The sequence below is a fragment of the Vidua macroura genome, chromosome 1 (genome assembly GCF_024509145.1).
Source record: "Vidua macroura isolate BioBank_ID:100142 chromosome 1, ASM2450914v1, whole genome shotgun sequence".
Taxonomy (NCBI): Eukaryota; Metazoa; Chordata; class Aves; order Passeriformes; family Viduidae; genus Vidua; species Vidua macroura.
The window spans coordinates 51304791-51804691 of NC_071571.1; the positions used below are offsets into that span (position 1 = coordinate 51304791).

A 499901-nucleotide genomic window follows, 5' to 3' on the forward strand; every position below is an offset into this window, starting at 1 on the left:
GATGCTGTGCCTGATGTACCGCAGGACATGGTTGACCCTCCTGGATGCCAGAGCACGGCTGACTCACATTCAACTTGCCCCCAGGTACCTTGCTGTGGTGCTGCTCTTCAGCGTCTCATTTCCCAGTCTGTCCATACATCCAGAGCTGCCCCGTCCCAGATGCAGAATCTGGCACTTGACCTTGTGTGACTTTCATATGGCTGGTGCTTGCCCAGTCCTCTGATTTTTACAGGTCTCTCTTCAGGGCCTGTCTGCCTTCAAGGGAGTCAACAGCTTCTCCCAGTGTTGTATCATCTGCGAACTTAGCATACTTTGGAGACCCAAATCATTTATTAAGATGCTGAAGAGCAGAGGGCTGAGGATGGAGCCCTGCAGGACCCCACTAGTGACAGGTCACCAGTCTGATGTGACCCCATTGACTGTAACTCTTTGTGCCCAACCTGTGAACCAGTTACTCACCCACTGCATGATGTGTTTATCCAGCTGGACATTTTTGTCTAGAAGGATCCTGTGAGAGACAATATCAAAAGCTTTACTGAGATCCATAAAGATTACATCAACTGGCTTTGGTTGATCAGCTAGGTGGGTTACATTTTCACAAAAGAAAATTTAACAAGCAGGACTTTCCTCTCATGAAGCCATGCTGGGTGTGACTAATGACTGCATTGTTCTTCAGGTGTTTTTCAATACTTTCCAGAATAATCTTCTCCATAATTTTACCATGAGACTAACAGGCCCACATTTCCAAGTTCATCCTTTTTACCCCCCATGAAAACTGGGGCAACATTAACCAGCTTCCAGCCAACTGGGACCTCTCCAGATTCCCAAAACTATTCCAAAATCATTGAGGGAGGCCTTGCAATGCCATCAGACAGCTCTTTGAGTATCCTTGAATGTAACCCATCAGGTCTGACAGGCTTGTAGGGATTCAACAGGAGCAGCAGATCTTGCACAAGTTCAGGGTCATCTGGGGGTTGATCATTCTCATAGGCAAGCTCAGGGCACTGGGACCTCCTTAGCCCATCATTGGTATTGAAAGCAGAGGCAAAGAAGCCATTAAACATCTCTGCCTGGTCTATGTCCCTTTTTTGAGGTGACCATCTCATTCCTGTATGACACTGATGACAATTGATTCTTTACTGGACTTTTTAAAGTCCTGGCTAAAACATACCAAAGAAGTGTCACTAATTACACCCAACAAAGACTGTAATTGGATTTTTGGACTTTAAACAATAGTATTGGATATCTGACTTAACTACAGGTCATCAAATTTTCCTTGTGCTAAAATAGGTGGAATATTGGAGGCTTAGCCTTAAGGTATTGTATTTGCTGTTAAAGCTAAATTTATCATCCCAACAGCTTTTCTTAATTAGGAAACCTAAAGGATTTGTACCTTCTAGGAAGAAAAGAATACTACAATAATTCCTCTCACTGCATTTAAAATTCAAACTTCAAAAAATATGAAATGGTGGAAAAATTAGATTAGTAGTAAAAGGCATAAACTTCTACAATTAGAATTAGTCTAGAATCAGTCTTATTTCTGGATAATCAGAGAGAAGCATAACAACATATCAAAATGTACATCAACTCTGTAGAAACAGCAAACTGAATTATGAGGAATAAAATGAAATGTTTTTATGTTTCCAATTGAAAGAGGAACTAAGTGCAACAGAAGCTATCAGCACATGCAATTCTATAAGTTGAATTCATCAATCTTGATATGAACTGAACAAATGTTTTGAAAATATTTCATTATTTTGGTCAAGATTGAGATTGTCACAACTACCACAGCTTTAGCATGGAATTTTTCCATTTGTGTAAAAATACTTAGTTTTCTATTATTGAGGTAAAGGAGAGGTAAACTCCCTCAAAAGCAGTTTCTTTGTAAAAGGTAAAAATGAGAACTCTTGCTTCTCTCCCATTTTCCTTCACTGGGAAAAATAGTGAGGAAAAGAGAAGAATCTCAGAAGAATCTCACCTGTTTCAAAAAAAGATTTTTCCTTGGAAATGTTAAGTAAAACAATAAATATTTTGTTTCATCTTACATTTTTAATAGAAAACATACTCTTTCTTTTCTTTTCCATTTTGTTTTGTTTGTTTGTTATTTTTTTGTTTTTTGGATTTTTTTTGCTTGCAATGATAGATTCTACCCTATGGGGTAAAGGCTGTAGTTCACAAATCAGGAGCCAGAGGAGGTGCAATAACAAGCTGTCATGAAATGGAAATGGTCTTGAGCAGATCATTGCTGTTCCCTGAAAACATAGAATTACTGGTAGTTCAAATTATTGGAACAAATATTCATATAAGAAATATTATGTTCTTTCCAGGAACCTATATTTAGAATGGAGAATGCTGAAATGTCAGATGCAAAACCTATTAAGAGCCAAACAGCTTCTTAAAATATTTTTAAATTTTTTTTCTAATACAAATCTGCAGTATTTTAAGGATCAACTTTCTTTTGTAAAAGGTCAGACTCCTGAGATACACCTTTTCAACTGATATAAACAGATTTCATTCCACCAGCATCACTGAATTGAATCAACTGACATTTGACTTTTTCTTAACCCCATAAAGAAAAGCTTGCACAGGAGGAGATCAGGATGACTGGTTCTGTTTGAGGGAACCAAAGCCCTCAAAATTCATGTTGAGTGGGATGTCTTTCTTAGGGCTGGATTTGATCAATAATAAGTGCCCACTTTGTAGTCTATGGCAAGAAATGAAGGAGACTTGGGGATTTATCTTTTCCTAAAAGACATTAAAGAACTTTTAAAACTGGAAATGTCCTTACAGTGGAGGGTAGATGATTCTAAAGATGAGCAGACTGCAAATTACATTTCCCATAAAGCCATGGAGACAAAATGTTATACTTATTAAATAAATACGTAGTTTACTAAATAGTTTTAGTAGGGGTTTATATCTGGTTCTCAGGTGTCTGAAATATTTTTTTTAGGATTACTACATTGTTGGTAGGGTACTTTCTATCTTTGAAAGTTACTTTACACAGTGTCTAAATGGCTGAAATAACATGTTGGCTGTGTAAATAAATATGATAATAAAAACATGTTATTACATATATTAGAGTTAAATGCACACAAAAAAGTTTTCTTACATTTACAGATGTAGGCACACAGTTTGTGGTAATTGGGAGTGGGGCTGTGGCCAAGCCTCATCCCTAATGGGTTACAGCAGTGCAGGACAGGTGAGCAGTATTGAAGGCAATGAGACAGGGAGTGCCGAGGTGTGCTGACGAATCACAAAAGGGAACAGAGGGCACACAGCTGTAAGGCGTGTAAAATGAAGGCTATAAAAAGTTGGACTGGAGAACAATAAAGGGTAAATACTTCAAGCCTTCTGAAGTGGTATGGTTTTGTTCTGCCTGGGCTGATGCTCTCTGATATTGGATGGTAATGCTCTGTGTTGTGGCTGTTTCAACTGTGATATGTGCTATGACGTATGCTGTGACACAGATGTAAGATTTGTCATTCAGGGTTTAAGCCCAAGTCTTGACTGTGCCGTTATTTTAACAGAAAAAAATACCTTGAGACCCATAGCCAGGTTAAATCTAAAAGTATTGTGGTGGTGTAGAGGAGTAGCCTATGCTTTTTGTAGCAGATGAAATCTTAGAGCTTGGTAAGGAGTTTGGAAGAATTTCATGTTACATAGGTGCTTCTAATTTTTTATGTACTTTATTTTCCTGAATAATATGTTCTCAAGCCCCAGAGTTTCTATAACCTTTTGAACTACAGTTTATTTTTTATGCCAGATGGCTGGATGAGCATCAGTGTTTTTATTTTTATTCCATTAAAAAAAGAAAAAAAAAAAAAACCTAAGTGCAAGTAGTAAGAACTTAATAGCAGAAGGAAGAAACAGATTTGCTTATTTTTAATACAGCATTTGTGGTATTTCTTGAAATTGTTTCTGCTGATGCAGATTTACAGAAAGAAATCAAGATGGTGCTAATACTACATCAAAAAGTATTCCTGGCCTGCAAGCACTTTGGTCTTCAGAATTACATGCTTCTTACTGAGATGACCATGCCTGTGCACTCTAGTTGTATAGAAAGCCCTTATAACACCACATAAACTATACTAATGTATGTTGAGTTTTTGAAACTGCATAATAATTTAGTGGCTCAGTAGTTTTGATTGCTTTTGTTGCACCCTCATATTCCTTCCAAGGATCAGCCACCTGGGGCAATGACCTATTATTTTTATGGCACAGTTGATCCATTTTCAGTTCTGTGCACACTTCTGGAGCCCTACTCATTAATAGGCTGTATATAAAGACTAAATACAAACAGTGTTTGCAAAGTACCCTCTCATTTACAGCTGCTTCTGTAAATTATTTCTATTTATGTTAATTGCTGCATATTTAAATTTGGAGAAACAGTCAATATAAAAAGCACTGGCATTTTCCATTTTAGGTTAAAACTATGGAGGCTTATTTGGATGCAGGATTTCTGATCAAGCTAAGATGAAAAATAAGCTGCATAACCCAGCAAAATTAGGTTCATTGAGAAAAATATGTGCAATTCTTTAATCTAGAATGGGAGAGACAATTAATTAATTCAGGGCTGTTTCAGGTACTGTGAAGAGACAAGGCCACTGCATTGGAATTTGACAAAACTATGAGTAGTGTGTTAACAGTCAAAGCCAGATTCTGCTAAATACAGATTTTTGTGGGTTTTTTTCTCTTTTTTCACACTTTTGCTCCTCATTTCCAGGTCATTATATTTCTGCAATAGCTTATCAGACAGGAGAGACAGAGGTAATGACAGTCCCTAAGTAGAACTAGTTGGAGGAAGAGCTGCAATTGCTTTTGGGTTGCTGATTACTGGAGGAGTTTTCCCTTTGCCTTCTATTCTTAAGTCTTCCTTATATGAATGTAGCAAATAAAGGTGAGAAGCAGAAGTACAAATACCACCTTTTGAAGAATACAGCAGAACATACAGAGGGCAAACCAGCTCTGACTATTAAGTGGAGTCCCAAGCCAGTCATCCTTGAATTATACTATTTGCTATAGAGAAACCTAAGCTAAGTCTGCCAGATGGATTTTAATAAAAACAGCCAAATGAGAATTATTTGGGTCTGTTCATACCTGTGTAATATTACCTCACTGTGGTTGTGTACTCTATGGCTGAGGATGAGCCTAGAGTTTGTCTTTTAGTAGCACTGTTCTTTTATACTGTGGTCCCATTGAGAGGATATAGCCATCTGATCTGACTGAGCTGGAGTTCCCTTTCCCCACAGCAACCCTCACAGAGCTGTGCTTTGCACCAGTAGCTGGAAAGCTGATAGCTCCCCAGTGTTTTGGCTGCTGCTGAGCAGTGTGCACACAACATCAGCATTGCCTCTCCAATGATCTGTCTCCCACACCACTCAGCCAGAGATGGATAAAATCTTGGGAGGGGACATAGGCAGGAGAGCTGACCAAAACTAACCAAAGGGATATTTCATATTTTATTGTTCAGCAATAAAATCTAAGAGAATGAGGAGGGGCCATTTTTACTACGTTTGTCTCATAGAGCAACCACTAAGTGTACTGAAGCCCTACTTCTCAGGAAGTAGCTGGGTATCCCTACTGATGGGAAATAGAGAATATTTTTTTTTCCTTCTGTAGATGACCTTTACTTTTGCTTTATAAAACTGTCTTTATCCTTACCAACAAGGGTTTTGGCTTTTGGTTTTGTTTTGGCTTTTTTTTTATTTTCTGTTGCCCCTGTCCTACTGAAGAGAGGTGTGATATAGGGGCTTGGTGGGCACCTGTCATCCAACCAAGGTCAACCCACAACAGAGGATGTTAATAAGGCAGCTAGAGTTTGATACCATTCAGCAGGAAATTCTTGTAGCTCTGCAGACTTTCTCTCATTAATATTTCTCCAAGCCCTTCAATCTGAAGGGCAGGTTGTGAACCTGCATCATTTCTTAAGAAAAGTCTTACCTGGTCCCAAGATTGGCACCAAAAAGGTGGTATATGTTTCACTGATAGTCCATTGACCTTTTCCCAGCCTCCCTCCATTTATTCCTATTAAAAAATAGGTCCCTCTTTTTCTCCTTTGCAGGAATACACCATGTGGAGAAGTGGATATTAAGCTTTTGTAGGTAAAATACTAGAAGTAGGTATACTTAATATAAAATGCTTGTTCCTTTTCATAAGAAATACCTCGCAATGTTACATTTTAGATGTGTAGCTCATTGAAACAATTCTAGTTCACTCTGTCTCAGCCTCTAATTTTTGCTTTTTTTTTTTTTTCTGTAGATACATTAATAAAAACAGGTCCATTCAGGTACCATAGGTTTTAAATGTAACCCTCTATAATCTACCCCTAGATATATTTTGTAGAAAATTGCTTTTGAGCTTAGCCCATCTTAACAGTGTGCGTGGGAGAGAGCAATGATCTGAATGCTTTAAAAAAAGTTCACACCTCCACTCCTAATACTTAGCCTTTATATGACATGTTTCTCCTGAAATGTTCTCTGAAAGGTGCTGTACTATAATTAACTCTTTAGTCTAATAATTAGTTATTTTAGGGTTAAAAACCCAGTGGTACATTTTTAAAAAGCAAGCAAGCTGTTTAGAAACTCAGAATATTCTCCCCTTCTTTCCTCTGCCTCAAAGGGTCTCTATGGCCAAATTTTCACACATATTTAGGCCTTTTATAAGACCAGCCTAGAGAAATTTCAAAAGCCAACTTAGGTGTCCCACATATGGTTGAAAATTAAGCTGGTTCCCTGAGGCTATTTTGTGTATGCTTGAACAGCTTTGAAAATTCAGAGACAAGGCATTTAGTAGTTCAGTTTTCATCGACTTGCAATAAAACCTAAGCTGTTAAGAGCTAGAGATTTATTTTCTAACATTCTTCATTTTGGAAAACAATCAAATGGGTACTTCTTGAAGTTGTATATTATGCATAAAGTGCTACAATGGATGGCAGGGTAGGGATCCTGCCATGGACTGAAATAGCAGTGGCCAGGGGCTAAGAAGGCAGTGGTACCAGGCTGTGATGACCTCTGGCAGTGAGGGAGGGGGATGGTGACACAGCTGTGAGTGACCAGGTTGTGGTCTGGCAGGAATTTTCCTTTGGAGATATGAAATAAGGGTAATGGTGGGGAACAGGGTAGCAGTGGTGGTGAGGAGGAAGGAGGTGCAGGAGGTGGTGAGTATCTTGAGGAGGGACTAGCAAGTGGGGTGAGAAGGAGTCTGAAGTGCCAGAAACCATGGAAGCAAGGCTAATGAGCTGAATAACCTTGTAACAGGCCAAGTTTATGAGCAGGTGAAGCCAGATGACAAATAGATCAATATCAAGAAGAAGAGGGAAAGGGAAAAGGGAGTGATGGAGATACACGCAGCCTATTGTCAAAAAGGAAAGCAGAGAGAAAAGGTGGGAAACAAGGTGGTGACAGATAGAGTGAAGGAAGAATCAAAGCCAGGAAGTTAATATGTACATAAAAAATTCTTCCCCCTTAGTGCAAAGATGAGAGAAGCACTGGTGGTTAAAAGGACAGCAGTGGAGCCTGCAGTTGAGGAGGGGGTGGTAAAGGGCAGGTTACTGTGTGGAAAGGGCTGGCATTGGGTAAGGGAGCTGGTGGTGGCAAGGAGGACAGTGAGGAAAGGACAGGGGCAGGATGCAAGGGGAGGAAAGAGTAACAACAGTAGTACAAAAATCAGTAATATAAAATCACAGATTAAGGTTAGCTGTTTTGAAAGGAAATTGTACTGGGTCTGGATGGGATGGTGTTCATTTCTCCATGTTTCTTAGCCCATGTAGTACTATGTTTTGGATTTGTGACTAAACCAGTGTTGGTAACACATTTTTTTTTTTTTTTTGTCCTGAGCAATGTTTGCTCAGGTTTTATCTACTTCCCACCTAGCCTTCCTCCATTCCTCACTCTCCAACAGGGTGGGAAAGAGATTGGAAGGAGACACAGTCAAGAGGCATCAGTCAGCATGGGGGAGGTGGCAAGTGATTGTTTTTGCATTGGTTTTTCCCCCCCTGCTTCTTTCCCTTGCTTATAAAACTGTCTTTGCTTATTAACTTTATTTGTTAACTGCATTAAACTGTCCTTATCTTGAGTTTTCTAGCTTTCGTTCTTCTTGTACTCTCCTCTACCCCACCGGGACAGGAATAAACAAGAAGCTGTGTGGGAGTTTTGCTGCTGGCTGGGGTCAACCCACCATGGAGTTGAATACTGCTGCCTGGAAAGGCACCGAAGACAGGCAGCTAAGAGTCGGGAGCAGAAACAGCTATGGGAGGTGGTAAAAGGCCAGCTGCATTACAGCTGCAAGCTTGTAGGCAAAGGAAATTTTGAGAGCAGTCAATAAGGAGGATGAGGAGGCTTGCAAGGAAATGAAGTATCAATCATAGGCAGAAAGTGCTGGTGACATGACAAGAGCAAAACTGCAGGCTGTGCAGCAATGGGAAAGGCACATGTCTGACAAGCTGGTAAGAAGAGGGAGACAAGCAGGATAGCAAGTGAGAAAGAACAAGGAAGAAGAGTAAATGGACAGCAGATACAGCTTCTGGACGATAAGGAGAAAGCAGGCAGCATTTGGGGCAAAAAGCTGAGGAGGAATGTATGCAGCAGATCCAGGCTTGAGAGGATACACTGAGCACAGGGTGTGAACAAGGGGCAAAGCAGAGGCAGGGGCCTGGCAACAGCAGGAGGCAGCAAACATGCTCCTGAACAGAGATGGCAAACATGGTCCAACATGAAAACTGACCACAGTCAGCAGGTCAGGTATTGAAATGATGTGATGAAGCCAGGAAGAACCAGAGTAGGGAAATCTGTGATACACAGAAAGAAAAGGTTTAGAGTTCAATCCAGAAATGTCACTTTCAAAAGCTGTAGGAAGGATGTTTACAAGCACAGGAATCAAGCAGTGACAAGAACAAGCTGGCAGGACAGGCAGTAGAAGCCTGTCGCTAAGGAAAACTGTGAAGGCAAGCAAGAAAAGAAGGGGCTTGTTCTGTGTAAGGTTGGCCATGGGCAGCAATACATGTTAGTGGCATGGAAACGAGACAGTGAAGAGAGGTGGGATATGCAGGGGACACAGAGTGGCAAGAGGAAGTGATGCCTTAAATTTTTGCTTTTGTCTTTTTCAGATTATAGCACTGCTTTAGTGTATAACTCTAAAACTCCTGTCAGCTACTGTTCTCCCATTTTATTCAGACAAAGCAATTTCTCTCTAGGCCTGAAACTCAATGATACCTCACTGTCTCAGGCCCCAAAAAATGTAAACAACATGGAATGGCGGGGGGAGGCAAACTTGGAGTAAGTGACTTTGTTACCTGAAGCTGTAATTCAACAATTAACCTCTGATATGCAAATAGAACAAACTTCTGTCTGTCTGAAAAACTCATGATTGTCATCCACTGGCCAAGGTGTACCCTTTGAAGGCCTTTCCATAAATACCTGCCTTTATCCTTTAACTCTGTCTAGCCTCTGTTCTAAGTAGCCTTTCCAGGATCAGAAGTAAATGGAGGGGGAGTTTGGTGATGAAGGTGAGTGGTGACAGGCAGTGACTGAACAAGCATGGTCAGGAGATGGGAAATGGAGAAGTTTGGAGTGCTGTCTGCAAACAAGGCAGCTCCAGACAGGTGGAGACAAAATGAAGCAGCAAGAACAGGCAGGATGGCAAATGGCAGTAAATAGTAACTTGGCAAGGTGATCTAAGAAAGGTCCTGGTCATTTGGAGAGAAAGAGCAAGCAGTAAGTGGAACAGTAAACAGAAATAGTGTGTGTAGAGAGCAAAAAGGCGTGCTGGGAGAAGAAGAAGAGGAGGAGGAAAGGAAACAGTAGCAAATGTGGCCGGCCAGAACAAGCAGTGAGTTACAGTAGCAAGGTATGGTAGAAAACAAAGCACTTAGGAGAAGGGAAAGCAGAGGCAAGCAGAGAGGTGTTGAAGGTGAGTGACAAAGAGCAGGACAAAGCTCTGGGACCATAGGGGAAGGTGACAATGGGACAGGAAAACAGCACATGAAGCAGTAAAATGAGATGGTGCGGTGTTGAGGGGAGAGGCACTGAAGGGAATTAGGTAAGGGCACACTAGGAGAAATAGGGCAAGGCAGAGACTGATGGGACAGTAGGGTAAGCAGCAAGTGAGGTGATGAGACTGCAAGAGACAAAGAGGAAATGATGAACAGGAATAGAAGACAGAAAGAGAGAAGGAAGCGGTGGAGGTGTGGGGGTAAGCCCACCAAGGGTAGGCAGAATTGAAACAGGAGATATAGTAAGAGATGGCAGAAAATGAGATGGAAGACAATGCCAGAGGCTGTGAATGGGATGGGGTGCCACAGGTAGTGACTGGCACAGCCAGATGGAGGAAAGGGAAGTGCAAGTGGCCAGCCAGTGTATGCCAGTGGTGCATGTGGGAGGAGATAAGCAGGTAGGCTGAAGTAACAGGCAGGAGAACAAGTGAAACAATGAAGGTGATGAGCAAAATACAAGCCTGAGCCTTGCTGGCTGGAATTTATTGCACCTTGAAAATAATTGTATAGTATTGCACCTTGTATCTTTTCTGGACTTGCTTTCCCCCACCTGACTCTCTCCTGAAGGGGGTAGGACTGGACTCTTCCCTCTCTCTCCTCTCTGTGGTTTTAAATGGAAGAGGCGTTTTTTTTGTAATCATTGTCTGCAAAAAAACATAGTATTCTAAACCTACTGACAGCAATTCTTAGTACTGCCGAGTAACTCTGGGATGGTTATTAATAGAACTAAATCCTTGAATCTAAAGTCAGCATTTCTCCTTGTTCTGTGTTAATGACCTGAGGTGCTGACCTTTCAGCTGTTGTCTCTGCCTTTTTGTTAAAGGGATTTGTTTCAGGCATCTGCATGTTACAGCCCAAAAAAAACCTGTGCCAGCTTTCTGGATTGAAAAAAGGTATAATCTACTAAGCAGGGCTCTAGCAGGCTGACTGGAAGTGGACATTGTCTAAATCTGACTACTATGGTGTGAAAATAGTTAAAAACTGGCTGTGACTAAAGAAGTAGTTGGATCCATTTTTTTATTGGCCTAGTTGGTTTCTTAATAGGGGATTAGGAATAATTTATTGCTTAAGCCAGTGCTGTGTTTACTCACACATCAAGTAGGTAGTAAAAAGGATAGATGAAGCATTAGCAAAGGCCATGTCAAGGATTTACAAATAAGAAAAAAATGAGGAAAAAATCATTATGCACTACTTATGTTTGCACCTGAAGTGACTCTGAAATTTTCAAATTGTTCTCATAGATAAGTTACGTTCAATGGCAGATGTATATATTTTATTGCAAGAGGGAGTTTCAGGATTTGTTTAAAGCCAAATCACAGGAAGCAAATATCAGCTTATCACACAATATCCTAAGGAGGAGCAGTGAGGGAGCAATCCAGTGGAGTCGACTCAGCCCTTTGTCCTTCTAAAGCAGATGAATTGCATACTGTTTGCTGTGCAGCATGTTTCAAATTAAACGTAGAGGAAAGCAGCCTTACTGACTTTGCCTCGAATCTGTGGTCCATCTAAGGAACCCAGATGAAGTTTTATATTAGTGATTTAAAATGTTGGCCAAGTTCTTTTCTCTGCTCAGTGAGAAAGTGCCGCAGAGTCTATCTACACTGAGTACAGAAACTGCCTCTAGTGACCACATTCTTAACTTTGCTCCTTCTATAAATTTTGGGGGATAATCAGTGCCTAAACATCATTAAAAATGGAATATGGACCCAAGAGTTCTTCATCAGCAGTTCCCTTTTGGTCTCACTTCGGTGCCAGGCCTGCTTACTACTGCTCAGCTATGGAAGAACTGATGGATTCTGGTCATGCCATGCATATGGTGTGTATAATTAAGCAGGGGGCTGCCTGTAGGGTGAGTGATTATAACATATTTATTTCCTGCGTCAAAGAGAACTCACATTTAATTAGTTTTTCCCAAGTGAAACTGATACCATGAGGGACTGTCAGGGAACTAATTTCAGATTGTGTACCATTGCAAGTCAGGTTTCTTTGAAATATTTAAGAAAAAAGTTTATCAAATAAAATGCCAGGTTATGGCTGGGTTTATGTCACTCTCTGCATAAAAGTAGAAATTAGAAATTAGCTCATTTTCTTTATAATTTGCAAGCTTTACTGTTGATGCACCTCAGTTTTTAAAACCCTAAAAAGATTAAGGCAACTTTGCCCATGGAAATGTAAGGTAAAAGCATTTTGGGGAAGACATCAACACTAATGAAGTCTGGTCTCCTCTGGATTGGCAACCTCCATTGGTATACCTTCCCCACAATAATAATAATGTTAGATTTTCATTAAATTTCCTTAATAATCAGTCTCCTCTGCTAGCCGATATGAAATATCATCAGCATTCTCAACTACTGCTGAGTGTTGACGTCATAGGACAACTCAGGTTTTAAGGGATCGCAGCAGGTCTCTAGTCCAAATTCCTACTCAAACCGAGTTAACTGTGCCATCAGACCAGCTCATTCAGAGCTTCTTCCTGCTGACAGTTGCAGCATCATGCTTGTGATGCAATCTGCTCATCAGTGGAGCTCTAATCTGTGTCTGTCTCCTCCACCCAGCCTTTGATTTTTCCCAAGGCTGGTGAGGATGCGATACAGGGGGCTGGAGGATATGCTTTGCTGTCAGATAATCTAGAAACTCACCAATGGCAGAAGTTCTTCATAGGATGAGGGAGAAAAGATGAACAGATAGGCAAGTCCACACAAGTCACATGCATAAAAGCATCCTATTTCCCAAGTGTCCTATTTCCCAGGCATCCTATTTCCCAGGCTAAAATTACATCTTGCAAGCACTGAACCTCTCCACAGAAACTCAGATAGAACCATAAAATTAATATATTGACAGTTTCTACATTCTGAAGAAGCATGTAGTTCCTAGTTCCTATTTTAAGAGCAATGTTAAAATAAAGTGATGCTCTTCTGCCTTACAGAAACTGCAGCTGGACAGAATGAGCTAAAAGTGTTTTAACATAAAACGCAAAGGAACAGTGTCAGTCACCTCAATGATCTTTATTACTTCTGAAACAGCATTATTAGGATTAGTATCTCTCATTACTATGTTTCCATCTGGTACCTCAAAAAGGTTGCTTGAAATAAATGAAATTGCATCGCTCTGGGTCTTGTACTACTGAGAAAAAAATATCATGTCAGGTCCATATATGCTAGTTTTGCTTGGGTGGAGTTTATTTTCTTCACAGTGGCAGATATGGGGCTGTGTTTCTGATTTGTGCTGAACACAGGGTTGATAATATAGAGATCTTCTTATTATTGCTGAGCAGGGCTTACACAGAGCCAAGGCCTTTTCTGCTTTTTGTACAGCCACACTGGCCAGGAAGCTCAAGGTGCATGGGAGACTGGGAGGAGACACAGCCAGGACAGGTGACCCAAACTGACCACACTGATATGACATCATGATCAGTAAATAAAGTAGGGGGAAGAAGGAGGAAGGGGTAATGTTTGGACTGACAATGTTTGTCTTTCCAAGTAACCATTATGTGTGATGGGACCTTGCTCTCTTGGAGATGGCTGAACACCTGCTGTGGATGGGAAGCATTGAATTAATTCCTTGTTTTGCTCTGCTTCTGTACTTTCTCTTTTGCTATTAAATTGTCTTTATTGCAATCCACAAGCTTTCTGCCTTTTACCCTTCTAATTCTTTTCCCAATCCCACTGGTAGGGGAGTGAGCAAGCAGATGTGAGACTTGGCTGAATGCTGAATTAAACCATAACACCGTGTCAAGTCATTGTTCAATCTGCTTATTGCAAGGTCTCTGCTGCTACTTCACCAATCCTGCTTGTGGTAAATCTTAGATACAGTTCATCTGCCAGACCATGATTTCAGGTATGATCCCAGCCAGGGTAAAAGTGCTCTAGATATTAGCAAACAAACCCTGAGTCTCTAAGGAAAGAGCAGCAGTGTGCAAGTAAATATGAGCAAGATCAGTTAGAGCTTTTTTACAATTGGCTGAAATTGCAGAGCGTTCAAATAAACACAAAAATAAACAAAATGCAGCATAATGAAAAATGCATATGAGGGCATTGTGCTTGCACCAGGCTGTATGTGTGAAGAGGTTGTCATGCAATAACAAATGAAGTTGTAATGACAATTAGGAATGGAATAGCAAGTTCTCAGATGCATCTAACCTAGCTATTTAGATGATAAGCCATATAAATCCTTGTGTCATCTAACCCTCCACTGTGCAACTACTATGATCAGGACAATGTTAAATGTCCAGGAATTTTTTCATTTATTACATGATAGGATGACAGCTTACTTGAAAGGCTTCCAGATAAAAGGGACAGAAGATATGTTTCTTGATTCATGCTCAAATAATTTATTCAGCCCAGATGCATTGCTCAACTTACAGAACTACAGTGAATTAACTATGTGATACAAAACAAAGCACATGTGTGCATTTTCTTGAAACCAGAAAAATAATGAAGCTGGTATAAAAAGCAACTCAAATCCAGAATATTTAGCTTTTCGAACCAGTTTTAGATCTATACAAGTTTTAAAAACACCTACACAACAGAATGCCTGGGGAGAGATTTGAGTAACTTTTGGTAATGTCTAATTTTCCTAAATACTGTGGCTATAAATCTCTGAAAGCCATTTATTGGCAAAGACTTTTGTTCAGAGACTTTTATATGAATGATGAATATATTGAATTAAACCAGCTAGAAGATTTTAGGACAAATTCAAATTAGCTCCATTAGTCTCTAAAGTGATTAAATTGAAAGAACTTTCTTATAAACCTGGAGTAATAAAAGCTTTTTAACAAATCCAGAAGCTATTATCTCTTAGAAATATATGACTTAAATGTTTTGTAATGAATCTGTGAAAAATCTGAGTTCACAGCAGAATACACAGTTTCTATTTTACTCCTGTCTTTTTCTACTGTTTTTTCTCTTTTTAGAATATGTAAAATTATTTAATTTATAAATTAAAGCCTTTTTTTCTGAATGTGGCATCACCTTGTTTTTCCTGATAAAATGGGCTACTGCCTGGTTCCCTTGAGGGCTGGATATGCTTGTGTGTTGTGTGTCTTGTCTTGCCAGCAAATGATGTGGCTCTATTGCAGCTCTGATGTGATATAATTAAAAATATTGCCTTCAGTGAATTACATGGGTTTTTCATTAGGAAGTCTTCTGAACTCCTAAGTGATTTTGCAACTGGTCTCTGGTGCAAGAAACCATTTTTATGTATTCACCAGCCTTTGAGCGTGCAGAAATGTGGCAGGAACATATGTTACACTGAAGTCTCCAGGACTCCTAGTGTCTCCAAGTAAATGTTGCAAGGACATGATGAAGATGTTTTGCCCCACAACAACACATTATTATAACCGTTATTAACCTTTCTATGGCTGTTATTATTTAGAGGATATTGAGGTTAGTGCTTGATCCCTAGTGATAATTAGTTGTACCCCAGCCAATTGGTTTCAGACTGTAGATGAGAAATAATAAATGCAGAGGCAAGACTATGACATGAGCAAGCTGAGCAGAGAATGGAGGTGGCAATAATTCCTGCACACATCTATATGTAAAACCCAATTTCACTGAAAGGTGACAGTGTCCCTCACAGAATCCTTCTGGACAAGCTGTCCACCTGAGATGAGTAGGTGCAAAGGGTGAAGAACTGGCTGAAGGGCAGAGCTCAAAGGGTTGCGGTGCATGGGGCTACATCTGCCTGGTGAGCGGTGACCACAGTGCTCCTCAGAGCCAGTTCTGTTCAATATTTATATTGATGACCTGGATGCAGGAGCTGAAGTCACAGTTAGTAAGTCTGCAGAGGAAACCAAACTGGGAAGTGCTGTTGGCTGTCTCAGGGGACAAAAGGACTTGCAGGGGTATCTGGATTGATTGGAGCATTGGGCAATCACCAGTGGCATGAAATGCCAGATTCTGCACCTGGGATGGAGTGAAACCAGACATGAGACCAAACTGGGAGAGGAGTGGCAGGAGAACAGCCCTGAAGAAAGGGATCCGGGGGTGCTGGCAGCACCACTAGTAGGTGCAAGGAGGGCAAAACCCATCCTGGAGTGCATCCAACACAGCATCACCAGCTGGTCAAGAGAGGCACTTATCCTGCTGTATTTAGCATAGGTGAAGCCTTTGAGTACTGTGTGCAGCTCAATTTAAGAAAGATGTGAAGGTGCTTGAATGCATCCAGAAAAGGCACCAAATCTGGGGCTTTGGGGCTGGCAGGAATGTTCTCTGAGGAGTGGCTAAGGGCACTGAGCTTGTCTAGTTTGGAGAGGAGGAAGTTGAGGGGTGACCTCACTGCTCCCTAGAGCTTCCTGTAGTGGTGGTCTCCAAAGTGTCCAACCACCAATTTCTGAAGAAGAGCACAGGAACACTGAAGTTTAGTCCTGACAGGGTCCTGGTGGTGCTTACAGGCCTCTTTGGCTGGGACTGGCCTCCCCTGGGCCCCCCAGCCCCACCACCTCCTGCCAAGGGCCCAGGGGATGTGTCCCACCTCTCCCTGGGACCTCTGTCCCTGCCTGAGCCCTGTTGTGGGTGTGCCCATCACTGCCCCTGTCTCCTGGGTGGGTCTGGGACCTGCACTGGGAACTGCTGTCTGGGGTGGAGCCCTCAGACCTGGGTCAAAACTTGTCATGCAGAATGCTCAATTTAACATGGCATAACTCTCCTTTTCCTCTTCCTCCTCTTTGTTCTTCTTCTCTCTGTCCCTCTTTTCTCCTCTCCTTTCTTCTCTATCTTATCAAGTAAGTAAGGTAATACCAGGTCATGAGAGTGGACTTGGAAGTTGATCAACAGTGACATCTGATTTCCATGTTTTCTAATTAACGTCAGGATAGCTTAAGTTCGGCAGGTTGTATGCGTTTTGGGGTGGAGTTGTTTGCTTTTGGGTGGTTGCATTGGTGGGGAATTTGCTGTTGGATGTTCTGTTGGTGTAGTGACTGGGGATTTGATCTAGCAGCTCACAATTCCATTTACACCTGTGAATAAAGAAAGAACATTCTCCATACCAAAGGCTTTATTTTCAATATAAATGAAACATTACAGGCAAGTAATTTCATATCTAGCCAGGAGGTCTTTTTTTTTTTTCCTCTTCTGAAGCTGGAATTTCATTTAATAATAAGGGCTGTTACCTTTTTATCTGAAGTACTATACATTTTAAATATTAATTCATGCAGTTTTACTTTTAGCTTAAAATCAATCTTTGCTTTATGTTGTTGGGTATTTTTTTATATATGTGAATCAGGTCTTAATATTCACACTAGGTTTTCTCAGTTGCTTGCATGATATTAAGTGTTGTCCTTTACATTCTGTTAGTCACCCTTGGCTGCTTAGTCTTCACTAGGCACAGACCAAGAACTCTTTTGCACCAGAGGTCTCTCTCTGAGGGAGGGTCCAGGTTCTGCTAGACACTAATTGTTATTCTTCACTGCTTTCTAAATATGAATTGGGGGAGGCAGGGAGGGAAAAGCTAAATGAGACAACCAGTGGCCTGTGCAAAGCTGAGAGACATGAGAGTCAGGATACAGGTATGCTACAGAATTCCTTCACGAGCTTTTTAAACCAGCTTTAGCTACGCTTACCAGATAATTTGTAATACTGTGGAAATGTTCCCAAGCTAGTTAGGTGCCATGAAGAGGGCTGCTATTCACACAGCACTCCATTTAAGCTACTTAACCCCTTAACTGACAAGCTGAGTATCTTCCAGGCTTGAGTATCCTCAGAGCTGCACTGTGTTTGTAAATATACCTACTCCATGCTTCAGCCTTTTTCTATGAAATCCTCCTTTCCTGATAACATTTTTTTGATGAACTGCAAGGAGAGGTGCTATTTCTCATGCTATGTTTGGATGGCACCTAACAATGGATGTCATAATCTGTACCCAACAGTGTGATACAAATAAACAGAAGGAGAGACCTGCTATTATTTGCTTGTACTGCTCTATCAAACAGAGATAGCAAGTCAATTTTACACCCTTCAGAGTGAAAACATACATGAGCCTGTGGATAGAATGATAAGATTGTAGATTGGATTAATCTTTCAAGAAGGATAGCAGAACCTGTATCACCTATCAGACATCTCAAGTGGTCTGGATGAACTGTTTTGTTCCACTAGTGAGACAAATTAAAGGAGAAAAAAAAGAAGGAAAACCAGACAGAGTATCACTTAGCGAAACAGTGACCACCAAGAAACAAGCCACTGGCCATAGTTCTCTTTCCCCAGAGCACCTGGCTGGCCTGTAAACCTTCCCATTAGCTGTCACAAGGTGGTGCAGGGGCCAGTGTCCCCATGTGCCCAAGGAACCTCTGCAGGTTGGCATTTCATAATAATGGAAGAAGACAGTCTGTGCTGCCTTTATAGTGATTTCTGCCTCCAGCTTGCTAATGAGTGCTTTCCCTACTCCAAAAGCTACCTGGCTCCATCTGCCTCTTTTTAGCAGTCTGCAGTTACTCTCATTTTCTTCCAAAGGATGCACTTGTGGCGAGACAGTCTGATGCTGGTTCAGAAATTTGCATGGCAGCCCACCCTGGCTGTCCTGCACCTTGTCCTTCCCCTCTGTACTTGTGGTACTGCCTACCAAGTGTTTCACCACTACTGAATCACAAACACAATGGTAAATAAAACAGAAAGGGAAGAGATAAAGCACTTGCCTTCTCTGTGTTGAACCATACAGCCTAACAGCTGGTATAGCATATTCCCAGAAGCCAGCTACCCTCCCAGCCATGGGAGGGTATGGCACTCTACACCTAGTATTCAGAGTCATGCTGGGGGTTTATTTACAGGATTTTGATCTTATTTTTGGCTCTTCTGAATCATAACCTGAATGCTGCTGTTATACTATGGATCCAAGGGTCACAAGGGCATGATACAGTTATGAAAGATTAATGAGATACTTCATTAACCTTTGCACTTTTGGCTGCTCAGAAATATCTCATCTGTGTTATTTTAAAGAAGAAGAAGGGGGGAAAAAAAGTCTTAGTAAAAGGAAGCAAAATACTTTGGTGTTATTAGAACACTTTTGTACCAGAATTTAGCAGTGGGTTTTGTTTGTTTGTTTTGGTTGTTTGTTTGTTTGTTTTTTTACTTCTCTCTCTGCTCATATCTTCCACTGCTTTCTTTCCCCTGCTTTCTCCTTTCTCTCCAGGCCTGCTCTCATATCACCCTGAAGAAAGCAGTGATCCTCTCAGTGGTAGAGGAATATCTCACCAACAAACCACCCAAAATTCAGGGAAGTTTGTACTCTCATGACTGTGGTGTTAATCTTTCATTTTGTGACAGTTTTCCAAAACCTTCCATGATTCAATGGTGATTTTAGAGGTAAGTTTATTGTACATAAAAGGAGAAAGGTAATTTCCTATTCATGTAGCTGCTTTATGACTACTCTAAAGAAGCATGAAAACAACTCTAAAACACATATCTAAGAAAGGAAAGGTTTTCTTTCTGAGACTAAGTATTCAGGACAGTTTTAAACTATGTTAGAAATTTGCTTCTGTGCTGTAATGAAGAAAATGAGTAAATGAGAAAAATCACAATAATTATAACTTTGGTCAAGCCCCATTTTAATGTGTTCATGTTTGCATTAGATAACTCATTACCTAGGTCTTGATTTGCTATTTTTTTTTTGTCATACTGTACTTTGAATTTTTATAGGAATTAGAATTCACTGAATTAAGCACCATACACATTTTCCCACAGTGCTAAATTGCTTTTTGAGTCTCTTAAATCTCATTCAAGTCCAGTAAGCCTGAGATTCCTGAATCATTTAGGTGTTCTTAAAGCTCTCCTTTAGTTTATTCTCTTTAGGGGTTACACCCTTAACTCCAAAAGCTAATAGTTTAATATCAGACAAGATAGTGAAATAATTGATGTGAGCTTGATTTGATGGAGAGGAAAAGTCAAAGTCATATTAGAGGAGAAAGTTTCACACATCTATCTGTATCATGTAAAGCTAAAATATGTATTTTCCTGTCCTTCTTTCTTTGTTAATTTTAAGTTCTAGTGGTTTGTCCATGTCCATGCTTGAATTGGACAATAAGCACCAGTCTGAGCTCTTGCTACCACAGTCCCTGCTGATGAAATTTCAAGCTGGTCCACCTCATCTCCATAGTCACTTTACTGTCTGTGTTACGGAAGCATCAAACATCGTGTCCAAAGCAAGCTCTTTTACCTCTGTGAAACTGTGAACTTTGCCTTTTTTATTTGTCTGTGTGATCCCCCTACCCTCACTGGCAATGTGTCAGTAACACATTGCACTTTTATGAGAATTTCTCTTTTTCCTCCTATGAAAAGAAAATGAAGGAGGAAACACTGGTGACCTGTGACTCCAGAATATGCTCAGTAATGAACCTGCTTCTTGATGGATAGAGGTGGGATTTAGAAAATGCTGAGGAACCACTCCCAGAAGAACATGATTTGCCACTGGATAGGCATTGGGTGTAAATCACTGTCCTTAAATCTCACACCTGTAACAATCTCCTAGCTCATCCACTCTAGTTCACCTGATGTTGAATTGTCACTTTCTAGATGTTTTCTTTGAAATTTTTAGTATGCTTTTGGGCATAGAGGCTCTTCACTACAAAACAGCTCTTAACACTGAAGTACCAGTTGGTGATACCCAGTTAAGCTTGCGTTACTTTTACCAAAGACTGGGTGAAATTCTGGCCTCACAGAAATTACTGCATAAAACTCCCATAAGGGAGGCTAAGATCTTGTCCTATAAGAACAGATAAAGATCAAGAGCCCTTAGCAGCGTTTTCATTTGCCAAAAGAAGGCCTAAATCTTTAATTCCATTCAAATTTTGCACCTATAGATAGATTAGTAATCTAGCTAGTACCTAAAACATGCAACATTTTTTCTCCAGAATCCTGGGCTCTGGAGAAAGGCTAATGCAGTCGAACAGTAACAAATTATTTATAAATGAGCATCACGCCTTGTGTTGCCTTGCCAAGGACTGCTTGGAAATGCCCATCAATCACTTTTAACTGGTGTGCCTAATCTCCCGCTTCAATTTTAAAGCCTTTTTTCATCCTTTTTTTCCCCATAAATATACCTTTTTTTTTTTTCTCCTCATGGAGGAACTGGTGAAGGTCAAACATCAGTCCCTCTTTTTATACTGGACAATTTAAAGTCTACAGCAATGAACTCTATATTGAACGCTTGTCTTAGTTCAAGATGTTTCTAACTTGGACTTTTCACAAACTGTTATTGATCTCCGCCTCCAAACCAGTAAATCCTTTCATGTAGTAGTTCCATAAATACAGCAGAGTTGGGAAGGCTTTGAATCTTCATTTGATCAAAAAGTTCCAAATCTCTCAGATAAATCTATAGCTCTCAGTGACAACTTTCAAGATCTTCAATCATCTTTCCTTGGACACTAAATGAAATGCCTTGAGTTTATGTTTAATCTTTTGCTATGCTTCCATGATATCTGTCTTAAGTACATTGTCCTCAGGTGACTGTCAATTAAATATAGTTTACATTTATCATTATATGAAAGGGGTTATCCATTTAATAAATTTAACTAACTCTTTTCCTCTTTTTTAATTTATGGCCACAGACAGATATTCCAGGAGGATGGAGCAGGTAAAATAATTACCTGACTCTGCTTAATGTTTTCCTGTAAAATTCTTTAAAAACTGGTTTAGTAAAATCTAATCTCTATTTTTTTGGACTATTTATAATAAAGCCCATTAGAATCTCCCCTGAAAATATTTGGATTGCATGAAATTAACTTCTTATGGGCACAAAAAGAGCCTACTTAGCCAGCTACTAATTTAGATAGGGTCTGAAACTGAGTGCCAAATGTTCTTCCTCACTCCTTGTTCTTTAGCTGCTTGGCAATGTGGGAAAGGTAGCTGCCTCAACAACTATAGCTGGAGTTACTTCTTAAATTTGGTAATACATGTCTGTATTCTGTCTGTAATCTGCATAATCTGGTAAGACAAATGTTATGCTACTTGGAGTATGTCCTTTCTTTGCTATATAAGGGGTAGAAGCAATATTACAGAGATGAAGATAAGGGAGTTTTTTCCTGCTGAAACGAACTGTCATCATTTTCAGAATATATCTCTTTTATTGCACATCTTTTATCATTTGCTAAAATAAATATTCAAAAACACACCATGTAAAATATCTCCCAATGACACACACAGATCAAAATCTCCTTACTCTATTAAGCTTTAAAAACATCTGTTCATTAGTAATACTAGTTTTATGGCATTTTATAACTTTCCCTATTTCTGAGGCCTCGCCTGTGTTCAACAATAACTATCTTCCTGTTTCTGTCCTGCAGAGACAATTTTATGCCTGTCTCTCTCTGCTCTATAGGCAGTGTCCTAACATGAAAGATATAATCTGAGTAAAATTCAGAGGAGCTGTTTTTTAGTTTGAGTTTGACTTTGTAGTTTGCTGCTTCTGTTTCAGACTCAGAGAAAGAATATTTGTGTTTGAAAGTTTATCTTCCTATTATTTGTTAACCTTTTCCTTCCAGCCTTGACTTCATTATACATTAGCATATCACAGCTATGGCAATACTACTACTGTCAAAAGAAGACAATAACTGAAGACTGATTTGAAAAAATAAAGGTGCCCTTGCAGGGCCCTAGATTTGAATTGTTTATCATTCCTTTGGATAAAACCATTGGGTTTTTGATTTTATCTAATTCACTTCTGGCCGTATGTTTTTTCTTCTGATATTCCTGTAGTCTCCCAAGACTTTCTCTGATTTTGAGAAAGCAGTTTGTTGGCCATATAAAACAAGGTCACCACTACATTTAGCTAAATCAAGGCCTCTTTATGATTTTGCAATTTCTTTCCCAGGGGCTTTCACTTTTAAATTCCTCTCAGTTTATCAAACAATCCCTAATTGCTCTTTAGCATCCAGTTAAGTTTAATGCTTTGTATATTTTGTATTCAAACAAGAAAGTTTTGTTGATCATTTATGCTACTTATGAAGCTCTGCTTTTCCCCTTCCTCCTTATTCCCAAATGTGAGGTGAATACAACCAAGTGAAATTCTTTTATCAGAAGCAATAAAGCCAGTGGTTATTAAATAGTAGTCTATAATTTGCATTGGCTTTGTTGCACTTCTAATGAAAAGCATGATAAAAGAAGTGCAGAGGAGCCCACAATAAATGTTTTAGGGTAGTAATTCTGCCTTGAAAAGTTTGCAAATCCCTGAGCTTGATCAGAGAGAAACTACAGCATTTTTGTTATGGTGCCATGTTGGGTCTGGCAAATGTTCACAATGTTTGAAAACAGTTATAAGTTACTAAAATTTCTTTCAGGATATGTTTGTGGTTAATAAAAAAAAAAAAAAAAAAATCCATCATCTTTGTCCAGTAACTGTACTTCCTCCCAAAATAAAAAGTGTATTGCTATATTTTTCCTGTAATCTAAAGTAATATATACAGACACATACAATGGATATTATCTTAGGTTGCAAGATGCGGTTGGGGATGTGTATTCTATTGCCATCTGTTAGAGGTGGGGCAGTTATCTTCTGATAATTGGGCAGTTTTCTTTATCTCTTTCACAAACCAATCCTCCCTCCAGGGAGATGTCTGCTGTTTCCAGGGAGATGTCTGCTCTTAATGGTCTATTGAATGTCACTGCATGACTGATAAAAATTACAGCATCCCATTGTGAGATGCTCCACCCAAGGGGAGGAGCCAAGCATTCCTACCTGGATATAATCTGAGAATTGGAACACCACAGTCAGTCTTTTCCCACTAGATTCCCAGAGGAGCAGCTGTCTTCTCCACTGGATTCCCAGAGGAAGACCAGGTCCATCTACACCATCACTAGTCCTTTGGAAGAAAGCTGCAGCCTTCTACAGGATCGCTGTTTCATCGGAACCACACCTGTCACTGCAGGAGGACTGCAGCCACCATCTAACTGGACTGCTACCAACACCCTGATCCACATATTCTGACTCTGTCAGTGGTTTGGGGTTTTTTTTGTACTATTGCATTTGTATTTTTAATTTTCCTAATAAAGAACTGTTATTCCTAGTCCCATGTCTTTGCCTGAGAGCCCCTTAATTTCAAAACTCTAATAATTTGGAGGGAGGGGGTTTACATTTTCCATTTCAAGGGAGGCTTCTGCCTTCCTTAGCAGACACCTGTCTTTTCAAACCAAGACAGATTTATATAACAGGTACTTAAAATATCAGGTTTAAGTCCTTTGAGCCTGCAAAATCTAGGCAGGGAAGGAGCCAGACTGTGCTTCCAAAATTTTTAAATATGTCATCACATTTGTGGAGGACTGGTTTTGCACCAGGGAGACTAGCAGTAGAATTTAAAAGACTCAATCCAGGAAGCATAACAAAGGATGATTTGAAGGACTGCATTTACAGTGCTGTTAAATCAATATGTGCCAATGAACAGTGTGTGACGACCAGCTCTCTAACATTTTGCTCAGATTCAGCACCCCCACCATGTTAATCTGATGGAACACATGTTCTTAAAACCAGACAATGTGCCAGAAACTTACCAAAACCAAAATAAAACAAAAAAAAAATTGGATAAAGTGGGTCAAATTTGACATTCATTTGGCAGATAAAAACACCTGATGTTCATCTGTCTGCATTCCATGAGCTGGCCATCTTGCAGTTCATCAGCATTGCTTTTGTTCAGAGTCTGCCTTATGAATGACTGCCTGTGAAGTTCCAGGTGAGTGCCTTCTTCTATTTCTTCTTACAAGGGAAAGGAGATACTCAAAATAGACTCACAAGAGATGAAAAGTAATTGGAAAATAGCACCCCTCCTGAAACACTCCTACAGCTGTTTTAACCCATAGTACATTGGGACAGTGCTCTACACCACATTCGGCTTACTTTATGTGACTTGACTTCTTTTTTATTCTCTGCTTATACATGGATCCTGGCACAAAGTGGAAACCCATTAACTCTTCTACACTAAAGAAACATACACAGATCACAAAGAACAGGAAAATGAGAAGATTCCTCTGACTGCCTTGCAGTCTGGCTAACATGGACTGAGACAGGGATAACAACCTGGGAAACTGATATGAGCCATAACTCATCAGAGAATATATAGAAGAGAAACATAGAATAATTAAGATTGCAAAAGACTTTCAAGATCACTGAATCCAATCTTTGACCAAATACCACTATGCCCACTAAGCTGTATCACCAAGTGTCACATCTATTAGTTTTTGAACACTTCCAGACATGGTAACTCCACCACTTCTGAGACTTAACTCCTCTTTCACTGAAGAAATTTTTCAAAATATCCAACCTGAACCTTTCTTGGTGCAATTTAAGGACATTTTCCCTTGTCCTGTCACTGGTTGCCTGTGAGAAGAGACCAAGCTCCAGCTTCCTACAACCTCCTTTCAGGCAGTTGTAAAGAGCAATAAGATGTCCCCTGAGCCTCCTTCTGTCTAGGCTAAACATCCCCAGCTCCTTCAGCCCCTTGTCTGAGGACTTATGTTCCAGACTCTTCAGCAGCTCTGTTGCCCTTCTCTGGATGCACTCCAGCACCTTAATGTCTTTCCTGTAGTGAGAGGCCCAGAACCTGAGATACTCAAGGTATGGCCTTACCAGTGCCAAGTACAGGGGAATGATCACTTCCCTGGTCCTGCAGGCCACACTATTGCTGATAGAGGCAGGAAGCCATTGGCCTTCTTGGCCAGCTGGCACACTGCTGGCTCATGTTGAGTCCCTGTCAACCAGCAGTCCCAGGTCCCTTCCCGCTGGGCAGCTTTCCCAACAACCACTCTTCCCCCAGCTTGTCATGCTGCCTGGGGGTGTTGTGATCCAAGTGCAGGACCTGGCAATTCACCTTATTGAACCTCATCCTATTGGCTTCAGCTCATTGATCCAGCCTGTCCAGATCCTTCTGTAGAGCCTTCCTGCCCTCCAGCAAATCAACTTGGTGTCGTCTGTATGTATGACCAAGCAATAAATATACAGATATTGGGAATAACTTCCTGAATGCAATGGTTTATCTACATGGAGACCAGTATGCATTTCAGTTTTGTTATAAAGCCACTGAATTTAAAGTTATTGCTTAAACTACAGCATTGATAACTTCCTTGATTTTGAAAATGGGTGGACCTGTTATTCTGGACCTCATCTAATAATGTTAAACTGTGCCAAAAAAGGGCTTCCTTATTGAAGTTGAAGCTAGCTATTTATTACTATTTCCCATGGAAAACGTCACTGACAACAAAGGTATTCCTTCAATGTACTTCTATGAAGTGGCTAGTGTTACAAAAGTGTTTTGTCAAAGAGAAAAAGATATGTTGTCCTTTGACTTTCTTAAGTCTTGCTTGGTGGCTTTTGATACATGGTCCCATTAAGGTCCCGTGCTTTGTGCTAGCAATATATTTTCAAAATTCAGTCAGTATGTCTTTATGTTTTGCACTTTCCTTTCAAAATTAGATGCTGTGAACAGCTCAGGTCTTGCAATTTCAAGTTTGCTGCCCTTAAAATTTACCCTCCTCAAAAGGTGTCTTGCCAAGTGTCAGAGATCTAGAGTTAGAAGTAAATAGAGTTGACAGGACCATTTAACTTCTATACTTAGGTATTCTTCCTGTAATAATACAAGGATGACATAAAGAGATGTCAGAATCCATTATCCATTTACTCCCCTGACATAATTTAGCTAGTTAATAGAGGACTAGTTTATCGCTGAAATAAATCTGCTATTTATTCATATACTGTTATTGTTAATCTTGTATTGAGTAAGCTGGTTCTCTGTCATTTTCCACTTTACTCCTAGTGTTTTTTAAATATTTGCTAATTTCAGATGCACTTTTTTTGATGGGTAGACCCCGTATAAATATGAAGTCCCTTCAAACTTTGTGGTAAGAGGAGACTGAGGAGGAGAAATGAGGTAATTGTGTGATTTTGTACTAACAGTGAGTCCACATAAACAGTTATCCATGAATCCATAGAAAACAGGGATTTACTGTCTCTGATATTGAGAAACTAGTTAAAGTTTTTTTCTTTTCTCATGTCCATGTTCATGACTGAGAATAAACTGATTCCACAATTAATCTTTTCCAGGTACATGCACGCTATCAAGTTGTTATCTCTACACAAGGCACACTTGGTTCTCCTAGCAGTCTGCACTGAACATATTTCTTCAGTCTTTTATTGCTTTACTTGCCCTCATTGGTTTCTTTCTGATTTATTTCATATTTTGGGTCAAACCCAGTGCTTTTCCACTAGCATCAACTTGACTTACAAAATAAATCTTGGCATAACAGAAACAAAGGTAATGGCAGCACCAGAGTGGTGTGTACAAATGCAGACCTGGCCTCGCAGAGTTGATGTAAAATAGTGCTTCTATTGCTCCTTGGATTCCTCACTGGGTAATGCTACTGTTTATGCATTTCAAAACAATAATCATCACTTTTTGCAGCAGTAGCTGCACACTTCATGTTTGTCTGGAGTTAGTGGGCTCAGACTATACTGGGATCTCTTGATTAAGCTTTGGTATGGTGAAACACTTCAGGTGTACTATGTTTGATCACAGCCCCAGCCTGCACAACAGAGCCTCTATCTTTCCTCAGCAAAGCACCCTGAGCATATGGTTCAGGGTTTTTTCCTAGTGTTTGCTGCGGTTTAGCTGCCTCCATGGCAGTTTAACTGCTCATCTTAGCGTGTCTTAGGCCAAACAGCTTAATCTGGTGGTCCGCAGTTACATATTTAAAGCATTAACCAAGCACTAAACAAGTAGACTGACTTTTATTTGATTTTTTTCCCCCTCAGTTTGTTTAAAATCAGTAGGATTCCTGAGTGCTTGAGAAGTTGGAACATCACATCACTCTTGGGTCACATAAACTTAAGACTGAAGTGTTGATATTGTCACAAAGTGGGATTTAGGAAAAGTAAGCTCCTCAGCTGCATGTCCCTGCAGGGGCAATGAGAAAAGAGAACCTGAATGAAGCTAAAAACAGGGTAAATCCATTCCTGTTTGTTTACCGTATGTTACACCACACTCAGTCAAGGTAGATGGAGAAAGGGCTACCACAGCTCAGGTGTGAAGAACACTAAGTAGAACTTGATTTCAGCAAAATTTCAGTTATTACTGTGTTCCTGGTGTACCAGAGGGAAAAAGGGTGTTAATTGCTTCCCCAGTTGGACTGATTAGACGTCTCTTATGTAACTGATAAAGTAATCTCTTACTTCCAAGATAAGGACTCTGTCTCTAGAAGGGTGACTCCTGCTGTAGCTTGCAGAGGTAGCTAATTCAAAGATACCACTCTAATGTACAAGGCTGCCAGTCTGAAGTTCAGCAGCAGAAATATGCTGACACAGTTATTCCTTACATGATGTATTAATCATTGCTACATTTAATGTAATTTAATGTCTGAATTCTTTGTGTTTTTTCATCACAATTGCCCATATATATATATATACCATATATGCTGTATATATATATATATATATTTATTTATTTGACATGTAGCAAACTGATTTGTTTATATCTGTGGTATGTGCGTAAAATCTTGCTTTTTTTTTTTTTTTTTTTATTTTGAAGGAATATAAACAAGGTTCCACCACCCCAAACATTTTTTTCTGGAAATTTAGGTGGATGCTCCCCAAGGTCTGCCTTTCCTTTGAAACAAATTTCCAGTCCAAACTGGATCCCCTGTGAGGTGTCACTTCTTGGTGATTCAATGCAATTCCTCATGCATGGAATATTCCTGGTAAGCTACAACTCCCATGTAGCTCAGCAGAGCAGAAATCTTCATTTTCTTGAAACCCTCAAATGTTTCCATCTTACAGGTACTGCTCATAAAAATATAGCTTTTTGTAAATGAAATGCAAGTCCTGGATAGAAGATAACTCAGGAGAGCCATAGACTAAGTTTTCAGTTACAGTATGTGCTTTTCTAGCACAATGTACCTTACAATCCGTGGTCACTTTTTAAGCAAGTAATTAAACATTACTGTGAAGTATGTAAGAAAAATTATACCCATTTAACAGATGTTTGAATGGAAAAAAAAACAAAGCAGTAGCTGGAAGTCCCCAGGAGAGCCAGAATATTGCATTCATTTCCAACTCCTGTATCTTAGCATCACATATTCTCTTCCAACTGCAATTTTCACAATTATTTCTCAGTAGATCAACTTTCTTTGAGCTACAGCACTTGAGAAGATGTTTTAATTCATCCTCATCACCTCAACAAGCAAATGAGCATTGTCCTTGGAGACTGTTTCTCTGAAATTGCTGGTTTTGCCTTGGACAGTGACTTCAGGAACATGCTGGTGGCCCTGTAAAAGAGCCTGAAGCATTCAGTGTTGCTGCATTGATAAAACAAGTTGGCTACTCAGGACGTGAAAAAGAAACCTTTGCAAAATAGTTCCTGGTGGTAAATAACTGTTCTAATATGCAAAATGCCTTGTCACAAAACATTTGTTTTGTCTTATTTTGGTCATGGCTCAGATATTTTATAATGCAGTAGGCTGCCTTTCATGAAGAATCAACCTGGATTTTTTTTTCTTTCATATTTATTTACACTGTGCTTTATAATACAATTCTACTATAGGCATCTGAAAATGTCTTCTGCTGATAATTTTTTTTTAAATTTTGTGGGACAGCTATTTTAATACAATATCTACTATTAGAGGCTTGGTTACCAAAAAATCCTCATGAATGGTTAGAGCCTTGAACTAGAAGCTGTTCTTGTTTGCATTACTGTAACACCCTCAGGTCTCTTAAGAGATCTTGCATTTGCCTTTGTATTACACTAAGATATTATAGACAAACAGTAAGATGCCATTTACCATTCCTATCCCTGAAGAGCCCTCAACCTTCTTGTTAGTTGCCTGACTTGTATGCTCATTACTTTTTCTTCTTTCCCTCTCATCCATACGCAGTTTATTCTTATTTCTATTTCGCTATTTTTACTCACAGGATTCATCCCTACCACGGAAGTGTTTGAAAACAGCAGTTATGTTATTCTGGCACTGTACAAATACCACAGTGCCAACCTGAAATACTTACTGTTTAAGATATAGGCTTGCTTCTGGGGTGGGTTTATTTAAAGAGGGAATTGTGCCTGAATATGAATATGAATGGAGCTAGGCTAGTTTTATAATAGTTGCACTGTGAAAACAAACTGTCTTACTCAATCCTACATCTCTATTTACTTTCTCTTTATAGACATGTAATTCCACACACTTTGACAAAATGAATTATGTCTCATGCTAGCATTAACAGTAAGAGGAATAAATGCAAACAACACATTATACAGGTAAACACTACAGGACATGGCCATTAGAGGATATACTGGAATGCAAATTGTATGCTTCAGATGCTGAAAAAGATTGTAATGTGCTTGTATTTGCTTATTTTTATTCCCCTCGATTTAGCCCAAAGTACCCAAGATGCTTGGTGGGTCTGTTACTCTGAGATAGATTACGTGATGCAATTACTTCAGTAGAAGGAAGCACTTGCCTCAAACTGTACGGAAGTCAATTTTATGCAGTTCAATTTGGATTACAAAACAGTCTCCTACATGCAGAACATAAACACTCTCCTTGTCTAGGTGGAGGCAGTAAAATGAGGCTCCTAATTCACACTGGGTGGTAGGAGGCGTGCTGGAACAGGGACCCACTGCTACAGTCTGTTCAAGAAAAGGGAGTCCCAGGAACCTGGGAAAATAGTGCAAAGCTGTTACAGTTAGTACTGTGAGTTTTGCAATAGCTACACTGATAATCGTAACATTGACCAATAAAAGCTAGCTTTGGTTTTGTCTCCTTATTTCCAGATTTTGCCTTTATTTTGCTTCTTCTTTTAGTATTCTTCCCCCTACTCCAGGTTGGGTTTTTTCTGGTTGTTTTTTTTTGTTTGTTTGGTTTGTTTTTTTTTTTTTGTTTTGTTTTGTTTTTTGTTTTGTTTTTTTAATATTTCGGTTTGTTTTGGTTTTTTTTTTGCTTGTTTTTTTTTTTTTTTTTTTTTTTTTAATGGTCCTCATCAAGCAGCTGTTCCTAGTGTGGGTGCCTGATCACTGCTGCTTTTCATTTTCCATAGTCCCTCCAGGACTCTCATGTCATCAACACCTGTTTCTTATTCTTTTGGGTGGTTGCTAAAAGGCACATTAACGAGATCCTTTGATGTCATCCACAGAAATTACCTGTTTCTAAGGTAAACAAAGACTAAGACTTCACCTCTACTATCTTCCTTTTTGCCTTTCTTTCTTAGTTTTTTTGGGCTTGTTTTTTTTCCCCCCAGCCTCTTCCATCATAGGAGGGCAAAATACCTGGTCCTTTTCTTTTCAATCACCTGTCAATTCTTACTAATAATGTCCTCCCTTGCCAACCCACTAGCCACTCACCCACCAGCAAGTCAACAACATTCTTAGTACCTGCTTTTATAGCGAGTACTTGCAAAAAATTCTGCTCATAAAACAACTGTAAGTTTAACTTTTTGGCCTCTAATTTTTTTTTTAATTCTTTGCTGAAATGAAGAGAAATGGACCCTTCCTCTGATTTTGCCAGTAGTTACAGCCTGCAGTTTTTACCTCTGTAAAATTTCATTCTAGTTGGTGAGCTGGATTTAAGTCTTATGGTTCACGCTACATTGGTCAGTGCTCTAGTCCTCCTCTGAAGTGTCATTTTAGTACATGTACGAAAGTCATAGCTAATGCTATTGTTTTAACTGTAATTGTTGGAATGTTTATTATTTGACATAGAAAATATACTCATTAGACGGGATTCATTCTCCAATAAGTTTGTTTTGCCAGAGCTTTTCTTGTTGGGCGGTAAGGAGGACTGAGTTATTTATTTTTTTGGAATGCTTTGATAAAATGTTTAAAAAACCTTATGGAAAACAATACTAAATCTAAATCCCTGTATTTTTAATAGGCAGAAAATGCAATTAACCATCTTTCCCTAGAGTTGCAATTATAGCAGGCTCCAGCAGGTGTGTTACTATTGCAATATCAAAATAAAAAGTCTAGTCAGCCTTTCACTATAAAAATAAGTGAAATGCAAAGCAGATGTTGTAATAACCATTAATTTACATTCACCAACTATATTTGTTGTAAAAGTAGATGAGGACACTGGAAAAACAAGTTATTTTTGGCTCTTCCCTGCAATATCACAAGAAAACTACTGTAATGTGTTTAGCAGAGCAATGAATACATATTGGCCAAATTTATCTCTGCTATAACCCTGCAGAAATATAGAATGAATTTAGTTCTAAATTTTACTTTGTGGAAGGAAGGATAAAATTAAAGGAGTTTATTGAACATCACCAGAAATTTTCCAGATCTGGTACTGAACAACTTTGAAAAACTTCACAAGGAAACTAGAATGATATGCAGATTTTACCTAAATTTTACTGTTCCGAATTAACACTTGTAACTTTCTATTAGAAACATATTGTAATGAGCTGTGTAATAACCTGTTTCCAGAGGAACTCAAAAAGAAGGTAGCATTTCTTGGATACTGATGTCTGTAAGACTTCTGTGCTTAGCATTGGGGTCTTTGCACTGATTTTACCATGCAGTTTGTCCCTGCAGAACCACAAGCAGATGTGGGCACATCTTTCACTGGGTGAAAGGGTCAATAGAATCTTAAGTTCTACGGTAGGTTTCATGTGGGGATGCTCAAATGCTGTATATACAATTAAATGAACTTTGTCATAGGTCAGTCTATGCTATTTATTTATTTTTAAAGATGAAAACAAAAAGCTGAACCAGCCTTGCCAGTTTACTGGAGGGGCAGAAAGTCCTCACTACAAACCACCCTGTTAAAATACTGAAATAATTTGCCCTTAAACTCACAGGATTTATGTCACTTCTGGCTGTTGTGTAATATTTGACACCTCTTTCTACTAATGGCAAAGGATAAGAAGCAGTGAAATAATTTCAGAATTATTCTTGACTTCATTTTTTATGAGATGCTGTTATTGAACCTGAGTTTTGACTTCTCTGCAAAGTTGTCTTTTTGTATTGAGACTACAATCTAAGAGATTGTGGTTCTAACACATCAAGACATAAGCCTTTTTCTCTCTGATTGTTGTTCATGCAAGTAGGTGCTTATGATATTTTGTCTATATTTTACTGTTTTACAAATCGGATTTTTTTTTAAGCCCTATTATATATCTGCCTCAGTTTTGAATGGAAAATAGATTAATGTCTTTTACTGGTGACTTGCTAGACCTGTGAACCACATCAGTGTGAATTGTTTCAGGCTGGTTATGAAGCTAAACTTTCAGGCTTTCCAGTGAAGCAAAAAAAGCCACACATTACATAAATAATCAGAGGTTCATTTTAGTAGAAAAATTTGTAGAGGCTGTTGTTTTCTCTCTGATTTTTCAATGAAAATAACTGAGAAAATTCACTACAGATTTGCTGGTAAATTTAGTTCAAGGTGAGCAATTTTCAGAGAGTAAAAAACACGCTTGAAGTCTTTTTTCCAGATGGAAGTGTAATGATTGTGCTGCATCCTTATTTTTAGTGAAAGAGCTAGTGCTTGAGAGTTTCATGCTGAGCAAATTTGAACAAGGTGCGATAAGTGGTCAGACAGTGACTTGCAGTGAATCCTCCCCATCAAACAAAGGATGAGGGGGGGGAGGAGAGAAAAAGAGGGGGATTCTCAAATTAAATGAAGAGAGGTATAATGGTTTGAGATGCTTTGGGAAAGAAAGACACCTTATGATAGAGACAGGGCAATAAAGGGAGAGGATGGCATCTATGCATGTGTCACTTTTCACTGGTCCTGTGTATGGTTCTGGCTTTAACCCTGACACAGAGGAACATTCACACATGACTGTGCTGATTTTACATTGCCAGCTGCTTTCCCTGTACTCTCTCAGTTGTCAGTGGAAAGCAAGTATTTCTCTGGAGGGTAATTCAGAAAAAGAGCCTAATTTAGTTGAGCAAAATTGGTCTTTATAGAATATCTACTTTTCTCCATTGTCTATGCAGGGCACCTAAATCTGGATTTAAAGATAAATGGTGTGATTACTTTCTCTTTTCCTCAGCAGTTCTGCTCTGACTTTAAAGGTCCCGAGTAACTGGGATGTGATGTTCCTTCTGGAGATCTGTCAGTGCTCAGATACACACAAGGAAATGCATTTCAGATGCCAGACTTGAAGGGCCTCAATTCTTAGACCAAATGCATTTAAAAGACATGGAATCCAAAAGTTGAATCTCTATTAACCAACCGGTAATGGACTTAAAAAGAGGATTTGGTTACAGAGTCTATAACCAGAGTACAGGATTGATCTTGACCAGCTATACAGGGTAGAAAAAACATGTATCACATTCTGGACAAGTATTTTATATCCAAATTGCTATCTAGAAAGGAAACTCTTCACCTTATTTGCATTGAGAACACCAACACAGAACAGTGCTTTCAAGAAAATGTCAGTTCAACAAAAGTTAAGTCTACTTCAACAGGTAATGCACTGTAAAGCAAGTAGATGTGTGGGATAGAAGAGTTAATGCTGAGCATCTTGAACCCATTGTGCTTGGTTCACAGTGTGAATTTGTGGGGGGCAAAGGGGGTTGTTCTTTGGACTAGCTTTAGTTCATCAGTTACCTTGAATGTGTGATGCACACACACACAAGTTACACACACAGCGGTAAAGAATGCATTTTCTATTTTTGTCATTATTATTTTATAGTACATTTTCATCCATTTTGCCTTTAATTTTGTTTTGCACATCTCCTTTAGTCTTCCTCACTTTCAGTTATTTTTATCATTCTTCTGAGGTTAGTAGGACTTCAGAGGAAAACTCATGTAGCCACACGGACTCCACTAGTGTCATAGGTTGATAAAGAAGTGAGTTTTCTTGGGAAGTTATAGTCAAACCATGGGTGCACTGGCATTGCAGCATGACAGCTATCCACTGGCCAACTGAATAATTGCATCTTGACATGTCCAGTGTCTCCAGGCAGCATGAAATGTGAAAGAAACACTGTGAAGCTAAAATGTTTGCAGTATGCACTCCCTCTGATCCTGTACATACAGCATGAGCATCTCATGGCACATATGTGCTTTAAACTTCCAATTAATTTTGGGCATAGTAAAAAATAAATTATTTTATGGTCCTGACAGCATAACATAAAAGCTGCAAACTCCGCAAGAACTTGGCCGGGTTTTCAAGCATGGGTAATTAAGGACCTGCCAACCTTATCTGTGGCACAACTCCAATGTTACTGTTCTCCTGCTGGCCTACTATCCTCAGGAGATACAGCCCTGGAGGAATAATCATCAGCAAATTCCATTCAGGCATTTACCTGTCTCCCTAGATTTTCCAAAGGGTGGTGAAGTTCATATCTGTGTTTTTTTTAATGTGAAGAGCAGGCAGGGACTGGTGAACATCAAGAATATTTGAATGACAACGGAGCACAATCTGGGTAGCACTTCAAGCAGGAGTGACCTGAAGTGGGTATTTCCAAACCATGCATTATACTTTAGAGCTGTTCTGTTCAGGTATGATGTGTTTTAATTAGAATTTGGAAAGAGTACCAACAAAAATGCAGATAGGAAAGGGAAGAACAGTTTACTGGCCTTGCTTCAGCAGAGAACTTGCTGGAGAAATGCACATTCTCATTGCATTTGTTATACCATTTATTAATATTGCAGCACAGGATGGTACAACTGTAATCATTTGTGATTTCAATAATTTATATCAATACACAATTCATGAACTCTGTGCACATTGTAGCTGAGAATGCTACAGCTGAAGAGGATCTACTGAAAATTAAGAGATTAGTATTTCTAATCATATCTATGTTCTTTTCAGTTCCCTGGAAGAACAAGACAGCTACAAAATGCAAAGATCCAGGTAATTACTGGTATTAAAACTGCTGTAAAATACATGAATGAATGCAGGTAATAAAAAACCAAAAAATTACCCATGAACCTGAGTGTTGAAAACAGTGTGTAAACATTGTATTCTTAGCTCTTGAGTCATCTCTGTTCAAACAAAATCAGCAGCCCACCTTTCTTTTTTTTGCATCGTGGTACATAAGTATGTGCATTTATATATTTGTGTTGTGTATAAAATACTCAATTATCTCTCTCTCTCTCTCTCTGTCTTTAATCGACTCAGTTTCCAAAGCACAATATATCAAAATGCCAATGCAAAATTTCCTAAGAACTTACAGCAGTTTTTGGGCAGTAGAGTTCTCCACTGGATGTAAATGAGGCAATCTTATGTGATGAACAGTAAGTGTCACTTACCACTTTGTAAATCTGAGTCTGAGGTCTATAGTGGCTTTTAATATCTTTTGGGGATAATAATGTGGCTTACAAGAGATTTTTTTCTCCTGGGTTTTTTTTTTTTTTTTTTTTTAGTTTCAAAAATTTGGGATGCTGGGGTGTTTTCTGATAAAAGCCCAGTTGTGTAGGCATTTAGAGGTAGAACAAAGCTGCTGTAAATGATGAGAAAAACACACAAAATAAAAGAATTAACTCTGCTGCTAAACTGTCAGTTCATGGAGCCAATTATGCCTAGTAAGCACATAGCTATATAGGAAAGCAGGGCAGATTCTCCTCTGCTGGCAGACCAGTTATATTTGAAAAGACAATGTGTCATCTGTCATGCTCAATGGTGTGAGAGCTTTCTTTTCTGGACATAAAATGTAATCATTGCCAGAGACTGGAGCTTGGGTTTGACTCTTAAATTTATTTATTTATGTTATTTGTCATGAAAAAAAATGACAAATCAAGGCAAACATCTTCAAAAGAAAATTGATGACCAGATCAGAAACAATAGTTGAAACAAGATGAGGAGATTAGAGTGGTTTAGATTTCTTTTGACGAAAGATCAGCTCACACTTTTCTAGCTGTCAAAATTATTGATAGTTTAATTTGTAAGTCTTTTTGTGCCAACCTAATTTTCACTGATGACATAAAGACTTTATGACTCAAAAATTAGATTTCATTTTTATAGGTGATTTCAAAGAGAATTTTAAAATAAAACTTCAAAGCTTCTGTTCAACTGAATAATTCTTGCCTCAACTTTACTGTTTATAGTCATATGTTTACATAGACATTGCAACCAGTTTTAATAAAATCAGATAATTTGGGCTGCTGTCATTTGAAATAGCCTATTGCCACAATTACTCTTAAGAGTTGTGAAAGTGATAGTAGAAGGTGAAGGTGATAAAAACCCACCACCATTCTTATTTGCAGTCACCATAAATGGTAGTGCAACAGCAGACCAGAAATTTTCAGAAAGTTTTCATACCGGTGTAGACTGAACATGTGATGCTTCATGAGAAACGGAAATATCCTGCTGAATGTGCTTTCAGTTTTCCTTTAAATAGAGGGAAAAAAAAAGCCCCAGGAATTATTTATTGTTTGGGTATGAAAAATGTCATTCAAAAACATGGCAACAATGAGAAATTCTAACTTTACATACATGTTTTTCATCTAAAAAGCTAAACTTTTCAACTCAGTCATCAAGGAAAAAGAATCTGAATAACTAAAGGATCATTTTCTTGTAGAGACAAAAAGATGACAGTTGCAATTTTTTTTTAATATAGCTCTGCCAAAAAAAAAAGGAAGCAAAAAAATCCTGGTGTATGTGTTGTTGAGAATCCTGTTTTATAATGCAGACACTATAAATTACAAAGACAAACAGATTCTAGCAATGTCCTTATCCAGATGAGCTGTGCTCTCATGATTAATCATGTCACCAGAAACTTGTGTAATCTGTAGCTGCCTGTCTTATTTATTTGTCTATTGGGCCATCAAATGTTTCCATTTCATTAAGTGCTTGCTCTCTACTGAGATGATACTTAATATTTTGAATCACTGTGGGCTTTTTTTAGGGCTCCATGCTCCAAAGCCTAGTAGGCTCCATTTAGTTTCTGCTATTTTCCAGGCAATGCTCTCAGTCAGAAGCTCTCAAGTTCCCACATTAGGGCATTTTCACCTGTGAGGACAAATTTCTGATTAGAAGGCCTTCATTAGGGGGCTATACTCTTTTCAGTATATATATTATTTGTAGGAGCTCTGTAAATAAGGCCAGATGTTTTCTGGAAATCTAGATGTCCCCTTTCTCCCTGTTGCACCTAGCATGCGCCAACTAGCTGGCATCATGAGGGCGTCCCTGCCTCAGGGGAAATCTTTCTGTCTTGAAAGAAAGAAGGTTTCTAAGGGCAATTCAGTGTATTTTTCTTCAGGGTATGGTACTTCCCGGAGGCAAGTTCACAATTCAAGCCCTCTGTAGTCACAGGAGAGAGGTATTACCAGAGGGCAGATCTGAGCCACAGCTAGGCTCACTTGTCCTCTGGAAATGCCTCTATGTTTCTTCTGACTGTAGTAGGAGCCTAAGATGATCAAAGCTACAGCAGAGCGCAGAGAAGCGGAGCAACCAAAAGGGTTTTGTTTGGCAGGAGAGCTGCCAGGTGGGGGTGCAGCAGTCTCTGATCAGACTTGTCATGAAGTGATGGGCAGTGAAGTTGCTCTGACTTAAAGAAGAGGAAAGGAGAGGAATACACAGTTGGAAATTACTTTTAGAAACATTACTGAACACTAAACAATGTGACTTGAAGGATAGAACAAATTGGACAAATGAATCCTATGTTTCTACTCTTCATTCTTCCAGGTCAAAAATTATCAGTCTCTAATTTTTTTGCAATTTCCTGGTAGCTGACATTTTCAGAGGAGAAAAATGACAGCTTTTAAGGAAGGAGAAGGGGAGTTAAAAACATGACAGGTTCCAAGAGATATGGAAAGTGAGCAGCAGTACAGGATGATTTGAAAGAGCAGAGGAGAATTGTGATCAAATTAGTTTGATCAAATTTGATGAAGTTAATTAGTTTTTCAAACATGAATATGCATAGGATGCATGGTATGTGTGTGCACATAAGAAAGACAGAATCAAGGAAAATAAAAACTGTCACCTCCCAAGGCTGTATTAGCTGTACATAAACCATTCTCAGTGAGATAACCTGTTCTTAAAAACTCCCACTGAAAAACTCCCAGTCTTGCCTGGAAGTGTATTATGCTGTTTAACCATCACTATTTGTTCTCCTAACAGCTACTATAAATCTTACTTGCTGTAGTTTAACTTCATTCATGTCCTATTCATTGTAGAGAAGGAGAAACAGGACATGCTTCTCCTCTATTCTACAGCCTGCTACGTATTAGAACAGTTATGCTCTTCGCCCTATGGTGTTAAGTCTTTTGTCTTTACAACCCTCTCTTGTCCAGATGTATTTCCTAGGCTTCTGTAATGCCCAGCTGTTCTCCATCCTTATTAACAAACATGCTCAAAACTGCCCAAAAACCTCCACTCAAGAGCATCTATCTCAGTTTCTGAGTAATCTGAAAATATGTCCCTACGCTGACAGGCAGCACTTTCATTTCCATGTCTTCTTATTTGTAATAGGAGACCACTATTGATTCACATCTTTAAAATCTACTTTAATATCCAATTTTTCCCCATGATTAATCACATAAGGTGCTGTCTTATGGATGAAATTTGACTGTTCCTGGAAAACTGTATCATCTATTTCTTACCATGTTTTTTTGTAATTCTGGTCCCAATCTCTTAGTGTGTTGCAGTTACATGCACCTTGAGCTCATCAGACAATGTAACAAACTTATTTGCCATTTCACCATTCTTGGTACTTGGGCAAACACTGAAAGGGCCCAGGAAAAAACCCTGTTACACCCCTTGGTATATCCACATCAACCGCTAGCCACTGAAACAGCCATTTTCTCTCTGACTCTCCTTTTCCAAATACTCTTGTGACCACCTTTGAGTACTTTCATCAGGAAGCAATGATGCATTTAGACATCTTTTTCCAGGATGCCCAGTTCATCCTCAGCTCTCATTTTTGGCTGCACTTCATAATGAGCATTGATGTTTGTACAGCTGCCTTCTGTCTTCCTGGCTGGCAAATAAGGGCCTGATTATTTTCCAACAACTTTTGTAATTACCCTTGAAGAAGTAAATTGCTGTCTATTATGTACAGTCCGTCTGTCATTATGATAACTGTTCCTCTCTTCATAATATTTCCACACTGGCTTTAACTGGCAAGCTTTTGTAGACTGGCAAAAATTTCATGAACTCTACTGTCTATGCTATGAGGAATAAAGAAAAAATATCAAAGGTAGGAAGAGAACACTAATGAGTATAGCTACTACTCACTCGCTATAAAGGTATCTCTCACAATATCTCTGGGTCGATGGTTTGTTTGGTTTCTAAAAATCTCTTTACTGATGCATGACATGAAGGAAAACTAGCTTTTCTAGCATGTTTTCTATATAGCCACTTTTATTTTTATGAAAAAGTAGTAAAGAGCTCTCATAAGGCAACTTCATACTCTTTCCTGTGCAAACCCTCTGTACCTTTAGAGTGCCTCATTTCAGATTGCTGGCTGGAGCAAAATTTTCTGCTTGTGATGTTAGCTGGCATATTGTGTTTGCTCCCACCTTAGAATAAAATAAATTCTCTCAGGAAATATACTGCAAAAATGTCATTGAGGACAGTTTAGAAGAAAAATGCCTGGAAGTGTATTAAAGCATAAATCTTCTGATAGCACCTTATAACAAAGATCTGTTATTCAAGTTGCACAGATTTAAAATCTCAAGTAGGTTTAAAGCGTAGAGTTTGAGGAAATTATGTTCCCATATATACAGCATGGAACGTCGTCACTTACATAATTAGAAGCCTTATTTCTCCATAGACTAGTCAGAACATAACAAATCCTTACAGAATATAACACCTTCAAATTTGTTTCTGCAAAGTGTTAATTAAGCTTTCTTAAATTCTTGGGACATCCTTTGGTTTGGTTTTGGTTGGGGTTTTGCCTTTCTTGTGCTTGGTGTGTTTTTTGGGTGGGAGGGGGAGGTCTGTTGTTTTGTTGTTGCTGATCTTAATTTTTTGCAGTTTGGTCTTAATTGTTTGCAAACAGGGTAGGAAACTTTGCCCAGAATTGTTATGTGGCTTTAGGTGAGAAATAAGGCTTTAAGTGAGATATATGAATAGAAGAGCTCTGGTATTGCAATTGTTAATTTCCAGCTAAATCCATCAGAGCGTTTCCATCTTCTGAAGTGGTAGCATTGTATTACTTTGCTTTTCAGTTTGCTGTAGCAATAGAAGTGATTAAAGTAGATTATTTTTTTTAAGTATGGGAAGGTCTTAATTTTAGAGAACATTTAGGCATTGCTTATTTAGTAGATCATAATTTGCCATTTGCACCTATCTCCATTTACACTCTGCAACGGAATTGACACTCTGCCTTGATGCTTACTTGAGATTGAGGTGCTGACAGCGTTACAGGACAACAAGGGAACTCCTCATTCTAAATCAGGGATGAGAACTACATAAAATCATAGTGAAAATACATGTTGAAGAACCAGATCTTTGACAACATACACATGAGGAACTCTGACTGCTCTTAGGCAGTTCTACTGTCCCTTTTGTAAAATGCAAAATTACTATTCCTCATAAACAGGGAATTTCAGATCTAAAAACTCTATCCTGTGCGCATTTATACTAATTTTTACCTAATTTAGATTTAATTTGTTGATTTAATACTTTGATTTTTTTTCATTTTTTAAACTAATACCAAATAGCAAAGTAACTCCCAGTATGTTGTTCCAGATGCATCTTTCTTTTAGTGTATAGGTTTATAGGTGAATAATGTATAGGTGATTTATTGTTTTTTAGAAGGTATTGGAATCTTTTGCATCTAGAGCATTCACTAGTTTGAAAGATCATTATTTGTTCAAGATGAGTTGAACGAATGTAAATGTTTAGCACAAGTTTGTGTTCACTGTTTAGACAAGGAAGATGCATTTCAAAGAGAGGTAGTTGACTGGGGACTTGGTGGAACTTTTTAGATTGATTTGGGTGAGGAGATTTGACAGTTTTAAACAAATACTAAATTGCCTTATATTTTCTCGCTACCACTATTCTCATGGTAATCAAGAACTCTGACTCATAATGGTGCTCTGAGTGCCTTCCAGTTATTTTAAATCTACTCTTTCTAGTACTACTTTCTGACTTTTCTCCTTTTCCTGTGAATGTTGCAGATTTACATGGCACTTTCTTGACTTCCTTGCCCTTCAAGCACTTGTCTGAATTTCTCTCAAAAGGATTCAATTTCCCAGACATGCCAGTTGCCCCACCTTTTATTGCATCAGAATTTCCCTAGGTTTTTAAAACACTGGAGAAGTAAGTTCTAACTTTTAAAGTGAGGAAAAAAAGGAATTGGCTCACAGAAATACATATAGAAAGTTCTTTTTGAAACTGGTTATTTGATTGTCCTCCTCCTTGGTGAGCAGAAGGGAGCTTTGGTGGTTGCAGAAAGAGGTGGTGATATAATATTAAGCATGAAGACCAGACACAAAAGATTAACAGAGACAAAGCAAAGAACTGACAAGTTCTTTACTTATATTATATAGATTGTTATGCCAAAAGTAATTCTATGTAGAAACTTTAACAGATGTTTCCTTCTTTTTTCTTTTTTTTTCCTAAGCAATGAGAATCTTGTCTAAATCACTTAACAACTGATCAATTCGTTGGAGTACAGACAAGAAGTTGAGTCTCCAGCTGAGTACCCTTGTAGACAGCTTCCGTGTTATTGCATTACTCAGATCCTCTTCTGAATCAAACTTTGACTGCAGGCTTAATTAAGGGGTTAAATTCTAATTTGTTGCTGCTGGAAATTAAGGGTTGACTAAATTGAGCTTGTTTTAAATAGTCACTGAGGTTAGATTACAGTTTACGATCTGCTTACTATAGAAACAGGTTTTAAAAGATATTGGGAGGAGAATTAATTCCTTTCCAATAGTCTTTGGAAGTGGTATTAGCACTTTTAAGTAAATACTAATAAAATTCCAAATTTAAACCCACTTTTCATAACCATGTGGATACAACATTCTGATGAGAAGTTGCTGTGGAAATGAATCATAAGTAGGAACTGGCAAAATTTTTCTTCATTTGAAAGGTGCAATGGTTCAATTTACACAGCTTCAATAGCAGGAGACAAATGAACAGTGATTATAATTTATTCTCTCAGGAGCAATGGTAGTATGAAGGGCTTTGTCCAAAATAATCAGTGTTGGCTATAAGCCAAGAAAAGGGAAAGAGCAACACATGGTGATTTGCAGATTTAGATAGTAGTATAGCTTCGGACTCTGAAAATATCTGAATTGAATGGATGGGATGGAGAGTGGAGGGGGAAAAGATGTTCTAATACAGTCATTTCAGAAGACAAATAGCCAGGAGATCAGACTTCCTGGTATATGCATCTTTAAAACACAAACAACAGTCTTCTGTCTCTTGTTTTTTTTTGTGTTTTTTTTTTGTGCTCAGGAGGATTAAGCAGTACTTTCTAGCCTTTTCTCCTTATGATTTAAACATCTCTGTTCCTAGACTATGTCAGAGATCTGTCCACTGATCATGTCCTGGTGACCTCACTTCAAAGGTAGTTTTTAAAGCATAAAAGATTGAGTAAAGATATGAACTGTTTCAATCAATTTCATTTTGTTTAGTGGTTAGTTGCCTCTTTCTCACCTGCCCATTCACTTTATCTGAAGGGATTAATACTTGGAAGTGGTCTTGAAACTCCCTCTAGGTAGGCAAAGAAATGTTTCATGATCCTGCAGCACTGGTAGAGTTCCTGCTAGATGGTACTGTTAGTGACACTGCTCTACATACACCCTGAATTTTCTTCTCAATCAGGCATCCAAAAGGAAAAGTAATAATGTGCTGTCAGCTGGAAGGTAGGAAATGAGCACAATGAAATTTGAGCTCTTTGTGAAGGCCTGCAGTTCCTTTGGATTGGCAGCTATTGTATACATTTTTGTTGGCTGAGGTGGACTAATTTGGAGGTTTGATTTCTTTTTAACTACCAAAAGAGTTTAGTGAAACAAGCATCACATTTCTTGTACAGCAATTCAGTACAAGAGTTATGGATGCCCTATTATGACAGAGTTCTTTACTTACTGGATTTTACACACTGCAGCCCTCTAAGATCCATCATCAGAGGAAGGGGATCTTAATTTTTGTAACCATTCAAGGAAAGGCTCTGGGCAACTTTTATCCAGCCTGAGGTGCTATACATTAAACAGTCTTGTGAACCCTGCAACTAATGAAGCCAGATTTCCTACTTCATTAAACTTACACTTTACTTCTCATTACTATTGTTCATTTTTCAAGTTAGCTCATTGTAATTATTATGTCCATCCCTCTACAGGAGTCACAGATGAAGTTACTGAAGAGGAGCTGTGTTTGCAACAGAAGAGGGAAAAAAAAGCATATTATGAGCTACTTTCTTTCTTTTTAAAATCAAATTCAGTTATAGACAAACAAGAGACAGACTTCCTGAGCATCCCACCTGCTGCAATGCAGAGATAATGTGAATGACAGCCATTGTGATATCACCTTAGGGAACAGTTCCAAACAGCCAGTCTTTAACGGCTGTCTTATCTTCATACTGCCTGATTTATACATTAATCAATTATATATGGCATAAATTGTAGCCCAGTAAGAATTATTTGGGCTCTTTTAGGATAGGGAATATGACTTTTTGCAATCACTAGTAAAAGGCTACAGATTTATGTCAACCTGACAGCACAGGGTCTCAGGAATTAACTGGGTTTACATTGGTCTAGGCTTTTTGTAGCTGGCTTAATGCTTGCCAGCAGCTACCTATGTTGATGGGCATCAGAGCCTCATGGACAGCGAAGGACTGACAGACCTCATTGTCCCTGGTGTACACAACAGCAGTCCTTAAGTGAGCCTATTGTGCAACTTCCAAACCTTGGTTAGGAGCTGATGAAGAATAAGACTGGGAGGAGAAAATGAACAAAATTAGTCCCAAGAAGACCCGAGGCTGAACAGGAACAAAATTCCACTATTAAGGTCTTCCCAGCAAGGACTTCAGAATACTACTGATGTGGACTCCCCACCATCACTGTGAGATGAGGGACATAGAAACAGTCAAGCTTAGGACTCAGAGGTATACCTAAAGAGTAAACAGGATTGGTATTAGTCCATTTTGTACAAAATCAATTCAGTTTTTCTGTATTAGTTGTGTCCACATCATTGTGGACTATTGGACTCCTAAAACAGTAACTCGAGTAAAAAATATTTCTTGGCTCAATCGACAACATCTAAACTTCTGCTAATAAGATTTTGATACTAAAAAAATAACCCAAGAAAAGTAAATTTGATGCACAATATTTTGCCGAACTAACATACTTGGACTTGCCTTTTGTTCTGATTCTAACAAGCTGAAGCAAAACAAAGCTTAGTGCCTCACCCTCTGATTAGCAGATGCGGGACATTACCTGTGTCATTACTCAAGGATAAATTGATCTTTCCTTTCTTCAACATTCCTTGTCAAAGCTTTCATTTACTAGGTCTCTGCCCTTCAACCCCAAACTCCATTCTCTTTTAATTGGCTGAAATGCTAAAATAGTCATTGTAATAATTATAAATACTTAATAAATCTTTTCTTCCATACTGCAAAGCTCAGAAAATGAGTAGGTCCAGGAGGATTCTCTGGTGTCTTTAACATGTGAGTCTTGATTTTCTTTTCTTCATCATGTTTTTTTATTATGAAACTGGAAGAAATCTGTTTCACTCTCAACATTAACAAAAACTCAGCTGTAAATTCAGAAATTCCTATGTTTAACCAAATGCTCTTTTTCTTAACTTTCCCCAAAACTTCATGTATACAGAACCCTTTTATTTACTTTCTGAAATTCTGAAAAGCATCTTTTCCTTTGAAAAACAGACTAAAACATAATTTAAACCTTAAAAAATAGCACTGAGGTTGTTTCTTCATCTTTTATTATATGACTAGAGTTTCTGAATAACAGAGACTTTTTAAAATGTTTCCACATCATTCCCGTAATTTGATTTGCTATTGAGGCAACACATTATGCTCTGATGGCAAGATTGTATTCTATTATAGAGGATGCTTTTAAATTCCCATAGGCACTGCAGAAAGTATGACTGTCCTTTCCTCCCCTCAAGTATAAAGAACCATTTGAAAACAAAAGGTAAGAAACTTGCCCCTCTCCTCTCCTTGAGTACAAAGAGCCATTGGAAATGGAAAGTAAAACACTTGCCTGCATCACATCCCCATCTCCCTCAAATGGCTCTTCATACTCGAGAAGGGCAATGTTCTTACCTTCTATTTCCAAACAGCACATTGTACTCGAGGGGAGGAGGGAAGAGGGGCAAGGTTCTTACCTTCCATTTCCAAATGGCTCCTTGTACTTGAGGATGGGAAAGGAGAAGGGCAAGGTTCTTGCCTTCCATTTCTAAATGGATTTTCATACTCGAGGAGAGACTAGAAGATGCTCCCCTATTTCCTCAAAGTCCTTTTTCTCCATATTTTCCCACCCCTTTTTTCATACTTTTCTTTATTACTTGCAGCTGTAACCCATTAAGGGCAAGGCTGTTACTCTACTTTGGTAATTAGTACACCTGTACTAATCAAGGGCCAGGTCACCTGTTAAGGCAATTAGAGTTCATCCAGTATTTTCTGGGTTTCTTCTTTTAAACAGATTCCTAGCCAGTTTCCATCAGTAAGAGGTAACTCTGTGGAAAAGTATTTGGGGTTTTTTGTTTGTTTATTATCAGGCAAAGGTACACATCACATTTTCACAAGGAGTGCTTTGGATGTGATACATTTTAGTTTACAAATGAGCATCTACTAACATCAACTTACACGTAAGTTCACTAAAATTACATTATCCTTAGGTACTTAGGCAGTTGCAAGCTGCCAAAGCTTGCTGTTAGGTTTGGTCTTCCCATTTGACTTCTACTTTATAGAGGGAGAGAATACTCTTGTGCTCTGTGCTAGTAACTTTACCCATATTTTCCTTTTCCCAGCTGTGCTGTCAACCTTCTGCCTGTCCTTTATTGTTCAGAGGCAGAGCCTTGGTATGTGAATAATAACGTTGCTTTAGTGACTCTACTGATTGTATCCCCATGACTGGGCTGATACATACTGAATCTCAGTTTGAAACATCTTCCTCATTGATATTTGGATTTCATGGTGAGAAACCTCTTAAGCAAGGACCCTGATAAGACTCAGAATATTCCTGCAGTAGAAGCCAGAACATGGCTTAGAACTGTTGGGGTAGGAGCTACTTCAGTAACAGACACTGGAATTAAAGCATCTGAAATGGCAGGGAGCTTGGTACTAGATGATTTTTTGAGTCCTGACACAAACCATTCTATGATTCTATGAAATGGTGTCAAGCAAATGTGATTGATGTTGTGGCATGCTGAGCACAATTTCTTAAAGGGGAGGCTAGGAAAAGCAGGGGTTGGACAAGAGTAAAAATGTGCTGCATGTTTCATCAAATGCATGAGCAGCCCAGCTGCAAGTGGTAGTTTTTTCTTACAAGGTCTTAAAATACTTGGATGAATTTTCTAAGGTGACAAAGTGCCCATGAGAAGAATGCAATCAAGTACAGCAAAATCTCATAGGGTTCTAATTTGTATTAGGGGCTTGGAAAATCTGAGCTTAAGCTTCAAGTAAATGGCTATCATGGAGTGGTATAAAACTCCCAAACAACTGACTTGGTAAATCTATTCTACTTTAAACACATTTTCTTGGAATTACTTTTTATGTTTGTAAGACTGCACTGTTTTTATGCAAGGAGTAGCTTAACAGAAATATCTTTTTTTTTTTTTTTAATTTTAAGCATTTTTCAGTAAGCATTGTATGCATAATGCTTTTGCACTTTAGACTCTATATATTCTTTATTAACATATTTAAGATCGATCCAGGATCACAGATAACAAAACTGACATAAGATATTTTACATTTGATGTGCATACCACTTTAAAATTAAGCTTATTAAAGATAATAGCATGATCCATCGGCAGGCCTTCAGCTGCAGACTAAGAGGTGACAGGCTATTTGGTGAACAATTTACTGTGTCTCACTTCCCCCTCCTTCTTAACCATGGGCATTGTAAGTTCATTCTATTAGCCTTAATAGGTTTGCTTTCAAAGTGTTTTACTTGGAAGATTTAAACCTGAACTCTATCATATGTCAGCCTACAGCTAACTTAAGCAACAAAGCTAAAAGAAGATGCACCATATTTTTATCTCTGTGCATACTTGTATGCATGTCCACAAGTAGCAGCATCTTAAACCATGTGAATAAATTACATACCGTGTCTTGTGTAATGCTCTTTTGCTATGGGTCTTTCATTGTTCCATAGAGTGTCTCAGGACTTTTTTTTTCCTCTCAATTAAAGAACACTTAATAATAGACATCTCCAGCTAGACTAGTTGAGAAAGGTTGTACAAATGAGAGAAGAGCTTGTTTCTCTCACATAAGAACTCCAGTAGGTATATCTGAGGGCTGCCCTCTGTCCCAGCAGGATGTCCTTTTCTCTCCACTTGGGACCCAATGACAGAAGTAGCAAGCAAGCTGTAACAGATTTAGCCTTTGAGGAAAGGGCAGGCTCAGGCAGCTTTGTTCAGACTAGTGGGACAGAATTGCAGCCATTATCTTTTCTCTATTGCTGCCTTTTAAATAGCTGGTCAGACACTACTGCCACTTTCACGGAACCTAACAAAGACACTGAAGCAGCTAGGTGCCTCCCATCATTTCCATGCCAGGGATCCTTCTAAGTGGCTCCCCCTCACAATAACACTAGCCCTGACAGATTTAGGTCCTTTCAGGACTCAACATTTCTTCCCTTGCTTTGATGACTTAGAACAGTAACTTGGAGAGGTCACTACAGTAAATGTATGCCAGTAAATGTAAATGCCATTTATCAATGGCCACACTTTCCATCACCCTGGCAAGTCACCACCATGGAGAATCCCATACAATACTTGGCCAAAATCAGCCCAGCCACGGCAGAACAACAATGATTAGTGAGCAGGGCCTTGCCCTGTTCTTATCCTGAGCCACTATTCACCTTCTGATCTCTACAGCCTTAAGTTCACCTTGACTTTGCTGCATGCCCACATGACTAATGGTAAATGTTGCCCTTTGCAGTTTTACAAGACTGCTTCACTCCCATGGAACAGGGATGAGAACCTGATACACCACTGTGTGGAGCTACTGCAACTTGCTTTCTATCACTCTTAATGCAGTGGACATGGCCAGTGACCCAGGACAGTATTCATCACACCTCACACCCAGTCCAAACACACAATACTCATTGCCCAAATGCTGCTTCCTTAGGTCACCTACTAAGAGAGCTGCTTGTAGAAGAGTTAACAAAACTCAGGGTAAAGACTGTGAGAAGAACTAAAAACACAGCCTTTTTTTGGTGCTGTGGAATGCACCTACAAGAGAAATTAGGCTGTGCTGGAGACAAGATCCTAAGAGGAATCTGTGGAGTGGTTCTCCACATTGGTTGTCGCACAATGATAAGACAATGAAAGTTCTGGTAAGACAATGAAGGTTCCTGTACATGTCAGTCAAAACAGGACAATTCTTCCAGGCGGAATAGAGTGCAGCAAATAATTGGATTGTTTCTCCTTAACTCCTCTTGCGCTACCAGGTCACCACAGCCAAGGCCTCCCAGGAATTCCTTGCCAGGTTAGTCAAACAGCTTGTCTATCATCTCAAGAATCCACAGTCTCCTGACCTCATGAAATCAAGAATATAATCATAAGTATTAGCCTGCACAATCTCTGCTTACTGCTGTCCATAGTGTCTTGATAGCAGCTGATTTGATGCAAATGTTATTTCTAAAAGTTATCACTTCAAGACACAATCCTCTTTCCAAAGTTTATCTTTCATCCATCTTCATGATAGAATATTGTTGATTATCATAATAAATATTCTTCTCAATCTGCATAGAATTGATTCTTAAACAAATGCCATCTGTCTATTCATTAGTAATATAAAATCATTTGTATTTGGCTGTTGATCTTAGGTTGATTTAAAAGTACGTGTATACCTTATTGATGCATTCTACACAAAGGCATAGAATGCTATGAGCTAGATTTCTTCGAAGCTAAGTTAATTCCTAAGCCATTATATACACTAGAGGCTATGGATCCATGGGGTTTGGTTCTGTCTACACATGCCAGTAGTAGAGAGAGGATTAAAACCCAAGTCTTCTGAATGCATTGTCTTGCCTGGTGAGCCACAGGATTATTTCACTATTTTCTTCTGCTTTATTCTGCGGCCTAAAATAATTAATATATTTTATCTCCAGCCTGCTCTATACCATTTCAGAAACAGATTGCACTTACATTATATTTTTTTACAGTTTCATAACCTCTTCGAGACTTGAAACAAATGTGAAGTTGACTCCATTAATTGTTACAGGACATGGACTTAATGTGAATATGTGTTAGATTCTGTCTGCCTGTGTTTGTAGGCTTCTTTTTTTCCCCTCAATGACTGTACCTTTCAAATTGGTGTTTGAGTTTTGAGAAGGTTGTGAGGACTTGAATTGCTGGCATAGGAGAACTGCAAGGATATAATGTCTATAATAAAGCATCCCATTTATCTACTTATGCCTGCATTTTTTGAATTATCAAGCACTTAGGGATGTACAGACAATCAGACAGCTGAGTTAGCTAAACATTCTCAACCTTATTATTCTGCATAAATGCTGGAATAGGTTCCGGAATGAACAATCCCAGCTTGCTAGTTTTAAATCTGAATTCCCTTTAGTATAAAGCTAAGCTGTGGGGAGAAGGAGAAAGTATTCTTAATATTTACATGTTCCAGGAATCCTGATTGCCAGCCTTGTACAGGCTGTCCTGTTTTAGCAATAAAATTAGAGTAGCTGGAGGAACAAATGCCCCCTGCTTTACAAGCAGCTTGTTTCAGACATCACCAAGAGGGAACTCTGGAGGTACCTGGGTAGTTTTGATTCTACATAATTTCCAATCAAAAGGCTTCAGAATGCCAATTAGTGAAATCTGCCATAGCCCTTGAACAGAACCTAAAGTATTTTCAGTCAAGCACAGAGATATGATTCTCATTTTGGTGAGAAATGTAAGAAGGGAGGGGGCAAAAAATAAAGCATTAAATGATCATGTCTGGCATTACCAGGCCTATTTGACTTTCATCTTGGAGAGAGGCATTATGCTGTGAATTCTAGAGACGTGGCATATCATTTTGCTGGACAAAATCCCCAGATACCTCTAAATCTTTCAGTCTCAATTAGATTAGTCTATCTAAAAGAAGGAAAAGAAATTCTAAGAGCAACTAATGCTACAAGTTAGCCTCACCAGTGTATCTGTACTGGGATACACAGAGATTGATCCTCCTAAGGAAGAACAGCAAACACTGCAGGCTTTAGTCCCGTTGTGTGAATCCCCTAGCAATTCAACTTCCCTTTTCTTTCCTTACTAAGTCCCAGGAGATGTTATGAGTAAAAAAAAGCTGCTGCCCTCTTAATCATCCTTCAACCCTTCCCACCTGATCAGTTTTATTGGTGCTGAAAAGCAGTGCCAATAACGTCATAACTGGGTTCCACAGAAGCTGCCCGACTGACTGCTTCTCAGCACAGTTTTCCAAAAGAAGAGGAAGCTATCTGGAGTCTGCTAGGAATAAGCTTATATATATATATATATATAAATGTATATAGTAATACATATAAATTGCATTTTCTCTCTGTGCAGTCCAGTCATCAAGCCTGTACAAACTCAATGGATAATATCTCAGGTGAGAGGCATGACTGGCTGCTTAGTTACCAGAAGAAGTTTAAAAGGCGTGAACATTCCCTCCACCTTTACTGCCTGTCATTCTGAAACTTTCTCGGTCAGACAGCCCCATCTGTCACTCAGGAACTACATCTGCTTGCCTGTTTACTTTCTCACTTGGGGTTGAGGTCACTTGCCCTCCTTTTAGTTAATCAGAGAAGACAGTTGTAATCAAAGCACAATATCCATGCTCCGGGGATGTATTTTTTGAATAGTCTCTCTGCACGCTGCTCTGCAAATCTTGCAAAGTAATGTAGACATGTACAACCAGAGGAAAAGAACAGGGGAAAAGGTTTAGTTTGAGATCCAGCTAGAGGAAAAAAGTATTGCTCAATCTATATGCTACCTGGAAAAACAGGTGTAATATTTACAATATTCACTGAAGAATTTCTCATGTGTGACAAGAAAAATATCACTAAGTTTATTAAATTGGTAGCCTTTCACAGGATAATTTAATGGATATCCTAGCACAGATGTAAAGTGCAAAAAGGAGTTGAAAGTGTTTATTTTTCAGAACAGCACATAAGTCTTCTGACTGCTCAGTGTTCTTAAGGGACTATCCATAAGACAATGTGCCAGTCTGCACGGAGTTATTAATTTTACTCTCTACATTTCCTCTACTAGACACCTTTGTTAGGCTCTCATAAACAGCATTAAATAGCTGTCAGGTCCTGCCTTCAAAGTCAGTGCATTATAGTATCTACTAAAGCTATTACTGTGGAGCTGATTCTGAAAAAGAGCTTTATACTCTGGATGAGAGATTTGTATCTGAAAGAAGGAGCAGTGAAAGAACGACTGAGTTCAGGGAGAGAAGGAATGTCTTCCTTGTTTGCCCTTTGCCTAATTGTGTTGTGGGCTGGTAGTTTGCCTTACTTTGCGGACCTTTGCTCATCTTGAAAAGATTTAAAGCATACTAGTACCAGCCTGGTCTCTCAAGACTGATTTCTCTTTGCAATGCTATTGTGATGACTCATGCATTACTACAATTAGCAGAGAGAGGTACAACTACTTTTTTTTCAGCCGTGGCTGGTAAAGGATTGCCTGGAAGCCCAGATGTGACAGAGGTGGAAAAAGCATCTTCTGGGACATGAAGGGAATGGAGAGATGGAAACTGTTGCATTTACAGTAAAAAAAAAAGAAAAAAGAAAAAAATTTGAAGAGGGGAATAGAAGGAGAAAAACTTGTAAATTAACATTACCAGGAACAGGGCCCTGACTGAATTGGACCTTCCCTCCAAGCAAGTATGAGTCTTCTCATGCATAAGAACCTGCTTATCAGCAACTTTTTGTAGCAGATGGTACCCCCTCAAGAGTGATTAAAAAAAAAAAAAAAATTACAGAGACACTGAAAGATACTGAAGAAGAAAAACAAGTTATCCTGGAGAAGGTTTAATAGTATTACCAAGCAATTGGAAAGTGCCTGTCAAAATTGAAAGGAAGCAGGGTGGGGAGACAGAGTGGAAGAGAATATAATTAAGAGGAGGAGAGCACTGGCCAACTGCGTGGTAGTCCCCACATGGTCTCCATTCTTGGAAAAGACAGCAAGCTGCTTCTTCCCAATGCTGGCTGTTTTTACCCTGCTTGAAGAAGGACACTGAAATGATACCAATGTCCTAAGAGCCTTTGAAATTCAAGTTCTCATTGCAGAGGAAATAAAATTTTAAATGGCACAGAAGTGTAACAAACTATTTTCTATTTCTATAGTGTAAACAACAGTAAACTTTTGATGCCCCTAATATCTTTTCCTTGTTTCTCAATAATCTCTCATTTCTCTCATTGCCAAGGCATGAATGCTTCCAATACTTCTAAATTTCTATCAGTCTTTGTGGACCAGAATTGCTTATACAACGTAGTCTTTCATAGGTGGCAGGGCAGCTTATCTGAAAGGTCTAAGCTAAGGTTTGGTGCTTGCACTATTAGAACCAAAGGTGCACCTCCAGTCAATGTGGTAACGGTTGTTGTTGAGTCAGGGATGGACGAAAAGACTCTAAGGTGTTTAGAAGGTTTAAAGAACATTTATCAAGAAGTAGTGAGTGTTTTTATAGTCTGACTCGCTAAGGTGAAATATGATTTGTCTCAAAGTAAAAACTTTTCACTTTATTGGTGAACTATGAATAGCACATTCTCTAAGAACATAATTATAAACAACATGAACAGAAAGAGAGATAATAATAGTTTGAATTCTTTCTCCTAACTTTCCCAGGCCGAAGCCTGAGAGAATTCTCTCTGTTCTCTCTTCGACTGAACTGAGAGCCTCCACAGGTAACCACAGAATCCTGGAACAGTATGGGTTGAAAGGGACCTTCAAGCTTATCTGGATCATTTCAATGCACCTTTCGTGGGCAGGGCCACCTACTAGACCAGGTTGCTCAGAGCCCCATCCAGCCTGGCCTTGAGCACTCCTGGGGCTGGGGCATCTACAACTCCTCTGGGCAACCTGTTCCAGTGCCTCACCACACTGTAAATCCGTAAAGGGTTTCTTCCTAATAGCCAATCTAAACCCGCCCTCTTTCAGTTTGGAGCCACTCCCCCTTGTCCTAAAAATGTGGCCCAGACTAGCCCACCACTGAGGACACTTAAATTATGTTGATCTGAGTGAGAATCTCTGACTAACAGGACGGACCGAGGAGTGGGCTGACATGTTGGTCCCATTTCCCTTCCATTTGACTGGAAACCTTCACTGACAGGCAATCAATCATTAGGTTGGAAAATACCCTGTGAGCATCTAGCCCGTGGACCTCGCTCAAGCTTTCTCCAAACGCCTCTAGAAGAAGACCTTGTCCTTCCGTCTCGTCCCACCCCGGGGTGCAGGGCACGCCCGAACAGCGGCGCAGCGGCTCCGAGCGGGGCTCTGCGGGCTCTCCCGGCCGCTCCCAGCCGCGCTGCCGGGGCGGCGGACGGACGGACGGGATGGAGGGAAGAACGGGAGAAGGAAGACATGGAGGGAGGGACCGGCGCTCCTCTGCTGCCCTCTGCTGCGGGGCCCCGCGCCGCTGCGCTCCGTCCGAGCCCCCGGGAGAGCCGCCGTGCCAGCACAGTTCCACGCAGCCGGAAGACGGGAACGACGCTGGGTGCGAGGCGATGCCGCCCAGTCCTTGATGGAGCGGCTGAAGAGGGGTACCTCCAGGGACAAAGGCCAGCCCAGGAAGTGGAAACACATCATTGACACATTTGAGGGGTCAAAACTTGCCCCCAGAGCAACTTAAATTTAGCAGTGTTGTCCATTTTATGCCTGAAGATGATTTATACCCCAATTAAGAGTTCTGAGCGAGGAGAAACTACGAATTTAACAAGTTTTGTGATATTATTGAAATTAATTGAAACTCAAGCGGCACCTAGGAATGCCGCATCATTCTGGGCGAGCCGGAAGGGCAAAGGCGGCACCGGCGGGGACAGCTGAGCCGGGATGCTGCCAGAACGGCTTTCCCTGCATCCCCAGGGCGCCGGCACACAGGCGACATGCGAGGCCATGAGCACTCGTGGCACAGTTTTTACTTCTCTCCAGTTTCCACGGGCTGAAAGCCATTTGAGGACTTTCACTGCGAGCCAAGCGCTCGGTACAGCGCCGCAGGTGCTCGCAGCCCTTCCCGGCCTCCCATGTGCCCAGGAGGCCGGGTACTCCTTCGCTGGCTCCCTGTCCCCTCCCTGGCGCTCCCGCCCACGTCCTTGTCCCTTTCCTCTCCCGTCTCGGGCGCGTACCGGCGCTGCCGTGGGCGGGGCCCTCCCTTAGCCCCGCCCCCTCAACGCAGGACCATAGGCCTCCGCCGCTGCCAATCAACGCGGCCCGCCTTTCCCCCCGCTGCTGAATCAACCGCCGAACAACGGATTGCAGCGGCCATCGATTCCCTCGGCTTGCCCTACCGTCCCGGTCCCGAGCACATCCCGGTGCCGGTGCCGCTTCCCTGGTCCTGGCCGGGGGATGTAGGAGGACGCGCGGCCGAAGGTACCCGGGCAGCGGCGCCGCTTGTCGCCTGCAAGGGCGGGCGCAGCCGCCGCCGCGGCCGTGTGGCTACAGGCGTCCCTCGGGGAGACCGGGAAGGGGCACGGCTCCCCGCCCGCCCCCCCGTCGCCGGTCCCGCCCGGCTCTCCGTGCCTTTGGCGTGTGCCTGCCCGTCCCGCGGGGCCATGGAGCGCGCGTTCACGCCGCTGGAATGCCTCCTGCCCGCCGGTACGGTACCTCCCGCCCCAGCCGCGCCGGCCCCGCCGCGCCGGGCAGTGGAAGGAAGGGAAGGGAAGGGAGCGGGGCGGCCGCGCCTCCCGCCCCGACCCTGCCTCCCTCAGCCCCGCCGAGCCCCGCTGCGGAAACGCCGCGGTGTGTCTGCCCCGCCGTGTGTCTGCCCCGCTTAGGCTCAGTTTTGGGCTCAGTACATTGGTTTGGTACCGTGTTAAGCCCCTCTGGAGTTCAACGTTGTCATTTAAACGCCGAGCTCTTCGGGTTCAATCGCTGCTTTCCGTTTGCTGCCACCGTTTTCTCGGCTTGGCCGGGCAGAGCGCTCCGGTGACACCTGTCTGTCCCGTATCTCCTGGCTGCCCCCTGGGGCAAGGGATCCCCGGGCTTGGCATCCATCCCCCGTGTGCCTTTGGCTCCCCGCTTCCTGCCCGTGTGCTTTGCCTTAGAGCCACCCTTGTACCCTGCCTTGCCCTTGAGTTCTGCACAGCAAAGCTTTGAGGTTTGTATTCAGGGTTTTCTTTGGTTTTCCCAAGCTATCCAACAGTATTGTGGTTTTGATATTATTTTTTGACATCTGAGAGGTGAGCTTTATTAATATACATCATTATGTGTCTAAAGGATGGAGCACCTGTAATAAGCACAGACTTATCCAAGTGGCTTGTACACGGTTTGGAACAGGCACCTCTTCTTCACTCTGTGTTTGCACAGAGTCTAATTCAGTAGGGTCCAATTTGTTGTTCAGTGATACAATTATAAACAGTAAATATTTTTATCTTTCTATGACATGATTTAAAGCTGCATAAAAATAATTTTGGCATAGCAGCTGAATTCTAACTGATGCTGCTCTTTTCTACTCTGTTCTGGCACAGACACCAGCTGCTGCACTGAGGTAACTGTTGTTATTTATTTACTAGTAAGACCTGTAGGAAGGACAGAGTTCAACAGAATGCACACCTTGAACAATTCAGTACATTTCTACAGCTATCAGTTTAAGAGCGTGTTTAAATTCATTCCACTATGATACATTTTTTAAGTCATTCTTCGCTATGGTTCTTAAAAACTTCTTCAAGATATGGTCAAAACTGCTAACTGGTAAAGCTGCACTCAAAGAATTCTTGCCAGAAATGTGTGTTTGACAGTGTGTGGATGTGGACTTTGAGGCACACTGTTGCTTTGGTGGGAAAGAGAGAATGAGCATGTAGGCAAGATTTTAATGGGTGAACTTTGATTCATTGTGACATGATGTCCTCTTGTATACAATAAGTGATTACTAAGTATGTAATAAGGCCAAACAAAAAGCTACCTTTTGTTGATAAGAGGACTGGAGTGCTTGCCCTATGAGAACAGGCTGAGAAAATTGGGCTGTTCAGGCTGGAGAAGAGGTTGCTGTGAGGTTGTGGGGAGACCTCATAGCAAGTGCCCAGTATATGAAGGGGGCTACGGGGAAGCCAGAGAGGCACTCTCCACCCAGAACTGTAGTGATAGGACAAGGAGTAATGGGCTCAAATTCAAAGAGGGGAAATTTAGGTTATAGATATTAGGAAGAAATTCTTTACTGTGAGAGTGGTGAGACACTGGAACAGATTGCCCAGAGAGGCTGTGGATGGACCAACCCTGACATTGTTCAAGACCAGGTTGGATAAGGCCTTGAGCAACCTGCTTTGGTGAGTGGTGTCCCTATCCACAGCAGGGAGGATTGGAACTAGGTAATCTATAAGGTCCATTCCCACCCCTTAACATTTTATGATTCTATAAATTTATCCCTGTGGAAGTACCAGCATTGCTGTTTGTATTATAAGATAGTTGCCTTTGATAGACATTGTACAATTCTAGGGCTACCATATGTCCTCAGTTTCCATGAGTTGCCTGTCTTTTTCTTTGGTTATGTCTGGTTGGATTTGAAGATTGGAGATATTTGTTCAGTTTTATTGTGACCCATAGCCTTCTCATACCAGAGGCTCCAGCTGGATGTAAAGAAGCCTGCTTCTCTGAAATAGAAGTCTGCTACTTGCCTACAGATCAATTGGTTATACAGGCTGTGCCTGTAAAATGCACAGCGGTACTTCATCAGGATCCTTGTCATCATTACAGACATTCATTACCAGCATTACCAACTGAATTAGCCTGCTCAAAGTATTCAATGCTGAGCAAATTTATTTGGCAATTCCACCATTTAAACTCTGGTATCCTGCTTGGGGAACTCAGAAATAAGGTTTTCAAAATTGGATAGCTAAAATGAGCCTCCCGATTTCTTCTGGAGAAAGTAGCTACAGGTAGTTCCTCCATCTGTTTGCTTCATTGGGATAGGTATTTAAGTGTCCAAATAGTATAAAGCTAATCAATGAAGAACATGGCACTTCCTGGAAGCTAAACATGAGCTTACAAAATAAACCCTTTTGAGGCCATTGAAGCACTATGGACCTTGCCCCTTTCCTTCAATACTAGAAATAATATTATGTACAGCAGTGTGTGACTGTTTATAGTGGGGACGCTGTGAAAGATTAGTCAGCTATGATTGAAAATTATTAATTACCTTGTTTCTCTTTTTGAGTTGTCAAAAATTATTCTTTTGTTGATACAGGATAGAGTGAAACACTCCCAGGTTTTAGAACATTATAATATTAGATACCTGAATTGGAATTTCAGGGCCATGTATGCCTTGGTAATTTTAGTCAGTGTAGGTAGAGTGCATTCTTAGATTGTACATCTCTCTCTATCTCACCTGATTGATACTAAAGTAGTAGATATTTGAGAACTGCTGTGCTAACTAGTATGCTCAGGGACTTTGAACATTATTCAGTCAAACAGCTGGAGCACAGTTGAAAATCACCATACTACAGTCAGAACACCATGCTGTGGACTTTAGAACTATGTTGATTTGCTTAATGTAGTTCAGAATGGGTAACAAGATAGAATTTAAAGTGGGATTGAGTCTAAATTTATGTCTTGCACACTGAAGCAAATATATTTTCATGTTCTTATGGAATGAACCTTTAAAAAGTCTCACAGAAGGCTCTGCCACAGAGACCTGTACACTGTATGAAAGTGTCAGGCAGAAGCTCCACAGGCAAGGCTCTTGTAGAAGGCTCATAATGATGTCACACTACAGCCTGTGCGTTCATGACAAGAGTAGCTTTGTTTATCTGGAGCATCCTTTGATAGACTCGACATTTCCGTCCTGCTGTTTATACCCTTTTCTTGCACTGTCATTGCCTCCTGCTGCTTGTCCCAGACTGTGCTGCAGGTGCTTCTGCAGAGAGACAAGTGTTTCTAATTTATTATTTTAATTCCATGAACTTTGGGAGCTGAGTGTGCTGTGCTTGTGACTGCTTAACAGTGGAAGTACAGTAGCATCCTCTAATAACGTTGCCCCTGAATACCTCTTGAGATTTTGAGAAGGGCAGAGTGCCAGTTTGCTAGGCTGTGTTTTCTCACAGGGAACGTTTTACATTGCTTGCCGTAGCATGGCCTGGATTCTTGCTCATCTCCAGATGTGATTAATGATTCCTTGCCTTGCACAGTCCTTGAAGTGTGGCTCAGTATTGGTTTTATCAAGTGGAGTGATGCAGAAAGAGGATCTCTTCCTCAGTTTATAATCCAAGAGCTCCCAATGTGAGCATCTTGCCTTGTAAAGGTGGAGGGGCTGCAAAGAAGTGTCAAATCTTATTTATCCTTCTGCTCTCTTCTGTGCCTTGCTGAGTGTGTGTTGGAGCTGAGTTTGCTCTGAGTGACAGGGAGCCTGTGCTACCAGTGAAAGTTGGTTTCCCTATCCCCCCTTGTCCATGCCTTGAGTCAAATGCACTCCTATACTGCACTGTGTTCAGAACTGGTGGTTAAGACATGGTTTCCTCAGAAGTGGGTGTGCTGTCTTTATTTCACTGAAGCAAAGTCATCTATATGCCATGAGAGACAGATCCACAACAAACAGGACAAAGACTGCTTCAGAATTATGGAGAAAATATATAGTCATCTCTTTGTACGAAGGGACTATAAAATTCTGCACTGAATTTTAAGCAAAGAGAACAAGAGGAAGTAACAATATGCTCTGAATGCTCTTCCATCATTCTGCAAGCTTGATTGTCTCTTGCTTTATTCTATGTCTTCTGGAAATGTTACTGGCTGTAAACGAGTTACCTCTGAAAGGATTGTATCACCATATTCCTTTTAAATGCCTGGAGCTTGAACTTCTTCCTTAATGTTCCCTTTTATCTGACACTAAGGGTTTGAAGTTATTTTGCGAGACAGTGACGTTTGCCATTCAGTGAATGGCCTCTGGCCTGGTACACGTGCCAATGACTGTTTAAATGTCCCTTTACTAGAACTCTGCATGGTATCTATGATGCATTATCTTGCCATCTAATTCACAAAACTGTGGTGGAAATCAAGACAGTTGTGGGTCTAGAAAATCAACCTGATGGTCTCTGTTAGTTCCTGAATATTAAAGGTGTATGGAAAAGGTGTGGAGTCCCAAACTATTGGATTGCTCTGCAATTTTGTGGGATTTGTGCCACAGCTATTGGGTCAGGCTAGTGAAGTTTACAGGTGAATCAGGTCATTCAAAAGCTGTTACTGAATTCACTTAAACTGAAAAGTGTTAACAGGGGTGTCACTTTTAAGATTGCTACTAGCATTCCTTAATAAAATTAGGAAGGACTTCCATATGGCTGTTACATTGCTCTGTCTTTTTAACTTAAATAGTTTCAAAATGCTTTTTCATTTTTCTGTGAATGTTGCTGACCTGCTCTTGTTCTTCATTTCATTTAAGTAGCAGCACCATTAATCTAGTCTAGTTACCTGAAACTCATTAGTTTGTTTCTGAAGTAGCTGTTAATATTCACCTGCTCAGACCCTGCTGCTTGCTGATCTGCTGTGCTGGGTCAGCATTTGTTTTGTAAGTATTATTGTATAGATTACTTACAGGTGCACTTATGAGTGCAGTATTACAGGTAGAATGTAATTTAAAAGACACATTCATTGTTAACCTCACCACTTTCTTTTAAATCTTTGCTTTCACTCATGGAAAGCTTTTGGAGTTCTTTATATATTTTTTTTAATATATAAAGCTTTCTGTATAGATGTGTTATTTGAAATGGGGTAACAAGGCATCTTTAACCATTTTAACAAAGCACATTTAACCACTTGAGCTAATAGGAAAATGGACATTTACTTATTTTACTTGCTTTTTTACACACACACGGCCACCTTTTGAAAAGTGTTGACTTCAGTTGCTGTTTATGTGGATGTTGGATTCTCATGTTTTGCAGTGTCTGCACTGATAGTTCCATATCTTGCAGTCACAAATAGGGCATAGCTCTATTTTGAGTGGGAATATGATGGTGTAGGGGTCTGAGGTCATCTTAAAAAACACAAAAGCCAAAAGAAAGAAAAGAACAAACTAAAAACTAAGACAAAATTCACCTCCAAAAGCACCTAACAGAAAGAACCCCAAACTAACAAAAAATCTTCAAGACTCCATTGAGTATAAGAGCAATAATGTTGTTACTGGAATTTCTGAGACAAAAACATTCATTACAGCTTGCCCAGATAGTAAAGCACCTGGATAAATTAAATTCCTTTTGGAAGGTCTTGTTATTTTAAATCAGCTGAGGCTTAAAGCTAGGAGATCACACTAGCTGATCTCCTGTAGTCTTTTTTTTCTTCTTCTTCTTTTTTCTCATCTCTTTTTTTTTTCCTCCTGTGATTTAAGGAGATAAGGAGATGGAAAATACGCTTGTTCTAGTCATCAAACGTTCATGTTTCTTGTATCCAATTACATGTGTGCAGGATTACTGAAAACCATTTAAACTTGCTAGTGTTACAAGAGCAAAATATTAATCTTAAGACTGTATAGGTAGTCAAAGAGAATAGTGGACTTTCAGCTTTTGTTTTTCCTCTGTTGTATTCACTTGCATGTGTCTCATCAGCCTTAAAATACTGCAGCAGTTTCACTGCACCTTTGGCATTATGCTGTATCTGAAATCTGTGTGTATACATATATATAAAAGCTAGTTTTACTTTTGGAAGTGGAAAACAGAAGAGGCTTTGTTTGTTTTTTATCCTGTTTACAAAGCTTATTTAAGTTTGATTTATGGAGAAATTGAATATGAAGCATAGAAATGAAGCACTTTATTTACTCAGGACAAAACAACACTGGTAGATTTCAGATTTTTCAAGATCCAAAATAACAAATCCCAGGCATCCTTGTGCATTTGCTTTAGGTTTGGACATCCTGAGATATTAATCAAAGCTTAATCTTTGTACAAAATAGCAGCATCAAGAGTGAAACTTAAAATCAATTTGCTTTAAAAAAAGCAAACTAAAAAAAAAAAAAAAAAAAAGTAAAGAAGCCACCTGAAAGCAAGTCAAGTTAAGGGATCAGAAGCTTCTTTTCATTAGTCAATTCTCATCAGCTTTCACTTCTGATGAGTTTTAGGTTTGGTAGGACCTTTAAGAACAAGGCTGTTAACTTTGTCCAGGGAAATTACTAGTTACAAATGTAACAATTCTTTTTTTCTTTGTGACATAAAAATAACCATGCCAGTCTCAAAGTACCATTGTTGAAAAATGTGGATAAAAGGAGGGGGGACACTTCTCTCCCTCTGCCCTCTAACCAAACAAAAACCCCAGATTAGCAAATAAACCGACAAACGGCAGAACCAACCCACAAACAAATAAAATCCCTACAACCCAGTAGTAGCTCTTATCCAGTACAAAATGTAGTAAATCAACAGGAGAGAACTCAGATGCATACAACCGCTTTTTGGTACAGCACAGAACATTTCCTATCTCTGATTTCTACACAGAGGGGAATTTGCAGTGTGTCCAGCAAGGTTAATTAATCTGATCTATAGCCAAATAATTTCAAGATGGAAAAGAACTGAATATCAATTGTCCCTTCTACAAGAGTATAGCTGAAATAGAACCAGTTCTTCACATTTTTGCCTTACATTTTTCTTTAAAATATAGCTGTGGTGAATTAGATATGAATTTATGGAAACAGGTTCTCCATTCCATTCAGGTCTGACCTTAAACATGAGGAATATGATTAACAGTGTTTGTGTAGTACTGCCTTTGCAAAATTAAAAAGAAAATTGAGAATTTAAAGTTTTACAGGAATGTTCTGTTAGTTAAATTCTACATAGAGAGCACATTTAGTAGCTTTTGGATTACTTTAAATTAAATCTGTTGCTGTATATCCAATAGCAGTTGAAGCTGCTGGAAAGCTTTTCCTGTAATTTCTTAGCTTTGAAATGTTATTTTGAATGGCAGTGGAATTTTCACAGTTCTAGTGCTGATTCTTTGTAGCTTATGTTGATGGATTGTCTGCCAGGCTTCCTCTCTGGCAGGACAGAAGCTGGAGGGATGCATGTGTTTATCAGGCCAGTTGAAATAAATAGGAGGCCAGCCAGTGAATTCAGTAGGAGCAGAACCTCTGGGTTCTGTTTGGTTTTATTGCTTGTTTTCTTTACTGTAGCTCTTTTTTTCTGGTCTGTCCTTTACCCCAAATTATCTGGTCAACACTGATACTGGGCAACTTAGCAATAAGTAGTTAAGAAGTATTTATATGTACAGTTTTTGACCAGATTGTTCAGTGACTTTGGTGGTAAAAAATGTCTGTATGTCTGACAGAAATAAGTTGGCTTTACTGCAGAAGGAAAATATGTTGATGTTGCAAAACACTGGGGACCCAACTAGAAAAGCTTTGACTTCCATGACAGTGTCAGTAAGGGTGAATGTGGACTTGCTTGGTGCAGACACAGCAAAGTGTGTCAGGAAAGGCGTTCTTTCTTCTATTTCTTGTTTCTCTTTTTTCCCCACAGATGCAATTCACACTTATGCATTCTGTATAAGCATACATGAAAGAAGAGAACTCAAGCACCAGTACGGGCTGGGGGCTGACCTACTAGAGAGCAGCTCTGCTGAGAAGGACCTAGGAGTCTTGGTGGATGACAGGTTGATTATGAGCCCTTGTGGCTAGGTGAGCCAATGGTATTGTAGGGCGCATCAGGAAGAATGTGCCCAGCAGGTCAAGGGAGCTGATCCTGCCCCTCTATTCAACCCCAGTGACACAGATTCTGGAGTGCTGTGTCCAGTTCTGGGATCCACAGTACAAAAAAAAGATGGAACTACTTGTCCAGTGAAAGATGGTTAGGGGTCTGAGATGTCTCTTAGGAGGAGAGACTGTGAGAGCTGGGCCTGTTTCATATGAAGAAGAAACTAAGAGGGGATCTTTTTAATGCATATAAACGTCTCAAAGGCAGGTGGCAAGAGAATGATGCCGGACTCTTTTCAGTGGCCCTCAGCAGCAGAACAAAGAGCAATGGCCATAAACTAAAACACAAGTAGTACCAGTTCAACATAAGAAAAAACTTCTTTATATTGAGGGTGGCAGAAAACTGGAACAGGCGTCTCAGAGAGGTTGTGGAGTCTCCCCTCTGGAGACATTCAAAATGCACCTGGATGAGTTCCTGTTTAACCTGCTCTAGGTGACCCTTCCTTGGCAGGAGGGTTGGCCTAAATGATCTCCAGAGGTCTATTCCAACCTTAACGATTCTGTGATTCAGCTTTCGTAGAAGAAGACTGCTGGTATGTCAATGAAATCTGTGTGTGAGATTTATTTACTTTTACAATTATAGCTAATTTAAAAGTGGCAAGCAAAGCACTGACTAGTGGACCAGAGCTAAGGCTAAAGATCTAGTTTTTCAGAATGACTTAAAAGGCTGTTGGTTTGAAACTGTGCCTGGGCAGTTGTTCAGCAGGTGATGTGACTTAAATCACTCAAAACATTCCTGGGGTTGCCATGTGTGACAGAGAAGCTGTGGAAATAGCATTGATCTCCAGGTGCTCCATTTTGAAACTTTGTACTCTTGATGAGAGTTAAGTATGGGGAAATCCTGGAGGCTGAAGTGAGGTTTATAGCAGGGAGTTTAACCTGTGTATCAGCAATGCTTACAAGGCATCAAGATCTCTGTGTGCTTTTAATGTAACTGACAGCCACTAATGCAGATTCTTTGAGTCAGGCAACACTTTCATTTCAGGAAATTAGTGTTCTACAAGCTGTAGAGGGTAAAGCACAGCCTTGTGAGTATAGTCTGTGTCCTCATATAGCGTTGTTTCCCTGTTCAGTTTACAGATATGTTTAATAAGCATCTAAGCAGTGTTTTGCCATACTGTAAATCCAAAAGAGAAAACATGTTAGAGGGCAACTTGAGAGTCAAGCAGCTAAAGATCCCCTGCTTGGACACTTTGAGTGCCAGAAGAAGTAGTGCAGTCTCTTAGCTGCTGCGGATGCAACAAAAATAGCTCTTGGGCAATGTGTGATCACCTAATTTCATAATGAGTCAGCCTGGGCACAGTGGAGGTGATTAAGCTCTGATATGAAAGTGTTTGTCTCCCTCCATATTGCCATTTCCTGCTACAAATGGAAAATTTGCCTTTCATGTTTCTTAAAGAAGAGCTTTATTTATTCTTAAAAAAACACAGAAAGAAAGAAGGAAAGGTGACAATACTGAGGAAACTTTTGTTAAGGGCAAGTTAATGTTTGGCTTTCTGGACTCCGCACAGCAGTGTTCTTGAAATGTACAGCCACAAGACTTTGCCTCAAACTGATCTAATGTCTCTACTGTCATGAGACCCCCTCTGGAGTTCTATGTCCAGCTCTGGTGACTCCAGAATGAGGGCATGGATCTGCTGGAGGGCCACAAAGATGATCAAGGGGTTGGAACACATCCCCTATGAAAACAGGCTGAGAGACCTGTGAAAACAGACTGAGGTTGTACAGCCTGGAGCAGAGAAGGCTCTGGGCAGACCTTAGAGCAACCTCTAAGCTTTCCAGTACTTCAAGGGGCCCTACAAGAGAGCTGGTGAGGGACTTTTGCCAAGGACATATAATAGGACAAGCGGAAATGGGTTTAAAGTGAAAGAGGGTAAATTTAGATTACATTTGAGGAGGAAACTCTTGACTGTGACAGTGGCAAAGCACTGGAATAAGATGCCCAGAAAAGTTGTGGGTGCCCCATCCCTGGAAGTGTTCAAGGCTAGGTTGGATGAGGCTCTGAGTAACCTGGTCTAGTGGAATGTGTCCCTTCCCATTTCAGGGTGGTTTGAACTAGGTGATCTTTAAGGTCCTTCCAACCTCAACCCTTCTATGATTCTATGATATAACTTTCACTGTAGATTGGTGTTATCGTCAATTCTGTCTTCTTGAGATGCTGGTGTCTTCCTGTTGTTATCAAGAGTGCTTTCGTATTAGCTCTGCTTTCTTTGCACATAATCCACTGTGGGAGTGACATTTAGTACTGTATGCATGGGCTTTGAGCCTTTCTAATGACTTTGGTAACTATCAACAGAGGATTTAAATAGTCATTTTGTAGCTGTGGGAAATAAAATCACTGATACCAGATGTTCTTCCTTGAACTGACTTGTTGGCAGGGTTTTTGCTTGGAAACTAAATCTCTTAGTTCCCTGTGCCTCTGTTTGCATTACTGTTCTAATGTACTGGTGAGTAGTAATGCTGCTGCTATATTTACCTGATTAATAGTAACAGGTTTTGTCACTTGACCTTGTGGAAGAATTTCTTATTTTCTCTTAGTCTGCTATCCTGTCATAAGATCATAAGTTAAATTTTTGTGCCAGCAAAGCTCTTTAAGTCAATAGGAAGTTTGATCTGCTGTGTAATGTTTTTGCTGTGTTTCTGTGACCATGTTTGTCTTTTATTTGTTTCTCCCCGCACCCACAGTTGCCATAGTTGTGTTGACAAAGCCCCAAGTGTACGCCCAGTTACACAGAAAGCACTTGGAAGGAGCAATAGCAGTGCCAGACAAAAAAAAAAAAAAATCCCTTCTTTTAGCATATACAACACGTACTCCATGAGAGCAGGGTTTTCTGACAGCAACATGGACAGAGTGTGTTGTAATATGAACATGCTTGGCATGTCTCCTTCCACTGCAGCAGGCTATCTTCCCTACTGGTGAAGTGTGAAGTGTGTGTGAAATTATCCATCAGTGTCTGGTGTCCCCAGAGAGGACAGGGAGTGATGAGAGCTGGGTTGTGGCCTTGGGTACCACTTGGTGGTGATGGCCATATGGTGTGGGGGAGGGGGCGCTTCCAAGGGGGTCACAACAGATGTTTTGATAGCATACTTGTTGCCAAAAGTTTTGTGTCAGCCAGCTCCAGTAAGGGGGTGTTAGAGCTGTCCCAGGGGTGCACTTAAGGAGGATTGCTCTTTAGGTAACACACAGTGTAATCTGTTATTTGCATTGGATTTAGCTGTATTTTGTCAGGCAGACAAAGGTACTTACGAGATGCAGAGGTTGGACATAGGAGCCAAACAAATTCATACCTGAATCAGGTACTGATCTTTAACATGGGAAAGAATAACTAACCATTTGAATACTGTACCTAGAGGTGCACTGATGTAGAATCTGCCTAAGTCATTTGCAACTCAGCTTGAAACCAGAATGAATTTCAGGCTGTCCTTTATACAAAAGGCTAAACTAGATTGTCACAGTGATCCTTTCTGGCCTCTTAGTCTATAAATTTGAAGCACTTGGCCTGCCAAAGGAGAGACTTATTTTCCTTTCTCTTTAAGTAGAATGGACAAACTTGTGAAGAGAGGAATGGGTATATCTGATGATGCGTATATGCTGCAGTATGGAGTGGCTAGTCATGTGAAACAAAGGAGGTGTTAGAGAATTAGGAACAGGTTTCAGAGCTCGTGCAATGCAATTCAGAAATTTAGAGGGTGGTACTTCTTCCTTATGTCTTGAGTAAATTGTATTTTTAAAATGGAAAAAAAAATGAAACACCCAAAACCCCTGTAATATTTTGTTGTTGTTCCTAGGTAGCAAGTAGAAGTTACTGCAGTAAAATTTTACTACACACTGTGCTGAATTTACTGTTGGTTACCGTGAGCTATCAAAAGCTTTGAAATTATTTCCATAGAATCTATTCTTATTTATCTATAAATATTATAATTGTGAATCCCACAAGGAGTAAAAAAAAAAAAAAAAATTGGATTTAGACAGTGAAATGAATAGCTATGCTAAACTTATATAACATTATGCACAACTATTCTGTTTCTTCCTGGATTTACATTTCTTGAATACATTTGCTGAAATAAATAGCCAGTTTCCTTTGAGAGTAGAGTTGGAACTGAATAAATGTAAGCCCTCAGAGTATTAACAAAGGGGCTGAACTCTAGACCAGTGTAGTTATACAGCCCATATAATGTAAGTTAGAACAATAGACAGGAAATCTAAAGTTAATACATAGGAATAGATAGTAATATTTTGTGAGAGTTTATAAACTTCTAATTTTGTAATCTTGTCCTTTGCTGTTTAGTCTTTGCTTTTCTTCTTTTTCTTCTTTTCTCCAAGCAGCAAATACATATAGAAAATGCACATTTTATGATACAAGTACTAGGTAAAAGGAATTTTGTTACTTTTCTTGAGAGAAGGAGCCATGAAAAGAGGAGAATTTAGGAAGGAGATCCTGCTGTTCTATTCAGTGGAAGAACCTTTGCAGGTCACAGTGTATCTGTACAGAATTGTCCTATTCATAGTTTCCCCAAGAGCATACATAACAGACCTTGGAAATATGCACCTATTGCAGTTGGGTAAGAAATGAATTTCAGCTGTAGCAAAGATGGCTTGAGATAGATATTTGGGGAAAAACATGTAGTGTAGCAGGGGGAAGCACTGGAATACATTATTTGAGAAGATGGAGTCCCTGTTGCTAAGAGCCTTTCCTTTTTCAAGGGTGCGTGAAGAAGAATGAAGTAGAATCAGATCAGAGACATGATTCTACTTAGTGGCAGAATAATAGACCAAATGTACAAAACATCAATGTACAAAACTGTAAAAGACTGAGATGGGAATTTAAGCATCATATCTGTAGAGTCAGAGGCAGTTGCCTGTGTGCATATTGGTCTCAGAAGGGAGGACAGGCCATTTCTGCACACATTGTCACTCAGGTAATCAGACTGGCTTCACCTGGGCTACTCAGACCAGTAGGATTTATTCTTGTGGTCTATAGTTTTCATACTGCAAATTAGTGATGCTTTCTTCTACAGTACAGTAATAATATTTATTTTTAGCTAAATCACAGATGATGTCAAAAGTTCACAAATATGTGAAAAGGGGTATGAGGAGTGAAGTTCCATAAGTTCTGAAATAGCTTTCTACTATGGGAAGAAATTGCTATGAGTTTTCCAGATGGTGAAATCTGCCTCTGTAATTTCATTTGATCTGTTTCCATACTGCTGATAATTGGCACTTGAATTTGTAGAGGCTTCAGAGGGATTACCTTGAAAAAAACCCTGAACATTTACAAATTCTTGTATTCTATTAGTTTTTACAGATGATCTTTCATATTGGTGAGAAAGACAAGTGTGTTCTATAGACTGTGATGAATTTTCTAGGAATATGCTTTCTCTTGATCTCCAAAGGGACTATAAATTTTCAAAAAGAAAGCTTCTTTCAGATAATAGTGCCTATTTTTTTTCAAAAACACAAATTATGCATTTCTGAGGGTAAAAAAAACAGCAAGAGAATGCATCTGCAAAGAGGTTTTCTGTAGTTTAATCTACTTTATAGTGAGAGTTAATATGCATATCACTCTTGAGAAAAATTCTGCTGTCACTGTAATTTCTATAGTCATTATCTCCGCTGAGAAAGTGTGTCTCAAGTCACAGGATTTCTGTTGAGTTGAGGTACATCAGTTTTGGAATGTCTGCATCATGTTCATCTGCTGCATTGGCAGATGGCTGAGGTGAACATCTACGCTCTTCAACTTTAAAAATCAGAATTGGTGGCAGTGTTGTCAAAATATGTCAGTGTTTGAGGGGTGGTGTGCAACAAACCACTGGCTCCACAACACATTCTTGGCACACAAACTGGGGTTTTCAAACAAGCTATATTCTTACTATACAACTGGGGGTTTTGGTTGGTTTTTTTTTGGTTCTTTTTTGGGGTTTTTTTTGCATTATTTTAGTTGCTATATACATAAAGTTTGAGCTACTAGCCTGCAGCAGCTAGGGGAAGGGTATGACACTGAAATGTTTCCATTGATACCTCACATCAAGAGATGTGTGCTTTATTTATGTTGTGATTTATGTTTAACCCTTTAAATTGTTTTGGTAGCCTTGGATAGGTTTGTGAAATTATAGTAACTCATAACAACTGCTTCATAGAAATTAAATGCTTAGTGATTGCAAGGGGAGAGCAGGAGGCTGGGGAAGACTATTTCCTGGACTGTTATATCCTAAGTTCCTGAATAGTCTGGAGTAGCAGAAGCTATAGTTGACTTCCCTAGGGAAGGAAAGAGGGGTAGTAGTAGTACTGGCTTTTCTGCGACTTTCTCACAGTAGGCTGTGATCGTAGATGGCATAGAAGATAATGACATAAAACTGAGGGAAGAAATGAAGCAAGATGCAGGAATAAATATGAGTAATCTCTAATGATATGATGATTTGGACTTACTTGGTAGATGCCAAAAGCCATTTTTTTTATTAAGAAAAGACAGCACCCTGCCTGGGAGGATGAAGATGACATTTGCTCTTTAGGGGCATAAAACTAGTTTTCCTGATTATTCCTGACATCTTGTCATTCATGCTATGGGCTTCCTTAGAGGTTAGAAGCAAATAGCCAATCTCTTGTGAGAGTGAAACACGAATGGAATATGTTTAAGGATTGAAATGTGCATGCATTAGCACCAAACCCTAAAATGATGATGTTGGAATTATAGAATAAGATGATGGGGAACAGTACAAGATACCCAGAGTATGTTACAGAGGCAGACACAGTAAGCTTCTCTGAATGTAATACAGAAAAGTCTCTATTAAGAAGGCATTTATATGCACCTAATACTTCTGAAGTTTAGCTTTAACTAGAAGGGTGAACTTTAAATGTATTATTGCTCTAGTTTTTCACACCCTCACAGTCCTCACAGGACATCTGTGGTAGAGGAGGTAGATGATAAAACGATATTCCTGTCTTGAACGCTTTAAAGTCTCATCTTGCAGAGAGCAACCTTCCGTCTGAGCGTGACACTTAATGGAGTCTACTCAACATGGAGGTGCCCAGAGCCTGTGCAGAGGCACACCTTACACAGCATTGACAGCCAAAAAAAAAGAGCAGCTAAAATAGCATAGGTACAAAAGAGGTATTTTGCAGATCATTACACGTATATAGAAATTCAAAAGATAGCTGAAACAATATCTGTTGTTCTACAAACCTGGTAATTTATTTTAGTTTCTGACATCCTAGTGCTTTTTAACATTTTGTATGTATTAGGAAGAGTTTGTTCTGACTCTACAGATGTTCATTCAAGTTACTGTTTCTCATATATTAAGTACAAAGTTGTCATTTTTTTCTTCATAACCATGAAATTTATTTTTTGCCTTAAACATTAATATTGCTGGTTATTCCACTTTTATGCAATTGTCTCTGGAAAAGGCTTTTGTGTGCTGCACAAACAGTTGCATTTTGTCAGTTTTTTCATTTTCAATTATCATGAATCTGAAGGTACATAGGTTTCTTTCCCAAGTCCTGTGCTGCATAATATTGGGTAAGCTTTTAACCTTGTTTTACCTTAGTTCCTCATCAACAAATTGGAGACAATTATACTTTCTGAAATACTATGCTGAAAAGTTCAGAAGTTTAGCCAATAGTAAGGGCACTTTATTCCCTTTCTTTTAATATTCATGTCAATTGTGGGTTTAAACATAACACTGTTTGCTTAGAACCTAAAGAACGTTCCTTAAATCCTTGCAGAAAGGATGCATTGCTATTTCTTAGATTAAAGCCTCTGCTTCTGACAGTTTGAATACCAAAGCAAGTTGAACAGATGTGGTATAAAAAAATATACAGGTCCTACCAAAAGGTTTTTTTTGCTTATTTTTCTGAGATAATGTGTTATGTTATGACATTGTTGATTTGGCTCCTGTTTTCAGTTCATGATACAGCGCATTGCAAAATCTGTGACAAAATCATGGGAAAAAGTATATTTTAGGAAAGATCATTCAGAATATTATGGTATTTAGGAACTAAATTAAGAATTCGGTCTTTTCAGAGGTAATCTGGCCATTGTGGAAATCCGGCTGACTGCTGATGGGCCTCTGGCATTTCATGACAATATTTATATAAACCTAGAGCAAGCTCTGCTTTTTTAAGCAAAACAAAGAGAAGAAATTCATTTGGTTTGGGAATTCTACCACCAGCCCATGACACAGTGCTAAATGTGATGTGTCTTTTCAAGTGACCTTTATCTTAACTTTAATATTCCATAAGGTCTTTGGGGAAGCTGTTTTTTATCTGATTCTTTCATGTGTGAAAATTTACTTTACCCTCCTTTAGCACCTTTTATGCTGTTTAAATGGATATTTATGTTACTACATTAATAATAGTGTTATGAACAGACCTGACTTTTTTGGCATTTAAAATGCTTTTACAATATTAAAACAGTACTTATACCATTTGTGTGATGAAAAATTCTGTCAATCACAAGTAAAAATGAGATCAAAAATGCTGAGATTAGAAATCCTTTTTTGAAAGTCATGAGTTTTAAATAATAAGCACTTTTCTTATTAAGCATTCAGTTGCTGAGGGAGAATGCAGGAACAGCACCTGTAGCCTCTTTTGAAGGTTCAGATTCCCAGTCCTTTTAGAATGAGGCACTGTAGGTGGAAATAATTGGAAAATAACCTTGAAGGTTTCTGTGCCTATTTGAGTGTGAATGGATGTATGTCAGACCTAATTAGGCCTACTGAGAAAAACATAAATGTCAATCGTTCTTTACCAAATGCATCCAGCTTCTTTTGAGATTGTGAATGGGGTCCAGTGAGCATACAGCCTGCTTAATGTCACCTTTCTGTTGTAGGTCTTTAATTCTGTCCCCTGTGATAGATGGCATTTGATTTTTCTTGAAAACAAAGTTAAAGAACTTGAAAGTAGACATTGCAACTCCAGTGCTTGCTTAGCTGATATGTCCACATAAAACTTAACTAATGCAGACCATTCAATGAAAATGGTCATTATTTTACCTCCCAGTGGTCCATAGGATTTAACTAAATCACAAAGCTCTGTTTCTTTTGTTGGAAACTTGATAATCTCTCCAGTGCCTTGTTTAACCTATTTTTTATTATCTAGCTATGATTTTATCAAATCCTTTTAGAAGTATGAAATGCATGTCTGTTTTCAGCCATGATTGTATGTAAAAGGATCTTTTCTGCTTAGTTACCTTAGAGTGCACCTCTTGTGCACACTTGTATTAATCTTCTTGGTAAGTGAGTTACTGTGGCGTTGTCAGGTCATCATGAAATATGTACTGTCTTTCAAATCTTTTCTCTCTGAGTGGGTTCTTAAGACATATTTCTAAAATTCCAACTGTGTGCTCCTGTCATTTGTTAGAAATAAGTAAGTTTCCCTGGGGAATCCCTTAAGAGCGTACTAGGAATAAAAATGATATTGTCTAGAAGTGGTATCACTCAGTCTGTAAAGTCTCTGATTGTGCTGGCAAGGAAAGAATACACCTTGCTTTTAAATTTGTTTGGGGAATTTGGAGAGAAATGGCAGTTTGATATTGTCCACCTGAGAAAGTTTTATTAAAAGACATGAGCCCCACTGAGTAAGTAAACTTTTACAAATTCCTTTATGGACTCTGTTTTATAATGTGAAAGCAGCTTCCTCCATTCACCTTGATTGTGTCCCTAAGCAAAAGAACTAAAAAAAAAACCAAAAAACAACCCAACTAAAGTAAAACTATTGGGAGCTGAAGAAAGAGTATCTATGCAGCTTTTTATACAAATATAATTAAGTTGGTTGAAAATCATACCTTCCAGCTATCTTTCAGCATTTTCTTGGAGACAGTCCCTTACTGGGACTGGACAGGTGAGGGGCAAGTGCTTAATTTTCCAATGCTAGCCTTCATATAATCAAAATCAGAAGTAAAATCATAAAAGGTCTCATTTTGTCCCTGATTTGAATAATAGACTGAAATTTTGGTAACTGTTCACATACGTGGCTTGTTGCTAGAAAACTTAATATTTGAGCAACTGACTCCCTGCTTTCAGTGTCTCCCTTTCTGGAGATCAAGAGGTCCATGGAACTAAGTTCTGTGTCTTGCAGTTCTCAGGGAAGTGCATGTGATTCAACAAACATGTGGTCAGTGCTTGTAGCACCAGATGGTCTGGAGATTCCCCTGTACATTGTGCTTCTGCCACTAGAGTTTGGTAGTGATTTGTATGTGATTATCTGTGATTCAGATTAGCAAAGTATCTGTCACATTTCTGAGGGTTGAGACTTTACTCTTTGCAGACCTGGTCATTGTAACATACAGAGTAAGTGTATAGGCTGGCTAATTGGAATTAAAAACCTAATTACTGGGAAAATGCTTATTCCTTTTCTCTTGAGAACACATTGTTCAACAAGTCATTATTAAGCAGTTATATTTTATACAAAGTTACAGGTTTACTTGATGTTATGTAGACAATGCCCCAAGTTTTTCAAAGGCTAAATTAGCAAGGGATGTTTCTGGATAACAGTATTGTTATCTTCCTGCATTTCTTGCATGTTCTGCAGTTAGGGAACATTGCTTTTAGGATGCTCTGTTACTACTTTTCTTGTTGTTGCTTTCCTTATTTCTGGAAATTTTCCAAAGACATTCCATCTTATCTTGTTATATTTTTCTGAGCATGAGGGATGCATTATTAAGACAGACTAGCAAGTACTATGTAAAAAGGAACTAAAACCTGTATTTCCATTGAAATACATCCTGAAAGATGAGGCCTCTAGGATAGGGGAAATTAATATGTAGACTAGTTCTTATTAAAAAGAATTCACATACTAGTTCCAAGACAACAGCTAGGATATTTTTAGTACAAACTATGAAAAAAGAGCAAAAGGAAGCACCAAGAGAAGGTGAGATGTCTGTGGCTAGCACCATGCTTAGTAAATATGGCATGCAAACCTTTAAGTGCCAGTCCATGCCTGTGGAATTGTGGCACCTGGTAAATCTGAGATATTTTTAAGGATAATATATAGTGAACTTCTCACAAAAGTGGGATGGTTTAGCTAAAAGCATTGAAAAATCATATGTTGCTCATAGGTGTTTTAGACTGAAATCATTGCTGGACATCCATGAACAAGACATTAACAAGATGTCAGTACTGTCAGAGAGGAGCCAGCAGCAGAGGGTAAGGACAGTATCATCATTTGATAATGATGCTAGTAGTGGGATTTTTCAAAACAGTGGGAGGAGATGGGTAATCAGAGGGCCTTCAGAGTTTTGAAAGTGAATAAGCAGTAGAGAAATAACAAGGAAATACTTGGAAAGCAAAATAAAAAATGGAGACAGACACATGAAAGATGGTGAGTGACTGCCATAAGGAACATGTTGGCATTGTTAACCAGAGTCTTGAAACCATTCAATTCTATGCTTCAAAAGCCCTTCTGAAGTAAAAGTAGTGTGAAGTGTTTGTATGCAGTCCCACCTGGTGATGGCAGAGTAAGAAAGACTGCTTATTGCATACAATGTCTTTAAGTCTAAATCTCCTGTTGTTTTATCAGGTTATGCGAATTAAACAGAAATGTGTAAGCAGAATTGGACTTGACGTCTGTCATGCTTCTGTAGTGTCAGAGAAGTATTTTGTGAAACAATACAAGCTAATAGCTATAGATTTCTCTTGCTCCATTGTTGCATCTGCAACATTCCTTGGAGAAGAATCTTCCCTTTAAGCATTACAGATTCTTCAGAATGATTACTTGCATAGCACAGCTTACTGCTTTTTTCAGTACTCACTCTGTTTGCAATTACATCCATGCCTTTTATTTTTGTTTCCCCAAAAATCTCTTTCCAGTCTTAAAAAATAGCAGACTAATCCATGCCTCAAAGGAGGATGAATCTTTCAGATTTTTAGCATGTGCAAAAATGATAAACTGACTGTTCATGTTCTTTATAGGTGCTGTGGTTTTAGACAGATTGTTTGGATTTTGAGCCTATGAACTCTTTAGGCCTTTTAATTTGTTCAGTTTTATTTTCATATTCATATCTAAATTTTCATTTCACTTTTAATTAGTTTCATTATATTTGATGGCAAAATGTTGCTTTATCTTCACTGTTAATAGTCTAATTGTTTCTCTTGCCTTAAGTAATATCTCGTTAACTTTATAACCCATCTTTTACACATCATCTACAGAATTAATTTCCCATGCATGTATTGTCTGCAGCATCTTTCCAAAAACTTTCTCAATTAGCATTTTTATTGTTGTATTGGTTTCTTGTCTGTAAGAATTAAGCTGAGAAGCCCGTTGATAAAATTTAATATCACTAGTTCATGGTCTTTCCAGACCTTTTTATTAAAAAAATCTAGGTAATTCCCTGTTGGTGAAAGAGCTTAGCAGTTATATAGGTCTTTAAAAAAAACCCAAACAACCGAACAAAAAGCCAAAAAACTCCAACTGCCATGCAATAACTGAGTGCTGTTTTCTAAATTGAAATTAGAATTGTCAATAAACTTTTGATGTGTGCAAACAACAGATGTGATTGGTATTTTTACAGAAGAACTGGTGAGTGTAGTGATTGTTTCCCTTAAGTGAGTATTTTATTGCCCTTCTCTGTCGGCTACATTAATTAGAAAGAATTAGTCTGTGTAGACTGGAAACAGGTGCTGCAAGCACATATCATGTACCTTTTAAAATACTCTTTAATATTTCCTTCCTTTCATTGAAAGTATATAGCAGAAATATAATGAAGTTATGATAGACTGCCTCATCAGCTTTGGCCATCTTCCTTTAACATCTTTAGTGGGAATATTACTTTTTTCTGTGTGTGTGTATGTGCAAAACACATTGTAGATTGTGACATGCTCCTTGGTTTTCATATTCCAGTTGTTTTATGCCACCAAGGTCACCTGTGGATATGGGAAAACTAGAGGCTCTTGTTGGTAGGTGCAGTGCTTCTGCATGGGATCTAGTTCCGCCAGGAAAATTATGTTGTTGAGACATTTATTCGCTACACTTCAGGCTCTTTGTTGCAAGTTATTTTGGGAGGGATGAAGCGCTGAAAAGTCAAGTTATTAGTGCAGTGCTTATATTATATATGTGTCACAGATGTGGGCGAAGTAAAAACAAAAAAATTCCATTGAATATGGTGCTTAGTGCAAATCTGTGGCTAAAAATACAACACAGAGTTTTTTTAGAGGAAAAAACCAGACAAACCCCCAAAAACCAGTGGTTCCCTGTCACCCAGTAGATCTAAAGGAGCAGATTGCCTGCTCCTGTGGCGTTCTAGAAGATCAGCTCTGCCCCACACCTAAAAGAAAGCTGCTGTACTCACTATGTGTCATTTTCAGGAGAGTATGGTTAGATAAGCACCTGTGTTCACAGATAATTTGTGCCTTTACTGTACATCTGGAGTTGAGAGAAGATGAATTTGTCCTGGAAAAATAGTCAAATCTTTAAAAGATATCTTTGTCCTAAATTGGAACAAGAAGTTGAATTCTCAGAGACATTCCTAAATTATAGTTAACATCAACCATAGCATTTTCATTTAAATTATATATTTTTTAAATTTTTTTTTTGATTTCAAATGTGACTGTTCAAGTTCATGATTTAAGTGAACTTTCTTGTTCAGTGAAATATCTCACTTGGAGAATTATGAGTTAGGATATTTGAACAGCTTCAGACATTTTGTAAGCAAATATGTTTATCAACCCTTATCTTTCCTGTGAACAGTTTACTAATGACTATTCTGAGAAAAAAAGATGAAGATGTTTTCTCAAAAATTGTCCCAGTTTGCTCTATCCTGCTGCATGTTTTTTCTTCTATAAACTCAGATTTTATCATTCCACATGATGAAATAAATGTGCTTCTTACAGAAATATTTTCATTCTAATGTTCTTTAAATTTAATGTCTACTTGTATTTCTTTGTAAGACAACAAAATCATGACTGCCAAGGAAGGACTACTTTGATAAATAATACAACTCTTACATAAAATCTAAGCAGTACTTTATACCTACACTTCAAAAAGGAAGGCAGAACAATGTAAGGTAATTTAGACAGGCATACTTTTTATATTAATTTTCATATGTTTGCTGAACAATCCTGGCATATAGAAGATTATTGTGCAGTGTAAAAACATTATGGGGAATCATAAGATGGAAGTAATTATTTCAAGCTATGTATAATTAAGCTATTTTTTACTAATTAAGATGTACCTAGTGACAGATTCTCACCTGATATGTCTTATTTTCTTGTTCATTTCGCTATTGTTGTGCCCACTCATGCTAACACCAGTTCTGTATTTCCTACCTTTCTTTTAACATGTGTAATCAGTTGTTAAAGTACTTCAAGTACAGGTATTGCAGCATAAATATAGTTAGGAGTTTGACTTTATATCATTGAACTTGATGAATGTTTTGTTTGCCAGAGGGTTAGATGAAAGCTGAATTGGATCAGACCAAATTGTCTGTATAGGGCAAACAGATGCAATTTTGTACAGCTAGATTTTAAAAAAGTATAGGAAGAGGTAATGATGGCTACCAGTGGTGTGGAGTGTTTCTGTGCAAAGAGACTAAATGGATTAGGACTTCAGCTTGGAGAAGAGAAGACAGAGAAAATACTGTAGAAGCCTATAAAATTATAATTAAAACCAGGAAAAATTATTTTCTGTTTGTGGGGTTTTTGTTATTGCGTTGGTTGTTTGATTTTGATTTTTTTTTTTTAATGCCAAAGCTCATGTTCCATGTTTGTAGCAAAATAACTTTTGTGCAGATTGCAATTAAATTGTACAAGCTCACAGGCACAATGGAAACAATTTATAAAAGTATTAAGATTTTCAGAGAGATTAGAGAAATTTATGGAGAAATAAATAGCAATCGCTGTTAAAAGCCTGGATGCAGCCTTTAGTTCAGTTCATTAAGTACTGGATGCTGAATAACAATAAATGTTGTTTCATGCTTATCCAATTTCTGTGTACTTCCCAAGTATTTTTTTTTCAATACCTAGTAGTTAATTTCTAATGAACTAAAGGTATCGGCTTAACTGGAGGAATAACAGTCTACAATTTCCTCATGAAGGGAAGAGGAGGGGCAGAGACTGATCTCTTCTCTCTGGTGACCAGTGACAGGACCTGAGGGAAGGGCCTGGAGTTGTGGCAGGGGAGGTTTAGGTTGGATGTTAGAAAAACGTTTACTTCCCCCAGAGGATGACCGGGCACTGGAATGGTCTCCTCAGGGAAGAGGTCATAGCACCAAGCCTGACAGAATTTCATTTGGAAAATGCCCTCAGGCACATGGTGTGACTATTGGGGCTGTCCTGTGCAGGGCTGAGTTGCACTGTCCTTGTCATGTTCCTTCCAACTCCAGATATTCCATTATTTTATTATATTAATGAAAACCTATCAGAATAATTTTCAATGCAACAAAATGCACTATTTTTCTCTGTTACTAGAACTGTATCACTGCTACTTTTTTTTTTTTTTTTTTTTTTTTTTTTTTTTTTTTTTTTTGTCGTCTGTAAATACACAGTATTTGAGATCTTAAAGGTCTTTTAACTAGTACAGTGTTTCATATTGACCTCATTTCAGATGTTAAGTATCCCTTGTGGAACTAAAGCACATCTCATAGCAAGCTAAAGGACAGAAGACATTTTTCTCTTTGATGCTTTGAAAAGTGCTTGAGCTCCTTGCATGGAAATGCAATATAATTTTATTCATGGTGATTATGGCAAAGTGCTGAGGAAAATGATACAGGAAAGTGATTAGAGTCTTCTCTGCCTTACAAAAAAAAAACCCCAAGAAACCCCAAACCAACCAAAACTCAATGACTGAATAGTTCTGGGTATTTTTTATCACTTGAGAGGCGAAAGCTGTGCAGAAACAAAGCAAATCTGCCTTGTAGTGTGTAGTGTAGAAATTTAACTTTCAAGAGTTCTGTATATTGCAGAGTGCCTACTTAATTACCTCAACTCAGAAAAAAATAAATCAAATAAACTAGCTGCAACACAGAGAATTCTACTTATATTAAAGAAATCAGCTGTAATTATAGACATGTTAAAAAATTACAAGCTTATTTTGAGCCATGGAGCATTACAGTTTGTAATACAAATTTCCCAGCAGAGTGGAGTGATAAAAACTTGTTTGATAACCAATCTTACAGTAAAAACTGAGTAAATATACTCATAACTATGTGTCAACACTGTGCATTAACTATGGAAAAAGCTGTATTGAGTGCAGATCTCGAGAGAGTTCATGACAGAACATCATGTCCTCTTTGGTTTAATTATTGTTCAGAACTCCCAGAAATGACAGCTCCTGAAGTGTTCATCTGAACCATGGAATGCAATATTGGGCCTTAAGAAAGAAACAAAACCGACTTTTGGTTTGTGTCTCTGTAGAGGGACTGACACTATGTATCCCTGATAAATGGTTGTTCTTTTGCTCTCAATTTTGGAAAGTCTCTTGACCTTGTGTCAAAAAGCAGATGCATTATTGAAGTCCAGCACCTCACAAAGCCCAGTTTGCCAAGCTGGAACACGGGACATTTTCCAGAGTGACTGTTTGGTTTGAATTCAGATTCCCCCGATAGTTCTCACCATAGTACATATATTCTCAAGTGGGAGAAAAAATAATTACATTGTATTTTTTTCCAATATTAGATTATATAATGTTATACTAGATGTGGATCAGGCAGTTTTGTGCTTTGCAAATGCCATCTGTTGTGGAAACAAAAACACTTACTAATGAAGGTTTTAAATAATGTATTTCTCTGGATATGTGGTGAGTGCAACTTTTACAATGACTTGATAAACTAGAAAGTAGAGGTAAGAGGAATGAAAAAGGTTGGCTGGGTCATCTAATGGCTGACAAATTTCATCCCACGCAATGTAATCCTTTTCTCGCCTTCAACTAGCTCTTCATTTTTATGTAATAGCAGGTGGATTTTGTCCTTTACTCTCCCCTATTTGGCTGATCCTACAACAGGCCATTGTTCTAATAACAAGGAACTGTCTTCTAATTTCCCTTTTTATGGGCAACGTATACCAGTTCATTCATGTGCAAATATTTTTCTTCATTGAATCTTCCATAGGAGGTTTTCTGTTTTCGACACAAAATTTTTGCTGTTCTCTGTGTGCTGAATGCAACATTGGGTTGGGTATTTATCATTTATACAATCTGGTTGTCTTTGTGTGACTTGGAGTGGTCTTGTGACCAGTTGGCATACTTGCATACTTCTTGTTCTTTGGCAGTTCATCCGCTCCCAGGGATGTTTTTTATTACACCCCAGAAATGCATTTCTTGTGCTTTTGGTGCTATTAAGTTTCATCCTATTTTTATTTCGTGCCACAAGGCCATGCATTAAATTCCATAAGGTGTCGATCTCTTTCTTTGTGTTGATGATGCCTTCTGACTTAATCATTAGTAAACTTTTTCTTATGCCGCAGTTATTAAAATATTAAGATTAGTGCTAGCACTCATCCTTGCAGATCTATCCTACTAACCTTGTCTTCAATTTTGTACATTTCCTTTAGGAAAAAAACAGTATCATTTGCTTATTAGCTATCTTCTTGTCCCATTTAGCCACCTTCTTTTTTCTGTAGTTAGTGTTAAAACCCTGCGCAGCTTTATGATGGTTCCAGATTTTGTGGCATATTCCTTCTCCTGAAAACTAGTAAAGAAAAAAATTAAAACACCCCTCAAAACATTTGTTCTGATGTGATTTTCTTCAGTAAATTCATATTCATCAAAAATATGCTTGAGTTCTTCACTTGATAATGCTATATTTCAAAAAATAACTGCAGACATCATTGGTAGATGCTTTTAAGTCTCCTTTATGATAATGCAGTATTAGCTGTGCAACTGAAGAAGTTCTCATAAGGTGATTTTCAGTCAGACAATTGCAAATTCTTTCTAACTACGTAAATCAGGACTGACTCAATAGAAATCTGTGAACTTACCTTGTTGTAAATTGTATGAAACCAAGAAGAGATTTTTAAATACAGTATTACCATGCTCAAGAAAAATTCCATATTTCAAATTCATATTTCAGAATTGCTTTAGAAGGCAATTAAAACTAATAATTGCACAACAATAACAACACATTGTATTTTGCCAGAGTTCTTCCTACTGGGTTACTGAAATTTTTACTAACAAAAATGTTGTGTATTTCATTATACCGAATAAAGTAGGTATTAGCTAGAGATAGTGGGGAATTTTTAGGTGAAAATGGAGTGCAATAATATAGAATATTTTTGAAGGGAGAGTAGTCTGAGGTGGAAGGTCAAAACTCCTGCCAGAACAAGAGAAGTGAGACTTGAATAATACGAAGATGAGTAATCCAGTCATTACTTGACAAGGGGGGTTTATTTATTTATGCCCTACGACGAGCTCTGAGAGACCCACACGGAAGATTGCACGGTACTCACTGACACATGTCTTAACCTTTGCCTTAGCCAGGAGCCTCACAGGGGCCTTCCTGTTGCCTGGGAGGCAGCTAAGCACATATGAAGCTTTAAACATACCTCTGGTTTAGCTCTACCTAGCCTGGGTACTGATAAGGTGACAGACATTGTCCTGTTTTTCTGAGTTGTGGTTCCTGAGCCTTTGTTTTGTATCTGCGCATTTTGATCTAAAGTAGTTTGCAAATGAGTATCTGCTGTGTGTCTCTGAGTGATGTAAACCCCGTAGATTTGTACTAGTTTTCTTTTGGTTTTGACTTTTATCGAAATATTCCTTTCCAAAACACTTCAGTCTTGGTCACAGCAATATAAGAAAGATATTAAACTATTAGAGAGTGTCCAAAGGAGAACATCAAAGATGGTGATGGGCCTTGAAGGGAAGCCAGATGACAAAGGACTGAGGCACTTGGTCTGTTCAGCCTGGAGGAGACTGAGGGGAGACCTCATTGCAGCTAAAACTTCCTTGTGAGAGGAAGAGGAGGGACAGGCACTGATTTCTTCTCTCTAGTGATCAGTGACAGGCCCCTAGGCAATAACCTGAAATTGTGTAAAGATAGGTGTAGGTTGGATGTTAGAGAAAGGTTCATCCCCCAGAGGGTGGTTGGGCACTGGAACAGGCTCTCCAAGGAAGTGGTCATGGCACCAAGACTGACACAGTTCAAGAAGTCTTCTGACAATATTCTTGGGCACATTGTGTGGCTCTTAGGGATGGTCCTGTGCCAGGCCAGGAGTTGGACTCAATGATCCCTGTGGGTCGTTTCCAATTTGCCATATTCTGTGGATCTCCGATTCTTTTCTACTTACTTTTCTACTTTTCAGTCTTTCTGGTTTCATATTCTTTTCCATGTAATTGCATATACATTAAAGTCTCCTTCCTCATCCCAGTGTAGACAGTAAGATCTTGTCCTTCATGTGAATTCTAAATGTTGCTTTTGTTTCAGTCAGTTTACTATTTGTGTGCTATCTACCCTCTTCACGTTAGGTGTATTTGTGTCTGGCTTTGATTAAGCAGACTTCTTGAATAATTTCTTAAGATTCCTTCTGCCTTATTTCTCTGGTTTTGGAGATTTTTTTCTTCATGCTTGAGCTTTTAGATTAAGAAATTTGTTTCTGGGATTATATTTTTGACTTTAATATTTTATGTCAATTGCTATATAAATAAAAATGAAATTGAAAGAGAAAAATGTGAAGATATATATAAATATGTTTAAAGTAAAATTTCAAGAAAAAATCGAGGAGGAAGAGGATGCTTAGGAAAAGTTCATTAAGAAAGTCATAGATCCCAACATGTTATGGCTGTTTCAAGAAGAATGAGAAATTATAAAACTAAATTCTTTCTGTGTTGGTTCAGTTATGACAAAATGGAATTTAATCAGAAAAGACATTTTCAGCTCATTCCCTGAAACTAAGGAGGTCACATCAGTGTTATATTTAACTCACTAAGCTGAGCCTTCTCTAACAGAAGGACTCTGCAGTGCCAAGGAATCACCTTGAAGTAAGACACAATGTTCACTGTCATCTGTTTCTATTACACTTTCCCCTGCTACAGTTACGGAAACAGATTCACTTAAACAAGATTCAATTCTTTGTCATTAGAGTGAATAAAACAAAGGGACATGCCAGAGCAATTTAAAATCCAGTAAAATTTTCTGAAAGATGTAAGAATAGCAGCTTTGCTAAGTTTGCAAGAGGAAGAAGGATTCTTCAGTGCTAGTTTTGTCAGCTGTTTCCTACTGAGAACTGGAAATTGTTGCCTACTGAGAACCTTATCTTCAATAGTATCTTACCTCAATGCAACTAATCTCATTAGGAACACACCTTTTCTTTCTAAGCATACTGACTCGGCTTTGCTGTGACTCTTCAAATCACTCTCTGAAGCAAGATTTTCGTGACAGGCTTGTGAAGGATTTGCATTTAATCACTTCTTTTAATTAAAAGTTTCTCATCCTCCATCAGATTCTGTGAGGTATCAATAAATCACAGATATGTGATATTAAAAGTGGTGTCTTTTGCCATATTTGTTGCATGACTACCTCATGGTGATTTCATCTGGAATATTATTCACTGCTTTGGATTAAAATAAATAAATTGAAATAAATACATAAAAGGCTTAAGATGAGTAATTTTGTCTTATAATGAGTCAAGATTATTCACACAATCACTTCAACAGAGTAGATGTGAAATCTGGTGCTTTTTTTTTTTTTAATTAACACTTTAGAAATCCACTCTACCTGGGTTTTTTGCCAAAGCTTGTAGATGGCTTTATCAAAAATACTTGTACATCAATGGTGTTTGGTTTGAGAACTGTCATATGAAACTAGATAACTCTGGGAAGATACCAAAACAAACTGTGAAACTCCTCCTACCATAAAACTAAGTTGCTAAGTACTTTCACTGGGAGAAAATGCTTATTCTTAAGGTCAAAATTTAGTCTCACTTAAGGGAGCACAACTCCTAATAACTTTATCTGGATACTTTCTTTGGGGCTAATTTTTTTCCCAAACTTACTAAATAAATTATCCTTGGTTGAAATGTGCGGATGTGGTGAATGAATTGGTGTAAGTGCTCCTAACTCAATATTATACTTCTTAATAACCTTGTAGAAAATAAAATGTTCTTTTTCTTCATCCTTGTTTTTATTTTTTTAGTATCAAAAATTTATTGAAGCAAATAAAAAAAAAAAAAGACAATCTTAAATGGATCAGTAAGGACAGAAGGAAAAAGAGCAATTTGCATTTGTAATAGGATTATCTGTTTGATCCTTCAGAATCTAGTCTGTTTGAAACTGATTTAACATTTTCCTACACCTTCCTTTGCTAAGAGGAATGTCAAAATGAAATTTAAATTGCAAGGTAATGCATTATTTTAGCTTCATATTAACTTCAAGAATAAGAGAAATTCCTATTTTTTATTTATTATGAGAATTTTATTGCCAACTTATCACCCAAAATCATACATATTTTTGTCATAATTGAAAAATACCACCATAAGAGAATTAACAACTTCACAGAATATGTTAAATAAGCTTACTGTTAGTGTTGGTTTACACTCCTGTAGGTGAGTAGTATGTGTAAGTGTAAGGCTTTATATTCAGTGAATGTATTTACAATTTGAATAAATTTTAAAAATTTATTTTAAAAAAGTTTTTTTTAAATACCCAACTATTAAACAAAGTCTGTTGAAATAGTTGAAAGGATTACAGCTGATGTCTATGAATTAGGCATAAATCTCCTGGCAGTGTCTTTCAAAAGAAGCAAATTCTTTTCGGCATAGATGTGCAGTTCATGCACGTGTCCCACTCTGGCTTGGGCAAGGAGGCAGAACGTAAGCCTGTGTTTAAAATTAAGGGTGTGCCTTAACTGTTTTTCCTTGCAAAATCTGTTTTTCCTTTTCCAGAACCTGGACATTAAAGCATTCAGTAGAGTATTTATAGGTACTATAGATTCTCTGCTACGTATTATTCTTACCATGTCAAAGAGATACTTCTTCCTGAAAGCATGTTTTATTTGTATCTTTTTATAAAACTTGTTTTGTGGAACCTTCTTTTTTATAAATGTTTTTTATCACAATACTTTTTCCCATTTTTTTCAGTAAAAAAACTGTGCTTCATTCTGGATCCACTCATATTGCAATTTGCATAATTGAAAGTAGGTTGATGACAAAGTGTGAATTGTATTCATAAAACAAAAAAGTTAGCTTTTTGTACTATTTCCAAATATGGGGAAAAATACTTTGAGTTGTTAAAAATATATTGAAAACAGAAAAAAAGCTCCAGTTTGTTGGAGCTTGCAGTTACACGAATATTGTGTAATAAAAGAATATGCACTCTTTTACAATTAATTGATCATACATCATATTCATTTTCATTGCATTATGCTGCTAATGCATTTCTTCTATTATAAATGTGTATTATTTTTTATGATATTATAGGAGGAAGGAAAATATGTAGAGAACTGTAAGCAAACAAAATTTATGCTTTTTGAAGGATAAAGGAAAGGTGGTGCAGTTAATTGTGTACAGTTCCAAGTAGCTTTAGAACTAGCAGGAGGAAATTAGATGTTGTGTGAAAACAGCATGAAATGTAATTCAGAGCAGCTGTCTAATTTATCAGCAAGAACAAAGTGCTCATGTTCTTAAACTACTCAATTACTCCATTCAACCTTCTTTGACCTGTTCAGCCTGGTAGTGTTTGCTTAAAACTAAAAACTAAAGAAATTTCCCAACCTTTTAAAATAGACTAAAAGAATCCCCATGAGCTTCCTTTACAATATTCTTGTATTAACTTTTGGATTTATGTAACTCTGGACTCATCGCCTCTTTAGAAGAGATGTATGACATTCTCTGCTTAACAATGCAGAGTCAATAAACTTAAATTCTTTTGAGACTGATTTCAAAATATTGCCAAACTGATGGCATATAACACAAAGCTAAGGGATTCTTTGCTATGGGACATAACTGTGAAATCCTGAGATTCAAATTATACTTTCCTGGTAGCCCATGGGATTGCTGTTATTCTGTGATTGTAATATTTCCTCATGCACTGACCATGGCTATGTTCATACTGTTCTTCAGCACAATCTTTTAAACTCTGTTCATTCTACATTCTGTTTGGAAATCAAACAAAATACACAAACCAACTACAGAACAGATGTTCAACCAGAATAAAGCAGTGTAACAACACCAGTTTTTAATCGTATACTCCAATTTCCACTGTCAGTCTCTTATAATACTCCATCAGCTGTTGTTGCAAATACAACAACATTTCTATCTAGAAGAGAAATTACTCTTTACATTTTAAGTTTTGATAGTGTATTCTTTTTCAGTGTAGCTAAGACATTTAAATCACAGAAGAGTTTAACCTAAAAAGGATCACTGGATGTCCTAGCCCTGCTGTGGTGTAGCCCTGCTGTTCAAGCTTGGCGACCTGCAGCCAGTGGCCCAGGACTATCTCCAGACATCTTTAGAGTATCTCCAAGGAGGGCTACTCTGCCACCTCCCTGGGCCACCTGTGTGAGTGCTCAGTCCCCTCACAGTGAAAAAGTATTTCCTGATATTCAGAGGTAATGTCCTGTGTTTCAACTGGGTGCCAATTGCCTTTGGTCCTGCACTGGGCACCCAAAAGAGTCTGTATATAGTTCTGGCACATATTGTTTACAGACGGAATTTGAAAATAGCAAACCTGGGTTATTATTCCTCCGATGAAAAGGACAATTGCTTCTATAGAAAACTTGTGGATCCTTGGTAATGCTGATCACAGTAAAGCTTTTTGTTGTTAAACCTAAAAAACCTCTTTCAGATGAAAAAATTTTGCAACCAAAATGTAAAAGGAGCCTCCACGTCCTTTTTGTAATTCCCTGCTTTCAACCTTTTTCCTCTGTGAACTAAAGATCTATTTTGCAGTAGAGAAAGCAGATAAGAATTCTGTTGAACTATCTATTTCAGATATATTATTGGTATTACTAGTCCAACTTATACATCTTTGGACATACTTTTGGGGCATTTTTACAGTCTTTGTAAAATTAACTTGCTTCTGAAAGTAAATAAATATATTTGCCTTTCTAAGGCAAATAGAAACAGTTTAAGGTTGTATATAGATAAAAAAACTCCATACCTTGGAAATCGGTATAGGCTTAAATATACAATTAAACCAAATGCTTTTGAGAAAATTCACTAGGGGTTCTGGACAAAGGTACTGTCAAATGAACTAGAGCTTGGATAGAACATTTACAGAAGCCATGTAATGTTTGTAGGGTTTTGTAAGACAAGTATCAAGGCACTTTTGATTTAGAAACTGGTATGGCACAAAACAAGCATGATGTATCTGTGTAGGTTAAAGAGTGACTGTGTGACAGATCTCAAAATATACCGATATATGAGAGCACCCTGAGAAATCTAGCATAGGTTTTATGTCTAGCAGGGTTTTATGTCTCATCATATTTTGTCTGCAATGAAAGAAAATGCAAAATCATCATTAGGAATGATTGTGGACACAAAGATTGATGGAGTGGGAAATAGCAATGAAGAGTATGGAGTACAATGGCATCTGGATCTCTGGGTGAACTGCACATACACAGATAAGGTTGAGTGATTTAAAATACAATCCAGTGTAAATGTTATAAACAAAATTAATTCAGAGAGGGAAGACTTTGCAGTGGGAAACAATGGTTCTAGTGAATATGAATTCACAAATTTCTGTGGCAGAGTCTATTTCTCTGCAAAGGAATCTTCTGCTACCTCTGATTTTGCCTTCCAGTACTAAATACCATGTCCAGTTCTGGTGTACACCAATTGTCAAGAGCAGTGAGAAATGAGGCATCCTCCAAGAAGTAGGAAGACTCAGAGCTATATTGGTTTATCTTTGTGAGAGAATTTTGCAGGAGAAGTTTGCTCATAGAGAGCGTTTGCAGTCTAACAAAAGCATACCAAGATAGAGTGTCTGTGTGAAGGACAGTGTGTGGGTGTTAAACGAGTTCCCTCCCTCCCAGCTAGTGCCATATTCGATCCTGAAACTTCAAGTGCCTTCACCTTGCATCAAACTCAACTTTCTTGTCAGTGTCTTTGTGACCTTTTCTGATTCAGCTCATGTTCCATTGGTTTCCTAGGGACTCACCCACATCACTGAACGTTTTTACATCTGTCTAATCCTTTTTCATGCTTGGAGCGTCCTTCCTTGCCTAGTCTACCTCTCTGTCTCTGTTTTCTCCTTTCAAGTACAGGTTGTTGCATGGGGACACACCACATTATCAAGTGTAAAATAATGTGGAATAAAGTAATTAAACTTTTTTAGGGGAGAACACCAATCTGTGCACTTGAGCTTACTTTACTGTGATTACACTGGTTTAGATGCATTTGTTGCTTCTGGTTAATGTTGCACTAAATATTGATTTTTTGGTTCACTCTGTATCCTATTGCATTGTTATATTTTCCAAGATACATGTTGTGCACAGCTTTTAGTTTAGCCAAAGGTGGTCCTTGTGTACCCTGCTGGAGGTGCTGGGGCTTAATGCAGGTAGTGGCATTAACCAAAGTTTATGCTTACTTGTTGCCCACATTTGTGCATAATGTGAGAATTATGAAAGCACTTCAGTATCTTGGCTGGCCTAGGCTTGCTAGAAATCTATAAGGATTATGTTTTATAGGATAAAAAAGACAAACACCAGATTTCAAACATCCTAGAGTTCCTTAAGGCTGCTGCTTGAGTTGACCAAATCTCGCAAATGAGCCTCAGCAGTTTGGGTCCAAACATTTCTTCCTTACTTGTGATTTTTTTTTCTTTTTTAAATTTTGGTGGTTGTTGTTGTTTTAGGGGGAGCCTGGGGGTTTTGTTTTAATTTGTTTGTGGTTTGTTTTTTTTTTTTTCTGCAAAAGCAATAGTCATTTTCTCTTGCTTTTTTTGCAAAACCTTCCTGCGTCATGTGTTCCAGTAGGGTTATATGACACAGTTTTGGGGACACAAATTATTTCTTTGCCCAATTCTACTTTGCTATAGAAAAAAACTTGTGCAAAGTGCAGAATCTGAGGAAGGGGAACATAATCAATGGAAACACAATCCATGGAAACACAGGAGAAACCTTTCTCTTGAAAATAGGCAAACAAGTCTCTATTTAGTCATCAGTTAATAATGCATGAGTTCTAATTTTAAATAAAAACACATGGAAAATAGTAGTAAAAAAAGGTTTACATAATATTTTAATGATGAGTTCTGAGTAGCTTTAAGTAAGAAAATACTTTTTTTTTGCAAATTATTCATCGGTGCAGAATTTGAGACAAATGTTGATTGCAAGCCTTACTTCAATACATCTCACTTGACCAGAGGTTTTATGTAAGTGAAAATGACTGAGAAAGGTTTTAAGTTACCCTTGATTCTCAAAAGAGCCTGTTGCTGAAGAGAGACCAAGTTGATGCCAGATGTGTAATACTTCCCAGGATTAATAGAAGAGAGGTGCTTGAGGACTGTGGGGAATGAGAAGGACCACGGTGGACTGGGAATTGTTGATAACAGAATTGGCTGTCTGCAGTGAGGTGTGAGATTGAATTATTGTTGTCATAGCAGTTCTGTTTATAAGATACGTGTGATGAGGAAGGGTTAATGGATTCAACCTTTGCTTATAAATACAGGTGGTTCATGAGTAAGTAAGGAATGGACTGAAAGCAAAATAAAGTCAGTGTTTTGTTTTGAAGATCAGGATTGAAAGTCTTGCATTGGTTGGGGATGTAGTACACAAGTGTACAGTACATGTAAAAGTAAATCAATTTGTTACCAGGAGTTCAGGTGCCAGTTCAGGAAATTGATGATGTGCCTAAATCTGCATGTTTATGTAGCTGCATTGACCTGTGTTGTGAGAAAAATGTGGTTCTTGCTGCAGTCAGCTTATAATCCTGAATGGAAATGGAAGTGATCCCAGGGATAACTAGATCACAAATGTTTTTTCTTTGATTCTGGTTGTTATGCAACTGGTTTGAGATTATTTCTGCACAGCTTGGTTAGCAGTAGATTGGACTTCCCCACCTGATTTTCCCTCAGAAAGACTTGGGAGGTGCAGTGTAAACCTTCTGCCAGTATTTGTGAGTTGGCCATAGGAGCAGATCAGGCAGATAAGGTGAGTAATGTTTCTTAGAAGCTCTTTGCAGAGCAACTTTGTGGTCTGTGCCTTTGTCATTGACATGTTACACATTTGCCAAGTTTCTGAAATAACTGAAATGGCAAATAATTGTAGGCTCTGATATAGACTAGAGCTGACTATCTAAGGTTCATCAGGTGCAACTGGCATGCCTACATCAAGCCAGGATAGTTGTGACCTTTAATACATCTTAAAACAGTAAGAAAAATTGTGAAAGCTGATTGGTTTTAATTAGAACTCTCAGTGGAGAATCAATTGGCAGGAAAAATTTCCTTTTGATAAAGTTATATTGAATAGATCTGTCATCATCATGTAATTTTAAGAAATGGTTTCTTCTGGAAAATGGAATCTTGTTTCCCTCAACAAGCTTACTATTCCCTTGCTGAGATAAGGAAAGCAAAAAAAAAAGGTTCTGTGTCCAAAAGGGTCCAGCCTGAGAATGGTGACCATTGACAGTAGTTATGGATATAGCTGAGTCACGATGTTTAGATGTTAGAGGCATTTGGTTAGAAACAGTGGGATTAACATGCACTGTTCAAATTATTGCTATGGCTTTTTTCTTGTTTTTTCTTTTCTATGTGCCTGACCAGCTGCTTGAGAAGTATAACGAGAGTTTGTCTTGATAAGGTCTCTCAGAGTGTTTTTTTAATGATCAGGTAATTACTTTTTGTTTCATGCCTGTGTGTGTTGCTAGCATGATTCAAAGTATGCAATTGGCACTTTGTTTCAGTGGCTTGATCGGCCCTTCTCCTCTCTCCTTTTGGCACTTGGATCTAATTAGTGATTAGCTCTTCAAATCCAGAGCACCTATTCTTATGTTCTTGGGCAGTACCATTACAGTGAAACTCTGATCTTCACTGGAGCTTACAGCTGTTACTTTAAAACCAGTAATAATACAAAATGAACGTGCTGTTTATTTTTTTTCCAAAAGTCCGTCCTTTCTTATAATCTCGGAATGCTTTTATTTTTTATATCTAAGTACTTTACTGTACAATTGCCATTCCTGTTTGCAAGTGTGTGACTTGTTAATGACTCCTCTGTCACTTAAGGACAGGGATAACAAGGTCACTGGAGAGAATAAAAATTAGAATAGAAAGTGTTCCTTGTGGGTGTTGTTTTGCTCACTGAAGTATCTCTCCTTTCTAATCTTTATTCTCCATAAATTGTAAATAACAGGATTTGACAGAAATATAGATTGCCTTACTACACAGTAATGAATGCTTTAAGAGTCATGATCATTTGGAAAACTATGCCAAGAAGCAGAGAATTTTGTCTTCAGTCATCCAAAAATGTGCATTACAGAGCTCATCTTCATCTTTGGCATCTATCAAGCAGCTTGCTGGAAGCAGTGGAGCTAGCAAACAAAGCACATTGCACTAAAATAGTCCCCCATGGGGAATAACTTAAAGTCATACTGAAGTATTGTTTTCAAAAGACATCAAATCAAATTTCCACTGGAATATCAGACATGTTAAACGTGTGTGTGATGGAGAGTTCAGGTTAAAAATGAATGCTGCAAAGCTCAACAACTCACAATTATCTCTCTCTGTCATATCTGGCTCTGTATAAGCCCACAGTAATTCTGCCAGTTTGTAAGAACATTATTTAAGATGTGTCAATATCTTTATTTATCTTATTTTTATCCACATGCTTTATGCATGCAGAACCAGAGGCTAGTAAGTATGTGCTGGTTTATTGTTATTCTGTCTGGGCTGGCTTTATGTATACAGTATGTCCATAATATTTTGATAGACAGGATACAAAAGCCTCTAATAAAAACCCAGGGAATTGCAACTAAGGTTGAGGGTGGTGGTGGTGGGGTGGGTGGGAAGCTGTTGTTAATTTTGTTGATTTGACAGCTGTCTCCTGTTTCTGTGCATACCTGGAGATTGCATTTGGCCCAGACAGTGAGTTGGGTTACCCAAAAACCAAATTTCTGCCCAGAACCCCCACCAAGAGTTGCTGCATTCTCTAAACAAAACTCCACAAAGATATGGAGGTGTACATACTTGGAAGGTGGCTTAGTTCTCGAGAAGGATGGGAGGTGGGTTGTGGTGTAGGTTTTGAACTTCTTCTCTCAAACAAAGATATTATTGTATTTTCTCTTCTTGACATCTGCTTAGCAGAAGGAAAACTTCGGTATGGTGAGTGCAGTAACTATTGTAAGCTTGACAGAAATATGAACAGGTCTTTGAATAGGGAACTTTGGAAAATAAGGTTTAAGAAAATGTTTTGTGGATTCAACAGTCTTTCAGGACTGCAACTTGCCAAATCCATCCCCTGCTAGCCACAGTTCTAAAGAATCTTACTGTTGGTAAGCTCTAATTAGCAGAATTTCCTGTTACTGCCTCGTAGACTCTTCCAATGTGGAGAGACCTGGAGGAAGTACTGCATAATGGGTAGGCCTAGATGTGGAAGTGAAGGCTGTGGCATTTGGAAGGAGAGAGCATGAACCTTGTAAAATAAATGCTGCTGAAGTGCCATTTTCAGGTGTTAAGAGGAGATGTTGGCTGAGAGGCAGTTTTACATCTGTCCCTGTCCCTGGTTACCATGGTTGGTGGGGCTGGAGAGCAGAATGCACGTCTGAGTGTAATTGTGTAGCAGCTGGGTCTGAGCTGGCACCGTGGGAATGCTGCTGTGCACCCAAAATGTCAATTTATGCAGCTTGACTCTCAATTGTGGGAATCTTTAAAATCAGAGGGTTTTGGGAACGCTGTAAAAGGCAGGCGTCAGAGACAGCAGAACTGCGATTAGAGTTAAGCAGTAGCCATAAGATTTGCCAGTAGAAAAGTTATAAAAGAAGTAGAAAAGTAAGGACAAATAGAACAATGGTCTATGTATTAAAACTTGCTTAGAATAACTCTCTAAGTTACAGAAAAGTATATCTAGCGAGATATTAGGAAGTTCTTAGCTTAATAATGGAGCTCTGTGTATTGTGTTTTAAGGCTTACAAGCAGGTATTGTATTTGAAATACAAGTAAGCATTATTTTAACAAAAGGTAGGTGTGCTTAAAGTGGTTGGATAGAACTACTGTCAATATGCTTTTGCTCTGTGTGATTGGTTAAAAAACTTTTAAAGTAAGTTGTAACATTAAGTTCTTTGTCTGCTGCGGGGGATGTGAGCTGCTGGCATCTTCCCATTGTCGTAAACATGTAATGAGAGTGATGCTGGAAAATAAACAGCTCGAGATGCGTTCCCCAGCAGTCCCATCCCGTTCGTGATTTGTACGTAGATTTCATTCACCTGGGACTTGGAAAAGGTACCTGAAAGCCAGGTGCAGGTATCCAACTCAGGTAAAAACTGTTACTGGTGTGGAAACAGCCATCTCAGCCAGGTGGTATCAGTGCCATTGTGCATTTAGTTAATTTAGTGTGTGACTTTGGTTTTGTTTGGTAGGGTTTGATTTGAAGATGCAGAGCAGATGAAGTAATACACTGCCATACCCAAGAAATACCCTAACCCTACTCATCTGGAAAATCAGCACTTTTTATCTTGTATTTACTTAACTGATCCAGCCTAATTCATTGTGCAAGCACTGCAGCAGGCTGTCTGCTTTGCTCACTGGTGACCTTGTAAACACTCCCTCTTCTAGGTAGTTGCCTAGCATCAAGTTTCCACTCGAGTGCTAGTGTTTTTCAATTTTTGGAGGTCAAAACACGTTATAAGCAATTTTTGTGTTGTCACTTAAGAATGTTTGCATGGTTACTCAGTTCAGATCCAAATTATTTTGAAATTCATGACTTTTAGATTTGAACTGGATATTCAAAAAGTGGAAACACATTTCAGGTTCCCTCATTTCTTTTATGATGATAGCATTTGGTGCCAAATGAGGCGTTTTAATCCCTTATTTTAATGCTGAAGTTATGTGATTTTTTTTCACATTCCACATCGGAGAAATAAAGTAATTAGAAGAAAATATTCATTTGTGTGTCTATAGAGGTATACTTAGCAGTCCGTTGAATCATCATTTGAATTTCAAAATGCTTTGAGAAGTACAGGTTTACATTTATTAAAAAAAACCCCACAAACTCAAAACAAACCAAAACCAAAAAGCCTCAGCAAGATTTTTGCAGGGCAAGCAGCATATGTAGTTTTATTGTGTTGTATATGGTGGTGATTTTAGCTTTCTAAGGAATTGAGAGTTAGAAGTAAACCTTCATCTGCACTCTGCCGTTTTGTTTTTTCACCATTGAAACTTCATTGATTTTAAAACTACAGGTGTGAAACTTTCCTCATTAAATTGCATACTGCAGTTGATAGGGCACATCCATCTAAACTATTATCTTCTCTCTGGAAAATGAAAAAAAAAAAGTAGTGTTGCTCACCAGTTTTATTTGATCATCGTTATAGCAAAAAAGGAAGTAAGGGAAGGCATTATCTTAGAATATATAAGACATAAGAATTTAATACATTTTTTAAAACAGTAATATTAAGGGAGACTGAAACTGGCTTTCAGTGGTTCTTAAGCCCTTCAAATGCAGCTATTGAAGGTAAGTGTAGTGTGTGAATGGTCTTGTTGGTACTGATTTTTTCAATAACGTTAAGGTAATAAGACTGCATGCAGGAGGGAATCTTGGGATAAGATAAAACTAAAAGTAGCATACCAGGGATGAAAAAAGCTGGAAGAGGGACTGCAACATAACAGCTGCTTTGCTGAAGCTTTTACTTGGTTTTGCCTCTTTGAAAGTGAAACACTTGTGGGCACACTTCATATCTAGAATTTCTTTCACTAGTTTTTCTCCTAATAGTCAAAACATCCTTTTCTTTTACTGTGGTTCAGGAAAATGGCACGAAGATGAAGTAAAGTTAGCAGCACAGACTTTCTTACTTGGCACATGGGGTGAAATTGTATCCCTTTAGAAAATCAACAGAGAACTTCCAGCTGTGGGTTTAGGAGCTCCCCAAAGGACTCGAACTTAACAAGTCATTTGAACAGTGTGGCAGTCCGTGGGATGGGTATTGCATCCATTAAATTCAGGTTTAACAGTACCTGATTGTGCCAGTGAAGTACTTATCTGTTATGAGACTCTTTCACAAGTCATGACTGCCAGCTTGGCTATGTCTCAGTGCTTCCTAAGTCACCACAAATCACACTGGTGGTGCCCCAGACAGCAGTGTTAGTATCAGTACTAGCAAATGCCATGTGCCAGCTCAGTGTGTGCTTAATCTTGGAAAGTTGCCCTAAATTTTGTAACCCCTTTTCTTTAGTTAGGGGTCCCTGAAGATCTGTTTGATTTGACTTGTCATCACTAGAGTTAAGAGTGTTTATACTTGCTATTATTTTTTAAAAGTGTTGTTAAAAGAAAAAGTTAATGGCCTCTCATCTGATTTTAACCATTTTTCATCTTGCATCTAGGCATTTTTTTCTTCCATTAGTATCCTATACTTTGCCATAGCCAGACCACCATAAGTAGGACTCACTGCATTGCGAGTGGTGCCTTTTGTGCATTGCAGTACCTGTGATTATTAAAGAAAGTTTATTTTCTTTAAATAAAGGCTTTGACTTTTTTTATCAGACCTAAAGGCTATTAAATTTTAAATGCCATTTGTTTTTCATTAAAAAGGCTTTTCTATTTTAAATCCTTGACTCATTTTTATTGGAAAAGTAATATTAATATCTTTTTTTAAAATTATTGGTGCTTAATCCATTAGCTAAATACAGAGCAATAATCCCATATGGCAAAGTAGGCCTTGCTGGATGTGTGGGAGTGTGCACATGTGTACGTGCATGAATATTTTTACACTTTCAGCCTTCTTTATTTTCCTCCTTTAAGTTTTGCTTCCTCTAACTTTGTCCTGGTGCAGAAATTACGAATGCTCATTAAAGATTTATTTATATTCACACGCAAAACTGGAAAATCAACCCAGTCCTGATGGGGCCAGTGCTCATGCTTCTTTTCTTTCATTCTACCCATATTTAGAGGTACTCTTTGAATATGCTTTCTAAAATAAAAATTTTCATTTGATATGTGTTCCTCAGCATCTGCATTTAGTTGTAATGCTACCTCCTCTTTCAAAATCAGACAGATGAATCATCTGCTGGAGGCATATGACCATTGTAGACAGGATCAAACTTACAGTTTATCAGCTGTACCCTTGTTAGGTGTTGTCATATTGATTGATAGCAATCTTTGTTGTGGCTTTAGGGAGGCAGTGGGAGGTGGCATAAGAAGCCGAGAGCTGTTAAGCAGGAAGCAATGTGTGTTCCCAGTATGTCGTGCTGACAGCAAACCTTGATTTGGTTGTCGTACAGTTATAGTGGAGTTAAAGCAAAAGTTAACTCATAAGTACACTAAAATAGCAGATCACAATTTCTGCTACTTCTCTTCTCTGGTGATTTTTTTCTGCAGAGTGCAAGGCTCCCCTGTACCATCTTCCCTGACATAATGAGTCCTGTGTATGGAAGACACTCCCACGTGGGGTGCCCTGTAATGTCCTGGCTGGGGAGGGAAAAGGGCTTTCATTGAGATTGCCTCCTTTGAAGAGTCACTCACTGTGCTGTGTTGCAGAATTGATCAAGAGATCTTGATACTTCTGGTCAAACTGCACGTCTTTGGATTTCTGAATATCACCCAAAGGTTCTGCTCTGCCTGTCACCATCGATGCACATTCAGGTGTTATAGTTTGATCAACTGTAGTTGTTGTCAAAGCGTGTTAGAGGGGTAAATGTGTAAACAAATGCTGCTAAAGTCTCCAAAACCATAGCATACCAGGTATTGCCCTGGGAATAAAGTAACATGAATCCATCATGGATTTATGCCTTTACACAAAACTGAAACAGAAGAGAGAACTGATGCAACTGGGTTTTTTCTGACTAATTTGAACAGGCTTTTCTGTGATTAGAAGTGTAGAAGAATGGAAAAAAAGTTATTCTGTTATTAAATTTAAATTATTTAATAGTTGTTTCGACCACTTGTTTAATGAATTGCAAAATTTTGCAGGGGTGTCAACATCTGTGGCAAAATCATGATTTACGATTACCCCAGTTTGGCATCTCCTGTTTTTTGTCCAACATATTATGCTTGGAGAAGTAATTTAACCTATCTATATTACACTTGTACTCTGTATAAAAGTTCATAAACTATTATTGCATTTAAAACATTAGGATTTTTATTTTTGTTTTGACAGCTCACTTTTATGTTTTTTTTCTGTGTGTCCAAAATTGATTGTCCTTGCAAGTTTCAGGTGTACAAGCTATTGCAGACTGATTTCAGTGGCACCTCTTGTTATTTTTCTTTTAAATACCAGTTTTGCAAATATTAAGGCCTCTGTTTATTTAAATTTAAAAGCTTGCAGACATATTTTTAGCTTAACCTCCTAACCATGTTGGTATCCTTTCTTGGCCAACTGATATTTGGGGAAAAAAACTGGAGTAGTTTTGAAGCTGATGAGAGATTCTTTTGGCTTTACTGGCCTGGCTCTAAAATTAAGCAACTTTTTGAAGAATAGATAATAGTTTTAAGCTCGCAACCTTGAAAATATTTCTTTCTGATTTTTATCATTCCCATAATTCTAAAAAGAAAAAATATAATATTTCTTCCTCATTTTTAGCCTTTAGTCTAGTGTGAAATTGGAAATATTGGTTAAAGTTTAACCTAAGTGACCAACTGGTATTTGAGAATGAAATATACTAAAATTATTTCCGTTAACAGAGAAGATGTAGTCAATATTTTCCTGAATCTTTACCACAGAGAAGTGCTTTTCTTGACAAAATATAAAATCCATTGGTAAGGTTGTTGCCATGTGCAGGAGCTGTTGTCCAGAGGAATAATACTGAGTAAGAGAAACATTATTAAAGGAAATCGGCATTAGGTATCTTTTGTCAACAAGAGAGGAGAAGATTTTGATGCTAGTGGTTAAGGAGTTCTCCTGAATAAACTCCAGGCTGTCCACTGCTATGTATCTTATTATTTTCTTTTTTCTTCTGGAAAGATGTAATTTCTTTTTTTTTTTTTTTTTTCTTTGTGTTTGAACACTCTGATGGCATCTGTGATGACCATCTCCCCATGGTTGCAGAAGGTTAATTTGAAGTGACTAGATCAGTGAAAGGCAGAAATTCTTTTTATCTGTGTTATGTATTTCTGGCTTGTGTGCCTATTCCCATGCAGAAACACTCCAATTTCAGATAGACTGTGTCTGGTTTTGCCACAGTGGATATTGGTGTAGTCTGAAGTTCACAATTTAGCTGGGAAGAAAACCCTGGGGACATAATTTCAGAGTCTTAACTTATTCACTAGAGGATGCTGCTTCTTATAGAAATTTCTACAAATCTCTGTACTTAGTGAGGCCAACGGTGAAATGAGAATAATAATGCTTATGCACCTTTATAAAGTGATTTTAAATCTACAAATGGAAATTTAAGTTCAAAGCATTATTATTATTAACCACATTTTCCAGATAGGGTAATGAAGAAGAGAAGTGTAGCTCCTTTTCTAGTATCTTCTTCCCAAATGCACTAATATGCTGACCAGGGTGTATTTTCTTTTCCTCTCTGGATCTGATAAACAGCTGATAAAAGTCTTTTACAGCTGATAAGAGTTATATTTAGTCTGCAAAAATTATGCTTTTAGATATTCAGCCATTATTTCCTCTAGATCTTGACCCAAATGTTTTTCAACACATAAAAAAGTGCTTGTCGGGATAGAAATAATTTGTTTCCTTAAAGCTTTTATTTTAAAGAGGTGCCTCTAGACTGACTATTATATGATCATAAGTTCTATAAATAGAATTAATCTGTTAGTCCATGAAACAGGTGGAGAAAGCCAAAGATTTCCTCATGCAATCTCATATTACATAAGTCATTAGATTAAGAAATAGTAATAAACATGGTATTGTTTCAATCGCCCTTAAAGGTTTAAGCCTTTAGGATTTGTGTTTTTAAGGGCAACTCCTTTGCTGAAAAGTCCAGAAAATCACATTAAATATGTGAAAGCTAATGGTAAGACTGTATGTGGGACTTTTTTTCACATGGAAAATGGCAGCATTCGATTGATTTTAAAATCTGTCCAGTACTGTGAGGCTCGAGCCTTTGAAGCACAGTAATAAGTTGTCTGTTGAATTTTAATTTCTGGCTGGAAGTACCAAAAATACTAGGTTTTCTGACTGTATTGGGTGCTCCCTAGAGCACTGATTTTGCAGAGCTTATGGTAGAAGACCATAACCACTGTTAAAATGGAAATAAATGTGTGGTTCTTCTGGAATGGATAATGTGGCTTTGAGATTTACATCTAAGCCTGCTGTACAGTGCTGTTTTGGTGGATTTTTTGGACTGTGTCACTGGTGTCTCAGGCTGGGTGTGCTGGATGTTAAGTCTGCTGGATCAGTCCATGTCTCTTAAGGGCAGTGCTTAATTGTGAGCTCTTGATACCTCTTTCTCTGTATCTTTCTGCCTGAAGCTGTGAGGATGTGTGAAAGGCTGACAAGTGCACATTCAAAAGTCAAAGAGAATAGGAAAAAAGATATTAAAAGAAGCTGGAGAGAAAGGCAGTTCTCTGCAAACATGTTGGAGGATCACAAAGAGCTCTGGTGGATTTGGATGGAGTAGCAGTGCAAGCACTGGAATATACTTTGCGGTCCACTTTAAATAGTCAAATAAACCAAAAGACATCAGGAAGAATTTACTTTATGGTAGTCTTTATATTCACTTCAGGAGAAGTAATAAAGTTATTCACAATACAACATTGTGTAAAAGGAACTTAAATTGGGTCTTGGTAAGAGATACTGCTTATTTAAAAAGAGATATTCACTAAGGCAGTCGTTATACTTTTCTACTGTATAGATCTATGGTTTTGAAATGGTTATGCCCCAAACTCTTAATTAAGCTTGTCAGTTTTAGCATTGAAATTGAAGTAGTTGGTTGGAAAGACAGTCTGCAAACAAGAGCCTCTCTTAATGGTCCCAGAGCTTGTGTTTGTTTACAGGCCTTACCATGTTGTGAGAAAAGGAAGAAAGTAACAGTTCTCTTTAATTATCTATCATGTGCAGCATGTCAAAACAAGGGACTATAAACTAGTGCAAGTGACTTACAATAAAAGTGGTTATCATAGACTTTGTGTAGTGACTAAACCTACCAAACTTTATTAGTGTGACAGGTATCTTATGGGAACAGTTTGTCATAATTGGAGGGTCTGCTTGAGTGAGTAGTCTACTTACAGGCATGACCTACATTTTTGTGAGCTGATCTTTGCTGGATATGGTGTCCTGTTCTGCCAGACTACAGTGATCCCAGTAATGCTATCACACCATTTACTTGCAAACAGATTTTTCAATCTTGTTTAAAAGTTATCTGAATGATAAACAGCTCTCATTACAAAATATTCAACGTTAGGTAATTATTTTATACCTGTGGAAGAAACATCAATTTCTGATAGTGTTGTGTATTTGTTTCTTTATCACCCCCTAGTTTTATTCCAAGATACAGGTGTTGGTCAGTTCCTGACTTAAGTAAGCTTATTGTTGTTATTCAGTCCACAGAACTTTGATCTTAGGTCTTATTTTTCTGCCAGATGCAGCACAGTGACATATTACAGAATAAAATGTGAAGAGGAACTTCATCCAGGTTACATAAAATTCCTTACCTGGCTGATAATGTAATGCAGTTTTCATCACCTTTGTGATTTTTGTCTTTCTTTTTGTTTATTTTACCTTGTTTTCTCCAAGAGTAGATTTATCTATTTATAAAATATATACAGATAGGTCTTAAAAATGTTTTGTTAAAAAAAGAAGCCAGTGGTGGATGTAAAGTTATAGAATGTCCTAAAACTGGCAGCAAAACTGAGCTGCCTTCATCAGGTAAAAAAACATTAAATCTAGAAATAGTAAAATGAAGCTCATGAAATCAGAAGACGTAATTTTAGGAGTGGAATGTTTGTGAAGGTTGGGAAATTAAAGTCATTGTCTTTCTTTCCTATATCTGTTAAAAACTATTTTTGTAATATAAGAAAACATTCCCCTTCTCATCATTCTTTGCCAGTAACTTACTCCAGAGGACCAAACACCCTCCCACTACCACCACTGCTTGTGGTGTAGGCTGTTTTTATGACCACCTAGAAATCCTCCTTTGCCTTTCTGAACCTTCTGGATGGCACTCTGGACCTTGTATCAGATCCACTCCCTTCAAAGCACAGAATAATCTGCTTTGGGAAAACAGCAAGACTGAAAAGGTAGTATGGGTACAAATGTTCTCTCTGGCATGCACCCCAAAGAGGTTTGAGGTGTTGCAGAAGCAGCTGTCTCAGCATGGATTTTCATTAAGGCATATGAGGTAAAATCCTGGGAGTCAATGGGAGTTAACTCATCAGTCTCATCCATTATATCTGAGGAGTAAATAATTAATGTTACAGGGGTCACTATTTGCTCAACTTTTTTAAACTCAGTGAACTTACTAAATACGAAATCCAGCCATTTCCAAAGTACATTGTAGCCTGGTTGAATGCTTTGTGCTTTTAAATAAGTGCTTAATTAGTACACAGGAGTTCAGGACAGTGAAAGAGAGTGTATTTCATTTGGATGGCTGAACAGAAGTAGGGAAAGAGAAGCCTGTAATTATCTACACTGGAGTTTGGCCAGAAGCCATCTGTGATTTGTAATGTGTTTTATAAGATAAAGCTGAGAAGCAGAAAGGAACTTTTGTTTTCTCGTATTGACTCATTTGCTGCATAAGAGTGTGATCTTCCTACAGTCACATGATGCCTGTTTTCCTCTTTCTGAAGATGGGATGTTACTGTGTGCCTGCACAACTTTATACTGGACTTTAGCCCCATGGCTATTCAGTGGATGCACACTGGACTTCTAATGATGGTGTACTTGTCCTCAGCATAGTAGTGGGACTGTATATACAGGGAAGAAGGAGAAATTGTATACAAAGAGTACAATCCATCAGTGTAAATGTACTCAGGAGGAATCAAGCTGGGTTTGGCAGTGGGAATACCATGAGAAGTGGGAAGACTGAAGCATCTAAAATCCTGCTTTGTTGGATTTGGACATTTTATGCTGTGTTGCAGAAAGTCATTCCCTCCTTTTATGATTGCTAGTGCCAAGTCTTCTGAAGATAGTTAGAAAACCACTCTTCTTGCCTGAAAATTATTCTGCAAAACCAGAGGTTACACTGTTCTCCGAAAGCATGTCACACAGTAGGAAGAAGGCAGTGTAATATCCTGTAATACTGTGGTGAAGTAATTGGAGGATGTATTCAAAGTGGAAAAGAGAGGTGTGAATAAGTTGGAGCATAAACTTTGTTTAGGTCACTGGACTGCAGAATCAGACTTCCACAGGCTGCTCATGTTGAACTGTTTTCAAAAATAGTCCCATCAATATATTTAATTTTGTTGCAGGGAGGGAATAATCTTCTTCCCCAAGAATAACGCCATGTCTGAGGAGGAGAGCACTGTCTTGACTGAATTTGGATGTGAATTCCCTCTTTGTAGAGAGGGAACCTGAATGTGGGTCATCAGTCTCCTGAAGTTAGATGCACTAACTTTATCCATGCTGATAAAAGATATAGCCCCTTCCCAGTTTTTAAAAATGAGATAGCTGACATTATGAAGCAGGATCTAATAGGTATGCTCCAAAACAGCTACTTGAAACGTGCTTCAAATGAGATAGTAGAGAAATGTCTCGTTGGTGAATAGGGGTGGTGTTTTTACATCAAAAGAGGCATCAGGTTCTGTCAGCCTCTTGAAGTGCATCTTGGTCCAAATGGAATTCAGACTTTTATGTGCATAGGAGATGTTAGTGCCAGGAACGGAAGGCTTAGTGGGGTGCTTGGTGGTAACAAGGAGGGGTTCTAAATTCTGTGCAGTCAGACACATTTGTGTTCCCATGGTTCTTACTCTTTGGTCAGTACTCCAATATGTGAATCATTAAATGCATATTACATTTTGTTAATCCTGTAGAAAATATCCAAAGATATCTATTGACCATAGAAATGGCACTGTACTGTTTGCTAAGCTGAATGTTTGCTGAAGGGGCTGTGCTTCATACCTATTTTCCCAGAGAGACTACTGACATCTGCCTGCTCTGCCTTGTGATTCCTTGAAGTCACCTTGCCCTTGCTGTGTGCAGATTGAGCTGACAATATCGACTGCCAGGGGAGCTTATATTCCTGGTTGTCTCCTTGAAAATAGAGACATCCCAGATAACAAGTATTGTTAGTGTGATGTATTCAGATGGTGTTGATGCTGTGTTTTTAAAATGCATGGAGAGCATTATATTAGACCTGGCTATTACAGAGTGAGAAAGTGAGCACCTATCTTTGGTTTTCTTTTAAGGCTGGGACTTCCTGGAATAGTAATAGTTGTTTAGATTTTCTCAAGATTTGCTTTCATTTTCACTTTGATGCAGATTTAAGCTCCAAATCTCATGGTCTATGCCTAGAAGTTTTAAATACTAAAGTCAATTTTACCATAAGACTATCAATATTTTTATAGCAAGACTATTTGTCTAATTCTTGTCTCTTCCAACTGGTATTGAACTTAAAAGGTGTCAGATTATTACTGTTTCAGATGATGATTTGCCTGTGAATAACAAAGCAAATAATTTAGTATTTTTAATAATGTAATTGCAGTGAAATTAATGCATTTTAAAAGTTTACCTTAAGTGTGAAAGTTGTGTCCGATTCTGCAACCTTGGTGACTAGTCTTCCCATTCTGCACAAAATTGTCTCTCCTTCTGCTATTTCACTTTCTATTCATCACTTCAATATATTCAGATATGTTTTACCCTGTGGCTATTTTTTCCATGCCCCAGGGTAAAACATATCTGAATAATATTGTAGACCTCTACTTGTCTGTACCTATATCAGAAATGTCTTTTTTTTAGATTGTTGGATAAGTTGAGTCCAGTCTTGAAAACTGGAAAAGTGTAAGTGAACCAGTAATAATATCTCAGCTAAATCAGCCACTGCTGCTTCCAGTTAATTCTGACCTTTGCTGTGCTTGGCTGGAAATGAAAGTCCAATTTGCACAAAGTGCAGAATGATGGGTATGGTCTGGCCACATCCCTTGAGACAAGCCACACGGGTGTGAGGTAAATCAAACCAAAGGCCTTGCAGTGGCAAATGGTGTCAGTGTGTTTCTTAAAAAGCCTGTTTTATGGTTTGTGTGCATTACTGCCCCCCCCAAAGTGACTGGTTACTCCACTGTGTTTATTTTCAAATGAGAGTTGGTAATGGGACACAAGCATCATTTCCATGTACATAATAGTAAGTGTGGTTATGATTTCTATTTAGTCAGTTCTCATGATTCAGTTGAGTTCTGTGTTGCCCTAGAGAGTTGAATCCTGCCGTGAAGTTTCTTTGTGATGCTGGACAAGTTATCTAAAGCTGAAGATTCACTCCTGGGAATTGTGTGACCTTATTCTGCTTGACCAGACTGAGATGTTTGACACATAAAGAGCAGAAGTCACAAGTTCTCAGAAATGCAGCTATAGACTATAGGACTTAGGATGAAAAGAAGCATCCCATCACACACTGAAATCAGAAATGCAGCTCTCACATTCTCCAGAGAAGCATCAGCATTAATTGACAAATTTCATTGCAAGACATGGCACCCTTCTAGGCACAGTGGTTGATGATGTGGGTAGATTATCCCATGTGTATGGCCATGTTTGTAACTTATTGTGAGAAATTAGTTGGTTTGTATTCATCCACATAAATTTTTGTAGAGGGCTCTCCAGAGGGTAACACATTGCAGCTTTTCAATAAGACTGTTTGCACAAATCCCCTTTTCTTCCTACTCTTCTTGCCTGGAGAATTAAGAGCTGCAAAACATTTAAAAATCAGTAGAATTTACATGAAAAAGTGAACACTAAAATGCATTGACAGGGATAACAGTGCCTTTGCACAAAAATCAGTTGGGTATGCATATTTGATTTATTCATTCAAGAAGTTTGAGAACATGTTTGTAAGATCTGTGATCCTTTTGTATAATTTGTGCAGGTTTATTATTGGAGTTGTCATTATTATGAGAAAAATTAAATGGCTTGTTTGGAGGCTTGGGATTCAGTGTGGAAAAAAAGCAGATACACAATGTTTTATAAGCAGTGGCTATAATTAATACAATAGTCTAAGCTTAACTGTTTCTCTGAATTAAAGTGGACAACTACCTTTTCAGCAAGAGCACAGATGGAGGAAGTAGATTGTACTGACTTGAAGTTTTTCCATTTTCAGAGTAGTAGTTCTGCAGCAGTTGTGAAACTTAAAATGTAAAATGTTTATACTTTAGAGTGTTGATTTGGTCTGCATAATGATCCTAGGAAATTATCCTTTTTTATATTCCTTGGTATCACAGCAGACCACTGGGTTTCCCAGTGAAAGGAAGCACTGTTGGGGGAAATCTTGGTTCAAGAAAGAGAACAGCAGAATGAGGAGTGTTTTTGTATAAGGTGCACTATTTGTTCTGTTCAAAGTGAGGATTTAGCCTAAAAGATAACCTTAAAAAGTAGCATCTTAGGATTTGATGTTAAGTGCTTTTCCAGGAATTTATAATGCTATATTTATACATTTTGAGTTGAGTCTCCTTCACACTTTCCATACATGATAGACGAAAGTGTCAGATTGGCTCTTAAAGATAAAAATCTTAAGTTTAGAGCCAATTTTTGATGAGTATAAAATTACAAAAGCGTCATTTAAGTTAAACTGATCTTGTGGCATAAAATATAAATAAAAATTCAGAAGTCAAAAGCCATGTGGCTATTGGCATATTTACATTAGTATTTTAATGTGGATCAAGAATGTAATTTTGAAGCACGTCTCATGATCCTTCCTGTTTGCTGTGGTTTGCTTTACATTGCAGGGTGGTTTTGGAATATGTAAACTGATTTCCTTTTGGATAAAAATGTGCTGCAGGAGTGCACATAATGCTCTCCTACTGCTAATGGGTCTACAAAACCAGACTAAACTTAACCTGAAGTAGCCTCCCTCTCTCCCTTTCTCTCAAAACATGTGTAATGTGATTATCAAACCTTCAGCACCAACAATTTTGCTTTACAGACTGATTTTATTCTGCAATGCTACTTGCTAAGGTAAATCTACATACTACTCATAGTGAACTACTAAAAGATTCTGATAAAATCAGAATCTTGACTTGTGAATCAGTAGCCAACTGTCAAGAAGTGCTGTATCAGCAAGTAAATTAGGAATTGTATGTGTGTAGCAGGTAGGAAACTACAGGTGGGTTTTTCAGTTAAAAAAAAAAAGAAAAAGCAAACAACCATGATGAAGAAAGCCTTTCAGGAAATGGGGAATGCTCTTAGTCTGACAGACCCATTCCCCCTTAGTTTCTAATCAATAATTTACTTCATTCCTGGTGGTGAGATTGTTCCATTTGAGTGTTCTGGGAAAGTGGATAGTAGCTCTTCAAAAATCCCTGCATGAAATGGTCCATTTCAATAAGAAGAGTATCAGTTTTGACTTGACACTTGGAGAAAAGTGCTTACTTGGCAGAAAAATGGTGTAGATTTGGTGCTGATCCCCCGAACTCCTTTGTTTTAGTTGAAAACCCCAAGTTGTCACAGTAATCTTGCTCTGGTGATCTGTAGCAATAGCCGGATCGATTGTTACTGTCATTTTGTTTGCTGATTTCATGAACTGTTTTGGTGTTAATTCTTGTGCAGCTGAAGGAACATCAACTGCCCAAAGAGCTGCCTCAGCCTGTTTCTCTCCTCTCTTATCTGTCAGCTTTGGAACTGTGAAAAACAGCCTTGTCCCTTCCTACATACTCTGACAGTTAAGTGGGAAGTGAGTGTTCATTTAAAATTAATCTGAGGGGTAGGAATTTTCTGACTAAGTTATGGTGTTTGGTTTTTTGGTGGGTTTTTTTGTTTGTTTGGCTATTTTTTGAGGTTTTTTTTGTTTGTTTTGGTGTGTTTTTTTGTTTGTTTTTGCTCTCATGGTATATTTATACATATCATGGTGTATCTGTAGACTGATGTGAGAGCAGAAACATGAGCAGGAATAAATTTTCAGTAAGATCATTCAGAGCTTTTTTTCTCAGAAGCTGTTGTATATTTGGACTTCTGCCTATATGATGAGGAATGTGTATAACTGCAGTGTCTTTTCAATGGATCTTAGTATCTTCAGTATTTAGATATATTTCTATCAATACACAAATTTTCTGGAAACTTATAACCATCTTCCAACTTTCAGCTCTGCCCCTATACTACCTGTCTCTTTCCTACTTATTCCTCTGCACTGAACCTGCTTCATTGTTGATGTTTGCTAGATCACTAGAAAGGAAAGGAATGGCTCCTCTTCAGGCAAACAGTAAACTGCAAATACCAAAGAAACAAACCCAAAACATTGTTTAGTGGAAGCCACTTTCTGTGGCTGAAACTCTGAATTTGAAGTCTTACTTCGTCAGCACCTTGAGGCATCCCAGTATCTTAGCCCAGCATGTCCCCCCATTGTGTATTACCGCTTGCATCACGTCAGAAAGTCTGAGAATAGCAGTGATCTTTCCCAAAGGCCCTCTTGTTTGAAGCATTGAAAGTTTTTTCCCCACTTCAGAAAATTCAATACCAATATCCTCACAGTATGCAGGAAAACTTCTAGTGATTTGATTCTAACATTGAAACTGAAAGGATGCAAAGTGGCATATATTTTTATATTGGCTACCAGAGAAAGGGTTGTCTTTAAAAATCTATGTGCCTTTTACCTATGCTTTGTGATAGGCATACAGCCTGAAGACTAGCATATGGCAAAGGGAAATCAATTAAAAATGCATCATTATATTATAAATATTTGTAAAATAGCTAGATAAATATAATATGACAGAGAGAAGTCAAGAAGGCTTTTAGAATAGCAAATCTGTGTTCTAAAATATATTGGAATTGTTCAGAGAGAGTTACAATGTGGTAAAAACTCATTGCATAGGCAGCGCACAGGCTATCAGGGATGTTCACAACATTTTGATAAAAGTCCTTTTCAAAGCAAGCATGAGAAGTTTCATCAAAGAAGTTCAGCTAAATAATTTTGGAAAGAAGAAAAGGAAAACATTTTTCAGGAAGGATCAGGTGATGATGCCCGTGTAGAAACTTATAGCCATTATTTATTGATTGATGGACTGATTTGTAACTTAGGAAAGGTTTCCAACAGGAATAAAAGTGATCCAGCTTTATTCAAAGATTAGGAATTTTCCAAGTCTGCTAGAAGATTTTTAAACTATATTTTCTCATGTAACTGCCCGTTCACATAGTTGTGCACATGTTCATTCTTACTCTGTAATTTATGCCTGTAGGAGTACAAGGTTTATAAGCATCAAATAGAAAACAAGAGGGGGAAGAATTTGGTTCCTTAAATGCAAGTAAAAATTTCCTATAGTAATCCTCCTTTTCTGTAGACCTGTACATCACAGGCCTCACTGTGTGGCTAATTCTTCTACAGGAGGACTTTGACTGTGGGGCTTGACTCCATTTGTTCTCTGTGTTGATGTAAATATCAAGAATAAGCTGGAGGTTTTGTAGGGAGCAATTTATTCTTTTCTGCTTTTGCTGCAGATGGTAGAATTTGCTCATGCTGCAAGAGTGCAAAAGTACATATTGAAATAGAAAATTATACTAAAAATGGAAGAAACTATGCAAGAGAGAAACTTGTTCTGCCTTTAGCAAAAGGCTCACTAAAGTTTCTTCAGCGGAGATATCCATATCTGGGGATATTGCTGGTGATTTCTTGCTTACAGAAACCTCTTTCCCATTAGTCCAAACAGAGCACAATATCAGTAATAGTTGGGTCAGGGTGCTAATTATCTTTGTGAAAAATAGATAGGCAGACACTCGAGGAGATAGATGCGTCCTAATTTGTTGAGAGCTTTTAAAGATAAATGGCCTTGAAGTAAATTTGTTTTCAAATGAATAGCCAGTAGAGTGTTCGGAGCAGCGGTACAGTGAGCTCTCATCAGTTTTTCTCAGAGTGATGAATGTTGCATGTTCTGTCTGTTGACGTGGTCTTTGCCATCAGATGTCCCAATTTATTAATGGTTTTTAGGGCAATGGCTGTAAATTATTGCAGCCCAATTTTATTACTGTTTTACATCTACCAAGGACTGAGCCTTGTGTGCAGTTTTATATTAACTCAGTAGGCACCATTAAAATATTGACATTTAGGCTCATTTTAGCAGCATTAATCATAGCATTAATCATAGCATTTTATCATGCCTTAATTGTATGAAATGACTGGTTTGAAATGACTGGAGTGTTCACTTCTCTAAAAGCAGGTGAAACAATAATTTCCATTTCTCTACTTTTTCAATCTGTAACTGTACTTTAAAAAACCCAAAGAACAAACAACCCTAAAGACATAACCCTACCATCTCCTAACAGTGTGTGCTGTGGGCATCTACTTCTTGACTTCTTTGCAACAACTGAATGTCTAAGACCCAGCAGCTACTACGGGCCTCACTGGAAGCTCTTGGAAGTGTCATTTCTAAAAATCAGCCTCTGAAATCTCAGTGTAGACACCTACAGCCAGACCTTGGCTTCAAAAATGTACCCTAATATATATAACAAGAGTACTTCTGATGTGCAAAAAAAAGCTGCAATCTATGGTTGTTTTCATGTGCTGAAATGGCTTAAGGGTTTAAAACAGGCACAGAAATGCCTTTTGTGATTCTCCAGCAAGAATAGGCTTACAGCAGCCATGTCTGCTTTATCTTACTATACCAGTAACAGAAGCTGTGATATTTGCTGGCTCTTTTCAATGGAGAGCATCACTAGATGATTATGTTTAATACAAGGAGTTGGCAGCCTTTCTCACTTAACAATCATTAGGAGATCTGCTGCTGAGGTCCCATTTTGTGAGGCAGCTGGAAATTGGCACTTAGTTTGAACGTATTGTTTTCTACCTTTCTCTTAAAGTTCAAGGACAAGGCAAAATTGTTCAGACTACACAGAGAAAAGACTTTTTCTCACTTTCTTTTTTTAACTTGGTCTTTCCACCTCTCCATTTATTCCCTGTGAAAATTTATTCCCCTATATATACATGAATTAAATGGAAGTGAGGACAATGTCAGCAAAGATGGAAGCAGAAGGCTTGAAGCAAGGTATTTGAAAGCACCAGGCAGAAGATAGCTGTGATAATCATGTAGACTTTTCACTGGAGTAAAAAATCATCTAGGTCTTCATTTCTATTTCTCTTGATACTTATGAAGGGGGACAATGCTGTTGCTTCTGTTTTAGGAAACTGAGGCCTCAAATGGGTCAGTGGGGAGGGAAACCCTAAATCACTCAAAGGGAAAGGTGCATAACATGCAGAATAGTGGTATCCCAGTCTGCTAATCTTCACTTTGTTCTCCTAATCACTCATTCAATTAATTATTTTAAAGACTGCTCCTTCCAACTCCCATCCCTAGATGTTCTTTCAACTTCAGCAGTTTGACCAGCTGTATTTTCCTTGATAACATGATATGGCTAAGGCCACAGGCTTCTACTGTAGCCTTCTGCCTCCTGCTATGTTGGATCTTCTCAAAAGATTTTCTAGTGATAGAGGTTTTCTTTTTTCAATTACAATGGCTTCACATGACCAAATATTATTCATTAACTTGATTGCCTAAGGATATCAAGCTCCAGGGGAAACTTGTATTCCTATATGATTGGCAAGATAATTGGAAGTGAAATAATGCAAGTCCCACTGCAGGCAGCCATCAAAGATTTACGTATTTACTCTTGGAATTCAAAGTGTGTCATATCATACATCTTTTTTTTCTTTTAAGGCTTTTCTAACTGTAGGTTTATTATCGACCTTCAGCATGCACGTTTTGCAGGGGCAGGAGGCTTTGTGAGCTCAATCAAGTTGGTCTGGTAAACATACTGAAATTTTTAGTCTGCAGTATCACCTAGATAACACATGTTAAAGTACACTTTTGCTTTTGCTAGCTTTTGATTTTAAGCTCCTAGGTCATGGCCTTTAATTCTTTATTTGTAGAGTATCTACCACAATTAGAGCTTCTACATGACATGAAAACACAGGCACAGAAGCCACTGATGGCAGCAAGAGTTCTGCATCCTCCAGGAGGGTGGAATATTTGGTGTAGGTTAGAGACATCTTTATATGGAGCCTCCTCCAGTCTTCCCCATTAACAGAGACCAGGGTAAGCTCATGTCAGTAATTGTTGCATCCAGGCAGCAGTAGCAGGTGGGAGATTAAATGAGAGAGCTGTATAGATGTGGGGTCCTGTTGAGGATGGCCTTCAGTAAGTAAAAGTCACTTATAAATTAAACATGTGGCTAAGCCCTACCAAGTAAAAGGTATCTTATGAAGTCTTGACAGTTTCTCAATCTGACAGTGGTAAAACCTGAGAAGCAAGGATATTAGTGGAGTTACTCTGATGTGGTTGGACTAAAATTCATCTGGCAAAAATATATTTTTTTAAAAAAAGGACAAAAAAAAATCAATATTCTTGCTAATGAGTACCAACATTTATCTTACAGGGAACCTGAAGTTTTGCCTTCTGATTCTGAACCAGCCTTTCAACAAAGGTCATTTCCATTGTCTGTGGAGCAGAGGTAATAATAACTTACATGCATCTTCATTTGTGTATTTTCTTAGATGTTACCCAGCTAATGTACTTCATGTCTGTTGAATTGCAGTGTGGCAATTTCCTCTTTACTAGAGCAACCTTCTGGTGAGGGTGTGAACTGGCAGAGTATGTCCCTTGTTGCTGAATGCAGCAAATGAGCTGATTATGCAAATTCTGCATCCCTGCATTGCATACGTCAGAGGGAACTTTGTGCACTGATATGTGTAAGACTGTAGCTTTTCAGAGGCTTCTTAGGAACAATCATTGTTTTGCTGACAAAGTGTAGCAGATGAATGGTGCATTTAAGAGTCTGGAAGTGAGCATTTCTTTAAAGGTCATTAATGAAAAGTATTAAATTTAATCAAAATAAAATGAACCGTGTAGATACTAAGTTGTGAAAGCAGTGAGGAATTTGCGTGCTTGTCAGAAATATACAAATCAGATTTCACTACCCCTTTGTTAAATATGCACAGTGCTAATCATCATATCTGGTATGATAGATTCAGATTTGCTGACATTTTGTGGAGATATGTAAATCTTTACAAACTTGGAGCTATTAATTCCTCCATGCAAGAACGTAGTTCTTCAAAAGCTTTCTGAAAAGCCACAGGAACTGTCTCTAACTTAGTCCCGGGATGGGAACCTTGCAGAGAGATTCCTCTTAACTGACTGGAGCAGATAGAGCTATTTGGTTGCACCATAGGCATAAGGACTGGCAGGGGGTAGCTGTACAGTTAAAAGGAATTGAAATAAGGGATGAAGTGAGCAGGATATATTCATAGCACTTAATTCCAGTAAACCCAAATTAGGTACCCATATAGCCAAAAGAGTGATAAGAAAGGAAGATAATTGTACAATATTATTCAAAGCATCTGAACAAGTGCTGTACCCCAAACAAACACACTTTCATTTGCATAATCAGCAAGAAAATAACAAGCCCTCAGTGAAAGGGCTGTCCAGTTATTTTATAGATGTGATTCTACATATTTTTTCATTTAAAAAGATACACTGAAACACCTGGTTTGTATTAAATAGAGAAGGAAACAAGGTGCAGCATTTGATCTTATTTCTTTGTCCCACCTTTCCTGTTTTTATGATTAAGAGACAGTTAAAAAAAGAGACAGTAAACCAGACATGCATGGTTTCTGAATGGCGGTATTTAGTGTCTTGTAGTACCTTGCATGTGTTGCTGTAGTGCTGTATTTTGTTGATCAGACTTTTTTTTTGTCTGTCCTTTGGAATTTTAAATCTTCCTCATTTGATGAAACCTTGGGGCATAGAGTGCTTCTTACTGTAACAGTAATGAGCCTTTAAACTGCAGTGCTTCTGTGAAGGGTTGAAATAAGAAGCTGAATAAAATCAAGTAGGCCAAAGACTGTCTAATTCGGGGCTACCTCAGTGGGTTCCTGTTCTCTGAGCATAACTGTGTTGAAAGTGATTATTGGTGCTGTAAACAGTTTTCCAAAGAGTTTGTGGGAGGAGCAGAAGTCCTAATTAAGCTATTAAGAGTATTGCTGGTAGATTACTTTAAGAAATAGGTGGATATTTTCTGTCTAAGTAAAATGACATGGTTACATGGTAAACATGAAATGTTTTTTCTTCAAAGCATCTCAGCTGCAGCAAACCTTAGTGAATCCAGGACAAGATTTTGATAATGCCCGGCTTACAGTGCTACTGTAAGGTGGACTACTTTAGGTGTCAGCAGTTTTCTGAATCCTGCTTCTGGAGGAGCATTAGCACAGCAACTGTTACAGGACTAGGAGAACCTGGGGGGCTTGGTATGTGAACTGAAAGAAGTTCTGAAGGAATCATCCTTAGGAACAATGCTTGATGACCGGCTGTATATGCTTGAGATATCATAAAGGAAAGATGAGAAGGAAATAATGGGGCTGTTAAACCACAGAATATTGCCAGCTACACAAACTCGGGGAGAAAGGGAGAGAAAAATGCAAAGGAAAAATAAGATAAAATATTGTCCCACTTCTCTGCGTTACAGGAGTCTTGGGTTGTTATACTCAGCACAGAATACTTAGATGTGTTATTTGCAAGTAGTTTGTGTCCTGTTGTCCTGGTTTAGGGCAAATTTGGGAGGAAAGCAAATGATACAAACATCATGAAGTTACCCTATGACATCTATCAAAATAACTTCTTTCATTAGCCCTGTCACTTTAGTGTCAAGTAAAAAGTGGTGTGATGTGAGATTTCCGAAGTTAAAAAAAAAAAAAAATCACATCAATAAGTGGCTATTCTAGGCTAAAATCATCCCAGGTGTAACTCCTGTTGACCTTGAGAAAAAGTGGTTGCAGCTAATTAACCTTTGTCTCATAACACACATTTAAGAAATCTATTTTTACTGACATACTTTAGAAAGAACTATTTCAGTCAGTACAAGTTTGCATGAGCTTCCTTCCTTGTGCTTTGTGAAGGACACTGAAATCATATTTCATCACTTCCAAGAGACATCTTTTACCATTCTTGCCATACAAGCTGGATAAGTGACTATAATGAAGCAGTACAAGCTAAGGATTATATGATTTTAGTCTATTATATATCATTACTGTAATGAATCAGTCTAGAATACGTTCATTTGTTTGGTGCTTGGTACAGTCATGCGGTATTAGTACTGTCCTAAAAGCAGGATGGATGAAATGCTGGAGAAGGAACAGTTTACAAAAGCAGGATGAAGACTAATATGGCAGATGACACTGGTTGTTCCCTGAAGGATTTATCGAGCTGCATATAGTGAGAAGGGGAAAAGCCAAATGGCAAGAGAAATTAAAGAGAATAGGTCAGTAAAGGGGAATAGGAGGTACTGTGGAAAATATGTCAAAGAGTCAGCACCCTGCTTTTCTCAGAGCTGCACATTTTTCTGTCTGTGAGTTTTCTATAAGGACGACTGGATCAAGTAGGTCTTACCTTAACACTGTCATGCATCCTAAATTCCTGCTTATGCAAACTTTCTAGCTCCTGGTTTGAATCCTGTTTAATAAAAGAAAATATGGTTGTGAAAAAAATCCAGTTTGAATTAGTCTCTGGGGCTACTTCTCAAGTAATTTCAAATGTAAATATATCTTTGACAGAATTGACTGTGAGTTGAAAGTCTGAAGCTGTCTTTATGTTAAGTTTGAGAAGTACAGAAGCCCAGGTTTTAGTGGCTGAAAACGGAATGGGCTTTCTGGGGAATAAATGAAAGTTCCTGAGACTTTGATTCTGCTTTTTAAAATCTCTTTAATCAGAAATGCAATGACTTATGCCAAGAATTACAGCTATGCCTAGTGATTTCAAGTGCTCTGATTTTTTGATGTCTCCCTAGGGAAGAGGCAGAATTATTGTAGTGCTGAGAAATCACCTCAGTGAAAATTGTCTTAAGTTCAGGATCTTAAAACTGTTTCTTTTTTCTGAAAACATTACCCCTACAAGCTACTCAAATGATCCAGAATTTTCTTATGTTCTCTGCCTTATGATAGGATGTTAAATGGCTGTACATTGCAGAGTAGTTTCCACTCTTAAATGTTCAGTGACAACTGTAAAGAACAAGAAGTTATGCTCTGGAAAATAAGATTATTATTTAAAAAGTCGGAGTGAAATTACAATTCTATAGCAACCTGGTGAAGTTGAGCTTTGTAGTAGGAAGATGTATCCATATGTATTTTTTAGTTCTCACAATGGTGATACATTGGCCACTGTGCCTTCCTCAAAAGCATTGTGATTTCTTTCCACAAATAAACACTTTCCATGAAAGCTTTTAATCAAACAAAATAGGTTGAACAACTTCAAATATTAGCCATTCATACTACCAAATGTCCTTGGCTAATGTATTAGAATAAGCTACCAACATCCCTTTGGAACAGGCTGACTGAATCCTGACTTGTGGGAGGTGTGTTTAATGTTGGACAAGTCGATAGAAAGGAGACATCTGTGAAACCAGGCTGCTAAAATGTCCTTCAGGTGTGCATCCCTAAACAGTCTCTTCCATAGACAATTCTTTCCAGTGAAGAAACTTGGGGTCTAGCTGTATCTTCTTATGCTGCTCTACAGACAACATGACCAGCCACATCATATGCATAATATATGGGCATTTTATGACACCTTGTAGATCATGAAAATGGAGGAACTCCAGAAAGAGGAATGTTGCTCACCCTGGAGACTTCAGCTCTGTATTGTGTGTGGGGTCTATAGGTCTATATACTGAGATAACAGAAAGCATTCTTCTATGGCAACAGTGTAGTAAGTCAAATCCAAACTCTGTTAAATTGTCTTCAAATGGTATTTTCTTAGAGTATTTATATTGTGATGACTTATCCATAAACTGAGTTTTCTCTATCAATATCCATATTGCAACTGCTCCATCAAAGTAGCTGTTGCATTCTAAATCTTCTCTTGAATGCCAGACAACTTTCCTGTCAAGGCCAGCCTATTCTTTGGTGAAAATGCTGATAATGCATGGTTGATTAGCACCTAGAGATGACTGTACATTACAAAATATTTCTTCTTACTAAATAATCAAATCAGAAAAGGTGCTGATTTGTATGACTGATTTCCAAGTCATCTATCTTTGAATGCCACATGCTCCCATGCATTTTATGTTCCATATGCTTTTGTCTGCTATGTAATGGGTGATTGATATTTTGAATGTCTTCAGTTGAGGTCCAAGAGCTATGTATAGAGGGAAATAAGATACAAGTGGCAATACAAAGTTCAGGTGTAAGTTCAGATGTACAGAGGGGAAGGTAACAGATCAGTTGGAACAGTTTTAATGTCTCAGAGCAGAAGAAAAGATATTGTAGTTTAATAAGAGGAGGGGAAATAACCTGACTTTACCTGGTGCTGGTTTTTTCTTCTCTATGATTGATACTTTTTCCTTTAATCTTTAGGGGTTGAACTCACCTACACTTCCAGAATTATTAGTGTGTGCAGCCACTCACTTGCCCTTTTATCTGTCTTCAATGAGCTTGCCTTGTTGGCATATGGTGAGCTTTTTTCTCACCTTTTATTTTCATTTCTAGCTGAACTTACTTGTAATATATCTCAAATTTGTACTGGACCCAGAATTGGCAGTTGGCATAAAACTTGGGGGAATTCAGAGCAGCTACTATTAATAAATAGGAAAATGTTCATAAAAAAGGTGATTGGGATGTCGCATGGACTTGTGTGCTTTATTGCACTTTCTAGCAGGCATCCAGACTAGCAGTAACTCTTACTGCTGGCCTCAGCTAAACTACTCTGTTCTCCACTGAGAACAGAGGGATTTTGTTCTATTAGATTTCTAAAACATCAATATGAAGTTCAATTTTCCACATTTGAATCAAAACAGGAATATAATTTCTTGTTTGTGCTTAGTATCTTAAATTTGATGTTCTGTGACACTTAAATTTAGATTTAAACAACATTTTGTTGTGGTGATGTGCAAGTTGTTGAATTGCATGCGAGTTAGGTCCTTCAACTACAGGAGTCTGAGAGAAGTTATTTCAAGTGTTCTTAAGGGTAGGGAATCTATGATGTACTTTAGGAACAAGAAAATCTGCCCCTCTCTAGGGCTGGTTAGCACCATGCTGTAAGCTTGGAAATGAGCCACAGAATCATTTGGAAAAGACTTCCAAGATCATCGAGTCCAACCTTTGATTGATCACCACCAGGCACATGGCACTACATGACACATCCAGTTGTTTCTTGAACATCTCCAGGGACTGTGACCTTACCACTTCCCTGGGCAGCCCATTGCAGTATTTAACAACCCTTTCTGGGAAGAAATTCCTTCTGATGTCCAGCCTGAACCTTCCCTGGAGCTGTTTGAGGTTGCATCCTCTTATCTTGTGACTTGTTACCTGGGAGAAGAGGCTGACCTCCACCTGGCTGCAAACTCCTTTCAGGCAGTTGTAGAGAGTCATGAGGTCTCCCCTGAGCCTCCTTTTCTCCAGGTTAAACAACCTCAGCTCCCTCAACTGCTCCTCACAGGACTTTTGTTCCAGACCCTTCACCAGCCTTGTAGCCCTTCTCTGGACATGCTTCAGTACCTCAGTGTCTTTTTTGAAATGAGAAAAGACAAAACTGAACACAGGACTCAAAATGCAAAGTAGGATCTGGATCTTAGGACATGCAGTAGTTTGCACTAGAAGGGATTTTGGGAAGAGAGCTTTTGTAGACTTATGCTTTGCCTATGACTCTGTATAAGTTTCATATCAACCAATTTTTCAGTGGTGAACTGGAAGCTTAAATTTATCTTTAGAAAACCAAGTTTAAAACTCCAGAGATATGATAAAATTATTCTATTTGTGACATATATATTGTTAGTGCCTTTCTGGTTCAGAATTTGGGCTCTAGAGAGACATAGCCTAGGTATGTGGACAATTTAAAAGGTAGGTTTCGGTGGTTTTTGAGAATTTTTAGGTAGTTATTGGCAAAGCTGAGGACAGAGCTGTTCTTCTAGACCTTTTGCATGGTTCAAGTTCCCTCACTGTAGAAGATGCTGTGACAGAATGAGGTGTCTAGTTAAATTTTGAGACACAGTAGGCTGAATATGCTTTGTTGTTGATTTTAGCTCTTTGCAAATCCAGCAGCAGGAACTTCTGAGATCTAAATTAATTTTTTGTTTGTTTTATGGATTTGAGATTTTGTTGGAAAAAATTAAAAAAAAATAGAGTAATTAAGATTCCCCTCTGTGATGCTTTGAAAAACTAAACCCTGCTGAGCTGAAGTTCAGAGTTACAGAACAATAGAGAATTACTTTGAAGTACTAGTGAGAAGCATAACAGATGATTACAACACAAGGAAAAAATGGGAGGTTATTACAGTGCTTTTTCTAGGAAGCCAGGATGCAAATCCCATTAGGGGAGTTCTATTGTTACAAGATTTGCTGTATAGAAGCCTTTGATAGCATCGTGCTATATATCTGGTTACCATGATGTTTCCCAGAGGACTGCTGAAAGAAGGAGCTTTGGAAAATACTGTCAGGAGAGTGCTTTGGAACACCCCAAGCAGAAAGAGAAACATAAGACAATAGGCAAAAAGGATTATTCATGGCTCATTTTGTTAGTGATTCAAGAAGAGCGATGGTCCTGGGAATGGACTCAAGGAGCAGAGGTGAATGCGTGAGGTTAACATAAGTAAGACCTGTGTCAGAAAAGAGCAGGTTTTTCATCTCATGAAAGGAGCTCTTGGATTTTCACTCCCTCAAGCTACCCAGTGAAAAGTATATAAAAACATTGTTTCTCTGGGAGTTACTACAGGGCAAAAGTATTATTTTCACAGCTAGAGCTTAGCATGAATCAATTACTAGGGTGAAATGTTAAGGTCTTGTAAAATATGGATGTTATCTTGGGTTGCCAGTGTCAGGGTCTTCTCACTGGCTCTGATGGCCTTTGGATCAAACCATTGTGTTATAGTCTTCCTTTTTCTCTTATTCCAGGGTTGCCTTAGGGCAGACAAACCTTTTTTTAATAATAAGGAAATTTAAAAAAAAAAAGGAAAATAAAAGAAAAAAGTCTCAAGAAGCCCACAGTGGTAGAAGTGGATCACCTTGATCCAGTGGTGATTTCAGCTGGTGATTCCTTTTTAAAAGTGGATTTTGTTTTTTTAATTTGCCTGAGTCTTGTTTATTTCCAGATTTTGAATTTAAAAGTTTTTATTACTTTATGACTGTGATTGCAATTATGTCTAACTCAGCCAGTGAACAGTTTAACTCTTCACTGTTATGTTGAGACTATGCTAGTATTTATTAGCTACTTGACTGATGGAGTGTGCATCCTTCACTGTGTTCAGTGCCTGAAGAGACAGCAGTAGTTTGAAAATATGGATGTTGGATTGCTGGTTTTCTCATCTGAATGGTATACATGCTGTCTTGCTCACCCATATTATCAAGTATTAAAATTGAACTGTAAATTCATATAAGTCAGAAAATAGCTATCTTTTCTGCTCTACTCATTGTCTCTTCTCTTTTATAAAGTAGGCTATTTTGTTAAATTTCAGCATTGTATAAATGTGTTACTAAAATAGTCTGTGCATTTGCATTTAGAAAACAGGATAGTAGGTTTATTTTTTTAATGTTTAATTGGTTAGATGTTAGCCAAAAATGTAGCACATAGAAGTGGAACAAGTATTGTGGCTATTAATATCATTCATTCTTTCAAGTTAACAATTCTTCATCTAATACTCTGAAAAGACAATGGTGATATATATCAACCTGTCTTTGGTTTCATCAACAGTGAATCACATTGGAACAGAAACAAAACATTGTCATAGGTTTATTACTGGGGAAAATTCCACTGACCTCAGAAATAATGGGGACAAACTATGATTTTTAGGGATGTTTTATTATCATCTTCCATTGTTGGAAGCTTTATGACTAGCACAGTCTTATGTAGAAGCCATTGATATCAATATTCCCTCAGTTACTTTGAATTAATTTGGTTCACACCTCCATAAAATTCTTTCTTTAAAAGGGCCTTCCTCTATTTTCACTGAAATAAAGCTTAATGTTAACTTGGATGTCCTGGATAAGATGTAACCACAAGAATGAATGTTGATTCAATGTCAGCTGCATTAGCACTGAAATAATTTGGTACTTTAGAGTATGAGTATCATTCTGTTGGATTTTCTTTTGAGAAACCCCAGCTCCTTCAAACCCTTGATGCTTATGTTCAGAGCCCAAGGTCTGGCTCATTGGGAGTTCTGTTTCTGACAGTCTAAGTCATTAAGCAAGTAACTAAGTTTTTCCTTCTCTCAACATGCACTTGTCTTTCAAGCTTCTTGATGTTACCTACAACAAACCCTTAGCTTTAGGCCCTAGCTTCCAGTAGGCCACAGTTGTCCATAGTATTAGCTTGGTGTTTGTGAGGTGTAATAAGCTATGACTAATTGATTGTCAGGTTAAACTGGATAGTAAGAGAACAGCACACTTGAAATGTGTTTCTTTTGAGGGGGAAAAGAGAAAGAGGGGCTAATTTAACACTGCAGGTCTTCAAAGAGGCCCCAAACATTTTGAAATGCAAGAATTGGAAAGGCTCAGAATGCATTTAAAATTACCTACTTGACAACATAAGTGTCCTAAGAAAGAACACAAATTCATAACATACTGTCACAATGACTTAAAATTAACTTGGGGATATGCTAATTCTGTACATTACTAATAAACTTCAGATTTTTACAAAGAATTCTGAGGAAGTTATTTAGCTTGTGAAAATACATGCTTCAACAAAACAACAAGCTCATGTTTTAATATAGGATTAAGGTGGGTCCATTGGATTTTGAAGTCGTTTGAGGTACAAGGCAAAAGTGGTGTAAATGAAGTGTCTGGCCCAAATCATACCAGAAGTAAAATACTTTGATTATCTCTTGGTTTTGGATGCCTAAATTGCCATCTTAAATGGACTCTGGTTTCCTAACCTTCCCTTTTACACATCCAGGACTGGGAGGGAAGCTGAGCACTGAGCAGCTGAGACATGCAGTCATGTGGCACATCTTAATGGCTTGGCCTATGTTTCGTCTTGATTTAAAATCACTGAAAACACTGAATGTTTGAACAGCCCACTTAGTGTCTTGACAGCTAATCCAAGATGAAGAGAATGAGAATTATACTTTCTATTCCTAGGAGAATAAATATTAAGTCCCTTATTCCTTGCACAGGGCATGACTATGAATAAACCAGCAGTGCAGTATAGTTTCTTATTCTCTAAAAACTTCCAAACTTAAAGAATTTTATCAGTCAGAAGAATTTTCAAGGTAAACCTGTATCACAAAAGTAGTGTAGAAATTATTTCTCTCTAATTTTTACAGCTATTTTCTTCCTATCCCAGTTTTAAGTAAATTTGAAAAATTGTGTTCTCTGTGGTGGATGCTGCATTTGAAGGAGCCTCTGTGGTCATTCAGACTTAAATCTTTTCATTGCTAAAAAGATGTGCAGTAATTACAGATCTGGAACATGATTGCTGATAAGGTTTCTAGAGAAAGTGATTAATATCAGGAAAATGTGCTCAAGAAGTCACAACATTTGGTCATTGTCAAATGAATTGCCCTTAGCATGACATAGATCCTGTGTCAACTCTGTTTAACTGAGCTATGTAATCATTTTGACAAATATATGCAAGGCTGTCTTAAGGTATCAAAAGGTGTCTTTACATTGCAGGAAAGGCTTTAGACCATCAGAAGAAGCTTCTGTTGGCAGTAATAGTCTTACAAAGAACTTTGAGCAGGTTGAACCCTCTGAATATCTCATAGAACTGGCTGTTTTGGTTCACTTCCTTGCTTATTCAGAGATTCAGAGACGGTGCTTTTTTATTTGTTTTCTGAAGTTGAATAACTGTCTTAGAAGTTAAGGTGGGAACAGAAGGGGACAGAGAGAGAAGGGTGAGCAATATGTCAAAGTACATAGAGAATTACTGTATAATCCGTCATTTTTAGGGGGAAAAAAGGTCAGAACAAGTGGTATTGTAGCCAATTTTAATTTCTGAGATTATTAACATATTAAGGAAGTAGACTGATTCTTCAAATTTGTCTATACATTGTCCTTGGTGGTATTATATTAATAACTGTGATCTTATCAACTGTTTGGCAAAAGTCACAGTTTCCCATTTTTTTTTAATTTATTTTTGTGAATCTGTCTTTCCCTGTGCTTCCTGAAAGAGATGACAAAGCATAAGAGGGTGCATGAGGCATAGTAAATGTCCAGTAAATCTCACACTGACAAGGTTTAAGGTTGCTTAAGTAGTAGTGCACTGGGTCCTGCAGTTACATCTCTCTTAACTTGGGATATTTAGCTGAAGTTTATTAGTTTCCTATGTTGATGCCAGTATTTTCCTCAGTCAATGGACAGAGATCTGAGTTGTCATCTGGATCGCTGTAGAAATTTAGATATATCTGTAACCTATAATTGAGGAGGTGTGGAGGCCTGAATTGGGGCCCAGGTGTCAGGTTATTTTCTCTTCTCTTTCCTTGGCCAGTGTAGTGCAAAAAAAAAGAGGCAAGTAAATTCTGTGGGAATCTATAGTTAGTCTGCTCTATTTAATCTCAGTGTTATCTTCTACTCTCAAGTCTTTCCCATTAGCCATGTCAAACTTTCTTTCTCTATTTAGCAGCAGGAGAGAGACAATAAGGGTAAGGCCCTGGAGACTGCAAAGCTATCATCTAATTCTGAACATGCTGCGGTTGTCATTTTCCTTGACCACCTCTTTTTCTGTAGGCCTATACACCTTTGTCAGAGAGCAACATTCTCATTAGGACTTTGTAAAACCCAGATACATATTAACAAGACATCCAGAGCTGACCTTTTGTCTGGGAGGGAGATTGCTAATGCTCTTAGCAGTGATTTGTGAAGTCCGCTTTCTTTGGTGAATTTAGGATCTGTTTAGTGTTTAAGATTACTTCTAAATCATGCATTTAATTTTATTGCTTTTTCTTTAGATCCATAGATTTGAGTGAGCGTTAATGCATGACTCATATTTCATTAGTGATTGTAGTGCTTCACATCCTTTATATTCACCTTCTAGAAATGCTTTGGCAGCAGAACTGACTATGCCAAAATGCATAAGAAATGGTGGAAATAATAAATGCACTATCAATTTGCCTGACACAGTTCAACATTTTAAGTTTTGTTTGTGACCCACTGTTCATCTCTGGCGATTTGAATATACATATGCAGTGTCCTTTTTAAAAATGTGTGGGACAATAGGGAGGCTCTAGTGTTATTAGCATAAGAAATCTTTACTAAAACAGTTTTCTTTTGTATTGCAAGGGCATGCTACTGCTGTTTGCATTTAGATATTAAATTTAGAGGTGTGAAAAATTTGTTGAAATCTGCTGCAAGTCTTAGCAGGGTTGTAGGGGGGGGAATTTTTTTGTGGGGGCTTTGAGGTTTTTAGTTTGGCCTTTTTTTGTGTGTGTGTGGCCTTTTTCCTTTTGTGAGTGCTATCTTATCCCACTGGGACTGCTTATAATAGCATGAATAACTGCACACTGAACCTTTGTCCTTGCTGGCGCAGTAGCATCAAACTGTCTAGGCCACTCCTTTATGAAGGTAGTGCAGGATTCTGAAGCTGATAATCCATATTACTAGCCATAAAAGGTTTGGAAAAAGGATCTAAGAGACACTTCAGGGCAAAAAATTTACATTTTATATGTTGTGTTTACAGTAAAGAAGTATCCAGCTCCTTCCCAGGTCCAGAAGAATGGCACAATCATTGCCTACAAACTGAATAAAAAGGATTTTTACTGATAAAAAGAAACTATAAAAGATTTTGTTTGGAATGGTTTAGGGGTGTTTAAAGCCTATTAATCTTCTTACTTCTAGTTTGTTTGTAATACTTTTCCTAGCATTGTATTATAAAAGAAGAATATCACTGTTTCCCATGAATTAGTATAGTCCTCTGAAGAGGGCCTAATGATGTGTTTTCCTTCATTCATAGACACAGTTGTTGAACCTGGAAAAGAGGAACTTGTGTCAGTGTTGTTTTTTTTCTTATTGAGAGGGCAAAGCCACTGTAGACATTCAGATGGGAGGTAAAAGTCATTTTTAGACCCTAGTAGATACTGGATATCAGTGGATTTGATAATTTCATGCTGAAGTCTTTAGGATCAGAGAATGGTAAGAAATAATGCTCTCATTAGAGTCAAAACCACTCTGACAGAGACTGAAGAATTTTGAGCTTTGCTTTAGGAAACCCCTCCATACGAAGAGGTCAAAAGTCATTTGAGTCTGCTCCTTTGGGAGTTCAGTGATTTATTTTTCTACAGTCAGTTAGGAGTTGTTGGTCTTGCCTCAGGGAATCTGTAAAAAGTAGGATGTGGAACTGGGACATAGATTTGCATGAGGGCACTGAGTCCTGACTTCTCTGTGGAAGAACTCCTCTCTCTGAACATGGAGTAGTGATTGTTTAGCCACATATTTATTTAGGTCAGAGATTCAGAGATTTTTCTAAGTTTAGAGGTGTTTCTGGTTCTCATGTGATACCTCATTTTCTGTCTGGGATTCATCACCAGAATCAGAATTGTGTTTCAAATCATACTGCAAGTACATACCCTGCCTGTAATGTGTCAAATGTTTCCAGATACTGACAGTAGCAGTGGAAAGGAGCATCTGCCACCACATTCAAGTTTGAAACATACATGTTCTGAGCAACCAATACTGTGATTATGTGTTTCTGTTCACTCAACGTTTGAAATATAGTGCCAAAATAAGCAAATTGTCAGTGTCCACTAGGGACTGAAAATCAACCATTCATTTACTTGTATTAAAGCAATGTTTGTTCAGGATGTTGTTTCCATCTATTGGTAGTGCTGTAGCACAGGCTTATTTTGTTTAGAAAAGGCATTCTGAATCCATGCTAGAAGCAGCTGAGGGAGATGCTGAATGTGAAGTTTGGCACACTGTATTTTCACGGAGACTATACAACATTTGGGCATTCCAAGAGAAATGCTGAAGTTGTAATATACCCAAGCATAAGTAAGCATAAGGATACGTTTTCAAAGTAACCTGGAGAAGTTATGCCATTTAAAATTGGCAAGTTCCATCACCTTCAATTCTTTGGAAAATCCTACTCAAATCATGTAAAAAATACATGTTTATCTAATTGAAGTCCCCAGACTTTCTTTTCCTGATTTACAAATGAAAGTTGGGAAAGTTGGGAAAAAGTTGCTAAGACATGAGTATCCATGTATCGTGAGTCATCTTTTTGTGCATAGTGGTTGTTGAGATCTGTTCAAGTAGTGATGATTATCAAAGTTTATGGTTTCAAGACTGACGCAGAGTGTTTGAGTATGATAAGAAAAGAGGCCAAAAGCCTTCATCAGTTAGGAAGTTTGTGTATAGCTATGTGGTGGTCTTTTTTTGTATGAGTTATTTGTGTTTAGAAGATAGAGGTGGATAAATCTTCTTTGAGCCTTTGTTGGCAAAAGACTGCAAGTCTTGTAACCATTGGTTAGCTTTTCTATGACTTCATTAAATCTTGGCTTATCTCCTTAAAGTGTGGTGGGCTGTGGATGATGAGCTGGCGTACCATTCTGGATGTCAGCTTGTGTAGGAGCATAAATCACTAATTTGTGTGATGGTAGAATCTCAGGTTTCCACAAAAACATTCATCCAGACAAACCCCAAACAGCAACACCTCCTCAAGTAACACTTCCCTTGGATAAGAATTCTTTGGAGGAATGAAGTAAAATGAATCCTGAATGTTAGGAGCCATTTTTCAATCTCAGCTTTTTCTATCTGCCAACTTTCTGTTGGAGTTTAATCTATTAAAGTTCCAAATGAGTGTGAATTCCAGTTCATTGCCCACTGATATTATTTAGACTGTAAGACTTGTGAAATGGATTTTATTGACATGTTTGAAAGTTAACCCTCCCCTATGCTCCTGTGCTGTGGATAGCCTCTGAATGTACAGGCTGCAACCTTATCAAAATCTCTAATGTAAAAACTTTGGAAATGTAAACAAATACTGATGGCTTAAGCTGAAAATAAATTACATTTGTGTCACTCAGAATTTTAATTCTTTTCAGTAGATTCCTGAGGAAGTAATTAATCGACTAATGTTTGATACCAAGGTATTTATTCAGATATTTTACAGCATTCATTTTTATTTGCAGCCATAGGCACTTGAGACAGAAGTCCTATACCCACTCATGTCAAAGGTAGTTGTTTCCCTGACTTCAGTCACAGTTTCAGAAAGAAGTGAATATCTCGGCTGTCTTCACTGCCCTTGCTAATAGACCTCATCATTCTCCAGTGCAGTAAAGTCTTTGTGTGAGTTATCCTTTCTTAGGAGAAGGGAGAAGTTTCCAATAGGATAAGCTGTCTATACAGCATTAATAAGACACTTTATTTCTTCCCTCCCTCACCCTTCAAAGATGCTATAATGGAAAACAGATATGGTCAACTGCTTCAGCTGTTTCCCATTCTTTATCTGAAAGTTACATTTTTATAAGTAGCTCATAAAAGAGTAATAAATTCTGATTTGCTAAAAGCCATCTGGTTAATGGATTGCTTCAGAACTATTTATAATAGGATCTATGTAATTAACAATTAAAGGCATAAGCAGTTTGTTTTATAAGATGCGTATTGCCACTGTTTATTAATCCTTTGCAAGCAATGTGTGGCTGCATTCTAAATTCCAGGACAGATTTTGTTTAAAACAAGTGTAATATTGAGTTTGTAATTTTAAATACCATTTATAGCTGTATCATCTCTCCAGAAATTGTTTCCCTTCACCAGTGTGTGCTGTTCTGGAATGCTTACACCTTGGATTTAAATCTAGTGGTTGAAAACAGCAGAACTTGATGAAGGCAGATGCAGTGATAGGGCCTGGATTTGGTCAGCCAGAGCAATGGCTTGTAGAATGCATGGGTGTAAACCTCATCTTCCATTCGGTTGGAAGGACAGACAAAATACAAGAGCTCAAGACAGAGATACAAAATGCAGTGGTTGTTCTGATGTCTCTATTGATGTGCAGGGCTGAGTTTCGGGTAGAGTTTGTCAGCCTTTAACCAAGTCCAGCCTCACGTCTCCTGCTTGTTTTGGCATACTGTTGCAGCTCCTTAGGGACTCACGTGGCACAGCCAGCCACATATGTCAAAAACTCTCAGGAACTACCACAGAGTTGCGGCTGACTGATAGGTTGTGTGTGAGGAAGTGTCACTGTCATGATTCAACCACTTTCACACCTTTAGAAATAAAATGAGAAGGACCTAAAGGTATCAAGTGTTTTTTATGTCCTTCTTGGTGATATTCAAACCTTTATTTGAGAGGTGGAATACCACACACTACTTCCTTGGGCTGTGCATCCTCTTTGTGGTGCTCAAAAGTCTCCTTCAACTTAAAATTATTTTCCTAAGTGTTTCTTTAAAAGTTCTCCAAAGATCCAGCAAAATAAAAATACTTAGCTGAACTTGTGAGAAAAGAAAAAGACTGCAAATATACAGCAATTTCAGAGAAGCTGGCAGGAATTTTTAATGTGACTGAAAGTGTCTGAGTGACAAATTAGTAATAAAAATGTCACTAATTAGACCATAGTAAAATCTTGATAATCAAAACTACTTGGGTAAGACTAAATATATTCAGATGATGGGTAGGCCAGATAATGGGAATCAGCTGAACAGAGAGACAAGCTGGCAGCTTGTTACAAAGGGAGGCTTAGAGAGATGGTGGGTGTTTTGAATAAACAAGCACCTAACGTAATTACAGAGCATAGTCCAAAAGTAATAATGAAAGCATAGCTAGATGAAGAATTTTAAATAGTAGGGAAACATCATGTCCCTTGAATAAAGGAGGACAGAGGCAGTGCTAGAACTTTGTGGTTTTATTGAGACAAGTAAGCCTGGGAAGTATGGCTTAAACTAGACTGAAATCTGCTCTGTTCCATCAAAATGGGTCCTGTGTGCTCAAAGGGCCTTTTGGGTCTCTATTCTGCTACCAGCACAAGTTCATGACATGGGATATCAATAGGATTTGGGTCTGCAACATTATAAATTACCTCTTTAAGAGGGTTTGAGTTAGCTGGTTTCCTCAGGTAACGGGAGTTCTGCAGTAGGAGCTGGTGACATACTTCTGGGGAAGGGGAGGGGACACAAGGAGGTGTACTTTATCCTTGAGCAGCTGGGTTAAGATATGCAGTTTAGTAGAAAATATACATGTCCAAAGAATAAAGGAAGAATCTAATGTCAGTATCAGCTACTGTGTGAGAAAGAAAAACCTCCAGTCTTAGGGGAATGTCTTTTAAGCAGGAGCTTTTTGATTCATTGGTTGGTAAGTTGAACTGACTTACAGGGATGCCGTGATCCTTAAACTCATTTCTTCTGCTGGTTCTAATGCTGCATTTTTGTCATTCTTACCATCTCTTCTCAGGTGAGACTGTGGGAGAAGTAGTACATTAAGTACCTAGTTTAGTGTTTTCATGTGAAGCAAATTTATGGTGCAGGGTGAAAGGGCCTTTGGTATGGAAAAGAAAACAACCTTGGGAAACAGTGCTATAGAACATACAGGATAAAATGGCTCTGCTATGAATGTCAGTTTTTTAACTGAAGCTAGTAGCTTCTCAATCCTGATGTCATTGTGAAGGGTATATATTAAAATGGGTGTGAGTTTTAGTTTCAGCTTCAAGGTAATGCTTACACCCTCCAGAAAATAAATTGGGTGAAAACAACCTTATTCTGTTTTTTGGATTTTTTTTTTCTTTCATAGCTAATCCAGCTTTGCCGCATCATAGCAAGACTAAACACAAGTGTGATTCCTTTTGTCTTTTCCAATTTGCTGTTGTAATCACGGTGATCCTGTACTGGTATTACTGAACTATCCCTTCTATGTTGCAGTAGGTTCATTTGTGATGATGGCAATCACAAGGATATTACTGCTACAGAAGCACTGATCTATTCTTGAAAATACCACTTTTTAACACCATTTGATTTGAAGCATCTGCATTATCTGTCCAGGGGTCTTTTGTGGTAGGAAAGGAAGGAGGATGCAGAGACATCTCCAGAAAGGTGACTCAGAGTGCTGACACTGACATACTGAGCCAATTCACCCTCTTGGGTAGTCTCCTGCCTTGTCCTTCTGATTGCTGTGCAGAGATTTTTACGAATCAGTTAGGCAGGATGAATCAGGGTCAGCATGTGTATTTGAACCTTTATTCCCCTTGATACTTGTAAGACCAGGGGTTTTTTTTCTGCTAGTCTTCCATCTGACACATAGAGGCTTGCTAAGAGCATCCATTTTTACATCCCCTTCATGCCCTCAGCCTGGCTTCTGACTATGCGTCTCTTCCTCACACAGGGCCACCCTTTCATTCACATTATGCTTCATAAATAGTTAATACCTGGATGTTTCGAGCTTCTCCCTGGAGAACCTTGCATTCACTCACCAAGAATTTACTCACAAATTGGTATCATGCTTGAGTAGTCAGTGGATGCTTACACCAGATGTGGCTGTGACTTCTGCTTAAGGTCAGATCCTTGCATCTTAATTGATAAGAAGAAGAAGATGGGATGGAGAAGATGGGATTCATATTTAAATGGACTTCTTAGGAATGTAGTCAGCTTTTCAACTAGCTATTAGCTTCTCAGTCACTATGTCACTGTAAAGGGTATTTATTACAATGAGTGTGAGCTTTAATGCCTGCTTTAAAATAATGCTTACACCCTCTATAAAGAAGCACAGTATTGCTTCCAAAAATGAACAGATTTCCCACAGGGAAATTATGAGTGAACTAATTGGACTTCTATGGTTATCTTGTTGCATTGCAGTATATGCAACCATAATTTATGCAACCATAATTATTCAGAAATTTGCGTCTGCCTTTCCTCCATGATGAAGGAAGTGTGCGTAGATTATTTATGCACCTGGATTAACTCCAGGTAAAATATTAAATGAGCTTGTCTGATGCCAATAGATGATGGTTATTTTACACAAGAACACGGTGCTGGTGATTATGAAACACGACCTTGTTGGAGTAAAGGCTGATCATACACAGAGAGTGCTGTGAGTGTTGTGATCAAATTTACACTTCAGTTCCCTCTTGCATCAGTCTTGCAATTTTGGCAGGTGCTTGGATGATTTCAGCAGCTTGTGAGTTGGAACACTGACAAGTCAGAACCTGTGCAAGTATTTAATGTAGCACATCATATTCCTGCATTTGTAAAAAAATATTTCAGTAAAGGATATACACTGGATAGTGCAAACTCTTTTCCATGAATACACATATAATAAGGACTACAGTAATCATCTAGAAAATTTCTAACTTAAAATAATTTATCTGCTTACTAAGTCAGTGGTGCTTGAGATACCCAGTATTAAAAAAAAATATGTATTTCAATGGATAGAAATGTACAGTTTTTATTTAGGTCCATATTGTGGCAGGGTAGCATAAGGTTTTCCATACACTAGCAATTCTTATATCCACTTGTGGAATATTCTTTTGTTAAGAAGCTTTCTAAAGTGCTTCCTTCCTTCTTAGTCATTTCCATTACTAAGCAACTTATAGCCATGGAAAATGTCTATATATATATATATTTAAATCATCAACAAAAAATAGGGAAAAATACACACTTAAGATTAGAATCACAAGATACTTCCTTTTAATGATGTTAAGTTTCTCTGACCTGGAAATGCTAATAATTTAGATACTTGTATTTTGGCTAGCGGTTGCTTAATGCCAGAAATAAATTCAAGTTGTGAAAAGCCACTAGGCAATATATTAAAAGGTTCTTAATAACATCAAATAAAAGTTGCAATCTGGGACAGGCTAATGATAATTGAAATCAAGCAAATGAGCAGGTTGTTAAGGAACCTAGCTGGTTTATTTACAGATCCAGGACTTTTTCCTTAATTGATCATTGTTAGTGAATCCTGGTGCAAAATGAGAAGGAAGTCTGGCAACATGGATATTTTTTGAGTAGTGGATAACACTGTCCACTGTCTGAAAGTTGGCTACCCAGAAACATTGCAATTAAAGTAAAGCATTGGATTGATCTGGCCATAGCTCAGTGGAAAACATTAAATACAACCTACCCTTGACCACACCACAGTTCATCCTTTCATGTAAACAATGCTGTTGCTCCACAAGACTAGTTGAGGTGTACAAGCCAAGGTGCACTGTGCCTGTGTGTGGGGATGACACTGCAGTTCTTTGTGCCAGTTGTTGTTAACTGCTGAGAATTAATAGAATAGCCTGTTCCTTTAAAGTTACATCACATAAGAGATATGTGATTATGCTGTTTTTCTTTCAAAATAAGTTTTGAATTGATTGATCAATTTATATTCATGTTGAGAGAGGGATAGAAGTATCAAAATAATAAGGTGCACTAGGCTTTGTGCATATAGGTAGCTAGTTGAAAGAGAGAAGGTGCTGTTACCACTAGTTTCTCACCTAGTGTCTTACTGATATTATAGCATAAGCTTCCAACTGGACATCAGAAAACCTATCTTGTACAAAACACATTGTCAGCTACATAAAAGAGATTTTGGAAGTTTTATTCCTTAAGAGAGCTACCAGCATTGCATAATTGCCCATTTTCCTTCCTCACTCTCTTCTGTAACAGTTGACAACCAGCCCATCTTTTTTGTTGTTTTTCTTGAATGTGATACATGCTCACACCAATATTGATGAAAATAAATAAAACAGAGCGATGGCTGCGATGGCTGACAGTCCTTTAAAAAGATGGGATGAAAATCAATGTGTGCTAAGTGCAAGTGGATAGGGAGAGTTAAGTATTGTAATGAAGTTTTGTGTAACCTGACCAATGGCAACAAAAACCCATAACAACTATGTGCATGTTCTCTTTAGAAGAAAAAGAAAGAAGAGGTCTCTGTTCCTGGAATGAAGTGCAAAGCTCCCTTTTAAAACCTTTCTAATCTAAAAGAAGACTGATCTATCTTTTAGGTTTTATTGTGGTCTCTGATCTCATTAATTGTAGCTGGAAATAATTAAAACCCATAGCAGAAGATCATAATGGAAGTTAGGACATTATAATATAATTGAGTACAATAATGTAGGCTTTTAGATATTGTTGCATATTATTGTACATTATCTGATTGATTCTTCTCCATTCTACAAAAGGCTTCCTTAGCAAAACTAAAACTTGTAGTGGGAAAAAAAAAAAACAACAACCCCACAACAAGAAAACAAAAAACAAACCAAACCAAAAAAACTCTGATTACTTACTCCTTTTCTTTCTAATTCTGTGACAAAAAGTGAAAATTAAAGTTAGGGCACAGAGCGTGGTGGGCTGGTGCCAATCCTAGCTGGGGAAATACCCTGATATGGTGTGCAGTGTTGTGCTTCTGTAGTTTAACTAAAACTGAGTATGCCCTTCATAGGAGGGAGTTGGCTTTTTCTTTTTTTGTTTTTTAATGAAAGTATTTTCATTAATGTGAAATCTGGAAGTGCTTTGTTTTAATTTCTACTACTACTGAGCTACTAGCATAGTAGAAGATATGGGATGTGGTTGGTCTCTGTTTCAGTCTTTTGTGTTAGTATTTATTCCGTGGGTTAAATTTTTTGGGGGGAATGCAAGCGAGATTCCACAGTTCATTAGGAGTTTGAATGTGCAAGAGAAGAATGCTTGTGTGCTACCCCCTCTTGGCTCGCTTTCACTGTACTTTATTATTTTAAATGTGTTCTAGCACTTTCATTCAGTGGCTGAATTTGGCAGAAGCTGTATCAGTGTGCCATCAGACAATATGCTACACGCACGAAAGCAACTGGTTGTGCTCACTTGGACCCCTCAGAGCTATGGAGCAAGAGGGAATGGTACTCAGCCTGGATTTCCTGATGATGTCGCTTTGACTGAAAAAGGCTTTGTGTTTTCCTGTATATAAAACCACACGTAACAAAACCAAGAAGTAGCAGAAAATCTCTCTTTTTTATACTCTGCTTCTAAAATGCCATCCTTTCAAGCTGTAAGTCTCAAGCAAGGCAGTGAATGAGTAGATATCACCTGAGATGATTTTTGAAGACTCAAGTGCAGATCAGTGAGGGAAGTGATTTCTGGAGTTGAGTGTTTTGCATTGCTAATGTTTTGTACCTCTCTTTGCTCTGACCTTACTGGCAGCCAAATCCAGAAGGAGCTCTTATCTTTCTTTCTCCTCCTTCAGTCTCCATTGTGAGTCTTCTCCACTTAAAATTATAACAGATTTTATTCCCCTGTTGAGAATCTGTTGAAAGTAGCTACAGCTGGAAATTTAACCTCTGAAGGATTTTTGTTCTCATGGGCTGGCAAAGCTGTGTTTCACTAAAAGGTATCATGCACCTGTATGTGTGCAGCAATAAGGCTGTCACTCCTAGGGGAATTTTTCTTCTTTAAGGCTCAGAAGAGAATAATCCCTTTAGTATGTCCACCTTTTCCTGACAGAGTGGTGTAAGCCGAGCAGCAGTGAAGTTGGACTTAAACATTGAGCAGCTAATATCACTACTGAAAGAGCATCATCTTGGCCTACTGGTTCTTAAAAAGGTGCCATGTCCCACTGGGTACTAGAAATGTTACTGAACCATTGGAGGAAAACATCTGCTTATAGTGACTGTATATATGGTGTTAAGAAATAAACATGTTAGTAGATGTAGGAGTTGTGGAAGGTTTATTTCAGACTCACTGAATAACATCTGCAAAATTGCAACTTTGCAGTATAGTAATTAATTTTTTCAAATGTATGGAGATAACTATCACAGCTTCCAGACTCAAAACCATAGGAGAACTTCCAGTCAAGATTTTTTTTTTCTTGCACTAAGACTCATTTACAGCATTTTGCTTGTTGAGAAGAGGTTTTGAAAGTGGGGTATAAATCAATCAAATGCCCCTCCTCTCTGACAATGTAGGAGATGTTAGAGCAGTGAGTAGGGTGTTTGTGAAAATGCAACTGCTGTTCAAATATCTTGGTTTAGCTTATGTGCATTTTATATATGTAAATGTATACTGAATGTATGTTATCAGTGTTATCACTGAATAGACTGAGACTCACAAGAATGACAAAACCTAATCTTCAATGAATAAACTCTTTTGAAATAAATATAGGGGTTGAAGGAGATAAATGGGAGGGAAAGGAAATTGTTGTATATCTACTAAACATGCCAAGGTGCATTACTGCAAGAATGACTCAAGCTGGTTCTTCCTGCTTATTCTAGTAAGTGAAGCAGCTAGCAGAGCATCATCTTCAGGTTTTTGACGCTAATTAATTTGATTTCTTGGTGGCAGTGCAAAACATCTTAATAGTTCTTCACTAACGTTATTGAGTATTGGGGGCTCTTAGTGAGTGATCTGAAAAAAATAAGACAACCTGGACCTCAGAAATGAATGCTTAATATGCACATTATCAAAATGTGCATTCATATATAAATTAATCACGTTTTTTGCCAAAAGTGGGACTACAGTCAGTCTACTGACCATGCATGAAGCTCACCACTTCTAGGTGGTTTTATCTACCATAACTTTTGTGGGCCATCAACATCAAATTGAGTAGGAAATACAGATTCCACTTATTTCAGTAATACTGAGTTCTCTGGGTTTTCTGTGGCTGAAGCAGGTTATTTATGCCTTTGCAATTTAAGGAGGCTAAATATCTTGTCAGGACAGTGGATGTTTATGTACATAGTACAAATTAAAGTTCATGGGAGTTTCCAAATTCATATTCAGCACATAAATTGATGGAGTAAGTTGTAGAGTATGCTAATACCTTATTGCTTCCACTTATGCTGTAATCTTCATGGGAACATCTTAATGGCTGTACAAAGGGACTAAATTCCAGTTAGCTATATAAAAATCCAATGCTGAATAAGTGAGTATGAGATTTAATAGAAATGTAATGAGTGACTCAGTCAGTCTGATTTGTGTAGGAAGCAAGTTTAATGGAACTTGGATAAAAAAAAAATTCTGGCTCCCATATGTGGCATTAATTCAAACAGTCAATTCTGCAGGGAATGCAACATAGAAGAGAAGGAGTGAGAATACTGTAAATGTTTCTCATGTTGCAGAAGACAACTGTGCAGGTTCTCATTGTAATAGAAGCAGAAGGTTAGAGACATCTTCATCCCACTCTCAACTTATATGGCTGGACTGAGCTGGTTACCTGATTCTTTACTGGTGGCATCCACATGATCTCAGTTTATGAACGGCATAAAAATAGTAACATCAGGAAATATGAGCACCCATAGGAATACTATGTAGTATAGCTGATAGCAGCAAACAAAAATTATAGCTTTTTTCTTCTAGAGGGAGTGCCCAGGTTTTCAGCTAGACACTACATAAGTAAGTAAACCTTAGCCAATTATGTAATAAAATATGTGCAGTGATATAAGGAATAATCAAATCAGTTCAAACCTCCTAGTTTGTGCCAAGCACTAAATTTTATTTATAACATATAAATATTAATAGTATAAATAGCATGACACAATTAAAGCAAACATTTATATTGAGACTAAGACAGTGTATTTTTGTTAATGTTTATTTCAAGTATTAGATCTAGATTCTGTAATTCTGATTGCTTGAATGCTTTAATTGTAAACTGTCTTACATTTGCTTATATTTTCCATAATTCTCTAAGAATTTTCATAATTATTTCTCATAATTCCTCTCAGAAGCATTTCAAAGGTCTTTTGTGGTTGCATGATAATGTTAAACACAAGCTGGTCATAAGCATTCAGTGGTATCAGAAATCCATGCAGAGTAAGCGCCAAAAAGGCATATTCCTCCTTGTCTCCAACTGGCAGTATTCTAGGAATTCCTGATGTGAGAACAGTTCAGATTTGGCAGTGCTGAGAAGACATTTCAGAACATACAAAGAACAAAGTGTTTGGCTTTGGTGGGGGGCATTGTGCTTTAGCTGAGCTGTATTTCAGAGAAGTTTTATGTTTTTTACATGCACAGTAACCAATCTATCACGTGCTTTCAATGAAGAATGGGTTCCAATAGAACCTACAGTTCTATAAGAGCAAAGATGACTGGCAATTTCTTACTTGAAACTGTACATAGGTTTGAAATGTGGAAGCATATTGGAATAATTGCCCTTTGGCCTAATGCCAGCGATACACAAGGACATACTCGGTTTTTGGAGTTGACTTTGCCATTTATCTTTTGGGTATAAGTGTTGCCAGCATGTGAAGACTGGATTACAAGAAGCAGGACTCTGTGGTTATAGATGCTGGCATTGGATGTGTAACATGGTGAAAATCTCTGATTATTTCTTAGATCAAACCAGGTGTATGATACTGAGGGAACCTAAAACTTGGTTTCTTCTTTAATATCTTTTGAGGGACTATCAAAATGGGTGTATAAAATTATCAGAGAAAAAGAGATTGCGTAAAGGGTAGAAAATATAAGCAGTGAAGTCAGGAAAGTTATGAAAACTGTCTCTAAGGTATCTCCAATGCACAAAAATGCCTGTCTTTGAGGATTTGGGTGTTTTTTTGCAGTACTCAGGGCAAAAGCAGAACTTGCGTGTTGCTAGTACACAGCGCACCTCACACTCTTATAATCAACACTTTCTGTCCTTGAGGACAAAACTGGGACAAACATAGAGGAAACACTCATCTAGAAAAACTTGTATCTTAGAGGCTCTCTGTCCTTAGATGCAGAGAAACATGCTAATGATAGGAGCAGATGGCTGTCTGCAGGAAAAAAAAAATGGGTCTGAGATTAAAATGGGGACCTGGGGAAATTGACTGTGTGTGTAGAGCAGCCGGAGCAAACAGGCTGCATTTGTCTTGTTAAGCATCCGCGGACCTTCCACCACAAGGTGCCTTGAGATCTTGAAATGCTGTAGTGTTAGTATGAGCTTGAATATAGATGTAATTAGCATTTGTAGATCTCAGTAGTTAAGTGTAACAGCTGAATCTCTAGTTTGGGATCTTGTCTTGTTTTATCCAGTTCACAAATATGTTTTTCCTAAGTTATCAGCTTGTGCATTAGTTGCCTTACTGGTTGTCATGTGGTCCTATTGAAGAGACAAATATATTTGGAAAGCAGACATGCTCACTTGTCATGGTGGGTTAGGACATGCTTCAAGCATGACCACTGCCACTAGATGTAAAATCATATATAACCCGTTGGCAGCTTTTTATTCAATTGATTTATTTTCTTTCCCCACTACTGAGAATCTTTGAATGACGTTACCTGCTATGAAGGTTTGAGTGCTAGCTCTTTTTCACAGCTACTCCCCTGTCTATTTGTCCCTGAATTTCTGCAGCTGAAAGAGCTAAAGACAGTAAAGCATATGCCAAAGGTGCAAGTCCCATGAAGAATATTTTCTTCATGCTTTTATATATGTCTGTTACCATGTAACGCCATTTTTCTGTCTGGACATGGTATAAAAACTGATAGTGCAGTATCTTGTTCTTCAGTTTTGAGCAGTAAGAAGAATGACTACCCTGTTTCTCTGCAAGAGCTTTTTCAGCTCTGGGTGCCAGCTCTGTCCTCCTCCTCTTCTCCATTCCCCTGGCACAAAATTCATGTCATTCAACATGGAGAAGGGAAGGCTTCAGGGAGACCTCGTTGCAGCCTTCCAGTGCATTACCGGGGCATATAAAAAGGAGAGGAGAGGGACTTTTTGTAAGGGCAGATAGTGACTGGACTAGGGACAAAGGTTTTAAATGAAAGAGGGCAGGTTTAGATTAGATGTCAGGAAGAAACATTTTACTTGGAGGGTGGTGTAGCACTGGAACAGTTTGTCCAGAGAAGTTGTGGGTTCCTCACCACTGAATCACAGAATCACTAGGTTGGAAGAGACCTTCAAGATCATAAAGTCCAACCCATGCCTAAAGATCATAAAGTCCAACTACCTCAACTAAACCATTGCACCAAGTGCCACATCCAATCTTCTTTTAAACATGTCCAGGGATGGTGACCACCACCTCTCCAGGCAGGCCATTCCAGTACTTTATCATCTTTCCATAAAAAACTTTTTCCTAATATCCAACCTATATTTCCCTTGGCACAGCTTAAGACTGTGTCCTCTCGTTCTGTCAGCTGCTGCCTGGAGAAAGAGACCAACCCCCACCTGTCTACAACCACCTTTCAGGCATCTGTAGAGAGTGATAAGGCCACCTCTGAGTCTCCTTTTCTCCAGGCTAAACAACCCCAGCTCCCTCAGTTGTTCCTCACAGGGTTTGTGTTCCAAGCCCCTCACCAACCTTGTTGCCCTCCTCTGGACACGCTCAAGCATCTCAACATCCTTCCTAAACTGAGGGACCCAGAACTGGACACAGCACTCAAGATGCGGCTTCACCAGTGCCAAGTACAGGGGAACAATCTGGTTCTGGCCCTGCTCCTGCTGGCCACACCATTCCTGACACAGGCCAGGATGCCGTTGGCCTTCTTGGCCACCAGGGCACATTGCTGGCTCATGTTCAGCTGGCTGTTAACCAGTACCCCCAGGTCCCTTTCTGCCTGGGCACTGTCCAGCCACATAACGCAGCACGGGGTTATTGTGGCCAAAATGCAGGACTTGGTACTTGGACTTATTAAACTTCATCTTATTGGACTCTGCACATCCATCCAACCATTCCAGGTTTCTCTGCAGAGCCATCCTGTCGTCCAACAGACTGACACACGCTCCCAGCTTAGTGTTGTCTGCAAATTTACTAATGTAGGACTCAATATCCTCATCCATGTCGTCAATAAAAATATTGAACAGAACTGGCCCCAGCACAGAGCCCTGAGGGGCACCACTGGTGACTGGCTGCCAGCTGGATGCAGCACCGTTCACCACCACTCTCTGGGCCCGGCCATCCAGCCAGTTCCTAACCCAGAAAAGAGTGCTCCTGTCCAAGCCGTGGGCTGCCAGCTTTTCCAGGAATATGCTGTGGGAGACAGTGTCAAAGGCCTTGCTGAAGTTCAAACAGACAACATCCACAGCCTTTCCTGTATCCACCAGGGAGGTCACCTGGTCATAAAAGGAGACCAGGTTGGTCAGACATGACCTACCCTTCCTAAACCCATGCTGGCTGGGTCTGGTACCCTGGCCATCCTGTAAGTACTGCTTGGTGACACTCAAAATAAACTGCTCTGTTACCTTACCTGGTACTGAGGTCAGGTTAACTGGCCTATAATTACTAGGATCCCCCTTCCCACCTTTTTTGGGAATGGGCATCATATTGGCAGCTTCCAATCATCTGGAACCTCACCAGTGAGCCAGGACTGTTGGTAAATGATGGAGAGTGGCTTCGCAAGCTCATCTGCCAGCTCCTTCATCACCCTGGGATGGATCCCAGAGATTTATGAAAATAAACTGGAACATAACTGGGAGTGCTCAAGGCCAGGTTGGATAGGACTTTGAACAACCTGATCTAGTGAAAGGTGTACCTACCCATGCCATGGAAGTTGGAACTAGAAGATCTTTAAGGTCCCTCTCAACCCCAACCATTCTATGATTTATTCAGCAACTTAGGTTAATACCTCTTGCCAAAAAAAGCTACCCCATATTTCATAAAAAGGAAGAAAATAAAATCTGCAACATACCATTAGGCTGCCTTCACTCGATATATGAAGAGTAGGAGAAGGAAAAAAGTGCTACTGTTTCGATCAATAATTTAGGTAGATGATATCTTCAAGAGGATCAGAGGATACTAAGTGCTCTGACAATTGAGACAGAAAAGCCCCAGATTTAACCTCCAAGTATGTGCTTTCACTTAGGAAACTGGAGGTGATTGCTAGTGTTGATTAGGGAAGATTAGTACCTAGCCAGAAATTGTTAATAGGAAACTTTTGGTTGAGTGTCATTTTAAAAAATTAATATAGGGGCAAGGGGAGGTTTCATTAGCAATAAGAGGTTATTATAAGCAGCCAGTTTTGAGAAGAAGAACTTAATTGAAGAGCAGAGTCTCAGCCTCTTCTATAATAAGGCTGTTTGTTTTCTAGTTCCATACTTCTGCTCCTTTACCAATCTAAGCCCCCCTGAAACTTTCTCTGCATGCTCTTTTTGCTATTATTATGTATAAGAAAAGGGATACATGCTTTTAAAATGTTCTCTGCTTTTTCAAGCTAGTTCTCAAGAACCCACAGAAATCCAATAAATCCTAATCAATAGCAATTGCTAATAAATCAGAAGGTAGTTGTGGTGACTATCTGTATGCTAATACTGTTTTTAAAATAAACTGGCAGAGCCGACTGCTGCTTGATCAAACCTTTTGGTGTGCTGGGAAGACTGTAGTTGTGTGTGATGCTCTCTTGCAGAGCCAGCATAGCTATACAATTAATAAACTTCTTGAGCTGTAGTTTCACACATCTCTTTGGAGGCTCCTCCTTTTCCTTCATGTCCATTCTGCAAGACTGACAGGAGTCTGATGAGTCCTGGTTCCTGCTCTCCATTTCCGTTGCGGATCTGTTGAAGGTACTGGGATCAGAAGTCCAGAGGGCACAGTAACACAGAAGTATTATATGACTAATTTGTAGCAAGTGGTAGTATATGTCAGTTATATGCTGTCAAAGGATATACCTTGGGCATGATGTGTTTTCAGTCTCATTGCTGTGTGATGTAAAGATACTAATTGCTGAGGCAGTTTCAAGTATCTGATTTCCTCCCTCCAGGAGAGCTTCAGCTGCTGTGGAGCTGGCTGGCTAGCCATGTCTGAAGTTTCACTTTCAATTACAGCTAAGGATAAATTTGCTGGGCTTTTTTTTTTTTTTTTTTTTTTTTTTTTTTTTTTTTTTTTTTTTTTTTTCCTTAAACATTTGAGATATAAGTTTTTAAGGTGAAAATAAATATGCATGGTGGCTAGGTGAGTGCAATGACAAAAGCCATATCACCTACTTCTGCAGCTTGGCTACCAGCTTTTCCTCAGCTGACTAAACTTCAAAAGCAGGTTGCATATTTCTGCCACAGCCTTCTTCATGCACTTTTCATCATTTTGCTGGGAAGTAGTTTTACTAGTAGTCAAAGCAGTGTGCACTGGAGTGAGGGAGATAAATCAAACTGCTTGTAATTTATCTCCCCAAGATTTGTGAGTTTTGCTTTGGAGTATTTTTGGGGAGTTTTTGTTCATTTGTCTTTAAAGGGAAGATAGAAATCAACTTGACTATTACTGTAGGTGTGAGGAGAAAGAAGCACCACCTTTACTCATTTGAGAATGGTGGATCTGGAATGCTATTGCTGTGCAGTGATCAAAAGGAGAAGAGAGGCAGGAGCAGCAAATGAAAAATGGCGCTTGGTTTTCAAAATAAGCTTGTAGCAAATAGGAGGTTGGAGTCCTGAACTGAAGGATTTTCAAAATGGCAAAATTATCTTAAAGCTTCTATATTTTCTATTTCTTTGGTGTTGGCCTCGAGTAGTTGCTTCTGTCTGATAGCAGCTCAGAACTCTGCATGGCTGGATGAATAAAACATATCCAATAATGCCTGAAACCTGTAAACAAAGCACTTTCACCTTTTCTATACCGTGGTTTCTTTTCAGACATGTTATTGTCCACTACTACAGCATGTCATGAAACTTAGGAGCACCCAGGGATGTATTGAGAGGATAAGTTAGACCATGTCAAAACAACATGTAAAAGCCTGGTGTGAAGACCTCGGGGATTTCTCTTAGGGAGAGAATTCACCAGAGACAGCTGGAAGAAGAGGGGATAGGAATCATAAAAGCAACCTTTTATCTTTTTTCTTTGTCTTTTCTTCCGCATTCCTTCATTTCCAGAAGGAAACAAGACAGTAGTTGCTGTTCTCTGGGTTTGTAACTGTTTCACTCACATCTGTGTCCTGTATTAGATGTGAAGAAAAGTGTCACAGAACAGCCAGAAGTTGGTTTTGTTTGGGTAGCTATGGGCACAGGGACACTGAGGAGGATGAGAAGTAAAGTTTTACAGCCCATGTCATTCAAGTGATGTGGGAATGGTAATAAAGTGACATCTGTTCCTGATTGTCTCAGACAAAATCCTGCATTCACTTGGCAAGCAAACCCACAAATTGTCTATGCAGAGCACCACAAGATGCATCATCCTTCTGTATGTGAGGGAGTTAAGGCATGATGAAACTGAATATTGCAGTGATCCCTCAGTGACTCTGCCTCTCACAATGAAGACAGGAGTAAGCAGGTGTGCAGCTTATTTTCAGGATGACCTAACACTTTGGTTGAAGCAGCTATCACTGCTTACTTAGCAGCTGGGAGAATGTGTGACTGTGGCAGCACAGTCCCTTTTAAGTGTAGCGTTGTATCACTCTACCACAGGAGCAACATTGAAGCTGTGGTGGCCGACTGGTAGAAACCTCAAGTGTGGAAGAAGCATCTGAATCTCTTCCTGACAGTTGCCTTGGGATACCACAGAATGAAATGAGAACTGGAATCTGTTCAGCCCCTGTGCTGCATTTGATGCAGTGCTAATCCTTCACAAGTTTCCAGCCAATAAAAACTTGTTTATGGCATGGTATATATTAAGGTTTTTTGCGTAGGTGTCATTTCAGGGATAATTATTGCTACATAACAGCGCATATTAAATAACAATAATTTGTTATTACTGCTTAGGATAACCGCTTAAGTACTCTGAATTGGAAGGACAATAAAAGGTCAAGGTGTGAAATTACTTCCCTGGAGTCACACGCAATACAGCTGTAGAAGAGTAGCAGACTGTAGCTCAGTATCTCAGTTTCATCCTCATGCTGCAAAAGCAAGCTTGTTATTCTTTGTGTGATATTTTTTTAAACAGGTATGGTCTGTCTAGTGGGGCTTTGATGGAAATATGTATATTCCTGCTATCCATGTGTTAATCGCATGACCAGTGTTCCAAGCTCATATGCACCGATTCTCCCACTGTCACTCTGCTTATTTTTTGGTTTCCTGCAGGGGTTCTTAGCCTAGCTACAAACTTAATTGTTTTCCACAATTCAAAACTCCTTTTCTCTGAGGTCTTCCTCCTAATAACAACAAATTTTATTAATCATATATTTATTGTACCCTTTGATTCAAGGTATTTGATAAGCAACCACACTTCTTTGAATATGTTCTGTACCAATAGGGCTATTTTTGAAGTACTTTACTGAATGATTTCCTATCATCATCTTCCATTTACCTTTGTTTTGGTTGTGGCCTGTTAGTGACAAACAGATTGTGTGAAAGTTCACTACTAACTTAATTATCTTTTATTCAGTCCACTGGATTACTGCAATAAATGCTGATTGCTATATCAGTCTCTTTCTTACACTTTCTGCATTTGCACTGCAGATTGTCTGATAAAATGTGCCAAAGTTTTTTTGTTTGCTTGGTTTTTTTTTTGTTTTGGTTTTTTTTTTTTTTTTGTTTTTGTGGTTTTTTTTTTTTGTTTTTTTTTTTTTTTTTTGTTTTTTTTTTAGTTTGCTCTGAATATCTTGACTACAATATTCATGATTGAGTCAATCCTTTAGAATTTACAATGTGGAGTTGCAATATTGGCCTTAGAGTGAGAAAAGGGCTGCAGTCAGACAAGTTTTTCTACCTGAGGCTGGATATCTCCTGTACTCCTTCTGCATGACCCTTATTACAGGAAATGTCCACATGTGCCTTCCAGCATTTTAAGCTGCAATCTCAAAAGGCTCTTGTTTAGAAGCTTGATTAAGATTTTGGTGCATAAATGAATGGCAGTGTGATTCCTTCTCCCCATGTTGTGTTGAGTACCAGCGTGTTACCTGTTTATCTCAGCTTTGACATCTGTAGATAGAAGGTGAAGGTATTAAGTCTAAAACTGGTAAGAAGGTACCTGTATTCCTTTGTGGAGTAAACTTAGTTTTACTTAGTTTTGAATCTTAATTTTGCTCTTTTTTTAAATCCTACATGCGGCACAAAGCAAACTTTCAGGTTTTTGTCCAAGTCATGCTGTTTTCCCTTCTCAGCAACAAGAAGTGCTTTCCTTGACACATGCTGTGATCTGTACTTGAGCTTCTGAGAAGCCTGATCTGACTGTGCTGGAGTACTTCAGACTAAAAGATTGACCCATGACTGAAAGTGGTTGAGAATCATGTATTTATTTATCCTCTCACGCCATTGTCACAGTTGGCTTAATTTCTTACAGGAAAGTTACCTTGAAGTAAATTTTCTGGGCTGTACTGTCTGTGCCATAGCTTATGTTGTACTCATAGAAAGAGCAGTTTTCATTCTGATCTATTGATTTTGCATGTCCCTGATTTTCAGTGCTACCAGCAGCTATGAAAAAGCAGTGCATCAGAGTATGCCATGAAATGACCTCCAAGAGGGCTTAGCTGTATTTAGGAACTTAACAACTTACACTCTGCTAGCAGAGAAGAATGCTCTGTGGCTGTGTTAGGCTTAGCTGGTTCTCAGAGCAAGTCTCCTCTGATATGTTGTTTCAGGTGTGAAATTCAATGTTTTTAATCTGAGAGTGTTCCTTTAAAATAGTTTTTATTACATCTGTACATCTGTACATTTTTTTAGTGTGCAGCCCTGAATGTTGCATGATCAACCTTTTTGTGTTTCAGGTGTCTTTTATAAATCATGGCACATTGATATACTGTCACATCAATAAATTAAGTTTAGGGACTAACCTAAATAAATGCCAAAATCATTAGCAGTTAATTAACCTTCTGTATTTCTCTCCAAATTGACTTTGGTTTAATTGACGACGTGGGTTCAGTTCACTTGCTCTGTGCTCATACAAACAAACAAAATGTTCATGACACAGAACTAAATGATGTGGTGGGGGAAGTGGGAAAGTAAGGAAAAAAATGGAAAATATGCATGACCACATCTCCATCAGAGAGTACCAGTAGCCAAATACTAACTATGTGGTTGGGGCAGCAGAGCTGCCAAGGAGTGGATGATGTTTGGGACTTAACTGTGCTTCTCTTGCCCCTGGCACCCAGTAAGAATATCCTGTTGGGCTGAGTGGAAGAAGTTTCAGCTTACTAGGGTTTGAGTTGTAGTTATATATATTTATTTTTTCTATAACAACAACAATAAACTCTGAGTTTCCTAAATAGGCATGATAGCTCATAAAAAATATTTGCTTTTAAGTCAGCAAGGGGTTCTTGAAGCTATGTTCATTCATGTGTTTTTATTGAACTTAATAATAGATGATCTTTTTTTTGTTCTTGTCCCTTGCTTCCAAATCACAGATGGAGAGCATAGTTCATCTAAGCTTGCTAGAGAGCATGAAAATGACTTGGTGTTGCTTCTCCGGCATGACCTTAATTAAAGATGGCATTTGTTTGATATGTATGGTGAAGTGTGAAATGACTGTGGTTGCTTAGGTACTGGAGTGTTTTGTGCCCTCATCCAGGAACCTGTGTTGGGTACTCAGCCTCTGTGCTACTGTGCTGTGAGCTATGTTTTAGTTGCAAACCACAGCAGAGGTCTCCACCTACATTGTCCCAAGGAGGATTCCGTGAGGCTCTACACATGTGCAAGTGGTACCGATGTGAGTGATTTTCGAGATCTGACCTGAATTTGACTTCATGGTGGTGGCAGTTTGTTAATGCTTTAATGCAAAATGAACCCATTGGAGCTGTGCACCTTTAAGCCAGTTCTGCTCCTTCACATCATGGGGAAATGTCTGTTGTTGGGTAACCACAACTCCCTGATTGTGACTGCTCTGTGTGGGATGCTCTTTGTACTGATGGCTTAAAGTATTTTTTAATAACTTTTAACTAACAGAATCACAGACTCCTTTAAGTTGGAAAAGATCTCTAAGATCATTGAGTCCAACCTTCTACCAATCCTCACTTCGTCAATTACACCATGGCAGGAAGTGCTACTTCCAGTCATTTCTTGAATAGCTCCAGGTGTTGACCTCACCACCTTCCATTCCAATGTTTAACAGTTCTTTCCATGAAGAAGTTGTTCCTGATGTCCAGCCTGAACCTTCTTTGGCACAATTTGAGAGTTATGTCCTCTCATCCTGTCCCTGCTTTCAGGCAGCTGTAGAGAGTGATGAGGTCTCCCGTGAGCCTTCTCTTCTCCAGGCTAAACCACCTCAGCTCCCTCAACTGCTCCTAATAAGACTTATCCCCCAGGCCCTTCACCAGCTTTGTTGCCTTTCTCTGGACATCCTACAGCTCCTCAATATCTTTCTTGTAGTGAGGGACCCAGAACTGGACACAGCACTCAAGGTGCGGCCTCACCAGTGCCAAGTACAGGGGAACAATCTGGTTCTGGCCCTGGTCCTGTTGGCCACACTATTGCTGATACAGGCCAGGATGCCATTGGCCTGCTCGGCCACCTGGGCACACTGCTGGCACATGTTCAGCTGCTGTTGACCAACACCCCCCAGTCCTTCCCTGACAGGCAGCTTTCCAGCTACTGTGTGCAGTAGACTTTTAGCACTGCCTGGGGTTGTTGTGGCCAAAATGTAGGCCCTGGCACTTGGCTGTGTTGAACCTCATTGTTGCTTCTTTTCTCTCCGACTTCCTTGTTTTCTCCCGGCTCCTTTTTCCCAGGGCGCTGGCCAGGCGCTTCTGGGAGCAGCCGGAGAGAAGCAACAAACACCTTTGTGGGTTTGTTTGATACAGAGTTATTTAGAGAGCGCAATCAAGACCGGGATAAAGAGATTCAAGAGATTGGACACTTGTTGTGCAGTCCAAAGTAGGTTGTATTTGCTTGAATGCCACATGTACAAGTGACCATGGTCTGGGGTCAAGTCACAGGTTTTATAGGGGAAAATAAGAGATAAGGTGAAACCAATAGAACAATGCCCAGTATGAATACATTATAGGTAAAATCCAATGGGAATAGCTTCAGGGGGAAGGATGAATACACGTAAAAATACAGAATAGAAACTCCAGCTTTAGGTTTAGGAAACAGAAACTCCCATTTCAAATTCACAAAGCCTTTTTGCTCCGTTTGCGTAGCTGTACACTTCATACTGTTGGTCTTGGCCCCTCAATCCAGCCTGTCCAAATCCATCTGCAGATACCCTCCAGCAGATCGACTTGCTGTCATCCATGAATTTATACTCAACCGCCTCATCCAGATCATTGGTAAAGGCATTAAACAGAGCTAGGCCCAACACAGATCCCTGGGGGACACCAGTGGTGACTGGCCACCCACTGGATGCAGCACCATTTGCCATGACTCTCTGGGCTGAGCCATCCAGACGGCTCTTAATCCAGCAAAGAGTGCACCCATCCAAGCATGGTGTGCCAGCTTCCCCAGGAGAATGTCATGGGAAACAGTATCAAAAGTTTCCTGATATCTAGTTAGACAACATCCACAGCCTTCCCCTCATCCACCCTGCAGGTCACCTGGTCATAGGAGGAGATCAAGCTGCTCAGGCAAGACTTTCCCAAACCTCTGCTCGATGGGTCTGATCGCCTGTTTGACCTGTAAGTACCATGTGCTCGCAGTCAGGATAATCTGTTCCTTAACCTTCCCTGGCACCAAGGTTGGGCTGACAGGATGGTCGTTTCCTGGATCCTTCTTCCACTGGTGTCACACTGGGGAGTTTAACCACCCTACTGAATATGTATGATTCAAAATACACTTGAAAAAACAGATCTTTCACTTGAGAGTTTTGTATTCCTTGTTTTGCTGCCTCATAAATAAATATTGCTATACTAATATTCTTCAAATAGTTTAGCATAATCAATTACCTTGAATTTTACCACATTTAATATAAAGATCCATATGCCTAAAAGATTAATCAAAATATTTCTGAAAGAACATTTGCTATTGAAAATGTTACTGTATTGACAATAAATATCTATCTCTGCTTCCACAAGAAGCTTACATAAATATTATTTTGTTAGAAAGAATGCTAAAAATATTTTAACTTAGTGTGTATGTATATACAATGTTAATATGCATAGAATTAATTTGTATGTACATGTATAACTAAAAAATGCAGAACTTGGCTTGGTGTATTTTTTGTTTGTTTTTGTTGGTTTATTTAGCATACTCCCTAAAGATTCTAGTTGAGTCAAAAGACTTGCCCTCCCAAAGAAGGGGATATCAGAATTATAGTAGAAGGTTCCAGGAGAGAGGACAGTAAAGCATGCTGCTAGATCTACATGAGCTATGAAAGAATAATTTCCTTTTTTTTCACTTGGAAATTAATTTTGACTGCTAAACTTGTCTGGATTATTCTGTTTCTTTTGGAATGGGTCTTTAGTAAAGTTTTCATTGATCTAGTTCTTAATATATGTATTTTTTATTTTCTTCCTTGAGATACTTATATTAATGACTTGGAAGCTGTGGTGGAAATTCTGCATTTAAAACTCACAAGAAGTAACATGTTAAAGCTGCATATTTAAATCCATAGGAATTTGCTTGCTCAGTGACTATGCTAATAATAAATTATGTACATAAATGTACACTTGTACACATACCTTACTTATTTCTCCTCACTTTTTCCCTTATCCCATTTTCTAAGTTGAACAGTCTCTGAGGGAATTGGCTTTAAGTGTACTGCAGGACTGCTGGGAAGTGGATTTGTGTGTTAATTTTAGATGGGTTTAAGTTTGCTGTTAACTTTCCCTTCTGTGATGAGATTTCCTTTTATTAGTTAATGCTGACTTTGCTGCATTTGGGCTGCATTCTCGGTCACTCTTTATGAGTAGCAAAGTTACAAACACCATAAAAACAAAGAGCATGGAGGAAGAAGAGGTGGAATAAAAAATTTATTTTCATGTATTTGGGATCACCCCATAACTCTCAAATGGTAGATGAAAGTGGGTTTTAATGGTCCCCCTTAAGTTGGGGGTAGGTAAAAAAATCCCAAACAAAAATAAAATTATTTACTTAGACTTCCTCTGTGTCTGTATTACTGTCTTATTGTTTCAGGCTAATGATTAAATTGTGCCTTTTTATTTATTCAGATCTGATTAGCAGGAGTGAGATTTAAATATTTATTTTCCTTCTGTGTTAATAGTACTTTGACAAGCTCTCTTGTCTTCAAGGTGAGCTGAATATTATAGAGTAGAAAGGGAGATTCAGGGGCATCCCTGTGAAAACTAGGAGTACTATAGGGTTCACACATGGATAATTTGAGGCTTACAATATATTTGTGTTGAATGGGGAGTAGGTGGAATTGGATTAATTCTTTTCCTCCTTTACCCAGTCATATCCCACCACTTGATCTAAATAACAAATTCCATAGCTTAGTTTATCAGAAGAAATTGAGAATTTTGCTTAAAGTTTGATTCTGGCTGTTTCCCAAGTATTACTGTTTAGTTTTGCATGCAAAAGATATGGAGTGTATCTTTCAGTCTGTTTTTCATTGCTCAGTTTTAAGTTGAAAAGCAAAGGAGAGTTTCTGTATGAAAATTTGTAGCACATTCAATTTTATTTCCCAATCACTTTCACTTTTGTAATAATTTGCTTGTTTTTAAAGTATTTTACTTACCCAACTCTCCTGAACCTGAGGTGCAGTATCATTATAATGCACTTTAAATACTGAAAAGAAATTGCTCAGCCTGTAATAACTCAAATATAACAAGAAAAATGCTTGTTCTAAAGCAGTGATTTCTGGTGCTTCTTGACTTCTGGCATTTACGTAGCCAAGTTAAGACACCAAATTTAACACTTACATGAGAAAAGCATTTGATTTATGTTAATATTGAGTAAAAGGAGTATATGCTTGCTAGAAGACTAGTGAATGTGTGCAGAAAGCACAGCTGAAGTAACTGACCTCAACTGAATGTAAATAACATAAAAACCTCACTAAAGAAAGATACCAGGGATGATACTAAAGGCCACACATGCTCAGATGTTTGTACCATGAAGGGCATATCACCTTTTTGATACAGATGATGTATACCCATATATAGAGTTGAGATGAACAATGTTTTTAATGGATTTTTAAAGATGATTTTGGGGGGGGGGGGAATTATGTTTCTGTAGCCTCTTGTACCTTACTTGTCCTTCTGAATTTTATTAACATGTCTTTTCAGGCTAAGCAGATATCCTGGAGATACATATTTATGGACTTTTTAACTGTCTTTTCACTGTTGGTTTGAACATTCTGTCTTTGTTAAAAATCATTTGGACTTTGGTGCAATAACAGATGGCTTAAAAATGAGAGCGGAAGACGTGCAGTATGAGCAAACAGTGCACATGTGCCTCTCGGCAGTGGGATTTTAAATAGCTGTATGGATTCACATGAGCAGAAGCTGAAACTTCTCTGTTCTAGCAGAGCCTTGGAAACTTCACACAACAAACTTGCACAAGAATTACATTTAGCACAGCACTGCTCACTTTATTATGGAGCTCCGGTCAGGTCAGGACATGGGCCAAGCTATGGACCATGTCACAAGAACATTAAAGGTCCCTTGGCCACCCACAAGGCACATTTCTGATATTATGGCAATTACAAAGTCTAGTTTCACTTTTAGGTATGCTTTGCTCTTTGATCACGTAAAACTAACTGTTTCTAAAACAGTCCATGCTACTAGACCAAAGGTGAGAAGAAAAATATTTTTAAATGACAAAACTACTGAAAAGACTGGTTTAATATTGCCATGGAATAGTAAATAAAAACCCAAGTGGAAATTTAATATTTTTTAATATCTCAAGCAGCAGTGTACTGAGCACATGGAACATTTTGAGTGAAACCTTTCTTTCTCATTGCACACATTCCTTTTTGCACAGTCCCCTTTTTTTTCTTACATTGTGACTACATTCCCATACATTACCACAAACACTTCTCTAAGAGTCATGGCTTTTAAAACAGAAGCATTCAGTTTGAAAATGTTTTTTGATTCTATTATTAAATATGTTTTTGAAACAGATTTCCCTGAAAGTTGTCTGTCAGAGGCATATTGCTATCAATATTTGCATGTTATGTATACAGATGACCATTTCTTAAGCCCAAGAAAAATCAAATTTTAACAGGCCATGTAATTCTTTCATCATTAAAAAAAAAAAACAAAAAAAAAAAAACAAAAAAAAAAAACAAAAAAAAAAAAACAAAAACAAACAAAAAAAAAAAAAAAAGACAGTAAAAATTCAATTTTTAAATAAAATTAGTGCCAGTTTGGACTGTAATCACTAACTTGATGTTATGCTTTATGGGAAGCAAAACCTTTTACAACCTTATTCTTCCCTGACTGCAGTCTACAGGGTTTTCTTTCCCCTTCTAAAGCTGCTTCACAGTGCAGGTTTATATAAGCTGCTGTTGTGTCTCCCCTGGTTTGGGTTGTATTTTCAGAGTTTGGGCTTGACTTCTGCCTCCTAAGATGGATATAGCAGTCAAGTGTCCCATTCCCCATGCCTGAGCACTGCCTGCAGGGCTCTGCAGTGCTGGCTTTGCCTGTACCCACCCCTGCTGTAGCTGCACACCTGTCTTGGGTTACAGACCAAGTACTGCTGGTGAAAACGATTGCAGGAGTAGAACAATGAGCCCATCACCCCCTGCCTCACTGGTCACAGTCTGGGTACAGTCCACAGCACAGTAAATAATTTTGGCACCTGTTTTTTTCTGGTCACAGCTGAGGATCTTTGCTGAACTGGTAAACAAGAGGTCTTGCTTGCACAGAGGAGCAGAAGGAGATGATGAGTTTCTTTCCCAGAGGTTGTGTTTTATTAGATATTGTACAGACATAAGAGAGTACTGCTGCATTAGGGATTGGCATTAGCAACCTACAGGTTGCTTCCAGTGGGTATTGTGTGTTTTACAGATATTATGTTATCCATTTTCTCTCTGCTTTGTCTGTCTCATTTTTATTAAGGTAGTGCCTGGAGAGGGTTGATGTGCCAGTTACTGTAAGCACAAAAAGGCTTAGGCCAAGCTCCTGTTCATATTAAATTGGTGGGATGGGGGTGGAAGAGAGGCAAGAGAGGAGTAAAAGATGTAGTAAAGTACTTTGCTTGCCTTGTGCTCTGCAGTCTGGTTTGTCTTAGTGTCACTAACTACTACCACAGCGTGGTGGTATCAGCTCTGGTGGCAGTGTGAAATAAGTACCTCAGTGCCTCATTGGAGGTGGAGTAACTCGTGTTTTCATACTCCAGGTTCTTGTACTTCTCCCTGCAGGAAAACTTTGAGTGTGCTTCAGAGAGGGCAGCATAAAACCTTTGCTGTAGAAGTGGTTTCTGTTTGTTAAGGAAACAAAACAAAAAAATCCCCAAGTATGCTTTACATGCATCTTTAAGGACATTCCTTGATAAAAAGCTATTTTACTGGCTTCTTCCAGGCAATGGCTGGAAACCTCTCCTTGCTCAGTTTGCTCAGCAGTTCTGCTGATCTGCACCTTCTGCCAGGCTGACAGTGCAGGTACTCAGCAAATTCACAATTTGCCCCAGTGCCCGTTTCAGGTCTCTGCACAACTTTTGCTTACTATAGTGTATATCTGCTTTCTAAGTGTTCTTTTAAAACTAAGTTAGCACCTTTAGTAGTAGATACTGGTAGTGATGATAAGAGCACTTACTTTTATATCTTTGGCTTGAAGCCATTTGGGGAAGTCAAGACCTTGTAAGATCTGTTCTTAGCAGCAACAGCCCTCTTTTCAAAATAAATCATGGCACTGTAGTTAGTTCTAGGAATCTCTGGACTATGAGTTAGTATTTTTCTTGCCTTGCCATTATTTAAATACTTCTCTTGCCTTGTTAGACTTATAGTAAAAGACTAGCTCTTAATTTAGCTGGCAGTTTCTTTGTAAAATGGCTCAATGCTGTAGCAGAAAATGGCTTTTTTTGTGTCAGTGGCAACTGAAGGCTAGCTAGTATTTCAGGCATGAAAGAGTAGAAGGGAGAGACTACTTGACAGCAGGCTGAAAACCCTTCTGGAAAAACCTTCTCCTCTCACAAAGACACCAGCCTCTGCAATTCCTCTGCAGTGTGAAGAGAAACACATTACAAAATCCTAAAGGACTTGAAGAGGGTCAAAAATGGTGATCCCTGATATCAGCCAGTGTCTGGAATGACACACAAGAGCTGAGCAGTGGTGTCTACCTCTTGTTTTGTGCCGGATGTAACCCAGTTGACACTGCTCCCTAGAAGATGAAATATCCATAACCTGGGATGGCTGGACACTAGAGTGACAGGAATTTATGCATGAATTCATTTTTAGAAGGCCCACTGCAGGAACTTAAAGGCACAGTTTAGGTAGTTTACATGTCGTCTTGGAGGATTAAATGACTAGGTGCTGCATAGAGTTCTCTTTGTACTGAATAGCAGTAAACTCTTTAATGTGTCGAGAGGACTGAGCACTCAGTTAAGTGGAAAACTAAACATAAAGAATGCTGCTATGCAAGCTGTTACCTTAATAGTAAGACTTTCCATGCTTTTTTTCAGGCAGGTGTATACTAGCATTCTGCTGTTTGATCATGTTTGCAGCCAAAACACTTAACAGAAGAGGAATGCACAGCTACCAGCTGTCAGGAATGTGCATGTTATTCCAGCGTACCACGAAGCATCTTTGCCTGCTTCTGTTCTTGTCTGTGTCCCAATAATTTACTAATTGCTGTACCTTTGCCTTGCAGCGACACCTACTGCCAAGGGCAGGCTTCACAGAAAGCTGCTTCGTGGCTCAAAGGTGTCATTTGCTGCTATCATTGCCAAAAAAAAAAAAAAAAAAAAAAAAAAAAAAAAAAAAAAAAAGCCCCTGAGTACACCAATTTAAACCCACATAGTGTGCATGTACCACCAGTCCCAAACTTAATGCTCATGGCTGCTTTTTGCATCATTTGAGAATTTAATCTCTTTTTATGGAATCTCCCCTACTGTGCAGGTGTGATGGGATGTGTCACTTCAGCATGTGGAAGTGTGTTGGTGGGCTTCAGAACCAGTACAGAATGCACTGTAAATTATACATCATTCTGCAACAGCAAATTAGGGGGTGTGTTTGGAAATGTACCCTCTGGAGTGAATTGAAGCAATTATGTGGCTAAAAACTGAATTTTGCTGAAGTACCAGTATTTGCTAACCACAGTCTTGATCCATTAGTAGGGGGATTGATCCATTAGTGAGGAGTATGATTTCCTGGTCTGTGTTTGATAACCTCCCTAATTTATATCTGGAACTTTTTGCAGCTCATAGCAGAAGGCAGATTTTATCAGATGAGTCCTCTCTATTCCCCTTTTAAATCCCTGTTAGAGCATATTTCTTCCATACCCTGACAAGAAATTGGAGGATTAGGGCCAGCTGGAGGATGTTCAAGGTGATTCATCGGTGTGAAAGGTGAATAGAAACCAGTGACCCTACTTCTTAAACTGAGAAACAAATATAAGGATGGGATTGAGTGATTTGCAAAATCATGGCAGTAAAATATAGATATGTTTGAATATAAATAAAACTCTAATTCCCCACTTCTTTCTCCCTCCAAGCTGCCATGGGACTCACTCTCTCAGGGTGCTGGTAGCTAAATGGAAAGACTGAATGGAGAGTAATCCTGGAAGGAGGCCGCTTGAGTTCTGTTCAGAAAGACATAGCTCTGTTAGCTGCAGTCTTTTGTTCTTCCCACAGGCAGATTTCCCAATGGTTTGGTCAAAGATTGAGCAAGAATAATTGGACTGGACATGCTAACTCTAGTATATGGGCTCACAGGTATGCTGCAAATCAAATGAATTTGTGAAAAAAAAAAAAAAAAAAAAAAATTAACAGAATTTCTGCTGGCTAGGAATTGAAAATATACTAGGAGGGAAACTTTAGTGATATCCTCTTAGATGAGAGATTTTGTTAGTTTATACTTTAGTGAAATATATTTTCCAGTGTCAAAATAGATAACTTATATCAGTAATAGAAAAAAACCATTTTTTTTCAGCATGATTGTAATCCCAGCAGAGATACACATGCTGTACCATGCTAATAATACAATTCTACTTTAATACAAAGTAGAAATTTAATATCATTCCTGAGATGTTACTATTGCATTATCAAAAATGAATTTCAGCAAGAGCAAAATGACTGATGTTCCAAACAATATTATTAAAATTTGCAGCATGCCTCTTATAAATTGCAATAGTAATTTAAAGGTTGCCTTTAATTATTTGTTGTGGGGTTTTTTAATTTATTTTTCTGTGTGGTTACTTTTAAATATTTCTTATATAAGCATTTCTTTCTTAGTATTCTTATGTTTTAACAGACCAGTGGTTTGTTGGTTCTCTTATTTAGGTTTGGTTTTGGGCTTTTTTTCCCAAATGCATATTGCATCATTTTATTGTTGAATGGGTGGTCATGCCTCTTTAGAAGAGGAGAGATTGGGAATGCCCTGGTGAATTCAGCTGTGTTAGGGAGTAAATGTTTCTTTAAACATTGCTTGTTGTTTTTACTCTGTGTGAGGAAATGCACCCCTCATGCCTGGGAGGAAAAGAGATATAATTTGATTTCCTACCTGTCCCATTCTTTACTCTCAAACCAGATGATTGCCTCCCTGGAGGCCAGTGGTTGTCTCCTCTCCGTGCAAAATCTTTCCCATCGGTTTGTGGTGTCTGGGAGAGCAGCATCAATGGTGGCTCGGTGTGACCCTTGTCTGCTGCTGGCAGGAGGCAGCATCTTTTCACCAGGCATAGTGTAGTGTGCAATTTCCTTCTCTCCAGTGCCATGGGAGCCATTCAGATGGAGAGAGTGATAGCAGTGCTGTGTCTGCAGCTCCCTGGGCACACACACTCCCTCCAAGGCCTGTTTGCCTCCACTCTGAACCCGCCCAGGGTATGATATGGTCTTTGACAAACTACAGGCATGGGAACAGCTTGGCTTGGAGCCCTCATCCTTGGTAGTGTGATAGGACAGTGCACGAGGTTATTGCATGTAGAGACAAATAGCATGACCCTTACCCCTTTTATTCCTGCTTATGGTATAAGAACCTGTCTTCTTTGCTTGTGTTTTCAGAATTTTTTTCTACAGAACCCCAGGAGGTCCATGCACTTCTACTTACACTGTTTACTTTTCTCTCACAATTGCTAAATTTTAAGTAAAATAGACTAACTATGTGGTTCATGAAGCAGATCCTGGCATAGAAGGCAGTGGGAATGAGGAGCAGCAGTGGGGGCAGAACAGAGAGGGATGAGGAGCAGTTGCAAGCAGGAACCTCTCAAATTATGGTTTAAAGCAAATACTATTTATGCCCTTCTAGGTAAGCCGTTTGAGAAGTTAGGTGTTGGGTTGACTACAGGAGGAATTAATCACATAAACGAAACCTTCTTCAGTTAGTCACAGCTATTGATTATGGTTTGCGAAAAGAGCATCAAATGTTTCTGAGACTGGGAAGCCAGCTGTAAAATCAAATTTCTAAGACTTCTTTTCTCTGCCACGGGACTATTGATAGGCTGTGACTTGATAGTACTCAGTATTACCTGTGAACAAGATAAATGAAAGAACCAGAATCTCTAGTTCTCCTTTTTAAACATTATTTTAGTTTATAAAGGTGGCAGTTTGTTCACCTTTTAATCTTTCAGAGAAATCATTGCATCTTTAAGCAAAAACCCCCTTCAAATTGCAAAATCCATTAGAAACTCTGGTGACTGCACCAAGCAGGCGGTGCGGCATTATGCAAATCTTTTTCTACATTGGCAAAACTGTGCTTGATGCCTTTATGGTACCTGTGTAGCATCTTGTGAACCAAAGATTCAGAGGCGTCTTTCCAGGTCTGTGTGAGAGTGAGTGTCATGTGTGAAATCAGGGCATTACTGTTCCTGTTCCTTACTGAGAACAGTCCCCCAGTGCTGGATGTTGAACTCTGCACACAGACGGCTCTCTGCCACAGGGGCTTAGTCATGTATTGTCACATGAGTTAGAGCAATTCTTTCGTCAAACCTCTTATGAGAAGGGATCCTGCCTTAAGCACACTGTGCTGAAGTGGACTGGCTGAACTTGACCTTGAGTGTCTTAGCTAATGCATGACCATCAGAGACGTTTGGAAGTTAACTAGTAAAAAGCAGGGAGAAAATAAATATTCTACATGAAAGTCCTTTCTTACACATACTAATATGTATGTATGTGTTTGTTATAGAGTTGGATTTGGTTTGGAGTTTAGTTTTTTTTTTGATGAAGAGTGGTTAGATGTTTGTTTATTTGTTTGTTTTTAACTCTCTAATAGTTAATATTTAAGCCTCAGGCCTGGGAATCCTCCTATATAGGGATGCTATCAGAGCCTCAGTCAAGAATGGATGAGCACAGAGAAAGAAAACTGGGTATCTGGAGAAGACAGGAGTTCTCTTCTTTTAAAACAAGAACATAAGTGCCCAGTGAAAAGACTGACTTCTGTATAATTCTTGTGCTTCAAAGCCCAGTAGGTAATGATACTGTAGGGTCATGAAAGATGAATCCAGATGAAGCAAGTAAAAATAAAATTTTATTAATCATTTTACCAGCTCTTCACTAGCAATACCTATTTAAACAAGGCTGAGTGCAGGAACATTAGTACACAAATGTTGTGTACTAATCTGGAATCTCCAACACATCTGGCAGATAAGGTAGCATGAGATTGGTACAGTAATTCAAATCACATTTGAACATCTTGTCTTCTAATATTTTCTCTTCCTGATAATGAAGTGTTTAGTATGGACAGAGCTTGTAAATTAAATAGAGTATTGATATTCTTTTTGGACAACACTTGGCTGATTTAAATAAGGATATATTAGATATAGTTAGGACATTTTTATAAGCTATATTTCTTGGGAATATTTAACAGGGGGATAATTTGCAATTAAGTAGCAACATTGAAATGGAACACTTTTTATAGTAGTGCTCACAGCTGCTATATAGTTCTTGGGGTTCTTTTTCACTGCACCATTTAGAGAACAAAGAGCATTAGGTACAACATGTAATGTATTACCATTTGAACAAGGCTGTGTCCTGGGGTTTTGCTTGTTTGTTTCACAGGGAACCTGTTCCAAAAGCAGACTTTGAGAATAAGCTCAGCTTCGCTGAATCTAAGGTTTTGTTTATTGAATGCACAGGTTTCAACTACAAGGGGGAAATGGTCCCAAAGAAGAGGCCAATATTTCTGGTCAATAAGGATTAAGTGGTTTGGCTTATCCTCAGGGGATGGATACTTCCATATTAGCATTCATTTAAAAGGGGTTATAATACAGTTAGATAGGAGGTAATTTAAACAAAACAAAGAGTTCATACCTGGTTTGTGTGAATTCACTTCTGAGCTGCAGACTTTAATACATGCTAAAGTCCAGTCTCTCTTCTTCAAAAGGAAAAATATCGACCAAAATGAGAGGGAAAAGTTCTTTGATTTTGCACTTTTAGGCCTGTTTGTAACGCATTGAAATGGAAGGCCTGGAGCAGTAACTGCATCATTTTGATAAAAGTCTTGTGCAATGTACTGATTATCTTTGTAACTGGAAACTAGACATGGACAAATCTGCTACTAAAATCAGGTTTTGAATAGTTTAGAACACTGAACAGTCCCAAATTCGGGGTCTGGAATACCCTCTAAGCCTCTACTTTTCCATTCACTCTAGGCCCTTTTCCCTTTTTGAAGCCTTAGGGAACTGCCAGAGGACAAGAGCTGTTTCTACTTCATGCAGAGATCTGCAAATTAATTACCTGTTTGCAGCCTTGCTATGAGGAGAGTTGTCGCACAGAAGTTTACTCCCCTTGAGAATATGCACTCAGTTTTGTACAGTAAGCTCTAGATTACCTCCTACAAATATTTTTACTTGGAAATCTCATGTTAAAAGTTTTCTTATAGCCTTAATAAAGAAAGGTTTTGAAATCAACGCACTTGTTTCTTCATCTCTTTTATGAGCTGGGACATTACTGCTATGCCGTCTTCATTCATAACCAGACTTTCCGTATAGATGTTGATTATTTTCTTTCAAGGATGACAGCATTGATTTTGCATTTGTGTTATGTAAGAGAATTCAGATGTGAAATCCCATTTAGCATTCAGAAATTCAGCTTCTAGTCTGGTTTGAAGCTGATTCTGATGGTCCAAATGAGCTTTCTTTGTGTCTTGTGATGATTTAACATATTATTTCTTCAAGATAGCTAAAAATTTCCAAAAATTATTGTTGGTGCTGATTATTTCTTTTGAAAATTCTAATTCAGACCTTCTATATTATTTTAAGAATGAAAATATCCTATTTTTTGCACCCTTTGGGGGTTTTCAACTATTTTATTAAATAACAAATAATGAAAGAAATGTGTTTAAGAAAATGATATCATAGATCTGATCTTTTATATCAGTATGTTAGCTGACCTACTTTCATGACTATTGGAAAACTTAGCTAAAAGGAAGAGCCTAACAATAATAATATTTTAATTTTAGATCTAGTTTGTGTGGGAAGCTGTTGAAGATCAGGATTAGTTTTGATGCAAGTAGCTAAAACTCCTCTTTTCTTAAGAGAAGCAATACATTGTAATATCTATGTTCATTTTCATCCTTTGAACTGGCAGTACTAGAGTAAAAGCAATGCAAATCCACTGCTTCCATGAAACCCTCTGGTGTAGATTAGTGCAAATGCCAGTGCATATGTACTTGTAGTTATTCCAAATATGAAATAAAGTAGGTAAGAGCAGGTTTTCTTGTAATTTTGCATTTCTAGTTTCTTCAGAGAAACTTCTACTGCAGCTTACCACTGTCCAAATCTGGGAGTTAAGACAACAGAAAAGATGTGGGAGTCAGAAACAAGACTGAAACTGTCAGAAGTTAAATAATAACAGTTTGTGGGAGAGGGGAAGGCTTTGGCCATTTCTTTGGATGGTGTTACAGTTGTTTGCTTGAAAATCTATTGAACAGTTACCTGTTAAAAGTAGGGAGAATTACTAATACACAAGAGTATGTAGCATGAACATAGGTTATGTTACCAAGACATTAGAAAATAAAGTATAAAGATCAGTTCCACTTGCATTAAGAAAATATATCTACCATCCTTGTCTGGTTTCTTGTTTGTCCCTCTTTTAGATGTTTCCAAACAACTTTTTGACCAAGATTATTCTCTTGAATATTTTAAATAAATTTTCAAGTAGATGTCAAAGCATGCTTGATTCATTGAGGAATTTATGCATTGTAATAGTCTAGTTGTCTTTTAACAAAATTGGAGTTTCTGACTTTTATGAGTCCTGAAATTTCCTTGGCACACAAAAGTTTTTGTTAGACTATGATATAAAGTGGTTGCGTGGAAATCTGTTCTGCACTCTAAGGAAAGATGTGTGTTTTAGTAGCATGAGAATTAATATATTTTGTGCAATTTAAATAAGTGTGTGATTAATTTTTTTATGAGTTGCCGGCTACTGCAAATCCAATTTAGGCAAACAAAATTTGAAATATAAATGCATTAGCTGAAAATATTTAATCATAGACATGAATACGAACTTATCATGCTCATTGCTTTACACTTGCAGGTTGGCTTGAATTATTAACGCATTTAGTTGAGGGGAAGCAGAATAGACAGCAGCACTGATCTGGTTGTGATGAGGAGCATAGAGTTGCTGGTTGCCAGCATCAGTAGGAAACTATTTCTTCTTCTTTGCTGTTTTAACACAACTCACCACCCTTTTCCAAATATTTCCTCCCTGCCTGCCCCATATCCTTCTCATTCTGGGGTAGAGAGCAGCGATTTCCTGAAGTCTGTTATTGCTGATGCAATGTCAGATTAAAAAAAAAAAGCTTCTTTCTTTTTTATCTTTGCAGCAAATGTAGATGTATAATGCTAATAAAGGTGATTATTTTTTTAGTCAGTTTTTTTCCCATATAGGAATAGAGTCAGCTTATTACTAAAGTTTGTCTGATGACACTGCTGACTGGCAGTTAAAATTGCAAGCAGTTGGGGTATTCCATCATGTTTGTAGCAGTTTGTTTTCCTTCTGTCAGAAATCAATGCTGCAGCAATGGAAAATAGGAAATGAAGAAATAAAAAGTTGCATTCAAAGTTTGAGGTCAATGGCAGTTGCAACAAATTATTAAACAATATGATTTTAAAACTTCAGAAATAAAATCAATGTTGAAGCCTCTCCATTTCACTTGATAACCAGGTAATGGAGACAGAAAAAGCTAGCTGCACACTCTTGCAATTACTTCACCTTCAGTTATATGTCAATATAGGTGTGTGCTGTAGGTATAGGACCCTGGTAGACAGGCTATAGTAAAGTTTTGTGTGTGAGGTGCATTACACTTGCAAAGCAATGAAAGCAGGTGTTGTTTGAAAGGCTGCCTGATGGGATGCATTGTGTCTGCAGCATTGTGTCTGTAGGGGTTTGATGTTTGAGACTCTGTTGATCCTTCATCAGCAGTCAGGGGTTACAGAGGCAAGGTCTGCAAACCAGGATGCAACCCAACCCTGGGGCCAACGTGTGGCACTACAGGAAGGGCTTGTGAATCTCTGGGGAATTCCTGGTACCAGACCAGACTTAAATAAAATGCAAGTATATGGCTGTAGAGAGCTTGTATTCCTTCTCATTCTGGAAAATACAGATTTAAGGTCCAGGTACGACTTCCTGCTTTTGTCTCAGCAGCTCGTTTGATTTGTGAGGATCTTACATTTGACAAGTTATTCTTTAAATACATTCAAAACAAGTAGTGTATCAGGAAAAAAAAAAGTCAGGATTAATATTATGCACTTCAGTGCATTTTCCCTTATTTTTTGTGTGTGCCCTAATCAGTGTTTTCTTACCTAGTAATAATCAATGTGTGCTCAGGACAAAAAGAAAAGTTGATTGAATGTTATATTATAGCTTTAGCTGTCATTTTTCAAACAGAGAAAAAAAAAAGAAAATAAAAAGAATAAACTTCTTCCCGATTCTTCCCCCAGTGACATCAAGACACATGGCCTTGTCATGAAAAGGTCACTTAGATTTTAATGAAAATGATGGCAGCAAGTACTTTATGTTTGAGCTCTCTCCTCCTGGTTTTCTCTGTGAGACAGCATTGGGCTGCTTTGCTTGTGGAGCCTGTTACAGTGGTGAGTGTAAAGCAGCTCAGCAAGTACCAAAACTCTTGGGTTTGACAAAATGAGAGAATGACAGAAAAAAAAAGACAAAATCATATCTTAAGTAAGGCTTGTATGAATATTAAATCTAACTCCTGACAAGAGATTACTCCAAACCCAGCAGCCTTGAATATGAATCATCATAATGAGCTCTGCATCAAAGTGCTCCTGAAGACAGTCCAGAAGCTCACTTTTAGTAAAATTGCAGTTGCTCCCTTGCCTCTGTCTCTGACAGCACATTACTGCTACTGTGTTTACTGGTACTCAAGGTTTTTTGCTTGAATTTGTGGGTTTTGTTACTTAGGAATTTATTTTTTAAAGGGTTGCTCTGTGGTTTTTGGTTTTTTTTTCACCCCAAAGCAAGTGTTAAGATATAAGTTTTCCTAGAATTTTCTTTTAAAATAAGATGTGTTTTTGGTGACTATAACATTTTTGGCTAAAATTCAGTGGTGTTTTTTTGTCTGTGGGAAAAATGGTTTCCTTTTCCATGTGTTTAATTTCTGTGTGAACTTATTAAAGAGAAGTGTTATCTGTGTGGCTTTAGCTCAATATTGAATCAATGCACTGGAAAAAGAATAGTGTTCCTAATTCATTCTCATATTGGTTTCTTCCTTGTCTTCTCATATTTGATTGTTTAATGAATCTTACCTCTGCTTGGCTGAGATCTCTATGATGTTTACAGCTCAAAGCAGACTAATTAAAGAAACACAGCAGCTTTATAGGAAACATATAAACCTTACCAAAAGTACAGTAATTTTACATATTGAGATCCAGTGTGGTCCAGGGAACAGACTGCTAGCTCCAGTGTTGGTGATCCATTTGCCTCAGGACTAATGGGTACCTATGTTCTTTGATATGGATAGTTTAGAAGTCATGGTTTAGGTATGAGACATTTGTAGCTGGTGGATCTTTCTTGGATACACAAACAATTTTAGAATAGCAACCCTCTGAGTGTGACACCTCAGAGCTCGCACACCCTCAAGTCTGTGATACTCGAAGAGCTGTCGCTAGCAATGAGGCCTGGGCTGATACCCCCACCCCATCTCCACACTTCTTGAGGTGCAGCCCTTGCCTGCTGGCAAACACAAATGGATTTGATGACAGCATTCCACTGAACTCAAGGGGAATTTATGATCGGTACCTTTGCACAAATAGAAAAGGGTGTACACATCATTTTATCTGTGTGCATATTAATTGATTATAGTATAAATGTTACCATCTCAAATCTATAGTTAATCATTGTTATAATTGTAGGAAACACTATCAAATTGTAAATATTAATTACTCAATGACTAAGTGCTGCTAAGCCCTTTTGCACCCTTGTTTTTGCATCCAGATCCTTTGCACCCTTACCCCCTCTAGTATTCCCAGCTTCCACGTAAATAATTTCAAATTGCTTCTAATTTGATCTTTTGTATGCTTTCATCTTTGTAGTAAGTAGTAGAGTGAACCTTGTCATCAAACTATATAAAGTTGTATTTTTACAAATTCATGTTAAACCCTGCTTTCACCAATGTTTTTGATGGTGTTTCTTTAAGTAGCCAAACCACTCCTTTGCAACATAAGGATAGACCTATTTTAAGTAGTTAAAAAGCCTCATAGCAAGACCAGTGTCTAACCACAAAGCAGAAAACTATTATGGGCTGGTAGTTGATTTGCTAAACAGAGCTGCAGCTGACAGAAGAGGGATGTCTGCAGTGCCCTGTAATTGAAATGGCATAGCAGTTGCAAACAGTCCTGATAACACAGGTGGAAACACATGGGTGGGAGGCAATAGTTTGAAATGCAGTTTGATACCCTTTCTAGCAATCTGCAGCTGTACAAAGCCATGGGTTTGTTAAATTTATTTTTGCAGGTTCTGCAGGATAAAGGAGAAAATGAGACAGCACATAAATACAGATTATGCATTTTGTTGTTGGTAACTGCTATTTTTTAGTGGGACAAAAATGTGTTGGCCCTATGTATCAAGCCAACCAAGCAATTCTCTGTGTATCTACCATTTATTTCACATATGTATTACTGCCAGCACTCCAAGTCATTAATTAAGCAGAGTTCTCTTATGCACAGATTTTGCTGGCAGGTTAATTATAGTTACCAGGCTATTGAATCAATAAAGGAATGAGAGAAAGAGATTGCATACCTAGAAGAAGTTGTGTGAAATTAGAAAAGGAACACAGGGGCTATACTAAAGTAGTTTAAGGACAGTTGTCACAAATTTGAATTTAAGCAAAAGAAAAAAAAGATTTATTTCAAGATCTGTTCAGAAAAGAATATCTTTTAAATGCTAATTGGAAGGAATAATAGAATAGGAATAATAAGGTTATGCTTTTCTTTCCCAGGTATTGGTAATATTTATAAATGTATTCCCTTTCTATGCACTCATCTTAGTCTGCAAGAGTTGCATCTCTTCTGTGGAGTCTTTTGCCCCACCTGAATTTGCAGGGCTATTGAATACGATCATATACTTGCTCCTTTTTTGCAAAAAGCATCAGAACTAGTTAGCTCATAGCTAAGACCTCCCTTTTTTGTGTTTCATATGCTGCCCATATCCTGTCTTACAGGGACAGGAAGTTTTTTATATTTGCCAAAGGGGTAAACTGTTTCCAGTGTTTTGTTGTGTTAGAGTAATTTTTGTAAAAACTAATAATTAGCCCTAAAATGATTCCTCAAATTCAGTCACTAAAGGGAAATACTTCACTGGTTACTAGCAGAAGATGCACCATTTAAAAGGAAGAGCGTTGTTCAGAAATGCTTCTGTTTCTTCATTCATGCTGCCTGTGAGAAACTCTTAGATAGGATGGCTTGATAATATGCTCTTTATGTAACTCTTCCTTGGCATAGGTGGAGCTGAGGGGTATTAACTCTTGCCATAATTTCAGACACTGCTGGACTGAACACATGCTGCTCCCAATAGCTTGGGAAGTCGTTATTGACAGTGGCATTGAGTTCCCCCTCCTGCACAATAAAACAGTTGATTTTTTGATTATGTCTCCATGCCCTAGTTCACTGACTGATACTGGAGTTATATGAGAAAGGAATCCAACAGATAGGAAAGGCAGTAATTTGGCAGATGGAGCTATTTCTGAGGAGTAGAGCATATCACAGAATATTCAGATTGGAAAGGTGGTCATTTGTCGTAATGCCAAGGAGTGCAGATTCGCATGCTAAGCTGGGGCTGCAGTGCACTTGTGTTCTTGTCCTCTTACCATCATCTCTTCTAATAACAGAAGCATGAAACGGTACCATGGGGCTCTGGAGCTGAGCTGTGTAGCCAAAATCACAGGCCTCCTCTGCTTCCAGTTGTGCTTGTTGAAAAAGCTATAGCTACTAATTGCATATCCCAACGTTTTTTCTGGAGGTGTTGGACCTCCTGACCCACCAGAGCTCAATGAGCTACTTGGACAACCATTCCTTAGTATGTCTCACTTCACAGAGGCAGGGTTAACTGCTTCTAGCCCTTAGATAATGTCTTTGGTGACTTAGATTTTTCTGACATTCATAAGCAAGAGCATACTTCCATGTGCAGCCCACCTAGCAAATTTGAGGGGTCTGCCATAATGTGATGGTACCCTTTGGGGCAGAAGAGGTGGTAAGAGCAAGACATTTGGTGTTCTGACAGGCCATTTAAGTTATTCTTCACTTTATAAGCCTCACCATCCACTTTGGTTGCCCTGGAAGATAATTTGCTTTTGACCCATTTGTGGCCCTTAGCACTTCATCCATCTGTGTCACTTTCCACTTTTTAATTTTTTTTTCATCTGTTTAAATTGAAAACATCTCAGAAGAAGGTGTTTCTGTTTTCAGGATGCCAAGCTAAGCAAAATAAAGCCCAAATCTTGTTCAGGTCCTTCCGTCTGCTGAAATAATTAATGAGGTTTCATGTGAGCTGTTGCAAAGTGCTTATAGATTCTTAGATTTGCCTATGCGGTTGCCATCGTGCACCTTGGCCAAATAGTTGTTTGTAAAGCAATTTTATCGCTAATATAAAAGCCACTGTTAAAAATCAGTTCCTGTTATTTTTCACAGAGAACTTTCCATCCAAACTGTAAGCTTAGAATTGCTGACCATCTCCTTAAACATTTCCAGATAATAAAGATACATATTCTTCCAGGTAACATATATCATTACTTTTGTCAAGCAAAGCTTAGTTCATAACTGTAGAAATATTATGCTTTACTGGCCTCCAGCCAATCTGTTATTACCTGCTAGTTCCTTAACGCAACTGAGGCTTTGTTTGATTTCAGTGTAAGTTATTAACTTGCTGGTAAAGGATCAGTACCTCATAAATTGTTTCTCTAAATAACTTTAGAATGCTACAGAAGTTTATTTTTTCTTCTAATAAATAAGAATAAATATGTGGCGGACAGCTTTAAATTGCAGTTATATAAGGTAACTCTTTTGATCTGAGATATCAAATAGTAGCACCATATCCATGTGAAGAATATCCAAGCGTCATAGATCTGTTACTCAAGCACCTTCCTTTCTTTGGGAGAATGTCAGTACTTTTACATGTACCACTGATTGAAGACTGATTTGTTTTTGTCCTGGGTTGGCTGTATGATGTTTGTATCCCCAATTGTCTGTTCTGTTTATGCTGGATAATAAGTTTTGCACCTTTAAGACTTGTTCCGAGAGCAAAGGGGGGAAGAGAAGAAGCACAGAGTTTGTTATCAGAAGCTGCACTTGCTCCCCTGCATCCTGCTCCTGGACTGTGTTATCTGCGGACAATGGCGGGAGAGCTCTCCTTTGCTTTTTAGTTAGTTTTAGCTAGCGGAGGCAGAAAAGTTCCCTGGACTGTGGTTTTTCTTTTTATTTGGACCTGCTTACACCTGCTCTGAAAAAAAACTCAGAAAAGTAGCTGTGGCCCACCGGGCTGGGCCTGGGCCGCAGTATTTCCAGTGAGGGAGGGACTGATAAGAGACTGAGTGAGCGGAGCTACAGCCCATGAAGGGGACTTTCTGAGTTTGTTTTTTTTTGGAGCAGCAAGAAGTTTTGTTAATTTTTTTTTTTCTAATTTTTTTTTTTTTTCTGGTGAATGCTTTGCCTGTTATATAAACTGGTTTTTTCCACTTTTCTCCAAGGAAATGTTTTCCTGAACCAGTTAGGGGAGGGGCCGCTTGAATCTGCCTTCTAGAGGAACCCTTTTAGAGATTTTTCTCCCACATTCACCCTAAACCAGGACAGTTTTGTACTGCTTAGTTTGGCTTGGCTTTTTTGGTCATGTTGTTTTAAAATTGTAAGATCAGATGAAGAGATCTTGGGCAAGGCTTCACTTGTGGTAAGTCCATTGAGAGAATATATAATAGTTAAGGCTCTGGCTGTGTTAAAATATTTGAGACCAATAATAGATTCTAATCTCTTTTAATGTAGCTCATCCCATTCTTTTTTTTTTTTTTTTTTTCCCAGAAGTTATAAGCTACATTTTTTTTTTTTTTTAATGTAGGAGAGTAGATGGAAAACTCACCATTTTCAGAAGGAAAAAGCTGTGACTGTCTGGAAATGTCTGGGAAACATCCTTTAAGCAGGTCATGTACCTTAGTTCCAAGCCTTGATTAGATGCCTTCTATCTGCTAAATAAGCCAGTGAACAGGATAGCTGACTTAAGGACAGGTATTACACACTCTTCTTGCAATGGGCCATTACTATGTTCTGTGTGAGCTGAACTCCCTGAGAGAACAGGTATGTCCCAATGAAAGGAAGTATATCAATCCATTTTCAGCTGTAACCTCAAGTGAAAGGAGTAGTTAAAATCTTCTAGTCAAACACAGCAGGCAAAAAGTAGTGTTCTGGTCTTGTGATTTTGTATTCATCAGACTGGATGAGGCACTTGCCTGAAGCAGAGAATCACCATAGTAAGTGGCTGGCAAGCTTCTAGAATAATCTAGAAATTTCTTCACCTAATAAGATTTCTCAGGATCAAATCTGCTTGACCTTGGCTTGTTAAAAAGGGTTTGGGTGGAGGCTGTAAGAGTGGGTGAAGTGGTGTAAGGGGACAGAGAAGAGCATGGTCTGTACAAGAAGGCTGAGGGCCGTAGTGCTTGCCATAGTGAGTACTGGAGAGAGCAGAAGCAGTAGTTGTGCTAGAAACAATACAAAGAAGTACAGTGCTTGTTCTCCTGCGCTGCTCATGGCTTCAGCCTGAAAGAAAAAAAAAAAACTGAGCTACCCAAAGTCACCTGTGATGAACTGGTAGCTTTTGTGTTGTCCTACTTCCTTCTTTCTTCCCCCGCTCCCCCAAAAAAATCCTCAGCCAAGGTCACATGGTACTGCACAGTAGATATTAATTTACAAGCACTCCCTGTGGGAATTCAGCACCCTCATAGGAAAGAATGATTTAAAGATGAGAGCAGCTATAGAGGTGAACTCTGTTGTCCCTATTTGTATAGGCTGGCTAAGTAGGGGGGGAGGTGGATTACCCATCTAATGTACACCAAAAGGGAAGATACAGGTTTGTATCTTTGCTGACATGTGGTTCTGACTGAAAAATAAACACCAAAGGAAAGCAGCTCTAGCTGAAAATTGGATTCTTAGCGGCAAGAAGTGCCCGATCTGATTGCACCTTTTTTTACTTGTCTCTCCTCTTTATCCCTGCTGGCCCTGTGACTTTCAGCCTTTTCAGGATTACCAGTCAGTCTCTCTGTGCCTGGAAGGAACACTCTGCCCTAGTGTGGAAGCAACAGCTTCTTTTATCTTGTGCGCTATAGTTACCTAACTTGTGGATCTTGGAACAAAACTGATAAAGACTGCTAAGACAAGATGGTCATTTTCAATCTTTAATAGCTTATCAGGTTTTTAAAACCTCATGAAAGAGCTGTGTGTTAGTTAAATGATGATTAATAGGGAAGCTTATGAAAAAAAGATACCAATTTATGTTTGATTTTGTAATAGTGTTAGACTTGTCTCTATTCTCTGACTTAAGTCTGTATAAACAAAAGGATCACAAGAGAACACCATGTCTCTGCTTGTTTAAATCAACTGGAATTAGGGCACATGCCCTTTGTGGTCCCCAAGTTAGGTGGAAGTGCTGGAAATTATTGTGGTTTTTTATCAGGATGGTCCAAGATTTAAAGCTAAGATGTAAACCACCTACTTTATATCTGAAGAGTCAAACAGTCTGTGGGACAATATAGGAACTGTAATAAAGTTACCATTTTTGTGTCATAGGAGGGGAAAAAAGGAGAAAAAGGGTATTGTCGTTATTAACTCTTGGTTGCTTTTCTTTCCCAAATGTTATGCAGGTTCCTGTAGAACCACCATAGGGAACTTTCTGCCTGGGGGAGAAGATAGTTGTGTTTAAAGTGCAAGTTCCCACTTGTGACAAGGTGGAGGATCCATCCATAGATGGAGGGTGGGCCTTTTCAGGTTTTTAGTACTTGCCTGTCTTGTAGTTTAAGCTGGCTTGGGTGGCAGGTTCAGATAGATAGAAATAAGCTATTTGCAAGTATGGTGGCAGAATCAGATGAAGATTGGCACTAGTCTGATAAAAACAGTTCAAATTTCTATTTAGAGAAACAGGGAAAGCAGTCAAGTACTGGAAGCTAAAAGCCATACAAGATCTCAAGCTTATTCCCCATGCCACTATGAACAATTAATTTACACAGCACTGTCAACTAGTTGTGGGTTTTTATTTATAATGCAAATGCACTGATATTCTCTTTCTTCACTTGCAGCTGCCCTGAGAGCTTGTGCTGATGGAGGTGCCAATCATCTCTACCACATCACAGAAGGAAGCCAGGAAAGGTATGTCAGCAATACATTTGAAGTCATTGAAGTCATCTTTTCTCAATGAAAGTAAAATGTGGAGGAGCAGGATCTGTTCAGTTACTTAAGTAGCTGCTTGCTCTGTGCATGGTACTTTAATGAACTGTGGCAGGTAGTATAATATTTTCTCCCCATTATCCTAAATTTTTATTCCCAGCTACAATTTATAAAAACACAGGTAGCCTGAAACACCATTTTCCCTGAAACTCACTGGTCTTTTTTCCTCTTGAGAGCTCTGCTCTCAGTCTGTCTTATTTTGTGCATCCATCAGAGTTAGGCCTCTGAAAAAAATTTGCTGTGCCCCTAGCAAGGGTTGCCTAGAGGAACATCTGATGCTTGTCACCATGAGCTGAAACAAAGTGTGTCCTCTTCATTTTTCATGTGAGGCCTTAGAGGACATCTACTTACTTAGTGAAGTGTGATGGGTAATAAAATAGGAAGTCTTCTTTTTGAGTTAGTTTTTAATTAGCATCAGGGCATTATAAATGATTAAAGGCAAGTACAGACACTATCTATGAATATGTACACTAGATGAGGAAATATGACTGAAAAAATGTTTTTGTTTTCTGTGATGGCATTTAAAATTGTAAAATATTCCATGTTTCTGCAGCAGAGGCATTGAGCTGGGGCTGTGATGCAAAATACTTCATTCAAGTGATTTCTTATCATTGTAGTGGAACCATGAAATATTTTGCAATCTTAGCTTACTAAAGATTCTTTTTGCTTGTCTTTAGGATTTTCACGTATTTTGAGCAAGAATTAATAAATAAGTAGTTTCATAAAAGTGAATTGATACACTGACTCTTGGAGCAAAGGAATGAGAAGGGCATCTGGTAGAAGTTACAAGTTTATGAACAGTTTTATTTATACAGCAAAATCTGACACATAGTTTGCTTTTCATCTCATGAAAAGTGTATGATGGGGACAAGAGGAAGCTCAGTTTCCTCCTCTCCTTCAGAAAAAAAGATAAGAGTTAGAGAGGAGGGCTGTAGTCCAGAAGTAAAAATTAAAGTAAAAATTTCTTCCTTTGTCACCTGTGGGAAGTTTATCTAAAGTCCTACAACTGCTGAAACCAAGACTGGAGTCTGGCACTACTGTTGTAGACTATGTTTTTTAACATTTGATTTGTCCTTTTCTAGTAGTTGCTCACAGAGCCATGGAAAACTTAAGCAGGTGTCTGAATTCAAGACTGACTTGCAGCAAACAGTTCTCTTTGATAATGGTGATGCTCTCCAAAGAAAAACATTTGAGAGCTTTTGCTTTACTTTATCTGGTAACCCATTCATCTGTTCTGCACATATTTATGTTTGTATTAAATAAATATAATTCAGGGGAAAATGAATGATTATTCTTTGACTTAATAGTTCTTTCAGTCTTACATTACTCTTGGCCCTTGGAGTATTCTTTTCCTCTATCTTTCTTCTTCTCATCTTAATTGCTTTGGTTGGATATATTTTACTTTCAAAGTAGTTATTTTGAAACAAAAAAAAGAAGTGCATAATTTGGATTTTTCTCTTTAAAGAAATTATTCTGCTGGAAAGAATATCCATTTACTTCTCTGAAGTATTTTTTTCTTTAAATTCCCTGTCCATTGTTATTAAAGACCTGTCTGCTCAGACTCTGCTGACATACTAATCATTTTTAATGCTGTCTTAATATTTTAAAACTATACTTTATTCAAAGCCCTGATATCTAATTGTAATGTATCAAAACCTAAAAAACAATAGTCCTTTAATTTTAGGGATATTATAATATACAGAAGATATAAATAAAGAATTTGATTGATATTTTGGGCTTGATTCTCAGTGACACTAAATTTTATGAAGAATCCTTTAGAATGGGAGTTAGTGATAATACTTTTGGAAAAGAATAGCTTGCACTATGGTGCTCTTGTACTGGTATCTTCCTTTGGACTTAAGTTCATATTACAGAATCACAGAATGGGTAAACTGGAAGGGACCCCAGTGGATTGAGGAAGCCCTTCTTGTCTTTGACAGCCTTGGCCAGCTTTAATTCCAGATGGGTCTTGACCATCTTCATCTCATTTATACTTACTGTGACAACCTCTCTGTATTTGTTCCAAGTGTCCTGACACTGATTCCATTTCCTGTGTATTTCCTGCCTACACTCAAGTAATGACAGGAATTCCTTGATCATCCACAGGCCTTTTTCCCCTTGGCCTGATTTCTTTCTCACTGGGGTGCAAAATTCTTGGGACTGGAGGAAGCGATCCTTAAATATCAACCAGCTCTCTTGGACCTCTATTTCCTGCAGGTCTCATTCTCATGGGATTCTTCCAAGAAGATCCCTGAAGAGGCTAAAGTTAGCTCTTCTGAAGTTCATGGTTACAATCTCACTGCCCTGCTTCCTTCTTCCCCATACTGAACTCCACAGCATCATGGTCATTACAGCCAAAGCTGTGCCCATCATTCACATCTCCAACAAGATCTTTTCTGTTTATTAGTATGAGATCAAGCACACCATTCCTTATGGGATCATCCACTTCTTGTGTCAGGAAGTAGTCATCAAGGCTTTCCAGGAACCTCCTGGATGGTTTGTGTTTCACTGTGTTGTTTCTTCCATAGATGCCAGGATAGTCAAAATCCCCCACAAGAGCCAGCACCTGTGACTTTGAGGCTGCTTCAAGCTGCCTGTAGAAGGCCTCATCCAACCTCCTCCTCCTGCCCAGGCAACCTGTAGCAAACACTCACAACAGCATCACCCTTACCAGTCTGTCATTTTATCCAAACTCATAAGCCCTCAACTCACTCATCATCCTCACCAACAAAGAGCTCAATACATTCCAAGTGTTACCTCATTCATAGAGGGAAACTCCACTACCAGTCTGTCTCTCCTAAATAGTGTATTCAGGACAACATTCCAGCCATGGGAATTATCCCCCTATATCTTCATAATCACAGTGAGATCTGTGCACACAGATCTCTACTTCCTCTTTTTTGTTTCCCATACTGTGTGTGTTGGCATACAGGCACTTTATAGAGGTATTTCATTGTGTCAATATCCCAGAAGGGGTGCAGTGGGATGATGCATAGTCTTTCTACTGGTTGTGTCTTTGGATGCTTGTGTTTAATTGAGGTATTCCCTCTTAAGCCTCCTTTTGCTGCTCTCATGGTTGCTGTAGCTCTTCCTCAGTGCTGTACAATTCTTTAACTTGCTTTTCATTATGTTGGCCTATGCTGGTGGATGAAAAGCAGCAAAGGGTGATTCAAGAGCCTCCCACTCCATCTGTTTACTATTTTCTCCACTTGACTTGCTTTTGTGCTAGACCCATCAAGCAAACGAAGTTCACACCTTCCTTTCTATAGCCCTGCACAGGCTGACATGTAATGAGACTTTATGTTATGAGTAGGATGTTTTCTGTCTTCCTCTGTGTTTATGGTGTCATTTTTATGATATTTGGTTGGTTTTCCCCTTTTCTCAAAAAATCTGAGTTGCAATTATTTTTGTTTAAAAACAAACCAGTCCAAGAAAACCTTCATTTCTGTAAGTGCTAACAAGGAGAAACCATGCCAGTTTTTTTCAATGATATGTTAAAACAAATTGCCTTCTGGAGCATGAGGGCTAAGAAGTGTAACCAAAAGGGTAAGATAACTTTCCCTCAAAGAGGCTGGTCCTTGGGAGCTGTCAGTGCTGGGGACATGGGAAAGGCAGGAGTGAAAAAAGACTGAATGCTGGTGCTTTTTTCTTTCTGACTCTACAGTCCAGAAAGGTTATTTTCCTTAGACTGTTAACACCAGTTCCTACTTAGAAACAAGGATTACTGCTAAACCATTCTTGATTTGCTACTAATCAGACTTAAAGGTGAGTCACTGATCTTTATGGGTTCTTTGTTCTGCCTCATTCTGTCGGCCTTGCCTATCCAGTTTTGAATTTTCTTGAATCATTATGAAGCACTGCTGTCCACTTCAGCATTAGGCAGTATCTGTATCACACTGCAGAACTTGTTTCTCAACACCTTGTGATTACATCTCAAGACATTGATTAACCTGAGTGTCACTGGCTTTCGGGTATACAAAGGTGAAAATGCATTGAAAACTATCATCACATTGGAACCTTTAAAACCAGTCATTAGTACTTGTGTCTTGGATGCTGTTTTCCAGAGAGATGTCAAATCCAGTGTGTACTCAAGTTTTGCAGTGTTAAGAGCATCAGGTTAAAGAAAGGAGCGGTGACCTCTACAATATGAAGGATAAGCCAATCATTAAAAATACTGTGTTTCTGGAGTTCTGGTTAGTGTTTCAGACTGACTGTGTGACACTAGTTGGCTTGCCTACAGTCACAGATAACATCTCTTTCACTACCCTTTCAATTTCTCCCTGCGAACTGTATAAAATACAAGAGTAGCAGTAAAACTGGAAAATGGTAGCATTTTCTACATATTAAACATAAATGGGGTGAACTCAGGTAATGCATGAAAATGCAGCTGCTACTATACAGTTCTTTTCTGAACAGGCCATAAATGCAGGCAGCTTCAAGAAGCTCTACGGGAGTTTTTAAAAATTAGGAACAAATTTTATAGACATTTCCAGTGCTAAATTTCAAATACAGACCTCAAAAATATCTTTTTTTACAATCAACTTATATCTTTAAAATCCTTGTCATAATGCAATTCCACTTCAGCTTTAGCTTGCCTAACTTCATCCATCCCCAGGCAGAGCTCTGTGCACTCTAGCTTCTCAAAGAAAGCACAACTCTTCTTTCCCCACCTTCCTATCCTGTTCTTCCTAAAAAGCCTACATCCCCTCATTGCAACACCCAGTCATGTTTCTGTGATCCCAACAAGACTGTAGCTCTGAAACTGCACACAGATCTCTTTGTTTTTCTCCCAGGCAGCACACATTTTCCAGGAGTTTATTTTGCATCAAAGCTTGAAAGCTAAACAAAAGTTTAACTTTTGAATAGGAAAAGTAAGCTAATATAACTTCCATGAGGAAAAATTGTCATCATCATATATTTGCCTGGATGAAAAGTGGAAATATGAATAGTAGTGTCTGTATCTTTTGACAGTTTCATGTGTGCATTTTAGCAATTAATGAGGGTTAGTAGTGCCTTGGCTACTTTAATTGGCTATTTATAGCTTACACTGAATTTGACTAATCTAAGAACTAGTGCCTCCATTGACAAGACAACCAAAAGAGAAACGTCTGGACAACAGCTACCAAAACCCATCTATAAAATAAGATCTATTTTTCCTGAATAACCTTCTACTCATGGAAAAGTGGGTCCCTAATAAGATTATTAGACTGAGAAATTCATACATACTTTGCTGTGTTCCGTATTGGATTAGAAATAGAGTACTTATGAAGGTAATTAGCCATTGACATAACTTAATATAGAGTTGAGAGGAATTCTTGGCTTGAACTCTTTAGATTAAACTGAGTATTGTTTTTAGGACATCTTATATTCAGGCAAAATTTAGGGCACTGATGCAGAAAACACTGAATGAGATTATCTGAGTATGGAGTTCTACATGAAGAGTACAATGATCATTTCTTGTCTTTAAAATCTACTCATTGTATGATTTGGGGAGGATGTGAGACTGTTATACTCATGAAGTTTTTGCTTTATTCATGGTGTTATGAGAATATGTTTTAGTACTGTTTAAAAAATATATAACCTGTAAAACTGTGAGGTCAAAGCCAGCACCTTTGCTGCTAGTGGTGAAGAGTTCTTTGGTTTGAGGGATTACAATCCAAAAGCCAAGAAAGTTGAAAGCTCAGGTGTGGCAGCAGCTCTCTGGCCATAGAGAGAAACAGGCATCATCCTGAGAAAGGCTATGAGAAGATCAGAGAAAAGAATGAGAAACAATTTCTATTTTAACTTGCTGCACCTGTTGTTGTGAACATGTGGAATGTGTTATGGAGATTTGTTTACCAAAGGGTGGTTTCTTAATTAGCCAATGGTGATGGCGTTTGGACTGGAGGACCAATCAAGTCCACCTGTATTGTAACTGTCTGTAAAAGAGCAATGGGTTTCTTAATAAAGATTATTGATCAGCCTTCTGTGAATCATGGAGACTATGCCAATTATTTCCTGGCTGGGAGCCCGTTGCAGTGACACTCAGGCAGTGATTTATTTGTCAAATAGCTTAAAGGAGATCTTTTACATCAGACATTTTTGCCTGACATAAAAACTATAGCAGTGTTTAAAGATCAAAATTAGAATCTTGTGTTTATCCTAATAAATTCTGCAGGAGTATTCAGAAAAAGAACCTCCCAATCTACAGTTTCCTCCTTTAGGAAATACCTGACTCAGGGTCCATTTTTAAATTTTTAGAAAACAGCTAGGCACCAGCAAATTTAAAGAAACTGAAGAAATCTGTCTCTTAGTGTTTGGAAGGATTAATCCATTTGAAGTTACATAATGTGTTTGCTTCAGGTAGTGCAGATGAGAAATTCTCAACGTACCTCAGGATCATGTAATTTTTTGTTTTTTTTCATTTATATCTTCAATTTAATTACTTTCACTCGATTGCATTTTCAAATACATTTATATTCCAGTAGCAGTACACTGTTAAGTCAAGGTTTGTTTCAGAAATAGTGAAGAGTTGAGGTAGCAAGGCATGAATATCATGAAATATGCATTGTTTCAGTCCTCAATTTACACCAAAATTAGCTTCTTGTATTGGAAGGGGTTTCCTGAAAGTATTAGGGCAGTAATATAACTAGGCATATCAGACTTAATTTGGTCTCTGAATCAAATGCTTACAGAAATTATGAGAGTTGGAAATCATTAGTCTATTTTTTTTTTTTTTACTGCTAGGTTCATCTTCATATTAAACAGCTGTATAAGCCAGACCCGGGAGTATGTATTCTTCTGGAGTAAAGGAGTTATTTCTATTCACTTAGTCATCTTATGCTATAAAGGAAAAATCTGAGCATTACATAACAATTAGTTCAGATTCACATGAGAATTTTAGGAGGGGCAGAAGTACTCTTTTGCATATCACAAGAAGTGTAGATATATTTTGAGAGAGACACCAGCAACTGGGTTTACTTGGCAGTGCTTTTAAGTGAACTTACTACATAAACCATAATAGAAACTGGGCAATTTTTTTTTTTTTTTATAATTCCCTCAAACTGAAAATCAAATGGCAGATAATAATAAAACATATGGTCTTAAAAATATTAGAAGTATCTACATGAGATTAAATTACTCTTCATGTTGAATTTCTATTGCTTTTGCTAGTCAAGATGGTAATTTTAGAATCATAGTAATATTTATTACTAAAAATGATGGGAGGTGACAGTGCTGCCTGCTGTTCTGACCCATGAAATTTAGATTTCTAATAGAAAGGAGGCTTGGTCACATCATGTCCTTACAGAAGCTGTGAAATGGCTGGCTTTTCATCCCCGAGGTACATGTGTATACGTGGATGTATGAATGCCTTGTTTCTTTTATGTCAGGAGACAGTGGAAGCAAGTTAGTACCTTACTACAGGACCATGCAGTCTTTACAGGAAAAGAGTAGAAAAGAAAAAGCAGTCCTCAGTAGAACATCTGGATATGATTCACAAGAGGCAGATGTAAATGGATCAGGTTTTGTGTAGAGCAGGAGTGAGAGTATTGTCTACAGGTTAAAATGGAGAACTGGGAACCAAGATTTTTATTTTGTTCCTTTATTAATTTGCTCAAAGTCATGCATTGAGTTACAAAATCATCTCACATTCTGAGTTAATCACCTTTAAAATGCAGAAAAATAGTTCTTAAGAATAAATAAAATACTCTCCTCATTCACATGATCTCATCAGAGTTTCTGATATTTCCTTGTTAAAAGATAAGTCTGTCAAAGGGCCAGGTATCATTCCTGATGACATCAGTATTTAATAATGAATAGTAAGTCCTAGGTGGAAGCAGACTTGATCTCCATGAATGCTCCAGGGATCTTCATGCTTTGGCATAAGTCCACTGATTTTCTTTCTTTTTTTTCATACCTCAAGATATTCAAAGGTGGCATTAGGACCCCGTTTCAGTCACATCAATAAACATTAAGCATGAATCTCTGCTTTTTTGGAATTATTCTAATCTTGCTTAGGAGTAGATAAGAAGGACCAAGACAAAAGTCTGGGGAGATGGAGTGATGAGCAAATACAAAACAGGTAAACAGTTCAACTTTAGAAACAAGGTCTCCTGGCTGCAAGTAAAGTGTTTTGCCCATAAGACTACTCTGTCCCAGTAAGATCACCATAAACCAAGTTTAAATTTCCAACCAGGAAATCAAAGGGTCATTGATCTGTCCAGAACAGTAGTTCTAGGGAAAAAAAAAAATAAAAAACAGGGAAAAGAAGGGGCTAAGAAAAGGAGAATAAAGGGACACTTTCAATTAATCCCAGGTCTTTCAATCAGAGGGTCTGTACTGCTTCACCGTAATCTTCAAATAGCTGTATCTCTGCCCCTAGTGTACTGTAAGCGGAGGAATGTCATTGCCATCTGGGTGATTTCTGGCTTTATGACATGGTAAAAATCATTTATTGCCACCCAATGCTAGAGGTTAGGACTTTGTAGTGATAAAATATCTCTGCATTGAGTCACATCTGGAACAAGCAGCTTTGAAAAGACTTCTGAGCTGGCTAAAGAGTACTCAGCACTTTATAGTGATTTGGTCTGTTGTGCCTAAAGAGTAATTTTCAGGATTCAGGAGAAGCTGGCTTTGTGTGTAATATTAGGGTGAAATGTATGCCTTTGTTTCCTTTGTATCTCTCACTATCAACAGAAATCAAGGATTATGCCAGCAATGCTTGTTTTTATGGAGCAATGGTTTCTACAGATGTTTGGGACAGGCTGGGGACTGGGCGGTTGCCTGTTCTTTAAACAAAGCAAAACTAGAAAGTTCTTACAAGCCTCAAGCCAAGCTGGGTCTTTGCTGCAATGTCATTTAAAGTACAGATTTTATATTGAACATGTCAAGAATGATCTTAGATTTGAAAAAAGCTCTGTTCAGACCTGAGAAGAATGCCAAGAGCAGTATTCAATTAGGGAGCACAGAAATCCATGTGCTATCAATGCCTTAAAATGAATGCATGTTAACAAATGACCTTGAAGTTGACTAATCTGCTCTGTTGCACTTCAGACATTTAGGGAGGAATTACTAGTGCTATAACACCCATTCTCTTTTTTGTTTTTTGGTTTTCTTTTTTTTTCATAGCCTGGAAAATGTTGGGGAAGAGCAGGTATAGTTCCTTGCAGCTGACTTCAAATTATGGTATATTACCTAATGGGACTGAACACAAAAAATACGCATAGATAAATTATTCAGATTAGTTTTTGCTGTCTCTAAAATGTTCTTTTAGTAAACGTATTAGTGATTGTTGGAGCATAAACATATTCTGGGTGTTTATTGCTTGGTTTTCTTTCATATTCTCTTTCTTCAGTAGACTCTGCTCTCTTTCTATAAATATGTGAATGCCAGAAGCTCTGACTTTTAACAATCTGCATTCAAATGGACATTTTTATTTTCAGAACAGATGATTCTATTCTTCAAATCTGTTTAAATTTAGTGTTAGTGAAGCCAGAAGCTTGCGAATGGGGGGACTTTATGTATCATAGAATATGATGAGAAGTAAAACTTGAGAATATAAATCCATCCATCTTTATTTTTCCTAGTTGTTCTGGTAAGATTTGTTTTTAAATCTAATTGCATTCCAAGAGTGGTTTCATTTTATAAATGGACTCTTTTCATCTTTTCATTTAAAAATGTTTTGTGCCACAGTTGTTTTCACAGAAAATGCTGTCAAAAACAAGGAACTGTGCTCTAAAACTATGATCAAGGCTGCTTATTACAGTTGATAACTGACAATATTTAATAAATTTACTTTTTAGGGTCAAGAGATGAATACCCTGTGCATCTTCTGACAAGGATAAACTATAGAGCAAAAACTGGCCATTCTCATGAAGGGTTGAGCATCAATTAATTGCTGGTTAGTTGAAAATTGGACTAGATAAGGTTGCCAGTCAGCCCAGCAAATTCCATCATTTAAGACGAGAGTTAATCCTTATTAAAAAATCGGAGCTCTGAGCTGTCAAAGAATCAGTTTTGTTCTGCTGCCAGAAATAACTTGCTCAAGTATGTGGATAATGTGTACAGTGGTACCTCCAAAGCTGCTCTTGGATACACTTATATTCAGAGAAACTAAAATCTTCAACTAATAGTTAATACAAAAATCACACTCTTGGGTGTGCACATTCCTCTCTAACCACCATACTACTGGCCTTATTTAGGTAACAGCCTGGGCTCCATTCTTGCAAAATGGTGGAGGAAAAAATCTTGTAATGCTTTGAGTCAGTTATGCTAAATAAAAAAGGAGATAAATTGATGTCTCTTGCATACAGACTTAAAAAAAAAAAGTTTTAGTTGGTATACGTGAAAAAGTAGTGAATGTCAATTATAGAGAAATGTAGAGAATTCTGATTTTTGAGCAAGGGAAGAAAGATCTGTTTTTGATAACAGATAAAATGAAAATACATCAGGAATTAATGCTAAAAGATAGTCAAAAGCCTGTTGGAAATTGTATAAGCTGTACAGAAATATCTTGCATACTGATCCCAAATAAATGATCAGAATATTGTCTGTAGGTAGATTAGATCCAAGGTTACAGTGTCTTAAAATTAATGGAAATGAATCAAGGTCCACTGGGGTTGTGTTTTGATGCTTTTCTACCTGTGTGGGACATTCCACATGAGCAAGTCTAGAGGGTATTTGCAAACGGGTTTTGGTGTCTCTGCAGAACCCTGGACCAGTATCAACACATCCTTCAGCTCTGACTCATTAGCTCAGCTATGAAATAGGGAGTGTTTCAACTGAAATATGCACTAAGGCACTAAGATGGTTTCTGATACTAGTGTGAGCATCATCTGTGTGCTGGGGGCATTGCCTTTACTTGCAAATATTTTCCATTTTTCTTATCTTTTGTAAGCACTTGTGTACATATCAGCACCTCAGGAAAGATTAGCATTGCAAGGGTATGACTACAAGAGTGAACTTGAGAGAGATGAGATCAGTAGATAAAGGGCTGGATGACAACTCTAGCATACCACCAAAATACCTGTATGTTGCAATACAGTCTGAACATGGAAACATTCAGAATAAAAATGCATCTGTCCTGAACCAGTTCTTTTTGGCTCAAACAGAAAAGAACTGTGTATGTACTGTACAAAGAAATTATGGAAGTGGGCTAAGGAAGAGACGCACTCAACTTCTGTTAGCTTTGGAGCGATGTCCTTGTTTGTTCCTCTGAGTACCAAGGAATATTAAACTGACTACAAAATAAAAAGGGTCATACAAATAATACTTGAGAAAGAATACAGCTGAACGTGGTTGAAAGTTATGTTTCATTCTAGAGAGAGAAGAAACAAACCAAGACTGACCAGTGACTATCTCTGTGGGCACACAGCATGAAGATCCTGTAGAAATTATGTTGTGACTTTTTTCAGGATTTTGAAACTAACCTGGTGAATGAGAGGAGCTGCAATTCCATGCAAGCTTGTCAGTTTTGTTATCCTTTTACTGTTACTTAGGTATTTTTCTTTATTGTCACAACACAGAAATAGATGGGACCTGTGCTTGTTGAATAGGGACCCAAATCGCCTTTAGTACAAATTCAGGATGTTCTATTGACTTAATTGGTACAAAATTAAGCACTAGATGCCTAGGCAATTATACCCTTTCCATGTATTGCCCTGAATTCTTGCATTATAACTAATGTTTTACATAATGAATCACTTCTCCATGGTGATTGCAAACAGGGAAATCACCACAGCTGGATCTAATGTTTTCAGCAACCTGGTATTGTTCCAACAGCCTGTGAAATGGATGGAACAACAGCGAGACTCCTACTGTTGCTTTGTCAGTAAACACATCTTCCAGAGACTGGGATATAATTAATTTTTATTCCTTCTGCTTAAACAAAAAAAAAAAAATCCTAAACCAAACAAAAAAACTTTTTACTGTGTAAATATTGTTTGAGCATCTATTACTCTGATTCCAACATTGGCAATAGTTGGAAATTTTTACTGCTTACTGTATGTGTAGCAACTTTGAGGTGCCCACACAGTGATCAAAATATTTAGATTATTTTAAATATTAGCAGTAAGATTAAGAATGAAATTAATCCTGTAGCAATAAATTATTCTTGGTCTAAGAATAATTCTTGGTTTATACTTGGTCTAAGTCTTGAGGGATATCCCACCTACACAGAGTGCTTAACTCTTAAACTGCCTGGTGGTTAAGAAACTTCATCTGGAATAAGTTTCTTTCTTTTGAAGAAAAGCTGAATGGGGAGTTGAAGGTACTCACATAATGTGACTAACAGGGATGTGTAGAGAAAATGTTTTGTATCACAGAGTACACATGTATGTGCAGTTTGGTCTTCATTTTCTCTAGTGTTTTGATGTCTGTGTAAAGGGTATCTGGCAAATTTAAAAAAAATAATAGAATCAATAAAAAAACATATAGCTCTTCCCCTTCATTTATTCATTGTAAGTGTTTTGCAGAAATTAGAGTGATTGTCTAAGTGAAAAGAAATGTAGGGGTTTGCAACTTGAGACTGGATTAACCCATTTGTGTGGAGAGACCTAATAGGATGCCAGTGAAGAAGATTGATAAGGATCAGCAGGTTAGCAAAGGTATATTTTTATAGTGCTTGATATATGAAGCAATGACGGAGGGAGGAGCAATGGCAGCAGATAAAAGGCTGTGCCTTTGGGCTTCCCCTTTCTCTTCAGCATAAAAAAGAGACTGGTGTGTGGGTGTAACTCAAAATATTTTGTATGAGACCAGTAGGATTTTTAGGTCAGCTTTTGTTCTTTTGTTGTTTTTTTTTTTTTTTTAAGCTTTTGAGTGGGTAGTAGAATGATTGATTGATTGATTGTTTCTGCAATTAGTGTGTGTTAAAAGTCCAATGATATTCATTGTTCAGTGGTGGGCATCCAGCTGTGGGCCAGAGCAGTGCCTGTGGTTGTCATTCCCTCTGCACAGAAGTGAAGCCACTCTACAAAGGCTTGGAATCATAGACTCTTTATGCACCAATGTAACAGAACTTTGAATATCTCTGTTTCTTTGTCAGCAGGGTTTTTGCCTTGGTGTTAGGAGGATCTAAACAGATTAGAGATAGATATAATCAAAAAAAGGCAAAAATTGGAAGAGAGGGAGAAAAACAGGCACAAGGAAAAAGATGGAAAAGGAATGAAAATGTTTTTGAGACTAAAGCTGAGAAGGAGAAAAGTCTGGAATAAACCTAGCTAATGACTCCAGTGGAGCAACTGTTGTTCTGTAAGAGAGAAAGAAAGAAAGGCTTTGCTATTTTCCTCTGCAAGTTCCAGCAGTATCCGTGGGAGGATTGATGTTTTCTAATTTTGTAAGCTGCAGCAGTGGTGTTAAATATTGGTGACAGATCAGATTGGAATCGTGCACCTAAAGGTATCTTGAGTAGTGACAGAAAGGCTGTCCCAAAAAGATACCTGAAAAGAGTCAGTAAAGAGTCCAGTGCCTTTTTCTTTCTTTTATGTTAAAACATCATCTGTGAGGTTTGACAACAAATGGTTGTAATTAATGAAGTGACAGATGTGGATGTCAATATCTCTTCTTTCTGATGCATTCAATTGTAGGAAAAAAAGAAAACTTTGCATAAGGTGATTTTGGGGTGGTTTTGTACAGGGGGGAATTGTATGAGGAGCATGCATGGATTGATGTGATTTTTAGCTCTCAGAAAGAATTCTCAGGATGGTGAAGAATCCATTTTGAGTTAACATTCCTAGCAAGTGAGTTACTGGACCGGCACCCACTCTGCAAGCACCAGTCTGCTCTGATTGGCACCAAGGGGCCAACATTAATCCATTGTTTGAAGCTTTACAGCAAAGCAGTGAAAGCAGTTGTACAAGCTGTGGTTCTGCTTCTCATCTTGTGAAGGGGTTACTGCTCTCCGATTTCCATTCAGAGTCACAGTGTTTCAGCTTGAACAGCACTTTCTGACAAAGACAGGAGCTGGAACTGTACTACACTGTCATTTGGCTTAGTGGGATACTTAAGCTTCTGCTGGCTTAAACAGATAGGAATTAAATGGACAAATCCCTCCTCATTTCATTACTCCCTCTTCTCTGCCCTACAGTGAAAGTAATCGGGAAGAGCGTTCATGATCATGTTTACTGTAATGACCCTCTCCTTTGGGGATACTCTTGTGGCATCTTTTAATGGTAATTTAGTATTGATTTATGATTCTAATTGATATGCTGTGGCTCTTGTTCATTAAGTGACCACATGCAGGGTTCTCGTATTTTGTGTGTTCCCTGTAAAAACCTGTGCACTTCATTAAATCTCTACATTAAAGAAAGTATTTCCAGGCAGAGCAATATTCCAACAGCACACAGCAAATGTGCAGGAGGGTCCCAAGGTCACAAACTCCTTTCAGAGGTTAATTAAGTCTGAAAGAAAGATATTCTGTTGTAATTAAATAGTAATGAATGAGAGGCCAGGAATATTTGGTGCATAATGCTGTACCATGAGGCAAAGCCAAAATCACCAGAAAATTTATTGTTTTATTTCATATTCTATTATAAAATACCCTTGGGTGTCAGTGTAATTTTTATTCTCCAACTTGCCTATGACAGAATGGGGATTAAGTGGTCAGCACTGTCATGCATATATGTGATCATAATACACCTCAGTAGGGGTTTCAAGAACTCTAATAGCATTCCCAGTATGCTGAAGAGGGCTTTCATCAGGAGTGTGATGCCTTCCCCATTCTGCAGAATCACATTTTCAGTCAGAGGGGAAAGTACTTCCTTTGCCACGTTCACATTGGAAAAGCCATGGCAAGTTTTGCCTTCTTTTAGTAGTGCCAGCAGAAATACAGTCATGTTCATGACCCTGTTTAAGAGCTCATCAGAATTTTCCTTTTAGTTCTTGTGCTTCTGGGATTTAATATTTCAGCCTGTTCAAGTGCATTAGGCTGGATCATGGCACAGGACCATACACAAGCTTTCAATCCAAGCTACAAGTGTAGCTTTTTCTTTATTGTTTTCCCCAGCCTTTTTTGAAAATTAGCCAGTTCCAACATTCACACACTGACTTGGAAACACTCTGTTATCTCTGAAGAGTTAATTATTTTAATCTCTAAACATATTATAGGAATCTAGAGACCAAAAGCATGAGTTACCAGTAGGTTGTAGCCTTAATTCCTTACTTCTCTGTTTAAAAAGTAATTTTAATTATTTTATTTTCTCATCTGAAAGCTGCATTTGCAAACTCTTTTTCCCACATTGTAAAAGAAAGAAATGGAAAAAACTGCTCCTACATACTCCTCCTTGGAGCTCTTCTATGCACCAACATCAGCCAGAAGCACAACTGAAAAGAAGTGGCCCTTTTATTCCACAGCTTGACCTCTGGAAAAGCTGCATTGGCTTGTGAGTGCTGCAGCCTGCCCTTCTTGGGCCTTGGACCTGGCTGTGACCCCATGGTTTGGAGCAAAGATATTCTCCACCTCCCTCTCTGTCATGGATGTACCTATCTAGGTAAGGGAGGTAGTGTTTCTTAGAATTAGGGAGCCACATAGCCTGAAACACTTCAGACAGGATCCCCAAAAACTGCTGCTGTGTGAAGTGCACCTCAGGTTCATTGCTACCTAGAGAGAGTGGGTGTGCTGCACTTCCTAGAGTACATGGACCTAGATTTGAAGATGAGAATGGTCCAAAATCTTGGTGCCTTTTTATCAGCATGTAATCCAAATTCCAATTTATTACCAGCTGGTTGGCTGGTGCAGGCTTGTTTTGCTTTGGAACTTAACAGGTATTTAACAGGATTTAGGCAATGGCTTTGCTTATAATGAAGTAGGGTTTTCTGTTAATCTTCAGGAGGACTTTCCATTTCTCTCCAAGAACAATTATAAAAGTAATCTCAGTGACAGTTTTTCTGCCAGTAAAATATGTATCTCTTACCTCATTATCAGGCAGATAGGTCTAATCCTCCTAACTTTACACATTTATCAAAAACTTATCAACCTGAGAATTAATGTCCTGTTGGCATTAAAATGTGTGGAAAGAATTATCTAGCAGTGAATTTTAGACTGAAGGAATGGTCCACACTGTCATTCAGATGAGTGACATCTTCTGTTGAATGACATCTCTAATAATGGTTACACTCCATGTCACCTGTGGTAGTCTTCAGACTATTTCCAGAACATCTCAATATACACTAATTCAAAGTGTCTGATTCACAGCTCATCTGTGTCCAGTCTTTTCCAAAACATTTCCAATGCTGCATCCATTCAGGGTTCTCCTCTCCCTTCTTGTAGTGCACATGGTGCAGATGGCAGCAGGGATATTAGACCTCTGAATGTCTTCCCTAAGGAAAAATTACTGTAACTGTATGTAAGGGGAATAGCTTTTAATAAGTGCTCATCATTGCACTTGTATTATTTATAGGCAGATCTGTGTCCTCAAGATCTAGTTCTCATCATATAAGAAAAGTTAATTAATGTGTTGAAATCTAATAAAAGATTAAGTCAAAGTGATTATGACAATAATAGAACTTCGTAGAATAGCAGTTAAGGGTTATATAATTTTTTTAATCACAGTAAATTGTGAAGTTCATATGGGGGTATTATTACATTTTTTTTTTTATAATAAGCAGGGCACCAAGAGCATCATAGTTAACATAAAATTATTTTCAGCTACTCTGCTTGATAGAAAACTTGTGCAGAGGCAAATACAGGGATTTTTCTGGAATATGTATTACTTATCCAGAATGAGGTATTTTCTGTCTGAGAGTGCTTTTAGCCCACATAGACAAATAGAGGGAAAGGAGGGAAAGGAGGAGGATTGAGGAGGTACATGTATGTTTATAATGTTTCTAATGCCTCAATCCAGTGCACAGGCTTTTTTTTTTCTGTGATTGCCTCTAAAAAATAAGCACAAATCTATACATTGACCTGCCTGCATCTCATATCTGTCAGGTAGGTAGTTATCTCAATGCTTTCATTTGTGCTCTGAAGTGGCAATAAACTAAATGCTGCAGACACAAACAGGAAGACTGGCTCAGGTTCTCTTCAAACTTTCCCTCCGCAGCACAATTTCCTTGCTTTAGATGCAACATTAATAAGGACAGCCAGCTTAAGTAACAGGCAGTAGGAGCTTGGTAGGTAGATCCTAGCCACAGCCTGTGTATTAAAAGCTTAATAGCAGTAGTAGCACAAACCTACTTGCTCTGCTGAAAATTTGCTGTAGCACCCTAGTCTGACTGGTGGGTGGGGGGAGATGGACAGGCACACACATTTGTTTCTTGAACACAGTTAAGACTCTTGTATGTGAAGCTGGCAGTGTTCTGGAAACAAGCACAGCAAATACTGCCATTATAACTACTACCAGTCTCTGAGCTGTTTTAAAGTAGCTCAGATTTATATACACTTCAGTCAACCAAGTTCTCAATGTAGCCTTGGAGACCCTTCAGAGTGCCCTTTAGATTTCTCTTGGTCATGCTTGCAGATTTTTGGTTGGTTGGTTTTTTGTTTTATTTTGGTTTGTTTTTGTTTTTGTTTTTGTTTTTTTTTTTCCTTTTTTTTGTGTGTGTGGTTTGTGTTTAGTTGGTGGTGGTTGGTTTTTTCCCTTAGCAAGGATTATGTCGAAAATTGCTCTGTTTTGAATGTATTAAAATATAACAAAATAATTTTACATCCTCTTCTGCTCTACCAATTCTGAATGCAATGGTGAATTTGCTTCTGAGCTTGAGTTTTACATTGGATTCCTTGTGTGCTCTGACTCACCAGCTGCGTTGTGCGTAGCTGTGCTGGTTTCAGATGGAGCTGATACAGAGCTTCCCTCTCCCTGGAGAGGAAAGATCCTGGCTATATATACAGCCAGGCAGGGCTATACGTGTAAAGGTTTGAAGGACTGGGACCTAAGCGAGGATTTTAGCACATGTATGCAAATTTCTGGTGCTTGTCAGTGACGGCTATAGTTAAGGCCTCACAGTGGTAGAACTATAATGTGATCTGAAGGAAGGATTACTTGCAGACCTTGACCTCTTGCAGAATTTTGCTGCCTTGATATATTTATCATCCCTGGAATTGTTCAAGACCAGTCTAGGTGGGACTTTGAGCAACCTGATGTCATAGAAGGTGTCCCTTCCCATGGCAGTGGGGTTGGAACTAGATGATCATTAAGGTAAATCGTTCCATGATTCTGTGAATTGCTGTTAGCTTTTTCTCCTGAGTTAGGACTGCCAAATTTGTACCAAGCATAAAAACCAGCACAGACTCCTGTGATTATTTATGCTGAACTGAGGATCAGTATTTCCTTGGTAAAATTAGTTTAATAAGCAGAAGGCGACATTTTAGTAGGTCAAATGAGAGTACCATGTGTCCACAGTAGCCACCTCCCAGGTATGAGAGGTCTGAAAGGATATGGCTTGGTTCATCCTTTTGGTATTTATCATCTGTGGGCTAAAATGTGAAATAATTAATAAAAACCAGATCCTCAGCTTTTATAAGTTACCTTGGCTTGATTAGCTGCTGATCATTTATTCCAGCTGAAGATGGGAAAATATTTTATCTTCTGAATATCTCTGTGGCAGCTGGTGAAGGAAGCTCTGAGAAGCAAGAAGGACTTCAGGTTTTGACATGGTACTTTGGCCAGTTCAAAATTTAGGGGTATTTCCCTTAAGGAGTATTTCCCACCCTTACACTGGATACCATGGCTGTGTAATTACACTGTCTTCTTTTCAGATTAGCCATCCAGGGAGCTGCAGGGAGCTTCCCTGTGGTTTTGGGGATGGTAATGCCTAACTTCTAAAACAGGCTTTTTTTTTAGGAGGCATTGGAAGCTGTGCTGACTGCCAGGAGGAAGAACCTGACTGCAGCTAAGCTATTGGAGAAATTTAACAGCTAGAATAGCATTTCCTTGTACTTGGGAGTCTTTGGGAAAGAAGACAGTCCGTATAGTAGTCAGGGTGACACTGCAGCAGGTTTCCTTACATTACTGTATTTCATTGCAAGTTCACTAATGAGCAGTTAAAAGAAATAAAAATGTAGGTCTGTCAACCAAGTCACAGTCAACCAGACATTCTTTTGCATCTATTAAGGTGCAGAGCACAGGTATGAACTTCCCTGTTTGGTATAGCAGTTTAAATGTTTTACAGAAGAAAACATCAAGAGAGCTGATTTTTCCCTAGATGAATACATTTTGTCAGTCCCTCATTCTTTATCCCTTATAAAAAGCTTAACAAATAAAACCCTGGTAGAAAAACTATTTCAATTGAGTACATCAGGCTGTGATCAGAAGGCAGATTTACTGATACATGAGTAGCAGCTTTATTTTGTTTCTTAATTTCATCCATATGTCAAGTAACTATAAAAGGTGGTTTTATTCTTTAATTAGAGCTTCATCAGAGGCATTTTAATTGCAGCTGTGTCATGAAAACAGTCATTTGAAACACTTTTAATCTCGTGAAAGAGAGAACTGCTTGTGTGCATTCATAACTGTAAACCTGCTAACTTTGGTAGCTAAAATATAGCGCTGGTACCTTGCAGTGGCGCCGCACTCTAGAGGCAGTGACAGAGCCAGAAGAGCAAAACAAGGATTAAAGTGAGAACGATCTCTGCCAGTTGCAGGAGCTTTACAGAGCTGTGATGCTCCAGCCCACTGAAGGCAGAAACCCTGGTATACTAAACAGTTTCCCACCAATTCCTTCAGAGCTCTAAACCTACCTTTCATCTTTTCAATTAGTACAAACCTTAAAATAATTTCTATTAAACTTTGCAATACGTTGTTGTCTAAATCACAGGTTCCAGAAAATGAAATACAGTCATCCGTTGTACAGCTAAATTGTGGAGAAATGGGAGAATTCTCCCTTGAGTTTATCTGATGAAAGGAAGGGTGCTTTTTGGTAGAGATTACTCAGTATCAGAGCCCAACTCTCATTTTGTATGTGCATTTATCTTCTGCAGTCTCTCTAATTAATGCTGCAGTGCTGTGCTAGGCAAGAGGTGCAGGTACCTTTTGAAATGCTAATGTTCTGCTGGAATATCCTGGTTGTCTGTCAGCTCTGGAGAAGTTGCAGCAGAGGTCAGCAGCAAAAGGTTTAATAAAACTTCTGTCTCCCAGTGACTTACCTAGTTTCAGCCATACAGAGACAACAGACTTCAAACAGCTGTCTGCTGCTCAGTGTCTTTTCTCCATTCCTTGCCACATGGGCTCACACCCCCTAAAAACATTAAGTGATATGTTTTGTTCCTCTCTGTAGTCCGAGTGTTTTCAGGATCCTTAATGCATTGTTTCTCTGCAAAATATTATAAACCTTATCAGTGTAAGGGCTTGAAACTTGAAGGAATTATGTTAATATATGTTACGGTGTGAACAACCTCCTTTCGCTGGTGGCTGATCTTAGGGAGATTAAGATTAAGGAGTATCAGGAATAGTGAAAGGGAAATAGACTGGTGTTCAGCCCTCACATCTTTAAGGGAGGCCCACCAAGAATCAGAGAACTCATATGCCTCTCACTCTCAGGCAATAGAGGGGCACCTGGTAGATGAAGGGGAGTGGAAATGCGTCCCTTCTCAGGGAGGTAGTAACAAAAATTCCTCCTGCCCCCCATCCCCTAGCCAGGTGCCACTTCAGAATAGGTATGAGGCCCTGGACCTAGAGAGCCAGCTGGATGGTTTTGAAGAAAATAATCTGCCCAGTGAGCCTCCCAATTATGACTCGTCTAAAAAATGGATTACCACCTCTAACATCAAGAAGAAAAGAAGGGTAATCGTAGTGGGTGATTCCCATCTAAAGGGGATGGAGGGCCCCGTATATAGACCAGACCCATCCCACAGGGAAGTCTGCTGCCTCCCTGTGGCCCAGGTACGAAATATCACTGAGAGACTTCCTAGGCTGATTCAGTCCTCTGATTATTACCCACTGCTGATACTCCAGGCTGGCAGTGATGAGATTGAAAAGAGGAGTGTCAAGGCATTTAAAAGGGAGTTCAGGGCACTGGGTCAAGTGGTTGATAGGTCAGGTGCACATGTAGTGTTCTGCTCAGTCCCTTTGGTGGCAGAGAAAAATGATGAAAGAAATAGGAGAACTCACATCACTAACAACTGGCTCAAAAGTTGGTGTAATCAGCAAAATTTCAGATTCTTTGATCATGGGGCAACCTTTACAGCACCTGCTCTACTGGAATCAGATGGGATACATCTCTCTGTTAAGGGCAGGAGGTTTTTAGCTCATGAACTGGCAGACCTTGTTGAGAGGGCTTTAAACTAGGTCTGAAGGGGGAAGGGGATACATCTGGGCTGTCTGGAAGCAGACCCAAGGATGGCAAGACTGTGTTAGGGGAGAAATCAATGGCCCAGCTGAGGTGCATGTACACCAATGCACACAGCATGGGCAACAAATGCGGAGAGCTGGAGGCCATGGTGCAACAACAGAACTATGATGTAGTCGCCATCACAGAAACATGGTGGGATGACTCACATAGTTGGAGCACGGCATTGGATGGCTACAAGCTCTTCAGAAGAGACAGAAAAGGGAGAAGAGGTGGAGGGGGGGCCCTTTATATTAGGGAAGTTTTGGATGTCATAGGTATTGAAACTAATGACGACAAAGTTGAGTCCCAATGGGTAAGAATTAAGGAGAAGGCCAACAAGGCTGACATCCTACTGTGAGTCTGCTATTGTCCACCCAACCAGGATGAAGAAGTGGACAGCTTATTCTATAAGCAACTGAACAATGTTTCAGGATCATCAGCCCTTGTTCTTGTAGGCGACTTCAACCTACCAGACATCTCCTGGGAACTTAATACAGCAGAAAAACAGCAGTCTAGAAAGTTTTTAGAGTGTGTGGAGGATAACTTTTTGTCACAACTGGTGGGCCAGCCCACCAGGGGAGAGACTATATTGGACCTGTTGTTCACAAATAGAGATGGACTGGTGGGTGATGCGGAGGTTGGAGGCTGCTTGGGGCACAGTGATCATGAAATTATAGAATTCTCAATTATTGGTGAAATAAAGAGGAATATAAATAAGATCTCTACATTGGACTTCTGGAGGGCAGACTTTGGCCTATTTAAGAGACTTATTCAGAGAGTTCCTTGGGAAACAGCCCTTGAAAACAAAGGAGTCCAGGAGAGATGGGCGTGCTTCAAAGCAGAAATCTTGAGGGCACAAGAACAGACAGTCCCTGTGTGCCAAAAGATGAGTCGATGAGGCAAACAGCCAGTCTGGATGAGCAATGAGGTTTTGAAGTAACTTAGAAATAAAAAAAAAGGATGTATCATCTTTTTAAGGAGGGACTGATTTCTCAGGAAGTATTTAAGGGAGCTGCCAGAGCATGTAGAAAAAAAATTAGGGAGGCCAAAGCTCAGTTTGAACTTAACTTGGCAACTTCTGTTAAAAATAATAATAAAAAAAGTTTTTACAAATATATTAATAGTAAAAGGAAGGATATAACCGACCTCTGTTCCTTATTGGATGAGGCAGGCAACCTAGTAACTAAAGATGAGGAAAGGCGGAAATGCTTAATGCCTTCTTCGCCTCAGTCTTTAGTGGTAAGACAGCTTGTCCTCAAGACAACTGTCCTCAGGGGTTGGTAGGTGATGCCAGGGGGCAGAATGGTCCCTCCTGTTATCCAGGAGGAGGCAGTCAGAGAACTGCTGGGACACTTGGATATTTATAAATCAATGGGACCAGATGGGATCCACCCTAGGGTGATGAGGAAGCTGGCAGACAAGCTTGCAAAGCTGCTCTCCCTTATTTATCAAGAGTTATGGCTCACTGGTGAAGTCCCAGATGACTGGAAGCTGGCCAGTGTGACACCCGTTTACAAAAAAGGTAGGAAGGAGGATCCTGGTAATTACAGGCCTGTCAGCCTGACCTCAGTACCAGGTAAGAAAATGGAACAGTTCATACTGAGTGCTATCACACAACACTTACAGGATGGCCAGGGTATCAGACCCAGTCAGCATGGGTTTACAAAGGGTAGGTCATGTCTGACCAACCTGGTGTCCTTCTATGACCAGTGACCCATCTGGTGGATACAGGAAAGGCTGTGATGTTGGCTATTTGGACTTCAGCAAGGCCTTTGACACTGTCTCCCACAGTATACTCCTGTAGAAGCTGGCAGCCCATGGCTTGGACAGGAGCACTCTTCGCTGGGTTAGGAACTGGCTGGATGGCTGGGCCCAGAGAGTGGTGGTGAACAGTGCTGCATCCAGCTGGCGGCCAGTCACCAGTGGTGTCCCTCAGGGGTCTGTGCTGGGACCAGTTCTATTTAATATTTTTATAGACAACATGGATGAGGGCATCGAGTCCTTCATTAGTAAATTTGCAGACAACACTAAGCTGGGAGCTTGTGTTGATCTATTGGAAGGAAGGAGGGCTCTGCAGAGAGACTTAGATTGGTTGGATGGATGGGCAGAGTCCAACAGCATGAAGTTTAATAAGTCTAAGTGCTAAGTTCTACATTTTGGCCACAAAAATCCCCTACAACATTACAAGCTGGGGACAGTGTGGCTGGACAGTGTTCAGGCAGAAAGGGACCTGGGGGTGCTGGTCAACAGCCCATTGAATATGAGCCAGCAGTGTGCCCTGGTGGTCAAGAAGGCCAATGGCATCCTGGCCTGCATTAGGAATTGTGTGACCAGCAGGAGTAGGGAGGTCATTCTTCCCCTTTACTCGGCGCTAGTAAGACCGCATCTTGAGTACCGTGTCCAATTCTGGGCCCCTCAGTTTAAGAAGGACGTTGAGATGCTTGAGCACATCCAGAGGAGGGCAACAAGGCTGGTGAGGGGCTTGGAACACAAGCCCTATGAGGAACATTTGAAGGAGCTGGGGTTGTTTAGCCTGGAGAAGAGACTTAGAGGTGACCTTATTGCTCATTACAACTTCCGTAAGGGAGGTTGTAGACAGGTGGAGGTCAGTCTCTTTCACCAGGCAGTAACTGACAGAGAGTGTCAGAACAAGAGGACACAGTCTCAAGTTACATCAAGGAAGGTACAGGTTGGATATTAGGAAGAAATTTTTCACCGAAAGAATAATAAAGTACTGGAAATTGTCTTCCCAGGGAGGTGGTAGAATCACCATCTCTGGATGTGTTTAAAAAAAGACTGGACATGGCACTTGGTGCTATAGTCTAGTTGAGGTGTTAGGGCATAGGTTGGACTTGATGATCTTAGAGGTTTCTTCCAACCTCATTATTCTGTAATTCTGTGATTCTGTAATATGTTTAAGGTACTTAAGCACATCTTCACCAAAAATAAAAATGGTTTGGTCAGTGGCTGCTTTACAGGCCATCAGAGCCTAGGATAAGAAGCATGTTCAATAACTGTACAGAATCAACTTTGCCTTTCAATAATTGTGTTGTAATCAGATGTTCTGGTTTTCTCCTGAAGATTTTTCTTATGAGCAGGTGTTCTTTAAACGAATTTTTATATGACAATTCATTTTTCATGGCTGATCATCCTACTTATAGCTAAGTGTAGAGGTGTCTCTTTTGTGGCCACAAAACAGAATATCCATCTATAAAATGATGTGTGTGTGAAAATCAGAAAAGAAAATGCAGGCCCAAAGAGGAGAAGCATAATATAGACTTTTGAAAACCTGCAGATTTCCTCTTGTTTGCTTGAAACAAGTTGCTCAGTAAGGGGATAAATCTCTTCTCATTGTACTCATGACTCATTGTGTAGAAAGTGCTCTAGAGGATTTCTGCTGCAAGCTACTTCCTTCAGTTTCTAGCCCTGAAGAAGCAAAGGGCTTCTTCAAGCTCAACCTCCCCTGCAAGATGTTCTTCCCTGGTTTTGGAAGTACGTAAACAGATGCTAAACTCGGACCAGGTATTTACTTTACTTACTCTCACTGGAGTACCTTAATGGAAGCAAGGAAATCCCAGTGAACATCTTTCACATGTAACTTCTTACATGTTTGATTGTACTTGACTTTTAAGTGTTAGTGGTGTGAAAGTTCACAGAAAGGACACCTAGAGTTTAAATACTAGTCATTCAAACTGACTTTTGAAACTGTATAGTTCAGATTTCAAGCCATACTGTAGACATTGTTAGTAACTGTCTGATTAGGTGGAAAATTATAATATGCATGTTTCTAGCATTTCTGGGAAAGAAGAGGAATTGTTTATCTTGTCTTGGAAAAGTCTGTTGCCTTTTAGCAGCAACATCTAACTTGGGTGGCACTCCATGAGGCCCTGAGCCTGCTATGGCTTCTAGTGCCATCTTTTTTAGACTAGTTTCTAAATCTTTTGTGTAGTTTGTGACTGCTCTAAGTTTACCACATTTTAGGTCACATCCTTTTGATTCTTCACACACAGTATAAAATGTTAATAAATAATATACATTTCTTTAATGTAATGGCTGATTTTTCTCAATTTTTGAGCAAATTCTGCCATCTGTTGCTTTGACACGAAGAGGGAAAACTGTTTTAAGGGTCTTGTCAGCCTCTGTCTTTTCAGTGAGTCAGATACCCTCACCTGTCAGAGGCTGCAGTGCTTATCTTCTCCCCTCCTTTCCTCTGGCTTTGAGTCGTAGAAAACTGGAGTCTGGCACTTCCAGACAAGTATTTATGCTTTGCTAGCATTCAAAATCATGTGCTTATGGGTGACTCATGCTGAGGCACTGGAGCGTTTTTTGCCCCTGTGTTAACATGCATCCCTGAGCCATGCTGCCCTATGCAAGGATGAAAACTCATGGCTCAGGTCCCTTTTTTTAAATTCCTTTTGCCAAGGATCCAACAGCAAGGCTTGAGCCTGTGCAATGCTGAGTTGTGCTGAATAGCTTCAGCTTTAATTTGCTGTAAGATCATACATTGCCATCAGCTATCCTTTATTTTAAGAAATACTTCAGTCTGTGAGTAATATAAACATACCCACAGGTACTTAGCAGCATTCCCTGGGAGTTGCTTGTTCTGAGCCTACTGAATTTTTCATTAAGTACATGTACATACCTGAACACAGGAAGATGTTCAGCACCATGCCAAACAAGTGAGTAGTTCTTAAATCTCATAGCATGACTTATTTTCATACTATATCAATTGCAACTGAAGAAAAGCTTCAAATAGTGACTATTAAAAAGAAAAATACAACAGTTGTATCTATCATTAACTCTTATCTTTGTCACTGAGGGACAAGGTTTTGAGGCAGGGTGTAAGCTTCTTTGGATATGTAATGATAATGGGAGAAAGTTGGCTCTCCCCTGTGGAAGATGTCCCCCTGATGTGTACTTTACATAGCAGTTTGAGCTGAGGGTAATATGTTCTTCAATTTATTTTAGATACTTTATTATTTGCAAGGTGACACTGCATACCAGACAAGCATAAATGAATGCATTGTTGCCTTCATATCTTCACACATTTTCATCTTTTTCTTTAAATCATAGGATTTGCAAATGAAATAATACTTATATGCTCTTTAAGCTCTTTAAAAAGTAAGGAAAAAAGAGTTTGTTTTTCAAGGTTGCCTAATATTCAAGTACTTTTAACCACATAACTATCTGACTGTAATATGCAGATATGCTAACAGTCTGTGCAAAGAGTTTAGGTTATCTGTGTATAGCTTGATACATGCATATACTTGCTTTCTTTGTTAAATTGGTGTTTACAGTGCTGGTGTTGTACCTCTTCCCTTTTTTTTTTTTTTTTTTTTTCCTTAAATTTTATTAAATCACATCTGAAATTATTGTAGTGTGCTGTTTGGGAATTGTTTTGTGTAAGCAATTGCATAATGAACATTAGGGTTTATTAAGGCCTTTGAAGAAGGCATGGGAAACAGTTGGGTTTTTTTTTTTTGTTGATGTTGTTTTTTCTCTCCAAATTCATACAGAACTAGCACTCACTGTCAGTGCCATCCTACTACAAACATTGTATAGTGATAAGGGAGGTTTTGGGGATCGAAACAGCAGTGATGGGACCCATGGAGTCAGAAAAAGTAAGCTTACTGTCTTCAAGATATTCTTGTTTGGGAAATAGAGGGTAGACAAGCTAAGGACTGGGGTTTAGCTGTTTTTTAAAGCCTCATGATAATAATAAGTTATGGAATCATTTGTGACATCTCTTCAAGATTGATCAAACCAAAATTCTTTTGTATGGTCAGTTTGAATTCATTAATTGTGTTGGTATTTTAGTGTTGGGCTTCTGAGCTGCAGGTGTGACCCTTTCTTGTTGTAACCTTGTAGGTAATGCATGAAGGTATTTATAGGTTGAATAGACATTAAATCTGAATATATCTCTCTATCTGACATTTCTCCTTTACCCAGGAACTCACCTCTGTGCAGCTACTTGGAGCATCCAAATATGCTGCTCTGAGACAATATATAAAAGGCACCTGCTTGTGCTGTACATGTCTCTGAGAGTTAAAAAGGCACTTTGATCTTCACAGCAGATAACAGTATACTTTTGACAGATTAAAACAGATTTAAGACCTTTCGGATGAGAACAGCCCTCACTTACTCTTCCTGTCAAGACATCAGGAAGGCAAGCAGAAAGTGCACCTTAACAGTTAGCAAATACAGAGTTGAGAGCATTACCTTTTGTTTGTTGGGTTTTTTTTTTTTTGTTAAACTGTGATTGTAATACTTATCCTGAAGTAGTGCTAGAGAGTTTTATCTTCTATGTTCCCAACTACTAGATGCTTACAAAAGTCACAGCTGACTTTGCTTCATGTTCAGTCTGCAGCATTTTATCCTCACCAATTTTTATTCCACAGGGATGTAGCTTGTGTGTGCCTATTAGTCCAGGGTAAAAGGCACCCATTTTCAAATTTATTTCTAGTAGTGAAGAAAACACATAAGGAACCCCCTCTGTGCCCTCAGATGATACAGCTGGGGAACACACAGTTTGTCTGCATAGGATTATTTTCTGTGCTGTAGCTGAAGGAATTAAAGGGTGTACAGATACTGCCTTTAAATGCTCATGTCTCTGATGTTAACATTTGTTTAAAAAAGGTTAATTGCATGTAATTATGTGCTAAAGAAGCTGCATCACAAGAAAAGTCAATAGTACTAGGAAACTGTAACTTTGAATTAATGATAGAGCTGAGCAGTTATGCCCAAGCATTTTATTTAAGAAGGCAGCATGGGTTTTTAGTATAAACTGCTACAATGTGATGGTTTTGTCTGGGTTTTTGTGTTGGTTTTTTTTTTTTCTTTTTCATAACTGTGTGAAAATGCATATTTAACACTTCACACTGAATTCTTAAAGTGAGTGAATAAAGAAGCAAATATTCTGATGTTTTAAATTTAACATTAATGTTAAATGTGTTAAATGTTAGTGTTCATTAGTGCTGAATATTTAAAAACAATGTTGCTATGTCTATTAGATGTATTACTTGAAGGTAAAAGGCACGGTTGTGCTTGTTTAGCCTCAGAGCCTCAGAGTATAATAGCTTCTATTTATTTTGTAATCTGTCTATGATAAGAATCAATTGCTGCTCTATGGTACTGGTGACTAAAAATTTATTGGGGTAAATGGAAACTATGTCAAACTTGCTGGAATCTCTTTTTTTCCCCCCTCCTTTCCAGCTCAGGGTCCTGGGAGTTCAGTCAACATTCAGCCTTTATCCAATTTGTATAAATCATCTAGCTGATATCCATCTCCAAACTGCTGATAAATAGCAATTTTTCTTTCCTAAGCTAGCTAAACTTTTAAAGGTTTCATATGGAAAACCTTTTTATGTAAAAAAAAAAAAAAATCGATAAAAGATAAGCAGTATGGTATGGAAGTGTCTTTGAATCCTTATCTAAAAGTAATCCTGGCCCTTGTGACTCAATACTCATTTTAGATGGATACAGTATGATTCTAAAATACCCCGATGAGGAAAAAAAAGGCCAGTCCAAACAACGACAGAAAGCACACACCTAAATCCAAACAAAATAAACCCCTCAACACCCAGAAAAACCAAAAGATTGAAAAGAGTAAGAAAAACTCCAGTGGGCCCAAACCTCTGAAGATTTTTCGTTGCCTAGTGCCTGGTGTTTTGCTTCTTGACAACTCTAGAAAAGACTTGGTAGATTAGGCTGATCTCACATGAATTTTATACTTTCAGTCCCATTAGATTAAGGATTTGGCTCACTCCTGATAAATGTCAATATAAAGCAGCAGAAAATCAAGCCAGCTGAGCTGGTCATGACCTTATATGCATAATGATAATTAATAGCTAATGAGACTGATAAAATATGGTTCTGAAATGCAGTAGACTGCATCATCAGGACTGTTTAGAAATTAAAATTTTAAATTGCACTAGGAATTAAAGACATATTTTGCCATCATGGGCAAAAAGTTAAACTTCTTCACTAAAGGATGTGTGTCAGGTATGTCACTGAAATATGTCATCTTCAATACAGTTATGCATCAGAATAAGAACTATTCATTAATTTAGTTCAGAGGGCAGGAAAACATGGGTTAGACTAATAAAATATCTGGTTTTAATCTGTACTTTAAATAAGGGCAGCTGTTTTAACTTTTATGGAGAGGCTTTTCTTGTTACTTTTCTCCTGACATAATATCTTCCACTGAAATAGAAGTAAGCTTGATGTGTGATTCTCCCAAGCCTGTTCTCCTGCACCAGAGTCTTTACTCCAAAGTAAATACAAAACTATATGAAAGTAAACAAGTGAAACCCAATTATTACAAAATATTCTTCAGTTATTTTAGTATGATTTCTTTTTTCCATATATCTCTCAACTATTTCCCCTATTTCTATATTAGTGCTAATCTCTGAGGTTAGTCAGTGAAGAATTCTTCACACAATGAACTTTGTTCACTTTTGTTAGTTGGAAAGAGCCTTGACTCAAATCTGCTCACCTGGATCAAGCAATTTGTTTCACAGAATTCAAAGAGGACTGTGTCAAATGCAGCCTTTGACTCTATACTGAATATTGCCTTACTTTTGTGTTGTAGTTGAGACAGAGACAAAAAAAAGCAACACGCTCCATTTTCAGAAGGTTTCAAACCTGTTTTTATTATAGCATGTATGCTTTTTATACATTCTTACAAAACTCGTAAGTTTGCACTTTACTCATTCGTCACAAGAAACAAACTGCTTATTGGAATAGGTAGTTGCAGGTTTCTCTTATTTATCCTTCTTTCTTTCTTGGTTTCTATGTCAACGACCTTGGTAGAGAATTCTTTCAAACTCCTCTTATCAAACTTCTCTCTGGCTCACAAAAGTTGCTGTAAAACCTCTTCCACACTTTTGCTGGTTTGCATAGTCAATGAGCTACAAAGAGCAGCCATCCTCCCTCTGAAGATAAAGCAGACTTATTTTTTCATGTCTGTGAGGCAGACAGTGGAGTTGAAATTTACTAATTTTTTTTTTAATTCATCAGGCATGACTTTCTGAACTTTCCTTGTTTCTGGTGTTTCTAAAAGGGAGGAAGAAAAGAAGGAATTCTTCTCTTCATGATCATTAATGGGAGGCTTAGACATCTTGAAATTTTGAAGTCCCCAGCCACAATTCCTTATTCCCTTTAGTCACTTCTGGTTTTGTGGTTGCTCCAAGTGAGTGATTTAGAGAGGATATGTTGAAAATGGACATAGAGCTTCCTGGCAGAGGAGATGTGTTCAGGAAGCACAGCCAGGAGCCCCAGCAGACCCCATGGAGGGTGCATCTGAAATGCCTGTTCCTTCTGCTTGGAAAAAATCAAACTAGCTTTTGATTGGAAATTGTTTTTCTTTGGATGAGAACAAAAGCTGTGAATAAGCACTTGATTCTTAGAAGACTTTTTTTTTTTTTTTTTTTTTTTTTTGGTTAATTCTTCTCCCACTTACATCTCTTGAAGCATTCAGGAGAAAGAGTTGATTATTTAAAAGCACTGCGATTTGTAGCTGCTGTAGAGAGAAAAAAAAAAAAAAAAGAAAAGAAAGACACTTTTGGATTTATATATGGCTTTTCAGTAAGATAAACAGATTTTTGATCACAGTGGATGTCTATGTCATACCAAGCTGGCATTCCATGACAAGTGGCTGCTGTTCTTCCTGCCCAACCTGCTGGAACACCTCCAGGGTTTCTATTCAGGGCCATCACTGAAATGCATAGAGTGAGTTTACTTTTAATGGCTCTGTTTTAACCAGGAGGAAATAATTATAAAATAACAAATTGAAAGAGAATACCTACAGGTTTTTAGGCTTGTTGTATTCAGTAAATATTTCATTAGAGAACTCATGGAAAGGTAAAAAAACAACTATTTAAATTTTAACTTTTGAAAATGTAGTAATTTTTGTACATTGGAAAGGTCAGTCTTTACAATGAAGGAGCAAACCTAATTTTCTGTTTAGTTTTGAACCATACTGATGGAAGCATATGAAACAGAGCACTGAAGCATTTGGATTTCTCCTACTTGATTGCTGTATCCTCAGTCAAACCCAGTGCAGCAGGGACTGCCCTTCTCACTGAAATGAGTGTTGGACAATCACTTCTGGAGGGATTCTTTTTAGAACATATCCTTTTATAACAACCTTAGTAATGGTGGAGAGCAGGGAATTTGAAATGCCATAGTTGCACATGACCTAACTCACAGCACTTGCATGTACCAGCTTCCACTGGAGCAGCTTTCAGTTTTCAAATAAAATGGCCACCAGTGACCATGTGTCTCTTTTGAAATCTTTGCATGGACACAGAACATGAGATTTTTATAAGTGTCATTGATATGAGGAGACCCTGCAGCATTCTTCTGAAATCATGTGGCAGAAAAAATATGTCCCAATATACTCTGCTCAATTCCTTGTAACACAGTTTAAGCTGGAAACTAATTTGCTGATGAACTGTCATCCTCCTTGTAAAGTATGGTAGCTGTGGAGTTAACTAAAATCACAGATTTACTTTCAAAACTCAGTGCAGTCTTGTCTGTTGAAACAGTGGAAACACCCTCTCGCCTGTCAGCTGCTTCTTAAATCTCAAGAAATTGTGCAAGGTGGAAAGCTGTGTTGTATGTTTTGGGGGGCATTGTGGACTTTTTCAAAATATTTTCTTTCTATAGCAAAGGGCAAGATTCATTAGGAATTTGATATGAATTTATGCAATAAATATTTTTAAGCATTCTGCAATTAAAAAGCTACATGTGGCAAGGAAAGATAAATATCACAAAATTATTTCCATGTGCTTTGCAGCAATACTACTGTACAAATGATGGTTAGGAGTTGAAATTAAGTTCATGTGAGAAAAATCACTGAGCATTTGGCTTCCATATTTTGGAAGTATTTTTAATAACTGAGAAGAGTAGGAATGAGATGACATCACTAACAATTAAAATACAAATCCTTGAAACATTTATGGCATACCAGCTGTCCAAGAAGCATCATCATCTTCTGACAAATGATATCCTCTGAGGCTTGATGTACAGCACTCAGATATGCTATTTCGAACACTTTGCTGACTGAATGATACATTTGAAAGATATTTGAAAGTTGTCTTTCTAGGACCAGGCAAATACAAGTCTTACTGACCCGGAGAGATATATAAGCATCTAAGCAATGTGCAGCTCCCTCGGCAAAGGGACAATAGATTTACCAGATTTACATTTTGTTTGTTACCTTTTTTTGTATCACATCAACTTGTTTAAACATGCCTTTAAGGAACTCATATTCCTTTAAGAAGATTAATGCTTGTAGCCCATAGTATTCTTGAGAAAATAAATATTAAATATAGTAAGATGGATTAATTTTTCATTTCACTGCTCATTGCTTTTCTTTCAGCTTCTTACCTGATTACATCAGTGGTGATTTTGATTCCATTCAGCCTGAAGTCAAAGAGTACTACAAGGTCAAGGTAAATTAAATCCCTTTAAGTTTTTCTGTGATAGATCATTGCAAGATCCAAGCCATTAGTGCTCCAGTTGGTCATGAAGTGATTTTGGCTTCATTGCTTCCTTTGAGGCTTCAGTTGTAAACACCTGAGAAACTCAGAAGTTGTGTTTTGTGGTACTGTACTAAAATAAACACAGGAGGTGCAGTACTGCCCAAATCCTGGGTGAGTTTTCATAGTATCAGGTGATTAAATTGATCATATGGTGGTAGAGATTACAGCATCTAGAAACTAGGATAAAACTTCCTGAAAAATCTGTGGCTTCTTTTGCATGGTGAGATACCTAGAAATAAAGATTAATTTGCCATGATTTCCACCTGATGGGTATTCACATACTTTCTAGAGAAAGTTTCTCAGTGTGCTATTTGTAGGATATGACTTTACCTTTTTAGAGGAAAGTTGCAGATGGAGAAATCTGTTTCTTTCCTCACCCACTGAAGCATTGAATTACAGTCAACTACTTCTGCTACACTGGTGGAGTGCCCTCCCTAATGAGTTATTGGATAAATTCCTACCTGTGTTAATTTATTTCCAGTGAGTAGCATAAAGGTAAATTCACTTTTCTCAGGTCTTAGGGCTCAAAGTTCTGCCTTTATCTGACTCTTTGGTATTTAACACTTCACCTGCCTACTTATTTAGGCTTTTGTGATGAGCACAGTTCCTCACCCTTGCATCTTGGACACAGGCTTCTGCAAATTCAGAGTTTGCCTTGACAGGCCAGCTAAACTTTGGAGCAGGCTGTACTTGCAAGAGGAATGTTTGATCCTTCGGAAGTAGTTGATTTAGTCTGCTGATTCATGTGTAAGAATGAAATTTGCCTAAAATCTTCCCTGATGGTTTTGGAATCAAATTGTTAGAACAAAAGGTTTCAAACTGTGAGGGGAGGGCTGAAGGAGTGTGTAGAGCAGGGTTATAGTCTCTCTCTGGGCACTGTGGGGTTTTATTTCCATATTCTACCTCATTTTTTAGGATGGAGAAATGTGTGATGGCTGTTCACCTCTAGGAGAATCACTCAAGAAAAATGCTCAGGAATCTAAATTACAGCTTGGGAAGTGAAAATAAGATAAAAAGCTTTGGGTTAATACTATTCACTACAGACTGAAAATTAATGATCTGTGAATAAATTGATTCAAGAAGTATTTGGACAACTCACTTGGGCACATGGTGTGACTCTTCGGCATGATGCTGTGCAGGGCTGGGAGTTGGACTCACTGATCCTTGTGGATCCCTTCCAGCTCAGCTGCTTCTGTGAGTCTGTAAAAGGGGAAACTACAAAATGCACTACTCTGTTTGGCATGGACATGGGCAAACCCCAGTATCAGCACAGGCTGGGGGATGAACAGATTGAGAGCAGCCCTGCCGAGAAGGACCTGGGGGTGCTGCTGGACATGACCCAGCCGTGTGCACTCAAAGCCCAGAGAGACAAACATGTCCTAGGCTGCCTCCAAAGCAGTGTGGCCAGAAAGGCAAGGGAAGGGATTCTGTCCCTCTGCTCTGCTCTGGTGAGACCCCACCTGCAGTGCTGCATCCAGCTCTGGGGTCCGCAGCACAGGAGGGACATGGACCTGTTGGAGTGAGTCCAGAGAAGGACACCAAGATGATTAGTGGGGTGAATGGATCAGGAGATGAGGAAAGGCTGAGAGAATTGGGATGGTTGAGCCTGGAAAATAGAAGGCTTCAGAATGACCTAATTACAACCTTTCAGTACCTGAAGGGAGCATAAAAGAAAGATGGAGACTTTTTACAAGAGTATATAGTGACGGGACTAGTGGGAATGGCTTCAAATTGATAGTAGGTTTAGATTAGATATTAGGAAGAGTTTCTTCATTGTGAGGGTGGTGAGACACTGGAAGAGGCTGCCCAGAGAAGCTGTGGTTGCCCCACCCTTGGCAGTGTTCAAGACCAGGTTGGATGGGACTCTGAGCAAGCTGGTCTAGTGGAAGGTATCCCTGCCCATGGAGGGGGGGTGGAACTTGATATTCTTTAGTATTTCTTCCAACCTGAACCATTCTATGTTTCTGCAATTAATGCTTATATGGAACAGCATGCTGGTAGGTAGGTAAGTCCTACCAAAGAATACAAGTTAAGGATAATTCAACAGAGAGGGGAGATGGAAGAATCCAGTAGGTATTACCCTTTTTCAGAGGGATTACTTTTCTGGCCATAGCATCCTTTTTGAAAGCTTAGTTGCATCTTACTTGTAATGCGCAGTTTACATCTTCTCTATGAACACATAGTGAATCAATCTGCTTCATGCAGAGTTCATCCATCTGTGCAAGGGCTAAACTGATAAGCTGTAAAGGAATCAGTAATTAATCAGGATTTTAAAGGTGCAATGAACAGCATAATCTAGCCTACAGAATCCTTGACTGGGCTCTTCGTACAAGACTGAGGAAAATGCAGATAGACTTTAGAATTTTAAGTTTGGGTGTACATGGTAGGAAAAATAATTTTTTGCATTTTTAAATTAACTTCCTATAGTCATAAAACTAGAATGGTAAGTATGGGTGAGTCTCTAAGGAGATCTTGAGCAAAAAACGTAATTAAACACAGAAACTGGAGAGAGCTGTATATTTCTTCTTTTTTAAAGCATCTCATTCATTAAAGCACCCTCTGTAGTGCAGACAGTTTCCAAAGTCGCTGTCTTTTGGAAGTGCTATATGTGTTCATTACCCAAAAGATATTAGGACTGCTTAAAAGAGGCTGTGGGAGAACTTCAGGTGAGTAGATCAGTGTAGCACCATTGACTTTAGGGATGCATCACGTTGTCAATTAGGGTTGCTTCCCATACCATCCTTCATACCTATGTGCAGATTACACCAAGACAAGGTAAGCCTCTATCATTAGATAATATTTCTGTGTTGTTTAAAGTATTCTCTTTTATCAGTTGTTTTTTATCATTTCATAAAAGCTATCTATATTGGCAGAAATTAATGCATTGTGACGTTTTCTACCTATCTGAAGATATTGTGCCGCTGCTTAAGAAGAGTTACTTTTTCATAGTAAAGCTTATGGATGTTAATCACTGAGCTATAAAACATAATCGTATGCAATTGTTTGTGTCAAAGGCAGCGCAGTGTAGTGCTGGGTAAGTAGTGGGGTGTATTAAACTCAGTGCATGAAAGTAATGGTTATGGGAAGCATTGTCTATAGCAATTGTATCATGATCACAGCCTAGCAACAGCCTGACTCTTCATTACACCAGCTTCATGCCAGGACATTGATCCTGGATTCAGAAGGTTTTCTACCTCATTTCAAGTGATGAAAGCAAGGAGATTTTTGTCACTACAGGAAGACATGACATACAGATTTCCAAAGCCAAGGGGTTTTACTGAATGGGCTATATTTAAGACAGTTGCTCTGGTGTTTTTATTTGAGCAGGGATTACAAGACAAATGTTTCCATTTTCCCTTTAGGAGGGCAATCACTATTGTATTGGGGAACCTTATTTAAATAAAGTTCATAAGCATGAAGCAAATCAATCCATTTTATCTGTTAGGTGTAGTATGCCATAGTGAAGAGATCTAAAGGCAAAAGTTCTGGTTTGGAAAGTAACTGTGTAACAGACTTCTGAGTGGGATGTATCAGTCAGGAGTTAGGCATTTATTTTGGGAGAGAATAAGTAAGCATGTGTCAGAGGTTATTCAGCTTTACTTTTTATTTTCTGTGGTCAGGGTTTTGCCTCAGTGGCTTGTCAAGGGTGTACTTGTAGTCTTCTATTAAAATTTATTAAAATATTAGATATTATTTCCCCCATTTCTTAGAGTTAAATAATGTTTAAACTGGATAAAACTGCACCACAACTCAAAACGAAATGTCATATTTAAATTTTCTTTTTAAAATCATATTGCACTATAAATGAAGGATAAAGAATAGCAATTTAGTATTCTATATTCTGTGTGTTTTCTGTCATTGTTAAAATAGAAATTGAGAAGAGATTTTGTGCCTTCATGATAAATATACATGTTCATGTGATCCTGTAATAGATGCACTGGCATTCTTTCTCTGTACAGTATGAAGTGTATTGGAAATGACACTGCACAAAGCAGGGAGGATTTGTAGTGATATTTCTGTCACTGGAGTTTCATCCTTTTCTTGCTTTAGCTGAGTATTTCTATTATTGAAACCTTTTAAACACTGCTTTGAATTAAAGCAGCCATTTGTACTGTTACGCCTCAAACAAGGTTCTGTTTCTGAAGTCTTAAGACCAAAGACATTATCTAAAATTACACCAAATCTGTACTTATGCCTAGAAACAGAAGGTTGAATCCAGTGTTCTTTGAAATCCATTCTGTGCTATTTATTAAAAATCTGGTTTGGCTTTCCCACCAAGTAAACTTCATGCGCCTTGAAAGACTGCGGCAGACTTAGTAGGCTCTACTTCAGATCTCTAATTAAATGCTGTGAACTTATTTACAAATCCACTTATTTTCCTATTCTTTTTTGGTTTTGAGTCCTGTAGAGCTGCTTATTTTTGCAGGCAGTTCTGCAGCTGTAGCACTTTCTTTCCTATTTTCATTTCCAGGGCTAATGGTTATCAGAGCTTTGAAAAGGTTTAATAGGTAGGGTGTGAGTATTGTATTTTTGTTCTGTGATGATGCACCTATAATTAGACTTACAAAATGTATTGGTAACACTGATGCAGTGCTTTTATGTCTCTCCAACTTCTACACTTTCTGAATAAACTGCATGTTTTAGGCCATGTTCCCTGCTTGCTTTCCAAGGCCAAACATTTTAATAATTTTATGAAATCACAGTGTTAATTGATTTGCCTGAGTTATATTACTATAATTTAAAACAAAGAAAATGATTAAGTTTTTATGTGCCTATTTTAATCTATCTTTTATCCCTGAATGTTGCATTTTTTTCCTAGTACTAATTTTTAATACAGGATGAGACTTCAGATATTAAAATGCTTGACTCATTTACAGCATTCTTGTTAGACTGAACAGTTATCTAAGAAAAACATGGTTTATTTTAGGGCCTGGCTCCTTTATGAAATGTTTTGAGGTTTCAGAAGGAACTCTAAAATTTGTGCAAGTGGATCTGAAACAATTCACTCTTGCTGTTGGACTGGCTACTTGACATGCTTGACATTCACCACTTAAGCTTCCAAGCAATCCCTTGGTTAATATGTTCTGCTGACGACAACTTTGACAAGTATAAAAAATGCTATGACTACCTCAGCTCTGCTTCTGATATGTTGAGGGTGCCTGGTGCCACCTGGGCTTAGATCCAAGTTGTAGTTTTTTTCTACTGATGTACATTTATTGAAAGACCCTCAGTGTCTTAATATTGATAGATGTTCATAAAATCAAAACTATTTATAAATCTGGTATGGCCCTGCTATTAATTGTTCAAACTGTGTATTACTGTACATTCAATTTAGGATTTTAGACTGGAAGCTTTCTGGATGCCTTAGTCATGTAATTATTCAACAGGAGCTTTCACAAATGGTTCCATTCTTGAATAGTATGTCAGAGGTCTTGTCAAGACTGTGTTTTCAAGTGACTTGTCTAGGTGAATCTGGTTATGTGGATTTCTTATTCATGCTAAATGAAAGTAACAATATCTCAATGTTCCAGATATGTCATATATTTGTAAGAGATTCTGTGCTTGGTGGCACTTTTGTAAAGGTGAACATGACAGACAGTCACATGGTCAGATCAAAGGTTCATTCACCTGGGCCAGAACAGAATACTGTTGAAAGCAAAAGTATGCACAGTGGGGCTTCTTTAATACAGTTTTTCATCACACTCTAATGGATTGCTTAAAGATTTCCTATGTCTTTGTGTTTAATAGCTTCACAGATTGATTTAATTTTCCCCAAAAATAATCTACTCCCTTTTCTTCATACTACATTGATGAGAATGCAAATATCCACCAAAAAAAAAAAAACAAAAAAACAAAAAAAAACCCAAAAAAAAAAAAAAAAACCGAAAAAAAAAAAAAAAAAACCAAAAAAAAAACCAAAAACACCAAAACAAATAAACAAAAAAATCCCCTTTGGCAATGTGTTCCCTAGTTTGTTTGCAGTAAAGAAAAATCTGTATTTTGGGTGTTTTTTTGGCTTTGAGCTTTACTTTTTGATAGTTATATTTGAGTGTCCTGATTTCTTGTATTATGATAAAGAGTGGATAAATATACATCAACCACCTTTTCAGTGCAGTTCTGCTTGTATTGAATGATTGTGCCTAGTGACTATCATTCCCATAGGTATGCAGGGGTGTGTGCACAACTAAGCCAGTGAAATATGGCATATGCCATCAAATTTACAGCCTAAAATTAAGTACAGCCTGTACAGATGTTTTATGTCCTGCTGAGTTTATATATGTAAAGTCTGGAAAGTCTGATTGAAAAGAATTTTTCTTAAAGCAAAGGATTTCAGGGCTCTGAGCTTGCACTGTTCTGTTCTTTATGCGCCTTTAAAAAGCAATCTCAAAAAAAGTCTGTCCAGTTCTAGATCACTCTTTATGCTTTCACTAAGGTAGCAACTTACAAAAAAAGTATCAGTTTAAGAGATTTGGGAGGAGGGGGTGGGGAAGTCAAAACAAATTCAGTTATGCAGGCCTGCATCTTTCTAAATAATGTGTGTTCTTTCTATCTGAGGTTCACATCACTCCTTTTGAACCTGAAGAAACCGCTAAGTCCTACTTCTGTTGTAAGGTCAATGTAATATCAGTGAGATTCTCAGAATTTTGAGGTCATTGAGACCTACTATATATGTTTATTAGAGCCTGAGTCAGTCTCTAATTTACCCAGGAGATTTGAGAATTTAATTTTGCCAAGTTCTCGTTCCTTAAAAAAAAATATTACTCTATTTTCCTTTGCAGTATTTTAAAGCTTGTAATTTAGCTTTTGGAGACAGTATATAGAAATTAAGAGATCAAACTTTTATTAGAGATGGTTTGTCTTTCTTTTGCTTAGGTTTGACATGACAATTTCCACATTACATGTTGCTTGCTTTCTTCTTGCAAGCACTTTAGCTGAAGCTCAACTACTTGACAGTAGAATATGGAAGAAAACAGGGCACCATATAACAAAAATGATGGTGGTGGTATTTTAGTCTTGCATCCAATTTCAGTTTAATATTATGTTGCAGTATAAGATTTATTTCTCCCTTCCATTGGTTATGGCCCGAGGAAGGGAAAGAGTAGAATCTATATTGCATTAGACATTTGAGTTACTTTCAAGAGTTTTAAAAAATTTAATCTGGTGTTAATCTCTGAAAGAAGTCATTACTCTGATCTGTCAGCCCATGATGGAGAAAATAACAGAAAAGTTTAAAAAATAGAAATGCATTGAATTAACTTCATTTCCAGTGCAAGGAATAAAAAAGGTATTTTAAACAATGACAGCTTAATCTGGAGAAGGAAATTGAACAGTTATTTTGTGATTAAGCCTCTTCACACAAGAGACAACTTTGATATGGTACTAGAGGCTGAAGACTCAGATTATAGGTCATTTTAGATGTAAATGGGATTTATACATCCATCTTTTTTTTTTTTTTTTTAGAGAATTTAAGAGCAAATTGTTCCCAGAGCACAGGGCTCAGTGCTCTTGCCTCTGGACTCCTAATTAGAACAGACTCCAGCAAAGCTGCAGAACCCACAACCCCATGGCTCATCAAATGTTGCTGCAAACTCAAGTTCAGCCCAAATGTCCTCTAGGATTTATAAGCTTGATTTTGTTGTGTGGCAGCTCACGAGCCAGCCAAAGCACAAGTCTGGCCAGAAACAGGTACTCAAACATGATCATTAACCAAGAAAAGTGATGCCTAAAATCCTGACGTTACCATTTTGAAGTGTTTTTAGAAGCAGCTTGTCGGCCTGTGCAAATTATTCTGTTGTGCATCTTGTCAAAGAGCGGTCAGCTCTCATTTCCGAAGCAGAGTGAAAAGATGCAATCTGTTGCTCATTTTGAAGTAGGAAGGTTTGTGGGTGGGCTGGAGGAGGAGGAGGAGGAAGAGGAGGAAGAATAGAATGCTTCTGACGTGCTTTGAGGGACCTGTAGTGAGTGTGGAGAGTGAGTTCCCTTGCTTTAAAAGGAGTGTGTGGGATACTCAGGATCATTCTCCCTCACCTCCACACTACAGAGGCAGATTCACCAAGGCCACCATAGCCTTTACTTCTTCATCTTTGACACAACTATGAACTTAAAAAGGCACAATAAATTGGGATGGCATGTCCCAGGGATGGCATGTCTTAACTTTCCATAAAGTTGCCCACATGGTGCTTATACTTCATGTACAGAAATACAGTTACAAAACCTCAAGGATGACAGTCCAGATGGAATAAGCTTGGATTTGTTCTGTTTGTTTTCACACAGAAGATGAGTGCTCTACCAGCCACCAAATGGAAAAGAAAGAAAATTATGTGTATTGTCGAAGTAGAGAAGTTAAATGCTTTGTAACTTTACAGTGGGACAAAGAATGAGCTAAAGCTGCCAAATTTGCATTTGCCTGTGTTAGTTCACCAAGCCATGGAAGTTTAAGGTTATTTATAAACCAAGACAGAGGTAGAGTCCAACAGGAAAATTCGAGTGCAGCTTCTGGAACACAGATAGTTATTTTTACTAATTTAATTTTGAGTTGGTCAAAAACATGCAAAATACAAGGTCTGTTTTTATAGCTGCATTCAGTGCAAGATAGTAAAAGTTACATTCAGGTATACCAGGAAGAAACTTAATTAAGATGTAATTTTTGAAAGAAGATATTAGTGGCAGAGAAATACCATTATAGGGCATGGAGGGGAGTGAAAGAACTCCAGTTCTGGCAGCTTTAATAACAGCTGGGCAGGGAAATTTCTGCAAATTGAAGTATTTCTCATTCTTACCTTTCTTGGTACTTTTTCCTTTTATTTTTCTGACTGTAATATACTTTTGGACCCTTGCTGTTTTCCCTGTCATCAACAGGCTCATTTGAAGCTGTTTTTGTGTTTCAATTCTGCTGTTTTCCTTGAGTGCTCAGCAGAATCCAGTACACAGGTCTTGGATGAATTTTGATAAGCTGATGTACAAGAAAATCAGCTGAAATCTGGCCAGTCTTAAGACTGAGTTAATTTGCATTCTGGTGTGCTGTTGGATTCCCTTCAGCTGAAGAAGCAATGATGGTCTTTGATAAAAAGTTCTTTAAGTGAAATAGATTTGGAGTTATAATTAGAAATGGAAACAGTCCTCTATGTGATCACATGACTTAAGAGAGAAAAATTAAATGTTGGGGAGAGGAAAATGAGGAACAAAAACTGAGGAAAAAAACAGAGACTTTAAAATTTAGGAAAAGGTAAGCATTTTAAGAGAGGAAAAATAAAGGTAGGAGCAGAGAGCAGGAAAGAGAACTGGATAGAAATAGAAAAAATTCCCAGACACATCAGCAAATTAAATCTGCTGTCACTTTTTTGCAGTTGTGAAGAAGTGACTGGGATAAAATAAGCACACACATATGGATACCATATTTTTTAAATCTAAAAGTAAGATTTTCAGGTTATTAGGAAGGAATGCAGAGAGGTTGGTTTTGGTGGTTTTCTTTGGTTTTGTTTGTTTGGTTGGTTGGTTTTGGGGTTTTTTTGAAATCTTTTTGTTTGAAGTTAAAATAGGACTTCAAATAAGTTTATTCCATCCTTGACTAGGCTTTGATGGGACAGTCATCTGTGAAGAATAAAAAATCCTACAAGGAGCTAAAAATGTAACAAGCTACAATGAAAGTTTGAATGTATTTACAGTAAATTTACAGGTGTTTAAACTATTTTGTCCAAATTCTGCAGCAGGTCCTGTTGTAATGTATAATTTGTCCAAACAATTGATAACCCAATTGAAACAACTAATTCAGTAATCATTTACTTTGCAGTTAATTGATAATAACCCTTCAAGTAAGGAATTGTCAACTCAGCAGAAGTTGCTGGTTAACATTACCAGAACTCAGTTTACCAGTTAACGGTCTTTGGGACTTTAGGATACCTTTCCAAATGGAAATATTAACAGTTACAGTAATGGAGCACACTCAAGCCTCAGAGCACATTCCATATCCTGTATTTTTTGCAGGTTCTTTGAAGCAAATAAATGTACTCATGAATACCTAACATACTTGCAGAAGTGCATTTCTTATCTGGCACCAACAGCTTTCACAGCTGAATGTGGGGAAGGTCTCTAAAATGATTCAACAAAATCTTTTCCTCAATAAGGTTATATTCTTGGTATCTTGAGCTCATCCCAGACTAGAAGTGGGCCATATGGGAGGAGGAAACTGTGAGTATCACAGGTCAACTTCTGCTATATTCGCCCACTAATAAGATAAAACAAGAGAGAAGGTTGAGGAGGTCTGACACTCCTTTAGGTGTTTTTCCTTCTTGAGAGCTCCACTGAGATTCCAAAAGAGCTCTGGTCCCACCTGACTTTGAGCAAGTGTGGTGTGGTGTGAGGGGCAGGGTGTTGCAGGGGACATTTTTCTCAACAACAGTGGAATCAATTCACATATATTCTAGCTTAAAAATATGTTTAGTCTGATCTTGGACAGGAGTGGGGAGAAGTTTTCAAATACTTTTTGTAATTTGTTGTGTTTGGACAAGCCAACTCCTTCTCTCCTCAGGCAGTTACAGATTCAAGCACATGCTTTTCCTTTACTTACTGAGTTTCTATATGCTTCAGTCCTTGTGCCACCCTCTTTGAACTGCCTTGGCTGTGGTTTGTAGCCCTGGGCTGCACTCAGTGACTGCCAAAGAGCCATTCCCACAATCCAGGAACAGTTAGAACCAGTCCAGCCAAAAGAGACAACCTTCCCCTCTAGTTTTACCATTTCTATGGATTTTCACATACCCTGAAATGCAAATAGCTCATTGTGGCCAGACTCAGTTTCTTTCTGCTTTGCTCCCCTTCTGTAGAAGGGCACCATTCTGCCAGAATTCAGAATTTCAGTGCTTTAAATGCAAAACAACCTTCTTGCTTCATTGGACAGTCTTTCTGAACTTTCATCAAAAATAATTGTTTTCTTCGAACTGCCTGCAGTTTGTGATGAAGTGTTGATTGTAATCCTTAGCATCAGGCTTCCAGATAAAGTGTAATGCCATGCAGCAGTGTCCTGGTGTGAAGTGCTATTCCCATCCAAGTCAATGCCAGTTCTCTGATTATGGCAGGATTTTCAGGATAGATCCTCCCCAAACCAGCCATATACAGAGAAAAGGCCAAAAGCCATGGTACGATCTCAGTTCATCTTTTAGAGTTAATAAAAGGAGGTAATTGATAAATTTTCAGCTGATTTAGGAGAAATTATTTAAGACACATTTATAAAAAATGGTGAGGCTTTCAGGATTTTGTACAGGGAAACAGGTTACATGGTGCTAAGAGTGAAAGTCAGTGATTCTCCAGTGGTTATGTCCTCCTGTACAGAATACAGGACAGCCCCGTGTACTGTTTTGATGTGTCAGTGCTATGTCTGAATGCCTTTGGAGATCTGAAGTTTGAGCAGATTCCTAGGGTGAGAATGAAAGTGATATGAGAAAGAGAGAATAATTGCATTTGACATTTTTTGACAAGTTCTTCTTGAATTGGTTCTATATAGTGTGAAAAATGGAAGTGTGGGTTGACAGCTTATAGATGCTTTGGGATAACTCAGAACTCCCTGTGGCAGGAGGAAAGTGTGGTGGACTGGTTAGATTTGGGAATGAAATAGCATGAAAAGTTTAAGGTCCCTTAGGGAGCACTGTTTATTACTTATGTGATGTACTTTTAGTGGCAAACTCAAGATGTTTTGAAGGGTTAGGGTAAATCTGATATGGTTTGATAAATTCTGGGAACATTTGTAAAGATGAGCTGTCCCCACATCATATAACTGGTGTTTACACTGCCTCTCTTTTAGTAAATTCACTTTTAAAGAAGTTGCACAAAAAATACTGTAAGGTCCAATGCCCTCCAGTCCTGTTATCTATTAATAGATCGACTATTTCTTTCCATTACAGGCCATCCCACTCCTATCTTTTTTTTTTCCTTGCTATTTCCAGTGATTCACTAGATTAAAATAATGGCTCCTGAGGTATGAATAATGTAAGAGCATTATAGTTGGACAAAAAATCTGAATTAAAACATGACAGGAGAGCCAGACTTTGAAATTGCACCCTCAAAATGCATTCATTAAATGTATTTATATAATAAGGAGTAGAGCAGTACACAGACATGCTTTCTAAATGTCTCCCATCCTTGAAAATTATATTGATGAGGCTATGAAATCCCAGACATTTCAACTCCAAATTGTGTGCCTGACTGTAGGGAGCCCAGCTCTGGTCTTTGATGATTCAGTGGAAGGGTGTTTAGGATGCAGTTAACTAGGACTGCAGGCAGCAAGTGTGATGAGACAGAAGGTCTCTTCCAGTTGCTATGTTGGCAGATAAGACAGTTGTTGAAGTCTGCTTGTCAGACACTTCTGTGAGTATCTGATTTAGAAACACATGGTGCTATCTACCTACTTTTCAGTGGTTAATAAATATGTAGCAACTACCTTTTGTATTACTGTCACAAATTTAAAACAACAAACCTGATTTGAAAGATAAAAACCACAGGTTTTATGTTTCACTGAATTCATACATTTCTCTTGAAAAGTAGACCTAATTGAAATTAATAATATGGCGCTTTCTTGATAAATTTGTCAGTTTGGTTTAAAATCATACAAAGTAAATAAAAAAGCTTTTTAAAATATGAACTGCTGAAAGTTAAGGGGAACAGACTGAACTGGCCACCTTACTAGCTCAGCATTTGAATCTAGAGTAAGCTAAAGAAGCTTTTGATAGGGGATTACTGTAGAGTCAAAGATTTTTTTAGTATTATTATTATTTTATTGTAGTCATTTAACTTCAGTTCCATGCTTAGATTTGAAAAAAGTAAAATTTTCTCTTTCAGTGTATGAATAAAAATGAGATGATGATAAAGTACAGAAGGGCTGGTGACCAACATTATCTCTAGCTCCTGAGTTCAACCAGTAAATCAGTTAATTTTTAAATGCAGAATGTGGTTAGATAAGCATATTTCTGTCTCTGTAGCGTATTTATGTCTCTGTAGGATATAAGATTGCTTTTTTTAATAAAGAGTAAAGACCCAAACTGGGAGCCAGAGCATGTAACAGAGGGAAGTACAATAATAGGTGGATTGGAGAGGTAGTTGGTCAATATATGTAACCCAGCTAGAAAATTGGATGAAGTCAGCAAGGACTAACTGCAATGCTTTGTTGACTATTGTACAAGAAACTTGGCAGGAAAATAGAAGTACTAAGCCAATTATTATTGCTATGCAGATAGATTTTTACATCTTTACTGGAAATACGGTGAAGTGGCAGGCAAGGATTAAATAGAGATATTGCGTTATTAAAAAGAAAAGAAGGTTAATGTGAAATTACTTCGTATGTTTATGATGGACTGAAAATCAAGTCAGCTGGTTTGTACTCATGTTTATGGGCATGAGGTAAAAAAATTCAATTTAAATTGTAAAACCCAGGTATACCTGATTGGTGGGTAGCACATAATATTTCACCATGCAGTCTCTGAAGAAATGAGATTATGTGGTATTTTCAGTATTGTTCTGGTAGACAGTAAAACATTTCTGGTACATTTAGGGACTAAAGTCATTTCTGGACAGAATATTAAGAAGTTGGTTTGTGAACTGTGAAGATCAACAGTAAGTCTGTGAGATCTGTACTGTACTTCAGTTTTGGGGGTTTATTTATAAATCTTATGTAACTGTATTTCAAAAGGAAAATGCCTTGAGAAATTGAAAACAGAAGGCCATCTGTAGAGAAGCTTTTGCACTAAAGAAAGAGAAGGCAAATTTTCATCTCTTTTGTCTTAACAACTTCTACCTGGAACTGGTTTGTAAGGAAAAGGTAAAAGACAAGGAAGACTTCCAATATAACCATGTGAACTCTGAAAGGAAACTTAAGTGTGAAGCACAGAAGAGGAGGAGGGATGATGAGCAAAAACACAGGTGAATTAGAGCTCTCTTCTGTCAGCTCCACATGTAGCAATGGGTACTTTAGTTACCTAGAAAATGCAGAAAAGTGAAGTCAAACTGAGTCATGAGGGAAGCATGATTATCGAATATAACACTCCATGGCAAAACAAAACCTTCCTAAAGCTTTGGGAAAGAGGACAAGAGGGGAAGTTGGGGAAAACTAAAATCTAACTAACTAAATTTTTTAACTGCTTTTAAAAATAGGAAGTGGTGGTTGTGGCATTTTATTTTGATTCCAATTTCCATCTGAAAGAAGCTTGATTAAAAAACAAAACAAAACAAAACCCTCCAGAAACTGAGAAGCATTATTCACCATTTTCTAAAAGAATAAAAATATGCATAAAATTAATAAACTGAGTAGAAGCATATTTAGACGGAGTTTTCTGGGAAGGTAAATGTGTTACTTAAGAATAATAACAAAATTGTTTTCCGGGTGGGGCTCATGCTGAATACCTACTGAGAAAAAGATTTTCTTTTAGAAGATAATTTTTTGTTTTCCTTTTTGGATGATCAGTTTAGACACTCTGTAAACTTGATGAAACCAGCTTGACTCTGAAGAAAGAATCCAGGCATATGGTTCTCAAGTTGTAACTCTAATCATTAGACATAAAGAGCACTGGTGATTGTTTTGTTTGCTTCCTTTTTAAACCTGTTTAATCTGCAATAATAAATAGTCAGGAAGCAAAACTGGATTTTACAATCATTGGGTTCTTTTTCTTCTGCATATTTTTAATAGCCAGTTTAATGTGACCTGATGTGATTTGCATCTGTTGTGGAAAGAGCTTGTATTTCATTTTAATGACTTCATTGGTAAATTTGACAATTGATATACTAAATCTTGTTTAAAAATATGGTATAAGAATGGGCCTAAATTGAATCTTGATACCAACGTTTCTTCTTCAGTATTGGCATATTGAATTGACTGCTGCCACTAATACTGTTCCAGGATTTTTTCCCCCAAATCAGATAGGCCTCTTGAGAGTTCCGAATGAAAAGTTCCTCTCCAGAGAAAGAGTTTCACAAGGGCATGTATTGATAGGACAAGAGAAATGGCTTTAAAGAGGGCAGGTTTAGATGAGATATTGGAAAGAATTCTTTTCTGTGAAGGTGGTGAAGCACTGGAATATGTTGTCCAAAGTTGTGGAGGCCCCATCCCTGAAAGTGTTAAAGGTCAAGTTAGATGAGAGTTTGAGCAACCTGCTGTAATGGAAGGTATCCCTGCCTGTGGCAGTGGGGTTGGAATTTGATGATCACTAAGGTCCTTTCCAACCCAAACCATATTATGATTGTCTTGGTGATTTCTAAGGAATAGAGCAAAAGCTAAAAATAATAGGAAAAAAGCAATATGTCCTAATTTTTTACAACAACATACATCTGATTCATAGATTCAGATCCTAGGCATTGTTTTCTGTATATTCAATAAACTGACAATTTTAAATTGTACACTATTTTTTCTTTTTAATTTTTTGTCCTGTATTTTTCTAACTGCTGATATGTGCATTGCAAGACATAACATTGTAATTTTCAAGAAAAAGAAGAATTTTCAGGCTTACAGAGCTGAAGCTTGCTTTTCACTTAGCTATATGCACCAATCCAGGTGAGCAATTACTACAGTGAATGTGTTCTTTTTAAAGGAACTTCAAACAGTTGCGCCTTTGAACTACAAAAAGTACAAACAAAATTTCAGATCAAATCTCCTGTTTGACCTCCAGACAAACCAGCCACTAAATTTCATGCAAATGTTAGCTAAGAAATTCAGACAATCCATCATACAGCACAGTACACAGATACGTTAATCTGATTAATCTAGATAAGTATCCTGAGCGGACTGCACTCAAAATTAAGTGGAGATGCATCTTTAGTGTAAACAGATGCAGATTTTTATCTGCTCTCATGTGTCCTTCTATATCAAGCAGCTTCCACATCAAATGTCCAGTTTGTGGTTATGGAGTGGGTTGCAAGCCTGTAGTTGTGACTGATATTTTAATGCTGTTTATAATTGATGTTAACTTTTCTCCACTGTAAAAACACAGTGCAAAAAGAGGGAATTGGTTTTCCTTAATTAAGATAGGACTTGCTTAAAGAGTCATAAGGAGGATAAGAAAGACGACAACGGAAATATTGATTTTTACCTTTTGTTTCTTTTTATTTCTACCTAATCAAATATAAAGTTTCCTTGCCATGCTGGTTCCAGAACCAAGTCTGTCTGATGTTTCTGGTTTCTGGTTGAATTGCAGGTTGCAGTGCTTCTGGCTAAATTCCCTCAAAGACACTACAATGTTTTGTCTTTCCTCCTGACTCCTCTTCTGCTGCCAGCACAGCCTTCTTTTCCAACTTCGAGGCCACCCTGATGAGGTGTCTCGTGGGATGTCTTTATCCTGATTAACCCGAATGCCTCTGCAGCATGACCTGGGGTGCTCCCGACCCTGAGAATGGCGCAAAGTTCTCTGGAACAATTCTCCACAGAGCTGTCATGGAGGGATCACTGCTTGTGCACTTGAGTTTCACTTGTCATATGCTGATAACTCATAGGCTTGGAATTGCCAATAAAGGAATACCCTTAACAGCTGCCTGAGAAATACACAAAGTACTTCTAGAGCATTGCCATGCCCTTGACAATTGGTTACTTTATGTAATTATAGCATAATGTAATTATTCCAATAGTCATTTTTATCACACGATATTATGGAAAGTAATAAAATTTGCTGTGTCTAATTTTTTCATCAGGAAAAGCCATCTCTGTAGGTGAACCACTGAGAAGAAAAGCTACTGTTGTACTACAATCAGACAGTGTTTATGCTCCCTGCCCTCTGCCTCCCTTGAGTGTTACTAATAGCTTACTTAAAAGCAGGTGCTTGATTTACTCCTGTCAGTGCTATTTTGCATCTCTTTACAGAAGAAGGATGGCCCAAGAAACATCAGTAACAGAGGAAGGGATGGTGTTTAGGGATTAGGCACAGTTAAAGGAAATGGGATAATGCAGATTCTCACTGGCATTTCAGTTTATCAGAGATGCCTTGCAAAAAACCTTTGCCCAACATTCCAAGGCCAATTTATTAACTCATTGATCCATGTCCATGTGTTTCTGAATACTTTGTTTCCCTCATCCCTTTTGCTTTATTGATTTCACTGTGCATCCTGCACTTTAGGAGTCAAATATATGATGGTTTTGTAATCATTTGTGGTGTCACAGTACCTGTAAGCCCCATATGTTTAGGTTTTATTCCCTGCCTCTCCCCTCTTCCTCACTCATACAGGTGAAGGCTCTGGCTTCCACCACAAGATGGCTCCTTAAGAGGTTTACAAAGACTGGTCAAGCACTCTGCCTTCCCTGTATTGTTACCATTTGTTTGCTTCACTGAGTGCTTCTTAAGATTCAATTCACACATTGATGTTCTTTCACAGTCACTGGACAAACTGAGTAAAGGACATCCTAAGGACTTATGTGGAGTGTGTCTGTCTATATGTGTTCGTCCCTTCCCCCCTCCTTGCACTGGGATGTACAGGTTCAGTACTGGACTAATCATCATCTGGCTCAGTCTACTCCATCCAGTTCTTTTCTTAAGCCAAGCCAGAGGCTGGAGTCATCTTCCAAGTGTTAAAAAGCATGGTCTTGTTTCAGAGCTGATTGTGAGGATGGGTGACTCTCCTGCTGTCAGGGGCAGAGCAACCTGGGAAACCAAGTTATCCCAGTTGCTTGTCAGGCCAAGAGGCGCCAACATGGAAAATTCAGAAAGGTGTCTGGAAGGACACCTCTCAGCTGGAAACCTGGGCAGAGGATGGATGTCATTGCATTGATGTTTTGTTTTGCTTTGGAGTGCAGTTGTTGACAAAGGGGCTGGCCTTTTCCACAGCCTGGCTCAAGGGCTGAGGTATTGCCATTGGATCCTGTCTGCAGCAGCCCATGACCAAAAGGTTTAGGCAGAGAAACTAAATTATGAAGAGCAGAAGTGAGCTGCTAGTGAATAGGGAAAGGCCATCATTGGGAAGAATTGCATGGGTTGCTACTTTCCTAACAATTTGTGGTTTATACTGTCTTTTATTCCTTTTCTGAGATATAAATCTGGGAAAGTGCTTAGTGAGTTAAAATGAGGGTAATCAAATAACTGAATATTTGGAACAGAAGAGGAAAAAGCAAGACCTGCATGGTATGCCAGGAATATGCACTCAGATTGTTTACTTCTGTCTTAGTCACTGGAGGTTTCCAGGGCAATAAGGGGTTCAGTATTAAATAGCTATTAGGTTTGTGGCTTTTAAAGAAAAGGAATTTGTGTAAGAGAAGCAGACAGTATATCAGCCTTCTCAGAGATGGTCGGTACAGTGATTGGGAGCACTTGCAGGACTCGTATTGAGATATATGATATGTAAAAATAATTATCTGAGGTAATAATTCATTATTTATTCAAAGCAGGTGAGATACATGAAAAATGAAGTGGAAGATGGATGTGGAATGATGCAAATCTTGGTAGCAAATACAGCTGTAGTGTTCAGAACTCATACTGCCTTTGGACTTTCCTAGTTATGTCCCCTGCTTTGCCAGCCCTAGGAAAGTCTGCACAGCAATGCTTTCCAGTGCATGTAGCTATTGTATGCTTATTGACTCCCAAATTCTTTATTTATATATACTATTTCTAATCTTCCATGTCTTCTGAAGAAGCAGCTAAATGCCTTGAAATACAGCTCTTTGGCTCTCAAGTCTAAGCAGGTCTTTCAAAGAACATGGATGCCTCACGTCTCCCAGACAAGAACCTGCTTCTTACATCAGTGTTGGCCAGTAACAGAATGGGACCAGAATTACTGTGCTCTCCTTGCAATGATCTGTACATAAAGAAACTCTGCTTTGTTAGCTAAGAAACTTGGAGAAAATGGAATATATTCCTGAAGCAAAATGAGATCTTGCTCTTAGTTATTCCAGCTCAGCAGGAGAAGGGCTCAGTTCAATGTTGCATCATGCAGAGCATAGATGTTTGCTGAGTTCTGATTGCAGACTCTGGCAGGCACTCAGAGTACGGCACAAGAATTTGATTTTCAAAATGAGTTACAAAAGATGTGGCTTGAAGCTGAACTTTACAGTATGCAAGTGAATAAAATCCTCATTTCCATTTCTTATTTAAATTTAATTTGTTGCAGAGATGCTTTTCTGAGACTACAAAACAAGAATTTTGGGGGCTGAGAGCCCGATGCAACTACATCCTAATGTTGACTAATAACAGCAATCTGTTATACAAACATATCAAATTTGGCTGTGCTTCATTGGTAATGTTAATCAGATTGCATGGCAGTACCTTCTGTCACCAAAATTATTTACATTTGGTGTGCAGATATTTACAGTGACCTACTATTTCTTCTTGAATGAGGAATTCTATTTATTCTCACACATGATAATCTTGGCTCCTTTAGAAATGAGCTCTGTTCACTCTTAGACAAATTATTAGGAACAAATAAGTCATTAATTAAAATGTCTGGAACTATAACACTGCCTGATGTTTAATATTAGCTAAATTTTGGCTGAGCTTGCTGAGAGTAAAAGAAAATTCTGTACTGTCAGAAGAGTTGTGTTATGGTCTTTTGCAAAACATACTGAACACAAAGTTTTTTCTTAATGCTATATTCTTACCTAAATCTGTGATTGTTCTCTTCTACTTCCATTGTAACAATCTAGGCAGATCTTTACTTGCTTAATCATAATTTGAATGAAGTAATCACAGTGGTTTTAGGTTTTTTTCCAATGAAAAAAACTGGATTTTTCCAATCCATTAAAAACAATGTATTTTATGTTCTGCTAGACTGAATTCAGATACCAATTTAAGTGTTAGACTGCCACATTCAAAAAAAATCTGATTGAAAGCTGCTGCTTTCAAGTTAATTTGTATTGCATGTACAAGAATTAAAAAGAGTTAAAGTATCCTGGGAATAGAAATACTGACCACATACAATGTCTGGAAATATAACAGTAGTTTGTGAAGTTTACATCAAGAAGGTATTAAGAAACTGTCTTCTTTTACTTAGTAATAATGTATTTTAATTAAAAAACTCAGCTTTTGCTTTAAATCTGCTGCAAAATAATTTCCACTGTGTATCTCCAATGTGATTCATTCAAATGAAGAAATAAGTGTGTTGCATACTTCCTCTGTTGTGATATTTTTATTTTTACTTGATGCAGCATGTAATTCTAGAATGCTTAGTTTTTGAATTTCCAAAGGAAGGAAAAACTTCTATGGTAGCTAAAATGGGGAGGCAGGACAGATGATGATTGCTACCTTTTTAGGCTAAATTCTGTTTGTAAAAGTCAAGATAAAGAAACTAAATATTTAAAGAATTTTAGTATAGAGAAAGCACAGATGTATATGCATTAGTTATGTCTTCAAAAATTGTGGAGAAGAGGTCCATGTTTGCCTTAAGTAATTTATCCAGTTAGGAAATGGCCACTTTACGTGTATGTGCCATAGGTCACCTCTTGAGTGCTTGTTCACTTATTTTCACAGTGCATGCCAAAAATATTAATTTATTGTGCACTTGCAGGACTGAGATAGACCAAAACCTGCAAGACTGAGATGGAGAGAGACCAGACCTTGCAGAACTGAGGTGAAGAGAGGCCAAAATCTTAAGGCCTAAGACCCACAGAAGCTAGGAGCCATTTAGTGCCTAAATGTCACTGACTACTTGCTCAGGTCACACCAGATTCTCATGGCAGCATAAGTGGTTGATCCCTTACTTGATGAATGTTTTGTCGGTGCCTTGATCTCAAGACAGTTTCCTTGTGAACATTTTGGATGTGGATTATAAAGCTGCAGGCTGCAATGTGTGGTGAAAGTAGGGCATTGTCTACATAAGCTGTGTCTGGATGTCTACTAATTAGCTATAGAATGAAATGTATTGGGTGAGTTTTTGCATGTATAAGGTAAAACTATTAAGTGTCTGAATGTGCTGTAATCTGTTGGCATTTTAAAACATAATCTGCAGCTTGAAAAGCAAAGCCTCTTAAAAAAAAAAAAATTTGTGGTACAATTCAGGCACAGGATTGCCATTCCAATATGCAAGGAAAAACACAATGAATTCCTGCAAAAAGGAAAGCAGCTCTAATGCCTTTTGTCCGTAGAGAAAGGCTGCTTTCTATATAGCAGGTATTGCTTGTGTATTTGCTCTACCTTTATATTTTGTGTGGATGCTAGGGATTTTAAAGCATGAATTTGAAGGAAGGTTAGGAAAGAGATAGAGTGTAACTGGGCATCACATGGGGACTGGGGATATACACTTATGTAATGCCTGTGTGCAAAGAGGGATATGGCTGAATAAAAGACTTTTTAATAAATATCAGGAAAAATACCTAGAGAGATCAGTTGTGGTGTGGTAGTTTTGGGTTTTTTCCTGTAAAGTAGAGCTTCTGAGACTTTGAAAAATCTTTTAATTAAACTGAACACAACACTTGAGAAAGAACAGAGACAAACTTTCTCTTTAGAGGTATGGACAGGATAACTTGAAGGTTAGTTTAATCTCCATAGTTTATCATCTGATTAGTGTATATATATTGGCTTCTCATAGCAAATCCAACCCTGGAGAATGTTAGAAAGAGTTTTCCTTGCAACTGTCCTCATACCTTCAGAAATGTCTGACAAATCTTTAGCAGAATGGGTTAAAGGGCAGTCATTTATATTCATCTTTGTGTAAAACTGCTGTGCATGGAGAGCTTTTTGAGTGGTAGAATAAGGTGTGGCATTGATGTGCTCATAGGCCTGTTCTGTGCCTGCTCAGTGCAGACATAACCTGCCTTGCAGTGAGCTAGATCAACCTTCCTAGCTCTGAACAAGCTAATTGGCCTCCCAGGAGCAGTGGCAGTATTTAGACCTGTTTAGATTGCGAGACCCACCAGAGAAAACAAGAGGCTTTCAGGTACAGCCTAGACTGAGCTCTGTTGCCCACTAAAACTTGGTTAGGTCCTCTACAGTTTCCAGTCCCGGCGCTAGCTGTGGCAGAGACATAACCATTGTCTACAATCCTCAGTTAGTAAAGTGCTAAATACTCTGAAAACTTCAGAATCTGGGGGACTGTGTATCTTCATATCATGTTATCTCCATGTGGATCTGCTTCAAATTTACCATCCAGGCAAAATTTAGTGAGAATAATTTGTTTGGAAGACGATTGAGCTAAAACAAAAATTTAAAATTGCCCCTTCAAAATGTGCACATATAGCCTTGCTGAGCTTCTGATGCATCTTCTCACAGCTTTTTGAAGCTGTAAGGTTTTTTTAGATCTCTTCAAAATGCACAAGAATGTCTTGATATTTTTTTCTTTTCTTTCTAACAGCAGTAGTTTAAAATAGAGTATGAGTAGAATGAAGGAAAGCAAAATAGGAGAAGCTCCCAGATCCCTAGAGATATGATTATGTGTTAGAGTAATGTGTTATGGAAATTTCATATTTATTTTTAATAAAAAAGACTTACTGTCTTGAGTACTGGTATCAGTGAGTGTTAGGTCAGGTTCACTCAGCAATCATGTTAGCCTGGGTAGCTGATGAGAAAGTCACAGCACAGCTGGATGCTCTGGAGCCTTATGCTTTGTCTAGGCAGTAGTCAGGGAAATGTCTTGCATCCTTGCATCTTCCAGGTAGTCTGTTAGACCAGTCTGCCCCTGTGTGTGCACCCAGCTCCTTTTGACACTTGCACTTCTGTTTTAGCACAATATGACACTCAGCTTTTTTGCTGCATTCGATTCCTGCAAACCCATTCCAGCTCTTTGCACAAACAGCAGTGCCTTGCATTTTGTATTATGAATATGCCTGATGGTTCCATTGCCTTTTGTCAACAGAAAATGCAGGACGCCAAATCCTCTTGTCAGTCATGTAGGGGAAGATCATGGGATCTGATTTTTCATATAGATTTCAGTTCATTGTAATTAGCTTTGGGCATATCTTACAGCATTAATAAACATGAGTGTGGGACCCCTGCTTTCTGGAAGTGAACATTCTGTTGTTCTGTGGTTTATCCCTTTAATATATAGGCTATCCAGGGGACTGTGATCAGTGCTCACAGAATAGTTAGTGGAGTGGGTTCTGAACAGAACCTGTTAGAACAAGAAATTGACCATATAGTGCCTTTGTAATGCTTGTACCCATTATGTTTTGCTAGCTTGCTTTTGCCAGGGATCATAGCTATCTGTAAGAAGAGACAGAAGTGACACCTCATGAATCACTGTTGCTACACAGAGCAAAGGAATATCCCACTAGGAGAGATCTAGGGTATGCCAATGCAAAATCTTGTGTTGCAAAGCTCTGTATTACTTGCAGAGTAATTGCAGTTAGTTGGATAAATGTTATTTTTTTTTTATTTGATGTCATATTTGTCTCCTGTTCAAAGCTTAAAGCATGTCACAAATAATGGAAGTATTTTCAGTACAAGCTTGTATATTCTTATTTCTAATTGAACAGGCCCCTGAGTAGTCGTTTATATTTCATGTGGAAGAGAGAGACGGGGAGAAGGATATACAGCCCCATTTCAATGTTTTCTCTGTTTTTAAAGCCACAACCTCTGCTTATCAAAAAACAGGCCTCGAAGATAAAACTGGTGAACAACTTAGCAAGTAATCAAGTGCTCTCAGATCTAAGGACTGAACGTTTGTTCAGCAATTTCACTTGAGATTTGAAATCCTCCACAAATAGAAATGCAGCAACTGTGTGAATATGATGTGTGACCTATAATTATTCAAGAATCAACCTCAGTTCTGTGGAAATACAACAAATAGCCTGCATTTCACTTGGAAATGTGTTTATATTCAGTGGAACTCTTGCTAGTGATGAAGTCAGAACTGCTCTGCTGGGCTGTGCTTTTATTTCCCAAGCTTTTCCTTATGTCTGTCAAAATGTCAGCATGTCAATTATTTCTGTTCATTGCTCCTAGATAATTTGGTGATCTTTGATAGAAAATTATTGTAAAGCTGAGTGGTGGTTGTTGCTGCTGCTGTTGTTATTATAATTATTATTGTTATGTATTTTTATTGCTGTTAGCTTTGCAGTATCAGTTGTTAAAATACTGAATAATTTAATTTGAGTTTGTGAAATCTGTTTTCACTGGTCTACATTAAGATTGGGCATTTGCAAAATCTATGCAGCCTTTCTCATTCTTGGAGCCACAAAATTTTTTTCAGTACAGAAGATATAGCTAAATTAATAATTCAAATGTGCCTTTGAGTTTGGCATTCTTTACAACATTGCTATTTCTGACATGAAGCTGTTGAGGTATGGCTAGGAACTTTCCTCCAATAAGTTCCCAAAAGCAGTATCTCTTTTGTGTATTAATTTTCTACCTGTAGTTAACATGGAGTATGTATGGATTACAAGTATTTGCTTCATTCTGCCTTACTGTTTCTGGTATCCTATAAATATGCAAGTAGGATGTAGACCTGGTGTGGCAGTGTGGGGAGATACCCAGTTTTCAGCAATGTAAAGCTCCTGCCTCTCTCAGGCACCAGCTAATATTGGAAATGTTATATAATCTGCCTGTCATAGACAATCTACCTAGAGAAAGCAAGAGAGATTTCCATAAGTTTAAATTAGCCATTCCCTTCATTGAAAAGGAGAAATATAACTGGAAAGAAAAACTGGAGGAAGAGAGGACAGGAATATCATTTAAAATTTGGAACACAGCACCTGCATTGTGCTGATGATTTGTATAGTTTGACATTCTCCTTTTGATCTATATTAAATGATCCTGAAACGATGGGGTATTATAGACAATGAATAAACTCTTCCCACAGAAAGTTTCTTCTATTCCTTGTGATACACAACTCTTACACTGAGGCTGAGAGGTTTTAGAAACTGTTAGACAGAACAATAAGAAGGAAAGAAAAGAGTATTATCTAGTCACATATCTAGCCAAGTTAGAGCTTAAGACACAAATTAAAGGCAGGCAGTGATTCATAAGAAAACTAACAAGCAGTGGGAAGTAATTAGTTTCTTTCCTGAAGGATCAGTCTTGAGACTAATTTTGCTGTTTTTATTAATATCCCAATATCAAAAAGAGAAGAGGAGCTACTGGATTGTCTTGATAACACAATTTTTGGAGTTTTATCCATGATAGGAGGATATTTCTCCTTTAAAATTGCTGTCTTCAGGTAATCAAAATCTTCAAATACCTTTGTACTCATCTTGTACTCATAGACAGAGTTGTGTAAGAATACCCTTTTTTTTTTTTTTTTTTTTTTTTTTCTCCTTAGCACACATTTGGAGCCTGGTCTCAAGAAAATCTGTACAGTAATCAACATTTAAAATGCAGCTCTACTTTCACAATCCAAATTCTTTTCAGAGCAATTATATACCTCTGAAAGTAAGGACATAGTGGGAAATACGAGCTAAGGAACAAAAATTCTGTCGCATAAAATCTGTCCAAATGCAAGAGAGAGGGACTAGGTGTACTAATCATGTATATTTAAATAAGATTAATTACTAGAAATGCCTTGCAGGGGATTTATCCCATCCAAGTTAACATCTCTTTGGCTCTTTTCTATGCATTTTTCACAGTCACGGCACTCTTGGGTTTCTTGGCTGCTGGCAAAGGAACATGTTAAGATAGTGTTTAGGATGTCTAAAATTTGTCAGCCCAGATCTTTGAAAACACCTCAGTACAAATCTTGCTGTTTTCTCCTTGTTTTTCTTACCTTGAGATGTTCTTGAGAATTGGCAATTAGTCTGGAAACTGAGGTTGATTCAAATACAGTGTCTACTTGTTAACTTTATTTCTATAGAGTGTCTGTCATCCTATCTGATAAAAAGTAAGAGTTGTTAACCTGAAGCCCTTTTAATTAAAAACAAACAAACAAACAAACAAAAAAAAAAAAAAACCCACCACAACAACAACAACAAAACCACAAAAGCCAAAACAAAAACCTGTTTGGTTACTGCAATTAAATTGGTGTGGGATATTTGAAATGTAGATGGCCTCTCTCACTCCCTCCCAGCTCAAATGGTTGAATTGCAAGGAATACTGCATGCCCTATTCCTTCAGCTTTGTGGGCAACAGATAGGATTTGTGGTTAAGGCAGCTTTTCTCTTTCTTGCTTTATTTCAGAAGAGAGGTTGACTCTTATTTGCATTGGTGTGAGTGCCAAAGATAGTATGTGTTTAAGTGTAGTTGCCTTTTTTTTAAAAATGGCACAGTTCTTTGTCTTGGTTCAAAGTGCATACAAGTCAACAAGACTGTCATCAACACAACTGAGTAGTGGCTCTTGCTGTCTACAATCAGTGGCACAAGCTTCCCTTTTGTCAGGCTCGTGTAATTCCAGCACTCTGATTTCCCTTCCAAGAGCTACCTCATATCTTAGTATGTAAATGCACACAGAGGGGCAATTACTGTTTTCAAGCTATTTTCCAAGAAAAGCAGGGTACTGTAATCAGACCCATCACTAGGTTAGGATCCAAAGGGCCTAACCATCTTGGTAGACAAAAGCTTTTCACAGATTACAGAGAGAGACTGACCATCAATTAAAATTCCTCTCTCTGAACCTTTGTTTTTCAAAAAAAGGGCACATAAGGGAAATTTCAAAGATCCAAAAATAGCAGGTGGCTGTCACTGCTGTACTGTGCTCAGTTTTAATAATCAGATTGAAAAAATTACATGTTTGGGTTGCACAGGGATGTACAAAAGTAGGTCTACTGTTTAAATGCAATAAATGGGTATGGAGAGATATGGGTTTAATATGAGACTGCAACTCCTCACAGACCTTTCTCACGCAACACTCTTACTTCTCTGCTCAGTTATTTAAAAGTTTTAAAATATGTTAGTGGCCTTCTGATAAAGGTGTTGCAATGATGTGTATATTGCTGCACTTTCTGACCTGTGAGAATTTGTTTGCTTTAATTCACCAAACTGAATAAATCAGAAGAATTTGCTCCAGTACCAATAAATACTGGGAATTTTTCCAGCAAATGGAACATTAACTGTGCTCAGGAGTTTTTTTGTCTGCTTGTGGGGTTTGTTGGTTTACTTTGTTTTTTGTTGTTTTTTTTTTTTTTTTTCATTTGGGGAGCAGGGGGGCAGATTGCTTCCATTTGTTTTTTTAGATTTAGAAACATTTGGGTTTCTGATTTTTGGTATCTAATAGGTAGCAAGGAAAGTGTGGTGGCTTTCTTTGGTATCGGTCAGATACCAACTGAACAGACTCTTATTTTGTTCACTTTAAGTAATTGCTATTTCATGAACAATAGACTTTTCTTTTGAAAGGGCGCGATCTAATTAATGCAGATGAACTCTTTCATTGCTATTATCTCAATATAAAACGGATGGTGTCAAAAAAAAATCCTCCACCAGAAGCCACATGCTGCCTTGTTAAAAAGAAAAACAGGAAACATTTTATTTACTATGGACAAGATCACATCAAAATAGAAAGAGGGAAAGGGAGGAGAGGTTGCAGCTGTTGCAGTCAATTTCAACTACAGAGTGCTTTTTTTGTTGTTGTTGTTTTAAATGCTTGTCAAATTTGACAAGTTCATGTAGCTTCTGGGTTGTGGAACTGTGCATATGTTTACATATATTTACTGATTTTGTTTCTGCCACCAGATAGTAGTTGTTTAATAAATCAAGTGAGGTTATATAAGGTTAGAAGTGATAGTCAAACCTGAACATTCTTGGTTTGCTTTTCAGTAATGGGGCTTTCACCTGAGTGTAAATGTCAGTTATTTTGCTTTCAGAGCATAGGCTTCAACATGATTAATAAATTATTTTAGTCAATCTGAATGGCAGCGGCCCTTAATGTGCAATTGGATGAGTGAAAACAACATGAACCATAGGACTGGGGGTGAAGCAATCCATACAGTATTAGGTTTGTACTGATGCCAGGAAGTCAGCCAAATTTGAGTCCAAAAACCAGAAGAAAATTAATTTCACCTAATTAAGTATTTTGGCTATTTCAATATCAAAAATAATTTTCACCAATTGCACATACTTGGTTTGTTATCCATTTAAAAAATGAAAAGACAATTCATACAATTAAACTGAGTTAAAGAGAAGCTGTTCAACACTTTTGTTCAACAGTATTTGATATTCCCAAAAGAAGCCAGTGAGCTTAACTGCTTTGCCTTCCTTACTTGCATCCTACTCCCCAAATGCAAAAGGCTTCAATTCACTAATTTCCTGCTGGTTGTAATTCATAGAGATAAACCAGCCATGTTAGTTTGGTCATCATGCTGACTCAGTCTTACCACCTATAGGAAATCTATGCAAATTTTATGGCTAGAAGTAGCTCAAATTAGAGGTTCTTGTTCTGCCTGTCTCTCTACAATCCTGTATCTTTAAACAAACATTTTCAGAATGTTTAAAGTGGCATTCTAGCCTGCCTCATCTTCATCCCATGCTAGACTTGGTTTCGATTTTGGTAGAGGTATTTTGGATCAGCTGTGGAATACTGAGCCAACAACCACTGTCTGGGTTTCAGCCATCTCTGCAAACAAATTTTCACCAACTATTTTTTTTTTGTTTGTTTTTGATATGGATTGAATGCTCTGGCCTCAAAAACCACCTTCCTATTACAGACGAGGTGGTAGAACATAATGTCTGTCATCTGTTGAACTTGTAGGGTTATGCATCCACATGTTTTATCTTCTTTGCTAGGCCTGGTCCAAGACCCGCAGTCAGATCCTGCAGTCCATTTCTGTTCCTCTTCCTGTACATAGAGCAGTACTTTGCTTCAATCCATGTATGCTTTTTCCTAGAGTTGTTGAGTCCAATTCAGCATGTAAATTCTTTTCTGCTTCACAATTGTGTATAAAAATGATGGGGAGGCAAAAACTTTAAGGTGTCTGCAGTTAGTGTATGAGGAATGTGAAGGTTGGAGTTATTCTCTGAGTTGGCTAAAGAGGAAGAGGATACCAGAGGGGCAAAATGAAATTCCCTGTGGCAAGAAATTTACTTTAAAAGGAAGAGAGATCTGGGAACCCTCTGCCTCCTTGCTTTTAAATGACCCCTTCAGGCTCTCCAAGGTAGAAATACTGCATGCCAATACAGTACAAGTGAGGGAAATAAATTTTAGGGAAGTCTAGAACATATGATGTGAGAAAAGGCTGATGTGAACTGTCTTTTTTAAACCTCCAGAATAAAAGGTGAGCAGCAGATCATATTGCTGTCTTAAACCTCCTAATGGAAGGGCAGAGAGAAAACAGAAAGAGATTCTTCCATAAGTTGAGATAGGAGAAGAAGCAACAACCACAGTTTGCAATACAAGAGATCCCTGTTTGACACTGGGAGAGAAAACTTCACAAGAGTGGTCAAGCACAGGAAGAGGTTGCCCAGGGAAGTGGCATCTCCATCCTAGTAGATGTGACTCCTTTTCCAACTAAATCTGGACTGGAAAGGGCCTTGAGAAACCTAAGCAAAGCTAATGTACTCTTAGAAAGAGATTGGACCAGATGATGTTGAAAAGTCCCTTTCAAATGAAATCTGACAATCTATAGCTCTTACTCAGTTGGTCAGTGAAATATTAGGATAAAGTGGGTACATTACTGTTTGTGCAGGTGAAGTCTAGGGGAAGGAGAATGTTTGGAGATAACATTTAATTTATATAGGTTTCTTAACATTTATTTGTCAGTGCTGTGATTTTGAGAGAATCTACAGGCTGTCTCCTTTCTCCTCTTTTTGCTTGAGGATGTGTGGCATTAACACTATGCATAAGCACATCTGTTTGAGATTGATAGCTCAAAGTTGAGCCTCTGTGCTCAGGTATTGTTAAAAGACTGAACTGAATGTCACTGGTGCACCCACTGAGCACAGCCAGATACAAGCTTCAAAAGATAGTCTTGTATGGTTTGCCATAGGAAGACCTGGGAGATAGAGTACACATTAGGATATTTTATATATTCTGTTCTAATTATGTTCTCATACTCAGAAAGGTTACAGAAAGAAAAAAAACCTTACATTCTCTTAATAAAAGATTAAGAAGAACATGGGAGAATGGGGAACTACACACTGCTTTCTACAAACACACAATGTCCTGTGATGTGCAACATTTCTAAAAATGGAAAAATGCCAAGATGTTCAGATTGACATTTCAGTGCCCGTCTGAATTCAGTGTCTGTCTGAAATATAGAGTTCAACAATCCTATTAAGTGTGTCTGACACACTCTTCCTTCTTTACCAAAGTGCCTTCCATAGTTGCTATAATAAGACAGAACAGCAAAAGCCTCATACTCTGTGCCTCATCCCATCATTCACCAAAGCTGTATCGTCATCAGATGAAATCTATTGTTTTCTTTCCTGCTGTGTGCTATTGATTTTTCTAACCTTTCCTAATGTTAAATTTGTTTGGCTTTTAAACTTTCTTACCAAAGGTTAATGTTATTAAGTTGAGCAGGTATCTATAAAACTACATGTGTTATTGCCTATCTTGCATTGTTATACTGTCCTTTCATTAAACTCTGACTGCATTGGATAGCTCTGTCTTGAAGATTTTTGTCATTCCAGAATAATGCAGTGAAGGTTCAGAAGAACTGCATTACAATTGTCATCCAATTCTGTGGCATAAAGTATTGGACTTGATATGTCAGGAGCAACAGATTTATCTGAGGCTGTTATACCATCAGCGAACATGAACTGCACAGACATTAATTTCAGCCAGACCGTAAAGAGGATGCAGTATCCAGTTCTGCTGCTTGTCCCCTCCCCCTGTTCGATCTGACCATGCCAGTCTCTTTGACATTGTGGCTGAAGGAGCAGTACTAAAATCTCTGTTTGATTTTAGTGGTTATCTGTTTGATGTGAAAAGAGAATGAGAAATCACAGTTTAATTTGAAGAAAGTGGTGTCTTTAATGGTAGCACTCTATCAACACTTTTTGATATGATGATCTACAATAGTACTTGTGCAAAGCATTAAAAGTACAGACAGTGAGTAAACAGCTCCAGGCACTTATAAGCCCCAGCACCCTCTTACTGTACTCAGGTACAGTAAGGTAGGTACAGTAATCTGCCTTTAATGAACAGTGTATTTGATATCCCATTCACGTATTTACTCTGCATTCCAGTGATATGTGTTTGATGCCTTTTATTGTGAATATGCACACAAGACAGTAGCAGGGCTGAACATACGTTATCTACGCATGGTGCATCACAGCTTTCTCCCAGAGCTGAATGACCTTCAGTGCCCTCCAATCACTATGCTAATATTATCTTGCCTTGGAAGTACCTTGCAGTTCCTCTAGAATAATTTTTTTGTCAAAGAACATCCTGAGGAAAAAAAAAAAAAAAAAAAAAAAAAAAACACCAAAAAACAGACACCCTGATATTCCCTGTGTGGAAAGTAGAATTGCAGCCTACCTTCTGCTGACAAACCTGCTTGTTCAAGATCAGGCTTATTAATGAATGCAGGAAGTAGTATTTTGCAGAGGCAGAGTGGGGATTAAGTTTTTCATTCATAAATTGGTATTTATAAACCGCTTACTTCTGCCAATACTGTGAAGCCAGGGAATGGCCCTGGCAAAAGATAAAAGGCTTGACTTCTCTACTGCTAATTTAAGAGCTGGCAACTGAGGTTGTGTCTTCTCCCATACTCAGCAGTAGCTGTCCCTGCCACTGATTTAGTCGTCATTTGTCATGTTCTCAAGCTGCTCAGAGGCTGTCTGAGAAATACTGAAACATGAAATACTCATGGTTTCTCACAGCTTGGTGTCTCTTCCCACAATCAGTGCTGATATCAAGACTGTCTGAGAGCACCCATCCATAGTGAATGAGACACCTTTTCATTTAGAGTGGCTTTGATAAATAAGTTCCTTTCAGGAGTTTTCAGACCTGACTGAGCTTTTCTGAGTGGGACTGAACCACTCTATACCTCTCCTGGGCTCCCTGGCTGGTGTTGCCAAACTCACATGTTCATTACAGGTTCGAGATGGCCTGGGTCATGTCTCCTTCTGCCAATTTTATGTTTTTGGTCTTTTATAGAGAAGAGTGGAGATATGGGAGCTCTTCAAAGAGTTTTGTGCTTAGCACTGAGTGCAGAATCCAGCTACCTTTTCCCTCACCACTTTGCAGGGTGGAGGTGGAGGTCTCTTCAGTGGAGGTCTCTGATTACATGTGCTGTTGCAGCTACATGATGCTTCATCTTGGCAAGCCTATTATTACTGCTTGAAAAAATATTTACAGCAATATCAGGTCTCAGAAAGGGTGCTACTTTTGACCAGTTTTCTTTCAGAAGTTTTTAAGGAGAGAAGTGTAATAGAAAACCTGTTATTATCTTCTCGCTTTTCTCTTCTACTTTAACCAAATCCCCCACTGCCTGATGACTTTATTTGGTTTTATATGCATTCTGGCTGTGTGGGAAAGCATTTTAGTGGTAGTGTATGTCTTCCTATTGGAGGTTTGTTACTTTGTTGCATGCAATTTACTAAACTCCATGCCTTCACTAATCTTGGAAATTTTGTCTTCTCTACCTTTATTTTTATCACCAAGGTAAAGGCAACTTTAAAATTTTTATGTTGGCTTTGTTATTTGGGTTTTTTTTCTGATGTAACAGAATAATGTACTTTATATACAGAGGCACACATACAAAGATTCTGTATTCTGAATGCTTTTCTCTTATCAGTTGTTATTGTGTATAGCAGAAACATAAAATCTGTCAAGTAAGACAAAGCTAGGAGGCTTTTAAGGGGACCTTGAAGTGGTAGGAGAGGGAAATTCTAAATCCAATGTGTATGATTCTTATTTTAATTCACAATGCTGTATTGGGTATATTTTATTCTCTAAACCTCTTTGAATAGTGACTTTATGTGGTAGATATACTTCACTTTTCCTTACTCAGCTTTTTATCAGAGTTTTAGAAATCGCTTTACCTCTCAGTTAAGAAATCTGATCTCTTGCTCTTCTCTAACATGTTCTCAGCCATAATACCCCAGTGCAAGAAAATTATTGTTGAACAACTGCAAATTGACTGCAGTACAAGTGCAGTGTTTCTGGGGTGCTTGAACACTGTTGTGTGCTCACATTTATACAGGTTTGAATGTATGTAGCAGAGACACAATAAGTGCAGCACCAGAGAGGACAGTCATTTTCCTGAAAATTACCAATCACCCAGGGCTCACTACACCAGAATTTGTCCATCCAGCAGACCACTGTAAAACATGCTTATCCAAACTCACAGATGTACTCAAATGGCTTTGAGTGTATAGTCCTGGACCTGGTTCAGACTGCTGGTTCATAGTAACTAGTTCAACTGGGACCTACAGTTATTGGGCTCTGTAAGGGTCTTTTACTTAATCCTGCATCTCCATGCAGAGACTTTGAGTGGTTGTCTGCAGTTAATTTCACCAAAGAGATCATTAGTTCTCAAAACTGAAAAACTACTGACTTTTTTTTTTTCTCTCTCTCTCTCTCTCTCTGTTTTGTTGCTTCTTCACTAGGGCTGTGAGTTAATTGAGACCATGGACCAGGATCTCACAGATTTCACCAAGTGCCTTCAAATACTCCAGAAAAAAATAGAGAAGAAGGGCCTTCAGGTAAAGACAACACATCTTTTTTTCTGTGTTTCTTAGTAATTACTCTTTTTCTCATTGTATTTAGGTTAATCTTTCAAGTTTGCACTGAAAGGAAACTATTTTCAGTAGCCTTGACATTCTGCAGTTTTGCCATAATTTACTGCACATTTGTAAGCATTGATGCTTCTGCTAAAAGGAATTACAAAGTGTGTCGATGAACAAGTGTTAGCTTTCTTAAAAGGCAGCTTGTATTGATTTCTGTTAATGAACTACCCAAAGTGCAGAAGGCTGTTGTGGCTGATATTCAAAGCAAGAGTTCCACTTTGGCATGTAAATATATTTTCAGGTCTTGGCACACTAAGATTTGATGTTCATCCCCTTTCTCTCCCCTTTCAAAGGTGAAATGGAGGGGGGAAATCTTATCCTACCAATATTACAAATGGTAAGCAATACCTCCTTCTGCAAAATGTTCCCTTGGAATCAAAGGCAGACTTTGCAGAGCAATCAGTGCACTAAACTTAAAAGAAGACATATGGAGTTGTCCATCTCTTTTCATGGGAAAGGCAAGGGAAGCAACATTCCCTCTTCCCTTCTACTGTTTAATTTCAGAGGCCCCCTTGTTTTGTCTCTGAGACGCACAGGTAAAATTCCTTGGGAATTTCAAATGTGATGTGTCGGCGGCAGATGAGCTCTTGGGATTGCTGCCCTTTCCTCCCCATGGAGCAGTCATTCATAAGAGCTGACCTCTCTCTTCTGCTCTTCATGTATGAGTGAAGAGAGGGAGCAGCTGCTGCATCCTTCACCCACAGTGACAAGAAGAGGCATGTAAGAAAATTAAAACAATAGCACAACATGGAAAGAGATGTGTAAACCTCTTTTCCCATTTTCATTGTAGCAGGATAAGAAAGTTGCCTGATTTCCTGAGATCACCATACTCCCAACAAAGCAGCAAGGGATTGAAATGCCAATACCCTTCTCTCCTTCTTTCCTCCTCACTCCAGGCTGATAAAAAGTTCACCAGTTTTTGCTTAAGCTGCTTTAAAATTTCTTGTTCTTCTAAAGACTATAAATGTCCATGGGATACTTTGGAATGCTGTCACACAATGCCCATCTGCAATTGCATCTCAATACAATGCTGTTGTTCATCAGGGTTTTTTTTCCCCATCGGTATAGACAGAGATGGGATGGTTTCACCATACACTTACTGCCAGGAAACTCTTTAAAAAACAGTTTATTTTCTTTCCCCCTGTAATTTATCGTCACAAGAGTTCAGAGGCATATCTTTGCATCTAGGACAGAAATGGTAATGAGTGCCATTGGAACAGATGAGCCACCTATGCCTAGGATTTGTTTTGAATTTGGCAAGTAAGGTGCTTTCCTTTTACTAAAAATGCCCTTTCAATGAAGAAGAACTTAAACACTTCTTGGATTCAGTTCATTATCCAATCCCAGCTATTATTAGAGAGCAAATTTTTTTAAGCTATTACAAGAGGTTTTATGATGAATAATCAGTGTGTGGTTAAAATAAGAGCAATGGGAATATGACAGCTACAGCAAGTGTGTTAAAACAATAAATAGTCTATTTATAAAAGTTTGAGATCTGTGATCACTCTCACAGTAAAGCTGTGTTTAGCTGACTAAAGCATACCACATTGTGATCTTTGAGGATATTTTGTAAAGAGCAAGCCTGAGTGTAATTGCAGTAATTGTGCAGTGTTCATGCCAATGCACCCAACCTAAGATTTCAGTTCAGTTATAATTGTATGCTGTTACATGTAAGAGATGTGCTTTAAATGCAATTTGAGTTTTTCAGAGGTGAAAGAACTAACACAGATAAATTTTCTAAAACTAAGCACCATGTTCATTAAAAGCTAGCTACTTCTTGTTTGCTGTGCCTGTTCCATAAAACATAATAAGATACTGTCTTATTCATGCACTCTAGATAAAGCATAATACATTTCTACTTCTGGTCTTCTGCATTCTCTGACTAAGGAATTTGAAGAAGTCATTGATTCCACTTAGGGAGATAAAATGTGAAACTTAAGCAAATGTAAGACTAAACTGTATCACAGCTCTATAAATTATTAGATCAGCTTCTGATTTGCCCTTTGTTCAGAAGCATTGGATATAATTCTTGAGTAGGAGGTTTGGTGGTTCTTCAGAATGTCCTGATAATGCAGACTTGATGTCTGGTCCCCAGATGACACAGAGATTCTGAGCACTTAAAAAATACACTGGCCTCAGTTTATGCATGCAACCTCTTGGCTCTTCTGAAAATCTAGCCTCTTTAAATACCTATACCTAAATTTGCACTTAATTTAGGTTTCTTTATGGGTAATATTCTGCCATAAAAAATGTCAAGTGACTCTTCCAGCCATAGACCTAAAATCTTTGAGGAGAATACAAATTTTTTCAGCGAAGAAAGCTGCCATTGAATTCTGTGGTGACCTGAGAAGTACACACAGCTGAGAAGAAAAGGAAGTCCAAGGTCTGAAAATTAGAAGTGAATAAAGAAGGGGTTCTTCATCTCCATTGGTGTTTTTTTTACATCAAGGACAAACTTACATGTCACAAAGTGGAGTTATTTTCCTTCTGTAAAATGTCATAAAAGTTTTCCTTTTAGCAGAGAGTATTAACTAGGTGGAATATGTCTTCCTGGTGCCATAAAAAATGTTTGTCTCCAGTTTTGATTTTTTCACCACTCTATCTAAAGCACTTGTCAAAGAGGAATAAGACAAAGAGACACTACAAATTTGTTTTCCAAATTTGATTTATAGTTGAAGTTACAAAACAAGGAAAGTATCTCTTTAGTATGTTTAAAATGATGCCACAGTCATGCTGTGTTTGCTGCTGTTTCTGGGTAGCAATATGTTAAGCTGGGAAGTTAATTGCATTCAGTGTATACCATGGATTCACAATCCTGCAAGGTAGTTTGTCTGGATAAAATTCAAGTATGAGCAGCTGAGGTATTTAAAACAGGCATCCCTCCATTGGTCAGAGAATAAGTTAGCATTTACCTGCTATACTGAATGGATTAAAATTTCTGCTCCGATTTATCAGTCACCTCTATGGAAGTTCTATGTCATGGAGGTTTTTGAGCTCACTTGAGCATATGCAGGTGATATTTTGTTCCAAACGGATTAGGTTTTTGTAACTTGCTTTCCATGTCTCTGTGCCTTTATCCTCCTCCTTTTCTTTCTTCCTGTTCATCCAAATAGCTTTTGAAGGAATAACTTTTGAATAGAGAAATAGCATATTGAAAGACAACCGTGTTAAAAAGCTTTCTCGGAGGTCAGCTGAGTGAGAATGCAGCTGAGGTAGACACTCAGTGCCCTCTGCTTGTAAAAAAGGAATCAAAAAAAAGTTAGCTCAAATTTTTACTGGTAGTTTGATAAGAACCTTAGAAATTTCTTTACCACAAGGAAATCTGCAGCTAGAGCTGATGGTCAGCTGAGATACAGATCTGGGAGAAAAAACACTTTGTTAGTTTTTGAACTCCTTGTTCAATATAAAGAGCAGTAATTCTGCTGGAATAATGAGCCAAATTCACTCTTAGAATAATTTCTGAATCCTCAGGGTAATTAATTTCTGATTTACATTGCATATTTTGGTTGCATAGCCAAGTCATGCAGAAAGCAGCATTGCAGTCATTTTGTGAGATCTAAGTCACCTAATTATATGTATTTATAATTACATACTGCAGTGAATTTTAGAAAAAGCAGTACCCTTTATATGTGCAAGCTAGAATCAGTCTTAATCTTCCCTTTCCACAGCCCAAATTAATTTGTGAATTGCATTCTATTGGATGGGTGAAGCAATGATGTACACCAAGAGCATCTGACTCCTGAAGCTTCTTTCCAACCTAAAGGCTGTTAGATATTTTTCTTTCTCTTTCTGCATGACTGTGAGTATGCATGCACATACATACACGTGCGAGTATGTGTGCAAATGCACACTTTTTCTGGCAGTGTTCCTTCCTGGCCTTAATTGGTGCTTTTTAAATGTCTTAATAACTCTGTCTTTATTGCTGCTGTGTGTGTCTTTCACATTGTTTATGGTCTATTAGGTGTGCACACTTTGCTTTACTGCTTTAATCACTATTTTATTCATTCTGTAGTTATGTGAGTACTTTCTTCATTACAAGACCTTCAAATAAACTTATTTCTGTCTGGTACTACTTTCTGTTCTTAATTTTCTCTCATCTTAACATAAGCTATTTCAAGAAACAAACTGAACAGGCAAAATGATAGGCAAGCTTACAATATCTCTTATTTAGGGATCAGATCTTGCATTAGAAGTGTATGCTATTATCTTTGATTTGCAGATTGGAAAGCAGAAGTACAAAAGCAATTTGTCCACAGCCTACCAGCATGCTAGTGGTATAGCTGGGAAAGATCCTCCAGTTCCCAATATTCATTGAATGCTCTTTCAATAACAGCATCTCTTGTCTCAGCTTTGTAGCAGCTCATGCCAGTGAGAACTGAAAGTGTGTTTATCAATTTTGTAGCTCCAAGAAGAATACTCATAATATAAAGATAGATTTAAGCCATTATCTTTATCTCAGAATTACAAACTGTACTTTCCTTAACTGTTTCATCTAAAATACCATTTAGTCTTAAAACTAAGCTCTGGGACTTTTCATTCAGCTTTATTATCTTTTCTGCTTAAAAAAAGTTAAAGCAGCTCATTTGGTTATATGGGCTGAAGATATAAAAAATGAGTTTTATTGAAACCTACATGCCTTTTAGTAGTTTAATGTTAGTGTGTTTAAATTGATAAAAGCACCAGTGTCAGTATGAAAAAGGGAAAATATCCAAACCACCTCTTCCTAAAAACCCTTGGCAATAAAGGGATACTCTACTAACATTTCCATTTTAAAATTACACTTCAGAGGTTCAATCAGTCAGCAGTCTAGGGTATTAATTCTTATAAGTGAATGCAAGCCTTCTTCCCTTTCTACTTTTAAAAAAGTATCAAAGCAGTCCATTTTCTTTTATGTTGAGCAACGCTAAACTAGTTAGTGAAGTCCTGTGTTTATAAAGTGCCAAAGAGAAGACAGTGATGTTCATATATCACCTTCAGCTGTGCAGTATTCAAACAGCTTACTTAGCCCTCTCTGGTTTGTTTTTATATGAGAAAAAAAGACCCTGAAGGAAAACCCAAATAAACCCTAAAATAAAAATCAGAAGATACTTTAAAAGAGAGTAATTTTTTACATAAAGTCCCACACAGAAAGGGTATAATTATTGCAAATACTGGGCTCTATTTGGTTTAGTTTTGGTTTGGCTATCAGTTGAGGTTATTCCTGATGATGTGGCTTTTTTTAGCAGCAAATAGATCAGTTTTCATTTCCTGACTAAATTATAATTTTGCTGCTCATGTTGGTAGTTGGTAATTTCAAGGTGGAACACTACTTGTTTTCATTTCTGAAGACGTTTGGGTACCCAGAATAGTAGTGGGAATGGCTCTTAAAGCAAAGTCTAGGAATGAGGATAGGCTGTTACCAGGATTTGAGAACAGGGAAGTTACAAAAATACCAAAACTGGGGGAAGAGGCAGACTGGAAAATCCCAAAGCTGACATGGAGCTGAAATGTGAAGCATTTATAAGAATCACAGAATGGTTTCGGTTAGAAGGAACCTTAAGGATCATTTAGTTCCAACCCACAGCCACAGGCAGGGACACCTTCAGCTAAACCAGACTGCTCAGGACACCATCCAGCCTGGCCTTGAACACTTCCAAGGATGGGGCATCCATAACTTCTTCCTTAGAACCAGTTCCAGTGCCTCACCACTGGACCTGAAGGACCATAAGAACCATAAGGACACTGAAGCTTTTGGATTTATTGCCAAATCCTATATAGAAGGAAGGTCTGAGAATAAACATGTTCTGTTTTGGTGGCACTACTGAGTTTTTTTCTTAATGCTCCACAGGAGAATAAAAATGCAAATGAGATATATTTTAGGGGAAGTTAAATATGTGTAATGAAAAGGTTTTTATTCTGTCAAGTGCTGCATCAAAAGATTTTTCATGAGTTATTAATAGTAATCTTCTTCATAAACCTTTCCTGTCCAAAAGAAACAAATGAATCTGAAGTGTTTCCTGTTAATTCCACTTCTAAAATGTAGAATTTCATAATACTTTTCAACAGGAGTAAATCCCTCCTGTAGGGTGTCAGACATATCCTTGAAGACTATTTTAACTCTTAAGGTCTGAGTCTACCTTCAAGGAATGCAGTATCTAATCCATCTTCCCACTGCTGAATTATTTCAATGCTTCCCATTGTAAATGTATGGCAAAATGCATTTCTTATAATACAGGATATCAGAACTTGCCAGTTCCCAAAGAGAAACCCTAATATCATGTGAGGTGTCTTCCTGTTCCACTATAGCTGTGAGCATCAAGACACACTGAGTATCTTTGCCTTTAAATAACTTTATGCAGTATGTGTGTCTGCAAGTGCAGACACAGTGCATCACATACCAAGAAATTTGCTTTACATATCCTTGTATGCTCTACTGGGGCTTGTATTGGATCTATGATGATAATTTTTTTAAGACACAAACAGGGCAGGGTTTCTGGAGAACACATTGATTTCAGTTTGTTTGTTTAAAAAAGTTAAATCCCATATCAAGGTTTGGGGAGAGGAAGAACAAGGAGAAAAATACTGTTTATTTAGGCAGTTCAAGGGATTCAAGAGATCAAGGATGTGCTCATTAACCAGACTGCAGAAGCTAATGAGGAAGCCAGCAATTGTTCTCTCAACTTAGTTAAAGGCTAAATGTATTTGAAATACAAAGCGTGTGGTTCCCTTTGCAACCACCAATTTTGCTCTGTTTGTAACTTTCTCATAAGAGATGTGATTCTCCTCCCCCTTTCAGCCCCTTCTGCTTTACAGGAGCACAGCTTCCCTGAGAGCAGCTATTGCTGATGTAACTGCCCCCATGCTGGGAAAGTAGTTGAGCTACAAGGACATATCATTATCCTCAAAAGACTGTCATACTTGCATTGGCACAGTCTTGGACATGGATATTGTAGTGGGAGATCTTGAACAGCCATATCTTTTGATCTTTTGACATGAGGAATTTTTTGCAATTCAAAGACTGAAACCTCAGTTTGTTGCCTGAGATTTTCATAAATAACTTGGGTTTGTTTTGTTTTTTTTTTGCTTGACACATGAATATTGTGGTGTTTTGAAATCTCCCATGAGTTACAACTGTTTTTATTAGATTTTGTTTAGTTAATAGAATGTAAGTTTATTGTTAAGCATATCAAGAAATTTGAGCTAGTATGATAAATTTCAACTGTAGATTATAATACAGTATTTTTACAACTCAAATTGGTTTCTTCTTACTAAATTGAGATGCCTGTCAAGAATGACAGCTGTTTTGGCTGTTGTAGAGATAGTTTCATAAAAACTCCTAGCAGTTTTCTACATTCCTGTGTGTAAGAAACAATGGCTTTAGAGGGCACACTTTGATAACTTCATGAGCTGCAATGATCTGGTCCTTTAAACAGAGTGTGAATCAGTCAACAGATTAACTTCTCCTGTGGCTTCTTTTATTATTCTATTCAAATAAATTTATTTAAACTAAGTAATAGGTTTTGGATTATTTAAGGTTTTTTGCCATGACATATTCTATCTTTTTGTAATATTGTATGGCCTTTGAATAGCCAGGAGAAGTTAATCTCTTCCTTTCCTCATCTAGAAAGAAGTATTGGAGCAGAGGGGAGAGGAAGGTATTAAGACCATAGGAAAGCAAAAGTGTGTGGCTGATGCTACACAGAAATGTCTTAGCCTATAGTCCTGAGGACTCATTGTTTTCTGCAATCTTTTGGCTTTTCCTGACATTTAACTCCACACCTCTTTGCTGATGCCAATGCTGATACCAATGCTGTTCAAGAAGGGGCAGAGGGGTGTAAAGTAATTTAACTCTTAACAAATACTGAGAAAATGAGGCAGCATGGTAACTTATGAAAGGCCCCTACAGTATTCCCAGAGTAAAAAAAGGCAGTAGCATAAGCTCAACAAAAGTAGGGACTGAAGGGTCTTCATAGCAGAACTGCCCTGGCAGCAAATCAGGCTTTGCTAGTTCTGGTGCTTGTGCTATTCCGTATTAAATCACCTGCCTTTTACTGTGCCACTGACAGGGGATGGTCTCTTCAACTTGACTAAAGAACCCATTGAGTTTCCTTTTTAAACAACTGAACAACTAAGTACTGAACAATTAAAGCTCAATATTTTCTGCAAATTAAATATGAACATAAAATGTTTACAGCTTCACATGTGCTTCCAGTTTAAGAAATCATGCTTCATTTCTTTTTAAGTGTGTGGCTAAATTTATACGGTCTACAGGACAGTGTAGAAAAATAAAATACATTCTGTAATTACTCAGGCTATGTTTAACTTACCTGCTATAAATACTGAAACTACACTGAGGAGGAAAATTGACATCCAGATCATAATGTACTTCCTTCAGTATAAAAATATGTCCAGCTTCTTTGAAACAAATGTATAAATTCTTCTGCACGTCTGCACTCCCTTAGGAAAAAAGAAAAAGGCATTGTGTACTGCCCAGGTATTCAGTGAAATCACTCAAAAGAGGAACCATTCACAGAATGGGGCCTGAGAGACACAGGAAAAATTTTCCATCTTTAGTTTCAGGTTTTCTATTTGTCTCTAGAGTATAATAGGACAGGTTATTATCCCCTTGTTCATCACGAAGATTAATGTTCAGACCAGCTGAAAATGTTACTGTTCTGTTGGGACCTATTGGGAGATCTTCAGACCTGTGTGAACCTGAGTTTAAACATTTTAAATAGCAGAGCTAATACTTTCCCTAGCTGGAGACAAGTGCCTCAGGCTGTTATGTCCTCTGTGATGCTGCTGCAGGAGAGTGAAGGTCCTTCAAAGCTCTGCCTTACTTGGGATGTCTTTTTTACAGACTTCACTGCTAAATGTTACAATGGGAAAGTGCCTGAGTTGTTACTCTTAACTCAGATGGAAAAAAAAAAAAAATAAAGTGTGTGTGTGTATATATACACACATATATATATTGGAAATTGAGATTCTTTAAGTTTCTCTATTTTGTATGGAAGGTTTCCCCTTAAAAATCTATGATTCTTTCCTTAAAATTTGACATCTGAAATTATTATGACAAAATTGAAAACAAAACCAGGCAGAAAGCTAGTTTTAAAGAAAAGACACACCTGGTCTAGAAAGTCACAGGAAAAGGTCTCAACTCTCAAAAGTGTTGAAGTTGGTGTTCCCTGTTCATGGGGATGTGTCTGTGGGCAGATGGCAGAGTTTCATATGGACACCCCTAACTACAGAAATTCTACCCCATTGCCTCACAGTATCAGGGTTTGTTTAGCTTCCTTTGTGGGCTTTCCAAGGGTCCTGGACCAGCATCTGAACAGGAGCTGAAACAGAACCACATGAAGTTGTGACGGGTAAGGAAATACAGATTTTCTCTTCATCTCAAGCTTCTAGAGAAACATGCATAGTCAGGTTTGTGTGCCCAGGTGCTGGTGGAGTGCACGGTGTCCATGAGGAGAGGAACAGCTGAGCCCCTCAGCCCAGGCAAGGAGGGGTGAGGGGAAAAGGGACAAAACAGCCGTGTCAGCACCAAGGGGAGAGCAGAAGGAGGGGCTCCAGCCTCCTAAATCCCCTGGAGAACCCTGGGCAGAGCAGGTGGATCTCTTCCGAGGCAGCCGCAGCCTGTGCAGAGGAGCCCGTGCTGGAGCAGGTGTGCACCCATGGGACACCATGGTGGAGCAAATATCCGTGCTGCAGGCAGCAGAGGGCCCTGTGCCAGAGCAGGCAGATATGCCCTGAAGGAAGCTGCAGGCTGTGAAGACCTCGCAGGAGCAGGCTCCTGGCAGGAGCCACAGGATGTGGAGGAGTTTGTTCCTGAAGGGCTGAATTCTGTGGAGAGAACCCCAAACTGTAGCAGAATATGATAAGGAAGGAGCATCAGAGAGGAGCTGGTATGAACTGACTATTCATACCTGTTTCCCTGTGCCACTCAGGGGAATGGTGAGATAGAGGAGTGAGGAATGAAGGAGTGAAATTGGGCCTGTAAAATAGATGGGTGATGGAAAGGTGGGTTTAGTTCTGTATTTTTTTCCTCTCTAACTTGATTTTTAATTGGAAATAAATTAAATTAATTTTCCCCAAGTCAAGTCTGCTCTGCCTGTGATGGTAATTGATAATTAACAATTTCCCTGTCCTTGTCGTGACCCATGAGCTTTCTTGTCTCATTTTCTCCCCCTGTCCTGTTGAGGAGAGGGAGTGAGAGAGGCTGAGTGACTGCCTGGCAGCCAGCCATGATTAACCCACCACAGAACTGTAGGGGAAATCAAAGGGAAGTTGTCAGGGCTCATAGAAATGTGCAAAGATGCACACGCTCTCACTTATATGGGATATAGATCATGGTTGTGGGCCAGCAGGCAGAACTTCCAGTGCCTGATTCATCAGGTCCTGAGTAGCCAGGGACCTTCCTGTACAAGACTGTGCCAAGCAGGCTGCAGCAGGAGCCACAGTCCAGGGCAAGGCTCCCTGGTTTGGATCATGATCTGTATCCACTAGGGGAAGAATAGAGGCTTTGAAGAGAGACTCTTTGCAACAAAAAGCCTCTTCCCTGTGCAGTGTCCTTCCCACCTGCTGACCCTGCAGGACTGAGTTAACCTGCAGCACAGGCTGTAGGCTGGCTCTTGTTGAGGGGTGGGGGATCCACACAGGATAAGGCATCAGCACAGGGTTTGGGGGCCCTGGTGGCTGAGAAGCAGTGGGTTGTGCTTGTGTTGCCCTGCTGATCTTGTGACAACATGGAAATGTATTGGAGGGACAGGGAGGAAAGCTTCTAAGGGAAAGACTGACAGCCAGAATTAAGAGAAATGTGGGATACAAAGCTCACAATTAACAGATTCTCTTGAAGATTTTTTTCCTTCTTTGAATTGTTCATTGATGAGAGTTTGTAGTTATTTTCTTATTTTAACTCCTGGAGGCAGGATTCAGAATGATTAAAACCACAGCATGTGCCAAACACAGCTTTTGGCACTGGAATCAAGTGGCTATTAGATCACTGAAGATATTTGCTAGACCATTTTAGTATAATCTTCTAAAGGCCTTTTGCATTGCTCCTAATACAAATCCAGGACTTCCTTTCTTAGGAATATCACAGTTTAGTTATTGATTTCACACTTCCATGGTGGTGATACCACAGTGCACATTGTGGATTACAGTAGTTCAGTTACAGGAAGAGAACGGTTAGCTTATGAATGTTTTTTCATACTGTTTTAAAAGATGAGAAGACTTTATGATTTTACAGAAGACAAGTGATTGATAGTCCTTGGAATCCTTGTTCATTCACAAAATAAATGTGTCTGGATCAAAACTAGCACACGTTTTACTCCAAAGCATCAGTAAACAGATTGCTTGAAGAGTTCTAGTGCTTTTACCTACTCAGAACAGCATGGTAACAATCAGGAGTACAGACAAACCCTTCACCCAGAAAATCTTAGGCAATAAAGAATTCCAGTGACCCTGATCTCACACAAAGAAAGAATTGTAGAGCTTTGCTCCAGTAATAGCAGAGCAGGAGTTATTGGTGTCCCCTCTCTACCACAGGCACAGTGAGCATTGTTTGACCAAGGTCATACACAAATATTCAGCACAAAAGCAGAAGTCAAATTCAGATTGCTTGGGATCCAGCAGTTCACAAGGATTTTGTCAACTCAGTTTCTTTAAGTAATAAAGTCAATGGTCATGAAGTTCATGTTCTACAAAACTAATGCTAGTTTTTGTTGTATACACTCTCAGATATTCCATTTACCCGCAAAAGAGGGCAAAGCCAAAGCTTTATTTTTTTGAAATGAAATAGTTATTCAACCAGAGATGTAAACACAAATCAATAATAAAACCAAGTTTAAAATGTTTCCAGCGACTCAAGTTGGTTGAACAAGTATGTTGCTGTATTTAGAGATTATCTTTCTCATTTCCATCTTACCATCATACATGTTTCTTGCTTTAAACAGGCAAATGCAATCTCTTTGCATACTTATTGTCATTAACAGAGAGAATTAACCTCTTATTTGAAATAAAAAGCATTTCCAATAGAGAAAGCACTTGGGTAAAACTGTAAGAAAATGCAGATAAAAAGCAAGAACTGGAACAATATAATATATAGATTAGTGGAGTCAGTGAGGTGAGGATGAAGCTGATTGAAGGTTATCATCTCAGATACACAGACAGGATGTCAGCCTTTGACTGAGAGCTCTTATTCCTCAAAGAGTCACATGGCTGAAGCAACAAGAAAATTCTGGCTAAAATAAAGAGGATTCTACCTGAAAAAAGTTCAAATGCTACTGTGTGGTTCAACATCTCATTTCTACAGAAATGAATGTCATACCTTTTATGTAAAACACTGAGCTAGGGAGCCAGTATAATCAACTCAGCTGGACAATATCTTGCTACATATTTAACATTGGATTGTGGGATTTTAGTAGTCCATTAAATTTACATTGAAATTTTGAGGATGATATGAAAAATTAATTATCTGGCCTGCACTAGAGCTCTGGCACAGCTATGGGCAAATGCGTTAAAATCTACTCTGGCCCATTTGTTATCAAGGGAAGTGCTTGGTGTGTTTTGTGATGCTTGGTGCATCAGCTGCAGCTGATGCAAAGACCAGAAAATAATTTAAACCACATCCTGTACTGACAAATTGCCTTATAAAGCAAAAAATGCTTTTCTTGTAAACTGCCCAAAATTGATGAAGTGACAAACCAATAAAGCAATAATAAATGTACCATTCACATAACTACTTAATTGTTTGCTTTTCAACATGAGATATTTATATATATGTATATATTTCAGCATATAATAAACTTCCAACATGCTATGCATATTAGTACAATAATTTTGTTGTCTGTCATATTCCTTTAAAAATTAAATTAAAGGAGTAATCTTATAAATTCTAGAAAATGAAAAAAAGGCTGTGGAGATGAAACGATTTCAGTGAAGTGAGAAGGTGCTAAAAACTCACTATGTTTCAGTCAGATATCTAACCTGTAATTGGCATACTAATATCTTGGATATTAGCAATGGATGGTCTCCATGATCTCAGAGGAGGGGGAGGTTTAGTCATGACTCCAGAACTTTTACACAGTCTTGATTACTCTTGCCTTCCTTTTTTCCTTTAGGGGAGATCTTCTTTGCAGTTCCTTCAGTGCTGCTAGTTGTTGTTAGTAAATTTGTTTCCTTTCATCTACCTACCTCCCTGAGACTTAGGCATGTTGTCTGGCTAAAAGTGAACTCATGGGGAAGAAAGTCCTTTGAGTTGTCTGGCCTCTCCCTGGGGAGAGGATTTCTTATCAGAGATAATGAGCATGGTTTTGAAAAGAGTGCATCATTTGCTGTCAGTTTGAGCGTTGGACTTCACTTTATATGTCATGGTGATGCTGACATTGCAAAGCTAGGTATTGCTCTCTTTTCACGCACTCCAGACGGTTCCCAGCTTCCTGTGTCCTTAAATCATGTTCCTCGGTCATAAAGTGAAAATCTTCTTTGTATTTAAGCCATTTATACTAGAAAGAGGAATGTCAGCTGGGCCAGCTTTCACAATGTTTAATTTAGCAAGACTGCAAAGAGTTTACAGCAGGTTGTCCATTTCAGTAGTCTCTGTGAGAGTGGAAGCAGGAACCTGAGCAACTTCATTCTGGTGTGGTGAGAGCCTCAGCTCCACTTGGTTACTGCACCCTCTAAATTACAGTTTGCGGGAGAACAAACAAATAACGTCCCTGAATTGCCAGCACAAAGTCTTACTCTGTGCTTTCCTTCTCCTTTTAACTACCCTGCTCTTTGATACTGACTTCTAAAACTTTCTCAAGACATACTAACATATGGGTGTATCTTTTAAAGATGACTGGATCCTACCCTTAGATCTTAAACTATTTCTAAGTTAAAGCTTGATAGCCTTTACAGATACTGTGTATTTAATTCAGGTTATAGATAGCCCAAGAGAATGTGCCTGCAATTATATAAGCTGTTTTCTATAGTTATTTATGATTTTATGTCCTTTTTTTCAGGAAATGAATGACACACTGTGAAAACAAATGGTGTAAGGGGACTGGTGATGGGACATTTAAGTGAAGCATGGACATTTCAATTGAAGTACAGTGTGTTAGTCAAATGTTGCCTGCTGGGTTCATTAGCAGTAACTGGATTAATTCTGTGGCCTGTAGTATGCAGGAAATCACAGTGCAAAAACGAATGGCCTTTCTTCTCTGCAGTGTGGGAATATCTAAGTGTAGCAGTCCTTGGGTATTCACTTTGTTCTGTGTCATTCTAGGTTCTAAAATGACACAGAGTTGTGTACATGCTTTCATGGCATATCCATTTTCTTAAGTTCTTGGCAGAGTGACAGGAGCAGTGATTGCAGGGAAGGAACTGATTGTTTTGTTAGTTTGTGATTTTTGTGTTGTGTTTTTTTAGATTATTTTTCTTTTTTTAACAGAGGTGATAGCTTTAGGATGAAAAGGGTGTTGAGGTTTTGGTTGCACCTAGCCTTTTTAGGATTTTTTTAATAAACAAAGTGTGAATGCCTAGACCTTCAAATAAAGGCTCTAAAAGTCCTACAATGTCTGGATGCCTGTCACTTCTGCCAAGATTATCCAGTGAAAGGTGGTACTGTAAACTGTCATAGAAGTGCAGAATTTTAACTTTTCTCTCTGTCTGTTCCTCTCATACTCCAGCTGGGTTTGTTTGCATACCTGCCACATGCTTGTGTTTTTCATTTTCACAATCCATGCAAACCCTAAATAATAGATACATTCCCTTTTCAGATATCTTTATTATCCTTCTCCCAGCACAACTCAACCCCATACCTCTGGCTTATGAATGCCTTTTCAACATACCTACTCTGTGCTATATTGGTTTTATTTTCTTCCTTTTTCATAACCAATCCACAAGACTGCACTGTTCCAACTGAATAGGGAGTATTCTGTAATTCTGTATTACTTGAAAATATAAGAAGTGGGTTTTTTGCTGCATTTTTCTTCAACTCTGCGGTTCTGTGCACTTCATACTTTGAGCTGGGTACTGTACTTCATGGGAAGCACATGTGTGAGAGTAACACGAAGGGTTTACAAAGGAAAGAAGACATTTAGAATGTTATCGCATCATTTCAATTCCAAGTCAAAGGAATTCTGTATTTCCTTCATTCTTACCTATTATTTTGGTACCAATCATCAAAGCCAAAACAAACAGGTTCATGTATGGTGAGACATATATACACCAAGAAACTATACAGTAGTTGCTTGGTTTCTTGAAGGTTAATCTAGGCTAATATTTGAGCTTCAGTCTCATTGCTTAGAAGAAAAACAACATATATGTGGATGCTGATCCTTTGTCAAGCGACATTAAATTCATTGTGGTTCCAGGTAAGTCTGATTTTCTCCGTGGCCTCTCTTGGGGAAGGAGAGGAGCATTTTAGTGCTGGCTGTCTGGTAGGGAACTGATGGGTGTTGGTGGGTCTTAGTAGTAGTATAATTTTCAGAGAATCAATCCACCCTTTTAACTCACAGTCATCATCAGTCAAACAAAAGCAGTTTGTTTCTAAAGTGGAATCAATAAAAGGGAAAATACATTATGGTATTATGGCTTAGCTGGGAACACATGCTTTTTACCTTTTGCTATTTTGTCTTCTGTTTAAGGATAGGTTTTCTTACTATTCGTATTCTCTTGGTTGTACATTTGGTCTGTGTGATCTGTAATCTGCATAGAAAATACATGCTGTCAGCAATACAAGGATAGGTTTTTTTGTTTCAGGGTTTGCTGCTATTGTAATGTGTAATGTGTTATATTGATCCACTCTGGCCTCTGAAGAATTTTCCAGGTGGTGATGAGAAAGATGATATATCTCTTCAAGACCTTAATTTTCATGGAAAACAATATTCAACAGAATCATAAAGCCCTAGACCTGGTAATAAAAATAGAAGCTGATACTATTAATACATCATTCCAGATACACAGAGCACCATTATGTGGCTCGTGGGTTGAGTAAAATTTCATGTAATCACAGAAACCATAGATTTAAGATCTGTAAAGTTGGAAGCTTAACCAGATGGCCATTGTCAAAGCAGCTTCTAAAGAATTCAGAGCTGCAATATCTTAGGGCCCTAGATATGACATAGTATTAGCTTTTTAAAATACAATTACTGAACATAACTGATTCACATTATGGAAGTTATAATAGTAATACTTTGCACTCAGTGACTTTTCATTTAAGGACCCAAAAGCTCTTAACCAAGACTTTTGAATATTCCTTTTCTGCTTATAGGAAATAAAGTGTTCAGAGTCTGGAACACCTGTGTGAGAGAATTGAGCCAGAGCAGTCCAACTCCATGGCATATTGCAAGCAGTCAGTGTTTTCTGTGTGACTGGGACTGGAGAGTTCCTGTGGCTGTCTGTCCCTGACAGCTGGGAGGTGATACCCTAGTCACTTGGGGCAGAACTTTCTATATGATAGTACTTTTATACTTGAGCAGGGCCAGCCTTTGAGTGGTATTGCTTGTACATTGAAATGCTGTGGCAGGAATGAGAATGAGATATAAAGGCCTAACCTGGTATTTCCTTCATTTGCTCTGTGAACTGTGAGTATAATCATGAAATGTTGCAAAGAACTGGGGATTCTGTGGCTCAGATATACCACACTTACCCAAGGAGCTTTTGTGTGGAGTTATATATCCTAGACTATGTATTTGGAACAGACAGGTTAGTAACTTCAAAGACTGGCCTTATAGGAAATAGGTATTATAAGTAATAGGTATGTTAGGGAGAATGGTTATGTCCTTTTAAAAAGTTCCACATGTTGGCCATGGATTTATGGTGCTTTAATACTCAGCTTAAAAATCACATGATGATATTTATCTGTAATGGGAGTAAATAACTGTATTTGACAATTGTTTTTGTATAGTCAGTAGGGTTTTTTCCTATTTTTTTTTCCTCAAACTGATTTTATTGTGGATTTTAAGGTCCAAAGATCATTCCTGAGAGTTTTCTTGGTGGGTCTTTTTGTTCTGTCTTTTAGGTTGATGTGATTGTGGCTTTGGGTGGACTTGGAGGACGCTTTGACCAAACAATGGCATCGGTGGAAACACTTTTTCATGCAACAAATATCACTCCTTCTCCAGTGATAGTTATCCAGGAGTGCTCACTCATTTACCTGCTTCAACCTGTAAGTGTTGTGTAAAGTTACTTTGTAATAAAACTGACCTTCCACCCACCCTGACACCATAGGTCTTATACTGTTAAATGCTCACTTTATCAGTTGTGTTCTGTAGGGTCAGAGTTGAAGTATAAAATACATTGCAGACAAGTGGACAGCAAATGATGGACTCTGAATTCCTCCTTTGGAAAAGATTACATTTAATTTGTTCACGATACATTTATTTAAAAGGGGAGAAACAAGAAAACCAGAAAGTATGAAAACTGAATTGGGTAAATATAGAATATTGATTATAAATTGGAAAAAAATAAAATTAACCTTTTAAATTAGAGTCCAGTAAGTCTAAATTTAACATACACCCCTTTTGCATGTTAAGTAGCAATACAGATGTCTTCCATAAGAGGAACAAACAAAAGATGTGAGAGGATGTTGTGAGGGGAGTACCTGACATACGCATCAGGCAGAGCTCCTATGCGGTCCAAATGATGCAGTTCATTATGATAGGAATCCATCCAGCATCAATGAGGGAATTTATTTAAGATGTGTTATTTCTGTGGTTTTTCAGATGTGTTGTTGCATTTATTGATTCACAAAACAACACACACAAAATATCTTGCTGATCTTCTGCTTCTGAGATTTAAATTAAAGGCAAATCTAAACATCAAACACTGTCCTATAACATGGATTCATTTATTATTTTTGAAAATGTGTTTTCCCCTTGGCAAGGTTTCTAAAAGCTTACCTAACTTTCCCAGTTTCTCTTGAAAAGCTTATTCTATTAAAATAAATAACATTCACACGTAAATTTGACACAGCCTTGCACCAGATGGGCTTCAGTGTAATTTGAGAAAAGCATTAATGAAGTTCTATGAGATTATAGATTTAAAGCCACAGGGGCAGGTGCTCTATTAACAATTTGAAGCACTGTGTCTGCAAGAAAGGTAGTAGGCACTGGAGCTCTTTTGCCAGTATGATGAGGAATTACCGTGATCGTTAGTTGCACAGCTAAATAGATGGAGGCAGAACAGAGCAAGGGGGAAAGAGAAATAAAGGAGGACTGTGGTTAAAATCTAAAAGTCAGGAGTAACTTGCTTGTAATTGATCTGTGAGTGCAGTACTTCACTGACAACTGTAAATTTCCTTTAGGGTATTTTTAAGAACATGTTGAAGAGCTGAAATAAAGTGGACAATTTCCAGTTTAACTTACAAAACTCTTGCTAAGACTGGAAAGATTTATAATTATTTTCATTCATCTTCTCCATAAGAAGCTTTAAAATGCAATGCCTAAGGTTGCTTTCATGAGTTTTCCATGAATAATTAAAGCCTTTACAACTTGAAAAAAAACCAACATGATCTGTGCATTTAAAATAGAAATGGGAGGTTGCTAATTGTTTTGTTTTCTGGAAACTTCTTTGTTCTATTTATCATAATGCCATACAAAAAGCTTTTAATATTTTCTTTGTAGATGAGCAAAGTTCCACAGGAAACTTCAGGTTATTTCTAGCATACAGAAATAAGGGACAGATATAGGGGCAGGCCATTTAAACAATCTTAGTGCTAACTTTGACACAAAATTGCTTTTCATCGTTGGTTTAAACTTGTCACTGTTGGCATCTTCAGTCAACTGTTGTGGATAATAACAGATAATAGCATTAATCCTGTATAGTTGTTTTTCTTTTAAAAAGTGAGTAGTTTATAAACTGAGAGAAACAAGGATCCTAGGCTTGGAAATACTTTCTCTCATTTTTGGGTTTTTTTTTGGGGGGGGTTTGGTTTGGGGGGGGGGGTTGGGGTTTTTTCTGTTTGATTGGTTTTTGGTTTTTTGGGGTTTTTTTTAATGGAGTTCAGCTTGATATTTTTCTCTTCCAAACAGCCACAATCATGACATTCCCTCTTTTCCCTCTCTTCCCTTTGTAATTTAAAATCAAGGTAGGAGGGAATTTAACACAGTGGGAGACCTACTGATTGTTCGAAATGCAAGTCTGGAAACTGTGCAGTAAATGAAGCAAGGTTTGAGATTCAAATGCTGATGCAAATGACAAAGTTGAGAGCATGTTGTTTTTTCTATAAATGTAGAACAGAAACATTTCTATAAATGTAGAAGAGAAACTTTCTCTCTTGGGAAGAAGAATCTGATCTTTATTGGATTCTTTGGATAAAATATATGAGCAAAACATAATTATGATTTTGTTTCCAAATAATGTTAGCCTTTGATTCATTGTAGCAGGAGAGTGGTTCTCTCTCTGGGAGAGTGGGACTCCTAGTCAGAGTCTAAAGTATTTAGATACAGCACACAGACTGGTAATTCCTTAGGAATCCTAGGAAGGATAGCAAGGGGCATAACAAGTCAAGCTGCTGAATTTATAGTTAGCAGTACAGAAACTAAGAGGAGGATGGTGTGAGTAAATATCTAAGGCCACCAAAAATCTATTAATTGTTTGAAAGAGAGAGATTTCACATTGTTACAATGTTGGTGTAGGAGGTTACGGTAGAAGAAATACATCAATATTTAACACACTTATAAAGGATCCACGGTGTTACAGGAAACATTATGGACTTGCTAAAAGTCTTCAGGGTTGGAAGGGGAAGACAGCAAGGACAATGCCTGATTTGGGATCCAGTGCAGACTACCAGGCAAGGTGGACCAGGTAAACAAAGCCTTTTTTCATCAGCCAATAACGTTATCCAAGTCCTGAATATAAGAGTAATTAGAGCTTTTTGTATTGAGGCATTTCTTGGGAAATAGATAGACAGGCAGTGCAAGTTTTTGAAATATATAGATAAAAATGTTTTGGCATGGAAAGCGAAGAAAACTACAAGGAAATAAACTCTCTTGTGTTCATTTCTGACCTCTAAGGATGAGCTCCTGTAAGGAAATGAGAAAAAATATGGGAATAATTACATCCTATATATACCTGTCTCCATGATCTCTATGGAGAAACTGGGTGGGAGGTTGAAATATAGACTGTAAGTATATAAATTTAGATAAATTAATTCCAATATATGTCAAACCACTAAAAAAAAATTGAAGAAAAGAAAGCAGGCATGAAATGAAATTGCACCTGTGGAAGGGCCCACACAATGAGAACATAGTTTGTAGGTACAGAATTTATAAGTCGACAGTAAAAGATTTTCTTTTGTCTGAATGGGAAAGGAAAACTTATGACGAGCAGCCTGTATGAGCACATTTGCTCAGTCTTCACTAAAGCAAAATATTCCTTTGAGTAGATAACCAATACAGTTAAAATCTGTGCCAAAGTCAGAGGAATTTAAATTGCTTCAGAGAAAAAGCAAATAAAAGATTGAGCCGCCTTTGATTCTGCCAACTCCAAGGGCTGTTACTTTTTGTGTGCCATGCAACACTAATTAGGATAGGAGTCAGAAATAGGGAAACTTTGTAAGAATTCTAGGATGTGATGCTTGTTATGAAGCATTTTCTTATCTGATGATTGGAGTTTAAAAAAAAAGAAAAAAAGAAAAAAATGTACCTGTGTACTGATTAGATGTCATATTTCATTCTGTAGTGGGGGAGGGAGGAAAGCTTGAATTTTTAATAAGGAATAATCAGTCATTATAAGCATGATATTTTATGCAAGAGTTCATACATTTTATGTTAGAAATTTGGTAATATCAATTACCATTAGACTATACCCTGGCTGAAGAGCATAATTCCCTTAGAGTCATGTTTATCACGCTAGCCATGCTCAGTATGAATGGCTTAAGGTTTCACATACATACTTTCTCATTTTCTGGTTGTGTGCTTCTCAGGAGTACAGAAACATTAGCTTCTGTACACTGAGCATAAATTATCTTTTATCTGTGAGTTTTATGGCAGTTTGTAATACAAGGTAATAGGATTTGTGACCAAGAAATGAGAAGATGTCCAAGAGTTAATGAGGCCTGCCTTTTACATATACTGAGCAGTTCAGTTTTCCCCACACAGGATTCCAGCCCTAGGATGTAGAGGAGAATTGCTGCCTACACATGAAAATGCATTACAGCAGCATATTTTTGTCAGTTAACTAACTCTTTTGAAAGAGTGTGTGAATACTTTGATAACCCTTTTTCTTGCACCCAGCTTCTCTTGTGAGTGCATGCCTACCTTCCCTGTGAGAAATTATTAATAATTTAACATCATAGGTAGTGGCCCAGCAGCTAAATGTGAGCAATAAGAATCAGGAATTCAATCCCTTTTTCTTGGCTCTTTGCCATCATTTCCTTGAAGAGAAGTATATCGGGTAGTCTTTTGATCCCACAGTCTCCTAGATTGTAAATTTGATAAAAACCATGTCCTTCTCTGAATGGGTGCTCGTTTGGTGAGCTCGTGAGGTTCATTTGGTTATTTACAAAATGCCATTACATCCTCTGCTCTGCACTGGGGTGGAACATAGTATCACAGTAATAATAACAACAGTATTAGCAAGGCCCTTAATTAACATAAATATTGCCATACAGGAAGCTGTGCAGATAATTAGTTAGCATGGTCCTGAGCACAGTTTCAGAGGGAGCCAGCCATCCTTCTCGCAGATGGCATCTGGGCACGCTCCAGGTTTAGCACAGGCCAGGAGCTGCTTCCCAAACGTTTGGAAGGGACCATCTTGTCATGCGGCCAAGGGGGAACAGCCACATGCACGTGAGCACTGCTGTGCTGTCTGGCTTGAGTTCCAGAGCTGTTACCTGAACCGATTTACAGATGCAGACAGAGTGACTTGGCATGAAGATGTGCTCCTAGATGGAGACGCTGCAGCAGATGTGAGAGAATGTACAAAGACCAGAAACTGCTGGGCTTTGTTGCTGCAGTTCTCTGTGCCAATGTTATTTGATTTGTTTGTGTCCATGCTTGTAAATTTAATGGGAAGTTTAGGGTATGTACCTTCAGCTTGCGAGTTTTCTCTGGCAGCCAGTTCTTGAAATTTGCAGGAACATCAAAAATGAGTTACCTATCAGTTCTGTACCTCCTCATGCGTGTAAGAAGCAGATCTGCCTTGTGCTCAGTGGAGAAAATCCTTAATGAATGTGCCTCTTATGGGGGATAATTTGGGGATCTCGACATTTAATGTCTCCTTTTCCTAGATATGTATTTTTGATGGGTAAATTCAGTTTCAAAAAGATTGCAGTTTTAAAGGAAGGCATTTAAACATGTATCTAATATTTAAACATGCATTTATTGTCCTGAAAGGCTCTCTCTCCTGTTTGATAGCTTCTCTCAAAGTGCACTATTGGAACTCGAACTCAATCTACTGGACAAAGCAGTCAGTCTCCATGCCTCAAGCTCCTTGTGGAATTCACAAATATACAACTTCTTGTTCTCTGATAAACACCTCTTCTTGTGACTTTTTCAATGAGAAAGCCAGCCATTCAGCTGGACAGAGATATTGTGATGTAAAAAATGTTAGCTGAGGAAAAGTCTTAATCCAACTTTTCTCTGGGACCCTGAGTCCTTCATGGAAATCCTTGCAGAAATGGGTCTTGTGCTTCCAGAGGTTTAGTGTTACACTGAAGTGGTTTCTCAGGAAAAAAAAAAAAAAAAAAAGTTGCTCTGTTGGTAGTTTAGCTGCCTTAGTCTCCTTCTTTGGTAAGAAACTTTGAGGATTTGGTTACAGCTCAACTTCTGTTCTTAAAATAACACTTAAACTAATCTTGTTTTTTATTTTTTCCTGGGAAAATCCAGCTGGACCAATTAATTCTTGTCCTGTGGTAATGTAGTGGTCCTGTGTAAATGTGACCTACAAAAGGCTACAGGTCTAAAGGACTTAGGTTTATTTCATCATAATTCATGGCTATGAAGTGGTCTTGCTTCATGGTGTTGCTTCATGGTTTTGCACAGGATTTCTTTTCTTTACTGAATATCAGTGATCCAAAATTAATTCATATTTGTCAATAAAATTCTGACCTTGAAAAGATCTACTTGCTATCTTGCTCCTCACTGTTGCACAAGGAAACTTTTGGGTGGATTTTCTCTTAACAGCTACATTCTTTGTAAATTTGTTCTATTCCAACATCAGCAGATGTGTAGTATGAAATATACAAAGATTATATAGAACCTTAGAAATAATAATTAGCTTTTGAAATAGTCAAATCGTTTTAAACCGTTTATTTAGCATCAGTTGAAAGTGCAACCTGCATCAACTTTATGGATGACATCTAATAATTATGGATTTCTTCTTTATAAGGAAGACAAACTGACAACAAAAAATTCATAAATCAGTTTGCAGGTAACCAGTTTAATAAAATACCTAAATTTAAGAGAGGTAAGTACCAAAGCATCATTACCAAGTGGAAAAGAATAGTCTTTATTAAATGAAATTTTCATCTGTTCATAATTGTTAAGAAAGAAGTCATACTCTGTAGCAGGATATGATAATCACACAGCTGTTTTTAAATTCACATCTTAATGGTGTCTGCAAGAGAAGATGATGTAAGGAGTCTAATTGGATTACTTAGGTATTTCTAAATTCTGAAGTCATCCAGTGTGATTCTCAATCAATAGTTTGCACTTAGTGAGTGTCAACAGTTCTTTTTGCAATTTTTTTCAATATTTGTCCAGATTTTTAATTAGTTACTGCAACTGCTGATGAATGATCATCAAGGAGAACCTTGGCCCTAAATAAAACTCTTCCAATGAGATTCCTGCTCTCTGTTGTTGCCCCTAGCTGCTGTGATATGATCTTGTCAATATGATAATATCTATTTTGTTGCTTTAAGGAAACCACAAGAAGTTTTTTGCTACAAAGCTGATTATCTTAGAGCTGGTTTGTTAGAGTTTTTTTTTTTTCCCAAACTTGTTAATTACTTTTCTTTCCTTCAAAATCTTAATCCATCTTTTCATCTCCTCCCTTAACAACTTATTTTTGCAGGTGGCCTGATCCTTTGGGCTTTTGTGTTCAATGTAATATTAATAATTTTGTGTACTATAAAACAAATCTTCTGCTTTCCATTAAATGGTCAGCAGCAAAATACTAAGTATTTGTCTTTGACATTTGCTTATTGGTAGGAGCTGATATATAAGCTGGGATCAATAGGAAGCTGGTAAAACTTTTATCCTGTTTTGACAATATTGGTAAGCTGAGGAAGACCACAGCAGGATTTTCACTTATCTTTATTCTGTAACTGAATGGAACAAAGCTGGAGAATGTGTGTGTGTATTCTTTCCAGTTTGACTTAAGGTTTTTCCCAGGGAGGACTTTACTCCTATATTGGGAGTTTTTAGCAAGCTAAAGAATTTCTAAACTTTTTGTTAATAGATTTTTGGCCAAAAAGGGAAAAAAAAAAAAAAAAGGCAAAAGCACTTTAAATACTCTTAATATGGATTCCAAATTTTACCAAAAGATTTAAATATTTTTTACATAGTTCAATAAGCTTTCTATTTTTAAAAGGTTCTGTATTTTTATACTTTAAAAAGGAACATTATGCAAATGCTTGTCTGAAGGTGTCATAGACTGGTACTTTGCAGATTGATTTTGTAGTATTTTTATGATTATGATTTAAATAATTTTTCTATCATCTAACCCCTGGGAAGAGTAATGCAATATTTTGAATTTCAAGGTCAACCATTAGACATGAAGAAGTAAGAGGACTCAGAAGAATAATTATTAACACTTTCTGTGCCTTGCCTTATCAGATGCCATCCTCCTTACTAAGTAATCATCATATTGCAAGATCTTACTTTCTTTATCTAATCTTGTTTCTTCCACTTTCCCTTTCTTTTCCCTCTGGATTTTCCTTGAACCCTATCAACTGTCTTTTCTCAGAACATCATCTTATCTTAATTTTTTAGTCTTTTTGTCTAAACTGTTCTATCTTTAATTTAAGCAGCCACTGCTACCCTGAAGATTTTTCCCAGGATTTGTCTCCTGCCAGCAGTCACAATTTTGTGCTATGAAGCATTAATTCATCAATGCCCAGTCATTCTGGCTTCATCTATTCATAGAATCATAGAATCATATTCCTCTTGGGTCTCACAATGTTTCATCTTTATTTCATTGTACCAATGACCAAAGCAGCCCCATATTTAGTACTGGAATCTGCTGGGGTGATACCTGCTGCAGTGTGCCTTTGTATAACCCTGAAATCATTGCTGTGCTGTAATTCTTTGTTCAGCTTTATTGTGCTAGCCCAGGTTTCTCAAATACTGCGATTCTGTTCTATCCACTAAGTGACACTGTCTTTCTAAAGGCATCTTACTGCCTTGCTTGAGGTGGACTTCACCAGAGTTTTGCAGTAGCAACTTTCCTCTGAGTATTAAGTGGATTTCAATTATAGCTTAGGGGCATGCAATTTTTTCACTCCCTGACTGAGTTACAGAAAGTTCTGTAGGGAAACAAACAAGTATCAGAAGTCTGTAATCTGTGTCAGAACCTTATCTGGAAAGAAAATTAATGGAAAAATATTTTATTTCATCCAATCAAAAATATAGCAGGGAAAATCAATATTATTGTTCCTATCCTGAATGCAAATAACAGTCAAAATTGAAGTGATAGTAGATGATAGTAGGTGATACTACAAAATCAAAAAAAAAAAAAAATGCTGAACACTTAATTGTTGACCTGAAGGGTTTATAGAATCCTTTAGAGGTAAATTCAATAATGGTCTTTTCTGTTCACATCTGAGTACTGGTAATAGTTAAAGTTGTCAAAGGTGAGCATCTGTATTCTGGCCTCAGTTATATTTGAAAATGTGTTATCTCTTCAATTCAATCCCTTTGTGAAATGGCTTAGGCGTATGCAATCCCTCACAGTATCACTGTTAATTCTGCATCTGCCAGGGAAGTGGTGTCAACTGTATGGATTTTCAACATTTACTCTTAATATTAAAAAAGGGTCAGGGCAGAACAATGATAACATTTGGTAATATCAGAGGTTCTAGGGAAAATGCTGTACTACACTGATAAACAAGATTTAGGTAGAATTACTCAGCTTTGCCATGGGAAGTGATTGACTTGGCAATCTGAATTTTCTTCGTGTTGATAACAACTGATTACATTACTTCAGGACTCTCTCTGCACTAACAGAACTTCCCAAGAGCAGACGAGGATCGGGGATTGAATTCTTCATTGTCTTTTAAGGCTGTAATGTGTCTGTCACTCTCATGACAACTCCAGTCAAAAATACTTGCCAGCACTTCAGTTGGGCCAATGACCTTCAGGGCAGTACACAGGCTTCCTACTCTTAATCCTAAAATCAATGGATTTGGAGTGAATATGTTTCTGTTAAAAGGAAGAAAAGGAGTCTGGAAAGAATCTTCCAGGATCTGTGAAGGGGGTTTCAGAAGATGAATGAAGCTAGGCTTATTCATGAGATGCACAGCAGAGGAATGACAGACAGTGGCCTTAAACTGAGATGGAAGATTCAGGATGACTATAAGGAAAAGTTTCTACTCTGAAGAGAATTACAAATTACACAGAGGAAATAGGTTGCCCAGAGAATCTCTATCCCTGACAGTGTTCAAAACCTGATGGGAAGGCTGCACTTCCGAGACTCCCTCCCACCTAAGTGATTCTGGGACACTTGCAGAGACACGGGTAGGATGACTAGGTGTGTTAGAACCATTGTACAAGTATCTGTTGAGAAGAATTGGGAAACTCCTGATACAGAAGACTGTGGCCACATCAAGAAATAGTGGTTCTATGCACTCCAATCTCTTTTTTATGTTTTTGTTACCTTACAAAGGGAAGTGATGTAGTCTCTCATGTAACCTCACAGAAGAAAATGCTGAAAGGAGAAATGACTGCTGTTTCTGAATGCACTGAGTAAATGCCAGGGAGGTAAACCAGGACTGGTTAAGCTCAAGCCCAATGTTAGAACAAGAGTAAATTCCTTTAAACCAGTGATGGATAAATTTCCATCAGATATTATGCCAATCAGAGGGAGCTGGACACACTTGAGAAGTGGGCCCACGGTCTTCCTCATGATATTTAACAAGTCCAAGTGTACCTGTACCAGCTGGAAGTAGAGACTGGAAGAAGAAATTATTGAGAGCAGTTCTGCTAAGAAGGACCTGGGGGTGCTGCTGATGAGAGGCTGGACATGACCCAGCCGTGTGCACTCACAGCCCAGAGAGACAAGCGTGTCCTGGGCTGCCTCCAAAGCAGCATGGCCAGAAGGGTGAGGGAGAGGATTCTGCCCCTCTAGTCTGCTCTGGTGAGACCCCACCTGCAGTGCTGCATCCAGCTCTGGGGTCCCCAACATGGACCTGCTGGAGGGAGTCCAGAGGAGGCCACAAAACTGCTCAGAGGGCTGGAGCACTTCTTCTGTGAAGACAGGCTGAGAAAGTGCAGTCATTCAGCCTGGAGAGCAGAAGGTTTCAGGAAAACCTTGGAGCACCCTTCCAAATATTTTACTGGGGCTTATAAAAAGGAGGGAGAGGGACTTTCTACATGGGTAGATAATGAAAGGACAAGATGCAGTGGTTTTAAACTGAGAGAAAAGGAAATTTGTCTCTTTCCTATTAGAAGGAAATTCTTTGTTGCAAGGGTGGTGAGATACTGGAACAGGTTGCCCAGAGAAGTTGTGGATGCCCCATGCCTGGAAGTGTTCCAGGCCAAGTTGGACAGGGCCCTGAGAAACTTGGTGAAGTGAATGGCATCCTGCCCATGGGATTCTATGACTCTGTGAAATTAGAAGGAAAAGTCCCTAATCATTCTTCTGGTGAGATTCCACAACAGGTTTACAAAAGTAAAAACTGTGGAAGAGGGGGGCAGAATCAGAGCTCACTATATTGATTTTAAATCCTCAACTCTATTCCCACCAAAAGCAAACACAGAACTTTCAGAAGTTGTTAATATGTAGGCATTGTGTTTCCAATTGTCCTTAATTTGTTGCTTTTTAAACATGAAGCCTGAAAGTGACATTAATCCATTTCAACCTTGAGTCATATGAGCCATACTGGTCTGTGATCAGCTTTTCAGCAGTGCTGGTTTGCAAACAGTGAGCATGAGTTCCAGCCTCAGCCACAGAGTCTTTTTTACAGATGTAGCTTCCTTTTGCCTCTTATTTACTATGGCTGGAAATACACTGTCTCCCCTACCATCATCACAGGTAATTGTAGGAAGTGTGGGTATAGGTGGATGGACAGTGGGGTGGACCAAGAACTGGCTGAGTGTCAGAGCTCAGAGGGTTGTGGTCAGCTGGAGGCCTGTAGTCAGGAATCTGCTGAGTCCAGTCTTATTGAACTTGTTTATCAGTGGCCTGGATGAAGGGATAAAATGAATGTACCCTCAGCAAGTTTGCTGATGGTGTGAAACTGGGGGACAGAGACTGATACACCTTTAGTCTGGGCTGCCACTCACTGGGATCCTGATAGGCTGAAGCATTGAGTGAACAGAAATCTAATGAGGTTCAACAAGGGCAAGTGTAGGATCATGAACCTGGGGAGGAATAATCCCAAGTATGAGCACAGGTTGGAGGCTGACCTAGAGAGCAGCTCTGCAGAGAAGGGCCTGGGAGTCTTGGTGGGTAACAAACTGTGCATGGGCCAGCAGTGCCCTTGTGGCCAGGAGGGGCAGTGGTATCCTGGAGTGCATTGGGAAGAGTGTGGCCAGCGGGTCAAGGAAGGTCATCCTGCCCTTTTATTCAGCCCTGGTGTGGCTACATCTGGAGTGCTCTATCTGGACAAGTTGTTACTGAGTGTCCAGTGGAGGCCACAAAGATGATCTGGGGTCTGGAGCATCTGTCTTATGCTGTGGGAGCTAGGCTTGTTTAGAGGAAAGAGTGAGAGATGATCTTGTTAGTGCCTATAAATATCTCAAAGGCAGATGCCAATAGGATGGTGCCAGACTCTTTTCAGTGGTGCCCAGTGACAGGATGAGGAGCAATGGCCATAAACTAAAACACAAGAAATTTCACCTCAACATGAGGAAGAACTTCTTTACATTGAGGGTGGCAGAGCACTGGACAGGCTGCTCAGGGAAGTCGTAGAATCTCCTTCTGTGAAGGCATTTAAAACCCTTCCAGTGTTACCTGCTCCAGGTGATTCAGCTTTTGCAGGGGCATTGGACTAGATGATCCCCAGAGGTCCCTTTCAACCGTAAAAATTCTGAGATTTTGAAATTCTGAAATCTAGGCATTGCTTTCATATATGCCATAAGAAATTAGATATCTAAAGGTAGTTTAGGGAGAATGCGCTACTGTGAAATCGTATACCTTTTGGCTTGTGATGTTACCCATACAGAATAAATGTAAGCATATGGCAAAGCAGATTAATATCATCTAATCTGTGCTTAAGCACTTCTTTGAACAGTGGTTTGCAGATGTAAGTATAGTTATCTCATCTGGTATGTCATTCCAAGTTCAGATGTCTCTGCATTTTCCCATCCACGTGACAGCCAGTGGTGCTTCATGGGGAGTATCATTTCTGTGTCATCAACATCTGTTTCTGAGTGGTTAATTTTCATTAAGAGTTCCCATCCTTTGTTAATTGAATTATGGCCTTCAATTTCAGCAATGTCAGGTACCTGAGGGAAAAGAAGGACCTGCACCCAGAGGCGAATCCTTTTATTCTGGTGAAAGAACAAATTATCAGATCGAAGAATAATTATCTTGCAGAATTCTCTTCTACAAACCACAATGTTGGCAATGAAATGTACCTTTGTGTTATGAGTCTGAGGTCTTTCTACCTCATACCTTAAAGGTTTTTAGATGCAAGCATTTAAAAGCTGCATTGCAGTATGTATATGTCTCTCAATAATGGGGGCACATTGTTCAGTTCTTTCTCAGATATCGCTTTTATTTTAAGGCAGGGAAAAGAGGAAGAGTCTCTGGTAAAAAAAAGAAAAGGAAAAAAAAAGGTATATTTTTCTTCCATTGTTAACCACCAGCAGTTTTTCCTCAACTGGAGGACACACTTCAGAGTGAAGCAAGAGCAGCTGAAGATCTGGAATTAGTCTTCTGTGGCAATGATGCCACAGGCAGACAGTCTCATTAGCTGCAAGCTGAGTGATTTTTTTTGAGAAAGAGCTGCCTGTCTCTTTTATGTTAGAGGAACCTGGGAACTGAGAATAAAGCTGGTAAGATATTAACTCTATCCCGGGTATTGACTGAAGCTTTAAAGCAATTAGAAGAGCACCAAGAGAGGACTCAGTAGGCCTCTGAGGGGCCAGTACATCTGTGCATAAAGTCCTAGACCCTCCTGTCCATTCAGGATTTTGTGGGAGTTATTTCCACATGTTGTAGGTGTATAAGCTACCACATGCAGCCTTAACCCACCCATGCTTAATGGTTCTTGAAATCCTTGAGGAATGTGGAGAGTCTGGTGTATTCCTGTTGAGTGAGATGGATGGCCAGAGGCAGAACTACTCTTGAGCAGTGGCCTGAGTTATCATAAACAAATCCAGCCATTCTGGTATGCTAGATGGCGTATGCCACAAAAGAGATGCACTTCAGAACCTGTGCAGATAAAGGGAGTAGCTTATCATCCCTATTACACATATTTTATCAATTTTCTGTAAGCCTAATGATATAACTGAATTAGTAATGCCTGTGTCATTCCTTGGTCTTTCATCTGTCTGACTTCTGGATCTCCTTTCCTGTTCACTAGCGCACAGTAAAATTGCAGAAATATCAGGGCAACATCTAATTTCCAGTTTATCAATAGTAATGCCCTTTATGAACATCTCTCTTGTTTTTAAATTCTCTTTTGTACTTAAACCTGGTTTCAGATTATTGTGCTAAATGTATTATGTGTCTCCTTAGGGGAGAGGTATTATGAAGCTATTGTTTTAGAAAAAAAGTTTTCTAGCAGTACTGTAGGAATTTTTAAGTATTTCTAGTATTGAAGCCCACTGAACTGTCAAACATAGTCCTCAAAAACTCTTAAGGAGATAAAATACTAAACCTTCTTTTTTATTCCAAATCATCTGAGAAAGTGAAGCAGTTTTAATTTTTTACTGCATTCTGTTAAAAGACAGAGAAGCTGTGGTACCCCATCCCTGGAAGTGTTCAAGGCCAGGCTGGATGGGGCTTTGAGCAGCCTGGTCTAGTGAAAGGTGTCCCTGCTCATGGCATAGCCTTCAGATAATGAAGTGAATGCAGTCACTCTTTTCTGTAGCCCTTGGAAACCCATGCATGATGATGTTCAAATCTCTCGTCTTGAAAGACAGTAGGAGCTCATGTTTCTGAAACAGCCTGAGTCAACCCCTGCAGTTCAGTGGAGCTGACACTCTGCTGGTGTCTCCTCCTGGAAGGCCATGCCTGCCAAATGCCAGCATCTGGTTACTCCCATGCAAATTTATAATGTTTTATAATTGGACTTTTTTTTTTCCCCATCTGAGGGATAAAAATCCAATGTTGAGTCAGCGAGAACTTACCTGAAGCTGATTGTTTTGATAACTCCTCCTTTGTAGTCATCTTGGAGAGGGGGAAAGTGAACTAAATCTAAATATCAGCTTAGTATTTATATGTGCTTGATAGTGGCCTCTACAGTGTTACACTGTACTGAACTGTCATACCATGAACCTTTCCTTCAGCCTGTACACCTAAAATCGGGTTCCTGTGGCTGTGTATTCGCAACATTTTTTATTGTGGAGGGTAACCAATGTACAAAGTCCTTGGTGGAAATAGTTATTTTTAGAAGAATCTTTAAGATGACAAATAATAACTTGCCTAGCTTTTCATACAGGCTTTGGTCTTCCGTTGGTGAATCTTGGACTACATGTCATGTCACACTCTTGAGCTGGATCTCAGGGTATATTCTATATTACAGAGGGGGAGAGAGAGAGACAAAGGCATGAAGAAGTGAAATTCTTTGCTCAGGCACTCAGGGAGTCAATACCATACTGAAAATTGAATCTAGTTTTCCACATTTCTATTTCCAGTGACCTGTCAACTGGGACCTATTTCCTCTTGGTCCTTGTGACTTTATTAAGAATGACCTTTAGAGATGATGGAGATTTTTACTGAAAGTGTTTAATCCTTTCAGAAAAATCAGAGAAACTCACTTTTCTATAGTAAAACTCATCCTAAATTTCCTTAAGAGAAATTGTGAAGAGATGGATTTGCATAAATAATCTCATTTCTTAAGAAGCCTGAGAAAAAAAAATCTAATGCTTGAATCTGAAAATGCCATGGCTTAGAATGGCCAAAAATATATATGCCAATTATAACAGCTCTTTATTTCTAATGAACAATTTATCCAGGAAAATAAGAAACAAAGAGATAGTCAAAGTGTGGCAAACAATTATTAGAAATAATAATTTCTACATTTTAACATCTTTCAGCTTTCTGCCCCTGTGCATGACTGCTATGCTATCCAACAAAACATTTCTCATCTCATCAGAATTCTACAAGTTATTTCAATTGTCATAAGAAAAAGCAATTCACAGGAGACATCAGAGGATGGAGATTTGTTCCCCCCTGCCTTTTTTAATGTGTTAGAGATGTGTAGGTTGGAGATGCAGAAGGGAAAATGACTATAGCTATCACAGTCTTTCATAGGCGAGTGAGCGAAAGAAAATCCTGGGGTATCACATAATAGAGCTTACAGCAAGATTTGTTCTCATTCTCTGAGGTGTCTACAAAATACATATATCATGTCCCAGTACAATGAGCTGTCATGAGCACAGTTTACTCAAGCATAGCAGGAAGTTGTAGCTCTGTTAGTATGTAGCCAGACAAATTTTAGTGGTTGGATGGAAAGGCACATTTCCCCCCTCTCTTATCCAAACTAATCTCTATTGTAGATTTATAAATCCCTAAGCAAGTAGCTGATTCTTTCATTTCTTGGAAGAGCTCTGGCCTATATTTTTAGGGAGGCCACGTTTCTTGAAATTAGTTTAAAAATAAATGGTTGAATGCTTACTCACCACAGTTGTGTAGAACTAGCATCCATTTCTTTCTCTTTCTTTTTCCTGAAATTAAGACACTTCAAAAATTATGTGTCAAATAAAGTATTTGAAGTGTAGCGTTCAGCACAGGGAAGCGAGGGAATACACTATGAGAAAATCAGAATCATGCCTGTCCTTCTATAGGGAGAAGGTAGAGGAGGTTTTTAAGTGTTTGTTTAGGTAATCTAGGCCAAGTTAGGCAATAATTTTGCAAATGGAGCAAAACCATTTGTACTTAACGTGCTGCAGGAGTGGAATTGGTGAAAAGATGCAAAGAGAAGAGAGGCAATGCAGATCTTGCAAATTATATATGGACTGGAGAGTGCTATGGACTTTAGACAGGCTATAAAAGGAGAGCATGAAATTAATTACTTGAAGAACTAACAGAGCAAGGATATGATGATTATTTACTGGGATAAAAATGTGAAGCATTTGTTTTCCTATTGTATAATTTAGGAAAAAATTCAAGAGATGCTCATAAGCATTATCTGGATCCATGGTAGATTGAAAAGGAGATTGAAATGATCTCTAAGTTCATAGAAGAGTATCTGTTGCAAGTCTACACACACGCGCACTCACTCACTCCGCTTGTTGGGTTGACTGCTCCCCCAGGCAGAAATATTCATGTCAAGAATAAAATTCTCCTCTGTTTGATTTATTTGAGACAAAGGGAATGATTCTTTAAGATTCATTGCTTTGTGTTTTGGTTGTGATTTTATGTTTAACCAGTGCAAATATTCACAAGTACACTTATAGTACACTACTCTGGAGCCCAGGCAGTGTGACAAGTACAGGGTGTGTGGCAGGTGGAGACACAGCCAGCTAGGAGACAGCCACAAAAAGATTGGAAAGGAGTTGGAAAGCAGAGGGAGATACACTGGAAGGATGAGCATTTTTCTTACCTAAGTTCTGTTTCTGAATCACAAAGCAATGAGTTTCCCCCATCAGCCATAAACAAACTCTTCCATTTCCAAGGACAGAGAAGGTCATGCAAAGCATGCCAATCTTTTCAAAATGGGCTATAATTGGCACTAGCTAGAGCCTTAATATTCATTACCTGTAACTGAGGGGCAAATAAAAAGTGTGATTTCTTTTCTTCCTAAGAAATATTTATCTATAATAACAATATTTATATAATATAAAAAGAAATTTCTTTTCTTCCTTTCTTTTCTATCCTAAGAAATATTCCAAGCAAATAAACAGAATTGCTTCCAGTCTGCTCCTTGCAATTGAATGGCCCTAGTCATACGTGAGGGTTAAACAAATGCAGAGTAAAAGGTAGATCTTCTCAGAAGTAATTTTGTATCTGAGTAACTGATGTGATTTCTGTGACTAATCATCACATAAACATGGTATATCATGTAAGACATAATGAGGAGCGTTTGGTTTAAAGATCATACGTCTGTGTGTGTTTGACTATAAATATATCACAATTACACATGTATTTTCCTCTTCCAAAACTCCTGACATTTTTCTTCTGCTGTGTGGGTGGGCTCTTACATACCTGGAGAAAATTACATAGCTCTAAAAATTGAAAGGTATCTAATAAAGAACATTTAGCCTAGTTTCATTATAGACCCATAATATGTTGCCAAAAATGGAACATGATTTTTGAAGGGAGTATTATTTTAATCATAGTGTTATAACTGTTATGCTCCCAGGATGGATGAGTGGATGGATGGTTGGATGAATGGATGGATGGATGGATAGTATATTATTATAAGTCATTTGGGGATGGTGTGTCCAAGCGTGCCAATTTTTTATTGTTATGGGAGAGAAAAAGCAGTATATTGATATTTATTGTAAATTATTTGAAAGCTACTCTGAATTGATTGATGTTTTTGCTGGTTAAAAAGGGTATTTCCATTTTATGATATTAAGACAGATTAGGTAAAAACTGAGTAAATGTTTTAAAATCCAGCTTTCATCTTGATGGAAGTACAAAGATGCATCTGTTCTTGTAATCTGTAAAGTAACAGAACTAAAACACTGTCAGTCTTCTCCAAATATCTGTCTGGTTTTTTTAAGAGAAAAAATAAATATAATATTGTCTTTAGAACAGAATATCCAAAGGACATATATGCTAAAAATATATGTGCAACTTCAGAATCGTGTACTCTGCCTGTTACTTCATTAGAATGTTTAGAAGACTTAGTTTTTCCATGTTTGACACTCTTTGGATCTAAGGCATTGCTCAGACTAACAGATATGTTTTATGCATCAGCAGGAAAATGCATGTGTTTATGAGAAAGCTAATTGGAAAGTGGAAGGAGAGTATTTAGCACTATCTGAACTTTGGTGCCCACGGGAATGAGAAATCTTACACTTCTCTAAGAGTCTTGTGTAATTGTACTGCCCAGAAGAATGAAGCTCTTTGCAGGAGGACAGGACCTCATTTGCAGAAGTTAATTTTTCAAAAGGCTATCTGAATCCTTTATCAAACATTGCATTACCAAACATTGTTCCTGACCTCTCTTTAACTTACTATCTTAGCAATACTAGAAATAAGCACCTGCATTTCTCTATGTTTGAGCACTGAATGGTGAAAATGAGATAACTGCAGTTGCTGAGAATGACTGAGGAGGAATTTTGATTTCTTATTTCTCTCTTGATTTATATTTATGGTGGATGGGAAATGTGGGTGTGTTTGTGTACACAAGTAATAAAACCATACAGACTTTTATAATAAAACATTGAGTTTAAGAGCATTTGTGAGTTCATCAGCAGATAACCGTCCATATTTTGAGAGGGTACAGGCAGAACACATTCTGGTAGAAAAACATTCTCTTAGGCAGCAAACACACACTGTATATGTCATGCATTTATATTATTGCTTCCATATACATTAAAGTTTAAGGTCTTAAATGACTTGTCAAAATGTTATGTGCCAAGCTGAAAAACATTGCCTTGATGTGCTGTAGCACAGCAAGTCTTATTGGCACTTCTAGCACTCTCAGTAGACAAGAAGAATCCCTACATTTCTAAAACCACTTATATGTTTGTCTCCAATGTCCTTCATTCTTGATATGTTTTTCTGAATTTTATACTTTTTGTATGTAACTCTCATCTAAAATGTGATGGGGTTTGCTTGCACATGTATATATATGGTCTTGGTTAGGGAAGGTCAAGTTAGATCTGAGCTTTCTCCAAGTTCTAGGGAGGTCAGATTAGAGGCTTAGTCCAAGGCCATCCCTACTGTTTCTTTTATTTATGAATAAGAGGGATTTGTGTAGGCTTGATTCTTAGCGTGGTTTGACTCATGTGTTTGACTCTACGGACAAATAGAAAAATATGCTAAGAATAAAGACAGTAAAAAAAAAAGAAAAGTGGGGAGTAAGCATACTGGAAAAACAAAGAAAGAAGAAATTAAGGGAAAAAAGAGAGGATAAAGGTGTAGGAACAGTATTCCCTGTGTGCTTGTGCATAGACTATATGCCCTGTAGGATTTGCTAGCAGTGCATAGGGATGTTTTATAAATGTGCTACATTCTAAGCACTTGCTTCTAGCAAATCAACTTTGATTGTGGCAGTTTCTTAGTTTTTAAAGAATATAAAGAAGCTCTTAAAGGAATTTTGATAGGCTTGAGTCTGGGATAGAAATGGATGGGGAAAATGTTTTGCAGGCAGCCTAGTGTATCATACCTTTATGTAAATGCCCTGTATGTATAACATTACAATACAGAAATTATGTTTGATTCTAAAGATTGCTGTTATAGCTGTCTACAGATAATTGTATTGGACAAAATAGGAAACCAGTGTTTTAGACAGTTGGTCAATACATCTGAAATAAGAAAGAAAAATACATGGAGGACAGACAGTGATATGGCATTAGAAAGATGAACACTCCTATTTTTAAACAGTAGTCTAAATTCATTATTAACACGTTTTCAGAAAATGTTCAGTGTGACTCAGTGTCACCTGAGCTCCCACTGGACCCCAGGGAACGTTAGTGATGGTGTTATTGATGCCTTGTGAAGGCTGACCTAGAACAGAGACTAGACAGAGCTAAAGAATAGAGTAGATATTTATTAAGAGGCCTCAATAGATCCACCTTGGGCTGCACAACCCAAAATAGCCACAAAAATGGATGACAAGTCACAGAGTCTCACACTCTCATAAGCTTTGTTCCATTAGCATATAGGAGTAAATTGTCCGTCTACAGCTTTAGCCCATGAAGTCCCATCCTTCTTGTTTTCTCTCTTCAGTCCACATTATTTATGCTCTTGGGCCTGAGATGTGGGTCAGTTGTCCTTGCCAGCTAGAGAAGGAATTGGTTTTTCTACCTACTCTGTGAAGCCTAGACTTACACACTAAAGCAGAATAGAATCTGAAAACTATAAAAGCTAAAAAACAAGGCATCAATATTAGTGAGAGGAGAAGTAGGTGAGCACTCAGTGCACTTGAAAACACTATTCTGACTTTTCATTGATGTGCAAGAAAAACATTGTGATAGCATGACCTACAGCAGACTTTCTTACCAGTGACAGCTCTGCTCTGCGAGATCTGTAAAAAGGAACCTTCTGTAATAACATCCCCTCCCTTCTCAAAAAAAGCCTTTTCTGCCAGAATTTGCCATTCTCTGAGGTATCTTAGACTTCAAATAAATATCAGAATAGTTAGGCATCTTTACACTCTGGTTAGCAAAACTTGGTTTAAAAGTAAAAGCAATTTTTATTGGATCCACTGATATGACTTAGGAGTGCTCAAATGAGTTTTTATTATTCTGGAAACAAACTAAAAGCATTAACTTCTGTTTTGTGCTTGTCTCTGCCTAAAGCAAATTTTTATGGTCTAGTTAGGTTGCCTTGAAAACAGGCTTTTATAAGTAAATACTCATGGATGATTAACCATCCTAAAATAAAACTGTTGTCAGATGTTTCAAATGTGTGGTGCATGAGAGAGAAAGTATGTACATGGTGACCTGAAAGCTAATTTCTGCATTTCAGTGCATCTGCACTGATTAGTAAAACTCAGGCACCTGCAGATATAGTTCCAAGGACTTGAGTTTGAGGGAAGCATGTCTTTTTAATTTAGTTGATTCTGGGGTTTGGGAGAAAAAAAAAAAAGGTTGTGGCATGGTGAAGTGGTTTCCTAACTTTTGCAGAGTAAAAGTAAGGATGTCTTAATCAAGGCAGACCTTTCAAGCAAAGAGTATTTTTAGAAAGCATAAGTGGAACTCAGATCAACTGAAGAAATAGCACATGAAAAAACATGGATGAAAAACCTGTAAATGAGTCTACAGAAAACATTTTTATATGCTCTTTTGCTGTACCCATCAATAAAATACAAATGTACTGGTTACTTTTCACTATAGGAAGAAACAATTGCATTTTGTAAATTGATTTTCTTAGAGTGGCATCTTAAGGCATTTCTCTTAGTTTCAAGAGAAATCTAAGTTTCAGATAAGCATTTTGCACCTTAATTTGGCTTTCCTGTTTCATTCTTATTTCAAGCAGTATACAATCTGTAATTAATGCAATGGACTTGGTTGAATAACTTTGTAACTGACAAGAGACGGTCCTTTTTGACCTTCATTTTAATATTGAAAAATTAGGAAAAATGAAACAACTACTGCCATAGAATGAATAAAAGATGATTTGGGAGGTGTCCTTTTTCAATAAAATAGCAATATTCTATTAGGTGATCCATTAGTCACTGATAACTGGTCTAGTAGAGAAAGCAAATAATTTTTTGTGACCTTTATTTCTGTTCAATTTATAAGAGAATCTCAGTTTTTAAATTATTTTTATCTTCTGATTTAGAAATACTAGATTTCACTCAGGATGATGTAAAAGTTTGAATTGCAATTTTTCCCCCTTGTATGTCCCAGTTTCATGAGCCTTTTTCACTTAGGAGTAAGATGAAAGCAGACATCCAAGGTGCAGTGGCTCAGGCACCCTGGACACCAGGAGGTGACTGGGGCACCTAGCAGCCCAAGCTCTTCCACAACCCCAGCCATGTGGCAACCCAGCCATGGGCACTGGGCGCCTCCATGGGGATAGGGACGGGACAGGACAGGGTGTGAGCCCAGGAGGGCAGGGTCATGGGGACCTGGGGACACTGGGTCAGGTGCTGATGGCCCTAGGTTGTGGGCAACAAGCAGAGTGGAGGAGCCCCAAGGGGCTGGGCAGGCACAGTCAGAGCTGGCACTGCCTTAAGAACCCCAAGAGCTTGATGTGAGGGGGGTTTCGTGTTTAAAATTAGTGATGTGGCTGACAGTGAGTTCACCTGAGAGGGAGTTCCAGGTGCTTTTACTTCCTGTGTGAATCAGGCCCTCCCCTCTGCATATACAGCTTTTCCATAAAGGGTCTGCTTGTGACTGCTGTTAGCTGATAAAATGAAGGTTTTTCCTTTACTCAGTCTTTCTGGGCGCTGTAGCACAGACAAAATGTTGTGGAAGGTGGATGGAATGTGCAAAAGCCGTGTGGCTGCTGGTGAGAGATGTTGCATTGCCTTGACAGCAAGTACATTTTCAGGCTGCTGATTGACATTTTGCTTGCTTCTTTTGCTTATAGTTTCATGAAACCTGCTATTTTTCAGACAATGGAAAAAGATTTTGTCAGGGTTGTGAGCCCTGGGTCAAAAGAGTTATTTACACAAGGGATTAAAACTGAGCAGGCCTATGCTCTGCATGGAAGTCGAAGGTGCAGCAGCAGTAGTGTGTTTCATGGCATGCAGAGGCAATTTCCAATAATCTTATTTGCATATGAAAATGAATAGTCATTCATGTTTCTCAGAGTAGGTTTGGGGTTTTACAGTACTCATTTTCCAGTGACTAGGGGAGCTCTCCCCATCAGGCAGGCATTGTGGAGCTGATCTTTAGGCAGCTGCAGAAAAAGCCTCTGGAGTGCCTGTTTTCAGCCTCTCATTAATAACAGCTAATCTGAAACTGGGAAGGGATTGAATGCTTTTCCACATATCAGCTGACTTTCTTGTTTATGCAGGGATCCCTGTGAGACTTTTCTGAGGTGGGGAGATTTTGGTTTTAAACTAAAAACAATGAGCAACTCTTCCTTGGGCTAGGCAGGGGCTGCCAAAAGTAGAAATGTAAGTGACCTGTAAGGGTCTAGGATGCATTGATTTCCTCATTCTCCTCATGTTAGCTGAAGCTTCTGCAGCATATTTCAGTAGTGATTCAAATCCATGATTGTTGGATAAGTCTGTGGAAGTAACAAAAGAAACTCCCTATCTTTCAGCCATCTAAATTTATAGTGAAATGTTGCCTTGCAATGAAATGAAGATTTGGCCTGTAATCTGCTGGGTGTTGTGCTACATAACTACATGCAATACTAGTCACATAAACTGAGACCAACTGTATGTCAATAATTTGCAGAAGTCATTAATGAGTTTTTGCAGAAATGGTGAAAATTAAACATAATCAGATGGATGGTTAGTGGGCATTTACTGCATAGTCTAGTCACTGAAATATAGAATGTTTCATTCACAAAGTCAGAACATATTTGTTCATTTCATTCTGGCTCTGCAGATGGCAGTGTTAAGAGATTATGCATTTTTGGAAATGTCTTGAAATATTTTTGCATGATGATATGACAGCAGCAAAGAAGAAGAAATTCTTAAAGTACAATAGCAATGTTCTGTTTACTTTTGAAGCAGAAAGTACTTTAAAATTCTGGGCAAGCTTATCTTAATAAATCCCTATGGTGAACTCTATCTGTGGCTGCTCTCCAGCCTCTCAGTCTCAGTCACCCAATATTTTTAACCAAAGTCAGAAGTCTTTATTATGGAAACAAAAGAAATTACCCTTATTTCTCCCTTGCCAAATAAATAGGTGCCTACAGCAAATAGTTATTCATCTCCCAGCTCTGTTGATGTGATCAGCTGGTGGTCTGATTATCCTCCTATGCTTCACATTACACATCCCCAGTATATTACCTGTGTTTATTGTTCAGCCCACATCTGTGTTCAGATTAAGCTTCAGTGTACAGTGAACCAGTTCAGGATGTAACCAGAATTTCCTCTCTTTATACAGCATAGCAGCTTATCTTTAACTTAGAAAAGATTAGAATTTATCTTTCTGAGCAAGGTGTTTTTTTCTTTTCATCATGGGAGTTGTATTTAAAAATGTGTGCAATGTGAATGGGATTATAGATATATATCTGTGGCATAAGAGAGATGCTTAAGGATTTTGGACTTCATAAGAATTTCAAATGATATTCCAAATATCTTTAAATATTTAAAATTGCGGATTAACTGTATTTGCAATTTTTAAAAGCATATTTTGGTACTGTACCATTTATCACATGTCCTTTTTAGGATATAGACTAAAATTCAGCATCTGACTTCATGGTGCAGAAAAGCTGTAGTACAAATATTGACCTTTGGTTTTAGAGAGATTGACCTTCCCAGATTTAATTACTCAATTTATAGAATAGGCTGTTGAATGTTCAGAGCTGGACAATCCATTAAAAAAAAAAAAAAAACAAACAAACAAAAAAAAAAACTTATTCAATGGATTGTAGAGATTTATGGTAGTAAACATCACATGTGACCACAGTTCCGTCTGTCATACCTGCATACACTGTGGAGAGATAAGTGATTCAGAAAATATGCAGTATAATTTCAGGTAATACATTCCACTAGATTAATTTTCCTCTGATCTTGGAATGTAGGGAAAGAGGGCAATTATTCATAAAACCTGTCTGCTTTTGGAAAGTTTCAAATGAGAAGTTGCTTATCTACACAAACTTTCAGTAGAAAACACTGTAGTAGTTGTCCAGAGGTTTAGTATATAAACTTGTAGGTTGACGCTGTTGAGCAGGACGAGAACAGAGAACTCCAGATCAGAAGGCTAAGAAAATGAACTCTCCCTTTATTTCAAATGTACCACTCTATATATAGAGAACATCGAGAAGACTAATTTCATTGGTCTTAGAGTAAAAACGTCACACCATTGGTGTGCAGTGAATGACACACATATCTATAAACAATGTGAATAACAAGATAGATTAGAGAATTATTTACATTCTTTCCCAACTGTTTCCCAGGCTCTTGCCTGGTTAGAAAACCTTTCTCTTTCTCTCTGACTGAGCTGAGAATACTCACAGTAGGTGACATTACCTTCAGTGATAGCTGGCACAGTTCAAAGGAATGTGTGATAGGCAAAGGTTTACTTGCAGCTCTTTCTGATTCTTCTGATTCTAAAAACAACCATAAATTTTGGCTACACAGACATTTCATTGAACATGCAAATGAGATATATGGAGCTTGAAAATATTGAAATCTTATCTATACATATATCTTACATATATTGACACAAAGTACACAAGCACAAAAAAGAAAAAGATTAGGCATCAAAGTTGTGCTCCAAGCACTTGGTATTTAAAACAAACTCTCCAAACTTAGAGTGGATTTAAGGCTAGCTCAGCTGCAGACATCAGGAAACACAGTGGCATTTTTAACTTCACCCATTAGAAGTATAAGATGCAATATCCTGAAAGCAGACTTGCTGCTTTGAGCATGAAACTTTAACTACTCCCACATTTCTTCTGGATATATCTGCAGTAGCTCTAGGTTAGAGGTAATAACTCAGATTTATGTTTTTGTTAGATCTTGCTCTTTCTTTGTTTTCCAGGATTAAAATTTAAAAAAAAAAGGTGAAAAAAATCTCTGGATTTTTTTTCAAATTCATTGCAGAAATAGTAGCTGGTCTCATGAAAACTGTCTACCACTTATGTATTGTGGAGAAAAAGTTAATGATTACATGGTTTGTAACTGCAAAGATTGCAGGTGGAAAAGAGAATAAGCAATAAAGAAGCTAGTAATTCTGATGTATGTAAAGTTAACCCCTTTTCAAAACAGAATCACCACTAGGTTTATAGCTGGAATTCCCAGATGCAGATGGGCCCTCAGAATCAGAACTGTCTCTTTTGAGTGATGTCTAAACTTAGGGCAGTCCATCATTTCAGGAAATTGCAAGGCAGTCTCTAATACAGGTGTTGTTTCAGTTTCAGCAGCTGTTTAAAGAAATGAAAGGACTACTCATACACGCAGCAGATAAGCAAAGAGGCTTTATGGAAGCAGTAAGACAGAAATGTGCTTTTTATTTTTGTGCATGGAAATCTGGAGCATTGATATTTTCCCCAGCTTTTTTCTGTTTCATTAATTTACTCTAGAACTAAAATAGATGTAAATGTATTCTAGATATTTCTCCTGTGGTGGTCTGAGAGCAGGTTTCTGTCATGAGTCACGTTTTGGAGTAATAGAAAACCAAAATTGTATTTTAGGATTGAAAGTTTGGGGAAAGCCTGGATTTAAGTTTGGATTTGAACTTTTGATTGTACTGTATTTGCCTTTGTCTTTGCCTGCACATAGGTATAACCATTTCCTAAGAGAAGAATGTGTTTGTTTCTAGAACAAGTCAGTACTATGTATGCTATGTTTGAAATTAAGAAACTTGAAACTTGTATAGTCATAATTCAGGAGAAAAGGAGATGGTAGAAGTCTAGTAAACAAGAAGCTCTTTATTTATTCTTTAATATGATTATTTATTGGTTCTTTAGTTAAACTTGGAATGTAGAATAATGGTAATTGTATTATTTAAATCTATATAGACACCTGTAAATAGGACTACAGTGGTTACTTTTTGCGACATTTCTTAGCAGGCATGCACAGCTTTAGTAATAAATTTGAAAGGAACCACCTTATGCAACAGAGAGATTGCCGATCTAATGATGTATTACTGGAGGTTTTTCTGTGTGTCAGTATATTTTTTAATTTCACTTTGTTTTTTGGGAAGAAAGTTGTTTATATGGAGAGGGTGACAGCAGATCAAATAAAGCAGAAATACAATGTGTGAATTGGATTTATTAACTTGTAAGCTAGTCATGAAATGGTGCATTTTTTTTAATTTTGTGTTGAGACAGTTAAATTTCAGTTTGGAGCTGGGGGGAGGATGGATTGTTTGCTGTTTCTAATTCTGTCAAACAGTTAGCCTAAATCTTCTCTGGTGGTGACAGACCTATATTTGGAAATACCCAAAAGTGCCCCTCTTCCTTGGCAGAGAGTGACAGGTCTTTCCACACAGCCAGAACCAAAATGTTTGGATCCAGAATTTTATCTCGCGTCCGCTAAACCAATAGTTTTTGTCTAGAGTTAAAAAGTAAAACCTTTGCAGTTGTTCATCTCTCCATTGTATTATAATAAATATAATAAATAAATATCTTGTACTCAAGAAGAATTTATCCTGAGGTTGAGTTTTGTTGCATGGCTGTTTTCTGTAACAAATACTAAGATAAAACAACAGTATTCATAGAATGTATCATGTGACTGTACAGCCTTTAAAAAATGTTGCCAAGGACAGCAAGTGGTTTCAAGAATTTGCTTTCCAAAATCTTGCTGAATGTAATAGTTTGCTACTTTCTATGGAGACATATTGTGTTAGCCTCTATTATCACTCTTGTTTTAGACCTTTCCAGACCCTGTGCTTCTGATAAAAAGCAGTGCAGACCAGTAGAAGGAGGCTTAGTACTGAAACACTTTGTGGTGTCTGATGTCCACATTGCACACTTTTCAGGGTTTTGTTTCAGACTCGTCCTAGTCTGGGTCTGTGATTCTGTGAATGCCCATTAGTGGGTAGAGTGCTTTACATGCTCTTCTGAAGAGATCTTCCAGTTTGATTTGGTCCAGAAGGAATTTTCTGTGTGTGGTCAAGTCACTGTGGATCCCAGTGTGGAGACAATCCACAGTATTAAAAAAAAAATTTAAAAAATATTGTAAACATACAGTGAATTGTCAATAGTAAAACCCTACTAGTATGTATGTTTTTATTTTATAGCTTTTTCTGTTTTACAGCTTTAACCCCTTTAAGTTTTCTCTTATTTTATACATGCCAAAATGACATCACATGTAGGTGGACTTTTATTTAAATTCATTATAATGCTAATGGATTTTTTATAATCCTGATGGATGCTTTTTCTCTATGGAAATTACTTCTATGATTTCAGCTTGCACCTCCTTCGTTTCAACTCTGATTTTTTGTCTTGTCCTCCACTACTGGATTGAAAGTTACTTTTAACTTGTTGAAGTCTCTGGCAGATGTCTATGTCTGACCTGAGTGCTCCTTAGCACCTGTCAACCTTCTTTCTCACTCTTGTTTAAATTCTCAAAAGCTTTATTATTTTTGTTTGCCAGTAGTTTCACTGCAGTTGGATAAAAGTTCTGATGCCCCAAAACTTCTGATGCCCCAATAAACTCTGCTTTAAATCCTCTAGTCTTACTTAATACAGCCAAGTCTGAAATTTGTGTTGTGTTTGTATTTGCAATGGGAAGCATTTCAGATGTCTGAATTCTTCATTGTTTTCCTTTTTTTCCTACATGAAATCTAAGTGCAATCTTCCAGTTAGACTGGCGTAAAGTAGATGGGGGACAACTGCATCTCCAGTTTCACTACCAAAAGGTAACTTAGCTAAAATTAAAGATTTGTTGATTTTGGATAAAATTTAATATGGCACTCAAGGACCAGATATAAAAACAGGACTGATGCAGTTAAACAGATATGTGTATTCATGGGCTTTTACAGTGTCTTTACCAACAGACAAGGGAAGTATTTGAATGAAGAAAATGAAAATTCACTGGGTTTTGATGCCCTCTTGGCATTTTCAGGACTTCTGGGGAGTCACAGGTTGGTGACTGAGAGCAAACAGGAAAAATGGTTTCTCACCCACCACTACTGAGAAGACAGCAATGACTCGCCTTCATCAAAAATAATGTTTTCTTGAAGTTTAACAGAAAACACTAATATTAAAATGGAATGTATTAGTCCTTAAGGCTGATAAGTTGCTATCCTGAAACTATCCTAAGAAAGCAAAAGGAGGGAAGGAGAAATGGAGAAAAACAGGCTGCATGAATTTAGAAGACAGACCTGTTGTTTTTTGGTTTTCTTTTTCTTCCTTGTATCCCAAAAAGTCAAATTACAGTTTTTTGGTGTAAAGTGGAGATGAGAGCCAAGAATATTTGTTATGTTATGTACAAGTTGTTCACATTTGAACATAGTCATAAATAGTTCTTTTCCAAAACTCTTTGTATCTGCAAGCTAAGACAAGAACAGAAAAAATTATTGTCCAGACACTAACATTTCCTGTTATATGTCATCTCAGATTTGACTTCTGATGAACTTCATTAAAAAAAAAGAGAAATAAATATCCATTAATGTTTCATATTAATTAATTGAAATGACACAGTTTTGGGGACTTAACAAGATCTATTTTCTAAATTAAGCTCAAATTTCAAAAGTAATTTAGATTAGTAACATATTGTAGAATATACAGAAGCGTGCAGCCCCGAGTGAATGAAAGAACATATTAGCTAACTATTTTGGCATTAACCATGCTAAAGCAAAGCCAAATGAACTACCTTATTTATTAATATTATTTATATTTAAATATTCTTTCATAGCATGTCTATATAAAACTACCTTGTGTATTTCATTTACTCTAGATATTCAGTAATTGTCTAAGCAAGTGGTCCTCAAGTGCCTAACTAAGGGTATTGTTACTACTTAAAATGATTACATTGATTCAATGTATAGGTTTCATGTTGTTGGATGAGTATTTTGTTAGAGTAATACCAGCTTAGAGAGGGGTTGTCTTCCATTCACTTCCAAAAGAAATCTGGAGTGCCTGTTTTATAGTCTGTCAACAAAAGCACACAATTTTCCCCACCAGTCAAGGTGAATTACACTTTAAAATGTCTTATGTTTGTTTCTTTGTCTTGAGGGCATTTTAAAAATCTGATGTGCTTAATATTTCTTGGCCATATTGACTAACCAGTATAGTCTTCAACAGAAAAGTCTGAAACTCTGCATTCGGCTCCATTTGGTTTCTTGCTAATAAAGTCCAAAACACCCCAGAAGTGGATGATTTCTCTGGAGATTATTTCTCTCTGTTTTCATCCTGCCACTATGCTTGGCCCTGTAGCCAGAGCGTGTGGCTAATTACCTGTGGCTAATTATCTATGTTCAACCCTCCTGAAGTGCCATCCAGGGATTGTTAGCTATTAACTTTTTGGAGAGACATCCATTGAAAGGTTTTGTAGTGCTGTGATGATTGACAGCTGCCTGCTTCGTGTCAGTTCTGTCTTGTATCTCTACTGTAGGGCTTTAATTTCTGTTTTAAATGGGAAAGTATCATGTTGCTTTGTGTTTGTGCAGAGTCTGGCCTGCGGCAGGAGCTGCTGGTGCTCATCTTGGTCACCTTAAGGCTTTGCTGAGTAGGAAGAGCAGCTGGGGATCAGGGAGGGACTAAGACATCATAAAAATCTTTCAGAAGAGCTTCATGTCCTGAGCTTCTCATTTGTAAGAAACAGTAATCTCTGCTTACCCTGATTTTGGAAAGGGTCCCTTTGCAAATCCTGAATGTGAACATGAGTGTCTGCACAAGTCCTGCTTATTTTGAGCCAGGATATTTATTTCTGCCTGTTTCAAAATCAAAGATAACACAATTAAAATATTTAGGATTTTTTTTTGAGATGCTTTTACTGAAATCCAATTGATCAAGTCAAGGTTGCATTATACGTCAGATAGTTTTCAACCTGATCTTCTGAAATGAGAAGTTGGGAAAAACTTGGGAGTAATGAAATCTTTTTTGCTTTCTCATTGCTGTGATTTTACAGAGTCCTCACAAAATCAGTTGTGATTTAGTTTTCTATTAATTAAAAAAAGTAGGGTTCAAGTGGTTTGGAGAGAAAAGTACTAGTTCAAAACTTTCTTCCTCATTACACATTTTCAGATCATATTGAGCTAAATGGCTTTCTGCATATATCTTCTATGAAAATGCCTGGAGTTGGGGTTGTTCAGCTCTCCCTGGAGAAGGCTCTGGGGAGACTTCTTTGTTGTGTTTTCCATTTATAAGGGGTCTTACAAGACAGACAGAGAGAGAAGTTTTACCAAAGATTTTTGTGACAGGACAAGGGATGACAGTCTAAACAGGAAGAAGGTAGGTTTAGATTTTTTCCATAAATTAGATGGAGACATGAACAAATGGATAGGTACATTGACAGGTGCCTAAGCTTAGTTGGTTTTATATAATGAAGATGTCATAATATAATGAAGGTATCATATATAGTTCTCAATGCATGAAATTTGGCTGAAATGTTCATAAGCATACACAAAAAAGAGGAAATTAATATACCTGTATGTATTGCATTTCATTCATCATAATGTGCAATTTAAATTGAGGAGTTACGTGTATAATATTTGAGCATCCAAAATCAACACTAGGAAATAGACATCTATTTTTAAGAGGATACTAAGTCTCTACTACTGAAGATTTGACAGCCACCTTTTCCCCTTCCTGTTCCCAAGAATTAGCTAGTTCTTTTAAAACCAGACAAAAATGCACCTTTAAATTCCTTTTTGTACCATGTGTAGTCCTCAGAGATTTGTTATAGACAACGTATTTTTTTATTAGCAGAAAATTTCCCTTAGTCAAGGAGGATTGTATTAAAGAATACCTAGGCCAGCTTGACATCCACAAGTTAATGGAACCTGACAGGATGCATCTATGAGTGCTGAGAGAGCTGGCAGACACCATAACAATGATCTTTGAAAGACTCTGGAGTTCAGAAGGGATGCCTGAGACCTGGAAGTAAGAACAAGTCACCCTGGTCTTCAAAAAAGTGCAAGAACAAGGACCCAGAGAACAACTGACCAGTCAGTGATGGAGCACCTCATTTTGGAAACCGTTTCTATCCACATGGATGCAAAAAAGTGCTTAGAGTAGTCAGCATGGATTCACTATAGGGAAATTCTGCTTGAGCAACCTGATGGCATTCTATGATGATTCAAGTAGCTGGATGGATGAGGGGAGAGCAGTGAATATTGTCTACCTTGATTGCAGCAAGGCTTTTGACTCTGTCTCTCACAGCATCCTCATAGACAAACTCAGGAAGTGTGGATGAGTGGACAGTGCGCTCAATTGGGAACTGACCAGCAGATTCCAGAGAGTTGTAATCAGTGGCACAGGGTCTGTTTACAGGTCTGTCACTAGTGTTGTCTCCAAGGTTCAATACTAGCACAGAACTGTTTAACTTATCCATCAATTACTGTAATAGCATGAGGAGGCAGATGCCTCCTCGGCAAGTTCAGTGGTGTCCCAAAGCTGGGAGAAGTGGTCAGTACCCCAGAGGACTGTGCAGCCCTTCCAAAGGATCTTAACAGGCTGGAGAGATGGGCAGAGAAGAACTGTCTGAAATTCAACAAAGGCAATTGCAGAGTCCTGCAGCTGGGGAAGAATAACCCCCTGCACCAGTGCAGGCTGGGGCCCAAACTGCTGGCAAGCAGCTCTGTGGAGAAGGACTTGTGGGTCCTGGTGGACAACAAGCTGTCCATGAGCCTGCAGTGCTCTGTCAATGTCTGTAAGTATCTGAAGGGAGTATGTGAAGAGGATGGAGCCAGGCGCTTCTTGGTGGTGCCAAGCACTACGACAAGAGGCAACAGTGTCACCAGAAACCAGGAAAGAAATTCTCCAACTGATTTACTAGGTTGGAAAGACAACATTACTGTTAGTAGTGCTGGATGCATGGGGAATTCTCCTCAAAACGTGCATGCCTAGTAACTCAACAGACCACGTTATATTCCTGAAACTAACACATATTCATTACATTTCCCCAACCATGCATATATGCTAATTATTTCCATGGACTTATTTGAATTTGGTTCTGGATCTTCTGATGCATCTTTCTCTTTGAGACTACTTCAAATACATTACAGGTTATAATGTATTTCCTTTATCATTCTTTGTAGTGACACACAATCCTTTTTCTAAAAACTAAGATGTCTGCTAGTACATATTGATCACTAATATAAGTAAATAAGGAAGCATTGGCTGGCACAAGACTTACTAGTCACAGATGTAGAGAGTTAGCATAAAACCACATTAATCTCTGGTATTTGTACTAAGCACTGTATGGTACAAAACTAATCATTAATGATGAATATAGGGATTATACACTGTTGTGCTAAAGTTAAGAGAATTTTCCAACATTTTCCCCCGCTGCTGCCTAGATTTCTTAGCGAAATAGAACTCGTTAGGTAACAACTGGCAGAAACTGATGCACAGAAAGTTCCACTAGAATACAGGGACTAACTTCTTTACTGTGTGGGTGATCAAATACTGGAACAGATTTCCCAGAGAGCTTGTGGAGTCTCTGTCACTGGAGGTATTTAAGAACTGTCTGGATGCAATCCTCTGCCATGTGCTCTAGGATGACCCTGCTTGAGTAGGGAGGTTGGACCAGATGACCCACTGTGCTCCTTTTTAACCTGCCCCATTCTGTGAGAAGTTCTCCTGGTCTGCAAAACTCCACCTTTGTGGCTGGTAATGGTTTGAGCTTCCCCCCTGCCAAAACCAGGCTGTGCTAAACCAATACAGGCAAGCAGTAGGGTTTTTATTCTGAAATCTTTGATGTCTTTCTCTCCTATTACTAACCCAATTCTCTCCTAGTACTAACCCAACAGCATCTCATTTCATGGAGCAGGAGTAGCCATGAAATCACATGCTTTCCAAAAGGGAAATATAGCTAGAGAAGTTTAGGAAGGCAAGAAATCCAGTATGCAAGAGTAATGCACCTAATTCCTTAACCAATTCCTTATGCATTAAGTTTATTGCTACTTTAAATAGCTTGAAATTGATGGTTTAGCTTCTAGGTTTTTCAAGTATTTGGCTATATGTTTTCTTTCTTAGTTGTTTTTGTTTCTTTTTGATACTTCTGTGAGATATTTTATTTTTCTATCTCATTAATAAAACAGTTTTGACCTAGCAAGTTTCTGTTTTATGGAAGGGTTCAGTTCCTTTTTCAGAAGATGCATCCTGACTTTCTATTGTGTGAAAGAGACTGAAAATGTTTATATACAGAAAATGCAAAAATATGCGTGAGTCAAAGGGTCTAAATAGGCAGTATTACTTGTTCCAGCCTTTCTGCTTTTGTGAGAGTAAGCCATGAGTTTTAGCACCAACCTGTTATTCTGTTGACCCTCATTTTATGTTTTTTTATGTCAGTGTTTTTCATCTTGCATTATACTACTCTGTATTTGGTATAGACTTGTTCTGCTGTGGTCCCCTGTTTCATGGGTTCCCTGGAAGGGACCACAACAAGCACCTAGTCCAACTACCTGACTACTTTCAGGACTGACCAAAAGTTAAAGCATGGCTTTAAGGGCATTGTCCAAATGCCTCTTCCACACTGACAGGCACAGGGCACTGACCACTTCTCAAGGACGTCTGGGCCAGGGTTTCACCACCCTTTGGGTAAGGAAAATATTTGCTTATGTCAAATCTGAATCTTCCCTGATGGATGGAGCTTTTAACTGTTCCCACATGTCCTAGCACTGGGTGCCAGGGAGAAGAGCTCAGCACCTCCCTCTCAACTGCCCCTTTTCAGGAAGCTGTGGGGAGCAGTGAGGTCACCCCTTGGCCTTCTTCTCTCCAAACCAGACAAGCACAAAATCCTCAAGGACATGTCTGCAGTGCCCTTTGCCATCTTGGTGCCCTCCTTGGGACACATTCAAGTATTTTCACATCCTTCTTAAATTGAACTGCACATACTACTCAAGATGGGGGTGCATCAGCGCTAAATACAGAGGTGATGATTCAATCACCTCTTTTGACCAGCTGGTGATGCTGTGTTTGATGCATTCCAGGACGGGGTTTGCCCTCCTTGCTGCCAGGGCACACACTGCTGACTCCTGTCAAGCCTCCTGTCAACCGGCACCCCCAGATCCCTTTCTGCAGGGCTGCTCTCCAGCCACTCCTCTCCCAGTTTAATGTCTGGTGTTACTCCATCCCAGGTGCAGAATCCAGCTTTTGGACTTGCTCAGTTTCATGCCATTGATGATTGCCCAATGCTCCAATCTATCCAGATACCCCTGCAAAGCCTCTTGTCCCCTGAGACAGCCAACAGCACTTCCCAGTTTCATCTGCAAATTTACTAACTGCGCATTCAGCTCCTGTATCCAAGTCATTGATACAAATATTGACCAGAACTGGCCCTACAATTAAGCTCTGAAGAACACCACTGGTCACCAGTCACAAGCCAGAAGTTCTGAGCAGTACAATATTCCATTCCCCCACCATATCCTTCAACAAAATAATAGATTTTTGTGAGAACAGTAATCTCCAACTGACTACTGAGCTTTACAAGAGAAAAGAAAAAATGCGGGGGGAAAAAAAGAAGTGAAAAAAAAATATATATATTTGAATGACCAGCTTGCATTTTCCTTAATTATATTTGTTTGTCTTGACCTGAGCAACATGTCTTTGAATTTCACAGGTGTAGAAAGAAGTCAGTCAATCAATCATTGTAGAAAGGAGCAGTCAGTCACTGCTAGCACCAGATCTGGGGCATAACATGTCTTCAAAGCCTGCTGTTACAAAGCAGAAGCCATTTTCCCATCTACTGAAAGTAGAAATGGTTTCATACCCTAGGTCAATGAATATCTTTATAACAATAGCAAATTATTTCTTCTGTAGCAGAGATCAATAAGGAATGCAAAATTGTCTCCTAATTTCATTCTTTCCTACTTCCAGCCTCTATTCTTCCTGCCTAGAATTATATTAAAGTTATGGTCAGAAACAAAAGGGAGAAAAGAGCATTTGTGAGATTCCCCGACTCCATGAAAGGAATTCTGTTCATCAGTTTTTTCGCTCTGTAGAAATTAGGGAGGCCAGGCTTTTATGAAGCCCTAATCCTAACATGAAACCTCCAAATATGAAGCCAGTTCTACTAAAAGGATGATGGTATATGAGAGGATTTATGGGCTCATGATTTGCTGCCATTGTATAAAACATTTTTTTAAAAAGGCATCATAGGGATTAAGAAGTACAAGAAACTAAAAGAAGGTGTTGACCACCTTCTTTTTTGTTGGCCTGTTGATCATTCTTCTTATTTATGCAATATAGAAGATTTCCAAGTGGGAGTTTGGAGTAGGAGAGCTACAGAGATTTGCCAGTTCGCCTGGGAAGACTCCTGGAAACAAATAAACAGATCTGAATTTTGTGTATTCTTACATAGCATAAAGGTGCCTTCCTATAACAGTCAGTGATTCAGTGCTAAGAAGAAGGAATTGTTTCCTGCCACAAGTTAGGTGAACATTACCCTGTCTTTTAAATTAATTCACACACTTCTCTAATACCCAGAAAAAAAAGATAATATGGTCTAGATAGAAGGGATCCTACAGACTCTTCCCCTGTAGAAACACACACACACACACACACACACACACACAAAAAAAAAAAAAAAAAAAAAAAAAAAAAGGGCAGTGACACTAAATTTATTATGAACTGATTCATAATGAAAAAGATTATGCTGCATTTTTATCACTTAAGAATTGCAGAGTATTAGTGCCCTTTGTAAAGGCCCCTGTAGGCTGACAATTTAACTGCAACACTGCATAATAATTATACAGGCAATATGAAATCTTCAGCAGCTTGTCTACTTTTCACTCTTATCTGCAATCTATAATGCTCTGTAGTCTAATAAATGGATATTAAAAAATGGTTCTGATTTTTTTAAGGCATCACTAAAAATGCTAATTAAACCTATAATGATGAGCCTGCTGAGGATAGGGCACCAAATGCACAAGCTCAAGGATAAAATGTCACACTGGGCCAGACTAAGGCTTGCTTGAATTTAGAAAAGGACCAGGGACTTCTTGATTATTGTAGCTTCACTCTGTATTTGTGGTGTGTTTTGCACTGATTTGTGGAAAACTGGAAAAAAATTTGTGGAATCTCATTTGCAAGTGGGAAGTTTAAGCAGAATGAGTTTCTCTTTTTGGTGGTGTTCAGAGTAGAACAAGAATTAGTATTTTTGGCATTTGTCAATCTTTAAGATATGCCTGTGAAAAGGAATTAAACTAATGAAACTCCCTTTTAAAGTATCTTTTGTATTTCCAGATATTTTTTTAGGCTGAAAAAATGTTTTCAGCCCTTTATTAGTGTGCACGTTAGCACACATGCTGCTGTCACTTTTAACTGCTTGCAGTATTCTGAGGGAAGTATGATTTCACATTTTTTGTATCTGTGATTGCTGGGGTTTTGCCACCCATCTAGACTGGACTGGAGAAGATAGAGGGTTGTTTCACAGGCTCATGCTGCTACAAGTGATGGGCAAACAAGGGATTTGCTCCCTGTGCTCAGAGACATGAGAAATGTTCTCTCAGGCTGGTTTTTTGCTAGGACTGTAGATGTTCATGTGTGAATGTGTGGAATTCTGGAATCATGTGCTCTCTGTGGGTAATTTGTATGTTACATATACAGTAGCAACAATTTAAATGTATAACCTTACATAATGTATATGTAAGGATATAGCAACTCTTCTAGTTATAGTAACTCTATAGTAACTCTACTGGCACTCACCTCCATGGGGATTTCCTTCTGTACCCTTATCATAAATTGGTTTGAAACAGCTATGTTCATTAATTGGGTCTAATACTGATTATAATATATTCTGCCTTTCCTACCTGGGATTTTATTCACTGTAAAGTCATTTTTTTAATTAAGTGTTCCTCTTGAAGGGTAGCCTTGGTAGGGCTCTGTCTTGCAAATAACTGATACACTGAAGTCTATCCATTTCAGCACAGGAACAATCTAAGCTTTGATAGTAGGGATTGGCAGGATTGGGTCCAACAGTTTTCAATATTATTTTGAAGTATAATAAATTTGCTGTTTTTTCTCTAGATGTTTAAGCAGTCATTGATATGACATATGAGAGCTTTTAGACATACGAGTTTTTGCTGGAACTGTGGATACTTTCATTTTCAACAGCAACCAAAAGCCTGGTTTCCTCAGGAAATGTTCTCTGAATAGCGTTCACATAATAGCTACTTGGCACTGTGTGTATTTGTGTGAAAAAACAATTGATGATATTTTAGGGTTATAACAAAACGGCTCTTCTTAAGAACATCCTTTTAGAAAAATTGGCTGTATTTGTCTTGCTCAAAATCTCAGCCTAAAAGCTTATTATTGTTAAGTCAAGCTCTTACACAACAAATTATTAGTAGAAATATTTCTGGAATTTTGTTTTTATTTTATTGCCAGTCATATCTGATTTTAAACGTAAATGTTTTCAGCCTTGTTTCATCCTTGTTCCTATTCTCTTTCTCCCCTCTGCTGCTGCCTTTGGTGCTTGTGTTGATTTCCACCCATTCCCTAAGTCTTTTTTCTATATACCATTTTCTGCACCCAGGTGTTTATGTACTAAAACAGATTGTGGTTTTTGCCTTTTCCCTGGGTAACACTATGACATCTGAATTTAGTTTTTTACTGCTGTTGTTGCTTTCAAGCGTGTGCTGCCATCTATGGAGTAATCATAGAAATAAAGCTGGTATAAAAAAAAGATGTTTTATCAGAAGATCATGGAAAACAAGATCTAGATAGTGGAGGAGGTATCATAGAGCAGTTGGCCAGATCTCAAGAAATCTTGTTTCTCTGTCCCAGATCTCACAGCAAGCATGGGTGAAACTACACCTTTTAGAAAATCAGTGATTTCTAGTAATGAAATTATTCAGTTGATTCCTTTGAATCAGACTAAATTTGCTCTGTCCTTCAATCTGGTAACTTGTTCTTTTTTCTTTTCCTTTCCCATTGCTTTCATATGTCCTAGTTATTTAGCAGTTTCTAAGATCTGTTTACTATATCTTTCCTTATTTGTTTTTCAAAGCTTAATTTTAATTCCTTATCCTTCCCTAGCATCTTGTTAACTGACTTTATGCCTCTCCTCGGTGTTTAGCTTCAGCCTGACAAGTTCCAGATTTCCCTCCTTCAGACCCCTTCAGAATGCATTACTGAAGATTAGTCCCCATTCTGTCTCTCTTTTATAACATTTTGCTCCTTGATATCTATTTTAGAGTGTACATTTATTGCAACACATCTATTCAAGATGTGAAAAGCACTTGGAGAAGTAATTTTCTCTGTACTTGGGTATCCATGCACGTAGGGAAGCTACCACTTTTGTCTTTATGCTGTTCATGTGCATTCAGCTTGCAGATTTTTGACTAAGGATTTTAGCATCTCACAACCTTGAATGGGGTTAGGTGGATGAATTCCTGGCAATTAGATTTCTATTCATTTGAGCTAGATGTGGCAAATAACAACTATGTCTTTAGGTCTTTCCTCAGCAAAAAAGAGTGTTGGAGTGGGTGTATATTTAACCACTACTTCTTAAATGCTTTCTTATAACACAAGGCATTAAATCAAAAGGAAAAGTTTCACCTATGTAGATAAAGCATTCTTAAAAATATCTTCTGACATTTTCTTCTTATTGCTGAACTCAAAAAATTGATCTTATTTTCCAGCATCAAAACAAAATGAAGGAAAAAAAAATCGATGCTGAAGATTGATCAATGTTTTTCAAAACTGACTTAATAAGATAAAAATCAATGTGGCTGTATTATTTGTCATTCTTTCATCACCAGGAACATTCAAACATGGTAATATTTGATTCTTAAGTTAAATGTGAACATATTTCAGTTGCCTCCTACAGGGGCAAAAAAAATATAAGGAGGAATTTATTTAGTCAAAGTTCAGTTTTCTTTTTAAACCTAGTTTTGGAAATTTGAGTTCTGTAGAAACTGGAAACAGTTTGATATTTTAAGTGACAGTATATCATTATTCCTTTAATCACACAGACTTAAATAGAACAAATTATTACTTGTATTTGCAAATTACAAGCTCTGATCCTCCCTTCCTCCTGCAAATATCAGTTCCATCTTGCTTGGTTGAGAGATCTGTACTTAAAAAATTGTCGATAAGCTTCAGAACTGAATTTCCCTCATGGCAGGTTCACAGTGCTTTGAATTTAGAGCTTTACTGTACAAATGCACTGGCTGATTAATGTTTTTTTTGGCAAAAATGAGTGGGTTATTTGTAATTTGTTTGTTTGGTTTTTTTCCCAACATTCATTTCCCTTTTCTGCTCCCACTATCCCCAGTAATATTAAGATCCCTTATTGATTTATTTAAAGAAAAGCCTTAGAAACTGACTTCTGTTGAACCAATCCATAAACATAAGTTTGGCCTGACAGTTGAGAGGGTTTTTTTAAAAAAAAATTTCCCATTTACCTACCTGCTGACTTGAGTTTAGCCATTTGGGCTCCCTATCTTAACAACTGAGTGATAGAAAATGTCCTTTTAGGGAAGAAAATCATTGTGCTCACATAATCACTGGAAGGTGTCAACTGGGATTTTTGTGAAGTACCAGACATTGAAAGACTCCTGATAAAATCCTAGATATTGGTGAGCTTCTGGTGTTGGCATCTTTTGTTTTAAAGATTTATTTCATGAGCACAGAAATACATTTTCTGCATAAATTTCTACTGAATTGATTCCCTATCTGCAAGCTGGGCCAGAAAGTCATAAAACAGAAATGCAAACCTGGTAGTAGTCAGACACAGACTTTGAGAATATGGAACTTAATCAGATTCTCTATGGGGCCAACTACTTTCTCATCTGCTTTTCATATTCCTTTGCTGATTGATTAATATGGTGAGTTTGCTCCTCTCATCCAGTAGCTCTGAGTAGCAATATGTATGCTCATTGGGCTCAGACAGTCCCACCCCTTCATCTCTCACTCATCATCAGCTTCATTATCGACAATATCTGTAATCGCACAATGAGAGAGCTTGTACTTGTAGCTCTCCTCTTCCTTTCCTCCTCCCTCCATGCTGTGAGAGAGAGGTGGCATGGCATATTGCATAGCTAAAAGCTTATCAAGCCTGAATTTGTTACACCTCTGCATCTGGCAGGCAAGCATTCACAACCACTACACATATACATGGCTCATCACCATGTGAAGCTGGACACCCTGAGAAGACAGATAATATTGGACTGGTTTTCTTGTTGCTCTGCAAACAATCAAATAGACTTAAGCTATGCAATCTGATATTCCCTAATTGACAGCTTTTTCAAGGTTCATTTGTTAACTGAGAGCATGACATGTATTGAAGTTGTTTCTTCATAATGCATTTGGCATTAGCAGAAGCTGTTGAATGCCTCAGACATCAATGTCTCAGCAATAAGATATTTCGCCTACAGTTTTGACTTTCTAACTAATGACTTTGTATTTGCAAAAGCATGTGAAATGAGCATAGGACAGGACAGGGCAGGAGAAAAAAGCTTAAATGCATTCTCCTAAAAAAATTTGTGAGACTATTTTTGCTTCTTGGGACATTTAGTTGACTTTTATGGTTCAACTGTTCTTCATTTCTTTTGGTATGAAACCTTGGTTTCTTACTTAACAAAGTGTTCACTGAATAGTCATAGGGTCTCAGAGTCTGTATATTTATAAATAGGCATATTTGATTTTATTTATAGTGATGAAAAATTTGTGTGTAAAAGACATGCTCAAGAGTTTTGCTTGCCTGCATCCACAAAAGAATAAATAAAATGAAAAAAATCCTCTATTTCAAAGAAGCTTGTCCTACATGAAGCCCAGTCTTATTTGAAGGAATAAATTATCTGTGTAGAAGAGACCAGAGAATTATTTCTCCACTGATCTTGTCACTACTTTTCATTTGCTGCTTTCTTGTAGCTAGTTTCCATAAACACTTTCTCTAGTTTCTTAGAATACAGATTGTGCTAGAACTGTAACACTTATCACTTTTCATTCTATTAAAGATTTCCACTATCTACTCTTCCTTGTAACTGTTCGTGGGATGTTCACACAGGAGCTGTAAGTGCTAATTAAGAGATTTATCACAAATACATCATCATTAATAGCTGTTGCTTTTCCTGCATCCCATGAATGTTTTAGTTACTAGATAAATTTATCTTGGATGTAAAAAAATGTTTTCATTTTGTTTTTTTTTTCATTATTTAGTGTAAGCAGGTTACTCTAAATTTTTAGGTTAATTTCTCTAGCATCTAGTTAAATTTCTGCATGTATTCCTCCTTCTGGGTAGAGCACATGCCTGGAGAAGTACATGAAATTTTACAGATGTTGTCAAAATAATTGAAGCACTTCAGTGGTGCTTTGAGTAGCACTGTTTAAGAAGTGAAAAACAGCTGTTTAGATGAGGAAAAAATGAGTGAATGGATCAGGATGCCATCATTTTACAGGAATAAAGAGCCTAGGTTTGACAGAAGGGACTATTCAAATAATGCCAGGGAGGAATGAGCAAAGCTACATTCTGCTTAGAAAAGCCCAGAAACAAACGTGAAAACCCTAAGGTCTGGAACCTAAGCACACATCTCTCCTCCTTCTGTAAACATCAGTGGCCTAATGTCCTGCTGCAACCAAATATTCCTGAGCTCTTGGGGGACATTCTGGACTTGTCTCCAAGTACCTCCTCTTCTGTTTGCAAAGTCTGTGATCAAATGCCATTTGGGCAAGCACTGACTGCAGAAACACTTCTGTCTTGCAGGGCAAGCACAAACTGTGTGTGGACACAGGACTGGAGGGCTCCTGGTGTGGCCTCATCCCCATCGGGAACCCCTGCGAGAGTGTGACCACGACAGGCCTTAAGTGGAACCTCAGTAAGTGAGATGCCTCTGGGACAGTGGATTTGGTGTGGTCCTGACCCTACATTTAGAGCAGCTTCAGCAGTGATGAAGGGTCTTACAATTTTGAAGGTGAAGCATGGCATTGAATCCCTGCCGGGCCATTTTTTTTTTCCTAGAAATGAAGGGGTTTTTACAAAAGAAGCAAGAGAAATATGTTTAAACCTGAGATCTCAGAGGCAGAAACACATTTTCCATTTGGGAGTCATTGTGCTCTTCAAACAGAACATTTGTTGAGTTCATGATACATTACCATCTTGATACATTGCCCTCCAGGGAGAAGAAGCCACGAGTGTCTAAACTCCTGCTTATAAGCCATAAAGTTGCAACAGACAAATACTACCGGGATACAGATTATCAAAGCTACCTCATGTCTCCTGAACCGCTTTATGTATATTGCCTCTTTCTCAACCCTGAATGAATAGATCCTTTTTCTTACTTTAAAGTGGAAAATAGTCCATTTGATCTAGAACCAGGGGCATTTATCTGTAACTAAAGGAGGTTTTGTGACCCAAAAAATTTGAAAGCACTTTCATCCTCCTGCCTCTTCCTCCCACACTGAGTCATTTGGGATGTATTTACATAGGAAAGTAATGGATATTTTCAATGAACATTCATTAAAACCTAAGTGGGAGCAAAGCAGTAATTGAGAGGCTCTAGTCTCAGTCTGATTGACATGTCCAGGCTTTAAAGCCATTCCATGCAGAAAGGGCATTCTGTTCTCACAGTTTGCAGTGCAGTGCCTTCACTGCCTAATAATTAATGTGTGCCAGCCAGCTGAACACTGTGCCAGCCAGCAGAACATCTGCTGGTTCCACTGAGATCTTGACCATGTGCAATTAAGGTGGCGGTAGGCATTGGTAGCTCATTAATGATAAAATATATAAATATGTCATTAGTTTTGGATTGTGGGAGAATTGCCAGATGAAGACCTGTCTGGCTAGCAATATTTCTGTCCTTTTAAACTGGATTTGAAGAGCTGAATATATTGTGTAAGAGATATTCCCTTAATGTGAAAGAGTCAGATGTTTTCATTTGTATGTTTAAAAACAGTTGACATATACGATACTGAATTTTCATCTGCTCATCTCCTGTTGTCCAACAACTTCTGTGACCCATTGCACTGAGGTACTAATTTCTCAGAAAATGCTCTATCCTTCAGAATGAGGTACAAGGAGCTCAAACCAGCCTCATGTTAATGAAGTCTGAATTCTCTGTTGTATTGCAAAATGCTTCTGTGTGCATCAAAATGTGGTAGATGCAATGAAGTTGCAGCTCTTTCTTCTGATTTTTATTAGTTGAAAAAGCCATTTTCCAGACATAACATAATTTTTTCAGTTTAATTCCATACATTTCATCAGATTTACAAGGTGCTCATTAGAAAGTTGGTAATTTTAAAGAGGGTCTGTCTGGTCTGTTCCTTTGTTACTACTGAATTATGATTGCCTGAACTGTTAAAGCTAAAGAGAAAGGGATTGCAAGTCAGCTGTGCCAACTGGAGGAGGATGCAGGGGGGAGATAAAATGGCAGCAATTATTTTTTATCTCTAGGATTGGGTTAAAATATCAGTTTCTTAAATGTTGGTCATAACTAGATACAGACCTACAGGGATTTTTAATACACTTAATACACATCTTTCTCTTTTTAATACACATCTTTCTCTTTTTTTTTCTTTCTCTGGGAGACAAAAAAGTATTTATGTGACTGTGTCCTGCTTGTTTCATCTTAACATGACACCATCATCTCTGCTTCTCCCTGCCCTTGTTGCTGTTATTTTCCAGGAGGAAAGAGAGCAGACCTTTACATTGTTTTCTGTAGTGACATATATATTGCATCCCATTACAGGCTGTTTTCAGTTTCAATACTCATGTTTCTCCCAGGTTGTAGTTCTTTCATTTATTTCTCCATATTTATCACAGATATATATATGTAAAACAAAAAAATGATCTGGTCTTCCTTGAAGAGGCTCAATCTATCTCAGACATCAAGGTCATTACAACCTGAAACTGTTCTCTTGCCCAACTGACTAGAGCTAACCTTTTCACTGATCCAAATGCACAATAACCATTGAATTAGGTTATTGTCCAGACATTGATTAAAAAATTAAAATGGAGTTACATTTCCCAAAAGGGAAACCAATATCTCCAATTCAGCATGTGGTTAGTTGCGACTTGGCTGGATTTTTTTCCCTAATAAATAGGATCTACATTCTGATAGTTAAAGTTTGATACTAACTTCCATTGTGTTACTGGACTTTTATGCTGCTTGTAGTTTTGCATTTACTTCACAAAATATTAATCCTCCTGTAAATTGGGATGGAGAAGCAAAAGATCAACTGGGAGGAAATAGAATAATAAGAAAGGAAACTGAAGTGTGATATGGATGTCAGCCTTGCTGCTAATGGCTGGCAATGGCAGAGCTTTACCTGTTCATTCATTAACAGCAATCTGAGCACACACCTTTGTAAACCTCAGTGTAAATATATTGTAAACCTCAGTGAATAATTTTTGTGGTTATAAATTCATTTTCATGTGTAAATCATAAAAGGAATGGAATTTTTAAGCCGAACATGACATGAAAGGCCTATTCCTCTAGTTTGTTACGGAATTAATTGGATGTGACCTAACAAGCTGGGTTTTAAAAAGTAATTTTTGAGCTCCCAGTATATTTAGGTATCTGGGCAGTAAACTAATTTCAGAATTTTAGTTCCAACAGTGATGCATTAGGTGGTAGGGAGCCCTCATTTTTGCAAACAGTAATTTCCAGCAAATCAAAATACAAATAACACTGCATTACAAGAAAGAGCTGGCTTTGCATCAAAGTTTTTGATGTTTAACACCAGTTTCTGCCTGAGCATATCTAGGTTACTCTGCCAATTAAAATTTGTAAAACCTTTAAGAGGTAGTCAAATGTTATCTGTGTCTGGTGTACAGGTGCTGTCATGATGCTTCATAGGTTCTGAATAGAAAAAGACAAGGATAAATACCTAGGACAAAAGCTGTATTGAGGTTAAGAATAAGCTACCAAAGGTCTCATTTCAATAGCTGAATTAGATAAACCCAAAATACGTAAGTTATTCTGCTAGCAGAGAAACAATAATGTTTTTTAATATTACAGAATTCAGTATTTTTTATATGTCTGTTTGAGAATGCAGCATCTATGCGTGCTTTTACGCATGCTTATCTTTGTTACTTGCTAGAACTTGTCACAAACGGAATTTTCATTTATCTTAGTTCTCATCTTATGGGTGAAAGAACTTGGAGAAGAAAGTGGAAAATTGATTAGATAAAATATTTTTATTCATACTTGCTTTTGTGTAGCACATATTCAGAGCATATTATAAACATATTCTTTCCATTCCCAAAGGGATACAGATCTTTTCTCTATTAAAATCTGATTTACAGCACAAGAATCAGATAGTGCTTTGTCTGATTTGATGCACCTGACTGCTTGCTGATAACAGCTCTCATGTCTAATAAATAAATAACAAAAAATCCAATAATGCCAGAACTACCCAGCCTTCTTCATTAGGTCCTCAGTGATGCTTTCATGGAAGGTAAATAAGAATGAAGGTAGAAATCAGCTGCAGTGCTCATCAAAGAACATGTTGGAGGGTAATGGTGGGCTTTTTTAGGAAATGGTTCCTTTTCTGTGAAATTACTTTAGAAAATAATCTTGGCAAGTAATTTATTCTTCATCCCTATGGCCTTTGATGTCCTGTATGTCATGCCTGTACTGAAAATGCCAGCATATATGTGTGTGTATGTATATATGGGGGTGTATATATATCTATATTGATCTATCTATCTATCTATCTATCTATCTATCTATCTGTATATAAATTCTGTGTATATGTGATTGTGCTTTCCAGATAGTTTTCATGCCAATTTGCCTTCTTTAGGCAGGAAGTTAAATTGCTGTAAAATGCTGTCATTCGAAAGAGTGCCACTGTCATTTCACTTCAAAAGGCAATAGCAGTAATAATGGAACAAGACCTTTCTCTAACTGTAGCAACAGAGCATCCACTGACTACTAATGTCACAGGTAGATTAACAGGATCCCAAATCTTTTTGATGCTGTTTACATTGTTAGTAAAATTGAAATGTTTGCACTGTTTTACTTCACTGGGGTTTTATTGATGTTGCATTGTGAATTGAGCAAAAAGTTTACAAAAGCAGTTGTGGTTTGTGTTTTAGGAGAATTCATAGTCTAAAAGATGAAAGAAAATCAGTAACTTCTTTTAAAAAAGAAAAGAAAGAGGGTCAGGGTCTGTTCTGGGAAAGATTGTAAATTAAAATGGACAGGTATCTGTGCTAATGAGACTGTTTGTATAAGCACTCTCTAACCTGTTTCATAACTGAAATAGTTTATATCACACATTTTGCTACCCAAGTTCTAACTGAGGCAAAATAAGTGGTGCTTCTGGGAATAGCTTTGTTTTCAGTGGCAGAGTAAATAGTTTCACAGCTGGATTCCCATTCTCCTCTGCTTTCCTCTCTTTCCCTCCCTTCTCTTGTTCTTTACTGGCAGAAGATATATTTTCAGTGATGTATTTTTTCACTTACCATTGCAGCTCTAAGACTCTGGGTAGGGGTGGAATGGACAGAAATTATGTTGCTGGTCCCAAAGCATTGGATGGCTTCAACCTTTGGCAAGCTGTTTGCCCACAGGAGTGCTGCTGTCAGCCTTGCGGGGTCATATCATTTATTACAAGGCATGGCCTGCTGAAATACTTTTCCAGTGAAGCAGATGTTCTGATGGTGGCAGCCTGGCATCCCACTGGCTTACTGCAAGTCAGCAAAAACAACAAGGGCCTTGCTTAGCATTGCATAAAATTATCTTGAACCACAAAGATCGTTTGGTGTACATTAAATGACTGATGGGCACAGAGCTCAGATGTGCTGGGCCTCTAAACCTGTATTTGCATTTTTTTGCTGAACAGCAGCTTGAAAACTCAGTCAGACTTTGTAAAAAGGCTTGAAATGAGGATTTGAGGTCACACATTCAGTTAATTTCCACATAGTTCAATAAATTTTTGGAATTCGTGGGAGAGAGATTCAGATCCAGCTCCTCTTTAGTGAAGTAGCAGGGTCCCTGGCATTCAGTTTGGAGAGGCTCCTTTAAGGTGATTAAACAGATATGATTTTCTAGATCACACTGTTGGGGCAACATTACTGCTGTGGGACTCCATTTACAGAAGGACTCCTGTGAGTACCTTACTTCTGAACTAGCTCAAACCACTTCCAGTGGTAAGTTTAGCTCAGCTGGAAAGCCATCTTTAATGGGATATAGAGAATCCCATCCCATATTTTCCTTCGATGCAGCAGTAATAAGCAATAATTGCCAGGAAGGAGTAGAATAAAAAAATCTCAGAGAGACTTCCAGCACAGCTGTATGCAGAGTAGATGACTCTCCAAAACCTGAGTAATACCATCTTGAAGTAAACTGAAGACATTTAGAATCATAATAGAATGTCCTGAGTTGGAATGGACCAATCATTATCATCAAATCCAACTTGTAGCCATGCACAGGACAACTTGAAGAATCACACCATGCCTGAGAGTCATGTCCAAGTAATTTTTGAACTGCATGACCCTGGAAAAAGTCTCTCTTCATCTTTCTATAATTAGGTCCCTCTGGATGGCATCTCATTATTCAGCTGTGTCAACTGCACCACTCAGTTTGGTGTCATCTGTAAATTTGCTGAGGATGCACTTAGTCCCTTCATCTACATCATTAATGAAGACATTAAATAGCAAAGGTTGCAATAGGGATCCCTGAGTGACCCCTCTTGTCACTGATGTCCATTAAGTTGTTGACCACCACCCTCTGAATGTGACCATACAACCAATTGCTTATCCACCTAACAGTCTACCAGTCAAATCCATTCCTCTCCAGTTTGGAGAGAAGGATGTTGTGGTGTTGTAGATGTTGGAATGTGCTTGCCACATAGTGGGGAACTATGTCCAAGACTTTTTACAGAAGCTCAGATAAATGACCTCTGTAGCCTTGACCGCTTCTCTGAGGGGGTCTTTTCCACTTATGTTGTCACCCCATCATAGAAGGCCACTGGGTTGTTCAGGCAGGACTTGCCCTTGGAGGAGCTGTGCTGGCTGTATCAAATTACCTCCCTGTCCTCCATGTGCCTTAGCATGGCTTCTAGGAGGATTTGTTCCATGATCTTCCCAGGTACAGAGGTGAGACTGACAGGTCAGTAGTTCCTAGGGTCTTACTCTCTACATTTTTGAAGAGCGGTACGATGTTTCCCTTTTTTCAGTCACCTGGGACTTCACCTGACTGCCAGGACTTTTCAAATATCATGGAGAGTGGCTTGGCAACTACATCAGCCAATTCCCTCAGGACTCTTGGATGTATCTCTTCAGATCCTGTAGAGTCATGTACATTCAGGTTCCTTAGATAGTCATGAATCTGGTTTTTACCTACAGTGGGAAGTACTTTGTCCCCCGGTCCTCATCCTGCTGTCCATCCACTCAAGAGGAGTGGGAAGAGAAGTTGACACAAAGACTGAGGCAAAAGAGGTGTTGAGTACCTCAGCCTTATCCTCATCCATTGTTACAAGTGTTCCACCACTGTTTATCGGGGTGGATGCACCTTCTTTGACCTTCCTTTTCTGGTTAACAGAGCTGTGGAAGCCCTTCCTGTTATTCCATGCATCCCTTACCAGGTTCAGCTTCACCTTGGCCTTCCTCAGCTGTATTTCATCTCTGTACTCCTCCCAGGTTTCCTGTCCTTGTTTCCATTGCCTGTGCATTTGATTCTTTCCCTTTAATTTAACCAGCACATCCTACTCAGCCATGCCCATCTCTCATTTTCCCTGCCTGATTTCTTGCTCCTGGGGATTGCCAGCTCTTGTGCTCTGTGGAAGACTTCCTTAAAGATCTGCCAGCTCTGCTCTCCTCACCTGTCTGTGAGGGCAGTTTCACAAGGGATCCCACTGACTATCTCTCTGAAGAGCTGGAATTTTGCCTTCCTAAAGTTCAGAGCTTAACTTTACTCCTTGCCTGACCTAGTACATCTCAGGACTGCAAACTCCACCTGTGCATGGTCACTGCAGCCCAGGCTGTCCCCAGTTAACTCACTTTGCCTCCCCTGACCAGAACACTTGTGTATGTGCAGCTACATTTTTGTGGCACATTGCAGCTATGGAAATTAATTTCATTATTAATGTAGAGGGGAGAAGGTTATCAAGAGAGCAAAATACTGTTCTTTCCCTTGCATCCCCTATGTTACTTCAGTCCCTGCTTCTGCTAATGGAAATCTAACCCAGAAGTATGAAGAGATAGGTGCTCTGCTTCAGCTCAGCATTGGTGCAGATAATCCTCATCACTCTGGTGGCTGTAGATTGGTGAGAGTACAAAAAGTCACATGAAAATCAAAAGCAACCTGCTGCTACTGAAGGATGTCTGTTGTAAAATCAAAACACTTTTCTGAGCAAGAGGGAGATCTGCGGAGAGCCAGAAAGCTGCCTTTTAGATTGGTGGGGGTCCAAATTATCTCTGTAGATATTAGCACTGACTCTGAATTGTCATCAGCGAGTGTGGTGACTGAATTTGTCCAAGAAAGAGACCTCATAGTTTCTACTGATGACATTTAACCCTAAAGGCATTCTCATCAGTCAACCTACCCACATGGATACTGGGAAATCATCTCTTTTAGACAACAGCAGATTCAAAGCTGGAACATAATGGTGTACATCAATGAAAGTCAGTGAAAAATTGGCCAGAGTACAAATGCCCATTTGTCACATCCCTTGCAAATATACTTTAATTTTTATCCTTAAATGCCCAGAACCAGCCAAAATAAATGTAAATGTCACATTGCCTGGAGATTACCAAAACCAAAAAAGCTCTCTGAGGCATGTGGTGAGTTATTGCCAGTTCCCAATGTCTGCAGAACCACAAAAGGGCAAGGACCAGTAGGAGGACAAATCAATCACAGCTGGCTAGAGTATTCTGGAATTAAAAAATTAAATGTGTTTATCTGTGATGACTCAGTTAATGAATGTGTGCTACTTAGATTTTTTGGGGGGTTGTTCAAGTAGGTAAGTGTTGCCACTAAGCATTGACTCCTCCTTTGAAATTTGTTTGTAGACCTTTTAGTTCTGTTTATGTTTTTAGTACATACTAGTGTATGCGATTGATCTCTTCTTCCCAAAAATATGACACTGAATGAAATTATTTTCTCTGCAGTGATCTATTCCTGTACCCTAATGGCAAAGAGTCCTGGCTATCTCTTCTACAGTGTCTCAATTCTTCATTCACTGTTCCCTTATATGTTCAAATACAACATATTGCATGTTGTATCTGAGGGACCACTGCTTTTTCCCAGTTTTTGGCTCTAAATGTTTATGGAAAAGGTGTTTCTTTCCTGATGTTATAGCAAGTTCCATAGAAGATGAAAGCCTGGTGGATGTCATCACTGACTTTTGTTGTGTGTTGTAAAAACTTATGTTTTGCCTGTAAGTTGTTTATGGCATCCTGAAGTGTAATTAATAAGCCATTAACAACTGACTGTAGTGAGTGTGCTCTGTAACTATTTATTTTAGACATGCATACCAATTACACATCACTAAACAAAGCTGTAGTTTTCAGGTGAGTTGGGAAATACAAAGTTTTGATAGATGATTTTATGTCTTGCCACAGAAGCAGCTGTGACTTCTTTGGGGCAGTAAATTCATATGGCAGGGGGGAGTCAAGCCAAGTCAAGGGGAAGAAAAAAGAGAAAGTAGCAGAATAGCAATGTGATATTGCATTCAGGATTAGAAACATGTTTTGGAGAAAAGGCAGATAACATCAAAATAGGCAAAGACATGAATACAGAGATTGAGAAAATGAGAATGGGAGTGTTTTAAGTAGACTGTTGACATCTTCCTTTTTGAAGTACTGAATTGAGACCAAAATTTCTGTGTTTTTATTTCTCTGCTATTTGTGATCTCTCTCATTTTCCACTGCTTCCAGGCATTATAACCTACTTCTACTGTCAGTAAACTGGTAAGCTCAAGTGATGCATCCAAGTGTCCCTAGGATCTGCCTAAATATTGATTCAACAGCAAAAGATGGCATTAGATATTTGATTTGAAAACAACTTGCACTCCTATGGATATAAATTCAAGACTGAATCTAAGGAAAAACCAGAAACAGAGAAATAAAATTAATTAGTGTTTGGATGTCATGGTACTTACAGATTTGATATACCAGCATCAGTCAGTGTCCGAGGTATATTCTCTAGGAATGAATCTGCAGTCACAGTAGACAGATATGTCTACTGAGGCTGTGCAGATATGTACAGCCTCAGCCTTTCCCACTGCAGGAACACAGACACCTGGGAGGAATAAGGTGAAGAACTGCTGATTTTCTTGTGGTTCAGGCAGTTGATTGTCTGGAGTGTTTACTCTATGCAGGTACTTTATCTACTTGCAAGTCAGCTATTCATTTCTCTTAGCACTCAAGCTGCATTTTCAGCACCCTAACATTCCTGAGAGCTCTGCCTTGGTTCTGTAAAGCACAGGATACTCCAAAATGAAAGCTGTAGTATCATCTTTAAGATACCACATAAGATGTTAATATGTCTGTGTCATTGCTCTTGAACAGTTTCATATGTGCCGGTGGTATTATCAATTCTATCATAATGAGCAACACAAACCCTTGAGGAATTCAGAATGCATGCATTCAATGCAGTTTATACACTAAATAAGGCATAAGACCACAATGATTAATTAGGACTCAGAGGGTGTCAGTTAAGAGAATACTATTTGCCAAAATGAATCTGGCCTGCTTGGTTAATGGGATTGTGTAATTAAAGGATGAAGGCTAAAGAACCTGTGTTAAAATTGCACAGGCAAACATTAATTCTGGCATCCCCTTGCTCTCAAGTCCATGAGTTTGCAGCCTTAGCTGCAACTCTTAGGACAACTAGACTAGACAACTCTCAAGAGTTGTCTTCCATGTCTATTATTTCCAGGTGAATGTGGGTTCATATATAATTGACAGGTAAAGCATATGTAGCATGTCTCATTGTATCTATAGAAGTTTACATCAGCATGTGGCAGCAGAGTTTCCTGTTACTTACATTTTGAAGCTTTTCTTTGTATTTAATATTAAGAAAAAATTAAATCTTTCAAAAATTCCAAGTATCTTTAGTATATTTTAAGTGGTAATACATGTCATAAACCAAACAGTAAATACAAATAAATGGAGGTGGAATGAATGTCAAGAGATCCTACAATCTGTATAGCTTTCCTATGGCATCGCTCCTGAAAAACGGCTCCCCTTTATGAGCTTTCATTTCAACTTTGGGGATTCCTTTATAACAGCATCTTAAGAAACTCTGCTCCAATTAATTTTTTTTTCTTTCTGTAATCTGCTGATATGGTATGTGATAAATATATTCTTAAGCTGTTAAGCATTATAACACAGCATTTATAATCTAATTGCCAATAAGAAATCTCAGAATTGTACATTTAAGTTTCCCAAGCGTAGGGCATAGCGGTAATTTACCGAGGCACCAGCAATACCACTGTATCACTGCTGATTGACAGGTTACTTAATGATGCTGTTTATAAGGCAATTTTCTAATCAGCTCCGTGAACACTCATCAGGAGCTTGCTTCTTGATTTAAAGCAGAATCGGAGAGATAACGTTTGTTTTGCTTATAAAAACAAACTGGGAAAAATAGCAAATTACAAAGAGAAATAACACAAATATAGAAAGCTTTGATTTCATGAATCTGGATTATGCTTTCAAAAGTTCAATATAGAATTAAAAGCTGTGGCATGAATGAATCAGCATTCATCAGGCTATTTCTTTTGTGCATTTTGAAACTGGATGATGATAGCTTAAATATTAACATTCTTGTTTTTAACAGGTGTTACATCTCCAATCATTGTTTAATAATAATTATGTGATATAGTAGATATTCTGTTGGGTCTAGTCAATTGAAACTGAGGCACAGTTACTTTTCCATTTATTTAACATTTCTTTTCCACTTGAAGAATAATTAGTTATTCTATGTTTTCTTCTTATCTACTTAATTCTTTTGTTCCATAATAGAATAGCTTTGATATTAAAAATGTGATCTAAATCACATCTGAGCTGGGTCAAGTGTGTCTGTTGTGGAAGCAATTCATTATATGATTTAAGAGGTTTTAACAAGATGAGCTTCATTTGACCTGACAAATTTATGAATAGTTTTGACCAGCACAAATAAAGTATGTTTTCCAAATTTATCCCCAAGTAATCATTGTAAAACCATTGTAAACCCACCTTGTAAACACAGTTGTGTAGGCTGTATATCCAGTATATGTTGAAGAATTCATGCTTTATGAAAATATTAGAGCTTAATACCAAGCTTGTGGAATTAATGTGAGAATTGCACACTGACTTTAATATTAATATTTTAATCTGGAGGTGCCTCTGTCCCTTCCTTACTAGAGTTACTTAAGCCTTGAATTCTTCAGAAGATTTAGGCATTCATGCATTTTTATACATGTTACTAGTTCCATTGAAAATAAAGGGATTATTCATTGGGTAGAGTTAAATATGCAGAAGTACTTACTACAAGTCAGACTCTGAAGTGGAAGTTCAATAATATCTGAAATGGCTTTTCTGTATGTAAAATAAGGTGGTACTGACTTTAATCTCAACTTCCAGAGTTAGCTGCCTGAGCTTGTACCTATTCTAATCTCTCTTCTCACTCACCAATGCTGTAAAGCTCCATTTTTTAGTTCTGCTCATTTTCTATGTATTCATGATTGACTATAGTAATTTACATGAATTCCTGATTTTACTGTTAAATGCCTGGGCAAAGTATGAAGACATGGTAAGACAAATGACTTTTAAATATTTCTCACATCTGGTTTCTTTACCTGCAATTCAGCAGTTGTGGTTTCCTACCAGTTCAGCTGTCAAGTCCATGTACCAAGTAAATTTTGCATATGAGAATTTTGGAGAAAATGTTATCTGGATACCTACCAGAATCTTTAAATAATCATAAACTTTTCATAAATAGTCAAAAACATTAGAACATGGTACATGTCTGCATAGTTGTAAGAGAATAAAAACACTTTGAATAGAGTAAATCAACCACAGAGGAGATGAGCTTTTTTTTAATTTTTTTTTATCATGATACAAGTTTGCCACACTTTTTTGTCTCTCTCTGCCATATGTGAAGCAAGATTTTCAATCCACATTAAAACCATGTATGCAGCCAATGCAGGCCCTTGCTAGGGAACAGGGAATGCTTTCCCCATCATATTATGGGCTAGAACGTGTGAAATGCTGTGACATAAATCTTTTTGTACTAGAATAATTTGGTATTGTTCCTGGTTTTTTTTATTTTTAAATATGTAGTTATGTTTACCTTTTCATGTTCCAAAAGCCAGCAAACTCTTCCTTTGGCAAGTGCAAATCAACAAATGCTGGCAACATCCTGAAAGACGGCTTTCTGTTGTGAGCTTCTGTAGAGATTTATACTGCTCATTTGTAGTGTGCAGTAGGAAGGTTAGTTGGTTATTCAGAGCTTGTGTGTGCCACTTTGTTTTTGCTGCTGCCTTTTGTTAGCCTGTGTGTTTATGTTAGCATAGTTCTGGACCATTTAAGACTTGTCTTGGATTTTTGAGAGCTCTGCTGCTGGCAATTAATTTTACATTCCAAATATCTCAAGAAAACATTGTTGTCAGTGAATTTGTAAATTAGCTTGTGTTCATTTTAATACCATAATTACTTTAGTGTCCCAGCTGACATAACCTCAAAAGAATTTTACTGACTTGAGATTCACTCTTTCTGGTTTTTGCCATTCTCTAACTTCCCAGAGTAATGATTCCCTAGATGTTTGTCAGTCTGGGTTTTGTACCCATACTTCCTGAGTTTCTCTGCCAATTTTGTGTTCTCTCTGCTCTCACACCAGTTTCAACAAATTCTTTAAAAGTTACAAATAATGAAGACACTTTCTTTAAAAACCAACAGACCCACAAACAAACAAAAAAACCAACCCAAAAACTTATATTGTTGTCATGGCACAGCACCACTTGCTGACTCAGTGGGTAGCACACCAGGCTGGGGATCCAGCAGTGTGGCTGGAGTACATCATTATCTCTCAGTATACTGCCTCACTTGTCCTACTGCTTATCTTGCTAACTCTTTGGGGCAGGGACTACACAGGGTCTCTGTCTTCCTGGTAGTCACATACTACAGGGATAAACATAATTAATTGTAAATGGGAGGTTACTTCTGGAGTTATAGTAGAAAGCTATTACCATGGAATGACTCCTGATTTAAAATAAATGTATATTCTGTGCGTGTAAGAGACTGCATCTGGATTATTATTTTCAGAAATGGTACTGTGGAAAAAGATCATTGTTTAACATACAGTGCCATCTACAGAGCAGGCTATGCAACCTGCACTTCTTACATTATATGGGGGGTTTTGTTTGGGGTTTTTTTCTTTTCTTTTTTTTGTCACAGGTCAGTTGACATTAATACTTAGAGAGTGTATGCAGAGTTTTTGTAAGATGCCGGCAGCAGTGGAGGATGAGGATGAGAGCAGTTTGTGCTCTCATCGGTTTTGGTCATAATCAGCAGTATCCATGGGCCAGACTTCAGCAACAATAGCCACTCTTAACTTTCTCTTAGAAGCCTAATTGTTGGGGGCATTTTTTGTAATTTTTAAAATGCAACTATTTCTAGAAATTCTACATCTGCAGCCAACCTTCCTGGCAATCACATGACCTACCACAGCAGTCTGACAGGCAGGCAGAGGTGGAAAAAGGGGGAAAGGGGCCAGAGAGGAAAACACCCATCGGTGATCGTGTTGTGTGAACATGAGTTATATCAAGGCACCTTGTCAACTGTCCTTTCTGATTAGAGTCAGTTGAAATGTGGGGCTCAAGGGCAGTGGGTCTTCCCATATTGTTACCTAAGCATATGCTGTGGAGAAAATTGTTAAGCAGTGGTTGTGTCTTTGCATGGTTCACTGATTAAAATGACAGTGCAAGGAGAGTTGGATTAAACCCCCGAAGTCTTCAGAGTGATCTTCAGATAAATGTTAATTTTGATGCAGAAAAGTGGATTTATTTTTAAAGACAGAAGAAGTGAAAGAACACCGAAGAATTACACCTTCCACTCTCAGGAATCCATTATTTATGTAACATAGCAATTAAGTTACTGTGATCACTCTGGAAAAAACTGTTGTCTGTCCTCTTTGGGCTCCTGAACATGGCAAGTTATCTGATCTTTAACCTGCTATTAGCTCAGGACCCACTGTTTTCCACCTTCAAATTAGTGGGTTTGAAAAACAGAAATGGGAAGGGAGGGCTGAGAATGAATTCTGACATCCAGGGCTGAGACAAAATAATTTTTGGCAGATGATCTTGCACAGGTGAAGAGGGAGAGGGGAAAAGAGAAAGATCTTTGTTTTCTTATATAGTTACATGTGAAATTCAGTGAATTTAAAGTAGCAGCAGAGATGTACTGGGAGTCTGAGTGTCTGAGACAGCTGAAGTTGCACGTTAAATAGAGTTTATGAGACTAGTCTGCCATTTGTCACCTGCACTGTCACAGTCAGCACACGTGACTGCGTAGGTGAGTGGGGGTGTATGTAAATAATAATTCCCCTTTATTTAATATACATTAAAACTGCAAAGGGATAGAAATATGAGTTAGCAGAGTGCTACAAAATGTGAAGTTAATTATGTAGTAGTTATCCTCAACATTTCCATCTTTAAAGTGGTTTTGAACTGCATAAGTGCAGCAGTTACTGCAGACTGTGATTAGATAAACAGATGCAAATAGTAATTGTAACTGATAAATGATTGATGATGGCTTTATATGTTTATCATTATATACTGTTGTAAACAATTTTTACTCAGTGAGGATAGAGTCTGGAGGAAAATTGATGATGAATGAAATGGATTCAAACTGTAGTGCTTTTAAGAGTATAGAGGGCCAATACTGTAGGGCCAATAGAGAGCTGTTACCTGAGGAACTGGTGCCCTTTGCCATTGGTATCATCAGGCTGAGCACCAAACATCTGCCATCTGACATCCAGAGCCTGGATACAAGGTTTACAGGAGAGAGCCTAAAAGTAGAGATGGGGAGGCTGAGCACTGTTGAATGATGGCTTTTGGTGTGGAAGACCCCCTGATCCACTTCTCAAAAGAAGAGGAGATGCCATTTCTCTTCATTTTTCTATTTCTTCCCATGGCTTCTGCCTTCTTTCACAACTTTTCAGTGTCCTGTCTCCTGTGGATCTATGAGACATTTGTAGTGCATTATTTGACAGCCACAGAGTGACTCTGTTACACCCACGTTGTAGGAGCCATTTGTCCAAGGGTGTTTGGATCACTGGAAGTTGATAGGTACAAGGAGACAAATATGCATGTTTCTAGAAAAACAGGGTGGGATAAGAGATTTGTGCAGTGTTAATGGTGCTATAATTCTATTTGGTTTGTCACCTGCCATTTGCTAATTATTAATCACAGTAACAATATTTGTTAGTTACATTAATTGAAAGGGAATTTTATTGCAGCAGCTTGAATTTAATATCAGTTCTTTGTGTATTGTACAATGCAAAAAGTAACCTGTAGTAATTAAATTACAGGGTAAGTCTTCATTCTACAGAAATTATTCTATTCACTGAAGAAAAAAATAAGCAGGATATTACCAAAGAAAAGGCCCAGCTCATTAGCAGCCACTATTCTCTGCTCTGTTCACGTCACTGGCAGTGCTGAAATCTGTCTATTACTTTTCCTGTGGTGTTGTAGAACTAACAATGAACTTGCCATCTTTTCTGTCATGTGCCTGCCCTTGGGCTTGTACAAAAGAAGGGAATTAGGTTGTGTTTTGTTGACCTTTTAGATGCAAGGGAAATGGTAGTCCTGTTTCCTTACACATCAAATGCTGCCAGGCTGTTGTCTGTGTTAACCTTTGTGGAGCACCCAGATGTGATCGTTACCCTAGCGCCACAACACAGATGTCAGAGAGAGCTGAAAAGGGATAAATTGGAGGTGCCATGCAAAACAGCTCAGCTAAAGACATTTTTCTCCTGCCCTGAAGAAAAGGTATTCTGTATGTGTTTAACTACTTAGCTGGTCTGCGAGTCCTGTAATTTGCTTAGCCAAACAGAACTTCAAAACAGATGGTTTCTAAATTTGGGGAAAATAACCATTACAGTATTTTTTCCCTGTGCAGTCTGCAGTTATACTTTAGTACTGAAATTATTTGAAAATTAAACAGGAAAATAAAATTTGGATCTTTACCAACTGAATACTAATTTCAGGAACATACAGTTTTTAGCATGTATTAGGTTTTCATCTGCACATTTAGCCTAGGATTTGTTTATGCTCTGATTTAGTGCCTCTTGCTGCTTACTTGCATAAACACTACCAAATCAGTCAGTTGGAGTTACCAGAGTATTTAACTCCCAGCTGCATTTGCTCATAAAAGGAGGAATGACAAGTTTCCTCCTTTGCAGAGGAGGAAGTGGAGAAACAGAAGGAAGTAACTCATCGCACTTGCATAGCACCTGCCACCAGCCATCTCTACAGGCAATTTACCAATAGTGAGTGCACTGCCTTGTGTGGAAAGCATTTCTTTGTAAGAAACAGCTCCATTCCCAATCTCTTGATTGAGGAAACTGAGGGGCAGAGCATTTTTCTTGACCAAAATTGTAAGTGAAGCTAATCAGAAGGTAGGAATGTAAGTACTCTGGGCTTTGTGATTATTTTCTTATCATGATAGAAATAAATTATGACAAAGGAATTAATTATTTCATATTTAGGTTTTTTTTAATATATTTGTAATATTATTGCACATAGTCAGTATTTTCAAAGTATATCTAAGAAAATTATATTTAGGAACTCTGCCTTTCTCTTAGAATATATGGTCAGTTGTTAGTCATTTTGTGCATGTCCATCCCTGAACATAAAGAGAATGTCTAGGTGTAAAAGTTGAGCTCAAATTGGTTTTTGAAAAACCAAGCATAGTATTTGGTCTCCACTTCAATAGTACTTTAACTGTTAGTTGTCAGGGTGAGAGTACCAGCATATTCTCAGGTAGCCTTTGGATAACTCATTACCCAAGAACAGAAATTATCTTGGGTTGGGGATTCCTAAAGGGAAATTTAGGTCCGTGACTCATTTGATTCAAGTCTTTGCTCCTTCAAGGAGGCATACTGTGAGATGCCCAGCCATACTCCGCTGCACAAGGCTCAGCTGGGCTTTGGAAAGCACTGCCACAGAATACTGTGAACCATGGCAAAAACAGCAATACAGTCTCCACTTCAAGAAATCCCTAAGCTACAGGTTTTTGAGGAAGGGTGTGCTGACAAAAATACTGCTCCATATTGCCCGGTCTTTTAAATTCTTTCCTAAATGCCTCTTATGAATCATTGCCTGAGGGTCCTGTGTCAATGTCCTAGCAAGATAAATCCTTGGGATGACAACAGTCGCTGCTTTTTTTGACCTGTAGGGTCAAAAGAGCACTCTTTTGACCTGTAGAGTCCTCCTGAGAGCACAAATATGTTTTTCCATTTGGGCTTCTCTCCAACCTGTTTTGTCCTCTACCCAGATTAGGGATTTAGCTTTTAAATTGAAATTATCCTTTTTTAGATAGAGGACTGGAATTATATGCCCTTCATCAGAGAGTATTCCCTTGTACAATGTACCACCTATGCTGTGGCAATGATATGTGTTTATCTCTGCTGAAAACATCTAGCCTGCTACATGTTTTTTACCGTCTCTAGGCTATTTCTGCTAGTGCAGCTGTAAAATACAGCCTTCGATTGCTTGCTAAATTGTCAAACTCAGTTGGCAATTGAGAGTCCGCCTCGGCATTTTAATGGGCTTTGGCTACAAAGATTTCAGAGTAGGACTCTTCTCCTTTACTTGAAAACCTGCTTTCTAGTTGGGGTTTCTAAAGGTGGTATTGTATATCTGCAGGCACCAGTGGAAGTGGGTTTATGGAAGTGTGGATTCTCAATTAGAGAACAAAATAACTTCCCTTCATAACGCTCTCCTGAATGTTCAGACTTTTTAAGAAGGGAAAGTGTTTAGGTTCCTTTGGCTGGTTGTTCTGGTTTGAAAGCAAAACCAGTGAGAGACCCCAAGTCAGAAATACAGTTTATTGGGAAAAGGGGAAAAAAGACAAAAATACATGCAATGATATAAAAGGAAGACCACTGACAAAGTCAGAATACAACCTGACACACCTTTGGCCAGCGTGCTGGTAGCAGTCCAAATTGGAGTGGCTGCAGTCCTCCTGGAGTGGCAGATGTGGTTGCTGTGTCTTCTCAGAAACCTGTGGAAAGGCTGCCTTTCTGTTTAGAAATCCCTGGATTTATCCAGGTGGGAATGCCTAGCTTCTCCCCCTGGGCGGAGCATCTCACAATGGGCTGATGTTATTCTGAGTCACGAGGTGTGTCCTTAATCACCTGTTAAACAGAACTGGCTCCTGGAGAGTGTTATCTCTGAGTCGTGTGGCAAGACATTGATGGGCCTATTAACAGGAGATAAGGAAAACTGTCCAGATGCAACTGCTACACGGATGGTAATAGGAAACATCTTGGTGCTCAGTCTTGGATACTGGTTTTGTTTGGTTGGGCTTTTTTTAAACTGGTGCAGTTGTTGCCAGAGGCTTGTAAGCCTCTTGTGTATGTGACATATGTCACAGAGTGTGAAGCTATGAGAGTGCTTCAAGTCTCAAGCTGTAAGAGTAGCAGTTTACGTAACTGAAAGCAGTTGTCGATTGCTTTTTCATTAAATGCTCTTGTTAAGCTGTGGTTGTTGACCATAAGTGCATTCATAGCATCTCACCTGACGGGTGGAAGCTCCTCACTGCTTTCCTTAAGCCCTCTTTGAGAAAGAACTAAATGACTTAGTTCTCTTCAAATTCATCTCATTTTATCTTCTCTGATTTATATAATCTCTGCTGGCTCAAAGGGAATGCTTTTGGGCAGAATATAGCCATGAATTAGGCTTTTGACTAGCCCGTATTGCTTTTAGAGTTGTGGTTTTTATGTGAATCAGTTTAAGGACTGAAACTGCAGTTTGGAAGTTCCATCAATACCTTCTTGGCATGTTGCATCACTGACTTGAAAGGTAAAACTACAGTATAATAGCCACTCGATGGTGCTTTCTAAAGACTGTAATGTCTCTTTCTTTAGCTGCAGATACAGTAGCAGCTGGCAGGAGCATAAGGTTCCAGAATTCTTATCGCTGCCATTATAACTTTGTGGCTTTTATGTTACTACATAACATTTATATACAGGGTAATGGGAAGGAAGGTGAGTGAAACATATTTGCACCTTTTACTAACAATGTCCAGTATTGACAGGTTGTATTTTATTCTGAAGGAAATGCCACTTTTTGGAGGGGTCATCTGATGTCCTAATTTGCAGCTTGATTGGTCATTGTGATTGTTAGCCTGTTGTGTTATAACCAAAATTTCAAGATCCTGTTTGTCTTGAACTTCTTTGTCATGAGTTTGCATCTAAATCTGTAAAATATTTCAACTTCAAATTTAGAAAGGTAGTTGAATTATGCTATATGAAGGAAATTGTGTAATTTTTCACACATCTTTCTAAAAAGAGCCTGGTTTTTTAGCCCCTTGTCTCCAAGGAATGTCAGGTGGATGATATCCTTCACATCGATAAATGTAGCCATCACCATGCAAAAGAGAACCTTCTCTCTTCAGTCTGATTTTTCATTCATATTCTTTGATTAAAGCATTACTGAGCTAATGTAGAAATTAATTGAAGTAATATCCAGCAAAGGGTCGTGAATTTTTCCCATATGCAGAAGAGAAGTACTATGGATATGAGTTTTGCCTTTTTTTTTTTTTTCTTTTCAGTCTGGAATGTGTTTAGTCTTTTCTCTACAAGAAAAGACACAAAGAAAAATGGAAGGAAAAGAAACCCAGATGGTCTCTTGTGGATAGAGACATATATATATATGTGTGCATATATATAATAACATGGGAGTTATGGAGTAGTAACTCAGAGTAGATTCAGATTATCAGGGTGATTTCATTATATAATAATCAGAGTAATATACTTTCAAGTAATTAATTTCTGTTTTGAAGTAGATTATACCTTTTTTTTTTTTTTTTTCTGTTTGCAACACCTAACTCTGGCAGAAAGCTTATTTGCCAAAACTAAGCCCCCAAGGGTAAATACCTCATCACAGAATCATAAAATCATCAAGGCTGGCAAGGAGGCCCAAGATCATCAAGTCCAGCCTTTGACTGGATGCCACCATGTCCATTCAACTGTGTCACAAAGGGCCACATCTGCTCATTTTTTAACACCTCCAGGGATGATGATTCTACCGCAAGTCCCAAGTGAGAAATAGAGTGGTGACTGACCTTGAACAGATCCAGTCTCTAGTCCAAAAGTGGTGCTTCTAATGTAGCTGCCTTTTTGCAGTGTTACTTCGAGTTGCATGAATAACACCATTCTCATTACATATTTGCCTGTTCTTTATGCTTCTGTAGCCTAAATTGCTCTGTCTAGCCACCATTTAGGTACAATCTTATCTTGGAAGAGAAATGGCCCATGACTTGAAAGTTACAAAACAAACATGAATGGTTCAGTCTCATGAACCCCTTGCAGAAAGTTAGGAGATCCTTTGTGGGAAATAAAGACAGTGCTCTGCTCAGCAAGATAGTGAAAAGTCTAGGGTTTCAGGAATCAAGTTGCCCCTGTTGGAAAATTGATATGTAATGAGTGGCCTGGAAAAAGTGATTTTTCCCATGTGATGAATTGAAAAGAAATTGATGGGAAGAGATAATGCAGAAGTTCCTGCCTCCTAATCAGGGGTTCAGCTAACATGCTGTACTAGCAGGAAATTTCCAAGCTGCTGATTGTATTGCTTTAGAAAACGAAAAATCATCCAATTTCTTGAAAACACAGTGTTTTGTCTTGGAAAGAAAAATGCATTAAATTATGGTACTTAGTATTTTAGACCTTCTTTCTTCTTGTATCAAGGTTCACTAGAGCTAGTAGAGGCTGATTCGAATAGACAGCTTTTGCCATAGCCTGCAGATGACACTTTAGTCTCCACTGTCACTAATCTGGCTGGGAATGACAATCACAGTGATAATTACATGGATACTCTGGAGACTCAGAGGCAAAGCAAAACAGATTCTGCTCCACAGAGAATTTGCTTCTTGAACAACCAAATGCAGAAATCAAATCCTCCTGATGCAGGTTGTCTGATACTATTGGATGACATATTGTAACAAAGTAAACTTAATTATTAGTAGAACTATATTGCCTTGTGTGTTTTAGTTTTAGAACACATACATATTTATTATTCCATCTGCTTCTGAAAGACTTAGCAATTGGTTGTTACAATTAGATAGTTACTAAATATATTCTGTCCTTGTGCAACTTAAATGGAATGCAGACTTGGGAGCCAGCAGGAGATACCCAAGAAAACTGAACTGTGCTAAATTGAAAACTGATGAGAAGGTACCACTTTCTGCAGTGCATAATTTTACTTTGGAGCACACTGGACTGAGGTGGTAACAGGTTTTGTGCAGCACTGGTTGTGTGTTCCTTCAAAGTGAGTGCCTGGGCAGCAGCAGGTAATCCTGCCTGATTGCTTTGTCTTTGGCTGCACATAACATAATGACATGCAACATACAACATCCACCACAGACACAAACCACCATGAATGCTCCTGATGTGAGAATGCTGGACGAAACAATGGATGGTTTATTTGAGTAACGGAATCGTTAAAAAAGGATAAACACAAAAACTTTTTAGAAGTTTTTGTAGTAGTTTTGATTGTAGTTAATCATTAGAGGTAGGAACAATATTTCCCTGGGGAAATACTCTAGCTATGTCAGAACTGCCTAGATTACGTGGAGGGGAGGTGTTGTTGTTACCTTTGAATTTGGTTGGGAAGTTACCAAAATTATAAACAAGGGAAAAAGAGGCTTCTGGTGAGATCAGTGTGTCTTTTCCCATAACTACTCATAGTTCTAGTTTAAGGCTTATCTCTCAAACCAATTTTATAGAATGTTCCCAGCTCTTGGTTGGCTGTGTATTTTTAAACTCTAAATGAATAAATGCATGTGCAAACATAGGTGCAGTGAAATGTTGCCTATTAAAAACTAAACTCATAAAAACCTGTCCTAAAAGTAATAGACCGTCAGCAGCTTCTTTTATAGAGGAAAATCAATTTTAAAAGAAACAACTCTGAATATAATTAAACATCATAACTCTGGTTTATATGTGCTTAATAGGTACAATAATACTTACCTACTGTATCTCACAGGAGCCTTTTGAAATTTAATTAATAACCATTTAGAAATTCTAGGATGAGAATAAACTCCAAGTACATTGTATCACTGCTGCTGTTTTAAGCAGTTTTGAGAAAAAACTAGTAATTCAGAGATCCAGAATGTATGCTAGCATTCCATTTTAATTTTATATTCACATAAGATTAGTTTCTTCTTGTTTTCGTAAGATTTTCCCCTTCCTAGAATCAACATTTAAGGTTGTTGTTAGTCTAAAACCCAAAACATGTATTTAAAACAAGTTTTAATGTTAAGCAAATACCAGGTCTTTCCTTAACCTTTTTTGTTTAACTTTCCTTCAGAAGCAGGAGGCGTAAATCAGAAATGCTTAAGAAACTTAACAGCCAACCTCAGTGACAGTATTAACATAAATTCACACTATGCAGTAGAGTGGCACTCAGGGCAGCCTAAGTAGTGGGAAGATTGTTAAAAGTCTTGTGATAGGTCTCAGTAGTTTATATTTGCTCATTACAGAACATTGTTTTTCAAGAGAAAGTATTGCAGGAAAAATAAGCAAACCATTGCACAGTCTCAGTGTTCAGCAGGAATGGAGACTGGGGAGCAAGAGAGATCCCCATAAAGGTTGGTATCACAGCTGGAGCATTAGCTGTTTTAAAGATGAACTGTTAATCAGTTCTGAAATTAGACCACATCCTCAGTTAACTGGAGAATCTAAAACCTTTATCACTGTGTGTAGGGGAGAGGGGCAGAGATGTCAGGATGGCTGAGTAGTAGACAGGTATGTTTTCATTTGTGTTGCATAGATGTTAATTTTATCTTGGGTTCACATTTGTGACAAAATGTTTTTAAACCCAGGAAATCCTTTTTAAGTTATCTAAATCTATATACTTTCTTCCTTGTTACATTAAAAAAGGCAGTATCTGGATTAGGTTGTGTTGAAGATTATTTTCTTATATATAAAATCAGCCTGACAATTTTGTTTGGTTTTAAACTGACATCTTTACTTTTTAATCTGGTTGTGTTATGATTTGCCACTGCACACAGAGTTTCATGTGCACATGTTCAAAGATATAACTTCTTTAGTTAATGATACTAACAAATAATTTGTGTCACAGGTCTACAGTCTGAGGCAGGAGGAAGGAATTATTGCCAGAATTAGCCAGCTGAAGGCTTGGGACTGCTAGGTGGTTTTGTCACCTGAGGGAAAGCTCTGATAATTATGAGTTATGGAGGATCCTTCAGTTTGAAGTAGTACTGTCTCCAGCCCCCACTTATCCCCATACATCTCACAGAGTTATGAAGTGGGGTAGACAGACTTCATTACGTACAAAGTCTTTAGCAGCATAGACAATCATAAAATTCTGCAATTTTTATGTGCTGATGTCAACATGAGTATCTGTTGTCATGAGTGTCCGCTGCCTGTATTCTGGATAGTTGTTCCAATATTCTATCTGGACTTGACCTCTTAAGAAAAAGACCTTTCTATTATACTCCAATAAAGTTTTCAATTATGTTTTAGATTAGAAACATCTTAGTCCAGCAGATGGGGAACTGAGCTGGGAATCACTAGATGGGCATTTTCTCATGTTCTGCTGGGTTACCCAGGGTAACTCCAAGCATACTTCTCTGTGCTTCATTTTCTCCAGTTCAGAAACAGGAGTGATGCCACTGACCATCCTTTAAGTGTTGTGAGATCTACTGGTAAATTTTTCTTTACAAAGCTGATGGTGCCACTGTTATTCCTGCCTGGGTCACTGGATGTGCTGTGTTAGTGTGGCAGAAGGCTGCATCTTTGTTGGTTTGTTTCTTTTCCCAACATCCTACTGTCTCTGTTCTTCACGTTAGTAGTTCTTTTTAGGACTGGGACAATCATGTAGTTTTTCTTTGCACAGTACCCAGCATAATGAAGTCTGAAGGCAATGACTGCTATTGCACTGGTAATTAAAACTGAATTTGGTAAGCTGATGAGATGGTTCGGTTAATAGCTTGTAACAGGGTGGTTATTATGTTAATAGCCTGTAAATCCCTCCTGCACAGAGCTGCACCACTCTTAACTTGTTGGACTTTTGTACTTGTGGCCTTCTGATCTTGCAGCTTTTCTTAGTATGTAGAATGGAAATTACTGATTTTTAAGCAAGTTGGAATACTTGAAGAGAAAACACAGTAGTTGTGTTTTAAGAAAAACCTAGTAACAATTTAAAAGTTTTTGAAGTATACTGACTCTGTTGGTTTCACAAAGCTAGTCTTAGGTATTTTTTCTCCATTTGTCTTGCTAAATTTACAAGCTTCTTTGCCTTTTGAAGTGAAACTCTTTAAGACCTTGTAATCAAACCACTGCTAACTTGTTTTTTATTTAAACTGCAGCATTTGCATGGGCTGTGCTTCCAATTCCAATGTATAATTTATATTCTGTTGGGGGGAAAAATTGCCGCTGAATATTTTAAGTTGTAGTTTGGGCTGCAGGCATACAGGAAAAAGTGCTTCTATTCACTGTGTTTGCACAGTATTTATATAATGACTTTAAAATGCTTCAGTTCTCATCTGATTTAAGAGCAATGTTCCTGAAAGGCTCTTGCAAACTCTAGGGATTGGGATCTTGGGTATGCATTTTTAGAAGGGAGAATGTCAAGCCCATGGGGTCTGCAGGCAGTAAAACTGGACAGACCATCAATCTCCACAGCCTAAAAACTACTCTAGCCCTCAGCCAGCACCCTGCACCTACAGGGGCTGGGCACTCCTAACCCAGCCCTGCATTTCCAGGGAGTCACAGTGCTTGGCACTGCCCCAGCCCCTTCTCTTTGGCAGCACTCAGCCCTGAGCACAGCCTACGACATTTCAAAGAGACATCCAAGCAGAGCTGCTGAATAGGTAGAAGATTTGCCTCTCCGATCTCTGCTGCTATTCCCTGAGTCTTTGAAATTCTTGAGACACATACAGGATTTTCTGAGGTGAAATGACCTATAAATATATCAGACTCTCTGAAGATATGTTGTCCTATGCCAGTCAAAAGGATAAAGACATACTATCCTTACTAAGAATAATTGAAGAAGTGCCATTGAGGAGCCAATTTAGAGAAATTATTGCAGTGAGATAGATGCCACATAATTGATATTTGGTATGGGCAGATTTATGGATGTAGCTGTTACAATACTATAAAATACTTAACTGAAGCACTTAGAGCTGTCACTTTTAATAGCGTACTTTTGCACACTCATGCTGTGGTAACTTGAGCTTTGTATTTTTTATTCTTTATGTGACTTCCTGCATTGCAGAAAGACATCTACAGAACTCCCATCATCTTCTTTTGAATTCGTGTTAGGTAGATTGCGTTGACATGGTCTTCATACAGGATCAAGCACCTTTTTCTTGTCCTGCCTTTGGCAGTACTTCCCCCCTCCATCTGGACAGATCTGCTGTTCTATTTTTTTCCTCACTTCATGCCAGAAACATACTGCATAGCTAATATATTGTGTTAAAAAAACGCATTTGCTTTTTTAATACAAACTCTTATCTCTTACCAAGAACAGATCTGCAAATACTATACTATGTCCCCTACAGCTATTCTCTGTTTAGAGATTCTTCATCATGTGTTGGACAGATGGCACAATCAGTGGGTTGTATCAGAGCATTAAAAAAAAAAAAATTCTTTCTCACTGCTTCTACCTAGACTGTTTTGAATTCAGTGAGATGCAACAGCTGTAACACAATCTTTCAATGACAACTCTGAATGTGGTGGTATACCATCCCCAATGGTGTAGTTTCATTTGAAAGTCAAAAAATATGTAGGAAAAATGTCATTTAAAAAGAAACATAAAGGGCTTTAACAGAGCAATGAAGGTTGCAGGGTTAAGAACCTGACTTGCCACAGTTGTTTACTCTCTCAGCTGTCTCAGATCACACATGGATCTCCATTTGTTGTTGCTTAAACAAATAATACAGCTCCGTTTTTTCTTCTCTTAAATACTTCTTAAGACTACTCTGTCATTTGTTATTTAATAAGGTATCTGGTACCTACAGTCTTGCCAAAGCATCAAAGATACTGTGTTCTTGGTGAGCACAACAGAAAAAGTAGCATTAATAATCAACATGTTTGCTGAGAGGACAGCCTTAAGCTCTGTACCGGGCATCTGTTGTGCCTGACCATTAGAACCTGAAATGTTTGATAACTGTTAAATTGTATTAAAAAAAAAAAAAAAGTAAAGATCTTGTATTTTAGTCGTCATCCTAAAAAGCCATAATACTCTTTCCCTTGCATGATTTGTCCCTCACATCCCTGTCATTTTTGCTCCCAGAAGAGGTGGTCCTGGTGCAGCTCCTGTCACAGATCCCAGCTTCTCTCAAAGAAGAAATGCAATCAGCAAAAGAAGCAGTGATAAGCTGCCAATATGCAGAGAGTAACAAACACAGTTTTAACACAAGGCTGGAGGAAAAATGAAGATCAGTGCAGAGATGGCAAGGGACCGTACTAGAGATAAGGATAGTTGGAGGTGGGAGGCAGGAGGTGCTGGGAAGCTCCTTTGGACTGCCAGGTGAGCAGTCCTGGAAAGGCCCCTGACTGCTGCTTTTATTCAGTTCACTCCTGGGAAGAAAACCTGACATGGCATGTTTTGAAAGAGCATCCTATTCCTTTGTGTCTCCATTTTATAGGGAGGAGATACATCTTCTCTCTTACTTTTGTCATTAACCACTTTCATAGCTTCATTGAATCATTTCGTTTGGAAAAGGCCTTTAAGATAATGGAGTCCAGCCATAACCCTCACACTGACAAGTCCACCACTAAGCCATGTCCCTAAGCACTAGATCTAAATGGCTTTTAATTCTGAATCTCAACTATTGTACTTAATCTTCTTATATAAATACCAGTCATATTTCTACCCTAAGAACTTTTTCATGGCTTCTTACTTCATATGTGTTCAGCATCTGTGTTTCCTCGTTATATCACTGCAGCCAAACTGCTCATGTAATGCTGTTTTAGGTGATTTTATTCCTTAAAACTGCAGCTTTTAAATGTAATCTTATGTCCCAGCCCAGGTAGACTTGAACTTGAGAAGGTGCTCTCAGCTAATATGGGGAATTACATAATAATTGTATTAGTTAAAATTTGTATTCTATTTAAATAATTTTAGTCATATTAGCAAGCTGGAAAAAAAAAGAATTTTTAAATTTAATCTTTTAGCGGGGGGGATGATGAGAGAACAGACTAGAAAAAGACATTCTTCCCCTGGTGTTGTTGCAATATTCAATTTTCTATCTGGCACTGTGTGGGAGGCAGTTTGGGTTGTAGGACAGACTTGATATTTCTGCAAAACAATCAGCAGCTAAATGATTGTGCTGATATTTAATTGTCACCTTTTATGTTCAATAGTTTAACAAGTCACTGTGACTGATGAGGTGTCTGTTGCACTGGGTAGCATTTACTTTGTCTCACTCTGTGCCCTTCTTCTAAGCTGTCTTCTTAACTGTGATGACTAGAGAGGGGACAAAGGAAAAGGAGAGGGTTGTGCAGCTGTGGGTGCATCCTGACAACTGCAGAAGAGCCTTCCAGAGGTTCTTGACACAGGTTTTGACAGAAGTATACATTGACCTGTGTAGTGCTGTGGTGTTCTTTGAAGGCAATGCACAGCTTAATGAGAGATGGAACTTCAAGTCACCATGAGAAACATCAGGCAGCAGTTTGACAATTCAGTGTTCATTGCACTGTCCTATTTCTACCCATACTATTATAATTTTCCCAAGTAATTATTATTGCCCTCCTGGGCAGTTGGTTAACTCTGTAAAATTCTGCTACATCAGAAGCAGGGGAACTTGCTCTTTTCCAACATGTTCAGCAATATTGACACCATTTCTTGTTGGCCTGTGCATTTTAATATCATTCTTTCCCTATGACAACATGAAGCAGTGAACAGCTGGCCAGCTGCAGAAGTGCTTGTGCAATCACAGAAGGTTAGGAAAAAGGAGGGTAAGGAGTCTGGTTTAGAATTAGCTGACAGCCTTGCTGCAGAATTATGATAAAAATGTTTTGTTGAGAGTTAAATATATGTGCACGTCAGGGTCAGCAAAACAGCTTGGGCTGCCTTCTGTTTCCTTCTCTATTTGTTTAGCATACAATTTCTCAAATGTCACATTTACTGTAATCAGTCTCCTTTCATTTGCATGATATTAATCTGACTTTTGACTCCTCCTTGCATTTCTGATGAGCTCCCAAAGTAACAGCAGAGTTTGGAGTTGATTTAGTTCTTCCTTGGCATAGCACTGATCCCACAATACTTCTTGTGGAGTTGTTCTAGATAGACAACGTAGTGAACAAGTGGAAATGACATTTCCAGTGGAGAAGCCTGTAATCCCTAGTGCAGGAGACACAAAGGGGCTCTCTGGGACCTGAGGTCACTCTTTTAATAAAAAGGTTATCAATATCCAGCACATAAACCATCAGTAGCTGTTTGGATGGATGTAAGTCAGCAGCTGTAGTTTATGTTACTCAAAATATTGCAGGCTGCTTTTAACATTATTTTAGACATTTTTATGATATATGTATAATCTGGTGGAATACTATTGCATCCTTGACTTCACAGCAAAGGACCCAGAGATCCATCTATCCATACATACATAATCCATTACAAACAATTTTGATGTAGATATTTCAGACTTGCAACAGTTATGCCATTTCTCTTGAAATACAACTGGAAAATTTGTAGGAAATATAACATTTGCATGGGGAGAAGGGACAGGGGATTAAGGGATGAATCGTCTGTACTCAGTGGTGCTGTTAGGAAAATGTAGATACCCATACTATGATTCATCATGCCAAACATTGTACTTCTGCAGCTAGCAAGTCACAGTTGCTCTTTTTTTGCTCAGAAGATGAGTGGGCAGTTTGAAAGTATCATTTATCTGATTTACTTCACAAATCTAGCTTGAGTCACACACCCTATACAGTTACAGCCTTGGGGCATTGTAGGTGTTTGCATTTACTCAGATGAATCTCACCCCCATTTCCTCTCCTGGGTGAAGTATTTTTTTCAGAAGTATTTTATGAATTGCATTCTTATTTCTTTGTATGGTCAGAGGATTTTCATTGCAGATGTTAATGTGCATGTTTGTAAGTTTGTACTTTATTTAGAGATTTTTCCAAGGTCAAACTGTGTCCTTCTCCTGTCCTCAGCAGAATTTGAAATTGGCTGCTTGGGGAATGGTTGCTAACTCACACGTCGGATGAACTCTAAAGATGACCATTACTGTGCTGAAAAACACTTTCTTAATGTTTTCTTAATGCAAATTGCTTATTTTCTAAAGTGTTTTTTTAATAATTGGTGCAACTCAAAAAACTGAAAAATGAGTGCACTTGTGGTATTTTCATGCTAGCCAAGATACAGCACTTGCTTTTCTATGTTTTTTACTCCCTGTAAATCAGATAATTTAATCAAGAGCCTTTTAAATAAATTTTAAAGATTGCTCTTGCAAAAGACAAAAAAATTTCGACAAGATAATGTGAAATTTATGCCTCTTAATTTTTAATTTTTTTTTATAGAAGAGAAGGTCAATTAATTGCTCAAGCTTAATAGCAGCCCTGCTTAGACTCCCCTCTGTTCCAAGTTCAGCGCTGTTCGTCATTTTGAATAGTTATTAAAGCTGTCAATCTTTGTAAAATCCATTTCTGAATTTGGAAGATTTTTACATTGAAATCTGGGATAAAGGTTGAAAATATAATTATATAATTTGCATGAAAAGTGTGGAGGGGGCCGACCCTTGTTTTTCCCAACTTTTTTTAAACTCCTTTTCTTCCTTACAATGAATAGTTGCTGTGTTGTAATTTTTCTTCTATTTTTGGTAGGTTCTTTTTGTTTGTTTGTTTTAATCCAGGGCATAATGAGAGTGAGCACTAGAACAGTGAACAGGGAATTAAGAATTAATTTAGCAATCTGACTGTTAGCACCTTCCTCATTTTCAGCTTTGCTGGAAAATAATGAACACTATTTGGTGCCCTGCTCCACCTCCTTAGGGAGGCGAGGAACAGTCTTCAAAGTTATTTTAAAGTAAAGAGAGTAATTTGTTCCCCTTCCCTGAAACTCAGTTTCTCTAGCAACTTTATTATTTAAAGAACAAAGGCTGTTATTAGGCATCATAGCCTGGATAATATCAAGTTTTTCTATTTCTGAACTACCCATACTACTGATAGTGTCAACTATGAAAATTTTAGGGTTAGTCATTTGCCATATAGTTTCAACTTTCTGAGGTTTCTTGGACCAAAAAGAATCCTTACTTTACTTGGGTAATATGATGATCCTGATTTCTGGTCAGGATTAGTAGATGTCATTATATTCTTCAACATGTAACTTTTTTTCTCTTTAATTACAGGATACCTTGGAAATTTCCTGTTCTTACATGCTTGTTTGGCAAATCTGTCCTTAAAACTTCAAGATTCTAGTTTTAAATTAAAATGAAATCTTGTGTCCTAAACCTGCCCTTTGACTAAATCTTTTCATTTCTTGAGCATGTCCACTTCCTTGGAGCAAGTAGAAAAAATGCACTCTGCGTGTGTGCATTTGAATAGCAGTAAATACAAAAAGAAAGCTTAATATCTGGAGGTTAATTACTGATGTTATGTGTAGCAATCATTTGAAAGACCCTAATTTGCTGAATCAGCAGGCTTTCCAAATACAACATTCTGGACAAATTTCTTGTTTTCTCTTAATGCAGAAATTTGGTCCTGATTTAGTTTAGCCTCCAGGACATCAAACTTTGGTGCTTGAAAGTTTCTATTTCTGCTACTAGTTTCATATTCCACATATTTTTATGACAGCTTGATGCCACCTCATTTGGCTGTTCAGCCCTCTTCTTTGTGCTCTTGCTTTTCTATTTCTCCAATGAGTACCAGAATACTCTAGGAAACCTTGGACAAGTAAAAGAGGCATTTTTTTTTCCTGAAGTATTACTGAACAACTTTTTCAGTAGTAATAACAATGGCCCATAGTTGAGGACACAACACATATTATCGTGGGATGTCTATGCACTCTACAAACCAGCATTCCTGCAAACTGAATGAAAACTGCTCATATGAAATATGTCTTTCTCAGTTAAAAAGCAGCTGATGTTCTACATGAGCTTCTACAGTGTCTTAAACTTCAGTCAGAGAGCACTGAGCTATAAAATAGATGCAAAGCCTAAAAGTCTTAAGGAAGCAGGCAGCTTTGCTAGCTGGAAAGTCGATGCTGGAGGTAGGAGACCTGTGGACCAAGAGTTGCTAAAGTACAGACTTCAGAATGAACATATGCTAGATGTGAAATGTGACTTTGAAACATGCAGTTCACGAAGTAAATATTTCCTCAGACAAAGAGGTTGGATAAGCTTTCAGAGTCACACATATTTACAAGGAGTACATGAGCTGTGGGCTGCAGAGGTTACTGTATTTTGCTTTGCTTTGCTTTAGCTGATATAAATCATAAATTACTCACTTCACCTCTGTAGGGTACCTTTGGGTTTATGTTGTAACCACTAGAAGCCAGGATGAGCTTGATATTCATTTTATGCACCCTTGAGGAAGAGGTAGTGTTTAAACAGCACCACCTCAAGAGCATCTGTGCTGACTGTATATCTGTGCGTGCCTGACACAGGGAGATGTGTGATGACCCTTCCCTTCTCTAGAAGGAAAGAACAACACTCTCCTGCTTATACATCACCAACACAAAGTGGAAACCAACATCTTCCTGTTTATCTCAGAGCTTGTGACACCAAATGGGTCACAAGAAAGAAGCTAGACAGTATTCCTCCCACTGTCTCTCTTTTTTCCCTGGGATATACTTCGTTATTACAGAGTACAGTTTTCTTACTCTTATCATTAGGTGTGTAATCCCTGTCAAACTCCAGGCCTACAGCAATTGTTCTTCAAATCTTTGTGTGTAAATAAGTAACAATGCTTATGAATTAGACCCTTCCTCGTGCAGTTAACTAAAAAGATAAAAAAATAACAAAAGTAAGAAACCTTTGTTTAAATGAACCAGTGTATCCAAATGCAGTGTAAAATCAAAGATGACACTAGAGTGCAATTATCCTACTTAGTGATCAGTTGCCAACAATAGTGAAAAAGACATGGGAATCTGAAGGTTTCTGTCATGAAAGAAGATTTAGGACTGACTATTCCAGGATTAATTTTAGGAATTCTATTTTTTTCCCCTAAGTATTGTTGTGAAAGAAGGATTTTTCTATTCTTTCACCTGTTTAGTGCTGTGTGAAGCTTGCTTAACTGGTATTACTGTACATGTTTTTAGCAGGAAAGAAGATGCCATGGAAAGTTTTCCTGTTTACCTTTCTGTGCTGACTTTTGGCCCTGCCATATACTTTTGACATTTCTCAGTTGCACATCATTAACAATTTATACTTCATGTCAAGATTTAGATAAGCTAATGACAAGTCAGATAATGTATGTGCTCATATGCACACACATAAAAATATCTTGGATAAAGAAGTACAGCAAACTGCAGAAAAGTTTCTGAATACTTTATGGTTACTTGTGCTTTATTGCTCAGTTGACATCTTGAGAATAAATTGTCTTATTTTGTAGTAGTAAGAAACCTTTCCATAGGCTTCTACAATGTCTTTCCTCATGGGGAAAAGCTGTGAGGTCTGTATTTGTGGAGGTTTTCTGTTTTAACATATAAAAAAAGCTTAATGCTATGTTCTAGGATCACTTACATAATATAGAAGTGGATATTTACATACGTAAAAATGCACATTCAGATCCTAACGTTTCTAGGCATAATGTGGGTATGTGTCGTGGTGACTAAGAAAGTTTAAATGTACACTTTCATCATGCCATCAGGTAGGCTTTTAATGAGAGAGGACCTGTAGAAATATAAAAAAAAAAAAAAACAAAAAAAAACCCAAAACAAAAACAAGAAAACTATTCAAATACCCATTTCCAAAGTAGTAAATTTGTATAATAAATGCAGTGATTCTTATCTCTCAACTTGAAGAGGAAAACCGAAATATCTCCCTCATCCTGGAGCAGTTCAAGTGTCTCATGTAAGAGTGTGTTCACCACCTAATTGACTGTGGTTTGTTACATGTTGTCCAAGTTTTCACACCTTTATGCACATATGCAGAAGAGACAAAAACCCTGTCCAGCTCCCCAGGCCTATTAGTGGGCAGGTGGCCTTGCCAGGCAGGAGTAGTGAGAAATAGCAGCTTTGGTAAGCCTTCACATGGTCTCAGTGTTAAAAAGCAAATTGGTGAAGTTTGACAGGTCAGTAATTCTGTCATAGCTGGCTTTACCTGAGAGAGTTTTATAGCAGAAGTGCAGTCTATATTAATAATGTCTAAAGACATAGCTGCCCTTCCGGTGTAGGCAGCATCCCAAGAAAACATTAATCACATTTTCTTGAAGGACCCAAATTGGTTTCTTGGGAGACAAATTTCTTTGTCTACTCCTCAGCCATTTCTGAGCACATCACCAGCTTATGGTGATCTGAGCAGCTAATGAGCTAATAATTACTGCCTGTTGATCATCCAGGACAAAGGCTACAAATATTGCTTTAGGTTTTAGTGTAAGTGACTTCACTTTTACCAAGGTGTAGTGACTGTTTTGTTCCCTTTTTTGTTTTGTTTTTTTTTCCCTTCTCTTTTCAATCCTTAGGTTACATGGAAAGTAATGTCATATTTACAATGCTAGGAACAGCTTACATTTATTTATTTTAGGTTTTAATATAATACCTGTTGTAGCATCCTGTGTAAGCCTTTACAAACAAAGGAAACCTGTTTAATTTTTGTTCACTTTGTTTGTATTTGTACAGTTCTCCCCAAGATGTAGCTCAGTTCTGCCTGGCAAGTGAGAAGATGGCTGAAAATGGAGTCCATTAACCTGAGCAGAGCCAAAGCTCCATGAGCTATAGATTGAGTGTAGGAGAGAAAAGAAGATGGGAAGTGTGAGAGCAACTCAGGTAGTCTGATGTGAACATTAAGAGTATTGAAAGACCTTTTGTGGCAGGAAATATGCTACTTATTTTGTCAGTGAGTTTTTTTAAAACCCTCTGTGCACGATTAGTACCCTACATACTAGGATTAGTTAAGTGGTTCACATATGCAGCTCAGTGTCTCTCTGTTGCTCACCTGTCGTAAGGATATGGAGCAGCCTGCTGATTTGAATTGGAGCCTCTTGCTTATGTACTTCTGTGTATTTTTTGGAAAAAAGAGTTTTTCACTAATGGTTGTCTGTGGGCTTTAAGCATTTACCTGGACTGTGTGCATGGAAATTCAGGTTGGTCTATTTTATCCAGGCTCCGAATGCAAACAAGGAAGGAGGAGTCTTGAGGTTGTCCCATCATGATGGATTAGCACAGCAGGCCCTTAACGTAGACCCTGGCATTTTCCTCTGAGGCTGTGGTCCCTGTGGACCTGGATGCAACCTAATGAGAGAGGTGCATCACTACTCCCTCATCCTCCTCTATGGGACTTGCTACTCTATCACTCTGCTGTAAGAGCAGGGCACCTGAACAGCTCCTGATCTGCTGCAGGCCAGGCTAGCTTTAGCAGTTTCAGTTGTCAGGCTGAGCTAACCTGATTTATTTTTGTGTCCAGAGAAGTAAGGGACAGTCAATTTAAAGGCCTGCTGTGCCAAGCAGGAGAAATGAGCATCTGATGTGGAGACAGGCCTCTACCTGAAAAGAGATGTCTGCCTGCAGTGCTTGGATCTAAATGTCAGAGTCTGCCACTACTCAAAGCCTGACCAGTGGAATTTTCATTTTGTATTGATTTTTTTTCAGGTTTTGATCAACACAAAATGTTCACATACCAGGCTGAGTTAGCTTAAGTCATTCTCTCTAAAATCATATCATTTATACCAGACTGCTTTGATTGAGCTCCTGCCTACACATAGGAGACATGCCCCAGGTGAGCTGGTTATTGCAGTCATGATTCACACCAGTCTCATTTAAACTTCACTTGTGTTTTGGCTGTCTCTTCATTTTTCTGCTCCACAGCATCTGCAGGTGAGGTAAGAACAAATATCAGCTGGTATTTCTTACCATAAGATATTTAGTGGTCTGCTTCCCCTAGAAACTTTCCCCTCTGGGTGACACCAAGCTGAATTCTCTTGAACTGAGAAATGTGAGCTGTAATAGAGAAGAAAATGTCTCCCTCTTCACTTCTGGCCTATCCTTCTTGGGAATACAGGTTTCAGATCTATTTAAAGGTTATGAAGATAATTGCTTCACTTTCAAGATGGACACTGCAATTATTTACAACTCTCTATGTCGCTCTTGTTGGGCCTTCCATTTCCATATGCTCATGATCCATGATCTTAAAGAAGGTCATGAGCAGTGAATCATCAGTGGCTTAGAAGTGTCCTCCAGAAATTTCTTTTAGGGCATCTCCACTACTTGTTTTGAATCACTTTATGCTTCCAGTTTAGGTATGATTTAGCAGCTTTTAAAGTTAGGCAACTCAGTTCCTCTGTGGTGCAAGGCAGTGCTGTGGTTATTCTGTGCAATTCTAGAATTATTCTTGTTTAGACATCAAATTAGATGTCTAAAGAAAATTTTATGAATATTTACTCTTGGGACTATTAGAGGAAGTTTAATTACTTGAATGCATTTGCATTGTGCTTGTTTGTGAGGTGCTAGAACATGATGCAAGTAATAGCTAAAACAGTATTAAAAAGTTTATAAAAGTGTTATAAAATATATACACATTTTTATCTGTAGACACCAGTTGAAGTCCTGCGGTCTTTCCTTTGCTTATCTCCAAATCTTCTTTGGGCCACATAAAAGGAAGTTGAACCATAAGTTTCATCATTTGGAAGTAAATAGCCAGTCACGACTGATGCAAACCATCTTTGAAAATAGATTGCTCTATATGCCAGTTACTGGCAAGGTTGCAACTGAGTTAATACTCAATAATACAATGTCTGTATTTATGCAGGTCTGATTCCATGTGAGAAGCCCTTTGGTCTACCATAAATAACTCTTTTGTTGTTTCTTTTCCAGTATAGCATGAGTTTTAAGGAAATCTGGTTTTGTCTTTAATACTGGAAGCATACTCAGTGAGTTATGCTCTCATAAATATGTTGCCTTAGAATATTTAAGAGGGAGAGATCTCTTTTCCTTGCATTTTTCTAGTAGTTACTAGAGGGAAATTGTTAGATTTGTTGTTGATTTTACTTTGCAGAGGTGATTTCTTTCTCTTTTTAATTAATAACATGCTCATTACATGAACATGAAAGGTGCCTTATGGATTTACAAGATAAGTAAACTTGAGGAGTGATACTGTGCAAATTTCTCTTCTTCATTTCCACCTCTCCATGTTCACATTGCATAGGATTGATTTCCAAAAAACAAGATAAATAGGGAAAGCTGACAGCTGAAAGCACCGTACACTGGGAACTTGTGTCCTGATTACACTGTGAAGAAAGTGATGTTTGCTTTATTCTGATTTATGAACAGGGCAATGACTGACCAAGTGCTGGGCTAGCATCAGCTATTTACTTTCCTACATAAAGAGTGATGAAAGGCATCAGAAAGCAGAAGGAGCAATTTTTTTTTTTTTTTAAATGCCTCGGCTAAGTGGATCACAGTGCTGCCGACAAGCAGCAATCTATCTTTGCTGTTTTGAAGAACTTGTTAACCTTTCTGGAGACCACATCTCCCTGTAGGGTTTTGGCCCAAAATTTCTCTTTCCCAATCAAAATCCTCACCAACGGTGCCTGTTCAGTCAGTGGTGAACAAAAGGCCTGAATACCACGATCAAGCAAGCTTGTGCTGTTTGTCACCAAGTGAGATTTCAAAGCAATTCAGACACCAGGGCTGAATCACCACAAGCTTCACCACAACTTGAGCTGTGTTGGACAAAACCCTCTCATGACTGCTGAAATAAACACAGTACAAAGACAGGTCCAGAACATTGCACAGGCAAAGCCACTTACAGAATCGTAATTCAAGGGTTTGAAGAAAATACCTCAGTATCAAAGAGGCAGGAAATGGGAGAAAAAATAGCTCCTGTGCAAGTGTTTAAGACCATATCTTAATGTACAAATAAAAAAGGAGGCAAATAATTCTCATCAGCATCAGTTGAATGTGACTAGATGATACTCTTAATGGTGCTTTTGGTTTATTTTGTGATATATTTTGATATCTTTTATGTGTGTATACAAAATCCATGTATGTGAGGACTGACATGGGAAAAATCACTTCAGCATTGTATTAATGAGTAACTAATCATTTCAAGCTGGTAACATCATTGTGGCATTCAAAGCATTACAAGCAATTCTTTTCCTCCACCATCTTTATTTTATAACCTAGACCAAACAACTTTGAAAACTATGAGAAGATATGTTGATATAACTCTTCATTGGCTGCCTGGTGAGTTTTCTTTGTACAGCAAAGAAAATGTAACAAAATACTAATTTCAGATTTGTCTTGTTGCTAAGCTAAAACACATTAATTACAAGCATGAGAGACTCATCACACTGGAGCTGGTAATTGCTTCTCAGTGTTTGGTGTTATTTTTCATGTGCATAAGGAAGTTGGAGTAGTTTTGGCTGAAATGGAGAATAACAGTACAGTGGTTTTAAATTGAGAAAGGTATTAGGTATTTTCCCCCTAACTATTCATTTTCCATGCCACTGTGACCAAAACATTTACAAGCCAAAATTAAGCCTTGTACTAAGTGTCCTGATTTTTCAGAAATACTTGACAAATTCCCTCTGCTAACTACCATTGTTTAACTACTATTACAGATAAAAATATCCAAAAGTCCTGGAAACATTATCCCTTAATCCATTCTTAGTTTGTTTAGGTGTAGCACAAATTACTAAAAAAATCTACTAAAGTTTTTGAAGTATTGGATTCTTCTAAAATCAAACTATCTGCTTGGATACCTATCTGTATTGCATCTCATGAATTATATTTCTGAGCTGATAAAATTTCATTTTTCAGTCATTGCTGTGACTACAAACAAGGCTTTGAAGCTTGTTTAGAAGCAATAAAAAAGGCTTAAAGAAGCATTCTAAGAACATATAGCATATGCACGATTCCTGCGTCTAATTCTCTCAGTCTTACAAAAAGAATTGGATATATTGAATGACATAGGAAAATAAAGCAAGGAGAATGAAGCAATAGAAGCAAGTGGATTTGCATTAGCCAAGGGTCACAGCTAGGGAAAACAGTTTCCTTTTAAAAATTTAAAAGGAGTATTAATTTAAACAGCATTGCTGTTTGCTCTGTCTCCTAGGTGATACCTTTCTTTGTAATGCTAATAAGACATACTGGTTTGTGAGGAAAAAGAAAAGCAAAGTATGAATCTTCTTACCTAATTGTTTTTTAAGTAGTTTGTACACCTAGGGAACATGGCACTATCACCTCATGGTGTCTTCCTGCCTTTTCTCTACTCAGGAAAGAACTTCAATCTGCGGCATATAAATATACTTTTATTTTCTAATGTTTTTGTATTATTCTAGGGCTCTAAGAATGTTTGAATAGTATTTTTCACAGTGGATGATCTCTTATGCTCTATCCATTTGGTGAATTAAACATTATGATTACTATTAAATTTCATTACAGGTTTCAATGCGCTTTAAGGTGGTGGTGCATTTTTCACCAACTTTTATAGTATTGATTACAGAAATTACAACATAAAATATTTGTTACATTTGCTTGCTGCTTTTAGGGCAGAAATTAATATTTGCTTTCTGATTCTCTTATGGGTTAACGCAGTATGGTACAAAAGTTTCATTTCAGTACAAGGAGTGAAAAAGAAAAGAAGATCTTGGCCACCTTCTCAGTTGAGGTGCATTGGATTCCCAGAGTGCACATGGGCAGGATTTGAGAGTAAATTTTGTCCAGAGTTGTGTCCTTACAAAGCACTTTTTCTTTTCAGCTGTATGTGTTCACAGATAATGGGCAACAAATGCTAGGAAATACAAATTTAGAGCTGAATATGCAGCTCTTCAGCATCAGAGCCTGATCAAACCTGATTTTTTTAGCTCAGTCATTACTACCAGCCAGAATAATCTCTCGATACTTGATGAAATTGGTTTGCATATCAGTGACTACATTAAGTACAAGACTGAAGAAGGCCAAGGTGAATCAGAACATGCAAGCTTAATTTTCCTTTGTTTCAAATGTTCCCATGAAGTGCGGAGGCAGTAAGTGATTATTTCACTGATTGTGTATTAGTATAAAGCTCACGTTACACTGGGCCCCATCCTGGTTTTGTTGTCTTTTAGAGCATTTAATATCATGCTGCTTGGAAGTCTTTCTGCAATCCACAGAACTAACAAGGCATGAGGCAGACCACTGTGGAAGACATTAGGAGTAGCAAATGATTTGGAAAGCTGAAACTCTTTCTAGAGCAGCCCTGTCTCACATGCTTTGGGCAGACTTCCTTCTCACAAACTGCAGGTGCTGAGTAGCTTGGAAAGATTCATGTTGTTATTTTGCTAAAAGACAAGCACTTCCTGGTGTGGGGAAGGGAGTGTGAGGTGGCTGAACATGGTAACTGGATGGAGCAAGAGCTTGCCAGCCCTCACAGAAGACAAGGGGAAGATCAAAGGCTGGGTGTGAGAGGGAAGAGGAATGGTGAGAGCACCTCAAGGGCACCATATTGAGGGTGGCAGGGAGCTTAGCACTGATGCAGGGAGGTGAGGGGCAAGGGCCAGGGACTGCATGCCCACAAACTGGCATGAAGTAATGCACATTTCAGCATAAATAAGATTGATATTTCTCCTTTCATGGTGTGGATTTAGAATGTCCTTCATTTTCTGCAAGTGGCATTGTAAAAATAGTGCAGAACCCAGTACCTCCCATCAGGGGTGTTGGGGTGACTGGCATGCAATGCAGAGGTCCCGTCAGCCTCAGGGATGCCACAGGGCTTGATGTCCAGCCCTGCTGCTCCTCAAAGACAGGGAAGGAATGGCATTAGTCCCCCATTGCTGCTGGGTGACTGAAGCTTTGCCACTCCTTTCTTAGCTTTGTCACCCCAAAACCAATCCACCCTCTGTTGTGTCCTCGGTGAGGCCACCCCTAAAGATGCAGCCTGAGGCACACTGTGCCGGGCTCTCTGGGAGGAAAACAGAGCAGCTCATAAAGGTAAAACATCTCCAGACGAGACCATCACTTCTGTATACATAAAAAGCATTCAAGATTTTAAAGTCATGTATCTGTGATCATCCTTGGCCCTATGTAGATGCTTTGTAAGCTTATAAATTTCTTCTCTGTACTGGTAAAATAATACATTAATACTAACTGTATACTGGACTGTATACCTGTCATGGGTCCAGACCTTACCATGACATTTTCAAGTCAAGGCACTTGTACAGAAAATCTATTTTCAGTCATTTATAAAGGCTTCTAAAATTTTATTGGTGATAGTCTTCTTCCTTCTCAAATCACTGTATGGCCTCACCAATGACAGCTGAAGTACAGACTCAGTCTTGCAAGCGATAGCTTCCATAAAATTTTGCTAAATTCCTTTTCATAAATTGGTGCTCCTGCAATGTGCAGCAAAAACTGGAGAGTATATGTATGGTAGGAAAGTTTTATTAGCCTTCTTTAGGATGATCTGCACTATGCAATTACAGCTTTCCTGTGCATAATTAATATATTCATCCCAAATTCACTGCAAAAACGCCATGGTACCTTCCATGTGTTTTGATGTACTGTGTATATTTTTGTGTGATAAATATACTTATCAGTGAGTGTAATTACAGTGAATATCTGTGAGTATATGTACACTGCTTTTCTTCATGATCATAACAGAAAAATTGAGGTAATTGATGATGATTTTTTAAAAATTTGTTATTCCAGCTTCTAATCCCGTGATCTCTTTACACAAGGACAAAGCAAGGGTGTTTTCCCTGAGCATGTATAAGAGTCATTCCCACTACCAAACTATAGTTATTTGAGCATAAAAGGAAAAGCCTTAATAACACAGTAAATTTACACCCTTATCTGTGCTTGACAAAATTCTAGCGGTAATTTGATTTGACCATATATACAATATATGTTTTTATTTAAGTAATAATGGCTGAGGGATAGAACATTTCCTGAAAATTAATAGCTGGCTGAAAAATTTTATAGCTCAGATTCAGCCAAGGGCCATTAATCCCAACTGGTCAATTCTCCATGAAATGCCTTATGTCAGGGGTCATTTGTTACATTCCCATCCCTCCCACCCACCAATAAAGAAGTAAAATTAAATGTTACTTTCCTCCTATGGCATTGCTGAGCCTTGAAGCAGCCACTGGAGGCTCCTGGTGAAAGTGTTGCGGTTGCTGCCTGGCGATGAAAGTTTCATAGTGGATGAGTGATGGAGAATGTTTCAAGTATTATTCACTGCGTATTACTTTACATTTCTAAGTGAATAAAGCTCTTCAGGTTGCTTCTTCAGCTGACAAGGGGATGAAACAACTGCTGTGCTTCCCTTGCCACTAGACAAGTTACAGCTTTAGGAAGGTGCGGGGAGTTTGCACTCCACATATATCATAAATCTGTCTCATCTATGACAGCTGCCATCCTTCTAGGATCTGTTTATTCTTCTGTATTTAGTGACCCGTGTTAAATACTTCCAACTCTAGTTTATTCTCTCTGAATACTTCACTCATTTTTGGTAAAAACTGGTGTATTTATTGGAGCTACATGATATTGTTTCAAACTGGAGGGCTGAGGTACATGTAGTGACTATGGAAGAGAATTAATGAGAAAACAGAGAAATAATTGCAAGCTTTCAAGAAAAGTATTGCTAAATATTCAGGGTAAAAAAAAAATCCTTGCATTTTTTACATTCTTCAGAACTAGATAAAAACACTGCATTTCCTTTTGCAAATCAGAATAAAAATCACATCTGTATATCATTATATGTGACAAATCTGTCACCAGGATCTGTCACCCAGGACCTTACTAGCAAACACACCTTTCCTGAGGAAATAAGCTCTAATGACAAGGAATGACAACTCAGGGGTGGAGGGAAAGATTTTTGAGGGACAGCAAAAAGCCCAGCACCTCTTGGGCTGAACTGGTGTAGCTAAACCTTCAATCATAGCTCTGGCAGCCTTTTACTGTTCTTCCCAGTATATGCTGGGGCAAATTCAGCTGCCCACTGGGAGCTTTTGTTGCTACTTTTCAGGATTAGGGAAGAAAAGGAGCCAGTCAGAGCCCATTCAGCCTGATCAACCTTTGGAGATGTACACGCTAAGTTATAATTACTTGTCTGCTTTATTGTGGGGTGGTTCCTTACATAGCTTCTAGTCTTGGAAGCTATAGATTTAATTTTCATTTCAGCCTACTGCCTCATTGGAAAGAGGGGTAAGAGAACTGAGCTTTCATTCTTCCAGTCATGAAATGGAACAACAAGCCTTTCCAGTGTTAACATTCTGACTTAAGAAAGGCATTGCAAACACAAAACTAGACTTATGTTAATATTCCATTTAAGTAGTAGAGTTCAATTGGTTGACTTGGAATGGTCAGTCAGTGTATCTGTACAGAGGGAAGATGTAAAAAGTTCAATTTCAAGTGAAACAAGATTTTCAAAATCTCTCAAACCTTATAGGTACATGAAAGAAATAGAGCATCTAGGTGTCTTGTGGCCTTCCCTGGAAGCCTGCTGTAGGGATCACAGTTTCAGAATATTGGATGGAAAGGGTACAGTGAGCTAAGGTGAGACAAAACATGTTTGACTCTGTTTCTTTAAGCAAAGGGACTTGGATAATTTGAAACTTCTTCCATATCCTGTACACAATATATTGTTCATAGTACTAATCTGAAAAGCACAACCAAGTAAAAATGGATGTAATTCCATATTGTTTTTATTAAGATGAATAATTTTTTCAAGTGTTTGAAAACTGTGACTGGAGCCTCAATCTTGCAAACAGTTTCACACAAGTGGTCCCATTGTGCAGTAGACTATTCACATGACAGTGGATGATGGCATTTGCAGGATCACAGCCATTTTTGCTAAAATTATTTTTCATCTTTGAAGCAAATCACTTCTAAAGAAATTACATAAGCTTGATAACAACACCATCACCCAGGCTGGATTTGCAATCTGGTTTTTTAATTATGGAATTTAATTATATTTCTTCTAATATTTACTATTACATTTAATTTTTTATTTTGTTTTTATCACTTCAACATCCTAAATTTCAGGGAATCACTAGAATGTGTCACATCATTATAACCTTTATTATGAATTATTCACAGTAATTACTGAGTTGATGTAAACTTCATTGTGAAATTTAAAGTGCCAGAAAATCTGGTGGTGATACTGTTTTACTCTTTGGATGTTCTTAAAATAAGTCAGAGTCAACAGATTGCAAAAATATGCAATTACAAAGTTATTAAAATGCAGATTTTTGGCAGGAAGCCACTGCAGTCTCCTGTGTTCACAACTGCCTATTTACAGCAAAATAGCCCTGAGCAGCCTGTGGTGGCTTCTTTGAGCAATTACAGCTGATGGGTCAGGGCAGTGGCCTCTCTGAGGACCAGGTTCCTTTTACCTCCTGGGTCATAAGCTTCACTTGAAATTTTTTTTTTAGGCAGGAGAGGTTGACAGTGGACCATCATCTTTTGTTCCCTGTCACACTAACAATAAGTCTGGGATGCCTCTCCTGAGACTGTGCATGTACTGTACCTACATCTACACAGATGGTTCCTCGGATTAGAGAGTAGACCATTCAGCAGCATAAATTTTGAATTACACTTTTGAGGTCAGTGAAACATGCATTTTCCCCAGTCGGAGCTGCCTTTAATCATTGCTGCCTTCACAGTTCTCTGGGAGCAGGGCATACTGGAATATTAACAAAGTGGCAGATGCTTTGCTTTAATGAAGAAATAAGCACTGTCATTTTACCTTCATCCAATCCCCCATAGTACTACTGGATGCCCCAGTGATTTTTTCTTTCTCTCTGCACAGTGACTTGGGAACAAAAATTATGACCCACTTAGTGTAAAAAAAAACTTCCAAAGTCGATGCTCAAAGGGTTGTGTGCAGACACACAACACCACTGCTGCCAGCCAAAAACTGCTTTACCTGTGGTTTAGCATCCAAGTAGGACCAATATGTACTGGCTCTTTCTCTGTGTCTATTTTTGAAAGGTGCTTACAGTATGGACTTCTATTATTTATTTGTGCAACTTCTCCCAAGAAGCAAAGTTCTTTTTCCTCCGTGAAATTATGAGACTGACACAAGCCATGAAAAGGAAGGGGGAGGTTATGCAAAATAAGACATGTAGCATCTAAACAGCAAGAAGCAGCGAGAGTGAGCAAGTCATCCTTGCTGTGAAATTGGGGTGATGTTCCCAGAGTGTGGAGAGGCAGAAGTTTCCATTGTCTGTGATAAAGTATAGTGAGAGCATCTCCCCTTCTCCCCTCTGTCTCGTGATGTTGGGGGCTTGTTGGCTGTGTGAAACAGATGCCATTAATATCAGAGGATCTGTAATAGTCTCTCACAGGACAAGTGATATTTAGGGGTTCAAGACTAAAATAGAGCAGGACTGTTAGAGAATATACTAGAAATCGTTGGTGTTATACAGTCCCATTATATATGGGCCTACCTGGTAGTGCTTTAACTTGCTCTTCATAGAAATACCTTTCTTCTGTCTCAATAAAGTCCAGTCTGCATTGTCCCAAAAAAACTCAAAATGTGTCCAACCTTTTCATAGAATTTCCTAGCTGATAATGCAGAGCCTAAAACTTTAAAGACATTAAGTCATCATTTAAAAGTTGTGTGTGTGTCCTGGGAAACATGTATGGGCAATATAAGAAAATCTTACATTGATTTCTTAGAAGGAGGAAGATGCAGGGGAAATCCTGAGCCCTTTAACCTCCACATAGCCAGTGCATTTTGTGTTACATAGGAGGAGATGTTGAGGTTACCATGAGCAGGCAGAAGTAGATCAAAAGAGCTTAATTTTGAGGCTCTCTGGAGGTGCAAACATACTGGAGGAACTGCAGAGATGCCAAGCAGTGGTGTCACTAAACCTCTGAATTGTCCTTCCCTGTGCAAGGGTTCCTGAGCCATCTCAGAAGGCAGGTTGGATGCCAGCATTCCACACTGCTTTAGTTTATGCCTTTAGCCACAGCCCCACAGGCAGTTCAGCTGAGTAGGAGTGGTGAAGCTCAATGTGCTTTTCTTCCACCCTGGTGGACCATCTCCTTGGCTGCAAAATGAAATAGTGAGAGAAGGAATCTAGCAGGGATCCTCCAAGGATACGAGATTGTACCTTCAAGGCCAAAGGCACAACACCCTTGCTCTTGGTCATTTGGTGCAAGCATGATGCAATTAATGCCAAGGTCATGGGCTCAATCCCCATATGGGCTATTCAGTTAAGAGTTGGACTTCATTGATCCATCTGGGGCCCTTCCAACTCACACTGTTCTGTGATTCTGTGATTTGCACAAAGGGCGCTCCACTGATGTCTGTTTTGTGGATGGAGAATTGTGCTTCTAAAGACAGTGGTGGGCATTTCCTATGCTGCTGGTAATCATAATTTTCACACGTGGGAAGAATACTATAAAAATCAAGACTGACAAAGGCTCTGAAGAACATGATGCCACTTCCCTTCGTAATTTACTCCCAGGCACTTTCATGTATGTTTTTCCTCATGCAGTTTTAAATGTCCTGAAACAAAAGAACATTAAATATGGGGCTCAATGTCTGGTACCATGCAGAGGACTCATCCTGAGGGATTGAGGAATGAGACAGAGAAAGTCTTTGCTATATGTTTTAACTTAGAGACTGAATCAACACAGGAGAAAAGACAGGGGATCAGAGTGCTTATCCAGAAGAGAGTAGGTTTTGATTCCCAGAGAAAATAAAAAAAAAATAACTGCAAAGCAGGTTGGATATGGGATTTCAGGAGCTCTTGGGCAGGTGAGTGATGATGCTGGAACCAGCAAAATGTGTTGTGATCAGGGAGAGAAGAGGAGCAGTGCTGGGTCTTATGGCAGAGGATGCTTGAGGAGATGGGGGGGCAGGCTGATGACACTAAACATAATGTGCTCCTTCTGCATCAGCAATGGTTGATACAGAGTAAACAGCAGCTTTGGCCATTAGATATATTTCAGGATTAGACCAAGATGGAAGGAGGCAAACTTGCTTAGTATTCAGTAGGCCCCTGTCTGGGTGCTCTTCCCCATTTTCTCTTAAAGTAATCTATTACCACATCACAAGAGAAAAATGACCCCAATCTAAAGATTAATAGAGCAGTTTCCAGTGATGTGTATGAAACTCAATTTTTTTTTTGTCGCTGTATGCACTGAGGTGTCCTTTATCAGCAAATCTCTAGATCTTAAAAAGTAGGCTGATTATTGGAGAGGGCAGCAGACAATTTAGGGCACATGGTGTTTTCTTATGACAGGAGCATTGCTGTGAAGTACAGTAATTTATGTTGATAAATTGCAGCCATCAGAATGTCTTAAACACTTCACAGGATGAATTTCTAAGTATACGTCTCTCATTTTAGCAGTGGATGGATAGAAAAGGGGTATTTGAGAAATTGGGGAAAAGATAACTCTTGCTTGTACTATTTTGAAAAGTAGCAAGGGACTTTCATGTGTTCCTAGAATCAGCTCATTGCTATTAGGGTCAGATCAACCCAGTTTTGGTTAAATGTGACAAGTTAAGGAACTTTCCTCCTTCATAATGAAGTTGCAACAAAAACGAAGGAGCCCATATAGTGTCAAGTCTGAGTAGTTTTTGAACACTAGAACTTTCTCAGCAAAGGTGTTTTGGTTTTGAAGTTCTGTATGCAAGCCAAAATGTAAAGCTTTTTATATCAAGAATTAAAGACACTGTGGGGTCCATATGTTATTTTGAGAGGTTGCAAATTTCTCTGTCTTTTTTCCATCATGTTATATGGTCAGAAATTTTAAAAGATGTTCTTTGGACTTCAATTCAGTACAGCACAGGGGGTGCTGAGGTTTCTATGTTAAGTGTGAGTTGAGCACATGATCTAGTTCCTCTCTGAATTGTAGCCTGCAGAAATGAGCAGTGAAGTAGACTGAGTAGATAAGGTCCAAATTAGATATGCATTTACCCTAAAGATGTGTGCATGTGTCTTGCAGTTGCAGTTGTCCCTGAACGTGGTAATGAATGTACTCAATTGGCCTGAAGGTTTGTACTATTTGATCCCCTCATCCCTAAGGAATGATAGAGAGACCTACCAGGTGTTTTCAAAGCAGGAACTATATTCAAAGTTTGACCTGTCATGACCCATCTTGACTTGCAGATCTTTTGCAGAGATGACCCTGGATTACAGAGGTTTTAGTTGTAGGATTTTCAGAGGGATAGATGCTGAAATTAGTCCCCCTTAGCAACTAAAAGGTTTTGAGAAGATGTTTTGCTCTTTCAGCACATTATGATTGCACACAGAACTTGCTAAAATACTGATATTAATGCTACATCAAAGTGAGTGTGCTGTGGCATGTGGTCTCGTAATAGTAACTGTAGAAGATTGGGATTTAAACAAAAAATCCCCAAACCATTTGTTTGTGTTCTGGAAGAAAAGATTTCTGTATTGACAGACAGACAACTACTGTGCCTGTAATTTCCTAACCTTATCTCCTATGTGTTTGTTGTACTGAGCTGCTTGCATATAGGCAGCAGGAGGAAAACTACAGCATAACCTGTTTTCTAATGATGGGAGTTCCCTTAGGCTGAATGCAAGCATGGCATATTCTAAGACACTTGCAAAACTTTCCAAAAAGCAGCAACGAGTAGTGATTTCTAGTATGCCTTCTGGAGCTCTGGAAAAGGGTCTTGTTACTCATAACTAAGAATAAGAGCCAGTTGGGATTTGTTCAAATAAGCCCTTTCTTCTTTGATATATAATTGCTATCTCTAGTTTTGCCACAAGTGTCTTCAAGTTGTTATAATTTCTGCTCCTCCCTTTTTCTTTTCCCCCAAGATTTCAACTTTCCATGCCAGTGGTCCAGAACCAAACTGGTCAGCTGAAGATAAACTAAGATATAAACTAAGATAGGATGTCTCTTGGGCATGTACCTCTCCTAAAGCAAAAAAAGTGAGAAATTTCACATTTTCAGTTCATTTTTCTACTGGAAGGAAGGTTCTCTGGGTTTTCACTTTTTTTTTTTGTTTCAACAAAAAAAAAAAACCAAAAAAAAAAAAAACCAAAAAAAAAAAAAAACCAAAAAAAAAAAAACATACCATGCTGATGGAATCAATTACAGCCTTTTATTCTGTTTTCAGACCCAAACTCAAAAAGCAGTAAAGCATCAGTGCACTTTTGCTTGGTACAAGGCAATGTAATTGCATCATTCACTAAAAATTACAACTGACTTCACAGTGTAAGGGAGAAGGAAATGAGAAGCTGGCAGGCAAGTTCTGACTCACCTTAAATGCATACTCGAGGAGCACAGTGTATCAGTGGAAGTGCAGATAGGACCAGGCCCTGGGGTTTCTATTCACATCACATGGCCTGTTCACAAATGTGAAGAGGGAGTATGCTGTCAGCCTCCTACACTTATTAATTATTTTCTGTTTGGGGAAGATTAAATTTTGAAGAAAAACATCCAGTAATCACTGGGGTACTATTTATATCATCATAAACTTGTGTCAACTTAAGTGACTTTAATAATGATTATTATTATAAAACCCAAAAACTCTCATCTCCCCCACCTGTTGTAATGAGGAACTCTCCTTTTTTCCTTCTTCCTTCTGCTTCTTCACACAATACCCAGCTTAACTCCACTTTCCCCTCCTCTTCTCCCCTAGCTGTCAATCACTGTCACATTACTCATTACTTTGCATCATATGTATCAAGTTTTTCCATCAAGTAAGCCAATTCTAAAGCTGCCTTCCCAGAGGTTACACAGATTGTGCAAGCTGGAGGAGCTCAGGAAAGAGGAAACCGGACAATAACAAAGGCTCCCAGAGCTGTCTCTGCCTGCCAATCTCTCATGTAAGCATTCACACGGTGCTCTATATAGGTCATGCCTCCAGGGCCAGAATCGTGTGTGAGCTCGGCCAGCAGACCTCCTGTCCACACCATTAATCACAGCAGGGAGGGGGGAAATGGCTAATTACACTGCATCAATGATATTGTCCATTCTGTGTTCTACAAATTACAGTGCTGCATTCAGCATCCCCTGACTTCTGAAGTCCATGATTCAAGAGAGGGAGCAAAACTTCTTAACAGGAGCATTCACCTGTGGGCAGCAGAGGTTAGGCTAAGAAAGCTGCACTTAGTGAATTTAGACAGCTACAGCAAGGCAAGCTTTCCAAGGCATGTTTTTTCTACTGTTAAATCTTTGCTAGTTTTTCTTCCCACTCCCAAAATGATAGATTTGAGGGACTTTTCTGTTCTGAAGCATTGTTTTCAAAGTCCATTTCCAGTATAGTTTTCATGTGAGACTTGTGTAAGGCATCCTTCATGGCTGACTGACTTCAGGTATAATTGAGTAAGAGCTTCCTGCAGTATTCTGGCCTTCCTAAAAGGTCCTGTGCTTTGCTGAAGAGTGCTATGGCTATTTATGGATACCCTTTCAAAGCAGCAGAGATTTATCTCCCTGGCTGCCAATGTGAAGTTGTATATTAGAAGTTGTATAACTATACTGTTGCTCACAGCTCTTACACATGATACTTTAATGGTCTCTTTTGTGCTTAAGTAGCTATAAATGAGCCCTTCAAAATCTGTGTCATCCAGGTTCCATTCTTGCATGTGACATGACAAACCTCTTGCCATGTCCTTACCTCAGTGCTGCAAGGCTCATCAATATTAGTTCTGTACAGAACTTGCAAGGTTCTCCAGGTCTTCCTGGAAATGTTGGTGTTTAACTTGTTTTTTTTCTAAACCCACCCTCCAGTAAGCTTTAAGCTCTTATCAGAATTTCTTCCTGATTCTGGGCTTCATGGTGAAGTGCTTCCCTTAGTCTCATGAAGGCTGCTTTGTAGTGGGCACACATGAGATAGTAGTTTGATGGTCTTGAAACAAGCCTGCCTGTTTCTAGAAGAGCAGTGCTGCCTATTCTGGAACAGACACACCTTTTGATAGGTTGCCATGCCTTAAATTATGAAGTAGATGTATCTGTTCAGAGATCCCCAGGCTTGATGTTGGGTTCAAAACTTGCATGAGACATCTCTAGGTTCTGAGGCTTATCTCAGGGTTACACCAACTTCTTCGTCATCACTGGATATCTTGTAGTGATACATAACAATATCCTTCTAAAACTGTGATATTAAGAAGAATATGCACCTATACTCACATCTTCCAAGAGGGGAATAGAGCTGTAGGGCTCACTTGCTTCAAGACTTCTGCATTTGGCTAATTATAATGTGTCTGGTCTGGTTGAAATACCTGAGGATTAATCTTCAGATATGTCACTATGTTCTTAGGTATTTCTATTTACTTTGTAATCACGTGGACATCAGTGATGGGGTGTTTTCTGGGTGTTTTATGTTGCTTAGAATAGTACAGCAAAAAAGTGCTATTTTTTCTAACCTTTTCAATACTTTTAAGGAAGATGTCAGTTTAAGAGGAATTTAAGCTGCTAGCATTGTTTCTAGAACTAACAGAAATTTGTAATAGTAATTTAAAGTTTGCTTTTCCTCTGAGATAATTTTGCTTTCAGCAAAATTTTCCATATCTTCAAAATAAAAAAGAATTTCACATCTAGTGATTTTAAATAATCAGTGAAATACTTTATGTCAATGAAATTCTGCTATGTATCATATTTGTTTGTGAAGTGACAGCAAAACAAACAGTAGAAAATATTGAGTACAACAAGTGGCCAGGATGGGAAAAGCAATGTCAAATAAGATACAATCATATTTCACAGAATCATAGAACAGTTTGGTTTGGAAGAGACCTTAAAGTTCCTCTAGTTTCAACTCCACTGCTGTGGGCAGGGACACCTCCCACTAGACCAGGTTGCTCAAAACACCATCAACCTGGCCTTGAACATTTCCAGGGATGGGATATCCACAACTTCTCTAGGCAACCTGTTCCAGTGTCTCACCACTTCAATTTTGAGTTCAAAATATAATTCAGAAATGTAGCTTTCTTAGATGTTGATAGGAATGTTTCTCCTACAGTATGCCCCAGAGACTGATAATTAATGAGAAATTATAAATGATTGAAGATGACAGTCATTTCAGGTACGATAACGAACATTCTAGGCTAAAGACAGATTTACTTTATGGAAGCTCCATGAGCCTAAAAAAATAGGCTGTTTGAGGACGTTTTTCCTTTCTTGGCAATTGCAACCACCATGTTCTTTTAACACCAAGTGCTGTTGGCAGCAGACAAGCTGTAGTGTAGTTGGTGTAGTCTTTTATTTTACATGTGACTGTTGGATTTGTAGTTCCTTTTCCTTCCCACTTCTTGCAGTGTGTTAGGGTAGTTTATTGGTAAGTTAAAAGCCAATGTCAAGTCCTCTGTACAGTAAAACTGAGAGCCTGCTGACATGCATCACTGTGCCATGGCATGACTGTTGCAATCCATCTTGACCAGTGTGTTTGAAAGTTGAGCTACATATAATCAATTGCAGTCTTAAAACTTTAATGTCTTTGACTGCACCATGTAGCACTACATTAATTTAGTGGTGCATTCGGCCTCTGTGTTTTAGGTCCAAGGGCTTACACCACCTGGCCTGGGCAGTGCCTGACACGGCACTGTGTGATTAATGCAGAAGCATTTCCTTCCTCTCAGCCTGGGCAGAAAGCTTGCTACAGCCCTGCTGAGGCTCTCCTCTCTAGAGAAGAAGAAGCTGAAGAAAAGATCCCCCGAGCCACTGAATCATTGCAGGGAGCCTGGAAGTCCATGGCATGTTTCTGAATGTAAGGGACAAGTAGCTGAGCTGGTTTGCAGAGGGGAGAAGAGGGTGGGGAGCAGGGCTAAAAAGGCTTTTCAGGTCAGGAGGAAGAAGCACACCAATATGAAGAGCACTGTTCATATTGGAAATCATTACTGGAAATCAATCAGATTTTGCTGAGAGTACACAGCCAGCTAACAGATTCTCAGTAGTGAGTTTTCCACTTGAATGACGTTCTAGACAGTCAATGACTTAGGACTTGCCTCTAATGACAAACATCTTTTTTCATTTTGGGATAAACATTATATAGGTGATGTTTGTATTCAGCAGCATTGATAACAAATCTTAACCTTGCATCCCTGAAAAAAAAACACGGTAAAAGCAAACAGCCAGGAACATTAAATGAATGATATGCAATGACTTACTAATTCATATACGTGGCAGATACCCTTCCCGTGGCCTTCCTGAAGCAAAGGGCTCTGATGGTGGGTGAAGTGGTTAATACCAGCTAAAATAGGCTGTGCTGTGTCATAAGTTACATTTTTTGTTGAATTTTTTCTTTCTGAAAAACTGACTTTAAAGCTTAGAAAGAAGGGAGATTGAAAGATGCAATGGGCAGCACTGTTTCAAAAGCAATCCTTTATTTTTTGGAGGACATGGAGAGCCATCTAATCCAATTGAGTGCTTCTGAACTATAAACAGTGTAGCTTGCAGTCTCCTGTTGAATCTCATGTTCTGTCTCAAGGGTTGCAACACATAAATGGTGCTGGACTCTAGTGAGCAAGTTTGGAGGAGCCGCAGTTCCATGAATGTCTACTAATGTTGTAAGTTTAAGATGCTAGTTTGAAGATAAATTGAATAGAATTAATAAATACCAGTAATGGCTTTGTAATTGAAATCGTATGGACATTAGAGGTACATAGGGTATTAGTAATCATATTAATTATTTGTTAACAGAAAGACAAAGTAATAAAATTAAAAATCAAAAATCTTAGTTGTTCACATGCAGATCTAGGGGGACATTTTGTAACAGAAATAAGTACTTTTGCTTCATCCTCAGAATGATGCTATCTGTGTCAAATTGTTTTTTCTCAAGAAAGCAGAGCAATCTAAAATTCTAAGTAATGCATGGAAATAGTAGGGGTGAAAATAACCACATTTTAGAAACCTCATACAGCATCCTTCCCCAACACTGAAAGGAAGCAGTGCTGGTAGGAAGAGTAAAGATAAATGGAATTACTTTTCTATCAGAACTATAATAGTCTTTATTAGTTAGTTATGTGTGCCTAGAATAGATCAGCTGTCAGGGAGAGCAAGTAGATGAACATGTACCTTGTGAGCTGTCAGGAGCAGATCAGTGTGGGTTTTTTTAAATAATAATTACCCCCTTCCAGAGAAATATTTTAGACAAAAGCACAGCTGCTTTATTAAGGGTGCCTTTTGTGCATAAGGATGAATATTCCAGTTTGTTCTCTTCATTTTTTGTGTAAATATAATACCATATTTACATAAAACTCTGTTAGGAAATGGTGCCATTTGCTGTTAAAGCTTGCATAATAAAATTGTTTGTCAGGGATTTAATTTGATTGAAGTTTGTTATTTGTGCTAGCAGCTCAGAGGGGCCGCAGCTTGCTTTCAAGCCTGGTGATGCCCTTGCCCGGAGCAAGCCGTAATGCAAACAGCTGTCCTGGGATTCAGTGTGGCAGGGCATGTATCTTTTTTTGCACCTTGACCATTGCTCACAGGTGAAGGCAGCTGTTTGCTTCCTTGTGGTCAGGGGAGCTTTTTGAGCACCAGATCCACCATTCTGACAGAGTTCAATAGTCTTTCTGGTCTGGCAGCTTGACTGAGGTCTTGGAGCAAGTAACTCTTGGTGGTCAAGAGAGTGTGGGGCTCCTGGGGGCCACCCAAGAGTCTGAATGGAGCAGCTGTGAACTAGGTCAGTTCTGGTGGGAGCTGGACTTGGCAGGGGAAAGGTTTAAATATGCAATGTGTTGGACCCCTCTGGTAGGTTGACCCTGGCTGGATGTCAGGCACCCACTAAAGCTTTTCTATTACTCCCATTCAAAACTGGACAGGGGAGAGAAAATATAATGAAAGGTTTATTTATAAGGACCAGGAGATAACACTCACTGATTACTGTCATGGGCAAAACAGATTGAACTTGGGGATATTAATTTAGTTTATTGCTAAAAAAATCAGAGCAGAATATTGAGAAATAAATCACAAAAACACTGTTTCCTCCCCACCCCTCCCTCCTTCTCAGGCTCTACCTCATCCCCACTAGCAGCACAGGGAGACAGGGAATGGTGATTATGGTTGGCTCATCACGAGTTGTTTCTGCCACTGCTGAGGTAGAGGAGTCCTTCTCCTGTTCCAGCATGGAGTCTTTCCCACGGAGATAATCCTCTGTGAACTTCTCCAGGAGCCCATTCCACAGGCTACAGTTCTTCACAAACTGCCCTAGAACGGGTCCCAGTCCACAGGTTGCAGTCCTTGAAGGACATGCTGCTCCAGCGTGAGTCCCCCACAGGGTCACAAGCCTTACCAGGAAACCTGCTCCAGCATGGGCTCCCCTCTCCATGGGTCCACAGATCCCTGCCAGGAGCCTGTTCCAGCATAGGCTTACCCCAGGTTCACAGCCTGTTTTGATTGTCTACCTTCTCCGGCGTGGGACTCATCCACAGGCTGAAAATGGATCTCTGTACATCCATGGACCTCCATGGGCTGCAGGGGTACAGCTGCCTCACCAAGGTCTGCACCACAGCCTGCAGAGGAATCTCAAATACAGTACGTGAAGTACCTCCTCCCTCTCATTCTTCACTGACCTTGTTGTCTTTGAAGTTGTTCTTCTCACGCATTCTTGTTCCTCTCGGACCACAATTATATCTGCGTGCAATAACTTTTTTTTTAACCTGTCTTAAATCTGTTGTTACAGAGGTGTTACCATCATTTCTGGTTGGCTTAGCCTTGGCCAGCAGTGCATCTGTTCTGGAGCTGGCTGGGGTTGGCTCTGTTGGACATAGAGGAAGCTTCCAGCAGCTTCTCACTGAGAAGTCACCCCTGTAGCCTCCTGCTACCAAAATCTATTTAATTTTGGCACTGAAGCCCAGTGATGGAGCAATGTGTGCAGCAGAACAGGACTCTGGATATGGTGCTGAGCTGGTGCTGGCAGTAGCAATAAGAAGACAGCTTGCTTAAATTTGTTTTTTAGGGCTGGCTAAGGAACTGGCTTTAGATCAACTCCCTAAGGAAAATCATATCCCCACCACAGAAAGCAGAGAAGTGCTAAATTCTTGGGAGACTTGCTGTTGGGGACTCATCCTACACAGTGGTAGGCGATATAAGCAGTTGGCCAAGACTGTTGTGAAATATTTATGGCATTGCTGCTGTTTTTCTCCATGGAGCAATTAAATGAGATCCTCATTTCACCCAACATGTATAGGTATTTACTGAGTAAATATCCATATACCAATATTTCACCTACAGGCCCAGTTTGATTGATGCAGAAATAATCATTGTGTCTGCACATTTTTGCAAATTATGGGAACAATGGTATGCATACAGAAGCTAAAAAACTTGTATTATGAATGTGCTTTAAAATCCTCTTTGCTTCTTCTTACAGATACAGTAATCTAAATGTGACAGGATTTAGCAGGAGTTCAAAGAATAGAAGAGAAAAATAATTAACATTGTGTTCTGTTCATAACTAATATCACACTTTAAAACCTGTTGAAGGATATATAGGGGTTTGTGAGAGAGGATTTTTTAATTTGTATATGAAGCGCTGGAAAATTACTGTAGCTAGAGGTGACTTGTTGATCTTGATCAGTCCTGGATCTGGTTGAATTGAAACACTTTTCTGGTGTTATGTTGTTCAGAGCCTGAATACATGGATGTACCTAGACCTGAGATTTGGGTGAGGAAGATTTCCTCTCCTTTCTCTTCCCATCTCTCTTCCCTGTCTCCAACAGCCCAGTCATGAGGAATGTAGGGGGAATTTCACTCCTTTCTGCAGTACTGTCTGTGGTCAATTGCTGGGATCATTTGGATATCTTTCTCTAACAAATTCAGTAGATTTCACTGCTACATTCATCATATCAACTTGACAGTGTAGCAGCATTCAAAATAGCAAGTATTTTTAGGTTCTTTGCTGTCATGCCAAACCAGAGCTTCAGACCTAAATGCTGTGACAGAACACTATTGTTTTTAGCTAATCTCAGGTTTCAGTGTTGCACCAGATTGCCATCCTCAGCTTTGTGTGACTAAGTAATGCCTCTAAAGATGACAGCGTAATAGGATGATGTGTGCTATGAGGTGTCTTATGGACAAGTTAGCAGTAAGACAATTCATTAGCTGATGCATTTCAGTATCACTCTTGCCCTTTTTCTCATGAGAATAGTGTTTTTTATCTCACAACCAGAAGTAGAGACAGACCAAAATAGCAACAAGTAATTTTGTCTAGCTTATATGCAAAATCTCTACAGCAGCGACTGTCAAACTGAAGCTACATTTTATTTCTGCAGCTGTTTCTTCAGTGCTCTAACACTATTATAAATAGTACCTGTCACCTGTACAGCACCTCAGAGTTGTTAGCAGTTTGAGAAACATACAAACTTAGTGGAAAGCATCAAAAATTAAGTAAACACCCTACTTCTTACTGGCTAAACTCAATTCTAAAAATTACTTTGTAGCCTGGCTTTGCCTTTGGCTTAGTGAAACAGTCTTCCAGACAGTTATTTCTCTGACTTACTTTATGGTTTTGCTAGATCACTCCTGCTACAACTTTATCATAACGTTTAGACCAGAAAGGCACTACTGAAAACAGTATGTAGAGTTTCCTTGTCTAACTTTCCAGGCCCCTTTAATTAAGTTAAGATGCTAATGTGATTTTGAACAAATACAGAAGCACATCTTGCTGGTAGTGCTGAAATGCTGCTAATAGCTGTAGAAACTCAGTAGAGTTAATGATGCTTGTTGATCTTGGTGAAGCAGTAGTAGCAGCAGAGATCTTAGTGTAGAAAGCAGTCTTTCTTAGCATCATTTTTATCACCTAATCATTTTAAATTGCCACCAAGCAGGTAATGTGACAGGAAGACTTCGAGCTATTATTCTTGCAGTGCCACCATTATTACAAAGCTGGAAAAAATATGTGGGAAAAAAAAGTGTGCTGGAAATAAATTTGAAAACTTCTGACATTCATGTGCATTTCTGAAGGCTCTCTCAACATCGGTGGTTTCTATCCAGGGTAGAACACACAGTTCTGTTAATATATTTTTTCTCTTTTAAAATGAAATTGTGAAGCTTTGACAGCCTTTAAACTTTTGTTTCAACCTCCTCGATTCCCCTCAGTGTGAGGCCAGGCAGCTTGTGCTGGAGAGCCCAGGTCAAGAGTCTTTGCCAGCACCTGAACCAGTGGAAAAGCCACCTGGCCCTGCCTGCTGGCCCCCCTTCCTCCCATATCCTCTCAACATTTTCATAAATCTGCTTGTATGAAAGCATTGAGATTATAAAACCATTGTTCTGTGCCACAAAACCAGGTACCCAAAGTTACAATAGTTATAAAAAATGCCCAATGCAGTTTCTGCTTATTGAAAACTCCCTTTGGCCCTGAGGGAATCTGACTACCAGACTAGTCAGCCCCGCCCCCCCAGCAGATTCAGCAAGCCTTTATGGTATTTCTGTTGTATCACTATTGAAAATAATTCATGTTTTATTGTAAATTACTGTTATTTGCAACTTCCAGTTTTGCAGTTCCCACTGCACAGAGATCAAGCACCCAATTTTTCCTTTGTATCCATCAGTGTAAATCAAGATTAACTCCAGTGAAGTCAGTTAAACCACAAGTGTAAACCTAGGAGGAATGAAAGGAAGATCAGTCCACTATCTACTTGGGATTTTTATTTGTAAATAGCAAAATTAATGCTGCTGTTCTACAGACACAGGGTGACCTGCAAAGTACTAGCTCATGCATTACTAATGTATCTCCATTTAAATGCAGATTTTTGCTCCTAACAGACCTTCAGGGAAATCCTCTCCAGATAAACTGTAATAGGATACCAAATGGTGATTCAATATTTTACTTTAGCTTGTGTTTCAGCTTATTGATCTTAATTTTCTATCATTTTGATGCAACATTTGCCTAGGGGAAAGAGGATTACATTCACTATAATACGGCTTTTTATTAATAATTAATTATTTTAATATTCCCCACATTCATGCCAGCAGTGGCAATCTGCTTGTATTCCTTTCCTTGTTTCTATTTTCAGTGGTGGAAACCAGCCAGGTGTGACTTTACATATTTCAGGAAGTAATTGAGACACAGTTGAGAAAAGGCAGCATAGCATAAGTATCACAGTGTCTATGTGGGACATGCTTAACATGGTAGTCTTTGGTCCTTAGTCATTTGTGGTGACAGTAGTGAGACCCTGACACAATTTGGTTTTGCCATATATGACAAGTTTAGGATGAAGTTTTTCTCTGAACGTGCCTTCCTCAGGCACTGCTTAAGTGCAGCTTCTAAGATGTACATGAAATATTGATTGATATGTTTTTTAGATAGATAAGCACTCTTCTCTGGACTGAACTTTACATGTCCTAAATAGTACACTGGAACATAGAAATTATGTTTATAAGTCTACTAGATCATGGATACATTCATTAAGAGGACTTACCTGATATTAAGAGTATTTTTGTAGCACTTGATATGATGACCTCCAATCTAGTTATAACTAGGGTACGCTATTTCTCGGTTTCCAGGATTATGTACCAGCCACTCAAAAAGAACTGATTTTCAGTACCAGCCACTCAAAAATAACTCCCTTCTGTGGTAGAAGTATAAATAGGATGAGATTTTAAAATAAATTTTTAGGTTTGGGGTTTTAGATTATTTCTGTAACTTAATTACCTATAGGGCGCATTCTGTTAACATTTCCAAATGTTGTTCTTGCATCCATAAGACTTATGAATTTTCAAAGTTTTACCTCTGAGATTAATATTTTTCATATAGCATCCGCAGATTTGTATACGCTTTTTAAATTATCAGAGTAAGAGCAATGAAATAGTGGAAATTGCCAGTCTTGTGATTACTGAGATCTCTTCTGTCATGTAATTTGGTCAGCAAAAAAGATGTCTAAGAAGTAATGATCTTTGTGATTATGCTTCTTTGGGAAGCTCACCTACATGCCTTCAGTTTTCTTCTCTTAAATTATGTCCAACATTCTCAAACCCTGGCAGATTGAAAGACCATCTAAACAAAACAAATCTGCTAGAGAAACATTCCTCCACTACCCCAACAAAGTCAGTCCTCTCCATGCCCATATTTAGGTCTGAATAAGTGGTATGCTGCAATCCATCAGACAGAAATTTGTTACTGGTAAGAACATAAGGCACATCATAAAAAACTGTCTCATTATAGATTTCATTGGGTGGGGAGGGATATTGATGGGGTTTATTTCTCCCCCTCCAAAAAAGGCAGGAACAGCATTTGCTTTTAGTACTGAAGTCCTTGCTGGCTTGATAGATGGAGAGTAATGAAAAAACAGTATAGCTACTGAGGAGGAGCTGGGTATTTTCCTCATCAACAATCCATTATCAGTAAACTCAGTTTGATTGGAATCAAAGCACTAAACAAAACTTCTAATGCTGGGGAGTATTTCAGTTATTCACTTATGGGTTTATCTAAATCAAGTCTTTAAAGAGACTACTATTGGTCAAAAAGAAAGCTTTCAATGATCCAAAATAACATTCCTTTAATTAAAAAATTATAGAATTTCCAGAGTTTTTGAGATTTGGATTTTTTTTTTTTATCGCAGTGTGGAATCCTGTATTAAAATTGAATTTGGTACCAAATTATAGCAAAACTATAAATACTAAATAGTAAAAAAAAAAGGTGGATTTCTTTGGAATCTATATCTTGAAAAGTAATCTCAAAGGTGAAAATGGATGTTTTTCCCCAAGACATAAGTTCTTGGTAGGACTTAACAAATAGCACTGAAATTCATTTTTAAAAAAGGAAATGGATCAGATGTGAACTGATAAAACTTACCACTTCTTTGACCTTGTAAACTTCCATCAGAATGCATGACACAGCAGGAAGTTTGCCTAGCAGCAGTAGGTTTGCACATCCTCTTGTTTCCTTTACCAGCTCAAACCTAGGCTTTTACATTAATTACTGTTCATTTATTGAATGGAAAAACATACATTTTTAATTATGTTAGTTGAAATGTTGGCTGATTGTGAAACCACGTGCTTGGAATTGGTCCATTTGAGCCACGTGAATCAGCAGTACTGTTTCACAGTTTGTGCATTTTTTTCATTTCAATATTTCACACTGTGATCCTTGCCCAGCAGAAAACCTGATAAAGATTAAAGGCTCCATCTAGTGGGCTAGAGTTTTCTATTGAAAGTGGAAAAAAAAAAAAAAGGCTCTCATTTTCACTTGATTTTATGCACTAAGAAATATAGCTTTAGGTTTTGTTTCGTTTAGCTGCCATGTTGTTGTTAATTCTTGACTTCTGCAGAGCCATTATTTTATATGCAAAGCTGTGAAACATTAAGTATTATTCTGAGTCTTGAGCAAGAAGCAATAAATGATACTAAATGAGTGGGTTTATACAGCAGTTCATAAAAAAAGTTCTTCCTCCCCACCCCCTTCAAGTTTCAATATATAGTAACCAAAAGAAGGTAATTTGTGTGACAGCAAATGTTTTAAAGTATTTAAGCTTCTTTCCTACTTAAAACTGACTGGAAACACTCATAGCTTGACCACAGCACTTAATACAATATTTTGGGAGTATTTTTACTCAGGGAACTCTACCCATGTGTTACCTTAGCATTAGATGACTTGTTCACCTGCGAACGGTGAAATCTGTGTTTTCTGGCAAGACACAGCCCCTGTGGCCTCTGCTGTGTCTTCCAAAGGCAAACACCAAAACTCATTCATCCTGGCATTTGTCTAGGAGCCTGCCTGGTACTGTTGTGTGTCCAAAAGCATCCCAACAGAATCTAGCACCTTTATTTTTGATATAGTACAGTAGTACTGGGTTGTTTTTTTTTCATTTTCTCTCTGCTGGATTTCTGCACTGCGTTGCAGTTACGCTCCTAGCTCCTGGACTTCAAATGGCAGGACTCTTCCATTTGCAGTAGTGAAACTTGGGTGTTACTCTCATACCAACAAATTCAGCTAGCAGCTGAAACCTCCTCTTCAGTTCACTTCAAGCTAGTAACAAGTGTAGGAGCAGGAATAAGTAGCAGCAAGCACAGATTTGGCAGAAGAGATACTGAGCTACATGTCTTGGCTTTTGTCCGAATGTCCTTCCTCTTAAAGCCATAGAGCCTGGCAAGATCAGTTCCTCCTGTGCAGCTTCCAGCAAGGGGCAGACAGTGCATGCATTGTAGTAATGCACTACACCCAAGTTTACTAGAGCCAGCATTCATATCCAACACTGGAAAATGTGTCTCCTGTGCAAATCACAAAATCGAGCTTACTAAGTTGTTTTGCATTCCTTTTGACCACAGGGAGATCATCCTTTGCATTAGATCACTTAATAGCTAATTCAGAGAATTCTTACTTTAGTATCAATGCACAATTTGGCAATTCTGGTAGGTCACACAAACTTGATCTTCCAGAACAATCCTCCCCAGCTGCAGCTCTCATTGTATCTTCCATGGAAATGTTTTTCTGAGGTGCCAGTAGGAAAGAGCCGTCATTTGGCTTGTTTTACAAGCTAAAGCAAAGGATAGTATTAGAATTCTTACTCTGAACCTTTCTATGAGCAAGGACTACCACAGAACTGAGTAGTTATAGAGTGCCTTTGAGGAAGTTGGTATGTTTACAACATGCAAATGATGCCATCTCAAAAAGTCAAGAAATGAAAGGCAGAACTTAAACTCCATGCTTTGCTATTTGTTAGAGTAATGCCACTCTAACAAATGTACACAAACACCTACCTCACATGTAATAGAAGAAAAGATGCAAGTCCCTTAATTCAAAGTTGTTAAATAAAATCACTTTTAACAGCTGGCCTTTATTCAAGAACTGTTCAGGTTTTAAAAGATTATAGGCTTGTTGCTGAGCTAAAGCAAATCCCAAGTTTGGAGCTACAATAAGATTCTCTTTGTTTTACTTTAAATGCCTTTTCTAGCACTAATACTTGAACTGATTCTAATGAAATACAAATTTCCAGATGTGAAACTCTGAGGATTATCCAACACACTGCTTTTGAAATAACCTGCTGTAAACTCAAACTGTTAATTTGGGGATTAATTTATTGCCTCTTCAGGTAATTGAAAAATCTCATACAAGCCTTCTAACTAGGTAATGTTTGTCTGGGTTAAATTTATTCAGCTACTTTTTTGTTCTTTGTCGGAGCAGTGGTCTTTCAAATCAAATGCACTGATGTCCTTTTATTGTCTTAGAGAACCACTCAGTCTCTTCCTTACTTTTCACAGCTAACCAGGTGCTGAAGTTTGGAACGCTCGTCAGTACTTCCAACACCTATGACAACTCTGGGATTGTGACCATTGAGACGGACAAACCTTTGCTGTGGACAATGGCTATCAAGAGATAAGCTCAGCTACAGCTGCCTTTTCTGATCCAACACAACTCAAATTACTACAAAATTTCACTGAATTAAGACAGTAAAGCTGCTGCAAGATATAAGCAGGCACTGACTTTCTGTATTGAATGAAAAACAAGTCTGAAATAAAAGTCACTTCAGATTCAATCAAAATTACTTGCAGTAATAGAGTACTTCATTCTGGTAAATCAAACTACTTAATCAGAAGATGCATGAGCAGCCATTCAGTACAACCACAAACCAAAATGAATGTAAAGATACTGCTGCTGCTTATCTGGTTAGCTCAGGCTACTTTTACAAAGTATTTTATTCCAATACTTAACTGTTTTTCCCCTCCTGCCAAAAGGAAATATAGTACCAAGTTGCACATAGTATAACTGTATGACAAGGTGATAGCACCAAGATTAACTAACCTAATTTTTCTGTCCTGGTTTGTAACATATGTAGGTGCTGGTGAAGATTTCTCAAGAATAGTAATAATTGAACTTTTCTACTTAGGAAGCAAGTTGGTGTATCAGGTGTCCCAGTATTAAGTGCTTTTAAACTCTGTAACAGAAGTACCATTGTACCTTCTGCAAATACCAAATGCATACAGTAAGATTTTTGAAGTGAATTAAATGTCTTTACCTCAATCTGAGGAGGAAGAGCATTGCATCTACCAGAGTTTTTGCAGGTTTTGTTCTTAAAATCAAAATGTGCAATCATTTAAAATAATGGAAACTTCCAGGTCAACATGCAGGGGCCAATATGATTCTATATACAGAACAGGATCCAAAATGGGCATATATCCTATCCAATGGTGTGAGCAAATTGTGGATTTGCTAAAGGACTGCTTATTGTCTCTGACACCTAAATTATCCTCAAATGGTATATCTCAGTAATCAATTATGTTTGGGTTTTTTAATTATGTCATCAGAATAAGGACTGGCAATGCCATTTCTTTGTTTGGCACAAGGTTTTTTTCCACGTCAAGTACATACTATAACCTAGCATGACTTCCAAATGCAGAAAGGAATTTGTGATAATTGTGATTCCAGAAATTAGTGACAGGAATTCCCATACACTTTTACAACACCACTTCAAAGGATATAGAAAGGCTGTTTTCTTGCAGTCTGCTTTTGCTGGAACAATGCTGTTCCAAAGCTTAATTTACTGCTTTGTAAACAGCTCCTGAAGAGAGGTCATACAGGTGTCCCCCATGGAAGCTTTCAGTATTTGACTGGAGAAAACCTTAGGCAACCTCATTAGAATGCAACACTGATCCAGCTTCAAGCAGGACATTGGAGTAAGATCTTCCAAGCTTCCTTCCCACATGAATGATTCTACTATGGTTAAAAGAAGTAACAAAACAAGTAAAGCACACAACTACTATTACCGAAAAGAAAAAAGCAAGCCTGTAGACAGGTATGCTCACATACACTTTAAAAAAGTAATAAGATGACAAGAACGTTTGAAAACGCAAACTGAGCTTGTTTAATATCAAACAAATTAAAGCTGTGAAATCATTGCAGCAGGTGTCACAACTGTCTTCTTCATGATGAATATTCAGCCACCTCTGTTGAGAGAATAAAGTAATCAGTTTCAACTAATATAGTGTGATCAAATGATCCCACCTAAAATTTTACTTATCCTCCCACCACTGCCTTGTTAGGACAACCATCACAGCTTATCTCCCATTTTCAAACACTCCTTGCCTAGATGACCACTCTTACAGGTATAAGGAAGTCATGGACACAGAACAGTCTTTAGCCTCTTCCAGTGCTGGAGAGGGGATCACGTTAGCCCTGGGGAATATGGTACTGTTAAGTATGTCAGTACCATGATGCCAGTCAACTTGAAGTTCAAATTTTCATTCATTCCAAAAGGGATTTTACAGGATGCAGTTACACATGAAACAATGTTTCAAATGTATCTAGCACTCAGTAAATGAAACAAGACCAACTTTGTTCTGTGCCCTGTCATCCTACAGCATACCCACTCCATTTTCTTTACCTTATCATCCATCCATTTACTTTGGATACCCAAACTATAAACTGGAAACAGTAAGAGCATATAAGATCCAAATAAGGTAAATGTTCTATGGTCAAACATACAATGAGGAACTGAAAATCAAAATATCTGATGTTCAGTTTTGAAGAAGAATACTCAGAAAAAACCTTAAGAATTATGGATCTAATGCTTTGCAGCATGCTGAATTAACATAAAGTTCATTAACATTGTTCATAAAGTCCTTTGCATAGACACTAAGGCAACATGAGTCTCGTAGGGCTCACTAATGTCCTCTGTTTAAAACTGAACAGGTAAAAATTTAGTGAAACTGAAGGCCATATTCACTTACACAATTATATTGTTGATTGGGATATGGATCAATTTGACAAAGAAACCAATAAATCCCATTATCGCAAAGCCTATTGCTGTTGCCATGGCAATCTTCTGGAACTCTGCAAAAAAACAAAAAAAAAACTTGTCAGGATGTCTCATGTATGGCGCATAGACATGCACCGCAGTGACCAAAGGAGAGATCTCTCTTTACAGAACCATGTTAACACTCACAGATGCCAAGAAACAAATCCACTTTTTTAGAAGACAGATGAGATTTTCAGAGAGAAGATGTGGATTTCTACAAAGAATGGCCAATCACAATCTTTTTTAGATAAGCAGAATCAAAAATACCCACAATTGTATGAATGGCAATTCATACAACATCTATCCCATTATGTTTCCTTTACATCCCTACAAGCCCTGAAAGTAATCTCTAATACAGCATCAAAACCAGAAAATCTATATTTATGTCTGTCACAGGAGGACAGCACCACAAGACCCTGCAAAAATCAAATACTTGGGATATTTTCAATTACTTTAGGACAGCAACCATGAAGTTGACTAAGAAGGTCAACAGCCCCGCAGAAACCTGCCAGTCTGACAAGGAATGAAGTTCCTTACGGATCTCAATAGCAAACTTAAGTCATAGACCTGTTCAGTCTGAGCATGTGAATAAAGCACTGTAACTTTCAGAGGACCAGCTGCATTCTGGTTTTAGTTATAGCTTCTCTCCAGGGCCTCTCTAGTCCAAAACCTCCTCTTCAATACTCCCAGCAACAAAATTGTTACTGTCCTAGTTAGGCAATGACTAACAACTGTGGAGCACTGAATTTCAGCTACTTAACATCTCTCCTAAAGTGAATTTTAGTGCCATTCACACACCTACAAACATGTGTTTATTATAGCCAGAACCTTAAACACACTGACATTCAGACAAATAAAGCTCAAGTTTAAATCTCATATTGGCAGCTGAGAAACATCCACAGCAAATGAGTCAACAGAAGTGATGTATGGAAAGACACGTGCTAAGATACAAGACAAAATAAGGATTGTGTTCTGGTTTATTGTGTGCTTTACCTTTCCTGTCAGGCTTGGTGCATCTCTTAACAAGTCGTATGGAATCTTTTACAAACTGACGGCTGGGTTCCACAAATTGCATTACCTGATCCATGATTGCCTGCAAAGACAGACACATTTAGCATTAATGGTTCCACATATATACTGAAAACCAGAATTTTTTAATTACATTAGTAGCAGTTACCTACAGAATTTGTTAAAGGCTTAAGATAACCTAAAGTGTCATATTCCAACCTAAGATACTTCCACTTTGCAGGAAATAAACATGAGGGCCTATTTCAAACTGCAAAAGACAAAAGTATGGAAAATTGTGCCTTTCAGTCCAGAAGAGGAAAACAGCTCCACCACACTTGGGTATTCAGCTCATGTCCTACGCCATGTTTCTGAGAACACCACCAAAGGCCTCTAAATAGACAAAAGTCGCTGGTTTGAGGAGACCCCCACACCAAAAGCTACCGGGCCTGGTGAGCATAAAGAGAGAATGATGTGGCCGAGCCTTATTCTCACAGCAGCCGTGCGCCGGCATTGCCACCGCACGCAGGACACCCACCGGAGGGATTTGCTCCCACTAATCCATACGGACCGCCTGGTAGGAGCCTCCTGGTACGATGCCGGCCCCTCTCCCGTCCCCAGCGACCCCCTTCCCCCTCGCTCCGGCCTAGGTCCCTCTGCCTGCCGCAGTCCCGGCAATTCCCCATCCCAATCCCCGCTGCCCAGGCCCCATCCCTTATCCCTTATGCCTGATCCCCGTCTCCCAGGGCCGGGAACACCCGAACCCCCCGAGCCGCCCTCACCGCCGGCCGAGGGACACGTCGCACTGAGCAGCGGAGCGCGTGACGTCACCGCAGCGGGCGGGACGGGTTTTGGGGGCGGGGCTTGACTTGGAGGTTTTTTTTCCCCTTCCGGTTTCCGGGGCCTGGCGCTCCTCCCGCCTCGCCGGCGGGGACGGCCAGTGCCGTGAGGGCGGATCCGCCCTCCCAGTGACGGTGCGGCTTTCGGCAGGCAGTGCGTTTGCTTCCCATGCCCTTGGAGCCTTGGGATCTGAGAGCGTCCTAGCGGGAAATAAAGAGAAAAAGGTGTCACTGTTCTCCCGGGCAAACAGGGACAACGATGAGAGGACGTAGTCCCAGGCTGTGCCACGGGAGGTTTAGGTTGCACATCAGGTGGAATTTCCTTATAGAAAGGGTGATTAGATATTGGAACGGGCTCCCCAGGGAACTGATGAAGTCGCTGTCCCTGGAGGTGTTTAAGGAAAGACTGAACGTGGCACTCAGTGCCATGGAATAGGTGTCAAGGTGGTGTTAGGGCATAGGTTGGACTCGATGAACTCAGAGGTCTTTTCCTACCTAATGGATTCTCTGAATATGCCTGTAACAAATGCTCTTCGGTGAAAAGATGAAAAAAAAAAAAAAAAACCCAAAAAAACAGTGTAAAACTTGGTTTTCAGGAATGCTGGAGCTATTGTGAACTAAGGGAGTTCATCACCTTTGAAACCACAGGATTTTTCTTGGGTAGAGACGTGTGCAGTGCTCAAAAGTGCGAAAGCTCCATACATTCAGCACCACAGGTGTAGCGTAGGACATTTCCTTGCATGAGGGGGAAAAGGGGCCGTCACTGCCTAAAGGGAGCTCTTCCTTGCTGCTTCATCGTGTAACAGATAAAGGAAGAACAAAGACAAAATGGATTTACTGGTTTTATCCTTACTTTGCTTTTGATGTTAATGGTTATTCTCTAGAGCTCTGTTCCTCGTTGACTCCACCTTTGAGTTTATACTAAGTCTCCAAAGCTTATTAATTATTCATCAGACTGTGGGGCCTCTGCAGCCAGTTTAGCAAATGCTTTGCTGATCTCAACTCCCTGTTACATCTAAGTGTGCACAAAATATTTTCTGGGCTTAAATTTTTGCTGACAGCCTTCATTACAGGTAAAGTACCATCACATCACAGTAGGGAATTGCTGGTCATTCCATGTTTTTTTTTGTCAGCCACCTTCTTTGTCTCTGGCCAAAGGGCAGGCCCCTCAGTATTACTGACCTCCTTCAGAGATGAGCTCTCTAGTTGGCATTGGAGGGTTATTGGCTTGAGGTTCTCTACAAGTTTTCTTCAGAAGTCTGCCTTTGGATTGGATCTTGTTTTGAATGATAATTCCTGCAGCAGTTTCTCAGATGGGGCTGTAATTTTGCTGGCCAAATTCTGCTGGACCTCTTCCATTGGCACACCAGCACAGAAAGATTAGAGTGTCAGTGAGGCCTCCCACAGCAGATATGTGTATAATTTGCCTCTTGTTTTTGATGCCAGTCTGCATCTGGCAGGATGGAAGGAAGAGGAATGGAAGATCCCTAAGGAAAGCAGCAAAGGGCCTGATTAATGGAAGTAATTATTTCCATTAATTACTTCCATTAATTCCCACACTGTGTGTGATTGGGCAGAGTAAATTGCTGAACCTTTGAATGAGATTCCATATGTAGAGGAATTTTGGTGGGCTTTGTCTTATTCGGGTTTTTCCCCTTCAGTACCACACCCAGAGACTTTATCAACAGAGGAAACTCACATTTCCAGCTGTGCTGTATGTGGAGCCTTGCTGTGAACCATCCTCACACTGGATGTAACAAAAAGGCACTAAATGGGAAAAAAATTAACCTGAAAAAAGTAGATGTGTATGAAACAATTCATGACACGGATTTCTGCTTGGATTAGATTTTTGTTTTAAAAAGCATTTGTTGAAATAAGTTGTTTTACCTGGGGAGAAATGTTCTGGAGAAATAGAGCACATCTTGCATGTCTTAACAATGAGGCTTTGGCATAAGTTTGTACTGTGGGTTCTCTAGGGTGTGGTAGAAGGTATCCATTGTCCTGTCTCAGCTTCCTTCACTCTGCCATTATAAGCTCTTGTCTTTGCCTGCCAGCTTACAAGTTTGAACTTCAGCAGCGTAGGAAAGAGGCAGAGTCCTGATTTGTGCACAGAAAGCATTTGCTGTTCTCCTCACAGGATTTTCCAGCATTTATGGGGTTTTTAGTGTCCTTGAACTAATACATGGTTACGTAGACTCGTCCTCATGTTAGGAACAAACAACAAACAGGAACAATATGTTCCTGTTCTATATATATTTACAAAGAGCCATCTGCACTTACAGAAGATAGGGAAAGGTTTACATCTCCTCAGCATGTGTATTTTTTTTTTCATTGAAAACTAGTCTGCTACTAGGGTGTTTTGTTTCTACTTCTTTATGGTTCTTGCAAGGTTGGGGAAGAAAGTGGTGTGCTTGGACAGATAATTTTTATGGCAGTGTTTCAAGTCTGCTTTTATGGCAACATCTAAGCAGTACATAACCATTCCCTCAACAGTAAAAAAGACCATTGTTATCCTATGCAGTATGTGCTAGCACTGATTTGCTTCTGAATATTGCATAAACTGGAGCCACATTGGGGGGAGGGGGGGAGAAGTTTTCACCTTCTGTATTCTCCAAGGATGAGAGACTTCTTTTGATGACAGTTTCACTTTGCATATTTGCATTTGGTTTGTAGTTTGTTCTTGTCTTTTTGAGGACATGGAAGATAAATATCTGCTTTTAATTATTGGCACATTAGACTGTTGTATGACGTCCATCCCCCTGGATCTGGACACTTAACACATGGACAGTGTGATCAGCCTCCTCTTTAGCCTTTCCCATTCCATGCTGCCTGCCTGCCATAGCACAGATCCCACTGCAGCCTGAAGAACATAGTGGGATGGCAGGAGCCAGAGAGCTGCCAGCAACTGCAGCAAACATAATTTTGGGATCAGCTGAGGAGAAAAGACACAGACTTCAGTATGAGAGGCAGCTCAGCCTCTGTATGGTGAGATGGCACATGTGTGATCCCCAAATGGTTGTGGGAAGGACAGAACAGTAGCTCTGTCTGAACAGGTCTCCAAGCTTCTCTGTTCCCCTGTGGGGTATAACCCCATTTTCCCTACTCTGACTGCTCCAGCCCAGGTTCCCATGAGGCTGGTGCTGCCTTGCCTCAGCAGCAGCTCGATGGCAGCGGCAGCACTCCACTCTCTGCATCCCAGAGAGGAGAGACCTGCCAGTCTGGTTTTCTTGTTTGAAGGATTACTCCCCACATGCTAGAAGAAAGTACTTGTAGTGGTCTTGGCAGGTTTCCTGTGGCTGCACAAAAAGTGGTACTTTAGGATATGAAGTCTTGCTAAGCTATCTCCTTCCCATCCCAACCCATCCTATGACAGACAGCAGGAACTGAGCTGCTCCCCTGTAGGAAGAGCCAGAGGGATGAGTGGGTGGGCAGGAGGTACAGCCAGTACTGTGCCCAGGATCTCCTAAGCCTGCCTTGTTACAGGCCATAAGGCATTTGAACTGGAGGAGGTGAGGCAAAACATTTGCTTCTTCCCTAGGGGGATTTTTGGGAGGGATGGACTGTCTGAGCAGGCGTGGCATTTGGGGACAATCTGACTTTCCTTTATGAATTTAAAGGGCAAATGGTTATCCAGAGGGACAGCAAAATTGAAGAAAAAGGCTAAGAAAACTGGGAAGGTGGCCACTTGTGGACTCATGTATGCAAGGAAGGTTGGTCACTGTGGCCAGTGGGCATCTGATTATGCTCTGGGTCAGAAAGCAGCAGAGAGCAAAGACCACCCAGCAGCAGAGATTTACAGCCCAAAAAGGGAATAATGTAGAGAAGGAAGAAAGAGAGGAGAAAGCAAGGTGATGTTGTGGGAAAGGTTAAGGGACATCCTTGTTGAACAGTGCTGCAGGGAGCTGCCTTCTCAGATTTTCAGAGGCAGCAGCATAGTAGCCCCATTGACTGAAGTCATGCTAATGCTCTGTTGCTTGACAGTCAGTGTTGTTGGATAACTAAATAACTATAAAATTCAGTCTTCAGAAATTGCAGAGATATATGGGACCTTTTATTTTTTAATTCTACATCATCATAAATGTGTTTGATTAATTTATATCTTGAAAAGCCATTGGAATATCTATGTGCTTCTGACATTTAAATTTAATTTTAGCTTTCCATTCCCCTAAACAATCCAGAGACTCTGTTTGGATTTGATAAGCTCATCTGCATGATTTACGATAGGAAGAAAGATTATTTCCCTCTTCAGTATCTGTACAGATGCAGTGGAAGAACATAAATGGGAAATTAATGTTAAGAAGAAAATGATAGCTCAGATTTGGGGTTCAGGAGAAAGTGATGGAGTGCTTGTGGTCCTTGTCTTGCGGTTTAGCCTCAATAATTATAGAAATGCCACTAGATCAGACTTTAATGCTGTGGTTGTGAAAGGGAATGTCTCTAGTCTGAAGCAGCCAACAAGCCCCATCTTTTGATTTGTGCTTCTTAATATTCAATGGAGATGAAATGTGGGATGAGGGAGAAGTGCTGTTAAAATAGATTTTTCCCAGTGTTGAATTTATTGTATATAATTTTAAAGATGACCTTTTTAAAAAAGCCTGTGTTCCATTTTATTTGAAAGAGAGCACTTGGGAGATTTGTGTCTGTATAATGATAGACAAAACAGGAGAGAAACAAGGGCAATATAGTAAAATGACATTGCTAAATGATACTTCAGACTAAAAAAATGTCTGAAGGTTTCTATCTAGCAAAAGAAATACAGGGAAGTTAACAGAGGAATAATAATTCCTCCATCAGCTGTTCCGGTCAGAGAGATAAAGAAAAATCAAATGCTTGCTAGTTTCTCTGATGCAGTGCTTGTAAAAGTTTGTTTAGTCTTGCGCTAATAGCAGCTGATGATACAGGCCTTGTTCCTTACTTTGTAATTTTCACATGAAGATTTTTGTGTATATTAAATAAATCATTAAATCCTTCTTTAAAAATGCTAGTAGTGGTTGTGGAAATACTAATTAGCACTTCAGATTAAAAAGGAAAGGGGGGCAAATTAAAATTGGGAATACTTTTAACCTTAAGATGATTTTTCATGATAAAGTCTTGTTTTACTTTGTTTTGGCAAATCTGCACTTAGTTCATGAAACATGGCCCATGCTCCTTTGTAGGACATGGAGTAAACTAAACCTTTCCCTTCTGTGATGTTCCTACACACTAGTGGCTCAGGATGTCTGTTCCATTCCATGTAACAGGATCATGACCCATGATTTGGGTTGGCTGAGCTGGACCCCAGTTCCACTATCACTATATGCATTTTGGTACAAAAGCTGTTTCATTACATGTTCTGCCGCCTGAGGTCCAGGATCCCAGCTGGCTAGGAGTGTGGGCCAGAATGTTGTCTTTTTCTTGAGAGGTAAAAGTGTTTTTTCAGCTTTTTCCTGCTGTAAAACTCTAACAATTTGAGAGAAGTTGAGAGGCACTGCTTTATAAGGGTGAGAACCATTTGAGGGGTAGGGAAAATTGAGCAGCTGAAAGGATGGAGCTGGACAGGAAGAAAAAAACCTTCCTACTACTGAAAAGCAAAATAACTTCTTGGCTCTAGTTTTTTTAACTTTTTTTTTTTTTCCCCAGTTGATCTGTATAGAGTTGGTTGTCTTTTGTTCCTACCTTCAGATTAAATGGAACATTTCCCTTTGGCTCAGGTGAAGCTTTTGTGATACTGCTGAGGTCTCCTGAATTTTGCCAATTGCCTGTGCCAAAGCAGGCATGTCATTGATTTGTGCAGGAGCCATGTGCTTGAGGCACACTGGCGGCATGTGCTTTCTCAAAGGACACCTTGGAAACATACTCTAAATATGTAATAAGCAACCAGAGGAGTTTGGGTAATGGAAGGTTTTACAGGGATGGGAATCATTCCTGAACTTCAAAAAGCTAGAATTGCAAAGTTTCTTTTATTTTTTTTTCATGTGCTTTTCACTACTATTTTGAAAATATTTTTAAATGCTTCCCCTTTCCTCCTTTCTGCCCTCACAAATCTTTACTCTCTGTGTTAGAAACTTAAATGGAAACTTGAATTCCAGTCTTGCTGAAGAACCTTGATAGGACCTGCTGTTCAGCGAGTCAGAGACAGTGTTTCTGAACTGCAGACAGTTCAGCTTTAAAGGTGATTTGAGAACTGAAAGGGGTGGTCACTAGAGAAGCAGTTTTGCTTGGTCACTGGTTGAGTGCGTGATCTTCCTCACATGCAAGTGGAAACAGGACAAAGCTGCTTTTCACAGCATGAAGAAGCTGCAGGCCTTCCCTGCTGTTGTCTGAATCTGCAGCATTCTCAGTAAGATTTGTTTTGTTCTGCAGAAGGAATAATAAGGTTCTGTCGATTATTTTGCTTCTCTATCTTACCAGTAATGCTCCAGCTCTGTATTTGTGAAAATGATTTGGGGAATCACCTGTTCAAGTGGTACAAATGTATCCAGCAGTTTTTCAACATGAAATTGCCAGTGTTCCCGAGTCCTGTCAGTAACTGCTGCAACAGGCAATGAAATGTTTGTAAATCTAATTTCTCTCACTTCCTCTCCTAGTAAGATAAAAATCAATTACTTCCATTATTGCTGAAAAGATAGAATCCTGCAAGGTGGTGTTAGTTTAAAAAATAAATTCCTGAAGATCTAGCACTTTCTGCTAGCTTTATTACCCAGGTGTCACTTCCATTTAATCATAGACTTAGTATTGCAGAACTGTCCAAAATGTTGCAATTATCAGATATAGGAAGTTTCAAAAGTGAGTCCTGCTAACATCATGGTAAGTTTGTGTCTGTTCGCTTGAACCAGTCCAAGTGCTTATGGAAACATTTCAATGGCAGCATCTTTGCGATTTTGTCAGCAGCTGCCAGCCCCGGGCAAAGTTTAATTAGCATGTTTTTCAAATTGTTAGCTAAATTAGTCAAGTATTAAATAGTCTTCCCCAAATTATATCTGCAAATTTAAACCTTGCATCTGTCTCAATGTGTGGACACACTGCTATCCTGGTAATGCTATTTACTGAATTGTTTATCTTCTAGCAAATTCATGGTACGTAATCTGAATGATATCTGGGTTCCCTTTATAAATTCATTTGTAAAGCACCTGCTTTGGTACTGGCATTTGTAATATTACAGTTTTCAAGTCAACAGCAGTAGTCACAGCACTTTTCCTGAGAGAGAACTTGATCTCATATGTATTTCATAAGTATAAATAATATATTTTCATTATCCTGAATTTATGCAGCTGGAGTAAAGATGCCTGCTCTGGGCCTCTAAGAACTGTAATCCTGATTAGAACCTAATGCTGAGTCAAGCCATGAAAAAGTAATTTTTGTCCTCATCTTTGGAGTTCTTTGGGATTTAATATTTCACTCTTCTTGCATAAAAATAAACCTGTAGGAACTTAACATTGTAAAATAGTAATTGTATGTTATGTAACAGTGTTGCTGATAAACATCACCTGAGAGTTTTTTTCTTGGCTAAGGAGCCTATATGTAGTTTCTTTACACTTTTACTCACACCAGGCACAAGCAGAGCAAGCTTGTAACTGCTCAATCCCAACTCACCTATGACCCACTGCTGCAGAGCAGAATGAGTTAAACAACATGAACAGTACACTTGAAGTGCTGAAGATTGTATAGCAAGAGCTGTGAGAAAGAACTGCAGAAACTGAGAAAGATAACATAAAGAAGGAACTGTGTCCCCCTCCCAAAGAACAGAACAGCCTGCTGTGGTAGGTAATTGCACAAAAGAGAAAGTATCCATTATGGCCTGCTATGTATTAAATCATATGTGGACAGAACAATTGGAAATTGTTATGCAGAGGCCAAAAAAGTATAAATATCTGTGCCTTTTGTCAATAAACGTCCTTGCAGCATCACACTGCTTGGTCTGTCTTTCAATCGCTGTTAACCCTCCTTTCTGCAACCATGCCTTTAGGACTTTGTCCTCACTCAATCCTAAGCCTGATTTTCACTACAAAAGAATAGTCTCCCTGGAGGTGTTACTCTGTGTTTCCCTGCAGGGATGAAGCCAGGGAATATTCAGGTGTGGTACATAATGTAAGTAGTAGGGGGAAAATGTGGCATGGTGGTGTGAAGGATCTGAACTAAAGGGAAGGATGAGCTGAGGAGTCAGAAAATATGCAAGGTAAAGCAGTGAAGGACTGGTTACATTGCTAAAGTACAGGAACTTTTCTGGTTTTTTTGGTTTTTTGTTTTCTGCTGCTTCTTGATGCACTTCTGCATTAAGCCCCTTTGGCAATTAAATTGCAAAACTAAACATCCTTTGACTCAAGGGATAAAAGTGTGATTTATCTGTATCAACCTATCTCCTCTGGTTATTTAGGTAGCTCAGTTGGAGGAAGTGTGGATCCTGTTTTACCTTGGGTGCAAGATAAGGGTGCCTGGTGGGTAAGTATTCCAGCTTTGACTGTGTTACCTACCTGTACATTGCGGAGGTTCTTGTTATTCCTTGGGGGCCGCAGTCCAGGTAAATTGGTATTTAGACTCCTACAAATAGCTTTTAGGCATGAACCTGTCAAACATACTGGCCACTGAACATGCTGTAATCAATTGTCAGTTAATCATTAAGCTGTTAAAATTATATTAAATGCTGAAAAATCTGTGGCTTGTCTACCACACAAATTTAAGGCTTTTAAAGGCTGACAAATCTTTGTTCTTGTCAGTTCAGCATTGTTGATGCCTTTGGCCTTTAAAATACACAGCTTCAATTACATAAGTTATGGTCTTTTATTGCATCAGCAGCTTTTCAGTGCTAATCTTACTGGTGATCTGTAGTTTGTCATGGATTGGGAGAGGTGATGCTAATAAAACTTCTGATTTTTAAAATACTTGCAAAATATGTTTCACAGAAAACACCCAAGATTACTTTTTCTGTTATTTTACCCTAGAGCAGTGAATGCCTCACTTCTCAGGGGTTGCACTATTAGAGAGGGCCAGCAGATATGAATTATAGCATAAATAATCCAGTGAACCTGTTCTAGATGAACAAGATTTGAATAGAGAACTTGAGAGGACTTGAGCAGTATGGGCTCTTCTGTAGCTGTCTTGGGCTCCGAATCCTCTCTTACAGGAGAGGATAAAGAATCACAGTTGGAGTCACTTCCAGATTTCCTGTGACTAGCCATGTACTCTGGAAATAAATGGCAAATACCAGCTTGTTCCAGTCTTGAAATTGTTAAGACACTGACAAATCATAATATTATTTTGGCTGGCCTTACTTTTAGACTGAAAGAATATAAGATTAAAGGTTTTATATGTAACTCCTGTCTTTTCTGTGAAGTGACCCTTAAACATCCATAATTCTGCGACACCATTGCACTATAGGGCTACCTGCATACAAGCACTGAGCGAGGTAGTCTTTGTTGGCTGCAATAACGAGGCCAGTCCTTTAGATCTGAAATTGCATCCACCCAGCATGCAGCTGAAACAGAGGGGAATGTGATTCTCCCTGAGTTCCTCTTATTTCCTTGGAGCACTTTTGGTTTCTTTTCTGAGAGCTCCCAGGATTCCATGTTATTCCTGGGTGTTAGATCCTGGCTCAGCCTCATCTGCTGTTAAGTAGTCACGTGGCTTTGGCCTACCTTACTACTAGTTGTCAAGCAGAATGTATCTGCATTTTTTCTTATTAGACACCCTTTGTTAAATCAGTTACAGTACTGTCTGTGATGGTGTCACATTCTTTGCCATACCTTGAATGTCACATAGAATGCAGAGGTTCTTCAGTCTTATCTGGTTCTTAATTGCCCCTACAAGTTGTTTAGCAGGATAATCTTTACTTGTCTGTCCGTAGACTCCTGAGCTTTCTTGAAGCTTCTTGTAATCTCAGCACTTTCATTAAATATCTTACTAAAGTCCTTGAAACTGTCCATGGAGTAGAGAATGTTTTATTCTATTCCTTAATCCCAAACCTTACGTGGAAATGCTACCCTGCTATTCACAGCTAGTACTGTTTTCAAAATCCAGCTTCTAGCTATCCCCAGCTCCAGTGTTGTCCTAGCCAGACTTAGGAGTCATAGCCTTGGAAGGCGACAGACAATCTCAGAGCATCCAACAGCTCCAAGCTCTATGAACACACAGGCAATATTGAGGTTGATTTATCAGCCCCTGTGCACCTTCAAGTTTTGTTTCTCCATGTGGGTCCTCAGGGTAGTGAGCCATCTGTAGCTTTGTTTCTCTCTGGACTTCTCGCTGTAAATTTGAAGTTTACAAGATGTTACTAATTTTTAAAGGTCATCTTGCAATGGTGACTTCCTTGATCCTGCCTATGCCAAGCTAAAACTGTAATCCTGGGAGGAAATTTTGTACGTCCAGCTTTTGTTATCTCAAAGCATTGGTGGAGGAGTGTGTGTTTCAGGGTAGAAAGTCTACCATTGCTTCTATTCTGTGCAAGGCTCCCTGGCTACAACACACACACCCCCCACCACCACCTGCTCCCATCCCTGGAGTCCTTCCATGTGCCACAGGTGGAGAAAACCTTCTCACTGATCTCCTTTAACACTTGCAACCTCTCGATGACATTTGGCACCAGCTCCGTCCTATACCTAGTGTTCACATGACTCCAGGAAGAGTAGGTCTGTTGGATTCTGGCTTTTCTGGCACCAGCCTATAGCTTTAGGGGATGTGGATAGAGCTGCACATTTAGGAAATGTTTTCATTACTGTTGTCAGGAAAATCAATCCACAAACGTCAGAAGTTTATGTCCAAAAAGGAGACAGAAGAGTCCTTTTACTTTATTTGAAGGAAGGGAGAGGCCAGGGGGATTTTCCTGGGGTCTCTCAAATTTTTGGAGGACACAGCCTCCTCTTTTATCCTAATTTCCTGGCCACATTTCCCTTCTCTCTTTCCCCATTGGCTGAGGTACTTGAGAGGTACAGACTTCCTGAAATGCGTGATACCAAAGATTTCCCTCTAATGTATAACTCTCCCTTTTAATTTTTAATTCTTATGGAATTTAGGGGTTTTCCCCATTGTTTCTTTCATCTTTCAATGCCCAATTTAATTTATCAGCAAACCTAAAGTTTATTTGTAAAAGCAAATCTCTTCTTCCATTCATCAATCAGTGGGATCCTTCCCATTGTTTCTTTTATCTCTCAGTGCTAGTTTACCTACCAGCAGACCCATAGCTTGTTTGTAAAGACAAATTCATCATTCCTCTCATTGTTTTATTCTCATCATTGTCTCACCATCTAGCTTATTTTTAGAAACTGGCTGTCAGTATATCCCAAGAAACTGACAGAGTGGTTTGGATGCCCAGCCTTTGACCTTCCAATGCTTCCTGCAGTGTTCCTTGCTGACTGTTTTTGCAGGGACTCCTTTTAGAAAAGCCCAAGAAGTGAAGATTGTACTTCATTTAGGAGATGAGGACAGTTTCTTTTGCTCCAGGTCAGCAAGTTCTTTTTACTAAAGGATACTAAAGATGGGGTGTGGAGATCCATTGCATGCTGTAAAAATTGGACTGTGTGTATTTGGAAACATACATTTAGGTTTGCATCCCTGGTTGCAAGGCCCTTACATTTTCACAAAGTGTTCACAAGATATTTCTAAAGTTTCAGGTATTTGGATTGCAACAACTGATGCTTTTTCACTGATCAGGGCCATTTCCAGATGCTTGAAAGAACAGCTGGAGTAATTTGGCTGCCCTAAGGCAAATAATGCATGTTCCTTTTCCCAGCCAGGTCAGGATGGCTGCTGTGTGACATGAGGCCTCAGAGGAGGTGCCTGCAAGTCTGGCTCAGTGTCCCAGGACATCCCTTTCTGGATGTGACTGTCAGTGTGCCTGTGGCACTTCTGAATTGCCCAGAAGTGATACATCCTAAGGCACTATGTAAAGGGGCACCTGTCTTTCTGTGAATATTAAATGTGAGGACCAGGAGTGCCAACACAGCAGACAAAACACAGAAACAATCTTGGAAAACCTTGACTTTATCCAGACAGTCACATACGATTTACATTTGGGAAACTGAAGTTTTATATTCGCATATGCATCTCATTCCATAAAAATTCAACAGATTGATACCCTTTTAAATTTTAAAATACTTAGACTATTTCAGTGTTATTGCCTTTTAAACCATTGTTTGGAAAATGGTTTTGTTTGTTTACATCTGAACTTCAGATTGCTTCAAAGTTCTGCATTTCACTGTGGTAGCAGATGTTGGTGACATTTTATAGAGCATAAATAACAGCTGTGAGCTGTGAAGTCATAATTCTGTCGGGATCTTTCTTACAGCTTGTCAAAATAAAAGAGCAAATTTTGAGTGACAAATATGTATGTATTTGCCAGAAATTTGTTTCAGGCATTGCTGGGTACCTGCTGTTTTCATGGAGCTAAATACCATGACCTGTAGAGGCTGCAACAACAAACTTGAAGGTGTTGATATACACAATTTGTTCATCTGAGAAGATGCAGAGGACTTTACTTGGGAAGAGTCAAGAGATGAACAGCATACTCAGGGAAAAACTGGTCACCTCACATGGTTCAAAACAGGCTTGAAAGAATGTTAAGCAAACTTCCTAGCATCCTCGAGCCTCTCTTCTGGTCACACTCCCAAGGCCAGAGACTTTCACTGCTGGTACCAAAGCCCCTCCACAGTGGGCAGCTCCAATGGGAGCCCAGCTTGACTCTCCTCATCCCCCATTCACATGGTCAGACTAGGTTTCCTCACCAGTTCGACCCCGGGTTTCCCATGGCAGTGTCAGACGTCTCGTTCCATAAAGCCATTTATTCAGGGCACGGTAACACACGAACAGCCCGAGCTGGTGCCTCCAAGGAGTATCCCAGCAAAGGAACCCCGGGCTTTTCTCCCCTCGCAATCTACCTGCTCACAAGTCTCGCTCTTCCTCCCAAGTCTCTCAGTGTCCATTCACCAGCTGCCACCACTCTCTGCCCTCTTTGTTATGTGAAGGGTTGGCAGCTCACAGTCTTGTCTGTCTGGGCTCCCACCCAGAGCTCAATCTGCATCTCACACTGCAGCTTGCAAACCAGGCTGCCTGCACCAGGTGTGCTCCACAGCAAAGGGGCCTATGGATTTAATAATGACGAGGAAGTGGCAATCTGTGAACTAAACTTTCGGGATCAATATACAACAGAGGAACTCCAATACCAGACACAAGACATGAATAAACAGCCACAAAGATTTTTAGGTTTCTAAGCACTTTTCTGCAGCTCACGCTAAACACATATTTGCAGTAATGTACACCCACAAGGTACTGTGTCTTGGGCTATGAGACACAGCAGTTGAGAGGGGTTGCACATGAGCAACGTTTGAGGTCTGTCCTCTACAGATAATTAAGGCATCTCATCTTTTTTTCTTTCAGACATATTCTATTCTTTTGCCTGGACTTTTTCTCTGCAGAAGTTGGGCTCTTTCAGCTTTGGTCTAAAATCTTTTGGGATGTTTGCCTGTATATAGAAATGTATCTTTCATATTTTCATAGATTTTTCAGTGTGTAGTCATGCATAAGAATTTTTTAAACTACTGCCAGACAGGGTGTCTGTCAGACTTACTGGAGTCAAAAAAGCAATAGGATTAAAATCAACTTTGAAACCTGATTTAATCTGATCAATTGTCATTGTAATCACTTGTCATATAAGTTCTTGAAGGCAAAGCACTGAAAAAATTACTGCTTATTTTAAAAAACAGTCCATAACTAAAAATATTTCCAGTAATTTTGAATATATATGTATAATGGGGAAGCCAAGAAGAGATAAAGAAATCTTCCCATAGAAATGAATATTCAGGTGTTGCTAAAAAAATCTGTTTATTTCTTTCCTTTATCAAAAAAGTGGCATCACGAGAAGGCATTTTATTTCCTGCGGTGCACCTTTTCAACATTTCAACCTTTCCAGCAGGTAATTCCAGGTCTTCTGTGTTGCTGCTGCGGGATCTAAATGGTGCAGCGAGTCCTTCCTCTCGCTAGATGGCACCGCGGCCCTCCGAACAGAGTCCTCCACGGGCCGCGTTTTTGGGCGAAGTTTCCAAAGAGTTCCGTTCGTTCTGTTTATGCAGATGAATTGTGCTTTGTTTTGGTCCTGCAGATGGGCAGGTTAAACAGATTCCTGTTGATTCAGTGTTAATTCCTGAGCTTATCTGGACTGCTCATTTTTGCTCCAGGCTTGCTGTTTTTTCCTATCCACACACTGAACAATATTGCAGAGATTGTGCAAACCCAGTTCTAAGATGGCATGGTGGAAAGGGTGGTTCAAGAACTGAAATAAAAGTAATGTAGTCTCAAGTCCACGTGGTTTTGGTTGTTTTCAAATCTGTAAGATATATGGACTCTGGAGAACTGGAATTATGTCTGAGGAATGACCTGAAAGAAGCAATTGTCTTTGTGGCAGTTGGAGAGAGACTGGCAGAAAGGAAAAGAGGAACAGAATGTGAAGCCCAAACACTGCACTGGAGGAAGGGCTGAGCTCTGGGGAAAACACAGACCAACCAAAATCTTCACTGAGACCACCTGCAAAGACCTTTTGGAAGTCCTCCAAATCAGAGTGGGTCTCAGAGGCGTGATTTGTTGTCTGATCCAATGAAAAAACAAACAAAAAATGTTTGTTGAAGAACTGAGCTCAGTTTGGAGTCATCTGCAAGTGCACATTCCTTTAAAGCAAAATTCCAAAGGCACACATAGAATTGGTTCTTCTTTTAAAATGTATTTTTTTAAACAAATATTTGTAGCATTTCCCATACCATATTTTGACCCACATACAAGCTCACACATGAGACCCTCCAAAAACACCCCAGCTCACGTTCTTGTGCAGGTTCAATTTCCTTCTATCTGTGTACATACTTGGCTCCTTATCCAGGAGAATGAGGGGCACAGAGGTTAAATAAAAGTCAGGAATCATTGCTGAAGGGAAAGAATGGGTATTCAGTGGAGAGTTAAAAATGGCAAATGAATTCATGGTGTGAAGAAAAAATGAAATTGTGTATTGCTTCTGACATAGGGTAGTTTGAGGGGATCACTGTCTGAATTCCTTGAGCTCTCAAAAGGATTCCTGCTTGTCCAAACTGCTCTCTGCAGGGAGAGGACATTCTGATGTCAGCAAGTCCCTTTATAAGTCCTGTATTTCAGCCACCTGGGGTACACACATTGTGTTAGTGGCTTGACACTCAAACTCTAGGCTTATTTCTTAAAATGCCTACTGCAGTCAGTTGCTGAGGGTTGCAGCCACTAAAAAGCTAAATAATGGTATTTGAGCCTTTACACTAAAATCCAATCAAATAATGGGATAGTTGTAAATTAATTAAAATTAATGTGTTGTGAGCTGGTTTTTGGCTGACTTTATTTATTTAAATTCTATAATTTAAATAAATTATTTAAATTTATTTAAATAAATTTAAATTTATTAAATTTATTTAATAAATAGTCAAAATGGCTTTTAGTCAAAAATTGCTTTTATTAGTCAAAATGGCTTTTATTTTCAAATTTCTGAGCTGTGAGTGCTGAAAACATCTAATGAAATTTATTTTGAGGATTAAGGATTCAAGGGATTAGAAGGATATGATAAACTCCAAGTATTCTAATAGCAGACTGAAAATATTATTTGATGCATTATAAACAGAGGAGCTCAAAATAAAACAAAGGGAATAATCAGATACTCAAATACACATGGAGAGCAGAACCTCAGGTGCTATGGCTCCAGCTATTGGTCCATGGTGGCAGGATGCCCCTTAAAGTGATGCCTATTAGCAGGAGGGGGATTTGAAGAGAAAGGAGCAGCAAGGCTGTTTTCAAGTGGAGATGAGAATTAAAGATGTTTGGGTTGGTTGGATTTTTCTGAAGCTGTATGGATGCTGAAGGAATGGATAGGAGCTGCTGCAGTAATTTGGTAGAGTATTAACATCTGTTCAATTTAAGGTTGTTTTATTCAATTTTTGTGAGCAGTAAGGACCTAATTTAGAATGAATATTCTGTTTCTTACAGAAAGTTGCTCCCATCTTTCTTTACTTAGCACGAAAGGGGGTGGAGGGCTTCCTAGAAAGGTAGAAACATAGAAGAAGAATAGAAAAAATGCTAGGCAGCCTTGTGTGTGTCTCAAACTTCTTCCTGATAAAGGACTTCTTTGAGTTGTCCAGCATACACCACCCAGACAACACCTCCCTGTGCCTTTGGGGGCCACCTGGCACAGTGAGGACACTGATCGAATCAGAGCTTCTTTTAAAGATGGAGGCAAGACAATATTGCCCACAGTCTTCTTCCCACCTGCCCTCCATACTCTCCCTCTCAAGCACTGCTCTTCCCATTCCAGCTGCTCTGCAGATCTGGTGCAAAACCATGCAATGGCTCTGTCCCCTCTCAGATGCAACAGCAATAAAAAATTGTACAGTGGCAATGTAGAGAAAGGGTGAGAACTTTCTGATTGGGACTTCTCCTAAGAGCTACAGCTAGGGGGTGCAAAGACGACAGGGGAGAGAACCTTATGCCTAAGACTACATCAACTTTTGACAACTTGAACTCTATGAGAAACTACAACTTCTCGGGGAGCATACTGCTGGGAACCCTAAACCTAAGCCTAAGACTGGGGGGCTTCACTAATAACACCTATGGTGGGGGATGTTGCAGTGCCCGGGCTGAGCACTGGTCATGCATCCCCAGCAGAGATCTACAAATGGAGAGCTGGGCTGGAGAGGCAGCATCCAGGGGAGAAGTAGAGTCTCCTCCTGTTCCAAATGCCCCATTTCCTTGGTTTCTTCTTTCTGGGCCTCTGCAGAGGGCGCACGCACAGCCGCATCAGGGCACGGTTGTCCCTCAGCAACTGGAGCAGTTCCTTGCAGCAGCCGTGTCGCTGGCAGCCCGTCCCTGCAGAGACCGAGGGGCTCTGGTGCTTTTCCTGGAGGGCATAACACAGGGAGCCTGATGCGAGGGGGCAGAGGGGCCTCGGGGGGTGAGGCCTCTCGGGTTGGCTTTGGCCCCTGCGGGAGACACTCGCGCCCGGCTGGGCTGCCCCGGGCGGAGGCTCTGCCGGGTGTCCCTGGGGCTCAGCCGGCCCGATTCGTGCTCAGGGGCTGAGCTCCTCCCGCTGCCTCTGGGCCTTGGGCAAAGGGCTGCCCAAGAGGCTCAGGATCCCGTGGACCTGCCCAACTTTGCTCCCCCGCGGGGGCTCTCAGGTCTCGCTCGACACCGGCTTGGCTCAAGGCCTAGGACAGCTCCCGGCTCCACCCCCGGCACCATCCCACCTTCCTGACTTCCCTCCCTCCCTGACCTCTCGCCAGCAGCTCCGGAGCCTTTTTCGCAGCCACCAGCTGAGCGAGACGCCCGTCACTAGCAGGTCCAGGGCTACGCAGCTCAAAGAAAGCAGCTCTACGTGCTCCAAGGGGGTCGTCGCTGGGCACACGTCCCACTGCTCCGGGACCTCGGCAAGCAGAGCCGAGGTACCCGCGTCCCCGGCAGGACGGCTGGAAGTGTCCAGGGGACGGTCCAAGATCACCAGCAGCGCAAGCGGCAGGAGCCAGGGGAAGCCCTGGCCGGCCATGGTGCTGCTGCGCGACACACACAGGCTCTGGCCTCGCTCTGTGCGCGCCCGCTTCTGCCCGGGCTCTGGGCACGGGCTGGCAGCGGATGCCAACCACCGCACTGTGCCCAGGGGCTGCGATGTCACAGAAGCACGGCATCCGTCGCCTTGCAAGAGCCCTGTTGGGACCGTGGCGTCCAACCTGTGATGCATCCCCACTACGGCAACTGGAGCGAAGCACTGAGTGCCACGCCCAGGCTTTCCTTTCCTGGCCTACTCCCGCTGTGGGGATTCCACCCCGGCCATGGGCAACCCATTCCAATATGGAATCCCCCTTTTTGGGGAAAAGGTTCTTCCTAATGTCCAACCCAAATGTCCCCTGGCACAGCTTAAGCCTCTTCTTGCTGTCTGCTTTCTCTTGTCCTTGCCCACCTCTGAGAAGGCTGGCATTGCCTCGTCTGTAAGTTGCCTGTAGTGAGGAGTAGAAGCTGTGGCAAGGAGTGCTGCTCAACTTTTGGGCCATTGCAAGGGGCTGCTTTCCTTATTTTTTGTATATTTGCATTAAAGAAGAAAGTATCCCTTCAGGAATGAACTACTCCAGGTAACAGGCACTTGTTAAAAGAATAAGTGTCCATAAATAGACTGGAAAAAAGACTGAGGCTGGAAAATTGAAGTGGACTGGTAGCTGTCCCAAGTACAGGGTTCTGGAAGAGCTTTTCAGTCAGCAGCATCTCGAGTTTTAAGATGGAGCTGGAGCAGCACACGAAATGTAGTTCTGCCATGCAACTGCTGTGGCAGCTGGGCAATCTCTGAAGGCATCTTCAAGTACTGTAGTCCTCCAAGCAGAGGAAAATGGGACTCAAAAGGGACTGAACTTGCCTCTGAAGGCTAGGGCTGGGTCTGTGCCCAGGGAACAAGAGCAGGGAGAGAATGACCACAGGCAGTCAGCTGAGACAGGTGTGAAGAAGTGTGTCAAGGAAAGCAACACAAACTTGGAGCATGGGCCAAAGCTTCTGTTGCCCCTTGAGAGGAATTCTTAACAGAGGAGTGCAACAAAAGAAGAGGTCCGGCTGCCAGGGATCTGGCTCCCAGGAGCACACTCTTTGCAGGCTAAGGGGTAGAAACAGTGCTCAGTCAAGGGTTGCCCTGCTTGCGGCTGCCCAGCAATGGCAGGGATGTGCTCCAGGGCTTGGTGCCAGCAGCTGCTGAAGCTGGAGCCCTGCAAGGATGGATGAAGCTTCTCAAGGCTGCCAGGGCTTCAGGCTGTACATGCTGTCTATGCCTGGGACTGTCACTGGTGGGGGCCTCCTCAGTTAGTGGGACACATCTCGTATTTGAGGCACTGAGCCACTAGCGGACTGACCTGTGCAGGGCGCAGAGCAGGCTTTGGAGCACTCAGGAGGTGGAGAAGGAAATTGGTAGGATCTTCCCAGAGGCTCCTCAGGGAAAGGTCATATACTGGATACAGGAAAGGAGTGCCCACAAGGACAGCAGGACAAGGAGGACTTGACCCTTTTCTTTCCCACTGCCATGCCCATTGTCTTATTTGAAGTGATTTAACACAAATACGTACAAGGATGGAAGAGAAACAGAAGGAATTAGAAGTCTGGGCTCAGTCTAGAAAGTCTGAGTTCACTGTGCTGACTGACATGGAAATGTCAGCCATGCCCTGGCAGGCGGGAGTGCCACCCGTGTCCTGAGGGGTATCGGTATCAGGCCTAGAAACAGTGACCTGGCAAAGGAGGGGATTGTCCCTCTCTGTCATTCGCTCGAGTGGCCTCACTTTGGATATTGTGTGCATTTTTGGGTACTAAAACAGAAGATATAAAGTTGTTGGAGACCTTCCAGGGCAGGCCTACAAGGATGGTGAAAGGCCTTGAGGGGAAGCTATATGGGGAGCGGCTGAGCCATAAATTATCAAAATATCTCTTAGCTGAGAGTACTGGGTTTTGGGGTGTGACTGTGGTACCTGAGAAATCCTATATTCATATGAGCCTGGGCACTTTATTGGAGAGGAAGACAATCTAGTTTGACACTCAGGGACAGAGAGTAATCCCTGCTGGTTTTTTTCCTAGACAATCATTGCAAGGCAATGAATCACCATCACTAGCAGTCCATGATCTATAATCAGTCTGGTATGTAGCAGAAGCCTTTTATTTTTACCTTGCATTTAGTAATAGATGCAGTCTGACATTTATCTTACCATTTAAAAAGGATAGAAGAAAGCAGATAGCTGGCCAAGGACACAGATTCTCCTTGTTCTTATGTTTGTGAAGGAGAGGTATCTTCTTTGACACCTACTCCCTACATGGGTGTTTTATGTACCAAAGCTTAGGTGCTCAATGGATGGGATGAGAGGGCACTGAAGAAGAAGATTTGCGTGTGGCCAGGGCAGGGACCCATGCCTGTGAGTGTCAGCACAGTCCAGGACAGAGGAAGTGATGTGCCCATCAGGAGCAATGCTGTGGGGTTTCATTGCAGCACAGCCACGGGCTGTGGCTGTGGTTGGCCCCAAGTAGTTGTAAGGAAAATATATCGTAGAGCTGCTCCAAAAAATACCATGACTGCCTGGATGTTACTCATTGTTAGTCTGGATGCCAGATTGTGATGTGGCTTTGTGATGTGGCATGCAGATGGAGTTAGCCCAAATGAAAGACCACCTTCAGAGAGAAAAACACAGAAATTATTTTTTTGGCGTTTGGTAGAAATTTGCATTACTGACATCCTCTGATGAAACTTGTGGTCTGACTAAAAAGGAGAGGAAAAAGTATGTAATATTCACTGCCAAATCATCCTTATTAACATAGTAAAGCACCGCTTCTGATATTGCTTTTTGTAGTTCTGGTACTGTGCTGTGGTGTTGCGTTGTTTTCCCCGGTTCCGGGCAGCTCTGGAGAGCCCAGCTAAGGCTCTGTTTCTTGGCGGGACCGGGGCTGCCGCGTGTCCCGGGCGCTGTGGCGTTCAGCGCGCCGGCGGTGGGGCTGGCCGCGCTCTGTGGCCGGCACTAGGGCGAGACAAAGAGGCGAAGGAATGTCCAATCTGTCTGCGCGGTTGGCTGGAGAGCTTTTATTGTCACGTGGAGCTGCAATGGAGAACCGCGGCCTCTCCTTAGCGCCACGTGGACAAAATGGCGACGGGATCGAGGGCACATGGGGTTTTATAGGGGGCAGGCCAACAGGGGCGGAAGCCCCCCTCGCCCAATGGGGACAGACAACAGGGAGTGACGTGGACTATGGTAACCGATGGGGACATGACAGGGGTGTGTACAGGGTTCCGGGACAAATAGGGAATGCAGGGATGGGGTAACAGACACAGAACTCTCAGGAATGGACAGGGGGGTGGTTACAGGAGTGATGTGAGTAAGCTCCAATGGCAGGCAGCCTGGAGCAAACCATCGCGGGGGGAACACGGGTGTACAAAGGGGTACACAGAACTGGCTAACTAACATATATCAGAACCCCTAATATGAACCCAAACCCAGGATGCAACACTGTGCCTCTCTCTAGAGAAGGAATGAAGAGGACTGAAGCAGTGTCGAGTTAAAACACTTCATATGGAAGGAAAGGAAAAAAACAAGGTTATAGGAGTAATACTGTAGTACTAGTTTTTGTACAGGGGGCAAAAATTTAGACCTATTAAGAATATGATTAGAGTTATTTGGAAGAATAAGAATAGAATAGTTATTATGATCACAGGAACTTGTCAAATTATATGAGGTCCTTTTGCTTCAATCTGGATTGCTGTTATACCAGAATAAGGGATGAAGGGAATAGTCTCTGCCTCTTCCTGCCTGTGGGATAAAAAGAAGCCGATCTCTTGTAGATGCACATCTTGAGAGGCTGTGGGGTGTCCATTTTCTCAAGCAGTCTGTAGGTAACCACCATACCCTGAGCAATCTGTGAATCAGAATTCCCCTGACTAATTGAGGACAAAATTTTAGGAACAAGTCAGCCAGGGCACATTTTAGAGACTTTCACAGACCTGGTAATATTGCACAACTTACACTCACGGCTTACTAAGAAAGTCTCTCCTTTCTTCCCCACACTTCCCTTTCCGCTTCCACCCAAGAGCTCTACTCCTGCTGTGGGTAACAGCTTGTCTTGGGGAAAACCCCTCGTTGATAAAACTACTGCTCTGCACACATCTAGTTTCCAGTGAACCAAATGGGATTTATTTATTCACGCTTTCAGGGTCAAATGAAGAGCCATAGTCAATCCTACCAATGGAGCAGAAGTTTTGCATACCTTGGGAGCAGTTAAATTGAACTGCCAGGAGGCTGGTCTGGCTTGATATAAACTGGCCCTTTTTAGGTTATGCCTTTTTTTGGGAGATTCTTATAATTTCTGATCTGTGCTTTGTCAGGTCTCACAGGCTGCGTGATACAGGCAGCAGTAAATCCAGCATCTTAGACTGACAGTAATGTGTCTGTGATGGCAAAATGAACTGTGACCCCTGAGGAAAAGGATTATCCCATAATCCTGCTAAGGCAGTGGAGGGGCTCTGTTAAACCAGCTGTGCTCCTTGGCAGAGCTGGCTTTTCTGGAGGGTCTGCAGGGTGCCTGCCCAGCATCTCTCCCATGACAGAGTAGTGCCTGGGGCTGGGTACAGATACTACTGTGAGAACAGAGACCACACTGCTGAGCTTCTGACCACATTGGTTGATTCTGCTTTTTAGTGGTTATAAAATCACAGTTCCAACTGTGATGTGTAATCTCAGATGTGGGCAGGATTTATCATGGAAACAATTGGATTTTGACTGCCTTGCTGAATAATAGTTCATGTTGTGAGTGAGAAAGTTGCATCAGAAACCAACAGCTGGTTGGCTTTCCACTGGAAAATGTAAACTAATACTGTTGATATAAGAAGAAGGACATCACCAAGAAGTTATGACTTCTATACATTGTTGAAGTAGATCTGAATTATTGACTCTGTCAACAGTTGAAATACCAAATTTAGATATTTCCCCACCACAAAAGGGAGAAAATAAGTATTAGATTCCATAGTATCGTTTCTTCTGATGTTCTCAGCTGTGTGATTTGGTATCTTCTGTCTCTTTTCTGTACTGAGACATCAAAACTTGGGTAGATTAAAATGTTAATCATACTGAATTTTAATTCTACTCAGTTTAGACCTAACCTAAAATACTTCTGCATTTTTTACTTGGACAAAAATGAATTTTTGAGCCAGCTGGTCCAGCCACAGGAATGCAAATTACTCACTCACATGAGGTTAAGATCCTAAGAGTGAGAGCATGCCAAGAAGGCTTTTCACCCATAAAGTGTCTCAGATTTTACACAGAAACTCTCTGCATACTAAACACTGGCCCTTCCCTCCTCTTACTTGTTCCATGTACTGTAAATAAGAAGATGATTTTAAGTGAGGAACCTATGAAAGGCTGAGTATAAGGAGAGACCTTTCATGCTCCTTCACAGGATCCTCAGGCAGCAGTTTGATGCCACCTCTTGGAGACACTTGTTTTCCACTTCCCCATTTTCTGGTCTTTCAGCCTGTTCCACATCCATTTGTACCAGAGATGATGAAGAACTGGAGTGCCACATTTAAGGATAATTAAATAGACCCCTTGCTTAACTTGTGGGCTCCTCTAGATAATGAAAAATGAAAGTTTTGTTAAATTTAAAAGATTTTCACTCTAAGAAAGCTTAATATGTTTTTAATTCAGACCTTGTAATTAATTGGAAATTTCTGTCTTAAGATAAAGTCATGGCAGGTGTTTCCCAGCTAGTTATTCTGTAGATAACTTTTTTTGTTTGTTTCCCCCAGACAGCACTAACTGTAATGTATGGCAGATTTCAGGGCACACTGTTCTTTTCATGATTAATTATTTATATAGCCTTCTGATTTTATAAGGCAGCATCTCCATGTCAAGCAATCTAATACAGCTCTACATCATGCCTTGTGATAAAAACACTGTACTGCCTTGAAAGCAGAAGGGAACATTGGATTGGTAGGACATCCTAATCTCTAAACTATAACTGCAGTAGGACAAAGGAATCTGCATTCCTGATACAATAGCAGTGGGGGTTTTAATCATTGTAGTGACAAGAATAAGGCAGACTTTGGATTAAACAGGAAGGGGAGAAAATGCCTAATAAGAAGAAAAATTGATCCCAAGTCATGGGGACAGCCTACTATAGTAGAGGAATTAAACAGGTTAGATGAAATATCAGATGTAATCATGCAGTGAGTATGATGTAATCCAGGGTGGTGACCCAAGCTCACTCTCTCTTCATGGTCTTATTATCCAGGGTCCTATTGTGGACCAGTGCTTTTACCACATCAACTGATTTCTTAATTTTGTGCCAGGTTGTATCATTACCATCTGTTATTTGGTGCTTTGGGTTTGGATATAGAAAAATGTCGTGGGCAAGGACAATGTGTTCTATAAAATGTGTGTGCGTTGTCTTTTGTGGATCTTGCAGCAGAAAATCTTTTCAGGCTTCATAGTGCAATGCCAGTTGCCCAAAAATGTGACAGGTACCACATTGCCCTTCACCTTGGTGAGCTGAAGGGATGGACCAGCTGAGAAAGGTCCACAGGCAGCATTTGAAATACTCGTTTCAATTAAAGATAAAAAAATATTAAGGTAGATCCTGGATATCTACTAAGTTTTCTATGCTGAGTATTGCTTTGGTGGAAGTGCAAAATGTTTTGCTGGAAATGCACAATGACAAAATCCTGAAGAAAGTGGTGAGTGTCACAGCACAAAAGAACATTTGGAAGGGTGGAATATGAGATAATCTTGCTTGAGGAGAGGTAGCAGGAGGTAGTTTCAGTGGTGTGGAGTGTGTAGGTGAATGCCAGGAAAGGATTTCCACACAGTCTTTGAGAAGAGAAAATGATCAAAGGAACTTAACATTACTGACTACTGACTTCAATTCTGGTTCTACACAAAGACATTTTCTGGTTTCAGTTTTTATTTTGCCGTGCTCTACCTTTACCTAATATTTGAGTCTTTGGTAAGAGTACGCAGACTAAATTTTCACTGGATGCATGAACCTGGACTTTGGCAGCATGTCAGGTTTAATGGGATCCCTGTCTGCAAATCCAGCCTCAGCAACTGGTCACAAGTCACAGGATTTCTACCTCACCACAGGAACTGGCAGAGAACAAAAGGGAGGTGGAAATTAAGAAAACAGCTCATCCTGCAGGTAGGCTGTTGAGAAAATAACCACGATACCACAGACGGAAGCATGCCTTTGCTGGGGCTCCAGAGGTTTGCATCTCCAGCTAGCAGGAACTTGCCAGCTTGAGTGGACTTACCTTGATATTAAGGTAAAGAATGTTTCAATCAAATTAACTGATGGAAGGAAAAACAACCTCCTGCCACATACATACCATTTCATGCAACATTTTTCCCCACTTGTGTTATGTTTTTGCCAATTGAGCAAAGCCCTTCTCTGGACTTACACAGTTTGTCCTTTTATTTACCCAAAGAAGAGATGCATCTTGATGGTAAAAATACAGACTTCTCTACACTTCACTACCGTTGTTGGGGTTTTTTAACCATTTTCTGGACACACCACATTTTAATTTCTGTAATGCATTACTCTTTGTCTTATATGCAATGTTTCCATCCGATGGGTCAATACTAGTCACAGCAGTGACTTTAGTGATGTGGATGTTTGCTCACAGGAACTGCAGTCCTAAATTAATTTAACAGTGGTCACTGAAATTAGTTGCATGAAAAACATAAACTGCTGAAACAAGAGGTGGTGACAGGAAAACCTGAGAAATGTGCTTTCTCTGAAGACATGTTCTTAAAATATCTGAAAAAATTCAAATAGCCTCAAGAAAAAGTGTTGTAAGACTTCTACAGATGCTTCCTTCCTCTTATGGGAAAATAGTTAGTCTTAAAATCTGTGAAAAATATGCATATTTTCTGTGTTCAGCATAATTTCATATTTCTGTGTGTGGGAAGGAAGGTAGAGGATGAAATAACTTTGCTGGAGGCAATTAAAACAGAGGGAACTACCACAAACCCCAAATAAGGAGAAAAATCCCTAAAGTTTCACTGAAGCCAAACAGAGAGTTTGAGAAAGAAATCTCTATGAGGCATGAAATCTGCTTTTGTCCCTGTAGTTTACAGTGACCCCAGATTCACAACACACAGAGTAGAGCGCTGCTTGGGACACTGTGTGGCTCTTGCCTTGGTGAATGCTGAGAGATGATGGATGCCATTCCTGTGCTAGCCTGAGTTCTCTCTCTAACCTCCAGCCAGCATATTTTCTCACTCAGGAAAACAGACAGCTGACAAGAAGGGTGTCTTCTGTATGGTCCCTGCCAGGAGATAGTCACAGCAGGTGGGAGATAAAAGCAGTGAGCTGGCTGGGGGCAGAGTATTGCTCAGTAGTAGACAAAGCTTTTGTTTCGCCACAATTCTGAGCTGTCTCTGCCCTGAGCTGCCTCTGCTCTGCCTTAATTCTTTAGCAACCTTTGGGCTAGCTGTTTGTCTTGAGAAACATGGGGGATTATTCTTTAAATTTTTTTGGTCACTCTGATGCCTTGTAACTTCCCAGAAAGGGCTTTTATAGGTTTATTTGAATTTTGATTGTACTGGACTTAACTGCAATCAATTATTGCATTAGCAATGAAACAAGCTCAAGTTAAATCAAAAAAAAAAAAAAAAAAAAAAAGGAAAAAAACACCCAACTCTTGTAAACTTTTATTAAACACTCATTGTCTGCATCCAATGTTCCCACATTGAGATTGACCATGCTGGCAGGAAATCCACCTGTAAGGCCACTCCAGTAGTGGCTGGGAAATAAATCCAGTGCCTGAAGGAGGAGAGAAGTAGAGTCCTGTTCACAGCAGAGGGACAAACTTCACACATTGTAAAGGGATGCCCTTTTGTGGGTTCTTTCTGCTGAATGCCAAAAAGAAAGGTGGTAGCAGCACTGACTGGCATTTTCAGGGGAGCAGGGAATTGTTTTGCTTGCAGAAATACACAGTGCTGCCACCAGTAACAAAGAGACAACTTCTTTGATTTCCTGCTCTCCTGTGTGTTTATTCTGCCTCATCCAGTAGCTTCAGTGTTATTTGCAAGGATGCTACTAACCCTGAGTAATTCACCCATGGTGGCTCTAATGTTTTTGCACTCAAATTTGCAACAGTGCTGTGAAGTACTGAAGAACCAGGCTCTGTAAAAGACCATCATCCCCTTTTTAGTGGTTTTTTTTTCTCACTGAACTCTGAAACTCTGCTCTTGTGTTTCCTACCTTTTTTACAACTTTGAACTCTGCTCTGCATCCAGAGGTATATGCCTTTAAATAGACTTTGAAAATGACCTTGCTTTCTGTGAGAATGACCTTGCTTTCTGGGGAGAGTCTGCTTACCCAGTTGTGCATTTAAATTAATTTCTGCACTGTGGTGGTTTTTCTAAATGTTACCCATTCAAGCTAAGCCTGGGATTTTCTCATCAATACACTTTGTTTCTGTCTTAGGCCAATGCAAGTCATACATTTGGAGATTGATCCGCTAATTTTCTGAACTCTAGAGGACTATTTCATAGAGGTACTAATCCAGCCCCACTTGAATGAGCCACAATAAACACAATAGAATGCCAGATACATTGCTTACTTGTGTATATGGAACAGAAGTAGTCTTTTAAAAGGGTTCTACATTTCCAGTCTGTCTTCTGTGTGCAAGCAGCGTGGGACCCTGTGGATGGGCCAGCGCCCTGTTCCCTCTGCTAGGCAATGCAAATCGGAGCTGCTTCTGTAGGTTTGAAAGGATTAGATGCAATTTCCATATTACAAGTGAGAAAATGCAAACTTGCATTAAAAGATTCAGTGTCAGGGCTTCATAATAGAAGTTCTTGGTTGTTTGTCATCTTAAATGCCCTTTAGATAAAGGGTAAGGGCTAAAAATTAATGTGACCTTTTCCTTCTCCCATCTAGATCTAGACCTGTGCCTATTTAGGGAGTGTGCATGTGCCTGGAATGAAAACAACATACTTCTGGAAGAGCATGTTTAAACTATGGTGCTAGAGACACCCTAAGAAATCTTAAACTCACACTTGAATCAAATCTGCACTTTCTCGGGATCCATAAAATTCACAGCTCGACAGTGAAATGCTACAGCTTATGTAAATATGAAAAGTCTCATTGGCAGGTGTTTCAGCTCACAAGTGGATATATATAATCTCTACTCTTGTACAGACCTTGTGAGTCAAACAGGACCCAAATCTTTAGAACTGTGTTGGTTTAATTTTCACGTAGTTATATCAGAGGTTCTTTATCTGAATTTGTTTTTTCACGAGATGAACCATTGATTGCCTTGCCCTTGACTCCCTCGTTGGACCACAGAAGTACTTGCTCACAAAAGGGGTTGCTTCTACTGATACTCTAAGCACCTCACAGTCTCTATGCATATATGCCAAAGTGCATATATGGTACAAGTGCTAATGGTAGCTGCACAGTAGTGACTAATGCTAGCAGTGTGAGGAAAGCCTCATGGATAGTTAGTATGAAATGGGATATAGTCCACCACTGTGGTTGTCTTAGAGCTTTCCTCTGACAACCACAGCAGTGTGGCACCCTGTCCTTCTCCTGCCCCACCAGACTGAAGAATTTAAGACAATCTGGTTTCCTTCTGAAGTAGCACATGCCTGGGGCTGAACCCAGACCTCCAGTTGCTGATATATGCACATGCATGCTTTGCTTTTGTTATGATCTAATCAGATTGGTATCATTTCCTCAATTAGAAGTGATCAGGAGCAGCAGGCATGGGTAAGGAGGTTACATCTAGATGGCAGTGTTACTTCAGGAGAGCATTAAAAGTCATCCCAGTTCTGCATGGACTGAGCCTTATTGACCTTACTTAGCAGGAGGAGAACATGCCAAGAACTTAACTTGTACAACCCGTTAGTAAGCTTCAAGGTTTCTTGAACCTTAGAACAGTCATTTTATGTCTTTACAAACCTGTTCCACCTGTCTGCAGCTTGTCAGTATTTATCCTGTGGCTTATTAAATTCCCAGGCCTCATAAAAGGCATTGATTTGTTTTGCTTAACCATTTCTCTGACTGTTTGTCTCCTAGTGTAAATCACCACGATGTGATATTAAATTACACCAGAGTAGACTCACAGTGCTGCATTCATTATATATATATATATATATATATATATATGTAGTATTTTCATGCTAATATCTTAATAGGCCATTTTGGAAATGGTAACATCACTAAATATTTCTATTTAATTTTTACTTCCCTCTAAAATCTGTGAACCAGTGATAAGTATTTCTTATTCTGAGAACATATGAGTCCCTGCCAAATATTGCCTGCCTTCTGGTTTATGTTCTTAAAGAGAAAGTCTCATACTAGCATCTGGAAAAGCCCCTGTGGTCACAGCTGTGCCATGCCATTGCTATTCTTCTCAAGCACTGCAGAGCCCTTTGAAGTATTTCAGCAATGTCCTATGTTATTCTAAACCTCTGCAAGCTTGATGTGTACCTAGATTCAGATATGCAGAACTGCCTTTGGGTTTTGAGCCCAGGATATGCCCGCTCATGCTTTTAGGATGTTTGTGTTGGCTTTATTTTTGGTCCCATATTTCGCCTAAAGCCAAAGACATCCAATCTTTGTTGTCTGGCTGTTGTTGTTCCACACCTATCTACTTTGAGTCTTCCCTTAGATGATAAGACAAGACAAGCAGATCTTCACACCAAACCATGAAATCTGTTTTTTCAGTGCCTAGCCTTAGCATGAAATTCCCAAAAAAGGTCAAATGAAAATATGTGTCTGGCAGAGTAAAAGTTATGATAACACAGGAGGCTGTTCAGATTTGCAAAGATCAGGTAGAGCAGGTTCAGAGACTCTGTGTGTGTGTGCTGTGAGGTGCATATATAACACAAGGTTGTCCTTGACTACAGCAAGTGTTTTATTGCTCTGTTGTACTTCCCTAGAAGAGGTGCTCTTTATAAAGGATTTAAAAACCAGTAGTCCTTGCTGTGCTTTCCCTTCTTGTCTGTGCAGTCAGGAGTTCCCCTCAAACTTGTTATAGCTTACATTTTGTTACTTTTCAGGTCCAAATTCTGCCACACCTCCCCTCTCCCCAGCTTCTTCTGCCCAAACAGGGCAGAAATGATTGTTCTGACCAATCATTATTTACTGAGTTTCATCCTTTTTGTTGGTTGTTTTCACTCCCCTCTGGAAAATGGGCTTCAGGCTCCTTTTATCAAACCTGAAAGTTTATCCATTCCTACCCTACTGCCAGTATTCCAAAATCAGAAGTCTTCCTCAGTTGCCTTTCTAAAGAGGAAAAGTCAAACCCTCAACACACTACTTTCATTAATTTCAGTTTTATGTAACCAGTGTTAACTGCAAAAATACATTAAGATATTTGTGGTGATACAGCAAAAGCCTGTGTTTTGCTTAGCTGCTCGGCATTCTCTGAAACAACAAAGTTATTTATCAGATGCTGTGCCTTTATAAATGTATATGAATGTGTGTGGTTTTGCTATGTCCTGTGTCAAATTATAATATGTATTGATGTGTGTGTTATATTTGAGTGAAGATAAAACTCTGTTGATCAGCAGCGTTTTTCTTTTCAAGTCTTGCTAAGATCAGGAAATTAAGAGTGACTCCAATGTAAATAGCACTAAGAGTCAGCAGAGCTGTGTTCCCATGGGCCTCATTAACTTCTTTAGCATGACGATACAACCCTTTCCTCCTGATCCTTAAAGTTAAAAATGTCATACCCCCAGCATGACAACAAACAAGTTGGGGGTTTTACATAACTCTTTCTTGTTTCATTGACCCTTTGAAGATTATGAAAATAAAACCTGCAAATGGAAACTCATATAATGAAAATAATAACTACAATTCAGAAAATTCAATTCTTAAGCACTTAGCAGAGTTTGAAATTTTATTTTAAGTTTTCTTTTTCTTTTTCAAAGCATCTGTTCTGAAATTATTTTGAATAGAGCCAGGAAAGCTTCTCCAATCTTTAGGGTTTATTTCCCCCACTGGTACTGCAGTTTGCTAAGTAGCACCTGCCAACAATCAGAAAAAGAGCCCTAGCTTTCTGACAACAAATTTTAAAAAATGCAAACTGAAATTGCAAATGGACCCTGAGTTCACCACAAATGCTGCTCCTATCCTGTGTCCTAAGCTGGAAAATATGGATTGCTTATCTCACATAGTTTTGAACAAAAATAATTATTTTACTGGCTATAATAACAGGCCACAGTCATAGAGGCCTTTTCTAAATATTTCTTTTCCAGCATTCAATCATAACCTTTAGGCAAACCAGGAACTCTCTCCATCTATGGGTTTCCTGTGATATGGATGTTTGCCTTTGGGAGTTACTGGAGTGGATCCCCAGGCTGTATACATGATTCCATGTTGCCTGTGTAGCCCCAGGCATGCAGAAAAGCTCAATCTAGTGTGAGACCTACAGACAATGTTGTGAAATTCCCCAGGCAAATGTCTATATTTTTTTATATAAGTATACACATTGACATGTTTCTTGTTTTATATATATATATATATATATATATATATATATATATATACATGTATATGGCACATAACACTGCTGCAGTGTGAATCCTATAGATATATTTAATTTTCATATATAATTTAATGTATTAATATACCGGTTATATTAATAGTCTTGTTGCTTTGTTACTATATTAATATTTCTGTATTGTGTGTGGTTTTATATACAGCAAAGCAGTGCTAATTTCTTCCACAACTGAGAGCTGTTTCAGTGTCTAGGCTGAGTTTCTGTCAAAGGTTAATGCATTGGGAGTTGGGAAGATGGGGAGGTGTTAATGTGGGGTTTGGGATTTTTTTCTTTTTTCACCTCAGAGGCTGGGTGAGCACTGCTAATTCATGCTGCTGGATACAGTTAAAAATTTTTAAAGGTCAAGTCTTCAGTCAAACTAGGTTTCTGTGTTTTCACCCTTGTAGCAAAAGAGTGAGATACTAATTGTCAATATAAAAAAAAATCAGAGACTGTGGTCTGATAAAGAAGCTGAATTGAATTTTAATGATAAAATGAAAAAGTCATCCAAAACTTCCTGATTAACGCAACAGATACCTTTTCATCTGCCTCAGCAGATAACACAAAAAATAACATGGCTTTCTACATCAGGTTTTAAAGTTGTTCTGTGGGCAGACCCTACCCCTGCTTTCCTAGCTGCTGGACCAGACATGCTGCTTCTCTTGTGTGTGAGATCCCAGGTGCCAAGGAAAAGGTTGTCACTGTCACCTCTATCTGCAAGGCAATATCATTTGAGCCAATTCAGCAGTTCACCCGCTATTTATACAACAGCAATGATCTTCATTCAAGCAGTCTTGAGTGCTCCCCTCTTGCCTCTTGAGAGGATTGCTTCCCTTCTCCAAGTGCCTGTAAAAACATGAGCAGAAAAACACTTCCCGTGTTTTAGCATATCCTAAAAAGTGAGCAGGGGGTTGAAGGGGAAGTGTGATACTCAAAACACTGGCTCAAATGAGAGCATATGAGAAGAGACAAACCCAGCCATAACTAACACAGCTCAGCTCCTCTTTAGCTGCCTGTGGATAGTGTTGGGAAAACAAATCCTTACTTTGCCCTGAGGCTGGAAAGGTTTTCTATCTCTTTTACTGTTGCATTGCCGATGTTCATTTTGATTTGTGCTCACATTGAGCAATTTACCTTTGCTAATGACCTAATGAGATGAAAAAGATTTATCTGAGCATGATTCATGGTGCTGGAAAAGGGACTCTGGTTCAGTACCACCGGCTGTGTCTACGTCTTTCTGGGGGTTGCTAACAGAGGATGTTTCTGGAGACGATGGCAGACAATCCTATGTAACAATTTCTGTGACTACAAATTCTATGTTAGCCAACAGGACTTCAAGCATCCAAAGTCTGCAGATTTTCTTTTCTCTTGAAAAGCAAATAAAAGCCAACCTGTGTGTCTCAGTCCTCTCTTTGGTAACAGGGACTTCCTACTATGTTCACATTGGTCAAGGGAGCAGTTCACCAATTAAAATGTTTTAGTGCCTTCCTTTAGACCAGTAGAAGATACCCCATACTAAGTGTCCATCCTGCTCCAAGTGTTGATGCTGTTCTAGGTTTGCCTTCCTTTGAGCAGTCTTTTAGAGTGCATTTGTTTGACAGCACATTGTATGTGATTTGCAGTTTCCTCAGTCATATTAATTCATCTTGTTTATAGCCTTTTTATTAAGGGTCATTTACCAAACAAATAAAAATTAATTTAGACTTGTTAAACTGTAGAGAACTGCCAGGATGAGACTATTACCTGAACTCTGAAGAAAGAAAAAGTAATCAGCAATGCATATTTGAAGGTCTTAACAATCCCAGGATTAGCTCTTTTTTTATGCACAGAACTGTGATTTTTTTGTATCCAGTGGCCCAGTCCTAGCAGGGCATCTGGCCTATGTTGTGTCCCACCCTTCTAATGACATTAAATTTATGGGTAACACCTCTCCCAGCCTGCCCCACTGTTCCTGAGTTTTGTGTCCGTCTAGAAGCACAGACTTTCCTCAAGTCCAGCTCACTGCTGTGTGGATTTCTCTGGCAGGATAGCAGTTTTATGGTTGGCTGCACATAATTTTCTATTTATCATCAAAGTGAAGGATATGGGCACAACTTAAGCTTTATTCTTGTTATCACATGAGACCTAAATTCATGTGAGAAGCACCATGTTGACAGCATCTGAGGTGCTTTCTCAGCCACATGGTGCTACAAGACCACTTTGATAACAGAATAACAAGCTGAAGATGACCTCCTTGATAGACAGTCTCAGCAGAGATAAATCCCAGCCCATTTTGCTGTACTAGAGCTTTGGAGAACTCCCCTGCTGAAGATATACAGCTCAAGGTGTCTACCTTGACTGAGGTAGAAATGGACTGTAGTTAGTCTCCACTAAATTCTTCCAGAGCTATTTTGTTTTGAGAAACAAATATTTTGTTAAAACAATACCATTGGAAATACATTCAAAAATTCTATATGGGAACATCCTGGTTTTGTAGGAATTTGAAAGCTGATTCACCACTTGAGTTGCACAAGCACCTCTGAGGGAAGTTTGTAAGACCCCGAGCAATAAAGATCTGTACTGATTTAGGATAAAACTTTTCTTGATGTACAAGCAGGGAATTATAGAATGGCCTAGGCTGGGAGGGACCTTAAGGATCATCTGGTTCCAACTGCCCTGCCATGGGCAGAGACACCTTTCACAAGATCAAGTTGGTCAACTCTGAGTCATTGACCACGACCCTCTGGATGCGACTGTTCAACCACTTTCTTCTCCTCTAACAGTCCCCTCCTCAAATCCATCTCTCTCTAGTTTGGAGAGAAGCATGCTGAGGATGACCATGTCAAAGGTGTTACAGAAATCCAGATAAATGACATCTGTAGCTCTTCCCTTGTCTACTGATGTAGTTACTCCATCATAGATGGCCACTGGGTTGGTCACTCAGGACTTGCTCTTAGTGAAGCCGTGATGGCTGTCTTGACTCATGTTGCCATTCTCCGTGTGCCTCAGCATGGCTTCTAGGAGGATCTGTTCCATGATTTTCCCAAGCACAGAGGTGAGACTGACAGGTCAGTGGTTCCCAGGGTCCTCCTTTCTACACTTTTAAAAGATGGGTACAGTGTTTCCCCTTTTCTAGTTATGGGTATGATGTTTCCCCTTTTCCAGTCACCTGGGACTTCACCTGACTGCCAGGACTTTTCAAATATAATGGAGAGCAGTTTGGCAATAACATCAGCCAGTTCCCTCAAGACTCTGGGATGTATTTCATCAGGTCCATTATGCACATTCAGGTTCCTCAGGTGGTCATGAACCTGGTCTTTACTTACAGTGAGAAGCAGATTGTCCCCCAGTCCCATCCTTCTGTCCATCAGCTCGAGAGATGTGGGAAGAGAGGTTGCCATTGAAGACTAAGGCAAAAAAATTGTTGAGTACCTCAACCTTCTCCTCATCTGCTGTTACCAGTTTCCCAGCATTGCTTATCTGGGAGATATATAATACAGGGAGAAGAAATTCAAGCTCTGAGAAATGTTAGATAACACCCTAGTTGATCTATTTGCTTCTTCTAAATGTGGTTGAAAGCTTTCCTAATTTTTAACAGCAGTCTTGAAAATTTGGAATATTAAAAGTAGCTTCATTAGGATGTGATGATATATGTAATAAAAGTATATATTAATGTAATAAAAGTATCTGTCACAATATTTGGACATGTATGGGTACCCGTAGTTGCTAAATTATATATTACAAGGTATGTCATTAAGCCATCAGATTTGAGTAACACGAATGTTAAAAAAGAGGTAAATTACAATTTATTTTCTATCAGTTCTTTAATATAAAGAACACTCAACCTCCTTTAATTATTTTTTAAACACCTTGCACCTCATAACAGTGATTCAAGGAAGGAGGTACCACTACTAAATTATGTGTTGTTGGATGCAGACACCTGAAAATGTGTCTTTGTTCAGTGTTAAGAAAGGTAGAAGGAGACTCATCTATTCATGACAGCTGTGTATATTTGATCTAATCTGGCTTGTAGGAAAAGGGAGAGAAATATTTTAGGCATTAAGGAGTCAAGCATTTCTTTGTCTGGAAAAACCAGATGTGGTGTCCATGTAAACAGAACAGCTTTCTTCTTCAGTATAAACCTGCAGAGCAAGCCAACATATCCTTCTTCATGTCTGGTGTACTGGTGGTTGACAGTGCTTTTCTTGTTTCTGTAACACTCAGAAATAAGTATCTCTCCATGAAACGCCTGAGAGGCAGCTACTCCTTGTTTACTTGAAAACAATAAATTATGTCCTCAAATAAGACTTTTTTAAAAAAGTAATCATGTTCCACAGAAGAGAAAAATGTCCTGAATCTCTCATTCCTTTTGACCAGTTAATCCACAGAATTAGAGATTCATCAGGCATGAAAGTGTGAAGGGCAGCATAGGTGTCAGACAGTAAGAGGGCAGATAAAATTAATGAAAATAGGGATATAAAAAGGAGAAGGCTTCTGGTGAGGCAGAAATGAACCTGGAAGGGCAAGTGAGATTACTTTATTTGTGATCTGAAGTTTCTTTTTGTGCTTTTTGTGCTTTTCTCCTTTCCTGTACATCTCCTAGGAAGTGAACCTTTTTTGTGCCAAAATATTTGCACCCTTTTTGACTGAGCATCAGATTAGTCCACTGTTGTTACCCATCCTCATTTACTCTTCAGCAAATCTCCACTGTTTATCAAAATACTCTTTGTGTGTGTATTTCCTGCTTGGTTTGTTCTTTAGCTTTGTAACTATTATAACGTTTTTCAATCAATATTCTTTCAAATAGCTTTCAAAAGGTGCAAGAAAAATAAGGGAAATGGGTATGGAAAGCTAACAGAATTTTACAGTAGAAGAAGACTTACAGTCATAGTTTCTTGCCTTGAGTAATGGAATAACTTTTTTATTTTCTCAGAATAAAAACAATTGGAAAAGTAATTATTTATTATTATTTGTTTATTAATAAACAGTAATAAATAAGTGCATGTTTATGCTATAATGATGAGGCAGCTGATACTTCACCCTTAGAGTATTTATTTTTGCTACTTCTTTTTCTTTTCTCTGCTGTCTTGGGACTTGTGATCCAAATAAGTCCAAACAAGAATTTCAGCTTTGCAATACCTGTCAGCCTCTGTAAAACAAAAGCTGCTTGTTCTGGGAGGCAGCTCCATCCAGATGGACAGAGGTTCCCGTTAAGGGAGTTCATCCAGTGGGTGGGATTTTTATTTTATTTTTGAGTAATATTGCATTGGTGATAGGGACACAACAGTGGCTTCATTCCAAACATTCTGCTGGAGGAAGCATTTCTGGTGGGGATAAAAGGTTAATGTCTTCCCTCTCTCTTGTCAGTATGTTGTTGACTTCTTTCATTGTGGTGGATGGTAACAAAAAACAAAAACACCACCTCTAGTGATCTGGTCCCCAGTGTGCCATGTTTAAGTGTTTTTTGAGTCCAAAGACTGAGTAAAAACAGCCATTCAAGTCTGTTGTAACTGTGTCAAGACACAGACTTTATGTCCTAAAGGGAGCAGATCATGGTTGCTGACTGATTCGTATGTACTTTGTAGAAGGGGGAGAATATGGTTGGAAGTCATGGAACAAACTAAATGCTTTGGGGTTTTTTGAAGCTATGACTAAGAAACTTAAGCATAGGGGATGGCTCATTACAGCTGGAATTTAAATCATCAAAGGAGGCAGAGGCAGTGTGAGGAAAGAATATTAGTTATGAAGAACAGTGAGGGTTACTATTTAATTTGGTCCATTTCAGTGTAATCATAGGAGACATTCCTGCTCCCAATTATAGAAGAAAGAGCAGATCTCTACTGCTGCAAAGGGAGAACTCATCATCAGTTCAGATACACTCGTTGTACCACACTCAACTGCCTGTTTTCCCTCTAATGGCAGGTCTAAAATAGATTAATCTCAGAATTCTGCAGTGCCTTTTTGTAATAATGCCACCAAACCCACAATATGTAACCTTCATGTGCCACTTGCAACTGGGGCAGAAGGCTCTGCTTCATGTTGAAATGAGCCTTCTCAGAAAGACTTTGTGAGGAACTTGTTCAGAGAAGGCTGGGAAAAGTATCATCATTAGACAGACCAACTGTGCCAAATTGAAGCACAGTATGGTTGAATAATTTGCTACCCAGTGTAGTAGATGAGGCTGGTAACACAGCTAAAATTATAATTCATCCTAGATGAACAGAGCTGTGTTGCAAAAGAATTAGATCTGGTTCCCATTTGTTAGGAAGCACAGGATAAATATTTGGGGTGAAACAGGTCAGATTTCCATAAAGTTTTGCTTAAGGTAAAATTTGAACAATGTGATCTGTGGTTTACTTTATCTCTTTTTTCCTTTCTTTATTTTTCTACTTACTCATCTGTGTGGCTACTTCAGAAGGCATAGGAAACATTACTATGACAGGCTAATTCACAAGAAATTCTCCTGTTACATTTTTTTGCATTCTATATCAAAGTGTACACTCCTTTCATCTGTTTTTAGTTTTTGCTCAAATTCAGTCTACCTCTACCTGGATAGCAATGGCCAGCTGTGTTCCAGATGCCGATTATACCTCATTAAGTGATGTGGCATTCCTGCTGCAGGTCTCACAGGGCACCATGGCACCATGGCAGGCACAGGCATTGCTCTTGTGGGAAAGGAAATTCTAGATCTGCTAAAGATAAGGTAAAAAAAAAAAAAGAAAAAAAAAAAAAAAAAAAAAGAAGGGCTGTTATCAAATCTGTGTCATTCTCCTGCATACCCCTGCTGGAAATGTGCCTCCTGTGGGTCATGGCAAGGAGGCTGTTTTTCAACCATGTAGAGCCTGTGTGGTAATTTTTCATCAGCAGAGAAGTGGCAGGAGTATGTGCAGAAGAGGAGCAGGAACACGAGGGAAGGGGCCTATGAATTCAGCCAAGACAAGTGAACACTGGAAAGCCCTTCCATTACTCTGCTCTCCGGAGCTCAATGGTGAGCACAGAGCTGGAAGTCTGGCAAATGATAGCAGAGGAAGAAGAGGGTGTTATTCAAGCTAGGGAGTGCCTTTTAATTTGTATAAGGTGTAAACTGATGCTGATCCTCTTTGGGTCTTTGAGGTGCTGCTGAAACACGTAAGGAAGAAGCTTGTGTGCAAGACAGAGGCTTCAGAGGAGGACTGGTCCAGCCCTGAGGCACCCAACCACTGTTTCTGAGCCCTAGGGGAAAACGACTGAGCTCCAAGAAACACTGGAGATAAATATACCTGATAAATAACAAATTGTCTTCATCCACAAAGGCTCACTCTGTTCACACTGTTTATCAGTTGTTAGTCAGATATGCACGAACATGCCATTCACACTTCAGCAAGCATAAACCAATAAATGTGAGACCTATTTTAATGTCATACCCAGAGGCACAAGCTGTGAGGTGCAGCGTATCATTTAGTAGAGTCTGGCTCCAGATGTTTTCATGAAGTATAGGATATATGTGCCTTATAATAACCTTAATTTTCAGATAGAAAATGAGAGAAATGGGTACATTTGCTAGCATGCACCAACAAGACTGCTGTTGCCTTTCTGCCCTGAGAAATAAATTTTTATTGTCCCCCTCCACCCTCCCTCAGGTGACTAGTTTGATCTTGCTTGTAATTTTAGGTTTGCTTCCAAGTTCTCAGACAGTCTCCTCTATCTCACGCATTAATAATTACACCTCCTCTTTAACTGTATTTTTCATGCTGAGGAGTTGCAAAGCATTTCACAGCCCTGTGCCAATATCTTCTCTTTCACCAGGGAGAATGCAGGGTAACTTAAACCCATGGAAAATCAAGTGAATGGAGGAGTTGGCTCTGTACATAGAGGTCTCTTCACCTGTAGTCAAAAAGGAGAGAGAGCATGGTGGGTGCTGTGCTCTGCCAAGTCAGTTTCCAGTCTCTGTTGGCAGAAGGAAGACAAAGGCTGTTTCTAATGGAAAGTATTTGAATGCTGAGGACTGGGAAGACAAAAGCCAGTAAATGTTCCAGGACAGCTGCATTAATACCTTTGTCTTGACAAAGGTGTTGTACAGTTCTTGATTGTAGCTGGCATTATTGCAATTTTATGTTATCAGTGTTTATCTCTCACAGATGTAAAAAGTGAAGAGTCAGGCTTATTTTTGGGATTGGACCTTTTGGCCTACTGATTTTGAACTTTAGGGATTTTATTTTCTCCTTCCTATTTTTCTTCTCTGTATAGTGATGAGGCTAGAAACTGTTCCTTATAATTTCAATTTACAGCTGAATTTCTTATCTAATCACTCACTTCCTGGAGCTGAGGCTTTAAGGGAAACATTGTTAAGTCTGTGCACTCTTAAAAAATAACAACAAAAAAGCCTGCGAGAAAATAACAATATTGACATATGTAAAAGACTGAATTCCTTGTGGCTTTTTTTCAAGAAGATTAGTACTGACATCAGTCCTGCCTTGTGGTAAGGTAGAGGTGTCCCACTTCCACCTTCAGGGCTGGAGACATAAATGCTTTCCATGCTGCTTTCATCTTCCATGCAACAAGGCTTCCCTTACTTTCTTTCTAGGACTGCTTGCCCAAGTTAAGGGGAAGATTGTCTTATGACCCTGACACCTCTCAGCATCAGTGGAGTTGTTCCAGTGGATGTAATGACAAGCCCCACATCTTTAATTAGCAAATTGTATTTGTGACAATAACCTTCGCACATCACTGTAGCTCATGTTTTCTCAGCTTTGACCTTTCTGTAGGATGGAAATTACTCCACTTGCCCCACACTTTTCACTCTATGTTTTAATAACACAATCTGGCAAAGGAATTAGCACAAAGCAGTTAGTGCTGCTACATCTAGCAAAGCATTGCTCAACTTCTCATTTTGACGGTGATTAAGTTCTCTTGACCAAGGCAGGCCTTGGAGCTGTGAAGGGTCTGAGAGGTTATCACGAGGCTATGCAGGTGAGGCATTCAGGGTAGGTAGAATGCATGCAACCAAGTAATGCAAGGATAAAGATGATCCAAGTATATAAATGGTTAAAAGAAACAGAAATCTGAGGAGGCTGGATGCCATACTCCCTAAATAAAATCTCAGTTAGCCAGCAGACCTGGTCAGAGATAGTGTCCTGGTGTACACTTCCTCACTCTGCTCTGACTTTATTGGAAGTTAATCCTCTGTGGTCACTGCTCAAGCTCTAGATTTCTCCCAAGTGCCATTAATCTTTGCTTATTTAATACAAATAAAAAAAGTAAACTAATCCATTCTGTTTGGATAAAAAGACAATTGAGATGCTAAAAAAAACCCTCAGATCCTAATCAAGCTCAGTCATATGTGTTTTTTATTGGCATATTTCCTCCAGGAGGTTAATACCATAACCAGCACTAAACTTCTGTAAAGGACGAGAAAAGTCCCCTTTGCCCAGTTTCCACATACTCCCCAGGCAGCATCCAGACTTTTGACGGAACAGGCTGGTTTCCATACCTCTGCATGAAATGCTAAGAGTGTAATCACTTGCTTGCAGGCTCATTTGTGGGAATCAAACTAGTCTACATCAGAAAGGAAAAGCCTGGACATGTAACAGAAAGATGATCCCAGATATTAACAAGGCAATGCCTTGGCAGTGGGAGAGGGGTTCTTGTATAACTCCATGCTCTAGAGTGGAAAAGTAAATATGTTTTATGATGTTACATAATAGCATAACATAATTCAGGGCTGTACAGATTTATTGTGCATATGCCGATTGACAGCCTATCCCCAGGACAGTATTTCAAAACCTGCTTCAATCTGTACTACTCCTGTTATAAACACAGAAAAGCTAATCCTTATTGCAGTGAGTTCAGTCACATCATGAATTTCAGGTGGATCAGGACTCCTTTCCTTGCAGCTTTTTCTCAATATCCAGTAAACTGTGCATCTCATTTGTGTGTGAAGAGCTGAAGGGTTTCTCTATAGTGTTATTACAGCTTCTCTACCTTCATCTTGGGTTTACATCAACACACATAGATGTAACAGCTGCCACATTGATACAAATAATATGTCTTTGTAACACCCCTATCTATTAGATACTTTATCATCACAATGCATTTAAGGAAAATAGGAAAATAGGAAAATAAGATTCATGACTTGCTTAAAATCCAGGGTGAACCCATCACAAAGTGGGCACCCTGTAAGTTTTGAGTCTCAGGCAGAATTGTAACCACTGACTCATCTTCTTCTGCTAGATCAGCCTACAAAGAATAAGTATTAGGAAGGAGTTGCAAATGTAGTAATCATTAAATTGGAAGAGCAGTATCTCCATTGTGGGAAGGGTAAAGAGAGTGTAGTTCCAGAAAGTCACCTTCTCCAAATAAATTCTATTTTTTGAGAAGTGCTTTGTGATCCTTAAGAGTGCCTCTTAGTAATCCTTCCGATTACTATTCTTTGATTGACCTGTCACATCAAGGGTCTTACTTCTATGGGGCATACTCTGAGTCTGGTTCTTAAGTTACAGACACCATATAAATGAACCCTGGAGAATATAATGAAGCTTTTCAACATTCAACAAAACCAAATTTGCAGTTAAGGAAGGAGAGAGGGTCATGCAGCATCATCTCTGCATTTTGACAGATGTGGCCCCTGCTACTGTACCTGAATGCAGGTAGTATCATTCAGTGTATGTAGAGGCATAATGTCATCTTAACATGGTCACAACATACTTGTCCCAAATATCTCCCTGACAGAGCATCAGTTTGTTACACGTGAAAATGCAACATGGAGCTTAACTAGACTGTGGAAGCTCTGAGCCTGAAGCAAAGGAAATATTTTAGTGGGGATCAGAAGAGGATTTGGTGTTTATTCAGATAATGACAGAACCCATAATGTTATTCCTTATTTATAGAAGGGGCATAATCTCTCATTCTCATGGCATGAGACAAGTGCCAGCACTTGGAGATCAAAAAGAAACTGGGTTTGGTTTTTTTTTTTTTAAATGTGTGTGTTCTCTTAAGAATATGAAAAGAAATTTTGGGATGTCTTTTTCCCAAGTGGCGCTGCTCAGTTTTTGCTAAGGGCCTATATAGAAGGAAGACCCTCTCTGGCCTTGCAGTTTGCTTGGGATTTCTATTACTCTGACTGGCAAAGGAAGTTAGGTGCCCATTTATTGAAAAGTCTGGTAAAGATCCTGGGGATTTTCATGTCCTCATATAGTTGTTCAGTCTGGGAGGCAGGTCCCTTCAGCCTCTCTCTCTTTCCTTTCATCTCATTGTCTGCACTGTTACTCATCCTGAACATTCCTTGGCCATTCACAAGCTGGCAGTGCTTCACCTGTGACTCACATCTCAGTCAGTTCTCCAGAAATGAAGCTGTCCCAGGGGCTGTGGAAAGTGCAGACAGCCCTGGGAGGATAAGTAAACCCCCTCCACCAAACTTTCTCCCTTGTGACTGGTGTGATGTGCACTTAAGGTCTGGCTTTAGGGAAGTCACTCCAGTAACAAAAAACAGCTCGTGCAAGTGCCTATGAATCAAAGCTGCTGAGGTTTGTGTTGTTCTATGTAACTTGAATCTTAGTCCACAGAAATTTGCCAGTTTAACCTGAGATGATTTCCAGTCCTCCTTTTTGTGCTGCAATGGCACTGAGACGTGACTACTATGATTGTTGTGTTGCAGAATGACACAGGTTCTCATGACTTGTAGAAAAATCCCTGTGCAGCCCAATGCAGTGAAACAAAGCAGGGAAACACTGCTGTCACTAAAATCCAGAGGCAGAGGGAGGTTTCATGAAAATGTTCTGAGGAGTTTTATCACTTAAGAGTTGCTCAAGCAAGGGATCTTTCTTTTAAATGAGTAAGCCTCAACTCATTCATCATGGCATACATTGTGGCAGTTTCCTGCTCTGTAATTTGAACAATCACATTTTCTATGTCTGTTCTTCTAATACCTGCAAATGCTGTCTAGTTACATGGTTAACCAACATAGTTTTAACACAGTAGCAACACTTGTCTTGTCAAGACTGTATCTTTTTGTTTCCCTAATTGGGGGGAAAAAAAAAAAGTGCATGCCATTGCTTGTTTTTTGAGTATGGGGAATGTTTAGCAGAATTTGAATGGAAATGTAGATGCAAAGATCAAGGTTATATTAACTATTTAACTTAGTGTATAACTAAAGGAAAGCAAGATAAAATAATTTTTAGCCATAGCAAAGATAAGCAACTCCCAATAGATATACAGAGAATTAAAAGTGGGTCTCAATAATTTAGGGTTCTTCAGTCCAAAGTGAATTATTAAAGATAAGAACCTGGGCATAGTACAAGACCAGTACTCTTAGGAGTAGATGCTCTTACAGATTAATAATTGATTAAAGACTGAAAATTTCTCCACTTCATTTTTTCCTTCACTGTAGAATTCTTCTGGGATATTGAACAGGAACTTAGATTAATCAGATCCTCAAGGGGATTTAAATGTCTCTATATGTATGCAGCCAAAATACAGAGCAACAGGCAAGTCTCTCTCCAAAGAACTTAGGGTCTGCCTGCTTAACACCTTATGTGGCACTATAGCAGTTCAGAAATGAGACAGAGAGGGGTCTGGGCTAATAAGGCTGAAATCTCTGAACAGACTTAATGTCATTAGAGGCAGAAAGTAATTGGGAACAAAGCTTAGCAAACAGCTTCTTGACTCAAAAACAAGGCAGGAGCTCTGTTTCCTTTGATTTGTATAATTGTCTAATAGTTTGAGCATTTACCTAAGAATGGAGCTATCTGCATCACTTCTTTTCTAAGGGCAAAGAGATTTACTCCTGCACATCCCACCCATCCTGAAGGAGGGACCTAACCTCCAGGTTGTGTTTGGTTAATGTACAGTGAGGGATGTAAACAGGGAGCTGGAAGGAGAGGGGAAAAAGCAAAGACCGTAGGTGCAAAGCAGGATGGTGCTTGCCACCTGGAACTGTGCTCCTTCAATGTTTGGCTATCTAGGATTAAGCAAGCTAAGCACATATACTTGTATGAGGAGCAACAGCTCAGAATGAACCCTCTAGGACTTCGAGTGCTGCCACTGCCAGGTTATCATGAGTTTCCCTTTTTGCTCAGCCTCCTCTGTCCCACAGTTCCTGCCAGATGCACAACAACCTGATTTCATCCCACAACCTAAACAGGGATGGTTCCATGAGTATGTGGATGAAAGCACATTCCTAGGAAGTGGGAGAGTATTTTGAATCTGTAGCAGAAGGATCTGAATAGGGATCCCCTGTTAGGTACTCTAGCCACTATGATCTTACAACTAACATTGAGTGACTAGTCTGTTGCTCAGATGGATGCTTTCCAAGTCAGGCTTCGTGCTCTGGATCAGGGATTGATTGTATGGAGGAATCTGCATGCCAGAGAGATTACAATCCTGACCTAGCTTCAGAAGTTTTTAGTAACCAGCTCGCACGATGTACTGTGAGATTCCTGGACCACCAACAATCTTCTCCGACTCTGTACTATCTCTGTGTTAAATTTAATGGCACTGATTGAGGCAGGAACATAGCTGCATGTTGGGGGTAACTACACTGCCAGCCTTCACTTTCTCAGCTGTCTCATTTAATCCTGCACAAATAAATCTTTCAACTTTATATTTTTTAATGTCTTGGCAAATCCAGTTTCTTCTGTAAAAGTGGTAAAAATGTTTATTTTTTTTAATCCCTGTTTCCTGGTGCCAAGATGTTGAATAAGCACATAGATTCACGTCCTTCAATCAGCAAAAGAAAAATGCATTTCCTACTAATGTAAACCTTTGCTTGGTTTCACAAGCCCATACATGTAAGCAGTGATTAATTCTCTTTGTCAAGGTTGCAATTTTCACAGATTATTATAGTTCTAGCCTGGCCAGCATAGAATTAACTTCCATAGCCTCTGGCTTTAATTCAGACATAAAAGGGATTAATATGAAGGAAAAATCTCTACCAGACACGACCACATTTAGCTTTCCCAGCTACAGCTGCATCTCTAAGAAGTAATTAATAATAAACCAGACTGGAGCTGATGAGACCAGGTATCATAGAGAAAATTGTACTGCTTTATGTGGAAGGCAGTGTTGTCCAGTTCAGGCAGCTTTTTAAATAAGATTCTCATGGGCTTATGATTTCAGATCAATATTTCATATTACTTGCACTCTAATTTGCTGGAAAATTATTTCTTTCTTGTCTCCTTGCTCTCAGTTTTCAGTGGGCTAAGGCAAAATTTTAGGAAGAATTTCTAGCAGTGTTAACTTTGTAGAGTCTTGCATGTAGTTAGTTGCACTAAAAATTCTGTTGTACCTACAAAGGTCAGAACTTCACATAGTACAAATAGTACCCCTAACCAGAAAGCACCTTCATTCCTCTTTTCACATGATGAATTCCAAAGTCCTCACAATATTGTAAATAATTGTATTTATTCTGTATGCATTATATTGAAATATCTGTATTTGCTTTGGTAACATACTGTCTTTTCCCAGCTGCTGCTCTTAGAACACAAAGCAAGCCCTGTGTGCCTATATAAGGGATACCAATTATTTGTTTCTTGCTACAGGCAGGAGACAGGCATTAGGAGAACAAACCTGGCATATAGAGCCCTTGCTTAAAAAGTAACAACATTTGACTGTTTACGTAGCTCAAATTTAGGGGTGACACACACTGGAAGATTTTAGCAGATTGTATAAATACAAATTACCCTCCAGGTTGTAGAGCTGCACAGTATATACTACAGATAGTGCTTGAACATCAAAGGGGTGTGAAAATAACTTTGCTTAGAATTATTAAGAAGGATCTAAAGGATGACCCTTGATTTGTGCCTTCTTGCATCTGTTCACATGCAATTTTTACTCATCAAATAGTTTGTTTATTTTGTATTATAATATCAGTGTAATACCTTTGTGTAGTCACAGATTATATAGGATAATAGGAATGCATCTTGCATCAATAAATAAAAAGACAGATAAATAAAAAAATAATAAAACCCAGTTGTTCTAGCCCAGGCAGGAAATCATGGCCATGAAGCCTAATGCTCAATAACAGCCTTTCCCATTTTATGTCCTCTCTTGCATGGGATAAATATCAGATTATTTAATGACAGGACACATCAAGTTGATTTCATGCAAGACCTGCTTTGACATGAGAAACAATATGACAGACATAGCCAATGATAAATGGTTTCTGCCTGTGGATTTTGGTGCAGAAAGATGGAGTAGAGGTGAGAGAATTGATGCATAGCATCTTTTGAGGGTACAACAGAGAGATCCATACAATGTGAGCCAGAGTATTTCTTCTCTGTATGTCAAAGTTCAATTAGATACCTACTTTTCCTAAGAGGCCTTTGGGTTGTGCAGTCAGTGTTAACATGGAAGCAACTGACAATAAGAAAGGTCACACTATGAAAAGTAAAATACAAGGATTTGTGAAGTAGATATAGAAGGTCAAATACAGTGAACTGAAGCACCTTTCAAAAAAAAAAAAAAGCCATTTAGAGAAAAAAGAGATTTTTCTTCTTTAATAAAGGATTTGTTTAATGTTTTGTGGGAGGTAACAGCCAAGGGATTAGATTGAAGTTACTTAAACAACCCACTGCTTTTTGGAATATGTAAAAAACTCTAAATGTGTATAATTTACAGGCTTCTACAGCCCTGCTTTAGTTGTACTGACTGGCTGGTTCTGCACCAGCAGTTCTGGAAATTAGCTATGGTTGAAGTGCTTGGGTCTTTACATGTGTCAACAGATAAAAAGTCCTATGTGGTGTCAGCTGGGAGAAAATTATTCCTTTGGCATGTGCAGTCAAGAAATGTGAAAACTAAGTTTGTAAAATGAAAAAATTAAATTCATATTTTCTTTTTCTAACACATCAGTGTACTTGCAGGATGAGCATTAGCTCTTATTGTGAGCTTAGCTGCCCTGTGGAAGGGGAGAAAAGGTGATATTATCACAAGAGAATCCTGCTTTCATACACTATCTCTTGTCAAATGTGTGGATTGAAAGCCAAAACACACAAATGGCATTATTACCCCAAAGGTGAATGCTGTGGAGGAAACACGGCAGCATAAAGCTAATTCACAATTCAAGCTGGCTAACCAGTTTCCAACAAGCAGCTTTGTATATAAAAGCAGTGTTAGGAAAAAAAAGTTTAGGAATTTCTGCACTGGCATCTCTGGGATGAAGGTGCAGGAGGAAAGAAGGGAGATCTGGTTCCCTGCCACCTCTCAACCTTACTGTGTGGCTGGGATGTAGAAGCTGAATGTTTGTGCAAGCAAGCTCTGAAGGAGGAGAGCAGAGAAGAGCCATGCTTGGAAGCAGAGAGCTTTTGTACCCTCAATAAACCAACCCCTTGGCTGGGGTAAATGGCCTAGCTGTTTCTTTTTTGAGAGCTGGCCATTGCTGCTGTGCTAAGGTACTTGATAGCATTCTGTCTGTGCCCATATCCTGCAGTCCTAACATCCCTGGGATTAAAATTTATGTTTCTAAGACACTAAAGATAAGATTCACCCCTTTAGTGAACTAATTTCCCACCCAATTGTGTTGCCATAAACCACAACCTTTAATTTGAAGGCCTGGATAACACACAGGCAAGGGAGCCAGGCAGTGACCAACTATGGCTGAACAAGAATTTTTAGGAAAAAAAAAGATGTCTGGCAAATGCTTGTTTTCAGGACTTCCTCAATTACTATAATGGGCTTTCTGTTTGATCGACACACCTAACATCTGCTCTCCTCATGGCCTCCTCACTGCATATAATCTTTCTGAGGCGTTTATCCATCACATGCATCTGAAGGTGACTGAAATGAGACCACATACACAGCATAAGTTAATTCTGTCCTGCCAGATGAATTGCTCCAAATATCCAATGCCTGCTTCTTTACTACAGGCTAATGCATAGACTAACTGCAGAAAGCAGGGTTTTTTGGTGAAGTTACTCCTTTTCTTAAGTACTTCAACCAGTTTCTGAAGAGACAGGATCTTCCTTTTGAGATTGTTACATGATATTTGTGCATGTCAAAGACTCTTTTATGTAGGGGAATGCATTCTCAGAAGTAACAAAGCAATATAGTGATAGACTGGATTTCTGTGTTGCTTTTTAATTTCAGATCTGAGTGGTATGTATCCATTTTAATTTGCACAGAAAATCTTTCTTAGACAAACATACTCCATTGATTCTACCTGGCAAGTTGCTTTTGTAGCTTGATGAGTGCAGTGCCCTTGGTCTTCAGCAGTGATCTCTGGCAGCACAGTAAGACTGTATAACTACTCCTGCTGTGCCATTTCAGGATGAAGAACAAGGACTCCACAGAAAGCTGGGCTGTTTGTAGCTGTGGCCCTCAAAGTACTGGCTCACAACTAACCAGTGAATGTCATTACACTTGGTGACACTTTTGTTATTGAACTCAGCAAGCACACATGTAACCTAGGAGTAAGGTACAACTACTGATATTCATTTAAATCTCATATGTCACAGTGCCTTTTGTGATTAACCTGTTATATTTCCAGAATTTATTGTCTCACTAAGGTACCAAATTGCAACAGAAAATGTAAAGTGAAATTGGTTGTTAAAATGCACTCATTTACCATAACTTGTATTGAGATTGCCAGTAAAGTACTTGGCTTATCTAGATAGCTGAAAAATGGGTCTTTCATTTATTGATTTTTAGTGAGTGACAGATAACAGAGTTTTATGTTCTGAGGATCTGCTGGATGAAAACTCCTGAAGTAATCAGTACATCTGATCTACAAGAGAGGGGGTACTTGTATCTCCACTTTAAGAAGTGCCTTGAAGAGTGGAAGATGGCAAGGGAGCATTGAAACCACATCTTGATGGTGCTGTGGAACACCCAGGTCCATTGCCTTACAGGTGTCTCTTCCCCACACACTCACAGCCTCTAGCGTTGTGCCTGAGCGCATCCTCATAGATGCAGGGAGGCAGGGAAGCGCTGCCTGCTGCTTTTTCCAAAGGGGAAGCACAGAGTCTGACTAGTCCAAGATCACAGGGACTGAAGAGAGGACCAACAAATTGAGTGCAGGTCCTTTAAGCTGGAATCCTGTGCTTAAAAATGCCTGTAACAAACTTGCTTTCCATCATCTAATACAAAATCAATCAGGGCATTCCTTTCCCCGTCATCTGTCAGAACTTTTTTTCTTCTTGCTGTAGCATTTCTGGTCAAGAGAGAGAGGGGCAAGGACTTGCATTTATGTTGGCATAATACAAAACATTTACACAATTTCTGCACTTGGCCAAGAGCCTGATCTCCTCACTGAAGCAAGAGTCCTTTCTTTTTGTGCTTTCCTGGATTTTTGCCCTGCTTCTTGAAACCAGTTCAGAAGGACTTTTAGCCAGGCTCTGCTTCTCCAGTGACAACCTTCAAAGGATTGCTGTAAGGTACTTAATAGTGATCCCCTTGCCTTAATAGCTTGTCTTTCTTTGCAGATGACTATTAAACTTAGTGACTCTAATAACTCAGTAATAGTTGGAGTAATAATAGGAATACAATTATCCAGGGAAATGCATGTGCTTCTTTGTGAGCTCTTGCTCCTGCATGTGTGATCACTGGCTTCAGCCCATAACCTAGTGTGACTATTCATCAACGGTACATAGACCTTATGAAAATCTTTGCTTTGTTGCTTCTTTTATGGGGCTAAACATCCTCTGGCTCCTGTGTTGGTTGCTCATATCTTGTGCTTGGAACTAGGAGAAAGTTTGGTCATGCTGTTGTCACTGATGAGTGAGGCCGAGCTAATGGTGCTCAGGGAGCTCCTCTGTCACCAAATGACACAAGCAAAAACGACGCACCACAGCCTTGGTCACGATGAAGAGACTAATTTATTTTTTCTGACTCCAATCTTTTATAGTTCTCAAAAGATGCCAGTGGATTGGAGGGTGAACATGCCACCTCTCCAACAACACTGGACAAACTACCTGTACATCAAATTTCTCTGCCTCTATAAAAGAATGCAAAACAATAGGTTATTTACAGAAAGTTGTGTGAGAAAGTTCTCTACAAGAATGTAAACTCAGAAGGCTTTAGAAAACTCTTGATAACCAGGGCAACACCAGCGACCAGGGCACTGTCAGAGCAGGGCAGACCGCTGAGCATCTTGGAAAGGGTATACATCACAGGAGGAGCAACAGAAGACAGCCACTGGGCTGGATTCCATTGTTACTGATATGTTTGAAACCAAATCTGTCCTGCAGTACCCCATGCTTTCTAACAAAAACAGATATTTGAGAGCTCTGTTTCTCTGCTAGGCTTGTTTGATCTAAGAAGTTTGGCTTCCATCATCAGTAGGGACAGGTGGCATAGTGACACATTTAGGTCTCTACTCAGCACCCTATAAAGGAGTAACTGTACCTGTTCAAAACAAAGCACGAAGCAGAGCAAAGAGGCAGGAAGAGCAACACAAAATATCATTACTTATCTATTTGCAATGGCATTGCTATTTGAGATAAGTACACATGCCTAAGACAAGATGTTAGCGCTTTTGGATCAAAAGAATTCATAGTGACAATTTATGCAGCACTTGGGGCTCTAGCTAAGCTTCTACCTGCTGGAGCACTAACAAAGACATGGTTCAACATGTGCTGTATAAACTAGGCGTGTGAAATAACTCAGACAATAACTTACCTCTGTGGCAATAAATTCGATCAAAATAGAAAAGGGCCTTACAATAAACCAATCCAAAAGAAGGATGGAACAACTTCTCTGCGTCATTAGCTCCAGGGAAAGGAAGAGTGCTCTCTAAATAAGTTACTGCTGTGTGCAGGGCTGTTGCCCATTATCTGTTTTGAGTACCTTGTAATTGCAATCTAAGGAAAGTGCTGTCTTTTCAAAGAAGCTGAGGCAGTGAGTCTCAGGGCATACCCAAAGCATCACTTGTGTTTCTAATCATCCACCCTAAAGAACCTGTTGTGTCAAGTATTCTTCATATGCTTACCATACCAACAGCTGAAGGGAAATAGCTATTGTAAATTTGCCAGGGAGAAGGAGGAAGCTTCTGTATCTGTGATTGCAGTGTCAGACTGGCAGAGTGTTATAACCTAAATGGACAGGTTAGCTCAGGGCTAGAGTGGAAGTGAGAAATTAATCTAGACCACAGAGGGATGCAGTGTCATGAGAGCTGCTTGGTTTTTGTCTGATTTTCTTTTTGGAACTCTCTTCAAGCTGAAAGGTACTAGAGAGTCTTTATTATTTGGCCACCTAAACCACAGGTGGCTCCAGTGTTCTGATGTTCCCCAGAACTGGTTGGAATATGCATGAGGAGGAACAAGTAAGCAAGCTGCTTCTTGTGAATTTAAATGCCTTACCTGAAAACTGAGTTTGGTTTGGGGCTCATGCCCATCTGCCTTTAGAGAAGAGGCACATGAAAGGGATGCAATACGATTCATGAAAGGTGTGTGAACCAAAGTGAGGCATATATTCCCAAGAATTAAGATCCAGTGCTGTAGGGATGTTAGCTCTGTTGAAATGAGAAGACTATGGGTGAGCATGAGGTTTTCTCAAGTAAAATGTAGAAAGTGATCTATAAGGAAAACAAAAGTTCATCAGGAACTTTAACAATAATGGTATTATCCATAGTTTCAGTTTTACTATGCCCAGCTTTATGCCACTGGATGGAGAGAACAGCACAGTCACTGGAAGGATACAGGAGAAAAGGGCACCTCTTTTCAGGTCTAGATCTGTTCCCCATCTTCCAGGTGTCTGTTTTATAGTTCTTTTGCATTGTTTACTTTGATGCTCGGTGTACTTTGTCACTCAAGTATGCCTCTGCAAAAGGCATTTGCCCTGGAGACTTGCAGGCAACGCCTCTGCAGTACTCCAAGCATCCTTAACCCCAGCAAAGCTAAGCGAACAGGAGTCACCAGCCAACCTCGTCCCAGCTGTACATTTATTTTGGCTGCAAGGGTCAACAACACAAAATTGAATTTGGCTGTGCAACAAAGGAAAGCATATGACAGTGCTAGTCTCTATTTAATCACATAACTCATGTTTGATATCTATTCTGCCAGGGAAAGCATGCAGAAGATTTCTTGTATATCTATTTCTTCATAAGAAGGAAATTTGGTAAAGTGTCTACACTACTAGGTGATGACTGCTTTTGTGGTTAACAGAAACTGACTTTTTTTGGTGTAATTAGCATTCAGTGCTGGTGGATTCACTTCATTGCATGCCTTTGATATTACCAGCAATGAGTTGACTTCAGATTAGAAGGTTGGCCCCTCTTGGTTAGATGCTCCAAAGTGTATGTCCCTCTTTGTGTGCAAGCCCATAAGGGTGAAAAGAATTAAAAGCTGTAGTTTACAAGAGGAGGATATACATATTGAAAGGGGAGAAAACAGAATTTAACCTTTCTAGCAAGTCTTGTCTGAATGTTACAGAGAATATAAAACTCTTCTCAGTAGTGATATATTTGGTTATGTCTTGTCTAAAAAATTGAGAGGAAGAAAATGCTACCACACTGCTGAATGCATCTAAACAAACCACATGATCAACAAGGAAATAAAACAATCTTCCAGAACACCACTCCTGAGTCAGTGGTGAGCTTCTGCTGTGGTATCTATATGAACTGGGGAGAATCAGTCAATATGGTCTACTGGGAGGCTGCTATTGCACAAAAGGCTGCACTTAGCAATTTTACACATGGGCAAATGATCCCAAATGAATTGTGTTTTGAAACAAATGTACTGTTTCAAACAGGATTCTAGGATTCTCACTATTCATTAAATAGGACTTGATAGCAAAAAAACCAGAAGAATCTCAAAAATCAAAATGTGTTTTCAGTTTATTCAAAATTAAAATATTGAACCATTTATTTCAGATTTTCGCAGGAAAAGTTTTACCCAGAAAAAGCAACAAAATATTTCCTTCTAACCCACAGGCTAATGGAGGAATTAATTGTCTTTGTTTTCCTTTTAACAAAGGGCAAGGCAGTGAAAGTAGACATTAAAATGAAGATTCCATTTATTTGCATATCTTTAGTTGGGGTTACCTTCTGAGTGGACATTATATCCTGCAAGAACTTAAAGATCAGCAACTGGCAAAATCTATTGCACATATTATTGGGTGTGTCATTTACCATGAAGTAACCAAAATTATAAGGAGGTGTCAAAAGCAAGCTATTTTTTTTTCTTTCCATGGAAATGTGTGCCCTTATTTTCCAATAGATGTGTATTGTTACTGCTCTTGGCAAGGGAGATGGCGCTGATACAAACAAAATTCATTTATCATCAAGAGTATAAATAAGATGATGATTAAGCCTGTAGTTAGGCAGCAAAACCTTCTATGCAGGTTTCCAGGATGGAACTGGAGGTCACAGCACTAGGAATGGCAGCTAGGTAGGGTGGTTGGGTCTTTACCCTCTACCTGCAGAACAACTGGAGTCCAAGGAAGACTGCTGCTTATCCAAGTCTCTCTACAAGAAGAGAGGCTTGATGATTTGCCAGCATTTGAGTGGAACAGGTGTGTGTAAGAGTTTGCTGCTTTATTTATCTTGGAACGCAGAGACCCTAGAAATACCCAAACTTTCATGTGCCTCAGCCAGATTAGAGTGTTGTTCCTCTGGGAAAATGTCTTAGCCACTCGAGATTTGCTGTAGGCCTGGATTAACAATGTTTTCTTGCCAAGAGCAGTTGGAAAGGGGGCAAGCATGGTACTATAATACCTAAGAAAAGGTATGTACCTAAGATAAAGTAAAAAAAAGTAAGGAGGGCAATACCTAAGACATGGGCCTGTCTCACTGTGTTGTTCTTGTTCAAAAATGCCATTTTGTTCTTACTTTTTTAGAAACTTGAGGTATTTTTCAGTAGGGTACTGTACCCAAAATTATTCCACAGGGGCATTTTTCTAATTATATTTCCCAGTGTGTAATCCATGCCAATACGAGAAGCTGGAAGTTGAAAGTCTGGCAAATGGTTAGTTAAGCTAAAGGAGACTTAGATGATTGTTTTCCTGTAATTCCATTACTTATCCAGTCATCAAAGTGGGATTCTATTTTCACTCAAAATGTAAAGATTTACTGATGTTTCCAAAACACAAAGTTTCAACAGGAGCACTTAAAAATATTTGTACTGTAAATATGTAAGATTTGCTGACAGCTTTGTGCCCTCTTTTCTATTTTAGTTCCTTCACCCAGAAATAACCATTCCATTGAAAAATTAGACATTGAAAAAGGACTCTAAATGTAATATACTTTCTTCAAAATCTGTGCTTACATAGCCAGGAATATCTTAGCTATCTTACCAAATATGCAACATCTTTGACATTTGCAGCCACACTGGACAAAGTTAGAAAGATTGTGGTAAAAATTGAGACAACTTTCCATCGTTTCTCCTTCTTGTAGGATAGGAATCAAAATATTTAATAAATCTGAGGATATCTAAGCAACTCTGTGTGTTGTAAATCACATGTTCTCAAGCCCAAGTGGTGCCATTTTCCTGTAATCAAAGTTGCTTAAGATGCTGTGTCTGTTTTGTGTGTTCATGGTTGTAAGTCAAGAGGACACAGCATTTAAGCTGTTCTTTTTCCTTAGCAATAGTGGATTGAGTTTCCGTCCCCCTCTTATATGTGCATGTGGGCTTGGAGAGAATGTCCTTCGGCTCTTCTTGAAAGTGTGAGTCGAGCAGAAATAGTCAAGAGTGAGGTGAGAGACGCAGAAAAAGAAGAAACATGTAGCTAGAATACCTCAAAGAATTCAAGTTACAAGTAACTAGCCATCTGTGCTTTCTTTGGAGATGATCTACATATCTGCATTCTTCAGAGTGCTTGAGGCAGTATGCCACACTCAGTATTACCAAGAGGTGACTTGACCGTCATGAAGAAATTGAGCTTGACACAGTTTTGCTAATTGAGTACTGCTCCTAAATACCTCTGTCTAATATTGAATGAAGAAACTGAAAAAAAAATCAGTCAGGTGTCAAAGCAAGATAGTGGCTTTTGCTAATGGAAGTTACTCGTGCAGACCATGAGGACTGGGATGAGAAAACAGCAAATAGTTCTGCAGCAGAGAAGTGCTGTGCAGAAAAAAGCTGCCACAAACATTTTGGTGAGATTATAAGCCAAATGGAGCCTGAAATAAGTAGGAAAGCTTCACATCTGGCCATTCCCTAGTTCTTCAAGGTTTATTTACTTGTGTCAAACCAAGGCTACTCCTCTGAGAGTGGTGTCAGAGAAGTATGATCTGACAGGCTCGGCCTATCCTCTTTGGCAATGAGGTGAGCGCCAGTATGGCTTTCACCCTGTGAGCAGGACTGTGTCAGCATCCAGGACTTCTTGGTCTTGGGATGTCAGTCCTGGGATGGAGGCCTATCCTTGCTGTCCCACAGCTTAAGGTAAGGGGTAATATGCAAAGGGCTTACCAGAGCCCAGCTGCAAGAGAAAAGCTGTATCTGCCAGAGTTGGCGTGTTGGCTCTGTTGTGCTCCCTGAATGCTCTTTGCCACTTCCTAGTAAGAGATGTCAAGTATCCTGATGCTGAGACAGGATTGATCCACTAAAAACTGAGTGATAGGCTGCTACACTTCATTTATCCAATGATCCTAGGATCTTTTTTTATCTAGAGTAGTTGTAGCCATAAAGGGCATGCTGTTTTCTTAAAATCTCTCAAGCAGTGAGATGTTTTTCGTGATATTTTCTGGGTTTAGAAATCTACAGGGTAAATGGCCACCAGCAGATAGACCACAGATGTTCAGTGGGGTGATTCATAGGAACATGGCACCAGGAGAAGAAGTGAAATGCCATCATGGGACTTTCACAGCATGTAGGCAGCAGGAGGAGGATTAGGCCACATGCTTTGCCACATGTGGCCTTGAGGATATCTAAGGTCAGAACTGTGTCAAAATCAAAGAAAAAAATGGTAAGATAAGAAAGGAATGGCAAACAGCAGCTGTTTATTGACTGATGGCAGCTAAAGCAAAGGCTTTTGCTAATTCCATGGGAGGATGGGGGAAGCATGTCTTGAGTAATGGGAGTGTCATGTTTGGAGCAGAGCTGTGACCTGCATCTATGATAAGGCTAATGGAAGAGAAATCCTTGGCCCTAGGCCTTTGTGACTCAAAACAGTTCAGAGTATAAGTGGATCTGTGCTCCATTACCTGAAGGAAAAACCATAAGCTGTTTATATGGTTACCTAGATTTAATTCCATAGGGTTGAAAAAGCAACAGTTGCTTTATTCAAAATATTTCTGATTGATAGTCTGGATTTCTTGTCTCTGAACACAGCACACACTGTTTTTGCCAAGGGCAGCAGCAAGCAATCCCAATCACCTCTGTAGCACTGGGGTGGGCTTGAGATTCTGAATTGTGGTAGCTCTGACCCTTATCACCTACTGCACACTCCTGGGCTTGTGAGTCCCCCTGGCAATGGCTTGGTTGAAAAGAAATACTGTTCTTTTTATTCCCTGTTGCATCTTCTCCTCACTCCTTCCCAGTTGTTCCTAGGTGCAACCCTCTTTTCCTCAGAACATCAAATATGTTTGTGGTAGTTGTTTTTTGCTCCTGTTTTGCATTAAAGAAAGGTACAAATAACAAGAATCAGATAGCAGACTAAACACACTCTGAAGAATGGATAGAGGGGGAAAAAAACAAAAAAAGTGTTGTGTGGAAGGCAAATCAAATGCCAAAGGAACTGTCACTCTGCAAAGCAACTGTGGAAATCTTAGTGTGCAAATTAGAATAATCAGTGACTGGATACCATGTTATTTGACGAAAAGTGACTTTTGGGAGGTAGGGGTGCAATTTTTTTTAATTATTCAGACCTGGTTGGATGCACCTCAATTTGATGTAGAGGTGTCGTGGTTTGACATGGAAGTGAATTTTTTTCCGGGAAGTTGGGTCAAACCAATCAGTGGTCAGGTTTGGATATTGGCACCTGGAGTGACCACTGAAAGTATGGACACGCCTCTGAGAACACAGGGGGTTAAAAGCAAGAACTCCCAGGGGAACTGGCTCTTTGGTTCCGGTTGTCAGAGAGTACAGACTCTCCCCTGCCCAGCCATCGGCTGGGTGGGGGAGGGGAAGCCATGCGGCCTTGTCCAGGTAGGCCGAGGGGCTGAAGGTCTGGAAACGAGACAGCTCCTGCGGATGGAAGGGTGGAGAGAAGCGGAGATGCCTTTGTTCCCCCCCCCCACAGAGGGAAAGTGACAGAGAGCCTGACAGCACCTGGAAATTTGCTGGCAGAGGAGAAGGACAAAGGTGGGGGGGATGATGCCCGGCGTGGGAGACAGGATGCTGGACCGAGATATCAGCCGTCCAGGGAGTCTGAATTTTTAACCCTTTCCAGGAAATGAGGGCTTTGTAAAATATTACTCCTCCTTGATTTGTAGTGGAAGAGAGACAGTCCGGGACCTGAGATGTTAGAAGAAGAAATATTTAGGTGGGAGGAGATGATGAAGTAGCTTTTGGCTGGACTTTTCTTGTTAGCCATGGACTGAACCAAAATCTCCTGCAATGGAGACTGCATTTTAGGGGGATGCAGTGGTGACCCAAGGAGACCTGCTTCAGCTTCTAACAGCACAGGAATGGCAAGAACAGAAGAAAACTGAGGAGGGAATGGTGATGCCCTCTGTCTTCGGGAAAGAAGATGATCTCTGTTCTTGGACCCTTGGCCCCAGGGGAAAATGGGGGGGGACTGTAGTCCCAGGATGAGAAGCTGAACTGTTGTATCTTTGGGTCCGTGGCAAAGCATCCTTAAAGGAGCCCTATGAGCAGTCTGTCCATGCACGGTGGTGAGAGCACTGTGACATGGAAAGGAGAGTGTCACACTGGCAGATTTTCTCCGGGTGGTTGCCATGTGTGACAGGGAAACACAGGAGGTGGCAACTGTGTTTCCTGGGGGGTCTGTGGTGCAAGAGAGACTTCTCTCTCCCTTGATAGCTTGAGTATTGATTATCTGAAGGGTGGTAATTTGATCAGGAATCCCGGGTGATGTTTCATGGTGGGGGTTTTAGGAATTGGGAGGAGGAGGGGTGTTTTAAAAGGTCTTCATCCTGGATTTAGTTTATGTGTTTTCTGTAGTAGTAGTAGTTTAATAAAGTTTTTTTTCCCTTTGTTATTAAGCTTGAGCCTGCTCTGCTCTGTTCCTGATAACATCTCACAGCATTTATTTGGGGAAGGTGCATTTTCATGGGGGCGCTGGCATTGCGCCAGTGTCAAACCATGACAAGAGGTCAACCGTTTGTCTTAAACTGTAGATGCTCAGTTTTATTTTTTATTTTACTTTTCAAAACAGGTTTAAAATAACAGCTAGAGTGAATCTTAATGAGTTCATTCAACTCTTTACATATAGATGCACTTGAACCAAACCTTGGAGTCAAACATCTGTTAGCTTTGGGGAAATCCAGGTTCATGCTTTGCAGCTGAAATTCATCTTTGTTTTAAATATATTTTTGTGACAGATGCCAAAACTTCCCATGAACAATTTCTCCCTGATTCCACACCCAAGTCAAACCAGAATATAATTGCAACTTTATAATGGATTTTTTCTTTACTTAATTTTCTTACATAGTAACTTATGTCCTTTTATTAAAAGGTTGTAATCCAAACTGTCCTGCGGCGTGGGTTTTTGCTCTCCCCGGCTGCACGTGGCTCTTGGGAGCCCGGCTGCGGCGTAGCTTCCACGTGCTGCCGGGGTTTGCTGCCGCGGGTTCCCGGACATGGCTCCGTGTCTCGGGTGCGTGGGCTGGCCAGCCGCTGTTACCGTGCGCTAGGGACCCGGCAAAGAGGAAGGAATTTGTCCATTTACTCCGTGCTTAGCAGAAACGGTTTATTGGTCACGTGGCGCAGTTCGATGGAAAGGCGCGACCGCTCCCGGCACTCGCATGGGAGAAAATGGCGCCTGACTGCCGGCAGGATAGGGCTTTATGGAGGGGCGGGGCGAGAGGATCCATGGCCTGCCGCCCAGTAGGGGCGGCTGCCGTGGCGGTGACGCCAGCAACAGCGACCAACCAGAGAACCCCGCAGGGGCGGGCACCGAGCCGCGGGCTGAGCGGGATCGTGTGGCCAGCACGGGGTTTCCCGGGGCCGGATGGCAGGGTGGTTACAGGAGCGGCAGAGGGGTAAGAGCCGGCAGCAGGCAACATGGGGGCAGAAACCGCGGGGGGGGACAATACGGGGGAAACGCGGGATTACAGAACTTGACTTATTTTAACATAAATTAAAAACCCTAATCTAAACCCAAACTCTGGGATGCAACACTGTCCCTGAATGTAACATAGATAATTCCCTGCTTATGCATCTCCCCTGCTTGAACTGAAAAAGATAATTAGTGTCTCTTCTGAATTGCTTTGTTTTTCCTTTTCTTTTCCCCTACTTCATCTTGCTGCAGTAAATTTTGACTTAGTATGAGTTACAGCTGGTTATCAGACCTCAATGTTTAGTAATTTGATTTCTGGCCTGGAAACCTTGTCTTATGGCCTGTTGTATAATGGACCCTCATGGAACATGCTGATATGGGTTGATGTGAGGGACCAGGTGTACGTACCTCTTAATCACCTTAAATATCCGTTCGGTATCTCTTGATGCTATTAACATGGTTGTCCTTTGTCATATGCAGCAGGGATGAGGACTAAGATAAAAGATATTAATTAACAGAGAAAGGCTGAAATTAGTACATAACCTTAGAGTGTCCCTCACAAAAAAAGCAGTAAAAGAAGTAAAATGGCAAAACCAAAAAACCTTTCCCAGATAATTGGATCTGCAGGTTAAATTCAAATTCTATAAATGGATTCTCCTGTGTACTTATCCATATTTACATATATGTGGCATATATACCAGTCTTTATAAGCCTACAGGACTCCAGGAAAACCTTACAGAAAGTTTGTGCATCAGTTTGTAGATAGTTACAGCACTATACTGCACATTCAATAGCTCAGTCAATGAGACTGAGCCAGTGCTTTTATAAAACTGGTTCCAGTTTTGCACTGTGGGGTGGAACTCAGGAGTTTAAACTAGCAGGAAGGTACCAGTACCTGGAACACAAAAGGATTTCTACTACACATTTTGTGGTCTGCTGAAGCAGCTCTGCTTTAACATGCTTTATGTTGGCTGTAGAGCCTAGCTAAGAACTAGCTGGAACTGCTGCTGCAATTTGCTCTCTCAAAAATCACCTGTAACCATAATGTAAAGGATAGAGTGGATGTTTGCAAACATTAGCTGGTGGCAGTATGGGACTCATTAGCATAAAAGTTGTAACTACAGAGGAGGCCCCATACCAGCTGCAACCACAGATCTGTTTTTTGTTGGTTTGGGTTATTTTCTAGGTTACCACACTTTTATGTTTGTAAGTTAATATGGCCTCCATCATCCTTGTACCTGAATGCCTTGCAGATTGCAATATTATTATCTTCACAGCCACCTGGTGGTTTGAAGGGATACTTATATTCCCACCTTCCCAAAGATACACTCACTAGGATCACAGAGATCAACTTATAACTGCCATTCATTGTCACTATTGGCTCCTCTGTTATTTATTTAAGTCTTTATTTGATCAGAAATATTTTTGGTTGTTCCCTTTAATCACTTAAAGTATTGTTCACTCTTTTCCTCCCTCCCCCATTTGCAGGGTTTATTACCCTGTTTGAACTTGGCTTTTTGGAGCATGCACTGAGTAACATTCTAAGAGGTTGCCCATTAAAGGGCTTCAGCAGCAACTGTGCCCGTGTATTGGGTGGCATAAATGAAAGTATTCTTCTAAAATGAGGTAAAACAAGCAGGATTGTTAAATCCAGGACCGCAGAGTGGGGTTTCTAAGAGCATAGTTGTGTCAATTTAATTAAAGTGTGGTTAACTTTCTTCTTTTTCTTCTGCTCTTCCCTTTCCAACTTGTACCAAGTTCAGTTAAGATAACACAAAACTTTTGGTGGGCATTGTTTTGACTTAAATGGGGCATCTATCAATTTAGCTCTGTCAGTCGGGGAAAACAGTTGCTGTCAGCAGATTACGTTACTCACCATTTATGGAGATAATTTCAATCAGAGATAAATGATTTCATTATATTTTTGAGTATTTGCAAAAAATACAAATATTTAATAATCTTTTTTTTCATTCCACATTTATTTTCATCTTTATGGTTTGTGTCTAATAGCAAATATATTTTATTGTCCTCATTGCAAAGGAAATCACCCACTCTTTATTTTGGCTCGTCTTCTGTAGGATCAGTCATGCTGGCAGGGTGACAGCAGTGAAAGTGCACAACATTTTTTCCAAGCAACTTCTTTGCTCTTTTGGATCTAACTCCAAGCTTCTTAATGCCACAGAGAAAATATTATTAATATATTGTGATTCTTGGCACTCATCGAACATGCTGTTGGTGTTCAACAAGTGACTTTCCTTTCCCACGTGGCATGTGAAGTTTCAGGGCCCATTTCCCATTCCTCTATGTACATCTCAGATCAATGTAAATATGATGAAGCTAAATAATGACATAGTTTTCCATAGTTTCTCAGGGTTAGGTGCTGCATGACTGCAATGAGAAACCAGCTGACAATGTTTGCCTCATCTGACAACAGTTTCCAGTAGCATCGACATAAGAGAACAGGCCAAGAAGAGCACTGCTGAGCTCAGTGGCAGATCCTTGGCACTGCTGTGTTTGTGAAGGCTTTGCTTCCTTATCCTGGTCCTGCTACATCTTTAATTTGTTTACCATGCAGCAAGTCTTATTATTCTTAATAGGAATTGTTGAGAAGTGAGTATGTTTGAAAGTCTGCCTGTACATGCTTAATGAACACACTCAAGGGAAATCAAACATTTGGGATTCCTATTGAAATTCCTCATTGAACCCCAAAGACTATTTAAGCAGAAAGAACAGTTACTTCATGCAGAAAATATGTCTTCTATGTGCCTTGCTCTTTCTCAGTTTCTCAATCACTATGTGACAATATTTTCACTGTGTTTTTAACATATTTTACCTGTATTTTACTGCCAGTAGAAAAATAAAACTATATGGCAAAATCTATATGTTGTGTACCACTGGTGCAACTCACTTGAGCTACTACCATTTGGGAATTCAAGACAGGTGCTGGAAGCACCCGTTTACATGCCAGGAAAGTACCTATCTTCTACTACATGTTCCAGCAACTGACATCAAGGGTTTATTCTGCCATCTTGCATACATAGATGGTAGGTTTTTTTCTGGTCAGGACAAAAGGCCACTCAAGTTATAGATCCTCTATGCTGTACCACTTTCCATGGAGTCTACATTTTAACTCATGGGAATTCATTATGATCAATTTTCCTACTTCTGCATTAATTACTGGAGGAAGAGGAAAGGAGGGCATCTTCCTGTGCTAGCACAGTGTGCTAAGCTTTTTGATGCCTGGGTGAGCACGAGTCTCTTTTCTCTGTTGCATCTACTATGTCCTCATAGCTAGATGCAACAGAGGTAATGCCAACCATTTTTCTCTAGTAAAATTTTGATACCTATAGCAAGATCATTAGTGGCCAGTGATTCTGTAAAGATATCAAAACGGTCAAAGTGATATTGAATGCTATGGTGGAACAGCAAAAATGAGGAACCCTTGCATCCTCAAACAGATTGGAGCCTTGGCTGGCTGGTCTCCGCACTGCGATCGCTGCAATTACCTTGTTCTAACGTGGCCAAAATGACCAGGAGCATTCAGCTGGGAAAACATCAGTCTCCTGCCTTCATGCATGAATCACTGTCTCTGTATACCTGCCAGAAGCACCTTTCTTCAGGGCTTACCTGTCCTAATGGTGATCTCAGTGGAAATCATGAGTCACTTCCAGTATTTGTGAGTCATCCAGCCAAGTCTTAGATAATAGCAACAGCGTTGTGGAAAAATTACAGCATGTAATACAAAACTCTTGAATTAATTCCATTAATTTTAAATCCATCTGTAGATTATAATAACAGAGTGAAATTTTCGTTGTTCTCTAGAAATTACTTTAATATTTTATATAAGTATTATTATCTACCAAATTCCATAGACCTTTGATCTCACTGAAGCCCTAGCTTTGGGGTTCTTTGTCACCTTCTGGGGACATCTTTCACAGCATTACACAAGTATCACACAAATATCACACAAGTATCACACACGGATGTTTAATTTAGACTCCTTCCAACTTAACTTGCAGATGAGCTCCTCCTTCCTCTTGAATGATCCTGGGCTGAAATGATCATGAATCTTTGGTTTTAATTTAAGCAGATCTGGGATTTTTGCTTCAGACTCTTGTATCTATCTCTGATGAAAATCTTGAACCACATGACATATAACCCCTGAATTTAGTCTACCATTTTAGCTGTTCAAAGGGCTTTTCATTTGCAAAGCTCAGTATATGGGCTTCCTGTTTGTTTTTAAATTCAAGCTGGCCTAGAAAAATTATAAAAGCAGTCTGAAATAACAAAGCTACTTCTCTTGTTTTACTTGTAGATCTGAGAAACTACTAAGTAAATGTCAGCCGGATTTAATTCAAAAAGAAAAACAGCTTTCTATCTTAGGTGTCAAACTTCACTTTGAATAATAATGAACCCCTGAAATTGCTGATAGGCAGACTCTCTAGCTGTAAAATGAAAGAGGGAGGACGTGGACAGTAGGATCAGGAACTATTATTGTAATTCAATGAACTATCATTGTAATTAATGAATTACACAACAGGGAGCAGCTCTGTACAGTTAATAACAAGTGATGAAATTAGATCTCTGGATCGAAAAACTCATTTGTATCACTTGTCCTTTCCTGGGAGCATGGGATAGATGTGCTGGGTACTCTGCATCCTGGTTGCCCAGCGGAGCCCTTCGTTTCAGACACACAAAGCGTGCAGCATATTGTGTTTCTGTTTTAGCAGGTGAGTGGAAATGACACACCAGACTGATAGTGCCAGAAGTACAGTGGGGGGAAAAAAACCAAACAAAACCTTTCTATATATTGCCTTTTAAGCCGCTCACATAACAGACATTTAGAAGATATAAGAGTACAACCATGCTTTTCTTCTTTGCTGTTTCTGCCTGAGAAGGTAATCTTTCTCAGGGACAAATGAGGGAAATATTTAATTACATTTATGAGAAAGGCAGCAGAGATAAGCAATGAACATTTTACTCTGTGTGTTTGTGGGTGTATGAATACTTTGTGGGGAAGAAAAAGGTCTTCTCAGCTTCCCCAGTTATTCATTACTTGTCTAAAGCTTGCCTAATTGCAATCTGAGATGTTATCAATTCTAACAAAGCCATCATTAGGGGATACTGTTTTTTTTTTCACAATCAGCTTTCCCAGTAGCTCAGAATTGTTAATATTTATTAAAGGAAGAAAGTCAAAGCAGAAAAAGAAAATCAATCTGTGAGCTAACAGTGGGGGGGAAAAAATCCCTGCTGGTACTAGTTCTTGGTATTGTTACTAATTATTCACCAGAAGTACCCTAACCATGTATCTGCCTCATTCAGAATAGTGTTTGTGGTAAATGTGGTGCCCAGAGAAGGTCCAAAGATAATTGTGAGAATTAAAGACCATTTTCCTCCAGGTAATTGCATAGCCTAGGAAACTAGGTTATAATTTTATCTGAGAATATTTTAGTGAGAAAAATGCATTTTTTTAACTGTCGTGTCTAGTTTTGTTGCTAAAGAGAGGAAGAGATAAGAGCTATCTTTTGAACACATTTTAATGGAAATCCTATGGGTTGGACTGAAGTCATCACTCAGATTAAATTGGAATTGAGTGTGTGTGCCTAAATAGTTTTGGTCATCCATGCCAATGCTGAATTCAGTATAATGGGATGATTTTGATGTAGTGAGGACTTGATGACTGGCATGTATTCAGAGCTTTATGTTCTGCTTTTACTCCCACATTCCTATCAGTATCATTGGGTGTTGATCAATTAAAACCAACACTTCTTGATTTGAAGTTCTGTTCCTGATTGTCATGGTAGATTTACAGTTTACTACATACCATACCAAAAGGTTATATCCAGGGCATGATGTCCATCTGTAATCATCCAGAAATACAGACACTGGGACTTCTCCACAGCTGCAATAATATTTCTGTAAGATGTAATGTGTGAGAGCAGTCATGTCAGATCCATAGATCATAGAGAGTCCCTGAAACAGGATGCCAGATCAGATTCCTAATTCTGTCCCCTTAGGTTTGAGTGTGTTCAAACTTTCAAAAACCTTCCCTGGCAAAGTCTGGGGGTGAGTGAAGTGGAGAGTGAAAAGTAAACATTAAGATTCTTTGTCATCTTCTTTTTAGTCCTATCACCTTCATTAGTAAGTTTCCCAGGAGAGCTGGTACTGTGTCCCTAATCTCTTTTTTCTTTATGCCTTTGCTTTGCACTTTCTGAAAGCTCTGTGCATTTATTTACCTGTCTAATTTTGGCAATTCCTGACAGCGCCATGCGTGATTATAGTAAAAACAAGTTCAGGAGTAACTCACTTAATATGCTCTTGTTTTTTTTCTGATTGATAATTAATTTGCCCTGAACAGAAGAAAAATACAATCTGACTTTAAATAACTTTTGCTCCCTGTTGGTTTTTAGGCAAATAGTAGATTTACATTATGGGAAAAAGTCACAGAGAAGAAAAATTGCAATTTTCCATTGCATATATAATTATTTTCACAGCTTGTGAGAAGTGACATAGAGAAGCTGAGTACCAAGGCCAGTGAAAATCTCTGAATTTGTTTAAACTTCTAGCACTGGAAGGTCAAGCTGTAAAGCAAACACATGCTGCCCTGTCAGGTCACTCCACAGGATTCCATGCTGCTAATTTTGCTTTTAAATACCTCTGACTGATATGACTTCTGTTAATTCTGCTTCCTAAAGGTCAGACAGACACCCATCTCCTAAGTGTTGTAGAACAGAATTTTCTGAATTGTAACAAAGCAACACTGAATTCTGGACTGGGCAAAGTATTTCTGGATAGTGAGAAAACACCTCTTTTTACATTTCAAAACAAGGGCTGAATTCTAGACTGGGTGAAGAGAAATCTTTTCCAGAAGAAGGCCTTACATGTATGATAGTTAGAAGGAAATGTTTTTGTACTTTTATCTCCCTTCCTAAATCAATGCCATTTTGAACAGATTCTGCCACTTTGGCTGTCTGGATTTGATAGTTTTGAGGTTTGTTGCTTAGCAGCTCTGCCACAACAGCCATCCTTCCTCATCTCCCCTACTTACCCAAGGTATAATTTAGTTCCTCCAAGCTGGCCAGCAGCTTGGGAGCTCTGACAACTCCTGGCACAAATGACCTGTGCAGCCAGCCCTCTGCCAAGAAGGAATGAACCCATCATAAGGATCCCAACACCATGAAGTTTCAAGTATAATTTGCAGCATAAATTCAGACTTGGATGTGACCTTGACTTCTTTCTAATGGTTATGACATCTGATTATTTTTACACAGAGGCCTCAAAGTAACCAATCTTTTTTTTTATCTAGAGGCTGATGTATTTAACAGCTTGGAGAATGAAAATAATGCCAGCTACATCTGCACTTCTTAGCCATGTAGAAGATGTGTAACACTCCAATACAAACATAGCCATCTATATTGGGAATATTTGTTTAAAATCTCTCCTGAGGAAGTAGCAATGTACAAGAGTTAAAGGAAAGATCCTTTTAGCTTAAGCAGTTCTAATCAAAACCTTTCAAAGCACCCCAAAGAAACATTATTAAATTAATTTAAATTTTACCTGAGCATTGGCAAACTTCCACAAGCTTCTTCTGAGCCCGCTATGAATGGCCTTTGTATCTGGGAAGAATGTAGGTGTTGAAGTGGTGTTTGGATCTGCAATAACAGCACATGTTCAACTGTGTAAGAGCAGAGCTGGAAGGCTGAGCAACTTAACACTTGGTTCTTGCACCAAGACATGTGGGAAGATACTTTTTGTTTGAGTTGACTAGTGTGGAAAGGAGGAAATATTGCTGAGATTCTGGGAAACTTCTGCCTGGAATTTGAAAGGATGATGCTCTCTGGTAGATAAAAAGCAGAAATTTCAGCAAGCTCTAAAAGAGTTATGTCATCTTGTCTGGGATGAACTCAGATTTACAGCGCGGATCCATCTCTGCTTGATGAACCCAAGTTGAGAACATTCCTTAGCTAACACAGTGTGGTATCTCACCCCACAGACCAATAGGCAGAAAGGTCCAGTCTAGCATTTTTCCCTTGTCTGCCTGAGGTTAAAGTGCTTTTCACCCCAGAGCTAACAGTGGGAGTCTGTTCATGCACAGGACCCCACTCAGGTTGAACAAATTTTCTGGGATGAATTACAATGGTTCCTCCTCCTTTCCACAATAAACCACTACTTAGGCTGACTATCCCTTCCCATTGCTCCCACCAGTAGCCAAGTTACATGAACTAATGTGTGACAAAGTTTTAAAGCTCCTTTCTGCAAGCAGGAAGGCATTTGTGATTATCTCTGACTTGGGGATATTGCTTCAGTCACTTTTAAGGAGTTCTTGAGAAATCAGACTGGAATTTCCAAATGTTTGTTGGATGAGAAATGTGATGGCTGGTAAGGTTACTGAGGACAAAGATTGCTGCACTAGGGAGCATCTGAGGACCTAAAGATTAAATCCCCACTGGCTGTAGAAGACCAACAATGAAATCCCAACAGCTATATAGTAGGCCTTCTTTCATAAGACTATTGTGCAAACAAACCACTTTCACAGCAGGGTATCTTAGACTGTATTCCTCACTAGCAGCTATTTTTGAGTGAGTTCTGTCTCCTTTTCCCCTTGGAGGACAGGCTGAGGTGTTTTATGCCCTCACCTGAAAATGATTTGTCCTTCTATTACCACAGAATCTGAGCTATGCATTGTGCTTCTGAGGGTGATGGGAAACCAGTGCTTTTGACCCAGAGACTAAAATCTTCACACTGGACTATTTGCCATGACAATTCTATGGTCCAGCTATGGGCAGTTTGCTGTTATGGATTAAATAATCAGTTTTATTAGAAGCCCCCCTTTTTAATGGTTTAACATTTTATCCATTAAATTATTGTTTTGATTTTCCTTTAACTCTGGCCAAGAATTAATGTATGTGTAAAGTTCCAGCAAATGTATTCTGTTTTTTCTCCAAGCTGCCAAGTGTGAAAGGTTTGCCACAGGGAACAAGAAGCATGTGGTGTCTGGTCAAGGCATCGGACTGAACCCCTCAGACAACAGAAAGATGATTCCAAAGCAACATTTAATCTTCACAGTCCCCAAACTTCTGGGAAACAGATTTAAAATCCCTTTGCTGCAACCAACTCCCATGCCTCTTCAGAGTGGGGTCATTCCTGCTCTTACATATCTAAAGGTCTTGTGATTTGACACAGTTTGGAATATAAACCAGCACAAAATACACTTCATGGCTTGGTACCTCCTACAATGTGATGTGCCTATGGTATCTTTTGGTTTCACTGCTTCTTTACTGCTACTGTAAATAATAAAAATAAAATTTGGTTAATGTAAGACTGTATGCTGCAGATATCTGATGCTGAAGCCTTTAAAAAATAATTCAATAGGTTGCTGGGAGAAGAAAATTAATAATCAGCTTTCTAGGGCTGCAAACACATCACAGCCAGCTCAGTCTGATTAACTCCTTCCCAGATTTAGAGCAATCCTCAGAATGCCACATGAGGACTGACCCTAGGGAGTTCAGTTTGGCTGCCTTGCAGCATGCTGGAGCAGACAGTGCACCCAGAGCCTGTCATCTGCTCACCAGCTGCCAGAGACCCCCACTGCCATCTGCCTGCAGCCAGGCAAATGCCAAGGGGGAACCAAGCCCATAGGATACGGCAGCCCCAAAAGGCTGTGCTGTGCAGCCCTGAAAAGCATTTCTTCTTAAAATCAGTTGGTAAAAGTCTGTGTGGGGAATACAGCACATGAATGAGCAAGCGTAAACACTTAACAGAGGTGGTTCATACAAATGAAGTACTTGGAAGGAAAACAGTCATGAGTAATGTCTTGATTTGAAAGGATGCAGAGCCTTCCCACACACAAGACTTAAATGAACCTCCACAGTGACACAAGTAACTATGTTCCTGTCATGAATTATACATTTTGTTTGGTCTGTGAATTTGGCATAATGGCACTCTGTTGATAACCAAAGGCTGAATTGATTGCCCTCTAGCATCACAAAGGCATTGGTATCCTAATATTGGGTTAATGGCATTTTAGGAATAGCTCGCCAGGTAAGATTGGCTAGTGACAACTGAAGCTTGCAGTTTTAGATACTGCTGCTCATACGTGTAGTGTCTGTCTGTCTGATTTAACTTCACTAGTATTAACACAGGCCCTAGTGACTACAAGCTCCTTTCCATTTGGGGTTGAATTTTCTGTTTAGCAAGGCTGTGTAGATACTGTTAGTTTGAATGTAGCATGGGTTTATCAGTACTCCCTCACTCATCCTCATACTGAAACAGCTTTTTCTGATCGAATGTCCCTTAAATTGTCAGGTATAGCCCAAATACTTCTAACTTTATTGTTTAAGTATGCTGCTCTAATTATAGCTGAACAATATATTTTGCTATTTGCTGGCAGTTCTCTTATACATTGCTAGAAGAGCAAGAGCAATGACAAGCTTCATTCAGAAGCTTGTCATTCAAAGTTTAGTCTAAAAGCAGTTTATTTGGAGACAAGGTCTCCAAATGCTTTCCCAGATGCTTTCCTGAAATAAACCACCACTTTTTATTAAAAAAAGTAAATAGCTGAAAAAACAAAGAATTCTGGCTTGTGGCTAATTCATGTCATGATGTTTCATTCCTCTTTGAAACACCAGCAGAAACAAGGCAAGTGCTCATCTCATTGTTTATATGGCACTTCAGGCTTGGAAAGACCTGTGAGCAGGTTAGCTAGAGGTGGCTGGGGGTGAGCTGGCAGAGCAGGACTTGTCAAAATGTGCACATCATCATCTAGGCAAATCCTAAAGGGATGCCCCGCTCCAGCTCCTGTTGACTGAGGAAAGCTACCAGGCTGTTAAACATTCCTTAATGCCTTTAGGCTGTGCTTATGACTGTAAGATAGTCACCTATTTTACTGAAAAAAGAAAAAAAGTATTGTTTTTCAATGCTCACTATGGACTTATCTTGTTCTCAAGACCAGATAACCAGGATCATCAGCCTATGACCAAGAATGTGTATAATTCCTTGTAGTGGCTTCTCTGAAAGGAGGACGCCTGAGACTTTGAAGGCAGACACATTTCTTGTGAAGATGCTAGACCTAATAGCAGTTTTAAGAGTACTTTCTGTAGAGGGTCTTGCTTTATGCGTTATTTAAATTGGACACAAAATTTGCAACAATAGAATAAAATTCATTAACACTCTCTCCTAATTTTTCTCTTGGCTGGATACTTCCTTACGTCAGGCAGACAGCTCAGCATGAGAGAAGAGCCATAAAGCCTTTCCTTTTTCCTCCTCCCTCAACCTCTTCTCCCACTCCACTCAGTTGCTGAGTACTCATATCTGTTTCCCCCTTTGCAGACAAAAAGGGCAAGGTTTATCCTATGAATTTTGCTGAATGTAAAATGAAAGTCATTCATGTGTAAAGAGCAGCCATATGATATGTAAATCACAAAATCACAGACCATGTAGGGCAGCCTGAATTTGTCATGGCTTTGGAACCAGGAGGAGACTTCAGTAGCTGGGAGGAGAACAACAGATGACTGTCAGTCCCAAAAGGAATGTGTGTGATCAGTTTGGTCCAGGGAACAAAGATGCCAGCCAAACTACAGCAGAGGAGGGGGGTGCAGGCAGGAGTGGATGTGGGTCATAGAGACAGCTTGGCAAGGTGAAGGCATTATTAATCTGTTTTTCAGGGGTTCAGAGAAATGGAAATTCAAGAGCAAACCTGCCAATATTGCAACTAACCCATGTTGCTGTTCTTTTTACATAGGTTGATGCTTGGTTGTAGCATTATAAAGTGTTTGTGTGCTTATGTGGGTAAGAATGTCAAGAAAGAATTGTCATGTCCCAAGAAATGTCTCATGCAGGGATTGCACACCACAGTAGGGGAAAGGGTGGCAATCCAAAGCGGACACATTTCCATATCTGGGTACAAATCTCTTGCATAGAAACATTAATCTCTCTTTACCGGTCACAGAGAATTTGCAAAAGAGAATGTCCATTTCAGAATGGCATGTATTTTTAGCTTACAAACATTCACAAACAGGAGAATATACATTTAAGGCAGCTTTAATATGAGGTTTATCCAAACACTTGCCATTTTTAGGGTGGGTCCTGACAAATTCTATGAGCTGACGGTATCTCTAGTCTCACTTGTTGAGATAATGAGGAATTTTACTGAAATTGTTTCAGTTAGTATGCTGAAAACAAGCACCAACAAGTATTCATAGTCTCCACTCCTCCTTCTTCTCTCTTTCTTCTTCTTTCTGAAAACAAACTAAGCAAAAGCCCTCCTAGATATTTTTTAGCGCTATTGATGTTTATAGGAAGATGAGCAAGCCTCAACATTGTCCATACTGAGTAAGCATTAGAGTCTTGGCTGCTATTTGCAAATATTTTTTACTGCTCTCTGAGTCGCCATAAATGCCCTAATTTTCTGAGGTCCCTGTTTCTCAAGACTCCAGCTGATGCTCAAAGCAGGTGTGCACTGCTTTGTACATCTGAGAAGCAGGTTATTTATTCAGACAACAATTTCTACAGTGACAGATATCAGAAGGGCTAATTTGTTTAGACACTTAGACATTTGTGAAGTATGTGGAAAAATGATATAACTCTGTGCACAGTCAGGCTCCACGTTTTGATGCCCATCTTGGAGAAGAAGATGGGAATGGAGGCACTATGCCTCAGGCTGCTCAAGTGTTCATTGCCAGACATTCTCCATATTCCTTCTACAAGGCTTGCAGAAGTGAGAAGGAGAGGGAAAGGCCCCACAATCAAAATCTGTTTCCAAAGATCTGGTTATACAGACTGACCTGGCAATGGCTTCATCCAAATATATGTATTAATCTTCGTAGAGGTCACCTCAGCTTGCCTGACAAGACGAGATCTGAGGCTTAATAGCCAGATGTGTTTCTAAAGAAGATGCCAGAGCTAATGGCAGTTTTAATAGTACTTTCAGAATGGACCCTGCTTTCACATTGAGTACATTGAGTTGCACACACAGTTACAACAGTGGAATAAAATTCACTAGTCTTTTTTCATCTTACCACCACCACAGTTCCTAGAGACAGAGCCATCTGTGTCTAGATATGTTGGTTGGACGTGCAGAAACATCCACATACTAAGTAATGTGGGATCAAATGGAAGGCAGATAGCAAAATCCTTCTGAAAAGAAACAGCCTGTCACTGATTGAGCAGTTTTAAAGCTCCCTGTAACTGCACTCAACAAAGAAAATGCATCCTCCAAGATATTTTCATCCAGCTTCTGATAAGATAGCATGCTGTATACTATGTTCAAAAGGATGTTTTCTCCAGAGTCAGCTTTTGCTGAGGAAAATAGTTCCATTTTTTTCTTGGAGCAGCTCAGATGGAAGGAATGAGATTTTAGCAAGTCTGCAGAAAAGGGTGGGGTTTCCTAAAAATGGAAAAATTGACTACCTTGAATTGAAATGATTCCATTATCATTTGGATATGATATAACTCAATAAATTCCTTCTGTTTTCATAATCCTGGGAATTGTTCAATTTCTCACTGTAGAGGAGAGAATTGTAAGACAGAGTTCCCTGAAAATACCAGAAAGGTCTTCACAGTAATTGTAAGCAAATCATGGCTTTAGGTGTTAAATTCTGACTTTTATTTGAGGAGGGGGAAAAAAGGGTCACCGAAGAGATTTCTCAGCTTTCCACTCTGGAATTTGTAATTCTTTGGTGGGCCATATTTTTCTAAAGCATCAGCTATTCAGTCTGTATGTTTTCATAATGGGCATTAATTATAGCCTCCCTCTTCTGATCATGGTTGCCTTTGTGAACAGAATTGTGTAGATGTGTAGGAAATAAATTGTAATTCCCATCTTCATGTTACTCACTTGGGAGGTGTGTCTTTCTGTGTAGTGACAGCATTTGGGACCCACATCTGGTGACAGTGGCTCTGAAGAATGCCTGTAGCAGGAACTGAGAAGAGGTCCAGGCTATAGAGAAGCCTCCCCACATCTGCAGACATTTTTATCTCCTATGGGTTTGGGGGTCAGTAGGACCAAGCTGGTAGTGTACAGTTTTGCTCTTCAGCTTCACAAATGCCTCTGTAAATGATGATTTAATCAACAGCATCTCATGCTGACTGCCTCCCTTATTATTTCTTCCCACTAGGATTTCTGAGAGCTGCTTATACCAAACTTAAAACAACATAAAATACTTTAGTCTCAATAACAGAATGAATACCACATACTTCTTCAGGGGCCAAGAGTCTAAGGACCAATCCTTCATTATTTGATACATAATTATTTTTCATTCTTTTCAAATGCAGCAAAATTCAATTCTTCAGAGAGAAGAATTTTGTTATTAAGAAGCTTTGAAGTGGGTATAAATGAGAAGCCAGAAATCACAAGCATTTCAGTACAAGCCCCCTAATAAAGAGCCATGCGGGAAAATTATAAGCTGGTCTAAGGCTTCATGTAGCACTTGAATGTGGCCAAGTTCTAAGCATTCTTAAGAAACAGAGAGAGATATAGGGGGTGAAAAACTTTAGTTTTGTCCAGTAGTTCCTCATCAGTCCAGAAGGAAGTCCAGTCTGTCCTTGTTCTTTGATTAGTACTTCAGATTTATCTGTGAATTTTTTTCTGTGCAGCAGTGGCTCTCACTCTTGTTATGTATAAATAGTGCCAACACTATCTGCTTCCACTTCTGCTTCTTTTGCATTGGTATCTGTCTTCTTAAATCAAACACACGTTGAGAATGCCAAGCAATAGTTGCTAACACAGCCTGTTATGCAAAATGCAGAAACAGAGCTGTAAACAAAATGATGGAAGGAATTACCACAAGCAGACTCCAGTGTAAGCCAACCTGCAGCCTGTGCATGTGAGCAAGACATCACTGTGGGTTTCAGGCAGCCCTCCCAGGTGCAGTGCTTATCTTTCCATTAAATGGATATGCAATCAATAAATTACAAGAGAAATAGAAGCTAACTTTCACTTGTGTGTTGGTGTCATGGAGGGTACAGCTGGTGCAGCAGAGAAAAATAACAAACTCTGGAAACTGGCAAAGCAGATGTGATTTCCTGCTAATAAAGTGAGGTCTCTGGAGTGGTAGGAGCCAAGGAGGAGCTGGCAGAGGCAGTACTTCCCCTGAGGGCTCAAGGAGTACAGCTGCCATTGCAACTCAATCTTGCCACCTCAGGGCTTTGCTCCTTAGCAGCCAACTTCATTAGCAGTGAAAGAGATCCCATGGTGTTCCACTGCCTTCTGAAACTTCTGTTCAGCACACCTCTCATCTTCAGAGTGGTGGAAAAGTTACATGTTTCAGAATAAATTCTCTGAAAACCCATAGATAATAAAACTGTCAACACACCTCTAGCATGCTGAAGCCCATGACTGCCCTTTCCCTGCAGCCAGCAGTAGCCAGTGACAACTTTCTAGCTGCATTGATTGGGTGGCTTGTACCCACCATATTAGTCAGAAGTGAGCTGTGCTTATAAGGAATCACAGTTTAGCTATGATAAGAAAAGTTGTGGCAGGACCATGTTTCTGTGCCAGGAGATCTCTGCTGCCTCACCTGGCCACATATGAACAAAGAGCCCTGGGAGCCTATGAAGGAGCTCCAGGATGCTTCCTCTCAAAGGTAGCAAAGTAATAGCTCTCAGCAAACTTCTTGCCATGGGAAAATGTTCACAGACAAATGGAAAATGAGTTTATCTGCCTAAGATACTACTATAGTTAGAAACTGAATTGCTTTACCTGCTTCTCCCTCTCCATCCCTTACCCTTTGACATTGTTGTACCTTGAAGTACTCCATGTGTGTGTCACTTGTAACTGGCCAACCAAGAGGAATCACAGTCCTGGGTTGTATCCCAAAGTCTTAGCCATTTTATTCCAGAATTACAGAAACCAAAAACAAGGAGATGTGTCTGTCTTTCCCCTTCAGCTACCATTTCCACTTTCCCTCCCCTTAAGCCAGTTTATTCATCTAAACTATTCACAAGTGAATTGCTGCTGATGTCTTCTTGTCTTCTACTGCAAGTCCAAGTAATGGTACAACTCCTTTTCAAGTAAATCAAACTGAGCAGTTTTCCAGGCCCTGGGCATCTGGTTCCTGCTGTGCTCTGACCTACTGAGCCATGGGTCCATCCAGGGGCCTCAGCTGTCTCATTACTCAGGATGTGAACATTCAGGAAACACCTCAGCGTTCATAATTTGTACTGCTTACTTGATCATCTCACCCATTCAGTGCTTTTCTTCTCTCATTTGCTCTCCCAAATCCTTTCATGATCCCCATGTACATGGATCTGCTGTCCCTTCCAGCAAACATCCATATATCTACTTTATTTGTTTTTTAACAATAGGTTGAGAACTTTCTGCCTTTTCATCAACCTTAGGTCTTAGGTCATATTTTTCCAAATAAAATCAAGCAGATGGCAGTACTGTGCTTTTTAAATTTGTTTGTTCTGCTTCCTGACAAGAATGAGATCTGGAGTGACACAGATTAGGTGTAGGTTGGGTTCAGGAGCATCTGCATGTCCTCTTCAGGATGGAGCAAAACTGGCAGGATAAATGTTAGTGATGCAGTTTGTGTGTATGTCAGGCAATCCATCTTTTTTGTGAGTAGTGACCTGTGCTCTGGGTTCTTTGTTTTAAAAACTTAATTACGCCGATCAACTCTCCTTCACCAAAAGTAGAGCACGTGACAAACTTGGGAAGAGGTGCCAAGCCATTAGTACTGTCTAAACAAGTTCAGAGTTGAAATTTGAATTCTGAAAGTTCTGCTCAAACCTAATGCTAAAGAAAGCTCTTCTTTAGTTTGGGTATAGGGAAATTATATGTATATGTGGCTCAAAGACCACAAAAACAAATCACTCAGCATGCATCTCTCATCCCTATCTTCTAACCCTAGAAGACTTTAGAACAGTCTGGACAACTGTAATTTTCAGAGCTTTTATAGAAGGACCCCTGAAAAACACAAAAATTGGAGAAAAAAATGAATCATAAGAGCAAAAAACAGCCTCTCCTATTTTCTGGTAAATCTGTGAAAACCCTTACATTCCTTATCCCAGCTCCCTTGAATGTTAAATAGTAGTTGGTAGCATACTAGTCTGAGTGGAAGGATAGAAACTGAAAGAATAGCACTGAAAGACTATTAACTGAACACTTATTCTGAAAACTTACTCATTATTTAAAAGAAGTGCAAGAGATGCTAATTTTGAAGTGCCAAGAGTTATGGGTGGGCAGCAGAAAAGCAGTAGGATAAAGTAAGCCAACAGAACAGCATTTGATAAATAACAGATATAACACATTGAAGAATAACTTGAAAAATATATTCAGTTTTTGGTGATTTGGCATCTGATTAATTAGGAGAGCTCACTTGACTAGCACCCCAAGCCAAGTGGCTGGCGGGTGAGAGATGAGACAGGCTTTTCTTCAACTACTGATTGACTCTATACAGAAACAGTATTTTAAGTGTATAAAGTTTCATTTGGCTGCTGTGCACAGCTGTGCTGTGTCAATTGTACAAACTGGGTCAGGATGGGTGTTTACACATGGGCAGGATTTCAGAGGTCATGCTTCCCATTAGAACAAGGCCATTGTCTCAGTTTCTGGTACAAGGCTAAAAATGGTTTAGTAGGTGTCAAATGTTAGGTCCCTGAGGTCAGGAAATGAGGCTCAGCAACAAGTGGAATAGGTTGCTTATAGATGAGAGACCTCCAGGTTTTCTCTCCATCACATATATCAAAATGCCCTTACACAAAGCCTAAAAAAATGTGTCCTTCTCTGAGGTATTGCCTATTTTAAATCAATATTTTCTAATCTGATAGAGCTGCCATCTGTCCTACGTGCTGAGTCTGCTGCTGAGAAGTGCATTTTGCTACTACTGACTGCCAGCAGCTTTTTTGCAAACCACTGACTCCCAAACTCTAGCCAGCTCCATGTGGCAAATCTGCAAATCCAGTGACAGTGAACAAGTTTTCTGAGGCCACCACTCAGTCTGCAGCACCTCGTGACAGGTGGCCAGACAGAAGGACCTGGATCTTGGTCATCAGAGACCTGGAAGCAAGAAGAGTGATGATCACAAACTTTGTTGTCCCAGAATTGCAGTATCCCAGAACATCAATTTAATAGTCATTTGTCAAAACTGTGGCTTTGTTGCTTTTGGCCTCCCAAGCCTAGTGTTTTGGTTTGGGTTCTCTTTAAGGAATAGAGACAAAATGCACCTGCACTGCCAGGCACTAGGAAGGTTCAAAATGGTTGAACCTAGTTCAAAATGGAGAGCCTAGCTCATCCATGCATAACCCCCAAATGTAAAAATTATGTACTGGATAGTGTGTGTGAAATACCAGACCTCCCTCTAGGGCTGGCAGTGTGGTTCCAAGACTGTCAATGTCTTCAGGAACCACAGCCATCACAAATGCCCCATTAGTCAAGGGTTAGCTGGTCCTACAGCTGTCACTGTGAGTACCTCCCCTGGGTTCCATCTACAAAGGATTCACTTGCCAACAGCAGCCTTTCATGGAGAAGGGGACAGTGAGGTGGCAGGACCATCTGCTTAGTTTCAAAGGACCAAATCAGGGCCAGAAAGTAATTACAAATGTGTTACAGGGAAGATGTAGCAGGCAATTTTGCAATTCCCTGAAGAGAGAATGGACCAAGCTGTGTTTCTAGCTACACTGAAATTCACTGTAAAGAACTTCATCTTCAGTGATGATACTTGGAGGTTACACTGTCTGAAAAAGGTAAATATAACTTCAATTTCTACAATATTCTGTGGTGACATTGAAAATATAATTTTCTATATGTGTATGTAAAGCTATACAAAACCTTCACAATGTAAATAAAATATACAAACTATTATAGTAACAGAAATTAAAGTCTGGATAATTAAAACTCTTTGTCAAAATTCAGGATCACAAAAGAGAAGCCAGACTTTAAAAAAAATGTTAAGCCACTCACATAAGTCAGTGGGCAAGCTTAGTACTTTTACTTCCTCACGTACACAGCTCTGATTTATATACCAAAAGATGTTTGCTTAGATTTCAACCTAAATCTCAATGGTTTCAGGGTGAATGTGCTTGCTCAGTAACATAATTTCAATCCTATATCTTATACCCTCTTGAAGCTATAGGAAACATGGAATAATAACACAAATCACCACATACTGAAGCTTGACTTTTCTCATGGGTGCCATTCTCACAAAATAAGTGAAGAAAAATAGAAAAGAAATTAAAGCACAATTTTAGTAAATAATTGTTTTGCTGAAGATTTATGTCTTATTTCTTTGGGAAGGACCTAAACATTTCAAAAGTCTAAACATTTTAAATTTTGACAAAACCCCCCAGATATATATTAGTTTCAAAGACACTTAAGTTTAAAATGTCTAAAAAAGAATTATTTCAGCTTTTCAGAATTCTCCATAGAAAATAAACTTTTTGCTTTCATCCATTTGCCCATTTGCCTGATTTCTATAAAGTACAAGAGAAGTATACTTTTACACTCTTTGCTAGCACTCTAGTGCCAAAGTATTTCTGCTATTTTATATAAAATACACAATTACAAGTTCTTTTACATAAGCTTCTTGGAGTTTATTGCTTGTAAGCCTGAACTGAAGACAGTAGGCACTATTTTGTTTTGAGTTGCTACATATTTTGACATTTGTCTAAGGGGAAAATTCATGTAGTCCTGTAGGACTGTTGTTTAAATTCCAGCAGGAAATATGTCTTGTTTTGAAAGAAAGGCTTGTTTAAAATCACAGATCTAGAATAAAGCCAAATAATAAGGCCAAAAAAGGAAACAAAATAATTCTTACAAGATGGACCTCTAGGCTTAGAATTGCCTGATGTATGAGCTGTCAGAAATCCAAATTTCACCATGTGCAGATAAATGTTTTGCAAAATCCCCAAGTTAGGGCTTTCTTGGCAGTATGTGTTTCCTGAGCAGCTTTTTGAAAAATTCAATCTCTTTCAATTGCAAAAACCTTGCAAAATGGTGCCTTCCTGCAGCAGAAGTAGAAATGCCTATTTTCAACACTTTGCTTATGCTGGTATGGTCCCTTATTTCCTTGCCATTTCTTGAGCTAATAAATGTGTTGATCCCTTTGGTTCAGCTGTGATACATGAAGTTCCTAAGCATTTTTGTGTGTCAAACTTATTGAGTATTTATGAGGTAGAATACAGCATCTGAAAACTTTGGTGGATCAGTCGCTAAAGAGGTGAATCCCAGGTGCTGGGTATTCTGTCTGGGAGGATAATGTGAGGATGAATGACCTACAGTAATGTGAGAAAGATGAGTTTTAAGACTCTGTGCACTCAAGATACCTTTAGGTTTTGCTAATATCATTTATTTGTCTGCAAGGTTCACACCAAGCCAGGAAGGTAAGTACCAAATATTTGGAATACTTTAAAACCAGTCCTGTACCTTAAATCAGCATTTGATTAGGGGATTTCTTTCACAGGATTGAGGACAGTAATGCAGAACACCTTTGGTCCCATTGTGCTGTTTCTTGGGAAACTCCTTACTGAATTTTCCCAAGTAGGGAAGGGTTATGGAAAAGAGGGACTGGACTGAGGAGGCATCAGTCCACCCCCAGACCTGCACTTGGATGGAGTATAGCAAGGCCTCGTTTCTGAAGATGGCTCACACTGCCCTTCACCTGCCATAAGTCTCACAGGATCATAACCAGCTGAATGAGAGGTGCAGGTGGCAGGGACTGCAAAGAGAGAAGGCTCAGCTGATGTCTTTTTAACAGGAAGGGAAGAGGAGGATGTCCTGCAGCTTCAAGGTAGCTTAGTTTATACAAAAAAAAAAGAAGGTTTGCAGCAGAAGTTATATGATGCATCTCTGGCAAACAGAAGATAGGCTTGCCAGCATATCTTGTGGAATTCTGTAGTCTCTGGGATGCACATCTTTCCACTGGATTAAGAAGATCTGTGTATTCCAGCTGTCTAGTATGTGCAAAGCTAGTTGTTGGGAAATGGAGCTGCAGCTGCAGTGAGTGCTAGTTAGCTCAGAGCACAGAGCATTAGCCCAGTGGCTTACTAGCTTCATGCAAATTCATTGGTACACTGTGGGCCTAGTAGGGATGCCATGAGCATGGCTATGTAGAGAACTATTCACTCTAACTCTAGGGAATGCTAGATCAATATTTTAAAAATAAAGAAAACCTTTTGTATTCACTCCTCCAGTGACATGACAGTTTCAGATCCTCTCTGCTCTGCTTGTTAGAAGCCTTATTTCCCATCTAAGGTGTAGTTACAGCTCATTTGTGCTCAATTGGAATTGAACACCTAGGGGAAATCAGGATACATGATCTATGCAGTGCTTGAGATGGACTGTAATTGTACTGAGGGAGCTGCCAAAGAGGTCTGCTCAATGGACAAAGGTGTTTGGAGAAGGGTGGTGCTGTTGGGGGAGAACATTTTTCCATATTATCAAAACATAAGCCTGTAGCTCAGCTAGTCCCAGTGGATGGTGAGGGTAGGAAAGATTCTTGTCTCCTAAGCCAAATTTAGAAAATTTCCAAACATCTTTTGCCTCTTAAGCTCAAGTAACAATAGGCTTCGTTTTCTCCGCTTCAGCTCTGTTCACTGAAATGAGAAGTATTGTCTCCCCGGGGGAGAGCTGAAGCAAAGTAAAGCAAGCTGTGTGCAATTACTGCTTTCTGAAAAGCAGGAGGATCTGGACCAATACAAATGGCAAGGCTCAGTTTTTGATAAGAATTTTTCAGAGCAGCACTGAAGGGCAAACCCCACAGCCCTAATTCAGCTAATTCACTCCATGTCACATTCTCACCAAAAAAAGACTGAGCAATTTGTCTATGAACTACAGTTTCTTTCTCAATCACTTTTCAAAAACTTTATCTAAAATAAAGAATTTTCTTCTGCATGTCATCTTGCTGTAGCATTGCTGGTTGCCAGAGAAGTCTTCACTGGGCATAAATTGCAGATAGTAAGTCAGTGGTGTTTGAGGATCAAGCAATACCCTCCACACACCCCAGTTTCTCCCTGTATTTTCACCATTTGCAAATACTTCCAAGTTTGTGAAATTTATATCTCTTCTACCATTCCTGCCCCAGCACTCTGCTCTGCATGTGAATATCCATGAAAGTCTGTGAGGAGAGGGGAGTGCAGCAGAGGGGTTGTCACCCAAATTAATTTATTCTTTTGCACACAATGGGTTCATACTCTGGTGATTTAAAATATGGTCTTTACGGTTTTCCAGGAAGGCTCCTAATTTCCATGTCCTGCTATTTCTCTCTCTTTCGCCTGGGCAGCCAAGGAACCCTGCACTTCTTTCTAAGGGGCATCTGGGCCAGGAAACATTCTGTATTTTTCATGCAGGCAAATATACTTGTCCTTCTCACACTGCACATCTCTGCAGGCATTGTTTCAGAACTTCCAGGCTGTCTGTGAACTGGGATCCATCTGAGAAACTGTCTGTACTCAGCCTTCCACTATAATGGAGCTGCCTATTTTGGGCATTTGTAAAGTGTCCTCTGCTCTGCTGCCTGTCTTCCTTTGCTCTCAGAGGGGCTTTTAGCACTGGTGGGGCTTTCAGGTGTTTAGTGTGAGGTTTAAATCCTGCTGAAAGGTGTTCTTCCTCTCCCTTTCTTCTGAACTATTCTTCACCTATCCATACAGTTGATGAGAAAGGGGTTTGTTCTAGAATGGATTTTAAGAAGAACAGAGGTATTTTAATGTGCATTGAGGCGCTGTGATGTTAATAATTACTGCCCAACTTTCTTGTACTTTTGAGGAGGAAAAAAAATGGGCTACTTCAAGTTCTTTAAGGATGGCTAGTTTTGAAATTAAATCATACAGCTCTACAATTGTCAAAACACATATGTGTTTATTGAGTATCTTAATGTGTTAGTGCAGTTTTTAAAAGGCGTCTTCTTCCAGTCAAGCTGCCAGGAATAATGTCAATATACATTCAGAGTCCTAACTGAAAATACTGTTGATGAATAGTGCCCCTCACAGAGCCTATGATGGAGAGCAAGTTGAACTGAGTATCTAGACTAAACTTTGTATAGTTCAGAGGTTCCTATTTAGGACACTACATACGGCTTTCTTGCTTTATGCTGCCATCTTTTTTATATAAAAACAAAACAAAACAAACAACGCTTGTTACCATAGTTATTAAGCTTTTGAAAACAGAAGAAGCAAACTCTGAAAATGCAGTAAGAGCTGCTTCATGCAAGGCAAACACTGACACAGCAACCTCACTGCTTACTCTGTATTCAAAACACAGCATGCATCCACAAAAACATTGCTGCAGCTTACTAGAGCAGCAGCTTACAAGAGGATGAAATATTTTATAGAAGGGATTTAAAGAAAATGAGAAAAGAATACATGATCATGCGGTGGTTAGTGATAACAGCTCCCCTTAGCTCCGTGCTGAGCTTCAAAGCAAATATCCAAACCCTTCCAGCAAAAAGAACTGCGATTGCTGAACAGGTACACGTGGGGGAGGCCACTCTTCCAGTTACAGCAGGTATCCTTATGTTGTATCATTTCATTGTGAGGCCAAGAGTTGTATATTTGTTTTTAAGAACTGCAGCAGTTATGGATTTAGAGGCATTCAGTACTTTTTGTTTATAATTGCAATAATTTCTTCATCTGTCTGTCCTCTTCAGCAAAGAGGACTGAGGGACGTGTCCACAACTTCCTGGTCTGGGCTAAAACATTTCCTTGTATAAGGGAAGATGCAGTCTCACAACTCTTCTGATGGAGAAGGACCTGAACCTGGTTCTCTCACATGGCAGATTATCAGACTCTTGAATTATTGCTTTACAAGGTCCTGGGAATATCACCCCGACAATCACCATGTACTCTTTCCCCTCTAGCCATGCTTAGTTGGAGTGAACAATGAGAGACAAGAATGTCAGGGTAATAGGTACAAGGTCTTGGTGGGACTTGGGCATGAGTAAGGTGTGACATCAGGCACTGGTGTGTGTCAGCTGAGGTGTATTTCATGGGCAAATGAGTTACCTCCTGTCAGCTGGGCTGCAAAATATTGGGTAAAATCCATGACCTTTTATCTCCCTGCTTTGCCAAGGGGGACTTGCTCACTGCCAACACAGAATGGCTGAGAATAAATGTCACCAAACATCTTTCCCCTCACACTTTCAATGGGTTATCCTGAACTTTCTCACAGACTGATACTGACATAAGATACTGAAATGAGAGTTGCATGTAGCCTCATAAAAATTGACCTTTTGTACAGAGAAATTACTCTTCTCCCATGGCAAGGAATTCCTTTTTTGGATGGAGGATTTTTTTAGTTCTTGCCAATATAATATATACACTGATCACACCTTCATGGCATCTATCCAAACCATACTGAAATAATGTGTAAACTTTGTGTGAAGGTCATGGAGAGGGAGTGACATCATTTGAAATTGAACCTAGAGAATGGATACACTCATGCTAAAGTCAGGATAGTTATCCTTTTATTCCTTACAGTTTAAAAAGAAATTCTGTGTAACTCAGCAGATTCCTTTAACTGCTAAGGCCACAGTTTTCCCATGCTGCTCCCTGAGTTGCAGCAGTAAAGCTATTTGTGAGGCTGGGCCATGAACATATTACAAATTGATTTTGAAATAGGGCAGGGGAGGGGTAGAGTAGAAAACCACCCAGCAAGACCCCCTGTTTTTTTGCCTCCTGGAACTACAGAGGGAGTTGCGCACTCCTATACAAAGTGAATGTCCCATGGGCAGTAGAGCTGTTTCAATTCATTACAACCACCCCAGACTCACTTTGCATAGAGCACAAGAAGAAACCAGGCATTCAAGGAGTGAGGCAGCAAAGAATTAAGGAAGAGATCACAAAATCTGAAATAAATGTCATTGTGGGAAAATGATCAAAGCAGGGAAGATCGATGTAGACTGCCTAAAGGAGCAGTGCAATTCTTTAGGGACGGGGCTTTTCACTGGATCTATGTTGCAATTGTTCTCACAGTTCATGCTTTCTAAATCCATAGCTTGCTCTGACTTGTAGTGGTGTGAACTTGATGAACTGCTGCTTGGGTCATTTGATATTTATTTCAGTAATTTAAACTTGGGGGGTTTTCCCTCCTCAATAAAATAAAACTGAAAAGAAACACTCCAGGCTCTTCTGCAATACAAATTTAATTTCATAGATCTAAAGATCAGAACTGAATAACAAACACAGAAAATATACTTGAAGAGATTAAAAGGATTAAATAAATAGCTTTCTATAGAAATATTTTCTTAAACCTTCTGGGAATGTGATAGAAAACTGAGGTGCAATGTCTTTATGACCATCAACAGAGTGCAGTTCAAAGGGCTTAAGTGCATTCTGAAGGATTTTTTGAATTTGAAATTTGCAGGTCATCTTCCTCTCAGTGCTGCAGTCCCCTCTGCTTTCTCCTTGCCAGCTGTCGAAGGAATGACTCTCTTCTTCAAATCTCTGAGTGTGCTTGATTTTGATCCCTGCTCCAATTCCTCAGCTGTTTCTTGAAGGCCATCTTGAGGTTTGGAGTACCTTCTCTGCCTTCCTTGTTGAGCCCACAAAAGTCTCTGAGAAAACTGGGGAATTTGCCAAAGCATATAGGCTCTGCAGGAGTCCCCAAAACCATGGATGTTCTTGCAGAAAGAGCAAGCTTGGCATCTCTGACTGGGCAGTCCTGGGAAGCAGAGTAATTTGCTTAAGAGGGGAATGAAGAGCACACCATTAATCTTTTTTTGCATGTGTAGGATTTGCAGCTTGTCTTACTCAGGTCAGCGGCTTCATCTCTGCAGTGTCCAAATGCCTCAACAATGCCAGGCACTACACCCTGGCGCTGTCGCACCCTCCCCTCATTTCTCTCAGCCCCTGCATTTGCTTGAATCCCTGCAAGAATTTTGAATGTTTATTGGACCAGATGAAATTGAGAAAAACAGAAAGAAGGGTGCAGTGACATCACTCTGAAGTAGAACTTCTAATTTGTTAGACATCCAAAGCCAGATGACTGTCTAACAGTGCGTTAGGGCTTAGGAGCTTTTTCAGATAAACGCTGAAATGGATTCAATACAATATGGAAATAGCCACCATTCTCTTTGCATTCAGTCATGGGACTAAGACCCTGAGTGAAGTTCAACAGATGAACAATTGTCCCTTAATTAATTATCAGTAGTTAGCCTGTGCGAACTGGCCACAACTGTTGTGGAAGACATGTCCCATCCAAAGATAGCTCTGCTGTGTCCCCTCTTGGAATGCATTTGATGGATTATTTAGATTTCTGCTTTTGAAACTCTCAGAAAAGAGAAAACATTATTATACCTCTCTGCCTGCTATATCATCTAGCCATGTCCTTGCCCAAGCTGCAAGACTGAACAAGAATGTTCAGTCTGCACATGGGGCTTTGGTGTGTGCATCTCATGTGTTGTCTCCTCACATTTGCTCAGGTACAAAAGACTCATGGTAACCCTTATAGCTATTAAGAAACAGGGATCTTTTAGTGATTGTCACTGTATTAGTGTGGAAGACTATTCTAAGCACTATTTGTGTTTTGTATCATAAAAAAACCGGCCACCCAAATATCACAGTAATAAGTGTTGTACCATTTCTTGCATAAAACCTGAGTTTGAGGCTCATGGGCTGGCATTCACTTTGGACCACTCATAATTTACATGCATTAAGATATTTTCTAAATTAAAAGCAAAATAAAATCCATCTGCTCACACCTTCATGGTATCTATCCAAACCATACTGAAATAATGTGTAAACTTTGTGTGAAGGTCATGGAGAGGGAGTGACATCATTTGAAATTCAGCCCAGATTGGGTCAGGACCTGGCCCCAGTTTACTAGGTTGATTCAAAAACTCCAGAGACCTGGTTCAAATCGCAGCTGATGAACACTGCATACTATTATCCACATGTAAATTGTCATATAAAGAGGCATTTTTTCTCCTCCTCCCTTTCTTGATCTTTGTGTCACCTTTTTTAGACCTCCTTTGGATGCTATTGGTGAAAATGAGGAAAATATTGTGCAGAAAGCTAGAAGAGAAAATTTAATGTTGGAGAGTTATCTTAAGAACTGTGTAGGAAACTTGGGTGGTAAACTGGGAGAAACAAGATATGACATGTATCACACATGCATCTGGAAATAAATGTCAGGAAGATACATGTTCTTCTCCTGGCTCTGCCAGCTCAGATCTTTTGTTTAGAAGTTATGTTGGTCTAAACTGTTCCCTTCTGTCCTAGCTGATCCCAGCTGGTTCTTCCCACATTATCCTTCCTCACCTTACATGCACACATTTGGTTTTCAACACCAGTTGCAGCTTGGAGAGGGGCTGGAATAAACTCCTTTAAATCTTTTGCAGTATGGTTCATTGATGTAGTTCCTGATCCTAACCTGTGCATGCTTGAGTTTAGAAGTGTAACATTATGGAGCAAAACCAGGAACTCCCTTAGCTGGCACCAAATCCATGAGACAAGGGCTGTGGACTGCTCTGAATTGCCACCTGCCCATGAGCAGATTGTTTTATGTTCTGTCCCCACTCTGCTTCTCCCTAAAGCCAGAAGACCTTGCACATGACCACCCATCTCTCAGAGATGTTTGGAGGATTAAAAAGATAATACTGCTACAGGCCAAAGTTTCTCAAACTGATACTAGGCTGATAAAATTGAACTGAGAACCTAAAGAGATCCAAAATAATATTCTGAGTATTAGAAGTGTGGCATGTTTGACAGTGATTGTATTGAAATAAACAGATTTATGCTCACTTCCAAAACCCTCAACATTATTGAAAAAAACCACTGCATTTCCTGGTCATTTGAGCTTCCAGATATGGCCTTTACTGCCATTATTTCCCCCCATTTCATAATTTGTTAAATGAATGAAAGAAAAGTAAAAAAAAATATCCCACATGAGTTTTTAAATAGAGAAATATAAGCCTCCTTAAAATGGATCAGCATAACATTTTTAAAATTTCAGAGAAATCTAAAGATTTTGGCATGTCATGCAAAAGAGTGGAATTACTGTTAACATTTCTCATCCAACTCTGAAATGCAGGCTTGGTTATCTGTTGTCTACTGATGCTCAAAATATCCATCTTCAAAAGTGAACTTTCCCATTTCCAATGAGAAGAGTGATCAGAATCTCCCCAGCACTCTTCTTGTTCCCATGCTCCTGCCACTTACTGCATCCAAACCAAATAAGATGTTAATGAGGATTAAATCCAAGTCAAGTTAAAAACACTTGTTTCTTCTTTCCAGCATAGTTGGATTGATTTGCAAGACCACTGTCTCTTTTTCATCTTTATTGCACTGTTTATGAGCTGACAGAGCTGTGTTTGTACTTTTAAGCAAAGACCAAGAATGGAAAACATAATCCTCAAGGTGCCTTAGAAATTTTAGGTAGAAAACCATTCCTGTTTTCCATACACACCTTGTTATAAGAGTCAGGATCAAGTGTCTGGAAGTATTTGCTTTTGACAGTGAGATAAGGATATTTTTATTTCACATGACGGAAGAGTTAATTTGTTTTTTACTTAGGAAAAAAAAAATCTATCTAACTTACCAGTCATCAGAACAAGACTTTTACAGTTGCAAATGAAGGGGCATACGTTGCTCATATCTTGCATTTCTGTCTGCTGCCTTTATCTTGATGAAAGACACATTTCAGACAAAAAATGTAGCCCAAAGTTTGGTCTTCTGATTTGCAGAGTAGGGAAAGAGTCCAGTGATTCTTGTTGAGAGGAGTGGGCATGAATATAAATAGTGGATTTGCCTTAAGTGTCTAATTTGTGTTTGTTTGTGTTTTCATATTTGCAGCATTTCTGTAATAAATATAAACCTATCCTAAAGTAGAGCAATTTTATGAAGTATAAAAATGACAGTCAAGCAACTACTTCTAAGCAGTTCTGGGGTCATCTTAATGTAGGGCAATAATTTGCACCTTTGGAGTGCAAAAATTGGAGCCTGAGAGAAAAGAAAGTCTTTGTAAAATGTCACGTCTTTGAAATGAGAAAGTACTTGCAAAGCGTTACCTCTCTGAAATGCCTGTCCTTAGCCTTCTCTCCACAATTCCTGGAGAACAGGCAGAGCAGAGGAGCAGGAGATTAGCTACAGAGACCAGCAGAGGAGGAGTAGCTATGTAGGGTGGGCTGGGGTCCCATGATGTGATAACACAGTACCCTGGAGCCCACTCCCTTACTGGGAATTTTACTAGTTAAAAAAAAAAAATAAAAAGAGAAAAAAGAGGGAGAGAGGGAGAAAATAGCATACATGGACAGTTCATTATACTAATAAAGTTACTATAAGTTTTTTTGTAACTAATATTTTATGGATTTTATCAAAAACCCCTAATCTTTGTCATCTCTGTTGTTCTAAGAATAATTTGGTGATTTAACTACTTAGAAAGATGTTTCTTTTTCATCTGCTCATTTCCTCAGACTTAGTTCATGAGGGAGACTTGTCAAAAATATTCCAAGAAGTGAAGCAATACAAGGCAAAGGACTGAGTTTTTTGAATGTAGTGATATATTTCTTTGAAAATCTTTGAAGCAGATGAAATGATAGACAGAGATGTTTCACTGTAGCTTCAGCGAGAACTTTCAGAACTTGTCATTTCAGAGCAGCTGGAGCCTTGGCACAAGCTCCATGTTATGTTTTTTCCTTTAACTCTTCCATGGTTCTCCCCCAAATTATTTCATTGTTAGCATTATAATGAAAATAAGCAAAATTACTATAAACTTGGAAAAATATAAAGCCTTATCCTTGCCTTATGCAAACCTCTATTCATATTCATAAAACTAAACTAATTTTCTTCAACTAAGAAAGCAGCCTTTAATCTGTTCTTCAACTACTAAATGAAGAATTATTACCTATGTTTCAGATCAACTTAACTGTGAATGTACCATAAATCTTTCTTGTATCTTTTTTTCCCCTAATCTCTATACTCCAAGCTTTAAATTCACCTTGTCTTCAAAGAAGTTAACTTTCCATCTGAGAGGCATGGTCTGTATTTTGTTCCTAAATATTTTCCATGCCTTTTGGTCATCTCTTCTAAGTAAAAATAGCACGAAATAGTGTAGTCATGCAACCTGCCTGAGGACAGATTAGTTTCAGGGGTTTCTTGCAGTCTGTGTATTTCACTTGAGAGTCTTTTATGCCAAAGGAAGGTCTGATCTTTGTTTCAGTATTTCACTTTTCTTACCTGCATGTTCCCCACTGCTGGCTGAGGACTCAGTAGAAAATTACAATTTGAAAGTGACAAGAAGCCTGCCTGAAGCAATCAGGACTGAGCTGCTGTTCCCCTAAGTCTCCATTATTTTGTGGGATAGAGTTTAGGCAACATACATTAATACAGCTGATGCACTGCAATTAAAGAGAAAAATCATAAGACCATGCTCACCATTGCTCATTATTAATGATCATGTCTGTGTCAGTGGTTTTTTTGCAACTCTGCCTATTAGCTTTTGAAGTTGAACATGCTTAATGGGCTCTTTTGAGGGAGGAAAGATGACAATAAGATTTTGGAGAAAACAGATCCATGAAAAAATAATGATGATGGAAAACACAGTGAGTAGAAGGAAAGTAATTCATAAGAGAAAGGGATTAGAGACCTTTCCTTGCCTTTCTCATTTTCCCTCCTGAGAGTGAAGGAGTACATCCTTCAAACCTTTTTGTGCACCATTTTTTTTTCCGTTTCAAGGACAAAATGGACCATTGCAGTAAATCAGTCTGATTTTCTTCATAACATTAGCCACAAAACTTTCCCAAATTAAGTTTTGATCAAAACCATGTGTGGAGGAGAGGACAAAAAGGAACCATGCCATGAAAAATCAGCTGTTCTTTGTAGGTGAAATGTTCATGTGGCCCATCCTCTTGCTTGACTTTGATACAATTCAGAGCCTTGGCAAGGCAGTTGCCCCTCAGTCAGGATGGTGGCCACATGCTGATGCAGTGAAACAGAAGGTGGTAAGCTAAGGGATAGTTTTGCTTTATATAGCTATCTGTTGGTTTTCACGTGTCTTTTAGCTTGAGCTTCCACTGTCTGTACTTTCTTCAGAAGTAGTCTGAGAGATCTTATGTTCCAGGATCTAGAGGAATTCTTCCACATATATTTCAGAACATTTTCATTGTTTTTCCCCCAAGTTAGAGGTGGATTTTGCAAGTTTTATAAAAATAAGTTGACCATTTTCTGATTTTTCTTCCATGTTTTCATTTTCTTTCAGTGAATTAATCTGTACAATATCCTCTACTAAAAAAAATGGTACTGAGACTCAGAGACATTATTCTAAGTAACTGTATGAAACCTGCTGGTTCCAAAAGCTTGCTAAATACTCATTCAAAGTAGATTTTACAAAGTTAGGAGCATACTGGCAACTTGCTTTCAAAAATGAGACTTTTCAGAACTCATAGAACATCTTCCTGAATCTTTCTTTCTGCTTCCTTTGGTGTCCTGAAGGAGTAAAATTGAGAAAACAAGTTTCATTCATTGGAAAGTACTGTTAACTGTTGAATTTACAGGGTATTTTGAGATAGAAGTGTGCAAATAAATTTTAAACGAGAAGAAAAATATGGGCTATCACAGTAGATGAAGTATACATTTTTTGTTGCAGGGATAAACTGTATCTTTGCTTAGACCCTAGCAACATTGTTGAGCCTTCTTATTTTATCTATCTGAAAAAATCCAAAGCAATGCCATAAGAATTTAGCAGTAAGTCATTCCTATATAATAAGCCATTCTGAATTTAAGGAGAATTTGGCCAACCAGGTGAAAGTCTTCTGCTGACACTCAGCAGCCTGTCCAGTTCTGCATCTTCCATTTGAGTTTGAACAGTATTCCCCCTACCCTTGTTGCAGTTCTCTAAAAGTTCATGAAGTGCTTGCCTGGGAAGTACACCAAAATTGCAGTCATGAACTTGAAGTACTACTTTGTAGAAAGAAAATCCCCACGTCAGTTGCAGTTTCTGCAGCGACACTGACGGTGCACGTAGGATAAGAAAGTGCAGTGTGGAGGTGTGCACGGTGCCAGCAGATCATGCAAATTAAATATTCAGTCCCTCTTATTTCACTTGTGTCAGTGATTTCCTCAGCCAGGCTTCAGTGGTTTTAAAAGTGCAAACCTACTGCTTTCTTCATCACTGGCAGGGCCGCTGGGACCTGCACTCGGCATGCTCCAGGAGAGTCAGCAGCTGCTTAAATCAGAGAAGGCATGTGACTGATTGAATCACCTGTCACATTGATTTATGGACCTCCAAGGTCATCTCTTTGTGGCTTGTAAGTGATTTTCTTTGCATGAAAAATATAAAAGAAGAAATTGTAGATGACCTCTTTATTAAGAGAAATGTAAAAATAATGAATAAAGACAGATTTCATTTTTTTTTTTAACATATAATTCCAGAGGAGGGAAAAACCCTTCTCTCTCTAGGATAATGACATCCTTAGCTAAAAAAAAAAAATATATATATATATATATATTTATATATATATATATATGTATGTATGTATATATATATGTATGTATGTATATATATATATATATATATATATATGTATATATATATGTATATATATATATGGAAAAAGAAACTCTTGGTCCCATGGACAACATCTTTACAAGTTACCGGTCTATCTAGTGGTTTTTATTTGGTGGCTAAGTACATTGCTACTCCTCTTCAGATTGAATTTAAGTACTTGCTCTGCAAGCTCCTGCCAGAGGTTAAAAAAAACCTGCTTAAAATGCACTGTAGGTGCCTGAGCTTCTTATTTCTAGTTCTGCCATTCACCCAGCTAGCATCCAGCTCTTCATTTCATGCTCATTTTCAGGGCATAACTTATGGAGTAAAATGCTGTACAAGAAAAAGAAAGAGGAATCTGTTCTGTAAAAATACAGCAGGCATACCTGAAGTACTACTGCAAGATTTCTCTTGTACTTGAGTGAGGAACTATTTCTTTGTCTGGAAGAATTTATCTTTTTTAAGCTTTTAATTGAAAAAAAAAAGAAAATTTGAAATGCAAAATAAAACATTTTTTCATTTATCATCATTACACTAAAATGAGTATGTCTGAAGAACCAGAGAAAGTTAGTTGTTTTTCTTTTTTTTTTTTCCTGGCATGCTAGAAGTCATGTGAAAGAGCAAAACTTAGCCTATTTTTTAAATTCTTTATAAAGACTTTTCCTCGTGCCTTTCATTCCTTTCACCTATCACTCCTGAGCAGGAATGTTGTTGATCACATGGATAACACTGAGAGCAAAGTTCCACGAAGACTCTCAAGCACAGAGTTTCACCCTTGGTCTCCAGGTATCACATGCATCAAATACTAATTCTATTTTCAAGAAAGCAAAGAGCTTTTAAAGAGTGAGACTCCTGGTCACTGACTAATGTGGAAATCAGGGAAATGCCATGGTTCTTATCCATCAGAAATTCTCAGAATAACCAGAAATTCCCCATAGGAGAATCAGAGCTAAAATAAGTTAAAGCTCAAACTCTGCAGAAAATATTTCAGAAATTCTAAGTGTAGTTTGCAGAACTACATAAATAAAGACCATTTACTACATAAATAAAGTCCATTTATTCTGATTTTTTTACCTTGTTAATGAATTAAAGTATTTTCTTGGCACACACCAGGAAATTTTGTTCCACACACATGTACAATTTCTGCTTTAGCAGCTAAGCTTAGGTTCAGTTCTGGCAAAGCTGCTAAGGGGGTCCACAGGGAAGAACTGCAGAATTACAGAATTTATACAACTGCTCTGCAAAAAAAACTCTGAAATCTTAAATTAAAAGTAAAGGATGAATTAATTGTGTGGGTACACATCATTAATATAGATTTATTTCTTTATCATTTTGCAGATAAAACAAAGCTGATGATAAAAAAAGAAAATGCATCCTTTCAAAAGAACTTATTGGGAAGCCTTAGCGAATGCTTTGGCTGACAGCCCCTGGGAACACAAAGTCAGGCAAAGTGGATGAACTAATTTGAAATGCATAATAATTTGTACTTTTAGAGACAACACAAATAAATATTTCCCTTTTTTACTTTCCAGAAATGTTCATAGATTTTCCATTATTTTATGCCCTTTTGAAATTCCAGATTCCAGACACGACAAGAAGTGAAGTGCAGTAATGCTGTGAAAGAAGTGGTTATTCCAGCAATTCTGGCTTCTCAGGAAGGAAATAAGTAATATTATATTTTCCATATAAAAGAATAAACATATGCTTCCAGTTGCAGTGACCTTTCAGATTAAGCAAACAAGACAAAAGCAAAAAGCATTGTTTTTTGTGAGAGGGTGGATGGTGTTGACCCAATTGCTGCTGTCTGAAACACTGCTCAATAATTTATGCTTGTGCAAAGTGGATGTAGAGCACTACCAGATTGCAGGGGCACATTCACTTTCCCTGCACAGGAGTTCAAATGTCATCATAAGGCACCAAACTGAGGAGGGTGAAAAAAGTGAAAGGAGCAGAGAAAAAAGGATAGACATTTTTTAATGGCAGTCAATGTACCAAATAGTAGCTGTGTCCTGGACTTTTGTGCACATAGAGAGACAGGAAAATCAGCTTTGAGTTGCTTCCTACACTCCCTGTAGTAGTGATAACCTCATACCAGTCAATTGCCTTGGAAATTTCACAGCCCATTTGCCACAAACCCAAGAGAGCTGCACAGTTTGAATAGACCCAGACATCCAAGCACTTATCTCAAGCAAGGTTGCACTTCAGACTTCTGTTTTCAAGACTTGTTTCCTTTTATCATCTTTCATGTCATGTGTTGCAAGTGACTTCTAATAGGGAGAGAAGGCCTCTCTCTCCTTATCTGCCCCTGGGAGGATCCCTCAAGGCCCTGCTGAGGTGAGAGAGCCACCAGCTGGAGATGCCATTAGGAACATGGACCTCCTAAAGGAGCCTTGCTCAGAGGCACACATTGCTCCATTATGGGCATGTCCATACCTGCACTGGAGGTCACCACCACGTGCCAGGAGTGTCTGTTTCATTGGCAACTGCTCATCTAGACTTGATGCCTGGGATCTCAAAGCTGGAGAGACTGTGATATTTTATCACAAGAGGAAATACCACTATTCAAGAAGATGAAATGTCAAAGGGATGAGACTCTTGCTCAGCATTCAGTAAATTGTCAGTTTTATCTGTTCTTTTCCAAAATGAGCATGTCTTTAGAGGGGGAGGATTGGAAAAATTTTTGTTTTCTTGAACAAAGAACGTTTTTCCTCAAAGTTTGCATCATTTCTCGATCAAAATCCAAACATCAAATAACTATAGTTTGCTAATGTTAATGTTAATGTTAATACTACTACTACTACTACTACTACTACTACTACTAATAATAATAATAATAATGGTGTTGTTGTAATGCATCGTATATTTGTATTGAAATATATTTTCTGGCTATTACAATTATTTTTGCCTTTTCTCCCAGAGGAGTTATGCTTTATTGACAGTAGCAAATGGCTGTTCAGCAGTCTGTGGTAACATCTGTAGAGTTGCAGGTTTCCTTGTGGACTGACAGACATTTTACATTGATAAGAAGTTAGTATTTTCTTCACCTTGCAGATGAAATGCAGACAGCAGCACAAGAAGGGTCATTTTTTGTTGGTTTGTTTGGTGTTTTTTTCTTGGGGTTGCTCAAGGAGTTGGTGCAGGGCTGAGATTGATGATGGTGCAAACCATGCCCAGGAGTTCAGCTGCTCCCAAATGTGTCTGCTGTTTATCAGCCATGGGTGAAAGCAGAGGAGATTTGCTGCCTCTCTGAGTAAAATACTGGAGAGACATCCTTCTGCAGCAGCCTGTGTTAGGGAGAGAAAGGCATTTCTTTAAGACATTTAAGATATCAGCATAGAAATCTTGCTTACTGGTTACTACTTTGTAGTTCATGTGAGCCTGTAACAGATATAATCTGCTGTGGTATTTGCCATTTTGAAGCATGGCTTTTAACCAGTGGAGAGCAGTACTCCCTTTCTCTGTGTTGTGGAGTTTGAAGAGAGAGGGTGGCTCTGCTTTTTGTCCTGGGAAAGCAAGAATGCCTGCAGCAGACACAAGCATTTTGGAACAAGCGTCTAAAGCCCTTATGGATGACAAGTATTATGTAAATCAAAGGTGGTGAAGATTTGACAAGATAGGAAGTAATAAACTCTGTAAATAAGCAGTATCCACTTGAATACAAAGTTTACCTTATGTTTACTGTAGGATTTATGTTGCAGTGTAAAAGACCAAAGTATAAAATTCCTTGACAAGCAACGCTCCAGAGAGAAGTGGTTTCAGTCTATGTTTGCCAGAGCCCTCACAGACCATGAGGTGCTTTTGAGGACATGACTGACAGGTAAACAACAAATCAAGTTGTTGTCTATAAAGTGAAATTTCACTCATCAAGGGCTAAAAAAAATGTTAAGAGGATGAGAATTTAGTTGATAACTGTTAACCCAGTGTATGCTGTGCTAATATAAGTATGTAGGAGAGTAGCAGGTGGTGGGGAAGGTTGAGATTTTTCAGTGCTAGACCATGGCATTTTTTTCTCATCTAAAGTAAATGTAAGGAGCAAGTAGCTCATAAAATCCAGGCACAGAATCTTGCTCCTGGAATTGCTGAACTGGAGATGAAATAGGTTGGTATGAAATGGAAAGGTTGCAGTTGTACCAGGATTTGTGACACTCAGATTTTGTTTTTAGCACCATGTAGTGTCAGACAAGTCACCTTTGCTTTGATTTCTTCCCTATAAACCAGAAATGTTATATGGAGATATAGTGGAGCAGGGTCACCTCAAAGCACACTTCTTACATCCTCTAGCTCAGGAAACCAATCAAGCATTTATACCATGGGCAGTGGGAGGAACTCATAGCTCTCTCTCATATATTCCTTGTTAGAATATTATCAGTGACTGACAACTCTTCATGATCCATGTTGTCATTCTGGAAGCTGACATGGTAGCTGAGGCTAAGATAGTGAACCAAATCAGCTGAAGTGAATTAATGTTTTGTCAAAGCTACATCTGACATAGTGTTTACAACTTCACTTCCCATTTCACGAGCACTTTCCCGCAACATTGTAGAGAGACAATGACAGCCTTGAGAATGAGTATTTCCATAGTGGAGCTCTAATTTCTATTTCTATAGCCACAAAACATTGCTATTTTTGAAACAAAATAAAACCCTGCTACCATGTTAGGTGTACTTGCTCCTGATCAGAAGGGGAATACTCATTCATGTCTGCGAAGAAGAATATGAAGAAAACTCATTTAGCTCATATAGTAATGTGCATTTGAACTACCATATATTAATTTCTTTTTAATTATTATTCCTTCTCTTTAATTATTTTTATTACATATCTTTACTTTTTCATGTAGTTCTGCCATTAATTGCTCAGACATTAATCCATGAAATTTACACCACAGTGTATGCCAACCACAATTCCTGGTGGAGCAGTAGGCAGCTCAAGAGTGAGTTTTCTACAGTAGCTGCAGAAACTATAAGTCTTTTCCCATGAAATGCAACTGTTTGGAGTACCTAATTAGGGATGGGATAGCAGACAGGAAGGCACTGTTCTGACTTTGCCAGTCAGATTAGCTGAGCCAGAACCAATTTCTTAATAAATCATTAATTTTTTTATGGCAAGAGAGAAGGAAAGCTGAGCTGCAAGTTTCCCTGAATTGCTTGTTTTCTTCCAGGATGTCTTTGCAGTCACAAGGAAGTCCATGTGAAATATGAGATAGTTGCTTTCTATGGATAAAAAAAAATAATAATCTAGATTTCAATTGATGTTTTATGCATGGGAAATAAAATACATATATGCAAGGGTTAAATAATTCATTATTACCCTGTACACTGTAAGGAACTTACATAGGAAGGAGCATCAGGTAGTGCTCAAAGTAATGCCAGAAAAATTTAAGTGAATTATGGAGTCAATTACAAATTCTTTGATGGCATTGGCAGTAGGAAAGTCTGACCTAAGAGATATAATGTAGCCTTTAAGCTCCAGCCAAAGATCTAATTAATAACAAATCTCATTGCTGCAACCGCAATCTACCCTCCTGGACCATGCAGCTTTCTAAGAAGTAACCTGGTATCATAAAAAGCCAATATGTGGTTTCTTCCACACTAATTCACATTTGTCTCAGTCACAGAGACAACCACCACACCAACTAGGAACCTATGATTTCCCTCAGCACAGGGGGTAAAGCAGAAATCTTCTTGAGGCCCCTTCCTAACTGACTTTCCTCTGTGGATGTGGCTTCTGAAGTGAGAATGATGCTTTTGCACAGGTAATTGCCCTGAATTCACCTTTAGAAGTTTTGTACAGGACTAGAACTTGGAACCAGATATTGCGACCCATATCTTCAGCATATGCCTGTGTTTGTCGAAGTTTAGACGGTGTTTTGGTCATCTGCAGGCTTGACTGCACATTTCTATCCCTGAAGTAGGAAGCCCATATCCTAATGTGTCATTTCACACCTAATTTAGGAAAAACAGAGGGTGTCTTTGAGGAGATAGTAGACAGGAGCTGCTTTTTTTACATCAGTGACTGACATAAAATGCTGCTACCGTTATAGTTTCACCTACTGAAATTGCTTTCTGTGATCTGGGATGAGGCATTTCTTGTAGTGTATTGACATTATGTAGTTTTAGATCCTGAAAAATGGACTATAATGGTGTAGAAAGCCCACTATTAATAAATCCAACACAGCCTGCAACAGCCAACCAAGTTCCAGAATAATTTGGCCAGCTTCAGAATGATGCCGTGTTGAAAGGGGTCTCATCACTCCTAGCCTGATCTCAATACTGTCACTTAATCGAGCTGACCAGTTTGACCCCGGGTTTCCCATGGCAGTGTCAGACGTCTCGTTCCATAAAGCCATTTATTCAGGGCACGGTAACACACGAACAGCCCGAGCTGGTGCCTCCAAGGAGTATCCCCAGCAAAGGAACCCCGGGCTTTTCTCCCCTCGCAATCTACCTGCTCACAAGTCTCGCTCTTCCTCCCAAGTCTCTCAGTGTCCATTCACCAGCTGCCACCACTCTCTGCCCTCTTTGTTATGTGAAGGGTTGGCAGCTCACGGTCTTGTCTGTCTGGGCTCCCACCCAGAGCTCAATCTGCATCTCACACTGCAGCTTGCAAACCGGGCTGCCTGCACCAGGTGTGCTTCTCAGGACCAGCTGTGCTGTAGGGCTCTAGACTTGGGCAGAGGGGGTGGGACTGGAGTAAAATCCAAATGTTGCAGCATAAGATGCTGCTCCTGGCAGTTTTTTTTCCAGGCTGGACACTCCTGGCAAGAGCTTCAGCTGCCAATGTGTCAGACAGGGCTTCAGGAGATATATAACAATGTGCCTTACCCAAGGTAATCGAGCTGTTCAGTGACTGACTGAGAGGATGCTGTTGCTTTGAGAGCATGTTTGGTTTCTGTTGCCACAGGGATTTCTGTGTAGTGACCCATCTCCTTGCAGGGTCAAAAGCCTTTTGTGGCTCAGCACTCCGGGGTCCTAACTCCCACTGGGCCCTCACAAGCTCTGCTGAATATTAATAATTAAAGACACTTTTATGATATTTTTTCCCCACACATGCATCATCCCACTCCTTCTCTAGCTTTACAGAAGCAGAACCTCGGCCTCTCCGCCTCTAGCTTCAATATGACAGGACTCTGAAAGTTCAGAAGGCTTCCTCCAGCTGAGAGTATGGATGAGACTGGGCTAAATGTGCTTTTCTGTGCAGCCAGAGGTTTGTAGGGAGAGTTTTCCAAAGGAAGTGTCTGCTTTTAAGGATCTGGAGTACACTTCAGTTTCAAAACAGTAATTCCAGACTTACTGGTCATGTTGCAGCACTATCCGGGGCCTGCTGAAGTCTTTTGGTAACCAACTGATTTACTCTGAGAGGTTGGATTTTAACCCTGGAGACCTCTGTGATGATTTCTCCAACTGTGTTTCTAGGCGAGAGGAGTGACTGTGATATCATCGGGAGCCTATTGCAATCCCTTTGGCAGCAAAGTGAAAAGGATGGGTTTGGTTTCTACAGACCTCTGGCAAAGTACTGCCCTGGGCTATTGCCCAGAAAACTGGCTGTTTTTGAATAATAAGTCGTACTTTTGGAGCAGAGATTCATGATTATATAATGAGACCCTGGCTGTTTCTCTCTCAGTGCCTCCCTTATCCCACGCACATGGCGATGTTGATGTCAAGTCCAACAGTTCCACTGAAGTGGAGACAAGATTGGGCTGCATGGAGGGAGCCCTCACCAAATGAATGCCTGTTAACTCTGTGGTGTAAAGCTGTTCTTCTCTGCTCATTGCACCCTTGGTCAGAGGCTTCAGCTCATCAGTCCCCATTGCTGTCATTGCCAGACACTTTCATTCACTGCCTGCACCCCTAAGTTGTTTTCTAGTTGCCTGTATTGTAAAGTGGGTGCTCCACAGATGATCTTTGGTTCATCTGGAAGACCAGAGTCTTACTACTTGTTCCTTATTCTGGGGTTTCTGTGCCTTCAGGCTATAAACCTTGAAACCTCGCAGCAGCAGGAGTCCATCATTTTCAGGAACAGCTGGCTGTTTCACACATTATTTTGCCGACTATAATTTGGTCAGTTTTATAGTGTGGTTCCAAGACCATTCAGACTCCACTGGTTTCTTCTCACACTCTCCTTTCTCTGCCAGTGGTCCCACCCTTCTTGGTTACCACTTCCCTGCAGCTTTCAGAAGCAGGATATCCTTGCCCACTCAACCTTCTGCTATTTTTCAGGTATTTTCCCCAGATAGTCCCTTTTTATTTCTTGACTCTTCTTCCCTCCCCCACACTTCATTTCTGAGCACTGGAGAGTTTTCTGCATGCAGAGGAGCTTCTACAGGCTGGGTCCAAACTGTGTCAGTGAACACACTGAGGCAATTTTCCCATGTAATAAATGCACCTCATGTTATGCTTAAATCAGATTAGAATCATGCCCAAGGTGTGTTTTTAATAAACAGGAGAAGAAAATGCTATCCCCTCCTACCACCTTCCCCTCTGGTTATAAAGTATTTCTTTTAAGTTTGTCTTTCAAGACAGCTTTAAAATGGTCTTTGGGCCTGTTGATTCCCTTTCATCAAGGTGCAAGAAAACCACTCTGGTCCTTTCAATCCTGGTGAGCCCAACTCATATGGGCTCATATGCAGTTGTAAATAAGGAATTTTTGGTTATTTTGTGTTTTTTTTTAAATTTAATCTGACGTTGACATCCTTCAGTTAAATTCAGCCACAATTCAAAGCAAGGTAGATTTTTGTTTCATTTCTTGGTTTAACTCTGCTGTGGGGATAGTACACAATTTTCTGTTAGTATTAACTGCTTGATGTCCCTGGAAGTGTAAAACAGCTATGTACTACAGTAAACATGGCAAAAAGGGTCTAAAAGACCTCCAGCTGAGAACTTTTATCAGATATCTATCTGTTTTACCTTATTTTCTTTCTTACATATTAATACATATCTCTTGTAAACTGCCTTAGTTCTATCTGGCTCATGGCAAGTAGTAAAGGAAATGCTCTCCTTTATTTCTTACTTGTGCAGAGGAGCAGTTTCAAAGCCTCAGCCACGCTGGGCATCCCTGTGTGTCAGGTGCACCTGCAAGACTTGGAGGGGGAGGCAGAGAGTGGACCCCAGTGAGAGCTGGCAGAGGGGCAGCAGGAGCACCGGGTCACAGCCCCACATTCTCTGCCTCCCAGCCAAAAGCACCTCCCTCCCCATCTCTGTAACATGAATACAGGTTTTATTCTGATCCCTCAGTCAGCATGGTGGAACAGCAGTCCAGATTCAAAGGGAATATGATGTGCAGTACTTAGGCAATTCTTACTTGCTATATTCTCTAGATTATTTTTTTATTAAGTACTTCTAATTTCAAGGCACAGCTGACAAAGCAGAGGGTGTCTTTGCTGAGAGGAAGAACTTGTTACAGGAGCAAAGCCCATGCTTACTACAGCCTCAGCTTAAACATGTTTGGTTTTATGTGCTAGCCCAAGGAGGGTTGCTTTGGAAGGTAATGCTGGTGGCCCTAGGCCAGAGGAAGATGGGACACTGCAGGAAGCATCACCATGCCAGCTTGAGGATATGGACTGCAGGCAGCAGGTCCTTCACCTTCATGGCCTAGCCCTGATAGGCAAGGCAGGGCTGGGACTCTGTTCTCTCTCCAGGGGAATTCTGTTGGTGCCAACAAATCTAGGCACCTGGGACGTGCATGCCAGGCCCCTAAGGACAGCCCAGCTGACTCCTGTAAAAAGCAGGAAGAGGGGGAGGTTTGGTGAGCCATCCCATCTTCCTTTATCCACTCTCAGTACTTGTCTTGCAAGAGGTGTCACAGTGTTGTTGAACATTTTATTTCTACATTATTATTTGTGTGTAGCTCAAAAAAAAGTGTGTGGTTTGTGAAGTGTGATGCTCAGGGAAGGAGGATTTGGAAGAAAATAGGAGCTTGAAAGAGACTTTCCAATAGTGAAGTGCTGAGGATGACTGGGGTCACCCCATGAAGATGTCCCATGGTGACACTGACGCCTCTGTGTGCACACATCACCACACCTCTGGACAGCAGACAGCCTCCACAACTCCTGTCCCTCCTTTCACCAGGCTGTTCTCTCACTCCCATGCCCCAGCCCATGCAGCCAGAGACCCTCTTTAACCCCATACCCCCAGCACTCTGGTGGGCTGCCCAGGCAGGCTCTCCTTTGCTAAGCTGGGGGAAGAAGGGAGTGCCTTTGGAGTCCTTTTCATGTTGCCATGAAATAAGTTTTAGGTGGGATACATGCAGTATATATACAATGCAGGCAAGGAAAACACTGAATGAGCTCGGGGAAAGCCCACGCATGATGGGAAGGCAGAAGGAAAGGGAGGAGGGGTGAATTTGGGACAGATGCTCAAGCTAAGGATTTCTTGGCTATTTTTATGCTAAATTCCTATACTTAAAAATGACTCAGTTGTTCTTCCTCATATGATATAATGGGCCCCATGAGAAATTTCCTAGGTTAAAAAAACGTTGTGCTTGCATAACATCACTTCTTCAATATGTGCTTCTCCCCAGTGAGCATCTGGGGGAGCAGAAAGGTTAAATGCCATAACTGCCAAAGGACTTGCCTTGATCCAGGAGCCCAAAGAAAACAAACTTCCTTGTGTAAAGTCCCAGTGGAGCACTGCTCAATATGATCCAGGAAAGGAAAGGCTGAGTCTGGTTTTACAGTGCTAGAAGCAGGGGTTGGCTCCTGTGGGGAGCAGGGCGTGCTTTGACACATGCCAGACACTCTCACGCTGGATGAGGACCTGATCTTTGGAAGTCTTTGGGGATTTAATGCACTGGAGTGTACAGCCACTGTGGGACTAGGTTGGGCATGTGGTACAGTATCCTATGGCATGATCCTGGATGCCATGAGAAGCCTTGTCTTGAGCTCCCTGTCTATATAAATATATTTTCCCAAATATATTTGCCACTGAAATACCATCAACCAGAGACTACCTGTCTGCACACAGCAGTGACAACGATCTGCTTCTTTCGTCTGTGAACGGAAACAGGGCCTTCCCCTGTAGTAAATGAAATGGGAATTACAAAGTAACTGCAGGCCTAAGCAGGAATGTTTTGTTCAAGAGGAAAAAAAAAAGAAAGAGAAAAAGAAAAAGAAAAAGTACTAAAAGGGATAGTCAGGGCTGGCAAAATTGCAGTGTGGGAAGAATGGGAGAGAGAATTCAAAGAGCTTTTGGTTCATTAGCAGGCAAACATGCTGTGACAGCTCATTGTGAAACAAATTCTTTTCTCCATATGAAAATGCAGGTATTTATTTAAAACAAAGGCTGAAATTACTTTCTGTGGCTGACTGCCTGGGTGTATGTGATGTCCTCAGTAATCAGTGCTTTACCTGTTCACTCAAGACCAGGTAAATCTAATGCCCTAAAAAGAAATAAATAAATGTTTGTGCAGTGCATGGCATGATAGGGGCTTCTAGGAACTACTGCAGCATAAATTATAACAGGAAGATGTGTATCTTGCTGTGAGCAAGCCTTGTTGGTTTTAAATTAAGATTTTTTTTTTATGGGTGGGCCATATTTTTTTATACATCTAACTTTGAGAACATTAAATTCCCCAGCTTAAACTGGGCATCTTTTCATTGCTTTTATCTGCAAAGAGTTGATGTATTTCCAGTATTCATTTACTCCCAAAATGATGTGCATTATTTCTAGGCATGTTTTTACCCAGATATCCAGCTGCTGCTTCATAACCTGGAAGCATGGAACATGCAGCCCAGTCTCTAGTTACTGTTTAAAGAACCAAAAAGATCAGTTTCTGCAGCATTGTAGAAACTGAATGGAATGCTGAAGGCAGGACAGACATCAAGATTTGTTTTATGTGCCTACACCTGCAAGTAAGACTGGTTGGTTGCTGTACAAACAGCTCAAAAACAGAATTAATTGGAATCTGAGGGGTTTTTTGAAACGGGAAGTGTTTCTGGGGATTATCTTGGTTTTATAGTGTTGAGGAGAAAAAATATTTAGATGGAGAATTCATTTTTATTTATTTGGAGGGCACCAACATATTTTTTTTCTGTTTTTTTCCATTTCTATTCATCTTGCAGGGATTTCTTTTAATTTATGTATTACTATTTTGTAATGGTTTGCCTGTCAAATCTCTCTGAGATTGCTAACCTTTGCTATAAAAATTAATTATGGAGTGTTCCTTTTGAAAAATATTTTCATCCTATTGCCCCATTTATAAATGGAAAAGAGTCAAAATATCAATATTTGCTGGGAAGTAGAATTGTGCCCTTTCTGACCTCTTATATCCTAGGCCCATTATGCAAAGCCTTTTGAAATATTTTGAAGTTCAACTCAGGTTATTGGGGATTTATGTTTGTGTTTAATTACTTTGTTGCAGAGACATAAATAGAAATTTTTATAAGGAAACATGTTCCCAAGTGTCTCTTTACTGTAGACTTAGGATCCACTGAATGAATATATTTACATACAGATGAAAATCGATGGTATGACCTTAACTACAGGATGCATACTTATAAATTGGTGGGTTTAATCCTTAGAAAAATCTCTAACATAGGTTCAATAAAAATTCAAATGGTGTTTCAGCATTAAAAGAGTTGAGACCTGCCATGTAGAAAAGTGTAATGCCTGAAAAGCTACAATTCTATTTAATTGATTAGATTTCCCATTGCAAGTATTGTAATAAAAATAATATCTCAAAATCTTTAAAAAAATTGAATTATGATAGTCACCAGCAGTATTTTAAAAATTGCATACTGAAATGAGGCAAAGTTTCAATTTTGATTTATAAGAAGTTGTTAATCTGTGAACAGGAAAAGTAAATGTTATGACCTAATTAACTTCACATAAATAGATGTAGCCCATTTTGTAGAGGTCATTCAGCAAGAAAATGCATTTGTTATTACTTTAGTAGGAAAGGAGAATGTCCTGTTTACAAACATGTCCACTGAATTAGACATTTTCACACTGTTTGAGTTGGCTGCATTAATCTATAACGTTCCAAACTTGAAGCTGTTAATGGAGTTTTCCTTGTTTATGGGGTTTTTTTGTTTGTTTTTTTTTTTTTAATGGACAGACTGTAGGGGATAACCCATGAAATGCTGCCTCATTTAGGCAGCATTAAAGGCATTGGGGGAAATTTATATGATTGCTACAACCAAAATTTTCTGTTCTACTGAGTCCTAACAGACTTCCATGGACCATAGCCTGGCAGAAAATCTCCTGATAAAAGGCCTTCTGAACTTGTCCAGTGACATAGCTAAATAACCAAAACAAGGCAATACCTTAAATACATATCTGTGTTACAGCTGCAGCTACACTAGGTCACCATGTGGAGCTGTGTAAAACACTGATTTTAAACCTTTGTTGCTTCAATTTGGAGCCATGAAATAGAAATAATGACTGCATCAAAATGAATGCCTCTATTGGTTTAACGGGGGACATAACTTACAGAATCTTTATGTCATGCTCAAGTAAAAAAAAAAAAAAAATTAGGCTCTTCTTTTGGCTATCCCTGTTGAATCAGTGAGTAAAATCATGCCCAGTCTCCAGGAAAATACTCACATATGTTTATTGAGGATAATGGGGCTTCTCAAAAGTTCAAAGTTATGGTAAAGATATACATGTACTTTCAAGTGTATTACTGACTTCAGGCCATAGTAATAAAGGAAATAGAATGTCAGGATAACCACAACAAAATTAATTAAAATCTTGTGCATGAATCTGGGGGGGTCAAGTCAGGTGGCCTAAAATTCCCCACCAATCCCTCAGCTTAATGTTTCTGACTATTGCCTGACTGTTGGCCTTGAGGACCAAATATCAAGATTATTGCTGGCCAGCCCCTGCAGACATGTAACACAAGATGGGCCAAGCTACTTGTGCTAGAGTTTAGAAAGGTCCCCCCATTTTTTTGTTCTTCACACACTCTTTTAAATACTTCCAGGTTTTTTGTTCATTATTTAGAATTTTCTTTTAAGGAAGACACAAGATTTTGGATTGAACCAGAAGGATTTGGTATCTCTTTCTTACATTGCTCATTTGTGCATTGCAGCACTGAAATGTGAATGCTGACCACAGTAAATATGTCAAAGCTTCTCAGTGGTGACAGGAGAAAGTTACTTCTACACAGCATTAATGGGCCCAAAAAATGAACTTTATGCTTACTTTCTGCTTTCCTTCACTGATTTGATCAGGCACAGTCGCCTCTGACTTGAATGAGAACCAGCTGATAGTTTGTCCTGGTGTGCTGACAAAACTGCTTCCAGTTCTGGAGGAAATCAAGACATTTAATAGTGAGAGTGCCACACACCATGCAGAGGTTTGCAGGATAATTTCTAATTTTAATTCAACTTGTCTATATTCTGATGAGAATCCAACTTTTATTTAATTTTCTGCAATCAAGCTGGAAGCTGTTCTGGCTTCACAATATTCAAAAACATTCCTCTCTCAGGGTGGCTGCAAGCAGCTTCCAGACATCCCCCTTTCCTAAGGCAGAGCTGTTGGATGAGCCTTGGAGCCAGGAGCACTCAGGTGTTAGGAGCACTCCAGTGCTAGCAGCTCTGGCAGCAGGATGGGGATATGGCTGCAGACCAGATACACATGTGACATGCTGTGAGGCCAAGGATTCCAGGACCTGAAGACCGCTGGCCTCAAGCAAGGTATATACGCTGTCCCTAAACCCAGGTATGGCCCAAAGTCTTGGATTTGGTAAAAATTCAATGAAAAAAAATGTTTGATTAAAAGCTGTGTTTTTTTCAAGGGAACTTTTATTTCCTTGTAAGCCATCCAACCTGTGCCACCAAAAAAGCCTATTTATGTTTTGATTTATTACAAATTCTTGGAACACACATCAAAAGTCTTCATGGATGGAGCTACCATTTACTTTGAGGAGAATCTGTGTTGTATAACTGATTATATAACGAAATGTAATTACTTCTCCCAAAGTATACACAACAAAATCTCAGCATTTTTTGCCTATCAGTAGATCTCAGTTATTAGAGCTTATATATTAATTTTCATCCTTGCCAAGCACAATGTGACCAGGCCAGATGTTTTCAGACATACCCCTATTTGAGGAATATATAATATATATAACATAGAATAGCACAATTCCAAGTCTGTGCTCTGCATAGTGAAAATCAGGCAACAGGAGCATGGGAAATTTTTTTTTTCTTCTCTGATGTTTCTCTGCATGAGTCCAAACATATATGGGTTCTTTAATGCCTTTTCAGTTGGAAGGAACTATAAGAAATAGTATGCAGTAGCAGTAATGTCAAGACTGGAAAACATTTCAGTCTTTCTTCCCACCACACCACTCCTCTTCCCCATCATATTGAAAAGTTAGATGTATGACACAGAATTTCCATGGTTCTGCTTTGAAAAATGTATTAGTAATGATAGCTCTATCTTTGTCAGCGAGGTTTACCCTCTGGCCTATTAGGTTCATGCTTGGACTGCTCTGATAATAAATATCTATTTCTCTACTGTCTGTTCAGAAAGGGACTAGAGGTCTGGGCTACAAAATGTGACCCTTTGGGTGATTGTGCATCACCTGAGGAAGGAGCAGTGTTCCAGAGCAGGATCATTCTCCTGAGCTTCTGCTTGGACTGACAGGCCCAGGTCTATCAGTGCTTTTCCTCCTGTGTGCCAAGTATTTGCAGATACTGCCACTTTCAAACTCTAAACTCTCTCACAGGAGAGGCAGCTCATTGTACTGGGGTAAGAACTGGGCTCCTGGGACCACAGAAAGTGACTTGGCTTATTTTTTTAAGGAATAATTTACAATTCAGCTTCCTAATCTGGTTTGAGCCTGCACTGTTTAAGGCCAGCTTTGGAAACGCAGGAGGTGGCTGCCTACGTACTATTTCACTGTCCTGAAAGGAACATCTGACTAAATGTGTGGTGAGAGCTCAGCTTCTTTAAATGACACCCTTTGAATTGGTCTGTGAAACTTAGCCCAAAGTTTGTTTGAAGGTAACTGGTATGTCATGCAAAGAGAGTATGCTGGAAGGCAACAATGCAGGCTGAATCTGGGGAGGCATGTTCATATTTGGAATGCTGCAAAAACCAGACAGAGAGCAGACACACTCCGATTTCATTATAAAGCTGGTGAACAAGGAGTGAACAATACCATGTTGCTCATACAGCCACTCAGGGCTAATATTCACTGATATTCATCATTCACTACTGTCACTCAGCAGGAAGATGCTGTCTTCAATAGAGGCAATGCCCCAAAGTGAATGTGAACTTCTGACAGCTTCTAGGTTGTTTATCAACTTCCCCCAGTCCTCCCATTCTTCAATACAACACATCACTAGATTTTCACTTTCACATCCTATGTATAAGTGAAAAGCAATGTCTAACATAAATATACAGTTCATCTAAAGCATAGCAACATAAGGCTGAAGGGCAAAATGTATTTTTCTAACAATGCAGGTGTTAAGGACGAAGCTCCAATCCTACTCCAGGCCTCCTGCAGAAGTGGAGGCGTTCAGACCACCCAAATTTAGCCACCCAATTTGGCTGGTTATGCTAGCCAGCTGGGCTCTCCAGGTTCCCCCTGGAGTCAATGGAAAAACAGGGGGAGAGAGACTCAGTTCCAGGAGCAATTCAGTAAGCCTGTGTCAGGCTTCTGTTCTGAATTGCCTCTGGGAGAGCTTCTCTATTAAGGAAACTCAAGGAGGCAAGCCAGGTAACTAAACCAGCTAGGCTGGGTGCCTAAATTCAGTGCTTTTGCAATCCTTCTTGTCCTGTATAAAACAGTGTCACGTACGTTTACATCTTTACACTGTATCCCATGAAGCTATGAAAAAAGTCTCTTTACCCTGCTTGGCTCTACATTTTGTGTATGTGCTCCCCTTCTTTCCAGAATCCTTTGTTTCTCTGTCCTTGGACCTCAGGTGACAAACAGGCTATCTGCTTAGGAGCCTGGAGTTATCATTCTCACACAGTTTAAATGCTGTCTAGTAGTAAAGGAAATTAGTTTTTATTCTGTTCTTTGTCTATATGTCTTTCTACAGAATGATACTGTGGTGTTCCATAATAAAAACATTTATAGCTGTAATTGTCTGGCATCATGGAGCAGTTTGGAAATCTCCCCATCAGACGGAGTCTGCTAGAAAGACAGTGAGTTGGTAGAACTGATATGTTCTGTTGAAACAGGTCAATTTTTTTGGTGTTGTAAAGGAAACCAGCCACAGCTAGTAGTTTCCTAGCTCATCAGCAGGTCAGCCAGTAGGCAGACAGGTCCTGAAAGACTTTATCTGTTTTGCCAGAGCCACTAGGATGCCAGCTTATCATTGTGACACTGAACATAGCAGCTCCTCAGGATTTATCACAAAGTGAAAAATGTTATTCTGGTCAGTTCTGAGCTACCTAAAGCCAGATGGTCTTAGTTTCTTCCTTTTCCACCTTGTCCCTCTTCCCTACTACAAAGAAAGCCAGTTCATCTGAGGATCTGTTGTTATGGTTTGTTTTGTTTTCCCTTCTCCTTGTTCTAGTGCCTCAGTTATTTCCGATCTGTATGTTTATTATTTGGAAGCAAACTTGCTTTCCTGCTCTTTCACCCAACATTTCCTTTCAGAAGGTCTATCTTTCTGGCACTTTGAGAATGTGATTTCAGTTCCAGCCTTGCCAACAGATGAGCTGCAGGCAGCTGCTGCTAACTCCACTGTTTCCAGTTTTGCAGTATGTACTCAGACACAGGAAGGAAGGGACAAATCAAACATATCTTTTAGATATATTCTCATACTCCAAAAATAAGTTTATCAGACTGAATCAGGTAAGCAAAAAGGACATGACATGGACAGGATGGCAGAGCAGCTGAAGCAGTTGACCCTGGAACCAGAGAACCAAGACACTGCAGGCACATCCCAGTGGAAAGTGTCACTATTTCATCCAGTCTGGTGAATCAGAGTCAGCTTGGTGTGATAACAACATCCCTCTCCTGTATGCTGCTTGCTGTGAAGTTGGTGTGCCTTGGCCTCAATAGTGTAATGGAGTCATTGGGCTCAAGCAGGTTTTTGTCCTGGGCCAGTGTGACTCTGTTGACAACCAAGGCAAGCGTATGTATTGCGTTACAGCTTCCCATGTAGCCTTGTAAAAGAAAAGCTGTCCAGAATGCCAGTATTTTTCTTGAAATCTCTACAAAATGTGTCACATGGACTTTAAGAGCTCTCCAGAGATGAGAGCAGGAGAAGTGGTGCCATGCTGAGGGCCAAAATATACAAAAGCTTTTATTAAATATAATTTCAGTGGAACATAATCAGTTTTGCTTATCTGAAGGAAGGCAAATTATTTGCCTACCCGTCTGCCAGGGAGACGGCTCTCTGGCTGTTGTAAATTATGAGAACCAGCTTTATTAGGAGGATCCCATGTTGGTTTTGGGGGGGGTTAAATGGCAAACACCCTGGCCCTGTTTTTGCCTCTCATCCTGGGCTTGCTCATCTCATAATGAAATGATGTAAACGTGTGCAGGAAAAGTGTTGACAGCTGTGTATCCGTTATGCCTAGCTCGACAAGCAGCCTTATTATCTGTGAGCCATTATTTTTTGATTGTTTTCTCTCTACCAGGAATTCAAGGCAAGAAAATCCATTTCAATCTGAATAAAAAGACAGGCTACCCCAATTTAGTGGCGATTTCATCAGTTCAGCCAGGCAGGCAGTGTTAGAAAATTATACAGGGACTGGTGCCCATAATAGATCAGCTTAGGCTTCTCTGCCTTCAATGCATTTATAATGATTCTGGTGATATTATGTACGTGCAGAGCACTTTTCAACCAAAAGTCTCCCACACTTTGTGAGCTATATACAACACATAACATTACATCTGTGCAACATTGAAATACTTGCATTTTTTAATAGCAACATTGTTCTAGAAGCCTCATAAACACCAGTGGATTGTTGTTTAAACAGGAGACCATCCAAAAAAAATCCCCTCTGATGCACGACAAATTCATTGCAATCACATGCTTTTAGAGTTGTGAACCAAGTGTATTCCAGCCTCCACCCCAGAAAGCACTTCAGCACACACTAAACTTGGCAAACATGTACCACCCAGCTTAGCTGAAGATAAGCGTGTGCTTAAAGGCTCTCGTGACTGTCCCGAAGACACTAGGCAGCTGTTTCTTAAAGAGTCAAATAATCAGTGAAGAGGGAGGAGAGGCAAGAATTCTGTTCATTTGGTCTCAAATTTAAACCTATTGGCTGCTGCTGTAATTGAAGAAAAATGCAACAAATCTTGGCAAGCTAACCCAAGCTTGCTGTGCTGGCTGGAAATATACTTTCATCCTGAAAAAAAATATTCTCAATGCATTAAGGCTTTTATATGTCATCCTGCTTGTGTGATGTGAAATGGAGAGCATGTGCAGAGGCAGGGCTGGCAGCAGGTAGCTTGGTTTAAAATCTCCTGCTGTTACCCTGCCTTTTCCCATAATTTCTTTTTTGGCACAATCTGAGACAGTCCAGAGCCAGATTGATGTTGAGCCTTGAAGGTAAATAGTCTCAGGTAGGAATGAATAAGCAGAAGGGAATTTTAGCAGCCCCATGATCCTCCACAGCTTTACAAACAGGAATGGTCAGGTCTCCCAAAGGAGCAGTATTATCCCACCAAACTCCTTGGGACAGAGTGCTGCCTTGTCCTCATAGCACAGGCAGGGGTGCCTGTGCTCAGTGAAAATATAACTAATATACTAATTTACCATAGAAGTGGTAAGAAAGTAGATGTGCTCAGCCCTCTTCAGATGTCTGCACCCCATAGCCATGGTGTGACTGCAGCTCACGCAGCACCCAGGAGTGCTCGGAGGTGTCTGAGGCAGCTGCAATGGTGGAAGGCTGGTGATGAAAGCACCTGCCCTCTCCCACTGCCAGCACCTGTGCCCTTGCTGCTTCCACTGATGAGCAAACCCAATTAGCTCTTTCATGCAGCACCACAGGCTCTGAAGGTCTGTGTTGAGTGGTGCAGTTGCTGAGGAGGCGCCAATGACGTGAATTTAGTGCTTGGTTATTTGAGCAGTTATGTGTTTGCTCACTTCATGTAAACAGGAATAAGAGGATTTAAAACCCATTTTTGAAAGACAAACTAGCCAGCCCCCAGATCTTTCCACATCTTGGAGTAGGAGTGAGAAATATGTCACTGAACTCAAACTACAAGAAGTTTTCAGTAAGCAGCATGCAGTCCTAGCCTGGGGCTTGGCTGGAACCTTGGCCTGATGTCTCCACTTCCACCACAGCTGTTGTGATCCTGGAGGACACTCCTTGGCAAGGTACTCACACTGTTTAATACCCGTCATGCACAGGAAGACCAACTCGGCCAACTTAGCACAGCTACTTTTAATGAGACATTCCCCTATTTACTGTAAGTCCTGCATTTCCATGTGAAACCCAGCATGTGGCCAGCCTCTCCCCTTGTCAAGTCTTCAGGTATGCTTCCCTCTGAAAAAACAGTTTAGCCCCATTGTTTTACGTTTTTGAGCATAGGAACGGATGTAACTTCACAGCTGCACATTTTTCATAGGTTTGGACTTAAGGCAAGTAGTTTTATTTGGACAGAAATACAAAAGTAATTGGAGCTTGGCTGAAGATAGACACAGTCTAAAGCGACTTGGATTTTCTTATAGCACAAAGCTACCCAAGGTAAAGAGATCTAAAAAAAGCCCACAAGGAACACATATTTTCTCTCTCAAGGCTTCTTCAGCACTGAACTTCCAATTAAACAACAAAGGTGCACTGATCAGCTTGTGTCACCCACTAGACACAGCCGATAATTCAGACGCACCCAAACACCAAAACACACACAGATGTAGGAGGCTAAATTTGGAATAGACTGAGTACAGTTTTCTAGAGTGCTGCACTAGTGCACGTCAAATAAACACTGTTGCCAGGATATGAGTCAAGCATCATTTTTAGCAGGCAAGCTGGACTGATCAAATGTCTGAAAAAATCAAACTTGCAAAGAACTATTTTATGGAACCACATAGGATTAAAACATTAAAGGAAAGAATTGGCAAACAGTTGAATCATGTTCAGCATTTCCAACAAAAGTTGGCAATTTTTGTAGCTAAACACATGGTGATATTAAAAGCATTGGTTTTATAGAAATGGTTATAAAAAAATAAAAAGGAGGGGAAAATGAAAAAAAGAACCGTAGAGCCTGTACATGAAACTAGAACATAATATCTGATTTTCACATACATGTGCGAAGTGTTAAATGATGTGTGAGAGCCCCTTAGGTGTTCATGAGAGGCATGCACTCTAAGCATGAGGCATCCAAATACCACTTAAAAACAGAGCTTGTGGCAGGACTGAGTGTCCTCCACCTTGCAGGCCATGGCCAAGGAGGATGGGCATGTACCTTTACCCTGGGAGCTGCCCTTGCTCCCACCCCTTTTGGGGTGGGGATCTGGTTTTCCTTCTACTCCTTCACATTTTTCAGAAACAAGAAATAGGATAATAAAAGAGAGCTGTAGATCTCACTAAAGGTGTTTAACATTAACCCTCACATGCCAATAAATGTACATACAGAAGCACTTACAGTAGTCTGGGACTCGAGCCTTGCAGGCATCATCTAGGCAATGGAAAAGCTAACCCTGAAGTTACTGACCAGCTACAGAAATGCATGGATAAAAGTGCATATATGCTGATATATAGGAAATGTACACTGATTGGTCACAGAACTACTGCTGAGTTTGGTTTGGTATTAATTCTAATCTAACAAGATGACTTACATAAAAAAAAATATTAAAAACCTAAGGATGCATCTCTTTGGTAAATACATTTCTCCAGGACATAGTTTTAAATTTGTTGTTCTGTCTACTTTTTTATTGCCATTGCTGATCCCAGGCAAACTCACAGTATTAAATTAATGTATTTTTAAAGTTCTGTTTGAAAGAATGTTCTGTAAAATGTTGGCTTTTCTTGGGGCTTATACCAGCACAAAACTTTATGACATCACGCTGATTTAATGAGTATTGTTGTATTAAATTATGAACATCACATCCTCACAGCCAGCAAAAGATCCCAAAATATCTGAGAAATTGGTCTAGAGAGAATTCTTCAGAACTTAATGACTTGTACAGATATTCAAAATCTTTCATCATTGTTTTTCCTCTTCTCTTTCAAACGCATTCACAATTCTCTGGAAGAAGTATGTAGCAGGATGGGAAAAAAAACCAGTTAATCTTTTCCATTATGTACTTGAGCGTTATCTTCAGCTCAGGGAATTTTATTCCTGCTCATCATATTATCTACAACTAGATCAACATCTGCAAGTAAGTGCCAAATTGGTTCTGGAGAAGTAGATTTACCTGATAAGTCAAGTGAGGTTTCAAACACTCTTGTGTTTGAAAAAGGCATTGCAAAGGCATGGGATAACCCTGCCTGTGCAGAAGTTCTTTCCTTGATTCCTGCACAGCACAGAGCACTTGTTAAGAGTGCTCCAGAGCCTACAGATCCCCACGCGTCTCCTCTAGTATTTGCAGCAGCATGATCGCCCGTTGAACTGTTATGCCATCCAGAGAACTTGCGGTATGTACATGGTATCCCTTCCCTGAGAGTTAGCATGCTTTGCTCTCAGGACGCAGGAAGATTTCACAGTAATCTGTGGGCTTCATATTTAATATTAAACATGGATGGTATCTTTTGCTTTATTTAAATTTTCTATTTATCACTTTGCAGTACATACAAATTGCATTTTCTCTTGACTCCTGCTTTCTGGGCAATTCAGAATGTTTCCACAAAAGCTATGCAGCCCTGAGCCACCTGCCAGATTCCCATGTATTATAACATTTTCAGCCAGCTGCTGTGATAGTTGTTCATGCCAAGGGCAAGAATTCCCCTGCTCTGGTTTTAGCTTTCATGCAGTCCAGAGCCTGCTTTCACCCAGTGCCGAACTGTGGGTGTGCAGTCTGAGTCAGTGAGAGCCAAAATTAAAGGTCAAATTTCACAGAGCCTGTAACCAGCTGGTGGAGCCCAGGTATTGTGTCCTGGTCCCAGAGTCAATGCAATGCCTCCTCTTCCTCCCCTCTCTAGTGCACTATCCCAGTCCTTCCTGAAGGCATTCTAGGAAGAATAGCATATGTATAGGCATAATGATCCCAGAGGAGATATTTGGCGGCAAATACTGAAGTGGCTGATTGCTGAGAGCTGGTGTTGTACCTCTGTCTGGGCCACTCTTAACCCCAGTTCTGCCAGGGACATGCTGTTGAACAATGTGAGTCAGGATTTTTTACTATTTTAAGAGCTAATAATGTTTTAATTTGTTTTATTTTGGTGGAGGATTTTTGTTTTTTGGGGTTTTTAATTTTTTTTTTTTTTAATTTACCATTGGATGCCAAATAGGCTTTTCTTAATGCTCCTTTCTGGTGCTTGGCATTTCTGAGTAGTTTGCAATGTTCTGGTGGACACCTCACTTCCTCATCAGAGTATTTAGAGTCATTTGGGAGTGTTCAGAAAACAGAACATCCTTCCAAGAGTCCATTTGCTTTGAGTGCCCAGTTCAAAACATATGCTGGGTATGGGGTTTTGATTCTTCAGAAATTTCTGACATTTTCCTCTGGAAGTCAGATGTCTCAGATGGGACATCCAAGATCATTAGTTGCTTTTATGGAAAAAAAAAATCAATTGACAGTGGTCCAGGAATATATTTAATCTTACTCTTGTCTTCAATGCAGGCAAAATACCATCACTGCCTAAGGAGCTTGTTTCTGCAGACTGCTGGTGCTAAATAAGATCACAATCTATGACTCCGTAGGCAATGTCAGAAAGCATTGTAAACATGCACACAGAGGTTTCTTTCCCAAATCCACTTTGTATCTGAGCAAAGGCATCTTTTGTGCTGAGCTGACACAGCTTGATGGTTATTTCTGTCTGGGTTCTGATCTCAGGAAAGGTACAATAGTCCAGAAAAAGAGAAATCTGAGTGGAATAGGTGGATGAACTACTCTTTGTCAGAAAAAAAACCACTCACATGAAAATATGCTGTGAATAAACTCTCTGAAATTCTGATCAAGAGGTTTAAAACTTTGACTCTTACTGGAAGAGAGGTGGGAAAAAAGGATACGCTCAGCCATGGAAAAGGCACAAATGGAGAAGAGGACTTCTGAGAATAAATTACGTACTGCCACTTGTAGCTGGTAGTTGGAGAGGTTCTGCTGTTGTAGAGCTAGACTCTCAGCAACACAACTGGGAGCTGTGAAGAAATGGTAGGGACATCATTTATTCTGGGAGAGTTTTTTCATACAATTTATTTAGTGTTATGAACAGTTTCCAGGTGTTCCCCAGAGACACGGGCAGGGCTTTCCTAGTTCCCATAGCAACACTAAAAGAAAACTACTAACTCTAGCTAAGTACCGATATTGAAATGCTAATTAGCTAATTGCTCTGTTTGTTTTCTCTAAACTACCTGGCCTCCCACCCCTCCACGCCGCCATTCTGGGACTAACATGCAAATAAAAATCCCTTAGGATCATGGGAGTATTTTTAGGAGATAAAAATGAATATAAATCAAAAACTGAACACAATAGAGGAGTCTAGATAAATGCCCTAGCTGAGGAAGAGGGAAACACATCCCCTGACTGGCTTTTAACCGTCGCCATCACCTAAGAAAGAACAGACTATATTAGGCTCTGAGAAGCAGGGAGATAGAGACAGAGAGCCTTGGTGCTGCCACCACGGAAGGAGCGGGGACAGCTGTTGTTCTGGACTTCAGCAACAGACTCTGCACACCACGCCTCCTCATCCTCGGGCCACCGGTGTGCCACAAGGAAAGGAGAAAGGACAGCTGCTGCTCGGGACTCCAGTGACAGACTCTGCATGCTGCCTTCCTTCCGGCTGCCTGGGAAAGCTACGACCGCGGGGGCGAGCTCTGCATCGAGCCCCCTGCCCAGCTGATCTTTTTAATAAAGAGCTGAACATTAATAAAGGCATTAGCACTGTTCATTTCATTTAGTATCTCTGAATTTTGCAGGATGTGGAAGGTCTGAATGTGTAGGATTCCTGTACATGAAGTTGGGAAGTAAACATAGCACACCTTATAGTTACTGAAAAAAATATATATTTCTGACTGCAGAATTAGAAGATTCATAGTAATAATGCTTCAGTCTTTGTATGTTGAGATATTCATGGCTAGCCCCTGAAGAATTATAGATTTGATAGTGAATTACAATCACATTCTCTCAGACAGCCTTAACTTTTAAGTAGAGTCCTTTACTGCTCTTCAATTGAAGAGAGAACATAGAGAGATACCACCTACAATTTCACTTGCTTTCTAGGACCTGTAGAACAAGAACTAGTTAATGCTCAGCAGCACCTAGCCAGTCATATCTACCCCAGAGAGATAAGGGGAGTAGTGGGGTAAAGTTGATCCAAGGGCAGGTCCAGATGTTCATTTATCTGTTGATTTTTTTCAAGGTCTGAATGGCCAAGTGCTGGACAACTGCTGCCTGTTGAGGGCCTTCTCAGGTGGCATAGATTGGGGTTTTGGCACAACAGGAAAATGTTGTTTTGACTGTGGTGAGCAACAGATTTGATAAGTGTATGTAGTCACAGCAGAACTACACAAAAGGGAGAGATGCCGCTGAAGTAGAAGAGTTAAAGACCCATCCCTTTTTAAAGTGGTTGCTGAAATGGGCAATTTCCCTCTTGCTCTTTTGTATTGTTTTGGTGCTGATTGACTCAGAAGTTGACCTGAGTGCTCTGCTGCTTCAAAGAAGAAATTTGGGAAAAAGGCTGTAACAGCTGAACAAGTTTCACATAGTGTGTGTGTTTCGCAAACTCTCATTCCTCTTTTTCAGGCCTTCTCATCTCAGTAGATCTCCCTCAGCATTCTCCAGACTCTGCCACTTCTGCAGCAGCTCTGGAGACATCCTTTCTGTGAAAGCAGTGCAGAGCTAAGGAAGGTTGAGCACTTGGACTGTAAACACAGATGGTGTCTTTTTCTTTCTTGGGGATATGTTAATCCAAACAACCCAGTAAAGGCCTGAGCCAGTTCTCACATATTTAATTGGATGTCTGATTTGGGGTTTGTTTGGGGTTTTTTTGCTCTGCAAGTCTGAGCAACTGGTCCTGCTCATTCTCACCTAATTTCCTGTTCATGCTGGTCCTGACTTTTTCCTAAGAAGCATGTCTCCCTTCTGAGGTAAATGGTATTTTGAAGGGAATTCTTCAGAAGCACAAGGGTGAAAACAATATGATCATTTATCTTGATATGCAAAAATAAGCTCCAATTTCTCTCTTGAGAAATTCTGAATGTTTGACTACTTTTTCCATGTAGTATTTCCTTGTGTCCTTCCCTTCATATCTCCCCCAACCCAGATATGTTTTATTAAATGAATACCAAAGTATTGTGTTTTTCTTGTACAGCCAAAAAACAGTGCATGTCCTAATGATTGTATGCCACAAGTGTGATACTTGAATAAAACAAAATAGAATATTATTTATATTACATAGGAGCAAAAAACAGAATACCTTTGAAAGTGAGTATATTTTTCCATCAGTTTCCACCTACTTTAGATCAAGCCAAAAAGATGTGTCTCTGCTGATGTCATGATTCATAGTCATAACAAACTCATGGCAAACTGGACTGGATTCTTTGGGGAAAGAATATGTTTAGTCACAGAGTAACTGGAAGGTAAGACACCTGCTTTTATCCTGCCAACCTCCAAACACAGAGTGTTTATGTAGAACGGTGCACAAATATGCATAACTGCATTTTAACAGCAGATCTCACACCCTGTGGTACTTTTACTCACCTTGAGTAGGATTTTACTCCATCAAGAGTCTTGCTAGTTTTGACAGAGCTTTTGGGGTAAGGAATAAAGAACACAAGTAAAGCTAAAATACAGATTCTTCACCTGTGTTTTGAATGTGCATGGAAGTACAAAATGAACCTCATGGAACAAATCATTAGCACAGGATGGATTAAATTGGAACAGGCCTCTGGAGTTTATCTAGTCAAAAATTATAGTCTAGGTAGCATTTTGTTGTATAGTTTTACTCTGGCTTCATTCTAATTGCTCAGTTCCGGGAAAAATTCAGGTACGCCATTATTTGGATATACAAACTATTAAATGAAGGCACCTCAAACCAATTAATTAGAGCTTATTTCCACCTGTATTTGGTTATAATCTTAGGTTGGGAACACAAGAAAAGAAAAGCAGTTTCTATCTTGATGAACTACATCAAAATATGTGGACTGACTGTAACTCCTCTTCACCAGAAAGTTGAGAGCTTGAGGCCTCTAAGAAATTTCAGGTAAAATGATAGTATCCTAATTGTAAAAATTAGTAACTATCTTATTTAGTCCTATGTGTGATGACAAGTAACACAGAAAGCCCATCTCATTTGGAAACAGACAGACCTTTCTGCTGGTCTTCTTTAACTTTCAGTGAGGATGAGAGATGCCTTCTGTTACACTCTTCAAGATGTATAATTAGAAGGCTGTTCTTGGTTACAGTGGTACAAACCAGGGCTGGCAGTAGAGTTGTGCATCTGAAAGATGTTTGACCACTCTTTCTTCTCAGACTTTCTTGAAAACACCAAACTCCTAAAATGACAAGTGCAGCCCCACATCTCCAACTTCCGTTTGAGTACTAATTTTTCTTGCCCACTGCCAGGATTTATTCTTCTGCAGCACAAACATTCCTCGGCAGGAAGGTTCATGTCTGCCCAGCCTGTGGTTATTCTGATTTCTGTATTAAATACTAGAGGGACTAACTGGTTTGATGGATGAGAGGTGTCAAAGTCAGACCATATGGGCTTCTTGGTCTCTGCCCATGTCTGTGAATACAAGCAAAAGTATGCTGGAATTTTTCTCCCTTTGCAGTTTCTTTCAGGGATTCCATTACAGACTGTCACTTTGCAGAATCTATAATAAGGGAGAGCCAGTTAAAATAAAGCCTTAGTATTTTAGTCTGGAAGCTATAGTTTGCCTATATAAAGGGCTATAAGAGAACTAGGCTTTCTTCTTGGGCTCAGTGACATGACAGCAACTGAGAACACAACTCTTGCAGCCTGCCTCCCACCCCAGACTCCTTCTGACATTCTAGCTTTAGTTCACTCAACAGCAATGTCTTTGATCATAGATCTGTCTGCATCACATGGACAGTGCAAGACAGCCAAAGAGTATGCAAAAAAGTTTATAAGTGACTGTCCAACTTACAATGCTGATTAACTAATTTGCATCTTTTTAAGGCAGAATGAGCCTTCCTGAAATACAACATTGGGCAGTCCTGACTCAAGAGCTTAGCAGGGCTGTGGTGGTACCAAGCATGGAGCCACAACCTCAAAGATGAGAGGACAGGTTCTCTGGGTAGCATACACCTTCTGCAAGAATTTAACTACAATTTCATACAAAATAGTCTGTGTTTCATGGTCTTTCCTGCACATCCACAGCAGTGGATCTGAACTGGCCATTAAAAAGGTACTGCCCTAGTGTAACAAACACCACTCCATCAGGTTCTGTTTATGTGAGATCAGGCATCTTGCTGGGACAGAAGAATTAATTGAGCTCTTTACAATTCCTTTTGATTTGCACCAGAAATATACAATACAATATCTCTGACCTGAGTATATTTTAAAGCTTAGCTCCTCAAGCATTTGGTCTCTGCACTGTCCTCCCAAAAGGCAAATGAAAGCTCGTTACTTTTTGGAACTTTGCTTGTATCAGCTTCTTTATTTTAAAGTCACTTAACTATTACTTGGCCAAATTAGTGCTGCTTACTGTACCTGAAAGATGGTGTTTTCACTTGAAGGGAATGTAATTTGTGTTAACTCCATCCATCACTTTGTCACTTACCCAAAAGATACAATTAAATAGCTATTAAAGCTTTGGGTTTCTGGAACACTGATCATTTCATCAAAAGGCTCAAATAAATAATTTCTTGTGAGAGGGAAGAGCCAAAGCTTCTGGTGAGTATATATGCATGTATAGAAAAATGAGCTGTATGGGATTGTCATGCTTTCACAGGCAGAATCTTAAGGCTTTTCTTTTGCAAAGGGTTAAATATATAATTAAGTTCATGTGTGTTAGCATGGTCTTAGTTGTTCCATTAAATAAAAAAGAAAAAGAAAGTCTCAAGGGAATAATTTTCACTGAAGTCTAATAATTTTTTAAAATTACTGACTTTTCATTTCTTAAAGGTTTGCAAGCAGATGTATTTAAAAGAGGTTTTTTTAAGTCAGTTTTTATGCTACAAGAAACTATGTACAGATTTTAGTAAAATATTTCTGAAACCTGTATATCTGAGGAGGAAAAAAACCTCAACAAGTAAAAAAGAGATCTTCATTTAAAATTCACAGAAATTAAAAAATGATCCATAAAACATTCTTTACCATTTTTCAAATGTATGTATTTAGGAGCACATCATTAGAGTTTCTTGCACCAGTAAGAGAAAGATCTAAAATGCATTACTGTCCATGCCACCAAGCAGAAATTCCTTCAGTACTTTTGCTACATTATAAATGTACTTTACTGGTTAGAGTCCGAAGGAAACAAGCAGCCCTAATGATATTTGCTTTTCTAAAAAAGAGAAGATTTCCTCTGCACTTACATGTATGTACCCATATCATGGATCTGTTCCCTTTCTGTCTTTGCTTACAGAGGACATGCTCTGTGCACGTAAACACACATGCAGGCAGCAGTGCACAAAAGGGGAAAGCAAACATAGGAAAAGGATCTTTCTGAGGTGCCAACTGTTTGAGCTACAGCATTTTGGGAACGTGGCAACCCAATGCAACACCTGACTGATCTGTTTTTGCCATGGAAGTTCTGTTCCAGCGCTTGAATGTGAGATTAACATCTACTTTGCATAGATATCTTGATTATGATCACAAAAATAATGCAACATATTCACATGTGTGAGTATGTGCATAATAATGCAATTCAGAACACATACACTGCAATCTTTAGAGCAGAGCTATTGCCACGTGACTAGGAGTTGATATACCTCTCACAGGAATGCACCAGGCAACACAACACATGTTTTCCAAGTGCTGTGCTCAGTGACAAATAAATTAGGAAAGAACTGGTCTTGGTCCCACTCTGGTCATCATTAAAGAAGTGGTTCTCCCCATTTAGAACAGGAAGATTGACAGTGTCTCCTATGACTTGTTACCATTTGAAGGTGTTGCACTTGAGTAGGGTGTAAGGAATATAGAAAAGAAGGGAAAAGTGGGATATAATTCCTTTAAATTATTTTTAGAAAACATGGGGCTGAATTGCCAACTTTGATGTCTTTTCATAGGAGAGGAATCTCTGAAGGTGTGCAGGAAGTACACTTGCCCACTGAGAGGAGAGAGAGCCAGAACTGATGGAGAGTTTTACCACCTCCCTGGAACTTTGTGTGTCTTCTTTCCAAACGGAAACTCTTGTACCTCTGTCTAAGGGCAAGCCCACAAGTGAAGATATAGGGAGACATCCACACTCAGTCAGCAGAGCATTCAATGCCCTCCTGACTGCAAGCTGTCATTTCTTGTGTTCAGAGTGAATGAACTAATGTGAGGACTGCACTGTGCTCCTCCAGAGCATGTAGTCCATCTGAGGGCATTTCTTTCATGCCCTGATAAATGGTATGGGGATGTGATAAAATAGTTAAGGGTACAAGATGAGATGGGATAGTTTGGAAGCACAGTGCAGAGTGAAAGGAATCAAAATTAGTGCATCCTAATACATACCAGCTTGTGGGGGATATCCCAAACCTTGGGGACAGCTGATTGCAGTAGAACAAAACAGAGCCATGCTAAGGATCTGCTGCTCAGGTTTGCTCCTGGCACTTCTTACACTTGTTTCTTAGGAAATATATCCATAGCTTTTACTTCAGACCTTGTCTAAGCCTCTCTGTCTTAGACATTTCACAAGCAAGGGTAGTATCATTGTCTGCACCTCAGACTGGAGATGACATTCTGCCAGCCAGATGTAAAAGCATTTGAGACACAGCATTGTCTGTTCTTTTTCTGACCCTCCATGAGGATGTACTGTGCTTGTGTGCAGGGTCTCCTTGCTCAGGCTACTCTTGGGTCTGGTGTTCAAAAATTTTTAGAACACTTTTGAGACAAGTTAGACTTATTTTGAGAGCTTTCTCTTTACACATGGAAGAACAACCACCTTTAAAGCATCTCATGGTGGGCCAAAGCAGGGGTAGAACTTCTCTCTTACATTCTCTTCAGGTCTTACCACAAGTCAGGCAAATTTTAAAATTACTTCAAGATTACTTAAACACCTATTTTATAAGAGTCTTGAGTTATTCAGCTTTGTACACTTATTAAGATCTGTCAATTTCAAATTCTTACCCTGCAAGGCATTCAAAGGCCAGTCCAACTTGATCTTGATTGTTTCCAGAGGTGGGACATCTACAGCTTCTCAGTCAACCTGTACAAGTATTTCACCAAACTCATCACAATTTGGTTTTCCTTATATCCAGTCTGAATCTATGCAGTCTTTTAGTCTACAGACATGACATCTTGTTTTATCACAACAGGCCCTATTACTAAAGATCTGTCCCCATCTTTCTTCTAAGCCTCCTTTAAGTATTGAAATGCCACAAATAAGGTCTTCATGAAGCTTCTCCAGGCTCCACAGCCCCAACTCTCTCAGCCTGTATTTGTAGAAGAGGTGCTCCAGCCTTTGAACATTTTTGTGGCCTCTTCTGGACTCATTCCAACCGGTCCATGTCTTTCCTGTGCTGATGACCCTGAACACAGCGCTCCAGGTGGGGTATCAAGAGACCAGAGCAGAGGGGAAGAATCACCTCCTTTTATCTTCTGGTCATGCTTCTGTTGTTGCAGACCAGGACGAGGTTGGTTTTCTGGGCTACAAATGCACATTGTCAGTTGTTTACTTCCCAACTGGAGAGTTGTCCACTTCATTGCTGATCCTGGCAAGTGAGGTGACATTTATCCTTTGTCTTCTCTTACTCTTTTCCCTAGAGTCACAAATCCTCTCTTTTCCCTAAATGCTCCATATACCTTCCCTCCCTGATGTTCTAGCAGCCACTAGCAGCCAGCCTGAAGTCCTGAACTCCAGAGCTATCTTTGTAGTCTCTTTGACTCAGGTGTGGTGCAGTGGTCCCCTGGCACAGGTGTCCCACTACAGACATCTCCAGTCTGCCTAACCATCTGCTCCCATTTAAGGCCAGCAGTTTCCCTGCTGCAATATTGTTTAGCTGCAGGATGCCCTGACTCCCTCCCTGATGTGTCTGATAACTGACACAAGCCATCTGACACCCCAGACTATCAAGATCACTTGCTGCTAATCTGCCTCAGAAAAGCCTGAATTTGACTCCCCTTACCCTAACCCTATGCTATATTCTAGTAAACCTGTTCTGGGGAATTTTGCTTTTTTTTTTCTTCATTAAGGTTCAAGGAAAAGAAAGAGGAAAGGTTGTTTTCTGAAAAGGCTGACAGCCAGTCTCATGGGCATAGTCCGAATGTACTTTGTACACCAGCAGTTCTATTACTTGCACATTTAATGAATGCACAAAGGTTACATGATTTCCCAACCATAACCCTTTCTGGGAACACAGAGTCAAATTTTACTCCTAGGCAGGTCACTAAATCCCCACAGAAGTCAATGCAATTGGAAATGGGACCAGCATTTGACCTATCTCCTATGATTGCTTTTTATAGAGAAAGTATCTTCTCAGGTATTATTTTCATGTGAATTTCTGTATTTAAATAGACATCTGAAAAGCAGAAGAATACAAAAGTAACTTCAGCAGAACATTTTTCTAAGCTTCTGCAAATCTGAAGAAACACTGGACATGTGCCCAGCAATAGCTTCAGACTCTTTAAGCAAATTGGGTCCTTACAATGTTACTCAAGCTTCCCTAATGAATGATGATTTGCTTATGTATTACTTGGCAGTGAGCTAACGAGGCCCCATTAAACAAAATGCATATTAATATTGTCCTAAGTAATGGTTTTTACAGTCCACTCTCATTATGCTGAATTAGCTCTGCAGAGAAAACTTGAGGAAATACATGTTCAACAAAGTAGAATGTAATGCATGCATCTTTGTGCAACACACGTATGGCAGACACCTGAAGGGAGAGTCTGTCGCTTCATTAACATGTCCTCACAAAAGAATAGGAAAGTTCTTGAATCTCTAGGGCTCCTATACTGCCATTTATTTTCCATCAGCAGTACATATCTGTGTAGATCCTGGCACTACATGTTTGTAAATGTGTGTGTGTGTGAAAGATAATAAAGGGGGAGAAAAGTGTCAATCTCCAAAGACCCCCAGCTTTAGAAGGGACAAATAACTGGTAGTGAGGTTTTGTGTGATTCTTGGGATCTATCATGTACCACCCTTCAGGACACGTATTTCCAGTTATTTCTGATCACCCTGTTTGGTAGCTTTCATGTTTTTTCATGCTTTGCCTCAAGGGAAAAGATTATTCAACTATTAGGTCATCTTGTACAACTGCTTTTCTTTCTCAAGAGTCCTCTTATTTCAGAAAGGTGCTCCAACTGAAATTGTAGCAGAGATTCCTAAAGGATGAGATACTGTTGATAAGATTACAGCCAAAGCCAGCATGACCTGACACTGTGTCACACCATAATAAGAAAATAAGGTAAATTTCTGCTGCAGTTTTTCTACATGGCATCTTTTAGAGATTTCCTAACAGATAAAAGGGGAAAGTTTTTTTCTCTGCCTTTCCAGTGTTTACATTCACAGAAATATTTTTTACCATTACTTATAGTGGCAACAAAGCTCCAACACAGAGGCTAATTCTGGGCGAAAAATACATAAGTCCATTTAAATGTATGGTTTTGGCATTCAAAGTTCTGAGTTAGAAAACCTCTTCATCATCAAGTGAACATGACATTGCCAAAAGGTTAATTCCTGCTCTGGCTTTTAACCTCACAGCAGCACCACTTCACCCTATGATAGCTTTAATGTTCAAACACTAAGAAGAATCTTGCAGTGATGCTTCAGGGTGTGGGAGGTATTCAGTGGGTGCCATTCCTCACTCTGTGTTGATATGGTATCAAAGTACAGTATGTAAATTCATTTCCATGAGCCTTTTCTTGCCCTCCTGTTGATTTTGGAGATTAGATAACCACAACTGCTGGGTATGTTGTGTTTGGGCATTCATGGTTTAGGAGGCAATACTACAATCAAATTTGGTTTATTTCTTTGCTGGTTACTCCACTCCGGTTGTGCTATCTGTCATGGAATTAGCTGGTTCTGTGTGTTTTGCAGTTCCTAGGATTATTATCTGTCGCCGTGAGGTGGGCATGAGCTCTGGACAGGTTCTGACACTGAAATGTCCATGCATTCTTCCCACAGTTTTCCCATGCCTCACATCTCCACACTGCTTTCTACTGCAAGAAAACCAGGGTTTGCAGGCTGGCTCTTCAAGCTGAAGAGCTAATCAATTAGCAGGTACTCTTTGCAATAAACCTGCTTTGCTGACCTAGAAACCAAAAAGCATTTCATTTATCAGCCACAGATTTGCCTTTGTCCTGCAGATGGTTCCCAGTGCTGGGTGGTGATCCATCACCTGTGACTCACTCTTTCCCTGCTGGTGTCACTGCCTGTGGCTCCACCCGTTGTGTTGGTAGTGGTTTTTCCTGGGTGCAGGTGCACACTGTGATTACTCCATCACATCCTGTTAGCCTTGAATCAGAGAGGGTTTTGTGGAAGCTTCTTCTGAGGGCCTGGATGGACAGATAGACAAAAACAGAGAAGACACTGCGTGAACAGCTAAAGCTGTTTTCCTGATACCTGACTATGAGTAAAATTTTAAATTCTTCTCAGTGCCCTTAGGGAACTATTAGACCCTAACAGCTCAGATCAGACTCACCTGGGCCTCTCCCACACCCTCTGCCAGTGGACCCAGAAGATCAATTCAGGCACAGTTCTGAGCCTTTGGTTCTTGATTGACCTATACTGTGACCTAAAGTGATGTTTGCACTCAGTGCTGTCTCTGACTGTTCACCTGGTTGGACCTCTAGCTCTGCCTCCTGCTCCTTGTGACTGGACTCTGAAAAGTCCTCTGGACCTGATCCTTTAGCTTGCCCTGTAAGGGATTGTTACTTAACCATGTTATTCCTGCCCTGTGGGGTGGCACCCTAGGTGGTGATGGTATTTCTTGCGCTGGGATCACGCCTGGGCTCTGTCTTTTCCTCTGTTGTGAAGCAACTGCTCTCTTGCCGATCTCTGACGTGGCCAGTGGCTTTGGCAGAAATACTCATGTGAAATTTGGGTAAGGCATTATTTTGTGTGCTGTTTGGTTACCTAATTTTTATGCCTCTTGTTCAGATAAACCACAAGCTACGCTTATCATAAAGCAATATTTAGTCTCCACTCATCCCATGTACAATACGTACAAGCCTGGGAAGTCAAAGCAAACACTGATGAAGATGATGGCTCACCAATATTGGAGGTGTTGCCAGGGTTAAGTGAGCAGCTGTCACTGGTCCTGTTCAGCTTAGAGAAGGCTGAGTGGAGACCTCGGTGGAGCCTATGATTTTCTCAAGGGGACAACGGGAAGGGAGGTGCTGATCTTGTCCCTCTGGTGATCAGCGAGAGGATGTGAGGAGAGGGAAGAAAGCTGCATCAGGGGAAGTTCAGATTGAACATTAGGAAAAGCTTCTTCACTGAGAAGATGGTTGGTGCTGGAGCAGAGTCCCCAGGGAAGTGGTTGTGGCACTAAGCCTGACAGAGTTCAAATAGTGTCTGGAGGATGCTGTCATAAATTTTAGTGTTAGGTAGTCCTATGAGGAGCAGGGAACTGGGCTGAATGATCCCTATGGGTCCCTTCCTATTTGAGATATCTTATGATTTACAAAGCCCAGAATACTTCCTGCTGGCTTTATGAAGGTATTGCTATTATAGGAACAAGGCATTCCCACGAGGAAAATGAACAGTATGGAAGGCTGCATTTGCTGATCCAACTCTGTCATTTTAGAAAGACAGAGCAATTTGCAGCCAGTTGGGTAAGAGGAAGTAATGCTTCTTGATGAGTTGGCAGGACTTGCATGCTCTTTCCCCAGCTTTGTCTGCCTGCTGATGGATCAGCTGTGCTGCTAACAGACAACGTGGCCCCTGACCATGGGTAGAGCAGCCCAACAGCACAAAAGAAGGTGTGCTGTTGCCAGCTGACTAGACAATTGGAAAAATGATAGTTCACTGACTTGTACACAGGGCCCCTGTAGCCTTGAAAATGTAGTCAATTCCCTGGACTGCAGAAAGAGTTGAGCCCCCCAGGTAAGCTATTTGGAGATCTAAGTTTTTAATAGCTTATCATCAGCTAAGGCAAACTGGGTCAAGGAACTCTCCTCTCTCTGCCTCTACCTCTGAATTCACAGCCATAGCTTGGAATGTGTGTAATTGTCAGTCATTGCATCGGTAGCAAATTACTGAGCACCTTAAATAAAGAGGAAAGAAAATGGCATGCACCATCAGAGGTTAATCTGTAAACCATAATGGCCCTTGTGCCTACAGAAGGGCTCCACATCTTCAGGGATACAGGGAATTTTTCTTGAATGTTCAGTAGACACTTCAGTGATGCAAAAATCGAGTTAGGGTTCTCCTGAATGAGGAACATGGCAGTGGCCATGTCTCAAGAGTCAGCCTAAACCTTAACCCATACCTAGGTGGTGCCCAAGTCATCTAAGAGCTGTGGAGGTGGAGTCTGGTTTCCTATAGTTTTGTCTTGTAGTGTGTTATCTGCTATCTAATTAGATGTAAAATCCCACTGTTTTCCCAGGACTAGAGCTCAGGATGTTTCATTCTTTGCATCTGGGGCAACCCTGCTGTAGCCTTCTCAGTGGGGGAGTTGATGGGGGTTTTCTTCTCACTATCTACTGGCCTATTTTCCTTGCTGGTGGAACTGACAATATCTGAAGCTGCTATATGTTTGTTACATTGGACTGGCAGGCCAGCTGGATCGAAGGTTGCTGGGAGGAGACTGAGTCAAGTTATGCATCCACGTAAACATACACGCACACTGCACAATTACAACAACCTCATTACCTTAGGAAACCAAGCTGCAAGTAGCATGAGGTATAGTAGGATTATATGCAAAATGGCATTTTCCTCAAATAGCAAGGGAGTCACTAAAGTTTAGGCACCTGGTGGTTCAACAACATCTAAACATGGACATACACACAGAGAGAAAATTTTAAGCAGAACAAAAAGAGACAAAAGAAAATCACCTTGAATATATACACAGGTCACTAAGATATTTTCAAGTGTGAGTGTGCTTGTAATACACTATACACACAGAGCTGTAATGACCAATGGGCATAATTCAAGGTATATTTCTTTAAAAAAAATAGAATTATTTTTATTCCCCTTGCAGAAATATATCACAACATATTCAAGGCTGATGGTGGAATTCCATTTTTAAGCCTACCTAGTGGAGTACTGTCCCAGCTGTAGAGGACAAAAAGCTGTTCTGCAGTGCTTTCTTTCAAAAGGAAAGAAATTCATTCAAAATAATCATCAAGGTATGGTAAGGGTTTTTGTTTGGTTTGTCCCAGACAGCTCCTTGCAGATGATTATAAGCTACATTTGTCTCTGCTCCTTGTTTCACATGGAACAAGGTGCTGTGGCTGCTTCTCTGACCTCTACACAGTCATAATGGTCACAACACACTTACAGAATTCCCCACTGCTATAGAGATGCTGTGAGGATGGTAGATTAGTGTAAGATACTGCTCCCAATGCTCAAGTTTTGCTTCGTGCTAAGGCTATTTTTGGGTGAGTTGCTTCTCTATAGGGAATTCCTCCCCAGTGTTCAATATGCTTCAGTGATGTAGGAATTAGGTGTCAGGTGAAATCCTGTCTGATGTAACTGTAAATTACTGAGGTTAGGTTGTAGATGGCAAGAATCAGCTACTTAAATTAATCATGATATCTACAATACTTGGTAGGTAGTGAAATAATTACTTGTAACAGCAAGGATGGCAGTGTTTAGTTCTGAATTATATCTATGGAGATATTTCTTTCCTTTAAAGTTTAAGTATTGAAAGCACTAAGTACTTGTGCACAGTTCAGTTCAGTGTAGACACTTCTGAAAGCAGCTATAAATATATTTACCTCTCCAAATTTGAGTAAGCCTCTGGCAAGTGCAAAATATTGTCAAGTCTGTTTTGCATTCTCTCAATGTTTTGATGTCTGGCTTCTGCTTTATGCTACCCCAGAGTTGGCAAGGCATAGACAAAGCATTTTTCCCAGCTCCCAACCATATAATAAACTCCACAGGCTTATAAAGCAGTGTTTATTCTGGTGGCATTCCCTAATGTTGCAAGTGCAAAGATGCCTAACAGAGAAAAGAAATACTTTTGGTACAAATAACTGCTAATAGAAAAAGTTTTACTGTACTGTGGTAGGAAATTGCCAAGGTCTAAATGGCCACAAGCTGCAATTTTTCTTGCAGAAAAGCTGCTTTGAACTGTGCATGGCAATCTGACTCCATGCTTGGGACTTCTTGAAATGAGCAATGATCCAGTGATATTCCCCAGGGAACCTTTCCTGGCATGGCCTGCAGTCCAAACCTGGCCTTCACAGAGAACCAGAGAAAGAAATAGCATAGAGGCATCTATGAAATGCTCCTGCTAGTAGTGCTAGAACTTAATTAACTCTGTGCAAGATGTGAAAAAGCCTCTGTGTGGAAGGTGACAGAGAGTCCCCAGGTCCCCAGGGATGAGGCACTGTAGTACCTTTCCCTCCTCCCCTTCCTCCCTGTGTCTGCTCAGATACATTTGTATCTGGTATTGCAAGCCACAAACATTCAAAACTCTATCACTCAGGAATAGTGTGATTGGTTTTAATAATCAGGTCATCTTAATAAATATGATTTTGCTTCTTTGCCTTCTGGTGTTGCACCTATAGATCACCACCTTTTGTGGGGTTTTTTACTTCTTTCTCATTTATTTATTTGCCAGTCATTTCAATACCAATTGTTAAAGTTTTCATGCAGCACCAATGAGCATGACATTTTCCTTAAAATATGTGGATTGGAATTCTCTGTTAAACCAAGGCAGCAGATTTAAGAAAGATACAAAATACCACAGGTTCACACTAGAACGACTGTTGTCCAAACTCTTATTTATAAACATGTAGTGTGTAAAATATGACCAGTCCAATGATTAGCAACAGCACAACCTCAACAGCATGCGTCAGAGTCAGACAGGTTTCACAGAAGGATGCCAGACAGCAGGATAGAAAACAAATCATTCCATTATCAGGTGATGCCCTCAGAGAAGAGCTTCATGACCCTAGAATACTGAACTCCCCTGAAAATCTTCAAGGTTGCAGGAGAAATAAGGAAATAATGCTCTTGAGATCAAAAGTCCTTAAAGAAAATTTGGCATAGCCAACCTAAAAAAAGATTGGTTAGGAGCTGGATTCTGTCTTCATATGCTACAGACTGTTTTAAGTCAAGACGTAATTTGTACCCTCTGAGAGTCACTCATCTCAGTTGACCTGTAGTTTTGGATTGAATGTGGAAGTTTTAGTGGTTTATATCACTTGAATTAATATTTTTTAATAGCTGTACAACTGACAAGTGCTTCTGCAGGGCTCAAATCCTGACATGGAGAAGAAAAACTCTCTTGGGTCTCACAGGCTGTGGTTCAGCCCCTAGAGCACCTCAGCACCTCATTTGCCTGCTGTCCTTTCTCAAGCTGAACTTCCTGAAGAAGCCACGATAGGCAAGTATCTCTCTTGTCCCAGAAGAGTACAGCTCAGAGCAAGACCACCAACACTCAATAAATGTGCCTGCCTCACCACAATCCTTTCAGCAAGAAGTCAGGTAAAGACTAAATTTCCTAGATGAGATGGGCGGGGCTATTGGCAAGTCCTGTACAAGAGTCATAAGCATTCTTTATTCCTAAATCATATGTCTTGGGTTTTTCGAAGCAAATTATTGGTCTGTGCTAGTATTTAATCACCTTTTAATCAAGTGACTGAGACTTCTATTTTGTTATTTAAAAATTCAGGCCTGGTAATGAACTATAATGACTCACTTTTCAGGTAAAAGCCTGAAGTAGCATCCTTAAAAGTTCCCAAAAGTCTTCTGAGGTAAGCAATAATGTCTGGCTCTACAGATAGGTACATCTTGCTCTAGGAAGGCAAGAGGCCAGTGCCATATAGACAACTAGACCCTCACGACACCCATAAACTTTGGCAAACACGAGCTACAATAATTTTCCCACAGTGGGAATGTGGGGTGATTGGTGTTCAGTTGCCCAAGTGTTTTGCTTGCTAGACATATTCTTTAGCCACTGGGCTCTTTGCCTGCAGTGTCTGAGTGCTGCGGTCAAGGTGTGCTGCAGGCTACTGCAAGTTTGAGAGACGTGGGCTCTGACTCAAGGCAGCCTGGCTTTTGTTTGTTTTCTTCCTCAGATGGCTATTTTCCTGGTCTCTGGCTATTATATCTAGGCAGTGAACAGAATAAAATTAAGAACTCCCAATAACAGTCACATTGGTCTGAAAAAAATACCAACTTTAATCCTTTTTTTTCTGTGTCTTTTCATTTTCCAGCATCTATAAAACCAAAATATTAAAATACAGCAGTTGTCGGTCAAGCATTTCTACACACTTAAAGCTATGCTTCCATAACCATCTATTGCTTCTGGAGCAAGAAACTGGGGAATGGTTAAGTTTTCTTGAGTGTTCCATAAAGGCAGTAAGCCCCATGTGAACTGTTTTAAGAGCAAGTCCTCTGTCAAGATGTTTAGTAGGGAAAGCCTCTTTACACAGAGGGTCGCTGCAGTCATCCCCATCTCTTGGAGTTTGTGGTCTTAGCACTGGGTCTGATGTCATTTGGGAATTTTTGTTTTTGGCAAGCATGTTTGCTAAGTCCATTTTACTTGACTTCTTGCAAGATAGTGTTTGTGCACTGTCTCCTTATGCTCTTTGTACCATGGTCACCATCTGATTTCTTCTAAGAGTGCATCAAGGAACTGGACTAGTTATCACATATGTACACAGGAATATTTGAGGTGAGTTTTATTTCTCCAGACACAAGTGCTAATCCATTCATTAAATGCATTTAACCCCAACAGAACAAACATAAAACAAACAAACAAACAAAAACCCAAACACAAACCCCAAAAACCAAAAGAAGTGGAAATTATTTTGTGCCAAGGTGAGTATAAGAACTGTTGGTGAATTTGATTATTTTTTCCCTTGAAATCATGACCATTTATATTCCTATATAGAAAAAAGCCAATAATATCTACAGAGCATGTTTAATATGTCTAAAGCAGACTCTTAGGGAATTCTCTTTTCCTTATCTTTTTCTGCATGCGATGTGCTGTGTGCTCTTCAGGCACTGTTCTTGTATGTACAGACTGAGTCATCCATTCAGGGAATAGAAATCATGCTGAGTCATGCTGGCCAAATACAGAGTATCAAGCATCAAAAAATGAAGAGCAGCCTTTGCCTCAAAAAGCTTTTGGAAGTGGAATGTGTCTTAACTATTACAAACATTTGTTGAGAAATTCTGGCAGATCTATAAAATTCATTACTATTTTGAGAGTAGGAAAGGGAGTTGTTCCAAGAACGGATGAACTAAAGAAACTTAATTTCCTATTAATCTGTTTCATTAAAGAAATATGTAGAAACCCTGTATTAATCTAATACATTATTTAAATCTATTTATTTTTATTTTCTTTGGTTTGAAGAGAAGTTCAGTGGAAATCTCTTTCACTACAAAACATTTATCTCTCTCTCTCTGAGGTGACTGTCTAGTATCCAACAAGATTGTTTCATCTCAGAAGCTAGGTTAAAATAATCTTTTATTTTTGGGAACTAGCAGTCACCAAACTAAAAGCAGTGCCTGAAGGGTTTGTAGTAGCAGGGAAGGAGGTGCTGCTGGGGCAGAAATGTGGGAAGATCCCATAATGTCTAATGTGTTAAAAGACAAAGCAATAGAGCAAGTCAAGGGTGATAAAGTTATTTGCCTGCATATGAAAAACTTTAAGTCTCCTACAAGTACACTTTGGACTGCATTGCCTGATAAAGCAGTTTTATTCAGGGTCAAATGCAACCTGGGAGCTTGCAAAGTAGAATCCTGCTTGAATACACACAATGAGACATTAGACTCATCTGTTTGGTTATGGAACAGCCAAAAGCATGCTGAGGTGCTTGAGTTCAGGGATCGATCACTGTTTGCGTGCTTTTGGTTTTGGTTTGATTGTACAGAGCTGCTATAAACAGCTTCTGAATAACTTCTGAACTTGAACCCTGTTTAAGAGGTAGGATGGGTCCAAAGTTTCACATACTCTTTTGGTTCACTAACAGTGCTGTTCACATGTGACTGAACTTGTATCTGGGTAGGATAAGGGGAGAAGTGTGTGGTAAGCCTCTTCCTCCTGGGATGGAGTCAATTTCAGCTTATGATTCTAACCAGAACACTGTGGATGCAGTAATCTGACCGGTGCTGTTCAGCATGTGCTAACGGGCTTGGCAAGGACAGCTTGAAACACCCTGCTAAAGACTGGACAGGAACTCTGCACAAAGTTTGGAGGAAAGGCTCCATTTATAGAGAGCAGGAGCATCACTAGAGCTTTTTCTTTTAAGGAACAAAGAAAACTTGTTTCACTTCACAAGTTTGTAGGTGATCTAGCAAACAATACGTTAAACAAGGCTCAGTTGTGAACCACACATGAGCTGCTGCAAGACTTGAAGCTGATAGACAGTGAAGGAGTTATTGCTTGGCTTAACTTCTCAGTAGAGCAAGGTGCAGTGCTGTGTACTGAAAATATAATCTATCTGTGAAATTTATTTCTGGTAAAATATATGAATAACCTGATATCCTCTGGGAGGGCTCTGGAAGTTCAAAAATTACAAAGCATGGGCTCATCTAGAATGAACTATTTCTGATTGCTTCAAAATTGCACTTAAAATCCAGGAGCTGTAAATTCTCCACAAGTGATTTTCCTTTTCTTTTCTTGCTCCTCCAATGGCTTTTCCTTTCCATGCTTCCAAACACAGCAGCTGTAAACTATGCGGGAGAGGCCAGGCTCTTTGCCACTGTGGGAAGTGTTGAATGAGAGACACTTCTGAGACTTCACCACCAGCTGCACCACATTTGATCTAGCAAGGCTCCTGATAAGTACATATGGACTTTAAATGAAATAGCAGCTTTGATAAATAAGTAAATAAAACCCCCAACTCTCTAAAAAGTGGGAACTGTTATCCCCTTTCCTTATTTGTGAGAATAAGCTCTGCCCTCTGAGGCTAGAGATCTATCAGAGCTGCCTGCCCAGCAGCATCCCAGCAGCTGCCAGCTACCCCAAATGGCTCAGCATGCCTGGGAACATCCATGCTAGCCAGCTTCATGCAAAGTGGCTCTCTGGCTGCCTGTGCAGACCTGCACAGCTATTTGCGTGTGTGCTCTGCGAATGCCAGCAGTGCCACCCAGACTCCAGTCATTAGCCTAAGGTCATCAGTACAGTTCTCTGCATGGGAGTGTCTGCATTTTATATATCACTATGGCTTGTCTGGGTGTGTGTATATTTGTTTGTGTGCTTGCGCTGTAATGATCCAACCTATCTTACATGTATATTTAAAAACATTTTTAAAAAGAGGGTAGATATCATTATCTAAAGGAAAGTGAAGTGCAGGGTCAAAGGTTATGCCCTTAGCTGAAGGATGACGAGCAGATACATGCACTGGGGCACCAGGTTTCTGATACAAAGCCTGCAGACTCTACTAAGCCATGTTACTTTTTTTGCCTCTTCCATGTAGGAAGCATTCTGAATTGTAGATTATCTAACATGCATTCATGCTGTTGTGCTTCAGAAAGCCCTGTGACAAAGGAAAGAAAATCCTATTTCTTTACCTAAGAGCCTTTACTACTTCTGCTGTTACTGACAGCAAGACTTAAGCTCAGCCACAATTTACACTGACTTAAGCCTGAACAGCAACCAACTGCTAACAAGAGCACTCAGTGCATCCTTCAGCAAATGTGACCAGCCAAGTCAAGCTGCATTCATTTCCAGTGACCAAAGCAGGTGGTCAGGGACCCAATTATGACCTTGAACACTAAATCAGAGTCCTGCAGATCACGTGATCCAACAATTAGTCGAGCCCTTTGCTTTGCTGCAGGTTTGTTCACAATTATCACTCTTTCTTCAAATTATTAGCTTGTCTATTTTGGCAGTTTACTGAATAGCAGGCTGCTTGGCAGCTTTCAGGTTTAGAATATTTTTGCTTCAGAACAGTTTTTTTTCCCCATAATTTTTCCCTAAAACAAAATGTAGAAAGAATCACTTCTGGAAGTGACACATTTTGTACATAAGATGTTTTATTTATCCACATTATTTAAGGAAGTCTAGAAATAAAATTTATTCTTAACCAATAAATAATTTCAACTTCAAAATGTCTGAATAGACAGGATTTTTAAAAAAAATTTTAAACCAAATAAATAGAATTTCTGGAATCAGCATACATCAGTATGGCCTATTCTGTGATTCTCACAGAAAGTAGAATTTACATAACAAATGTGCCCACCTTCAAAGTAGACTATAAACTCAGAGAACCAATTGAATAAATCACTTTGCAAGAGGCAAATACTTTCCTTTGGTCTTTTTTTAGACTGCAACCCCCTAGGGCAGGGATAGTCTTTATTTTATACCATCTATCAGGCCAACCCACCGCTGAAATTTAAGAAGTAATAGTTTTCACCAGATTCACATCATAAAAATCAGCTTGTGCCCTCTTGTTGACACCTCTGTGTAGGACAGGAACTGAGCAGTTAATTCAGACTGGATGTTGTTTAATTTCAAGTGGAGTTAGTGAGATAATATGGTGTAGACTGCAGCATTTGCTCATTAGAATAACACATTTGGGTTTTTTTTATACATTTCTCAACTCTTAACCACATTCTCACATCTCATTGTAGATTGTGGATTGCAAGTAATATATGAAACTAAAGCAGACAACGAACCTATGTGTATTTTTGTGATAATGATACCTGTGTTGTTGCTGTGTAGTCATTGAACAACATTCTGTTACAGCAAAAATAACTAAAAGAGGTTTTTCCCCTCTTTTTATTTATTTATGTCATGAGGAAAAGCTTGAAACAAACTGCATTCCTCTCCTTCTCTTTCTGCCTCCCTGCAAAGTCAGTTAAATACATGATTCATGAGGCTATAATTTGATTAATTTGACTTCTTATAGTGGTACTAGCATTCAGGTAGAGTGGAAAATGTGCTTTCTGTATTACCATATGCTCTGCTTTTCCACAGCAAAGCAAAAAATCAAATGCTGTCATCTTTCCTTCTCTGTCATTTTAAATTATTCTGAGGAACCTGCTACTTGAGATTAAGGAAGGTCAAGCCACAAATGCTCATGGTCTTGAGTATCCTTATCTTTTGTGAGACTTCTCTAGAATCTGTGGAAGCCATACATGTGCCTAAGAAGGCTGGTCTCTTTTCTTAGTGCTGTCCAAAATTGCAATGCCTCTGTACATGGATGGACTTATGGACAGGTTTGATAAGTTGAGGACCACATTCCTTAGATAACTTGTCAGCATCATGTTCCTGCAATTTGTTGGAACATAAGATCAAGAGCTTGTCCCTTGGGTCTGCAAATCAGCAGCTTGAATGTAGACTGAGGTGTTGAA

The 499901-nt window shown here is 39.2% G+C and overlaps 3 protein-coding genes and 3 long non-coding RNA genes across 11 annotated transcripts; 3 read left to right on the forward strand and 3 right to left on the reverse strand.

Moving 5' to 3' along the window:
* The first annotated feature begins 55347 nt into the window (after nucleotides 1-55347).
* TPK1 (thiamin pyrophosphokinase 1) lies at nucleotides 55348-358828 on the forward strand. Of its 4 annotated transcripts, XR_008435994.1 has the most exons (10): nucleotides 55377-55753; nucleotides 112254-112328; nucleotides 147951-148036; nucleotides 170197-170266; nucleotides 202971-203043; nucleotides 236433-236528; nucleotides 253600-253746; nucleotides 295927-296038; nucleotides 330126-330272; nucleotides 358545-358626. XR_008435994.1 is itself a non-coding variant. In XM_053971909.1 (9 exons), exons 1-9 carry the CDS (start codon nucleotides 55737-55739, stop codon nucleotides 358661-358663), a joined length of 795 nt encoding a protein of 264 aa, XP_053827884.1. In that variant the 5' UTR covers nucleotides 55387-55736; the 3' UTR covers nucleotides 358664-358828. The 4 variants fall into 4 exon arrangements, 3 of the variants coding, with proteins under 3 accessions (XP_053827888.1, XP_053827884.1, XP_053827900.1); XM_053971909.1 differs by lacking the exon at nucleotides 330126-330272 and having other exon boundaries at nucleotides 55387-55753; nucleotides 358545-358828; XM_053971913.1 differs by lacking the exons at nucleotides 147951-148036; nucleotides 330126-330272 and having other exon boundaries at nucleotides 55348-55753; nucleotides 358545-358828.
* A 1293-nt stretch (nucleotides 358829-360121) lies between these two features.
* Nucleotides 360122-362972, reverse strand: SEC61G (SEC61 translocon subunit gamma). 2 transcript variants are annotated; one of them, XM_053971943.1, is made up of 4 exons: nucleotides 362866-362972; nucleotides 362072-362171; nucleotides 361011-361113; nucleotides 360122-360227 (listed from the first exon to the last, which is right to left on the reverse strand). In XM_053971943.1, the coding sequence occupies exons 2-4, from the start codon at nucleotides 362163-362165 to the stop codon at nucleotides 360218-360220; spliced, it is 207 nt and encodes a 68-aa protein (XP_053827918.1). In that variant the 5' UTR covers nucleotides 362166-362171; nucleotides 362866-362972; the 3' UTR covers nucleotides 360122-360217. The 2 variants fall into 2 exon arrangements, with proteins under 2 accessions (XP_053827918.1, XP_053827909.1); XM_053971934.1 differs by lacking the exon at nucleotides 362866-362972 and having other exon boundaries at nucleotides 362072-362190.
* Nucleotides 362973-368972: 6000 nt separating this feature from the next.
* Nucleotides 368973-377184, forward strand: LOC128804299 (uncharacterized). Its single transcript, XR_008436004.1, has 3 exons — nucleotides 368973-370661; nucleotides 371276-371340; nucleotides 376799-377184. It is a non-coding gene; the product is annotated as an uncharacterized LOC128804299 (long non-coding RNA).
* Nucleotides 377185-378393: 1209 nt separating this feature from the next.
* Nucleotides 378394-380992, reverse strand: LOC128818317 (uncharacterized). Its single transcript, XM_053997548.1, has 2 exons — nucleotides 380156-380992; nucleotides 378394-379783 (listed from the first exon to the last, which is right to left on the reverse strand). The coding sequence occupies exons 1-2, from the start codon at nucleotides 380615-380617 to the stop codon at nucleotides 379556-379558; spliced, it is 690 nt and encodes a 229-aa protein (XP_053853523.1). The 5' UTR covers nucleotides 380618-380992; the 3' UTR covers nucleotides 378394-379555.
* Nucleotides 380919-387503, forward strand: LOC128818324 (uncharacterized). Of its 2 annotated transcripts, none has more exons than XR_008440457.1 (3): nucleotides 380919-381005; nucleotides 382480-382539; nucleotides 386845-387503. It is a non-coding gene; the product is annotated as an uncharacterized LOC128818324 (long non-coding RNA). The 2 variants fall into 2 exon arrangements; XR_008440456.1 differs by lacking the exon at nucleotides 386845-387503 and adding an exon at nucleotides 382740-383180.
* Nucleotides 387504-457253: 69750 nt separating this feature from the next.
* LOC128818013 (uncharacterized) lies at nucleotides 457254-461692 on the reverse strand. Its single transcript, XR_008440368.1, has 3 exons — nucleotides 461637-461692; nucleotides 461168-461344; nucleotides 457254-457630 (listed from the first exon to the last, which is right to left on the reverse strand). It is a non-coding gene; the product is annotated as an uncharacterized LOC128818013 (long non-coding RNA).
* Nucleotides 461693-499901: the final 38209 nt, after the last annotated feature.

Excerpts from the sequence above, each read along its gene's own strand:
- LOC128818317 (XM_053997548.1), bottom strand. The coding sequence starts at position 380,617 with ATGCATCACAGGTTGGACGCCACGGTCCCAACAGGGCTCTTGCAAGGC. Across the intron at positions 379,784-380,155 it reads TCCGGAGCTGCTGGCGAGAG|GAAAAGCACCAGAGCCCCTC; the intron begins GTCAGGGAGGGA and ends TATGCCCTCCAG.
- TPK1 (XM_053971909.1), top strand. Across the intron at positions 203,044-236,432 it reads AAGAGTACTACAAGGTCAAG|GGCTGTGAGTTAATTGAGAC; the intron begins GTAAATTAAATC and ends CTTCTTCACTAG. Across the intron at positions 296,039-358,544 it reads AGGCCTTAAGTGGAACCTCA|CTAACCAGGTGCTGAAGTTT; the intron begins GTAAGTGAGATG and ends TACTTTTCACAG.
- SEC61G (XM_053971934.1), bottom strand. The coding sequence starts at position 362,189 with ATGTGTCTGTCTTTGCAGGCAATCATGGATCAGGTAATGCAATTTGTG. Across the intron at positions 361,114-362,071 it reads CACCAAGCCTGACAGGAAAG|AGTTCCAGAAGATTGCCATG; the intron begins GTAAAGCACACA and ends GTTTTTTTGCAG.